The sequence below is a fragment of the Amblyomma mixtum genome, chromosome 3, assembly GCF_055824585.1.
Source record: "Amblyomma mixtum isolate Tamu chromosome 3, ASM5582458v1, whole genome shotgun sequence".
In the NCBI taxonomy this organism is placed as follows: domain Eukaryota; kingdom Metazoa; phylum Arthropoda; class Arachnida; order Ixodida; family Ixodidae; genus Amblyomma; species Amblyomma mixtum.
In genome coordinates, this window is record NC_143014.1 from 193,477,781 (window position 1) to 194,035,280 (window position 557,500).

A 557,500-nucleotide genomic window follows, 5' to 3' on the forward strand; every position below is an offset into this window, starting at 1 on the left:
TGCTCTCATATTTATAACGAGCCCCTCATTCCCCTTCCCTTGTTTGCTTAATTGCTTAGCGAGGGTCTCGGTTCTGGCAGCCTTGACGCCATAGGAAGCATAAGAGGGTTCTCACACAGCTTCCACCCTCGCCGTTCGATGGCGTTCTACGTCACACCAGCGGTAACTCAGGACGTTCCACGTCCGCCGCTTACGAACGTGGGTGGCGCTGATGAACACTCTCAAGGTTAGGTTATTTGTAAACATAAATACCCCCGAAAGCAGAAGGTTTGACAGCCGTCGCCGTAGCTCAGAGGTAGAGCACCGGACGCGTAATTCGGAGGTCGTGGGTTCGGATCCCACCGGCGGCTTGTGGTTGTTTTTTCTTCTGCTTTTCTAATCAATTAGCTTCAAGCGACAACATATTCAGCAATATTCTTACTTGATCAACACTACAAAAAAATTAATAAATTAAAAAAAAATCCCCTGTGCTCCATGGTTTCTGTGGCTGTTGACTTTTATATATATATATATATATATATATATATATATATATATATATATATATATATATATATATATATATATATATATATATATATATAATTCCCGTGTATAACAATTCATGCGCCGTCTGGCCGGACGGGCCACTCTGAGGGCGTGTGTGTTGGCCCCCAGGAGGCCGGGAGGTATTACGAGGTGGCGAAAGGCCGCCCGCGGCAGCGACGCCTTCGCTGTGTACACGCACGCGATGGCGGCCAGTAATGAGCCGATCGCGCGCGCACGCTTTCTGCGGAAGCGGGTCGCCGCGCGTGATCGGCCCCAATTACGGGTTACGGAAGGCGGGCGCCGACGACGGCTTTCCCTTCTGCGAACCCGATCAGAAGGCCGGGGAAGAACGGGCGCTCCTCTCGACGCGGGCGCAATGGATGGGACCTCTCGGCGCGTGGGAAAGCCGCGTCGTCGTCACGGAGTCTGCCGCGCGTACTAGTATCCCGAATCACTTTACTGCGTCTCCCCAGCGCTGCCCTGCAGCCCACTTCCACCCCGCCTTGAATGGCTTCTGCCGTAAGGTGCGTACTATACTTGAGGGCGCGTGAGAATAAAGCTGGGTGGCGGTGACCCCGTCCGCTCCTTTCCTCGAGGGTATTTTACCTGACCTCGCACGTCGTTTGCCCTGTTACAGAACAGAACGTGACCAAGGCCGAATCGTGCCGGCTATTCAGCCGTCCGCACGTTTTCTGAAGCGCAGAAAGGGCAAAGCGCCCGCTCCGCTCGAACACGGTCGACGCGTCGTGTAACACTGCCAGGTTCCGGCTTCGCGCGTAACGAGCTTTGCCTGGCTCTACAGCTCTGGCCTTTTTGCTTTAATGCAATACCGCAGTTTTTAATGCGAAAGCATTACTTGTCTCATGAGTGGAGTGTACAACACTTGTCATCAGTGCGACTCAACACGAAGATGACCATTCGAAAAAAGAATTTTGCTTTGGTGCGAACCCAAACCCTCTGTGTGCCAGGCGGGCACGCAACGCATACGCCGCGAAGGGTCGTTGATTCAAGCGTGTTAGAGCGGCACGAAGTTAACGCGTTGTGGTGTTTACGACGGTAAAGTGTGTGAGGGATGTGTACTGGTGTTAGACAACGATTACTTGCAAAAAAAAGTTCCTGACGTCACCCAAGGGTCACGTGAAAATTGTGGCATGACAACGATGACTTGCAAAAAATAAAGTTGAAAAATTGCTGACGTTAAAATTCAAATGCTTTCGAATTTCTCCAATGCAGCAGACTGCAGCGCTCTCCAGTTTTTGTTGGTGTGCTTATTTGCCTCGCAGTTCGTCGGCTATCCCCACGGGCAACGGCCGCGCGCAATTCCGAATGCGCGTTCTGCGCAAGCGCCTCCTTTCGCGTGTTTTCCGCGCAGGCAGCGAAGCGTGCCGCGGATGCATGGGGCACTGGTACGTCATCAATTAGGCGCAGCGTCAGGTCACCGCAATACAGACCAACAAAAGGCCGGCGGCGTTCGGATTTTCGACGCTCACTGCAGCTTGCGCAGCCGACCCATTGCGCCCACTCTTAACTAGAAAATGACACAGACTGATTTCGGATGGCCTTGAGGACAGCCCGCTGACGTCGTTCGCGTCAGAACGCTGTGGTTCGGAGTTCCCCTGAACCCGCACGGCAAGCATTTCCTTAATCGGTTCCATTGGAAGTGCTATTGTAAGCCCAGCACGCTGAGCTTGGTTCATTATCAGCAAGAATTTGTGTTTCTTTACTGCAATAAAAACGGAATTATGAGAAAGCATTGCGTTCTTTTGTAACCACCCTCTTGCTTTCCCTCCGCCAAATGTAATTACGTAGGAATAGTGAAATCGTTTTTCTCGACAGCCCTGAATCAATTCCAAGGAAATTCATTGTAAAAGAAAGAACTACCGAATTTTACGTGCCAAAGTGATATCAGGCTTGTGATAAAAGTCGCAGGGAAACGCTTCCAAGAAAATTTAGTCGATGCGGCCGGGAATCAAGCCCGACAAATTATGAAAGCTTTTTTAAGGCGGAAGCCTTTAATGTCTCATCGTTGTAAGCAGCAGTTGTCGACAGAAAATGTCACGCTTTTCAATTGGTGGAAACGGTCGTGACGTCACAGTGCGCGAATTTTAAACGGGGCCAATTGTACTTTGGCTAGTAACCATGCAACCAATTGAAGGGATCGTATAGTGATGCTCCAAGTAAGTGGGACTGAGCGTAGTTAATTGCTTAATTACCCAATTAGCCTAATTAGCTTTACTAGTCAGGCCATATACATAAATAAAATCGATTAAGAAATTGGTCGAGCTCAGAAATCGAACCCCGGTCTTCGGCGTGAGAGACGAGCATGCTATCCACTCCGCCATGCCGCTCGATGGTTTGGAATGAACAAAGGCGCGTCTAGTGAATACGGTGTCTTCACTCACTCTCAGCCTCCTTCATTCCCTTCCGGCGAGGTTTAGGTGTCCACCGACAAATGAGAGACAGATACATTTCCTTTTCTCAAAAACCAATTTACCGACGAGCGAGGCGTAGAACAGAAAGGGCGATGGCGTTCTATGGACTCCTTGGCAGCGTTGCAAGACGCTGTCGCGTTCCACTCTTAGGGGCGAAGCTTAACATCTTAACCACACATCAGTGACCACACTTTAGGTCAAAAAAGTGCCCCCTGAATTTTGTGAGACAGTTACTGCGTAATTTCCTTTCCTCAAATACAATTTTCGTATTCTTCATTACGGCTCCTCTTTATCTATCTTCTTTCACTCCCACTTCCTGCCTTCCTCTACGGTGCGATTCAGGTGTCTACCGAGATGACAGAGAATTACTGCGCCATTTCCTTTCCTCAAAAAGCGTTGCGTTCAAAGGGCAAGGCATCGCGCCGAACGGGTGGTGGCGTTCCGTGGACTCCCTGGCAGCGCTACAACGCGCTGTCGCGTTCCACTCCTAAAGGCGAAGCTTAAGCGTCATTAATTAGCAGTTAATTAGTATTCAGACATTACTCAGTAATTAACCATTAATTAGGGATTTGTCATCACTTAGTAATTAGTACTCAATTATATGTGACGCCACCAGTGCCACAGAAATAGCGAAGGTGGTGCGGAAAACGCTTCCGCCTCTACCCACTTTAGACAGTCAAAGTGCCCCCTGAATTTTTTTTACTTTTGCGTTTAAAAAGAACTAAAGTTTGGTGGTAAGAGGCGCAAAACAGTAATGTAGGTCATAGGCAGTGCGTGCGTGCGTGCGTGCGTGCGTGCGTGCGTGCGTGCGTGCGTGCGTGCGTGCGTGCGTGCGTGCGTGCGTGCAGTAAAAGGGTGAAAATCGTGATTTGAAAATTATTTCGCTCTCGATATTTAAACTCCAGCTTTGTGAAGAAAGTATATACGCACGAAAAATCTGCAAGTGCTTCCGTTGAGGTCTAAACGTGAGTAATTCAAAAAATTATATAGAATTTCACGGTTATAAAATTAACTATCAGTATCTTCAGATTCTGAGATTTTCCGTAAGTTTTAAAAAAATAACTGCTGCCATGAACAGGAATTCTGGATTGATCACCAACGATATTCACCCCCCCCCCCCCCCCCCCGCACCTTTTGTATGTAACAAATCTCACCCAAATCAGCTAGGCGATTGCCTATAATGACAGCATTTGTGCGTTAAGTGTATCGTGCAGGCGTTTGGAGGTGAACGTAGGCTCCTTCTGAGAAGCCCTTCCTATCCCTGCTTGTGAGCATGAGCGTGGTTTTCGTGACGTACACACTCTGTCATAAGTCCCCAGGCCACTGGGTGCGCTGATGGGGCGTGCAGTGGAGCACTTTCTGGGCTCCTGAAGCTCCAGATATGTGAACGCTGTCGCCCTCACCTATCCGGAGCATTGGTGCTTCACTGCGCAGCTGAACAGGAAACCCTTGGCCTACAATACCATCAATCAAGGGTGCGCATTTATATAAAGGACAATACAGAGAGATGAATGTACTTTCCTGCTTTGATCTAACAGCCTGTTCCCGCATTGTACTTCCACATATCAGCTCACCCACAGCTAGAAAAGACGTGATTAAACATGTACAAAGACCAGGAAGGAGTGGACACGGGCTTTAATCTGCACAAGTACAAGAATAAAATTGCACTGCTGTTGTTTTAGTTCAGAGGCGACTATCTTGAAACCTCAATTCATTGTTCCGTTAACTCAACTCGCTTTTTTTTAATCACTCGAAGATGCAACTCTTGGAGATGTAACAGTGTCTACAGAGTCACATGGAGTGAGCCGACATCATCTAACATTGCAGTTTAGAGGATGAATTCTCTAGCAAAAGCTCCTTCTTTTTTAACTTATTACCATTAGAACTCGGCTCTATCTACCATCGGGCTGGTACAAGTGCGCGCACAAATAATTTTAATTCAATGAAGTAACAAGAAGAGTAGAACACTGGCTCCTCAAGGCTTTAGCTTTTATCTAATCTTCTGTATCAGCAGGCATTATTCGACAGGCTACTCTCTGAGTGGAGAAACCTCATGTACGCTCCATTCAGATAAAAAAAGAAAGCAAAGGCTGAAGGCACTAGGTTTTCCAATTTTTCTGTCACCTGCTGGTTTCTCGGTGACTCCTCCAACCCCTTCTCTCCCCGTTGCTTCCCTCAACCCCAAGGAGCCAATTTGGAGCTCGCTTTGAATGATCTAACTGGTCACGACCATGTGACTAACTCAAGGCAACAGCCGTTACAATCCACCGATTGACTCGCATATGTTGAGCCATAAATGTTGTGAAATGCTAGTTAATTATTCCCTTCCTCGGGGAGACTTGTGGCTGGCATTCCGCCTCTGCCGCACGCAGACACATGTGTACCCAGAATTAGATTGCCAGTGCTGCCAGAACTGCTGCCAATCGCGCTTCTCTTTTTCACCGCACGAGCGCAGCGTGCACTCCCACTCACGGCTCATTGCGTTCAGGATGGGGGAACCACGTACCACCCTGAAGCATTGTCTAATGACGCGCGAGTCACAGACAGCTTGCAATTTGCATCGCAGAGGATGGCAGCCGGTGCCAGCGTGTCCTTGAGCGGCGCCCCACGGACTGTGTGACTATAGCGCGTCAGCATACGGGAGGTGGCCTGTTCCAAAGCAAGAGATGCGGCACTCCCCCCGCCGTCTCTCCCGTACACAGCCGAACGTGCCTCTGTTCACGGGCACTCGAAACAGACTCAAAGTCTGTCGAAACAAGGACAGGCTGCGGCCGCCCCTTGTGGTTACTCGCACTGACGAGGCCTAACAGCGCGTACGAGTGCGGCGGAAGTTGCTTCTCTACAGCGTTGCGCTCACCAGAGGATATTGATTTACCTTGAAGGACGCTAAAGTCAGGCATTAGAGAGTTTTATCATAATGTAGTCGTACTAACGTAGACTTATACCGGATTAACGAACACCTCCTGCACACGCGCAGTGGCAGGGATGGAACCAGATGGGGCAACTGCGTGTGCGCAACCGGCGTCCGATATAATCCGGTATACGTCTGTGCTAGCACTTTTCCGCTGTGCTAAAACTCTACATTATGTCTAGCGTCTAGCTTCTTTTACGGGATCTAACTTGCAACGGAATGGTTAGAAGCGCACTCTCAGACTGCGGCGTGAAACAGCGTAACTAATAATGTCAGATCTCCCTCCGTCAGCTCGTCCGCTATCCATGCGTCCGTGTGCTTGCGCACTTGTGTCTGTTGCTCGTCGCAGTGCAGCTCAGAGCAGGAGCTACGTTCCAAGATCAATGAACTTCAGTTTGCATCAGTGACGACCTTTGAATTACAATCTTCCGAACTAAATCTTCTAAGTTCGTGCCTTTGCTATATATGCTTTCTTTTTTTTTTCCTTTTTAGAAGAATGTTACAGCTCATCTCTAACTATCAAAATGAAGCGCGAAATTGTCGTTCCTAATTAAATGCACTGCCGCATACGGGGACAGCCTCAAGGCAGCATACCAGTGGCTACGATTTTCCTCATATTGACTACTTGCGTCCGTCCTTTCTCCGCGTAAGGAAGGTATTACTCTGAGGAAGCCCTCGTTTCTTTTACAGCACTGCGTCGTAATTGGCGCAAATTACCTCGACCTCATTCTTTTTTTCTTTTTTTACTTCTGCACATCACGTCTCCCGTAATGGTCCGCGACTCAGTTTCAGAAGACAACTACTTCGTTCCCTCGGCGTATCCGACGTGAACACTTTGGCTCTGTTGTTACTCCCTTTCTTTGTCCGAGAAACCATCTACGGTCTACCCGTAGCCTCTGCAAGACCAACAAACCACTGGCATCCTTCTTTGTTTATAATTGGAGCGTGTGTTCACCAGCACGTTACAGCTTCACTGTAGCATCTTGCAGAACAGGTGTCACGAAACTGGGCACACATGTCAGGTTCAGTATTATTCAAAAGTCTCCAGGCGACAACTTCGCGGAAGATGTGAATTGCCGCCAATCAACCTGTTCACTGGAGCCACTGTCGCGTTGCAGGTGCCTCAAATGTCTTCGTACGGCGAGGGCATACAGTTCGCGTACAATATGAAAAAAAAAAAAGTGTAGTCTATCTCGTCGTCGATAGCAGGTGTAAGCATGAAATGCACTGCAGGAGAGGCATGTAGCGCGTTCTGTAGGATGGCTCATAGATGGCGGTAGACGTGCACTGGTATATGTTTGGGGTCTTCGGTTGCTGAACGTACCCCTTTCTTCGCCCACTTCCGTTCTTCGAGCTAGGCAGCGCGTGAGTCTCGCTGGCTGCTTTCTCGGCTTGAGCTGCCTCCGTCTTCGGCCGCTTCTCTTCCAGCTGAAGAACGAAGGCGACATCCTTCGCTACTTTTGGCGCTTTACTTACCGCCAGTCGCGTTCAGCCCCTCTTTTTCGCCGTAGGCAGTGCGCTCAGCGTCCCTCGATGCTTTTGTTGCTTGATGCGCCATAGTTCTCTGCCGTTCTTCTTCGAGCCTGAACGACGCGTTCGACCTCCTATGACGCCTTCTCTTCTTTTCCCGCGACTACACAAAGCTGCCATTGGTGATTAAGGCGAGCCTTCCTATCTCTTGACTAATCCGGCCCCTATGCAGGGCCATGGCGTCAGTGCTATACTGACGCCGACGATTTGCAAGCGCAGAGCTAACGGATGAAAGGTGAGGAGGGCAACGATTTACAACAGCACCAACGGAGGACAACAACAACAACAACTAGAGTACACAGCGCGAGAGGCTGCGGCGATGCTCGAGTGGTCTAAGCCCTCTGGAAACGGAGCTGCCTTGTTTGCTATGGCGCATGTTCGAATCGTGCACGGGGTTCAAGTTTTATTCTGCTAGATACCATTTAGACAGAAAATTTCTTAACGGTTCGGAAATGTCCGGCGTTATGTTCGACCTCAGGTACTGTTTCATGTTCAGCCTCAGGTTCGCCGTAGTTACCGGACGATGGACGCCTAAATTTGCCGGTGCTCAAAAACACTGCGTCTTTCACTGTCCAAACTCACTAAGAGAGCCAGCAGCGCAACAGTTTATAGACCCATACGCAGTGTTCAATACCCACTCCAAACGCTGGCATTTATTTTGCAGTCCAGTTATTCTCATCTCCCAGAGACGTACTCACCTGCTTGAACTGTTAATCGCAAGCGTTCTTTGCGGGAATGATTTTTCCGTTCTGCACCTAATCTCGCACGTTATCGCGGAGTACTATTATTCTAGGAATTCGCTTAGCGATCAAATGAACGCCGAATTGCACGGGGACGTAAGCGATTCTTGCGTAGGCAGCAAGGACTTTGAGCTATCGCATGTACGTGGTCAAGCGAAAGTGCTTGCTACAATAGAGCCACTGTGAACTGAGGCCTCTTCAGGGTTTCGCAATATTCCTTTGTTGTCAGTAGTCAGTAGCAGCTCACATCATTGCCCATTGCTGCCACACACTTTTCTTGCAAGTGTCTGAATGTCAGCACATCCCAGGTCCGCGATAGGGTTGGTTGGTTGCAGTTGCGCGTTAGCCTGGAAAAGATTTACACCACTGTTATAAACCACTTTTATTGCCTTAATTTCTTTATTTTTTCGTTGGTATGGTGCAAGCCATGCATATTTTTCTTGGAGTTGTAGTACCGTCCAAGAACTTGCGGTTCATATCTAGCTGAAATCTTACTGGGTTGTCGTGTATTCGTAAATGGGCCGACCGATGCTGCCTAAATCAGTTTGTTTTTTAAGTGGTATTCTAGCATTCTGACAGGAAGTAGTGCCATTCATGGCGCATACTTCGGTCGTTTCAGAACGTCGACATTCTTCATCACTCCTCCGTTGTGGAGGCCATATAGCGTGGTGTCTAGGTCACAAGTCGCTGTATGAATTTATTGAACGCTTCGTGCAAAGTTATGTTGCGGCCGTAGTGTGGCACAATTAACTCTTACAAGAAAATTTCTTGAAAATTCATTGAAATAGTATTTCTCGAGGTTGATAAAGTGTATTAAAATTTTGTTGCAATGCTTTCTAGGAAACAGTGAGGCGCATTCAGATTTTTTGAAAACATGCCCATCATTGAAGCTCCATCATTAATTTCGAGTTGAGATTTTCTTCTTTTATCATTGATGTCTTCTGGAAAATCCATGAAAATTGAATGGTGAACCGGTGTTTGCCTGCTGAAAAACTGAAATCTCGTTGAATAGCCGTTGTGCTGAAACTAGTTTTATTACTCACAAGGCTATAATATCCAGCATCTGCGCTTTATTTCTGACATTCGAAGGACTTAAGCATCGAACCACGATTGCAACTCGATGTCTTTGAAAAAAATAACTTGGTGCAAATCATACTTGAGCTGAAAACCATTCTTGTGAAACTAAAATACATTACCACTTGTAGCTCTTCCTAATGTTTCCTTAGTTTCAGAATAAAAAACAACTACTACTAACGCTTTCAATGCGAAGAATACCTCCACCAAAAGAGCACATAGGAAGTAATGAAAAAAATTTCGTTCATTAATAGAAATGTATCTTCAATCAAAAAAGAGAGGAGGAAAGGGATGGTGGTCACTGTGCTTTCTGCTTACTAGTGTGCATTCAGGCAGATTACACAAACACGAACCAAGATGAATGTGCCTACAGCACCAGCGCTAAAAGGTCGTTCATTGTTCACGTTAGAAGAAAGATCATTGAGCTGTTTTTTATACCCGTTAAAAAGGAATGTCGCCCGGTTGCTCTCCTTGTGGTGAACACTGGAGCCTGAGAATTTCTTGGACGTGTAGCTTGTGAGAAGAAAACGTGAACGGAAACCAATATAATGCCGACACACGCTGAAAACTGAGTTGAAGCATCCCCCCCTAAGTAAAAAAAAGAAAGCGACACCGTATTTCTATCAATGCAACAAAAGAGGGTTGGAACGGATCATAGTAAAAAAACATGACTCATATCGCAGCTAACATCACAATGCCCATTCTGCGCATTTCTTTTGCTTTTATTTCGCAGTATGCACAATAAATTCTCTGGTTAAAGTAGCTAGCGCCTGGGCGGTTTTTTCTTTCGTACTGTTCGGTTTCAGCGATGTTTTTGTCACAGAATAATACTCTTTTCAGGGTATTCTTTTTTAAAACAATAAAACTTCAAAATACGGAGGTGCCTTACGCAAAAGAATGGAAGTTTTACATGCTCGTCTTCATACAGTTAAGAACTTAAAATAGCGTTTAAATTACTTTCCTCAAAAGCAGGTTCATATATACACTGGTGCTGCATAATTCAACCACTGCTAATATCTTTTCGCCTCAAACGATAAAAAGCTGTCTCAGGGGAGCAAGCTTTTTCGAGGTATTTACTCCTCGTTAATACGGAAACTCGCTGTTCGAACCACAAACTGGTCGCAAATGCGCTGAGCGCATTGGTTCCCATACGAGTGTGCCTTTTATTAAGCATGAAATGCTTTTAGCTCCCGTTGTCGGCAGTGTAGTGACGTCACGCCGAGACCGAGAGCCAACATCCGGGCACTGAATTCCACTCATCCGGGCACTCAAACGACAACATCCGGGCACCGTACGAGATTTCACGAGACTCTCTAAGCCCTCCTACAGGACCGGCATACAAGCGCCGGTAGCTTCGCGCCGAACGGGTGGTGGCGTTCCTCCCTTACTGTACGGTGCGGTTCGAGTGTCCACCGAGACGACAGAGAATTACTGCGCCATTTCCTTTCCTCAAAAAGCCTTGTGTTCAAAAGGGCAAGGCATCGCGCCGAACGGGTGGTGGCATTCCTCCCTTCCTGTACGGTGTGGTTCGGGTGTCCACCGAGATGACAGAGAATTACTGCGTAATTTCCTTTCCTCAAAAAGCGTCGCGTTCAAAGGGCAAGGCATCGCGCCGAACGGGTGGTGGCGTTCCGTGGACTGCCTGGCAGCGCTACAACACGCTGTCGCGTTCCACTCCTAAAGGCGAAGCTTAAGCGCCATTAATTAGCAGTTAATTAGTATTTAGTCATTCATCAGTAATTAGTCACTAATTAGTAATTTGTCATTACTTCGTCATCAATTATGTGTGACGTAATCCAGTGGTGACGTCACCAGTGTCAAATAGGCAAAGTGGTACAAATAACTGAGGAATGAAAACAACGATTACAAACATGAAAGGCAAACAGAAACCGGATACAGCTGACGAGGCAGGGCGGAAGAGATTCCCCAGACACTCACAGGAAACGATTGCGTCCACATGGACCAGTGCACAGTATGTGTGGTGTGGTGTGTCGTGTTGAACACTAGACCCATTTCAAGATTTTGACTCGTACCATCTACAACCAATGTGTTATGCCCGTAAACATTTCATGCTTACTCTACTCTCGGTTACGGGAGAGGCAGAAATTTTTAATACGGAAGCCATGCGAACAAAACTTCGGCAGTCGAAACGAGACACTGCACGTAGACAGCAAGGACTGCTGAGTCCGTTTGGAAATAAGCGTAGTTTTGTGCAGTCACGTAATGAAATGTCTTCGTTGTACACTAGAACGCCCACATCGCTCCACTAGTGGCAGTGGTGCGCACACTGACTGGCACGTCATACCACGAAGGTGAGAAGGAGGCCGAAGAAAAACGGGGAGTGGGTGAAAGTATTTTATCGAAACTATTTGGGAGGTTGTCGCGGCGGTTGGAGTTATCAGTCTGGAACCCCATTGGCGTAGGCTGCTGCTGTCGGGCTCTTTTGACGAGTTCTTTTTGACTCGTTTCGTCCGAGCTGCTGGTCAGAGCTGCCTCCCACTCCTCCTGCGTTGGCAGGTTATTAATATTGATAGTCTGATTTCGTCGGCAGGCCCATACCATATGGTATGCTCTGGACGCGGCGGCACGTAAAGCAACGCATGAGACTTGTCTGGAACAAAAGCTGTAGCGCACACCCACAAAATAATCTGAATGTACACAGTTGTATACCTAGCACCTGAAAGGGATAAAATGAAATAATCGATAGGCTCCCTGACGAGAAACTGTCTCATCGCTAAAGGGCAACATTGTACGGTAATGAGAAAGCCCCGAGGGTAAAATAAATGAACTGAAAGCAGAGTAGTTTCGCACATAATTACGCCTTGGTACATAGTTTCCGTTCTCTAGAGCAATTTTTGCTACAGTTTCGCTACGCTGAAGTTTGACTTCCTTGGACCTCGAAGCGGTGGCTCATTGGTTATGGCACCCTGCTGCTAACCCGAAAGACGCGGGTTCGATCCCGGCAGCGGCGGTCGCATTTCGATGCAGGCGAAATTCCAGAGGCCCGTGTACTATGGGATGTCAGAGCACATTAAAGGACCCCAGGTGGTCGAAATTTCCAAAACCCTTCACTACGGCATCTCTCACAGCCTGAGTCACCCTGGGACGTTAAACCTCCATAAACCAAACCAAACTAGAAACGCCGATGTGTTTTGCGATGTCAGCGCGTGCACGGTGAAGAACCTCAGGTGGTCTAAATTAGACCGGAGCACTCCACTACGGCGTCCCTCACAGCCCACGAGCTGTTTCGGGACGTTAAACTGCCACCAATTTACAGGTGTTACTTCCTTAGATATAAAATGCAATTACGTTTTTTTTCCCCCTGGGATCGCTGAGCGAAGAACTAGGCAGTAAAACTGCTCTTAGCTGGGCTATCCAAATCAGCGTGCAATTTTATAGCAGTCCCCGAGTGGGGGATGTAGAGTATTACAGTTATTTCCCGTAATTTCGTTCCGGTTATTCGAAATGTCTGCTCCAACAGAAAGTGCCGCGAAGGCTAACCCACGCAGTCGAGACAGCTGGGCTTTGCCCGGAGTATGGGCCGCATGGTACTCCAGGCTTCCATGACGCACGTCTCGCCTATCGCTGATAAGCAAGCCTCGAACGTCATTCTTTGGGGTTTTATCAGCCGTGACGTCACGGGTGAAATAAAAGCGATACGCAAAGCAATTACTTTGTTGTTGAATCTAATGCCATTTCGCCATGACGTAGAGGTTGAACTGTTTGTTGATTTGGGGCGAAGGCAGCTTCGTTCGCTGCTTTTGTGACAGGTCTAACATTGCAACATTAATATAGCGTAGAGAAAAAAAGGGGGTGATAGGCGTACGTTCGCCACTTTTCGTCTTTGGTTTGGCGAAGCACTTGCGTTCGTGCTTTCGGAAATTGAACATTAATATTTACAAAGGCTCCAGGGTTTTAAGGTGAAATCATAAACCTCCTTCTAACCTTTTGTAACCAAATCATAGCAAATTCCACTCTGCCCGGAACTCAGTGCGGGCGTGTCATGACCACTAGTGCTCTGGAAAAACTGCCGGCGTCTCTCCCGACTTTGAGTATGCTGCTCGTGCCTTATGCGCAGTCACGAGGTCCCTGCGTGCCCCAGAAAATTCACTTACATACACCGCTTGCGCAGGTGTACAGCATTATGAAAGTAACCAAAACACCTTAGATAAAAGGCAAGCAAAACAGACACGTACTAACGACTTTGTTTTCGGCATTTCACGCAAAAATGATGGACGTCGCCACCTGCCAAGCAAGGCGACGGCGTTGAATGCATCTGCTACAGAGCGTGTAATGAAAACTAAAAATGTCCAAGAAAGGATACGCAATGTAAAGCACCACAAGGAAAGTGGTCGAATATAGGTATCGCTTTAATAGGAAAGTGACGAGTCCTTGAACTTGGAGCATCACGAATTTCAATATTTCAACGAACCAAACTTGTTCAGGGTAAATGCAAAGTCGTATTTCAGCGTTGAGGTTATGGGGTTGGGGAGAATGGCGCTGAGCACATATGGGGTTTGCAGATGGAATTGTCGCGGTGAGACTGAATCGGGAATTGTGCTCGACTGCACTTTTTGTGCTGTCCTAATAGGCTGAGTTAAACACTGATTATTAATTCAACACGCTTACGATTTCAAATGTCGTAAATAAATGTTTGGTTGTATGTGCGCAAGGCAAGCCACACTCGAGGCGTATCCTTTTTTCAAATGCTGCTAATTTTCTGTACTCGTGTTTGTCGTTGTGACCTGACAGCAATATATTGCACTAAGAAGAAAATAATGTACGACGCAAGGTTGAATTGACTCTCTGACGCAATATTTTTCGTTGATGAAAAATAAGACAGACCGCTCCAGAAGATTTGGATATCGCATCCTGTTACATCTAATGATCGGAATTACTTGACTATTTCTTCACTTTCCGAATGATAGAATAAATATCGTATATATAACGCTACCCAATTCCATGGCCAAAAATCACTATTTTTGATTTCGCCACATTAATGATGCATTAAAGAGGAATCTGAGCTTGTCTTTTTTACCGCGGGAACTCAATCTACACGCTACGAGCATTCTTAGAAACTTCGAATTATTGCCCTGTGCGATCGATTTCCATGTTAAATCGATATAAACGTCCCGGTTTCCGCCCTTCTTTTTTGTTTGTTTGAACTCACCTCCGAAAGTAGGAGGAGTCAACAAACTCGTGGAGTGCCTTCCAACCAGTCGCTTTTAATTTTATTTTGTTTTTAGGTTTTCGCGAATAAATAGTTTCAGTCCCAGACAACATAGCCGCAGATTAGGCCCGCGGAAATAAAAATACGCGTGGACTCTCTGTTTTGCATATCACTCGGCCTATGGCAGAGCGGCAAGCCGACACGCGACTGACTGAATGGCATTCCACGCGTTGGTTGACACCTCCTCCTTTCGGAGGTGAGTTCAAACGTAAAGGCGGGAACCAGGACGGTTAATTCGATTGAACAGGGAAATCGGCTGCACAGGACAATAATTCGAAGTTTCTAAGAATGCTCGGAGCATGTAGGTCAAGTTCTCTCGGTAAAAAGACGAGCTCAGAATACTCTTTAGTGCACCTGTAACGGCAAGTAAAATCGCACTTCTCCAGACTTCTAACTTTTTAGCACATTTTGAACGCAAGTTGTCAAAGTGCAAGTACCAGAAATAAATGCTTGTACCGTGTGCGTAGATGATCAAACTCGCAGCATGTTCCAAGGTGACAATAGCGTTAATGTAAAGGTGAAGGAGATGTGGCCCTTGAGGAACGACGCACTGAGTGCCTTTTACTGTCGAGTTGAAGTAATTAATTTTAACATATTACTTTCGCATGCCAAATACGATTTAATTATTAAATTATCGAAGGTGACGACACCACAGATTCGGTAGTGCAAATCTGTGATAAATGGTAAACAGTTAAAATAATAATAATAATATTTTGAATGGATGCATTTACCTCTTTGTTTTCTCTCTCTTCAGCCCTGTCTCATGGAGCTGCGAGGACGACTTAAAAGAAAACTTACGCATACTCGATTTTATTTCCAGTCGTGACGACAGACCTGTTCGTACTGCAGCGTCAACCATGTCACACCGCGAACAGTCTAGGTAGAAGACAAGCTCTCGCGCAGATTTTGACGCCATCATTCGACAAGCTCTCCAGAAAGGAACCGCTTGGGGTATGTAACGGGGCACCATGCGAGGTTTTAGCGTCTCAAAGATGCCGTAGTGGAGGGCTCCGAATAAATTTCGACCACCAAGGGCCCTTCAACGTGCATTGGAATCGTACAGCACCAGAGCGTGTTTGCATTTTGCTTCCAGTGTAATACGACCTCCGCGTCTGGGATTCGATTCCACGAGCTTTGGCTCAGCAGCCGAACGCTCTAGCCACTGAGCCAGAGCGGCCGGTAGAGGACCCGTTTTCGAACGCTCTGCATCACACGCATAGAGCCCCGGCGCGCGCCGTAACCATATATACATGGAGTTCCGACGTTTGTGTGCTACTTTTGTCAGCTGCGATGGCAAAGCGGGCCGGCTGCTTGCTTCCATCGCGAAACCTAGGATGGGCCCGTGACCGATGTAAAGCCGTTGCGTGGCGGACACGTCCCGTACACCACCGCGTGACCTCGAAACCTCTCCCTCCTTTCCCGCAACATGGCTTCGTTCCAACGCCATCGGCTTCGCCCCCCCCCCCCCCCCCCCAATCAAGCCAAAACACACTGTCGCTGCCGCCGAGGGCGGCCCATGTCAACGGCCGGAAGCGTGCCAATTCGCAATTTACCCTTAGGAAGCGGCCGACCGCAATACATTCTGCCAGATACGACTTCCAGTTTATTGGCCCTTATCTCTTCCCTTTCCCCATTCGTCCTCTGCACCGCCCCTTCGTCGCTATATCGGAAATAGCCAGTGACAAAAACAACCGCCGCACTCCTCAACAAAAGTGCATTCGCGAGCGCCCGTGCCCAGGCGCTATCTCTGCGTTATCTCCAACAGACGACTGCGAGAGAGAGTCGGAATCGATCGGATGCGTCGCCGCCGAGGCCACGTGGCCGCATTTCATCTCCATTGTGTCGAGCCAGCCGTGTGTGTGTGAGTGCGTGAGTCTCGTGTCAGCTCTCGTGCAGCCTACGTGCCCGTCCTAACGTGGCCACCACTGCAGGCTGGAAGCGGCGTGCACCCCGGTCGGCTTCGCATAGGCGAAACTGCAGCCGAAGGTGCACGAAGAAGCGACTGCTGGCAGCAGCAGTGCTCCCGGAGGTCGCTTGCGTTGCCCCCCAGCGCGACGCCGCGCCTTGTTCCGTCAACATTGCGACAATGAGTGATAACGCCCAGCTCTCCAGGGCACCGCTAGCTGTAGAGAATTTCGGCACGACCTGCGCTCACCCTCATTCGTTTGTGTTAGAGATAGAAGGTTAAAAATAGCCCCCTTGCAGCAGCATTATACTAGAGGGAGCGGTACGAAACACATGGGCGAATCCCTTTTATTTCCTCGGCGGGTTGCATTAGTCTCACAGCCTCTTCGCTAATAGAGACTGCACAAGCATCTTTCGACTCTTCATTTAGCACCGCTGTCGCGAAAAGTTTGCAAACTCCATTGTTCTACGCTGACTGCGCATGGAAATGTTGAACAAAAAAAAAAAGAACAGCACCATAGCGTTCAGGATAAGTATATACATGGCGCAAGATTTCTGACGCAGCTAAATTGCTGTCTGAACAGGAGTGCGCCTTGGCGTTACCAAGAGGACAAAGGTAGCCGAAATAATAAATTTTCACTCTGAAGGTACAAACAGAGAAACAGCGATTACCTTGAGATCAAAAGGGAAAACTCTATCGTGTTGTTTCGGAGACACAGTGGCCGTGGTTCGTTTTAATCCACAGAGGATGTCTTCGGCTGGCAAATACGAAAGCTGTCTCAAGTGCTTCGCCTGGTGCTCCCAACAATATCCCTTCGCCGTACACGAAGCTATGCCTTCCACAGATAATAGTGTAGACATATATGCGGCTGTAGCATGCACCACAGAGCAGTAAGCCGAAGGCTTACCTGTAGCCGCAAGGCCGGAAATGCCATACCCTCTAGCGCAATCACCCCCGTGCGCCATCACTGCCGCGCAGCGAACAGGCTACACACCAGACGTATTTGCTGAGGGTGGCTCTAACGCTCCGCGAGCATCGTATACATCAAACGCAATCATACAGCTCCCGCGCTTCTGTTATTACAACCGCGGCTCGAGTTCATCGCCAGCGCGGGCTTCTCCCGACCGCGCATGCAGGCCGTCTTCGTTGTGACACGTCTTCAATTTTGAGGCGAACGGGCAGCGTTCGTCAGCGGCTTTTTATATACACAGCGTGGTACCTCGATTCTCGAAATACGGCGTCGAGCAGCCGGTGCGGCGCACCGCGAAAGTGTGGCACGTTGCGCTCGGCGACGAAAGACCGGATGACGAGCACGGATGTTGCCCGGCCGAGTCGCAGCTGGTGCACCCCGGTTGTCATCCGCCGCATGTTTTTCGCGCCCGTTCTCTTTCCAGCATCGCACCGCGATCCTTTGCCGAACAGAATACTGCGCCACGGTATACACTGTGCACACATATTGCCCTATATGGGAGTAAAATGGGTGTAAGACGTATATACTCTAGCCCTCTCCCTTTTAGGGGCATGGTACGCTGCCGAAGTACCGGGGTGGATTTAGGTCACTGAATACACGGAATGCTTACTGTTGGAAACGGAGGCAGGTTCGCACCTGAAAGCACGGTAAGTTGATGCAGTTAGCAATGGAAGTAGGCTTTTAAAGCGGCGCCGGAGGTCTTTAGGCTAGCAAATACAAGAGGTGGAAACTTCACTTGAAATCGTCTTGACTGCAAGAACGTCGCGTGTTTTGAGGCGGTAGTCTGGTGCTGTTGCGAACCGTAAGTAGTCCTTTTTTTGGGGGGGTCATGGAAATCTACCCCCGGGCTTGGACAGCATACTCCGTCCCTATTAGGGATTTCGCTAGAGGACCGTTTACTCTATTTATACTCCCTTGTAGAGTAATTCGTGTTTAAGAGTGTACGTGTCTCCGAAAGGTCCAAAAAGGCGCGGTATCTGGAGCCGCATATTGGCGATTTTCATGAAATCGACGCCACGCTGCGGTGACACCGCGAACTACAGAATGGGAAGGAACGGCAGTGCGCGGAAGCATTTGTTTGCTCGTTTGCAAGTGCTTCGTCGGCGTATTTGATGTTGTTGGCGTAGTTTTCTTATGAAAATATTGGCGGTTTTCACGACATAGACACCACACACTGCGGGCCGCGCTGCGATCCCTCTGCGGAGAATTCGCCCAACAGATTCGAGCTGCGTGCTGCCGGTGCTGCGTGGCAAGCACTTTCGGTTGTCGTCCCCGGTATGTCGTGGCGAAAAGCTCGGCAGCACTGTTGCGCGTATTTTTTTTGTCAACAAGATGGAAAGCCGGGAGGTACCATTCAGTTGCTTAACCCCAGCTGCTGTAGTAGCCCGAAGAGAAGGAAGCTTTTGGCGCAGAAAGCGCCTCCGAGGGCGCGACTCGATGGCACCAAGTTCACGTGCGCAGGCTTGTATTGGATGGCTGTATTGGAGAGCAAACGAAGCGAAATTTTACAGTAGCCACGGCGTTTCACGGCCAGTGCTCGCACTGATGTGAGGCTGCATAGAAATAAAATCAATTCAAGAACGAGTTTACTGCCCTCAACTTAGCACTTCAGAGCTATGATTTGTTCTGCAGTCCACCACTCCAGCGCTATGAACAAGTATCTTCACGAATATAGTGCACAAGAGGACGTTGCTTGCTCGACTGAAGGGGTGGCCACACGTAAATAGTACTGGTGTTAAGTTTGCTGAATTGAAATCCAAGCGCACGATGGTCGGAAACGAAACCATCGCGAATCTTTCATTGCTTTGCAATGATTTCGCAAAGCCGTGCTTACCTCAACAATGCAACAGTAGACCTGAGACATGCTTGCTTTTTTCTGACTTTCCCACCGTGTAGGAACACATGGGGCTGGCGATCTTGAGATCGCTAAAAACCTCCTGGAGTGGGGGCGACGATCGTGTGCGGTTGCGCTTGCACGGCGGACGTTTTCAGACTCAGGTCGACGGTTTCCAATTTGTGATCGGTTCTGTGTTTTACAACGACTGGTACAAAGTGCATCGCTGAAGGCAGGCGCTCCGCCGCAATGAAAAAAAAAAAACGTGAATCAATCGTGCAATCAACGAAGCCCGGGCTGATCGCAGACGGAGTCCTGTTTGCGGTTGCCATCTTAGTTTTACTGCGGCGTCGCCTTTAGTTCGTGAAAATCGTCGATACTATGCAGAGAGCCTTGTGCGCAACTTCGCCTGTATATATCTATACGGAAGACGAGATACTCATGAATCAAGCGCAAAAAATGCACCGCGACGGTGCACGCGTGTTCTGACGGCCACTGAACGACGTCAGCCTTTCGGCGCTGAGAGGTGCACTGCTCAACGTTATCCACTGTGCCCTTTCGGGCGTGTTTTCCGCAGGTGCCTCGGGTTATGAGAATGCAGCACGGATTTGCTGACTCAGATTCAGTAAGCCCACTTCTTTGTTGGCCGCTAGTTCCTTAACTTGCAACTTCCGTACCTTGGATAACCATCAAAGACAGCAGCATGCGGTCCATGTAGATATCGCAGTGGCAGCATGCAATATGCAACATAGTTTAATTCTGCAAAACAGATGCGTTTCGGTTTTTTAACTACATAGTAACTTTTAGTTCAGACTTGCCGCGGTAATAATATGCCCGGAACTCTCGGTCTTGTAGACACAGTTTCACTGCAGACCAGCGGCAGGTATATACGCAGTATTGTATACAGCCGACTGTCCTGCCCCGGCGTCGAAGTGGGAAAAGCTCTGTGGTTTCTGGTAGGGGGGGTTTAAGGTCCCTAAGCTACGCAAGGCTACGAGGGATGCCGCAGTGGAGAACTGTGGACTAATTGCGACCGCCTGGGGTGTTTTGACGTGTGTTGATATCGCACAGCACATCGCCGTTTTTGCATTTCGCGTCCATTGAAATGGGAGCAGAGCGTCAAAGCAACTGAGCCACCACGGCGGATCCGAGGGAACGTCTGTCTCAAAAGCCTCACACTCGCGCTGCCTCACATCGCCGCGTCAGACTAGCTTTAGTAACGGTAAATATATAAAGAAATAATATAATACGCACCTGAAGGACTTGGGGGACGGCTTTATACGTGACGTTGACCGAGAAAGGCTCCTGCGTGCTTTTTTTTTTTTAAGCTTAGCTGCTTTTAAGCAACACCTATTAATATAACATACTCTCAAATGAGTTAGCTGTGTCAGCAATCTAAACATGAATATAAGTCTTTTAGCTATAGATTCACATTGCTCGGAAGTTTCTGTCAGTTTGCTGCGCTATCCGCAATTTTTCTACTCATATTGCGTGAAACAGGCTGTCTAAATGGCCGTGGAACAGCAAAAAATGCGAACACTGTTTAATGTAAAGCTATCCAGCACGGCTTATGAGCAAGAAGTCATTGTATTCAGAGCTCTTCGAAAGTATCAATTTTGTTAATCCATATATTCAGTTGCATATATAAGTATGGAGCCACGGTGCCATGTTGCGGAACGTGGTGTACGACGAGAGTCGCAATATTCGAAGGCTGTAGCCGTGGCTGAAAATCGTAAGGGGTAGTCTGCACTCATGTGATGTAGCGCCGCAGTGCACTTCTGTATGCCAGGCTGCGCGCGCTGGCTTTGTGCAGTCTCTTCCATCGGCTTCCATCGTATACAGGCGCTTGCTTCTAAGAACGAACGGCCAAAACATTCGGCACAAAACGAAAGCAATCATTAAAATAGTATGTGGTGCTTTAGCTGAATAGACCGACTACGAAAAGTGTCAGCGCAATATTTAAACAAGAAAAAAAAAAGTCACCTAATAAGTTACGTCGCATGCCTTGGCATAGTTTTTGATCAGTGAGTCGAGGATTACTTTTTGCGTGTTTTCCTTGTTTTCTCTCCTCCTTCTGTTGTTATAGTGCGCGAAAGACCTGTTTGAGTTGTGAGCGGGCTCTAACAGCTTGTGTAACGCTTCAGAAGCTCGTCTGTGGTGCGGAGCTGTACTGTAGCTCTTTTTATTTAATGGATTTTATTGTTGCCCTATGGTGACACATTTTTACCCTATTATGATTATGGAGTCCTGTTAGCCTTGGCTTTCGAATGGGCGCTCCGTCTGGAAGCTAAAATAAAACAAACGCGAATCGAGCATCCATAGAAATACGAGGAATTTCATTTGCAGCGGCCTTTTTTGCACGTATTTTCTTTATTTTCTTTTTTGACTGCGCAGTACACCGTGCAGACGTGCTCATATCCTCAGAACGCCGTAATTGGTAAGCACGGCCGGAAGCTGGTCCCGCTGGTTGCGTTAGAGAAGAATAGGGTGCAAGAGTGCACGGAAAAGGAGGTGGCTTCTTGTGATCATGCAACCCTGTGCTTTCGACGCTGCAGAAGCTCCATTTGAAGAGCAGCCAAGATTCTGCGAAAGTGTAATAAGTCAGAGCTTCGTAAATATTGTTCTTCCCAGACAAGTGCCCGCTTACCCTCTCCTTTGTGTATGCGTGCGGCGACGTCACTGAGACGAGGGTCCCTATACCAGTCCGCGCGGAGGCCGCCGCTCCAGCGCACACATGGCGCAATGAAATGAACAGGAAGAAAACAGCGCCTGGGTACGTGCGAGAGAAAGAGGCAGATAAGGTAGGGAAAACAGTCGTTCGACGTAAGATGTGAAGTGTGCGGCTGCGATTGACTTTTCATGAAAGTTGCCCACCCCGCGTCCCTGCCAGGAGGCCCGCGCCAAGGCGACCGCGACAGCACTATATAGCGGCAGAGGACGTTTCCTCGTGGCGCCCACAGGCCCCGCAGCGCGACCCCGCGTTGGCGAGTGCTCCTTGACGCTAAGGTTAGTCGCTGAAAGCTTCCAGCCGCTGAAAGAAAGGAGTGTGCGAGGTTTGTCCGAATGCCACGCGGCAGCGCGGCCGCTGGCCGCACCTCGGAAACGCAGAGGTCGCCATTCGAATGCGAGGTCGGCAGAAAACCGGGTGACGGCTCGCTTACTTTGCGAAGGAGCTGCGAGGCGCTGGCAACCAATGACAGGCGAGAAAGCACTCCTGTCGAGCGGGCACCGCGCAGCGAACGATATGGCGCGAGCAGGGTCCCGCGGCGACCTCCGCAGTCTTCAAGGATCCACCACGTCCACGCGGTTGCGTATGGAAGTGAAATGTGCGCCTTTCACTTCCACTATCCTTGCACGTCTCCACTCTCGCGCTCAGCACACTGCGTACGCGCGTGGCACAGCGACATAAGGCAAACGAATAAATCCGCCGCCGCGGGTTCTGTTTGCCTTACGGAAGTAGCGCCGAGACGCGCGCGGGACTTGCAGGAGTATTGACCTCTTCTGCGCCGTGGTGTCAGCGCAGCAGGAATGCGCGCTAGAGCTGAGTCGACGCCCGACGAATGCGCTGTTGGCTAGCATGAGCAAAAAGAAGAACACATACCTATAGTTTCGCACGAACACTGTGTCAACGAGTTGCTGAAAGAACGCAGTCTGATAAGACGAGCGAAACTGAATGAATGAAAATTGTGCACGGTATGCGAAAATCGCGTCGCGCTAAGGTCGTAAACACAAGCTCGAGCGCCCACGGGGCGCTATACTGTATGTTCGTGCTTATTTCTGCGGAACAGTACTGCGGAGAGCAATGCGCCTTCGTTCCGCTCCATCTGTAAGCTCGAAGCAGTGGATTCTCTGCACCCTCTATGTTTCACACCGGCTCCTTCGCTTCCATTGCTCAAGCAAGGGGATTCCCGTTCCGAAAAAGAAATGTATAATTCAAGCACTCCATTATTTCAAGTCAGCAACTACCCAGAGAGACGACGAAGAGTGTAGACTTAGCCCTGAAATGAGACCATTTTCCTGGCGTGGCGTGACGTTGCTTCGCGCTAGCGGTTTCTGCCGTTGGTGAAACGCTTTTACACTCGCTGCACGGGCGATTCCCAGTACGGGCAACAGGAAAAAAACTACTGTCGCCTTTGCACCCTCCGCATTCCTTTGAATGAATCTCAGGCTGCAGTGTGGTCTTGAGCCGTTCCGTTTCCACAGAATCGTTGACCGCGGGTGCTGCGTCCCAAAACAGCAGTGGGCCGTGAGCGGATAGCCACATTGTATGAGCTCCGTCTAAACTATGCATCCACTTCGATCGCTCTCCTCTCCCTGGATTGAAAAGCCTCGCGCTCTGACCAGCGTCGGCTGTGGCCCGCAAGAGAACCACTTTTGGCAAGCTCCGTACGCACGTGAGATACACCGCCTGCTAGATCCGCAAGGAGCCGCTGAATAGCCAGTACAAAACAGCATACTCCAGAGAGAAAGCTTTTCAGGTCTGAAGATATGTAGAGTCAAATGCCCCCACAAGGAGAATACAGTAGGCAAAGATGTCTTGGTAACTAAACCGCAAGAAAAACGAAACTAAGAAACGCAGGAAGATGAAGACAGGACCGCAATTATAGTTAATCTCTTATAATTTAGTTTTTTCACAGTCAGCTTTCATAGTGAACCAATACTTTCTACGACAACTTCGATGTTGCACCACACGAGGCGATGCTTCCAAAAACAATGAACGGTAGCGTGGTTTCATCTATAGACGCCCTGCATACTCACGAGTCAGCGGTGAACAACTGTTTCTGGTCCCCTGCGCACAGCATTCCTCCATGTGAGAGGTTTCTCCTTATGTCTTTGTCCGCACTTTTCTACCTACACATCATAAAAATTATTTACTCGTCGTTGGTGTTCTTCCCATAGTTGGCTCGTTACTTGCATTTTGTTGAGTAAAGCTGCATTAGTCGGGTTAAGGCGGACAGGAGCCGCTCCCACAACAAAATGTATTAAGAAATGGCCAAGCGCTGAAAATACCGTAACGAGTCCTTTTCCAGAGTCATTCATTTGCCTCTTTCCCGTTGGTCAGCTACGCTTCTGACAGCAAGACATTGCTGGCTAGCTACCAGTCGTGACGTCACAGGTGGCAATCACAAATGGTAGAAGCAAACGAATTGAGAAAATGTTTATCACGCAGCACACGGCCCGTGTTCTTTCGATCTTTTAGTTTTCCTCAGTTCCACTCCTGCTCGTTCAGTTCTTTACTTGTCTCCGCAATCTAAAGCTTCGTCGGTTTTTCGGCAAATTGCAGCCTTGGCAAAAGGGCAAAGGCGGGCCAAGCTTTTCTCGAGCGGCGCGAAGGCTTTCCCGGCTTCCCCGTTCTCTATTTACGTTCACCACTAAGCGCGTGTGACTCCTGGGCACCATTTGTCTACCCGTTCTGTTTCCAGCGTTTTTGTTTTTCTCTGCGCACGTCTTCAGCAAACGACACTCACTCCCGTGTCTGTGCCAAAAAAGTATCGGTGTCAGTCTCTTCTTTTCTTTCCCTACGCCGAGGAAAAACGAATACGGAACATCCGGGGTGCTTAACACCTCAACGCGGGGCGCTCATCTCTGTAAACTGAGCTGCCCTCTCTCCTTCTCTTTGCAACGCAATTCTGTCTTCTCCCGCGGCATCTATGAAGAGCCGTGCTTAGTGAAAGTCTCCGTGTCGTGGGTGCGCTTCCGGGCCATACAGTGCGACGTCATTCCCATCACTTAAAGGAGGAAAGAAGTTTCCCCCTCACTCACGAAAACTTTAGAAAGGCCATGACGTTACTAGAGCCCTGCTGCAGGGCCCATCAGAGCACATCGGTCTTGTCTGCACGAGCGAATCGAGCCAGAAGTCGGGTTGGCTCAGCCCTACCCGTCCGTGCTAATACGCAGTCTGCCAAGCGGGTCGAGCGCGTCAACGATCATCCCTTGCAATCGGCCCGAGAACTGCTAGCGTTTCTATCAGCCCGTTAAGTCGGCTCGACCAGCACTCCCGTCAGGCTCATGCACACGCCGCTATCAAGCACGCAGCTTGCCCCATTGTGTTAATTTCATAACCTTATTGCTATCTCAAGTTCGCTCATCTGATTAGGGCCACTTATTTTCTCACGCACTTTCTGCACTCGACAACTATGCAAACATCCATGACATATGAAACTTATCCCGCATGTGGATTACCTATCACGCTTTCGCGATGGAGGCCATTCTCGGAACACCTGTTGCCATCTCACAGGTTGGTTATGGTTTATGGGGTTTAACGTCCCAAAGCGACTAAGGCTATGAGAGACGCCGTAGTGGAGGGCTCCGGAAATTTCGACCACCTGGGGCTCTTTAACGTGCACTGACATCGCACAGTACACGGGCCTCTAGAATTTCTCCTCCAAAGAAATTCCAGCCGCCGCGGCCGGGATCGAACCCGCGTCTTTTGGGTCAGCAGCCGAGCACCATAGCCACTGAGCCACCGCGGCGGCCATCTCACAGGTGTCGGCCGTCCCTTAACAGCTCTCGGCACAGTGGAATCAGCGTCAACCTTTCGAAAAAGAAAGGTAATTTAAAAACTAAGAGAAACATTCCATCAGCAGGGTGTGTTGCTGGGCAAGTTGGTTTGACATTCTGAACTTTCCAGCTATACCTAAGATTTTTTTTTCCGATAACAGCCACAGCAAAGAAGTAACAGCACCAAACTTGCAACGATTCAAGGCCAGCATTAGAAGTAGAGAAAATTAAGAAACCAAATCACGTGAGAAATGATCGAAAAAAGTAACATTTCAAGCAGTCCATCAGCTGCTTCGAAGCAAATGAAATACCGCTTATTTGCTGCTTGGTGTAACTTGCCCTGGCCGACGCGCAGGCCTCGCTGGTGAATGAAATGGAAAGGAGCGCGGCTGAACCGGTTCGTAACTACGACGCCGCTCGTGAGAGCCACGCCCTCGGCGTGTTTTCATGGATCTAATCAGCCGAGCGATTAGAGCCTTGAACTTGGAGCGGCACCTCTAGGGAACGGACGCCCTAGCTGGTTGCTCACCTTGTTTACGAATTTTCATTGACATCAACCGATCTGCATTCCTCGGTATGTGCTACGATCCCGTCCACGCTTCGCTCGACTGGCATGACAGAGCGCTCGTGGCCTGCAGTCTGTTGCACCTCAGTGTTTTGTCACGCTAACCTGTTTCTGGAAAGAGTAAGAGTCTCACAAAACACCTATTGTTTGTTTATGATCATTGCAGTCCAAACATAGCTTCGGTTACTTACGCAACAATGCTCCTTAACTCGTTCTTCGACGTGTGTCATTTGTTTCCTTAACATATACACACGCACGCACGCACAGCAGTATGCATGCAAATCTAAAGAGCAGAAAGATGAGGAACTTAGTCCTGCCATATAACATCCGCAGGGCTCGTCGAGGTGAACTAGATAATTTGTTTAATTCCCATTTAGCAAGTTCTAGCGCGAAAACAAAAAAAAAACTATTTGAGTCATACAGTCTTTCACTTCGTTTTTATAAACGTGTAATTTTTTAGTGAACAAGGAGGGATTTATTCGAGCCGGAATGTTTCAATAACACGCACGCTTCACCATGTCGTACTCAAAGGTCGTAATGGCGTCCCAATAAACCACTTGGGACAAACTAAGATCATCCAGCCACGCGAGATTATGAAGCAAGAATCTTGCATTTGTGCTCATTTACACCCTTCACATACGGGGTTACCTGAAGTCGCCATAGCCCGCTGTATAACATGATCAAGTTACCTTAATGATAAACAATATATATTTGACTGTCATGCGCCTTTTTTTCGCTCGCTTGATGCTGAGCACTTTATACGGCGCATGTATGTATATATATATATATATATATATATATATATATATATATATATATATATATATATATATATATATATATATATATATATATATATATATATAGGTTGCGAAAGCATGAAGTGCTTGACTGCTTACAAGAATATATAGCGAAGTATACGCTTCGTTAAAGGAAACATATTTATTCGACTCGACGTTTCGATCGGAAGACCGATCTTCTTCAGGAGTGATTTTACATTGTTAATGCATCCTCTTTTATAGACACAGAACACAGAACACACACACAGACACACACACAGGTACACACACACAGGTAACACAGACACAGAACAGGTAAGTGGGAAACACAAAACAGATAGCCCTTATAAAAGGGGATGCATTAACAATGTCAAATCACTCCTGAAGAAGATCGCGGTCTTCCGATCGAAACGTCGAGTCGAATAAATATGTTTCCTTTAAATATGTTTCCTTATATATATATATATATATATATATATATATATATATATATATATATATATATATATATATATATATATATATATATATATATATATATATATATATATATATATATATATATATATATCTTTTGCCACTACCAGAGCACCAATCAGGGCTCCTGCCGCGACTGTTCTAAAGGCAGGCACTTTTTTTTTTCCTTTGAGTCTAGTTTGTGCATTCAAGCATTGAGATTAGTGGAACATGACAATAGAAAAAGAAAACACAACAGAAGATACAGCATGAAGCTGAGTGATGTTCCATGTTGTCCCCGCCCAAGTTTTGTCCGTGATGATTGTCGGGACGATACAGCCAGAAAAAAAAAAAGCATTGACAAGACGATCATGAAACCTGGTGCGACGATTCCAAGATAGCATTTGGTTTTGCCCTTTGATGCTTCTACTCTGATGAATGCTTCTGCTGTAATTCGAGGCTTCACACACGCGACAGAACTCTTTTGGAGGGTGTATGGGTGGCGCTTCTGGTTTGGTTTGGTTTATTGGGGTTTAACGTCCCAAAGCAACTCAGGCTATGAGGGACGCCGTAGTGAAGGGCTCCGGAAATTTCGACCACCTGGGGATCTTTAACGTGCGCTGACATCGCACAGCACACGGGCCTCTAGAATTTCGCCTCCATCGAAATTCAGCCGCCGCGGCCGGGATCGAACCCGCGTCTTTCGGGCCAGCAGCCGAGCGCCGTAACCACTGAGCCACCGCGGCGGGTTGGGTGGCGCTTCTGGACAGTAGTGGTTGGGAGAGGTACTAACAATTAAGGCAAGGTGGCTGCGTCTTTGAATTAGGTTTCGCCGTCTCCTTTTCGTTCCGCTGTGGAGTGGACTTCTAATGGGTGGGGAAACCTTGTGGAGGGAGGACGTAGGTGTGTGGGTGGTGGATGGAGCTTCTGGAGTGCGGAGGCTTCGCGCACCGAGGCTTCACATTTCCGCCAAGTGCCGCTATTATTGCTATCGCAGAAAGAAAAGAAAAGTCTCGGGGCTCATTGCCGCACTCAACACATGAAGTTGCGTGCAGCAGCTTGGTGTCACTGATCCTGCGAAATGAGTGTCGTCGATGCGTGTGATTAAAATTCTGTGGACTCAAGTTTCAATGTGGTTCGATAACTTTTCGAAGTAGGCTATCGTGATAAATCGTCTCAGGGCCGCTGCAGAAAATAAACTTTCAGCTCGCTCTATTCTCCAAACATTTTGCTGCTTTAAATGGTCGTAAGCATGCACACCCTTCCGGGGGAAGGCACGCTGCTTAAAACTGGAGTCCACTGTCCTTGGACAGTGCTCGCGCAGGCCACGGCGAGTGACACACACGCACTGCACCCATGTCGAAGTTGGACCGCTCGTGAAGCGTACCGGTGATTCAAGGTTTGGTGGCGCAGTTCTAGCCATTTATCGACCGAGAACGCTGAGACCAACACGCAGCACACGATGAGGAGATCGGTCACGTAAGCGTTAATTCGGATCATGTAGGAAACAGGCAGTAATATGAGGCCTAAAAATATAGGGCTCCTAACCAACCTCCAGCCAGGCGCCTAACTGTAATAGTTAATACGTTATTTATCAGAAAATGGTTAACCATCTTATTAGTTAACCTTATTTGCCGGTTCTCGGATGTCGACAAGCACTGGTATCATTATGCCGCAGCAGACATCTTCATGTCTCAAAAAGCCTATTTTAAAAAACTAGCGGCGGGCTTCTCTGCAACACGTAGTATAGGTGCAGGCGTAAGTGCACCCTGGCTGTTGCATGCCCACCCGCTGATGAAGTGTGTGCCTCGATGCAAGTTTTTTTATCTCCCGCATGCTCCGCTTTACTTCTGGGTCGCCTGAATTCCAGAAATGGCATCAGCCGACTTGTGCGGCTGCCGTTTGTCAACGGTCGCGGCAGTTGCGAAGCTACCGTTAGGGAAATGTGTGCAGACAGCGCTGCGCTTGTCACATTCAAACAAAGAGAAAACTACATGGGGTAGACGAGAACAATACGAGGCGGATGACAGTGCTAAAATACTCTGACAGGCTACTGATATAGTATGTACTCGGAACATTACAAAAACAAAGTGATCGATGTTTGCCTTGCGATCACTCTTTGTCTTTCTTGGGTTTCCTCGTACCTTCTTAACCTTCAACTGATAATGTTGCAAGCGTATCAGCAGCGCGCAAGACCCTGTTAATTCATCGTTGTGTTTCTTCTAGTGTTCTTGTCAGTTTGTGATGCCACCCCGTGGAGTTACACGCTGTGATCAACCACCAACTAGCCCCCCCCGCCCCTCAAAAAAAAAAAAAAAACAGGCCAAGCCTTTGCAACGGGAAACTCATGCGTACGCAGAGAAAATAGGAACACGGCAGTCTTTACAAAGAGAGCAGCTTACTATAAAATTCTTTTATAGGCATGTCGATATATAGGGACGTAGCCATCTAATAACTTTGGCAGGTCGGCAGCCTCTACTGGGCCACTTGTGCTTTTCGTTCATGATATACCCGAACAAATAGGCCTCTTCCGAAACGCCCACTAGCGCCGGCCACCCGCTTTAGGAACTCGGCAGGCAGCGGAAGCTGTCGGCGTCTTATTAAGGTTTGGGTGGGGGCTACTTGGTAAACCATTTTCTGCATAAAGCACGCAGAAAGATAATGACACGGAGTGATGACGACAGACAAGTGCTCGGCGACGCAAAGGTCATAGCTGTCTTTCTTTTAGAAAGCCTATCAAGAGAATTTGGTCATGAAATGAGGAACCCCTGAAATGGTACGTAGAATTCTGTGCAGCGACCACTGGGCGAACGCCTTCGGGCCCACTGTGGTAACTGGAGAGAAGCCTGCCTAAAGAGAGAACGAAAGGCGCGGTGCATCCAGTTTGAGTGATGTGCGCATGCACTTTGCAAACGGTGGCCAAAAGGGCGTTCCATATGTCAGTACTCGAGAGCCGTTTCGTGCACCAGTAAACAATACTTAATGCTCTCCAAAACTGATGCTGCTCAGCACTGGCAGCAAAAACTTCCGTCCGACTTGCTTTTCATCCAGGGCAAACGGATGGCTTGGGGCAAGTGTAACAGGTCATGTTTTCTAAACTCACTGCGAAAAATTGTGTACCCCACGAAAAATGTTTCACGCTACGTTATGCGTTAGTTTGCACATAGAAGGGAGGTAAAGATGTGCTTCGTGTAGCACATTTACTTGGTAACGGCGGCGGCTTCTGTGGATGAATATGCACAGAAATTAATAGCTTGATAACGCCTCTGACCAGTTACAGCTCCAAAATGATCTCAACCGCATGCAGGCATGATGCGAATACTGGCTAATGTCGCTTTTGGATCTCTTGTTTAGCTTTATTTAGTTCTGTTTCTCTATAGTTTCTCCGCGGCATGGTAAAGTATTCTCTTTGTTGGTCCATTCCCTGTTATAATGTTCTGCCACAGCAGCATATGCTGTGACTAAGTGAATATAAATGAAATCTACTGGCGGCAACTATAGCCAACCAACCAACAACTAGGTGAAAGGACGAAATGATTACGACGAAGTAAAAACCGGGCGACACAAACGAAGAACGTACAACATAAGTGGTGCGAGTTCCGGAATATATTCGAGCTCAGAGCAATTAATGCTTCGTTATTTCTCCAGCTTTGTATGTTTTATGCTTTATGGGGTTTTAAAGTCCCAAAGCGACTCAGGCTATGAGGGACGCCGTAGTGAAGGGCTCCGGAAATTTCGACCACCTGGGGTTCTTCAACGTGCACTGGCATCGCACAGTACACAGGCCTTTAGAATTTCGCCTCCATCGCAATTCGGCCGTCGCGGCCGGGATCGAACCCGCGTCCTTCTGGTCAGCAGTCGAGCTCCGTGACCACTGAGCCACCGCAGAGGCCCTTTGTATGTTTTAGTCGCATGAGACAAACATGCGCTGGCGAGGACATGGTGCAGGTGATCATAGAGGGCTGTTTCGGCTGTTTCCTTACCCTCACCTCGCGCACGTGGCCGAGCTCCCTCGCCCCCTCTGTTCCCCAGACAGTTTCCTACGTCTATCCTGCCTCCGCCACACCTCACCGCGTGAGGCTGTTGTTAGGGTGACGGTGAGGAAGCCCTGAAGACAGGGAGGTCTCGCGCAGGTTCCCATGTCTGTTCTGGACAAACTATTGCATCGTATTTATTGCAGTAGGTGCCGCAAGTGAGTTCGAGGACTCAACAAAAATTTGGGTGCGAAAGCAAATGTTTTCAAGTGCAAGACGGGGCAAAAACCTGGATCAAGAGCTCAAAAAGAAAACTTCACCGTGTTTTACCTCAAAGCAGATCTAAGAACTACACTCTAAAAAAAAAAGGTGTGATCTTAGTCTTTTTGGGGGGTAAAACACTTGTCGCTGAGCTGACACCTTTTTGGGGGTAAGGTTACGCTGTTTCTTGGAGACTAAGTATTTATGCTCTCGCACATAGAGTAATGTTACGCTCTAATAGCCTAAACTTGCACTGACATAAGAAGAGTAACTTTAAACCAGTTAGGTATAACATTACACCTTTCTAAAAGGGGTAAATGTTAGCCTGAGGAAAGCATAAACATATCCTAGCATGCAAGGTGCAAGTTTGCACCTTTAGTAGGTAAATTTATGCTATGTATAGAAGTGCAAAGTTACTTTGTCAAAGACTAAACTTATACCGTCATAAACAGAGCAAAGTTTGCACCCCTGTGGTGCATGCTTATACCCTTACATGGTGGATAAAGTTACCCTTCTAGTGGTACAAAGTAATGCCCTACTGCAAAGGGTATCTATGCACTACTCGGTGGTGTATTTATACTGTCCACACGAGAGCATTATTACCCTTCTGTAGCGTAAACCTGCCCACTGAATGCAGAACTAAAGTTGACCCATATGGTAGAAGCCCGAGTCTTTCTGGAAGTGCAGGCAGTGTCAAAATGTTGCGACGAATCTTTCATGTGAGATGGTCTGTGTCATTGTGTGTTCAGGTGCAGGTACTACTGCAGAATGTACACAAAGGATTCATAAACGAATTGGAGAAAGAAACATACCGTCCTATTTATTTTGTCACATGCTACACCATATTACAGCAATGACCCTGGCAGTCTTCTTCATACAGGTGGAGGCAGTATGTACCATGTATTTGACCTGCACAGAGAAGAAAACATATAATGAATTTTGCAACCACAAAGCTCAGACGACGTGACCATGGGCTTAGTTAATTCAGGTCTAAAAGTGTAAACCACACAAAAGGCAGGGATAAAGGGCGATGCATGAAAACAATGCCACAAGTGCAGGCTTCTGTTTATTAATGAGAACCAAAATCAGAAAAGATATGCAGGAAAAACAAAACATGTCCTAAATGGCAGCTACTTAATCACTCACATATGCTGACATTATCACAAGCACACTGGCTTCTCAGGAAAAATCCAGAATATTGTGCCCAGCTGCACGGTCAGGCTGTAGGCATCCCGGATGCCAGACTAAGAAGAGGGTCATATCAAGAAACAGAAAAACATGTGCATGAAATGGAAGCTACTAAAAGGTGATAAAATGAAATGCCGTTTAACAAACCCTTCCCTCCATTCTCGTGTTTTTATTTCTCTGTATCTAGAGTGGTTAAGGTTTCATGCAGCCCTTGCTAACAATATGTCTCTGGTCTCTGATGCCATTATATGTTTTGTTGCCCATACAGTGAATTTTCTTCCTAAAAGGGAAGTGTAGGTGATTATCTGAGCATCAATGAGTGATACTTCCAATTGTAATTTTCCCTGCATATATTACCTGTGAATTCATTTCCGATTAGCAAACAGCAGGAAGCTTGTGCCTGTGATGGCATTTCTGGGTGCATTGCATTGTCACAGCCTTTCGATACAGTTTAAATACCTGGTGAAAGGCCTATGCACAAAGGCTATGCACTATAAATCTTAGTCTACCACTCCTGGAAAACAAGGAAAAGCTTTCGGCTAAATGTGAAATAATAGCAAGGGCAACTTACACATCTAAAGAGTTATCTCCATGCATGAGGTAACATCATACCAAAAAAATTATTTGGACCACATTATAATAAAGATACTTTTTGTTCACGCTCATAGCCTGTTTCATACTACACCTCTACATTATGCCTGTGCAAAAAGCTTTGGTTATGGACTGGCCTTCACTGACAGACTACATTAACTACACAAGCAGCATAGAACAGTCTCCTTCTAAAGCACTATTTTTGCTTGAGGAAATTACAAAGCTCGTCTTTTTATTTAGACAGTGCTGCTTCATCCAATGCTTGCAGCATATGCAGCAGCAGTAATTCTCATGAATTACATTTTGCTGGCACAACAGAATGTTGTGTTACCTTTACACATCTTTTCAGATGCTTAGCATAATGAAATTGTAAACACTGACTGACAGCATGCAAGAATGGCTATTAAACCAGTTGCCTTCCATATCTGCTTTCACATGCAGGGCACGTGAGCTTAGTTAAATTTTAAGTTCACTCCAATGTGAAATAGAACAAATATGGGTTCACGTGAGTTATTGGAAATTATTCACATCAGTGAACAGCACCTTCCTACTCAAAAAGAAAGTGTGAACAGTGCAAAGAAGATGAACAGCCTCACATAGCTTCATATCACATTAAGCTCTACATGCATAAACGATGGTGCTAGTCATATTAGCTTGGTAGCATGCCACCCTGCCAAGCATTACCATAACTCTGCCTCATTTTTTTCTGACTTCTCCAGCAACATGAATTGTAGGCAGCGCCTCTCAAACTAATTCAATATGAAATGTTTGCTGAAGTCCAGCCTACTTTTGCAGAAAAAAAACTGGATTTATACTTCATGCCATAAAAAGTGGTCACAATTATTCAAACCATTATTCAGAAATTCTTTCGGAACTAAGTCCTCGAAAACATTGAAAAGCTCTAAAATCTCTGTAATAGAATGGCTGCAGCTGCGCAACATAGCATACTATGTTCACGGATGGACATCAAGTGATGATGAACTTGCAACAATGTCCCAATTACATAAAAACATACATACCACACACGTCTAGTCCCGGCCACTCGTACGGTTTTGAAGAATCCAGGCTGAACTTCGGTGCTAGGAGTGACAATGGTTGTGCACCTTTGCATCCCTCCTTCTCCCAGGTGCACTGCAATAGAGATGTCATTTATAGCGTTAGTGTAATGGTTAGTGATAACTTATATGTTCATTAAACCACGTAATGGCAGCACACATGCTCAAAAAACAACAGGAATAGTTTGAAAACGAGAAACAACTTTTTGTTCCAAACTTTATCTATTACAGCACTTGCCACATATTTATCACAGGCATAATTGACGCAGTGCACTGGCATAATAAGCCTAGACAAACTTCTACAGCACAATGGCCTATTACCAGTGAATTGTCACTAAGTGCCTAACATAATTAACATATCTTCTAACAGCCACTGCAGAAAAAAGAAAGAACTATACTGTTACTGCTTACGAGATTGACAGTATTCATTACAGAATTTTTTTTTCGTTGACAGATTACCGCAGTGCAACCAAAATCCTTATTGTTCTAAACAGAAAAGCTTAGATACTAGCGTATTCTTCTATTCAACCTCTTAGAGCAACATCAAGCCTAAAGTTTCACTCTTTCATAAGAGAATACAAGAGCACAAAAAGAGGTGACATAGACTGTACGCTTTTGTGAGCTAATGTTTGGCCACCAACTAGCCCTGACCCTGACTTTTTCACTAATAAAAAGAACTAAACAAGTTCACTTTTCTCTATTAGTTCTCAGCCTGAGTGAAGAGCCAGTTACATATCAACTTAACACCATTAGCAAGCGCATCTTGCCATTCGAATGCAGTAAAACTGCTGGCATGATAAGTCACATTCTGGGTTAGCAAAAATATTGCAAGGTGTAAGCGAAAACGGCCGCATGCCTGGAAGCGCAGAGCACAAATGAGCTGCTAATTTCTTGCCTATGAATAAATAAATTTCACGTTTACTGTTTTATCGTTTGCTTGCTACTCCGTGGTAAAGAAAAAAAAATTGACGCCGTCCATTCGCAAAAAAAAAAAAAAGCGGCCTGGCAGAAGGAGTTGCCTTGCAGCGCTAAAATTATAAAGGGATTATTGTGCAATAAGAATCACATACAGTGCTGCAGTAGATGTGAGCACTGCGCGCAGTACGTGCCACAGAAGCGCGCACACTAATTTACTCGCCCCTTTCTGAACGGAGACTGCGGTTTGGACTTACCTTACTGAATGGTCGTGAGCAGGGACAAATACTTGGCGTTGAAGAGACGACCGGCAATGTTCTTTCGCACGGCAGACGAAGGATCAGAGCCTGCAGCGAAAGAAAGCATGAGAAAGACGCCTGCAGATTGCGCCGCTGCGATCGTGTGTTGCACACGATAGGCTCCCTCCGGCCGCACGCGACCGGCTCAAAACAAGAAATAGCAACAAGCAGCGGCTCGCGCACACAATCCATGATAAAAAATCTGTATTGAACATACCATAACTTGATGGCAGGAAACAACCCGTATGACCAAACGAAAATGTCACTTACTTGTACGGTTGAAATTGGGCGCAAAGAATCCGTACGATGAGGGCGCCGCGACGATCTGGCGTGCGCTGTTTCTTTCAGACGTTGACTCTTTCGCGAAGATGTCGCCCACTGCAGCATCACACATCGATGAAGCTTGCACGATGAAGTAATCGCTGAACAGAACCTAAACGCACAGAGGCCCGTACTAAAAGATGAAAAGAGGAATGCGCGTCGCGACTTGCACGCACGGCACCCAGGCGCGGTAAACAGCGGCTTCGTCTTCGACTCTACGCGAGCGGCCAATCCAAATAGACAGGCACGTGACCTGAAGAGGGAGAAGGGAGAAACTACAACCCATCGCCAGCCATCGCTTCCAAAGCTTGCTTAGAGCATGGAGGAAGAAAAACTAGGAGGGACCATGACGTCACAATCTTGAAGCCTAGTCATAAAAAATATAATGGAAAGCATCATGGGAAATAGGCCCTCACGTGATAAGGCAGTGGTAGCTCTTAGCTGGATTTCGGTTTCGGTTTCGCTCTCTCGCTGTACGAGCAACTACGCGACCATCTGCTTGCGTTCACTGACGGCTCCGTGGTGAGCGCAAACTGCTCGCTCGCCGCAGCGGCCACCATCCCCGAGCGACGCGTGCGCTGACTGCGGCGCAGTGGAGACACTTGGAGCACATGCTCCTTCGCTGTGCCGCTTCTGCAGTGCCGCGTTGCGAGATTCTCGCGGCCTGCAGGGCGCTGGGAATCATCCCGGACAGTCTCGAAGCGCTCCTGTGGCCGCGCGGCACTGCGCGCACCCGTGATATTCTAGCCTCTATACCCGTGACAGAACAGTGGTGAGCCTCTGTGCGTTCATCGAACAGGCGGGCTTGACTTCCCGCTCGCTCTTCGCCAGGTAGTGCACGCGTGACACAAACGCTCCGTGGGTGCTACCTCCGACGGTATACGCGGCCGGGCGCCCCACCCCGGCCGCTAGTGCAGTATGCCGCGCGCGCGATTAGTCCGAGACAGGACGCTACGAGCGCGCGGCTATGTATACATACAGTTTACTTCTTTTTGTAAGTGATTGTGCGCAGTGGCCGGGAGACCCCGCGCAGGGGCAGACGTAAAGCCGCCGGCACTCTCTCTCGACAGCGAGAGAGAGAGAAATACTTCACTGCTGAATTTCACGTCGGAACCGCCTATGTGCGCGCGCGTATTCGGCACGACTTGTGCCTTGAGAATAGCGGAGAACGGAGGGCCCATGGGCGGGCCGAAGTCCGCCTGCCCGAGAAATAGAATCTTGCGCAGCGCGCCGGAGCGCTCGTTCAACACGTCCGTCCGCCGTGAGCGCTCTGGAAGCCGCTGCGCCCTTTTTTAGAGGCTCGTTTCTTCGCCTACTCTCGAGTTCTCCGCTCATAGCATGCGCTGAAATAAACGCTCCGTATGTGTGTATAACGACGAAAGGAATTCCTCTCCATTCTCTTTATGAACCACAGTTGAACAGTGACGAGGTCGCGGCCGCACCCTTTGATGAAAAGTTTACCCGCAGTTTTCTACAGTGCACCCAAAAACTCAAGAGTGTAATCAACAGAGACGCGGAGCCTTCAGACAACCTCGAGCTCGGTACGCATTCCGCCAAAGCGCTGCGCTGCGCTACTTCGGAGCACGGACGTTCACTAAAAAGCACCGCTGGCTGGCAGTCTGGTAACTGTGGAGGAGGGCCTATTTCCCATGAGTCAGTGCGCAAAAGGGCCCTCGGCAGCGGCGTCAGAGGAGGATGGCTTGCAGAGGCTGAGCGCACTCCCTCCTAGTTTTTTTACCTCCATGGCTTAGAGGAATTACAGAGGAGGTTTTCCTTCCTCCATGCTTCGTGCCTTTCTTTCGTTCCGCCGGACCCCGCGCTTCCCCTCTTTTCCTTTTCTCCGCTGACTAAAAGAACGTTTGCGTTCCCAGTAGTGTCCCAAGGTCAAGCTGCCCGCGTGCGGGGCAACAACCTTTGGTCTTTGCAATGTGCTGGTAGTTTATTATTTTTGCATGCGCCTCTCTGCCCTTGTGGCACGTATTTTTCCGCGCTTTCGGCGTGCGCACAACTCTTCGTTTATCGGAGACAACGAGCGCGGCGAGACTCGTCTTGTCAGTGCTTGCTTTTTTGAAGCTTGAAGCTTTTTACGCAGCCAGCTATTACGCAGTATGAATTACGCAGATGCTGCCGTAAATGTGTGGCGTATGCAACAGAATAGTTTTCAGAGCAGCTGCAGCTTAAAGTTACGAGCATCATTCGGAAGTTCTCGTACTACCGCGTACAGGAGCTACTGCGAAATATATATCAATAAACTGCCCTTCCTGTACTTCTAAAACCGATGTAAATGCTGCAGCATTATTGATTCAATGTCATTCTGTCGTAGGCTACAACAACAACAACAATGTCAGGTACAGTAACAGTTTTAAATACTGATATTGCCGCGTGATATTGCTGCGAGAAATTTCAACTTTCTTTTGTGGGGCCGCACGTGTGAGGAGAATCCGAAGAAAGCAAAAAAAAGACCGCTCTGTTCAAAAATAGTTTAACTCAATCGAAATAGATACAGCTGTAGAGATATGGATTTAATAAAGCCGCATCGAGTGATCAGAAGCGTCAGGCAAACAAAGGGGATTCACAACATTTGAACATTTGAGGAAGATGGCGCAGAAGAGGGCTTCAAACGACAGTCGACCACTGCTGATGCAGCAGTTCTCACCTCTCATCGTTCCAGTGTTCGCGAAGTTCTCAAAATATTTTCAAAATGGGTCAACAGAGCAGAAATGGAACACTGCCAGCGCTATGCCAGCAAGCATCCGTTAAGACGCTTCAACCGACTGGTTATTCGGGCGATTCCGTCTATTTACGCGCTTTCATTTTATTCTATATAGGCAGTTGCCACCGCTGAATTTATGCTTTTGTTAAAGATTGGTTCGTCAGTGCGATACAATGTGTCCTTTAGCTCAGTTTTATTTGTGCATACAAGACAAAAGTCTCAGTCATCCGAAGCAACTTACGATGATGAAGGAAAACCTGCCGGTTTATACGCCCTAGTTTCATTTATTTTCGAGCTTGGGTCTTCGGGCTGCGTCTATCTAGTGCAATGTACTGTTTAGTGCTTATCATTAGCCTCTAAAAGAAAGAGTTATTTCCTGACGCATGAACCATTCCATAAGAATTCACAATGCACTGCCGCAGTATAAGCGCCTTGATTACTGTTTCCTCTGGCTCCCGGTTTGTTGCGGAATTCGATGCTTCCATAGCGCTACAGTTCGAAAAAAAAAAAATGGAGGCAGTCAACTTCATTTCTGACTATCAGTACTATTTGACTGCATTAAAGCTGCGCGGAACAACCTAAAAGCTAACAATTACGTACACGTACACTGAGTTTAAGCTAATTTCTGCTCTTGTAGGCGTGCAGCACAATTTCATACGCAAGAGAAGTTCGAATAGACTTAAATCGCTTTGGTCGCCTCGCTCCCTGTTTATCAATTTAAAATAAGCTGAAATTGAATTGCTTCTATGTGAAACACTTGTATGCGCCAAAACATGATCAGGAAATGCAGCTATCTCGAAAACTGATTACTATGGGCTTCGCTATCTTGTGCCGAGAGAAAGGATCCGCACACTTGTTGGAAAGGAAACGTAGAAATGTCTTTTACGCTGCGTTGAGGAGTTTCAGAGCAGATGTACAGGGTCCGTCAAAAGTTCCAAGGCCACAGGGTTTGCTTTTCAGCAGCATAGTCGGGCTGTTGAGATACCCTCGAAGCTCAACATATCTGTAGAGAATAGAAGAAGGATCGTTCTACCACCTTAGAACCTCGATAGCTCTATCGGAATCTTAAGTGCCAGGATATACCGATGAAAAGCGGACCATGTGGCCTGGGAACTTTTGACGGACCCTGTACAAATGCTGGTGATCTCATAGTAGACCAGCAAAAGTGCGACTCTGAGGCCTGGCTCGTGTCTTGGTAAAAGTGCTCTAAACAAAAAAGTACCTATATATATGGAATGGTCAGGCCACGTTCACAACTCAGTTCAGATGCAGAATTATTCCTTCCCTAGTTTTTTTCATTATGGTTTTTCAGCGTTGTCAGTATTAGTGGTGAAGATCACGCGGTTATCAGCGAGTAGGGCTCTTTTTTGTTGTTGAAATGGAGCAGAAATATGAGAGTGCAATTTATTCGGGATTTGCGTGACATTGCATCTTCAGCTAACATAAAATTACTGCGTCAACAATCTCGCTCGTTCGTCTGATTTTGATTTATTAACTTGTATGCATGTTAACCTGAACCCTTTCTGTTATTCGTCTGTTATTTGCTCAGGAACATGTGCCACAACGAGGGGTTATTCGAAAAGTGGTGCACGTTATTCGAAATTGTACGGAGGGAATTAACCGCCCTGGTATTTATCGTACGCTATTAGAAAATGAAGAACAGCGCTGACTAATAGAGCTTACGTTGGCTGTGAAGCAAAACTGTTCCTTTTAAAGCTTTTATTACCGCTTTAATAAAAGCGTAACCACAAGCCGAAATTATAAGCGCAATAATTTTTATGCCTCTGGTGTGTTGAAGCGCTAAACTGTTGATTTCGTTCAGAGCTGCGATTGGTCAGAGGAGTAACACAGCACCGATCATGCCGTCTGTCTTTGCTGACTTACTTCTTTTTAAAATGATATCCAATCATGAGTATGAAAGCACATGCACCGAATATTAGTGATTATTTTAGGTCGTTAGCAACCAAGAGCATGTTTGCATGCGTGATGGTTGTCGTGGCTGATCGCGGCCAATGCACCTTTTTTCAGTAACGTTCTGTGCATCCGCCAAGCCGCCTCCAGGCGGAGATGGGCAGAAGATCGCTGTACGTGTTCTTCCAAGAAATAGCTTCTGGTCCCTTGAAGAAGCGAGGAGGCGCGGTCAGTGTCGCCAGCGCGGGTGAAAGGATCAATGCAGTGGGGGAGCGTGAGCCAGCGTAGCTTTTAACTATTGTCCTCAAAATAACCCCGCCACCCCGCTTTCGGGAGAGGGCCATGTTCGAGAGGGAGGGGAGGCGGTGAGGGCTGCATACTTTGCTGTAAGCGTCTTCGCGCAGAGGGAACACAGCTGGTTTGAAGAGTAAAAAAGGGGGTAAGTTTTCTGAAAGAGACTAACGGCCTCGACCACCTCGACACGGGTGTAATGATGCACTCTGCAAAGTGCATCGTTAGTCCATGCGCCTTCAGATAGCATAAGTCGTGAAGATGCACCCTTCTTACACCCTTTTTTCTTAGAGTGTACTTCCTTCAACCCAGACGGAACCATTGAATGCGTATACCACAATTTGCACGGAGCAAGCTGCGGTCATCACTACACACTACGAATATCTCAACTGAAATTAATGCAGTATGTGTTAAGTAATTTATCACCGAGCACAGGTTTTCAAAGAATTACGCAGAAGCCCCCAATGAACTGTATAGTAAGGGTAAGGGGAAAGGTGTTCCGGATACCTGGGTGCGGATTCCTTTGATTTGCTGCCGCCTTCGTTTTATTTTTTTGGTTTGGTTTTTGTCAGTTTAAAGGTAACTTTCCTGCGCAGCAACAAGTTTAACTTACATGTGCGGTGTTAATGTAAGAAGGTGGCACGGACCTTCTGTGAATACAGCGATAGTGGCGTAATAGCGTGCATTTCACCGAATACCTCCATTCTTTTCTTCAGTCATTACAGCATTCTTCAATGAATGCATACACGCACCATACCACATAGTTGAAATCATCCTGTGTATAAATTCTCTAACAGTCAGGTTTTTTTTTTTGTTTTTTTCACTCCTTGCTATGAAAGTCCTTGAAGATCCAGTTAAGCAACGTGCATACTATGCAAAAGCGAGAGCGCTTGATGAAACTTGCTTTTGACTGCTGCCGGCGATCAAGACGTTTCGAGTAAACGTAATGAGGCGGGCAGTATAACTAAAGTTTAAGAAGACAAGGTGACGGAACATTATGATGAGTCAAGAAAAGGTTTGGTTTATGGGGGTTTAACGTCCCAAAGCGACTCAGGCTATGAGGGACGCCGTAGTGAAGGACTCCGGAAATTTCGACCACCTGGGGTTCTTTAACGTGCACTGCCATCGCACAGTACACGGGCCTCTAGAATTTCGCCTCCAAAGAAATTCGACCGCCGCGGCCGGGATCGAACCCGCGTCTTTCAGGTCAGCAGCCGAGCGCCATAACCAGTGCGCTACCGAGTCAAGAAAACAGCGTACCAAGCTAAAGAAAAAGGCAGAAAGCAGGAGCACAGCAAGCTAACCACACGTTTCGTTGCCGTCTAGGAAGGCTCGAGCAGGGGCTCGCAGCGCCCTCTCTTGAAGGCTATTTCGCTGTCAACGTTTCCAAGCGAAGCCCATCGAATGGCACTTGGTTCTCCTTGACTACTTGTAGCGTCTATTAGACGCAATAGAATACATCTGAAGAGCGGCTTTGTAGCTCATTTTCCACTGGCGCCCGGACGCCTTGCAGAGTGTAAACTATATAGCTTAAAGAAACTCCCTCGTTCGCAGCAACGAAATAGAAATGAGTATAATAGTCAGTTTCTAACCGCCGTAGCACGCAGGAATGCGCGTGGCGGGCGCCTGGCTTCCATCACGACCAGCAACGCTCACAACGGGCCCCTCGCGCTTGCATGTCGTGGAATAAGCAGCGCTCCGGCTGTGTCGATAGACACGTGAAATCAGCGTAATAGCCCCGAAAGCCACTGAATCGCAGCCACTTGAGCCAAGATAATGCGCGCACTGTTGCCGGGCAAGCCATGAAAGGCCACCGACAGGCGCCTTCCGCCTTTTGTAACGTGTGCGTCGTGGTGTTGCACGTCATTGGAACCGATAAGTTTAAAGAAGAGATACATTCTCTATAAGCAGAATTGGAGCAGAATTGTTGGCTACTAAGCACGAGTTCCTGCATCAGATTTTAATGGAGATGAAATGCAAACACACCGTTGCTGATATTTCGGAGCACCGTACAGAACCTGTGGCGCTCAAAATTACACCTAAGCGCCCTACTACTGCGTGCGTCAACGCGCACAGCTTTGCTCGATGCGTAAAAAGTAATCAATTGAAACGGTTTTTCACATTCCCCCCATTCTGAAATCCCCCCACTGCCTAATAGTCTCAGTTTTGAAATGGCTGCCTTATTACGAATATCACTTTTGTTTTTTGACGCTCTAAAAAAAAAAAACAGGAACCGCAATACAAAAAAAAACATACTTTATTTATTTTGTCTTCAGACCTGAGCAAAAGCTCGGTTTGTCGCTGTTAGTCGATATATAACTGTCAGTGGGCATACAAAAAACTTTGGCAAGGTCCGATGGCTCTTAATTACCTTCATCCATCTGTGCTACCGGTCCCTGTGCCTTCCGTAACATGCAATAACTCATTACGGCACCTTTGGATGAATATATGTAGGGGCCGAATACATATTTGAATCAAAATTACGAGTTATTTCAGTTATTGCATGTGTTTATTTGACCACTGGAAACATGAAGCTGATTTAGAAACAGCAACAGACTCGGAAGGCTCTTCACAGCGCCCCCTTTGCAACAGAATTCTAGAAAGGGTGACTGCGTGGAAGCGCAGTGAATGCTCTCTGACTATCTATGATGCGCTTTTTTTTTTTAATGTACAGGCGATCATACAATGTAACACATCAAATCTGCGTTAACTCTACTGGTTGCACATTTCTCTCACTATAATCGCCTTCGCGTTGTGGCTTTGAATTGTATTTCCCCGTCACTTTTTCCTTCCAATGCTGCGTGGGCTTCTCGTCGGTGGAGGCGTCTGGAGGGCGGTAGTGAGTGGGTGAATGGTGGGTAGGGCCATCTGGAGGGTGGGGTGGGTGTACCTTCTGTCGGGCTGTACCTTCTGTACCTTCTGCTGTACCTTCTGACTCACAGTGACGGAAAAGAACTAGAAAACTAACCAGTAAGTATGCCGGTCATGAGCACGGAGAAAGAAAGAGCATTAAACGACAGGTTATCGATACTGGAAAAGGCAGATCAGGAAAGAATTTTTCAATGATAACTCAAGAGGCAGTGCCCTACTCTTTGAAGCTAGGTCAGGGTGTCTTAAAACGTGCAGCTACAAAAAGAAATTTAACGAAGAAGATGACACTTGTGCAGTGTGTGGTAGATCTGTGGAAACAATTTAACACCTCATAATCAAATGTGATGGTATCCATCCGGATGCCGATGCAGGCACAGTCACTCTTTCTGAGGCCCTAGGGTTTAAAGATAGCAATGGTGATGTAAATAAATCTGCAGTGGAAGTTAGCAAAAAGCGATTGGAGGATTGGTGGCTGAAAAGCAGAGATGTGGCATAAGTTTGGTTTGGTTTGGTTTTGTGGGGTTTAACGTCCCAAAGCGACTAAGGCTATGAGAGACGCCGTAGTGAAGGGCTCCGGAAATTTCGACCACCTGGGGTTCTTTAACGTGCACTGACATCGCACAGCACACGGGCCTCTAGAATTTCTCCTCCAAAGAAATTCTAGCCGCCGCGGCCGGGATCGAACCCGCGTCTTTTGGGCCAGCAGCCGAGCACCATAGCCGCTGAGCCACCGCGGCGGCAGATGTGGCATAAGGTTAGAATTGTGGGAAACCGTAGGTAAATATGATGGCGAATCTTAATGAGAATTGCCAACACAGTAAACAAAAAAAATAATAAAGAAAGAAAAGCTGAGCATGGTGGCAATTGCCACCACCCCGTTTCAAAGGGGGCGCTCCTATCCGTCCATTCATCCATCCATCCGGGTGAAGGTGAGTTGGTTGGTGGCGGGTGGCGTCTTCTGGACGGAGAATGTGAGTGGAAGGCAAAGGCGAGAGGGCGGCATGTCGTGGGTGGAGGAATCTAGAGGGTGGAGATGGGTCGAGGGCAAAGGTAAGCAGGCAGTTGGTGGAGGTCTCCTGCAGGGTGGCGGCGGTATCGCACAACACCAGACAGACAGATTTCGGAAAAGCGAGGGTAGTAATACTAACGCATTATTACGGCTCAGAAGGTAGATGTGCGTTGAATGTACGCGCTGACTGACGAGGACTCCTGCGTGTGAGTGTGTGCTCCTCATGTGCTTATAGCATAGTCGTTCTCTATGTACAGTCGGCGTTACACTTGTGTACAGCGGGCGCCACGCTACATGAATCGTAATTAAACATTTGAATGCGGATTTCTAGTAACATATACTCGTGCCCACCAGGCTTATAAATGTCTCCTATTTCACGCTGGTGTTGCCCCTGTAGAACCTTCTTTGCCGCTTCTTTGCAGAGCGGTACGCCGTTCGGCCGCTCTGCACAGGCTTTACACCTAAGGGGGACATGTATATGAGTAGGTAGTTGTCCACGATTCACTGACGCTGGAGCAGACGACCCCGCGAACTCCATCCTGCTCGGGTGCAGCTCGAAGAAGCCCAAGGGTCATCTCGCAATGTGCTGACTATACGCTGCTGGAAACGCGCCTTTCGCAATCAGACGTCACGTCCTCTTCAAAGCGCACCGGCGGCTTTCATGGCAGTTCCGCCCTCCTCTTGCACCCCGGTCAGCGCAGCCGTGCGCCCATTGCGGGCAGAGTATCTAAGCGACGAAGCCGCTGCTTACACATGCGCTGCCCGTCGGGCTTGCTCTGTTTGTTTGACATGGCCCCACCTGTAAACACAGCCCCGACTCAGAGAAGAAAGAACCGCGGCAACCAGTTGCAATAAAGGGCGGCCGGACAAGGAATGCGTCAGCCGCTGCCGGCGGCTCACACGGCGGTTTCGAGTTTCACCCGGGAAGCGTATGGAACAGCTCAGCATATGCTGCCGGTGGGAGTGTGCCGGGGTGTTCTATTTTTCCGGGCGTTTCTTGCCGAAATCGGCGCGTTGCAGCCCGGCATGAGAACCTTGGTCTGTCTTGCTTCTCCATTGGGCTGACGACCGAACAGTCCCTCTTTGGAGCGGCCGGATGTTTTCTTGATCAAAATGTAAGCCCGCTGATTGAACTCAAATAATTGGTTTATATTGTCACGGCTAACCTGAACGGGCTTATTTATGAGCCCGGTAACCCGTGTCAGCGGGTTGTCCACGAGTTCAGTTGGAAAGCGCTATGCCTCCTAGTTTATATGACATGCTTTACAGAGGTGTCGCTGATTCAAAGAATCAAATGAAACAGAGAGCCTTTGAAAAGGGGGCAGCAACTGTAGAATTTTGCGAGGCGTGCAGAAGCGCTACTGGTAGCAGACTGTATTAGACTGCGTTTAAATCTGATATTCAGTCCGCACTGGAGGTAAACATAAGAAGATTGGAGGACTAGCAGTAGGAACGTATCAATCAAGCACGAAACAAGCAGCATAACTGGACATCAGCTAAAATGTTTGGCCTTAATCAAAGTTAAGGCAGTCCATAGCAAAATTCAACGAACGCCACAGAAATACGAATGCAAATAGATGGGCGGGCCGGATTTTTAGGTATTTGGAAGCAAAAAACTTTGAGTCGCCATGGAGGAAGAGAACTATGAAAACTAACCACTAATTTATAGGAAAATTAATTCTAGCGCATCACGCTTCGAATAACAATAGCTACAATAGAAAATGAAGTTTCGCCACCTAATTCTGATCCGTACACTGCATCGTAAATCATTCAGAGACAGAAAGCCATGGCTAAATATTAGGTATACGCTTTTCCCTGAAGCAAAATGTAGTTAAAAATCGAAGTATTATAAGCCCTCCAGCTTGCTTCTAATTGCGTTCGTCCCTGCCACTCGCATTCCACTGCAACTGCGGAAGGTCATTCTACACTAACGGCCACGAGAAGGTATCGCAATGCCTTCGGGGGGAGGGGGGGGGGGGGCTCATGACGCAAGATTGTAGTTGCGCTTATCTTAACTTGGATGGGCAGCGACGTCGGACACTCATTTCACGACACGCGATAAGCGAGTGACGAAAGGACGCAACAAAAGGAAGCAAGATGATGTTAAGCGTCACTTGAGAGGCCAACAGGAGAGATAGCACGGCTGTCGCGACACAGAATTCGATAGCGCGCCGAAGCGAGCAGATCCCCCGCTTCCCCATTGCCGTTCTGAGCACGCATGCAGTAATGGCTCCGCTGGCCAGAGGACAGTCATCGCCGAGGCCCGTGCGATGTGAATCACTATTCGGCTGCAGTGTGGAATCAGCGCGCGAGCGCTAACGGTGGACCCCGGCGGTTGAGCGTCGGCGCTGCAACCCGACCTGAGTCATACGACCCCTGGGAAAGTCACCCGCGGCCACTTATTCACCAACTCCCCGACATCGCCTCGGCGTGAGCTCAGGTTCGCGTAGAGAGCCTGGCGTGACCGAGGGCACGAGCGGTCCCACGGGCGGCCGCTTGTCGGGCTCTCGACGAGTCTATCTGGACGCCGGGCTTCCTCTGCGAGCTTGCCACCCAGCTGCCGCAATCTGGCTCGCCCGGCCTCGTGACTGCCGTCGCATCTGCAGGGTGACGCACGGCTCCTCCCACACTTCGTCGATATCACCCTACCCTGGGGGATGAAACCGCCATCCAAGGGGTACCACTATGTAGTCAGAGGGACGCTGAAGCCCCCCCCCCCCCCCCCCCCCCGGCGCCCTCTCTCAGAATCACAATGATCGTTGATATTCATCAGTAAAACGGCTCCTCAAGGAGGTGGGCTAGCGGTGGAACCGCTAAAGTGATTATGAGAAGTGGACCATGGACAATCACTTCCCCGGCAACCTCCGCGACTAAATCAGCGAAACTGGTCTTCACTCCTTTTAACATCCTGTCCCCTGCATCTCTTTCCCCGTTTCTCAACTTATGCGTCATGACACACTTCTGGAATAAAAAAAAAAAACAGAGCTTGACGTCCCACTTGATTTTATTTTTTTTTTTTTAGAAATTATATCAAAATGCCTTGTACTTCGACAGCATTTGAAAATTGATGCCGGGAACGGGAACAAGAAGGCAGATCAGGAGCTCGGGCGTCTTCAGTTAACTTCGCATCGGCATCCTCATCATCACCACCAACAACACAACAACATCATCATCATCATCATAATTTGTGTCTCTGTCGTGCGAACGCGTGTGCGCGTTGTTCTGTACCACTAACAGGAGTGTTTCCTAGCTCGCACGTAGACGCAGGGTCGACGTGCAGCTTGTTCCTGAATAAAAAACAAACGCAAGAGAAAATTACGTGAAATATTTTGCTGGCCAAAAAAAAGCATGCGTATTTTCAATGTGCTCTGAGGAATTTCTTCATTTCGGTTGGCGCTGTCCCGTGGTGACAACTTCTTTCCGCTTAAAAAGAAAGCTTAATAAGAAGAGCCACCTATTTTGCCCGACAGGCAGCAAAACATCGCCAGAGAATTTCAAGCTTTAGTCACACAATAATTAGTCATTCAAATAAAATGTGCCGTCAAGGAAACTTAACAGCATGTGTGGTATTTGAGGAATCTGGCTTTAGTAGCCACGTACTTATTTCTGAAGCCGCCAGTGTTCGTTCGTAATCGACGCTGAATCATTCCGCCAATGAATACCTTCAGGGATGGATCCCCCCTTCCCCCTTTGCGAGGTTGTCCGCCAATTGTTTTTTTTTTATATGCATAGTTGATAAACTCCACACTGACGCAGAAGGTGCAAGGAACAAACGCCTCTTGTGATTTCTACGCTTACTTTGTTACTGCATATAGCATTCTTTTTTTTTTTTTACTCTAAGATATACAAGCAAACTTCTGTATTTTTTTAACGACCTGCAATGTTCCAAAGCTTTTGTAACAGCACCCATGAAACGGTCAACTGCTACGGTCAGTACTCTGTTTCCCTTCGTAATAGAATATCATGGAACTGCATCTCAGCGGTGAGTTTTGAATTTCACATAACGGTTGCTGAGTGGCTAAAGGGCTTTGCTGTCGAGCAGAAAGTCATACCTTCAATTTCTTGCGACAGAAACGTTGTTAAAATAAGCGCAAAACACACTAACACAATTTCGAAATTCTTGCGTGTGTTGATTTATACGTCATCTGTCTATGAAATGCCTCAGAATGTGTCCTTATTATAGGCAAATCTCAACTTGGATAAACCACATAGCTCGTATGTAATTGATCATCTAGGGTAAGTATTTAACAAAGCCGTTCGTTTTATATCGTGCCGTAATGTTTGGCACGTATAGTGTTACAGAAATGAAGTTTTTCATTCCTCTCTCGCAGCAGCAAAGGTCTCGTGCGGCGTTAGAGAATACGCAGAGGTCACATCGCCATTTCCGTAAATCAAAACAAAAGAAGAACCGCTACACTATAAAATTGCACAGGAATATTGCCACCAGTATGCAGCCGCCGTGGTGGCTCAGTGGTTATGGCGTTCGTCTGCTGACCCGAAAGCGCGGGTTCGATCCCAGACGTGGCGGTCCAATTTCGATGAAGGTGAAATTCTAGAGGCCCGTGTACTGTGCGATGTCAGTGCACGTTAAAGAACCCCAGGTGGTTCTGGCGCCCCTCAAAGCCTGAGTCGCTTTGAGACGTTAAACCCACGAAAACCACAAACCAGCTACCAATGTGCAGCGGACGTAAGCTCTCCCTAGTCTGTCCTTGAGCTAATCTTGTTGAATTTAATGCGAAAGCCTTATACGTCCCATTAGCACAAAATCTGCCGTCCGCCGCCATCTATGGCACGAAATTCGGATGATGCAGTACGTCGGTGTGCGATGTCGCGATGTAAACGAACATATACAGTCGTGGATGATGAAATTTAGCGTAATATGACCTTTGAAGGTCAAGAGTCATAGTGATGACTGATAGTCATTATGCAACGTCTTCTACCTATCACAAATCCGTGCTTTCGCTCCGATTCGAATGTAGTAAACATTCTAGTTTTTTTAGAGTTGAGTATTCACGCTGTTTTCTGCAAACAATTTTCAACACTCCACCCATGTGCTGCCTCGCGGGCTGTACTCACCAGTTCATGTTGTACTCACATGGCACCAAATCGCCACCCGTTACAAACACAGCCGCCTCACCCTCACAGCACACTAGATTCAAAATACAGTACGGTCAGACAACAACTGCCGGCAAACTGCGACATCTCACCCTACCTCCTTCATCGCTACCACCCTACCTCGACCCCCCCACATGTGCTCAACATGTGAGGCGGTGGGAATGCCCTCAAGCCATGCAATACCCTCCATACCAAACTCATCCCCCCCCTCATGGGACGCTCTCCTGGTTGCTCAGCCAACTGGCTAAACATAGCTAGTGGGCAGAGCTCTCCGTGAAGCCCATTCCCGTGGACTTCTGGACAAGTAGTAGCCCACCGTTGAGGACCTTCTTTATTTTTCTTTCACATAAAAGTTGTTACCACCATGACCAAGTGCTGCGTTTAATAAATATGAGCTCGATAAGCGGGCGACCGCCTATTCCGCAGGCCCAGCGCAGCCGGCGATGACAACCGCTCATTGTTTAAACCTGCAGGGCCACGGCCACGCAAAATGTTCACGCTTTGTTCACGCAGCAAAGTAGTAAAGCTTTGAATTGAAAAGCGCACTTTCTCTTCCGGACAAATTGGCCTAAGTACGTGCTCTCTGTCAGAAGAGCGGATGGGCGTGGGGCGGAAATGGCAAGAGCTTCATAAAGAACTCGAAATTCTTCATGTGACAGCGATGGTCGGGAGATAAAGCTGGTCCAGGTAAAAAAATTTAAAAAAATGCCGGCTCCGGAAGAGCCGCAGAGCCTTGTTAATGTTGCGTTGACCACACGCAAAAGCGCATTCTGTACCTCCTGTTTGCAACGAATTATCGCTTGTTGTGTCAACGGGGAATGACTCTGAGTGGATGGTTACCGTCCAGTTGGGATGTGGGGTAAAGCGGATGTAGCCTTGCTGGAGGTTGCCAGCGTCTGACCCGCCTTTGTGCAGTAGCCTTAAATGAGCCTCAGTCCTAGATTTACACTCGTACGCACTGTATGCAGCTAGTATTTGCTCAAATATGAGGACTTACTTAATTTGCTATGCGTAACTTAAGCGGAAAGAGTTCGGATGGGAAAAAAATTCTTATTGCGGCCCGGTTATAACGTATATTGTACATATTGTTCGCCTGTAATAAACCTTAGGGTTTGAAAATAAAGAAAATAATAAAAAAACAATCGAGTGAATATTCCAGGTGCTAGCACACACCTTTAATTACGAAAGCCGTGACATGTGCTCGTTCACACTGAACTGCTTCTCAAACAAAACTCAAATGAGTTTTTATTTATTTATTTATTTATTTATTTATTTATTTATTTATTTATTTATTTATTTATTTATTTATTTATTTATTTATTTATTTATTTATTTATTTATCAATACTGCGAGCCTTGCATGCCCAAACAGGGAGTGGATTGTGCTTTTCGTGATTTCTACGCTGTCACGGTGTGGTGCCTGCAGGTTCCGATCTTAGTAGATACAGAGCCATGATAAAGCATGAAAAGGAACTTCATGGCGATAACGCAAAGACGACTGTCAAACGGGGGATCGCCTGCCCGTGTTCTAACTGCACTGCCGCTGTCATGCCCAGAGCACTTCGGGTAGATAAATCGAGAGCCTTATAAATGCGAACGCGTTAGATGGCTCACAAACACGAAAACCCGTCATCGCCCAAAATGTGACGGCGTTACAGAACTCGCGATTGGTCGAAACCGTGTGACGACATCAAAGCCAGGAAAGTACGAAATGTTAACCAGCAACAGTCAGCGCCAAAGTCGGGTGTAGTACAACTCAAGAGCGAAGCGGCAGATACCCCTCAAAGAAGGCTTCCCAGCCAATGGCGTAGACCGATTTTGATGACGCTGCTGTTAGTCCCCTTTCGTCTGCCACCCCCTGCGATTTCACGCTTGCAGGTCCAAGGGGATCGGTCAAAGCAGGAGAGCCGGTGGCCGCGACTGGCTGGAGGGGCTCCTTTGAGGGTTATTTGCCGCGGCGTTCTTGTGTGGTTTCCGACTGTAGTACTCAGAACTGCACCAACTAAGAAAGAATGCACAATTAGATTAGAAACGTAATTGAATTCGAAAATAATTAGAATAGATTATGAATGGAATTGGACTGTAATTGGAATAGAATTGCAACTGTGCGTTCGCATTGCTCGCATGTAATTTCCTTAAGTGCCCCCGGAAATTTTTTTTGCCCTTTCAAGCCTATCGATTAAAGTACTGCTGATGAGGATTGTGGACTGCTTCTATATTCCAAAATGGGATAAAGTAGGGTTTTGTAGGCTTTTAGCTTGACATCAGAAAGTCGCGTGGCTAATCTGCTTCGTAAAAATTTTAATCCTTAAAACACTTTTGCACACGTGCTGTTAATATGAAGGTCCCGTTTCCCGGCGCGTAAAACTGACTGGCGATTTTTACACAACACAACAGTGTTGTGTTACATAACAGTAACACAACAGTGTGATTACACAACAGTGTAAATCACGCAGTCGTTAGCGATAAGATAGATTGCCGCCCCATCCACAACACAGGAGCCGACATCATTAACGTATAGAAAAAGCAGTAACGGTGCCGGGACGAATCCTTGTGCTACTACGTAAACTTTTTGTAGGTGATCTGATTCACTTTTTTTCTTCAAGACATATTGGGTGTGGTTTGATAGGTAAGCTTCTACGTATGCTTTTACGCAGTCATAACTCTTGGAAAAATCAGTACTATAGCGTCAACTTGTCCTCGGGAATTTGTCACTTTCGTGAAGTCGCGTGTTATTTCAATTGATTGCGTTGCTGTTGCCACCTTTTCCGGAAGCCATCTCGCATCAGGTTACATCAGTTGTTGTCTTCCAAATAATTTGTGACTTCTTTGTTAATAATCCATCCCATATAAGCTTGCAACAAAGACTTCTAAGAAATATTGGTCTGTATTTGTGTACCAACATTTTACTTCTTTCGCTGCCGCGGTGGCTCAGTGGTTATGGCTCTCGGCTGCTCACCCGAAAGACGCGGGTTCGATCCCGGCCGCAGGGGTCGAATTTCGATGGAGGCGAAATGCTAGACGCCCGTATGCTGTGCGATGTCAGTGCTCGTTAAAGAACCCCACGAGGTTGAAATTTTCCAGAGCCCTCCACTACGGCGTCCTTCATAACCCCAGTCGCTTTGGGACGTTAAACCCCATAAACAAACAATTTTATTTCCTTCTTTATGAATAGCAATTTTCTTTGCGCAACGCCAGACAGCTAGGAGCGTGGTAGTTTTTAGTGACTCGACAAGAATAGTCTGCAGAAAAGGATAGGTTTGCTGCGCATATTGCTTTAAACACATATTAGAAATAACACTGAATTATTTTTTCGTGTCGGCCTGTAAAAACAGACAGCACACCTGCCCCAATTATTTCTAACTCGGACATCGATTAATTAAAAGCTATCTCGGGCATTCTTGCCGCAGTTATGCGTGTGGAAACAGATTGGAAATATTTGTAACAAAATTCGCAATTTTGTTCTCATCCTCGACGACTACTCGTTCCACTTTTCTTCGCCTCTCCATCTCTTCTTTTTTTCTGTAAAAGTCTGGATCTTTACGCTGAAGTTAACAGAAACAAGTCCAACTATTATGTCCAAATATTTAATTTTGGCTCGAGATGAAGAAGCGCTAAGCTATGGGTACGAACATTCAGTTATGCGCGAGAGCACCTCCTTCGTTAGCAAAAAGCGAAAAATATGGAACGATAAATTATCTCCGCTGACTGAGGCGCGTCTCGCGAGGTTTCGGGCTTTTAGCCTGCGCGTAGCACGGTGCGTAATTGACAATGGCGGCGGAAGCAGCGCTGATTTCAATGTTTACTCGGAGGGAGAGTAGACGGCGTTATGAGTACCATAAATGCAACCGCTCGCTTCGTCAAGGTTTCCGGTCGCGGGTCTCATCGTCGAGGTAGGCGCTCCGGTCTGGTGAAAGACTGATAACGTGGCGAGGAATTAAATAGATCGCCTCAAGAACTACGCCTTGTCGGTTTGTTATTCCTGCAGGTGATAAGATGGCGGCGATGTCTCACGCTCTGCTACACTCGAGAGCTTGTTTTCCCTGATTCAGTTCGCCCCGGGGAAAAGGCCAACTCAGGGCTGTCTCAAGTGCAACAGCGCCGATTCCCTCCCCCTCCTGTTTATTACGAGCGGAGATGTTGCTGTCGCAATGGCAAGTCGCACTATAGCTGCGTGTGAAGAGCGTTTCTCTCTTTTTCGATACCTTAGTCAGATTTCCGGCGTTTGTAGAGAGCATTGTATGTTAAGTTTTTAGCCCGAAGACGGGCGGGGAAAGAATGTCTGCTGTCAAATGGCAATATCGCTTCCTTTGATCGAGGTGACCCCTTTCTTTCTTATTCGACCACGGAAGCATGGTTTGGTCGCACATTGCCACAGTGGCGCCGTCCACGCTACTTCAGGTCTCCTTGTCCATTTCAAGTTCAAAAACGGTGTCTGTGGTTTCGAACAAAATACAGCGATCGACGAGAGAAGGAACGTTTTGGTCTGGCACTATATGTTTAATTGCGATGCATGGGACCCAGAAAAAGTTTTTTGTTTGTTTTTTTACATATCACGCCATAAGTAATCTTTATAAGGAGGTATACCTCAGACATAGCAGTAATTAAACGACTGCAATAAAATTACTGTAATTTAATTACTTTTTCTGGCAATATGTAACGTAATCAATTATTTTCTGGCCTGTTAATTTAGAAACGTGGGAAATTACTTTGGAAGAATAATCTAGCACAGAAAGTAATTGCTCTAGAAATTAATTTTATTAAAGTGGACAACAGAGCTCTTCGGCAAGTATTTGGTCGCTCGTGTGCCATGTAGGGCGCCTCGACATCGGGCACGATAGGCAGCAATCCCTGGACCAGTGTGGAAGTTCACCAAGGAGACCGCTGGTGACCCTCGCTGTCCGGTGACCGCCCGCGGGAATACGAGGGTTTGGCAGGAGTGCCCGTATCACGAGCATTCTCCATACAGCAAGACGTAAGGCTATGCTGGGCCTCCAGAAAGGGCGGATGGCACACTTCGGAGTTCCCAGACGAGTCAGGAGCTCGCAGGCTGCCATGGCTACGTCTGCTAAGGGCGCAGCGGTGCCCGCTGTGACAGGCAGAAGGCAGGCAGAAGGCAGGCAGAAGCGCGCATGGCGCGGGCATCCCCGATCGGCAGCTGCCGAAATGGACATCTTAGTACCGCTGAACCAATAAAGGACCTCCTTCAGAGGCTTCAGGAGGTGCAGACAGTTCCGGGCAGCTTCGAAGGCGTTGGGTCTACTACTCTTTTCCGTCTTGAGAGCAGTGAAAGGGACACGTGCTTGAACGTAATTCTGTCATCTTTGTTCTGTTTGCATGTTCCATGTTTTTAATGGCGAGATCTATGGGAATAAAAGAGGAGGTTGGGAATATTTAGCACGGCCAGAGTTCGTTGCGAAGGCCAAAGAATATGCGTGACGCGTTTTTCGAAGAAGCCTCATTGTATCCGTATCCGAAGGAATGTTGAAAACTGTAAAGAAAAAAGACAAGAACCAGAGCGAAGCAAATGAAAACAGAACGGTAGTCATTCCCTACTTGCACAACACCTCGCATCGCCTAAAGAAGATTGCAAAACGCAGTGACGTCAGAGTAGTGTTCTCGGCGCCTGAGAAGTTGGAAAAACTAGTCAAATTGACTAATCCTTTTTAGAAGCCTAAAGAACCATGCGGTATCAAGCAACGAGATCAATTTGTAGCATGTGTTTCTGGTGATGAAATTTCTCTAACGTGTCGCTCTAGCTACATCGGTCAAACTGGCCGATGTCTGAATGAAAGATTACTGGAACACAGGGGGTAGGTAGGCAATTATAGAGCCGGTCATCTTTCTGAACATTGTCATGACTGCTGAAAAGAATAAGAAACCATGTAAACCTGTCTCCAGCGCATGCAAGATTGTGGCCAAACATAGTTGTCAGGATGTTAGAGAAATAGTAAAGGCAGATTTGATTAGAAAAGCCCTGGTCCATCCTGCGTCAGCGCACGATCTGCCACACTGACTAAAAAGGAAATAATGTTTTTGGGAGCGGCCACGTGATGTCGGCAGGGCTATCAGTTTGACGTCATGCAGCAAGGTGTATATAATTGGGCTTGTGTGTCAATAAATCTTCAGTTGGAAGTAATCGCTCGTGTTGTCCAAGTCTCTTTCTCTGTCCTTGTTTCTTTCTCTTTTTTTTGCGCTTGTACGTGTTTGCTATGAACCAACTAGCCCAAAGGTCTGTGCTCTTAATCTTCTATATCAACAGGGAGCGACTTCACGGCGTATCAGTATGAATAACTTCGCCGCCAAATGACGCGAAATCGGCGATTTCACGACACTGCAATGCTACCCAAGCTGAAAAAACTTTTAGGTGCAACACAAGGTTGCCCTCATCTGCGTCATCTGAGAGGCCATTCGGCATGCCCAACGACATTTCTCCGAAGCGGAGCAAAATTTTTCGACGTCCGTTGTGAAGCTGAGTTGTTCCTGATGTGCAATAAATTAAGAAATCTGAAATGCTTGTAAGAATTGCGGCCAGTGAACTTTTTGTATGCACGAAAACCGAGAAGTAATTTTGAAGTAATTGCATTACTTTTCGAAGTAAAGAAGTGCTTGGGATTGGGCTCGTTGGAATGTCGTCATATCGTCATTTCATTTTGCCCAAGCAACCCAGCCTTTGAAATTTTCGAAGTAATTGTACTGCAATGTGATTACTTTTTGTGAGCAGCATTGGTGACGTAATTTATTTGCCTTTGGCGAACTATAACAAGGTAGTTAGTAATGTAGTTAAATTACTTTTCAAAAGTAATTTTGCCATGTGTAGTACAGGTGAAGCATAAAGAAAGCGTGTCCGAAGTGGGGAAGAAACAAACTTCACAGCTTCCTCTCCTTACTTTTTAATTGCGACATAAATAAGTAGTTTACCCCGGAGAAAGTCCCCTGCGCGTGTGTCGCAGCTAGAGAAATCTAATCAAATATTTAGGGAACACTTCGAAATATACAAGGTGAAAACGAGCAGTAACATCGGACGTGGACGATCTTCCGCCCAGAGACACAAAACCACATATCCAAAAACCTCATCAAAGACTTAGCTAAGAGCACTATGATAAACCACTAATAGCACAGACGTGCATGTGTGAACATGAGCCCATGAATGAGACAACGAACGAGTCAGTACGTGAATCAGGGCCGCCCTGACCTGTTGGTGAGAAGCACCAAGTCATTTAATACTGATGCGAGAAAAAAGCTAAGAAATAAACACTACTACTACTAGCACTACTGCTTGTACCTCCGTAGTGGTCCTGCTTTGAACCGCAGCGGTGGAATCCGTTTGAGCATCCGCCTCGCATGCGGGAGGTGCGGAGTTCGATCCCCGGTGCCCTCGGGTACCCACCGGTGATACAATGGGTTCAAGCTTCCCCCGGCCTGGTGCTCGGCTCCTTCAGGGAGAATTGCTTGGGAAGTGGGTCTTTGACCCCACCTTAAGTAGAAGAAACAACCTTGTGTAATGCTCTCGTGGGCCACAGATACCCTTGCGCCACAAAAATAAATCACTATCATCATCTGCTGAGGCATGCAAAATTTCTGCGTTGCTTTTGGTCGAAAGTATTTCAGTTCCCAGTTTATACAGCATCCACTAAAGACTTCTGCGGTTATGCTTCCTGATTTCTCGTGCAAAAGAAGAACTACAGCTGCGCATTATCAGAACTGACAGGATGAGTACTTGCGGTGAACGGATTGCCGAGTGAACTCAGAAGGCCACGATTACATTGAACAACAATTTGTCGACAGCCAGCCGCCTTGTGACGAAGAATATCGGAGAAAGAAAGATTGATAAGGGGTGTAAATGCAGCAGCGCAGCAGCGCGGTCGTTGCTACGAATCCCAAGCCACCGCGGCCAACGCCCAAAGACAAAATCTCCGGGATGTCCCCCGCGGCCCTTGTTCGGTCATCACCCGCGGCACGCCACCGCTCCTAACGACTCACTTGACCAACGCGCTGCCGCCGCCGCACTCACAGCGCGAACGCGAAGAAAAAAGCAGCGCGCGCAGTCCATACAGCGGAGGGGGCAACGAGTTGAGAGAAAACCGAAACAAAGAAAAGCGGAAAAGTTCAAGGCCGCTCTTATTGCCGAGGGGAGCTTTCGGTGCCCGCAGTGTTTCCAGGGCAACGCTTTGTAGAGGGTTCGTGGTCGCCGGACGAAGGAGGTGGCGGGAGGGGGGGTCGACCATCGATTCGGCCGACCAGAACAGCAGCAGCACGACTGCCAACTCGGCGCCGCCCAAATTATGCTGCTCTTCTTTCTCGTGTGCGCCCATCCCAGCGCCACTCGGGCCAAGAAGCCCGCCCGAAGCATGCACGGCAACGGCTTCCGCTGTGGCGCGCGCTCTGGGGCCGATCGATGGGACGCTGTCGCCGTGCCCTCGCGGTCCCGCGGTTTACTTGCGCCGTAACGTGAAACTGAAACGTAAGCAACTAAATTTGCGCAGAGAGGAAGAGGAAATTCGCGACAACACAAAAGAAAAAGAGAGGATCACACTTCAACCAAATTGGGCGAAAGTGCTCGCATTGACAAGTGGATTGGCCTCCCTCGCACCCCCCCCCCCTCCCCTTGTTTCTCGGAAGCCGATACCCGCGCGCGCCGCTTGCACGCTGCAGCCTGCACATGCGCGAGAAGCGACGGCAATAAATCGAGCGCGCGGCGTTGCGTCACCAGCGGGCACACGTCACATCTTTCTATCGCGAGGTTCGTTTGCGCACCCAAGGATGAGCATCGAGTTTTTCCTCGGAAAGTGAAATAAAATACGGCTCCAAGAAAGTTGTCACGCGTGAGTATATGTGACGCAGTTCTCAATAAGATGACGGCATGCACAACAGCGGCTATGTGTTCCACGCAAGCGTTGCGTTGGCTGAGAGATGGCTACGGACTATACGCTGGAACTTTTCCACCAATACAGTTGTTGATCGGTTGAACAGGGATCATTGCCAAGATGCTTTTCTTAAGAGTTGGACTTCTGAAGTAAATTACAAAAACGAAACAGGGAAGACGCCCCGGATTTCTCGCAACCATATTTCGGATGAAATGATATGAAGATTAAAATTTGGCATCAAAATGTCCTGCGAAAGTAAGCTGCAGTTCGGTATCCTTCTGCTCTCTTGCTTCTTGTTTTTTTATTATTATCATTTAAGCGCGTCATGGAGCACCACCGAAGTGAAGTAATTAGCGTGTCAGAAACAAAGAGGGCCCCCAGGCCTTAGTTTGATAGACTACATGGACGGACTTACGCGTTGAGCATTAGTACACATGGATCACTCCGTGGTATTCCCCTGCGACCACTAAATAATTTATAATTGAATTTCTTCTTGGTGTTGTTTCGGTTTCGATTTCATCAACCGAGTAATGGTCGTGACGTGTAAGGAGTGTTAGGTGACGTGAGGCGCAAAAAAAAAAAATAATTTAATCGCTGATACGTAGTTCTAGTTAACTGCAACGCTTAAGCCAGTCTGATTCAAGAGCTGGAATGAAAGCAAAGGAAGTATCAGCGGTTATGCTGCAGTTTTTGTTTTTTCATGCATCACGCGACCTAATACTTCTTACACATTACAGCCATCGTTCGCTTGATGCAGCCGAAACTGAAAGAGCATGAGAGAAGAAATTCAATTCTAAATTATTAACCGGTCGTAGGCGAATGCAACGCGGGAAAATGAAGTGTGTGCAACCCTCACACACACAAGAGCATACGCACAGCGCTGTGTGTGTCCACAGGTGTATTTGTCCTCATCCTTGGCGCTGTTTTACGATATGAACAACCAACTAGCCCGCACCTCTACCCTTGTCTTTAAGGAGCAGGGCTAATGTCATGCAGGAGAAAGGGGCAGTCCTTTCGGATATAAGCTTTCTACAGCCACGCGGACAATGTAGTTATACTGGTTATATCTTAATCTTCTGCAAACCATTTTTTTTTCTGCAAAGATTGCAGCCAAAAGATTCCAGAGAGAGAGAAGACTAGTGGTGCCCACACACAACGAGTGTGCTGGATCATTTGCCCGACTGCAGAACAGCATGATTTTTAGCAAAAAAATAAATCCTCTAATTGATTTCCTTCGATTTCCTTCGCCAAGCGGAGTTTTATTCTCGTCGCAAGCGTTGCGTTTCCTTTCTACACACTACCTCATCCGGAGGTTCGCTTAAACTTTCGTTATGACTCCATCGGAAAGTTGCCATTATTTGACCCCGTGCCGGCTGCCGCTGCTGCTGCTGACGGTGGCTAACAACGGAGATTGTCGTTCTTCAGCATATGCTCGCGTTCCTCCGTGTCGATTCTGTTCGGTCTCAGTGCGGCGTCCCTGCGATTATGGCACCTGCTCCTTCTGCGGACGACGCCCGCAGCGTCCCAGCTCAGCCGTCGCGTGCCCGTGCGAAGGCAGCCACTCCAGTGCCTCGTCGGCGCCGTACAGCTGCGCTTCCGTGACGCCGGGGTCCGCGTCCGGGGCCGGGGGCGCTGCACACATGCGCCGCGCGCCGGGCTCGGCCGCCGCCGCTCGGGCACAGCCGCCGCTGCGACGCCGCTCGGCCCACGCGCAGGGCTCGCCCCCCCCAGCACGACTGCGGCCCAGCGCTCCGTGGATCCGGCGCTGTCGAGCGGGCCTTCGCTGGCGTCTCGCACCACGTGAGCTGGTCCTCTCGCTTGCCGCGCTCATGACGCCCGCGGACGAGGGTGGCGCGCACTGCACCGAACTCTGCGAACGTCCAGTGCGCGGCAGCCTTGTACTGCCTCACTCGCTTCCGAAGCAGACTAGTAGTGTCATTGTTCGCCACCTTGTCAGACAGAGTAAGGTAGATGGAGCAGCTAAATTATGCTTATTAATTAGGTGTCTGATGCTCGATCGCTCCTCGTTCAGCACGTTCTCGACGTGCCAAACGTGGAGCGGCAAGACTGAGGCACAAACTCGCTCTTCGGAAAGTCTGCGAGAACGCATCGCGTTTTACAGTTCGTGTCATGCCTGCATGTACGGTTTTGACGTGCACCCGTCATAATTTGCGGTAGGACACAAAACGTCCGCACAAGCAAGAAAAAATCTCACTCGCGGACAAAGCCTTCCTGAGTCGGCTTTTCTCGCGTCTGTTGTTTTGCGTACCAGAAATGCGTACCCTTTAGCGTGCCACGCAACCGAGTATCCTGTGTACGTTGCCGCAGCTGATTGTTTCATTTCATCCCTCAGTATCTGTGGTCGCTGCGTGTGTTCCTGAACGCGCTGATGTGGCATTCTTAATTGCATGCCCGATAACTGTACAGTATCGTGCATCCGCGTCCTTGACTCAGACTGTCTCTCTTTATCGATAAAAAGGAAACGGCCTCGTTCTGCTCTTTGGTCCCCCCCTCCCTCCGCGGCGTCACTTTCATCTTGTCATGCAATATACTCCTCCCTCTGTCTCTGTCGTTACATATTCAGAACCGTACAATGCGACAAAAGCAATCCCGGCATGACAGCTGTTCGTTTGACCTGCCCTGAACCCGGGTGGCAACGGCGTGTGCTCTCTGCGTTCGATGACTAACCTGAATGCAACACTGCAGTATATTTCAGGGCGGCGGTGCCTCAGTATCAAACTGCTCATGTCGGAATGTCCGCCCCGCGTTCCGAATGCAATTTCCCGCGAGCATTTTGCACGGTGTTTCGCAATAACAAAGAAAAAATAAACAGCCCCCCACACACACCTGACATCTCGACAGAGAGAATCAGGACAGCTTGGCGCTTGGCCAGAAGTATTTCTGTCGTTAACAGGCCCGTGTGTGTTCTCGTGCCGCCCTTTTACTAAAGTGGTGCGGTGTCATACACTGTCGCTCTATTTTCTTTTTTCAAATTTATGTGAGTCGAAGGGCTGGCGTTTATTTTCAGCAGCCCGCTGATTTTCTCTGCGCGTTGCATTATAAACAGAACTAACGAAATTACTTACGGGGTGAGTAGAAATGGTTGGGCGGAGCCCGTGCTAACTATACGCACACGCCAGGTCGTCTGATCTCTTTTTTTTTCCTTCTTCATCTTTTTCGCGACGTTGTTCTCGAAAAACGAGCCACAGCTGCGAGTCGCTAACAGATACTTACGTATTTTTGTTGCGGATTCTCGGGTTCTAGGTTTTCTGTCCAGAAGATTGTGCATTATTAATAAACGTTTGCCGATAACTAGTTTTTATCTGTTCCGCAGATGTTTATATGGAACATCAGAAGCAGTGAAGCTATTAATTCCACCTGTAGCATACAACAACTCAACTCAACTCTTCGCCTTGATTTTCCATCATTAAAACCAACCTCGGTGTCATAGACATGTGGCGTGTAGGCGATATACTCTGGTAATCGAAAATAAAAATATTCGGCCCCTTCCATTTCGGGTTGCATTTGTGCCAGGGCTGACAAATGTGTTGGTGTCAGTCATTTCTGGCTTGTGAGGTAATTAATACCGCTGGCAACACCTGAGACACCAACAGCAACAAAAGCATCTGGCGTTTTCAATTGTACTTGATTCCATACGAAAAGGAGAGAATTACGTTGGTGTGCGACGTTTGTTGACATGGCAAGTTTACGAAACTCCCAAGTGTCCGCAACACTCGAGGAGGCCGCATCGCAGCCTTCCCGACCGACCAACTAGCGCACTCAGCTCTCGTGATGCCTCCCATCGGGGTAGACCTCCCTCGTCTCAGGCTGCTCAGGTTGAAGCCGAATTTTGGCTGTCACGAGGAGGGGATTATTATTTTGAGATACTGGCTGTCGCAACGCGTACGGCCGACTGCTGCAGCTGCCAGAAACGAGGAGGTGTCTGAAGGACTCGAGCCCAGCGCTGGCAGCTGTTCGGCGAGGGTCGCATCAGCCTCCCCCGTCTGATGACCGCGAAGCCGAGGGAAGAAACTGGTCAACGCGGTTTGCGGCCAAACATCGTCGCGCGCGCATTAAACACGCGAATCGCCGTCGCCGCAGCAGCGACGATTGCGTCCGCTTTCGAGCTCAGGAGAAACACAGCGTCGGGCGGCCTTTGCGTGTTGTGTACACAATCTGCAGTTCGTGCCGCGGGCCGCGCATCACGAGGCAGCAGCAGTCGCCCCGGGGCAGGGTGCGCGAGGAGCGCCTCTGCAAGGAGAGCAAGGGGATTCCCCGCTCCGGAGCGCGGCCCGCGAGATCCAGGGCCTCCAGCGAGGCGCGCCCATTGCAGCGCCCAGCCCAATCGGGACGGGGAAACCTCTGGATGGGCGCCACGCTCACGCCATACGAAGCGACTTTGCGCCGGATACGGCTCTCAGGAGCACGACGCGGTCACAAACATGTCCAGCTCTGGCGGCGACCATCTTCGTTTGTGCGTACGCCAGAAGTCCCCGCAGCTAAAGTATAATACTTCAATGAAGCCGTGACTGGCGCGCGTGGATAGTGGAAGCGGCAAGTCCTTGAAATGATAGCATGGGAAACGCCGCCAGCGTTCCCGGGCACCAGGGGCTGTTCAAGGTCCAGGATGAATGCATTTCATCAAGGCTTTGTCTCTTCATTTCTCGCCCATGTTTCGAAGTGTAAAGGCCACACGCAGAGCACTCTGCGATACTGAAGGACCGCTGGCCCCCATGCAACTTGTGTTTAAATGTTGTTATAGATCCTCGCTCTGCCCATATTACCCGTTACGGACATTTATTGACGCCTGCAGAGACAAATTTGAGCTATCTAGGTCACGTACGCGCACATCGTCACGGCGCGCATCGACATCTGCCAGCCACTTTGTTATCGCATTCTCCATAGTGCACAAAGGTGCGGCGTAATAAGTACGGCAATGCCCTGCTCTTCTAGTTTGTTCATTATTGCGCAGAAATAGCGTCACGGTAGGTGTCCCGTATGGAACACTTTCTTGATGTTCTTGTTCTTTACTGGACGTTTTACGACAGAACGACGCCTCCGCAGCACCAAGATGCCCCTTCTATTGATACTTTGAGGATAGGGAGACCCTATCGAATAGGGGCAAATAGGAGAACAACGGGGTGCCAGTGCGCATGCGCGGGACAATCGGAGGGGCGTCATTGTCCTGCGCATTCGCACATGCGCCCCGCTATTTACCTATGTCCCTAACCGATAGGATCACGCTATTCTCAAAGCCCCTATTGAATTGCTTTTAAAACCACGGGAGCCGCTAACACTACAGCAGGACATGCATCAGAATAGGTTCTCGGATGAGCAGCTTCCGTAGCTTAATGAACGAGGTCAGATGAGACCAAAGACGACTATAGCTTAGTGATTAAAATTGTGAATGAATGTGCCTTGGGTTCATCGCAGTACACCCTGCGAGGGTCGGTCATGACAAAACCTTGCGCCTTTCTATACACTCCCTTTAGCTTCGTTAAACCCTTCTTGCATCCTTTCAGGAGCTTTTCTGAAGTGTTTCCGATCGGTGAATTCCTGCTGTTTATATATTCTCCATGCGACGTTAGTAGAGTGAAAACGTCTGCCAAAATGGACTTCCTTTTTGTGCCTCGTGTCGCATGTCCCAAGCGATTTCGTTGATTATGGCGTGCAGCCCGCGCCCTGAGATACCATCATACTTTTATAGTGCACGTGCCTGAGAACTGCGTTTACCAGGCGTCTTTCGTCCCCCTTTCTATCTTCATTCCTGTTCTTTTGATCTCCCTATCACTTTTTTTTTCTTAACATACCCCCTGGACACGTTTAGTTTAAATTTCTTTTACTCATTGCAAAACATTTCCTTCCTTTTTGAAATGACGCTTTAGCTATGGACGTCCTACTGCCGACTAAATTCACATGCCCATTCTCCGGCAGTTTATAGGCCGGATCCAATTAGTGCAGAATATAAGTTGTTAGATAAATATTGTCGGACACTTGCGCTATCTGATAGCTGTTTGACAACGACAGCTGTGGACATTCGCTGTAGAAGGAAGGATGATGAAGTTGGTCGAGGACGGAAGGGTACAGCTCGAGCACTGCGCTTCTCGAAGCTTTTCGCGGCCAACAGAGACGACGCTCCAGTCCACGATATTTGTGCGTCACGGCCACCGTGGAAGCTGATGAGAAAACGCTGATGTGATTGTGTGTGTGCGAATGCAAGAGCCGGGGCTAGTTGGTGCTTCATACTAATCAATTCGCGCTACAAGGGACATACGAGGTCTGTTAGAAAAGTATCCGACCTTATTTTTTTTTTTTTTTTGCGAACACCTGATGGATATGAAACAAGCGCGCTTGCACCAGCAGACCTTGAACCGTCGTGCGCATGCACGAATTTTTTCCCGCCTGCCGATGGCGTCAGTCGCTGGGAGGCAGCGTTTGAGTGAGGTAGTGCGCAGTGCTCTCGTCGGTTTTTTAGTGCAAGCAAAATGGCGGTGCGACAGGAGCAGCGCTAATGCATCAAACTTTGCGAGAAACGGGGCGACAGCCAAGTGGAAACCATTCGGAATATTCAGACGGTTTTCGGTGATGATGCTTGGAGAAGCACACAAATTAAGCAATAGTACAACTGGTTTAAAGATGGCCGCACATCGGTGGAGAGCGAGCCACGCTCCAGTCGGCCATCAACATGCCGAAATGGCCAGGTCATTGCCGAAATGAACGCTCTGGTGATGCGGGACCGTCGTGTGACTATCCGAGAAATTGCGGAAGAGGTGAAAATCAGTAGTTTTTCTGCACATTCCATTATCAGCGAAGATTTGGCCATGAAGAGAGTTGCGGCGAAATTCGCGCCGAAGCTGCTCACGGTGGAGCAAAAGCAGCTTCGTGTTGAAGTCTCACAGGACACGCTGGATTCCACAAACAGTGACCCCGACTTCATCAACACAATAATCACTGGTGACGAGTCTTGGGTGTACGGGTACGACCCGGAAACCAAATCCCAGTCGTCACAGTAGAAGCTTTCCACGTCCCCAAGACCAAAGAAGGCCTGCCAAATGCTCAGCAACGTCAAAGTGATGCTGACTGCTTTCTAGGACTCTCGCTGTGTGGCACACCACGAGTACGCACGCCCCAGGGTCAAACAATGACCAAAGAGTACTGCAGGGGTGTCCTCCGTCGCCTACGCGATGCTGTGCGGCGCAAAAGACCGGAGTTGAGGTCAACAGCAAATTGGCGCATCCATCATGACAATGCTCCTGCACATTCCTCGCATTTGATTCAGATTTTTTGGCGAAAAACCAGACTCCTGTAGTTCGGCAGACTCCTTACTCTCTTGATATGGCCCCCTGCGACTTCTGGTTGTTTCCGAAAATCAAGCGGCCATTGAAAGGAGCGCGATTTCAGACAAGAGAGAACATTATGGCTGCAACGACAGCTGAGCTAAACTCCATTCCGAAAAAGGCCTTTTCGGAATACTTCCAACAGTGGCAGCACATCTGGGAGAAGTGTGTGGAGTCCCAAGGAGACTACTTTGAAGGTAATTAGGTTTCCAACGCTCCAGTTATGCCATTTGTTTTTTATTCGGCAAAAGGTCGGATACTTTTCTAACAGACCTCGTACACACGGAAACACAAACGGACGAAGCGCGGACATGCGCTTCGTCCGTTTGTGTTTCCGTGTGTATGTCCCTTGTAGCGCGAATTGATCAGTATGTGTGCGACATTTATCGCACATCGTCCGCTTTGTGACAGGGTCAAGTGATGGGCGAAAAGTAAAGGACACCGTGGTTAATTTGCGTAGCTCAAAAGCACAGCTTTGAACCCGCTTGCAATTCCTTCCCCTCCGCTTCTATTTTGTGCGGCGACGTACATTTGTCCAAAATTCCCACTTGGAGTTTCACCTTCTGCTCTGCTCTTTCAGCGAAGATAATACAAGAGTTGTTTTCATGCCTATATCTATGTGTTCTTCTACCTTGTTCAGTGACTCTTTTCAGTACCAGTGTGCAACGCAGCATGCTTAAATGCTGTAGCCTTGCCTCTTCATTTTAGCTTGACAATGACACTCGTGTGAGCTATCATCTTTTTCTGTCTTTAATCGACAACAGATTTTTTTTTTTTTCGGTGTCTCCATGTCTGCTGTCCCTTTTTTTCTTCACAGTTTGTCTGGCTGCTTTTTAAGCTCCTTATCACAGTTTATACTAAAGCGACCGTGCACTAAGACAGCGCATTTCTCTCCACAAATTCTGGCCGATTACGGCCGTCAAAATAATTAGTTCGCACACGACAGAAAAAAAAAAAAATCGCCAGAACACTGCAGGGAGCACAGCCGCACAAAGCAACAACTGGCAAATATTCTCCATCGACGTAAATGTCGAAAGATGATTCACAGTGTGGAATGTAGATATGCAAAGCGCTTTTATTCCTCAATAACATGAAGAGATAGTGCGGATAGAACACGCCACGTCCTAAAGAGCAAAGCCGGTGGCCACTTGACAGCTCAGTTGTAAAATCTCGCCGTCGTGTTCCCCGCGAAGCACGCAGACGATTACGGTCCTCGCGGTGCAGCTTTACTTGGGCAGACTCCACATCACTCGGCGCTCGCGCGGTGATGCTGGCGACCGGAATGGCAACGCAGTTTAGGCCGCAGCAGCGAAGTTCTGCATCACGACCGACAGCGCCGCGGGAAAATTGCCTTTGTCTACGCTAGCCTCAACTGGCGTCAAAAACGAGGGACCGAATTCTCGAAGTTGTCGGCGCGTGAGAGCTGCCCGTAATTGACCGGCGTCGTATGTATCCTTGACCATCATGCTGCCCGCGGGCACGGGCGTGAGCTGTGCAGTCACGAACCGCTCTTATTACCTGATTTGCTGACGCCAGCTGCGGCTTCATGTTGGGCATTTATGTTGGGCAGGCCGGGCTGCCCACCTTACACTGGCCATGCTGCGCGCGCCAAGGGTTCAACCCTTGTGCCGTGACCTTTTCACGACCCTCCGAGCAGCTGACCTTTGAGCTGTAGGAAGGGGGGGGGGGGGGGGGGGGGGGGGGCTCCGTACTTCATTCCTGTTGTCCGAGCAGGGGCTGGAAGCTGTCTCCTCCAATATGGAGGCGACCTGCGACCTCTTCGTGAAGGGGAACACACGGAAACGGCGGCGACTGACACGTTTCCGCGCTTGCCCCTCGGTTGCTTATTACTGTTCGAACGATTGCCCGAGTTCTTCGTTATTTTTCTTTTGCTTCCGGTTCCGGCTGAATACGCAGCCTCCTTGCAGCTGTCCGTCTCAATTCAGCTCGTGTGAAGTAGCAGCGTATGGTTTCGGGCTTATCGGCAACCTTTGTGGTTGTTCAGAGAGCGAACAAGAAATGCGGAGGAAGGAGTGGGAATACTCAACGCGAACTCGTGAGGTACGCAGGCTGGCCCTCGCAGTGACGTGCTGTTCGCATGACTCTATGAAATCAGTAGCACGCAAGCGAAAGCGCAGCCTGAATGCACTTTTTTGAGAGAAGAAATTTGCATTCATAGCCAAGTCGTATACCCGCAGGGCAGAAAATTGAGCAAGTTCGTAAACTTTCATTGTGAAATATCTCATTAAAAAATTAAGAAGTGACGACAGCTCGTTATTTATAGTTTTAAGTTAGCCTTACTGGAGTCGCGAATAGTCTAATTTATTGCTGGATCTTAGATAACTAATAAAATGTTGATTATCAAGTGATCGCTTATTCAGGGTAAGTAGGAGATAGTGGAAGCAAAATCTGGTCGATTAGCTAGAACTGAATCCAAAATGTTTGCTGTGGTTGCTGATAGTCGAGTAGCATGTGCAACCACTTGCGATAAAGATAGATGTGAGCACAGATTTAAGAATTCGTTAACGTCTGTTGAGGAAGGAGGCAGAAATGGGCTGAGATTTTCATGTTATATTAAGACGGTCAAACGCTTCGAATAAAATAGCCGTTATGGGGGAAAGCATGCTGAAATGACAACTATAGCAAATTGTTCAGCTCCTGAACAAAAGCGCATGAGGAAGAAGGAGGGCTACGACAGGCGACAAGAATAAGTCTCTGATGACCGAGTGCTATGGCGGCCCACACCATTTCTAAGTTGCTTTCAAGATAAGCATATGACGATCAGATACGTTTTGAAATGGCCGGAAGCACTCCGCCTCCTCGATGCTCAGCGCGATCATATTAACAAATGGAAAAGCCTAAAGCGTTTAAAAAAATCTCGCTCTCTAAGATATGCGCAGAGAAACTGGTTTCAGCTGGAGTAATAATCTGGACAAAACATACGTCGATCGTGGATGAGAACGATTGGTTTGGTTTGTTTATTGGTGTTTGACGTCCCAAAGCGACTCAGGCTATGAAGGACGCCGTAGTGAAGGTCTCCGGAAATTTCGACCACCTGGGGTTCTTTAACGTGCACTGACATCGCACAGTACACGGGCCTCTAGAATATTGCCTCCATCGAAGTGCAACCGCCGCGGCCGGGATCGAACCCGCGTCTTCCGGGCCAGCAGCCGAGCGCCGTAACCACTGAGCCACCGCGGCGGGTCGTGGATGGGAACGAGCTGCATTTGTTAACAATGCTTGTGATATTAGTTTAGGCATAGGTTATTTAATTGCCAGACTTTAAGGGACGCCGTAGTGGAGGGCTCCGGATAATTTCGACACTGGGGTTCTTTAACGTGCGCTGACATCGCACAGCACACGGGCCTCTAGCATTACGCCTCCATCGAAATGCGACCGCCGCGACCGGGGAACGCACACACAGGCTTTTGGATCAGCAGCCGAGCACCATAACCACTGAACCACCGCGCGGCCGCTTCGACGTTAGTAAAAAGTACGGGTACTCGAGGTGATGATAAAATCCCACATCACTCACATCTCACACCCCTAGGATGGGCTGAGCGTTTGGGGAGGAATTAATACGCTCGGCACGCTGTTCGGTGTCGTAGATTATGTCAGTGACATCATATTGTGCATGAAGCATCTGTCCTTTAGAAATAGTTTCCTGTAGCGTAGTTGGAACGGGGGCGAGTCAGGCGCTTGAAGTCAAAAACGCTATTTTCGTATACAAATGGCACCAGAGCAAACCAGCAATCGTCCTATGGTTTTAGCAGCACGGTAAAATTAAGTATATAACTGGGGAGCTCTCTCTGCGAACAAAGCGACGTTTACTTGACATTTCAAGAATATACGTAGTGAGGCAGCTACGGGAGTGTAGCACGTCTGCTACACTCCCGTAGAACCGTACTTCCCTTACTTTCTGCCATTGATGTATTTATATAGGTCACGCCGCGAGTATAACAGGCGTACTATCGCACTCAGATTGAGCTACACCGCGCGAGCGCGTGACCAAGCGCTCTGCAAAGTTGTACAGTGGCGCCGATCATGACGCGTTTCTGAGTTATCGGGAGAGGGTTTGGCTGTTCCAACAAGCGCGCTGGAACCCCTCGGCCCCGTTTATGTGTAGGACATTGCTGTGGTTTCTTCTTGTTCACCTCGTTTCCGCTGAAGAAGAAACTGCAAGGTGACACAGCGTTTTTGCCACCGACCAGACATGGCGTGCGAAACTTATCAAGGAATGAACGCTTCTTTCGCGCAAGAAGGGCTATGCGATTGCTTTACAAAGGATTTCAGCAATATTGGGCACCAGGGGCATGCTGCGAGCTGACGAACGCATTGCTCTTTATTCTGGTCACTACAAGCAGCCACTTTCATGCATACTAGTCTACGGCGTTTCAGTTCAGCATTCTCCGTTCACTACAATGATGAAGCGCCAAGTGGCATACTATAAATATCATCGACTGTGTGAATCGAGACGGCGAGCACGAAGTTTTTGCGTCAATCGACGGCTGTCATTATCATTTTCAAAACTGATATCACAACAAGACTAATTAGCGAGGGTGAAGGTGACAGCAAGCAAGTGGGGGTGATGCGCGCTTCCAAGAACAGCTGCACTCTCTCCAGATAACTCCGAAACACGGCACGATCGGCGCCACTACAGAACCTTGCAGAGCGCTCGGCCACGCGCTCGCACGGTGTAGCTCATTCTGAGCCCGATAGTACGTGTTGCTGAAACTGATGAACCGTGTTTGAAGTGGGAAGGGCCTGAGACGACGATGTAGATACTGGAAAAAAATATGAACAAGAAAATAAGTAATAAGCGCTGAAAGCGTTGGCGCACATTCTGACACATTTTCAATATCGATTGCAACTTCAATAAAACGGCAAAACGAGTCAGAGGCGGGGAAGTCCTGCTCGAACCGCCGACGAGAGCGTCGCATGTGTTAGCGTCCGCGGTCGCCTCTTTTAGACCACGCGGAAAGATACTCGCAGCTTCAGAGGAATCGACTCATCTCTGTTGCGCCGCCAGACACCGTTCAGGCACTGCGATGCTGCAAAACGTGAGTGAGCGCCAGTACTTGCGGAGGGCGTGCAATGGCTTCGATCAGGCGAACAGTTTGATGACTGCAAGAGTCGCAACTAAATCTGAGCGGCCTTACTTCGTGCTTTCTTTCCAGCTTCTGTGCAACGCTCGTGGCGAAGGTTGGTTCATAATTGTTACTGTTCGCCTCTCTGAAGTGGGCTTGCGTACTGAACTTCCAAGCGAAAATTAATCGATATGTCGCGCCATGTCCGTTTTTCTAGAGCGCGCTATGATGTGTAAATACGCCCGACAGCGTTGCTACGAGTAAGCCATGCAGCCGTCGGGAGCTGGCAGTCACGGCATCCGTGAACGGATGCCTTTACACGCGACGGCCTTTTGCAGTGGAAAGTTTTTAGCGTTCAAGCAAGCAAGCAGCAACTCCTGCCGGCCGTTTCTCGCATCATGTCTTCCGCCTCGCGCGGTTTCCTCGTAAACTTCTGACATCCCACAGTGAACGCGGGAGATGTATTATTCGGTGTACGTTGAACTGAATGTTCGGAGTTAAAAGGGAGTCTTTCGGCGTACCTGGGCAAGAAGACCCGTTCTCGGAGGTGAACTGGAGGCTGGCCTACGTCGATCGAACTGCGCGACCGCGGGCACACGAAGCCGGCCGGCGATTTCACGGCGCGCACAAAAAGAAAATTCGCAGAAAAGACGGTCGTGCGTGGCTCCAGGTGGTTGCCGAGTCGGGACAACACGCGCCGGTTTCCTTAAACCCACAACACCGGTCGTAACGACGACAATAGCGTGGCCTGAGCCCATAAAGCTTTGCGTGCGCGGTTACAAGCGTCGTGGGAACTTCGTGAGCACTGCGGAGGGAGACGGGGCTCGAGTGGTCGCGGCGCTTGCGTGGGGAAACATAGTGATTAGCGGCTCGGAAAAACTGTCATTTGGACCGGAGTTGCACTGGCGGGACAGGCGGTACGCCGGCGTTTCGGGGAGATATCCAGGAATCGCGTTCAATCGGCCTCCGCGTAGCGTCTTCGAGCTGCGTGGCGCCGACGCCACAGCGCGCGGGACTTCCCGACGAGTGCAATGCACCAGGATGCCTCGGCGCCCGCTGCCCTGCGCGCCGTCTTTCCCACACGGCTGAGGAGAAGCGGAGAAGCGCTTATCTGGCGCTGAAGCTCATCCGCCGCCGCTTGTATGTTTCTTCAATTTACGCGTCACGCGGCAAGAGGAGGCCGAGGCTGGCGGATAATTACACTTCCTTTATGTTTTCTTTTTGTTTGCTCGGAATACCGTCGTTTCTCTCGGCGCTTGTAGGCGGGACTCGAGTAACGTGTATGAGAGAACTAATTCCCGTTACTAGCGTTCATTTCTGGACCTTCTAATGAATAATTAGACAAGAGGATCCACTATGCCAGACAATGACAAAAGGGTTTCTGAAAGCGACGCAACGAAACCTCATGGGACAGCCTCGGCCGGTTCTCTTATCAAAACCGCGGCTCAAATTCTGCTTTCTCGACGCAAAACAGGCAGGCTGGTGGGAGATTCATCGTGGCCGGAGTGGTTGCGATGGGGGCTGAGCCCGAATGATTGATATATTTTAGTCGACTGCTGCATTGCGCCGATATTGCCGGCGTTGTCGCGGATGAACGTAAGTGATTGATATATGTGAGTGGAGCGCATTTTCTTTTTCTTTTTTTCGCCGACATTGCCGGAGTTGTCGCAGGCACAGTGTAACTTCGTTTTAGCGGCACGAAATGGTGCCGGCACTCCACGCTCCCGTCTGTCCTAATGACGTCACTCTGTAGAAACAAACGCATGCTGCCTAGAATAATACCGAGTAGCATTGTCACTCATTCACTTACCCCTTTGTCATCGTACAGCCTCGCCTTTGATACTGGTGCTGGCGGCACATTTTTTTTCTTGCTGGTTATCATCTGTCAATCACGGGCGGCAACTACTCGTGAAAAAGAACACATCGGCAAACGATCGTTGCAAAATACGGCGCCAAGATGTCCTGGATCGGGCAAATAACATACCCAGTGCTCGGATGCGCCCGGCTCTTGACCGCACAAAGATCTCTAAAGAGAGAGAGAGAGAGAAATCCCGAAGATAGTCTGTTCAGAAACCGCCTAAGAGAATTAGTCCCATCCAAAGGCAACCACATGGAAACCACTCGGCGCTAGCCACCGACTCTGAATTTATTCCATAATGGTTGCTTACTGGGCTAGTTGGTTCATGGTAACTTATGTAACAGCGCGAATAAAATTAAGAAAGAGACGACCACATAAACAGAGTGAAAAGAGCGCTGACTTCCAGCTGTTCATTCTGCTGAAGATGCCACGCGTATGTACAAATACGAAGCGCCAGCAGAAAAGGGGAGGAAAGAAAAAATAAAAAGAGAAAAACCATCAGCATGAATGGCACAGGGTGATCGCACCAAGGTAGGCAACAAAGGTAGATGCATAAACATCAGGCTAAAAGAGCCAAAAAGAATATAAATGCCGGTAACCAGGGTCAGCTTAGCTTGCACCGCCGTAAATGTGGAGAAGAGTCTATGCGTCGTCGCACTAAGCCATGCGTGCCTGCGTTCAAAGAAAGCGGGGTTGTTGCTGGACACAAAGGTCAGTGTGTTATAGAGATAATCCATGCGGTTAAGATTGCTCGTGCAGGAGAAGGGTGTGAAGCATGCCATCACTTACACTGACCAAGAAAGAGCTAAGGTTTTTATATGCACGGTGATTAGAACATTGGTGCTTGCTATCAGCCTGTGCCTTACACGCTGATGGTTTTTCTCTTTTGCTCTTCTCTTTCTTTTCTTTTGCTCTTTTCTGCTGGCACATCGTATTTGTACATATTCGTGGCATCTTCAGCAGAATAAACAGTTGGAAATCGGCGATCTTTTCACTCAGCCTCTGTCATCGTCCCTTCCTTAACGTTATTCGTGCTGCTACATAAGTTGAATTTATTCGACCGAATGGAAAAGTTACACCGCTGTTAATACAAACAGTTCAGAGCACTGTTTGCAACAAAAAAAAAAATAAAACATGCGTCTCAATTTTGAGAAGGAGCTTCGTGATGGGGCAAGAGGTGCATGGTGGCGGCATGCAGTCAACGGTTTTTCTGGCGCTGGCCTGACGCTAACATGCGCGTTAACGTCACGAGGCTTTTTTTTTTTATAAGGCTTACCGGTAAGGAAAGCACAGACTTAATTATTTTTCCCAACCTAAGTATCAGGAGCTCAAGCAGTTTTAAAAATCATTGTTCAAATGAGCTCCAGTTCATATGCTTTAACAAACTATATTATAATCCTGATAGTACCTTCGAGCAGATAAGCACGGAATGCTGCTGTTACATAATTCTTTACCGCTGCATTTATGTGCGTGGCCAAAGGACTGTTTTAGCGTAGTAAGGGTTGGTATCAGTGTTGTGGCAGAAGCATCAGCAGCGGAAATGAGGCGCGAACCCCATTCTGGCTTGTCTTTGGAGCAGAGAGCAATTGAATAGACGCGCCCACGTATGACCCAACTCTTCAAAAAAATTAGTAGATCGCTTAAGCTTCGCCTTAAGAGCAGACGCGATAACGTCTTCTCCTCCTTTTTTTTCTCTTTTTATTCATTTTCTTTCTCATTTCTCTGCAATCACATTACTGGTCACGGTCATCGATTACAATCATAATTACCGATCACATTACCGATTGCCAGTAACTAATCACAAATATCGATGATCAGTCACCAATCATTATCTTCGCGCTCCATCCGCTCAGTATCCTTCGTTCGATCTGTGTTCATCCTGTAAAGTGTAGCGCGTAATAACCATCATCTAGGTTACACTGCACGACATACTACCCTACTAGATACTCACACACATGCGCACCATTTGTTTCAGCGCAATGAAGCACCATAACACCGCCTTTTCATTCCGCGCAATTTCTGATGCCTAATTAGCATGTTTATATTCGTTTTTTTTTTTCATTACTATAACATCAGTACGCATCCCAAGCACACGTTACCATGTCATACACACCACAACGCGTTCACTATGTGCCCCTCTAACACGCTCGATCCAGCGGCCCTTCATGGCCGATCAATTATCAGAGCATCCCTGCAAAACTAACTTTGTGAACCTTCTTCCCAACTTAGTGGTCTCTTCTAATTTTATCTTGCGGCCCATATTATTTGGTTTTAAGAAGGAAGTTTATGACTCAGTGTGTTTTCTGGCAATTCGCTTTTCTTATGAGTACTTATTCTCTGTTTCACGTAAAAATTTCTACAAAGGATTGATATCTGTGCTCTTTCCGCATCCATTGTATAGCTCTCTCTACTCTAATTGTGTTGGTCATGTTGTGCTAAGGCCAGCACGTAAAATTCTGATCTGTCCTTGCACTAAAACGTTTTTCTTTAAACTTCACACCGTAGTTCTATCTGTTAAAATGTGGCTTCATAAAAAAATATATTCCTATTTCTTCTGATAACTGTCGCCTATGTGATGCACCTGAAACCATCGAACACTGCTTTATTGGCTGCAAAGACCCGATATTACTGCGAGACATTTTACAAAGAGAATCGAAGAAATACTTTGTGTTGAATTCTCACAGTGTGCGTTATGCCTAATGGCCACCCAACATGACCACGAACCCTTTGACACGATTTTACTGCTCAGATTGCACAACCTGTGGAAAACGCGCATGTTGTACAGGCATGCTGAGCTTGTCGTCTCCTCCAGCACACATTTCGACCAGATGGTGGGCCAGCTGAAAGACACTTGCGAAGGCAGTGACTATCAACCGGACTGGTTCCCGTTATTGATGTCCTGTCTTTTCTTGCTACCGTTTTAGTTAAATTGTGTTAAGGCGTGCGTTTTAGTTGTGTAGTGTTGTGTTTCGATTCAACTTGCTAAGCTACTACTGGCTGATTACTTTTTAAATAATGTATATAGCTCTTTCCTACATATAAAAGCGTGTAATAAATACCATGCTGACAAAAAAAGAACTTTTCCTGGCCTATGCATTGCGTACCCCCTTGGCACACAGAGGGCCTGGGTTCCAACCCCCATGACAGCTGTTTTCTTTTATTGGTTTACATCTATACTCAAATTTTTCTATATTCTGGAATTTTTCCCGACTGACGACGGCCGACGCTGGGTTTTCAGCAGAGCGAGCTCCTTACGCTAAAATGTAGTAATTGCCTCTGCTTCATTTTTTTCTTTTTTTTCTGACAGCACGTCGATCAAGTTTTTTAAGCTTCGTACCCCTGAGGGCGTTAGCGATTCGAGCCAACTTTGGCACGATCGATTCCTAGCGCCGTACGTTGCAAGGGAGTTGCATCCTGGCAAGGAGGCGCCCAATATAATCCTCTTCATCTGCTCCGTTTGTGCTGGCAGGGCGCTTCGACAGTCCTTGAAAACTTCGCCGCGCGGCGCCGCCAGAAGGTGCATCCGAACACACCGATGGCTAAGTGAAAACGAAACTTTGCATTTCCTCGGTGTGCGTCTCCGACGCAACAAGGGTGTTAAGTAAAATGGCGAAACAGGTTAAACATTTGCACTTGCAAGCGAAATGTTGTTTGTGGGTATGGAAACCGCAGCCCGTATCGTGCGGACGAAAGAGTCGTGATGCGGGAATACTTCGAGTGTGGTTAGCTTCGCTTTTTTTTTTTTTTTTCACGAGACTTATAATTTTCGAGGCTACGTCGCATGAAGCAGTACAGCTCTGGGACCTAATGCGCGAACTGACGTTTGCTTTTGCAGATGAAACTGTCATTTGCTGGAGTAACGAATAAAATCGACGCTGCGCACTATGAATGAAGTTGTGCGGTTTACGTGCGGATGTTGCCATGAACGATGTATCGTTTTAACAAGGTCCCTAAGCCAGTAGCACAGATCCTTCAAAATAACTTCGATTTCTGGATTCCGTCACTGTATTTCCGCGCTGGTGAAATGGTAAAACACACTGACACCGAAGCCTCGATTTGGAAATCTCTCGGTCGTGCCTTCCCACGCATACTTTCGGTCTCGTAGCATACGACCGGCTATTCCTCTCACGTTCGCGGCAGCGTTGAGAAATTGGTATTGAGAAGACCCTAGTGTTATTTTCCCGTTTCATAACACGTTGTGCAACAGCAAGTGCTCCCTAGCTGCAGCCGAAGGTGGGTAAATCCCTTTTGAATGCACCTGGTAATACTGCATGGTGGAGTGCGCAGCTATGGATTCTCAGCCAATACTGCCAAAACATCGACCTGTCCTGAGTGCATAACGCAAACCTAAACCAAGTTCGTTTTCTTTAACAAATACTGAATTAAAAATAAGAAAAACGCTTCTTGAATGACTCACCAATTTGTTGAAAGTCACGCTTAGTAGTATGCTGCTGAATTGCACTTTATAACCAAACTAAGGACGATAAGCTCTTTACAGTTTTTTTATGATTAATATCATCAACTAGGATATTAATCATAGAGGGGTATCTAGCTTTATCAAGTTTCGTGCTGTCATTCAAGAGCAGAAGAAGAAACTTAAGCCGCAGCAATCTGGCTCGTGTATGGAATCGTAGGGATCTTTTTGCAGAAGCAGTGTGGCTGATTCATTACCACTGTATTTATTGAAGACAAATCCGACAGCTCTTCGCTGGACACTCTCTAATCTATGGATGCATTGCTTGACGTACACCAGCCAGCTAATTTACTGTATTCTATGGCAGATCGGACGAGTGAAGTGTCTGCCAAAAGTTTTTTCTTTTTTTTTCTGGTGATACAAGTCGAAGCTAACGTCTAATCTTGTAAAGACCGGAATGTGCTTTTGTGTTAATGTGCGTCACGTGCTTGTTCCATCGTAAGTCTGAGGCACTACAATGCTTGAACTGTTCTACTTTGGTGAGCGTCTTTTCTTCGATTTGATAAGTGAAATTTACTGGATTTTTCATACTAATGACAGTCATGCAGGGAGTTTTTTTTTCCAAGTTCAAGGCCATCTGCCATTTCTCACAACATTTTGATGCGTACTGCAGCGAACTGTTTGAAGCTATTTGGTCATTTCTTTGTAGATAACGCAGACATCCGCTAACATGCGTACTGCTGCGTCGATGTTATGGCCAAGACAATAATAAAAAGAAGGAAAAGAATTGCAGCGAGCATCGTGTCCTGCGACAACCAGATAGCACTTCTGTCAAATTCGACTGGCTGTTTGCAAGAAAGACATACTGACGTCGGCCATTTAAGTACGTTTTCAATCAATTGGTGATTGTTCCGCTACTAAGAAGGTCAACTAACTTCCAGTGCAGTTTAGAATGAGACAGCCGGCCGAAGGCTTTTGATAAATCGAGGAATACCATATCTGTTTGCCTCGATTTATGTATATTCATAGCTAGGTCATGGGCCGTTTCTAGTAAATGTGTCGTGGTGGACAAACCTTTTCTGAAGCGATGTTGATTAGGAGCAGTAACTGATTTTTGGTCTTCAGAAAACTTTACAACATGCTTCAAAATTAAATGTACTGCGATTTTACAGGCTGTACAAGTAAGTGAAATACGGCGATGGTTAGAAGCATTGGCAGGGACTGCTGATTTATGCATCGATATTACCTTCGCTATTTTACATATTTCCGGTAGTTCTGCGGTCTCCAGCAATTTGTTGTAAATAACCAGCAAGTATTTTGAAATTCGTTCAGCCTATCGTTTAAGAAATGCATTTGGTATATTGTCAGGTCCCGTCGATTTCTTCGTATCAGTATTGAGTAGTTAGGCTTCAGTTACTGCTTCAGTTACTGTTATTTCTGCAAGTGTATTGCGGTCATCACTAATCGAAGATTCTAGAGTAGAGATGGTGCTATCATCAAGAGTAAACACAGATTTAAAGTGATCGTTAAAAGAAATGCCGGTGTTTAGTGCTACGTTCAGAGGAGGTTTACCATTCCTAGTTTTTGAGCTTAGATACCGCCAGAATTTATGAGCAGCCCTCTTGATAAATTTCCTGCTGGGCCGCTTTCACAGCTTGTTTGAATGTCTGGGAACGGCTGCGTGTATTAACAGGGTAACTGTAACGAAAGTCCATATTTCAGCTTTCTTAATCGAGCTATTTTGCTTCAACAGATTAAAGCGCTTCTGCTACTCATGCGAGAGAACCTCCAGCAGCATTGCATTTATTTTCCCCGCGACCATCATTTTTGTACGTTCTCTGGAACGCCCTTACTTAGCATGATTCCCTTTCTTCGATATGTCCCCTCTTTTCCATCACCCGCGCCGACAAGGTGATATCGGTGAAACAGCAAGCGTTTGGCATATATACAGGAAGCGAGAACAATCAGAGTGAAATATAATTACAGCGATATCATGATAATAGACAGGCTGCCCTTATTGCTCGTCGCCTCTAGAACGTCATTCGCGGCTTCTGGGCACACTGCTAAATCGCAGAGTTGCACGCCGATTTCCTGTGCATGCTCCACGCATGCGAACAGAACAACAAGCTAACCCTGTGACCCACTGCTTCTAACTTCACCTTTGAGAAAAGCAGTGGTGCCACAGCAGAATCTGCCACTTTTATATTTCCGTCGATTAAAGCAGGTTATACGACGGCGACTTGAAGATACCTTTTCAAACGCATAGCCAACTCACTCTTGGAACGGGCAGAGGCCTTGTTGCTTTTTGTTTTGTTTTGTCTTTCTTTTTTGACACAGGAGTTTTGCGAAATTACAGCACAGCGTGCGGAGCTTTCCAGCCTGCATATTACGCTGCCGTTTCCAAGAGTATTACGTTCGCAGTATTGCGCACTTAGCGTGGCGTCAAGTAATGGCGGCAACATCGTGATTGACGAGATGGCGGTATTTACTGAGAAAAAAAAAAGCAAAGAAGTTGTCGATGCTACCACGGGATGCCGAATATTACAAAATCCTCATTACGCTTAAGTATTTACTTTTCTACAGTTTTTTTTTTTTTCGGTGTGAAGGAAAATGGGGCGGAAGGATGGGGGCATGTTGTTTCGAGATGCTGACCCGTTGTGCTTTTATTTTCATGTTTAAGAACGATACCATTCCAGCCAACCGCAAGTTTCTCCAAACAAACTCGACCGCCTATAGTTTCATTATTTATATTATCTATAAACATTCGCGCTCTAATCTATGCTACGCTTAGCTTACCCCACTGCAGGAATGCATGCTTGCTGTTTATTGATCTCATCCATACGCAAGCGACGACACAAGGAAGGTTGTCTCTAAAGAAACCTTTATGCTCTCTTTCCGCTACGTCATTTGTAAGCGCTTACATGACAGCACCGATGACGTAGCGTATACTACATGTCTTAGAATACTCGACTGCTCTGGATCTGGGCGCAAGCGTTTGCTTTAAAGTTCATTCACTTTCCAATGGTGTCACGCGTTCCAGGTGTGGTCGGTCAGGCGGATTCATTGAACGAGGGCTCTAGCGTTGGTGCAAGCGTATTTACAGACATTTTAGGCGTGGGATGAGTCAACCACACACACGAAACTGCCACGCACTAAGAGGACGAACGCAGACACTAGGAGCACCTGCGATCGTGTACAAGAGCACGTGCGAAGGCGGCCGACGCGTGCTCGAACGCAACAGAGAGCGCATCATAAAGGAAGACAGTGCGTGCGTTCCAAAATAATAAAAAGCTGCGCCGTTTTCAAGAAGTCTGTCTTTTATCTCGTAATCTGGTCATCTCGCGAAAATATCGTGCATTCATAAGCGGGTAAAATTTCTCTCTCGTACGGTGTCTTGCACGATTTTTGGGTTTCCTCCTTGCGCTTCGCTGCGTACGAAATTCTCGCCAGTTTTTAGCAACGATGCTGTTGGTAGTCTCACTAGTTGCAAGCTAACCATTACAGGTTCTAAGATCTGCATGCCAGATGACAGGATAGCGGGGGGGGGGTTAATATCGACAGTATGTATTGCTGCAGCAATCGCTTCAGCGGGCATGTTTGCTGCAACGCGCCCGTTCTTTCAATCTTTTCTTTGGCATCTATTTCTCTCAACTGCCCCCTGCCTGCGCGCGGCGGTGATAGTTGCCCAGCTGGAGTCAGTCGATAAGCCCGTGGACTTTCCTCCTCTTTCTTCTTTCGATCTCAGCTGTAACCAGTTGTCAGGAGCGGCAGTGCCGTCGGCGCAGGAACAGCCTCGTTTCCACTACCCATACTGGCCAGAATTAAATCGCAAAAAGACGGCACAAAGTAGGAGAAAAAAAAAAACGACAGGACAGGCGCTATCCTGTCGTTTTTTTCTCCTACTTTGTGCCGTCTTTTTGCGATTTAATTCTGGCCAGCTGTGAACCAACATGCCCCAGAGAGTGTTATGCTGAAGTACCCATACTGGCACCTAAAAGGCGCGGGTTCGATTCCCACTCAAACCTATACTTTTCGCGTATGCGTTATTTGCTCGATTTTTCTCATGGTGTGAATGGACGAAAGGACGGACAAAAACCTGCGGAAAAACAGGGCTGAAAATGTAGCCATTAAATGCATTCTCGCATTAACACTGCGATGCCAGGGGCGATTGCAGTAGGTTGTAATTGCAGTAGAAACGCAGACATCGCTCAAACATCAACATCAACGCAAGGGCAACGCAAGGGCAACGCAAGGGCAACGCAAGCATCACGTCAAAAATCTAGCTGTGAGACTCAGCACTTCTATAAAAACTGTTGTGGACGAATTCTGTTCCAAAAAAAGAAAAAAAAAGACAGGTGTAAATGTGCCGTACAGATAGCAAAAACGATAGAACATATCGTATGTGTTCTTGGTTTTTTTTTTTTTTCTATCTATACGGTACATCTACACCAATTTTTTTTCCTTCAAGAATGTTTTTTTTCAAGAATGAGCCGAATCGTCTAAACCAAAGTGGTAACTGTACTATGGTCTTATCGCTCCATAAAATTTCAAGGCTGTTTGGTTGGCCCAAACAAGCCACACAAGAAGTGTGCGCGCAGGAGCAGCAATATATAGATACGGGGGGACTGATGCAGATCAAAAGGAAGGAGGGTGTTTGGGGCGCACAGCAATTGAACTGTGTATAGCCGGCCAAATCTTTAGCTGGCGTGCGTGACGGCCGCGTTTTACGTGCTCCTGCAGCTCATGACGGAGCAGACTTGCGAAAATATCAAGTCTAAGCACATGCTCACTAAGCCTATGCTTAATATTGAGTTTTCGGCAAGTTTGCTTCGTCGCAAAATGCAGGAGTGCAGAAAAAGCGGCCGTCACGCACGCCAGCTAAAGATTTGGCCGGCTGTACGTTTGCCTTTGCCGCGAGGTGGTGTTCGTTAGCACGCACCGAAATTTCATTCATACACAGACCTGTTCCTGCGTCTCTTCGAACCAGGGAGACTGAAGCCGGGCGCGTGCAGCGCACAACAGCTGCGCCCGTTATAATTCTCCTTTGCCTCTACCTATGTCTGTGAGTGATCTCGCCATTCCCGCGTTACACACGGCGCAGCCACTACTAAACCTGTCGTGAGTTGGCAGCTGGTCCTCCGGAAAGCCACAGCGCTTAGCATATAACACAAAAGATATCGGCAATCGCGTTTCCTCTTTTGCGCGCAACCTCTCTCTGCGCGCTTGCGCCCGCGAGTAAGATGCGGGAATAAGTTAGCGCATCACAACTCCCTCCCACCCCTTTCATGCGCTTTCGAATGCGAATTGCGGCGCTGCCACGATCGCGACGGTGAAGCTCGCAAGTGCATGTAATCACCACCAATCACACAAGCGGTTGTTGTTCGGCGCGACTGAAAATTACTTTTAAAAACCTGGCACTTTCGCAAGCGCGCTGCAGCTATTGCAGGAGAAACGGGAAGGGGGACTTTCGCAAACAATATTCCGCGCCACTTGTTGAGCGGTGCCAAAGGAGACTTCGCTCTTATATCGGAACGCCGTCCGTCGCCTCCAATCTCCAATTCAGTTGCCTGCCTTTCACGCGGTGCGGGAAGACGAATGGGACGCGTTGCGCAAGGCATCAGGCAACTCGGCGCCGTGGCGAACGCCACTCCATTATAGTGGGCCTTCTTCGAGACCGGCGCTCTTGTAGGGTGCGACAAAGCGCCCGCTGAGCGGGTCGAGAGAGAGAGAGAGTCTTGCGAATGAAGCGTGAGCCCGTCGTTCGCCGAAGAGCCATATGTCATTGTGCTTGCACGTACGCCACGCTTCTCCGATTGCCTGATTGCGGCCGCGTGCAGTGCCCTTGCGGATGCGGCCACGGCCGGTGCCCAAGGAAGCCAAACACCTCGTTCGGTGCCAAAAGCAACGCTCGCAGGTGAGCGCACGGCGGCGATAGATCGAGGGAGGTCTGTCGCTCCTCGAAGCGTGCGCAGGTCGCCTCTTCTTGTGCGTCGGGGCCAGCCCTGTTCACTGGATGGCTGCGTCTCTGCAGCGCGTCGGGGTGACCCCTGTTTGGCGGATGCTCAACAAGAGACATGAGAAAGATACAAAAAACTGACGGGTGGTCATACGATCCGATGTGACAAATATGCGTTTTTAGAAAGTTCACGGCTCGCGAGTGTGCTGGAGAAAAAAATTGTTTCGGCCCAGTCCCATTGTTGTTGTTGTTGTTTAAGACTTTATTTGTGCGCAAATTTAAAAGGTAAAGGTGATCCAGTCGCCTGAAATGTGTGCGCGCTCAACCCGCTGGTAGCATGCAATACCTCGTTACTGGGTCGCGTGGCCGAGTTAATATGTTTTGTTTTTTTTTTTCCATAACACACTTCCCGTAAACTCTTTCGACCAACAGTATACATTTTGCGTTTACGCTGATTGCCTTCCAACTGCATCTTTGAATTTGATTTCGCCGTAGATCCTTCATTGCGCTGCTCCGCGTGCTTATGGCGGGTGTATGATTCTGGAGGGTGGGAGAAGAGTGGAGGCTGGTGGGTAGGTGGCGCTTTTAAAGGCCGGAAGCTCCACACGCCGGCGCCGTATTAGGGGAATGTTACTGCTAACGAAGTAAGAAGTCCCCTGGGATCACATTGTCTACCCACTACACATTTATTCGCACCATGTGTTGATAAATGCGTTATTCGTGAAACCGCTGCCCTCGATTACGTAGAAAAGCAGCTTTCAGATACTCGACCTTATCGGTTACATCAGCGAAACTGATAGAACGCTGCTCGACCACGGCAGTGTCGCCACCAACCAATTAATGATGTCCCAGAACGTGCCTGTAAGCCAGCTTGCGCAAGCGAGCAAGTATTGTCCACTCCAGGGAACAATATGGCATTCCAGGCCGAGCTCGGCATGACTGCCGTGGGCTGTGTTGCGACACTGGTTACAGCACATCGCTGCAACGTAAGCATGCGTGGCGCAATCGTCGCACAGAATAAGGTGTGAAACTTATCCCAATCGCTTCCACGGTGCACTTGAGGATAACAAGATCCACGTCATTCCTCGTTCTCAAGCTGAAAGCACTCGACAATTTAGGGTTGGACTGTTCACGGTGGCGTAATAACAGCTGCACTATTCGCGATAGTGCCTACAAAAGGCAATCAGCAATCACTTTACGCCGAAGTTCACGGAGTACGTACTCTACACACGCTGCATCATCCGCTAGGTTTAGGTGAATAATATGGCGCCGAACAAGCCGTCCAGCCCTTGTAAAAGGGGTCTATATACAATCTATAGACTTCTTACTGACTCTATTGACTTCCTATAGATATTGCTTTTTGTCTATTCGTAGTCTATAGACTGTCTATAGACAAAAGTCTACTAAAAGTGTACGGCCATAAATCTATAGATTGTCTATGACTGTCTATGGCATTTGTATTGTCAATAGACTGTTCTCTAGGATTTGTCTATAGACAGTCTATAGACTTTATAGACAGAAGTCTATAGACACTCTATAGACTGTCTCAAACTTTTTTTGTGAGGGAGGTTACACTCACCGGCAAAAAAAAATAAAGTATGCCTCTGCTTCGATTGCGGCTCTTTCGACAGGTCTACTTTTTCCAAGGACACCATGTTTGTTCACGCTGTTCAACAAGCCGCTGGCGGCCCCTCATGCAAGGCTTTAAGGCTCTATGGGCGTAAGCGTGTAGCATCCACTTCCCGTCGTTACCAGAACCGTCAGCCCTGCAATCTTTCACCCGTTGCTTTTGTTTAGACTTCCTCTCTGAGACAAGCCGGAACTACGCGTCGCCAAAGTCTGCTTAGCAAGGTACTAGCAATGCCTGCACGGAGAAAAGAGCCCGGCACAAATAAGTGCCCGACGCCTTTTTCCTATCTTTGCGACAGCGCGATGAACTCTTCCGGCTGTGAGGTCGCACATTTATACCACACCCGCACTTTTGATGCAACATAGTCAAGTACATTGTTGAGCTAGTTCGCGCTAAAGGGGCTAACAGATGAAGGACGCCCCTGTTTTCCTCGAGCAACAACATGCACATGGTCTGCTTGAATTAGACAGGTATCGTTTACAGTGAGGCCGCTGGTGCCTTCCGGATGGACCATGAATGCGGTGGGCGCAATCGGGAGTCAAGAGGAAGTTGGTCTTGGCTCTCCTGACGGTAACCGCATCCTATGGGGTGGTGGAGTGCACCACAGATAGCGAAAATTGATATATTCCGTATCACTATCAGGCCGAAAGTGCGTACTGACTTTCATGAAGGTTTTGTTCTGCAAGATTTATCCATGCATTAGTGTTGCGTGTTGTAAAACAAGCATTCGCGGTGGTTAATGTCTTTCCTTAGTGTGGCCGCATCTTAGTCGGCACCGCGCAGGACGACAAAGCATGCTCTGGTGCCGTTGCGCATTACGCTATTTCTCGTATGTTAGCCGCGCAGTAAGTAACCTGACATCACACTTTGCCTTTACAGTCGAGGAAAACGTTCAGCGGCTTAGCTAAGACTTGAAGCTACGTAGAGTGCCATGCGCCTTCCAGACCTGTGTGGCTGGCTGTGGAGCGCGTGAGAAAAGCCCACTTGAGAGAGAGAGCCATCGCTTCGCGCTCGCAGCTATATGGTCCATGTAGGTTCGGTGTTTACCCGCCGCGGTGGCTAAGTGTCTGTGGCGTTGGGTTGCTGAGCTCAAAGTCGCGGGTTCGGTAGCAGCCACGATAACTGCTTTTCAAAGCGAGCGAAATGCGGAAACATTCGCGTGCTACGCGAGGAACCCCACGTAATCGAAATAGAGAACCCAAGGTGGTTGAATAAAAAGCGTTCCATCAATGATCAGTGTGAAGTGGTGGAACATATGCGTTGTCCGAAGTGTATAACTAGTTACGTGTGCAGCCTGTTGTGTAGGGTACCTAAAAACGATTCAGAGACAAGCAAGCAATGGTCACACTGGCTGGGCCTACAAGCTGGGCGTATGCAAGAGAAAGGAGTACGAAGGCTTACGCGTAGGACACTGTTGCCTGTGTCGTCTGAGACATCGCCAGTGGAAACTTTGCACGGGGTCGGCTTTATTGTCGAAAACACTTTACACAACTTCCAGGTGTTTCGCATTTCATTTTCAAAACGGTTCACCCGATACTCCCCTCCTTCGGCGCGTGAGCAGATTAGTCGTGATTCCATTCATGCTTAGCGAGAGGGATAAAATGGCTTTCCTGTAATGTGCCTTCGTTGACAGGGAAAAGCCCTCAGTGTCTGTGGTTTGTGTTTTCTTCGTCATGATCATTGTGGGTGCAGGTGGGGGCTAGCAATATAAAAAAAGGAAAGCGTGAAGCAAAAACGCGCAGGAACAGCGAGGTGCGGTGCTGGCTGGCGCCCGCGACGCGCCGTGTCAGTGATCCTTCCAACCCCGTCAGGGTCTCGTTTAGCGTATGCAGAGCGCTCGCGAGAAGAAGAGGTTGTTGAAAGGAAGCAATGTTGAGGACGCGGAATGGCGATGCACTCCTCTCCATCTTCTGGAGGCTGGGCGCTTGCCCTTTGTAGCGCGTTGTCTCGCTTTCTGACCTCATTCCCTCGCGGCAGCTTTTAATTTTAGATCAGCGGCTGAGCGCGAAATAAAGAAAGCAATGTCATCACTTGGCCCATTCTACAGAACGCTTCTCGCGTGACTACGTCTTCGGTCTTTGTGCGTGAAAGAAGGAGGGAAAGAGATAAACCACGACAGCAGACAATGCCGAGGTTGCAACAGCCACTCTGCTGGCGTTGACGGTGCAAGACCGCAGTGCACCGCCGTTCAAGGAGAGAGGGGAAAACGGAAAGGGACGGTTTAACGCGCGGATACGCATGCGCCCATCGTCGCTCTGTAATCAGTGGTTCAGTGTGCGGCAAGAGTTTGGCGGTGGAGACTATCTGCGGTTAAGTAGCGCTGGCAGTGAGCCGCTCTCCGAAGAGATGGCCAGGAGGAACTGTGCGGTATGTCGTCGTCAGCTTGAGGCCACGATTCTAGAAGTCTGTAGGTTCGGTGCACTTGTACTGAGGAGTGTTACGTTTGCAAACATGCGCAAACTAGCCCGCAGACCGCGCAGAGAGACCGACTTCTGGACGCTCGACCGACCCCGCGCGCCGTGAGTGGGCACACACAATTGAGCCCGTTCGCGTTACGACGTGCGGCTGTTTATGCAAAGTTTCGGCCCCATGTTACTCTGACGGACACTGTGTGCATTGGAATGCGTCGAGGGGTGAACGCAGCGGTATCATGAGTGTTAACTGAACGGGCTGCATTGAGCACCAGCGGAAAGGGATTTGGGCCAAGCTCATCGCCGCGAATATCTCGTTATTTAGGGTGAATTCATAAGACTGACCGGATTGAAGACCTCGAGGAGAAACCGTGCATCACGTGGCTGGACGTCACGAATTCAGGCCGACCCAGTCGTGTCTGCGGATGGAAAAAGTAGAACGCTTTTTCGCTTTGGGATGTGCTGTTTTCATCCGTCGTGTGAATGCTTCCAGCACGCGGACGGTCCCCTGGCTTGGCCTAACGTCACGGATTCGTCCGCCACCTCATCCGTCGTGTGAATCCACCTTTATGTGAGACGCTTGAGTCATATGGTTTTACAGGGACTTTCTCCACCGTTAGCAGCATCGTCATCGCCGTTGGCGTAGCATGTCATAACTGAAAACCATCGTGTCCCCCTGCTGGTCAAAGGGGACATGTCCCAGGCAGGCCTGACCCACATAGTGTGCGCCGGGGAATAGTGTGCGGTGTCCAGTACTTACCACCTGTGGTCACCTAGACTGGGTGGGCCTTTAAGTTAGTGCGCTCGTGAAAATGGAGAGGGGGCTTGGGCGAGGTGGTAGTCGTTTTGTGAAGAGCGCAAAGAGGACGGGACACAACGGCAGGCATTGAGAGAAACGGGGTGCTACGTTCAACTGAAATTGATAGACTTTTTCAACCATGGCGGTGCCACACTGCTCAGATGCTGTGTGCACCTGGCGCAAGAACGATGCAAGTGGTAGCGTCAGGTGCACCCACCAGTCCAGTGAGCAATATGGCGACACCAAAGTTTGGAAGGTCTATTGAAGCACGAGTACGATATCCATACGTGCACCGTTGGCGAAAAATCTTAAATTGAGGACTGGGCAAACTCCGCAATGAAATACCAAAAACGAAAGAGCGAGGACTTGATGTATCTACCGGTGAGCAGTTGCGCGCGTGTTCAAAAACGTCAGTATCCTCGGCGATAAGAACACAAGCGGCCTGCTGAAGCAAAGCTCTTTGTCGCACTGTCTCACATCTGCATCGATAATTGTGCGCACACGTCGGTCCTTTACAGTCAAGAAGCCCGACACAGAGCAGTGAGTCAGAGTGTCCCTTGCTTTCCGATCGCATTCTTTCGCCTGTTCGTTTATCACAGAAGAAATTTGCATTTTTGGACGTGTCTACAGTTTAGCCGGTTGATACGCTGAGCACACGTTCTTGCTTTCTTTGTACTATCGTCGCATTCGTTTACTTGCCCCATGTTTATAATGTTTCTCTAACAGTGCGTACATGCACATCGTACTTGTGCTATATCGATTAACTACAGCTGGAGCTAGCGCCCCTGTGAGCGTTGCCGTCTCCCTTCAACAGCGCCCCGTCGTTTCCACGTAATCTTCTTCGCGCTGTAACTTCTTCACTGGTATACGAACACGTGTGCCTCCCTCAGTTAATGGCGGCAATGCTTAGAGAGAATGTTTTATTTCAACTGCTAGGATTGCGATCATGGACGTGCACGCTATTACCAGACCGCAACCGTCACGGCTTTGACGTGGTGTCTAGGTATCGGTAAGAAGGTGACCGCGTGTTGGGAGACCTGCCTGGCCTACAGACTCAAGGCGGGTAGGAAAGGGTTCTGAAGACAGCGATGCGACGCAGTGCTCGATTGAAGTGTGTTCGTCGCAACTAAGGCATTCGGATCTGCAAACGACATTTTGTATGAAGAGGAAGTTTAGACAGGGTTCGGCGTTATAGGTTGCGTTTTATGAATTAGGCGTCCTTACTATTTCTGTTTCCATCTGCAAACGAAAGACATCTTTGTTTGCTTTGCGTATGTATTAATTTTTTTTTTCATGAAAGCTGTACCGGAATGATTCATTAAGAAGTGAAGCCAATGCGCTGCGCCGTGACCGTAACTGCACGGGTAATAGCGATGCGTCTTCATTTCTCGCCGCCATTCATTCTAGTTGCAGGGCCCTTCGTGCAAGTGGAGCGGAGACAGCGCTTTGGGTGTCCTGTCCCATACGAAATAATGGTGCCGGATTTATCAGGAAACAGCAAAGCCTCCACACTTTATCAGGACCTGAATGAGTGCTTTTTTCCTCCGCTGTACTCCGCCAAAGCAACGAAAGGCAAAAATAAAATCGGCCATTGCCCGCGCCTCCGGGTCTGCCGCGGTTGCCACGTAACGGCATCAGCGTGCTTTCGTCAGTGCAAGGAAAATCGCGTGGAGCATCTACGCTAGCGTTAGCGCTAAGCCTCACGATGACATTTATAGCTGGCGTAGTACTGTCGACCACTTCGTCTTCATTCCTCGAATAAGGGCCGCTCACGGCAAAGTGATCCCAGACCATTGTTTTTTGAGCTATTATTCTTTCTTGCCATCCGGTCAGCAATCGCGAAAGATGCGGCCAATACTATCGTGCACGAGGCAGAGTTCTGGCGCACATGGCTGCAGAACCTTGGTTGGCTGCAGCAAAATCCGGAGAAGCGTATTTGCAAAGCTTTTACGCCCACACATTGGCGCCGATAAAAGTCTGACGAGTACGCCCCTGCGGCAGCAACTCTGCGTGCTTCGGCGGGCATTACTCCCGGTGCCACCAGCCTCAACGAGCGCCTTGGCGCAAGCAACAGAGTAGGTCGGTCTTTATTCCAAGCAATAGGAAAACAACGTATGCCGATCGATCGCACCGACAATGATGATGATGTTACTGAGGCCCGGCCCCTTATAAGGGATGACTAAGGAGTTTGACTGCAATCAAGCAGTAACTGCCAAACCGGAGGTTAGGAACTCAGCAGGAAAGCGAGGGGAGGGGGTGGGGAGAGGGGAGGAAGGACGCACGAACAGTCAGTAGGAAAGGACGTACAGAGGGAGAGAACGTGTGAAAGAAACTTAAGAGTAGCCACAGGGAGGCTATTGGTACAAAACCACAGCAAACGCTCGTTAGCTCAGATTTGAAGGGAGTGGAAAAAACGTCCGAATTATTCAAATGTCGAATTATCGAATGGCCCCCCAAAACTGCAAAAAAAAAATGTTTGCGCGAGTAAAATATACTCGATGCAAACCTGGGTGATGGCAATCTCTTTACAAAACGAAAACTAAACGACGGCGGCTATTTTTCGCAGCTTCGTCAAATGCTTTGATTTGCGCACACTATCGGGAGCGTGAAAGCACGAGTGCCTCATAATGGTAAACATGGAGGAAGGTAAGAACTCAGGAGAGGCGGTTACGTCACGTTTTTTGAAGCCGGCATCCCCCTGCGCCCTCCACCCCCTACTTGGATACCGTCTCAGCGTGCCTGCGCATGCACAACAGACAACGCAGCAGACGACGCCGCTGCGCCCAGCGTTACTATTGACTGCGCCGGCGGCCAAATACTCCCAGTAGCCCTCGCGAAAGCACGTGAGTTCCGGCACACCTTGTGGCGTGCAGATCGGATAGCGACGGCTTCCCCTGAGTTTTCCTTCCTCCATGATGGTAAAGCTCTCCGCAGCTTCTTTCAGTCAGCGACGCGGTAGAGCTGGAGCTTCTTCGCATGTGGCGTCGCCCGTGAGGGGGCTTCCGAGCACAAGCAGCGAACAGCACGTGACGAGCACGGATTTTCGGCGAGCTGGAATACCACGCTGACAGAAGTGACGCAAGCGTGCATTGGCGCCGGAGCGGCAAAACGCGTAGATAGCGACAGGACAGTTACAGCTATGCTCGGTTGACTGGCTGATATGCGCGGCCGACAGCCGCCGTCGCCGCGGTATAGCGGCGAAGCTCCGAAAACGAAACTACGCAGCGGACTCGGATTGTCGACAGGGCCTGCCGATCGTCAACACACGTGCCGATGCGCGCACGTCAGAGGGTCAACGGCGACAATTAAATATGCAGATCAGGCCTGAGGACGAATATTTGGACGATCATTTCTCGAGCAGCTCATACCTCGACCCGGCGCCACGTCAGGATCCCATCCGAATTTACCGATTCCAGTCCCAGGGCGTCCGAATAAACGAGTTTCCGACGCCATAATCTTGAGCGTTCAGTGGTACTCCGACGATAGCCCGAATTATCCGGCTTTCCGCATAAACGAGGGCCTAATTAACGTGGTTTTTCTGCTTACGTATACAAGCAGGTAGCACGGCGTCAAAAAAAAAAAGTTCGCATTTCCAGAGTGCTCCGCGGCTCCCTGTTGGTGTTAGTCATAGGCTTCTAGGCTCACTATACAAGAACTAGTTCGGAATATTGAAATCCTTGAAGTAACCAGCACTTCCAGTTGTTTTGTTTTTGTTTTTAGAACAATCGGAATTTACCCTCTGATCACCCGGAAATCCGCGCAAAAAGAGCAACCCCCAAGTCGTATACACAGATGCAAATTAATTCCCCGATCTGAGGAATTATTTTGTGGTTTTCCTTCTGAGCCGTCATCTGGTTGAGACATGCCGACCGAATAGTCCTGAAACCTAACTCAGTGGTCAGATATTGAACTTCAGCAAAAATTGCCGCATGCGTAGGTAAAATTTTACCTTCGAAACTGCGTGTACCCATCCGGCATAGCTCAAGGTTGTTTTTGGCTGTCGCGCTTCGAAACGCCGCCCGTCATCTCTTCATACCGAAATAAATGGTAAACCCGGTTTTTAACGCCAAATCATTACTTGGCTCATTGTGCGAAAACCCCGCCGTCATCAGAAACTCGTGGCCGAAACGCGACACGCAGATGATGCCATCACCCCTCCTGGAGCAATAAGGCGTTCGCGTCCCCACCGCCACCTACCTCAAAGCATGATTGAGGTGTCCACTGACCCAGGAAGCCAATCATGCGCCTTTCATTTCCTCAAAATAACAGGAGTTTAAACCTTCTGCTGGTTTTGAGAAAAGGAAAGGCGCATAACTGCCTCCATTTGCAGATGGCCGCCTCCGCCTAATTATAGCGTGATTAAGGTGTCCACTCACCCAGTGAGCCAGCTGCACTTGCCCTCGCATTTACACATCATAAGAATTGCCTAGGTGCCTCCATCATTTTGTTGCGAAAGCGTTACTAGTCCCATTACGAGAAAAGCCGGCGGCGTGTGTTGGTGTGCATACTCACAGATAGGGCAGATAATCCAAGCGATGGCAAGGAAGTACGATGAAGTCATCAAGCGGCCCTATGACGCTCACAGCAAGCCGAGCACCACAATTTCATGCAATGATTTACTTGTCGTTCGTTTTTATATACTCTTCCGACGTCAATGAGGCGCCAGTTTTTCCGGCAACATTCGTACCGAAATTGTGAACTGTTCATCTTTGCCGTACAGCGTTCCGAGAGGTGTCATGCGATTTCTCGTTGCATATAGCTTACATCTGCTAATCAATTTGGAGGCTAGCTTTCCGCAGGGATTCGAACCGACGACATATGCATCTTCGATTATATGCTTCCCCAGCCTCTTTATCCATCGAGATGTGAGACAGTTACTTCGCCATTTCCTTTCCTCAAAAACCAATTTCCCTATCAAAATTGCGATGCAACTTTTCGCTGTACTGCGTTCCGGGTGATGTCATACGTGTGTGTGTGTGTGTGGGGGGGGGGGGGGGGTTATTGCACTCAGGCACAGTAATGCCCTCGCATTCCCACACGCAAGCAGTCTTAAGTGTCTCCGCCGAATTTTTTTGTTTCACTTTGTTTACAAGGGACTTTGTTACGTAAGCGTGCGCAGTCCAGGTCGCCAAGAAGCTAAAATCATTGCTGCATATGAACGACTGCATTTCGGGCTCGTACTACGCGGTAAAAGGATGAATACCGTTCTACCTGGGTGAATAACAAATAAAACAAGCGCTAGGCTTAACAGCAGCACTAAGCACTATTCGCTCTTTACTGTCGGTTATCGGCACCCTTAACATTGCAAACTATATGCCCAACCGAAAGTATACAGTTATCCCGCGCAATCCGTCCGGAAGTCGATGCGATATGTTTTAAATAATGCACTTCTCTGATATTACCCCATTATCCCCTGTTACACGCGATAATCCCAATTATCCCCATTACTTTTTTTTTTAGATCATTGGTAAAAGGTGGTAATGAAACTGCGACTCGGGCTATTGCCTCGACTTTTGATGTGCCTGACTTCGTAAAAAGCTTCATCATTCATAAGGACCATCAGGAATGACGGGTATCTAAATGTTTCACTCCAGAGCACCGCATGCTGAAATAAAATATATGAAATGTATATTAACTTCGCCCGCGCTTTCACTGCGCACTTTCAGTGAGAGATACACAATGTCTCAACCCGTAGCCTCGCCAGCTCTTTAGAGCCAGCCATATGCCGCGAGACTAAGTTGCCAGAAAGGAACTTCTTACTACTGCCATGTTCACAAAAGCCTCTGGCAGCTGGCAACCATGACCACTTTTTAAATGGCCGCGCTTTTGTATTGCTTATTTCTATGTGTGTCTGTTTAGTACAGAGCTCAACACTGTAGGGTCAGTAAATTGAGTGTATGCTGGGCACTATAAGTCCATACATTACAACAGACAGCGCTTAAGGGCAGCCAGTTTCAATAAATTTAAGAAATTGATCGCGGTTACCAGCAGTCAGAGCGCATGCTAAAGTCGGTGATAGCACGAAGTTTCAAACTGGCTACCTAGTCCGTTGCAATATGGTGGCTTGCGATGTAAACAGCTGTAAATAGATCCCGAAGTGCCACGTTCGGAACCCCACCGTAAGTAATATCCGTACCAGTTTTTGGTTTGGTTTATGGGGTTTAACGTCCCAAAGCGGCTCAGGCTATGAGGGACGGCGTAGTGAAGGGCTCCGGAAATTTCGACCACCTGCGGTTCTTTAACGTGCACTGACATCGCACAGCACATGGGCCTCTAGATTTTCGCCTCCATCGAAATTCGACCGCCGCGGCCGGGATCGAACCCGCGTCTTTCGGGTCAGCAGCCGAGTGTCACAATCACTGAGCCACCGCGGCGGCCCGTACCAGTTTTTAGAATTCCGAAAACGCGGTTAGCCTACAGGGTGTTTCACTGTGTTTCGCCTAAGATTCTACTCAGTTTCTAAAAACAAGCTTCTCGAGTTAGAAGGGCGTTTTTTTTTCGGCATAGCATTGGCAGTGGTGTAGTACATCAGAATACAGTTAAGAAGTGCTAGCTAGCAGGCTGGTTAACTAATATTGAATAGTTAACTTTTTAACTATTACTGTTAGACTCCTTAATTATTGAGAGGCATGTAGCCCACCGTAAGTATCGTCTATATCAGTTTTCAGAATCTCGAAAACACGGTTACCCTCGGCGCTGTGGCACAACTTTTTGCCACCAAAATACATAAGCTTTCGAGAAGCTTGCCGGCAAAGCAGCCTCTGTAGTGCCCGCAGTACGTTGAAATAGCCAAAGTTTGACGGGCCACAGCGCCGAGGGTAATCGCGTTTTCGAAATTCTGAAAACTGTTATGGGTATTACTTACGTTGGGCTACACGCCTCTCAATAACTAAGGAGGCTAACGGTAGTAGTTAAAAAGTTGACTATTTTATATTAGTCAATCGGCCTGCTAGTTAGAACGTCTTAGGTGTATTCTGACGTGCTACACCGCTGACAGTGCTATGCCGGAAAAAGCGCTTTTCCAGCTCAAAAACCTATTTTTAAAAATTTTGTAAAATCTTTTGCGAAACATCTTGTATACACACGCACACACACCTGGGCAGGTTGCCCATGAACCGTTGGCAGCCTACCACAAAGCATGCTTCTGATAAAAAAAAAACAAAGAACAAACAAAGGCTAAATTCAGGAAATGGCCACTATAAGTGCTAGCGCACTGAATAAGAAAGGTGACGTACAACGGTGAGTATATGATCTTCCAGGACAATATGGTACTGTGCTCTCTTCCGGCTTAACACAAGGTGGAGTCATGGCTACCCCTATCTTTCTCTCTTCCTCCATGTGCGGACCGTTTTCGTTGCCCCCCATTACCCCCTTGATGTGAGTCGCGGTGATTATAAACCATGAGCCCCGGCGGTACGGAAAATAACGCAAGAAAAATACTGTGGCGACTGTCTTTCTTCGCTGATGTTGCCAGCGCACACCGGAACGTTTCATAGACGTAGGAGATATTAAAAACTTCCCCATTAGGCGTAAACGAACCCTGAAAAGTAAGATATATTGCTGAGTGAGTTGAGTTGAGTTGTTGTACGCTACAGGTTGGATTAGTCTTGCTTATTCTGCCGGCAATTGCTCCACCGTAGCGTCACTTGTATGTTAATAATGTCCTAAAACCGGTCAGATCTGCCCCGCTATGCACGCAGTCACTTATAATAGTACATATATTCCACTCCCGCAGTCACCACCTATGCATACATTCACTCAAAGCAGATCATAATCCACTCCACAAGTCCCCCTCTACACACACATTCAGTCACAGTAGAGCAGCCGCTACCTCGACGTCATCCGTGCAAAGATCGGCAACTCCTGAGAAACATGTGGGCTTTTCCTTCTTATGTAAAGCGCGGCACTTCCTGCAGGAAATGACTTTATGCTGTGCTGATGTTTTTATGGGCTACATGGGAGGAAGACGAAGACGTTGTTCGACCTACTGTCGCCTCAGCTCTGGTTGTTTACCTAATTTTGCCTATTTTACCTAGTGTTATTTGAATATTCGAGAACGGCTGCATCTGCAAGGCGGTACTGTCCCTGTGGGAAGAGTACGGCTGCTCCGGCGCCGGCATCTCTAAAGGGACCACGCCAGAATAAGGAGGATATATTTGCTCTCTCGGAATTTGCTTCAGCTCTCAGCGGCTGAAGTCGCGAGGTCTCGATCGCAGCGGCGTCCGCATCTCGCACAGCTACGAGAGGAGGCGCGCACTCTGAACATCAATACGCCTATATAAAAGCGAAGGGTCCAGCTGGCGCGAGCCTGCTCGTGACACGCCGTGATAGGCGGGCGCGTGCACACTGTAAAAAGAAAGGAGTAAAGAGGGACTAAGCCGTCCTCTAGCGCACTCTCTTGTGTAAGGGAGTGCGATACGGAGGACGGCTTACTCCCAGATGCTATGGGAATGTCGGCGATAGCAGAACTTGCTTCTGGACACGGGACGACTCTGACGCCCCAAGCTGTCGTTAAACTTCCCGTTATGCTGCAGTCATGCATCTCTAGGTGTTACGTATTTGCCCATGAAACGAAAGGCGCGTGTGTAGATAGGTCTTGAAAATCGTTCTACCCTGCTACCCTTTTACTATAAGGGGAGCAGTTCGCAGAAGCGGGCTGCCAGTTCTTCAGCGCCGCGGATGCCTTATTTTTTCTACCTCTTTTTGCTGCTCTCGCCGGATTACGATAGCGGCAGTTTGTAATCTACCAATGTGCGAACTGTAAGCGAGCGAGGGGGCAACGCACGGGCATTTTCACACATGTTCATCTTTCCTCGTCCCGCTTTGTTTAAAACAAAGTTTCAAGCGAAGCCCCTTTATTGCTTGCATTCGCAGAATTTTCGAAATTAGATCATTTATATTTTATTCATTCCCGTGTGCAGATTGCAAGGAAGAGTCAACCTGAGAGCAAGGCATGAAATAATGGGTGATGACTGCAGCAGTCAAGAAAAGGGAAAAAAAAAAGAGAGCACGATAGGGGCGTTTTGCAGCATGCGTATGCTTCCTTTTTCTGCAGATGATAGGAAAGAAATCAGCGCTACAAAATGCAAAAAAGTTTACACATGAACAGACAAAGAAGCAAGATGGGGCAATCACTACCACGGTCATTTCTCATTTTTTTAAGCCCGCCGTGGTGGCTTAGTGGCTATGGCGTTCGGCTGCTGATGCCAAGTCGCGGGGTCGAATCCTGCCCACGGCGACCGCAGTTCGATGGAGTACACAACCGGGTGCTGTGCGATGTCAGTGCACGTCTCAAGGAACTCCAAGTGGTCGAAATTAATCCCACTACGCTCTCTCTGTGCAGCTTCGTGACGTTAAACCCCACATGCCAGACCGTCCTCCTTTATTATCTTTTCTCGCGGCTAGATCGCGACTCCTATGCAAGAGACGCCCGTAGAGTTTCGGTTCAGGTTTGGTACATATACCGTAAACATTTATCGCGGGGATTCTGTTCCATCCCCCTGGACAGAGGTAATGTTTGCCCAAATCCTATTCCAGCTCGATTCTCTTGGCCCATCGTCATTGGCTCAAACGGTGTCGCGCATCTACGGGTTCTGCCGGTAGGTGCGCGGAGCACGTGATCATCTCTATCGTTTACGTCATCAGCCCAGTGCAGAAACGAGGCCCCTCCCACTGGACTCCGATTATCCCTGCCACAGCCGCGGCCATCCTATTTATTCTTAGAATACCTGCAGCGGCACTCGGGCATTAAACCGGGGGGAATAGAACTTCATACAGCTCCGCAGTGTTGCGGCAAACCATATCTTCTGGTAACACGTTCCAGTGGCTAATGGTAGGCGAAAAAAAAAAGAAATCAGTACGTAAACAAATCTACTCGGCAGTAGTATGGTCGAACCTTCAATTTGTGATCATTTCATTCCAGCAAATTTCGTAATCCCAACTCTTCGCTTGACTCTTTATAGCCCCCTGCCATACGTTCTGCTTCTCTTGGAAGCCACTCCGCTGCCCTGGTACGAAAAAAGAATCGTTACGCTGTCTCCGCATTACATGGGCGGCCTGCCGCTGCGTGCTGCTCGTCGTGCATGTGTTGGTTCGGCGTTTGCCTTCGGTGGCCGACAGCCGTCTAATGTTGCATGCTCGGTGGTAACCCGCTGTGAGCTGCCGCTGCCAGCAAAGTCTCGTGATTGGTCCGGACTGCAACCAATTGCCCGAAGGCGTGTCGGTAGCCTTCCCTTCCACAGTGACGAAATCGCATTTTTCTTTGTTCGACGCTCTGGGGGAAAAGGAGGAGAGAGACGGGCGGAAGGGAGAGAAGCTGGAGTCAAAACCGCGCAATGGCGCCTCTCGGAGCAGAGCGGGACTCGAAGTCTCCACCGAACAGATTCCGCGGCGCGCCGGTCATGCTTGCATTCAAGTTGCTCCGCTTGCTGCGGGTAAGCTCCGTTTCTTACACTCTTATTTTTGCTAGTGTTTATTGTCCATCGAGGCCAAAGACTGCTGACCGTCCTGGCGCCTTTTTTTCGCTCTGCATGCGTCCAAAGAACCTCTAAACTAACAAAAATAAAAACGTAGTCAAGGCTTGCACCCCAAGAAATCTTTTTCAAGGTGCATTTCGAGGCCTACATAGCGAGGCTTGCTATAGCAGACCCTATAGCAGGCCTTATCTATGACTTTGCTCAATGGATGCGATAACACACTATGTTTCATTTTCTTTTTTTCTTTTGTGTTATCAATTCGAACACACGCCGGGAACTCCTTAGGATGTGTACTGCGTCTGACGTGAACTATTTCGCCGTTTAAACTTTAAATTAGTTGCGCAAGCCCTGTGGGCCATAAAGAACATATGGAAGCCTACCAATCGGGGAATACAGTTGTGACTGCAGCCTCAAAAAGAATACCCCACAGAGGGAGACGCATTCGACTGTACCTTTCGCCCGCAGCGTTTTGTCAACTGTACCTTTCGCCCGCAGCGTTTTGTCGCATAGAAGCCCTACGAAAGCGTTGTTTCCTGACCGTTCAAGGCCGTCGGCTGTACAGCGTCAAACAAGATACTCCACGCTTGACTGGGCGATTCCCAGCCAACCGAGAGTCTTTGCGGCCTGATGCTGTGGTGGCATACAGACACAATTCGCGTGGGTCCATTCTTAGGGTGGGCACTCCTACCGGGTATTATTGGCGTTCGGAAAATTAAAGGGCTCTGCAACTCTCTATTTAAAATATCCGTGCTATTGAGACGAAATAGAATTTAAAAAAAGAAACTCTTGAAAGCGACGCTTGTGAAAGCCGCCAGATTTCAGTGACCTCCCGCGCTCCTTCTGATGTCCCACGTAATGTGCACGCGTGGATCGACGGTCCAAAAACCTCAATACGCTGCTCAACGTTTGATTGATCGCTTCGCACAAAGAGGCTTGTGAATTAAGAAACCTCATTCGGAGTTACTGACGATGTTCTGCTCTTTATAAAGCTCTTCTACTTCGTTTCATTTACGAGGTGTTCAAAGCGAGCGCGTGCCGTGCGATGTTAGCGAAGGCTAAAGAAACCCAGGTGATCGAAATTAATCCCGAGCCCTCTACTACGGCGTCCTCTATAGCCCACGTTCTCTTTCGGACGTAGAACCACACACACCACACCATTCCATACCACACCACCATCGCGTCAGCCGTGTTATGGCTATGGTTACCACAGAGGAGCCAGAATGGGCGCTTTTTTGGACACATGCGTGACGCTTGCGTTGCAGTTTGCTTTGCACTCTCCCTGCGTGCGCACAGCAGTTCTCTGAGCAACGTGGCGACGCACAGGCAGCGTTTTTCGCAAAGGTCTCCAGCCGGCGTCACGCGGAAGCTCCGTCTAGAGTCGCTGTCCGGCTCGTCAAAGCTCCGCAGTTTCGTCGCTCGCGTCTTTCGAGATGACTCGCCGCCCTGGCTCGTGACGTGCGCATTCTTACGCCGGGGTGTCCGCGGAATGGCCGAGGACGAGTGGCTTGTATGCACACACACCGAACGCGGCACCAGTGACCGAGGAAACGCAGTTCGCGTGGCCGACCTCGGAGGTCGACCTTGCGAGGGGGCGTATATCCGGCGGCGGTGTCGCGCTCTCCCCGCGGCCGAGACAAGGAGAGGGGACCCGAAAATGAGCGCTTCGGAAAGCAAACAAGTTGCGTCCGATTGCGAAGCGTTCGTCCAGATATTGTGCGCGCTGCACAGAGCCTTGCGTGCATGTATCTGACGCACATATGCGGAGGCCACCTCGCGTGCTCTTACTACGCTCACGATTGGAGGCGCGATGAAAGTATCTATCCAGACCGAATTGCACTTCAACGCAATCTTGGGCTTCGTTATTATGTTCCTAATCGTGAGCTTCCAGCTTTCTGTGGCATCCTTTTTTCTACTCCAACGCTTCGTTTTCGCTACACACCAAGTGATCGATCATCACATAAGTTGCGAATTGATTTGACCGTTAAAACTCGCGTGTGTTGATGGAGGCACGCGACATGAAAGGCGTGTCGCTGAGGCGCTGGCTTCAGAAGCCAAAGGAGGCGATGTCGTATATCGGCGGTCCCATGGAGTGACGCTAGTCTCCCATCAAGTGGATTAAGTACGGACGCGCACGGACGTACTTCAGGGGTTCTTGGGATCCTATGATGCTATGCGTAGCAAAATTACTTTTGAAAAGTAATTGAATCATATTACTAATTACCTCAAAAAACTCGCAAAATGTAATTAAATAACATTACCAATTACTGTTCACAAAAAGCAGTTGCATTACATTACAATTACTTTCGAAAAGTAAAGCAATTACTTCTAAATTACTTTTCGGTTTTCTTGCATACGAAAACTGCAGTGACCGCAATTCTTACAAGCATTTCTTAATCTACTGCACTCCTCAGGAACTCGGCTTCGCAGTGAACGTCAAAAATCTTGCTTCGCTTCGGAGAAAGTGTCGTTGGGCATGCCGAATAGCCTCTCAGATGACGCAGGTGAGGACAACCTTGTGTTGCACCTAAAAGCTTTTTCAGCTTGGGTAGCACTGGGGTGTCGCGAAATCGTCGACTTCGCTTCATCTGGCGGTGAAGTTATTCGTACTGATGCGTCGTGAAGTCGCGCCCTGTTGATATCGAAGAATTCGTCGTTCGCGTCACTTGCGAGTGCTGCAGCGAACTGTTGTTCTCTGTGGCGTCTCTACAGTCAAGCGGCAAGCGGTGCGGTGGCCTGGCACGTAACTAGTCGATAACAGCAAAATCCGGAAATGGCTGTTCCACTGAACTGTGCGCCTCGCCGTTCAACTCAGTCAGTCACAGTAGCTCTCTCCCCCTCCAAAAAAAAAAAAAATGTGATCCGCCAAATTTCCTCGCAAAACGCGGCATGCATATTCTTTGGCCTTCGCACCAAACTCCATCCAAGCTAAATATTCCCAGCCTCCTCTCCCCATAGATCTCGCCATTAAAAACGTGGAACATGCAAACAAAACAAAAATGACAGAATTACGTTCAAACACGCGTCCCTTTCACTGCTCTCAAGAAGGAAGAGAGCAGCGGACCCAACGCCTTCGAAGCTGCCCGGAGCTGTCTGCGCCTCCTGAAGCCTCTGAAGGAGGTCCTTTATTGGTTCAGCGGTACTAAGATGTCCATTTCGGCAGCTTCCGATCGGAGATTTCGCCCCATGCGTGCTTCTGCCTGCATTCTGCTTGTCACAGCGAGCACCGCTGTGTCCTTAGCAGACGTAGCCATGGCAGCCTCTGTGCGCGAGCTCCTGACTCGTCTGGGAACTCCAAAGTGTGCCATCCGCCCTTTCTGGATGGCCTTGCGTCTTGCTGTATGGGGAATGCTCGTGATACGTCACCGGACACCAGCGGTCTCCTTGGCGACCTACTACTCTGGTCAAGGGATTGCCTCCTGTCATGCCCGATGTCGAGGTTCCCAACCTGGCATACGAGCGACGAAGTCTCTGCAGAAAAGAGCAGTTGTCCACTTTCATCAAATTAATTTCTGGAGTAATTACTTTCGCTGCTAAATTACTCTTGCAAAATAATTCATTACTCTACTAAATTACTAGACCAGAAAAGTAATTCACTGCGTTGCGAAAATACGACGCTTTTGAAAGTAACATTGAACAAAGAGTCAGTGCTCGCGACGAGTTGCCGTTCTACGAGCACCCCCCCCCCCCCCCCCCCCCCTCCCAGAAAAGGTTTCGGGCATTTCTGATGCGAGAAAGGTATCGCTCTCATTTACTTTATGTAGTATTTAGGACTGTACTAAAATTTTAGGAAGGAAGGACATCTCTGTGAAAAAGACAAAAGAAATGAATGAGCTTTGACCTTTTTTTGGCATAAGTCATACGAACTAACATGATGCGATTGCATTTATCTCCGCTTGATGGAATTGCACTCACGACGAAATTCTACGAAACCGAGTCCAAGGAGACGAAAAACGGCACCGCCTATCACCTTCCACTTCTGTTTCCTTGCGTTCTTGCTCTTTACGCCTCACTCGAGCTGCATTGGTGAAGAATCAAAGTATGAAATATTTTGTATCCGTGTGCGCCGTCTAGGTAAGAAATCAACGTACTAATGAAACACGTCCGTCAGCGGGCGGGTAGTGGAAACCGATGTCAATTGTTACCCTGAATCATTTTTAATCGCGACAGACATAACGTGAGGTTACTTTTATCATTCTCACTTTATCATTTCGGAACAACACAGTGATAATCCTTCGAGGAATGCAACAAGCACCCCCCCCCCCCCCCCCCCCCCCGTTACGCTATGCTCTCGTCGCAGCAGTTTTTCGGCCGCGCCGGCGAAGGTGACGCTCCAGCAATGAGATCAGCACGAGTCGTGTCCGCTGTCGGCTGTCGTCCGCTCATCCATTCTGCAGCATCGCAGCGGCGTACTCATGAAGCGCTGAGCGAATACACTCTGGTCCACTGCACCATCATCCCACGATGCGACGTTTCTTTATTCATCGTTGGACACCCACTGCTCTTGCTTCACCGGTAGCCATCTCCCATGGCCCATATGGATTTCTCTCACGGTCCTCAAGAACTGCGCAATGTCCAGTCAAGAGAAGTTGTCAGGACAACGTCCATTACCTGTAAAGGAAGAAAGAAAAAACATCGGGCAAGTGGGTATGTGACAACAATTAGATGACGGACTTGGCATCCAAAGCATTTGAAGGAAACGGGAATAGAGGAAAGGAGGAGGAAACGAGGTGGTCTCCCAGGCAGGCTCCTTTCCCTGAAGTCCCTAACACACTCGACCTTATACTGACCACCAATCCAGACAGCCTAGAATTCATTACGTGTCTCAGGGAAATCAGCGATCATAAAGTAATCCATGCCAGTTATAACTTCTCACCTGTAATAAGACAAACTACTCAGAAAACTATTAGCCTCTACAATAAGGGAAACTATGACGCAATTAACACCGAACTAGCTAACTTTATATCGACGTTTCAAACGGATCTTCATAGTAGAAGTGTAAACGACAACTGGGTGCTATTGAAACATAAGTTTTCTGAATTGATCAATAAATATATTCCGACACGAAGTTTTCGAAAAAATAATCAAAAACCCTGGTTTACAAAAGCTCTGAAAAAGCTTGAAAATAAGAAAAAACGCGCATTTCGTACAGCTAAGCGTCAAGCAAGCCAGCAGGCTTGGGATAAATACTACGAAACCGAACACACGTACTTGGCGGCGATTAGAAGTGCGAAGCGTTCATTTTACGAAGTTGATCTGCCAAAAATGATAACCGATAACCCCAAGAAGTTCTGGAAATTGATAAACCCGAAGGAAGCACGTCTTCCAACCCTCACTAACAATTCTGGTGAAAGGATGACTGATATCGAATGTGCAAACGCGTTTAACACTGCGTTTTCTTCCGTTTTTACTAACGAATCCGACGCACCGTGTTTTAGATTGCCTCTTATAATCACCACAGGCATGGACGCGATAACCTTCAACAGTAATGGAATTTTGTGCATAATCGACAAAATTAACAATTCCTCGGCCTCCGGCATAGATGAAATCAATTCAAAGGTCCTGAAAAACACTAAATCAGTCTGTTGCAGCATTTTTTGTTCATTGTTCTCGCAATCACTCTCCGAAGGTACCATTCCAGACGACTGGGAAGTGGGGAAGGTCGTTCCCGTCCACAAATCAGGTAGTACTGATTCACCTCTTAATTATCGCCCCATTTCATTAACAAGTGTACCGTGCAAAATCATGGAACATGTCATTTATTCTCAAATCATGCAATTTTTGATTCAAATAATCTCTTCCATCCATCACAGCATGGATTTCGCAAAGGGTTCTCCTGCGAAACACAACTAGCCATTTTTCTACATGATATTCACGCCAACCTTGATACTAACCAACAAACTGACTCCATTTTCCTAGATTTCGCTAAGGCTTTCGACGAAGTACCTCATCAACGCTTGCTTCTTAAACTCTCCCAGCTGAACCTACATCCGAACATAATTGCATGGATTAAAGCTTTCCTCACGCATTGCTCTCAGTCCGTCGTCATTAATAACCAACTTTCCAACCCGCTTCCTGTAACCTCTGGCGTCCCACAGGGTTCTGTTCTCGGTCCTTTGTTATTCCTCATATACATTAATGATTTACCCCAGCATGTCTCTTTTCACATCCGCTTGTTCGCCGATGATTGCGTCATTTATCGCTCAGTGACTAACCATTCTGACCAAGAATCCCTTCAGGCAGACCTGCGCCATGTGCAAGACTGGTGCTCCCAGTGGATGATGATGCTCAACTCTAACAAATGCAAGTGCATGTCCTTTCACCGCCGTCTAAATCCTCTTGTTTTCAAATACACAGTTTGCAATAACCCAGTTGACCTCGTCCAGTCATATAAATACTTAGGAGTCACCATTTCTAATGATTTATCTTGGCGTTTGCACGTGACTAACCTGATATCATCTGCTAATAAAACACTAGGTTTCTTAAAACGTCACCTACGGGAAGCCCTACAACACGTAAGACTACAAGCGTACATCTCATTCGTTAGAACTAAACTTGAATACGCATCACCCATCTGGAGCCCTCATCAAGAATATTTAACACACGCTATCGAAGCTGTTCAAAACAGGGCTATCAGATTCATTCACTCCTCATACTCGTACGACGTGAGCATATCATCCCTCAAATCTCAGTCAGGTCTAGCTAATCTTTCTAGTCGCCGTCGCATAGCCAGTCTTGTCCTGTTTCACAAGTTCTTTTATTCACCACTAAAACAAGAACCATACATTTGCGCACTTCCACAACGCAGGTCCCATCGCATCGGTCATTCTCTTCAAGTTTTGCGTCCACGTGGCCGTACCACTGTTTTTGCCAACTCATTTTTTTCTCGTGCAGCAGCTGACTGGAACGGCCTTCCCCATAATATTGCTGCCATGACATGTTCATCATCATTTTCAAGCACTGTTGATTCCTGCATTTTGTAAACCCCACCCCTTATGTAACACCCTGGAAAAGGGTCTTTAAGGAAAATAAAGTAAAGTAAAGTAAAGTAAAGTAAAGTCCCTCTCGAGGCAAAATACTGCTCAGAAAGCAACGATCAAGATGCCGTCGAATTTCAGAGCAGAAATTAGAGCAAGAAAGCATTACTTTTAAAGCAACTGCTCAGAAAAATCTGGCTGTCCTTTGAAACGGAACAAGAAAGCGATACATGTCACGTTAGCGATGCCAACTGACGGCAAGAACCAGGCCGAGGCATTGGGATGGCATCTCTGAGCGCCAGAGGACTGGTTAATGTAGTGAGAAAGCCGAACTGCTAGGTGCGCGTGAAGCCTCACTTAGCTAAATGATTTTGCATCCTGTTTCAGTTATGTTGGCTTGAGTATAAATATTAAACATAAACCCGAAAGCGCATAGGTGGATAGGAAATTACTCGTCCCAGCGCCAACGGTGTAGTAACAAACAGTGCAATTCCAGCCTGCGTGCAAACAGTGCAATTCCAGCGGTGCTCCACAGGGCTACGGTTTGGGGCCGCTTTTGTTTTTAAGTTTGCATTAAGGCCAAGTTTATATAAATTGTATTTCTACAAGGATTTCTTCTCGTTTAGGTTTATTCGCTGGCGACTTCGTTAGAAACATTTGGCGGACGAATTAGCGTGGTTAGGCCAAATGCAAATTAGGCGCGCTGGCACTTCGGTTCTCACTTCGGTTTCGGTTCGAGGCTCGGTTTTCAAGCTCAAGCAGGCTTCAGACAAACGTCGGCGAAATCGGACTTAAGCTCTGCATCAAGGGTATGATGCGGTAGCATTAATGGGTTAATTTCCCATATATCTGAAATTGGTCACTGCCGACTTTACATTTGGTGTATGAAATGAATACTTTAATTGAATTTTTTAATACGTGTATCTAATCCTTACGAAAAAAAAAAGGGCAGGCGGGGGAAAGGTAGCAGACAGACACTCATATCTTGGGTAATGACTTCGTAAACCAGAATCGACTTGAGTGCGCATGAAAGGCCCATGCGGGTTACGTCGTTTTAAACACCGCCAGGGCACGGGATTGTATTCAAGAGACTATCATATATTTACATGCAAACATAAGAACCGCTTTTCTGATCTGCGTTCAGCCTATTCTCGAATATGCCCGTTGTAGTTGGGGTTCTGCCCAACAACCCCTTGCTGGTAAAATTGAGATAGTTCAAAACAGCGCGATTCTTGTGAGAGTTGTTTCACTACGGTGCTTTCCTTTATTTAACGAAGTTCGCCGCGAGTCACCGCTCAGATTTCCGGTGCCCGTGCGGTGGCCAGCCGATCTCGAACCGATCTCGTCCGTACGAAATTGGCTTTAACTAAAAACTTCGATTAAACGCTGTACGGCATTATACGGCGTCATGTGTGTGTGCACATAGGGCACACGTTGCTGCCGACCTCCGCGTGATCCTTCCCAGCAGCGGCATTGCTCAAATTATGAGAAGAAAACCTGCCACTTAATCTGCATCCCTCTTCCTTCTCCTCCTCTCGGATATCCTAGAAACAGTAAGCATATTTCCAGTTAGACGGATGAGTGAAGTGAAGAAACTTTATTTTTAACGCGACATCCTGAGTTTAGGACGTCGCTTGGATATACGCCAAGGTTGTTCCATGCGGGCCGTCAGCCAAAGCTGCCTGGGGACTCCGCATGAGCAGAAGAAAATGACGGAATATCAAACCCTCCAAGACTGCGCCGACAAAGAGCTAGCAGCCTCCGATCCCTTCAAAGTAGTCATAAATATAATCCTCCAAAATGATCCCATGCCCATCGGCAGCTGGGCCAAGAGGCGTCAACGCAGTTGAAGTCAAGTTCTCCCGCAAAGCGACTATATGACGCAGACCAAAACGTGGACCATTTCCTGCGGGTCTTTCCGCGCCAGTGTTAGCCAATCAGGCGCGATAAATCTGATAGCGCAGGCACACTGTTACGCTAACGTGGTTAAGATAGCCGTGCCTATGGCTATATTACCTTAGTTCATTTGAATATTGCATTGACGCACACGTACGTGTCCCAACCAGAGAGGCAAGACGCGTTTCTGACTTTTTTTGCTTTTTTTTTTCTTCCTGTAATGAATACGAACACCCCCATCCGTCCACGAAGGTCGCGTAGACTAACGCGAGCTTTCCACAGGGCGGCTGTTAGCGGCCCCTAACGACATAACGGCGATTTCCCTGGTCTCGCTCAGCGGGAAAAGCTATATAGAAGAAGGCGACGAAAAGGCAAAAAACAGGCACTGCCGCTTTTGGAAATAAAGGGCGATAGTTTTCGGATTATCAGAAAACCCGCTGCGGTGGCTCAGCGGCTATATGACGCTCTGCTGCTGGGCGCGAGTTCGATTCCCGGTCGCGGAAGCCGCATTTCGACGAAACCGAAATTTCGAAAAACACTCACGCAGTGATGTTAACTCAAGCTTAGGCGTTCGAAATGAATCCGCAGCTCTTCACTGTACGGCTGCAGCATTAATTCCTAATTCGAACGCTGCAGAGAAAGCCAGGGACAGAGTACAACGTAAGGAAACAATGTTTCATGCCTAATTTAATTTTTTTTTAGGAAAGGACACCAATTCGACGTGTTCGGACCACGGACTTCGAACTGTACAGAAATGGGATAGCTCGAACTTCCCCGCAGAACACATCAGCGCGGCGGCCCGCGACCGCGCTCGCCAGTGCGGAAACTCGACGGGGGCATGATGTGCATTGAAAACACCGGCAAGCCAGCTCCTCGCCGTTGATACCGGTCAGGGCGTCTTTGTTGTTCATACTTTGTTGCGCCGCGCGCTCCGCCCCAGGAGTGTCTGCTGCAGGCGCGGGAGCCCATTAACGTAATAGCGCTCCACGTGACTTCGGAAAGCGGATCTTCTTGGCACGTTGTTTGTGCGCGAGCTTAAAAGATCGGTCGATATCGGCGCTGCTGCCTTTCCTGCTGCGGCGAGCCGCGAGCGGTGCGTATACACAGCGACTGCGCGGGCGACGCCAGCGCGAGTAGCGCGACGAAGCGTGTCCTCTATGCTGTGCACGCCGGCCTTTTGTTTCTTCCTTTTTTCTTCTTTTTCAGTGCGAATGCCTCGCGCTTGCACTTCCTTCGTGCCTTGCGCATATGACCCGTTACACCACGGCTATGTTGGGTGCAGTTTTCCTTTCACTCCCGACGTCTTTCTTTCTCGTCTAGGCGAGGGTGTTTCGGTCGGCCGCTTATTCGCTTTGCTAAGCCAGGATTCCTTCCTCTGAATAGCGAGGCCGCCTGGCTCTAGGAAAAAGAAAATATGCGACTTATTTCCAGGACAACGTCACGGGTCATCTCAGCTACGGAGCCGGATTTCGCCAAGCAGTGCGCCTATGCGTTTCAGAAGTGAGATTGATCCATATAGCTGCGGATATCGCGACGAAGCGCTTTGGCAAAGGGCACAGCTTTACATCGCCTAAACAAGGAACGCAGGTGAAAAGGAATTTTTCAGCGCAGGGCCTGGGCTTCAGTGAAGCGAACGGCTTTCATCCTACGTCCGTATTTCGGTAATGGCTGCATGCTTAAATTCCTCCACATTAAAGGGAAACTGCATAGGTTTTAGAAATCAACGAGCTTAAGAGGGTCGAATGTGTGAAACGTGCAGGTAAAGCATGCGAACTCTTTTTGGGCTAGCACTTGAAATAGTGAAGTAATCGCCGATTAAAAACAGGACGCCCTTCAAGCTTCTCCGCAGCGCACAACGCCAAGTGGGGGGGGGGGGGCGCATGATGACGTCATCGAAGGTATCGGTACATTTCCAACGCACAAACGTCTACTTTGAAGCAACAAAACCAACGCCACCGAAGGTGAACCCTTCTGAGAGTTCTTTGGCAGCGTCTAACGCATCAGGGCAGGGTGTGGCTGGGGACAGCGGTAAATTGAAATCATACCTTCCGTGACGTCACGCTGAGTTTTCCTGCACTCCTCCTGTGCACTGAGGACAAGCGCAAAATTCAATAATCGATTACGTCAATATTTTAAATGCTAGTGCAAAAACACTTGGCATGCTTTACCTACAGCCTACATAGATTTGAATCCTTCAATATCGCGAAATTCTCAAAAAAATACTGCAGTTGCCCTTTAACTACTATAGTAGTGCATAAGTAACTGGTTGGCGCTGAGCACACAGCACGTTTGCTGAAAGTGATTTGTGTGTTACCGAAGTACGCGACTATTTTATGGCATATAACAGTGGAGATTCCGTGCACCTTTAAACAGCCTGAAGATTCAGTTTCTAACGATTCGGCCGACTTCAGACGTTGATCTTCCCTGAAGCTTGATTATCGTTATTAAAGAGACCCTGAGGGCAACTCCATACAAATTTTATTCTTGGTAAAAGTCTGTTCTATGGTTCTTTCCGGGCATATTTATGTTTGCCCGGCAGCAAAAGGCCCATTCGTTGCTGCGTAAATTGCATTTTAAAATTTTCCCGCCGCTCATTACAACTACCGCAAAAAGAACTCCGCGATTGTATTTAGAGTGAATGGCGGCGCAGCCTAGCCTCCGGGATTCGCACCCAAAAAACTGAGTCGAGGCATGCAGTTTACTTGCGCAATCGGCCGGTGATGGCGGCAGTTCTTCATTCTTTGGCCTTTCCCAGCTTGTAAAAGCTCCCTTTTCAGAGAAAGTGCAGTCTTCGTCGTTATAATGCGGTAATCTATCGATAAGATACGAGCTTCAATTTGTCTTCAGGGTTCCTTTAAGCGAAACTTTAATGAACCAAGCGTACTCTATCATAGACGTTTGGGTCTGCGACAATTCATGTTAAGCTCATTTAACTGTCCCCGCATAGTTCTTGTCATGAACGTCTGTTGATAAATTTCGCGGTACTCTTACAGATTCGCGATTAAAATGGCTGCTAAAAATGCGTTATTTGCAATGTGACGCACGTTCATTTCAAGGAATTCGGGACAACGCCCATCCAGCGCCCCTAAGCCTGGCGTCCTATCGCGTTCTGTTCTGCAGCCACTCGGTCATTCTCTGTCTTTGTTTAGTCACGGATGATGTCAATGCGTTATTTGTTTACTGCTTCAAAGCCATGCGTCACGTGGTGGTAGCCAAGGGAACTGGAAGCGCTGGTCCCAAATCCTTGGTAATGAAACAACTAGGTAGTTCTGTTCCTCGCGGTCGATTTTATTCGTTATCTCAGCTAGAGCGTGGGGCCGAGCATGTGGCAGTACTGCACAAGAGGTCGAATTGTCTTGAGAATATGTGGGTCTCTAAACTTGGCGCTCTCAAAGTCGCTTTCAAGTTGCGCTTCATGCTTACGAGGTGCATGAAGGTCGCGACCATAAGTGGCGATCACAGAGAAGACACACAACTTCCGACGGAGGCGTGCCGCACACACTTCGCTTTCTTTCACTCAGTGTGCTGGCACCGCAAGGAGGGGGCGCAAGCCCCCTCCTTCGTACAGAACGAGAGTTGCTACACCGTCGTACAGAACGAGAGTTGCTTGTCAGTCACGTCTGAATCCGCTCTTGCGCCAGCAAACTACCAACCTATACCTAAGCTCGTTTCCGCGCTCTACCTGTCATCGCTTCGTCAGGTGAGCGATTGCGTTCGCAGCCAAATCCTCACACCAGTTTCACTTCGGGCCGCCGCGGTGGCTCAGTGGCTATGGTGCTCGGCTGCTGGCCCGAAAGACGCGGGTTCGATCCCGGCCGCGGCGGTTGAATTTCTTTGGAGGAGAAATTCTAGAGGCCCGTGTACTGTGCGATGTCAGTGCACGTTAAAGAACCCCAGGTGGTCGAAATTTCCGGAGCCCTCCACTACGGCGTCTCTCATAGCCTTAGTCGCTTTGGGACGTTAAACCCCATAAACCAACCAACCAACCAACCAGTTTCACTTCGCTTCCCGCTCTGCAGATGCCAAACGCCTTCGATTTCTGAGCATGTCGAAAAGCGCGCAAACATTTTTCAAAGAGACATCCAAGCAGCAGCGCAGTCGCCGCTTCAACCAGGCTCTCACAGCCACTTTCGTGTTGGTTCGTCCTGTTTGGCTCATTGTGGAACGGCAGCTGCCAGGTACTAAGAAGCGCCTTATAGTCGACGGCGGCTGCGTTTAAAGAAGTGGTGAAAGGAAGGAAATAGGCAGATACGTTCCGAAGAGTGGGCGCGTGCACAGCAGCATATGTATTCATTGGACTACCGTATACGGTGCGCTGTATCGCGGGGCCTCGCTTGCGGCCGCGAGCAGCCACGGCGTGCGCAGTACGGCACGCGCGGACCCCGTTTCGCCGAGGCAGAGGCGACGGAATGCCGCTCCGGCGCGTGGTTCCGGGGTATTAGCTCCGAGTGCGGAGACAATGGGGCGACCCATTGTGTGGTGATTGAGCGCGGAGGGCGCGATGGTGTCGCGTAGTGCACCGGAGCGCCACTGCCGGTGGAGAAGGCGAGGGGGGAGGGGGCGCCAGATTCCATAGCCAGATAACGTGCGAGGAATTCTGTTTCTCCGGCGGGTTTCGTCCGAGCGGCAGCCGCGCGGTGCGTTGCTCGCGTATTACACCGCCTGGCATTCCGCGGCAAAACAGCGCTCACGCGCACGTAGTGCACGAAGCCAGCGCGCGATGAATACCGAAAGAGACCAAATAATAATAATAAAAGGAAAACAGACGAAAGACGCTGCCTATACCCGACGCGATTGCGGTGGCCGTGCTTACCCCCGCGGTGTTGCGACCGGCAAACGTGTCATTATATCGCTACTCGGAGGCTCCGCTTCTGAGAAAAGTAAAAGCGGCTGTTCATTCACAAGGTTAACCGATCTAAGCCGCGCCGAAGGGCTTTCCCACTCTGCCCGGCGGAGGAGCCTCGGCGGCGGCCGCTGCGCTCGGAAAGAAGCGCTCTTCCACGCTGCCGGTGTATCGAATGTTGTGCCCGGCGGGCAGCTGCTGGAAAACATGAAAAAGGAGAAGGAGAACTATTAAGCAAGGGCTTCTCAAGATGCGGCGCGGAGTTCCGCTCGAAGCAGAGCGGGAGCGTCTACTTGTTCCCTGAACGAACGGCTCGATAGGTCCGTAGAAAGAGCTGTCAGGCTCCCCACCTCTCTCTCCCGGGCCGACGAAGTTACGGCGGCAGCTGCGCCGTTCCCCCGTAGCCAACTGTGTCCCATTACCACTGATGAAGGCCAGTATCCACACTGGACACATCGCAGACCTGGGACCGCATTTTGCATTCTTTTCAGGCCCAATTGTGTTGCTTCTTTACCACTGAGCATCCGCGCCTTTGATACCAGAGCCGATGATTGACATTGCTTGATCGCTGCCAGCCGTGACGTCACAGGCGGCAGCTGCCAGTGGTTAAGGGGCGGAAGAAGGAATCGGAAAAAGAATCGTCACAAAATACTGCCCCCGAGTCATTTGCTCGCGCGTCACGGGATCCTCGGAAGGTCCTTCATACAGCCATCGGCGTAAAACCGGGCTGCACTCTTTCAAAAACATTAAAGTAATGGCGCCCTCTCCAAGTTTCTGCGCGATCATGCATGTTCCAGCGCCTCGTAAAAACGGGGTGGAGGCACGACCGGCAAACGGACCCCGCCGCAGCGCCCGCATGTTCGGTGGGAAGGACCGATTTCGGTGAAAGCGAGCCGAACGGGTGAGCAAGGGACGCACGCGGTTTGCAGATCGCGGCCGAGGCTCAGCAAACGCAGCGCAACCGAGAGAAACGCGGAGACAACCCCGCGCTCGGGTCCAGTGAAGGGCCGCGGTCTTCCTCCGTTCCGCCTGCCCTACCGGAAGCCGTAGTACAGTATGCGAGCACAATGGCAAGTACACCTTCGAGGAGCGAGACGCGCCACGCATATTTCACCGAGTTTCATGCTCGTCGGCCGGATCAAGGTGGCCTTGGTCATTTCGTCTGCTGGCTGACATTGGGCGTTGTTTCTATACCGTGTCATAAAAGTCTGCGGCCCGAGGACTCGCGCTTCGCACAATACAACCGGACGGCATTCCTCTGAATGTCTCTACTCAGCGCAACCGCCGCTGCTGCAAAGACATCTGATTTGATTTTGATGCTCAAGGCGTCTTCCGTCAGCAAGTTCGACGCGAAGTGCCCTGATGCCTTCGCGTGCTATCACCGAGGCAAGACTTCCTTTCTTTGATGTCTCGAGCCTGTTATCGACTGACACCTGCCGCGCTCTGCGCACGTTTTGTCATGTGTAGCTATTTAGAGTGTAAGTGGTAAAAAGCGCGCCACAAACATGGCGGTTTCTCTAACGCGCGCCCGGTCAACATTTAGAAAGCAATGCAGTACAGCGCTAATAAAGCGGTGGAAAGAAGGCCTGTTGACCATAACTGTGCCCGCTAACTTGTAAGCGCTTCGCGTCCTGCACAGAGCAGGTTGTATATGCTGTTGCGCTCGGAGCTGCCTTGCCTCTACACATATAGTGTGCCACTGGTGTACTAAGAAAGCGTGAAAGGTCATATGACATGGTTCGCAAAGGGCACGTTCCCTTAAATGGCAGCTAATGGGACTGAGACGCTTGTGTCGGCCCTGTTCTCTGTCCTGACCGACGTGACAGTGAATCCGGGTTGTTTTGCCGCTGTCGCCTCAAAAATAATGTAAACCGAACGGACTTAAAATACATCGAACGAAGCCCGTTTTTTTTTTTTTCTTTTATCGTGCGCTCGGAATACATCCGCCTGACAGCTCGACGTTCCGCTTCCCCGCAGCTGTTTGTTTTTGTTTCAAAACGCGGGTTGCTGGAGCGCGTTTTACTCCGGCATGCGCAGGCAGCTAGGGCTGACGTCGATCCTAACAGAGAAATTTATGCAATCAGTCGCAATGTGTTTTCATGTCCTGAACTGTGTCAAGCCAACAATTTCGCCTGACGTGAAAACAGCTGAGAAGCTCGCCACCAACCGCGCCACGTGCGCGGGGGGCCGAACGGCTATCTGCGGCGGCATAGTCGCCACTCAAACGGTGCAGCACTATGAGTGCCTATGGCTATAGTGGGCTCTGTATTGCTCTATATAGCGACTATGTCACCACAAAACAAATCAGCGCCACTTAACGAACATCTACCCAATATTGAAAAAAAAAATGATTTGTAGAAGGCATCAAGGGGGAGGGGGGATGGTCTCCAAGCATTACGATATGGCTGTTCACTCACCCCTCGCTGCTGCGTTGATGAGGAGGTGAAAGGGAAAGTGCGGAAGGTTGGAAGATGGCGAGGAGGACAAACCAATCAGTGCAAGTCCGTCTGCGCAGTCTTCGTATCACTGTACATGTGCAGGCCATATTTCCTTAGTTCCATAAGACATCCGGTTGACAAGCAGCAATGCAGGCCACTTCCCGCGTGAAAATAGCCGACCACGCATGGCGTTCTGTGCGGCTCGTGAATAGCTTCAGACACTGGTGTGATCGAGAATCCTCCCTGTCAGCCGGACGTCCCATGTGGCCAAGGAAATGGTCTGCACATGTAGAGCGACACGAAGACGGCGCATACGGACTTGCACTGCATGTCCTGTCCTCCTCGCCATCCTCCAACATTCCACTTTCCCTTTCACCTCCTCATAAACGCAGCAGCGAAGAGTGAACGACCAGATCATAATGCTTGGAGGTCATCCCAACATGCTTCTTACAAAGGCTATGCGTGCGTACAAGGTAAGCGAAAATGGATGCAAACTATCCCGATCGGCGCTCTGTTGTGTAGAGAACTCGCGTTGACGAAAGGTCACGGAAACTGTGATGGATCATGTCAGCTACCCTCTGCAAGGCTTTTGAGAACGTGAGCGAGTCTTGTGTCAGAAATATCCAGTCGTCAAGGGAGGCCGGAAAGCCGCGCTTCTCCATTGTTCCTACTTACCTTTTTTTTTTTTTTTCCAAGGCTAAAGACAACGAGGTCTCGGGTAAATGTCACAGGCTGCATGAAAAATATGAAAGACCAGTCTACTCTTAACCTGCTGTCCCTCAATGCAATCGACCGCTCGGTGACCACCTAACGCGCCCCGGAAATTCGACTGAGTACTAAAAGCAACCCACTCGAACCCCAATTACGTATCCAGCCGGTGTCCGAGTCACGGCGTCGACGCGGACTACAAAAAAGCTACGAATTGCCGTCTCTTTTCGAGCCACGCGCACGACCATTGCGCCTGTTTCCCCCGAGCCTGCAATCAGCGCCACAAACGCGTGAGCGCGCACTTAACGAGCAGGTGCGCACGCCCAGTGCGTGTGGCCCACGCGACAACAAGCACTCGAGGGAGTAGGCGGCCAGGATAGGGCTCCACGAGTGCGCATCTTGTGAGCACGTGCGCTGCTCGCGGGGCCACAAAGTGCTGCTCGGCCTCCGCGCTCTTGATCGCGCGGCGTGCAACAACCGGGGTACCGTTACTGAACAGGAAACGAACTCATCGCGATCGCAGCCATCTGCATTCCGCGAGCGCACGGGCGAGCGCTGTTGCGTGGCGCTGCAACAGCGTCCGCTGAGCATGCCTGCATCCGTAATGCGCGGCCTGGTGGGTCAGGGCGACCCCGCAGCCGCCTTTGCCCGCCGCTCCAGAAAGTGCAACACTGCTGATCGTCAGTCGCCGACGCTTCCAAAGTCGCTCCGCGCTGAAGCGCCGGCGACCAAGGGGCCGTGATTCGCACCAACAGCGCGAGGTCCCGCCAACGGGGCCGACGTCCGTAGCGCGGTAAGAGGCGACTTCCCTTCTCTCTGTCGCTCGGGCGCGCGCTTCACACCTGCACGGCTAAGTTCAGCGGGCGTTAAAAGCAGGTACTGCTCGCGTAGTTATGATACAGTCGCTAATCTGTCCACCGGAAGCGCTTATTTTGGTGCGCACTGCTATACGCTGTGCAAAGGCGCAGAGGCCCCCTTACTCTATCAGCGAAAGCTACAAGTAGTACACGTGGGGCAGTACTCGTAGCCGTCTGCTGGCACTGGCTTGGGGGAGTGTATAACGCCTCTCCAGGAAAACTGGCTACGTGAAACGTCCCTACTGCTACTAATGCCGACTGTATGCTATGCCATGTAGTGTGGCGTTGGAGTGGGACTTCGCCCCTTATCTTTTTTTAGATAAATATATTTTAGCCTCGTTTGTTTTGTTGCATGCAAAACACACGCATATGCAAATGCCCGATACGCATTGATAAGCAGTTGCGTGTTCTTGTTTCTTTTCTCACCAATAATGACAATCGAGTTGCCGGAAGCGGCTCGGGTAGTCGTATCTTCAGTGTGCTCCTTACGTAACGCTTATCTATTGTCATCGCTGGCACACTAACTCCCTTTTGTAAGGCTTGTAGAAGTTACGTTATGGACCTGTATAATGGGCCATCAGCAGTAGGATAGAGTTGATGTATACGCTCACTTCAATGCGTCAGGGAGCTAAAACGGACAAGTCTTTAAATCTGACTCATTTAATGTCTAAAGCGCTAAAATCGCGCAACGTTTCATGTCAAAAGCTACTGATATACTTCTATTAAGATAACTTTATCGTATCAACTTGTTCTTGTTTCAAGAATCCATTCAATACTACCGCAACATTCTTATTTAAATCAGCACAAATATTTGTCTGATTTCGCTGGTGAAAAAAAAAATGCGGCGGCCCTAAGACCACTTAAGTGCTTTGAATTCGAAAGCATTGTTTTAATTCTGATTTCATTTTTATTTTTTTATTTTTTATTTTTCTCTTTCTAATGACACCCCCTACTCATTAGCATACAGTCGTAAGGCAACGCATACACTAAGCTCACCTTCGTTCGCCAAGAAGTAACGCGGTTTTGCGGCATATATGGGTTCGTGCTCACCTCGCAGTCTGGAAGTCCTGGGCTCAATTCCCCACACCTTCGAAAGAAACTATTTTTCTTTGATGCCACGATGACGTCATCTGGGGTTTTTCATGACCACTTTTGCGATGAGCCATGTAATACTTTCGCATTAAAAATTAGTACACTTAAGCTTACCGGCTTCGCGTATTGATCAGCGAAAGGTGACTAGGCGCTAGCGGCCAGGAGGTGCGGAGTGGCAGGTCAGTTTTGATGTTTCACAGGTGCCTGCCTGTTTTGGCGCCTCTGCGCTCACGTGAATGCTCGGCCTTATTCCGCTTGCGGTCTTCGGTTCGATCGCGTTCCCTGCACACTGCACGTACTCCAGGGCCCGCTTGCACGAACCAAATTAGTCTCGCCGCCGCGGTGGCTCAGTGTTTATGGCGCTCGGCTGCTGACCCCAAAGACGCGGGCTCGATCCCTGCCGCGGCGGCGGTCGAATTTCGATGGAGGCGAAATTATAGAGGCCCGTGTACTGTGCGATGTCAGTGCACGTTAAAGAACCACAGGTGGTCGAAATTTCCGGAGCCCGTCACTACGGCGTCTCTCATAGCCTGAGTCGCTTTGGGACGTTAAAACCCCGTAAACCAAACCAAATTAGTCTAGTTTCCTGTGTTCTCTTATTCGCAATCTAAACCCCCTTTGGTTTTTGGAAAAGGAAGGCGCGTAACTGGCTCACTGGATCAGTTGACACCTCAATCGCGCTATGAGGTGGCGGTAGTGTCTGCCTATAGCGCGTAACGCGTTACACAGCTGCCGTTGTACCCCCTGAATGGCTTGTCAGCTTGTACGAATCTCTTTCTTTTACCTGTGCATAATTAAACTATTACAACGCGAGCGTTCAGATATGCACAGCCTCGCTATTTTTCTTTTATTCAAGGTGAATGTTGGCTTGTTCGTCGGTGACTGAATCATAGTGTCATTCCTTTTTACTACGCATAGTCTTCATTCGGCGAGAACGCCGTGGCCTTTGCGTCCGAAGCCTTCACACACCTCCCCCTTTCAGAAGCCTCCGCTCACTATGGAGTCCATGCAGCTGTGGTAAGAAAAAGCGACGGCAAAATCAAATTTAAAGACACTATGGGGAGACGATCGTAGTAAACGTGAAAATGTAATCATCATCATCACAACCACCACCACCCTGACTACACCCACTACAGGACGAAGGCATCTCCCATGTCTCTCCAATTAACCCTGTCCTGCGCCAGCTGCGGCCATCTTATCCCCGCATACTTCTGTATATAATCCGCCAAGCTAACTTTCTGCCGCCCCCTGCTACGCTTGCCCTCTCTTGGAGTCCAGTCAGTTACCCTTAATGACCATCGGTTATCTTGCCTTAGCATTACATGCCCTGCCCAAGCACATTTCTTCCTATTGACTTCGACTAGCATGTAATTAACCCATGTTTGTTCCCTGACCCACTGTGTCCTCTTCCTGTCCCTTAATATTACACTATCATTTTCTTTTCCATAGCTCACTGCGTTGTACTCACTTTAGTTTGAGCTCTTTTCGTTAGCTTTCGTATTTATAGTACTAACAATGCTAATTCACCGCGTGATCGTCCATATTTTTTTTTTTACAGCGAAACTAACATTACTCACTCTTTTGAAACCTTTGATCATTGACGCGAGACTTTCGTACTAATCGTCGGTGACCCGCGAAGCCACCCTTTCATAACGGGGTGAGTACGTCAATGTATCACGCAGGCAGGATGCGCCATACCCAGTGTCGTGTTTTCTGCCGATAGCGAAACAGTTTCAGAACTGTTCTTGCAAAGTCATCCCGTTCATGTCGCTCTTGTTTGATTCGTCACCAAAGGCAACAAAAGGGGGCAGCACACTGACGCCCATTACAAGGTATGAGATCTTAAAGGCAGTAAACCCGCAAGCAGCATGCCTGCGATGTCGGACGCAGCAGTGCGGCGCCGCATCGAACTGCTTTGACCACAGCTGAGGTTATTCAGCAAGCGCTAGTGCCCTGGCGGATGCGGGCGTTTCCATACCCGCGCCTGGACACTGTCCATCCCGTCATCGAGCGGAACACCTCGTTTCACGCTGTAGCATACTTCTCGTAAAAGCATGTTTCTCTCAGTTCTCGTTTTAGCTCTCTTTCAAGTCTTTCCTCGTGGCGCGATTAGGTGTGAACCTAGGACGGGACAGTTTCCGCGCCTTTCCTTTTCAACCGCTGAAACTTTTCGCCTAGCCTTCCTCTTTCATGCGGGCGTCAAAAAATAAATGACCTGGCGCCTCTCGACAGCGAGGCTTTATTTCAGGGATGTAGCGTTAGCTGCTTTCATCCGAAAACGTGCTCGCAGATTAATACGAGTGCCGAGAAGAAAAATGAAGACTGTCTGCGCTACCCGAAGCCTTGCGTATTTATAACCTTCGTCTGACAACTGCTCGAGACTCTGCGCTGGTTCGTCCGGTGATCTGCCGCACCGCTGCTGTAATGTAAGCACGCAGCGCATTACGTCAGCGCGGACGAAGGGTCTGCAAATACCGGCGTAAGATCCTACGAAACTGCCGATGAGCCCCTTTGGCAGACATACTCGTATTCTGCCCGTCTCTTTCGACATTTTTTTTAACTCACAGAACCGCTCTCCTGTGCAATCTGTTTAAACCGTTTCCGGTTTGGTGCAAGGCTGTCCTGAGGAAAGACGCACGCCTGGAGACGGCCCGTTAGCCCCAACAAAAACAAACAGGCGGTAGGTTAATAGGGGCCATATATACAGTACATTTTGTAGGAGCGCTCAACGGGGTCACCACCGCTCGTCATGCACTATATAGTGAGAACAACGCCACAAAGCACAGCGCAACCCCTGTTCAATCGGCGTGCTTTTCTTGGCTCACGAACCCCGGGCACGAGAATAATGCGGCGAAACTGGAGCAGCGTGATAACCCTGCGGCTCATCTCGCCACCCGTTATCCTCCGTCTGCTAACAGACGTTTTTAGCATACCGGAGACTTGTTAGCGGAGACGTACCCCGGTATACTGGATGCCTCCTGCGCGCCCGCAGTGACCTTTATTAAACGCCTATTATCTAACCTGTACGGGCCACGTCGTCCGAGTCAAGGGCTCACAAAGCTGCCCGTACACCTTCGTATACGTAAAATACGTTTGAGATTTTCACGGAAAGTGGGGTGGCGAAAAGTGCCACGAGAATACCTGTTCCGGGGTCACTTCAACCACACCCCTGGAGAAAGGGAGATAGGGGAAGATTATACAGGGCGAGAAGGGCAGTGAAAGCAAGGGCACAATAGGTAGTACCGCCGTTAAAAATATATCCCTGCCCTCGCTGCCTACGGCACAATGTGGGAAAAGAAGATTAGCTTGCGTCTGATTCTGGCTAGTCACAACAGCCAATGAGAAGATAACGCCGTGATTGGTTTATACACAGGCCAGCGACGACAGTCAACGAGACGATGGCTAAAGCGCCGGCCAATCGCGTGCCGAAGTTAACGTACGAAGAGGCTCAAATCCGGGGGCCGTATACGTATAAATTTAATTATTCACTGCGTATCTAAAAACAAACGCAGAAAGTTCCTACGTATAGGAGTATGGCACGATGACTGATCAGCGCTCGAACGTCGGCCAGCCACGATCGCCGACGAGAAAAGGCGCCGGCGAACCATGAAGCCTCCGTTACGCGCAAGAAAAGTTCGGAGAGTGTCGCTTATTTCCTGGAGGATCCCCTCCCTCCTCGAGTTTGTCTCGCATCGACTAGCGCGAATGGCAACGCGCCGCTCATACTGCAGCAACCCGCGCGCATTTCGGGGCGCCGTTGCGTAACTCCGAAGGCAGTTTAAGAGGTTGTTTGTCTCAGGTTATGCGTAGCTGTCAGCCAGACCCGCGTTGCGAAACATGCACTCGTAAACGTTTTCAGGAAACGCTCTGTGCGCTCCAGAGGTTGCTGCTGCTGCCGTTGCTACTACTATACTACGAGCGTGTTTTCGCTCGGCGGCGTCGACCGCGCGCAAAGGAACGCCGCCGGTCGGACTGACGCGCGCGAACCTGTCGCGAACACGCGCCAGCGGACCCATTGACGGCCCACGCGCCCGGAACAGCCCTTACCTGCGCTCCACTTTCCTGACAAAAATAAGGATGGGGGGGAGAGGGAGGGAGCCAAGTTTGAGCGCCTCCCGATGGCTTCCTGTTTACTGTTACCGCGGCGGTCAACCTAACAGCCGCGCTTACCCGGGCGCGTTAAAAAGAAAGGAAAAAGTGCGGGGGAAGCCAAGTGACGCACATTTGACGATAGCGCGACGCACAGTGGCCCGTGACGGCAGCCCCCGCGCGCATGCTGTGACGGAAGAAGTGCGGAGCATTACATTGTGCTCGTGCACGCCACCGGATGTCTACCCCTGAAGCTTTTTTTTTTTTTTTTGTATGAGGAATGCGCCCTGCAATGGCTTCACTAATGCACTGTTTGCAGGCTTGATTCGCGTGAAGGGGGGGAAGAACTGGCTCTATCGTTATTGACGGGGACAGTATACCCTCGGGGTACTTACTAGGCATGCGATGAACCAAACGCCGCTGCCCCCATTACGTTTCCGATGCGGGCCTCACATTCGGCATTCAGGTATAGTAGATGCCACTGGACATGCGAAAGAACGGAGCACATCAGCTGCCTGCATGCCTTCGACGCGAGAGTAGGAAAAGCGCCAGCTCTGAGCTTTTTTTTTTTTTTTTTTGTGGCAAGTTTTCCTCCCATGAGCAGGAGCAAGTGTGCTCGAAACTAATCTTGCCATGTTTGGCAAGTATTATGTTGACGATGTCTGCTCTAATTAAGGGTTCAGTAACGACTTTTATAGCTGCACTTCGCGTCCTCCATAGGAATGAGGTAGACGGCCTCTCTACACTTTATTTCCGAAGCGTGCTCACCAGCGGCACGCACGTTAATTCATTATTTCGTGTCTTCACATCATGTTCTGGCATGCGTTGACACGCCTGTGTCATTCATCCTACGTTCTTGCTTTTTGTGGACACGTTTAGAATGCAGGGGTTTTCCTGCTGTTTATCTGTTTCTGAAAAACGGGGCAAACGAAAAATTTGGTTAGAACACGCAGAGAAAAGCAAGCTGAGAAATGTGGGCCCCGTAGTATGGTTTGCGCATCGTTCTGCTGCTGTCTTCCGGCTTCAGTATGTCAATACGATGGTACATACGTATACGCCGATGCCCTCTGCAGCAGGCGCTTAAGATTTCTGACTGCGCACTCTCGATATATTTTTGAGAAACCCAGCGGCATAATGAATATTCCGGGCGGCGCCGATAAAACGAATTCTTCGGGTGGACGAAATAATAAAATCGAGTCCGCGACGTCTCAACTGAGACACGCGGTATAGCTTTCCACCTCCAACGGAAGGCCCGGGGTGACCACCTCGGGATCGGCGCACCTTCACGGTGTGACCTTTTCTGTGGATTTCGTGCATAGCTATATCATTTCTCCTCGCTTCATTACAAGGTGCGCGGCTGCTGTTCCGTACTTCACCTTGCCCATTCGTAACGCCCGTACCGGTTGCCACGCAATTACAGGCCCACGCTGGCCAGTGTGGCTTCGGCGAGTGCGGCCTCTGGGCGCAGAGGCTCAGGCCGTGGCTCGCTCCGGGCCGTGTCAAAATAAGCACGAAGCGGCCACGAAACACGCGAGCGCAGTGTGTGGCCGGGAATAGCTGCCTTGGGTGGCCGCAGACCACTCCAGTTGCCGCGCTGGCAGAGAGCGCGGTTGCCGCGTCTGGCGCAACACTGCCAACGAGGGCCTTTGTTTACGCGACGCCGCCGAAGCGGCACGCGCCGTCCTTGGGCACCGCAGCGCGCGAGCCGCGGGCTGCGCCGGCTTCCGCGCACCGCGGCGCTTCTGACCGCCTGGAAGACGTCAGCAGGGTCAGGGCAACGACAGGGCGGCCAGGGGCTCATCGCGTCCTTGGGCGCATCCGCCGGTGTCCGCAACGGTGGCTCTTGTCTCGGGCGTGTGATCGGTTCTGCGCCCGGCGACTGGCCGGCGAGGACCGTGTCCTAGGGCCCTGATTCACAAATTTCTACAACAGCGCTAAGTGATTGGACGGTGCACGAGAGAGATGGCAGTCCTGATAGCGGAAGCGAAAGGTGACGGCCAGTAGAGCACGCGCACTTAAACGGGAAAGAAGTATTGTGAACTAAGAAGCGATCTGTGATGTTTCACGCTCCTCACACAGCACTTTTCCACGCCATACACAACAGCGCAACATCTTGTCTTTCCGTGCGGCCTTGGAATTTCAAGCGTTCCGTGTGGTTGACGTTGGCACGCATGTTTTGTTCAGCGAACTCCCAGGTGGCACCAAAACTACCCAAACCTTAGAGCAGTGTTCATTTCAATGCGCTAGCATTGGAACACCCATGTTTCAAAAATCTGTCATTCCGTTAAATAATAAACATTAGAAAATGAGGCAGCGGTGTAACAAAAACCCATATGCATCGCCGCCAGTAATGCGCAGTAAAACAAAGAAGAATCGCAGCCTATCACCGCGTAATCAGGGGCAGAATTAAGCATGAAATGGCTGGAAATAATGGAGGGCGGGGCCGGTGAGCGTTGTGGTCATTTATAGCTCACGCTCGTATCCGCGCGCTTTCTTTTTCCTCGTGCGCCTCTCCGTCGCCCAGTAACGTCATCTGATACAACCGCGCATGCTGGCGCTAGTATAGGTTCTGTCTCGTTCGGTACAACAACGATGTTGGAATCACTTAATCGACGGTCCAGCTCTCGATTCGACCAGCGGTGCACGATTTTAACGCTACAGCGTTGAGGCTCCAGTTCAGCGGAAAACCCGGCGGCGTTGTTGCAGAAAGCCCGCGTGCACGTCTGCAATAAAAATAATTGAAAAGGACAATTGTAATGTGAATTTACAAAGTAATTCGGTTTTACGTAAAGAAAAATTTCCATAAATTTTGGTCTAATTCGAACCCACGAACCCGGTCGCCAGCCAGGAACGCCACCGAGCCACGTAGGCACGATGACTTAGCTCAGGTACGCGGGGGCTGATGTGTGGTGGTGTTGGATTAATATGAAGCTCTGTAATGTGGCAATCAGTGGAGCAAACTGCAGACGTGGTAATTAGTGGGATACTATACTAACGGTAACATTATGTGCATGAACAGGAAGTGTCAAAGAGTTCAAAGACAAGAGCGTGGAAACTTTAGCGATAATTGTTATATACAGGGTGTTTCACCTAAGACTTTCTGCAATTTTTAAAAATAAGCTATTTGAATTAGATGCGCGCTTTTTCTGGCATAGCATTGTCAGTGGTGTAGTACATCATAATTCAACTAAGACGTGCTAACTAGCAGGCTTGTTAACCAATATTTAATAGTTAACTTTTAAACTATTACCGTTGGGCTCCTTAATTATTGAGAGGCATGCAGCCCATCGTAAGTAATGTCCATATCCGTTTTTAGAATTTCGAGAACGCGATTATCCTCGGCGCTGTGGCCCAACAAATTTCGCCTACATCGCGCCAAAATACATGCGGTTTGAGAAGCTTGCAGGCAAAGCAACCTCTCCAGTGAACCTAACTCGTCGAAATAGTCAAAATTTGTTGGGCCACAGCGCCGAGGATAATCGCGTTCTCGAAATTCTAAAAACGGATATGGACATTACTTACGGTGGGCTACATGCCTCTCAATAATTAATGAGCCCAACGGTAATAGTTTAAAAATGAACTATTAAATATTGGTTAACAAGCCTGCTAGTTAGCACGGCTTAGCTGCATTATGATGTCTACACCACTGACAATGCTATGCCAGAAAAAGCGCGCATCTAATTCAAATAGCTTATTTTTAAAAAATTGCAGAAAGTCTTAGGTGAAACACCCTGTATGTGTGAATGTGAACAAAGAACAGTGACTGTGGGTAAAGAGAAACCGCTGAAGGGAGCCATATTAAAGCTGTCGCGTCATACCCTTGAAGGCAAGTTTAAGTGTCCCCCTAATTTTTCTGCGCCTTATTGCACCGGATGACCAGTAACGGACCGTGTTACGGAGAGACTTTCGAAGAGCTTAGCCGAAGTTTGGTTGGCTTGGACTGTCAGATTTTCATGCTCGAAAGAGCTGAACTTCCCTAATAATAATCTCCAGCAGCAAGGGGAACGAGTGACACGTGCGGAAGCCATGTTTGAATTGGGATACTTGGTTTCCCACTTCCGTATCGTAGAAAAGCCGGCGTCGGCGTCGTTGGCCGTGAGCGAAAAACCCACGAAAAAATCCCCAGAGAAGAAACCTAGGAGGCAGGTGGGCCACCTGGATCACGTGAGCTTGTGGCGCCATCGTAACTTTCCTACCAGATTATGAGCAAACTGTGGTGGCAGCACCTGCCATCGCTTAACCGCTGCACCACTGCGCCAGGAGTGGGACGAGGACACCCAGGGATCTAGGCATGTAAAGCAGAGAATGTCCAATTCAGCATATATGGGCAGCGTTAAGGTTATCGCGTCACACCGTTAATGCGGAGCCCTATGGTCTTGTTGCGCGATTCCACCACCGTACTTGTCCCGTGTGGTCCTTCCACGACGCATGACCTGCGTTTATGTCAGCGCAACAAGGCTCAGCGGTGTCCTGCTGCGTTTGTCATCTTGGCTCGCAGTGCATGCTGTTGTTCTAAAGACCAAAGACGCAAGGCGCATCGAACCTGACACTAGGGTCACAAGGCACGTTTCGCATTCTCTTCGCACGGGCAAAATTGCGCGAACGCAGGACCGTTCGATCGAGCTTCGGCTGGCGCGTGGCCCCGAGGCCTGCAGGCAGCGCAGCAGCGCGCGAACATGACGCTGCCATCCGCTGTTTCCGCGCGGCCGAGCAAAATGCGGCGCCAGAGGAGAGCGAAGCACACGGTGTGGCAAACGCGCGTGTGACGACGGCCTTCCGCGCCCAGTGTGCTGCTGCACTGAAGTGCGCGCAGCACTACGAGCGCGCGCGACTCGCGCACTCGCGCCATCCGGCCTGAAGAACTTGACTGACGCCACGGCTTCCGAAAGGACCGCTGCGCTTTCTGCCTTCCAGCCACGCTCGGTGAGCCCGCTTCATGGCAGCCATGGGACAAGTGAGCACTGTTTCGTACGGCCGGGCTGCGCCGGTGTTTCCTCTTTGTCGTTGCTGTAGTCCTCGCTTTGTTTCTGCCTTGCCTTCACTCGCTTCTCCATCGAACGCAAGGTCCGGAAAAAGGCAGACAGCTTGTGCCTGACAACTGATGACAGCGTCACCATTGTGGCCCGCGCTCTGCGCGACCAAGTCCCTCATATGCGCAGCATCTGTCGGTTACGCACTGACGTGCGGACGTGGCTCTGGCCGTTCTTTTCCACAGCGATGAAATCGCCGTTGAAACTCGCGCGTATTGTGGCACTGTCCCATTGTTGTTCGAATGAGCTCCCTCCGTGTACCGATGTGGCGAGCTGCGTACGCAGCTACTGTGGCATCGTTCAGTTAGCGTGCACCGAAGCTCTGAAGCTTTCAGGCCGTAGTTAGTATCTAGCTCATTGAATAGGAAGTCGTTACCTATTATTAACAGCTTGTTTGGTTTCCTGTTGTGGTGAAGCGATGTAAGCATGCGGGATTTCACTGCAGTTTTCATGGTTGTGCACTAGGCTATGCAGCTTACTATAAACCAGCGCAGAATTGCTTGAAAATGAAGACACCACCGGAGGTTTGAACCAAGCACGGAAGTGTTTACTTTCATCTTCGTGTGTTCAAAGTTTGGTTTCTTGATACGATTAACAACGCAGCGTCAAAAAGGTGTATAAGAGCTCGACTCTAAAACTCAGTTTCATATCTATGCACCATGCTGCGGTTGACTGCAACACATCGAGTGAACCACACTGAAAAAAAGCTGTGAGAATGAGGCCTAAGCGGCAGCTCTTGCGGCACGGCGGCGCGTAAGGGAGATCAAGTATTGTGGGATCGACCGCACTGAAGGCTTCAAAGGAACAGGTCAGTGTTGCTTACTGATGCATAAAACGGTCACAATCAGACCTTCTGTATCGCGGCACGCGCCCGTGAAGCAGCAGAAACGAGCGGCAAGCGAGCGACCATAATAACGATGGTAAGCGCCATTGTCTCGTCTGCTTTTGTTCAGTGGCGTGATGTTAGGTGGCGGTGCGGACGGCGCAAAATGGCGTTTCTCATTACTCCATTTGAGATTTCGGAGTGTTGGAACCAAGAAACCCCATCGCCCCCACCCGGCGCCTGTCGTCCGGCAGCTCTAAAACAAATACTTCAAATGCTGCGCGGCAGGCACAAGGGTTGGCCGGCAGCAAGGAACCAAGCACTTGCAAGGTCACGTTGTTGCCGAAACGCGGAGCTGACGCGCGGACCCCTTCGGTTTGGAGAAGGGGCGTGAATTGTAGCAGTTCGATTGCGCGCCACGCGACGAAAGACAGACGCCCCAGAGACGGACATGAAAGGGGGGGACCGCAGCCACAGCTGGGTGCGCGGCCCTGGCTGCGTGTTCGTATAGCTTCGGTTATCGTTTTTTTTTTTTTTTTTGAATGCGCGGAGGGTCCACGTTTTTCACTTCCTTAAACGGTCGACTTCCCGCCTCGTCAGCATGACTGACGGGTCACTTACGCATGTGCGTTCATTTTCCGAACCCATGCAAAAGGCTTCAAACGACTCTATTTGCATCTTATCCCGTGATCGAAGGATGACAGTGGTATTATCGAGCAATGGTTTGCACTTGTCGCACCTATAGGAATGTGCCGCAAGGTTGCCTGGTGCGATTTACCAGCCGCATAACCTGCGATGCTGCCGGAGCCTTTCATGCGGGCATCGTCCCGTCTAGCCAACGTATGCGAGGTCCCATGAAAGCGGTATTTTTTACACCACTCCAGAAGAGCGAGGCACGAACTTTGTCGCGTGCTGTGTTCTGACGCCTCCTTGGTTTTGTGTTGTCTTTCTTCCAACACCGTTGAGTTTATTTGTTGCCGAAAACGCCACTGTGACAAAGTTGCTGCAGGCCGTTTATCTTTGTCTCGTTCCTATTCCTTTGTTTTTCTTTTACGACTGTCTTGAGGACACCGTCAGCCACTGAAACGAGCATTTGCTTGGGGTAGCCCACTGCTTTCAGGCGTTCAGCGTGCAGGTTGATGCTGGCACTGACTTTGTGATGGCAGGCCTGGGCGAAACAAGATATCGCAATGCCGCGCTTGACAAGCTTCGAGTGCACTGAATTGAATGGCAGAAGTCCCTTTTCGACTCCATATTTGAAGCACCAACATAACTGTGGCCCTTCTGAGATAGAAATGTCTAGGTACTGTAGACTTCCTTCCTTCGAAACTTCGTGCGTGAACACGAGTCCGGTACGCGTTCTTCCAAATTGGTCCATCACGTCGTGTATGAAGTCTTCCGCCGCGCATCTTTCACGAGCGCAAATTAAGAAATCATCGACATATCTGAAATATTTTACTACGCCAAGCGGCTTTAAGGTCTCTGCAAGCGGTTGGTCTCCTCTAGCTAAGCACAGGTCGCAGAGCACTGGCACTGTGCAACTGCCGATACATATTCCATCTTTCTGTGCAAACACTTCACCTGCGAACTCAATAAACAGGGAAGAGATGTATGTCGCGATGAGAGCCAAAAAATTCGAGCTACTCACCCCGCTTTCATTTACGAATTTCGCTGCTCCGGGCTCGGCCATAGATTCATCCACAACATCAAGCACTTCAACGCACACTGGCCGCTGTGTCTTGTCTCATCTTCCCTCGTCCTTGTGCAGGTTGCGCTGTTTTAGCCTTATTATTATCAAGCACTTGCTCCTCTTATCCCTTATCTCTTGAAGTTCTGTATATGTAGTCTTTGCGTCCGGTGTTTTTCGTACTCATGATTAGCGCACTAATGAAGGCTTTAAGAAGCTAATTTCTGATTGGTCGCTAAAATGGTGTTCATATTGTTGGGCAAACTGATTTAAGCAGGCGTTTTTGCACCGAAAGTGAGACTCGCAAGAGGGGTTCGGGGGAGGGACTCGGCTCTTGGTGGAGGTTCGGAGTAGAGAGCGGACAGAGTCAATCTTTCCGCTGGCCACGTTCCGAAGAACAAGAAGCCGCAGTGTGTTAGGTCAGTCAGGCTGACCGAGTTTCGTAGGGGCGAGCTCTGGCCTGATGCTCCCCACCATTCTGGATGATAGCGACCGCCCTGGTCGATGCGAAAAGTTGTAAATAATCTGTGAAAAAATCGAGCTGTACTTTATGCCAAGAAGAACGCCTACTTCTCCCTCCTGCAACGTGTCGAGCCCAAACGGACCCCCGTCTCCGTCAAGAACCGACATTGCGGAGCAACAACTACGCCAACGCAACCGCGTTGCAGATAAATTAACTACTGACTGCACGGAGACGCAACTCATCCTTTGCTACCTTCAACAGAGAGACGCTTGCAGTGCCTGGAACGGACCTGCTGCTAACCCTGTACGCTTTTTGGCCTCTTTTTTTTTCTTACATTCAGTATTGTGGCAGGTATGCTTCATCAAGTTCCTCATCTTAACGCTGGGGTGCGCCTTACAGCTCGAGCACGCTGCGGCGATTTTAACGCTCCGTCGCCCTCATCTGTTTCGTGACTTTCGCCCAACACGTGCGAGCGAGGCAGTGGAACACCCTTGCTGGGACCGAGAGTCGAAAACGTCCGGCAGTGTACAATATAACGTGTAGCCATGGCAGCTTGTAGTGCGTTCCGAATTGCTGGGAGTAATACCACAGTCCCTCAATAAAAAGTATTGAGGGACTCTGGTAATACATTATCGATTTTAAAGCGCGAAATTATTTCTGGCAATATTCGACCAAAACAAAAGAAATAAAAAATCTAAAAGAATTTGTATGAATCCGAAGGAAAAAAGCAAATACTAATCAAGAGAGCGTAAACATTCCATACCGGTACGAGAGAGTCGTAATGTACTCTGATAGGGCATATCATGTGCGCGTCTAGGAAAAGCGTCAAATAACTAGGTTTTAAGTTTCACAGTACGTTCAGAAGCATATGATCCAAGCACTTCCGCGTGTTTGGATCACGCATTCCCACACCATTACAGAGACATACAGATAGTTAAGCACGGGGAACAAGGAAAGGTGTGGTCAGTGCTCACTAGTCACGCTCCTACTCCCCTCTTCCGCTCTAAGCGGTGGCATCAGCGGTGACGCGCGCAAAGAACAAGTGGTTGTCACTCACGCTATCAGGATGACGGTGAATGATGAGCTCTAAACGCTTAATTTTCGACATGACCGTGCTTACCATGTGGACAATGTGCGCGTCCGGCACTAGTTCTCGTCAGTGCCCAGACGTAACCTTCGACATGGTCCGGCACACGTGCGTAAACTTGCTTATATTACACTAATTCGACCTAAAATTGAGTACGCTTCCGCCATATGGGACCCAGATCAAGCCTACATCAAAGATAACATAGAATCCCTGCAAAACCGTGCTGCTCGTTTCATTTATTCCGACTACTCACGTTTTACTAGCGTCACGGCGTTAAAAGCTCGTGCTGGTCTTGGCAGCTTTCCCATCGTCGTAAACTCTCCCGATTAACTCTTTTTCACAAAATTTACCACCATCCTTTGCTTCACGACGATTTCTTTCACTTAGCCACAGCAGTGTTTCCACGCCGTGACCATCCTTTCAAGATCAAACGCATCACATGTCACACTTAAAGTTTTGCCAAATCTTCATACCCAAAACCATTATTGATTGGAACCGGCTGCCTTCCACAATCGCAACTGAAACTAACGCGACATCATTTCATGAACTTTTAAAAAATCAAAGCGATGTGTAGTTTTCTTCAAGTTCTTTCTGTTCACCGTAATGTGTTTGAGTTTCACTTTTCGTTCTCTTTATTCCCATGTTTTTATTTTGTTTTTGTTTTTTGCGTCTTGTTGTTCTGCCACATTTCGATTGTTGCTGACTACCAGTTATTGCTATTTTCTTGCTTCTTTTTTGCGCTGTTACTCATGGTAAATGTTCCTTTTATGTATACAATTTGTAATTTTTACCACCCCCTATGTAATACCCTCGTGAAGAGGGCCTTTAGGGGTATCTTGAAATAAATAAATATGCTTTGACGGTCTCTGATCTGTCCGAGTAGACACCTGAAGGCATTCCGAGCCTCTCGAAAACTTTTCCTCGGTATCTTTTTTTTTTTTTTTTGTCTTCTGCCTTCGCCGATGGACCGCTCCTGTCCACCCGTAGGTATTCTAACCGCTAGAACCTACAGTAGCAGTAACATAATGAAGACTTGCTGAAAATTGCAAAACCGCTTTTCAGAATTTTGCGTCCAATGATGCCCCGCGCGGGAAGTCAAAACTTTTCCAGTACACTTCGCTCCTATCGTTCAAGGAGGTGTACGTTGCTACAGAAAACTGCATTGGTTCTCTCTTAACCGCCCCAACAACTTGACGAAACGCACGCCACCCTAAAGTGAATACAAGAAATTTTGCAGAATTAATCTTAGCTAATTAAACAATGAAGAAAATTTTAAAGATACCCTGAGGAGCTCCACATGGCGGGATACAGTATGTGTTTAGTTTTACCCAGGTCCAGTACGCCACTTTTTTTAAATCCTTGGTTCAAGTTACGTGAAACACACTGTGTGTGTACGTGCGCGCGTGTGTGTGGGACATTCTGACGGAGACCGACCCGCGGTCAAGAGATATATATATGACAGAAGCCAACAGCCACAGAAACCAAGGGGCACAGGGGATTTTTTTTAATTCATTTATTTATTTTGTGCTGTTGATCAATTTAGAATATTGCTGAATATATTATCGCTTAAAGCTAACTGATTAGAAAAGCAGAAGAAAGCATATATATATATATATATATATATATATATATATATATATATATATATATATATATATATATATATATATATTACTGCCCACCGTGACAGGTGGCAGGTTCAATTAATGGTCGGTCGCGAGAGCACCTGACATCACAGGGCAGAGGGGGATCGCTTAACCGCTGCACCACTGCGCCAGGAGGAGTACTGCGCCAGTAATCAGTGTCCATATATGTGGAAAGAGAATGACCATTTCCACATATATGGACACTGATGTGCTTGGTGGTCGGGACCAAGGGAGTTTACCGCATGAGGACGAAGTGGGCAGACTGCGGAGGGAAGGCTTCAGGAGTCGCAGCAAACTTGAAGGTTTATTTACAATATAGACAGAGAGAGATGCTCTCGACAAACAACAGTTTGAGGCTTAAATACCGTTCATATTCCCCAGGCCCCCAGCTAGGGAATCCGAACTCTGGTCGAGTGTCCAATGGGCCTTTAGCTTCTTCTTAGGCTCCGCCCTCACCACGTGACCGCGCACACCGCAAAGACACACACACTGGCAAGGAGGAACTTGGCGACCTGCCGTCGCGAACTGTTTGGTTTGCCGCGGGCCGACCAGGCCCAAAAGGTCGTTGGCTGCTGTGTGGCAATCCTGATCGTGGGAGACGCGAGTGCTGGCGGCTCACACCGGTGACCTCTTCAGGTGGGTGGAAGAGACAAATCAGCCGTGTCCACCCCCACTTTGTCGGGTCGCACAGGGGCAAGCGGGCGATGGGTTGGCGCCGCCGCCGCCGCTCGCTGTCTCCTCTGCTAGCCCACAGGAGAGCGCAGTTCGGCACCAGAGCCGCATTCAGCATCGCCGGCGAAGGGGATTAGACGCCTTTGTTGACGCCGACGCCATCGCCAGTAGCTGCCCCCACGCCAGCGTTTCTTCCGTCTTCCCCGAACAGCAGGGCTTTGATGGTGCCTGCCTGGCTCACCTGTTTCCGCTGGCTGGCACCCCGATCACAACACTAACCCGTTATCGCTATTCCAACAACTTCCATCCGTGAAGAATGGATCCGAACACCGGAACCGAAGTGAAAACCGAACTGCTGGCGCACCTAATTGGCATGGGGCCTAACTACGCAAATCGACCGTCAGTTTTTTTCTTCTTTTTTTCTGTAAGCGATTCGTCTCTTGGCGTATAGACTTCACGGGAACTTTAGTAACGATGCACTCGATTTCGCTGCAGAAGAAACGGAGCTAAGAAAGTCACATAAGAGGCACTCATTTCTGCGCAAGAGCATGCATACGCAATCTCATTTCACCAGAGCGCCGCGTATTATCTGCGCATGCGCTGGTTGTTTGAAATGAAGCACAACTGCACACGAAATGCCTCATCGGGGTCGTTCAGTGCGCTCCACGTTGTATAGCAAAGCTCTCCGGATGAGACGCATTTGTGCGTGGTGGCATGAGACGAACGAGTCCCGAAGCGCAGCCTGTAGCATAGCCTGTGGCGCAGCGGCATCAAGCATTCGAACGTCTCGGGCGGAACGCCTTCAAGTGGCGCGCTCAACCGGCGCGTGCTCACAACGACGTACCGCTCTGGTGGCACGCGGATGTGCAGGACGGCCGCCGACGGCACGCACGCCCGTCGCGGGCGGGCGGGACGCTGCTGCTGCGCGGTAGCTGCTGCCGCTGCACGCGATGATCCGCGGTGAAATATGCTTGTCTTACATCGCCTGTTGCGGGAAGCGCGATTCGCCTCGCGCTCTTGCAACCTGCGTCGTCCGACATGGAGGCCTTCTCGTCTCTCTCTCTCTCTGCGTGTGCGTGCGTGCGCGTGCGTGTGTGCGTGCGTGCGCGCGTGTGTGTGTGTGTGTTTTGTATGTCATTAGTTAAGGTTATTTACCTAAATAATTATGTATTGACTTAATAAAGAGGACTTGCGAAGTCGGAGAGCACATTCAGAAACCCCCATTCCATTATTGTTCCAAAGAAATCTCGCGAAATTCACAAAAACCACGCGACCAGCGCATTCGCGCGCCACGATCGCGCTGCCTTCAAACATGGTTTGAGCGAACGAAATCAGCTGCGGCCGTGGCTCGACGGCCCCGTTGCAGCGGTAGGCTGATGCGTTGACGATGATTTCTTCGCCTTCGTCAGCCAGGTGGCGCGCGTGACGGTGCAAGCTGCATCGAGCGCCTGACAAGATACTGACATGGCGAGGTTGCTTTGTCACTGAGAAGCAAAAGAGGAATAGAGCGCATAACATTTGTTGGAGGAGTGTGTTGGCGGCAGTGTTGTCGCTTCCTAAAGATGATTTTCAACACTGAAAGCAGTGGTCAGCCAACTTGCCGTGTGCTCTTTTGATGCCAGCCACATGAGAGATTGAAACTTTGGTGGAGTGGTTTCTGGCATAGCAGACATGCCGTTTACGAACGAGGACACACACACACATGGTTCTGGTTCTCGGAGCATCTCATGTTAATAGGAAGTACGCTGCTGACCGTGTACAACAATGGCACCCAGCCAGACGGCCAAGTTCAATTACATTTCTACGTGCCTACGAGACCCTGAGACAGACGGGCAGTTTTACACGGACACGACTCAGAGAACCTGTTTTTAGTGAGGATCTCGAGACGAACATTTTGTCGCTATTCTCTTCGGATCCCAAAGCAAATCATCCGCAAGTCATCAGTGTGTCGGATACTGCAGAAGAACCACTTGCATCCGTACCATATGCAGCTGAATTAAAATATGGCGCCACGGGACTTTAAAAGCAGGACCGACTTTGTCTATTGGATTCGCATAGAGATGCAAGACGATTTTCTAAAGTGATGTGGAGTGACAAAGCGAGTTTTCCGCGAAATTCACAGGCAAATATACGCAATGCTGACTACTAGAGCGAGTCAAATCCTCACTGGGTTTCGCAGACGCAGACCAATGGTCGCTCACTGCTTGATATGGTATTTTCGACAGTGGCTTGCTCGGGCATGTGCTTTTCAACCAGACGCTGACAGCAGGGAGCTATCTCAATGACCTCCTCAAAGAACCCGTTGACGACTTCCTTTCGTATCTACCGCTCGTTAGGGCCACTGATGTATGGTTTCATCAGGATGGCGGCCACGCACACAGCAGCGACAAGGCTCGGACCTAGCTCGACGCCGCGTTTCCGCATTAGTGGATAGAACGACTAGATCCCGTGAATTGGCCAGCCAGGTCACCTGACATGACACTGCAGAATTACTTTTTGTGGAGTTATCTAAAGGACAAAGTATACAGCGCACAAACTGCCTCACCGCAAGACTTGAAAGATAAAAAAGGGAAGTCTGCTTGACCGTGCCTGAGGTGGCCATAATAAACGCAACGGCACATGTGGAAACAAGATTCCAGCGCTGTATCGTTGCGCAAGGTGACCTATTCGAGCACTTGTTATAAATGGTAGCAACTCGAAGTGAAAGGGGCTCAGGGCAGTCACGGGCCGCAGCTTCTATTCCTGCGCAGCCAAGCCATATAAAACGGGACTATGTTTTCCTGTTTTGTTTACAACTGACAAATAAAGCTCGTAATTTGTCTCCTTCCAACTCGATGCTCTTTATCACCACTGCAAAGCGCGGCGCACGCTCGCCAACTGGTTGACGCGGTCGAAGAAACCATCACCAACATATCGGCCTACCGCTGCAACGGGGCCGTCTGGTTGCGGCCGGAGCTGATTTAACTCGCTCAAACCATGGTTGAGAGCCGCACGATCGTGGCGCGCGAATGCGCTAGTCAAGTTGTGTTTTTTTTTTTTTTGTATTTCGCGGACACTCTTTAGAGCTGGGAAAAGATGCACGTGATATCCCTGCATCGCGCAACGGGACCCGGTGTCTGCGAATGGCAACAAAAGGCCGCAGTGCCCAGCGTTGCCCCTCCCTCGCGCTGCGTGCACACTGGGAACTGCCGTGCACGGCGCATAAACGCAGGCATTGTTTGTCGCAAGTATAACGCGCTAGCAGCGGGAACAGAAAATTTCCACGGCTCCTCCGGAGCCGCGCGAGCGCCGTCTAACGCGGATTGCCCAGAAACGGCGAGTGTTGCATGATGCGGTGTCAAGTTTGGTGACGACCGAGAGAAGTATAAAGAGAAACGCGTCGGAGAATAAAAAAAAGGGGAGCGAAGCACCGCGGGGCCTTCGCGGCGCTATCTGCGCAGGCGGCGGAAGCGACGTGGCCGCAGCACGGTGCAGCTCAGTCCGCTGTGCAGTGGACCACCGCCTGCCGGAGGGTGGGCGTGGCCCAGCGCGCTGCTTCCGCGCTTTCCACCCCCAGGCACGAAACCCAGCCGATGCTTGTGCTAGCGGGACTCGCTCCTTGCAGGAGGGGGAGTTGTTCTCGGCCGCGCACAGGGCGTGCCTCCCACGCTAGCCGTTCGCGACGAGCCCAAGGCCAACATCCGCGGAGTTACGCACGCCTCTTGGCTGTCGTGGTTCTCAACACCTACGAGTGACGACACGGGTTCGAAAGCGGCAACGCGGCGAGCGATGAACACAGTGCCCGGCGTCAAGTCGCACTCAGTGAGGGCTACCCAAGAAGTTGAGAGCAAGGGCGGAACGAGATTGGTGAGAAGAGCAGGGAAGCAGCAATGGCCGAGGTTTCAGGGGCTGCTCAGTGCAGCGAGTTTACTCCGGGGCGGCAGTAGAGTTCAACGTCCTCCCCGCACTTGATGATGGTGATGGTGGTGGGTTTTAATGACGCTATAGGGCAGCACTGGCCAGAGAGCGCCATGGCACAAGTTATTTTCGTCTACTCATGGTGGGATCACAGACCCATTTTCCAAACATTTCACCCAACAGAAGCCGAGTATCGAAAGCTTGTACCCGTGCATTGTATCACCGGTGGGTAGCCAGCAGCGCTGGATATCGAACCCGAACCGCCCGCATGCCAGGCACATGCTCAAACCACTAGGCCACCGCTGCAGCCTGACCGCATTTCGACAGCATTATTTCGGTTGCACATTAGCACCTGCTTCCTATGTATTGTCCAGGAGAAAACTACGGACGCGAAGTACACCGCTGTACTGCGTCCACGGTCCGCGTCGAAGAATGCCGCTCGCCGAGACCATCACTGCTTCCCGCTCTCTTATAGACGGGTGTCCGTTGACCGAAGCTGTTGACAGAGGTAAAACGAAATCAGTGCACACTGATGTAAGCTGCTGTCCGCTTTTAGGCTTAGGCTGATGCTCGAGCCTTGCGCAGACGGCGCGCAGCGCTTCTTAGTGCATGTGTTCATGATAACAAGCGGTTTTTCACGCTGCCATAGCAAGCGTCGATAAGTGTCAAGGCTCTGGGTTCGCCTGTGCCATCTGTGGTCTCTCTCAAGTCGCACCAACATCTGGATACACGCGCTTTTCGCCCGCATACATGCAGTACTGTGACAGGGATCACACCTCGTGCTGCAGCCTAACGGAAGAACTACGCAAAAGTTATCAGAGGTAAATCTGTGCTGCCGTGGAGGCAGATACTCGCAGCCTGATAGCCACCGTTCAGCTTAAATGTGTAAAGAACACAAGTGGCAAGCGTTAGCACCCCATCTCTGTAATAGCCTTCTCAAGCGCCTGTATCTCTCGCATGCTTCGCATATCGTGTATTCTAGCCTTTGACGGCTATCAAATGCCAACATTTATCGCCATGATATCGCCCGAATCGGCGGATCGTGACAATCGCGCATGGAAAAAAAGTGCGACCTGTATGGGAGTCGCACGACTCACCGCCGTTGGAAAAGTACTGTCAACTCTGTCTTCAGTTAGACAAGCGAAAGGGGAGAAAAGAACCGCGTAAACAGAAAAGCTACGAGTACAAATGGGCCTAGTTCGTTTTTCACGTTTGACTTCCCGCCACTCTGGCTACGAAAAAAAACGCACACACACAGACCGATAGGTAGAGCGCGAAATATCGAACGAAGCTGTTAATGACATGAAGAGAAAGAAGTGGCGTCAGAATGCTTGAATCTGCTTCTTCTCGTCTCTCGTTGTTGGGCATGTGCGAAGGGACTTCCTTAACAAGTCCACCTCTCGCTTCGTCAAAGTATAACAGACGGGTGAGTCACTTACGCGCATGTCTTCATTTTCGGACGTCATGCAAAAGCCTTCTCTTTGCACCTTATCCTGCGACCAAAGGAGAACTGTGGTGTCATCAAACACTGGTTTCCACTCCTTGCACTTATACAGCAATGTGCCATATGACCTGTGATGGTCCCGGAGCCTTTCATTCAGGCAACGTCCCGTCTGGCCGACTTATGCCTGGCCACATGGAAGAGGTCTCTTGTACACCACAGGCTTTGTGGGTGTATTCGTCTCTTTACGTAACCAGAGTAGCGCACTAAGGAAGTCAAGCGCGTAAACAGCATCGCTGCCGTCGTAGCCATATCGTTCGTATCGTTCCAGACAGCGCTCGCGTGTTTGGATAGTTTGTAAGCATGAAAAATATAGCTCGTTTTGGGCTTTCGTTCGCACTTTCACCTCACTAAGCACACTTCGTCTTGAGCGACGTGCAACAGATTACTGCACTCAACAGACTCAAGCTGTAGTCACTCGCGCGGCAGGTTTGAATCGCGATCATGCGTTTAGTTTTGAAAGAATTTGCATACGATTATATTCGCAAGGGGAATAGTGCGTGATCTGCTCTATATATACAGGGCCCAATGCACTGCAAATAAGTCCCCGCTTTGGCATTTTTGTTGGAACGCAATCCTTTGACATGGACCGTGTCATTGACGGCAGTGAAAGCGTGTTCGTTGATATGCCATCTTTTTTTATTTTCTTCGTTACCTTTTTTGTTTTTCGGAGCGTAGACGAAAAGTCGGAGATCGAAATAAACAGCCTGAGCGGGGATGTTTGATCTCATCAGGTGCGCCATTGAATTTCAGGCTGTGCTGATGAGCTGGGAGAAAATTCGGTTTTCATTTATTTTAGGCGGCTCCCTTATTCCAGAAACTTCTCTACGTTGCTGACGTACCGCGTATGGCAGGCGCCGAGTTGTCATGCTTTGCTTAATTCAGTACCCCAGCGCAAGATTCGGTGTTTCAAAAGACACCGTCACTCCTCGACGATCAACAACGCAGAACTATGGCTTAATCTTTTCTTTTTCTGCCACGTACAACCGCGAGAATGTCACGGAACGCAATCGCAAGGGTACTCGACACACGCAAGCGTTGGACTAGGAATCAGTTGCGCCGTTAACTAAAACACCGCGCGACCGCACCACTCGAAGGGATCGCTTAGTTGTTCGTTGAACATGGCATCAGCTGCCCGGTCTCTGCGAACTCGCGTGCGCCGTCGCTGCAGCGAGCGTGCAACGTGCTGTGCCGCACCATTGCTCATCGTCTGCGACATAGAGATCGCGTGTTGCCTACTGCCAGCAGATACTTCGTTAATTAGGTTATTAGATGCCACAATTTAAAGTCCAGCCCACAAGCGGGCCGGGCATTCATTGGCCTTTAGGAGGCCAATGAATGGTCTGGTATTTTCACTCGTGCCCAAACTCGTGATCATGCTAAACAAATTAGAACAAGCTGCTTCCGTGAGCCTCATATTGCGCTCGCGAACCTAGTTGCGTTGGTTTATAAGGTTCGTTTCTGAAGATCGTGCAAACAACGGGTGCAGTTCCCAGTTGCATGAACAGGACACAAAGCACGAGTCGTGGGTTACGGCGTGAGGTGCACTGGAGTAGGCGACCCGCGAGTGTTCATGGCTGCTCTCGTCTGTCTTTATACTAAAACAACGTTCACAGCAGCGTCTAAAACTGTGGGGCATTATGGTGACTGCTGATCCGAGCTTTGCGTGCCGCGCTCCCCTACATGACGTCACTCGTCACGTTCGGGCTTTGACACAGTGCAGCAGCGGGAACCACACTTTCCCGGCAGCGAGTCCCCGCGCTTTACATTCCCTTTGTAAGGCTCACACCTCTCCCCCCCCCCCCCCCCCCCCCCCCTATCGGAGATGATTGATATACCCCCGGAGTATCATTTATGTGCCCGTCTTCTCGGTTTCTGCGCAGCTTTTGAATGGAATTAGCATTGCTCCGATGTCGCCGTGTACTAAGCTAAATTCTGAATGCAACTTATGAGCAACAGTGATGTGCAGGCAAAAAGATATGGGCCAGCCCTAAATTCGGTTGCGCTTAAGCCATTTTTGCGATGGGTAAATTATGAAGGCTGCGAATTCCATTACATCACGCACTCACTTCATACATGAGTTTCGCCGCCGCGGTGGCTCAGTGGCTATGGTGCTCGGCTGCTGTCCCAAAAGACGCGGGTTCGATCCCGGCCGCGGCGGCTGGAATTTCTTTGGAGGAGAAATTCTAGAGGCCCGTGTACTGTGCGATGTCAGTGCACGTTAAAGAACCCCAGGTGGTCGAAATTTCCGGAGCCCTTCACTACGGCGTCTCTCATAGCCTCAGTCGCTTTGGGACGTTAAACCCCATAAACAAAACAAACAAAACACACATACATGAGTTTCACAAGTGGATTTGTGTGGCGCGTCCATTATTTTCACGGCGAAAGCTGTAATTGCTTTGTGCAAGTCATTTAGTAGAAGCAGTAAAGGGGAGTACAACGGCAGCCATGTAACGCGTTACGCTAGGTGGACACCAACACTACATACTTCAAAGCGCGATTGAGGCGTCCATTGACCCAGGGAGCCAGTTATGCTCCTTTCTTTTCCTCAAAACCACGGAGGGTTTAGACTGCGAATATCAGACAACACCGGCAACTGGACTACTTGTTTCGTGCAAGCGGGCCCTGGAGTGCGTGAAGTGTGCCGGGAACGCGACCGAATCGAAGTCCGCAAGCGGAAGAAGGATGTATACACGTGAGCGTACAGACGACAAGACGGCCCTGTAAGATGCCCAACCGGGCAGTCGCTTGTGAAATGTCAAAATGGGCCTGCCACTGTAGACCAGTCATCTTTCGCTGATTAATGCGCTAAGCCGTCACGCTTAGATCTAATAATTTTTTATGTTTTTTTACTGCGATGTATATCGCCACCCTGCTCTACTATCCCGTATATGTAAGAAGTCTGTACAGTACGCACGTATGGTTTGCGAGGTCCTGAAGCTGCGCGTCTATCGTGCTGTCGTATTGTACGATAATGTGCTGGCTAAAAGCGCTCGAACGTCGAGTCCGAAGTTCTTCGCCCCACTGTAGAGCGGCACCCCCTACGGAGAACGCTACCAGTAAGAAAGAAAATGAGAGGACTGTCCAACGATGGCCCGCGGCCCGCGGCCGCGCCGCCCGAGCCGGCGTCGGTCATCGTCGGCTGCGGCTGCAGCGCCGTCTGCGCGCAGGAAGCGGTCCGACCGCCCCGACGAGTCGGCCGGCGGCGCAGCGGCGGCCAAAAGGGCCGCGCATCGGGCGCGCAGGCCGCAGTCGAGCGACTGGTGCGCACCGAGAGATACGCGCGGCCCCTCCTCAGCTTCCCCCTCCGTCGATCGCCCGAGCCAACGCACCCTCTGGATACGGCGTAGTCGCCGCCACACACGACAGTTCTGCGGCGCTACGAGCCACCGGCAACATGCGCTCTTCACGGGGAATCGGTGAGTGGCTGCCAGCGGCTGTCCGGCAGGCCGACGCGCTTCGTGGGCCTCTCTGACGACCGCGCACGGCCCACATGCTCCATGTGTGTGCCCCGAGTTTGGCTGCAGGTTGCAGCTCCGACCACCTAACTCCTCGCTTATCATGGAATTCGGATTGCCGCCGAGCTTCTGGCGGCGCACCGAAGCGGCTTCAGCGGCCGCAGCAACAAGCGCGGTGCGCTGGGGCCCTTCCGAGGCGCCGTCACTTATTAACAGTGTCGAGCCGCGTTTCGTCACCACGAGTAGAAGCGCTCGACGGCGCGCGCTTGTCCGCCTACGCGTCGTCGTCCCCATTCCGGCGCGTCTTAGCGCCGCGTCGGAGCGATTTTTTGAAAGGCGCGCGCGAGCCGCCAGACTGGTTCGCCGGTCGACGCTCGGTACCAACAGTCGGCGGCACGCGGTCTGCGCGACCGCGGCCGCAGCTCTGTTCGCGGATATCCTGCGTGCGGTCTGCGGGCGGAAGCCGGCCGACGCGGCTGCCGCGAGGTTCAGTGGGCGCGACACAGTGCAGCGTGCTGTCGACGGAGCCTCCGCAGCATTCACCCCCTTTTATCACATCTCCGGGAACCAACTCCGCTTTATCTCCAGAGTCGTTTCACAGGCGGCGCATCTATGACGACAGTTGTGACCGACGCTGTCGCTCGCGTTGGGCAACGGAGCTAGTTTCACTCAGCCAGCGCGCGCCATCTGTTCGAGGCGTATGGTGAAGCACCCAGCAGGTGTGCTCGGCAGCAGACACGGCGACGTCTTCGCATGGGAAGTGTGTCCTCCGCCCGCTGATAGTACGGAACGGATAAGGCAGTATTTGTCCTGCCTTCCCGCAACACCTCTGCGATACGAAAGCCATTTCGACTGCGCGCGAAATATATCGTAGGCAAATGCTGCTAACAGCTGGCATTCCGCATGTGACCGTCGGACTTCACAAGTATATCGTTTTTACAGCCGTACACAACGCGACCTTCGTCTGGAGCTTGCGATCTTCCAACACGGATATATGCGCAGCGTACAAAAGGTGCCGCTAATTCACAAGCTGGGGAAAATTCGACGATCCCTAGTGCCCGAATAGGAAACGTTGTAGCATCCCAACTGCGGAAGTGCGTTCGGTCTGAAGGGTGGACGGGCCTTTGCGTCAGTCACATGGCTTTACTTGCGGTCAGCGCGAGACGGGGCGGGTAGGCTGTGGCAACCCCTCTGGGTAGGGAACCCACCAGAAGTTGGCAGGCCTTGAGACCTCTCCTTTTGGCCTCCACTAACCAGCAGCAGCACCACGGCTTCTCCGCGATAACGGGCTCTGTCTCTTCCAGACTGCGCTCTAGAGATTACGAGCGCAAAGCGCGCGCCTGCCGGCCGCTGCGCTGACTTTGAGCGAGGCCACATCTCTGTCAGGCGGAAGCTGGTTGCCATTGGAAGTGGCCCTGATGCGTTTCCTGGCGGCCGCAAGCCGAGCGGCGGGCCGGAAAAGGCGTCCCCGCAGCCTTTCGCGCAGGCGTCTCTACGAGCCCACGCCTGACTCACGTGTGCTTGGGCGCCGGACAGCGACGGGCTCCGAGGCGTCTGTGGCGTCCGGGAGCCTCCGGAGACGCGGTGTCGCGCCGCTACTGGACAGAGGTGCGCGGGGACGCGAACGAACCGAATACTTACTTTTTTAGGTGATTTGTTAAGGCAATTCTGTGTGGCCAAAAGTCACTTAAAATCTATCTCGGACCTGCCACGATGGCGCAGTGGTTAAGGCGCTCGTCTACCGAGTCGGAGTACCTGGGTTCTAGCCCGACCGCGGCGGCCGCCTTTCGATGGAGGCGGAACGCAAAAGGCGCCCGTGTGCTGTGCGATGTCAGTGCACGTTAAAGACCTCCAGGTGATCGAAATTATTCCGGAGACCTCCACTACGGCACCTCTTTCTCTCTTTCACTCCCACCTTCCTCCCTTCCCTTACGGCGCGGTTCAGGTGTCCACCGAGATATGTGAGACAGATACTGCGCCACTTCCTTTCCTCACAATTTACCAACTTTAAATCTATCTCGGTGTTTCTGTCATCCTGAACAATTTATTTACCTGTCATCATCACCAGCCTGACTACGCCCGCTGCAGGGCAAAAGTCTCTCCCATGTCTCTCCAATTAACCCTGTCCTTTGCCAGTTGCGGCCACCGTATCCCCGCGAACTTCTTAATCTCATCCGCCCACCTAACTTTCTGCCGCCCCCTGCTACGCTTGCCTTCTCTTGGAATCCGCTCCGTTAAAACCACGGTTATCTTGCCTTCTCACTGCATGCCCTGCCCAAACCCATTTCTTCCTCTTGATTTCGACTAGAATGTCATTAACCCGCGTTTTTCCCTCACCCACTCCGCCCGTTTCCGATCTCTTAACGTTACACCTATAATTTTTCTTTCCATAGCTCGCTGCGTTGTCCTTAACTTAAGCTGAACCCTTTTCGTTAGCCTCCACGTTTTTGAACCTTGGGTTAGTACCGGTAAGATACTATTGTATACTTTTCTCTTGAGGGGTATTGGTAAACTGCCATTCATAATCTGAGAGAACCTGCCAAATGCGCTCCACCCTATTCTTATCCTTCTAGTTATTTCCCTCTCATGATCCGGATCAGCGGTCACTACCTGCTGAAGTAGACATATTCCTTTAATACTTCCAGCACCTCGCTACCAATTGCGAACTGCTGTTCCCTCTCTAGGCTGTTGAACATTACTTTGGTTTTCTGCATGTTAATTTTTAGCCCCACCATTCTGCTCTGCCTGTCTAACTCATTGATCAGGCCTTGTAGTTCATGTCCTGAGTGACTTACCAAGGCAATGTTATCAGCGAATCGCAGATTACTTAGGTATTCTCCATTAACTCTTATCCCCAACAGTTCCCAATTCAGGCCTCAGAATACCTCCTGTAAACAGCACAACAGTTCCCAATTCCGGCCTCAGAATAGTGCACTGCACGGGCTCGGGCCGGGCCGGGACATGATTGGTTTTACCGGGCCTGGGCCGGGCCCGGGCCTGAAGTTGCGGGCCTGGGCCGGGCTCGGGCTTAAAGCTGCGGACCCGAGCCGGGCCTGGGTCCATACAGAAACGGCTGGTGTCCGACTATTCATTCACTATTGCAGAGTGAAGTACACCACTGCGGCATTGGAGCAGCGACACGGATGAGCTATGGGTTGTAGTATGCGCTGAGAAAAAAAACTAAGCTTTATTCATTGGCTTATTTATATCCTTATTTCCACGCCGCGGTGGCTTAGTGGTCAAGGCGCTTGATTACTGAGCCAGGGAACCAGGGTTTGCTCCTAGCCTCGGCGGCCGCATTTCTATTCAGGAGGCAAGCATGACAGCCATATGCTTTGTAGTATCTTTTGCTCGTTGAAGAAACCCAGGTGGTCGAAATGATCTGGAGCCCTCTGCTTCGGTGTCTCTCACAGCCTGACTCCCCTCGGGCCCTTGAGCCCCAAAAACATGGCTTTTATTTTGTAGCTTTATTTTTCTCGTGTGAGAAAATTCACAAACTAAAGCGCGTTTGGTTTTCTTTTTCATCAGCACCGGGACGTCTCGTAAATGAAATAGGCACAAAAGCTCGCGAGAGTTTGTAAATCTCATCTCATAACCACCTCTATGCCTCCTCGCTTTTTCAGCCTGGTTGTCATGACAAGTGTTTTGCCTTGTAAGTTATCACGTGGTTCGCGCGTTATCTTCTGCTCCACCAGTAAGAGTAGAATTAAACCGATCCTAATTGGCCATTGATCAATCGTCATCCCAAAACATACCTATACACTATTAGAAACGCATTCGGGAAAAACATATTAGTTTAGGACGCTTATAGACTTCAACACACACGCCGTGAAATACTCAAACCTTTTAGCTTTTTGTTTCTGCTGACAGGCGACCAGTTCGGCTATGAGTTCAACCTGTGAGATCGCGTTCACTACAAAATTGTCATCCCACTGCTTGCTAGGCAGCTTTAATTTTTGTACTTCGCGGGCGGCAGAATATAGCTGATTAAAATCATGGAGGAATGCAAAGTGGTCTATTAAGCGCGTATGCAGCCCTTTTTATTTGGCTGTCGGAACTTCCGAGTTTATCCTTGTGCACCTACATGAGATCACTGTCCAAAAGACGGGCCTGGCGAGCACTACTCATAATCACTTCCTTCTGGGTTAAAAAGAACCAACTTTCTGCAAACTAAACTGTGGTTTCAGAACCTTTGTCGGCCAGTTTCATATCGGTCTAGTAGCAGTCGGCTTGTTCAGAGTGAGCAGTATACCTCAAGCGTTACTGTGAAACGGGCCGGGCCGGGCCCGGGCTGGGCTCCACTCCGGGATTCACGGGCCGGGCCGGGCTCGCTAGAGCAATAATTTAGCGGGCCTGGGCCGGGCCCGGGCTTGAGGCCGCGGGCCTGGGCCTGGCTTGGGCTTCAGGTCTCGGGCCCGGGCCGGGCTTGGGCCTCAGATTGAGGCCCGTGCAGTGCTCTACCTCAGAATACCTCCTGTAAACAGGCGGTGAATAGCATTGGCGAGATCGTGTCTGCCTGCCTGGCACCCTTCCTTATTGGAATTTTATTGCTGACTTTATGGAAAACTATGGTAGCTGTGCAGTCGTTATAGATATCTTCCAATATTTCCACATAACACTCTTCTATACCCTGATTCCGCAATGCCTGCATGACAGCTGAGGTCTCCACTGAGCCAAATGCTTTCTGGTAGTCAGTGAAGGCTATATATAGGGGTCGGTTATATTGTGCGCATTTGTCTATCACCTGGTTAATAGTGTGAATATTGTCTATTGTCGAGTACTGTTTACGAAAGCCTGCCTGATCATTTGGTTGATTGAAGTCTAAGGTTGTCCTGACTTCATTAGCGATTACCTTAGTAAATACCTTGTAGACAACGGGCAGTAAGCTGATCATCGGTCTGTAATTTTTCAAGTCCTTGACGTCTCCTTTCTTATGAATTACTGAAGATAATGTTCGCGTTCTTCCAAGCTTCTGGTACGTCGAGGTCACAAGGCATTGCGTATACAGGGGGGCTAGTTTTTCTAACACAATCTTCCCTCCGTCATTCAACAAATCTGCTGTTACCTGATCCTCACCATTGCTCCTGAGACTTTCTTTACTTCCTCTTTCTTTACTGGCGGGATGTCCCATTGCTGTGCGCTACTGTCTCTCTCATTAACGTTGTGATTACATTGGCTATTGTATAGATTTGTATAGAACTCTTCGGCTATTTGAATTATCTTATGCATACTGCTAATGACATTCCCCTCTGTCTCTTAACGCATACATCTGGTTTTTACCTATGTTTTTACCTATTTACCAGTAATTAACATTAAAATGGTAGTGTTTGGAACTGTGCTTGTAGGAGAAATTGCTGTCGTAATTAAAACAGTAACTCAAGTTAAATGATATGGCCGGCCGACAAAATCGGAAGTAGAAGTTTACTTCTAAGAACTAGGTTGTTGTGTTATCGTTGGGTTGTCGATCTGCGGTGAGCGCGAGGGAGGGGTATCACGTGGTCTGCGTGTTGATGTCGGCGATGGAACTGCCGCTCAGTCGTCGCGGTAACCAGAGCATACCTGTTCATGAACTCCATGAGTGGTTTCGTGTCAGTGTCCGACATTCAGTTGATTAGCCTAATTAACCGACTAAATGCTCTAAGCAGGGGATGACAGTGAACAAAGAGTGCTTAGCCAGAAGGCGGAGAGGAGGTAATGCTTCCCGGTCTGCTGAGGCGTTTAAGCTAGCGGAGCAATACCTCAAATCGCAATCCTGCGGTGCTTATCCAATAATATTATCGTCGCATCATGCCCTTGGGCTCCATACTTAGTTAATTTTCAACTTTGAGTGTAACTTGCATTCAACAGCTAGCATACCAGGAATACTGACCTTTTTCGGTTGAAACCCAATTTCGAAAACTCAAAATCGGCGTATTTTTATCCGTTATTTTCGGTTTTGACCGAAAAGTTCCACCCCTAGGTATATAGGACCGGAGCCGTTTTGGTTTGTTGGCCCGCGCGCCACGTGTGAACGCGGGCATGAATCGCGGAGACGCTGATGCTCGCTGGGTGTGACTGCCCGCCCTCGTTGGAGCGTCGTCTAGTTCAAGACGCTTGACGCCTGAAAACATATATACTACAGTCGCCTTACAATATTTTGGAATTATGCGAAGTTCGAGTTGAGCCTTTTTATACACGACGTTGACAGGACCAAGGCGTCAGTCCGCATAAAGGGTTGTTCGAATTAAGCGAGTTAGAAGTGACAAGCATTCCTTGCAAAAAAAAAAAAAAAAAAATACAGGCTTTTTCTTTTCTTCTTTTCGGGGTGGTAGGGAGACTGGTCCGCGGCAAGCGGATGTTTGTCGTTCGTTTAGGCGTGCGCAGTTCGTTTTATGGCTTACGTAGTTCATCTATAGTTCGCAGAATCTTACCTTATACATGAGATTGCAAGGTAGATTTCAACGGAAATTGCGTTTCCCCGGAATCTTTATCTAGCTGCATTAAGCTTATTAGCTCGACGGTACCTGTCGAGGCCGCGTAATGGCACAGTGTCCGGAAATTCGCGGGAGCAAAGACGGGGCCAAGAAACGGATCAGCACTGGACGCGTCTTCTCCGAGGGCAGGCATCTGCAGTCGGCGCGCGGCTGTGGGGCGCGACCTCCTGCAGTCGCTCTCTGCCCACGGGCGGTCGTCTTTAGCGGCACAAGCGCAGCGCTCCGCAGCGGGGGGGCGCCTTGCTCGCCGGGACCCGCGTCGTACAATGCCGGGGGCGCCCCGTCGGCCACGCACCGCTAGCCAAGCCCTGCCTTACAATCGCGCGAGGAGCGTGCGGCGGGGCACGCACCACCGGAGCGATAAATGCGCGCGCATTCGGCAATCGGACGCCGCCACTGCTCGTCGAGCGCGCACCGGGCGGTTGTAAACAAGGGCGCGCGTCAGCAGCGCGGGCAATTAGCTGCTGCGGCTTGGGCACCGCTAGCTCAGCTGTTGCGCGCTCATCGCCGACGACGTCAAAGCTTACGTTGCCGCGGCCGAGCATGAAGAGGTATGTTCGCGTTGTGGGAAGGAAGCCGCGCTTGGTTCGGGGGAACGCAGCTTAATTGGCAACGGCGTGATCAGGTTATGAAGCGATCGACCGTGAATGTGTTCTTCGTTGTACTCTGTGAACCAGACGCGACTGGCAATGCTGATTTGTCTCGGTACTGGCGTTGTGCGGCAGCTCGATGTTTTCTGCTCGCTGTATGCGTTCACATCGCCGTGTTGGCTTGCTGTGTAGAGGTGACCTTGTCCCATTCACAAATCAAAAAATAATGCATCTTGTTTATCCCTGGTTGCGTGCATTTTTGTATGAGGGGCGTCGCTTGCCATACGTACAGAGATGTAAAGACGTAGGCGCAGGATTAGGCTGGGTTCGTCAATAGGAGAGGGGCGGGGCAGGCCACAGGCGGTCAAACGTTTCGCCAGCACTACTCCGACCTGAGCAGATATGTGCCCCTTCCACACAGCTGCGGGAGGGAGCACGGACCCTTTCCACCTTTTCGCACAGGCCAGTGGATATGGGGTAAATGTATATTCTGTCATCATTTATTTACTCACGTTGTTGTTCTGCAGCGCCTAGAACGAATTTTAGCAAGAGATATATGAAAATACGCACATCAGAAATGGCCTTGAGAAAATAGACAAATGAGTAAAGGGATGATGGGACGCGGAAAAGCGAAGCGCGGGGCAACCCAGGTAGCACTGAAACATTACAACAATGTTGCTTTTTTGTTTCGGTCAAATCTTAATTCTTTGTTCTTATTGTCATTTTTTTATAACGCTTCGTAAATGTTACACATAAATGTTCGAATGGCCTTCCGTAACCTGAATTAGGCATTGAAGTAATATGAATGCAACATTCTCCAAAACTGCAAAGTAGACCTGCCAGGCCCGTTAGTTGTGAAGGTACACACAACTTAACGGTTTGAATGAGGGCGGCACTTGAGCTCCACAATACAGCACAGCATGCAACACACTCACCTTCGAATGGGGTGAGGGGTGTCCTATGAGTGATTGTGGCGAATGGGTAATGAGATTTATTGGCAACTAAGTCTAAGAGATTTAGTTGCAAAGTACTGCTAGTCAGAGATCATTACTGTAAAAACAGTGGGAAGCGTTCTGGGACACAATGCTTTAAATATATTTGTAATGTTGTTTGTGGTTGGGATTTAAACATTTTAATAACATTTAGGACTCAGTACTAGAACAATGTCTAGTTTGAACCTTAGACCAGTGCCTACTACATATAACATTATTTGCTAACTCTTAACATTATAACAACAATTAGAACCGAATGAGCACAATATGCTTACTTAGAATGTTAAACTAATGTTTAGCCGCCGCGGTGGCTCAGCGGTTATGGTGCTCGGCTGCTGACCCGAAAGACGCGGGTTCGATCCCGGCCGCGGCGGCTGGAATTTCTTTGGAGGAGAAATTCTAGAGGCCCGTGTACTGTGCGATGTCAGTGCACGTTAAAGAACCCCAGGTGGTCGAAATTTCCGGAGCCCTTCACTACGGCGTCTCTCATAGCCTCAGTCGCTTTGGGACGTTAAACCCCATAAACCAAACCAAACCTAAACTAATGTTTACGATATAACATATAACGTCATTTGTTAACTTTTAATATTAATGTAGCGTTTGAATGCAACATATAACGTTACTGTAACTTACACAACACTTTTATAACATTATTCTGATGTCAAGTGCTTCCTGGGAAAGGGAGTGAGCGAATGAAGCAGCTGAACTATGTTCACGGAATGATTTTGGAAAGGTGCTGCTGGCAGAGACTGGACAGTCTTACGGACTTCCAGGCTGTCGACCATTACCCGCACACCGTGAAGCGCACTTTGGCGCCACCGTTATAAGCCTGCTGTCGGCATAGTGGCCGGACCGACGGGCTCCTCGCGTCTAATTCGCCATGGCATGCACCGACATTTCCCGCCTGACTGCGTCGCTCGCAAAATAAAAAAGCACACCCTCGCGCACAACAGCCGGAGGCCTCTTCTTGGACTCCCATGATGATGGCGGACAGGGCTGCAAGTGCATGCTGTGTCGAAACGGCTCCATCGTCGATGACCTTTGCGACTCGGACAATATCTTTATTGCCGCAGGCAGGAGAGCGCAGTCGACGCAGAAAAACATCGCGGCGGCCAACTGTGGTTGTGTGCGTACTACGTCCCCTGCGTTTGATTCGCAGCTGCGGTGATTCGCACGACGCGCGAGGTACGCCGTGGGAACTTTTATCACGGCCCGGGTGCGGGGCAGCGCCAAGGGCCGTAGGGAAATGGCTGCAGAGTCGCAGAGTGGAAACGGCCGCCCGAGCTGTGTGCGTGGCCTCCGGATCGATGCGAAGCGGCCCTCCAGGTGCGGAGTAGGCGCGCATGTCGGTCGGCTGCCCAAGGACGACGCCCCTGTTGCACCCTGGCGAGAAATGTAACCCTTTTGCAGGCATTCCAGCCCGCGCGCCGAGCAGCCCGGCAAACCGGCCTCCGCGCGGCGTTCGGGACGCGACCGGCACCCCTCCACGCGGAGACGCCTCGCGTGGGAGCCGCCGCGGTTTGCTGCGACCCTTCTCGGCGAACATTGTAGTGCTGCCCCGAGACACCGTGCGCTTGAGAGTGCGTGCACGTGCGGGCTGAGCCTAGCTCAGCTCTGAAGGGCACAGCACCGCAGCTGGTGGCAAGTGCTTGCGCAGATCGGCTTCCCGGAGCGTTTGAGCCTGTTTCTAGGAAAACACAGCGCTTAGGTGTATGTCACGTGTACGGGATAATCGGGGCAGCGGCAGCGACCCTAGCGTGTGCCGCGATTTCTTCATGTGCGCTGTTCTCAAGAAGGCGCTCCTGGGCAAATACTTCCAGCCGTCTGAGTGTCTGTACTCGCTTTCCAACCTCCTAAAAGTGACCTTACTCTCCGCCGCAAACTTTTCCGGAAGATTACCAGTTAAGTTTCTTCTCCGGATCGTCGTCGGAATGGCCGGTTCGTCTATGATCGTACGTGGTTAGCAGTTCGAAGGGCACTTCGCGCCTTCGTCCACTCGTCCGGCGACACGTTTCCGGTTGGGGCAGCCACTCCAAACTTCTTGACAGACAAAACTTATTTATTGAAGACTAGACCAAAAATAAAGGCAATAGGAGAAAAAGTCGGTTAAAAGAAAGGCTATCTAAAAGCGGCCGATATTGGGACTCGGCGCGCTCCTTTCGCTCTTTGTTTGCAGCGGGTTTTAATACCTTCGATAACTGGCTGGAGCTTTATTAGATCTGCTCTCGCCCAATTTCAACCAATACTGCTGCAATGGCACTATACATACAAGTGGGCGGAGCCCAGTGCTAGCCAGAGCCCGACTCTAGGGGCGCCAGTAAAGTCCACTGCTTAGCTAGACAGTCGGGGGTTTAAGAAGTCGCCGACCTCACTGACCCCCACCCCTTGAGAGCTAATCTCTTTTCAATGGGAAACGGTCGTCAGCCCCTTGGTCCCCGTTTCCCGCGGCCTTGGACAGCGTCCGAAGCGCACGACGCGCTGTCATCATTGTCAACCCCTTCCGACTTCAGACGGACCGACGGACACGGTAGGGGGGAAATGAGCTACTGGCGCCGTAGGCTTCTAGCTTAACATTACCCCTCGTATCGGCACGTCTGTCGTTGGCGACGGTGACTTGCTTCCATGTGCTCACAGCGCTCTGTAATTCAGACGGTGTGTATACATCTTTCCAACCTGTGCGTCGCCATATTGCTCACTGTAATCGGATACAACTCAAGAACGAAGCGGAAGATGCCCCCAGCCCATGGCGTCGACCGATTTTCAAGACGCCAAGGTTAATCCCATTAAGCCGTAGTTAATCCCCTTCCATCTGCAACCCCCTGCGATGTCACGCCGTCAGGTCTGATAGGATCAAGCAGGACGTCATGAGAATCGGTCGCCGCCATTGCCTTTGAGGGGCATTTGCCGCGTCGTTCTTGACTTGTATTCGACTGCTGTGTGTGACTGCGCTGAGTGCACACAGCACCTTAGCGAGCAATATGGCAGCCATTTTTTAGACCTTCCTTGCACGTAACGTCACTGGCGCTGTGGCAGAGCACCCGGCATAGCTTCCACAGTGCAGACCAGAGCAGCTAGGTGCCGATAAGCAGATTAGAAACACGTGCAGCTTTTCGCTGTGCTCCTGGTCTATAATATGGCGGTCACTGCGACGGAGCGCTGAATTGCACTCGCTGTTTGCAACATGAGCGCCATTATTTGAACACCTGCTTGCCTTTCAGAGTGTTTTGCTATGACATCTCCTGGACGGGCGTCGCTTGGCGAGGCACTGAACGTAATCTGGCGTTGCTGAGCGCTCTGATGATGCAATATACTACCCCAGGTGGTCGAAATTTCCGGAGCCCTCCACTACGGCGTCTCTCATAGCCTTAGTCGCTTTGGGACGTTAAACCCCATAAACCAAACCAAACCATATATATATAGCTGGTTTAGCTGGGTTTTTTTTTGATTGAATACTTGCCCCGACAGCGTGTGTCCAGAGAGCCCGAAAGCGTCCCGTTCAGGTTAGCGTTCCCTTTGTACAGCCGGCCACATCTCTAGCTGGCGTGCGCGACGGCCGCTTTTTCTGCGCTTCTGCGCTTTGTGACGAAGCAAACTTGGGAAAAGCTAAGCAGGGGTTTAGTGAGCCTCTGCTTAAATTTGATATCTTAGCAAGTTTGCGCCGTCATAAGCTGCAGGAGCACGGAAAACGCGGCCGTCGCGCACGCCAGCTAAAGATTTGGCCGGCTGTACATTTACGAGCGATCCAATTCAGCCGGCGAAACTCAGCAGCTGAGTTCTCCATACGCACACACACACACACACACAGAGCGCAATGATTATTTACAGTGGCTTCCTTTTCAGACGATGAACCGAGTATACGTTAACTTGCGCGCAAAATCGTCGGGTATACAAGCGGTTTTGAGTTACGGCTTTGCAGTCTGGCGACAGAGAAGTTGGGACCAAAATCATTTCTAGAGCATAAAAAGTGGGCCTAACGCGTCCTCCAGGGGAGGCGCTTTCTGTACACAATGCATAAGGCTCTGGCGCATTGCTTTTATGCGCTGCTTTGCTTTGGGAAAGACGACTGCTAACGTTTCACTTGCTGGATTGGGAACGCGCGTGGTATTCGCGTCTCTGTTGAACATTGCGTCCAAGTGGCGGGTGTTGCAGTGAGAAAAATAGCTGCAAATGCAACGCTGTCGCTTTATAGCTTTTGTGTCCAACTAGTCGCTGCGAATTCAGGCAGTTACTGCGACTTTGGCGAATACAGCGCGGGTTGTGAACCCACTGGAACAAAAGAGTACAGACCGCCGCTTCCCTTGCGAAGCAGGCCTGCAAGGCAACTGCAGCGTCCTCCGCACCACAGGGAACCGTTTTGCGCAGTGGGAGAGGCGTACTTGTGGTCAGCTCTTGGAGGCACCTACAAGAGAGTGAGGAGAATGCCACGTTTCGTGATGCGCTTTTGCGTCCTCAAGCATGTTGTAATCGATCCTGATGTGCGCTGCCTGGAAAATGTTGCCTGTCTTGGGAGTGAACAGTCCGGATTATAAAGTTTTCGCTGCTCTTATGTTATAGCTCTAGAGAATATCGCGGGTTCGAGTTGTCGTTTATGGTATTCCCGGCCCTTCAAAAATCGGAAGGGCCCCTCTCCCGAGCACCGCAGTGGCAAAGAGCGTTGGCCTTCGCGAAAACCATCTTCCGGATGAGGCCGGCCCATCTCCGACGGGGAGCAAACTCCCGCACCCAGGGTTAATTCACCACAGCACTGCAAGCACGGACAGTGGAAGGAAAAGGCACGACAAGTTTTTCGAGTACTGCGGTCTGGGAGAAAAGCGTGGCTGAAGTCGGGTGGGTTTGGAGGCCATCTCGTCCCGGCGCACTCAGCGAAGAGTTACTCTTACTGATGATGATAGTGAATTTTTATGGCGCAAAGGCATCTGCGGCCAAAGAGCGCCATGGCACAAGGTGTTTTCATATTGCTCAAAGTAGGGTCAAGGACCCATTTCCCAAGCATTTCACCCCAAATGAGCCGAGCACCAGGCCAGGGGAAGCTTGCACCCCTTGTATCCCCGGTGGGTACACGGAGGCACTAGAGATCGAAGCCCGCACCTCTCGCATGCGAGGCGAATGCTCAACCACTAGGCCACCGCTGCAGTGCGGTGAGGGGGAAAAGGGGTGCTTATGGGGCTTTACCCCCCCCCCCCCCCCTCCCCCCCGAAATTTTTTCGAACTGTCACGCACGGCCGACCAAAACAACCACCGGCGCCGGAAGTCATTCTGGATTTTGTCGCCTACGGTGTCTTTTTCAGACTAGAAAAGACATTTTGGCGCGAACATTGCTAACTCGGGTTGGATTTCGTGGACACGCCCATGCACCTAGGGTCACGTAACGCAAGGAGCCCCATCCTAGTACAAACTTTCAAGGGCCTATCGATGGCAAGCGGGCTCGCCGGGGCACCTCGCGGTGGCCGCGGAGTCTACGGAGCCACGCATTTCAATTCCGAAACTTAATGGGTATAAAGTTCCCATAAACTTTTGACGCGAAAGCTGCACTGAAATTTCAAAAGTAGTGCTTTAGATTTTCAAATCGGGAACTTTAACTTATTTATTATTCTTATATTTTGCTTATTTTTGTATATTTTGCAGCACTCCTCGTTTATACATGTGCTCGCTGTTGCGACTAAAATTTCGGTGCAATTACTCGCAATACATGACCGGTGACAGCTGCTGCTGCGCAGTACTCTGAACAAAGGACAGCGTCATTGAGATTTTCCCCTGGCCGTCGCATATGTACAAAAATGTAAAGGTTCTTGAACGACAAAGATTCATTAAAATATTTGTCCTCTAGTTGCTCATTTTGATGACCTTTACGTTTTCATATTAGCGGCATGCACTGCTTTGCCAGTTTTTCACTGATATAGTTCTAGACTTCGTGTGTTATTTTCTTTACTTATTAAATACCAAAAACATGGAAGCATTGGTATCAATTATGTCTGCCACGATTTTTAAGGCATACGAATACATTCTTTTATTTAAAAAAATACATATTTCACTTGTCGAGACAGTGGGTTGCGTTATCTAATACACAATGGCATTGTAAATGGCAATGCACTTATTATTCTTGCGTTTAATCTCTCTACAAATTCTACGAGGAGGCCGCGCTGCAACAAGAGCTCGCGTGCGACAGTCATGAAGTGTTGCGACATCTGGGCAGTTTTTGGGGAGTTGAAACGACGTACGCGAAAATTTGGAGACACCCAAATGATGATGGAATAGCCGTTTACGGAACGTCTTCTGCCAAGGGAATTCGTGATACTCCTTGCTCAAATAAAAGATGGTCGCGTCGTACGCAGCCGAGATGAAGTCTCGAAAATGGCCACGGGAAAGGCAACGTGTTCGTATTCACGAGTAGTATAGTCTTAGCGCGGTCTCCTGACGTTTTGGGGACCACATGGAACGGAAGTTCCTCTAGGAAAAGGACATTGTCGAAGGCAAGATGGTGGCAATGATAAGCCAACTTGGCGTAACCAACGACCGTTCGAGCAGAGGGCCCCCGCAAAGCGAACCCGACGAGCCGTAGCCACGGGCCACGAACTGAAATAACATTGGGCCTCAGTCAAAAAATTGCTGAGAAAAAAAAAATGTTCCATGAGCGCCTATCGAGCAGCCCGGGAACTGACAAGCACTGGTCTGCAAGATTTGGTGCTTTATTGGCCGCTAATAACCTTTACTGCAAGATTCAAGGTGAATGTCAAACGACTACCGTCAACTTCGATTTCACACCTGAGTTACACTCTTATACAAAAATATTATTGACTGCATTGATGAGCACAGCAGGCCACTATCATTTCGACTGGTTCAGATACCGAGATTCACCATCCCCCAAATAAGCTTAAATTTTTGCAAAACACGCTCCACTCGGCGCGACATATCACTCGTGGCGCAGTATCGTGCAGCACACGTATACGTTGCTTTATGCAGCACAAGAATTTGTGATTTACTGGCTACAGTTTGCCTCTTATAACGATATGCAATGTTCGCTAGCCGTGCAAAAAAATGTTCTAAATAATCCGATGGGGCTTCTTAGTAAAAAAATTCAGGGGGCACTTTGACTGTCTAAAGTGCGTAGAGGCGAAAGCGTTTTCCGCACCACTTTGACTGCCTCTGTGGCACTGGTGACGTCACCACTGGATGACGTCACATATAATTAATGACTAATTACGAACTAATGACAATTACTGGTTAATGGTCAATTAGTGATTAATGACTAAATATTAATTAATTGCTCATTAATGCCGCTTAAGCCTCGCCTTTAGAAGTGGAACGCGACAGCGTGTTGTTGCGCTGCCAGGGAGTCCACGGAACGCCACCACCCGTTCGGCGCAATGCTTGCCCTTTGGACGAAACGCTTTTTGAGGAAAGGAAATGGCGCAGTAATTCTCTGTCATCTCGGTGGACACCTTAACCGCACCGTACAGGAAGGGAGGAAGTGGGAGTGAAAGAAGAAAGAGAAAGAGGGGCCTTAATGAAGAAAATTAAAATTGTATTTTAGGAAAGAAAATTACGCAGTAACTGTCTCGCATATCTCGCTGGACACCCGTCAAAAGCGTGACACCTCTGCTGACAACCTTCTGTCGACAACGATGAGGCGTTAAAGGCTTTCGCCTTAAAACCTGGTCTCGAGGTGTCATGAAGCTCGCGCTTAGTGGGCCCGCAACTGGCAGCAGCTATAGACACCTGTAGCATAGCCTCATTCTAGGCGCCTCAGCGGCTACCGGCACTGTGGGCAATCCCTCGACGCAGCGACGCCTACTCGAGCGTCACACGACGGCTGCGGGAGCAACTGCATGAATTGCGTCACAATATACGCTATCTACACAGCGGCGGCGGCGGCTTGGCACAGGGCTCTTTTCCACTGCCTGCGCCTTTGTATGGCCTCCACGTTTAACCGACGTCGCGTCATGGCGAAGCTTCTCGCAAATTCCACCGAAGCCGAGAACAAAATCGTCGCGCTCGCTAGCTGGCCGCCGCCACGACCGTGTGAACCGCGCGAGTGCTCTGGGAACAAGAAGGGGGGAGGTCCCTGTGTATCTTTTCTTTGCGCCTTATTTTTCTTGGCATGTTGCCACGCCGCGAGTACATGAGAAAAAGTGCTCTGCAGCATCGCGCTGCAGTGTAAGAGGGGCGAATAGGAAAAAGGCTCCGTGTATTTTGTTGAAGACTAGCCGGAGGTACTTCCCCTTACACGTGAACTCAGGCAGAAGGGAACAGTGCGAGGGTAAGGATCGATGGTAGTCGAGAAGACTGGCTAAGGCATTCGTTTCACGTACCGCACTCGCTCCCACACAAAGTTCAAGCGAATTGAATCGTCGGCTGTGAGCACTTTTCTCACGCTTCGTACCGCAGTTTTGCTTGCCTTATACGACAAGAGCGGCGGCGATGTTTACCTTGTATGTGCGCTCCGATTTCGTGTAAATAAGTTGAAACTTCTGATAGCCGCGCTTATTTGAAGGGTATCGTGTTAGCACGTAGTCCGCGCCTCCATTCGAGTTGTCTGCGATCAACGCACAGGCGTATTTTGGGCCGCCTCCTGATCACTCTGGACAGGAAATAGCTCCACGACCGCTAAACTCTTGTACGGTTACCGTATTCCTCGACACCTGGATAAAGGTTCGCGTTCCTACTCCCGAAAAAGGCGAGTGCACACAGGCACACAGACACGTAGAGACAGTGAGGAGGACCGTAAGAGCTCTGTGAGACCGCGTACAAACGTTGCGGTTTGTATTTCGGTACATGATAAGCTCTAAGGCTACCCGCAGCATGACCCTCACTGTAGACCTTAGCGCTGATAGTGTCCAGGACTAGATACGCAGATTACAGGGCACTCTTACCTCGGCAGCGCTCTCTGACATTGCACCTGTCAGCTTGGAAGGAACACCAGGGAAAGCTAAGCTTTTGGAACATGTGGTCGCCTTCACACGATCGCCGACTGTTCAGAGTAGCCTATCGTCAGCAGCTTCGTACCTGGCTGCTGACGATTCAGTGCGGAGAAGACGTCTGCACGTCTTTACTATTTGGAAAGACTTCTCACAAGCCTGGCTGTACGCTGTAATTTGAAGCGGTGCATTGCGAAGTGCAATTAATTCGGCCATTTGCACTTCAAAATGGCAGCAAGGCGACGTGACCGATGAGCGACTCAACTGCATAGCTACTTTGAGGAAGGCCCAGGACGTATGTTCTGTAGGTGTTGTTGCAAGGAGACAACTTCGTATTATTATCGTACCGTTTATGTCATAGCCTCGCAGTAAGCTGCCCCGAGAGGCCTGCCCAGTGGAATTAAGCAACCGCGGCGCTTTCAACGCAACTCCTGACGGCGCGCGCAGCGAGTGAAGTTTGGCTTCCCTTTTTTTCGGGAGCTCGGGCGTCAGTGGGAGCAGTATTTACTGGCACGAACGACGCGGACAGATGAGTGTCGAGCGATTAATAACACTGGGCTCCACCCTCGCGCGCCCTCCTCCATGATCGCGCGCGGCGCACGCACGCACTCACGTGGGAGGAGGTCCATTTATCGGCGAAGTTCCCGACCGCACACACAATGCGACCGCCATGCGAACAAAGAAAGAGAACGTATATATATACATACAACATGGGCGCTCCCTCTCTCCTCGTTACCCTTCCGATGTGACGTTTTCGTGACGTCGCTCGCCCATGATGTCACTCCGGGAGGCAGGGCAGATATAACCACAGGCGGAGCGCGCGGACGGCATTCGGAGTTTCCGCTTGGAGCTTTCCCCAGACTGAGTGCCGCCGCTCGCTTCTCCGGCCGGGCGCTGCTTCGCCTCCCCTGCGCGCACGTGTTTGACGCTACCCCGGCCCACACCGCCCCACGATGCTGCTGCTCCTGCGGCCGGCTCCTCTCGCCAGGTACGTGAGGACGCAACGATGGCTACTCTTCATCACCGAACGCGCGCCGTCGATCCTCGAGGCTTGTGTTGGGTGGCTGTGCCCGCGGTTCGGACCCGGTTCGGTGGCTGTGGACGTGTGTGCTACTAAGTTGCGCGCTAGTCCTGCCATCCTTCATTCGTGTTGTTGTTGTTTTTTGTCATATTTGTTCCACACTGAAGTGCTGCATTTCGTGTTGACAGATTGCGCATCCGTCATCGTACATGGATCGAGTTGCTCGTGCTCGTTGAATTCTGCCCTACGACAGCGCGAATTGTGTTCTTGTTTTGTTTATTCCCATTTCCAGTTGACTTCCAATGCCTCAAGCAGAACCGCTGCATTTCAGATGGGATTATAAGTCTAATTTCCTGCAGCCTGTTTTTATTTGCGCATATATTTGCTTTTCGTTTGCCCGACTCCACCGTTGCTGTAAATTTAAATACTGTAAATTTAAGTAGTAGATTTCACTAACCTGACCAGTCAGTCTTGTTTATGCAAGAAGGAACATACCGGCAGTGCTGTTGGTAACAACATTCGTACGCTCGGCGCATCAGTGACAGCCGGTTCGTGAGAGTCCGTATATCGGGTATTTCACCTTTATGATGCTCTGCACTTTTAAAAAAAGTTCTTTTTTTTTATTTCGAAGAGCGCTTTTTTCGCATTGTCAGTCGTTTAGCGCGTCAGAATACAGCTGAGACATGCTTACTAGTAGGCTGTTTAACTAATACTGCATAGTTAACTTTTTATCTATTACTGTCGAACTCCTTATTTATTGGGAGGTGTGTACCGCACCGTAAGTGACATCAGTTACGTACACTGGAGGGGTCGCTTTGCCTGCAAGCTTTTCGAAAGCTCATCTGTTTTTTAACGCAATGTTGGCAGAATTTGTTGGGCCACAGCGCCGAGGGTAACTGTGTTTTAGAAATAAAACTGATATGGAAATTACGGTGGGCTTACACGCCCCTCAATAAATAAAGGGACTAACAGTAATAGTTAAAAAGTAAACTATTTAGTATTATTAGTTAACCAACCTACTATAGTTGCACGCGACCTCTCTCAGCGACTGACTGCCCCGACTACTCCGCGCGGCTGCAAGTGACTCGAAGCGGCGCTGCAGCTGCGTGAGTGTAGTCGGGGCAGTTCACAAAGCTGATGCCGTTGTAACTCTGATTGGAAAAAGCGAGCACCGGCTCCGAGGAAGAGCCGGTGCCGGGACAGCCAGCTGGAATGTATACGCTGTCCCGGAGTTATCACCTCTCACCTGCAGTGCAGCGGCTCTGAATCCATTACAAGATTTCTGAGCAACCTCAAGTACACGGGCTGTACCTAAGGCCTCAGGTACAGCCACGTATACGATGTGGAATGGAATTTTGAGCATCCGCCTCATATGCGTGAGGGGCGGGGTTCCACCGGTAGCACCGAAACGTTAGGACGATGCCTCTTCTTTTTTTTTTTTTGGTCAAACGTTAATACATTGTTTATAATTTACTTTTTTTTTCGGAAGTTTATGAACCGTTACAATAAACGTTGCAATAACATTTAAATAACATATATGCACTTTCGCAGAAATGGCAAGTTAACACTGCAAGGGCCAGTGAGGACGACACTTAAGCAATGCAGTATAGCTAATGCATGGTACTCATACGCTCACCTTCAAGCTTTTACAGCCAGCCAGGAAGGGTGTCCTATTAGTGGTAGTGATGAATTGGTAATAAGCAAAGTTTTCTGATGAAGGTTTGGGGTTCTGTAGACAATCCATGGTAGGTACCATCTAAGAGATTTATGGTAAAATTCTTCTAGTTGAGTGACATAACAGTGCAAAAAGTTATAGAACACAGTGCTTGAAATATCATAAACCATAAAATATGCATGGGTAGGCAAATGAATAATTAACATAAATTTTAATTTGAACCTTAAACTAATGTTAATAACACAACAATATTGCGTTATTTGTTATTCTTTAACATTATAATAACATTTAGAGTACAGCATCAGCATAATGTTTAATTGAAACATTCAACTTATGTTTACAATACAACATATAACGTCGTTATTTGTTAATCTTTAACATTAGCGTAACGTCACTATGAGACATGTAACGATTCTGCAACTTAAAAAAAAAATTGTAATATTGTGATGTGTCCGCGCAGACTTCCTCTGTTGATTTAACCAGTGAATGAAACGCTCGCTATATCTTCAAAACACACTGAACTGCATTTTCATTTAATGCAATATTTGAAAAATAGTCACAACACGGCTCAGATATTCGAAGGACTATTTGTTGCCTTACATGGCCCTGATTGGACGACAGAGCTCTACTTTTCACAGTCCTGCAAACAACTTGTGAGATAAAGTATAAGCTCAGGTACTCGTTGTAGCGTTCTTGCGAAAATAAACTGTGTTAGAGCAGTTTAACCTAATAGGTTAAGCCTGAAGTGATCACCTTTGAGTCGCGTTAGACTGTACAAGCTTTCGCATGGCCCAATGCTTGGCTTCTATGGGGTGAAATGCTGGGAAAATTAGACTTTACCCCATGTTGGGCCATCATCATTTCTCCTTTCCCTCTCCCTGCATAAAGAGGATCGCGTGAAAAATTGTACGCAGACATAATGACATCAAGTTGCACCGAAACATTACAACAATGTTACATTTTTGTTTCGGTGAAACATTGTTTGAATGTTCTTAATGTCCTTTTTTCTAACGTTTTTGTAATGCTAGGAATAAACATTGGAATAATTTTTTTTAACATTAATCAAACACTTAAATAACATAAATGTAACATCCTTGAAAATGGTAAAGCAACCCTGCAGCATGTATGGCCCGCCAGTTGCGAAGGTACACGGATTAATCAACGCTCTGCAACACCGTGCTCTGCAAGGAACAGCAATGAGGACGACACTTCAGCTCCACAATGCAGCACAACATAAGCAGCTCATACACTCACCTCTGAACGGATGCCATGGAGTAAAGATTATATACCCATTTCTGAGCGGTGTCCCACGAGTGGTAGTGGCGAGCGGGTGATAAGCAGTTTTCTAACAAAATAATGGGGTTGTGAGCACATTTTATGGTGGGCACAATCTATGAGATTTAGTTGCAAAGTACTGCTAGTTGAAAAGCATGTTCACTGTAAGAACAGTGAGAAAAGTTATAGGGCCCATGTCGTGAAATATATCTGCAGTGTTGTCTTATAATTATGATTCGAACGTTATAATAATGCCTAGAAAACTGTATTAAAACAGTGTTTACTTGTAACGCTGAACAAACGTTTTGGACACAACATATAACGTTATATGTTAATTTTTAGCGTTAATGTAACGTTCGAATATAACATCAAATGTTACTGCAACTTCCATAACATTTCTATAACATTATTCTAAAGTTTGGTGCTATCTGCGACGTTTTGTCGAACACGGCGAGAATTTAATATTTCTTGTTTTTTTTTATTTTGTTTGTGCAAAACCATCCATGTCCAAAGAACACTGACCGCGTGATAAGAATACTTTCCACGTGAATTGTTTGACTTTCGAGGTTTATGCACAGTGCCATGTACTTCACGTACCCCTCTCTCTTCTTGTCCAATAATATTTTAGCGAGGATTATGCTCAGCAAGAGTACATTAGATTGAATATCGCTTTATTATCACTAAATGAAGCGAAACGGATATGGAAATATATGTCCGCTGATAATGCTCACTGAACCATATGAATGCACGGGTAACTACTTTGCTGTGCGGTGACTAAATAATTGCGACCGCGTAAAGTTGCTTTCCTTGTACTTCATTGCGTACGCTCTCAAACGCGCGTGGTACGGGTCCGATCCCCAAGTCCCCGTTTAACGTAACCATGCCAAGCGGGACGTCACGCTGAGGACGTAAAAAAAAAAAAAAAAAAGGTGAGGGAGGGGATCTAACCATTCGCTGCCCTATGCAGCCCCTTCCCCGTCTCCCTCATCCTTTTTCTTTCCTGCCCCGTAAACCACCATTCACATTGCAACGAAATTATTGCTCCAAACACACCTATATAGCGCCTAACTGAAAACGAGCCTGGAGGGTGAGGTATTATAAATACAGCGTATGCCATAGCTATCTGTTTTTAGACGGCGCCCTGTGTCGGACCTTAAATTTGCTGTTGTAATGATTATTTATCGTATTTTTTTCTTGTCTGATCGCAGTGTTTATGAGAGTTGGGGCAGATTTTGTGCTCGTGACATTAAGAAGCAGTCAGGGGGTGAGGCGAATTTCTTCAGCGGACGAAACGCACAGCCGCACTCGCCAGCTGCGCGCATTATTCTATTCCAAGTGAAAGCGAGTGCATGGTGCATGGCACACTAAGGTGTGTCGAAATCTTTCCGTAGTACTGACCCTCAAAATAAGAAATTTGAAAAAGAACAAAACGCGCATGGTTATGTAAATCTTAAACGTTATCTTGAGACATTCCGTATGCTTCTACGCGAGCTGCGCCAGTAAGAAAAGTGGCCTAGCAGACGACAGCTGCTGCAATATATCTGACTTTCAACATACCGCGTATTAAACACAGAAGCGCATAAATAATTGTATGCTGTTTTTTACGTTGACTTGTAGTGTGCACCGCACTGTCACGGAATAAAGTTAATGGTCAATGCGTGCCTGCGGTCACGTGAGTGCTAATGTCAATAGCGTTGTTGTCATGGCTATCATGGCGCGCTGGGAGTCTTTACATCTGTAGCATTGCCTGCTTGTTGTAATGGTTCAAGGCTACTTATTGGTGAAACTGGCCGCATTTCGCTGACACTAGTCAACCCCTGCAGTGTCTGTTGTTCCCGTGCTTCGTAATGTATTGTTTTCATGTTTCCTGAGGCGGCCTCGCGACAATTCGATGTCAAGCTCTGCGAGGGTGTCACTTCGACGCTTACAAAAATGCGGGCTTCAATATGTGAGTTACGCTGCGAGCGAGTGGCCTTCTTATTTTATTAATCCAACCGCATAAACGCCCATTCCTGTGTTCATTCAAGCTGCTTGTGTCTTCCCTTAGAAGCCTGACACCACTGAGATCAGCTTGTGTTGGGTTCCCTGGGCACGTTACGAGATTTCAGGGTCAATTAAAATGTTCATGTTTTGCTTCATTGCATCTGCGTGCGCCTATTGCCCACATTCACCTTAAACTTTCTATTTTGTTCTCTCTCTTTGCAGTTCTTGGACGTTCTCCTTGTGAGTGTTTTAAAAATGGCAAGGGAAAGTTTCTGCACCATGACAGCTATTCCGGTTGGATTATTCTCTAGGTGAGCTGCTGCTTTTGTTTTTAATAGTTGGTGACACATATTTTAGAGGGTGGGTTTTGCCTGTCAGCTTGATTGTTTGATTCTTTGTGTGCTTAAAGCGTGTTTTATAAGAGCCTTGACTCGATAAAGTAATTGACAAAGTAAGCTTATATTGGGGCCATGGTTGCTGTCTGGCAATTTTCAGCAAGGCTGTAGAGGCATGGAGCAAGTTTAGTGGGAAAGCTGGGAGCCTAACTCAACAAGATCTCTTCCCATTGTTTCACACTTTGGAGATCTACCCAACTGAATCACAAGGTAACTATTTGCTTCCTGAAGCCTGATCCCCTCCTTTTTCTGTTTTTTTTTTGCTGTTTTTCAGCGCTCTGTTTAGTACCCATGCAGCATCTCCTCCTTTTTATTTATGTGCTTTTTGTAAGTTAATTTGCCATGGAAGTGGACTGAAAGCGGAGTCCTGTAAATATCTATGCAAAGGTAAGCAACAGCACTCATGCTAGTGCCCGAGTCAAGGGCTCTGCTGTCTATCCCTTTGCCTGCTTCCCCCTTCTTTTGATCTTAGTTTTCTGTTAAATGTGCTTTTTGTCTTGTATTGTCTTGTTGCTGGTTTGTTTGCTCTTCCATTTCCTTGGGCATGGTTTTCTGCCAATTTTACATGAGCATCTTCAGTCACCACTCTTGATCCAGTGCAGAAGAGTGTTTGTGACTAACGGCATGCTTTTGATTGGTTTTGCATCACATAGCTGTCAGAGAAGTACCGTTGGTGCAGGGCAGCACAACAGTCAGCCACATTTTATTAGTTAGCATACATCTCTGTTCTTTTTGTGCCAAAAGTTCTTTTTAGTTCATTCTCTCTGTGCCAAGTTTTTCGCGAGCAACACTAGCAGCTTTTGTCTCTACTGAATCGTGGCAAGGCATCCTGCAGCATAGGCAGCTCGCACAGAAATCACAGTAGCCATCACGTTCACGTAGCAGTAAACAGTTGCGTACTTTTCTAATAAGCCACTTGATGTTACCATAGTGCTGTGGAAGCCAGGAGTGCTAGTCTATTGGGATGTCCACGATATCATGTGTTGTCTATTAGGCTTTTAAAGCACCTTATTGGCTTTCCTTTACCTATCTTGTGATCTCAGCTTTGACCCTTTCAGTGCTCTTGGTTGTAATAATTTTCCACTGCATTCACCTTAACATGAGGAAGTGTTGGGAACGGGAATCTGTCCATGCCATTCAAAGTGCTACTTGCATTTATGTAGTCCACTCTGCTGTGTGGGAAAAGCTGAAGTAGTTACCAAAGGCTCTGTTCATGTATTTAACTATCTTTCCTTCTCTCTCTAAATTCATAGTCTTTCACCTGTCATTATCAGTGATGTACCACCACCACTATGTATTTCATATGTATCTCTCTCTCTCTCTCCCTTTTTCTTTTTTGCAGTTCATGAAATGTGGCAATGTTCTCATACCCATAACAACAGTTTTACTGTGGGAAGTTTCTGTTTCTTCGCTTCAGAAATGAAATATGCGCACGAAAAACGGTAAGCATGATGCCGGTGACTTTGACATTGGAATGAGTCATTCACAGCATCATTTGTAATTCAGCTAATGAGTTCTTAGCGAAACAACAAGCTAGTGATTTTAAAAATCAGTAAATAAAAGCTGTACGGTTCCACTTTAAAATTTTAACTGTTCTTTTTGGTTTACTCCGCAGGCTGCCTAGGTCTCAACCTCTCTCAAAGCCTGCAAAGGATGTGCGCAAACTTCTCATGAAAAGGAGGTCAGAATCTGGTGAGTGTAACATTTCAGTTCTTTACGACGATTTTTTTTAAATGTATGACTGGTCTGAAGATGTGCACAGTTTATTATGTATCAAATTTTGTCCAATATATCTGATCTGGATCATTGCACTAGTAGAAAGGTCATTGTGAGCATATGTTTACAACAAAACCTCTGTGGCTGTGTTCCTTTGGCTGCTGTATTCCAAAAGGTCTATTTGTACATATTAAAACGTTTGTTTCTTCATGCTCACAATTCATTGTCTAATGACTGACCGAAAATGAAGCCTACTCTGTTGTCTGGCCTTTCTTCGTGATAAACAGTATCTTAACGTTCATAATTGAATAGATAGGTGGGCAGTTAGTTTGTTATTTAAGGTTTACATTCTTGTTTGGTGCACTCAACTACAGCCATGATGGGCTGTGCAGCTGCAGTTAGCTTTTTGCTTCCTTTTGGCATTTGTTTTGGAGAGCTAATTTCTTGTTTCTTTTTATCTCCCTTGCACCATGCTCCAGTGGAAAGTTCATATGATGGTGAGTGTTTCACCTCCACTTAAATATGAACGTCATTGTACATTTAACTTCAATATTATTCAGTTTCAGTATTAGTCATCTTGGTAACAATGTCTTTTTTTTTTGTTTCACTTAGTTTTTCTGGGTGGTTCCTGTAATCCGACCACGTGGAGAAAAGATGTTGCTATCCCAAAACTCAAATCATATGGCATCTCATACTACAACCCAGTGAGTACAAATCGTTGCTGGTAGCTGCGTTGGGATTGTGCGTATTTTTATCACCTCTTAGCATGCAAGCTCACTGTTCTATCTCCAGCAGGTGACTCAGTGGATACCTGAACTGATCGAACTTGAGAACCAAGCAAAAGAGGTGTGTAGTTTAGTTTTCTACATCTGGGTGTATTTTGATCTTACCTGTTACATATGTTGCTGGTTGCTGCATTGATTCTGTTATACAGACAGGACTGGTATTGGTTTAAATATTATATCAGTGCTTCATTTTTCTTGCCATTCCAGAATGCTAAAGTCATGATGTTTGTTATTGACAACCAGACAAGATCAGTTGCTTCTATGATAGAGTCTGCCCACATAGCTGGTACGTGTGCCTTCTTTGTGTGATTGCAGTTTTATCTTTAAAGCTGTCTCTTTCATTCTTCTTTTCATAGTGTTGTTTATTATGGAAACTGTGTTCTGTAAAGGGTTTGTGTTGGCAAAGAAACTATTCTCAAGGCCATATCTGCGATGCTTTAATGTGTATGATGTGTGCCAAATGAGCCCTACACTGAGTGAAGTTAAGCTATTTGCAACTTGAACTCTTTGCGACATGTGGCTTTCCTTGTTTCTACAGTCTTGAAGGAGTAATGAAATGAGCTAGTTGTCTGCAAGCTTTTGCATATCATGTTGTGTCCCATGCCAGTTGGGGCTTGTGCTTTTGGGTGTCTGGAACTTTCCACACCATGTGGAATTCCTGCATGCATACTTTAGATCTCTGTGAACACAAGTGATATGTTGTTGCTACTGCGATTTGCATTAGGGGACTGTGTAACTGATGCCAGAATTTAAATGTCTTTGCATTTGCCGGGCTCAACAAGATTGTAGGGAGAGCACACAAAAATTGTGCTACGAGAAGTGAGAATTTCTGTGATTGCCTGTTGGCTCGATTTGGAAGGATTTCTTTCCGCCTGTTGTTTGTTGAATTGGAAAAGACTCTGCACATTGTTGGTAGTTTGTATGCTGAGACTACCAGATGTTTGCAGTAGCCCACATTTTGGTGTGTAACTACATTCCTACAAAACTTGTATAACAGTGCTGTTGCTAATACTTTAACTTTTTTTACACATACACGTACGCCTGCACACATGTGAATGCATGTAACAATGTTTTCATGCTGAGCAGCAGCACAAATGTTTATTGTGAGCTTTTTCTGAAGTCTTTAATGCACCTGGTTTGCTCTTGGAGGGAAGAGTTAAAGGAAGTTTTTGGGTGAATGCCTAATCAGCTGAATCAATATTTTTTGGTCCCACTGAGTTGTTAGCCGTGACTGATATATTTTTGTTATAAGTATTTTGCATCTCTTTGTATAACTATTTGTGATGCATATGGGTTGCTCATTTTCAGAACAGCAGAGGTAGTTTCCCTAGTGGAGATATCGTACTTAACTAATACCTCCACTATGGAGCACCAGCTAGCTCCCATTCGTGCCTTTTTAGTAGTTTCCCTATACCCTAGTGTTGCTTGCTGCTTTGCATGCCATTAAAGGAGAGGCTGCTTTTTTATGCAGGAACCCGGCGCAAGCTGATTCTGATCCTCAATGAACAGTTGCCGGCAGGCAGTCTGGTTCTGGGTGAACCCATCTCAGAAAAGGAGTATGAAGACCTGCGACAAGGTCGTAACTACCTGCGCGATCTGGTGGAGATGCGTGGCATCCCTGTCTTTCAAGGCATATCCGATGCCCTGGAGGTGACCAACCGCTGCCTCAAAGAGGACCTCTGGCCTCAGGACATCAGCTGTCACACGAACCGTGTCCAAGTGCCACACCTTCCTCTGGGCGATAAGTACCTGTGAGCCTGCTACTCAGTTCACTTGTTCATTCATGCTGCTGAAAAGTTGGAAACTTTCCTTCTGAAAGCACACTAGATTAAAGCTTCTAAGCACTTTGAGCTTATTAACAGGGAGGCTGTCTTCAGCATTGTAGCGAATTAAAACAATGAAGCAGTGATTATATCGGTTCTTCCATGCCTTGCATTTTATATACGCAACTTTGATGTCACAGCCACCCTTTGGCTGTTGAAATCGAAACAGTATCAGAGAGAAATTCGATTATAAATTATTTAGCGGTCATAGGCGAATACCACGTGGTAATCCATGTAATACAAATACCTTGACAATCATTACAAAGAAAACACGTACCGAAAAATTAGGTGTCTATACTCCTTTAATGGAAATACCTTAGCAACCTTCATTTTGCTTATGACGTTTTGTAAAGTAACTCAGGTGATGATTTGCAGTAGAGGATTCAGAACCTTGTTAGGCAAAGTACAACAGTGATTCTAAAAATTCATATGAAGAAAGCAAAAGTAATGTTCTGCAGTCTGGGAAGGAAACAACACTTTATGATAGGTGAGGAGGTATTGAAAGTCAGAAGAGAGAATAGGTTTATCTAGGCCATGTAACTGCAGACCTGGGCTATGAGAAGGAAATAACCTGGAGAATGAAAATGGTTTTCTTTGCACTTTACTGGTAAAGTGCTGTTCATAATGTGTTATAATTGTACCCTGCCTGTCCTCATGTATGGGGGTTAAGACTTAAAGGCTTGAAAATAGATTTCAGACAGCATGCCACGCTATGGAAAAGAAAGTAACGGATGTTGCATTAAGGTACAGGAAGTGAGTAGTGTAGGTTTGACAAAAAACGCATGTAGCGTGCTGAAAAGATACTGTATTTTCGTGCATATACCTGCCCCTGTATATAACCGGCAGCCTTAATTTCGACCAAGGCAATAGAAAAAAAAAAAAAAAAAAAAACTCTCCTCATATGACTCGTGCACTTACCTAAAGGAAGTACACCTAGATAATTTTGGAACTGTGCAGACAGCGATTGTATTGCTGTCGAAAGGAGATAATTTCGAGCAGCTCGCTTCACATTATTCCATGACCGCTATCATTGCCATCCTCTGAGGCTTTGTCACCACTGTCAAAGATCTCATCATCATCATGCAGATGGTTTTTAGTTGTGCATTTCCTGAAGCTTTTATGTACCATGTTGGTCGAGACTGCCGTCCACGTATTGATGATCCACTGGCAAAACAGTGTGATATCTGGCCTTCGGACACATCCCACCGGTGTAAGGACATGAAGTCCGCCAAGCATCCATTTAGCTTATAGCTCTTTGTTGGCCCATTGTCGCCTTGAAATCGTCGGGTGAAGGTGTTGATTTTGGATGCTGTATGTGACACCACGCATTGCCATGCAGCCAAATTACCCCTAAATCTGCATATAACCTGCACCCCATGTTTTTGATCGCATTTTTTCAATTTTTGATGTGGCTTATATGCGAGAAACAGTAATCAGTTGTCTCCTGGATGGACATAATGGATACTAAGCAAGCGAAAACAGTTTTTGTCACACTAAACGGTATTGATACAAAAATGCATTGAAAGGTATTATTCCAGCAGAGCTTTTGTTTTACTTGCAGGAAGGTTCAAGAGGCATTTGAGAGCTTCTGTTCAGATGACGGCAAAATGCACTCAAGAGATGTAAGTACTGTAAACTAGATATCTGCTGAATTTTTACCTTTGCAATGGATTACTGGCTCCGCTCCTTCCTGGCTCAGGCTTTCATTTACATGGTGTCTCAGAGGTGCATGCTACTCAGCTTTGAAAGCTGGAGCAGTGGTATCAGTTTTGGTACCTGGCATTGCCAGGTGATCCTGAAGGTTAATATTCTGTTGGCATCACATGCAAGAAGTGCATTTTTGTATGGGCTGTCACTCATGGAAAATGCCTCTTGCAAGTGTGTGTTGTTGCCTGAACCAGCTCTTTATAGACATGAGACTTTATTTTCCTAGCTTGCATATATTTCGGCACATTAAGGCAGGCATGCATTGCCAGTGATCCTTCATAATACAGTCAAACCCACTTATAACAATACCGGTTATAACAATATATCGGATATAACAATGGTCAGTTGTGGCACCGTCAGCTTTTGCATGTGTTCTGTGGTATTTTCAGCACAACCCTGTTATAACAATTATTGGTTATAACAATGGTATTTCCATGGCACTTCAGTATTGTTATAAGTGGATTTGACTGTATATCCGTTATTCTTCTTGGACTCTTTTGTTGTTGATGTGAGTGAGATCTGTAGCTTTTGAAGTTTTAGGTATTTGCAGTGCGCATGTATACTGAAAATTCAAATTTGTGTAATGCTAATGGTACATTTTTTATGCTATGCTTGCTATCTCCTGATCACCTATAAGTGTTGAGCACAAGATTGTGTAGAAGAAAATTTCAACACATAAACTGTAAAATTACTTGTTATGCTTTGTTCTTGTATGGTCTCATAGGAAGTGTTGTTTTTGTTTTGTAGCTTAAAATGGCATTCAAGGTGCTGACAGGGAAAGATCTCCCTCAAGAATGCTTGGAGGTACTCAAGCACAATCGGCAACCTGCTGTGACTGAGTCAGTAGCTGACGAGGATATGGATGACATTCCCATCACATTTGATCAGTTCTGCCTCATCCTGTCAGAGTTCAAGCATCAGGTAAGAACTACATCTTGCTGTGTATTGACATTCACAGCACACATGTGGTGTGTAGCTTCTCATGAGAGCAATAAAAGTTCAGTTGAACAAATGCATTTTGTGCATCTTTTGCAGACCAAAAATGGCAGCTGGCTTTCAGAGTTCCTAGCTTCCTTCCAACGTCTCTACACTCAGCTATATGGTACGTTGTTCCGAAAATATGCAACATTTGCTACCACTTTCTCTTGGATGTTTGGGCATTTAAAAAAATAAATGTAAACAAAGTAAAATAGAGCACTTGTCTGGTGGATTGGCTGCTGTAGTTGCGACTGAAATATGTAACTAATTGTTAAATGGTTTTATACTTTTCCTTACGTCTTTCTAGTTCTCGAAGACAATAAAGTGTTTAGGGCAAGTTGGCAGAATTTTGGGCACAGTGTTACTGTGGAATCAGGGTCATGTGATGGAGAGCTGTTCCGGAAGTGTAATAATGCTCATTTAATGCAGTGGGTGCCTTTGTTCCATGTCAACTAGCTGAATTAAGCAAACTTAATTTATCTTGCATGTTTAGTGATTTGTACTTTTGCTGCGCAAGAACAAAACCATGGGATTGCCTGTCATTCCCATTCTTGATGTCTCATGTTGTAGTTCATGCCATACATGAAAGAGTCTGGAAGTACACCGAACAGTAACATTATTTTAAGCAGATTTGAGATTGAATGCTATTAGGTTCCTAATAAGGTACCAGTTACCATTCTTGGTGTATGATGTCAAATTTGAAATGAAGCCACTATGTCTCCAGAGATATCAGCATTCCTTTCATGTTTGTGAAAAATGTACTTTGTTGATGATGAAGTGAAAAAAAAACATCCTTTCTTGTTTTGCAGGAATTGAATCCATGTTAAGTGAACATATTATATTGTAGCATATGAAGATAGAGTAGGCAGTGTATGTTCAAAACATAGCAAGCATGTTTTTTTATCAGAAAATATAATTGGAGGCTGTTTTATTTTTCATGTGGCACTGCAAAATTTGCAGCGTTAGGACAATTATAACTGTGTAGGCCACTTCTTATGTGCATTGGTCAGAATATTAAAAGCCTGTAGTGTCGGTACAGTAAAAACTGGTTATAATAAATTCCAGCAAAAACTGTGTGTACTTCTTTGTTGTGTATGGACTTGATAAAAGTGCTGCCGAAGGGAGAATCTCACAGGCACGCATACATTGATTGTGCAGACATAGTACGACCTTACTATGGTCATGCGCATACTCAGTTTTTTTGTGGTTGCCATGGTGCTGGTAGTCTGCTTTGCAAAATTGTGGTTTCTATAGGCAAGTTTCAGTGGGCTGTGCTCTACTCGATGCATACGCTGCAGCACATTTTATTTATTACTCGTGAAATAATAAATGCAATAAGCTTTAGAAGTTCGTTTGTGGCAGTGATTATGAGATTAGGCAGAAATTTTTCAGCTTTATTGAAAATACATTTGTGAATGGATATTATAAGATCATCAGATTTTGAGTCCGAATGCTCCTTTGGTATCTGTGCTTTGAGCCATTGGTGCCATGTAGTGTTCACCGAAGATCACAACTACCAGGATCCTGCTTAGAGCAGTGGTGCCATGAAGCTTATTGTGAAATGTTCCTCCTTGTGCTTTTCAAGCACTCAGTGTTGCAAAGCTGGTGGAGTTGTACTTTCTGAACGGACTTTCTGTACGGAAGTTGTACTTTCTGTCAGTGGTTGTCACAGGACCAGCACCATCAGGTAACGACTGAGGTGCGCGTGCATTGTCGTAACTACTGCTTTGGCATCATTAGGTTCATTATGAACAGGTGCAGCAGTAGTTGACGCCCCATTGTGAATTGATACTGAACATTTAAAGACTACTGATTATTTTTACCATAAAAAAGAAAGGCCTGTTCTGAATTTCTGGAAGGTGAATATTGATTACATGCAGCGCAAGTTTGCTTTTCTAATTGTGCATTTAGTGTGACAGAGAAAATGTGTGTAGCCCAGCTGTGCTTGCTCATAGCAGTGCATTTCCTTGTGCAGATCGAATTGTTGTTCCAAGGTCGGCCCTTTCTGGTGGAGTGACAGAAGCATCAGTACCAGCCTACTGGAGCCATGTGTACCTTGGAGGCTCAACAAAAGACAGTAGTTGGAGAGATGACATCGCCATTCCAATCCTCAAGTAAGGAAGAAGCATTGCTCTGGCCCTTACTTAGTGAAGGGATGCTGAAAGAAGAAAGAGTACTCTATGTGGGCTGGACTTCTGCAGTATGCTGCATGAGCTTTGTTTTGACACCAGAGGCACCCCAGAAATAAGATGGGGTGCTTTTGTGGTGTTTCTGCAGATTTCTGTACAGAAGTCTGTCCAATACTTGTGTAATGCAAGTGCCCGCTTGTGAGGTGCTTAAAGGTTGTGAGTTTGTGTGCATTTGTTATTTCCTGAACTTAATAGTCACGGTTGCTATTTGACTTGGTTCTTCAGATTAGTCAGATTAGCAGCTTCTACTGCTCAGAGGGAATGTGAATCGTTGAATTCAGTTTTAGACAAATTGAATGGCTTTTGTAGCACATTAGTAATACCATGGTAATGACATGGCATTCGTAGCATGACAGCTTGTTTTCCACTAGTGCTAGACATGGGGAAATTCGGTATCACCAGGCACAAACTGCACAGGCTTATAAATGGTGATTTCTGGCGCTTCCTTCATTTTTAGGAACTAAACATGGCAAAGCAGTCGGTAGTAAATTAACTTGGAGCCTAGCAGTGAAAGGTGATTCTGAATAATAATTTCATATTAGGTCATTCCATCTCAAATATCCCAGGCGTGGCGCTATGCCATATTGATTTTCTCTGAAAAATATTCACGGCCTTTTGGTTTATGAGAAATAGTAGTGTAAATCTTAATTTGAGCCCACTTTATTAGGACATCAAGTATATTTAAGCTGGCACTTTGGTTCTGTCAGTATGTATTATGCATTTTATTTTTTAAAGGCTTACCCTTGATTCTAACTCTGCATAATTTGAACAAATTTTCAATCCCCTTCGAGTCCAAATTATCAAAAGTGGACTGTCCTGTGCAAAAATATTTTTTGCAAAAAAAATTTTATTATTATTTGACAACCTTTTAATGGGACACTGAGGGCAAAGTGAAGTTAGCCCATATTGATTGATTGCCATATTCTCATGACAAAGAGGTTCTTTAACTGTTAAAGAAGCTTTTATGACCTAGAAATAGCCAGAGAATGGAATACTAGAGGTATTGCTGTTGCAGGCTGTTGTCACAGGCAACATCAAGTACCCCTTTTTTTATTTGTGGATTGCTGAGGCTGTACCGCATCGCCATCCACTTCCAGCCAGCTATGATGGAGACCATATTTCTTTTGACATCATTAGTTTGAATCGGAGGGTGGGGGAAGACATTTCATTTTCTTATGTCTTTTCCTGCTGAATGGATGTCAGCAGAGCTGTAAATGGCCAAACAGTTGGATTTTTCTGATAACAAAATTTGTTTGAGTTGGTCTCAGTGTCCCTTGAAGATTTATTTGCATTGGGGCACAAAGCAAGGCAGTGGGAAGAAAATCTAAAAAAAAAAGTAAATTGTTTGCTGCACCATTGTGATTTGTTTTTTCCCTATATGTATCTCTCTAAAGTCTCTCTCTCTCAGCGATGAGGTGCAGTGAAATATGAAGCGTACTTTCTTTTTTGTTTATTTTTGCATTTACAGTTGAGCCCACTTGTAACAACCGCAGTTATAGCAAACATTGGCTTATTATGAATGAGGGTGGCGCTACCATCAAAATATGTATTAAGGCATTGACACTGCCTCTCAGATACAATGAACAGTTGTGGCTGCACAACTTGGCTACGGCATGCAAGGACCCTTTCGGCCCCCCAGTCAATAACCACTGCTTTCATGAGTGGAGAGCGACGAGTGTCTTCTAGCCACAGTATCACCCCCTTCCTACAGAAATAACACGGCGACCCAAAAAACCAAAAACAAAAATAATTTACAAATAAGAAATTCGGGATGCATAAAATGCCATCATAAACGCATGCCTTGAAAGATCTGGCAGTGGTGGAAATTGAGATAAGCTTCGCATTAGCGGCTCCCTGAGTGCGAGCGTGAACGGCAGAAATCGGTGGTCGCCGTTTGTCATCGGGAAGACTCAGAAGTTGCAATGCTTTTGAAGCTACATTCTTGTACGCTACTTGCACGATACAAAAGCCTGGATGATGCCAGACTTTTAGAGCACAGCTCTTGAGCGTCTGTTTGTGGGTTGAGCTGTGTCGCTGCTGTTGGTGTGAGCTGAACCATAAATAAATAAACAAAAATAAACAGTGCCGCGACTGGGATTCGAACCCGCGGCGCCGCGAACAGACGAGCTTCGCTGGCCACTGCACAACAGTACTAGGCTGTCGCCATAGTTGATTACAACACCTCGTGTTAAACTGCAACATTCTCACTTGCTGTGCATTGCACATCGTTGTCTTCAGCTAATACTACTATCAAATCGATCGCATTGCCAGGCGTGCTAACGACCCAGCAAAGCAAAATAATGAGCCAACAGAGCCGGAGACACCGACAGAGCCCATGGTACAAATGTGGCAGTGGAACAAATTTTGTTTTATTCCGCACTCAGTATACATGCACGCACCAATGAGATCTGGACATTTTTACGTGTCTGAAAAATCTTGAAGCACTCAGGCATGTGAAGTGCAGTCTTGTATTTTTCACACACCCAACGGCTGTCGCTTCTTTTTCCCTGGGCTTTGCTGACAATGCATGTGCGTGATGGGCTCTGTTTCATGACATTAGCAGGTATCTGTCAAGCAAAATGAGCCCATTCACAAGCCTCTAAACGCAAGTTACGGCTGGTTTACCTCTCCGCTTGTATCCAGGCAACACTGTCTCTTCGACGGTCTGTTCCACTAGATCAACCTTTCTGTCTGCATACATTTTTTTCCGGTTGCTTTTTTTTTTAGAGGACGTGGCTGTTATAAACAACCAAATCCATCACATAAAAAAAAAATTCTGATAGCCTTTGTCGTATCTTGCGACAGCCTTTGGCGGTGCTGAATTGGTGTCAGAAGAGGTAGACTCAGAGTCTAAGTCAGAGTCTTGATCGCAACCATCACTGTCACCATCGTTACTTTTCAAGCCCTCTATATCTTCTGGCTCATCGCAGTCCGAATCAGTCACCGGCAAGCAGAAGCGCGTGAATCTCTGCATCCATGAGACTCTTGCCTCTCCTTGACGCCATGTTCAACTCGAAAATTGGCGGGCTGAATAGTTTTTCTCCGTGTAAATATTTGTGAAACTGCTGGACAACTATTGCGATCTGGCATAGAAAGTACTAGCCGACGTGAAAATGCCTAGCATGTGGCGCCATCTGTTACCTTTAGCTGATAAATTTCTTTTTCGCGGACGGCGATCCGCTGTCTTTTTCCACTTGACCCTTTCATCGCTGAATGGCGAATCTCTATCCTTAGAAGCAAACGGGTTAATGAAATTCTGAACAAAGCAACAATTTTAGGTTACTGTAGTTTCATAGCTTCACGAAGTGTGTTATGTTCAAGTGTGCAAAGAGCGTCAGCTAAAATAACAGCAAGCATGCATGTATTTGTGAGGTTGCATGAGGTGTTGGCAGGCATTTGCAATGTAGAGGAATATATGGCTATCATTATGTGGTTCAAGGTGCCGGCTTTGAAATATAGATAAAGCAAGTTTTGGCATTGTCATGAATTATTTTCTTTTCATTTCGTGCACAAGCTGACACAAATGCAGAGAAATGTCTGAGTAGTTCACGGATAGTCATTATATGTGTACTGCATTACAGCGTATGAACCTCTATGTGTATTTATATTTCTGTTCCTTAATAGCTCAATTTTTTTCTATGCTTTTTTTTTTCTTCTCTTTTCATTGCTGACAGGAAGCATGGACTGACACATTCCGTCCCATTCCACTCCCCGTGGAATGCTCGCTTAAGCCCGCTTGAGATGCACATCATCAACAGTGCCCAAGTGCTGCTCTTCGTCATCACCAAGAGTGCACGCTGTGTAGCAGAAATGCTGGTGGTTAGTGAGCCTTTTCCTAGCATGAACCGTCAGCTGTGATCCTTGCATGGAATTAATGCAGACACATAGAAACATGCTTTACGTGGCATATTGCACCATGTCGAAAGCTTTGTGATTGAACAGAAAATAGGGGGCAATGGACAACACCGCTGGCTCAGCAAAATCGTTTATAGCTGCTGTGGACAGACTGCCATTGTCTGCACAGCTTGAATTGAGCCGAGAACGGGGAAAGATGTGCCTAGCAGCAAGCAAGCACCAAGTGCTTTTTTACCAGTCTGTCATTCCAGGGAGTGGTTACACATAGCTGTTTTGCTTCTTGCACTCTAGAGGCCCGTGTACTGTGCGATGTCAGCGCATGTTAAAGAACCCCAGGTGGTCGAAATTTCCGGAGCCCTCCACTACAGCGTCCGTCATAGCCTGAGCCGCTTTGGGACGTTAAACCCCTATAAACCAAACCAAACCAAGCTTTTTGCTCAAATTGGCACAAATTATGGTGATAGGCTTTGCAAGTGGTGCTGTCATTGCTACATTTTGTTGTACTCCTGGGTTATGACTAGTGCGCATGAAGCTGCATTGTCTCATGATTTTTTTTTTTAATCTCATTGGTAAATTAGTTCATGTGGAGAAAAGCTTGCCGTGAACAGAGTGCATGCTTTTTCACACGTTTGATGAGTTTTATTCCTTATCATACCAGTCTGCAAAGTAGGTTCCAATGACTTTGCCTTGTCTGCTTTCATTTATACTTGCTGTTGGAGCTGTTTGAATCATAAACGCTGAGTCATACATTAGTTACACCCATTTTTAGCAAATCGTCAAAAACATGTTGCATCCCCTCCTTGTGCAAGGCTCGGCACACCACATAGCTCTGATCAGGTTAAGACGTGTGAAATGTGTACACATTTTCTTTCTTGTTATGTATGGTACATGGGGCTTAATGTCCCTAAGCTGCGCATGGGCAATGGAGATACCCTAGTGGAGGACTCGGGAATAATCTCGACCACCAGTGCTTTTTTTCTGTGCACTGAGATTGCAGAGCACAGGGTCATTTTTGGCATTTCGCTTCCACCAATATGTGGCGGGTATTCGACTCCCACTGCTTTGGTTACACAAAGGGAAATTAAAAGTTATGGCACTTCACAGTTTCAACGGAGACTCATGTGTAGCCGCAACACTTCGGTTGATGTTGCCGATTACTTGTCCAGAAGGCATATAAATGTTGCCACTCGACTCTGCATTCCTTAAAGATATTTCACTGGAGAAGTACCAAAAGCACGGGCACCACAAGTAGTCCTTCTTGACTTTCACAGAGTTGTCAGATTTCAGAAGCTGCCTCAAAACGTTGATGCCTAGGTCAATCAATCTGCATAAACTTCGCTTCTTTGGAATGTGTTTTGTGCTTCAAAAGATAAACTCCACAAAACACTCGCTCAGAACTTAGCTAACTAAACATTGCGCACATTCTACACTAGTCGCAATCAAGGGGCCTTCTCACAACTGCACGTGTGCCGAGCCTTGTGCAAGGCTCTCATTGGGGAGGGGTGGGGGAGGGGCTGAAACTGCTTGAGTGTCAACATTATGCGACATGCTTTTGATGATTGTGAATGTTTTTATACAGAATACGGGGGACAAAGTTTAAAAGGTATTGAAAAGGGGATTTTTTATTGTCTTCAGAATTTTTTTGTTGTTCTGTGTTTTGTTTGTTTTTTAATTTGTGTTTTTTTAATCTCGTTATCAATATAAACATGACCTTGTTCATTTTGATCGGCATGCTTATGTAGAATACAATGTATAATTATGTCAGCTCTGGTACACACCTTTCCCGAGATACAGGCCACCAGAGTAGACAAAAAACTTTACTGGGGCCAAGTTAAATGACTGCGCTATTGAAATCCCAAAACTAAAAAATTTCAGGTGCCTGTTGTTATTATATTTCAATTTATTCATGACCAAAGTTGGCCAAATCGGCAGAGCATGTAAGTGAAGCACTCTACATATTCGGGATCAAAAATTTTCTGTGCTTTGAAAAAAATTTGCAAGGCAGAACCATTGTAAAACTCTTTATTCTGGTCATCAGACAAGGACATCTAAAAAATATCAAGTAAATTTAAGAGGTCGACCAGCCACCTTTCGGTTGATCTCATCTGGAATCACCCTGCTTTGCTTGTCATGGAAAGCTGGTGTTCCTATAGACGATCGTTAATACAGCGACCTGTTTGTGCGATGTCTACTGTTCCGCAGGTTAGGGGTAATTTTTAGGCAGCTCTGGAGTGAAGTGGCATTTTGCTTCACGCAGTCCAGAAAACTTTTCCCTGCATGCAGTTTTGGGCATAGTGAGGCCAACTTTCTTAACATAGTGAGGCCAGCTTTCTTTAACCTGCTGACTGGATTGTTAGAACTGTCCTACACCAGGTATATGCAAGGCTTTGCTAAGGCACCTTGCAAACAGAAGGAAGAAGTGGCCCTTTTTGGTAACAGTGATAAGTCATATGGTTACAGGTCCTTTTGTGATTGCTGCTCCGCCCATTCAGACTGAAGGAGCAATGCCTCACAGTGGCAGTAGTGCTGTGAGGAAAGCCATGTGGTCCCCTGTCTAATATTTCACTCCCGAAGTAACACCAGGATTTGAATATACTTTTCACCATTGTAAACTACTTTCTGCTGCAAGACTTGCATGCTTGCCTAAAAAAAAAATTGCTGTTGAAATGCCTTTGCAGTGCAATAAGTGACATTGACTTCATTCTGATGTGTGTATATAACATTGTTCTGTGCTGTGAACAGTCCTTTATTTCTAAGGTTGAAGTAGCTAATTGAGTTGAAAGTCTAATTTGGTTGCTTCTTTCAACAGGCCGTGCATTACGTTGGCTTGGGCTGCAACGTCGTCCTTTGTATTCAGTACCTGGAAAGTGACGTGGTCATTGATGGGGAAAAGGTAATTTTCTTTTTATTAGAGTGCACTGCTCAAACACATCCTGTGGTTGTGCCTTACTGGGCTTGACTTAAAAGGATTGTCAAGTGTGCAATTTGAAAGCAGCAGGACGTAATTGTGGGTGCATTTTGCAAGCAAGTGGTACTTACTATTTATCTTTTGGTTTTGCTGCAGCTCTCCGAACTGGCAGTGAAAGACTACAACCGTGGACGAATGTACCTCTCGGACTTGGCAACACGAGCTGGTGTTCCTGTGTTCAGTGACATCAGCGAGGCCGTATTGTGTGCTGCACAAAGGTGCCACTGAGGCTGCTGGCCATGACTATACTTGTTGATGTCCAAAAGAAGTCTCTTTCATGTTTCACTCTTTTAAGTTTTGACAGTGCTGTCAGAATTGCAGTTTGTTTGCCTTGAATGTCTTGTAAATGTGCTTGCGGAGAAGTGAAACTGAAAACCACCATGGTAGTGTAAATATGAACAGCATGTTGAAATCTGTATAGTCATTTGTACAGTGTCATTCATGCAATTCATACAAGAAGACATTACAATCATCCTCATAATAAAGTGCATTTAACAGTGTCATTTCATGTGTTATTCTGCAGTTAGCTGTGGCCTGCTGCTCCTATTCACTTTTAACTCTCAGTCAGGTTAAGGCTAGGGCTGCCATGTCACTGCTTGTAGAACTGGCTGGTCTGCTTACGGGTTCATTGTAGGACAATCTGCAAAGTTTTCATGTTCACCTTTCATTTAGGGCTAATGATATGTCTTAGCTGCACCACTTGAGAGCCAAATATGGGCATGAGTTTTTGTGAAAGCTTTATTTCTACTGCTAAGCACACCAGCTCTGACCAAAATGCAAGTCATGCAAAGATATGCTTGAGTGGTGGAGCACTACATACATGCTTGGTATACTGCCAGTCACTATACCTATCATTCTCGTGTAATGCGTCACCATGCATTACCATACATATTACTGTACATAATACCTGCTTGCTAGAATTCCATTATTTATCTGCTTGCTTGTGTACAGTGTGACATTTTGCTGCATACACTAAGCAGCTGAACTGAATGTGCACTACTAAACTGGCAGGGTGGGCGAATACTACTCTTTCAGATTGCGCTGCAATCATTGCAATGGCAGTGAATCCTTTTTAACTGAATATTTTTCAAGTACTAGGTGGACTTTGTTTGATGCTAACAGTAAGCTGCTCATGTGTATTAGAACTTGTAATGAAGGCTACATATGGTTGAAACAAATTTCTTGACCACATTCAATGTAGAAACAGGTGAACACTTTTGGAACAATTCTACTTGATATTGATATGTGGGGTTCTCAAAGATCGATTTTGTCCTTGAAAAATGCAACAATCTAGGGTACAAAGTGAAATTGAAACAGTTGACACACAAAAATAGCTGAAAGGAGAACTTGATACTTGCAAACAAAAGCAGAGACCCGAGGAAATCTCTTGCCAGATCAAAATGCACTACTGTCTGTACAGAAAATTAACCTTGCAGTGCCCGATGTATTACATGTGACCCACACAGCGTTATTTTTTTTTTCTGTCTGGGATGCAAAAGCACATTAAATCCAAAGAATATTGTGCGAACCACGTTTTCCAATAGATTAGCACATTCACAGTATCGGTTGCAGCACTTGAAAATTTTGCTGCAAGGTCACGTACTGCAGAGACTAACCCTCACTCTAAGGCAGCTTATAATTTCCAGCAGGAATACTGCTCAATCAAGTGGATATTAAATGCTCAGTGTTTGATATTGATTTGCTGAGTATACGGGCATTTTTTTACATTTCTGCAACTATAAACAGCCAAATTCTACAAGTTCACAATTCTCACAGAATGTGTAAAGCCTGGGTATTACAGGGTTACACAAGCATATACTAGTCTTAAATATGCTGAGCAAATAAAAAGGTATGCCATGATTTAATGAAACACCTTCTTTATGTGCCTACAAAGCATGGCTTGTGCTTGAATGTGTAATAAAGCATTGTAATGTTATACTCACCTCTCGCAACAAATGAGTGACCCAATCCTCTCATTCGAGAGACTGGCATGCATACTTGGCCGCACAGTACATCTGCACCTACTGAGATAAAGTGTGGACTTGGGCTGTTCGGCACAAGGCGTCGCTTCTCTTGTCCTGTTTTTGTTCTGCCTTTTTTCTATCATTCAATCTTTCCACTTACTGTCATGCTCACAGGCACCGCAGACCAGCAGTAAACACGTATTTTCTTTTGAAAGCCTTAACATGCAAACTCCAATTCAAACTTCAAGGCACCACAGATTTTCATTTGAATTACCAGATGTGTGCCTTAATATGATCAAAAACTAACTATGATTAGCTTCATGGATATCTATGCATACAAACAGCATTTTGGAACCTTTTCTATGTGTAAGCATTGCTATAAACATTGTGATTGAAAGGCACTGATTTCTTTATTCAAACAGCAGTCTCCAACTGGCTGTGTGGTTGGAAAAAAATGTTACCAATAATTTGCTGGTTTTCAGATAATGTAAAACCACATCAGTCGGGTTATCGGGGGTCTAGAAAATACGTCCGAATTATCCGAAAGTTAAATGGCCCCTTAAAATACCAAAAATTGTTCCAAAAAATGGGCAGTGGTCGTCTGCTTGTAAGTGAAAACTGGACGGTTTTTGGCAGTTCTACTTTATCGTGTGCACACTAGGCCTCTTCAATTTACCGCGCTCGGGCAGCTCACTGGCTTCCAGAAAGATTGTCGCTGACAGGTTCCTCCATGGCAAAGCGCATCGTGGTCACATGGGCTCGCGTCCACCGCAGGCAGATGCTCTTCGTAGCTTTGCGTTCTGCTGCGTCTCGTTACTACGTGCGCGTGCAGCAGAGATAGGCTGCTTGGGGTCGACCTGAAGTTATTGAGGGCTGCCGCAGACTGCAGAACAAACAGCTGATACGCTCACAGCCGTATACATCGGCAACGACAACGCGAGCGTGTGCCTTCGGTGCACTGTGTGCTGTATAAGCTTCGAGAAATCCAGAAAAGCATGCGATGAGTAACTCCAATCTGCCGTGTTTCAGTCGACATCGCACCGGAGGGAAAAGTTACCCGCGCGTTGCTCAGGAAACAACACGCTGTACTCTCATTATCGCATGTTTATTTACTACGCAGTATGACTGGCATGACCGCAGACGATCGACCGTGCATGATGACTGACTCTGCTGTGGTTGTTGCGATTTCTACGTTCGTGAACTGTTTCCTATGGGCTGTGAGCGGAAGAGAATCGGGATACGTTCCGCTCAAATGTACTCTGTCAGCCACCGGCTTTTTCTGCCGGCAAGGAATGTCAACGTAATCTCGATAAAAGCGCATATCAACTGGTTGAACGTTCATCCCCAGCCAACGCAAAGATGTCCTGAGCATGACCTCAGGATGTCCGCGTCAGGATGTTAACACGTCCCCAGGTTGTCTCTAACTGGTCCTCAAGCAGTCCAACTGGGATCCATTTGTCCATCCGTTGCGCATACTCAGGATGTCTTGAGGATCATATTTGGGGACGTTTTCAGTACTACTTCAGGATTTTTATCAAGACCTTCTTTTTCATCAGAGTGCCTTTTTCAAAGCTACTCTAAGCGAAGATAGCCAGAATAAGCAAAAAGAACGGGTTTACCATGGCCGCAGAGAGTAGCTCTATGGACCGGAATTCTGCTGCCTGAATGAAAAAGATGAGCGGCTCAAAAATCTAAACAGTCGAACCCATCAGAAACACGCGATACATAAGACCAGGTCTAAAAGCAAAAATATCAAGATATCTCCTCAAGGCATATAATTTTTGGGGTCGCAGTGGTTTCCTTCATTACATCCCTATTGTACACACACATCGTTTAACACACCTGCAGCTTTTAATTATTTAGAGCTGACTGCAAGAGATAAAGCTGGTTTGATCTTAGTTCAATTCCACAATATTGCCCTCCAATAAGACTATTGTAGGAAATATAAGAAATTTTAAGAATATAAGAACTTGCCGCTTCGCGTCGCCATTGAGCATATTAGTGAAGAATTAACACCCCAGCTATGGTCGTTTTCACTGATTCAAAAGCAGCCCTCCAAGCCTTACAATCTGCTCTTCGTCATGGGTCCCATGAGCAACCGGCCGCGGAAATCCGAGAGCTACACCACACCGCCATCGATAAAGGACACGATATTATCTACCAATGGCTGACAGGACACAGCGGCATCGCAGCCAACCATCGCGCGAACTGCTCAGCACGAGGGCGATTTTGCGTCGATCCCCACCTCGTCAGCCGACGCAGCGGTTAGGCTTCGAACACTGGCGCGAGAGATCACGCTTGCTTTGTGGACTTCCGGCCAGTTTTCGAGCACGGGTCTATATCCCTGGATCCTGACCTGAAGCTACGGCTTCCATCCGGCCTACCATGACGTGAGGCAACTTTGCTGTGCCGCCTGTGGCTTGGTGTCGCATTCACAAACCACTTCTCTAACTGCGATCGGCATGGCTGATAACCCTGAATGTGATATCCGTGGCCGCGATGAGGCCATATCTCATGTTCTTTGTGAATGCCCAGCGTACAGTTCTGCAAGACATTCTCTCTGCCTTGCGCTGGAACCCACCGCTTCACGCCCGCTATAACGGAGTTCCGGATCCCAGACACTGGCCACGGAGATCATCGGCGGTGAGGGCCTGCCAGGCCCTCCTGCGGTTCTTGCGACTGTCGGGTCTGCACGAGAGGCTGTGACTTTGCCGAAGCCTTTTCGCCTTCTGCTTTTTCTCATCTCTCCCTTCCTCCCTCACCTTATATCCCCTCATTCCTTTCCCCTAGTGCAGGGTAGCAAACTACCGATACCTCCCCGCCTTTCCTCCTCCTCTTCCTTCTCCTCTTCTGATGATATTTTCCACATCGTCATCCAGTTTCTGATGACATTTTCCACTTAGTCATCCATTCTGGGCCATCAATACAACTCTCTCAGCCGTTGCTTTGTCCTCACAATGCCCGGATGAGATTCATGAGCAACTGCAACAAACCTGAATGTGAGCCCCGCTGAGGGCACATTCATTCTGCGCGAAGTAACAGTCCTCCCGCAACAGAAAGCTCATCTCGAATGAGTACGAACAAGTTTTCCCGACAGCTCCCTCTTTTCTGGCCACCCTGATACGACATACTGCATTACCTCTTGCAGCACTGGGTCATCATCTGTTGCTTCCTGTAGCTGTCTCTTCATGACTATACACTTGACACCGGAGCAACTACTTCCTCCAAAGGCTCACCTTCCATCGATGGCGCGGGCAACCGGGATAGTGCATCAGCCACTACGTTGGTTTCTCCCTTTGTGTATTGTGCAGTAAAGTTGTACTGCATGGCACCATCTGTCTATTCGAAGGGGGCGCCGACCTGTGCCGTTACTGGATAGCAAAATCGCCAGTGCCTGGTGATCAGTCTGTAGAAGGAACTCTCGGCCCCACAAATGCACGTGCCAGTATTCGCAAGCTTATAGGCATGCTAATGCTTCCCGCTATCGTGTAGAGTACGTATTTACGTTTTTGCGGTGTCGAAGTCCTGGACGCAAATGCCTCTGTGCGAGGCTCGCCATCAACAAATCGTTGCTACACAGCCCCTATCTCATAGGCCGAAGCATCAGCCGTCACCTGTACAGGTAGCGCCCTGTCGAACATCGCCACCACCTATAGAAACTATCCTCTTCGCTCTTCTCCCATCAGAACTCCTGGCCCTTGCGAAGAAGCCGCTACAATGGCCCCACTTCATCTGCTGAGCGTGGAATAAGCCGATCATAATACCCCAGATGTCCCAAGAAAGGAGATGGACAGACACACTAAAGAATTCTTCCTCCACAGGTGTTGACGACATCAATGCTAATGTTCTCAAAACACCAAAGACCTTTGTAGTATCATGTTATCTTTAATTTTTCAGCAGTCACTTTCTTCGTGCTTATTACCACGTGACTGGCGGATCGCGAAGATCAATCCAGTCTTCAAGAAAGGCAACCGATCGTCACCACTTAACTATAGGCCAATCTCATTAACCAGTGCTTGTTGCAAAATCAAGAAACATACAATATATTCGCATATTGCCCAGTTTTATCATCGCATAACTTCTTACATCCTAACCAACACGGCTTGCGTAAAGGTCGTTCCTGGACACCCAACTTGTCCTCTTTCTTCATGACACACATGCATGCCTCCATCGCAACATTCCCACAGATTCCATGTTCCTATAGATTTCCAAAAAGCAATTGATAAAGTCCCCATAGGCGCCTAGCACATAAACTATCACACCTAAATCTGCGTCCCTCGGTTCTGGATTGGATTCGAGCTTTCCTGTACTGACCGCTATCAATTCGTCCACGCTTCACACTCGTCATCCCTCTCTCCTGTCTTGTCTAGCGTTCCCCAGGGTACCGTTTTAGGACTACAATTCTATTTCTCATCTACATAAATGGTTTTCCCTCTAACATCAGGTCTAATGTTGAACTATATGCTGATGACTGGGTTATTCACCGCTGAATCAATAATCAGACTGACATCATCACCCTTCAAGAAGATCTTGTCCGCACCGAAGAATGGTGAAGCACTTGGTTCATGTCACTAAATAGTACTAAAACGTCCCTTCTTTCTTTCCATCGCCGGCGTAACCACCAGGATAATACTAACACAATTAGCACTATTCTTATCATATCAGTTTACTCCTACAAGTACCTTGGCATCCACTTAAGTAAAGATTTAACCTGGTCCCATCACATTCATCATCGCACTAATTCAGCAAATCAATTCTAGGGTACCTACGGCGTAACCTTTCATTAGCTCCCCGTTCCATAAAATTTTTATACGTCCAAAAGTTGAGTTTGCATGTGCAGCGTGATCCCTTCTATGCTAACCTTATCATCACGCTCGAATCTGTACAGAACCGTGATGCCAGATTCATTTGTTCCGACTACTCTTATCACAGCGTTTCTGCACTAAAATCCCAGCTCCATCTTACCACGCTAGCCTGCCGTCGCAAAATCGCCACTCTTTCCTTGTATCATAGATTTTATCACACCACAATGATGCCCCCCGTATCACACGCGCTCATCGGATATCCCGTAACTCCCGCCCTAATGCCGTTCTACCCCGAGCAATCTCGCACTGTAACGTATCAGCAGTCTTTCTTCCTTAGAACAGCCAACGACTGGAATGGCCTTCCATCCGAAGTGGCGACCATCGTCAATCCCGTTCACTTCAAATCTGCCGTCGAAGATCATCCATATCCGAAATAATACCATTTTGTCAGCCCACCCATCATGCAATGCCCCTTGTCTTTGAGGAATAATAAATAGATAAATTAATAGACCAGCCACATATGTCGGCTGTGCACAGAGGATTGCACCAACTTTCGACTTAAAGGGCCCCTGCCCACCCCCCGGCAGCAGACACTCTCTACCTCTCTTTGAGCGAGCCTCCTCTCCTTCCATTCCCTCCTCGAAATTCTTCTCTCCCGCTCCTCGTCGAGTAGGCTCGGCAAGGCAAAATCACCCCTTCCTTCTCCGACGTAAGCCGGAGGCGTGGTGTCTGTGGAGTGCGTCACAGGGTACGCCATGGCCCCGCCTTCAATAGAATTCTTTTCTTGGTTTTTGCTGCTGGGTCTGTTCGTAACAGTAAAATAGTAGTTCGTAAAATAGTAACTCCCTCAGTGTTACTATTTTTTTACTTTTTATGGTTAGGGTTCAAGGCTGTCGCCGCACGCTCCCTCCGCAGTTTTTTTTTTTGTTCCTTCATGCGGGTTTGTAGGCATGAGCCAGAACAGAAGGCGCTGCGGAAAGCGTTGTGCAGACGACGCGACGCCAAGGCTACGCCCAACCTTCTCCCGTCAGTCAGAACGGTGCACCAATGGAGTGCCTTTAGCGAAAGTAACCCCCCATGACGTCAACGGGGTTCAGAGTAGTGGGGCGGGCCGTTTTTGTTGAAGGAAAGAGCGGGCTTTGATTTGAATTTTCGCAGCTTTTCGGGGCGCGCATGGCTCTAGTATTTTGCAGAGGTTATCTTCGATGCCTTATCTATGCAGTGGGCTTGTTTTTCAAAAATGTCCGGACCCTGGGCAGTGGCCCTTTAAGGAGCCTGAGCCCTTTAGCACTGACATGGTGGCCCAAGAAAGAATGACAGTTCTTGCACCTCAAACAGGCATTTCTTGTTTAGTTGCAGGCCGGCAGGGGCGTAGCCAGGGGGGGTTTCGGTGTCAGAACACTCCCCGAAATTTTCTGAGCGCTCTGGAGGAGTATTATTCCTTCCCTTCCTCGACCATTTCCGCGCGCAGCTTTCGGAGCGATTACAAAAGCAAAAGGGTGCCACTGAGCTTCTTTGTGTGCTCCCAAAACATCATCAGAGCGGAACAAGATCTAGACCAGAAAAAAAATGCCACACTCTACGGGAGGGTTTATTTCTTTTCATGAGCTATCTGGAGAAGTTCTTGCCTGGAAACAAAAACGGAAGAACAGCGATTTCAGCCTGTCTCTGTCTTCGCGGTACAAGCGACTTCCATTTGACCGAAAGCTTTGTATCCGATCATCCGATGTTTGGTGCAGATCCTGCTTGTAGAGATGTTTAGCTTGTAGAGGAACTCACAGAAGTTTCATGTATTCCAGCTACCATATTTCATAGCGCTCTATTTCCTCGTCCGACAGTTCCGCGTTGAATTTCATACAGTGGCCTTTATTTTTGTGTTTCAGTAATTATTAAGGAATTTACTGGTACGTTTGCGTTCTCTGTTGTTTGTTCTCTAAAAGGTTGTTGTACGTTGTTGCAGCTCTATAAGCGGAAGTTATTGCAGAAAAGATACTCTTCTTCGCCATCGCACGATGTTTGGCACTCCTTTTAATTGTAGATACAGTTCATCCAATTAAACGTACCTTTTCACGTCAGCTATACCTTTTCATCCTTTGCATTGTCCTCAAATGATCATAAACTATCGCGAAAATAAAAAGGGCTTTTTTTTTTTTAAGCGCGCGCCTCTGCGCCTCTTCACATGCATGAAGTAGAAATTTTGACAAATGCCATTCGTTCGCTTTGTTGGAGAGCAGAAGCTTTCGTTTTGTTGTATATTATGTGAAAATATTGTAAACAGCCGCGATTTTTCGTACGAGTGTTTTTTTTTTGTATGTGTGAGAAAATAAATGTTCTTTACGAATCAAGTCCTCGGATCCCTGTGTGCACTCGTATGATGTAGATCTTACAGTGAACGAAGCAGCTAATCCTTCGGCTTTATTAAAGCAGAAAAATGACTCAGATATATTCTCGTTAGCACAGGTCAATCTCACATGCACAGCGAGGGGACACGCGAAAGATGTGCTTTGTACGAGAGTTGGTGTCCGTCCGTCTACTGTGCATGATGGTGGTGGTAGTGGTTTATTTAAAGGGGTAGAGACATCAAATTCCAAGGTTGTACAATAGACTGCCATACGTTTCCTTTGTATGTGAGGACCATAAGAGCGAAGTTTTAAATTTAAGGGATGTCTAGAACATATTTTAATTTCATTTTAAAGTTCGTGAAAATGCTCACTCTTGAAGTCTGAGCCATCGCTAGTGCATCAATGTGACGTAGGAACAGAGAAGAAAACACAAGCAAGTATTTTCTACGTCATTGCACAGTTTTCTGACGTACGGGACCAAGTTTTGCAGTTTCGCGGCCTAGCAACCTTGGTTACGAGTGCTCACGAGTCTTTTTTTTTCTGCACGCTCGCGAGTGCGACGGTGCTTTACGCCCGGCGTTGTCGCAGGCGATGTCGTTGCCGAAAGATCCACTTTTGCAGAGGAATATTGCCGGTGCTCTAATCTAGGAAGCATTCTCTGGTATCATGGATGTTATGTATTTTCTTGTGCGAACGTGAAGTACGCCGAGCATGCCGGCCGGCCGGCCAGCCTGGATCCCGTCTGCCGGCGTGATAACAACGAACTAAAGTGTGTTCTTGACGTAAATAATAAACCCTGGGATAAGAAATGTTAAAAATGTGTCATTTTTGAGGATCGCTGACCAATACTGAGCTGCTGCTAAAGGTAACGACTGTGATACGAGCAAACTTCTTGCCACAACCGCCTCGCAGCTGCCGCTGGCCTGACGTTGGGGTCCGACTCGCCTGGCGCGCCCGCTCGCTTCGCTGCTGAAGGCGTCGCCGAGATTTACCATACTATTATTTTATTGTGAGATGATGCTGTTGACAGTAAAGCGATGTGTAGAGTAGGCCTTTTATTATAGCTAAGGCGACTTCCTAAGCGCCGGCCGCTGCGGCTCCAATGCGAAAGAGGCTATAGGCCTAGCGACGACCACGGCAGCCAGGCAGCAGCAGAGCTCGCCGCCCGGAGCGCCCGCGAGCGGTGCCGTTGCCGAAAGCTCGAAACATAAGCAGGCATGCTTTATCGCTGTTCGGGCAGTCTTTCTGATAACAAGGTAATCTTGTCTTTTCTTGTGACATTTGTACACCATCCCAAGCAGCGCTCAGGCACTGCTGCACGGCGGCGAAGTGCGACACCGATTGTGGGCGGAGCTTGGGTACAGCGGCGCAGCGATGCTCACCGCTCCGTGTGTCCCTGCTTGCAGTGGGACCATAGAGAAACATACTAACGTAAAGAGTGGACACTCCCATAGGGCCCTGCGGCCGAGATTCTACACTGCCGCCAGCGCCCCTAGCGGGTGGTCAGACCGCTGATTTCGTCCTCCGAGATTTTAGGCGGGCCGCGTCCAACGTTGCCGCGGCTCGGTTTCAGTCAACGTTGGTTTCAGTTTCGTCGGGGGGTCAGACTGCTATGTTCGTCCTCCGAGATGTTAAGCCCACGCGTCAACTTTGTTTCAGTTCCGGTTTCGATAGCAATGCTTTCGATTCTGATTTACGTTTCGCTATTGAAATATTCAACTACATGTTCTAGGTGCAGCCCCAGGGCTTTAATATTTCATTTCTAACCATGCCATACATATAAACGTGATGAACACTCGTATCGCAGACTTTCACATGAAATACACCAAGCTTCTCGACGAACCTACGCAAGCTGAATTAGTTTATGCAGGTTGAAATAATGCAATCAGAGCTGTTCTTAATTTTGTGCCGTCATTGAGTCGCCTCTTTCAGTTGCAGACATAGAAGGGAATGGTTTCACACAGCGTTTATTTTTTCGCGTTTACAATTTTGAACAGTACAGAAAAAAAATACTTGATAACACACACATTTTATAGAATACATCATGATGCAAAGAGCAACAAAAAAGAAGTTATCGTAAAGCCGATGGCACCACGTCACGAACAAAAAACTATTGCACATACGCTCTATGGCTTTGTCATCCAAAACATCACCTGTGCGAACAGGAGTTGTGTCATGTGCTTCTTTGCAGCAGAGTGAACCAAGCAAAGATAATTCGCGCACCAACTTAGCACAGCCGCACAGCTGCTGCCGGTGACAGAAAAACGAAAGCAGACGACGCGAAACGAAGTTGTAAACGTTTTATTGCGACAGACAAAAACCGAACTCGTTGAAATTTCGGAAACTTTGTGCAAAGAATGTTTTCTATGATTAACATTAATAACGTGGTCAAGAAAGTTCTTTTAAATAAACTGCGCTGCCCCCTACACTCCTCGGTAGAGGGCTCGTTTCTCCGGTTGGGGCGAGATGGCGCCACGAGTACCATTGCAGCGAACAGCGAAGTCTTTCCGTTTCGGTTCTCCGTCGCCGCAGACGATGGAGATTTTCAAATAATTCTGACCGAATCAGGTGAGTACCCCACCTAAATGTAATATAAAACAAAACTGATCACTCATTGCAACCTCTGTGCAAAATTTGAGCCCGAATAAACGTGCGGTTACGCCGAGAGATTTTTGTTTCGATTTTCTCTGATTTACGCAACACGCGATATATGGATATGGACCGCTTAGATACAACCCAATGGACGTGTGATAAGCTGTCGACCTTTGAAGCAGAGTGGAAGCAACGTAGGCCGCCTGGCGGGTGGTCAGACCCTTTTTTGCTCGGCCGCGAAACAGCTTGAGTGTCCGCTCTTTACGTAAGTATGTTTCTCTATGGTGGGACGGCAATTCGCAAGCGGCGATCGGTGCGGCGCGTCGGCCAAGTGGCCATATGGTTTGATGAATGTTGCTGCGCGTGCATTATTTGTCTACATAATGATTGCATTTTGCGCTCTGAACTCGGTACTCGCTTTTGGTGGGCGAATGTTTTCGCTCGGCCACCGATCTGCCCAAGACGCGTCGGCCGACGGGTCTCGTCGGCATCTTTGGTCGGCGACGTTGTCACACTAGGACGACGCTTGGTCGTTGGGGGCGTCGTCGTCGGTGCAGTGTGACTGGCTAGTCGGGGAACGACCAGGTTGGCCGACGCGACCGTCGGCATCGGGGTCCCGTCGGCCTAGTGTGATCGCGCCTGAACTGCGCGCTGGTCCCAGGCTGCCCTAGTCGTCGCTAGGCCTAGGTGATTTCGCTTCGAAGCCGCAGTTGACGGCGCTTTGGAAGTCGACTGTTCTATAATAAAAGGCCTACTCTTCACATCGCTTTAGTGCGAACTCGTCCCATAATAGAAGATAAGTTCGATTTCCACGACGCCTTCAGCAACGGAGCTAGCAGACGAGCAGCGCGCACGAAGCAGCAGCGTCGAGCTGTCGGGATAGGACAACGTCGGCGTGAGGTCGGCGCTGTTGTCGGCAGAGTGTGACACACGGGTCGGCCGACGGCTGCTATCTCGGCGACGCGACGTCGATGCGCTCGTCGGGCGGCGCTCGGTCGGCGTCTGCGCAGTGTGACAGACGCGTCGACGGCACGAAAATCGCTGCCGCCGACCATCGCCAGACTGAAATCGGCCGATCGTTGGCCTAGTGTGAACGCGCCTTTACCATTTGACGTTGCCTACACGCTCGGCGTTCGCTGGCACAATCTGAGCTACGTCGGGCCTGACGCCTGCCTCCTCTTCGGAATCGCTGGCCAGCGGATCAAAAATGAAGTGGTTGTCGGGGTTCGAACCGCGGCGTCTCCTTCCTCGTCTGCGTCATCCCGCGATTCCTCATAATCGGTGTCTTCGCCGAAATAAAACTCTTCTTTCCGACTCGGAGCTATTCGGCATTGCGACTTGCCCTCCGCCCGGCTCTCCGTGTTTACGCGCACCAAGTGCGTGTCAAGCAGACGACATGCTTACACGACGTCACGGCTTCCCGGACCCACGTGACAACGCATTGTCTGGTTTTTGACGTCATGCAAGAGCCTGGCAAAACCTGGCAACTACGAACCGAAACCGAAACTGCTGGGTACAAATAATACGATTATTAATTATATAATGCGAGTTCATGCTTCCAAGATGGTGTTCCATGCTCACTGCATCGCTACGCATTATTTACAACCCAGAGGTACAACACAAAAATTTGGTGTCTCTACCCCTTTAAAAAAAGATAAATAAATAAATAAATAAAAAGTGAAGCAAAAGAGTGTTGCCGGCCGCGGCAATTGCTATCTCAGTTTGCGAGGGACGGCGCCGAATAGATGGGCCTTAAAGATTGCCTTTCCTCGAAAGTGGGTTGACCAGAGGTTGAAACAACCCACACGCGTGGGAAAACGAGTGTTCGCGATGCTCGCGGGAGGAAAGGGGAATGCTCAGAAATCTTGGTAGTGGAGAGTGTACATACTTGTACAGTGTTTATCTAGATGACTTCTTTCCCCAATCATTGATTTGCTGTGTTTTCCTTTCCCCAATCACTGATCGGTTATGTTTTCCTAACCCCGATGATTTATTGGGTGGATGTTTGTGAACCGTCCTAACTCTGCTGACTTCTGCTCCTTCACGGGTGCCTGCCGCGGTACAAGATATCGGCTTGTCGCCGTTTTCCGCTACAATACGCTACATAATTTAATTGCTCCTGTGAAGCCTCCAGTGCTCTAACCATACCTGACTTTCCTTTGTTAGTGTCGCCAACCCGTTACAGCCCCTGTTTAGGCCTAATTCTCACAGGCTTTTTTTTAGTATGGTTATCGCAATGTGTTGCAGCAGATTATGTGTTGCATGAACATGGAACTATGACAGAACAGAGTGTCAACGCTGAGCTCTTGATTGAGCTCATGAGGCTACATTTTTCCTCAGTCATATTGAAAAGCCAAGCCCTAATGAAGTGAATATGAAGGAAAATACGGCCATTCCAAACTACCGTCAGGGGTGTTTTCAACTTTTCTGCTCTCGTTTTAAGTCAAATATAGCGTGGTGCATGACCGTGAAAACTACTCAGCGACTCCTTTTCAGTTTTCAACTATTGATTATAACGTTACGTCCCTTTATCTACGAACATGACCAACCAAACGGGCTCGTACAGCAGAAGGAGACGACAAGCAGACGACTCCCGCAGCCTACTGTTATGTTTTGGCGGGCTAGTAGCGTGTTCCACCGGGCATCGGGTCCAGGAGCACCGCCGCTGTGCCGACGGAGGAAGGCAGGTGGGCCGGAGACAGGGAGTAGGAGAAGCAAAGGAAAAACTGTATTCACATATTTACAAAAATTATTTACAAACAATGACAAACAGGGTAACTGCTGAGGGAAACGCTGAGGGAATCGCTTTAAATAGTCCCTCCCGTGGTATTCCCGCTGCTTCATCGTCTTCCTCGGCTGAGTCACTTGGATACCCGGAAGTGTCCTTTCCGGCCAGGTGGATCTCATATCTTGTTTCAAGGAAACGCCCAACGGCGAACACCTGCAGCGGCGTCACCCGCGCAGTTGACAAAAGAGCGAGGCGCGGTTGAATGGCAGACGCTCGTCTCCGCACGTGGCAGCAGGCGTTTAGTCATGTCACCCTGGCGGATGTACACACAAGGTCGCAGGGTCAATACTGCTGCGTTGGGTGCTGTTTAAGGGGAAGTCGGGAAAAACACGTGGTGGCAGCTATGCTGCAGTGGAGGTACGTGGAATCAAGGAGTCTTATCCGTCCCTCGTGTCCGGTTCCACCTTTCTATTCAGGAGGTCGCATGGGAGCGCGTGCTTGGAGAACCACCACTTTAGCAGAACCCCGCACTGCCTCTGGGAAAGGCGTACGTGGAGACGGATCGATGTGGCGGGAACACACAAAGAGTGGGGTTGGGGGGGGGGGGGGGGGGGTAGAGTCGCAACACTAAGCCGCTGGGCTTGCAGACGGCGAAAAGAATGCGTGACGCGGGGTCACATTAGGGCAGCGCAGTTTCCAGAGTGGGGTTGCCGGCGGCCCGCAGAGCTCCCGTTTCCGCCCCTGTCACTGCTGTAAGAATGAGCCTGAATGAGAATAAACAAACATGACGCCATTTTTGGGCTCCACTTCTGTGGGTAGTAAAAAATTTACTCCCTTATACTCCAAAACAACTCCCTTATATAAGGGAGTAAATAAAAAACACCATACATATGGAGTAAAAAAACCTCCTTTTGGGTGTGCGTTAGAGGACAAGCCATTTACTCCCTTTTGGGTGTTTTTTTGCTAACAGTGTAGTTATCTAGTGAAGCAGCGCAACGGCACAAGGCCAAGGGAAGAAGAGGAGAAACACAGCGCTGTGTTTGTCCTCTTCTTCCCTTGGCCTTGTGCCGTTGCGCTGCTTCACTAGGTATGTCAGACCAACTCGCCCACCAGTTCATGTAATGTAGGTACGCCGCCAGAATATTCCTAGTGAGCTGGCGCAAAGAAGTAGAGAGGGAATGGAGAGGGGGTTAGAATGCCTTTGCGACGTGAAGATAAATTGAACAAAATCCTTGACCAAAGCTCACATACTCGCTTACCAGCGAGAGCGCCCCTAAATAATATGGGTGCCAATTACTGGGAAACGTCGTTGTCGTCAGGTTCTGCAGGAAGCGCTCGGCATATTTGGATGTGGCCTGGCAAGTTTTAATTCTCGCCTCCCCTTACTGCAATCAACTGCAGGAAGATTGCAGCTTTCCCGGCCTACGTCATGGCGCACGTACTAGTGGTCTGGACAAAACACGTACGCGACTTCTGACAGCGTGGTGCGCAGAATGTTGAATGTGTACTGAGGCTGCTGCATAATGATGCGCCTCCAATCGGGAGAAGAAAAGCAGCGGGGAACGCTTGAACCATGCAAAACCGAGGCGAAAGTATAAGCAAGTTCGCCCATTGGGCCACGCTTCTTTGCTTGAAGTGAGCTCCTGTTGTGAGCATGATGCAGCAGTCATAAATCAATCTATGAGGGATTGTTATGCTCCCGGGTGTTCCGATCACTCTAGTAAAGGACAGCGGCTTTTCGCTTTGCTCGGGAGGTGGGCGGAGAAGAAAAAGTGGGAATCACAGGTCAGGTGAGACGGGCGTAATCCAAAAGAAATTCAAAGTATGCGAGGCAAGGAATGCGAAATGCTTGCATTCCAGAACAATGTCTGCTTGGGGCGGAGCCTATTTATTTATTTATTTATTCACAATACCTTACAGGGCCCAGAAGGGCATTGAGTAAGGGGGGCAAAGAACGACAAATGTGCAAAAGAAACTAATTAATACAACATGAGATACAAAACATTCCATCCTCGTAAACTTCTCGCACTTGACTTCGCGGCGAACGAGAAGCTGTTTGAATGGCAGTCTTTGGCGAATATGAAAATGTAGCTCGAAATAAGTAATCCTGCTTGTTTGAAAACTAATGAAATGCAAAGCATCCGGGTCAGCAGATTCCATTGGAGCGTGCAACGCCCGTTGTGAGAATGTACGACTGTTCACAAGGCGTCAAGTTTCTCGGCAGATTAGCTTCGAAAGAAGATTTATTTTTGGTCAAATGTTTAGGGGAATCCCCCAAGGTCCTGGACGTCCCGGAACCCCGGACCAGGACGAATTTTTCTTTAACTACGAAGTTTCTGAGAAAGCTGTATAGCTTTCCTTTGTAGCCGTACGGCTGCGCTTGGGTGGATGCCAATGAATTATTACTCCCTTATTATAAGATATATTTTTGCGCAACTAACTTTGATTCACTTTTTAAACAATCTAGGGTACCACCCTGTCTTCGGAGGACACCTGATTTGCAGAATTTCACGCGGTAGAGGCAGTTTTCTGTTCGGAACAGCTCGCCGACACATTGCTCCTAATGTAACCGAACGGAAGAGTGGGACCAAATATGGCTCCGTCGAGAGCGGTGTCCTCACCCTGAAAGCGGCGCTTAAGGTGGCGGTTCCACTGCCGCCATCTTGCGAGTAGTTCATATTCTGCCACCAGGCTACGACACATATCCATCACTGAGAAATGTTAGGAGAAGGTAAGTGACGCCAACCAAGTAAAATACAGGAAAAAACACGACGTTTCGGGACCGGCTCGGCCCCTTCTTCACGGTGTGACTACGGGCGAGCGCAGCTTGGCTTTTTAAGCCAAGCTGCGCTCGCCCGTAGTCACACCGTGAAGAAGGGGCCGAGCCGGTCCCGAAACGTCGTGTTTTTTCCTGTATTTTACTTGGTTGGCGTCACTTACCTTCTCCTAACATTAAATTTCCCAACCAGACAGACTTCTGTCGAATGTTTTCTTTTGAATCACTGAGAAAGTGTGTACCCGTCTTGCCCCCAGCGACCCGAGACTGGTTTTGGTTGAGATGTTGAGATACGTGTCCGGTCCTTTCTTGACCCGTGCACCCGTGCTGCGTGAAGGCTTTTCTTTTGTTGCTGCGCCTGCCTTCAGAGGATTACAAACGAACCATGGCAAGCCCGGCTGCTAGTCCCCGTCGTGCGTGGGGGGAGGTGTTGGCTGGGGTGGTTCCGCATGCTTCTTTCTCTGCCTTCCCTCGCCAAAGCCAAAGAGAGTGGGGCTTCCTTTATTCGGTCTATGGTTCCGGAAGGGTGAAGGGAAAAAGTTGGAGAGCCGGGGCAAAGAGGGTACCGTCTTTGTCCAAACGGCGTCAGAGGTGAGGTGATCCTTGTTCGGGATAAGGATGCCAGCACGGGAACAGAGGACCGTTTCCTTCTCTCTCTTGTTTATCCTTGGCTAAATAGCCGCAGAAAGCTGCACCGTCGATGTTACTATCTGGAGGGCCTCCTTTGAGGGAATGTGCCGTTTCGTTCTTCAGTTTTACGCGACTACAGACTTTCCTGTTTTCAATGTCGTGACATATATTAGTGGGAGCAAAGAAAAAGAAAAAAAATAATGCTGCCCAGCCCGCATCGCAAAGGCACAACGTCGACACAGTGGAAACTTGGGAGAGTTAGTGATAATTGTCGACATAATTGCACAGAGCAAATTAGTAAGTAAGCGAAAAGAGGAAGCGGACGCCAAAAATAAGGAAGGTGTGAAATAAAGAAAATTAATTATGTTTATGTCCCATGTATATATTTCTAGCGTTTTTTTTTTTTCAATGAACCTTATAGTTGAAATCGGTGCCTTTCTTGTGTCCTTCCTTCTGCCCTCGTCTTTTGCGCGTTCAATCACTTCATCACTGTTGATGCATAGTAATATTAGTAGTAGTCGGAACACTCCTGGTCTAGAGTGTAACCTGCTAACTATAGCGCTGAAAAAAAAAATATTTTTTTATCAAATGATATTGCATCTATGATAAGAAAACTATAACAAAGACAGCTATACAATTTAGTCAACGCTCAGCGTATGCCTGTCCAACCTTATAAACTATGGTTGGTAAAGAAAAAGGCAGAGAGAAGTGGGCAATTGTCAATTTCTGTTTACCCTTGAGATGAATCGACATTGCGCAAGAGACGTGAAATTGCTATTGAGAGGGTTAGCACCGCAGGGTGTCGGAATGTGTTTTCCTCAGAAGCAAATATTCGTCGTACATGCGGCGGCACCTTGCAACCAATTCCGATCAACTTCGACGGAATTTTGCCAAGGCTCACAAAAATGCAGTATACAGATGCATACCATTCACGAGGCGGACTCGAGACTTTTTTATAGACATTGTACGAAGAAGAACGGGGGGGGGGGGGGGGGAGGTGTGCAGGAATGCTGCCAAAAAAAAGGGGTCGGCTACAAAGCGATAGTTCTGTAGGCACTTAGGGCGACCCCCTCCCCTCTCTCGTTTGGACCCTCAACTGCGTGCTCTTATTCATTTTAGACGTACGTCTTTCTTGTATCCAGTTTGCATCATTAGGTTGCTTATTCCCTCCAGAATTTTCCATCGCGTGCTGAAATGTATATCTTTCTAACCTTGCGTCGATTTGCCTCGATTTGGTTGGATCAAAGATTGAAAAAGTGCGCCCGCGTATGTGTGTGTGTATGCGTGCGTGACCACGCGCGCGTACCTGGAAACTGTAGGAACAGCTGCTATTTTCACACCGTCTATTGTCAGGAAACTATAGCCTCGTTTACATGAACCCGACTTCGGCGGGTCGAGCCAGGAGATCGAGTTGAGCAAGGTCAGCCCAACTTGACTGCATGTTTACATGAACTCGATTTTAGCGAGTCGCGACCGGTTCAACAGCAGCGGCACCAAGCGTCGAACGGCGCAGCGGGAAAGGGCAGTGGCAGCCGGGAAGATTGCGGCATGCACGGCTGCCTCGCAGGCGCTACGGCGCAAGCGAATAACAGGTTCGCATTTATCACCCCTCCTTCCACTAACCCGACTCAGACCGGCTTACGTGCTATCTGCTGTTGGGGTCGAGTGAGTCAACCCACCCCCTGCAGCGGAGTTGACTGGACTCGCTCCCTCGACTCCCGGACCCGACTCGTTTACATGAACCCAGTAACCGGTTTTCAGCTCAAATCCTCCACTCAACCCGTCATGTAAACACCGCTTATAACGTGCTTGTAATCATTTTCCGAGAATTCCTTTTCCTGCGGCGCTAGTCTACCCCGCCTGCAGGAGGGGCACGCAGCAAGGGGAGGGGGCGGTCCTTTGTGCCAGTTCCCGAAAGGGGGACTTCTCAGCACTATAGTCGGTTACAACAAAAGAACGAAGCGGCACACGCAACTCAGACGGAACTCTCCAGCCAATCACGTCGACTTGTGTGGCTGTGCATGCAGCCAAGCCTGCGAAAGAGAACGAAGGAGTCGGCGCTTTGTCCCCGTGTCGCCGACGGTGGATGTCCTTTGTTCGGGATAAGGCTAAAAGAATAATAACGCAAAAAGAAAGGAAGAGATTTTGCTGCCCCGGCATCCGCCATCGTCTCTAGGAGCACCTGAGCAGGAGCAGGGGAAAAGACAGGGAGAAAGGCGAAGGTACTAGTAGGTGTGGTGCCCCCGTTTATTGTCTCAGCTGCACTGGCCACTAAAGGGGGAGGGGGGGGGGAGAGAGGGCTGGGCTGCTCACCTTTCCCATAGATCCGCGCGAGAGCGTCTTTTTCGCAAAAGCGCTGAATGTTACAGGTGGGGTCATATTCGGCAACAGACGGTCGTGGCAGCTTCAGTCTCCACTGCTGTCGCGGCGCACCTGTGGAGACCGAACAGAAAACTGTTCGGTCGACGCGCTTGGCTGGGCGGTCTCCTTTGATGGGCATGTGCTGCTTCGTTCTTGAGTTGTACCCGACTTATATACCACATAGATTCATTTCAGCGGTGGAACATGGCGCCCTCTGAACCACGGCATTCGTTTGAAAGAAGTGCGAGTCTAGTTCAGGAAAACTGCACCTGCTCCATGGTTAGTGCTGAAATAGTGCAGCTGCAGCCGCCATGGAAGCAGATGATGGTTTGCGGGTTGTGATAAACGGCGGAGAATCAAGTAACTTTCACTCGTCGACAAGCTAGAACGCTGCTCGAGTTCTCCAAAGAAACGGATCGAGGCTGGTTCATGGCAACATGATATTGTGATGTGCGGTTTGCACATTTCTTCATGAGATACGAGAGGTTGGCTGCCGCTGATGTAGGCTGTAAACAGCTGGCTGCAATTCATTGGCATCGCAAAGGCTAGCGACGACCAGGCCTGCACTCGACCATCCGTTTGGAAGCAGACAGTGCCAAACTGTTCTCAAAGTGCCGGAACTAGCGGTACACACCCGCCGCACCGCCGCTGCCGCAGAACTTTGCCGAACTGGTGCATTGAGTGCAGGCGAATCGAGCGCTCTCCAACTTCCCCTCCACAGCGCTAGCCGGAACAACGAACAACCGGCAGCACGAAGCCAAAGCCTGTCTCTTCCCTTTCCTGTCGCTTTAGCAATGCCAAAGCTGTCCTCGAAAAATAATACGACGCCCAGAATGCGTTTCGTAGCGTCAGGTGAAAAAAATTGGCAGTGGCTTAGCTCTGCTATGCCTGGATATACGTAGCGTAAAGTGATCCGGTGTTTCGGCCGCACGTTTCGCCTTGGCTGCTCGACGGCAAACTGTCAGGCGACAACCTCGGGATCGGAAGAATTTACATTTTCCAGTCTTCTGCGCCGTTTGGCAGCGGCTCGACTCTATTTAGCTTACCAGAGCTTACATGTTGAGCGCGACCGTCATTTCTCCGCGCACCCTCCTCGCGCATGCGCAGTAGCGCGCGGCGCAACTGTCGTAAACACGAGGTCACGCATCGGAGAGGAGCGCACGCGGCGCCGGCAGCGAGGAGCTCGCACCGGCTGTGGCGAGGAGGCGACGCACCGGCGGACCTGCGCCTCTCGTGACGTCACGCGGTTCTCGCGCATGCGCATAACAGGCGGCGCACACTCGCGCAAAACTCGGCTCTGACCCGCGTAGTGTGGCTTTACTAGCTTTACGCTACAAAACAATCCAGCAAAGCAATATGGCGGAAATCTGCTTGGAAGTTCGACACACTCTACATAGGGCAAAATCGAGGGAAACGTGCGAACATCGTAGAGGTATCGTTCCCTCTCGTGAACACCTCCTGATTGTAAATATTTAACAGCGCCACACTCGTTATTTTTTTGAACTGTGATTATTTAGTACACGTGCATGTGTGTAGATGGCGCTACTTACTAAATTTATCTACATTTATCGCATGTCGCTGCGTTATTGCTATTATTGTTTGTATTCTGTGGACTTTGTTCTTGGCAATTGTTACAAGTTGATTAAAGGAATGAGAGACCGACATTTTAAGAGTATATTTGCCAGAAAAAAAGAAGCCGCCGAACGTTTCAAGAGCTTGTGTCCTTCATGAGGAGAACAAAAAAGGTAGCTAAAATCAACTAGACATTGCGCATTCCCCAAAAGCCGTAGAGTAAAGGCGATGCTTAGCCGCGTAGAGCGAAGTATTAAGTTTCTTCACGCAAAATCTCAAAACTGCCACGCGCTGGTTACCTGAACAATTTTGCATTCCGTTTTTAACTATTTCGAAAAAACGCTAATTTTGATCAGGAATAACTTTTAAACTAAACAAGGCAGACGGATGAAATTTTCAGAATGGAAGGGCGATTAGACGATCTCAAACTGTACAAAAAGGCGCCGCAGTGCAATGCATATCCCAAAAGTTATTGCAGATTACATTGTTCTGTTTTCTATGCTTTTCAAACATGCGTGGCTAATAAACTAATCTATACACGTACTTCTAAATGCTTAAATATGTTGATTAGCATCCGATCTCAAAGTATCTCGAAAGATATTTCTCTAGGTGCAAGAGGTTTTTCACAATTTTGCATTTCCTGAGACAAGTTGAGCTCAACTGCCAGTTTTCATCTTTGCGTTTTCTTTTACAGTTGAAACAAATTTGCAGCTACCGTTAAACAAAATGCATCTTTTGAAAGCAGAGAAAAGTAGCTTTTCAGAGATATCTTAACCATATTTATGAAGCGAACGAGCGAGGTACAGTCGACGTACAAATATCACCAAAAATGGTTCCCGCTCACCGTCAGAGTGGGACCGCCACCTTAACATTGAGGCACCCTAACTTTGGGTAAAGTAACATTGGGCGCTCTTTCTACTCGCGACAGTACAGTTAGCAGATAGCCAGCAAGATTTTCTAACTCTGTTTAACTGTTATGGGAATATTCCCCCTCTAAATCTGCGCTCTTCCTAATTAGACCAAAATCTGGCGCTAACTCGCCCATCCAAATCGCTTTACAAGGATCCCCGATCCCCGTCACACCCGCCCTCCGCATCCTTGGCCTCCACCTGCAGGATTCTGGACGAAATGAGCATACCCTTAAAACACTCAAGGCCTCCACGTCCGCCGCGGTGGCTCAGTGGTTAGGGCGCTCGCCTACCGATCGTGACTCGCGGGTCATCATTATCGACTCGCGAGGGGCCTGCAGGAACATTGAAAGGGGCTTTATTCCCTATTTGGCATACCGAATACTTCAGAATAGCACTTATCTCACGGCTCCCGCGCCCCGCACAATAGTATGGACTCCCGCGCACACGGGTTTCGAGGGCAACGAAGCGGCCGACGCCGCTGCCCGCGCGCTCACTCTCCGGGCATTGCCCTCGCCTCCCCCCGATGCGGACTCCGACCCCAATCCGGCTTTTACCTTCAAGGAAATCATCCAATATTACCAATTCGTCCATGCAATCTTTCCTAAGCCCTGCAAGGACCTCACGAAGGCGGAGTAACGCTTACTCCTTTGCCTTTATACTAAAACACTGCTGTGCCCGGCAGTCATCAAACATTTCGACCCTGCGTGCACAGGGGAGTGCCCGCACTATAGGGAAAAGTTTTCGGACCTTTACCACATGGTGTGGGCATGCCAATCAAACCACTGGGAGGCGGCCCTGCTCGGCTGCTCTGACCTGGAGAGCCAAAAGGCCCTGGTCGGGCGCGCCCAAGCAGCAGCTACAGCCAATGGGCTCCTGTAATGAGCAGCCCACCTAGCGTTTGTAAGGGACGGCCCCTTAAAGGGCCCCTGCCCACCCCATGGTCTCAAACACTCTCTACCTCACTTTGAGCGAGCCTCCTCTCCTTCCATTCCCTCCTCGAAATTTTTCTCTCCCGCTCCTCGTCGAGTAGGCTCGGCAAGGCAAAATCACCCCTTCGTTCTCCGGTGTAAGCCGGAGGCGTGGTGTCTGGGGAGTGCGTCACAGGGCGACGTCATGGCCCCGCCTTCAATAGAATTCTTTTCTTGGTTTTTGCATTTTCTCCGCACACTGAACGATCGAGAGGCGCGATCGGCTAGACTTGTTAGCGAGCGCATCCTTTCATACATCTGTTTGTCATTCCCAGTTAACGAGCCACCTTTTCATTTTCTTTTCGGCCTCCCCACCGTTTCACGAGCGGAGGGGCGGAAGTCGGTTGTGTTCGAAACACACGGCGAAGCGCGGACCCGGCAACCGCCCGTTTGCTTTTCTCCATGCGTGTTTGTGTTCTGTGTGTTTGTGTCTTTTCTCCGCTCCAAAGCATATGTCATTCATTAGAGTCAAGGCGTACGCAAGATGCACGAAAGATAAGCGGTGTGTGTGCGGAGCGGTCAAGTGGGCGAGCGAGGGAAAGGCTCTGCTGCACTAGTAATTAAAACCTTGTTTTGGGGGGCTTGAAAAAAATCTGAGAAGGGAGCGCGTACGCAGAGCGTCTCGTGAGGTGATCACGGCGGGGGGAGGGGGGGGGGGGGGGCAACCAACTCCCTCAGTTTTACTATTTTTTACTTTTTATGGCAAGGGTTCAAGGCTGTCGCCGCACGCTCCCTCCGCAGTTTTTTTTTTTTGTTCCTTCATGCGGGTTTGTAGGCATGAGCCAGAACAGAAGGCGCTGCGGAAAGCGTTGTGCAGACGACGCGACGCCAAGGCTACGCCCAATCTTCTCCCGTCAGTCAGAACGATGCACCAATGGAGTGCCTTCAGCGAAAGTAACCCCCCATGACGTCAACGGGGTTCAGAGTAGTGGGCCGGGCCCGTTTTTGTTGAAGGAAAGAACGAGCGGGCTTTGATTTGAATTTTCGCAGCTTTTCGGGGCGCGCATGGCTCTAGTATTTTGCAGAGGTTATCTTCGATGCCTCATCTATGCAGTGGGCTTGTTTTTCAAAAATGTCCGGACCCTGGGCAGTGGCCCTTTAAGAACCGCTCCACACTAGCTCCCTGTACATATTTTAAATATAAAGTTTTTCAGTCAGTGAGTCAGTCAGTGGCGGCAGCTTTTCGATGGAGGAGAAACGTTAAAGGCGCCCGTGTGCTGTGCGATGTCAGTGCTGTCTGAAGAACCCCAAGTGGTCGAAACTATTCCGGAGCCCTCCACTACGGCACCTCTTTCTTCCTTCCTTCTTTCACTCTCACCTTCCTCCCTTCCCTTCCGGCGCGGTTCGGGTGTGCACCGAGATATGCGAGACAGTTACTGCGCCATTTCCTTTCCACAAAAAACAATTTTCCAATTTTTTCACGCAATCCGTGTTGCACCTTCTACGCCGCGTATCCTCCCTTACAAAGGGTTTAGACGAAACGGACAACATGAAAGTAGTGCATGCGAATTTACGCTTAGCCGCATTCTATACGCTACCCCATATCTCAAATTGGTTGGTTGGTTTGGATGGTTTATGGGGTTCAACGTCCCAAAGCGACTCAGGCTATGTGAGACGTCGTAGTGGAGGGCTCCGGAAATTTCGACCACCTGGGGTTCTTTAACGTGCACTGACATCGCACAGTACACGGGCTTCTAGAATTTCTCCAAAGAAATTCAACCCCCGCGGCAGGGATCGAACCCGCGTCTTTCGGGTCAGCAGCCGAGCACCATAACCACTGAGCCACCGCGGCGGTCATATCTCAAATTGAACCGCACGGAAACCGAACGCGTGAACACAATGACACGCCTCACGACTAAGGCAGCCCTAAACCTACCTCGTAGCACTAGCACAGCTAAACTCCTTGCACCAGGCATGCAACACCCTTCAGGAACTAGTTGACGTGCACCTTCAGACATTAGACTTGCCGCGAGCGCCACTGGCCGCCATATACGCTCCTCCCTTCGCATCAACATACCCTCTAACCAGTCAACCCTCGACACATCCTTACATCTTCAGTTGTGAAACCCTTTCCTCGAAACGTCCATCCCCAGTATCATACCTCTCGCCGCGTAGCTCGCGCTAATGCCCTTCATAAGTATTATGGACAAGACCATGATGCCATTTGGGCAGACGCCGCATGTACAGCGCATGAAGCGGTAGCAGTTGGCTACAGTCAAACCCTACCCCACCCCATAACTCACAGTCTTCCCTCGGGCTATACGCCCGAGGAGGCCGCCATCGCCCTTGTATATTCGGACGCTCAATACATCTTTAGCGACCCCCAAAACTGCTCTGTACAACTTTACCAGAGGCAGGATTCACACCCCTGCTTGACACTTGTTGAACAAACCTACACAAAATTTACCATTCAGGGTAGAGCTCCAGTGGGTGCCGGCCCACTCTGGGAAGCCTGGAAATGAGGCTGCCGATAAATTGGCCCGAGGTTGATTTTCCGTGTTCAGGACACCCTCGATCCGGGATTCTCGAGGGAGCGGGCGCACACATTAGCGGAGCTCACGCTAATACCCCGTTTGGACTGTCGGACTTCAACCCCTCTCTTACGCACTCCCAACAGATCCTCTTCAGACGCCTCCAGACCCGCTCTCTGCCACCCCGAGCTGTTATCCTACTACCTATTGTGGTACGTCCCCTGCATGCTCACTATGCGGTGACCCTCACACTACACTCTCTCATCCTTTTCGGCTGCCCTGCTGATCCTCCTCCGCAGGGACAGCATGCCATCTCGAGCTGGGAGGTCCTGCTCACGTCTGCAGACCAGACATCGCAGCTTGCTGCGGTGACTCGGTCTGCCGACGTCATGTCCCGACGTGGTCCGGGGACCTAACGGGGTCTAAAACTCACTTGCAGCAAATGTTTTTCTGTCTGTCTGTCAGCACAGTTAAGTCAGGAGTGATGGCTTTCAACGATACAACTGATAAGGTGCTTACAAGGCCATGAAATACCCAGAGTGGCCAAATACAAACACTTTGGAGTATGGGTAAACGAAGGACAGATATACATGGAAAAGCAAGAACAGTCTCTTAGGGCGAAAGGGCGGAGATGAGCCTTTAGCTCCTGCTCCTTTTTTCTCTGTTGTGAGAAAATGAAATGATATAAAGAAAGAAATAAAGAAAGATGCCGTGATAATGAAACAGGGCATTATGGGGGTACAACAAATATGAAGTATTGAAAAATATTTGGAAAGGAATAATGGCGCCGGGCCTTACTTTTGGGAATGTGGTTCTGTGCTTAAGGGCAGAAGTTCAGTCGAGATTAGAAGTAAATCAGAGAGCTGTTGGTTGCAAAACCACAAACAAGGCAGTACAGGGGAATACAGGCTGGGCATCTTTCGAAGCACGGGAAGCTCACAGTAAACTGATGTATGAAGAACACCTGAAGAAAGTGGGACGAAAACAGGTGGGCAGCTAACGTATTTAAATATTTATAAAGAGCGTTGACTCACAATGGCGTAAAAGAACTAGGAAACAAACCAGTAAGTATGCAGGACACACGGACGGAAAAAACGCGCAAGGTGAAAACTGGATTGAGTGAAAAAGAAGCACAGTGTATAACTATATCAATACTGGAAAAGGCAGATCAGGAAGGAATCGTTTTTTGACAACTAAGTAGGCCGTGCCCTGCTCTTTAAAGCTAGATTAGGGAGTCTTAGAACGCGCAGCTACAGAGAAATTTAACGAAGCTGATGAAACATAGGCTGCATGCGGTAAACCTATAGAAACAATTGAACATACTCAAATGTGATGGTATCCATCCGGATGCGAATGCAGGCATAGTCACTCTCCCTGAAGCCCTAGGGTTTAGAGACAACAATGGTCATGTAAATGAACCTATGGTGGAAGTCAGCAAAAAGCGATTGGTTTGGTTTGTTGGGGTGACATAAGGTTTGAAGTGTAGGTCTGAAAAAGTAATCCCCCCCCCCCCCCCCCCCCCCCGTCCGTTCGCTGGGCCCTATGGGAGTGTCCGCTTTTTACCAATCCCTTTCTCTATAGGTAGACTGACCAACTCTCGCTATATGTCGCCGAGCTTGCTACTGTTCACACCAATTGGCATGCGTAAAGTGAACTAGAATAGCATGGTCGCGCCTGTCTCCATAAGCCCGCTGCACAGCACCAATCCCCCCCACCAGCGGACATTTTCTTGCTCCTTCGTGCACACATGCATTGGTAGCCCAAAACAGCCCAACATTTATGGGTCACCAGTAACCAATGCTCAGTGGGCAGACTTAAGGCAATAGACCACATCCTTCAACAACACAGTGCACATCTCTCTATCAAGATAAAGGAGTTTGATGTGGCTGTGTGAAAGCTGGATGCTGAACAGTTGCCCTCTGTGCCGGCTGCGAATGTACTATCGCGATGGAAAAAAAACGCAGTGCCTACACGCTCCTCTGTTCGAATTTATTAGTGCTTTCACCTCGGTGTTAAGAAAAAAAATGTTACTTGTTCTAGAACGCATCGCAGACGGCTCGTCTTTTTGCTACCACCGAAGTAAAAGCGTGATGAAAAGAAATGCAAACAGCGGAGTGCCTAGGCTCCGCTCAGTTTCTTTCCATTGCCCCTGTACACTGCAGCCTCAAGCAGCATTACCAATCAATAAGCAAGATGCATAATCCTTAGTGCTTTATTGCAGAAAACTACATACAGCAACTCTCCTCATACAATGAAGTGCCCATCACATTTTCGTTAGAAAATAATCCGAGGCAGCAAAAATGCACAGGACATTTATGCCTGCATCCCAGAAAAAAATGGAGGAGAGAGGGAGGAGGGATTTACGACAGCCACACAGATCCTAGATGAATCACATGGCTTCCAGCGCCTACTCAGGGCTATAATACCTCCCACGAGGTAATAGAAGAGTCCACAAAAACTTAAATGCAGCGCAACACTAGCCGACAAATGACAAACCACCACACTTCAAAATAAGAATAACATACCTTCAAGCTCGGGACCTTAGTCCAGAATTCAAAGTACAATACGTTGCCACAGATACCAGCCTGCTGCATGGCAAATTTACTGCACAACACTTTCAAGATGGCAGCGCCAGATTTTTTCCTTGGTGGCAGTTCATTACTGTCATGCGACACTAACCGCACAATAAACTGAAGACTTAAAACATGGCGCTCTTAAATGTACATTGCGCACCACTCGCAGCTTTCATCACACACAATTTGCAACAAAATCCAGAGCAATTTTTCAACTTGCAACCTATTCCACTTCGCACTACCACAGTTTTCGGGGTGCTATCTTGCCAGTGATGGGCCAGACATGCCGCTCCCTCCTCTGCAGCCTGAATGATTAAAAGAAGTTCTTGGGAGAACAAAACAGGACACTCCAACCCGACGCCTGGTCAAAACATATCCTGCCTCTCCTCCCACAAGGGTGTATATAAATTAAGAGCAAAAGCACGCCACAAGATCTGCACAGTAAGCACTCGAGGCGTGAACGGAGACCACTCCAGTTCAGTTTCCTACATTGGTAGGGGACAAACAGATATCGATGTCAGTCCCCTCTGGCCACAATTGTCACCACTCCAGGTTTGGACAGAAACATCGACTTAAGACACATTCAACCACAGGTGGGTCCACAAAACAGGGGCACAAAATGAAAAGGCCCTATGAAGAGAAAGATTAGGGTATTTCCCCTTCATAAAAAATTTTTCTGATGTGGCAGGAGGCTGCCCACAAAACAAACACAGATTCAGCTACAGTACAGTCATGTGTACACACTTGTTATACATATGTATAATATTTATAATATCCAAAGCTCTCCAAACCAAGTTCTCAAAACCCTTTTCCAAAACAGACAAAGACTTGCAGACAGAGAAAGGGGCTATGTACCAGCAGCAGCATTGTACACATACACACGCATGCTCACACATTGAAAATTCCCTTGTTTGCCAACTGCCCCCATGTCAAGCACACACGTAAAAAAACGAACTCAGATCCTTGATGCCATTCATAAGGCAACAGGAGACCCAAAGTAAAAAAGGGGTTAGGGAGAGGCCACATTTATTAAACCATGGACCAGATTCAGTCCGTTATGGGAGGTGGGACAGTGTATGCAAAGAAAAGAATGCAAGGGGCAAGTCAGCACGCGGCTTCCCAGGGGCAGCCAAGCGGCGGTGAGGGCCTTACAGGCGCCGGTCCCAGCCCAGCAGATGGGCCTCACTCCTCAGCTGCCTCCTTGGGGGGCACAGCCTTGTCATCGGAGCTGTCGTTGACCCCCAGGCCATCTTCCATTGCTGGCTCAGGGGCCGTCGGCTTGGACTGGGCAAAGAATAACTGCGCCTGCTTGACTGCCTCAGCCTGCTGCTTGGCCTGCTGGTCGCTGGTGGGCAGCTGGCGTGCTGGTGGCTGCCATGGGTGAACAGATATACTACATGTAAATGCGAGGTCATTGGGACTGAACAGAGCACAACAAAAGAAATGAAGGCAAAAAATTCTGTTGTGGGAACGCACTATCTTCATTTTTACTAGTGTAATCCACTTATGATGTATAGCTTGTAACGATCAAATTCTTTAGATATGTGAATTCTCCCATAGTCCATATATAAAAGGAAAATGTACTTAACGAAAAAATTCCGAAATAGCAGATACAGTTAAACCTCGATTTAATGAGTTGGTAAAATCTGCACTTTATTTTGTAATACTAAAATTTCATTACAGTGAAATTAGTCTACCAGCATGTTAAGAATCAGTCAAAAATGGGGGGGGGGAAAAAAAATGAGAAAAACGTTTTACTGCGATTATACTGGTCCTTGTGCCCTTTCTTCGCCAGCAGCAACGGCGTCATGCACGTCTTGCTTTTGTTGCCAGCTCGCGAGCCGCCTTAGCACGTCTATCGTGCCAACCATCTCGTGGATGATGGGGAACACACATCCATCTTGAGTTTCGGTTTTGCTGTCATCGCCGTCCCCTTGCAGGTGCCCCAAGCATACCACAGACACGACACATTTCACTGGTTGTGGCGGGTCTCGCAGTCTGCACCCACCCACCCTACCAACCCCCCATCCCCTTATACTCTTTCTCCAGGTCAGCGAGAGTGAGAATAGTGTCCTTGAATAACCAACCAATGAAATGAAATCAGGCCTACTCAGCTCCTCGTGTCTTCCCACCAGCACGACTGCGTCTTTTTGCACACACACGCATCGTCCGAGTGAGAACAGAGGTTGTCAGGTGTCAAGCACGTGACGAGCTTCAAAGCTGATGGATGTGCCAATGGCACTGACCTTTCCAGTCCTTTTACCAAGCTTTGAGCACCGTAAATGCAATAAACACAATGTGCTGCTTTTAAGCAGAGGCTATCAAAGCTCCGCAGACGCTCGTGGCAGCATGGCCACTACAATCGCAGTCACATTAGCGTCTTCCTATATGCTCTGTATGTGAAAGCCGGGCGGCGCCTACACCACGTATGCGTTTTGATGCGAGTTTTGGCATGCGTTACGCTCAATCCTTCGCACCCACGATACAATTTTTCCTCAGGTTCGTTTCCAGCCAGCAATGAAATTTTGTTACACTGAATTTGTGGCAAGAACTACTCCGTTACATTGCTAAAAATACATGGTGTTCTATGGACGCAAACTTATGATAACTGGAATACTTCCGTTACACTGAAGTTCGTTACATCAAGGTTTAACTGTACAACGACAGAATTTTGGCCACCCGGAGGGTGCTTACCGCCAAAATTTGCCTGAAAGTTCAAAATTAAATACTTTGAAGTGAATGACGTGAAAACTCCGCAAACAAGACTGACGTGGCAAAATCCCTGCGGAGGCATTACATATGGCCTAGAGAACAAAAAGCTATTGCTATCGCTAGAGGGAAGAGTTTGCGTGACGGCTGCTGTGAAATGCCTTCTGACACGTAGGTACCGCCCACATGTGAGCTGGGTAAAAATGGCAACTAAGCATAAGGCGATATCTCTGAACCCTACCCCACTTTTGTCGTTGACAATTAAAGCGCAAGCTTTTCTTGGTGCACTGTCCACAGCGCAAACCTTGGCAGCGTGCCAAGATGCTGTGCACCAGTAACATCCCTGGGAGGCTGGCTGGGCGAGCTTGGCAGAGCCCTAAGATGTTGTGCACCCTTGACAGGAGCGCCGGTGGCAATGGCTACATGCACAGGGAACCCGTCGGTGTGATTTTTGCTTTTTTTCCTTTTTGCCGGTCCAGATATAATGATAATCGGTTTTACCAACGGATTTGCCAGTTTTCTCAACATCGCTGTAAGTTGACTGCACTATAGTTGAACTTTGCGAGTAGCACATATCGCCGTGCAAAAGTCAACCCCCCAACTCGTAGCCCTCGCTGGCCGAATAATAGCTGCCTACAAACAGAAGTAAACTCATCCCCCACAGCATGCTTTGTCCCACCACTGTACTTTGTTCTGCAGTTCCTCAAGGGATGGCATCGTGCCGTGCACGCAACTCACAGTAATAGGCGCGCAACTATGCGATCATAAAAAAAAAACCCTGAAGGCAATACAGAACAAAAGCGAAAAAAAAAAAAAAGCACCGCTACCCCTTTCGATTGCGGACGGACTGGCGAACACAGAACAGAATTATAAGCTGTCCTTAGTTTCAGATTTCAGCGTGGTGCACACCATGAAAGGTAAATGGCGCACAATTTTAATGTACTTTAGTGGAACCTATTCGCATACAAATTTTTTTTTTTTTTTTTAATGCACCGAGCCTTGAGCGTCCTGCCAGGAACGGGCACTGGCACAGGGCAAGCAAAAACGACCCCCGGCACTGCAAATAGGTAGATTCTGTGTTTAGACTGACCTCCTCAGGAATGCGCAGATTACGATTGGTCCCCGGCCCTACTGTGGTTGACATAGTTGCGTTCAAACTACTGCTAGGTTGCGTGGAAAAAAATACATGCTGCACCCTCCTTAACTTATTTTCTACTCTTGTGCACCAGTTGCAGCTTGTACACAACTGATGCACACTAAAACTTGGATATATCCAAGTAGTTTAATACAGTAGCCAACCGACTTCTCGGACACAAATAATTCGGACTCTCGTGATATTTCGGACTTCGCTAAGGAACCATCACACACTTCATAAGAACATGTACCCCCTTAGCCAAAAGTAACCGGGCAACAGGTTTTTGCTCCTAAACCGCATAACGGAGCTGTTACGACACCGCTAAAGAACGAAAGGTGTCAAAACTCGAGGACAAGGGCTCGCCTTTCTTTACACAGAATCAGAGCTTAAGGGCAGCCATAAGTGCATCGCTACGCGGATAAGATAGAGACCACCTGTGCCGGGTTACTTTTGGCAAAGACTGTACATTTTCACAACTGATATTTTGGACTTTGTGGAGTCTAAAAGTTAGAATTTTCGGACTAAATAGATGCCAACAATATTGTGGAGATCGTTTTTCAACCGAAAGTTCGTTATTTCGGCCTAATATAGACGCGAGCGAGCATCGCTGTCGCAACCAACCTGGGCACAATCGGACTGGCTTGGATAGGCTTGGCTATTTGTTCTCCATCGTTGCCATTCGAGATAACGAGCTGCTGTCCGTTGCCATCGGGATGGCCTACAAAGAGCGCGCAATCGCATTGAAAACGGGACAGTGGGACAGCTGCAGCCCCCGCCGCGCTTGGACACCCCCCCCCCACCCAACGGTGCGGGGCAGCAAACGCGGTAGAGGTGGGGAGGGGGGGGACTGCATTAGGAGGCGCTCGCTTCCGCTCGGGTCTTCCCGTGGGGGACCCATGGGTTACTTCTTGGTCTTTGCGAGCGTCACTACCGCATGCAAATTGACTATTCTTGCTTCGCGCAACGAGTGCATTCATTGGCGGCACGACTGCGGCCGCATCGCACTGTCTGGTATCATGATGTTATAGGGCGCGGACATGACGAAAGCATGGCTATGACTCATATAGAGGCTAGTATTAGCACTTGTAGGCGGAACATGGGGAGCGGCGATTTTCGCGATTTTGAAAGCAGGTTTTTCACAGAAAAGTTGTTAAGTTCCCGCATTTTTCGGACTGTTAGATTATTCGGACCATTTTTCGGGTCCTGCCGAGTCCGAAAAATCAGAGACTGTATATCAACGATGCAACATATAAAACACGGCAGTGCATAAGGTTACCTGTAACCTATAGTTGGATACAAATCACGCCTTCAGAGAAGCTCCACCCGCATTGTGGCCTGCCACACAGAATTCCTTCGCGACAATAAGTTGACCATTGTTAAATCTTTTTTTGTTACCTAAACAAGCAACTGATCGAGAGATAATACACAGAATAATTTTGATGCCTGCGGCTTGTTTGATACAGTCAAGCATTTTAAACTGATTTTGTTCACTGTTGAGATTGGTCAGCTGGGTAATATAGGACGCCGCAGACCATGGCCTACTGCTATCAACTGCTCTTTTTGTAAGTTGTATCCTAGTATAGAAGCGAGAATACATTGCACTCATACTAGTGATGCACTTCTTGCAGTGATGTGCTGCCCGCTGGCATAATGGCAGCACACTGTTCGCTACGCGTTGCCAAGTCTACCTTCCTTCTCATCGAAGTCGTTGCGCGTGGTGCTTTGGAACTAACCACTGCCTATCAGATGAGAGGCAGTGATTCTTTACCAGTACATTATAAACAAAATAACTTCATTAAAACAAAGTAACGGTTGGTTTTGGCAATGACTTCAGCAGGCGTTCTGGCAGTGAAGCATGCCACGCGAGGGTCACCGCAAGGACTTGGTTAGGAAGGTTTCACTGCATTAAGCTATGTGGCAAGGAAAACAAGCGCGAGAGACCACTGACTGTCCTCAGAAACTGACAATGTTCATCTCATCGCACGGTTTCACAGCACCAGCATTGCCAGCAGCTGGCCAAGGCTTCAGAGTCGACCCATATCCGCGTGTGAAGAGGGTTCGAAGAGTGCCGTTTGAAGAACTTAGATATCCATGGTAATTTTTTCACCCTTAAGTTACCTTGCTGTGAGCATCACGTTTCAGTAGGCTGCTAATATTAACTCACTTTGAAAAGCACTCCCAGTGTAGCACTCCTGACATATTTTAGTATCTATCCATATACAAAACAAATTTCTGGGGAGCAATTTTAGTCTATTGTTTCAACAAACAATAGAAACAGATTTCTAATTATCTCAAGAACATGGCTGCTACAAATTTGTAAAATTCACAGGTTAAAGTGCACTGTGTACAACGTGCAGAAATTCGGAAATTAAGAACATACTCCCACACCACTACTAATACAAATGCGCCAGCAATGAGTGGTGGTGCGCAGCTTACACACCCCCGACATTGCAGTGGTGGTTGCAACATCGCCGATGTTGCAATTACAAGTCATGCGGTACGCCCCGTGAGTAATGTAAATATGTAATATCATGAGTAACAACTTCACTTCACTTCACTTTATTCACCTTAAAGACCCCCTTCAGGGGGTATTACATAAGGGGTGGGTTAATATATTCAACAATAATAAATACATGTCATTGCAGTATGATACAACTGACACTGAAAAAGTGATTACATATTTGAAACCAGCTAATGAAGATGTCTGTACAGTTTCATAACATTTGGCCCTTAAGAAACAAGTTCCGAGACCCTCATTGGTCAGTAAATTTAGTTTCCCGTTTTCTTCTTTCAAGTGATCCATTAGCCATCAGAATACATAGTTCACCACGTGGTATTCGCCTGTGACCACTAATTTATAACTGAATTTCTCCACTCATGCCGTTTCGGTTTCATCAACCGAACGATGGTTGTGACATGTAGCTGGCGCTTAGGACATGTGATCACTAGATACAATAGCTGATACGTAGTTTTAATTCACTACAACCTTTAAGCCAGCCTGCTGCAAGATTTGGAATGACAAAAAGACAATCAATGAGGCCGCAGTGCGGCCACAACCATGAGATTCGTCACTTCAGATTCCTCACTAGTTCAACAGCGCAGTAGCGTTCCGCTGCGACACTAAACGGGCACGAACATATCAGCAATTATACAGCCTTTTTTTTTTTTCATCACTCACATGACAACACCAACTACACGCCACAGCCATCATTCAGCTGATGAAACCGATACAACAGCATACAACAGCGATACAACAAATTCAACTATAAATTATTTAACGGTTGCAGGCAAATACCACAGATGTATACTAACACCTAACGCATCACTACGCTCGTTTAAGAAATAGTGCCAAGACCTATGTCCCCCCTTAACTCACGGTACAATTTTTATCGCATTTGCTCTCATGCTGGTGATAAGTTGTTCCTCTCACTTTGGGCCCCCTGACCTGCACACACCTGCTGAGCTCGTAGTGTTGGAGCTGGAGGGCCCCGAGGCTGCTGCTGCGTCGAGGTCAGCGTCAAGCCCTGTTGCGGCCTCTGAATGGGCGCCGGATACTTGGTGGGTGCCGGAGGCGGAGGAGGGGCACTTCGAATCATGTTTGGGGGCAGGGGCAGCACGTGCATGGGTGGCCGCATGGCACCTCCTGCCGGGGGGGGATTCCCCGTGCCAGCTGCAGAGGGAGGTGCAGCCTGCCGGCCTTGGCCAAAGGCAAACGGCGATCCTGGTGGGAAGCCCTTGGCAGCCTGGGCCTTGGGTGGGGGTGTGGAGCCAAAATCTGGGGCCAACTCAAGCGACTTAAAGGGCGGTGGGTGGAAGGTGCGATGCATGGCTGGCTGTGAGCCAAATGCCAGTGCCTGGCTCTGCTGCTGGGAGGGGTAGTACCCCCCCTGGGAAGGGTAGTACGAGGTGCCCAGTGGCGCCCCTCCAGGGGCAGCCCGGCCAGAGCCGAGCAGCTGCTGTGCAGGGGGTGGCAGGCTCTGCTGGCCCAACACCTGGCTGGTGGGCACAGGCGGTCCAGCCTGGTATGTTGGCTGCAGCCGCAGAGCTGCTCCAGTGGCAGTAAACATATCTGGCCCCGAGTGAGTTGGCGGGGGTGGCACAAACATGCCCCCTTGGTTGAAACCCTGGTATGACCCCAAAGGTGGGGGTGCTGGGTAGCCATGGGCAGCCTGGGAGAATTGGTGGGCCACAGGGCGAGACACCGGGTCCTGAAGCAGCGTCTGGTACAGTGCTGCTGACTGGGTCATCTACAACGTGGAAGAGAAAAACCAAGTGGCTCATCTCCTTCAAGCTCTGCATGTGCCACCTGATGCAGAGCTGGCATAATGAAAATGTTCTTTTCGTTCGTTTTCTTTGGCTCAATTGCACCACGCCATCACTGGAGCCCATACCACACAATGAGTAATTTTTATGCAGAAAAATATGAAAACATCTGATGAGAAGTCAGTAAAAACCTGTCTGAAAGACTCAGGGCAACGAAGAAATCAAATCCTGCCAGATTTTGGCCACCTTTGGGCTGCTGTCTCACACAGCAACAATGCTGGTCGCCATTGTGCCAATTTACAAGTGACCAAAGCTTTCCTCTACCTTTGTCAGTTTCGTACCTTCGAAATATTAAAGAATGGTTGGTTTATGGGGTTTAACGTCCCAAAGCGACTCAGGCTATGAGAGACGCCATAGTGAAGGGCTCCAGAAATTTCAACCACCTGGGGTTCTTTAATATTTAACCTAAGATCATGCCACTTTCAACATTTAAGTTTTTTTAATGCTGATTACAAATATATTCTTATTTTTTTTTTTTTTTGTGCCTTAGTTTTTGCATAACAGAGTCCGCAAAGACAGAATATCAGGCTTAGGGAGGCCTGCATAGCCTATCTTACTACTTAGGTAAGAGAGAATGTCGAAAACTACTTGTAATTTATTTATAACACCCTACATTTCAAAACAAATTGAAAAACCCCACTATATAGGCACTGTAAGTCAACTTTTTGAATTTGTGCAAAAATGCACAAGAGAGATTCAAAATTCAGATAAATACAGGCATTCTACACACTTTGCAGAGGCTGTGTGCAAATTTTCATCTGAATCCGACAATTGAAAGTACAGTCGAACCCGGATATACCGAATTCGAAGGGGATCGGAAAATAGTTCGATATAGCGAAAATTCGATATACAGATATAAGCTAAAACTGCACTCGCGATCATAAATTGTGGCTTACCGTTTGGAACAGCCGCGAATCACACAGTAAGGGCACGCAATGTGGAAGCGCTTTATTTCGCGGAAAAAAAATCACTAGTAATTTTGGGCTGCTTTTTCCCCTGGGAAACGAAGTTCAAAACACTGGTCTCGATCATCTCGAGACTGTCCAGGTGCGAGAGCCTGCCTTCCATTTCGCCGCAGCAGCGGCGAATCAGGCTGAACGCTGAGTTCAGTGGCTGCGCACGGACACGTTTCTGCGACAACACAGTTGCCCTCGTCGTCGCTGGAATCGGCGTCTTGAACGCCAGCTATTCCGGCCACAATGTCCTCATCAGCGAGGTCGGCTACTGCTTGAACTTCGCTGCCAGTGTTAATAAAGTCCTCAACAGTCACTTCGGACAGAACGGCGCCGGGAAAATTGGACAAGTTGCGAAACGCGTCGTCCAAGCACTCGTCATCTAAATCTTCCGGACATTCATCTTCGGCCACTTCAAGGCTTGCCTTGCCAAAGCAGTTGGCTACTGTGGCCTGCTTCACGTCGCGCGTTGAAACACAGGCACACAAGAAAAACACGCGAGGCGCAGATGGAACGATCCGAGCGAAGCCTATGCGAGCGGTAGTCAACGCGGCTGCGAAGGAATGACAGAGGGAAAAGAAAGTGCACGGAGAAAGATCGGCGCTCTGGGCTTCGCTTTTTTTTTTGTCTTCTCCCCAGACCCGCGAGCGACAGTTTTCTCCCTCTTCCTTTCCCCAGGAGGCATGGCTTGGAAACGTCGCCGCGCGTCTCCATGCCGCGCACTCTCTCCGCTGAGCTCCAATGACCTTGCCCAAGCGCACGCCGGCGGTACGGGAAGAGCGGGAAAGCTCGCGCCAGTGGGGTGCAAAAACGGGGGAACAAAAAAAAAAAAAAAAGAAGGCCCTGCGCCCGCTGACTGACTGCAGAAATGTTCTCCGCTGAGGACCGGTCAGGAATGCCTTCGGGGAAAGCGCACCTTCCAGGGGCGCGGCACGGCGTTCGATATATCCAATGTATATCGAATTCCATTTTCGCCGGACAACGCAACTGTCCTATGCTTTTACATAGTATTTTCAAGGGGGTAATCTGTGTTCGATATAGCCAATAATTCGAAATATGCGGGTTCGATATATCCGGGTTCAACTGTACTTCGAAAAGTTTTTGCACAAAATGTAACAAATGCTGAAAACTATGAAGAAAAACGCATTTGAAAGTTTCAAACATCTGTAGGCTTCAAAACGTGACGCAAGCACATGAAATTTCTTGACAAAATAGAAAAATGTGTCCCAGGCAGAGCCAAGTTTATTAGAACACTCCTGCCCCCCACATTAGCCGCTCACTATCTTGACTAATGGAGTCTGTAAGAATCATGGCGAAGTGCTCAGGCTTTGGTGTGCAGACATTTTCTTCATCCCTTCTTTTGGGCCTTCCCCTGTAAGCAGCAGGTGAGCAGCTTTTCGTCAATAAGACCCCTGTACATGGGCAGCACAGCCAGCCCCAGCACCGTTATCAGATGCAGCGTGTGGTCTGGCACGGACTCTCCCAGTGCTTCAGCTCGCCTGTGCTTGCACCACAATTCCACCCCTCCAAGGCAGACCTCGTGGCTTTTAGGAGCAATTGAGGAACACCAGTGAAAATCCTTGGATCAATTCCCCGCACATTCGGAAAAAATTTTTTCTTCACAGACTATGTCATTGGGAGTTTTGTGGACCACTTTTGCTGGACACTGCCAATGACGCCAGGTTCCGTTGCTAATGGGACATGTAAGGCTTTTGTTTTAAAAGCTTGGCCAAATAAACAAATATTGGCCATTATACACAAGTGCCTCAGTTATATGGCAGAAGTGAACGAAAAGAACCATTACATTATACCACTGGCTTTGGTCAGATCATCATGTCCAATCACAGAGGATCAGGGGATTGGCTCTAAATGCTCATCACACCAGTGTAATCAAAACCAGTGCCCACAAGGCAGGGAACATTTACCTGCTGAGTACTAGTGAAAAGCAGAGCAGCAGGAGGGCTGGCCACTGCCTGGGGCATGCCCGCCACCTGAAGATTGGCCATGGCTCGCACATCCAAGCCAGCCAAAGAGGAGGCTGCTGCTGCTGGTGGAGGGCTTAACGCATGAAGTGCTCTAACCTAAAACGACAAGTGCCAATTTCTTAGAAAACTACAAGCAAGGAATCTGACTACTCACCTAACACAAGCTCAATGATGTTAACAAAAATGTCACATCGGGACCTTGCTAGCTCGTTTGCTACCATGCCACAGACTATCAGCTATTTTTAGTTCAACCTTTAGAGCATGCAGCCCAAAATTCAACGCCCCCTGCAAAAACTGTGCCATATATTAGTTTCCATAAAACCAACTTTTGGATTTCAGGTTCTGACTCAATGCTGCGTCAGTCAGTGACCTAGCATTCACTGTGGCACGCACTCTTCAAAAGCGAAAGGCTCAAAGCACTTCAATATAGTGCTGTGCTTTGCATTTTTACACTTTCAAACAACTTTTCATCAATGAAGCCTTAGGTTGAAATATTTGCCACAGAGATTGTGTTCTTGCGCAACGTGAGTTTGCAGCGTCCAGCATAACCCAGTCTTCACAAATGCCAATACTGAACCATGCATTTGAAACTTGGTGGTCTCCGAGTCGTCTTGCACTAGACTATCTCCACACAATGACTACGCAAATGCTCAGCAGCAGAAAGAAGCCTTTGAAATGAAAGCGAGAAATTTCATTGCCTGCTACCGTGGTGCAGAACCCCCCCCCCCCCCCCACATGAAAATGAAAACGCTCACCTTGGACAAGTTCTGTTGCTCCAGCATTGAGTGTGCCTGGTGCGGTTGTCGCATCATTGCTTGCTGCTGCTGATGGGCCTGCAAGCTACCATGGGCTTGCGCTGCCTGTGAATGATGATGGGCTGCCATGGCTAATTGCTGCTGTTGCTGCACTGGCTGTTGCTGCTGTTGCTGTTGTTGTTGCTGTTGCTGCTGGTGGTGGTGGTGATGCTGGTGATGCTGGTGGTGGTGCTGGTGGTGGCTGCTGGCTGAAGGGTGCTGGTGGCCTGTGCCTACCACTGACGCCACATGGTGAGAAAGGGATGATGGTGTTGCCTTCAGCGCAGAGACTGGCCTGCAAATGCCAATGCAAAAGGTTTTCTTCCAGAAATTCTAATTAGTACTGAAGTCACAATTATGAATACTGCCAAGCGCATATGTACCTTTTGAGTACCATTTCAAATGCACCACTTTTTTTAAACCAAACAAATCCCGATTTATTATTTTAAAAAATGTTCAAAATCTGTGAAATTTATCAGAGAGCCTGCTGCAGAAAATTTTACAAAATCCATGGCACTTGTTTCTTCTAATACAGTAGCCGACCAATTTTTTGGACTCGAATAATTCGGCCTTGTGCGATATTTTGGACTTTGAATAGACGCCGACAATATTGTGGAGGTTGTTTTTCAACTGAAAGTTCATTATTTCGGCCGAATATAGACGCGAGTGGGCATTGCTGTCGCAACCAACCTGTTCCCCGCCACCGTGAAAGGCGCCATCTTGGTTTTAAATGGAATCGGCGGGTGCAATCGGACTGCCTTGGATAGGCTTTGCTATTTGTTCTCCATCGTTGCCATTAGAGATAATGGGATGCTCTCCGTTGCCACCGAGATGGCCTACAGAGAGTGCGCGATCGCACTGAAAATGGTACAACGGGACAGTGGGAAAGCTGCAGCGTCTGCCACGGCTTGGCCAACCATGCCATTAAGAAGCAATTGTGGACATCCCCACCTCACCACTGACAGATTGTCAGCAGTGGCGATGCAGCATCACTGGCATGCTTTCTGCCTCTACCTTTTGTCATTTAAGGGCAACAATGACACATGAAACAATTTTTTGCACTCCGCGCGCGACAGAACAGGCAGGGTGACCTACTCAAAATGGTGGTAACCTGCAAGCAATTGGTGCCGCTATGCACCTAAAGTCCCCATTCTGGTCACAAACTTCAAAACACATATAGCAGCGTGTGGTGTGGACAATTTTGTTTCTTTGCTTTCCCCCCTAAGGGCTGAATTGCCATTTTTCAAATGAGACCAAAATGATGCTAGTTGAGCATATATTTTTTAACTGGTAGGCTGTCAAAGTTTGGTGCGATTTGACAATTTGAAAGGTCATGCACCAATTCATGTCAATTATGCATAAATTAGGCTTGCACAATAATGCTCAAATTAGGCAGCACTTTTTAACCAAATTTGAACAGCTACAAGAAGGTGTTAAGATCCCGAAAATGGTATTTTTAGGGCCAATTTTCGCCGCGAAGAGCAGTTGAAATTAAGGGAGGATGAGAGTCTTAAAACTAACTTTTTTATTTATGGCTAGAATCTCATGAAATTTTGCGCACATATGCATTTTTCTCTTCTGATTCCAAAAAATGTCATAATTGAGCTGGTGGTCTTAAATGTTACAAAGTCTAGAATGTAATTAGGTAATTTCTTACGCAGCTTTAATGAACTTTCTCAATGCATTTTGTTGCTTTTATTTACATGAACTGATAGCCAGAGAGTTCCCATACCCGATTACATTCTTCATTTTTCTCTAAAGGCATGTCTTCCTGATATAATATGTCAAGAGTAAAAGGTCACAGTATTTTACACTGTAACTCGTTAAGCTAATTGTAAATTGCTATTTATACGTGGCCTAAACAAAAAAGTAAGAATGTCATCGGGTATGGTAATTCGCTGGCTATCAATTCATGTAATTAAAAGCAGCAAAATTCAGTGAGAAAGTTCATTAAAGCTGCGTAAGAAATTACCTAATTACACTCTAGAATTTAGATAACTTTTTATCTGAAAAATTTCACGAGATTGTAGCCACAAATAAAAAGGTCAGTTTTAAGACCCTCACCCCCCTTAAAATCCCCCCCTCCGATATTTTGGCCTGAAAAGGGGCAGATGTCTCTCCCTTAAAGGTCCAAAAGCATATCTGCACACAGCAGCCACACTCACCCAAATGTGGCCTCATTGGTGGCCTGTGTTGGCTCGGCCTGACCCTGCTGAGCCATGGCTTCAGATGCTGCGTTGCTTGCTGCAAAGGAATTGTCGGATGGTCCAGAGCCCCCAAAGGAGCCAAAGCTTGGGGCCTGTACTGCAGCACTGCCAGTGTCGTCCCCCGAAACCGAGACTGCACCGTGCTCCAGCACTGTTGGCAGGGGCCCCACATTCTCCCAAACCTGCAGGATGTTACACTTGTATAGAAGACACACTGGCAGGAAGCATTTTCCAGCTCACACCTTCACTGCCATCAGGATCGATGGATGGATAACTGTAATCACCAGAAATCATAGTTGGTGAAGTCAGTTCATCACGTGGCAGGCAACTAAGACTCAAATCAAATATAAGAGGCGTACGTCAAGTTTTCCACATAAAGCACTAAGACCTACAGTTACACAGATGGTGCAATAACTACACACTCTCTAATTACCAATTTTATAAAATGCACTTCTTTTATGACCTTCAGTGCATAAGGTTATCAAATACCATGACACAGGCCTTATCAACGCATGGAACAGCCACAATGAAATAACTACAAGTTCCCACTGTCCACCTTTGCAATCCTATGGTGGAAACTAACTTTTGCAGACATCACTAAACAAAGCAGTGCAGATATATTTTGTTCTAGTAACAACCACAATTAGGGGTGTGTGAATAGTATAGCACTTCGGTCCGAAGCAAATAGTAATTTTCTTTGAATCAATTCGGAGCGAAGAATTCAAATACTTCTAGCACACAAAAAAGGTTGAACGACACAATAAGCATTTTCAAAACCGTATATTTGTCTATCACGCAAAGCCATTACATGAAGAAAAACAAACAGTGCACTGAAACTGCGTCCACTTTCGGCTAAAATCGCCATCGAAAATTGGGGGTGCTGGCCGACATGCAGTACAGTGAAAGCTCGTTAATTTGACTCCCGTTAATTTGGAAAATTGGATAATTCGACGCGCATGCGAGGTCCCTACAATTATACATAGGAGTCTATGGGGCGAAACCCTCGTTATTTCAAACAAATTTTGCTGTGCGTCTGTTAATTCGACCTCACTCCGCAGCCTGCCAAGCCGGTGCACCGAGAGCAAAAAGAAAAAACATGGCCACGAGCGGCGCTACTGTACGGCTGATCGGCCATCCATATGGTCATCGTCATCAGCAGCGTGAGAGAGGGCGAGGGAAGCAAGGTTAGCGGTGGCCGAAGCAGCCGGCGTCTTTCTTTGTGCTATGTTGTGTCACAGCAGTCGTGTTGGTGTCGTCCGCTTAACCCTATCAACAGCAAGTCTCGTTTTGGCATGTGTCGTCGTTTCTGCGTGTTCTTGCTGCTACGATCGCGGTTATTTAACCGTAACGCGGTGCCTTTTTTGGTAACTGCGCGCTTTGCCAGCGTGTTTACTGCACTGCTTTCGAGTGGGTAGCGCGCCTCGCCTTTGTGTCCTGTCAGCTGACCGAGGATGAAATAATTGAAGTGAAAGGCGCTGCCAACGATGATTCGTCAGAAGGTGACTATTGTGAGCAGTTGCCCCAAAAGCCGAAGCGCACGGTGAAAGAAGCCGCAGAAGCCTTGCCCGCGCAGGAGGACTTCTGTGAATAAATCCCCAACGGTGCGTGTGCCGCGAAGCACCTGGCAGCTGTTAGAGCTATCGTAGTCGCTCAAATTCGCTCGAAAAAGCAGACGACGATAACAGATTTCTTTGCCAAATAAAGGTATGTCCTGTTGCGGCAAACATTGTTTTGTTGTTCATTCGATATTTCGACATTCAGATAATTCAACCATTTTTCGCGGTCCCGCCAGTGTCGAATTAACGAGCTTTTACTGTGGTGTAAGACCTATTTGTGGGACCTCCAACTACTCTTATTGCAATTGTGTCGTTGCAAAGCTGTTGCTTTTTAGCGGTGACTACAGTGACACCTGCTAGGCGTATGCACCGCACGCATGAGCGCAGTCCCCCCCTGCGTCAGGCATCAGACAGGGGCACCCAGCTTCATGCGTCTCATGCTAGCTCCCCTTCATGCTCGCGCCATCACACTTCATCAGCTAATTACACGTGGAGAAGAGCGGTTCCAGCTGCTGCAGTCTGCTCAGACTCGTCCCACAGAAGTCAAGGGAGCCGTGCGTCCTCCAATAAATGCACACTGCTGTGCCGGTTTCAGTGCGCATGCAACGAGGGTGTAGACACCAGGGCGCCGCGCTTGCACCCGATTGCATCTGCTGCCGCGCACATGCGCAGACTGGCTGCAGCATACACACGAGCCCACAGGCACGCGGCGTGTATGGGTGGCAGATGTCAAGGCTTTGGCTGTACGTGCACCACGGTGCCATCCCGGACCAGGTATGCTTAACCAAAGCCACATGAAGCAAGCGTTCCAGCAGCATCATTCGCGCGCGGCAGATACTTTACTATTTCACCGAATATTTGAAATAATCGAATATTCGCACCCTCTAACCACAACCCTTCTTAACTTCAGCCTCCAAAAGAAAGCAATATGCACATGGGCACATTAAGTCATGTACTAAATCTAATATCCCTCGTGTAAAACGCCTGTGCAGTAAAAGCAGTAAGACTTACACCAGTATCATACTGCCAGTTCCAACGTGTTTTGAGTCAATGGTCATGAAAACTCAATGGGGATTGACCAGTGCCAAAAAGCGGTTGCCAATGACGGTTGGAAACTCCAGGGCTCTCGAGAGCACCCTTGCAGTTAGTAATAATTAAAATAAATTGACATAAAAACTCGAAAAAGCAAGAAAAAGTGCTTCAATTCTAACCCCGCCGCGGTGGCTCAGTGGTTACGGCGCTCGGCTGCTGACCCGAAAGACGCGGGTTCGATCCCGGCTGCGGCGGCTGAATTTCGATAAGGCGAAATTCTAGAGGTCCGTGTGCTGTGCGATGTCAGTGCACGTTAAAGAACCCCAGGTGGTCGAAATTTCCGGAGCCCTTCACTACGGCGTCCCTCATAGTCTGAGTTGCTTTGGGACGTTAAACCCCAATAAACCAAACCAAACCTAACCATTTTGGACTGCAATAACCTGCTTTTCTTTTTTAATTAGTCAAATGACAGCTTTTCAGACTGTCAAAGCATTATGGTCAGATGTAAACAAACCTTGGCAGATTTTGCTGTGCTCTGTGTCCTTGCATTTCACTCATCTTTGCCTCTAAACATGATTTGCGATGGCCGAGAATGAGAAGAGCCCCACAAGCACTGCAACGATAGCAGTGGTGAACCCAACACAGGCAGTCATTAATATGTGGCAGCTTCACCAGCAATAAATGAATGCTTCTGAAGTGTGCACACTTCCTATCATTTCCTTGCAAATGCAGACAGGATTGTGCCGAACTGCTGAAAAGCTTTCCCGCAGTTTCCATTTTTTTCTTCAAAACACTTATTTCATTATGCCTACCTGCCAACCTAGAGAGATCAAAAATCAGAATTTATTTGCACCAACCAGATGGGGGGGAAGGGGGGGGGGGGGGGGGGGGGGGGGCAAGCATGAAATGCAAGCAGCCACAGCTACTTTGGCTTGGCTTGATATGGCTTTGATGGTGATGTTGCCGATTCCACGGCGCCAGTTAAACAAAAACTGCTATTGTGCGGGTAGAAAACTTTTCGGGAGACATAGGGATGTGGTCGTACAATTGGAAGGTTCACTAAATCTGGAGTCTCCCAGATGAATCCGGAGGGTTGGCAGCTACGAGTTTGCGACTGTCACAGTGCCACTACATGTTTTTAATAAATGCATGTGCACCTACTGCAATCCCTCTGATTGCATACTTACCACTCAATGACCATTGAAATTCGCAATGCGGCAGTGGTGCATCTGATTAGCCCTTGAAAATTTCAATTGCCATCAACTCAATGGACACTGAACTTGCCCGTGCGGCAGAGGCATTGCTAAACTACTGATGTTTTAGAGCTATCCAGCAGCCTTTGTGAATATGCTTGAAGGAATCATTGTGCTCCAAGGAAGCTGTTACTGTGCATATGAAAATCATGTGCTGGGAGGCTACACCCAACGAAGACGGCTGAAAGAGCTTTGACGTTCAAAGTGCAAGGAGTGTCATTCAGACTAATATGCAAACATGCTCTGGATTCTGGGCAAGAGCTCTTTGGTCTCAAGTGCAGCTTGAGTGATAGCCCGCTACGTATTTTCAACATTCCTGGAATGGGCAGATGCCCACATTCACAACCCTGGAGGATAGAGTTGGAAATCAACTGCACAAAGTTTAGAATCAAGAACTAACATTTTGTAGCCATAGCTACATTACGCCAGGTTTTTGCCTCTTCGCCGTCGCCGCACTGCGACGTCAACACCATGGCCCTCGATTCTCCAGCAACTCAGCTCATCGCGGTCGCCACGCGGCCACCGCTCTTGCCGTTGGGCGCTCGCCGCGCCCTCAGTGTGACGTCACACAACAGGCCTCGATTCTCTGGCAACTCTGCTTGTCGTGATCGCCGCGCGGCAACTGCTCCTGCCGTTGGGCGCTCGATGCACCCTCTGTATGATGTCACACCCTGTGCTCCGCAGCTGTGATAACCGGGAGTACAGAAAGGGAGAGCTCGCATCGCCGCAGCCATAGCTGAGGCCGCAGTAAGGATGGTGAGAAGTCGGCCAGCCTGAAGGAGGCCAGGGATCGCCGTAGAAATGCAACAGCAACAAACACGACTTGAATGCACACAATATTCTGTGAGGTCCTTGGGCAATGTGGCACAGTTAAGCTTGCATATGAAGCCGCAATGTCCCACTAATGATTAATGGTATCAATCAGCGCAAGGGCATCTCAGACCACAGAACACCACAAACTAAAATTGTACCACCAAGGGATAAGAAATTTGACAAATAACGGTATTACCGCATTTACATGAATGTGACTATACCCTTTTTTTTAGATTTGAAATACCAAAGTGGGGAGGTCCACTCACAATTGAAACCAAAGCATGGCACCATAAAGGCAAGACAAACTGGATATCAGGGATGACTCAGCGTCGTTGCAATTTTATGTTTGCTCTACCACTCAACCACGCAGCGTTTGGCCACTGTGCGTGCTTTTTCATGATTTTTCATTTGCATTTTTGCTTTCAACTGACACTCAGCATTGATGGGAATGTACAGTTCATGCAAGGGCTGCCGTTCCAATCGCAATGGCACCGCCACTGTAGCAGCGCTTCCGAGCAGTGTTTGTAGCTGACACAAGAGCTGATGCCGCTTAAACACAGTTTCTCTCTGGTTCTGTTAGACGCATTTGACTTGACTGCCGACCATGTTTTACGAGTTTTTAAAGTAGGGCTTCATCTATCATTTGTGCTTCAGGGCTGGTAAGCAGTCAGTGTTCGTTCACACCTACATTCAAGACAGCTGTCATCCTTAACACCGAAGGAATGAACCGTGCGCCAGGATGAAAGTTCAGACATTTCGGAAAGGGTGACGCAGGTGCGGCGGCTGCAGAGAAGCAGCAAAATTTTCAGCTGTTCCATGCAGTGTCATGCTGTGGTTGTCTGCGAAGCGGGGGATTTTGCTAGAGGACGATGTTAGAATGACGTGCTGTGGAACTGCCGCAGCGATGATGGCAGAATTAGTGAGGACGATGGTACAAGTGTGGACGATTAGTCCAGCGACTAACACGGTTTCATTTTAGGATATGCCCACGAGCACCCCACTCCCCCTTTTTTCCCAAAGATGCAATATGCAGAGCTCGACTTACAATCCTGTAAATATGGTAAACAGCCACAAATGACCTTCATTAAATAATAACAGCAAGTGCACACTGCATGCAAAGACAAAAAACCTCAAAACTGTGACAAGAGCCCAGAATTTTATCCCATCTACACAGTGCAAATGTTCCCTTAAAATACGAATTCTTATGCACTTTTGCTTGAAAAAAAAAAGACTACCTCATTGCCAGGCACCAAGCTCTATTCCAAAATTGCTTGCCCAGCAAGAGAAAAAAAAAAAGCACCTCGCCCTGTCTATGTGTATTGACTATGAACTCGAATCCATCGCCATAAATCCATGATATGACATTATCTCAAACCGTCCACAATCCTAACCACCGATTCAGGCCATGGTGTGAATTTCCCTTCAGCAGCCAAGAGGTGCTGCACTTGCACAATGAAAACTGCACTGGCAAACTCCCATGGCGAATGCCCCCAAGTAGTTCCCCACACCCCGACACAGTCATGGAAGGAGACATACACAGATAAAAGTATAACACTAGTAGCTTGAACTATCCTGGGTTACAGCAAAAGGGATATATAGGTTGCAAGTGGATACCTTTTTCACAGACGCAATTTTCAGGTTCAGCTCATCCGTGGAAGGTGAAATTGGAGAGTTGCCAGATGTAATTTCACTGGACAGAGAGCGAGCAATGGCCATGTGCTTGGCTTGCTTCTCATCGCCAAACTGGGCCAATTCAGACTCAAATGTGAAGTCCAGCTTCATGTCCCCGCTGTCTTCTCCCTGCGAAAGGTTTTCACACAAAGCAAATTAAAATCCATATATTATTTAACTGATGCATGTACCAAAAGCTCTTTAAATAAAAGCAGACAAAGTTGCATTCAGCAGTACATACCGTAAAAACACGCGTATAATACGAACCCAAATATAATAAGAGGTGACGTTTTAGAGACGCGAATAGGGGAAAAAAAAAAAAGTTTTACCCGCGTATAATACAAGTGATGCAAGCTCATAGAAGACATTTATTCAAATCGCATCCCACACTTCAATCACTTTCTTCTTCAGCAGCGCTTTCTTCGGACATTTCTTTGTCCGAAAAATCATCCCAAATGTACTCATCTTCCGTGCCATCGAGGGCATTAGACACGCCTCACACACCAACGCACAAGGTCATTTGGGATAGCCGCCCAACGCGTCCACGATCCATTTACACAGCGTGGCTGGCGAAGCCCGCTTCAGCCGCATTACTACCCATTCCACAGTCAATATGCCATATAAAAGCATCCTGTTACCAGACAAACAATGTAAGTTCCAACTCCAGACCCAGCCAGGTCAGGTCATATGTTAACTGTGAGATTCCTTTTTGTTAAGAATTTTTTATTTTTTAAAGAGGTGTACCATGGACAATAAATAAAAGTTAATGATAAAACTGCTATACATCAAACCGCAACCTCAATGTGATTATTGGTTACACTGATTTTACAGTAGCCTGCATTACATTATATAGTACAAGAAACTGCAACCAATTGACACACTTCATGAACCAATTTCCTTCACTTTGTGCACATAAATGAAAAAACTGGCAGAGGCTTAGCTTGGTTAAGCTCGGTAAGCTGCGAAAGCTCGTTGTTTCTTCCTGGCTTCACACTGGCGAGCTGCCTTCTGTTTGGCAGTAGACGGCATGGCAAACTATCTTTGTACACAGTGAGAAAGATCCACCGTGACTACCCGCCGCGCTCCGCCAACTGATCGAGCTGAAGCCTTTTTTTTATGCAGCTGGTATGACGTCACCTCGGCTGTAGCGCCCCTGGTGAGAGGAGCGCGAGGCTCACCGCTGTGACTACCACCGCCCTCCGCCGACGGATCGAGCTGGGGGCCCTTTTTTTTCGCAGCTAGTATGACGTCACTCCGCGAAAGGTCAACCGTAACTACCGCCGCGCCACGCTCAAGGCTCAAAACCTAGCATAGTATTGCTTTCGCAATAAAAGTAAAACCAGCTCATTCGGTCCCGACAGCTGGAGGCCTCAGCTGAAGGGACCGAAGGCCGTAAAGAGTTGCACTCGAGTATACAGTAGAATCTCGATAAACGGAAATCGGTTAAACGGAACAAACTCATCGGAGTGGGTTGGTTTTCTATTAAGGCAATGTAAAAACATCTGGTTAATTGGAACTCAAATGTTTCAACCATTACATAAACGGAACTGAAAACACTCAAAACCAAAACTAGTTGGGCAAGCGCAGCGCCATCGCGGTACGCATCTGGCGAGTAAAACGGCTCCCCGAAATTCTAAAGGAATACAATCCTGAAACGTCTACAATGTAGACGAGACTGCATTATTTTTCAAGTTGCTCCCTTCAAAATCCCTCTCCTTCAAAAGAGCAGTGCACCGGGGGGAAGCTGAGTAAGGATAGATTGGCCGTCCTCATCGGTGCAAACATGGCTGGAAGCGACAAACTGAAGCCACTTGTGATTGGAAAATCCAAGCATCCTCGCTGCTTCAAAAATGTCGTGACCTTGCCCGTTTCCTACCAGGCCAACAGCAAGGCGTGGATGATGCAAACGATCTTCAGAGAATCGATTTGTGGCGAGGACGCACGCTTCTCGCAAAAGAACAGGAAAGTTATATTCCTTGTGGAGCTCTGCCCCAGACATGGAACCGTGCTGGGGCTGAAGTCCATCACAATGGAATTTCTGCCAGCAAACACCTCAGCACTGCTACAGCCTATGAACCAGGGTGTGATCCAGGCGCTCAAGTCGTGTTTCCGCAAAAACCTGCTTCGGAGGATGGTGTTATGTATAGACCAAGGCAAGGAATATAAAGTGTAAGTCCTGCGTGCCATTTACCTTCTTGATGGCGCTTGGTGGCAGGTTAGCGCAATGAACATTGCCAGCTGCTTCAGGCATGCTGGGTTTGTATCAACAACAGAAAAACCCTGCACACAGGATGAGCCTGATGCCTACGATGCAGCTGAAGAAAATCTGCTGTTGGAGAAGTGTGCTTCGATGGGCATCCAATTTGATCAGTACGTCCAGATTGACAGCGACGTGGCAACATGCCCACAAAATGCCGTGGAGAGCATTATAGCTGATGTCTGCCCCCCAAAAGAAAGCGAAGACGAGAACATAGACTCTGACTCTGTGGCGACACCTGTGCAGGCAGAATCGGCAGTGCAAATGCTGAAGAGTTTCTTCCAGCGAAAAGAAGGCTCCGAACTGTTTCTCCACAGCCTGTCTAGTATGGGTGACGCCATTCAAAAAAAGAGGCTGCGAGAGCTGAAACAAGCAAATATAAAGTTATTTTTCAGCAGCCATTAAATGGCAGTTCCCTATATCCTACCGGCAGAAGAGTAAGCGGTCTATTGGCTTTTTTACATTAAATATTCCTGTATACTATGAGGAAAAAAAAATTTACTTTGTGCAATAAAGTTTGTGCCCATTGTGTACTGTTCTACTCCTTATTACCGAAATTTCAGGATCCACTTCTGTGGAGACCGCCAACTGCGCGCCCGCCTGTCGTGTCGGGACCGCGGAAGTTGACTGCGCAATGCTGAACCCATCCTCTCTGTAAACAAAACTTCTGATAAACGGAACATATTTTTTCGATCCCTTGAGGTTCGTTTAACACGAGTACACTGTATCTTAGCCAAAGCCAAGGTGGAAACATCTTCCACTACAAGAGTAAATCACAGACATCTTCCCAATGTTAGTTCAATCTTTCGTGGCAGATGACATCATTTCATTGGCCAAGACACCTTGTACACAGCCAATACACGAGCCGCTGTCGTTTGGTTTATTGGTTTATTGGGGTTTAACGTCCCAAAGCAACTTAGGCTATGAGGGACGCCGTAGTGGAGGGCTCCAGAAATTTTTACCACCTGAGGTTCTTTAACATGCACTGACATCACACAATACAGGGGCCTCTAGAATTTCGTCTACATCGAAATTCGACCACCACAGTGTTTTTTGCGTTTTTCGAGTCAGCAGCCGACGAGCTTAGTTTGAACTAATTGATTACATCTTGGGACACAAGCATACAATGAGTGGGAAGCGTCACTGCTAGATGGTGTGACCTGGTCTGCCAACCAATGCGGCAGGTGCCTGGCAGCATATCCAGTCGGCGTCACTTGTGGACAAAAAATATTACAAGATTTTAATTACTGCAAATTGGCACCAAATGTACTTCTGGATAAAGCAATTTAAAGTATATCGATCACATTAAAAACAAGTAGCAACAATGAGCATTGTAGTAGTGCAAATTCAAAACGCAGACAGATGTGCTGCATACAAACAGGAGGCAGAAGAGGGGCTGAAGCTGGGACAGGTACCCTTTCAGCTAGCTGGTTCTTGGTCTTTATTTTCATTTCCTTCACGTATGCTTTTTCCTTTCTTTATCATTTTCAAATTGCTCTTATCCTCCCACTACTATCCAAGTGAGAATTCTACCCTCTGTCCACATTCGTGGAGATTTTCAGTGTCAACCCATTATACCCAACCTCCCAATCTTACCAGGATACAGGTTTCTTCCTCTTCATTACCCTACAACCTTTCGCTCTTTCTACTGCAAGAGCCAGTTGTTATGTTCAGTCTGCTTTGAAGTCTAGAAAACTAGAAAGTCTCAAAATGCTAGAAAGCTGAAAGGGACACTAAGATAACTTGGAGCTATATTTCAGTATATTAGCAAAGACTAATTTTCAGAATGGCACTGTTAAGACTTATGTGATTGTATAGTTGCAATCTCAGGCATCAAATTTTTGCCAGTCTTTGATACGGAAATTGCAAAAAACGGCACAGTTAATTAGTGATAAAATAATATCTTGAAATCCGTAAGGAATAGAGAAAAATTGCATATTTGTTTTTCCAGGTGCCAAAATAGTACACTAGACAAGAAACCTTCATACGTGCAAATTAGTATTTTCTTTTTTGGTAGGAGCAGGATGCAGGGTTTCCCATAAAAATCATTTTCTTGTGTGCTACACTCACCTGTCAGAAAAAGCTATCTGCAATTGATGGCAATTGAGCACTGCTGTATTTTGTTTTGTTCCATTATTTTGTTTTGTTCCTGCGATTGTTATTGCCTCTAAAACGCTATCTGTTCTTTTTTCGTGTAAATTACAATGTATACTACAGGTTTTTGTTTGTTTCTTGTTTTGTTTTCTACATGTGCTTTTTGTATTTATGTTTTGCACCTTGGTGTTTGCTCATTCTTATTTTGCGTTGTGTGTCATTGCTCCCCCCTGTGTAATACCCTCGATTGAGGGCCTTTAGGGGTTTATTGAATAAATAAAAAAATAAATAAGACCACGGCAGCAACTGAACACGGTACTCTCATTAACTCTTTCCTTACCATGAAAAAAATAATTTTGGGAGTTCTGAAGTAAGAATTATTTCCTTCAGTGCTAAATGCACTGCACATTATCATATATCAAACTCTACCTTACTGATTACACTTCCAAACAAACAAACAAAAAAAACTCCAGAGTTGCCTGTGCAAAAGCTTGTAAAATTTAGTGGTTTAATATGCAGGCAACACAAAAAATACATACAAAACAAAAATAAGCCCCTGCACTGAGCCAAAAACTTATTACAAAAATATCAAATGTACAATATGATGCACATGTTGTTAGCTACCCTTATTGCGATTTTCAGCTGCACATATAATACACTACTTTCTGTAAATTTAGGCAATATGACTGCTGTGCCACTAGAGAAAGCAGTCCTCAGAGGACATGAAGTGGAGGTAGATGTGGGATGTGCTGAGCATTACACTTGTTCCCAGTTACCGGGTTGTTCCCGGGCAGAAGTTTCAAACCGTGAAGGTTTAATATGACATTTTTCGCCATTCCGTCATGCTGCACTGCATGCTTACTATCGGGAATATCAAAGAACGGCTCCAAAGCAGTAAATAGCAAGGCCTTTAGCGGAAGGAACAAGTGCATGGCATTACTAGTAAATGTCCCTTGTTGGAAATGAAATGAAGTAACCAGGCACGGCACGCACAACACACCTTGGGCTTGCTAGCCTCCACAGTGTCGCTGGATGCCTTAGATGCAACAGGTGCCAACATAGGAGCATTTGTACTGCCTGGTTCCTGCACAAAGAACGGCAACACACTGCAGAATTCTGAGGCAGCACACAGATGCCATCAACGTAACGGAGGAAGGCTCTGTTGTTACCATCACTCTCCAAAATCATAAGCTAATCAGATCTAGTAATCCTATAATGAGAAACAAAAACAAAATGGCTCCACTACCTGTGACTTGGTTTGCGACTCGAACTTGTCCAGAGCTGCATTTTCTGCTTTGAAGTTTTTGTTTTCAAATATGACAGTGCCCATAGGCTTGCTGGAGTCCACGCCCACAGCCTAAAAGCAAAACAAAGACGCACTTGTCTACCACAGGACTAAAGAAAAAGCTGAAGCATATAGCATTCGTTTCAAGCAGCTCTGCAGAGTAACTGCATAATCTTTTACACTAAACTACGCAAAACAAATCCCTTCAATATATAACTGCATTTTTGCAACTGTAAAAGTCATTACTACATTGAATAGTGACTCAGCAATGGACTTTTCCCAACACTACAACAGTGGAAGGCTAACCAAAATAAGGCATAGCCACCTACCTAATCCATAGGGCGCAGCTCACTGTAGGAAAATGGAAAATTTCTGGTGGCAAGCGCGGATGGAATTCTAGAGAATGGTAATAAACATTTCAACTAAGTCACTTTCTCTACAAAGGTAGAGGCTCAGACCAGAAAGCACATATGCAGCATCCTCAGGCCATATGGGGCATGTGAAGTTCTCTTGTTGATTACAAACTAGGTCTTGACCTCTCACTAGCCCCTCGTGAAAACGAAGCCCCGGAGGGACTGACACCGTCGGTTGCGATAGTGCATACTTCTTAACCAAGTCACACACTTTCTTACAGTCTTTGTAGTCCTTCACGACACTGCACTTCGTCTCCAAATCAATAGCCGTGCGCTTTCTTTTCACCAGCAACGTCGTCCGATAATCAGCGGGCGGATCAGCCATCTTCCGTTTCAGCAGCGATTCAAACGAGACGGAGAAACCACATGGCCAGGAACAACTTCGACGCAATCAACTAACACAAAGAACCAAATCCGTTGGCAGAACTGCACAGAAAGAGCGGCGAGCGAGCAGATCAGTGCTATCGGCGCATTGGCAAGGTTCATTCGTGTTTCGGAGGGTGGCGCGGCGTAGAGCTATGGGCGCAGCCCATTTGTGTTCGGAGGGGTGGAAGGGCAGGGGGAGAGAGGTGCGTGAGGCTGGCGATGCGGAGAAGGTCAGAAAACAGGTTCTATGGTATGAGCACGCGGCGGGGAGGGTGCAGCGGCTGGAATTTTTTTTTTTAAAGATTTCGCATTTCACTACCTTTTGGCACGAGCACTCAGGAGCCAGACTTCATTGTTATAACCGATAATGCAGCATGGAGGCATTGTAGTAAGCGGGTAATTTTACCATAGAAAACATACAGAAGTGGATGGGGCAGCAGCTTTTCGTTGTTGTAACAGATATATTGTAAAAACCGGTATCATTATAAGTGGGTTCGCCTGTATCCTGATTGGTCGAGAGGGCTGGAACACAGAAAAGCAGAGTAGCTGAAAAGAAAAAAGCTAGCAGAACCGAGCTGCTGTCCTTTGGGTTGGGACACTACCTTTACACCATTCAGGAATATTTATTCAGTGGGATAAATGAAGGCCCTGTGTAAGCATGTCAAACTGCACAGTAGGCGAATTACATTAGAGGAACAGTTAGTTAATCAGTCACAAGCACCTCTAAAAGTGAACTTGACTATAGACACCAAATTTTTGTGTGCATGTTTCTTATTTCAAATGTTGCCCGAGACAATATACGTGAATCACACTGTAATATTCACCTACAACCAATAAATAATTTAATTGAATTTAATCTTGTTGCCGTTTTGGTTTAATCAATCAAACTGGTTGTGACATGCAGTTGGTCTTGAGGAAACTACAATATAACTGCTGACACACCGTTTGCTGTCATTTCAGCTATTGAAGCAGACCGGAATAAGTGTTGTGAATTGAAAGTACAGTTTTTTTTTATCGTGCATCACATGACCTAAGTGCAACCTACACATCAACCCCATCGTTCGGCTGATGCAACCAGAAAAGCATTAGAAAAGGAACTGAAGTATTATTCAATGGTCGCAGGTGAATACCATGTGGTGATCCATGTATACTAATGTCACATATCATTTGAAAGAAGAAAACAATTAAAATTAGGTTTCTATAGTCCTTCAAGTGTCCCCCAAGTTTTTTTTTTTTTGGCCAGTAAGGGGAGCAGTAGGGGAAGGGAGTAGACAGATAAGCGGCAATAAATGGCATATACTAATGAGTGTTGATATGTTTGCAAAATCTCCGTGTAATTTGCACAATACCTTTTTGATGCATCAAGTTAAAAAGAAAAGTGGGCAAATTGCGAGAGTAATAAGGTAAATATTGGCATGAATCAATATTTAAGGCAGTCAAATTTAACTAAATTGGAAGCAGAAACAACTAGCAGCAGGGACACGTGAACTTCGACAGCCGCGGCATGTGTGGGGGTTGAAGACAAACCCCAGAAGCACCTTTGAAGCAAGCATACCAGAAGCAAGCATCAACCAAAAGTGTTTCGTCCCATCAGCCTGCATCTCTGACGTGCTCTTTGTTGGTGGAGAATGAATGGTTACAAACCCATTTACTGATCCTTAAGCTGGGCTATGAATGGATGATAGTACTTAAGCATGCGTATAGCTAGGAGACTGTATTCGTACAATGCGCTGAAGCATAGCTTCAAAGTATCTAGGAGGCTATGGCCGAAACTGTGCACTAAGATGAATATCAAACTGTCACGGTAGAGATCCACCGCGCTGCATCGTGAAGGACGTCGGAGGCCCTTATGATTTTGGAGAGGTCCTGCTTCAATGCTCCCGACAATACGCACAGAATAAAGCACTGATGGAAACATGAAAAGCAGCTATTGCCACACACTTATCTCAAATCTTGTAAATTGCCCAGCCTTTCACGAATCAATTTACTGTGACGCAAGCACTTCTTGACAGTTCTTACAAGATCATTCGAAATTCGAACCTTCAGATAATTTGAAAATTTCCCTGGGCCATTAAAGTAGGAAATAACTTTGCTGTATAAGTGACAGTCACTTGAGTTTCAACTGATAAAGCTGCTCACATTTGCCTGTTTTTTTTTTTCTTGCTCTCCAATCTAATTTTATTAATCTCATGCTACTTTATATATGAACATAAACTGCTACTCATATGTGCAGGTGGAAACCAAGAATGATGAAACTGCCTTTCCAACGCACTGTTTCCACTGGTAAACAATAGATGAAAGGCATGCAATGAATGTACAACCACTACATTACGATTCTATTTCTCCGGTTCATTCGATTCTTATTACCCACTCATGTGACTGATTCCAGAGAGAGCTAGTAAGGGTATGGGGCAAAAACGCCACACCGATGCCAGATGGAGCGGGAAACAAGAGGGAAAGCCGCTGCAATTGCTGTCAGTAATTATCAGCAATTGATGTTTGGCAGCGCTCATGTTAGCAAAGATGTCAATCAAGAGGCATGGCAGCACTTTCAGGCAAATTTTCATGGTAAACGCCTTTCGGGCGACCAGAACTCTATCTTATCCGTTATTCTGCCGATGACTATCATTACATAGGGTGTTTTTACAAAGCAGCAATGAAGGAATTGACAAAACTTTAAAATTCTGTTGTTATAAGCAATACTGGCATAGTTGTAAGAGGATTACACTGTACATAACTTCATTGTAGGTCTCAATATCTGCATCCTTTACCTTAAGCGCCACCCCAAAAGCTCTCGCTGCACAAAACTGCTGTGATTGGTTTAAACAAAATGGAAAGCTACAAGCGGACATTTTTTAAGTTGCCTCTTGACAATTCTCGAAGAAGACCAAAAATGCCTCTTCTAACCAAGTTAAAATCAACTGAGAGTCCAAAGCAGACCAAGTTTTTTGTCCCTCCGGATTCAAAACAGATTTCTGGTAGCCTTGCTTGCTACTACTCAAATTATGTTTAAACTGTGGTTACCACAATCTGCATGTTGCACCCCAATTAGGCTGGCATTCATGTACCCACTGCATTCCTAGAGCCCATACAGAAGTCTGCATAATGCAAGAAAAATAAGTTGTGGCAATCCACTCCAAAGACACACTCACCCCTGCGGAGGGTGGCACACCAACAGGCATGGCAGGCAAGCCCTTGGGGCTGGCTCCAAGCAGCGGGGGTTTGCCATCATTACTTGGCGACGAACGCTGTGATGATGCAGCCGAGGCTGGCTGGTCGCTCACATCAATGCCACTGTCATGCTGATCACTGCTTCTGTCAAAGCTGCTCGACTTGGATGACACCAGCACATCTGCTGATGAGACTGCAGGGGTAGTCACAGGCTGTGGTGCAGATGATGCGGGGCTGCCCCCACGCAGAGCGTGAGTAATGGGCTTATCCCAGGCATTCACAATGGGCCGAATCACTCCAGTTGTACCCAGCTCTGCAATGCCGAACAGAACATGAGCACAACCTTAGCACTGCTGAATGCTGCCATCTGCCACACAAAAAATAGCCAGAACATGCTATACAGAAGTGCCATAAACCTGAGCTGCCAATGCCATCAGAATATCGGTGAATGGACATCCTGTAATCACTAGCATCATAGATGATAGTCAGTTCATCATGTGGCAGGCAACTCCAGAGAGCATGGCCAACTCCTTGTCAATAAAGTAACAGCAGAACTTCATTGTAAAGCCATTTCAAACGAATTGTCGCTCATGTGATACACTAAACATTCAACGGCTGCATAGCTGTAATGCGCCCTGCCTACTTTCCATTTCCTAATTATTAACCCTTTGCTGAAGTTCTTAGCAATACTCACCTGCATACCAAAAATTCTACTGTCAACAATTCCCTTTCGAAGAGTCGCACAAATAGCCTGCATGGTTTTTTTATAAGGACGCGTAGATACTGAAATTTTCGAATATGAATTGAATGTATCTGTTCAGTATCACAAAATTTTCTCAAAAATAAACGGTGAAACGCAGTTGTACTTTCTTCAAAACAGTGCACTGTCTTTGGAACTGAAACAAACAAAGCTAGACTGACTCAGCAGATACAAATAAAAAAAGTGATCTGAACTGTGGGATTAAATGTCCCAAAACAACACATGGGCTATTAGGGATGACATAGTGAAAGGCTCCAGATTAATCGGACCACATGGGGTTCTTTAAAGTGTGCTGACATCGTGCAGCACACAGGAACGTTTTGATCGCCTCCATAGAAACACATCCAGGATTGAACACTGGTCTTACGGCCCAGTAGCTGAGCACCCCACCACTGAGCCATGCATAAGAATGCATGCCGCTTGATTAGACAGAGTGATAGTATGCTACCGGTAATGTGTTCACACAAAATGAGAAACGAAATGAAATTAAGAATTTGCATCACAGAAAACTAAAAATAAAGTGATGAGCAGGAAAACATTACGTCGGACATTAAGAAACGAAGCAATCGTAACAGCTGAATGTCAAGCCATTTGCCGGATGTTAAAAATATAAACAAACATGAAGAAACTAGTTCTTTAATTCCAGATAAATAATTTCTGCCACCCTCCGATCCTTCCAGCATTACGAAGTTATTGGTAATATCAAGCAAGTATTCTTCTGTGTTACCACGCATCAAGACGTTATGAGGCTAGGAAAGGTGAACAAATTGTTTCAATTAAGTGCAACTTACACGTAAGTACAGCCCCGGCTGTAATATTACCGAGGAACGCTTCGACGATCAAACTGTTCTCGTGCCTTACTTAGCGAAAATTGAGAGGTACAGTATAATCTCATTACAACACATCCCAACAGTGGTCAAGATTTCAATCTGCTGTAAGAGAAGTCTGTTACAAGATGCTGTTACAACCTACTTTTATTACTATAAGTGAGTAATCAGAGAACTTCAAGCAGCGCACAGCTGCATAAAAGACCGTGTTTAACAGTTTTAAACACCTCTATATATATGTTTAATACTACTAGGTTTCGATATATTTGAGCATCCATTTTTAAAGTGACCTCAGCCAAGCCAGGGACTGAAAATGAGCATTATCTGGGAAGGGACGTGACCTGAAGCAGCAGACTTGTTTGCACTGCATTTGTGGAGCCAAAGGCAGTTTCAGCTTATCCACAGGTAGTAGCAGGTCACTTGGCAGAATTCTGTATACAGCGTGAGTAACATAACAGCTTATGCATTTGAAGGTGAGCCTAACGTTGCAAAATCAAATCTCGGCCACGGCGACCGCATTTCACTTGAGTGCGTGCAGTAGACGCTTATGACCACCGAGTCACTAATATTTCGAACTGTGCACAATCACTGCCTATGCGACGCACTGGTGCTGCTAGTCTTTTTTTTTTTTGAGAGATAGATGGTCCCAGCAAAAACTTTCTCAGCTCCGGAGCGTATGTAGTACCGGAATCCACAACTACAGCCACAGCAACCACAGGACCATCGCTGGCGGAAGGAGGTTCAGTTTGTTTTGCCACTCACCGGCATAATCGGTTGCAACATCAGAACATGCCTATGTTGGAGAGTGTGCTTTTTAATCCTCTTCAATTCCGTTAGTCGCTAACAGTTGCTGCCCTAGTGATTACATGGTCGTTTACATTAGCATTGCCTTGAGACGACCTAACCCTTGCATGTGCTGCGATATCTAACAGGAAGTAAAGCACCCAGAGAAAAGCTGTGATTTAAAGGTGAGCGAGCATGGGTTCATGAATAAACTATGTGCCAAGGAACACGCTACAGACATACCGTGCGTATTTCCTCAGCAAGCAAGGGCACCAGGATATGGAGGGGGCCTCTCCACCCCAGCAGCCCTAGCTTACCAACATTCAATGCAAGTTGATATGCGCACCCTTGATAGCTGAGCAGCGGTAGACTTTTACTGAGAATCATTCATGCGCGGAAATTACAAAATGGCCACTGCTACTGTAGTTGCTGCTGCTGACGTGTGCGTTGTCAAGGCACACCAAAGAGTACTTAAAGTTAAGCATTCGCTGCCGAAAACTCCACGGTAACGAAGCCCGACACACCTTCTTGGTCATCTAATTAAGTCTTTTCTATCCAAATGTAACTGAAATGTGCCCCGTAACCGAAAGGTTTCTGTAATTGAATAAGCAGTAAACAAAGTTCAATAAAAGGCAAAGATAGAAAGATCAATGAATATAGCAGACTGGCATAGGAAGATGAATGAAATATAGCAGATTGGCATGTTTTACCCAAATATCCATTGTAATGAGATTATACCATACTTCATACATGTTTGCACAAGCTAATGGTGTCTGCACATATGCACTCTATATCTCTATGGAATGCACAAAAATTTCCTCGCAGAAGAATGCTCCATTTATTTTGGCCACACCTATGCAGCCATAGATGAGCCAGTAAACATTAAAAACAAATTAAGTAGCCCCAGGTAACATACAAAAGAATTCAAACCTTTTGTATTAAAAGTAGAATGCTGCTGAGCCTTTGTGCTGGCAACTTCTATAGAGTCTGTGGCGCCTGCTTCACTTTTTGCAGGCAGCTGGGACTCCGCCTTTGAGGAGATCATGCGATCAGACTCCCGCTTCTTGATCAGGCGTGGAGGAAGTTTGTTCTGTCGACCATGTACATTGGCTTTGCTTCTTGTCTGCATAAATAGAACAAATTCAGCGTTTCTCAAAAAAAAAAATAAAGCAAGAGCCAGTGTCAAATAATACTTCAGCACACAGGTTTAATCAAATTCGATCATTGGATTGACAGATGTGCATGTCATCACAGCACGTGTACCACACGGTAACAGAACAACTGAATCGCAGCGCTCTGCCACAATCTTACTGGTGGAAAAATGTGCTAACCTCCTTCTTCTTCTTGGAGTCTCCATCAGCTACAATCCTGTTACGTTTCTTTGAGGTCACCTCTTGAAAACCTCCGTCATCACAATCACATAGAGAGGGATCAGCTGGATGATCATCAATAACGACGACACTAGCATAGTTACTTAGATCAATGCCTTGGAGCGCATTTGGTTTTTCCTTCTCAAGTCTGCCACTCTGCTGTCCTTGCTCAGATTTCTTGGTGTGTTTCCTGCACAAATAAAAAAATATATGTACATATATATACATATACATAAATGAGTGCAAGGCCATGGCCAAGCTATTAATTGGACCCACCTGCCACTAAGGTCAGTGAGAGCTGCTTGGACTCCCCCCGGGTCCTGCAGCTTTACTTCATCCACTCTGTAGACAAGAGCAGCCGGCGATGGGTCTCCCTTAGCAGTCACTTCACCTGGACGCTGCTGCCGTGCACGGCCCCCTGGCCGGGAGCCACTCCCTCGACCCATTCTGGCAGGTGGCCCGCCACCTCCAGAGTCTCTGCGTTGCACGGAGCCCCGACCATTGCGGTCTCCTGGAGGTCCGCCTCCACCCCTACGAGCCTCACCGCCAGGCCGGCGACGTTCCTGGCCTCCAGGGGCCTTGGGCCCAGATGATGGGTTTTTCTTGGAGCCCGGTGGCTGCTGGCGTGCACCCTCCTCAGGGCCCCGCCTATCCGCCACGTCACTGCTCTCTGAGGCAGTCTCCCAATCTTCATTGCCATGGTCAGACAGGGCATCCTTGTTTGGGCCTGTGCCACGACCACCCCGACCTTTGTTCCTCTCAGGGTTATCCTGTCTACGTGACTGGTTTTTCTGAAAACGTGGTGGAAGTGGCTCCATGCGGTTGGGACGGCGCACAACAGGGCGGCTGCTATTAGACCGTGGCTTGCTTCCCTGGGATACTTCCTTGTTTGCGTCCTCATCCTTGCTGCCTTCCTCCGGCTTTCCAAACGGTGCTTTCGAGGTGGGTGGCCCATAGCCGCCAGCTGGGTATCTGCCCCTTGCACTTCGGCCCAGTGAGACTGCACCCCCACGGCCTCTACGTGATGGCTCACCACGAGGAGAAAAGGCGCTTTTTTCTTCCTTGTTTTTTGCCTCGTCTCGACGTGGCTCCCGGGCACGTCCACATTCTTTCCCTGCCCTGCTTTTTCGGTCAGCATCCAAGCAAGCCTCTTCAGAGCCCTCACTCTCTTCCTCCTTGGGCCGCAGCCGACTGCTGGCCTTTTCCTCTTCCACACCCGAGCTCTCCTCACTACCCTCATCCTTTTTTCTATCGAAACGGGGCCCACGTTCAGTCCTGCTTCGACGATACTCCCGACTACGACCCCTGTAACCCACACCACCAAACCCATTGCCACCGCGGCCCCCACGGCCTCGGTTTGCCTCAAATCTTCCCCCACTTCCACCGCGCGAACGAGAGGTTGCAGCACGCTTCTCAGTATCGTCCTTTTTCGCAACCTCCTTGCTTTTTTCTTCATCAGTACGAGAGTGGTCCTCAACCTTCCCTTCTTTGACGTCTTCTTTTCCCTCATCCTTAGCAACACCACCACGTCGCAGCGCCACAAAGTTCTTCTTACTCGGACCTGCACTGTCCAGCTGTTGTTGAGTCACAGGAGGTGGATGGTGTGTATGCCAGTCGCGCCGTTTACTTTCACCAGCAGCTGAGTAAGGAGTGTCTGACCAATCTGGCACCTGGGGCTTCTCCTTCACGCGTTCAGGAGCCAGGCGGTGGGGTTCTATTTGTTGCATTGGTAAGTCTTGCCTTTGCTCAGCGGGAGGCCTGCAAACATGCAACACCAACACTAGTGGTCTCGAGCAGAAATGATTACGCAGGTACCAGCACTAAGTACAAGATAAACGCGCACACACAAGCCAGACGCTTCCAATATACAATAAAACCTCCTTGACTCTAAGCCCATCAGACTGCACAAAATGTTTTGGTTTTTGAATTACCCGAAAATGAAGAGAAATAATAGTAGCAAGTGCAAAACACTCTACTGTTCACAGCGCTTTAGACACACTAGATAACTGCAGTCAATGTTTATTCACTCCTTGCCATGGGAGCTTCTCTGGACTCTGCGTGGGCACCACGCCACTGCCAGCCGCCACTTTTCACATCCGCAAAACAAGGTCTGGCATCTTTCTTAATGTAATTTGAGTAAATGCAAAACACTGATGCTTATGTTATAGCATGCAGACAGTATGTCAGGTTTGTGGCACGGCATAGCTCCAAGGCGCATGCACAGAAGGGAACCCGTCTGTTAAAAAGGAGCAACAAGACTGCGGGTGCGGTTCCCATAACCACATCAGGCGCAGTGTGCTTCATTTTGTATCGCAAATTCAACGTGGCATGCGGTGTGCACGAATTAGCAATAATGCTCCGCACCAGCACTGTTAGAGTGCATGTAACTATTGAGTGGAGATCAGGATCTGCACTCGATTTTTTTTTTTTTACTCTTACGTCCCCCGTCTGTTTTGTGCACTTCTCCTTGCAATGAAGTGGTCAGGTGCTGGTGAACACCAAAAGGTCACTTTAGCCGATGTGACATCACCGTGCTTCACGCTAAGTGCCACTGCTGTATGCATCATGGTGTAGAAGCATCAAAGAGTACGATTAAGTGCTTGAAGAGGTCATGACCCAATTTTCCAGAGTGAAGCTGTTTACTGCATATTGTTCACTATGCATCTCGGAACAATTGGGCAAAATATGAGCTCATCTGGTGCAGCGGGTAGTATGTAACTGAATTTATAAAAGCACTCTTGAACCGTATGACAGTCAGGCGATACTGCCGCGCTCGCGATCCAAGATTAAATATGCCAACAGTCACTTGCCAGCTCGTGACTGAACAAATGAATTACGCATAGTGAGCATAGGGGAGTGGGTTCGTTGTTTGGGCCAGGGGTGCAAAGGGGTGAAAGGGGCGATTTGGAGAGACTATGCAGGATCGCTACGGTACTCAGGAGCCCACACCCCACGACAGGGGAACGAATACAACAAGAGGCACGAATGCCCCGAAACGGACGAAATTTGTTCGAACTTCCTGCGCGTGGCGCGGGTGAGGCATCCGGCCCATCGGCGCCATCTTGAGCTCATTTCGAAACTTGTTTTTTTGTGTGCATTTTGCGACATCTCCAAATGGCGCCGGTCAAGTAGAACAACCGCACTAGCCGGTTTTCTGAAGGCCTTTTCTGGGCCTCTAATTGGCTGGAGAGCGCACGCGCAAGGTGAGCCATTTGGCCATCATGGTTCCACGGTTCTGCTTCACGCGTGTGGCCGCTTTCGTTTTTGCACAGCGCTAGCTTAGCGAAGTTTTTCGAGATGTTTTTTGCAGTTTCTGCTTTCCTACGTAGCATAGTTTGACAGTAAAAAGTAACTGATGCCGGGAGACACACGTATGAAGACGACGACGCGTAGTGCGTACAGGACGGAGATTGTCCGAGCATTGTCTACCTCATCGCCTGTCCGGTGTTCGACCATGCTGGATGAGGATTGTTTGGAGCCTCGGCTAGCGTGGTCCCACCCCACGCCTGATCAACTTCTCCAGAATCCAGGCCCGGTCCCAGCACGTTTTGTCAACATGACGCGGAGTCTCACACGGCAGAGGAGATCGTCGCGCGTACAGAACACGCTGACATGATCAAGCGCGGCATGGATGCGAAGTCTGCTATGCAGCCAAAATTTCACCTTCTTGAAGACGATCTGGTGCACTCTGAGGCAGAATCGGGCACCAACTTTATCATGGTAGACATGACGGTGCTGAAGGAGCTTTTTGCGGAGGTAAAGTGTGGCAAGTGCGGGCTGGCTGCGCTCGATTTGAACAAGACCAACAAGCCGTAAGGACTAGCAGTGAAACTGGAGGAGATGGTGCTCGCTATGCGACCTCCTTCGTCGCAGCCTTGAAAAAGACCAGAGAAGGCTGAAAAAATCAACACCAGCCTTTTTGAACAATAATGCAGACAAAAAATGTGTCTAGTAGGCACAAGGGGAGGCATAAACTCCAGACTGCAGCCTCAGACAGGGGTAAATCACCAACATGAACCACTCAAGACTACACCCCGGGACAGGTGGAAATCACCACCAGCATGGACCACAACTGTTTAGTTACTTAGCTTTTGGAGACCTCATGAAAAAGACTATAGAGAAGGCTGAAGAAATCAACACCAGCCTTTTTGAACAATAATGCAGACAAAAAATGTCTCTAGGAGGCACAACGGGAGGCATAAACTCCAGACTACAGCCTCAGACAGGGGTAAATCACCATCAGCATGGACCACAACTGTTTAGTTACTGAGCTTTTGGAGACCTCGTGCAATAACTGGCAAGACACTAACGACATATTGATACTGTCTTGGCTAGATTTCAAGTTCACAATTTTGCTGAATTCCTAAAGGTATAGGCTATTTTGACCTCAGGTTGTCGTGCGATATCTTCAGTTTTATTCAGTTTGACATATTTAGAATCTAAAGACAGTTTAGGAAATGGGAAGAACATGTCATTTCTGGCGGGAAATATCACAGTGAAGCTACTGCCCGTTCATCTTATAACATATGGTCAGACTTCAAATGCAGCTTTTTCAGTTTCATACTTTTGTAGTTCAAAAGCACAGCCTTTTGGGCTTGTTGGTGCATGATCATGCATGATCTCTGCGCTATATTCTCTCACTATGATCATATTTTTGGTCGATCTCCTCAGCCTTATGCAGGGTTTTGATAACTTCATTTTGGTTCACAAAAATAACCTTGGTACCATTTTCTTCAGAGACGAATGAGGTACCCAATGACATTCTTACTTCTTTTGTTTAGGTCACATATAAATAGCAATTTACAATTAGCTTAACGAGTTGCAGTGTCAGATACTGCGACTTTTTACTCCCGACGTAGTGTATATAGCAGGATGACATGCCTTTAATGAAAAACAAAAAATGTCATCGGGTATGGGAATTCTCCGGCTATCAATTCAATTAAAAGCAACAAAATACAATGAGAAAGTTCATTAAAGCTGCAAACTACCTAATTATACCCTAGACTATGTAAGATAACTTTTGATCCAAGACCACCAGCTCAGTTATGATAACATTTTTGGAATCAGAATCTGTGTGCAAAATTTCACGAGATTCTAGTCATAAATAAAAAAGTACTAAGACCCTCGTCCCCCCTTAAGAAAGCACAACCCCACAAAGAAGGCTTCCACACACTTTCGCACTCTCTCGAAGGAGCCTGCTGTCATGCCAGTGCAGAAAATGCTCGGAACTTTTGCGCCTGCCGATCACATGCGCATTGCGTGTCGTGTGTTACCTCGAGCACACTAAAAGGCGCAAAGTGCACCCACTCCAATTGGAGGCTTGAATTTTAGGCACTGAATTTACAAATTATGCGAGGTTACAACATGTGTTTACTGCAGCTAAGAGATGGCCAGATATTGGCAGAAAAAACTGGGAGTGACATGTCTGCAGTGACTGCTTACACGTGAGAATGCGGAAGCATTAGAGTAGTGAGTCATGCTACCATGTAGAATGACCGACTACGAGGCATAACTATTCATACTTTGCACATACTACATACATCTTACATTAAGTTACTTTTAAAATGCTGAGTCATGCTACAATGCAGAATGACTAAGGCATGACTTTCATACCTTATGTTTTGTCATTCATGACTATACATGTTCGATTACATGTGTTGTGACCTCTGACATCAGAGTGCCGACATCATCCGAATTTCGTGCCATGGACAGCAACGAACACCAGCTTTTGTACTAATGAGGCATATAACGTTTTTCACATTTTGAAAAAGCGCGCGGTGCACCTGCTCATAGTGATTATAACACCTCTGCTGTACAGGGCGCAAGACCCAACTACCCAACTGGGGCACTTCCTTAGAGCAGAAGGGAAAGCGAAGAAAAAAAAAACAGCCGCTGCAAAAAGAAAGAGGAGATGAAAAAAAGTAAACTAGATTGGTCTAGTGTCGAGCAGGATTCCAGCCTACTACAAGAGCTGGAATGACAGCAAACGACATATCAGCAATTATATTGCCATTTTTTTTTTCTTGCCTCTGATGATCTAAAAACCAACTGAATGTAACGGCACCGTTCGGTTAACGAAACTGAAACAGCATGGGAGAAGAAATTCAATTATAGATTATTTAGTGGTCATAGGCGAAAACAAACAACAAAGCCTCAACGTCTCATATTCAGCCAACAAGCCGAAGCTGAGACACAGCTGTATCAGCTTACAGACTCCTCAATGAGCAAGATAACTCACATGGCCCTCTCATCCCTTAGGGAATCTCTGCTTGTACGACTGTCCCTGCTATCAGGCCTTGAGGGCTGAGTCTCTCGCTCCCATTTGTCCTACGAGAGAAAAAAATAACAGTGATCACAAGTTATTGCACATTTAGTAGAAGTTTACAAGAGCACTCTGCATTTGTCAACATATCAGAAGTGCACTACAACGAACTAATTTTGAACAACATACAGACAAACCTCCTTATATTGAATACTAATAGAGCGAATTATTGGATAAAATGAACAAAAAGCAGAGTTTGGTTCGTCCATGCTTTAATTTAATTGCAGTTCAATTCCAAAAGAAATGCCACATGCATATTTTCATGCAGTATCAGTCGCAACAACCAAACGATTTTTAGGACTCCAAATAATTCAGACTTAATTGAACAGTCATGCACCTCACGGGAATGCACATAATCATGGCCAATACCTCTGACAGAACATACATCAGTGAGACTTGGGAGTCTAAAGTTAGATTTTTCAGCCTAACAGATCCAAGCGAATGCAATTGCCATTATAGATAAAAGTGGATGAAGTTCGCAATGCAACAACTTTTCTCATTTTAGTTTCTAGCTTCTATTGAAATGCATGTATTTTTTCCCTTTATTAAACGAAGTAGTTTCACACCACAGTTTCGATACAACCAAGTTTTCACGAGCACAAAAAGGTAAATGTGGGCAAATTCCATTGTGAAGTTAAATTTCTACTTGTTGTAAGAACACACAGGTTTCTACTGCTAATGTTAGTAACAGTAGCAGCCTATCAGCATCGTATAATGCCGATTCTCTTCAGCAAACATCAGGTAAGACTTCATGACCACACCATGAAGTGGGTTGTCTTGTGTAAAGCTTGTACGATATAGGTTTCTCATTTGTGAATGACGCAAGATATAACTTGCGCCCATCTCAACATGCTGTGATGGCTCAGTGGTTTGCAAAAATGAGTTAGAAAATGCCCGTTTTGCGTCACAACCGCAAAACGGGCGTCACAACCGCAAAGCTTTCAACAACTGCAAAAAAAGTATATTAGATATTAAAGTCTGCGACTGTCCCTTTGAAGAATTGCCTTGTTAAATGCTAGTGGCACAAAGGATAACACCGCGGTCATCAATAGCCCCTTGCTGGGGTTGTTACAAAGAGTTTTAGCTCTTATTTTTCCCTTTCATAAATGTTCAGACTCCCACCGAGGCTTTATATTGAGAGTTGCATTACGTTAGTGCAGACGCAGTAACTCGCACTATTTATCCACAAACTAATGCTAGCAATGTAGCATTCTATTATTTGCTCAGATGATAACGACAATACCAGGTCTTACCCTTGCCAATCGCTGGTCATAATCTCTTGCATTGGACCAGGTCCCCATGACATCCCTGTTTTCACGTTTTTCACGTTGTTGTTTTTCTTCAAATTCTCTCTCCCTGGAAAAGAAAAAGCACGTCATGGTTACTTCTTCACCGTATGTGCTCCAATAGTGGAGTTGTTTTGTTTAGTTTAGTTTGTGGGGGTTTCACGTCCCAAAGAGACTCAGGCTATGAGGGACGCCGTAGTGAAAGGCTCCGGAAATTTTGACCACCTGGGGTTCTTTTACGTGCACTGACACTGCACGGTACATGGGCCTCTAGAATTTCACCTCCACAGAAATTCAACCACCGAGGCCAGGATCGAACCCATGTCTTTCGGGTAAGCAGCCGAGCGCCATAACCACTGAGCCACTGCGGCGGCTGAATAGTGCAGTTGTGGTTTCTCATAGTTGTGAGTGGGGGATTTTGGCTTCTGCAGAGGTATGTTCATATCTACACATAGCTCTCTTGCTTTTGTGCATGGCAGCCACACATCTACTAGTTTACTATCAGAAGTAAATTCAAAACATATTATAAGTACGTTCTATACAATGGGTTCTCAGATTGGGCTCCGAGAAACCTAGGGTTCATTAAGTGCTTTTTGGGGCTCTCTGAGCACCTACACCCATGCATGCCTCAAGACTTTCCTAACTGGGAGTAGTTGGAACACTGAGGTATGCTCTATATATCGTGGCTGTGAGAGTACAGCATGAAGTCACAATACAAGGAAACCAAAGCATTACTCACTTCCTGAATGAGTCTCCACGTGAGCGACTATCAAACGGCGCTTCTTCTTTGTCTGGCCTCTTTGAGGGAAACTCCAGTCGCTGGTCATAGCTTGCCGGAGTCCTGCCAAAGTCAGCAACCTGGCCGCCATAGTACACTGGCGCCACAGACGGCCGCCAGTTATCGTAAGGGCCACCTAGACAAGCAGCAGCAACAAATTAGGTCCATGCAATAGCAAAATAAATGTACCGTGCGCTTACCTGGCGGCACGTGTGGCGGTGCCATGGGAGGAGCCAGTGGCTGCTGGGGCCGGTCTGCCTGCGGAGGGGCAGGCCGCCCAGCCCCAGGAGGCCAGCACTCTAGCGGCCGTGCTTCCCTGGCCTCGTAGGGTCGGTCCTCTGCAGTGGGATAAGGGGTGCCACCCTCCGACTCGGGAGGACGCTGGCTACCAAGAGGCTTCACCATGCTTAGCTGGCCCAAGTAAGGGCCTCCTGCCCCCATGGCCACCCAGCGAGGGTCATAGCTCACACCTCCCATACCACCTAGGCTGGAGGGTGCTCCCTGTGGTGGAGCCAAGCCACCACTAGCCTGCTGCTGCTGCTGCTGCTGCGGTTGCTGCTGCTGTGGTTGCTGTGGCTGCTGCGGTTGCTGCTGCTGCGATTGCTGCTGCTGTGGCTGCTGCTGCTGCGGCGGTTGCTGCGGTTGCTGCTGCTGCTGTGGTTGCTGCGGTTGCTGCTGCTGCTGTTGCTGCTGGCGTAGCTGCTGCTGCCGTTGCATCTCTGCCTTCTTGAGGAACCGTGGCGGCATGTTCTTGAATGGCCGCTGGTAGTTCTGCTGCAAAAGCAACGCAAGAATAAGGCATGCAAAAATGACAACTGCCTGGCTATGCTCACCTATGATGCAATACTGAAATAATCTATAGAACTAAGCATGTGCTAATATCAAACAATATAAATCACAAATTCTGCAACTCATTTTACGCTTGCAAGCAATAATATTGCCTCTTATTTATGTAAGAGTCATGTTTTCGACGTCCGCACACCTCGCGTCACCAATGCCAAAATGTGCAACACGGCCGTCGGTCATGCCACAAACCATGGCATGAACTGGCATCGCGCTAGAGCACTGCAACACACGTCACCCAACGCGCAAGGCGAGAAGCAAAAGTGTTTCCCACCCTTCCCCCAATGCTTGTCGCAAAGACATAGACTGGGCACACAGGAAAAAGCAAGTAGAGTCACCCGAGAAGACAGCAGAACAGAGTAGCCCTACTCTAACCAACCTTTGCAAGTTTTAATAAGAAACAGAGCCTGTGGTCTGGCTACCTTTGGCAAAGACAGTGTATTCAGCCATGTGGTGGGCACTCTGTGCATGTGAAGGCTCCCACAACGCACAGCGCTTGCATACTCAATGCCAACATGCCATCCTCATGTACACAGTGGCAGGTAGGCCCGTTGGAATGTGGCAGTTGTAACCAAGGTCAAGTGACGCAATAACGAAGCAACAACTATAGCGAAGAAATAATAAACATAACTTTTGATCTAAGACCAGCAGCTCAAATAAGATTGCATATTTAGAATCTAAAGAGAAAAACACATTTGAGTGCAGTTTTATCAGATTCTAGCCATAAATAACAGAGTTAGTTTTAAGACCCTCGTCCCCCTCATTTCAGTCAAAAACGAACAAAGGCAGATTCACAATGTCAAGAAAAGAGAAGCAACAAAGTTACATACCAATTCTGCACTAAGAATTTAAGATTTCTAATCAGTTTGAATTTTATTAATGCTTAATTTAATTAACGCAGGACACAGGTCTTAAAATGGTAAAAAAATGTCAAGCACTCGAATTTGAGAAAATGCATTTTCGGAATATTTGCACTTTCAAGTACCTGGCCTGAAAATATTAACGCTGAATTTGATTCGAACTACAATAAAACTGACTAACACCACGCGAGCCACAAAATGTCCCTAAACAAGCAAAATTTCTTTGAAATTCCCGTTTTAAAGCCTGGCACATTTTAAAGCTTGTTTCTTTAAGCACATTTTGCGGCACCTCGGACTGGCATTGCTCAAGCAGAACGACCAGCTTAGTCAGTTTCCCGAAAGCAGTCTCCAGATCGCTAACTGCCTGGAGCAAGGAGAGACCTTCGTCCCGCACGTATATGATCTAGTTTTGCAATCGTACTGTCGCATCTCACCGGACCTTTTAGCTAATCCATAGCCTAGTATATCCGACTATTGTTTTACGTTCGCCATCGTGGCTACCGCTTTGTGCTTTTGTCCGCAGCTCCTTTAGCGATCGTGTTCTCGCGTCCCACACACAGTCTTCATTTTTGCGCTGAGACATCTGTCTTGGCACTCACCTTAAAAAACAAGGAATGACCCGTCAAGTGCATGGGGAAAAAAAAAACGAAAGTGTCCAGAGAATGTGCGGCTGACGAATGTGTATGACAGCATGCTCCCAGGATCGCCTGAAGTGTCTGAAGCTGAGTGTTTTACCACGGCCACTTGATTTTTCATACAGGGAGATACAGCAGCATGGGGTCTAATCAGCCAATGCAGCACATCGTCGGTTCAGTCCATTATTTAGTATGGCCATTCTTGTTGAGAACAGAGTGACGCAATGATGCCACACATACTGCCATAGCTGCATTCTAGCAAACATTATGGTTGTCTAAAACTTCAAATGCATTTTTCTCAGATGTTTTCGGATACTGTCCTCTGCCTTACAAAGCCTAATAAAAAATAAAAACAAATGCATTCAGACTTGCGTTAGGAAATGTTCGAACAGCAGCAAGCCAAGGTGCACCAAGCATCATACCCTCAAGCCCTTACCATGCAATTTTTTACATGCTGCCGATTTTCAATACCAGTTGCCAATAAATTTTTCGGACAAATTTCGGATGCATCGCATTGCATGCAGCAATTTCTTCGACCTCATTCTCACGGCATGCAGTCACGTGATCACAATACAAATGCGCAAATCAGCAATTCCCCGATATACATGCATGATGAGTTTCAGCAAGATATAATGACAAAATAGCTTTCTCCAAGGCCCTATTCACCCCATAAGTCACGATTGTGATATCTTAGAGCTCACTGGATTCCAAATATGCAATTTAATTTTATGTAACGCAAGCCCTTATGCAATATATTAGGAAACTTTTTGCCAAGAGTTTCCAAAAAAATTTCGTCTAGAGGAACCTATGGCATGCATTTTAGCAAGTTCCACGCAGCAAAACTTGAAAGCTCTCAGCAAGAAGTAAGTTAATACTGTATTGTGCGTTTTTATCGTAAAGACTCAAAATTTTTCTTACCTCAACCGCTGGCTTGTTTGCGGTGAAACTGCACACAGAGCTTGAGTATTATGGTAACTTTTGTGTCGTAGCAAGTTTTACAATGGTACTTACTTAGTTGAGCCGTGCATGATGCAAAAGCGTAATCGTCTGCGTCGAGATCGGCGTACCGAAACCCAAAGCACCGAGTTTTTGCTGAAGGGTGGCAGTAGCGCCATCTGTCTTCCACAACGAAATTAAACAAGAAAAACACAGCTCAAGACTTCGCGACGTCGTCCTCTGACGCTTTAGGAGAGCCACGAAAGCAGACGATATAAGCTGAATTGGATAAAGTCATTGGACAAAAAAAAGACGTCAAACAATATTCTTTTAACGGCACAGCCTCGTTAAAATAGTTGTTTCTGGCATTTTTTCTGCTCAGTTGGCCGAAAATATTCGAAGCGCTTCAGTTGAAGCAGACTAAAAGGCCGGAACGGCGTATTCAAAGGGCCCGTGCTCCTTGCAACGCTCGCCTTGGCGCCTTGTGACGCTTTCCACCGCAGAAGAAAGATGGCGCTACTGCCGCCCTTCAGCAAAAACTCGGTGCTTTGGGTTTCGGTACGCCGATCTCGACGCAGACGATTACGCTTTTGCATTATGCACGGCTCAACTAAGTAAGTACCGTTGTAAAACTTGCTACGATACAAAAGTTACCATAACACGCAAGCTCTGTGTGCAGTTTCACCGCAAACGAGCCAGCGGTTGAGGCAAGAAAAATTTTGAAAGTCTTTACAATAAAAGCGCACAATACGGTATATTACAACAATGCACAAAGACTTGTTTTACACAAAACTAATTACATATTTGAAATCAGCATGCAAAAATACATGTTCCCTGAAGATATAAAAATTTTTCCCCCTTGAGAAAAGGAAGAAATGGACATCCCCCCAACCCCCTGTAAAAAGCAAAGTTGTAGAACTTGCGCAACCCCATAAGCAAAACCACCCACATGTATTACGGCGACTATGCTCTCTCCTGGAGTTCCAAAATGCAAGCAAAGCCTGTAGCTGACAGATCATTAGTGGCACACACCTGATAGCCACCTGATGACTGCTGTCTGAAATCTGGCCTGTCCCTGTTAGGCAGCAGTCCACCTCCACGGGCCTCTTCCCGGCTTTCACTTGAGTGACACGAGCGCTGATCTATGTCTTCTTTTTCAGCGGGCACAGGCGCACTCTCTTCAGGCACGCTGGGCTGCTGCTGGTTAGCAGCGGTGGCGGCAGCGGCCGTGGCGGCGGAAGACTGCTTGATCTGCTCGTAGCGCTTCTCCTCCTCTTCTCTGCGCTGCCGCGTGCGCTCCACAGTCACCGCCATCTCATCATTTTGCTGCTGCCGTCGCTGCCGCCAAAGCTCTTCCTCATCACCAGTAAGTTGGTCAAGGCCAGGGCGGCTGGCACCACGAGATGGTGCCACAGGGCCCACACCGCCAAATCCAGTATGATGCGAGGGCTGCTGCAAATGACACCCATAAAGTGTTAACTAACTAGCATTGAAGAGGGCACCATAATTTATGCTGGCAATACTCTTATGCGCACACAAAGATGTTAAACCAAGTGTTACTGATGTACGCTGACGAGCGATTAAGCACCTAAACTACACAACTTTGCCAAAATTTCACAACAATAGCTGTTCTCAAGTACGCTTCTCTAAATGCAGAACTGCAGTCAAGCTTCGTTAATTCGGCCTCCCTTGATTCGGAAATCTGATAATTCGGCCTCCCTGCTCCCTCCCGTCAAAAATGTACATCAGTCACTGGCAGCACATACTCGTTAATTCTGAGCGAAATCTCAAGCGCACCAGTTAATTTGGACTCTAGACATGACAGGAACGGCCCTGAAGTCAGTTTTAGAGACACGCATCGCGACTCATCACCCGGAAACAGAAACCACCCTCCATTCAGAAATTGAAAGCGTACGAGGTGGAAATTCGAAGCACTGCCAGAGTCAGGCCAAATGCCCATGCAAGTCTATGGCATTGTAAGCTCGTTTATTCAGACACCATGGGGCTCGCATCGCAATTCAGACAGGACCCCAGGGGCGCCGTGTCGAGATACGACATGCTCGACAGGCAATCGTTCAAATATTCGTCCACGGGCCTGAACTGCATATCACATTTTCTCCAGCGCCCCTCTGATGTGAGCGCAAAAGGCAGGCGTGTTAATGGTCGGCAGGTTCCTGCTGATAGGCCTAAAGAGTCCAGCAGCACAGTTTTGTTTCCAGAGCTCCACCGTGAACGCACGACAGCTGCTGCTGCCGGCTGTGCATATCAGCGAGCCAGCCAAGCCGCACAACGCTTGGTATGACGATTGCTCTGTTGCTGACCTCTTTTTCAGTTTGTTTTTCGAAGGCGTCTTGCTGCTCTGGCGCAAATCCGCGCTTCCCTTTCTTCTGTTTGCGTGGCATTTCCGCTGTTCCAGTGCAGCAAAATTCTACGCTCATCACATGCTGTTCGCCGCTTGAAACCTTCCCACTGCGACACCTCACACAAAGAAGCTCCAGCGCTACCGTTTCAGACACAATGTAGCCCGCAGAAACCCTTGTCATTGTGGAGCATTTCTAATTCCACCACTGCCATGGCGGCCAAATTTCAATGGAGGCGAAATTCTAGAGGCCCGTGTACTATGTAAGTGAAGCACTCCAGGTGGTCGTAATTTCCGGAGCCCTTCACTACGGCGCCCCTCATAGCCTGAGTCGCTTTGGAACGTTAAACCCCAATAAACCAATAAACTCCCGACAGCGTGCAAAAATTAAAACATTTTATGGAACTGCGAGAAAACGCTGTTGCCACACAGTTTTTGTCTTAAAAGAGAAAAGGAGACAATTGCCCAGGCTCCTACAACATAAATTTCGCTTCCAAGCGAACGGCTTATGGCAGTTTTGGGGGGCCATTAGATAATTCGACATCAGGATAATTAAAAGTTTTTCACTCCCTTGAAGACCAAATTAACGAGGTTTTACTGTAAATCTAGCGACTAAGTTTTGTAAATAACCATTCTAACTAAACAACCTGAACAATTTAGCAGCTGAGCCTTCCACACGTATTAAGGAGACTATGCTCTCTCCAGGAGTTCCAAAATGCAAGCAGATCATTAGTGGCACACATCTGATACCCATCCGATGACTACTGCCTCAAAGGGGTCGTGAAATGTTTCCCGAAAATTTTGAAGGACAATTGTATTTATGATTCTGACCCTTCACTATAGTATACCTTGGTTCATTTCATTGTCCGGTTTGACTGAAAAGCGAAAAAAAACTACATTTTGGTTTCCCAGCGCGCGTGCCCCCTTGACTCTACGGCAGTTGTCATCTTAAGCAGCCAATCAGAGGCTTCTGTCATCAACACAACATGGCGGCTTAGCGAAGCTTATGGAGCAATATAGGCCGAGGTCATAGCACCATATAGACTCCAATGTGGCGTCAAAATGACAGTGCGCCAGGCAATTAAAAAATGGCAGTTTTCCCGAGCTCAGCGTCGCTTGTTAGAACTGAGTCGGCTGTTAGGCTGACCCGTGCGAAGACTTGGCCGGCACGCCCCACCGGTCACTGCTTGCCAACTACCGCCCCACTACAAGCAGGGACATGCGGAACAACAAGCATCCGCTCGACTTAATCTCCCCACAGCAGGTGTCACACTTTGCCACTGCACAGCAGTGCCAGAGCACTGCTTGGCTCGCATCAGAAAAGACAAAATAGTGATGTTATCACAAAGACTGCCTGCTGTACTCAAGCGACGACAACGCAGGCCTGCCGAAGTAGCGAGCTTTCGGCAACTGTGCTGGATGCAGGCGCGCCGGGCGACGAACTGCACTGCTGTCTGGTTGCCCTGGTAGTCGCTAGGCCTACAACCCGTTTCGCATCAAAGGAGCAACTGACGGCGCTTCAGAAGTCGCCTACTGTCACTACGATAAAAGGCCTTCTCTTGGCACCGCTTTATTGTCAACAGCATCAACTCACAGTAAAAATGCGGGCAATTTCCCTGACGCTTTCGGCAGTGGAGCTAGCATACGCCTGACGTGCGAGCCAGACCGCAATGGAGGGCCAGCGGCAGCTGCGAGGTAGTTGTGGCAACAAATTTGCTCGCATCACATAGCCTAGCTGGTTTTGCATTGATGCTCCAGCCAAGAGAGCTTCAGAACCCAGCACTGTAATAAAGGTACTACATGTACTCTCGTCACCCCTTTAACTGTGAACCTGTCCCATAATAAAACAGTGTGCTCGATTTCCGAGACGCCTTCTGCAGCGGAGCTAGCAGGCGCTGGGCGAGCCACACCAGGCAGCAGCCCCAAAGCGGCCATGAGATGAAATTTTCTTGTATCGTAGTCATCACTTCTACCAGCAGCAACTCGGTACTGGCCAACGATCCTCAAAAATGATTCATTTTTGATATCCATCTATACCAGGGCTTGTTATAAACATGAACAAACAATACTAGTGCATTTTTCTAATGCCGGCGGGCCCTAAGAAATGCGCCGCTACATTCCCATGACGCTGGCCGATGCTGGCGCTCTCTTGCTCACATTCTGCCGCTTGTCAGTACGACGCAGCGAGTGCGGCCCGTCGTTGCCATCTATCCGGCTGGATGCAGGCGGTGAGCTGCTATCTGTCGTTGAGATGCCGTTTGCAACGACTTGTCATGCGCCCGGCAAGTAGCAGTCGTGTCAAGGGCCTGCGGCACAATCTCTGCTTGCGGAAGCCCCGACAGTGGGCCTTTTTGACTTACCGCGCTCGGGCAGCCCACTGGCTGCCAGAAAGTTCACCTCCGACAGGAAAGTACATCATGGTCACATGGGCTGACGGCCACCGGAACCAGCCACCGGCAATCACAGCGGCAAGCAAGTCGCGGATCACAGAGGACAGATGTTCTTCGTAGCCTCGTGTTCTGCTGCGTCTCATTGATACGCACGCATACAGCAAAATAGGCTGCTTGAGGTCGAAAACAACGATCTGAAGTTATTGAGGGCTGCCACAGACTGCAAAACAAACAGCTGATTGTGTTGGCACCCGTATACATCAGCGCCGACAACACAAGTGTGTGCCTTCTTTGGTGCACGGTGTGCTGTGTAATCTTCGAAAAATCCTCAAAAGCATGCGATTAGCAATCGCAATTTAACGTGTTTCAGTCAACACCACATAGGACGGAAAAACTGCTCGTCTACTGCTAATCAAACGACACGCTGTACTCTCGGATTATTGCGCGCTTGATTCCTACGCAGCAAGTATACGACTGATATGACTGCTAACGATCGACCCTGCATGGTGACTGACTCTGCTGTGGTCGTTGAGATTGCTATGCTCGTGAACTGCTTCCTGTAAGCTGTAATCAGAAAAGAATCGGGATACATTCCGTTCAACTGTATGCTGGCCGCTGGCTTTTGCTGCGGGCAAGGAATGCACACAATCTCGACAAAAACGCATATCAGCTTGTTGAAAGTTCATCTAGAACATGCGGGTGTACTGTACAGATTAGCTGCGTATCGTATCTGTAATGCTACAGCTTTACCGCAGAGAACTGGCAGTGGAATGAAAGGTGCTACAATCAAGCCCTGCATGTCGGCGCCCCACGTACCACGCTTGCTTGCGTGAAGATCAGTGCCGGGAGATTCTTTTTTATCTATGCTCATTAAAGAGCTTATGAGCCAAAGGCGAGGAGGTGCATGCCTAAGGTACTTCTCAGATATTTTAAGGACATGTGGCAGAACGCCCGAGCATCAAGCTGTACAACACAACTGAGGACAGAATCAGCACTCGTTTTGATCAGCTGCCGCAAGTGACAACTGTGTGGCCACATATATGCCCGCAGAGATACCTAGGGGAGGCCCTGCGCTTGCTGACTGACTGTGGAAATGTTCACCGCTGAGGCGGCTGAGGACTGGACAGGAATGTCTTTGGGGAAAGCGCACCTTCCAGGGGCGCGGCGCGGCGCTCGATATATCCAATGTTCGGCGAAAATGGAATTCGATATACAACGCAACTGTCCTATACTTTTACAGAGTATTTTCAAGGGGGTAATCTGTGTGTTCGATATAGCCAATAATTCGAAATATGCGGGTTCGACATATCCGGGTTCGACTGTACACCATGGCCTAGTCGAAACAAGTGCCTGCATCGCGCAAAACATCGCATGATGAACCGCAGTCCTTTTAGGCCATTAAGGCCGATTCACACGACGGACCGTTCGCCCGCGGCCCGCGCACTACGTGTGCATACGTCAGCACTTTGAGGGGCGCGCTGTCGGCCGCCATCCATCCATGCATCCAGCGCGCCTCTCAAAGTGCTGACGTATGCACACGTAGTGCGCGGGCCGCGGGCAAACGGTCCGTCGTGTGAATCGGCCTTTACAAACAGCCACGCGAGCTACCATAGCACCTCTCCGTTGTCTGCTAGTTGCCCGAGCACTGCCATCACAAAATCGTCCTGCACCGCCCAGCCAGAGAAAAACGAATGTGTTTTGGGCAGCCACCAGAAGTGCACGGAGCAGCCAGAGAAAACTGAGCGCCTGGCACCGCGCTCTGGAGACCCGCAGAGAGAGCCCGCGGGCAGCCAGAGATGGATAATCGAAGAGGCCCAGTGAGCCTCCTGAACCCGGTCGTGGACTCCACCCCTCATCTCCGTCGCAAGGGGTGGATTGACTCGCAGCCCCCTCCGTAAATTATACCTAATCCTCTTTCACGCTAGGGGACAGAATTTTCTGCAGGGGAGAATAGAAGTGCAAAGCCATTTTACTACTCGTGTAGCCGCAATTCGCAGGGCGCATCACTGAGTTGTCTCATTCGTATAGAGTTCATGTAAACAGAGTTGTCGAGTTGGGCTGACCTTGCTCAGTTCGATCCAGACTCAACCCGCCGCTGTCGGGTTCATGTAAACGAGGCTAGAGCCACGGATACTGCAGTTAAGGAGGATGAAGAGCAGAACCGGAACAGATCACATGAGCATGACCTATCTATGACTACGTGTTGTACAATTGGGTGTGCATATCATTGACACTATTTTTACTTTCTAATGCAAGTGTAAATCCATTATTTTAGGGCAAATGGGTTGAAGATATATCGTTGACGAAATCGACTAATGCCTATGCCGGCCCACGACGTCGCATGGTCATTTTGCGAGTGCAAAAAGCCCAACGGTTTAAAATGGCCTTTATTAAATGCAGACTCAATTATAAATTTGTGAAGTGAGACTGAACAAATCTGCTTCGATTATTGCATACACTGTGCCTTCAGCTTCCCTTAGCAAACAATCTGACATCTCAACCTGTCCTCGATGTTGAGATATCGACATTCTAAGACAGCCAGGTGTCCAAAATTTTCATGCCATTAAATTTTCTTCTCCTGCACAAATTCAGCCCACACGATGATCTGACTTTAATATTATGGTCAAAATGTTGATTTCTTTAAGGAAAAAATTGGTACAGTTGGAAAATAAGAGTTGTAGATTCCACAAATGGCATTTTTTGGAAGTAGATTTTTGCTCATTTTTTGGTCTCAAAGACCAGTGTCACCCTTAAGAGGCAGCAGTTTAGAAACTCCCACAACAGACAAGCGCATAAAAATCACCCACGCAGTGCGGGCACACCTCCTCATCTCGGCACCGTTGCCTCATACAATGTGCTGCCCACGTTTGCCCTTTTCCCTTTCCTACTCCTCACTGAACTTATACTGTCTCCTTTCTCAGCGACCCGCACTGCCTTCTAAGCTCAATGCCAGCTTTACCTTTTGTTTTTTCCCCTGCAAGCAGCACCCGCTTGTCCTCACAACCCCCAAGGTCTTCGAAAAGTTGGCTTCTCCTTGCAGCTCATAAGCTTGGTGGTTTAGCCATTTTCAAGAGTTTTATTGTCTTCAGTATCTGCCACAAAGTTGTCACACCATGGCAAGTATGTCACCATGGCCAGGTGCTCTGTACCAAGATTGGGTCTTTATTAAAGCTGTCTTTACTACAAACAAAAAATGTACAGCAGTCTATAAAAGGAAAAATGGAACTGCAGATTCACTTCACTATACAGTTTTTTACATCATCAGATTAGAACAGTGGGATTCTACTCTGCTAGCATACCATATTTACTCTCATAATTTGTGCCCGCACGCAATTTGCACACACATCTATTTATTATGTGCAGCTGCGAGATGCGGTTGGTGCAACAATGTCAGTAATTCGTTTGTAAATTGGTTCCGGGAGCAAGTTTCGGGGTTGGCTTATAGACCAGAATCCAGAACCCTTCTCTGACAACCATTTCTGCCAACTGGTGCGCCGCAGTGCGGGCGCTTCTTTGGGGACTGCGGGGCTACGGTTTACCTCCCTTCGGCGCTAAAAAAAACATCGCCGAGCATATTTTCATAGTGCGGTTGTGTTGCAGTAAGTCTTTTAAGTTATCAAAGGGATAAAATTGATGCATTAATCATGACATTAAGTTTGACATTCGCTTTAATAGTGCTGGTGCTTAGCACGCACTCGTGCTACCGCTACAATCTTGGCGCTCATGCTACCGCTACAATCTTGGCGCTCCATCGCAGAGAAAACTTTTTTGGTCAATATCAAGCACTAGAGGTACTTAATTCCAATACATTCTTAATCTTTACTGCCGGTCGTAAAGAACCCCCCACAAATAGGACTTGGTTGTCGCCTGTGAGGTGGTGCACCAGTTACATGTGTGTCTCAACATATCTCAGTGGACACCAGTCATCCGTTTGTAGAGGAAGGGAGGAAGTGGGAGTGAAAGAAGAAAGGCCATAATGAAGAATATGAAAATTGTATTTGAGGAAAGGAAATTACGCAGTAACTAGTAACTGTCTCACACATCTCAGTGGACGCCCGTCAAAAGCTCGACACCTCTGCTGACAGCCTTCTGTCGACAACGATGAGGCATAAAGGGGACAGGGTAAGCAAAAAAATCTGAAAAATATCAATTTTCAGTTTTTTGCTAAATATGAAATTACATTCTTTTCTTCATCGTTTGATGTATCACACTTCATTCTGTGCAATTTATATCAACCTGAAAAAGCTATCTGAAAGCAAAGTGGTCAGTGACACACCCACATTACGAGCGATGTGTTTTCTCCGTTTTTACTAAAAACTAAAAAACTCAAACTGTTACTGAATTTAGCTGCAAGAAAAAGTTCTCTGGCAACCATCCAAGCTCTCTGGCGACCATCCAGAACCCAAACGAGTCCTTCAACAATGTCGTATGGGAGAGTGCTCAAAAAAATGTCTTTGCGGGCCTACAGACATTGAAGATTGCTACATCAGATGTTGTTCTGACCTTCAATGATGGCGCCATCGCAAGAACTAAAGTTCTTGAGGCATGCGGACGAAGTCCGGGCAGCAACACTGTCCGTTGGCTGAAGCAAGTCGATCGGCGTCGAATTTAATTTGCTGATCGAGCTACGCAGCAAGTGACAAAACAGGTGCCAAGCTGACCTAGATGATGACTATGCAGCTGGTGCCTACTGAATAAACTGGTCAAAATGAGTTGGCTAAGTCGAAATCTAGGGATGAAGGTTTTGTTTACTTTAAACTCCATTTTCTCAAAAGATTTTTTGTTACGTCAGTACCATTATTTTCGAAATGAAAATAGATATCAAGCTGATTTTTTCTGTGTATACAGTACATATATGTGGCAATTTACTGTACCAAAACTATCAGCGTGCAAATAACATTGCTTGCTTTAAAAAAGAAATTTTACAAAATTTGGTCAAAATGAAGGTATAGAAAGTAAAAAAATCACTAATAATTTCATTTCTTGTATATTAAAATAATTTTGGTACAGCGGCTAGAAGATGAAATTCTGAACAAAATGAAGTAAATATCTTGCTGCTATCTTTATTAGTTGCTGAGAAAAGTGCACCACAATATGCCCCAAAATACAAGGGAAAGATGGGGCTTACCCTGTCCCCTTAAAGGCTTTTGCCTTAATAGCTACACGGCTGGGAGTTTGCTCTTGGAACACAGCAAGCGAGCAACGGGCAGGAAATTCGACATGGACGAGAAGTGCGTCCGACGATGGTGCAACCAAAGAGGTGCATTGAGAAACACCAGGTGCAAAAAGCGCGCTTTCCGAGGCAAGCCATGCAAGTTGGCATCCATACACCTGCATGCCAAATTTCAGCAAGATATAATGAAAATAAAAACGTTTCCAAGACCCTTATCCCCCTTAGCCAATGGCAGCACTGGAATGTCCAAATAAACGATCTTCCAACACCACAGACATACATGAGCGTTAGGCAGGAATGTGGAAGCAGTCCGAATTTCCGAATTAAAAGGGGTAAAGCTACGTTCCAGTGTACATCGTCAGCCGCAAGAGAAAACCATACTAATGCAAATAGAGATCTGGGCTGGCCACCGCTCGATATATAGATAGGAATTTGCCTTCTCCACTTAGCCATTTTACAATGACAAACCACCTCACAAACGAGACCCCCCTTTTACACATGTGGCTAAACGTATCCTGCCAGGAATGGGCAAATGGCATGGGGCGCATACTGCCCAAGGCTTGAACAATACTATGTTAGACTCCGCATGCAGGTTGGTGCCATGTATATGTCAACGCCCAATATGGAATTGTATTTTTATAAAAAGAAAAAAAGTACGTACACATAGCAATAGATGGTATATTGCACGTTATGACCTTTAAATTCCTAAGGGAAGGACGCCGTGTGGCCGTTACTGCCACTATTTCTTTCCTTTATATCATCGTAACCTCCTTGACTGCTATTTAGCTGGTGCTGACTCATTTCCACTTGCTTATGGTTTTTTACTGTTTTAATGTCCCAAAGCGACTCAGGCATTTGGGTGCCTCTGGAAGGGAGGGTTGCTATCACGGAGATTGAGGCACGCTGGTTCCGGCACCCTAATCTTGCACTCTCGCCCAAAAACTGTCATGCTCGCCTCTGGCATACATCAGGCATGACTTCCCTTCAACTTGAAGGGCCATCTTCCTTACAGTGGAGTGGGTGGCGCTCCCTTGCCACACACACACACACACCTTTCGCAGCTGCACAAGGCAACACAGCCGTGCCGAGAAGCCTGCCTGAATGCTGGCGGTCTTGCTCAGCATGGAGCAAAAAATATGCAAGCAAACTTTTTTATAAACACAATTAATAAATTAGGGGAGCATAAATTACACGAGTAAATATGGTATATGGTCTGTTTCTTCTCTAGTGGGCTCGAGCACCCACCGTATTTACCCAATTCCAACGCGCACCTTTTTTTGGGGAAAATACGTCTCAAAATCGCATGTGCGTTGGATTCGAGTACAAACCGAAACTGCCCCATAGCTGCCCATCGTCATCGCCATTATACGATGTGGAGCTAACTGCTGGCAACCATGGAAGCACGTTTTCTCGTCGTTTCCTGCGTAGCAGGAGGCGTTTTCAACCGGTGTGGTGCTTGTCTTTTCTGTCAGCGAGCATGGCCCCAAAAAAATTCACGGGACGAACCGCCTCGCCTCGGTTTTGCTGCGTTTACAATGTGAGTAGCAAGCTATAGCGTCGTCCGTAGCACGACGGTGGTGTTCTCCGGCGGGCTATCCGTGCGATATCGTTTTTGAGAATGGATGCAGCGGCCACAAAGAGACGTGTCCGCCACGAGAATAGCTTGAAGCGCAAAGTTATTCTGCACGCAGAACAGAGTGGCAATAGGCATGCTGACCGTCATTTTGGTGTGCCACAGACTTGTGTTCGCGACTGGCGAAGACTGAAAAAGTCAATCTTTGAGTGCAAAATGTCAAGCAAAGGCAGCCATGTCCGCAAGCGGGGAGGTTTCCCCGACCTTGAAGATGAGCTGGCTGACTTGACGCGGCAGCTTTGAGTGGACCACATGCCCGTCACCACCGAGGTGCTTTCAAGAAATGTGGAATTCCTAATGCCATAGACGGCACTCAAGACGAGATGTTGTGGTCGGAGAGTGAGAAGGAGCTGTCCGAGAGTGACAGTGAATGAAGTTCGGGTGAATAAAAAGCCTGTTCTCACCTCAAAATATATAAAAACTGTTGCAAATTATTTTCATTCGTGGAAATCGCATGCACGTTAGAAGTGGGGCTTGTAGTTTTTTCTTTTTCGTTACCGATATCGGGCGCGCGTTAGAATCGGGACTTTAATTATTATTTTTTTTTTTTGGTGCCGTAAATTGGGTGCGCGTTGGAATTGGGTAAATACGGTATCTGATTTTCAAAGATGGTCCCATCTGATAAAAATGGGAGGTATGTTCTCACCTGGGGAATTGGAGGACCCACTCGTCCAGTGGGGAAGCCAGCACCTGCCATGGCAGGAGGCGCTGTGGCGGCAGGAGCAGTGCTCCTGGCCAAATACTCCAAGGGTGGGGCACCAGCTGCACGGGGAGCTGCAGCTGTGGGGGGTGGCCCCTGCTGGGCCTGAGGCCACTGGCGCACGGGGGCTGCCTGCACCGGTGGGGCCTGCTGGGCCTGCTGCGACAGCGGTGCAGGCTGAGGCTGCAGCTCAGCACTCCCCGGGGCACCCCATGCCTTGCGCCCACGCTCATCCTGCACCGCAGGGAGAGCTCACTTCCCTGCTCACCGGTACCACTGAAAGCCTCGGCTTACCCTGTCCAAGTAAGCTGGGGCTTGAGGAGGCTCCCGTGAAGATCGCTGCTGGGCTGGCTGCTGGCCAGATGGAGCATCCCAGCCAGGCTCCCGGTTGCGGCCGCTGGGAAGCTTGGGTCCTGCTGGTCCCGGAGGCCGGCATTCTCCCTTCTCGGACCCTTTGGTGGGCCCAGGCTTGCCACTCTCGGATGCAGGCAAAATGTCAGCCGCTTTAGAACCTGGCCCCCGGTTGCTGCTCCCAGAGTCCTCGTCATCACTGAACACCAACTTGGCACTGCAGTAAAAATTTTGAAAAATGCACACTGAGACCCACGGCAGAAACCAAGGCATTTGATTTTTTTATACAGAAGACGTCCATTATGACGAACTCGGCTAAGATGAATAATCACGCAAGACCATTTGGTCACTTTCTCATAGGACTGTGTGGGGAAGTAGGGATCGAAGGTGAAATTTGAAAAGGCCCAAAGCACATTCTAGAGCTAATAAAATGTCTGTAAAATCATTTTGTCTATCATAAATAACAAAGTTGGAAAGAAATTATGTGGCAGTAGTTAGCCCACAATTGGCCTAATTGCTAATATATTATGTTTAAAGGAAAAAAGAAAGCTTTAGGATATGCAGTGGACCTTTGGAAATGCCTGCATATTCTTAAAAAACCTTTTTAACTAATAAATTACTATAAAGGCCCGTATAAGAAATGACCTAATTAGGATATTTTATTTTGCCCTATATTTCCTTCTACTTGAGATACTTGAAATCTAAATGCATAGTCGAAATCAGCATTCAATGATATGGTTTATTATGGTTTATGGGGATTTTAACGTCCCGAAGCAACTCAGGCTATGAGGGACGCCGTAGTGGAGGGCTCCGGAAATTTCGACCACCTGGGGTTCTTTAACGTGCACTGACATCGCACAGCACACGGGCCTCAAGAATTTCGCCTACATCGAAATTCAGCTGCCGCGAGCATTCAATGATATACCTAGGGATGAGGTTCAGAAAGATATGATAACAAATAAAAAGTTTTTACCCTCATCCCCCTAAGGGAATGTCAGACCTATTTTCCACATTTTTTTAGCCAAACCCTAATAAAACTATGCCACCTTGCTTAGTTTTTATACTGATTTCAACTCAAATAAGTTTCTAAGCCAACGAATTTTGATTAGTCATTCATTAGAACCTCCGTGCAAAAAAAAACTCAATAAAAAAAAATTTTTAAACCATGGCTACATAGTATTGTGAGCAAAGATTAATCAAATCTGTTTTTCCATTTCACCCACATCAGTAACTTTACAGCACTTGGAATGTCAACACTCAAGGTAGGTGTGAACATAATGCATCGATAAACTTTGCAAAATTATGAATTTTTGAAGCATGACTGAATAATTGTGTTTCAATTATTGCGCACACTGTGTGTTCAGTTTTCCTCAGCAAATAATATGACGTCTCTATCTGTCCTATATGTTGAGCTATCGACAAACTAAGACAGCCAGATGTCCAAAATTTTCATGCCACTAAATTGTCTGCTCCTGTATAAATTCAGCCCACACAATGATCCAAGTTTAATACCGCATAAACGCGTGTAAGGGCCGCACTTTTTTTTCCAGATTCGAGGGCCAATTTTCGGGGTGCGGCCCCCACACGCGATGTGCAGAAGAACATTTTTTTAAGTAAAAATACACCAATCGGGGAATGAGCGGCATTTATTCTATGTTCAATCGTCACTCGCGGAGTATTTAGACTCTCAGCTGGTGCACGCTCATCCCAAAATAAGCCACGCACCATGTCCGTTGTCAACGCGCAGGAGTTGTTCCTCACTTCCATCACATAGCAAAGCAGCTCTTCTTCCAGTTCGGGCAACTCTTCGGAAGAGCACTTTTCACAGCTTGTGTTTCTCAATGCATCCTTTTGGTTGCGCCATCGTCGGACGCACTTCTCGGCCTCGTCAAATTTCCTGCCTGCTGCATACTTGCCGTGGCCGAGAGCAAACTCCCACCTGTGTAGCTGTCAAGGTGCTTGCCCATCGCGCTAAAACTGCTACGCTCGGCGGCAGCACGCGAAAGCCACAACCACCACAACTACGGTGAACACGCTAACACACCACAAAAGCAACAAAAGGCTTTAGCTGGCAATACTGATGCTGATGTGGATAGCGGGAGACCGCGGCGCAGAAAAAAGTTGACAATGATGACTGCGACCTCGGTCGCCATCTATGGACAGCACTTGGAAGCTCTTGTGCCCTCCGAGATTAAAAGCCGCACGAGTGCGCGCGGAAAATCTCAGAGGCCATGGCGCGTGCATGGCCTCCGCCGCGATCAAAAGCACCATTGCTCGCAGCCGGAGCTGATCGAGGCCACAGCGCGTGCATTTAGAAGGCTATTCCTACCTGGGTCGTGGAAAGTTTGGGTGCGGCCCTTACAGACTTTTTTTTTTTTAACACTTCCTTTGGGAAAACGGGGTGCGGCCCATACACGGGTGCGGCCCTTATACGCTTCTATATGGTATTATGGTCAAAATACAGATTTCCTGAAGGAAAAAACTGGTAGAGTTTGAGAATAATAGCTGTAGATTCCACAAACATTTTTAGGAAATAGATTTTTTGGTCTCAAAAACCAGTGTCCCCCATTCAAGTGAGTAACTTTCATTAGCACTTTTCTTGCTACCGAATGCAGTACTGTTGAATGTGCACAACATAAATGAACCCACAATCCACATACAACTAGAATACAGAATGAAATATACGATTCAGACTACTCACTTGTAGTCAATATCTCCCTTGGCAGCTGCCCAGCCATCTTGGGAGTCATTCTGAAGAATTTCATCGAACCCTTTTAGGTCCTTTTCACTGATGATAGCCGGCCTCTGGTAGCCGTCCTCATCAGGTGCATTTCTCATGCCTCGAACCCTGAAATTTGGAGGTCAAAGTTGCGATTACAAGCGCAACTAGGAACCACAGTCACTTGCAACTATCCAGCTGACAACCGTACCTATTCTCAGGGTAGGCGTATGGTGGGCGGGCACCTCCAGGCACACCAGAGTAGCTCGGGGCATAGTTTCCAGGAAATCCACGTCCATAGACCTGCTATATTATGCAAAACACAAAACAGATTCACAAAATAATCCTTGACATGTTTTGCAAAGGCTACAATAGCTCAGAAAGACAAGTCCCCACACTTCCTACCAAGGTTGCAGCAAGCATGCGACCAGGTGAGACTAACCTGTACAAAAGGTGGCACTGCCTGCTGCCTATAGGAGGGCTGTGCTGGCGCTGAAGGTGGTCCACCACCGGGCGGCACACCTGAGGGGAGTGCTCCCCTTGGCGGAGGTGCGAACGAGGCTTGTCCGTTCACGCCACTGCCACTGCTCGGAGGCAGGCCGCCGGGTGGGCCGCAACCCTGCCCACCACCCCCGCCAGGGCCACCACTGCCACCCGGAGCCTGCTGCGGTGGCTGCTGCTGCTGCTGTTGCAGAGTGCCCCGGCTCCAGGTGCCTTCCACTGCACATATCATCCACTGGCTGAAGCCTGTTCTGCATCATTGGCACCTGGAGCACTTGGCAGCAATGGAAGGTCACTTTAGAAGCACTTTGAACCATGTAGCTTCTAGCTTCCGGGAGAAATACCATAGAAACTTGCGTATAATAACGAGGTGCAATTTGAGGGTGACAAATGAAAAAAAAGCTTTCATCCGCGTATAATGCAAGTGAGAAAAGCTCAACGAAAACATCTACTTGCAATGCATTTCACGCCCGACTGCCGGACTCAAGGCAGACTGCCAGACTCGGACTGCAGCAGCGTAGAGCAAATTTTCCATTTGGCACAAATGATGCAGCAGATCCACCACTGTTACTTAGAAGTGCCCTAACTGTCAACAGTGCTTGTGAAGAAACTTCAGAATTTTCAAATCTACTCAAACATTTTTTTTACTGCACCCAGACTAAGCACACAGTTATCATGACTCTACATAGCAACACTTATTAATAACACATGTTGCAGTGCTGCTGCACTTACTCTGTGGTCTCAGGCTGGGGCCAGGCCCATACTGAGAGTCTGTTGCCGACCTCTGGGTCCCGTCGATGGGTACATCGCCACCAGCTAGCTTGGGGAATTCCTGAGGAAAAAATGGCGACTGATGGCCCAAGAAGTTGCGTTCTGGACCACCACCCTCTTGGCTGGATGTCACGCTGCTCCAGGTCTTGACGCCAGCGTTGCTGCCAACGCCTACCCCTACTGTTCCCCCGCTGCTCGGTCCCCCCGGAGCAGTGGCACTTGTGGCCACTGGCGGCGGCGGTGGCGGCGGTGGCTGCGGCTGCGGCTGTGGCTGCGGCGGCTGCTGCGGCTGCTGCTGTGGCGGCGGCGGCGGCTGCTGCTGCTGCTGCGGTTGCTGAAGACACCACCACATATTCAGCCTCAACATTAAAGCAGTCAAAACAACACTTGAAAAAAAGACATGCAGAAAGCAAAATATTATTCTACTAAAGTTACCATTTTCTCAATATTAGTTACCATCGCACACACTGATATTTGAGGGCTTTGAAAATAATTCACCAAGCCTGGACCCACTAACAAGAAGCAAATTAGTCTAGTTCCCAGTCTAATCTCACTTGTAATGCAAACTCTCAGTTGGTTTTGTGGAAAGGAAAAGCATAGTAACTGTCGAACTTTTTTTGAGGACCCCTCAATCACACCGTGAGTGAAAAAGGCACAACTTCCTTTGATTGCCGGTGAAAGAAATAAAAGTACAAAAGCATAAAATAAAATAGCACTGACAAATGCTGAAATAAGCCAGTATGAGGTTCTAATTCCTTATAAAGTTCTAATGTACAAATAAAAAAATGTTCAGAAGGATGTCCAGTGGTGATCCAGCCATTTCAAGTTGTGGAGAAATTTTTGGGGCAGAAAAATATCTATCTTGGAGCACTTTTGTATCAGAATGATAATCCTGGAGCAACCCGGGAGCAGCACCAATGGAATAAAGGAGTCACAAAAAAGTGTTCCCAACGAGATAAGGTTCAGCCATGTGTAGCTAGGAAAAAAAAACAGAGGAAGGTGTTCACAAAAAACAGTGACAAAACATTTTAATAATGCTGACACTGTCTTGCATGCAAGTTCAGCCAAGCCACAAAACAAAATCTAAGTTTCGAACCTAGCCACACTCAGTGCTCACAGGCTTAACTGCTAAAGCACACTCCACCCACATCAGCTTTCCTCGACAGCTTACTCTGGATTGATACAACAAGCAAGCAAAGGCAACATACACCGTTTTCACGGCTGGGAGCAAAATAGCCTCGAACTATGCGTGCAGTGCCATTCCTCCCCGGTATGAGTGCACAGCGGGGACGCCAAGTGGGCAGATCGACCGACTGACGCACTGTCAGCTACAGGCCACCGACACAAGACGTCTGCTGAGTGTCGCCGTTAGCGTGGCAAAGACAAATACAATACCGGCACCGCATATCAGCCAAAGCAAGCCGCTTGGTTTCAAGATTCGGTGTCATCCCTTGATCACTTGGTTTTTCTCAGTATATCACAGTACCGACCAAGTTAGCTGGCAAGTGATTTTGAAAGGCGTCGCTATGCAATGGCCCATCATGTGTGAGAGCAGATGACGCAGTGATCCATGCATCACAGCTTTTCGAGCCCACGTGACCAGGGTTCCCCGATATTAACATCGTAGCACACCCTCGCACTAAGAAACTGAAACCAAAAATCACTCGACATAAATAATGCAATAAATTATTTACCGCGAATATATGAATTGCACAGCGTGTATCACGAGTCCTGGTGCAATACATACCGTTTGAAACAAAGAACATGCCAACCAAAAGACCTGTGGCCCAAATGTGATGTTCCGTGTGAGTGGTGCCGAACCACAGGAGTGACATAAGCATAACAGCACCAATACTTCGTACCTCAGTTGTGCTTCGGCGGGACCACTTGTGTCATCGCGAAGATTGCACCTTGCGCAACTCGCCCGTCGCACGTGCAAGCAAAGCTATACTCCGTTTCATACATAGCAGTCAACGCAGCCAAGGCTGCGGCGCCTGTTCGCGCTCCTCATCCGCATCGTAATGTAGTGCGTCAAAAGTAAAAATCGTAATGAACGCAAAATTAACGTAAACGTTGGTTGATATTGCAGTATAATGATAACGGTGTTTTATTTTGCAAAAAGATTGCTTTTTCTTTTATGTTCTACAAATGAGAGTGCCTTAGTTTTTTAGGTTTTTTTCCGGTCCCTCCTGTATCAGGTTTTCGCAGCTAGGCCGGCCGCGCAGGCCGGCCGGTCATGTCGTCTGCTTGAGTGGTTCACCTGAAGCATTTCCTTCCTCCGAGACCTGGTGCGCTGTTCTCTTTTGTGTAAAAATCACCGACCGTACAACAGTTGTAAGCCACTTACATGATACGCGTAGCAAATGTTATATATACCATTCCATAACCTACAGCACCAGTTTCTACACTCTTGTGAGTTGTGGCAGCAGTGAAAAACAACGATAGTAGATTACGATCGAGCAAATGGACAACTTTAGTTACAAAGATGGTATTTACAAAGATTAAAAACATGAGAGCGGATGTCAGCAATTAAACGCCAGCCACAACGTTCACTCACGCTGCGCCTACATCTCATTGGTATGTAAGAAGCCTGAATTTTTACTCGTTTATATTGTTACCGCGAGAGGACGATGACGATCTACGGTGTGGAGAACGAACAGCGAGCTTCGTCAACCTCTTTGTGCGCCCTATTCAGGAACCACGGAACCTCGTCGTCGGCTTCTCACAATAACAATGTCAACAGCAGCGGCACGTGCGCTAATATACGACACCACTTGTTGCGTTCGATGACCTGCGCAGCGGAATCTCTGCTCACGGCCCAAATACACAGCTTTCAACAATCCCCATCTCACCGCACTAGCTCACACCCATAACACACCGAATCCGACATCTAATTCAAAGCATTACTACGAACGGAAGCACTTCAAAGAATTTTCCTTGTGACAACAGCTCAAAAGTGGAGACTTCCCGAATCAGACACCGCTCACTTCAAAGCCGCTGATTACGCCGATCAATGCCGGGCTGCCGCTAGCCGAGGCTGCTCGGAATAATCGACGCCGCACTGAATTCTATCACCACACAATTAATGATTCACTGTGTGCCGCATGCAAAAGAGTCCCTGAACGCCCGAGAACAGCACTTCGCAATCACGTCCGTCGCCAATACACTACAGTGCTTTTTCCCTTCGAAACAAGTAAGCAGCGCAAGTAAATAGCGCAGTGTTTTTCAAAGTAGGCATTAGAGTTTGACAGTTTCGACTTTCTACCTAATGATAATTATAACAAAAATAAAAAAGAAATGAGAAAAAAAACAGCCAAGCCGGGAGTCGAACCTAGGCCCTTTGTAAAATGAACACACAGGCGCGCGCTTCATACCACTTAGCCACGACGCGAGGCGGACGGATACATTTTTCTTGTTTTTTGCAGCGGACTGCTTTCGTACCTTTGGCAGCGTTGACAGCTATGTATGAAACGGAGTATAGCCACGATTGGACACGAGTGGATGCGGTGGCGCACACGCACTACTACCTCGCCAGTCTCGTCGGTCTGGCCGCAAGCTAGCACGGGCCAGGCAGAGCAGCTGCTCCGGCGGCACCCTGTTGCGCCACCAAATATGAGCTTGCGCTATTTACTAGCATATTTTGTACTCCCTGCTGCACCAGACCACCAGCATGTACACAGGTGCGAGCAAACCAGGCCTGGAAAGATTGGCGCGGTGACCTAATAAACACTGCGCAAGACCGTGCTTGCACTGTGATGTCACAAGGTGGAGGCGGGAGCGTACGGTTCAGATTCGCGGATAAAGTGAAAGCGCGCATGCACATACACCCGGATTTACGCAACATCACCCCGTGGCCCGGGCACTAATGAATGTACTGTGAACGCAGCCTTCCCAGCAGCAGCACACAGAGGAAAAAAAATTAGCTGTGGTTCAACTACTCTTGAACCTGGTTAGAGAGTGCAAGCTATCACGACTTGGCGGCTGTAATGTTGAGTGCCTCGAACTTAGCTGAATCGAACATCACAGGCTCTGAACACAGCAGCTAAGCGCTTCTTGCGCTCTGCAGTTGGCGTATCCACTTGGCTAGCTGTTCTTCACGCGTCTCGGCAGCTCACTCGGCTTTCCTCAGCTCGTTCTCCCTCTGCTTGCCCGCCCAGTACCGTGCGACGACTTCGAGAACTGCCGAGTTGATCTTCTGCTGCCTATACCGCCGTTCAGCGCGGCTGAAGACTACTCTTCATCCATACCGAGTGTCTGACAACGGAGCGCATTGTCTCCCGTATACATCAGCGCCGCGCGCATGCGCACCGCGCACCTGTGGCGTGACTGAGGAGCCGGCGGCGCGCCTGTGACGTCACGCGCGGCGACGGCGAAGCTGCGACGTCACGCGCAGCGAACCTGTGCCATGTGACGTCACGCGCGGCGGCGGCGAAGATGCGACGTCACGCGCGGCGAACCTGTGTGATGTGACGTCACGCGCGCCTGTGACGTCACGCGCGGCGAACCTGTGTGATGTGACGTCACGCGCGCCTGTGACGTCACGCGCGGCGAACCTGTGCCATGTGACGTCACGCGCGGCGAACCTGTGCCATGTGACGTCACGCGCGGCGAACCTGTGCCATGTGACGTCACGCGCGGCGAACCTGTGCCATGTGACGTCACGCGCGGCGAACCTGTGCCATGTGACGTCACGCGCGGCGAACCTGTGCCATGTGACGTCACGCGCGGCGAACCTGTGCCATGTGACGTCACGCGCGGCGAACCTGTGCCATGTGACGTCACGCGCGGCGAACCTGTGCCATGTGACGTCACGCGCGGCGAACCTGTGCCGCCGCGGTGGCTCAGTGGCTATGGTGCTCGGCTGCTGGCCCTGAAGACGCGGGTTCGATCCCGGCCGCGGCGGCTGAATTTCTTTGGAGGAGAAATTCGAGGCCCGTGTACTGTGCGATGTCAGTGCACGTTAAAGAACCCCGGGTGGTCGAAATTTCCGGAGCCCTCCACTACGGCGTCTCTCATAGCCTCAGTCGCTTTGGGACGTTAAACCCCATAAACAACGAACCTGTGCCATGTGACGTCACGCGCGGCGAACCTGTGCCATGTGACGTCACGCGCGGCGAACCTGTGCCATGTGACGTCACGCGCGGCGAACCTGTGCCATGTGACTTCACGCGCGGCGAACCTGTGCCATGTGACTTCACGCGCGGCGGCGGCGACGTCACGCGCGGCGCACCTGAGGCGAAACCGGTTGCCATGGCGACGGCGCGCTTGCCACACACATTCAAGCACCGGCGAAATCGCCGAGGGTACGCCAGTGTAGCTTTCGCTACAAAAACTGGCAGCACGCTTCGCCGCGGAGTTGTCTGCCTCCGCCAGTCAACTCCTGCCCCCATGTGATGACGCGCATCACGTGGCCAGCGGGAGCGCTACAGCCTGCTTCAGCCTAGAGTTATTGTACTACCTTTGGTAGCATATAGACTCACTACTTCAGCCTTTGCTTTCCCAGCTGCCGCTCTTCATCGGTTTTCTAGCTAAAAGCGCGACTAAGGCTAAATAAAAGCGCGAATAATACCTGTGCTACACGGGTACTTTCGAATGGCAGTCGGGACTTGGAATGGCATTCGAACTCGACGGACTCCCGCGGTGCTACACGGCACTTTCCAAACGCATTCGGAATTCTCAGCTCGTTTTCAGTGTACAACGACGACGACGGTCACACTAGTCCGACAACGGCACTATCACGGTGAACAGCATCATGTGATTATAGTGAACTATCCAGTTCAGTTTAATATTGTAATGGGACAAGTTTTTTGGCTAAACGACACCGACGAATCCGATCGGCGGACGGTCAGCCTTCATGCCCTCGGGAGTTCGGCGGCTGAGCGAAAACACGCTGATGAGGGGACAGTGCGAATACATGCGCGCTTATACATTATCCGTATTGGAAATAAGCGAAACGAACGGCTATATTTCACAAGTGCACACTTGGACACTCAATAGCGATAACCACTCGCCAAATTCATTTCAGTCGACGACTCCGTTCCCTTCAGCGACGACTAGGCCTAGCGAGTCCGCACGGTTGGATCGGTGATTGCGGTGGTTGTGAAGAACGAATTCAAGAGTTTTAGCGAATGCAAATAGTCAACGAGTGTAGTTTTGACAACAGTGACATGAAATCAACTATTGCTTACATCGCAGGACGCGCATACGATGAACGGGAAGCGGCGGTGTGACTCGAGCTGCCGAGCAGTGCTTTACGGCCAGCAGCAGTCGTCGCCGTCGCTAGCTTGTGACTAACAAGTTAGGCCATTTAAGTTAACGCGAACGGTCACCAAACATACTTCTGGATAAAGTAGTTTAAAATAAAGTACTGGGCATGTCGGAGGAAGCCGGGAAAATTAGCGAGAAGCGCCGATCATCCGATGTCAACAACCCGGCTGTCAAGTGTTTCTCAGGCGAGCGATCGCGTCAGCGCTTCCCACAGATTGTCGCGCTGCGTAAACAAGCACGCGTACAACCGGGACAGAAGAGAAGAGACTAATAGAACTAAAGGGCATATTTCGTTTAGTATCTTGCAAACGAGCACAAGCTGTTCATACGAAGCGATGTAAACCAGCGTAAACAGCAGTATGACTGCAGTCGTCCTCATCGGCGCACTCCTGGGGATATTTCATGCACACGCGGTAAATGTTCATTGGTGTACTATTATCTGCAAGCACTCACTTAGACGGAACACGAACTATTTGCTAAACAGCAGAAAAAAGCGAGTAGCGGGTATCGAAATGAACAGCCACAGAGCCGAAAGCAGTCGCGCGGCGGTGGGCGGGGCGAAGCGACGGCGGCGGAGACGGCTATTGGTTGGTTCGGGCTGTGCTCGCGTTTCGAAGGCATTCCAAAATCTGGAATGTCTCCGCGGAGCTCCGTCGACTCGAATGTCATCTGAACCGAATGCCGTTGAAAAACTTCGTGTAGCAGCGTTACTTCAGCAGTCGAGTCGAATGACATTCGGTTGGAAGACATTCGAAACGCCCGTGTAGCAGGGGTATAAGGTGTCCACTGTCCCAGGGAGCCAGTTATGCGCCTTTCCTTTGGCTCATGCTCGCGGTGTCCATCCGTGGGCTGGAATCGTGCCAACTGTGGTCTGTCCGCGCAAAGGCGCAACCTCCTCCGTAATTTCCTTTCCTCAAATTCATTTACTGCACTACGGACCCTCTTTGCTTCTTCTTTCACTCCCACTTACTCTACAAACGGATGCCGGGTGTCCATCGATATATGCCAGTTACTGCTTAATTTTCTTTCCTCAAATACAATTTCCATTTTAAGGCGGAAGCCTTTAACGGCTCACGCTCGCGGTGTCTATCCGTGCGCTGGAATCGCGCCAACTATGGCCTCTCCCCCGCGCAGCGGCGGAACCTCCTCTGTAATACCCTTTCCTCAAATTAATTTTCTTCATTACAGCCCCTCTTTCAGTTCCTTCTTTGACACCCACTTCCTTCCTCTACAAACGGATGACAGGTGTCCACCGAGATATGCGAGACAGTTACTGCGTAATTTCCTTTCCTTAAAGGGACACTGAGGAGAAATTGAAGTTGGCTTGTATCGACAGAATACCTGCTCCTGATTACAAAAACGCCACTCATACTGACAACAAAGCTCTTGTAACGTAGAAAAGAGCAAGAACCAAAATACAGGTACCGCCGCCACAGGCCAAACTCGCAAGTACAAGCGTGATGAGGTCATAGGACAAAACAGTGTTGCTCTAGGACCCGAGAATCCACAAATCACTGAGGCGCAGCCAATGCATCCGCAAATCTCCTTGACGTCGCCAGATGGCGCCACGTGCCCGGCAGCTACGCGCGCGCCTGAAGCATCGGAACCAATCAGCGCCTGATCGCCGGCGGCAGGCGGGCTCCCGGTATTCCGCTAGCAGTAACAAGTTACACGGTATGCTAACGGTGTCTACAGACAGTTGCGCAAATCAGAGAAAATCGAAGAAAAATTCTCTCGGCTTAACCGCGCGTTTGTTTGGGCTCAAATTTTGCACAGAGGTTGCATTTGGTGGTCAGTTTTGTTTTATACTACATTTAGGTGGGGTACTTGCCTGATTCAGTCAGAATTTTTTGGAAATCCCCATCGTATGTGGCGACGACGATCCAAAACTGAAAGACATCGCAGCAATGGTACCCGTAGCGCCATCTCGCACCCACCGGAGAAACCCAGCTGTGCTAAGTGGAGAGCTCGTTTCTCCGATGGCTGCGAGATGGCGCCACGCGTACCATTGCTGCGAAGTCTTTCGATTTTTGGTTCTCCGTCGCCACAGACGATGGGGATTTCCAAATAATTCTGCTCGAATCAGACAAGTACCCCACCTAAATGTAGTATAAAACAAAACTGACCACTAAATGCAACCTCTGTGCGAAATTTGAGCCCGAACAAACGCGCGGTTAAGCCGAGAGAATTTTTCTTCGATTTTCTCTGATTTGCGCAACTGTCTGTATTTGCGAGAACTTCGCTGACGACTTCGAGAACAAGATCCATCGTAACGCTGGCAAAACGCCAGTGCAAACGTAAGCGAAGCGACTGTAGCGACGGCCGCAATAGGCGATAGATGCCTTCAACGTGCGGCCGGCGGTAGCTTTCTTTTCGGCTGCTGCTGGGCCGCTATGTTGGCCGCCAGAAATCACGGAGTCTGTTACGTCATGTCACGTCATGAGTCTCGTCACTTAGTCCTGTGTCGTCATAGGAGAATCCCAAGTTTGAATCAGAGCGGCGGGAAAAACTTTTTAAACTTCGAATCCAAATTTCATGGAAATAAATGCATCTTTCGCAGCCGGCCAAGTGGCAACAAAGCCATGAAATGCCCAACTATCGGATTTTGCTATGAAAAAAATATTAATAGTGCTCTCCTCAGTGTCCCTTTAAATACAATTTTCATTTTACGGCGAAAGCCTTTAAAGGGACACTGAGGAGAGCTCTACTAATATTTTTTTTTTATCGCAAAATCCGATAGTTCGGCATTTCATGGCTTTGTTGCCACTTGGCCGGCAGCGAAAGATGCCTTTATTTCTAAGAAAATTTGGATTCGAAGTTGAAAAAGTTTTTCCCGCCGCTCTGATTCAAACTTGGGATTCTCCTATGACGACACAGGACTAATGACGTGAAACATGACGTGCACATGACTTAACGCAGACTCCGTGATTCTCGCAGCCAGCAGTGCGGCCCAGCAGCAGCCGAAAAGAAAGCTACCGCCGGCCGCACGTTGAAGGCATCTATCGGCTATTGCGGCCGTCGCTTCGTTTACGTTTGCACCGGCGTTTTGCCAGCGTTACAATGGATCCCGTTCTCGAAGTCGTCAACGAAGTTCTCGCAAACAGACACCTTTAGCATACCGTGTACCTTGTTACCTTTAGCGGAATACCGGGAACCAGCATACCGCTGTAAGCAGGCGCTGATTGGTCCCGGCGCTGCAGGAGCGCGCGTAGCTGTCGGGTACGTGGCGCCATCTGGCGACATCAAGAAGATTTGCGCATGTATTTGCTGCGCCTCAGTGATTCACGGCTCCTCGTGTCCTAGTGTTGCTAGAACTATTGGTTCTAGCAACACTGCTTTGTCCTATGACGTCATGAAGCTTGTACTTGCGAGTTTGGTCTGTGGCGGCGATACCTGTATTTGGTTCTTGTTCTTTTCTACGTTACAAGAGCTTTGTTCTCAGTATGAGTGGCGTTTTTGTAATCAGGAGCTGGTATTCTGTCGATGCAAGTCAACTTCAATTTCTCCTCAGTGTCCCTTTAATGGATCATGCTCGCGGTGTCCATCCGTGCGCTGGACGCCAATTGTGGTCTCTCCCCCGCGCAGCGGCGGAACCTCCTCCGTAATTTCCTTTCCTCAAATTCATTTTCTTCATTGGGGCCCCTCTTTCAGTTCCTTTTTTGACTCCAACTTCCTTCCTCTGCAGACGGATGACAGGTGTCCACCGAGATATGCGAGACAGTTAATGCGTAATTTCCTTTCCTCAAATACAATTTTCATTTCACGGCCAAAGCCTTTGATGGCTCAAGCTCGCGGTGTCCATCCGTGCGCTGGAATCGCGCCAACTGTGGCCTCTCCCCCGCGCAGCGGCGGAACCTCCTCCGTACTTCATTTTCCTCAAATTCATTTTCTTCATTACGGCCTCCTCTTTCAGTTCCTTCTTGGCTCCAACTTCCTTCCTCTGCAGACGGATGACAGGTGTCCACTGAGATATGCGAGACAGTTACTGCGTTATTTCCTTTCCTCAAATACAATTTTCATTTCACGGCCAAAGCCTTTGATGGCTCAAGCTCGCGGTGTCCATCCGTGCGCTGGAATCGCGCCAACTGTGGCCTCTTCCCCGCGCAGCGGCGGAACCTCCTCCGTAATTCCCTTTCCTCAAATTCATTTTCTTCATTACGGCCCCCCTTTCAGTTCCTTCTTTGACACCCACTTCCTTCCTCTGCAGACGGATGACAGGTGTCCACCGAGATATGCGAGACAGTTTAGTACTGCGTAATTTCCTTTCCTCAAATACAATTTTCATTTTACGGCGAAAGCCTTTAATGGCTCATGCTCGCGGTGTCCACCCGTGCGCTGGAATCGCGCCAACTGTGGCCTCTCCCCCGCGCAGCGGCGGAACCTCCTCCGTACTTCATTTTCCTCAAATTCATTTTCTTCATTACGGCCTCCTCTTTCAGTTCCTTCTTGGCTCCAACTTCCTTCCTCTGCAGACGGATGACAGGTGTCCACTGAGATATGCGAGACAGTTACTGCGTTATTTCCTTTCCTCAAACACAATTTTCATTTCACGGCCAAAGCCTTTGATGGCTCAAGCTCGCGGTGTCCATCCGTGCGCTGGAATTGCGCCAACTGTGGCCTCTCCCCCGCGCAGCGGCGGAACCTCCTCCGTACTTCATTTTCCTCAAATTCATTTTCTTCATTACGGCCTCCTCTTTCAGTTCCTTCGACTCCAACTTCCTTCCTCTGCAGACGGATGACAGGTGTCCACCGAGATATGCGAGACAGTTACTGCGTAATTTCCTTTCCTCAAATACAATTTTCATTTCACGGCCAAAGCCTTTGATGGCTCATGCTCGCCGTGTCCATCCGTGCGCTGGAATCGCGCCAACTGTGGCCTCTCCCCCGCGCAGCGGCGGAACCTCCTCCGTAATTCCCTTTCCTCAAATTCATTTTCTTCATTACGGCCTCCTCTTTCAGTTCCTTCTTGGCTCCAACTCCCTTCCTCTGCAGACGGATGACAGGTGTCCACCGAGATATGCGACAGTTACTGCGTAATTTCCTTTCCTGAAATACAATTTTCATTTCACGGCCAAAGCCTTTGATGGCTCAAGCTCGCGGTGTCCACCCGTGCGCTGGAATCGCGCCAACTGTGGCCTCTCCCCCGCGCAGCGGCGGAACCTCCTCCGTAATTCCCTTTCCTCAAATTCATTTTCTTCATTACGGCCCCCCTTTCAGTTCCTTCTTTGACACCCACTTCCTTCCTCTACAAACGGATGACAGGTGTCCACCGAGATATGCGAAACAGTTACAGCGTAATTTCCTTTCCTTAAATACAATTTTCACTTAACGGCGAAAGCCTTTGATGGCTCAAGCTCGCCGTGTCCATCCGTGCGCTGGAATCGCGCCAACTGTGGCCTCTCCCCCGCGCAGCGGCGGAACCTCCTCCGTAATTCCCTTTCCTCAAATTCATTTTCTTCATTACGGCCTCCTCTTTCAGTTCCTTCTTTGACTCCCACTTCCTCTACAAACGGATGACAGGTGTCCACCGAGATATGCGAGACAGTTACTGCGTTATTTCCTTTCCTCAAATACAATTTTCACTTAACGGCGAAAGCCTTTGATGGCTCAAGCTCGCCGTGTCCATCCGTGCGCTGGAATCGCGCCAACTGTGGCCTCTCCCCCGCGCAGCGGCGGAACCTCCTCCGTAATTCCCTTTCCTCAAATTTTCTTCATTACGGCCTCCTCTTTCAGTTCCTTCTTTGACTCCCACTTCCTCTACAAACGGATGACAGGTGTCCACCGAGATATGCGAGACAGTTACTGCGCAACTTCCTTTCCTTAAATACAATTTTCATTTCACGGCCAAAGCCTTTGATGGCTCATGCTCGCCGTGTCCATCCGTGCGCTGGAATCGCGCCAACTGTGGCCTCTCCCCCGCGCAGCGGCGGAACCTCCTCCGTAATTCCCTTTCCTCAAATTCATTTTCTTCATTACGGCCTCCTCTTTCAGTTCCTTCTTGGCTCCAACTCCCTTCCTCTGCAGACGGATGACAGGTGTCCACCGAGATATGCGACAGTTACTGCGTAATTTCCTTTCCTGAAATACAATTTTCATTTCACGGCCAAAGCCTTTGATGGCTCAAGCTCGCGGTGTCCACCCGTGCGCTGGAATCGCGCCAACTGTGGCCTCTCCTCCGCGCAGCGGCGGAACCTCCTCCGTAATTCCCTTTCCTCAAATTTTCTTCATTACGGCCTCCTCTTTCAGTTCCTTCTTTGACTCCCACTTCCTCTACAAACGGATGACAGGTGTCTACCGAGATATGCGAGACAGTTACTGCGCAACTTCCTTTCCTTAAATACAATTTTAATTTCACGGCGAAAGCCTTTGATGGCTCAAGCTCGCCGTGTCCATCCGTGCGCTGGAATCGCGCCAACTGTGGCCTCTCCCCCGCGCAGCGGCGGAACCTCCTCCGTAATTCCCTTTCCTCAAATTCATTTTCTTCATTACGGCCTCCTCTTTCAGTTCCTTCTTGACTCCAACTTCCTTCCTCTGCAGACGGATGACAGGTGTCCACCGAGATATGCGAGACAGTTACTGCGTTATTTCCTTTCCTCAAATACAATTTTCACTTAACGGCGAAAGCCTTTGATGGCTCAAGCTCGCCGTGTCCATCCGTGCGCTGGAATCGCGCCAACTGTGGCCTCTCCCCCGCGCAGCGGCGGAACCTCCTCCGTAATTCCCTTTCCTCAAATTTTCTTCATTACGGCCCCTCTTTCAGTTCCTTCTTTGACTCCCACTTCCTCTACAAACGGATGACAGGTGTCCACCGAGATATGCGAGACAGTTACTGCGCAACTTCCTTTCCTTAAATACAATTTTCATTTCACGGCCAAAGCCTTTGATGGCTCATGCTCGCCGTGTCCATCCGTGCGCTGGAATCGCGCCAACTGTGGCCTCTCCCCCGCGCAGCGGCGGAACCTCCTCCGTAATTCCCTTTCCTCAAATTCATTTTCTTCATTACGGCCTCCTCTTTCAGTTCCTTCTTGGCTCCAACTCCCTTCCTCTGCAGACGGATGACAGGTGTCCACCGAGATATGCGACAGTTACTGCGTAATTTCCTTTCCTGAAATACAATTTTCATTTCACGGCCAAAGCCTTTGATGGCTCAAGCTCGCGGTGTCCACCCGTGCGCTGGAATCGCGCCAACTGTGGCCTCTCCCCCGCGCAGCGGCGGAACCTGCTCCGTAATTCCCTTTCCTCAAATTCATTTTCTTCATTACGGCCCCCCTTTCAGTTCCTTCTTTGACACCCACTTCCTTCCTCTACAAACGGATGACAGGTGTCCACCGAGATATGCGAAACAGTTACTGCGTAATTTCCTTTCCTTAAATACAATTTTCACTTAACGGCGAAAGCCTTTGATGGCTCAAGCTCGCCGTGTCCATCCGTGCGCTGGAATCGCGCCAACTGTGGCCTCTCCCCCGCGCAGCGGCGGAACCTCCTCCGTAATTCCCTTTCCTCAAATTTTCTTCATTACGGCCTCCTCTTTCAGTTCCTTCTTTGACTCCCACTTCCTCTACAAACGGATGACAGGTGTCCACCGAGATATGCGAGACAGTTACTGCGCAACTTCCTTTCCTTAAATACAATTTTAATTTCACGGCGAAAGCCTTTGATGGCTCAAGCTCGCCGTGTCCATCCGTGCGCTGGAATCGCGCCAACTGTGGCCTCTCCCCCGCGCAGCGGCGGAACCTCCTCCGTAATTCCCTTTCCTCAAATTCATTTTCTTCATTACGGCCTCCTCTTTCAGTTCCTTCTTAGCTCCAACTCCCTTCCTCTGCAGACGGATGACAGGTGTCCACCGAGATATGCGACAGTTACTGCGTAATTTCCTTTCCTGAAATACAATTTTCATTTCACGGCCAAAGCCTTTGATGGCTCAAGCTCGCCGTGTCCATCCGTGCGCTGGAATCGCGCCAACTGTGGCCTCTCCCCCGCGCAGCGGCGGAACCTCCTCCGTAATTCCCTTTCCTCAAATTCATTTTCTTCATTACGGCCCCCCTTTCAGTTCCTTCTTTGACACCCACTTCCTTCCTCTACAAACGGATGACAGGTGTCCACCGAGATATGCGAAACAGTTACTGCGTAATTTCCTTTCCTTAAATACAATTTTCACTTAACGGCGAAAGCCTTTGATGGCTCAAGCTCGCCGTGTCCATCCGTGCGCTGGAATCGCGCCAACTGTGGCCTCTCCCCCGCGCAGCGGCGGAACCTCCTCCGTAATTCCCTTTCCTCAAATTTTCTTCATTACGGCCCCTCTTTCAGTTCCTTCTTTGACTCCCACTTCCTCTACAAACGGATGACAGGTGTCCACCGAGATATGCGAGACAGTTACTGCGCAACTTCCTTTCCTTAAATACAATTTTCATTTCACGGCGAAAGCCTTTGATGGCTCAAGCTCGCGGTGTTCATCCGTGCGCTGGAATCGCGCCAACTGTGGCCTCTCCCCCGCGCAGCGGCGGAACCTCCTCCGTAATTCCCTTTCCTCAAATTAATTTTCTTCATTACGGCCCCTCTTTCAGTTCCTTCTTGACTCCCACTTCCTCTACAAACGGATGACAGGTGTCCACCGAGATATGCGAGACAGTTACTGCGCAATTTCCTTTCCTTAAATACAATTTTAAGGCGGAAGCCTTTAATGCCTCATCATTGTAAGCAGAAGTTCTCGACAGAAAATGTCACGCTTTTCAATTGGTCGTGACGTCACAGTGCGCGAATTTCAAACGGGGCCAATTGTACTTTGGCTACTAGCCATGCAACCAATTAAAGGGATTGTATAGTGATTCTCGAAGTTAGTGGGACTTACTTAACCAATTAGCCTAATTAACCTTCCTAGTCAGACCAGATAAATAAATAAAACCGAGTAGGAAATTGGCCGAGCTCGGGAATCGAACCCCGGTCTCCGGAGTGCGAGACGTGCACGCTACCACTCCGCCATGCTAGCTCGATGGCTTGGAATGAACAAAGGCGCGTCTAGTGAATACGATGTCTTCGTACACTCCCATCTTCCTCCCTTCCCGTTACGGCGAGGTTTAGCTAACCACCGAGATATGAGACGCTGATACATTTGCTTTCCTCAAAACCAATTTACCGACGAGCAAGGCGTAGAACCTTTCCTCAAAAAAGCGTTGCATTCAAAGGGCAACGCATTGCGCCTAACGGGTGGTGGCGTTCCGTGCACCGCCTGGCAGCGCTACAACAGGCTGTCGCGTTCCACTTCTAAAGGCGAAGCTAAAGCGTCATTAATTTGCAGTTAATGCACCAACAGAATGTGAAGTGAACAATCGCGTAGCAGAATGCTGCACTCAGGCTTTCGCCTTTCACCACTTTAGCCGCTAAAGTTCCTCGTAATTTTCATCTCACGGCGAAAGCCTTTAACGCCTCATGCTCGCGGTGTCCATCCGTGCGCTGGAATCGTGCCAACTGTGGCCTCTCCTCCGCGCAGCGGCGGAACCTCCTCCGTAATTCCCTTTCCTCAAATTCATTTTCTGCATTACGGCCCCTGTTTCTTCTTTCACTCCCACTTCCTCCCTTCCCCTACAAATGGATGACGGGTGTCCACCGAGATATGCGAGACAGTTACTGCGTAATTTCCTTTCCTCAAGTACAATTTTCATGTTAAGGCGAAAGCCTTTAATGCTCATGCTCGCGGTGTCCGTCCGTGCGCTGAAATCGTGCCAACTGTGGCCTCTCTTCCGCGCAGCGGCACAACCTCGTCCGTAAATTCCTTTCCTCAAATTCATTTTCTTCACTACGAGCCCTCTTTCTGTTCCTTCTTTCACTCCCACTCCCTCCCTTCCTCTGCAAACACATGACGGATGTCCATCGAGAGATGCGATAGTTACCGATTTCTCCCCCTCCCTTCCTCTGGAAACGCATAGATTAAGGCGCGACTAAGGTGTCCACTATCTCGGGGCGCCAGTTACGAGCCTTTCTCTTGCTTGCAAAGTTAACGCTCTTATTGGTTTCGTAGCAAGAAGCGCGACTAAAGGTGTCCACTGTCCCAGGGGGCCAGTTATGCGGCTTTCCTTTGCTTTCGAAGCTCCCGCTCTTATTGGTTTCTTAGCTTAAAGCGTGACTAAGGTGTCCACTGTCCTAGGGGGCCAGTACGCACCTTTCCTTTATCTGAAAGTCAAACGAAGGTGAAACCTCCAGACACGGTGAGCTTAGTTTTTACCTAGCGTAGTGAAGCTTCTGCCTCGAAAACATGCTTTTGCATTCCTGCACATAAGGTGACTTAAAGGGGCTCTAATAAAGTTGCGGTATGCGTAGAAACCACTCGGCTTCACGAATATTGTCCTGCAAGAATTTTAACGTGTTTTGTAGAAGCTGGATTACCTGTAGTAAAATTTTAATTTCAGTGTCTTCGCGCCTGTCCCTCTCCAATCGACACTTTTTGCACGCTGGAAGGTTGGCGCTCCTCCGCCGGCCCCACATCCGGGGTCGGAGCTTCCTCACCCGCCAGAGCTACGCATATTGGCCGCGGCCATGGTAGCTGCCTGACGTCTGAAAGAATAACCATTAGGCACCTCTCAACTTGCATACGCAGGTGAGAGCAACGGAGGAGGGTGCAAGCATGAAAAAGTCACCGGGAAGGGTTCGCAAACTTAGCGCATTTGTGGATCCTCTGCTGTGTATTATTTGGCTCAGGTTTTAATGATAGCACAGTGCAGTGATTGAGTGAGTTGATGTGCTCTCCTCGGGTGTTTCAGTGCCCCTTGAAGTGCCCTCAGAATTTTTCGCACTTTTTTATATCAAGGTATAACTATTGTGTGCCAACTGTGACAGGTTCCGCTACCGCCATGCGCCGACACTGCGCTGCGCCTGATGACGACGAAGTTATGCGCCGACACTACGCTGCGCCTGACGACGACGAAGTTGCCCCGCTCTCTTGGTGCTGGCTACGCCCGTCTACGCTGCCAGATCCTGCACGGCGGTTCGGTCTCTTGAGGACGCCTAATAAACGCACCCCTACAATACGTCAGGGGTGCTGTCACAGGCGCGGGCACAGGGCTGGACGGTAGCAGATCAGCGACTTGGTCTTGCACGACACGGCGAATGGTAGGAGCCAAAGACGGGGTCGAGTCAGGAACTTGGCGGGCGGGGTCTTGAAAATGGGATATGAGGGACAGCTGGCGAGCGACCTCTTCACGAACGAAGGCTTTGATTTGGTTGAGAAGAGGGGAGTCCTCAGGAGTAGTACCGCCCAGGGCCAGTGTGGAGAGGGCTTCGTCGCAGACACCGGCAGGCCGTGTAGAAGCGCGCTGCTTGCGGAGCTCGTCGTAGCTCTGGCAAAGCTTAATAACCTCACTGACGGTGGTGGGATTTTTCGCGAGGAGCATCTGAAATGCGTCGTCAGCGATGCCTTTGAGGATATGGTGGATCTTGTCCGCTTCTGGCATGGCGGCGTTGACACGTTTGCACAGGCCAACGATGTCCTCAATGTAACTTGTGAAGGTCTCGTCGGTGTGTTGAGCGCGGTCCCGTAAGCGCTGTTCAGCACGGAGCTTGCGCACCGCAGGGCAGCCGAACACTTCCGCAAAGCTCTCCTTAAATACGGGCCAAGTGGGTAAGTCCACCTCATGGTTTCGAAACCAGAGGTTCGCCACGTCCGTGAGATAAAAGATGACGTTACTCAGCTTGATAGTGTCATCCCACTTGTTATAGCTGCTCACTCGCTCATACGATGACAGCCAGTCGTCAACATTTTGGTCGGCAGTCCCACTGAAGAGGGCAAGGTCACGCTGCCGGATGGCGCCAGAACAAATGACGGTGGTTGAACTGGCCGCCGGTGTTGGGGCAGTCTCATCTGGCATGGTTGACACAGGCGGCAGCGTACGGCTCCGGAGTTCCAGGTTGATAGGGGACATACCCCACACCTCCACCAATTGTAGGGGTGCGTTTATTAGGCGTCCTCAAGAGACCGAACCGCCGTGCAGGATCTGGCAGCGTAGACGGGCGTAGCCAGCACCAAGAGAGCGGGGCAACTTCGTCGTCGTCAGGCGCAGCGCAGTGTCGGCGCATGGCAGTAGCGGAACCTGTCACAGTTGGCACACTACACTATATATATATTGCACGTTATGACCTTTGTAGAAAAGGTTTTTAGGGCGTTTTTCAAAAATCACTGCGTAATTTGTGCACCCCCCTGCTGTACGACAAACAGCTGCTCAAAATTTTGATGCGAATGCAGTCTGCAATACTGCCACCACATTGAGGCCAGCCGGTGATGCCATCGCTGGGATTTCATCTACACCTTCATGGATTAGGAGATGGGGGGGGGGGGGGGGGGGGAACCTGTTACGACGTCGCATTACACTGCTGTCACGTGGCCTGGTATAACTTCGCATTACACTGTTGTCACGTGACCTGGTATGACATCACGTCATTGTCACATGACCTGGTGTGTCGCTATATGATGTCTTCACTAATTATACTAATTAGCCTTCATGTTACCTTATTACACTAATTAGCATTATGTATGTCAGTGTTAATGATGTGACATCTTCACGACTCATCGGCTCGTGACATCACATGGTGCCGTTTCTTGCGGATACTTTTTGCAGACATGATCTTGAGATAAAGCCATCTTATGCTTTCACATTAATAATGGTGCGGTATGCATGAGATGTTAAAGGATGCTGCTTCATGAATACCCTCCAGCAAGAATTCTTTTAATGTGCTTTGCAGAAGCAGAGTTATATGTAGTCAAAATTTTGATGTCAGCATCTTCGCGCCTTTCCCTCGTCACTTTCTGCACGTGCGTACCTCAGGCTGCCTCACCGCCAGGGGAGGAGCTTCCCGACCTGCAGGAGCTAAGCGTCTTACTGGCTGCGACCATGGTAGCTGCCAGACGTCTTAAATAATCTAGCCAATAGCCATCTCTAACCTAGTATACACAGGTGCATGTGACAGAAAAGTGGAAGCACATGAAAGTCTCCGGAAATGGCTCGCCAACTGTCATACGAGACTCCTAGTTCTCTGCTGCATGTAGTATTATTCGGCTCAGGTGTCCATAACAATGCAGTGATTGTGCGAGTTGATGTGCTCCTCGGAAGGTGTTTCAGAGCCCCATTAAAGGGACACGAAAGACAAATAGTCTAGCCCGGTTATAACGAAGTCGGCGGGAATCTGAAATCACTTCGCTATATCCGCTATTTCGTAATATGTGGACTACGGAAAAAAAAATGCAAACATCGGCATACCGATTTATTGCCACTGAAAGAAGTCGTCCAGCGTCCCCTGAACACGTTTCGCGAGTGCGGACTTGGATTGCGGCTTCCATACCATCCAACTGCGAACCAAAGATCTGGTCGAACTCCGGACTCCCGAGGTACATCCGTAGCGTGTCAACAGCTGTGATGGCCGCTGCGGAGGTGACCGGCTTAGGGGCACAACTAGCATCGTCGCATTCGCTGTCGGAGGCGCTCTCCGCAAAGGTCTCTTCCATGACACTCCCGGCAACTTCTTCAGTCGTCAAGTCCTCGGTGGCAACAAGGTCTTCATCGGCGGAAACGAAGTCCATGTGGCTTAGACCCGCAGGCACAAGGTTCAAGTCGCTAGCGGAATCCCAAAGCTGCTCCAAGCAGGCCGTCGCGGCGGCAGCATCAGCGGTTGCAGCGACGTCAATCGCGGTAGCTTCGTCCCCAGCAGGCGCCGCCTCCGTGCTGCTGCTTCGGGAGAAGCCGGCTTTCTCGAAGCAATGGGCGATGGTCAGGTGCTTCACATCCCTCCAGGCTCCGCTTGCGAAGAACATCGCCTTTACCAAAGGCACCTTCATGCCAAACACGTTGTCGGCAGTGTGAACATCAATCAGGAGGCGCTCGATCACGCGGCGCCGGTAGTGGACCTTAAAGTTGGCAATAACCCCCTGGTCCATAGGCTGCAGCTTGGCGGTAGTGTTTGGGGGCAGCATGCGCGGCGTGCTCTACCGCTCTACGCCGTGACGTCGTTCAAGGACGGCGCAACACGAGACCGGCGTGCCATGCGATGCAGTGAAGCAACCTTTCGCTCCGCAGGAGAGTAGACGACGCCACGAAAGGACGCCGTCAGCCGAACTTTGCTCTTATTTTCGCTGAAAAAATCGCCTCAAGGACGCAAAAATGTGTTGATTGGCAGATTATTTTTCGGTTGGTATTAAATCTCTTCGTTATATCCGCTGACGCGCTCTTATTTACTTCGTTAAAACCGGACCCAAAATGTATTGAAAATGCAAAAATGGGAATGGGAAATTGAAATCCCTTCGTTATAACCGCTATTTCGCTATAAGTGGCTTCGTTATAAACGGGCTAGACTGTACTGAAAGTTGGCGCGTAACTTTCTGGAAATAGTGTAGACTGCAGTTTATGGAGGCAACATGGTGGCACCCTGCTCACTTGCTTCGATTCTAAAATGCCTCGTCATTGAGTCATTTGGCACTCACACTGGCAGTGAATGGTGGCATTCACTTCCGTTTTGTCATCTCGCTTTGCCACTGTCAGTGCTTTTGAGATAGCAATCTGTTTTCAAGCCTGTAAGCCTTGTCACGGAAACAGCACCATTAACAGACGATGTGGACGTTTGTGTCAACTTTATATGGCTTTTCCATTTCCCTGAATTTCATTTGCCACAGCTACAGTGTATAGCCATGGCGCTAGCGTGTGGTTTGTGATATGGACTGGATCAAATTGATCTCATTTGTTTTTTTTTTTTCAACGTATGGTGGTGCCAGGTATTTACCCAAATGTGGTCGAACCTGGGTGTTGTATACCCACCGAGCACTTGTTGCGGAACGGTCCGCAAACAGTCAACTAAATGTCATTCGAACTTTGGATTGAATATGCATAGCCGTCTTGCATGTTGCATATGCCAGAAAACGCAAATAAATCATGAAGGGAACACTAAACGAAAACGAAGCAGCTAAAAGGTAAAAAAAAAATTTGAAATTCAGGTCTCACCACCACCGGCCGATTTCAAAAGTAAAATGTACGCATCAGCATAAAATTGAGAACACGAACCCCAGAGACCACCATTCACTACAAAATAGTGGCAACCGGTCCTTTTCGATAAGGATGTCACGAGTTCAAATCAAATGGCGGAAAGGTATTAAATAGGGGTGAGCGAATATTCGAAATTTTCAAATATAATTCGAATATTATATTTTTATTTAGTATTCGTATTCGATTCGAAATCCAACTATTCATGTTGTCTCGAATATTCGACCCGACGCGAATATTCGTATCTAGCCAAATATTCCATGTGAGCACCGGCGTTCATTTCGGTCCGCAAGCCCTATCGACTGAGACATAACAACATGGCGGCGCCCAGAACAATGCGCATTCCTTCCTCCAAGGGCCATGCCGTAGCTGACTGCGCTGGCAAGCTTCTTTGTGGCTATACCTGCGAAGCTGGTATAGTCAGAGCTGAGTACGAAGTACCTCGCAATACGTGCCAGGTCAGTGCCAAGTGACAGGGCATTTCCTGTGGCTGGAGGGGTCATTTCAGTTAGAAGGGAGCTACTTCTGCCTGACCATGTGGAGCAGCGAGTTTTCCTTCACGACAACCTTTTATGTGCATCCCAGAACGCGCGTTCGTGCTGATGGCAAGCTAGCCTTAATCACTGCTGTGTACCAGCCATCTTCTCTGATATTTCCACTCTTCTAAGAATAATGTTCGAGACTGATACTTTTTGTATCAGTATCAGTTCATTTAATCATCGATAGTTGAACTGTGATGTTCTTGGGTGCTCAAATAAATGTTTTGTAGTGGTTAAATGCGTCTGTCCTTGATTATTCGATATTCGAAGCCAAGTATTCGTATTCGAAGAATTTGATATTCGCACACCCCTAGTATTATATCAAATTTTTTTGGCGATAAACGAGTTTTCTTGCCAGACAAACACCAATGCACCCAAAAAGAGCCAGAAAAGCATTTTCACCAACAGCAATAACTGCATTGAGTTTTTCTCAGTGTTCCTTCAAGTCTGCAGCGAAGCACCGCCCACATTTAGGACCCCCATACAGAATTCCTTCACGATAAATTAGTTGCCTGTTATCTTGTTACCTGATCAAGAAGCTAATCAAGAGAAAAAATTATAAGCTGAAGAGTTCTTATTCCTCTGGCTTGTATGATAGTGAAATATTAAATAGCCGATTTCATTTACTGCTACCATGAGTCAGCGAAGGAACACAGAACCACCCGGACCTTGGCCCATTGTCACCAACTGCTGCTTTTTTCAAGTTCTATCCTACTATACAGACACTATAGACCAACTTCTAGCAATGCTGATGCAGAGAAGATTAATGCACACCCCTAAAATTACATCCGACATGAATACTTTGCTAATCATTAACCCATTAATGCACTTCCAAGGCCAACAACCCACTTGTTGGCGTTTATTGATCCGCCAACCGGCAATCAACCATTCCCAGAGGGCACCGAGAATGATTTCTGACGATACACAAAATATATTATCACAATATAAGGTGTTTACTTTCGCCTTGTGTGTTTTCCACCAGATGGACAATGTTGTCCACTATATGAGATAATCATTTTTTTTGTCAACAAAAACATCGCATTCTTGTATCACGCAAAACACGACATTGTGGCAAGGACGTGGTTTGACAGTGGACCAAATTCTTGATCATGTGTTCAACAGTGATGCTCAAAGAGACGTCCAAGATGATGTGTTATACAATGGTGATTACCAAAAGTGATAGTGACGAAAATTTGAGTTCAGCGCCAGATCCATTGGGCTGTTCGCCACTATTTCTGAAGGCATCAAAACTGGAAGACGTCAAGCATCCCTTAAAGGGGTGGAGACACCAAATTTTGAAGCTATAAAAAGCCTGCTATGGGATTCCTATGTATGCAAGGGCACTCACAGCCAGGTGTTGGACGCAACAAACGTTTAAAAAATATTTTAATTCGGTTCCAAAGATTACCTAAATGCTCACTCTCACGATCTAGACCCATCGCTAGCGCCATCAACGCTGACGTCACAAGGGGATAAACAAATAAAAGTTTTAGTGACGTCATACCAAAATACAGTGACGTATGATGGGCGGGGCACAGCCGCGTGAGCGCAGTCGACGCACCAGCGAGCCGCACTTGCTGCTAACCGCCACTCGCTCGGTTTGCGGCGCGCCGTTGCGAACAGCGTCGCAGCGTCCAACTGCAGCTCGTCGCCTGCGTCCGGCCTGCTAGATGTCAACGGCGAGCCGCTCGCGACAAAAGCAAACGACGGGAAGCGGCAGCCAATGCGAGCCCGGAGAGCGGCAGCGTCATGATGAAATAGGGCGTACTCCTTGGAGCCGGGCGGCCTGCGCCAGTCTTCGTGCCGACCACCGGCATCCGAAGAACGCGACAGTATTGTTTGTTCACGTTCATAGCAAACCCTGGGATATATGAATATCAAAAATGCATCGTTTCTGACGATCGTTGGCAAATACCGAGTTCCTGATAGAAGTGATGACTGCGATGCAAGCAAATTTCATCCCATAGCCGGTTTTGTGCTGCTGCTACCTGGTGCGGTTCGCCTGCCGTCTGCTAGCTCTATTGCTGAAGACGTCGTGGAAATCGAACATATCTTTTATTGTGGGACGAGTTCACAGTAAAGGGGTGCCGAGCGGAGCACGTTTCTGAGCGCTGGCCAGTCCCGAAGCGCCCTCAGCTGCGGAGTCGGATGTGAAACCAGCTTAGGCCTAGCGACGACTAGGGCAGTCTGGGACCAGCGCGCAGGTCGTCGCCCGGCGTTGCCGCAGGCAGTGTCGTTGCCGAAAGATCCACTTTTAGTACAGTCATGCTGTCGTATCTCGAATCTAGGAAGCATCCTTACTGGTAGCATGGCTGTTTTGTGCGGAAGTGAAGTACGCCGTGCCTTCCAGCCGGTCGGCCAGCCTAGATACCGTCTGCCGACGTCATAAAAGCGAGCTAAGGAGTGTTCTTGACCTAAATAATAAACCATGGTACAAGAAATGTGAAAAAAGTGTCATTTTTGAGGATCGCTGACCAATACTGAGCTGCTGGTAGAGGTAACAACGGTGATATGAGCAATTTTCTTGCCAGAACCGCCTCGCAGCTGCCGCTGGCCCGACGTTGGGGTCCGGCTCGCCTGGCGCCCGCTAGCTCCGCTGCCGAAGGCGTCGAGGAGATTGACCTTACTATTAATTTATTCTGAGATGATGCTGTTGACACTAAAGCTATTTGTGAAAAGTATTCCTTTTATTATAGCGCAGGCGACTTCCGAAGCGCCGGCCGCTTGCGAAACAGGCTATAGGCCTAGCGACGACCACGGCAGCCAGGCAGCAGCAGAGCTCGTCGCCCGGAGCGCCCGCGAGCGGTGCCGTTGCCGAAAGCTCCCAACATAAGCAGGCATGCTTTGTCGCTGCTCGAGTATAGCTGGCAGTTCTGATAACAAGGCTATTTTGTCTTTTCTTGTGATATTTGTACACCATCCCAAGCAGCGCTCAGGTACTGCTGCACGGCGGCGAAGTGTGACACCGGTTGTGGGCGCAGCTTGGGTAGAGCGGCGCAGCGATGCTTACTGGCATTTTGCAAAGTGCTTCGCATCCTCACGCGAACCCGCGAAGGCGATATTAGCGTGCGATAAAAAAAGTCGATGTCCTCACTTATTGGATTCAGATCCGTCAGAATCCGAGCTGCTGGTACTAGATATGCTGCTGTTTTTTTCATGCGCTGGTCAGCACGTGTGTGAGAAAGCAGACGATGCAGAAGTAGGTGCGTCACAACTTTTGAGGACCCACGTGACCAAGCGAAGTAGTTGATCTTCCCCCTCTGTGACGTCACTGGCGTTCCGAAACCGAACTCGGCGTTCCGAAACCGAAACCGAAAATCGTTCACCTAAAAATGCGATAATAAATTATTCACTGTGAATATATGAATCTCTGCGTGTGTATCATGCTTCCTGGAGCCATAAGAAACGTTTGAAACTAAGAACGCGCGAACCACAAATTTGGTGTCTCCACCCCTTTAAGTGGTCAACCAGGTATCGCGAGCCATCAAACTGCAATTAAGGGAGGAGGAGGGGATCAGAACCAACTTTTTTTGTTTCTTGGCAGCAAAGGCTTAAATTTGGCACACACACTGCAACTGGAACTGCAACTGCAACTGCAAGTGGAAAGACGAATATAAAATTTCATAGATATCTTCATTAGTTTTTGTTTTATAAGAATTTATAAGTTCCTTGCTTGTGGAAAGCCTGGCACAGTAACAAAACATGATAGTGAGTCGGGAATACTTTGCATGTTTGCCCAAATGTCTAATCTACACCTAGACAGTGTTCCGATTTTTTTTTAGTGTGCTAATAATTTTTTTGCTGAACATGTCATGCACGTGACTGTGCTTCACTGCATGAAGCCATGTAGTTATTGTGAAATGATAAAATAATGGAAAGGTAAAGAAACATTTCAAGACTGTCTTTAAATACAGCACAGTTATGGATCACAGCAAAACAAATAGAATCAAAATCGGTTCAGCCATTGTGTTATGCTTTCCACGAGCGAGGTGATCGACAAAAAAAAAAAACAATTCAGAAAACGGTCTGCAAAGTTTTGCAAGCCCTTCAGATATATTAAAAAGCACCAGAGCTGTAATATTTTGCGTCACTGCTGTCAGGCACTTTCTTGCTCCTTTGCCTCTTTGTTTAGTGGGCTTTTTTTTTTTATGCCTTCCTGAGGCGTTCTTAGCCCTTTTCTTGAGCCCTCTGGACAGCAAGGGCACCAGGATGTACGCCCAAGGTGGCACACATTTCCGAGAAGGCTCCGAGTCCCTGAATTGTATTTCACTACTGCCTCATTTACTGCAGTCTCTACAGCAAAAAGTGAGGCATGCTCGTGCTTTGAGAGTGCTGCCCAAATAACTGAGTGCAAGCTCTCAGCAGCATTCTGGGTCCTTCCACCCTTGCAGCGCTCCAGCAAGTGCACATCTGAAAGGCGTTGATACAGGGGCAGCACAGCTTGGGCAACTCTGCTCGTAGGCTTATATTTATGAGGAGGCTGCGCTTTTTTTGCTTCTGCTGCTCTCTGCTCACACCAGCTCAGAAGCCAGGGGGGCACAGCTCATGATGGGAGTCACTGTCCGTAGAAGTCACAGGCCAATAAGTGGCCATGACAGCTTTGTGCATTGCTGCAACATCGTTGATGGTCTTGCTGATGGCCAGGCCATAGTAAGTGGTGAGCTTTTTACTCAGCTGTTGCGTGAGCCCACCTTTGCCACCCAGTGGTTCCCCTTTCTTGGCCTTGCTCACAATGGAGCGAAGACCAGTGCCCATTCTTTTTTTTTCTACATGGTTTATGCAGTCTTCTTTTGTCACTGCTATAAACCCATAAGGCTGCTCATCCTGCAGCGCCTGGAAAACACGGCTGGCTCCACCAGAGACAACTGCCATATATTGCAGGTCATTCTTGGCCAATGAACAACCAAAAAGCTGCAATGCAGCCTCCACTTCCATTCGGCCTTAGCCAACCTCAGTTTTTTTTACTGATGCTGCTGCCTCCACAGAAGGTATGTGGGGTCACACTCTACTGGCCCCAGGCTGCATCTAAGGCAGAAGTTTGACAGAACAATACTGTCCAACACAAGCCCTGTGTGGAATTCCATTACGCATCCTACCCCAATGTGGGAGCTATGACCGCGTGCGAGCCAGGTGCCATCATAAACAACAGTCATATTTTTGGTGAAGCCGACCCCCATCTCGCTGCCCACTTTCTTCACAGCAGCTGCAGCATCCCTAAAGATGTTGTCGGCAGCCTCCTCTGCAGCAGGCTTGAAGAGGCCCTTCAAGTGGCCCTGGAAAGTTTTGTAATGTAAACCACGATGGGACACATTCATGGTGGTCCAGAAGTCATTCAGAGCTGTTTGCCCTTTCCCTATTGCTGTAATAGCTTCCATTGAACGAATGTTCACATCAACTCTTGCACCCTCCTTCCTTTGAGAGGACCACTCGGTTTCAATTGGGCCACAAGCAGTGCATGAAAGCACCACTTTCACTGCCAGACCGAGCCTGGTATCACAGTGCACACCCATGGAAGTGGGTTCATCTCGGGCAAAACGTTCTCGCTATCAATGAGTTCACCACGGAAACCTGCACCAGAATAAACTCAGTGTCAAAAGAGGCCGAAATTTGTTGGCCTTGCTGCTCCATCAAACTTGTCGTGTTCGTCGACCTTTGCGACTCAAGGCCGCTCCAGCAGCCCTTGCATACCCGCCGCCCGCTTCCAAGAAACAAGCGCGGGCCGGCCATTCCCCACAAAAGCAGGCAGGCGTCTGTCTCCCCCGACGTCTGATTCCCACGGCCCCGTCGACTGGCGCATTCCCGATTTCCTTGCCGTGACCGTCTGCATTCCCACAGCGGCGAAAGTGCTTTCTTGTACACTCGCCCTCCCTCTCTCTCTCTCCCTCTACGGTAATAAACCCCCAGTCTCCACCCAGCAACTGCCTTGAGAGGTTCCTCGCATGCGGGGCTCCCACGCCCCGAACTAACACAACCATTAACAAAACTGAACTTCCGTTCGGCTGCGGACACTGTGCGAAGGGCGTCGCGAACATCGCATGCCTGCACTTCTGCCATCACTGCTGACACGAAACGCGGCTCGAGGCGTGTCTGAGTGGTGCGACATTCGGGAGACGATTCGTCTGGTGAATGTTCTGTCATCACGTTCCAGCTCGTCGACGGTTGGGGCTGACTCGCAGGCTGCGTGTCCGTGTCGCACGATGCGCCAGAAACAGAGTACACTGACTCTGCCGGCGATGGTGACCTTCGACCCGCGTCGCCTCCAACGATGCGATCTCGGCTACTGATTTGGGCGGCAGTAGGCTGAGGTGTGAGAGTCTCTGTTGGTGCGTCTTCCGTCGACTGGGCAATCTGTGTCGATGGCACATGGCAGTTGTCGGCTTGGCTGCTGGAGTCGCACGGTGCAAGATTGCACGGCACGTTATCCACATGTTGAGTCGGGTGCTCCACTTCTCGCTCTGGTCGCTGTCTTTTTCTTGCCGTACGAGGCTTGTGCTTCTGTTCTCCGAAGGCATGCTTCGTCGAAAATTTCTTTTCAAGCGAGCGACGATCCATTGCTAACCTGGGAGCATTTAGAAATCCGAACTCTGCGCATCAAATAAAGACACCGGCGTGGTTTCCGAAGCAGACAGCAGCAGTCCGCTGTGGTTGCCAGCTTGCCGCTGCCGCAGCAGCAACCAATGGGGAGACGCCTTTCAGCATGGCAGCCAATCGGAGGCCCGCTTTCATCGGAGAGCCCATGTGACCACCTCTCGCAGACCCGCGCTTCTTGTTTGTGCGACAGCTGCAAGATGGAGACGACTGAAGAATTCAGAAACGGAACGGCGGAACTTCGAGTTTTCAAACGATACCAAGATGGCGGCGCTCAGTGGTGGGAATGATATGGCTCCGCGAGCTGCGGTGATTTTGCGTAATTTAAAGCAATTTTCTCGCCCTGCACACTGACCAATTAATTTTTTTTCTGGCCCTTTTAGCACGGTTTGAGCCAAACCATTTTGATACAACATAGATTAGGCGTTGCAGATACTGAAACGCGCGGTTTCCAAAAATCGTCCCGCAATTATCGCGATCTGATCCCCGCGTCCCCCCTTAAGTGCAAATCCCAGTGCTCTGGGAATGTTCCACGCTACCCTAGGAGACAAGATATGGAGCATAGTCGCATTGCACACAAACGCCTTTGCTGTGAGAAAAAGCATTCGCATCAAGATCCCACTGGGAATGAAACAAAAAAAATGAAATGAAAGCTTACTTTGCCACCTGTGCTGATGAACATGGGAAAGAAAAGCAGCATTCAGTGACATACAGGCAGCACCTTCAGGCACTATTGTGATATGTTCATTTCTGCGACAACTCCCTTCCTGAAAGTGAAGATAGGCTATGGAAGATGCAGCCTGTGCTCAACCACACGCCGAAGTGCATCGGTACAGCCTATCATCCCGAAGAGAGTCCTGCAATTGATAAAAGCCTTATGTTTTGTGGTCAGCTGTCCTACATCCAGTCCAACCCCTGGAAATGAGCATGATTTGGCCTTACATTTTACAAACTGCTGAATAAGTTCTCTTTTTACAGTGAAAAAGTGATAAGAAAGGCTCCCACTACAATAGGGCAATCGTGATGCGAGGCTGCTATTTTACCTTGCCGAACCTAGTCTTCCAGCGGCGTCATACACCACTGGGCTTGTGCAAGCCGGCAGGCCTATGCTTTTTCTCCCCAAAGGCCAGCTCCGCAGCCTCACACCCCCAGGAAGTAGTAATGAAAAAATTTTCACCGCCAAAACCGATTTCGGGCACGCCATCGGCTACCAGCGCGCATAGTAGCCATAACTCGCCTGCTGTTACTGCGACAAGCAGCTCTTACTACGCGCTCTGCAAGCTTTCGCACATCTTTCTACTTCACAATTCATTGAATGCTGAAAAGAAATAAAAAATTATACTTTCGATGCCGTAAGTTATGGCGATGTCCGAACTCACCGCTTAAGTAAAGCAGCGTTCAACGGAGTCTACCATGGCAGCTAAGCCTAACTTTGGCAGAGGCAACGCTCCCGACACTTCCAAGTGTATCGGACTCACTGAAACAGTTTACAAATTTGTCAGTGCATCAGAAAAGGAGATAAGCCCCTTCAAACATGAAGGCAGGAATGGTGACGAGTCACTGAGCACTTGAATTGTCAGCGAGTCTCAATGCAGCATGCCCAGTGTGGGGACGATGTGAAATTTCTATCCACGAGTTGACCGCGAAACGAAGGAGATTCCTTGTTTCTAGGGTTTCGCAGCCACAGCGACGTATGTCGCACATCCACTGTCTCATCAACATATGTGTCGTGGCGTGCAACTCCCGCGGGTGACTGTAGTGTTGCAGCACGTCTTTGTGCCATCGGAAGTCAGTTCCGTCATTAATGTTGAACTGGTTGCGGTGCACGCTACTGGAGCTAGACACAACCAACACCCCAGATTTTTTCTGCACTATTTTTTGAAATTGTGCAAAGACTGCGACAAGCAATGAATCTGCAGCACGCCAACAATGACAGCTAAGGCAAGGTCTCCTCGTCACCGTTTCACCAAGAAAGCTCGTCTTGAGGATCCTGCTTGTAAGTAAGGACTATCACTGAAACATAACGTGCAAGCAAATTCTAAAGCTGCGAGCTTGTATAGGGCACGTTAGCCTGCATTTTGTCCAATTTTTCATGCAGGTTGTGCAGCTACAACAGTAGTAAATAACTTTTACAACTTTCAATTGCGTTTTTTGCTACTTCTTATTTTGAGCCACACATTGCTTTTGAGCCCAAAGTTTTATTGTAGTTTGGCCGAGACCTAATTTGGCGTGCATAACCTTTAAGGTGCGTAGAATTCAAGTATCTGGGTTCTGATGCAATCTAATATTTTTAAAGATGAAACTTGTGGGTTTCTGAGTGGACACAGGCCACCAACCACCGCAGGTTCGGGCTTCGCGCGATCCAAGGGCCCCGATCAGCTGTCACCACACACACCCTGGGGCACCGCTGCGGCGCACTCAACCTCCGCAGGGAGGAGAGCGATTCGCCACAAAAAATTAGGCCTCCAAGTTCACACAGGAGACGTTTATTCGCGTCGTCCTCCAGCACGTACACACACACTCAATAGTCACCCCGTCCCGGGGCGCACGGGGAGCAAGGCTAAGCTGCGCGCACGAAGCAACCAGAGCAATGCGCGCTGCTAGCACACCACTGCAGGAGAGCGCACGAAGCAACCAGAGCAATGCGCGCTGCTAGCACACCACTGCAGGAGAATGTCCCCACGGCAGTGCTGTGATCTCTCTCTCGTGTCGACCGTTGGGCCATTTGCGAGAGAGAGTGGGCAATCAACGCAAGGTACGCCTGTCGGAGGTCGCTGGACCCCGCTGGACAGGCTCGAGCCGCTGCACGTCAGAGGACCCGTGCGGGCGAGCTCGAGTATGCACTGGTCCGAACGGCAAAGGCCGGCACGGACGAACAGTAGCGTAAGCACCTTACGCTGTCTCGGAGGGATCTCTCTGGGCTCCGCTCGGACGGTCGCGCACGCGCGGCCGCCCGAGTGGGTCCTGAAATCCCGCCAAAAGGCACCAATGGCAAAGGCCACTGGGGAGCCAGGGCAGAGCTGTGGCCAAATGACAGTGATTAGTCACTTAGCCGCCTCTCCATTGCCTGAGGCGGGAGCAAGGGAAAGAGGAGAACGCAGGAGGCCAGGATTCCCACAAACTGAAATCATTTAGGGACCAGCCACTAAATAAGCGCGAGATATAAACTCAAAATTCTGCATGCCAAAGGAATGGCATTATACTGCTTAGCTGTACTCAATGGAGTGTTGGGAACATTTTTCACTGCTCTATCATGCTTTCTGCTATGCCCAGTAGCTGCACAAGCATGCAGTTTTTCACTTATGCATGGCACTCTGAACACGAAGGCATCAAGCCATTTTGGAACTAAAAACGGATTTGAAAAGAATGTCAAGCTGTACAAGTGGTGCAATTTTCACTCACCTAGCAATAATAAAAAAAGTTTTACAAGTAGCATCTTCCCTCAGGGCAATAGCGCAAAAGCGTTTGTCCCATGCTTCCACTCTTACTGTTGCCCCTAAAGAAGTCTGAACACCTAACTTTTAGGTGCATGTTTTCTTGTTTGTAATAATGCCTAAGGCATTATTACGCATGGATTACCACGTGGTATTCTCCTACAACTGCTAAATAATTTATAATCGAATTTCTTTCTCGCGCTGTTTCAGTTTCAACAGGCGAACAATGACTGATGTCAAAGTGTGGTAATAGGTCCCATGAGGCATGAAAAAATTGCTATATAATCGCTGCTCCTGCATTCATTGCCATTCCGGCCCTTGAGGAAGGCTGGCACTGTAGTGAATTGAAACAAAGTAGCAATTAAGCCAACGTTTTTCCATGCCTCACATGACATATAACCCCAATGATGTCACAGCCATCGTTCGGCTGTTAAAAACGGAACCAAAACAGCATAACACGAAAACTCGATTATAAATTATTCAACGGCCGTAGGTGAATATCACATGGGAATTCATACATAGAATCCATAGGCCTCCGAGTGGGCTCATTTCCCCCCCGACAGATCCCGGCAAACAAAGTACAGAAGAATCCTTCCGGGCTGCGCTTAATTTTTAAGGCACACAGAAATAAGTCAGGGCTAATGGGAGTGCAAAAAATGCAGATTTGCACTTCACATGCCTGCATGCTTCAAGGCTTTTCACACACGCAAATCGCACTGAGAAGCGCGATGCAGTGAGCCATTTCAAACAATAAAAGAAGACATTTTCCTCAGACATGTTCAGCGGAATTTATCAAGATTTCTTTTACCATGCCACATGCAGTCCACCAGAGAAAAAATTTCAGTGCAGAACACCAAAACAAAACTCGGAGGCGGGCTCATTTCCCCCCCGACAGATCCCGGCAAACAAAGTACAGAAGAATCCTTCTGGGCTGCGCTTAATTTTTAAGGCACACAGAAATAAGTCAGGGCTAATGGGAGTGCAAAAAATGCAGATTTGCACTTCACATGCCTGTATGCTTCAAGGCTTTTTCACACACGCAAATCGCATTGAGAAGCGCGATGCAGTAAGCCATTTCAAACAATAAAAGAAGACATTTTCCTCAGACGTGTTCAGCGGAATTTATCAAGATTTCTTTTACCATGCCACATGCAGTCGACCAGAGAAAAAATTTTTATCAAGATTTCTTTTACCATGCCACATGCAGGCCACCAGAGAAAAAATTTTTATCAAGATTTCTTTTACCATGCCACATGCAGGCCACCAGAGAAAAAATTTCAGTGCAGAACACCAAAACAAAACAACCATGGAGGGAACGGAAACCAAGGGGTTAATCACAAAAGCCAGCTAAAACTGCACACAAAGCTGTTCAAAATGAACACGTCCCTCAGCTCTGCCCATTTAAGTCTGTTGAGCACTTGTTTCAAGCATGGAAGTGCCAAAGCATTAGCATTAGGTGTTATCCCACCATTGTGTTAACTCACTATGCAGCACGCTAATTTAGCACCTAAATGAGACAAATAAAGGAAAACAGTTAAAATGCACTGCACAAAAAATGCCCCCTCAAAATATAACAAGGTATGCAGTGCACTAAAAAATAAAGGTTTGGTCACAGCAAATACCTTCGTGAAAATTTCTTATATAACTGAAGTCAGTCAACACTATCACAGCTAGCTGCACATAAAATATGCAATATAAATCAATGAAACAAAAAAAAAATTTATAAGCAAGTAGTTTGGCCACTTTTTATCCATTAAGACATGCACAGACATTACCTTAATGGTTACATAAGCCCTGCAGTCTGGAATGGTAAGACTGGATACCAGAATTGTGGAAATAAAGCAAATAGCTACACTGCTGCATATTCTAGTCAAGCACTATTACAAGATGCAAATTTTGTACCCAACCAAGCTAAGAGACTGCCCCCACAAATATATATCGGAAACCGCAGATGTCACCACAACAGACCATTTTTAGCCCCAAAACCACAAGCAACAGTACTCAGAAGAACCTCCCTCAACTGTTAATATCAAAATTAGCAACTGCACCCAGTCCATGGTGGAAGAACACCGGCGTATTCTTGCACCGAGCACTGTCTGCAGAATATAGGAATGAAAGCTGGTTGCTAGACCTACCTTTGATGCAGGCTGTCCTTGTGAATGCGAAGTAGGTGATTGTGAGTGTTGCGACTGCTGCTGTGGGCCACTGCTACACAGCGAAACAACAAGAAGCCAGAATATCGCACTGTTCAGAGTGTGCACTCCATTTAAAGCCAACAAATCCAAACCAGAGAGAACCTAACCTGTTTTCTTCGGGTGACTTCCCTTTCTCTTTTCCTGCACTCCCCCATCCTTGGCCTCCACTTGGAACTAAACTGATATTAGGATTGTTTCCACTATTCTCACTCTTCAAACTTGGAAGGTTGACAGGAGGTGGCATGCGCCTCCCCGCACCAACTTTCCCCAATGACTGTAAGCCATGTTTGGGGGCCGCTGTAAAGAAATAAAAATGCACCCGGTAACTTGCAACGAGATACAAACGTTGCACGCATCCACACCTCTTCACTCATCAGTAGTGTCCTCAATCAAGCTTTTTAGATTACAGATTATATCAGGTGCATTCATAACAATGGCTGCATACAAACAGTACAACTTCTACCACGTTACAGCTCAACCTACAGAGCGTACACAAAAAAAAACAAATCAAGTGCTCAGTACAGAAAATGAGCAGACACCCATCAACTAACTAGCAAGGGTAGACCACTATGCAATAATGTTTTGAGCATTAAACATCCCAAGGAGACTCAGGCTGAGGAACACCGTAGTGGAGGGCTCCAGATAAATTCGACCCCCTTGGTTCTTTAACATGCACTGACATCGCACATTACGTACATGGGCCTATAGAATTTTGCCTCTATCGAAATTTGTCCGCCGCAGCCGGGATCAAACCGACGTCTTTCGGGTCAGCAGCCGAGTTCCATAACCACTGAGCCACCGCAGCGGCTCCTACGCAATACTAGAGGTGTGAATGCTATACATACTGGCCTTAAAATACATTGCTAACACAGCTCCTGATGAAAATATAACAAGCACTTGAAACAACTTGCAGTGTTGCAATGCTTAACGCTCAAACAACACCTCAGCTGACTCACCCGAGGTTTTTGGGTTTTCTAAGCTTTTTCCTTTGTAGATATTATTTATGTCCAATGCCAGATACTTTGGCTTTCCTTTCTCCCCCTTTGAAGGTAGCCCCGGAACCGTGGACATGCTGACGAGGAGAAGTCATTGAGCACTTTGCTGCACTGCACCCAGGGAACGGTCCGCTCCCTGAAAATTAAAGAAATCAACCTTGTTACACATTAATTAAGCAACCAGACCACGTGTGAAAAAAGTATGCTGCTGTTTTTATAACCTGGGCACTCATGTTAACACAAGTTATGGGGAGGACAAGCAAAGCAGATGAAAAAGCAGCTGTCAGCTCCAAAAGTGCAAAGCATTTATTTGTAGTTAACACATCCTAAAATTAGGCAGCTCCTCAAAAGCAAGTTTAAGAAACATCTTCGCAGTTCACCATAGTGAAAAATCCATGTCCAGCCAATTACTAATATCTGCATCATGGCTTCACTGCAAAGGATGATGGTGCCAAGCATAAGTGCATAAGTCTCACTATCACTGGTTTTGCACACATATTCCAGACCCATAATGCCTGAATCACAATGATTACTAGAGCTTGGTTGTAAGGCAGTTACAACTAAAGAAAACTAAGAGCCCACAAATAATCTTAACCAGTTACTCTACTCCATCTAAACTCGGTATCACACTTTACAATTCAACAGAAGTATTACTACTTCACGTTCGGGCATTGCAGAAAGTGCTAGGCATTTTACAGCAGCACTTTTCACCACTCCACGTCTACCATTCGCGAGCCTTCAGACTTTCAACTCATTTTTCAACCCTACCAGCAGCTAAACCAGCGATTCACCACGGTACTGATTAAAATTGTGTTCATACTTTGCCCACGCATATTTGATGCTAATAGGGCTCTATCAATAACAAGCGGTCCGCTAGAAGTTAAGCCTCTCCTGGGTTTCACGTGCAGCCACATTACTCTGCCCTCCACAAATGTTTTCGATCGTCGGACCATTCAATCTTGGCAATGAATTCTTCACACGCCTAAATTTCGTTTCCGTCATGCGCGATCTCTGAACATGTCCAGGGCATTTCCGCAGCGCCCACAGCTTACCGCTACTAGATGTTACTCAATTGACCTAACGTGCAAGTTAGCAATTCTTCAAAAGGAATAAACATTTCATTCCCAATCGCAAGCATGTCAAAGAAGCAGGGTTGGCTGCAGTACACTCGGGCATGTGTATTTATACAGCAGACCCCAATGTAACGCTACCGGACAAGTCAATGCACCCAGCAACAGTGAGGCGAGGCCGATCGCCCTGTCCGCTTAATACGCACACGCAGATCCGCCAGTCTCACGAAACCTCTTCGAGTGTTCCAGAAAATCCTGCTGCTCAGGGCTACAAAACTTAACGCACAAGAAGGCACCACAACACCAATGTCTTTCAAAACGTCATGCGTGCGCAGTGTCCCGAGTGACAAAAGGCCGAACTGCGTGTTACAAGCTACACTACTATGAATCGGAATAACTTCACTTCATACTCACAGGTCCAATGAAACAGCGCATAACAGAAACCTAATGCCACCCGCAGCGCAAATGACGCACAGGGCATCTGAATAGAAAGCTACCTACCTGGTGCAAGGAAAGGACGACGACCGTTACGGTCCTTACAATGAATCGAGGCCCCGGTGCGATTAGGCCTAGATTTGCAGGCTCAAAAATAAAAAAACTTCACAGAGTTTTCCCCCACACACCTAACTCTACCAGACTTCTCTTCAATACATAGACGCCCTGTGCTAGGAAGAGTGGTGCACGGGGGATGCAAACTGCAACTTCAGAAAGACATTACTCCGCATTTGAACTACCCATACAAAAAGCCAACTTTCAATCGCGCTCCTTCCGTGCTAGAGCGACGCTACAACACAAAAATATTTACGTACCTCGGCCCGTCCTTATGGGTTCTGTATTTTAGTAAGATGTGTCTGTTCTTGTGAATTTTGCAGGGACGGATGGAGGCAGATTTCTGACAATTAGTTCAAAGGTCGACTCCCCCAACTCCAATCCAAAATGGCGAACAGGGACGATGCAGCGTTTAATAGCTGAAAACCATGACGTCACGTATGGTGCCTCCCATAATGCATTGCTGCATGGCAAAAGAATGCAGTGGGTGTCAGGCTCGTGAGGCAGGCACCAAAAAATTTATTTTTAATGTTTTGTGCATAGCAAGACGAATTATCTCAAACTCAGGTTCCCTGCGTATATGTCAATAAGTGCACATATACCGCTCATAGTGTGCAACTTGCTTTCATGATATAACGTTTTCCTTTTGCTTACCCTTTAGAGCAGCCGTATATTCAACTTCTGGTTTCGTTTTTGTAATAATTGGTCCAAGAAAAACTATCCAAATGGAACCATTTGTGACACTCTTTTATTCACCAAACTACCTGCATAATTGCGCATGCACTAGTCACTCTATGGCACCTCTTCTCACAAGAACAATAAGCTGAAATAAAGCGGCAGGTAGCGTTAGTGTGAGCTTTTGGTTTTGGCGCACGGTGAAAAGCATTGCGTGTTCAGTCATTCGGTAATACATTTTGCTTAATACAACCCGGTCGCGGTTCCAACCACGACACCAGTGTAACGCTTCCAAAATAGCCGCCACGTACTCGAACGCGCGCCAATACCTGCATGCATGCACATTCTATCCACTGAGCAAGGTTCCCAGTCAGACATGTATGCAGAGAAAATAAATGGGTTGCTGCGAGGCATGGGTACCGTCGTGTTCTTCGATGTGGGCAGTCGGCACTGCATCGGTGACAGCTAGGGGACAGTCGGTGTCCATTTCTCGTGCTGCACAAACTTTCGGTCATGTAGTACTTACGCATAATCCTTTCAAACAGCACGCGCCCTGAGGACGCCCTCGAGCTACTGTAGCAAAAAGCTCTCATGTTCAAAAATACCCGCGCAGGGTGCTTCCCGAACAACGCTATAACAAATCGTCTGCGTGAGGACATCACATGTTGCATCTTCAACCAGCACATTTTCCACATAAACGTATTGCACGAAGAATTGCACGAACTCTAATCGCGACATTTCTCACTCACGCAAGATATTTGTGCTCGTCTTCCACGCTGTGACCTATATAGTTCTCAATGTCAGGCGCAATCATGCATGCACTGGAAACGTGGAATTAAAGCGTTAGTATTTTTTTTTCCCTGTTGCTGGCCGTTTTGCGTTCTATATCGAGAACGAGCTGGACGACCAGTGGCAAAGCATCGTATATACACACACACCTGACATCGAGTTATCAAATATGTGTTCTTTCTCTACTTCATGGGCGCACAGGTCTGCGAAAACAGCGATTCTTGGCGTCTGTCCAGGTTAACCAGGTGAATCTGCAAGGCACTTTTGCTGTTCGCAGATTGGCCGCAACACCATGTGCTACGCGAAGTGAGAACTTCCATTGTAATAGTCAAGATGTCCATTCACTTTCACTAGTGTATATGTATAGTTTATTTCCTGGGGCACTGAAAGCACGCGGCACCTTGATCAGTTGCTTTAAGATGACTGGAATTCCAAGATCAGGTAAACCTGGTCCTAGTAACCCTGCAAAGGATTAAAATATCACGATCAACGGCTGGATTATGAACATCGTGACAATTTCGCAACTGAAGTATGCATGCTACCGATTCGCTGAGCATTCCCTTAAGTATCCAATCTTCGTTAGTGCTTTACAGATCACGAATATACGGTTATAAGACGGCAGCACCGGTTGCTGATTGCAAAAGTCGACGAGTACGCTCGCGACTTAACCGGCACTGCACTTACATACAGTGCATATTGAGCTCCCTCATTAAATTAGCACACGAACTTACATATTGAGCTCCCTCATTCAATTAGCACACGAACATTCAACCAATGGCACGATTAATTAAACGCCTAAAGATGTATACGAGAGCTGGTAAAACCATCTATATACGCCAGACTATACGGACATCGTACAGACCAGGACATATTCCGCAGCTGGAAACGTCTGCGCATGAACTCAACTACTACATTAGGATAAATAAAAGCGTGAGGACTTAACTTTGAAAGCACAGTGCTTTAAGTCTGTTGCTCTGCTTTTCATAAATATGCACGTGGTATTTAAATGCAATGAAACATATATGCAACCAAACAATCCAGCGCGTCCTTACTGGACGGAAAGCGATTGATTTACCATGAAGCGTTTCGCATCACAGCGGCGCCTGGGAACCATTTGGTGCACGATTTGAGGAGCTAACGAAGTTTCGATAAAGCTATGATACAAATTAGTGTAGCCAGTGTAGATAAAAAAAATGGTCCTACTCTGTGATCTATCCATAGAGTCGACCATAAAGTTTCTTACTAATTACTAATAGACCCTACTAATAGCCTAATTCTATGGAATCGACGTAATAAAGACGGTGGACTCCTTCCTCCTTGCGGTCGACCTAGTGGGACGAAATTGAGGGGTGTACGTACTGCCGCGATTTTCGCGGTCGATAACGTAAACTGTGTTCAAGTTGCAAACGGTGCCTTCCTCCTCGGAGCGAAGGCCCTATTCATGGCCCTATTTAATCCCTGCCAATGATGAACGCTTTGCCCAGACGAAGACAAGTCCCCTTGTCAAGCAACCTGAGGTTTTCCCCTCCCTTGTTCATTTTGTGATCTTATTAAACGCACGACCACCTTGCAGCGAAATCAGTGAAACAGATGCATTAAAAAAACTATTTTGACATAACAATCCAATCGATAAATTAAACAGAAAATAAACAAAAAAAGGAACGTTTTTTTTATTTATTTAAAGAGAATGACGACGTAAACGGCAGCTTTTATTGGCTGCTTCTAGGTGGCGCCGCCATCCGAAGTAGCCTGAAATTGGGCCCCGGAACTGCTGAAACTATAAAAAGCGGAGTGCAGAGTTTCCCAACTAGTACCATTTGACTATGACCTCTGCTGTTATCACCATCACCAATTTCTTTCTCTATGGCATCAACTTCAGCCGTTTCAGCGGCAGCCGGGGCATCGCCGTCAGATATTGCTCTATGGGGTAGAAAACACGTGCTTTGGGCTCTCTGGATGCTCTTTGGACTTTGGCGCTTTGACTTTATGTTGGTGTTTGTGGAAGCTGGGACGGGTGATGTGTTATCTTTCGCGTCTACTGTGCCATAAGCAGGTCGGTGTGGTGCTCAGGTAGCCAACTGTACTACGTTATAATTATCAAATCGTATGCTATTCACACATGTGAATGATGACCCCTCTTAGGTTATTGCAGAGGGCTAATGCAGCTTTCAATCGCATGTGCCATTGTAGACCTACAATGCGAGGATGTTCAAGCGATGATGGCAGGAAAAAAGTCGATTCTTCTGTCGAGAACGTTTCACCGGAACGCAGGACATTCAATATTTTTCGGGATGAGTTCAAAGGCTACCTCAAGCCTAAGGGCTCTGAGGCACCAGAGCCGATATTTCCAAAAGAAGTGGACATTCTCGTGGTTGGTGGAGGTATCATGGGCTCGTCCGTTGCCTACTGGCTCAAGCAGCGAGCTCCCGAGAGTTTCAGTTTGGCCGTGTTGGAGCGTGATCTGACGGTGAGTACTTTGCCGAAGAACGGTAACTCTATACATTGATTTTCATTGGCGCTTCGAAGACGTCTCAATTTCATGGCGGTGTGCTTTGCACGAGAAGGACACTAGTTTCGTGTTGTTGTACATACATCCCCCCTCTTTATTTGGAGTAGCTTCCAAAAACACATTTGGAATAAGTTAAAATCCAACTTATTCCATTTGGCCTTCAGTTGGTTCCGATTGCTTTTGAAAGTTCGTTTGTCATTTTCGACCGGGCCTGATCGGCACTTTTTAGTGCGCGTTTCTGTGCCTTGGGTTGGCGCAGCCCAGAGTGAATAACTGGTACAACTGATCTTACTTTTCGCAGTACACCCGATCATCCACTGTGTTGTCAGTGGGAGGAATTAGGCAGCAGTTTTCATTACCGGAGAACATCCAGCTTTCTATGTTCAGTGCCGAGTTTCTGAGAAACGTCAAGCAGAACCTTAGCGTGTTAGGTGAGTTCTTCACCTATATTTGATGGCATGTAAAGGCTGGTTCACATGCAAGCGACAGAGCGAATTGAGCGATTGAGCGGTGCGTCGCAGCGAAAAATTTTCAGCTTGGAACCTCGCCACTCAAGTTTCTCCATCCTCCGGGAGGACTCAAAACAGGTTTTTGCGCCGCGGCGGTAGGATTCGCTAGCGTTTTCGCTTGCATGTGAAACAGGCTTAAGTAACAATTGCAGCGCGTTTTAAATGAGCCTTCATGATCTGCAGATTTCGACCCACCTGATATACGGTTTCAGCCACATGGTTACCTGTTTCTTGCCTCTGAGGAAGGAGTGGACCAAATGCTGAAAAATGCTGAGCTGCAAGAGTAAGTCTTGTAGTGTTGATCACAGGTTGGCTGTGAAAACTTCAGTACACATGCAGAAAAACATCTTTTTTCAGGGCACCTCATGCAAAATTCGGCTCTTTCCTCGTTGGCGTTGCATAACCTTCCTCGCAGTGCCGCCCCTCCTCCTCCGCTCTAAGAGTGTGTTCGTCATATTTTCCCGTTTTCGATTGTTTACTGGATGTTTCTATTGCACTGATCTGTGCACCTTGTTTGAATTATTCGTAGTGGCGATTTGGGTTTTCTTATAATGTTTGCACTCCTTACTTTGCACCAGAGGGAAATAAATTTGTACGCAGTTGACCTAGTGCTTGCCACAGTCCTAGAAGAAATGCATCCAGCTCTGAAAAAGTCTACAGAGAGAATAGTGATGCTGCATTAATTTCTTGCCTTTTCCCTCGAATGCCAAATACAACACTTATCCGGACGTGGTAACATTTTCGTGGTATCAGTATAAGTTCAACGCGGGAAAACCCATGTCGCTACTACGAATAATTCAAACAAGGTGCACAGATCAGTGCAATAGAAACATCCAGTAAACAAACGAAAATTGGAAAATATGATGAACACACTCTTAGAGCGGAGGGGGAAGGGCGGCGCTGCGAGGAGGGTTATGCAACGCCAACGAGGAAAGGGCCCAAAATTCGCCTATTAACCCTGTAATGCCCCTCGTATTACCTGTACATTGAATAAAAATTTGAATAATTTTCTTTTGTGCTCACAGAACTACATGAATTTTTAACATACTTGAGGAAATGGTCTTTTCCAACATATTTATCAAAGCAAGGTGAATACGTCAGCTGCCAGAGATGCTGGAGGCCTGCTGAAAGATCAGTCTAACCTTAATCCCAAAACAGCCTAAAAGTACTGTGCTCATAATGCTGTATTGGCAGATGATGAAGCAGGTTTGAATTTTGATCTTGACTTACTCTATGCACCTGCATATTTTGAGCAGTTTTATAGTCCTTAGACATTCGGAATTCTTTGAAATTAGATATATTTAAATAAGCTGTTAACATCATTCTGGCAATAAATTTCAGAGATTTTTTACGTTTCTGCAAAAAAAAAAGATTTGTGATGATTAATTTCTGGAAGGCCATAACTTCGACCCGTTTTCGATGCCTGGGCATTACAGAGCTAATGTTTAGCCTTTGTCCATAGTGGTGTTTGCTGTTGAGCCACGTTATGGAATACTGCACCTCTTAAAACTGCAGATCTGTGCGGAAGTGAGGCCAGAGGTGTGCTCACCCCACATATTCTAAGCTGCATAGTTCCCGTAAGTGCCTTATGACGCAAGTCTACAACAAATCCTATGGTTTGGATGCTTCATTGTAGCTCAGGACAGGGATTCTCATGGTGAGTTCCTGTTTTACTGGAAATGCCATGTATCAGCTTCAGAAGAACTTGTATTGGCTGTAATTGTTTTGAGCTAGCATTTAGTTGGTTTGAAATCGGTTGTCATAGCACTGTGACCCCACCCTTACGCCAAACTGCGCCAGACCATATAAGCTGTGCCATTGTGATAAAAATAAGGGAAAATTGCGCCAAACTGCACCAAACTCGTTGCTTTCGAATTGGGCTGCACCATGCACCAGCAATTGAAGGGAGGTGCAACCTTAGTTGTCGCCGCCTTTTGAAAATGTGAAGGTCTGTTGAAGCCCACTTATAACTGTCACATGGAATTCCTTCCTTACGTCTCGAAGTTTTCAGTTATTGGACGCATAAAAATGGGATCATTGCAACACGGACCTCCATGGCCTACTTTTTAAGCTATATATGTGCGAGCCACCATTGGTCCAGCGATGTTTTGGCGCGCGTTTTCGAGCTGCTGACCATTTCTCTCTTGCTTTGAAAACACTACCATCACATGCATCAAGATGGAGGCCGATTGCCGTCCTCGGGATTGTGCGTCTTTAGAGTGCACCTTTCTTTGGCGTGATTACGACTGGCCAGCTGATTAGGCCTAGTGTGAGTGAAAAGACCGAAGGTTGCATGCAGTTATGATGAAAATATCACTTGGAAGTGGTGTTCACGCGCAGATATGGTGGTTTCTGCGTATACGGCCATATATTGCACATCGCATCTGCAGAATATTGTCTGCTGAGCGGTGGCGAGGAGCAAGCTTTCAATGGACCATTTGCGGAAATCTGTAAGTCAGCCTCTCCTCAAACGTTTTCCAACAGAAAGGTTTCGTTCCCAGACGACACTCTCGCATTCTTTGTGGAAGCTAAAAGAGTCATATTCCCCCTTCTGAGTACAATGGTACAATGGTACTATATAGAATAGGGAATCGCAGTCAACCTTCTGTAGCACTGCAGCAGAGGCTATTGGTAATAGAAGGAAATGGGCCTTTGTTCCCGTGCTGGCAAAAGTGGGCGGCCTCATACTGGACTTTCTTAAAATTTTCTGCTGAACAAGTTAGACCCTGCAGTACCGTCACTCCAACTTCCTCCCGTCACCCCTCCGCACCCCTAGCCTCCTTTTCCTGCCTAGCCATCCAGAGTTTTCATTCCCACGATGAATGTGAGAGTGTCATCTGGGTTCAAGACCTTTTGGTTAGAAAGCTATCCTTGCAAAGAAGCTGACTGGCAGATTTCCGCACAAGGTCACTTAAGAGCCCGCGGCGACGCTACGCGCGGTGGCCCTATTTCAACCCACGGGTGGCAGTCCCATTTGAGCTATCTGTTTTTTGTCTTTTTTCATCATTATGGGGTTCAGTGTGGTTTTCCTATGTAAAATTTTCGCTTGGCGAGGAAGGGAGGGGCTTTATAAAAAAAAAGAAATTCAGAGCCACAAATCAGCACACATGAACTGTGCCCACGAGTGCATGCAAAGTACATACCCTTGAAGCGAACATTGTATGACATATTTCCCAAAGGTATTTCCTCTTCAGTTTTATGTACAGCATGAAGCTTAGAATTGGAGACCTGTCTGGTGCTGCTCTATGCCAGTAGTGGAAAATTTAATGGTGTAACACATCACACTTTGCATCACTTTTCCAGCATTGTTTGCATGCCTAAGAGATTTAGAAACTAAAAGTTGAAAAGTGCTTCTAAATAAATGTTTTACTGCTCCAAAGTGCTCCATATTGGAAATTTTAGTGGCCCAATCTGCTTCTGAATCGACATTCTTTTGCTCCAAAGGTCTCCATATTGGAAACTTTGGTGCTGCAAAAATTGCTCCAAATTGCATTTTATCAGTAGCATCATGGATAACAGCATGTTTGCAGTGCACGACTAGTTTGACATGGTTGTGTTTGGGTCTGTTGTAGATGGCCGGCAGGTGATGTCTGAGGATCATGATTCTGCATAATATATGGCTCCCGCTAAACTGTCACAGTGCAGGTGGTGAGAAGAGGTTAAGGCAAATCAGCAGATTTTCACTGGCCTCCTGGTTTGCAAACACAGCAGCCATTGCAACATCAGTGGCGTCAGTGAAACCTATTGCTAGATGCTCTAGTTGTGCCGATGTTCAGTTGCCATTCACTTTTGTGGATCAACATGCTTCAATGGCTCAGTGGATTTGGCATTCGGTTGCTGATCCTAAAGTTGTAGGCTCGATCTCTGCCTTGGTGGCCACATTTCGATCAAGGGGAACTACAAAAAAATGCCTGTGTGCTGTGCGATGTTAGTGCACATTAAAGAATCCCATGTAGTGGGTGCATGTCACATCCAGAAGCTCCTCCTTGTGAGTGAGGCACCATCCATGTGAGCAAGCCACACAGCATTGCTGGCTACCAGCCGCCGCGCGTCGCTGGTTACCCGCTGCTGTATAGTATCGCTCTGAGGCTTGCGCTTTGAGGTGCGCGTTCTTCGCAGACCTTATTTGGAAATGAAGGCACTTGTGTTACGCTTCCTGTTCTGGCTGGTCATCACTTCCTTGTGGTCCATGTGGGACATGGTGTTAGAAGCGCGATCCTTCGAAGCCACGCGGTATTCACGCTAGCGACAAGTCAGCTACGCCAGTGATAAGTTGAGGAAGGTTGTCTGCCAAAACTGCTATGTTGGAGGAAGACGTCAAGTCAACTCTACAGTTCAGTGGTGCAGGAATTCAACCGCCACCGAAGTTTTGACTTAGCAAAGTCCAGCACTTAGAATGGGAGTTCCAGTTTGAAGACTGTCGGTATGCTTCAGCACCTCACGAAGCACTGGTTGAAGTTTAAGTCTAGACATTGCTATTTGCAGTGGGTTCCCAAAAAAGGTAGCTGCGTCCTTGACACTCTAACGCCGAGTGCTGTAGATTGGAGCTCGCTAGAAGAGATGAAAACAAAACTCGCCGAAGTTCTCAGTGGTTCGCCATGGTGCACACGCATGCCTATTGACGCCTTAAAACTAACTTACAAGCGAACTCTCGCGCTCAACACAGAGCCACTGCACCGCGGCTATCGAAACCATAAAACCTGTTTCACGTGCAAGCGAAAACGCGAGAGATTCCTGCCGCTGCGGCGGCTTGAGTGGTGAGGTTCCAGTAAAGGTACGGGCATACTGACGGAAAACCGCACGCTGCGCGCTGCCAGCAACAAGGCGCTTGCCGCGAAACCTGCCGCAGCGGCGAGTTGCTCTGCCATGCAGCGAATGGGTCAAGGAGCCGTTTACGGCGGCTTGTCATGTGCCTCGAAGCGGGGAGACCAATCAGGGGCTTCCGGCTTAGTCACGTGGGGAGCATCTGTGGCGCCGCCTTTTGGCTCCTACTAAAGTTACATGCCAGCGGCGGCGTGTGCTGAATCACGGACCTCGACTGGTTTGGCATGAAGAGATCTTTGCACACCAGTTTGTTACAAACGAGGTAGCAGCACCCCACCGCTGCCACCAGTTTGTTACGGACGAGGTAGCATGGACGTGCCCCGGAGAGCAAAATGAGGGACGCCTGTGACGAGGCTGCTGGGAAAAGACAAAGAAGAGGAATTTATACAATATTTACAAGTGAGCTGCAGGAACGCTGCATCGTGACAGCTCAACACAAGACCATCATGACAAAAGAGCTCTTCGGCCGTGCCGCTGCCGGCTTTTTTAAGAGTTCTCTTCCCTAGGGTCCCTAGATGGGGGCCGGGTTTCACTGGCACCAATCACCGACACGCACGCACTCACTCACTCCCGAGAGATCACGCTGTCGTCACGCGCTGGGAGAGGGGAACGATGCCAACCACGTAGCGCAGACGCCGAAATGTCCATGAGCGGCGTTCGCGCGCATTTCGAACGCGCGTTCCCACTCGGTGTACGGGAAACGCTCGCTCAACCGGGCAGACGGACGCGGCTTCCGTGGCCATCCAGGCGTTCACCCAACGCGCGTCTCGGGGTTTGTCGGCGTTTCGCTGCTGCCATGTCGTCGTCTTCCCCAGGACGAAGGCGAGTCGTAACAGACTGCCCCGCCGGGGGAAGGAGATCCCGATGGACAGGGGACAGCATCCGCTTTCGTTGTATATATAGTCATTTTTTGTTTTCAACGTACGCATTCAGCCGTTTTTTCAATCAATGTGTATATATTTTTAACACTACCAACCCCGAAGAACTCCATAGCCAGCTTTGTCTCGCGCGGTTCCGAATGATGGACATTCGGCGCTTCTTCAAGCGTCAGCGGTTGTCTGACGAAGCGTTATCCAAATGCGCCCCTGCAGATTCTGGTGTGATATGTGACAACGGTGTAGCATTTGAACAGAGTGATGCAAGCTTTTATCACCGGACAGTAGCTGATGTCGTCGACTCCATGGAAGGGACTCTGTCAACAGTGAGTTCAGGTAATGCAGCAGGCCGAGATGATTCCATTTCTCCTTTCTTGGGATTTAAGTCCGGATTTGACCAGAGCGATGCAACCTTTCATCACCGGACAGTAGCCGACGTCGTCGTCTCCATGGAAGGAACTTCACCAGCGAGCTCCGGTCACGCAGTAAGCCGAGACGATTCCCTTTCTCCTTGCTTGGGATCGAAGTCCGGAGACAACATCAAGAAAACAAATAACTTGCCTCAAGAATATGACTTAGGAGAGTTTCTAGGCAAAGCTAAACTCACTGGCATACCGGACTTTTTGAAGTTACGTCTTCTTACTAAGCCATGGTCACCAAATGTTACATACGATTTTAAGAAGGATGTAACACCTGGAAAGAGGCCTTTTCGACATCAATGGCTGGGAGATTACGCCCCCTGGCTTGCGTACTCAGCGACAGCGAAAGGCGCTATTTGTCGTTTTTGCGTCATTTTTCCTCCACGTGTTCACCGGGGTACTCAAGGAAGTTTTATCGTGCGCGCTTTCAGTAACTACAGAAAAATGCACGAGGCGTGCAGGGATCACGTAAAATCCCAATGGCACCAGGAGGCAATGACGGCCTCACAGAACTTTATGGATGTGATGAAAGGCAAGCAGCTACCCGTTGTAGAGCAGCTGAACAGAGCACTCCACGCGCAAGTTGAAAGGAACCGTGAGAAACTATTTCCAATAGTTTCCACCATTGTCTTTTGCGCGACGCATGACTTGCCAATTCGCGGCAAGCAGTCCGATAGTGGAGTCTTCAATGATCTGCTTGACTTTCGTGTAGAAGCTGGAGATACTCTACTTCAGGAGCACTTCGCTTCTTCTGCTGGCAATGCCAAGTACACTTCTGTCCGCGTCCAGAACGAGATCATCACAATCTGTGGCGACATCCTGAAAGAGCAGATAGTTACCGAAGCTAACAAAGCGTTTGCTTTTTCCGTTCTTGCTGACGAAACTGCAGATATTTCAGGAAAAGAGCAGATGTCTATAGGCGTTCGCTAGATGTCTAAGGCGGGAGCCGAAGTGTGCGTTCGAGAGCAGTTTTTGGGATTTGTAGAGCTGGAGCAATTAAACTCCGCTTGCATCGCCGCGGCAATCTTGAAGTTTTTGACGAATGTCGGGCTGATTCTTTCGAACCTCGTTGGACAGGGGTACGATGGATGCTCTACAATGGCTGGAAAAGAAGCTGGAGTGAACAAAATTATACAAAAACAGTTCCCGAAGGCACTATTTTTCCACTGTGCAAGTCACAAACTAAATCTCGTCATCAACGATCTGAACGACGTCTCTGAAATTCGAAACACAATTGGCATAATCAAACAAACCATAAACTTCTTCCGCGAGAGCGTACTCCGGAGAAAATTGGTGCCGAACATTCCGATGCTGTGTGAGACAAGATGGTCTGCAAAATATAAGTCTATTAGGATCTTCTCTCAGCATTACGTGGCCATAGTCGAAGCACTCGAGGAGCTCGCGTCCACGGAATCATGCTCGAACGCTGCAACTAGACAACGAGCTCACATCCTCTACTGCGCAACAACAAGCTCATCTTTCATCGTCTGCTTGCATATTGTAGCGAAGTACAGCGCTCGGCTCGAACCAGTTACGAACATTCTGCAAGGTGTATCCATGGACTTCCATTCTGTGCATGACCACATCACTGAGCTGCAACGTATTTTTCGCGGCCACCGGACGAACGCTGTAGAGGAGTTCTCTAACATCATGAATGCAGCAAGGGAGGCAGCCAATCACTTAAATGTGGTGATATCTGTGCCAAGACAAGTCTCTCGTCAGGCCCACCGAGACAACTACGGGATTCAGTCGCCGGAGGAATACTACCGTGTGGCAATATATGTGCCGTACTTGGACTCCCTCACTGCTTCTTTAGCTCGGCGCTTTTCTGAAAGCAATGAGAGGAGCTTCAAACTTCTCCAGCTGCATCCATCAAAAATGAAGCACTTGAGCCGTGTTGAGTTCGCTGTTCTCGCCGAAGAACTCCAGTGCTTTTACGGCATCGACAACTTCAAGGAAGAGGCCATCTCTTGGTACGAGATGTGGTGCAACAAAACTGGGGACCCATCAGAAATAACTTACTGCGAGCTTCTACATCAGGCCAAGACATTCTTCCCTGGTGTTGCAAAAGCCATTGAGGTGGCTCTGGCTTTGCCAGTTACTACCTGTACGGTCGAACGCTCCTTCAGTACAATGAGGAGAGTGAAAACGTGGCTACGCTCAACGATGACAAACGACAGACTGGACGGCCTTTGTATGATGAGTGTGCACCGAGAGCGTGTAATGAAGCACAGGAATGAATTTATCACCCGTGTCATCACGCAATTCGCCCAGAAAAATCCGAGGCGTCTACAGTTGCTGTTTACTGACTGACTGTCGTTGCGTGTTTGTGAACATATTGTGCTGTGTGCTGGTCATCAATCCGGGTGTGTCGAGAACCCGTATGCAGCAAGACTGAGCACTCTTCTCCACGAAGTGATAGTATCTTTTTGCATTTTTATTAATTTTAATTGTTTCTTCGTTGATAAACTCCAATGTATCTCTCCTAGCCACGCTTTAATTTGCTGTTTGTAATTTTTCTTTCATGTGTGTATTTTACTTATTTATTTTATTTATTTATAAATAAATAAATTTACTCCGCAAATAGTGCCTTTTTGCTACGAACATAACCCCCCCCCCCCCCCCTCCGGCGCCAACAGCCAATGGGGCCCCCCCCTGCAAAAAATTCTGCGGACGCCCTTGCACAGCGGTGCTTTCCTGCATACTTCTCACCGCCGGTATGGCCGTCCCTCTTGCGGTGGAAGTTGCACCGCCAGCGGCGTGCTCGCATTTTTCTGCTAGTGTGTTTGTACCTTAAGCTGAAAATTTTTCGCTGCGACGCGCCGCTCAAACGCACAATTCGCTCAGTCGCTTGAACCACCTCTGACATGTCAAATGCGTCGGTGTAGTGGCGCGTCGCTGGCGGCTGTCCATCCGTGCACATGACGAGTGGGTCCATGCTGCCAGACGTTGCACACGGTCATGATGCAGGACGCTCTAATAGATAAAGGCTGGTTCACATGCAAGAAAAGTGATTCGACAAATTGAGCGAAGAGCGGCGCTGCGTGCGCTGTGAAGTGTTTCGCGAGCTTTTGTTTCACATGCTTCACCACTGTGCATTTTTTATTGCTGCGAAAACCACTGTTGCTGGCAAAGATAAGTGCTTGCAACCGGTTTTGGTGGTCTGCAAACACCGAAAAGCCTGCATTTCTTCTGAAGAACTTTATATTTCTGTGTTCTTATGTTCATGTTTTTCATCCTCTTCACGTTTTATTTGATGTTGATGGTACATAAATATGACTGGAGCAGTGTGCATACTGTGTGGTTGATAATTGCATATTGACAGGCATTGAAAAATATTACTAGGGATGAGGGAAGACCACTGCCAGGTTTAGACTTTGGTCACGCAGTTAGATTTTCTGGTTGTAGGGCTGTTTTTTTTTTTATCATGACTTCAGCTCAGCTATCCTCTCATTTAACCCAAGTGTCTGAAGACCCACAGATGAGTACAGGGTTGTTGCTGACTGCATTATTTGATGAGCTAAAGGAATAGGTCTTTCTTGATTGAACCTGTGCAACCTTGTCATGGCGTTTGATGCTTGAGGGAGGTTGACATTGTCACTTGCAGAATTGCATTTTTCTACCAGTACAGGGAGTGACAGTTGCTCTAAGCAAAGATAAAGTGGTGTCTGACAGTTCTAATTTATTCCTTGAGTTGGCCTCCTGTCTGGCTGCAAAGTACTGTGTATCTTATATATGTTGGGGAACCTTCAAAACATAGATATTAAATATTGATTTAATTTACGGTAGCTGCTGCTTTTTTATTTTTTTTTAGGCCTTCACTTTCTCTTATTGGCATTAAAGGGGCTCTGAAACACCTTCCGAGGAGAGCACATCAACTCACTCAATCAGTGCATTGTGTTGTCGTGGGCACCTGAGCCAAATAATACACTTCTAAATGCAACAGAGAACCCACAATAATGCGTAAAAGTTGGTGATCCCTTGTTGCACTGCTCCTGTGTATAGCAATTCAGGGATGGCTATGGTTAGATTCTGTCAGATGTGAGGCATCTACCATGGCTGAGGCCAATAAGTGGCGTAGCTCCGGCGGGTAAGGAAGCACCACCCCTGGCAGTGGGGCTGGTGGAGAAGTGCTGACCTTGCAGCATGCATGAAGTGATGTGAGGAGAGGGAAAGGCACGAAGACACTGAAATTCAAATTTTGACTACAGGTAACTCAGCTTCTACAAAGCGCATCAAAAAAATTCTTGCTGGGGGATGTTCGTGAAGCAGCGTCCTTTAACATCACAGGCATACGGCAACTTTATAAGAGCCCCTTTCAGAGCTCCTTTAAAACAGAGTGCTGTGAATGCGGCCATGGCTGCTAGCCTTACTTTAACACGTTCGCTGCGTCGTGGGTCACCAGTGGGTCACATCGTATATTTGTACTGTGCGGCACGAATGCTGAGTGTCGCTGTGAAGCCGTGGGGCAGCTCAGATTTTTAAGAGAGCTTACGAAAAACACCCGCACTGCAACTGTCACCTTGCTTTTCTCTGTCTCGTCATTGTCGTCCACATCCTTAAGATGAGTGTAAACAACTAGCCCAATGCAGCGTACGAACACATCCCAGGTTGCCATTGCCATCTATTGTCAGTGCCAATAAGTTGACTTCTGTGGAGGCTCACTGGTGGGTCATACCGCTGCCAAGAAAATTTAAGGGTGGCCCAGCAGTGGGCCACAAAGCACAGGGATTAGGGCCCCAAAAATCACTGCCGCAGTGATTGTCTTAATGTATCAGAAAGCTTGTCTTTTGCCTTTTCTTGCAATTTCTCCATGTGGCAAGTTAAAGTGCATGCAGAGTGCTGTTGATTTACTAAAAACATGGTCACTGACGATACTGTAATATTGTTTTTTTTTTTTTTTTCATTTTAGTATATTTCCCCAAGTGCCTGAGCTTTATACAGCCATAATTTGGTGAATATGAGAGCTGGAAATCTATTGTAAAGGAACTTCCAGCAATGCATAATTGAAGGTTGAAAATGATTGTTTGATGTGCTGCAACAGTGCGTTTACTTCAGCGCAGAAAGGAGAGGTGCAGTGTGTCAGTGCTCTTTTGTGCAGGCTTGGGCTGTATTACAGCTGCTTTGGACTCTTTGTCATCTAGCTAAAGCTGTTAAATTGTCGCAGATTTTATCATTTGTTATGTTGAGTGCACAGTTTGAGGCCTTTCATGCTTTGTATGAGTACATTTGTCGCATTTGGTCATTTCTGTTGCATATCAAGGGACCTGGGGGCAAAGATTGAACTCCTCAAGCCTGACAACCTTCGTCAGCATTTTCCTTGGCTGAATACTGAAGGCATCGCACTTGCATCACATGGTACGTAATCAGTGTGTAAAAGATATCAGGAAGAATGAGTATTTTGCATAACGTACTTAATCTTATTTAATAGTTTTCTTTTTTGATGCTTTTTGTGCATTTAAATTTAAGAACATATTTGCTAATTTTATTTGCCTGTAGAATTTTGGAGGGCATAAATATCGATGAAAGCCATCGCTATTGTCAGTAAAGCATGTTCACTTGCGAGTAGGTACCTTTTAACAAAATTGACTGCAGGGTTTCCCTGCTCACTGTTTTAACAAAAGCATGGTCTGGAGTATTTGGCTCATCATTAACTTAAAAAAAACCTCTCCTGGCTTAGACTGGCAATAGCTCACGGAGCTGCGTTGACTATACGCTACTGCTTGCTTTCATATTTAACGGAAAAAGGAGTGAAGAGCTGTTAAGAAGTTAGGCTGCGCATTTTTAACAGTACTTCTGAGTAGCCGCTTCAGCATTCACTAATGCCACTGCATTGCATTCTCTGCATCGAATTGTTTGCTTAGTCAGTCCATTGGTCGGTCATATGTTGTTCTGCAAATAGTGTACTGAGGCTGTTTGTGTGGAAGAATGCTCAGTGAAAACATTTTAACCAGATTAGAGTTTTGGTGGTAAGACTATTTTTTTTTTAGTTTTACCTGTATATTACTTTCATGCATATTCATTTGCGCTAGGCTGATGGTAATGTGAAAGGAGAAGACAGAGTAACATGTGCATATTTCTTTACTGGTAGTCTGTGGCCAGCTACTATGCATCCGCAGGCTTCCATTCATTTTCCCAGTCATGTGTTGCTTGCCAGCCTGAACTAGCATTGTTCTGCATTTAGTGCTGTCTGGCCTCTCTACTTCTGCTCTTTCTCTCTTTCTTCCCTGCTGCTTTGTGTAGTACTCTCTCCTCTGTATTGCCTTGAATGGCACCATAAAAGCTTGATAAGCATAGGCATTTACAGGGCCCTCCACTTAAGAGGGGAGGGAGTGCAAGTACCGTAAAAACCCGCATATAATGCGAGGGTTAATTTGTGGGTAGCAAGAAAGAAAAAAAAAAGTTTTCAAAGGCATCTAATGCGAGTAAGGAAGGGCAGTCAGCTCGAAGGTGCAAGGGAAGTCGTGGAAGCCGAACACCCTCCGATTATTTGTGTACGCAGGCACGCCGGATATGACGCGTGTAGTGCAAGCGGCAGGTACAGAGGCGCCGTGCTCATGCCCACTCGCGTCCTGCGCCGCGAGCATGCGCAGACCGGTTCCGGCATACGCGCTGGCACGCACGCATCGGAAGTGCCCATCGGAGCTTTGGTGATCATCATCGCCTGATGTACCGGTAACGTTGAGCGTGTTAGATATCCCGCATTTCCTGAAATAACAACCGGCAAGCTCCTCGGAAATGCTGGCTCAAGCGTCTGCGATCCGAATGCACAACGTGGTTGGAGAGGCTCATGTCTGGCGGCAGTAGCTCCAGGTTCTCCCTACTTTATACAGACAATGTAGCAGCGCTTAACGCGGTGCCGATGCTTTCGCGATCTGGATGTCATGCAAGCTGCGATCGTCCTTGGCGTCGCTATGTCAGGTCAGCGTAGTGAAGTGGCGTCGAAATCAAAACTAACGACCAACGCCACCACTAGATAGCGCCTCCTCTCGCTGAAAGGTGGTGGCGCTCGCAGAGCGCATTTGTGCACCCACTCCGCTCAGCGAGCAAGTGGGAGTGCTTCTGTGCATGCGTGAAACGCTCAGACGGGAGCGCGCGAGTGGAACGGCCTCTCGGTGCCACTCCCAGGTGATCCAAGTGGAACGGCGTGACGAGCAGGCCTCGCATAAACTGCTAGTCTCGGGCGGATTTTGACCGAAAATTGTTTGGATCCTCATAAAAACCTTGTATTATAAGTGGGTTTTTACGGTACTGTGGCACTAGAGTGCAAGGAGTTTGCTTGTGGGCCATTATATGTCGTTTTGCATAGTCAGCTTTCCACACCTGGGCGAGAGGAACTCTTGTTCTACCCCCTCTCCCCGTAAATTAAGGGGGCAGCAGGGTCTTGCACCGAAAATTTTTATTAATAAAATCACAATTCTGAAATCTTCAGGGATTATGATTATTTGTGTGTTGAATCGAAGTACGTCATTAAATTCCACATATAACAAGCCCTTGTGCACTTAAGTAATATGTTATGCAAGTTGTTTGTTGAGAGCATTTAAAAATTGATGCTTCCGGAAACTTGTTAAAATGCATGTCACTGGTTTTTTTGGCATCAAGGAATGCACGATTGGTAGGAATATTGAGTGTATCAGGGATCCATTTGAATAATTCTGTGATGCCATTATTCTTGCGCCTAAAAGTGTGCTATAAAAGAAGCGAAGAACGGTGTAAATGGGAACGCATGCAACGGCATGAAAGGGTAGACGTGGGTAAACGGCCGTATTGCCCAGCGCTGCCAGCAGTCTGGTCAGCTAACTCGTTATCAAAGATTCTGGAGTGACTCTAGATATCAAATAGAAGAAATGGGGCAAGAGAAGATAAACGATAGAGATCTTTCTTAATGGAAATAATTGTCAGATTAAAGGATGTAATTGAAGACAGGGCAGAAAGCGGAGATAGGGAATCAGTGTAGAAATGAATGGGCTTAGAGGAAGTTGCTGTTAATAGCATGAGCAACAGGAGAATGAAAGGCAACAAACTCAGCGGCATAAGCAGTAGAGGGTGGTTCTAAAGAGAGACGATGCGACGTATAAAATATTTTGTATTGAGCTAAGAACAACAAATGCGTCACGAGCAGAATGATGGCTGAGAGACCCATCGGTGTAAATAAGCAGTGCGCGTCGACAAGAAAAGTACAAGGCTTCTTGAGAACTAAGTTGAAAATCAAATTTAAATTTCAGTGATTGATGGTCGGACCAGGGATTAAGTGGGTTATAAAATGTATTACCTATACTACGGATTGCCGTAATGTGAAAAGCATGAACTCTGCACATAACTGGTCTAGATAAATATGCAATGGAAGAACGTTTGCAAGAACATGAAGAGCAGCGGTTTTTGTAGGCACCAGTAAGAGCGAGAAGTGGAATTCGTTGGAGCGCATGTTCGAAAGATCAGAAACAACCTGCTGTTTGAAGTATATAGATTTCCATGGTGATAAGGACTCTAGGAGCCATGCAGCCATGAAGGACATGTATGGGCTCAACAGCGTACGAAAACTGGAGCCCATTGGTCACATTCAAAAGCGTGTTTGCTGTAGATTGCGAAAACTGAAAAAGACCACATGGGGTATTGGAGGCGAAGGAAAGCAAATGAATGCTTTCACTGATCACCTGCAGAAGTACTGCGGCATTGTTGCTAGGTATAATGTAGGAAACCTCACAGCTAGCAGGCAACCCTAGCTGCCTTGTTCCACTGCAGCTCCACTGACAGCCAACCAAGGCATAGACTGTGCTTCGTGGGGCCAAACAGCTGATGCGGATTCAACAGTGTCAGCTCTGGGTCAAGGGACCTATAAATACAAGGGTGGCCTCCAAAACAACCTTTTGAACAAGGTGAAAGATGTATACAGTGACCTGTGTTCAGATGAGCTGCTAAGAAAGTGCCTCCATGGGAAGATTCAGAATGCAAATGAATGCTTCATTGGCCTGATATGGCAAAGGGTTCCAAAGAGTATCTATATATGCCTGCCAACCACTTCAACAAAGGAAAAACAGGCAACTTTGGATGTCTTGCGGCAATTAGGAATTGAACCTGGCCTATTCACAGTGAAAGCTTGCTGCATAAAAGAACACTGTCGTCTCAAGAAAGCATTTCATCATTCTTCTTATGGCACAAAACAAGTTAGAAAAACACATGCAGAAAAAGATGGAGAAAGCACTCAAGGAGAGCATTAGTATACAAAGGCTACAAAAGATCAGTATAGGTCACATGAGTCTGGAAAAAACTGCAGCATAACTGCTGCAGGCTGGCTTCATCAGGCTGGCTTTAGCGTTGCAAGAAATTACAACAATAAAGTAGTGATTATATCACTGCTTTTTTTATGCCTCCTGATCTTTGGCATCACATCCTGTTTTGCCTGTTGGCAGCCGAAACAACACGAGAAACGAAGTTCAGTTATAAATAACTGAAAGGTCGTTAGTATACTAACGACCTTTCAGTTTTTTTCAGTAACGAGTTTAGTATACTAAAGTATACTAAACTTATGCATACTAAAATAAAGCATCTTTATAAAGAAGAAAGCATGCAACTAAAAATTTGGTGTCCCTATTCCTTTTAAAGGTAAGGTTGGAGGAGTACAAGGAACCTTAAGAAAGCATTTACATCACATTGCAAAAAATGGTAGCTACATCCCTAGTAGTGTAGATTAGTGCTAGCTTGTAGACCTTGTGCTAATTTGTGGCATTTGCTTTGAATGCTGCTGCCGTGCATGAAAGTGTGGTGATTGTGTTTTTGTTTTTGGTAGGTTACAACCTTGCTTGATGGTGTGAGAAATGTGCTTGCACAGACATGAGCACCTTGTTGTGCAGTACGTTTGTAGGCACTGTTTCTAGAGTGTTCGCCTGCCGCACATTTGTGGCTCTGGCTTCTCTCATATGTGCAGTGCTCAGAGCATGATGCTTCACCTTGGCTGCATTCATGGCCCTCCCGTAACGCGACTCGTGCCACAGCGCTGCTGGCGGCTTGATCATAACTGCTGCACTTGCTGCTGTGCAGGCGCACAGGATGCCGTGCCATGCAGTCATTTTAGGATGTTATCTTAAGTGGCATTTCAAGGCATTTGGCACCATCTTGTTGCATTTGTGTGACCCACCTGATAACGATTTAGTTAGCACGAGGCAGAAGGCACTGGCACACTGGATGGTCACAGTGATGACTGCTACCTCTGCAGCTATGTGGAAGCCAGGAACCCCTGTTTAGAAGTTAGCGTTCTCAAAGTGCTATTTATCCATAAATGCGCTAGGTGAGCAACGATGTGGGAGTTCTTAAGTCGTTTGTTGAAATTAAACACAGTGTGTTGAAGTGGTATCTTAAAATTAAAAGTGAAACTGAGGGCAGATTAAAGCTGACCCGTATCAATAGATGACCATGTTCTAATGACAGAAATGCTACTTTCGCTGAAAATGGTGCTGTTATAAGCCAGAAAAGAAAAAAAATGAATTACAGGTGTTGCCATCACTGGCTCTTTTCGCAAGCAAGCTGTGGTACACCGAGATAGTTTTTTAGGTGGCGGCTGCTGACTAGCAAACAGTGATCATGAAGACTTTCTTAGTCTTCATGCCACGAGTTTGAATCAAATGACAGAATCTCGGCAATAAATGTCTCTTGCTGCCAGACAACCATCAACATAGCAACAAAGAGCCACTGAGCCAATTTTTTTCTGCGAACAAAATTTGGATGGAGTTGTCCTCAGTGCACTGTGCACTTAAGCAGAAAGAGCTGCTGTCACTATATATGGTTTCATTTTTTGGCTAATGTGCTTTCAGTTGTGAAAAGTTGAGTTTCATTTCTCATCTTAGGCTTTTCTATCCCTGTCACCCTCTGTTCTTGCTCTTTTTGCCTTTGTGCCAACCTTAAAGCATTGCTAACATCCAAGTGTACTGTGAAATCTTTCTGGCTTGCCGCATTGTTGTCAACAGAGCATTTCACTGTACAGGCGTCGGCGGGAAGAAATGGAGTGTGCTCCTCTGTTTTAACAGTCCTTACTCCTGCCCTAGCAGCAAGAATTAGGCACTGGGAGTATGTGTGATTCAGCCAGTGGCATTTGTCCTCCAGCTTACAATTCCTGCTAAGCAGTGCGTGAATGGAGTAGGAATGGTGCTGTGTTCTTTGCTTCTCTTTGCACTTGTATATGTGGTTATGAACTCTTGAGTTGAGCACCTTATGCACTTGTTGCCTCTACAAGAATTTCTTGAACCCTTGTATTTGCAGTTGACGTTAATGGCTTTCCAAAGAACCTCGTATGTGAGTCGCTTCCTTATTGCAGGTCTAGAAAATGAAGGCTGGTTTGACCCTTACGCTCTTCTCACTGCCTTGCGGCGGAAGGCGGTCTCACTTGGAGCACGATATCTCAATGCAGAACTTGTGGGATTTCAGTTCCGAAAAACACATGATACTACCCAGAGTGGACTTCCTGACCCTGTTAACCATGCATTAGTAAGTATAATACTTGTGCAGTTTCAACAGTTGTGATTACACAGTGATGTGTAAAGCTGTCAGATGTTATCTGTAGGCAGTGAGAACTGAAGAATGCACTGGCAAGTGCCCCTTAAGGCAAGTGATATTTCTTAATGTTGCAAAGTGTTCAATTTTGATGTTAACGGTAATGTTGTAAACTGGCAAATGGCTGTCATAGGTGACATTTCAAGAATGTACTGGCAATATCAATTGAGGGGGCATGCGGGTTTCAGAGGTGACTTTTTTTTTTTTTTTGCATAGAGCAATGAAATTTGGCATGCTTATTGGAAAGTCCACTGAATGCTTAAATACAAAGTTTCACTGAAAAATCTGAAGTGGTGTTGACATTATACATTTTTATATGCTTCATTGCTATACCAAACTTTCAGAAAGCCTGGCATGACAACAAAAGGCAGTAGGAGTCTACAGTCACTTTTAAGGTTTAACCAAAGAAATGGGTAATGCAGTTACATTCTCCAGTTATTTTTAGCAGCTTGATTTTTTTCTACACAGAATGTTATATCCATGCTTGCATAATGCACTCATTATTGTCATCTCAAATTAGTGACGGAATAAAAAAAAATGAGCTAGTAATTCAAAAATATAAGAACGTCACTCTGCATAAAACGATTATCAAGGAACACAGTGCAATAAACCGCATAAAAATCCATGAAGCCATTGTCGCGCTACGCTTTCTGCAAGCAGGGCAGCTGGGTCAAAAGCAGTTGAGAAAAATGGCATTTTCACAGGGATTTCTGCTAGTTTTGTGCTGCGTAGTGTCACAAAAACATTTTTTAATTTTTAAAGTCACATATGAGCTGTTTCCTGGGAAAATTTTTAGGGATATAATTCAAAACACCTTATAGATACGAAATCTGGCGTTTTCTAAATTTCAGTGTTTTTCATGATTTTGAAGTCACTTCCCCTCTTAAAAGGGAGTGGTATTTGTTTTTTAGCTAGTGGGAAAGTACTCATTGCCATGAAATTTCTCCAAGGGGAAAGTGCTGGTCTGTAAATCTTGTGCCGTATACCTGTTAGTAACTTTCAAATTTTCTGCTGTAGTTTTCAGACAGCATGCAAAATGTCTGCCAGGGTGTTCTGCCATGGGTTCTGTCTTTATGGTGTTACAGTGAAGTTCTTTCAAAACAGTATTTTTGATTATTGTAACCGATCATCGCTATACCCGGACTGCCTAGAAAAGTAAATACATCTCTAGGCTGGCTTCACGTCTACAGTGGTAGCTATTAATAAAACGTCACTATTGGTGTACATGTCCCCAAAGCGAGGAAGGTAGTGGTCACGTGGCCTGGCCGATGGGTCACATGACCTTTTCTTACGTTCCCTGTAGGGTGAGGGGGGTAGGAGAGTGCAAAGCATGGCGAAACCTATGGCATGGGGAAGGAAATGGCAGGTGCGACACAACAGTGGGTAGAGTGTGGCAGCGTAGCGCAGTGAGACCGAGAGGGAAGCATTGCACTGTTGAGGGACAGCATGGAAGGTGAAGGATCTGACTGGTGGATGGTGGTGGAAAATATATATTTCAGGTTGTGGGGGACTTCGGTCTGGACTCTGGGAGTGGAGCTCTTAGTCCAGGGCCTCAATGGCTCTCGTGGCCACCGCAGCCCAGGCGGCCGGCTGGCCCTGATCAGCCAGGTCAGGCGACCGGAGGGCATGCTCCCAGCCGGCTCCATTCGGAATGGGCAGCTGAGGGGTTGCCTGAATGGCCTGGCAGGCCCAGATGGTGTGAAATAGAGTTACATGTTCCCCCGCAGAGTGGGCATTTGGCGCATTAGCGCATAGGGTAAAGGTGGTGGTAGTACTTGAGGTTAGGGTAGGTGCCAGTTTGAAGTTGATGAAAGGAAATGGACTCTTCGCGGTGGAAGCAAGGGTGAGCAAGGGGGTATTGGCTACATTGGGAGTGAAAATGCTCTAGAATCTCTGAGAAGACCGGGGGGGGGGGAATGGGGTCGAAACGGAGTTCCGGGTCATTGAAGGCTGCCGAAAGGAAGTCAGCCCGGTAAGAAAGAGCGCAGGCCCAGGCACGCGCCTGTTGATTTCTTTCAAGAGCCATGTGACCCGGTGTCCAGACCAGAGTGAAAGGCGAATCTCGAGGAGGTAGGCGACCGAGGTCTTGCACAACAGTGAGGTCTACTGTAAGATTGCGGAAGCTGCAGCAAGCAGAAGCGGAGTTGGACAATATGTAGTCACAAGGAGCGGAGCAAGGGGGGGTCATGGCGAGGGCCACTGTGAGTTCATCAGCCACATGAGGGTTCGAGGAGTGAATGGAAGCATCTGTAAGTAGGCGACCATGATGATCGGCTGCGACCGAGGTGAAGGCAGGAAGTGTGGGGTAGGCGGCAGCATCTACATATACAACCATGTCAAGGGAGCTGTAACAACGTTGCAGATAGGAAGCGTGGGCCGTGCGGTAGCCAGCATTAAAGACGGGGGGTGCATATGGACTGGGATGGGAGCGACGAGCGCAAGGAGCGATTGAAAGGGCTTAGGGAAGCGAGAGAACTGGGTGGAAGACCGAAGACCGAGGCGAGTGATAAGTTGTCGTCCAGAGGTAAAGAGAGAGGCGGTAGTGTTGAGCGGCTGTATGAACTTCAACGATCTAATGAGCAGTGTTGTGAAGTCCGAGTGCGAGGAAAGACTGGGTTTATGTAAACTGCGGGAGGCCAAGAGCCACCCTGTAGACTCGACGAAGAAGCACGTCGATATGATCGAAGTCAGAGGTTGTGAGTGCCAGGTGCAAGGTATCATATTCAAAACGGCTAAGAAAAAGGACTTGAACCAGGTAAATTGAGTCTTGTTCTGGCAGTGCGGTGCGACGGTGAATACGGCGGAAAAGGCCGAGAAGCTGTGTGACCATGGTGGAAAGTGGTTCAGGGAGGCCCCCGAGCGGCCGTCCACTTGGAGATGCAGGCCGAGAACACGAAGGTGGAGAACCAGTGGAATGGGTTGAGCTTGCAGTGCAAGGTGGATTGGAGGAGGTGGAGGGAGTGAGGACGGGAGCAACCACGCACAAGAAGCAACTCTGACTTATGCAGAGAGCCAGACAGACCGCGAGGCTCAACATAAGCGGAAACGACCTCGAGTCCTGCCTGCAGGGTGTCTTGAATATGTCTGTCAGAACCTGACGAGACCCAGAGCTGAAATCGTCAGCGTAGATAGCGTGCTGAGAACCGGGAGTAGCGGATGAGGTGGTCGGGAGCCTGGACAGAGCGGTATTAAATAAGAGTGGGGAGAGGACTGAGCCCTGCTGAGTGCCGTTAGACCAAAGGGTGAAAGAGGGGGAACGGAGGGAGCCGATGCCCTCCGTGGCTGCTCTAATTGCACAAAGATAGCAGCAGCAGCTTGTTTCAATTCCCACAGTGGGGGTAAATGTGGACACGACAACAGTTTTGGAGAGGCAGGTAGAAAAACTGCGGTGGACTATTCTCCCTCTCTACACTCCCTGACATCGCATTGTTCGGTCTGAATTTGGTCTGTGGTTGGAACAACCTGAATTCAGCTATAGATTCCCCTCAAAAGGGGCCTTCCAACCAGTGGCATCGACCAACTATCATGACATTGCAGATTGTTGGCAGTGGTGGCTTAGTGGCTAGAGCAGTACCCACCAGTTTTCAAATGAGTACAAGCTTTCCCCTACACAGATTCTTGGCTTTCTTTGGGGTGAAATGTTTGGGAAGGGGGCCACAATTGGGTATTACCACACCAGCCAGATTTGGGGTGATCAATGGTGAGGGGAAAAAAAAAAAGGTCACAAATGGGTCACATGGTAGATTTAGGACTTTGATACATCAGATGGTTGGCCAGGAACCCTTTCGTCTTACATTTCATCCGAGAGAAGCCAAACACCAGGCTGGGAGAAGCTTGTATGCACTGGAAACTGGGGGCATTGGGGTCCAAGCCCAGCATCCTCTGCATGGGAGGCAGATGCTCTGACCACCACTAGGCAACCACTGCAGTGAAAGGTGGCTGCTCCTCCCAGTAAAAAGATGGGAATTGCAATTGAAACCAATTGATTTTTGGACACCATTGGATCCAGTTGTTTTAAAACCAATTGGTTTCATATCCGATTGGTTCCAGTAGGCTCCAGTGGTCTCCAAAAATAATTAGTCGCATTTGAACCAGTTATAACCAATTTTTAATTGCTTCCAATTGGTTCCAATTGGCTTTTCTCCCAAGACTGCTGGGAGCTCGTGTTCTTCCTTGTTCCGACATTTTCATGAGGGAATTGAAACAGATTACATACAAAACGCACAAAGAACTGTTATGTTTTTATGGATATCAAGCCAAACAAATATGATCACACACTGCACTCGGACACTGCTAGCACCAGCTCAATATTTATCCACAAAACATACTATTGCACTCGCTTATAACCCATTCAAGGGTGCCTGAAACAGTCTGCACTGAGAGTAAGAAAATCGAAAGACTGCTTGATATAGAATCACCCATCATCCTCCAGCAGAAATATTCGGTCTAGCTGTTGTAACACCGGAGGTATCTATCACAAGTTATAAATGCCTTCCACGTGTGCTGTGCTCCGAAGCAGTGTAATGAACCTTATGTGTTTTTAGTGGACTTCAGATGACAGCAGCATTTTTGTGACCTCAAAGGCAGTGCTCTCAAAGTGCATGCTCTGTAATCGAGGCGTGTGAAGGCAATATATGATCTCATAAAGAAAACGCTGCTCATTACACAAGATTTTGAGCCAGGCAAAGGATAAAGTAACGAGAAAAATAGTTGTTTGGTCCACAAATCCAATAAGGTACAAAAGCACAGAGGATGGTCTAAGCATGCAGCACGCTTTTTTTTTGTGTGTTTGTGCATTGGTGGTTGTCTGATGTCTATCACTGTTAGCTTTTAGTGCGAAAGCACTCTAGCTGCACTCCCCAGGGTTTCAGTGGTGTGAGTGTGTGTGAAGCCTCTGAGGAGCACTGGATCAGTGGAGACCTCAGTCGCGCTGTGAGTAGGTGGTGGCATCCACTTACAAATTGAGGCAGTTATGTGTCTTTCCTTTTCTCAAAACCAGTGGAAGGTTTAGACTCCATTGATTTTGAAGAAAGGAAAGTTGCATAACTGCCTCCCTTAGTCAGTGAACACCTCAATCACGCTTTGAGATACGTGGCGGTGTTGTCCACCTGCAAAAAACCAAAAACCATGCTTTGTATGTAATGATGTACAGGTCAAGACACCTGATGGAGTGACACACGAGATTACCTTTGCCATACTGGTGGTGGCTGCTGGACCACATTCTGGGGAAGTGGCCAAACTGTTGCGTATTGGTACTGGATCAGGAGTTCTGGAAACGGCCCTGCCTCTGGAACCTAGGTTTGTATTTTGAGCTCCATAGATTCACTGCCACTCACTTGTATGGTTTTGCAGTAACCTGAAATAGTTAAGATCTTGCAATTGTATGCTATCGGGTGCCACATGAGCAAAGTGTTGGGCTTCCATTGGAAGTCCTGAAACGGATGCATATACTGTGAATGAAAGTGCCTAGTTCTCAAAATTTTAAGCCTTCTGGTTTTGTGCCACTTTAGTTGAGGAAAACCCTCAGGAGCTAGCAGCACTTTTGGTACTGAAATGGACATATCTAGAGGCCCTATCAAGTAATGATATTGACAAGCTCCTTGTCATGTCATTTCCTTGAAGGAGCAGAGACATCAAACTTTAGTTGTGTGCTCTGTCTTTGAAATGATGCGCAGCACATTAGAAAACATGGACAGCCACGTGGATCGTGCCAAGACGCGATAAATAAATAACCTTGCTCGCGTTGGGTGTGCAGAGCATGGGGCCACTTTTCTCAAATTTTCTCTCAATTTTCTCAAATTAACATGCAGAGCCCTGCTCTCGTTAGTGCTATGTTCCGTGCGGAGGTACTAAGCGAGCGTGGAATTTCGTGACTGGTCCAGAAACAGAATGGAACATTGCGAGCGCGGAATTTCGTGACTGGTCCAGAGACAGAATGGAACATTGTCCTTTTTTACAGCGAAACCTCTAATTCAGACGTTAAAAATTGCCTCTTGCACGTGTGTGTGTAGCGCGAGCACTCCGTCCCGCGGTGCTGCCTGCTCATCGTCATCCAATCCAGTGGTTCTGACCCGAGCAAAATCGTTTTTTTTTTTTTTCACATGTTAATTTTGTCACTTTGTTTAGCTCGTGAAAAAATGGTTTGCTATGTGCCTCATGCTTCACGCACCTTGCTGACAATTTCACGTTTCTCAGTAAGTTTTCTGCATCGGATTTTTTCATGGATACTTGTCTCAAACATGTGAAGTGAAGCTGGGCACACCAGCCATGGGCTTTTTATGGGTCCTAAAACGCCAGTGCTTTGCAAAAAGACTAATCCGTGCGGTAACCAAGAGAAAAAAAGATGTGTAATTGACCACCAGAAACAATTCGTCACTTGTGAACAGGGTGTTGTCTACCATGTACCGTTGTCTTGTGGCCATAAGTATATTGGACAGACAGGGAGATGTGTAAATAGCAGGTTATAAGAGCATGACATGCAATGTTAATGAAAGCAAATTGGGCCACCTAATAAGCATGTTAGAGAGATTATTGAGGCTCTGAATAAGTGTGGGAGCATGGCATCACTGGCACTATCAGCAAAAGAGCTCGCTTTTCTAAATTGATGGCAACCAGCGACAGGCTGAGTTGTATTGCTTGTATCAGATTACTTGATCGCTCTTTCCCATTTCATGCTGTGGTTCATGTATTTATTCCTTTGTTATAACTGCTATTTTGCTATAAGTGGCTTCATTATAACCAAGCTAGACCTTATATTGCGTATTGCCACGTATCATTGTAGTGTCCGTTCGTTCGCGCAAGGCCGCAGAAAAGGGGTGTTATCATTTGTGTTCGTGATGTGAGAAGCGACCGGACTAATCTCGATTGATCACAGCCATGCCGAGCTGCATCTACGTGTTTCCAGATTACTCTAGATGATCTCGACCTGTTATCTCGAAGTTTCCTTGCGGGCTTTAAATTGAACGATGCCGCGAGCAGCTGGCATTCATAGATCGACGACCGACGAGCACGTTTGTTGCTTACGCCACCGCCGAGTGATTCAGTTCTTTTGAGGGCGCAAGTCAGCCCAAATAAAGAACTTCGTTTCCAAGACTGGTTGGTGTCTTCCTGACCGCTGGACTGCCGTCACTACAACGTGACATCTGGTGGAGGTGCTGGGTAGCCTTTCATGTTCCGGACACCCCCTACAAGTCGTGACGCCAGCCCTCTGAGTCATCTATCGCAGGACCTGAGTCCAGTCCACCGCGCAAGCCGACATCTGCAAGGGGACGCACCTGAGTTTGGGATTCTGCCGGACCCTACCCGGAAGCGAAAGCCAGCAGCAACGTCTACCATGAGCTTGCCCCAGACGATGACTCCAATCATTCTTCAGCAGCCCCGGGTGCCACCAACCTTCGACGCTTCGCCTGGCGCCGACCCCGAAGAATGGCTGGAGCAGTTCGACCGTGTGGCTATCTTGTGTGGCTATCTTCAACAACTGGGACGATGCCACGAAACTTAGGTACGTCTTCTTCGCCTTGGAGGGACCAGCAAGAATCTGGTTTGAGAATGAGCAAGCTAGCCTCACGAACTGGGAAACCTTCAAGGAGCAGCTTCTAAAGACCTTCACGAACGTCGTGCGAAAGGAGAGAGCCCAGCAGCTGCTACAGTCTCGCATACAACATCCAAACGAGACCGTTGCAATGTACACTAAGGAGATGAAGCGTCTCTTCCGGCGTGCCGACGCAAACATGAAGGAAGAAGAAAAAGTAAAGCTGCTTATGCGAGGAGTTAAAGAGCAACTCTTTGCCGGCCTCGTACGGAATCCACCGAAAACCGTAGCGGAATTCGTCGAAGAGGCAGCCACCATGGAAAAAACTCTTGATGCCCGAGCCCGCCAGTACGACCGCCAGCAGCGCGTTTTCTCAGCAAGCTGCCTGGACACCGCTAACAACAATGACCTGCGGGAGGTTATACGTCAAGTTGTGCGAGAGGATCTCCGACGATTGCTGCCAACGGGAACGCATCCGCAACTTTCATCGCTCCCTGACGTCACCCGGGACGAGGTTCAACAGGCCTTGGGTGTGACGCTGACACCCGCGCAGCCTCTGCAGCCCCCAGCCATGGCTTGCGCCGCAGCTGTGCGCCGTCCTGCCCCTCGACGACGGGACCCAAGCCCCTATCGCGCTCAGCCAGCTGCGTTGGACCGCCGCCCACTCGCCTCAACCTGCCCGTCCTACGAGCGACGTGCGCAGCCGAGGAAATGCGATGAGTGGAGAACACCCGACCAGCTCCGACCACTATGCTTCCACTGCGGCGAAGCCGGTCGCATTCTCCGGTACTGCCCATATAGGAGAATGGGCATCCGAGGGTTCTCTTACGACGCCCCATGACCCCGACCCGGCCAGCGACCAGCCGAAATCGAAGAGTTCTTGCGTCGGGAAGAATACTCGTCACCGCGCTTCGTATCTCCTAGCCGAGGCTACGCTGTGCGTGGATGCTCCCCCAGCCCCCGAAGGTTAAACTGAATAAAGCAGCCTCTGGAGGTGAGGTTGCTTCTAAGCACAAGGACAAAGATCCTCCACCGACGACAACTACGATGACGACAACTACGACGACACGGCCAGACTTGAAGCTTTTACCGCTGCCCTTAAACCTTATTACGAACGCTAAAGGACTCGAAGTTTGCATCCTCCGTGTTTATTTTCATTTTAAAGCATCGAGACGATGCTTCTTTGGGAGGGGGGTAATGCCACGTATCATTGTAGTGTCCGTTCGTTCGCGCAAGGCCGCAGAAAAGGGGTGTTATCATTTGTGTTCGTGACGCGAGAAGCGACCAGACTAATCTCGATTGATCACAGCCATGCCGAGCTGCATCTACGTGTTTCCAGATTAGTCTAGATGATCTCGACCTGTTATCTCGAAGTTTCCTTGCCGGCTTTAAATTGAATGATGCCGCGAGCAGCTGGCATTCGTCCGCCGTCCGACGACCGGCGAGCACGTTTGTTGCTTACGCCACCGCCGAGTGATTCAGTTCTTTTGAGGGCGCAAGTCAGCCCAAATAAAGAGCTTCGTTTCCAAGACTGGTTGGTGTCTTCCTGACCGCTGGACTGCCATCACTACAACGTGACAATATTTTGCTAACACTGTGCTTGTCCTTTATTTTGTTCCTGGCCATCAGATTTTAGAGCACAGCTCTTAGGCACCGTTCATGGGTTGACCGTCAGCGTCGGTCTCGGGGTCTTAACTGGCAGAGTGAATGAGGAGCATGGCGGAGGATGAAAGTATGTTGATAGTGCAAGGAAGGAGGCAGATGAAGAAGGTACAGCAGGAGCATGAGAAGAAAAGTGGAGGAGGAGCGTATGGTGAAAGCGTGAAGAGGAAAACAGAGGAGGAGGGCATGGCAGAAGTAGACGACAGCCATTCAGCGCTGCGTCCCGTGTGCTATCAATTATGGTTCAAATACCTCAGCAGCTTTGTTCAAATTTCGCATTACTGAGTATCATAATCATCAGCCAATTTTTTAAAAACCTAGTGCTATAGATGGTTGCATTCTAAGTTTTTCTGTGTTTTTAATGCAGGAAACGCTACGTTTATGTTGTGCACTGCCCAGACGGCCCTGGCCTCAACTTTCCCCTGGTAGTAGCACCTGACGGAGTGTACTGTCGAAGAGAAGGCCTTGGGGGCCACTTTGTGTGTGGCAAGTCCCCTGCTCCGGTGAGATTTCTTTTTTTGGCAATGCGTTTTACTTTGACTTCAGTGCTTCTTCTTGTGGAGCCTCATTTTGCTGTTTAATTACCCTCCTCCCCACTCCCATTATAGGGAAGGAAACTGGAATTTCACTCGCAGAGGCTAGTCACCTTAGTTTGCAAAATAAACTGCCGTGGAGAGTGCATGAATGTGTGAAACATGGCAAAATACTTTGATACTTTGATTGCAATGACTGTATTTGGTGTGAAGTATTTACTGAAGATTCTTGCAGGAGCATGTTGCTTGGGTAGTGCCTCAAACCACTAGAGTAAAACAAAACATTTTATGGGAGGGTGGTTAGGAGTCCTTTCAAGAATGCATGTTATATGCTGTCATTTCGCTTGGTCACATTTCTTGGAACACATCTATGCTATACACTCTGCTGTTCAGGTTTAGATTGACACCAAAAAATCAAATTTGTGTAAGAACTGTTTGCCTAGCTGTTTAATTATTACATTAATATTTTAAAAGTTTTATTAGTTTTATTTTGCTAGAGTATACCGTACTTGCTTGATTCTAATGCACATCTTTTCTCCGGAAAATTTTTCCTAAAAATGACGTCCATGTTAGAATTGAGTTCTAAAATGAAACTACGCCAGCAACACTCTATTCTCACTGGCATCACAACATAGCGGCTCGGTATTTCTTGCGCATCAATATTATCGATATCGCCTACCTGTACTCCATCTCATGAGTTCCTTGCAGCACTGTGGATGGTAGAACACCTCCTCAGTCAGTCAGGAGAATGCACTAAACGTGTTCCTCCGCGCCAAGTCTTCTGCTCACAGTGTACACAGATATGGTTAGAAAAGAGTATAAATCAAAGCTGTCTGCGAACCATAAGAGTGTGCGTGCTTAATACGCTAAGTGCAAACACTTTGCGGAACGTTGCTCTATTTCTCACATCCACACATTTAGTTCATCATATGGAAATGGAGACATGATGATAAGCTCTGCCTAGTGGTCCCATCCGGTTGTTTGAAAGGGAACTGCTTTTGTCAACAAATCAATGCTCCTCTTCAAGCCTAGAAGTGGCAGAATCGTCACTGTAAATAAAAAACAAAGCAAATACTATACCGTATAAACGCGTGTAAGGCCGCACTTTTTTTTCCCAGATTCGAGGGCCAATTTTCGGGGTGCGGCCCATACCAAAAAAAAAATTTTTTAAGTAAAAACACGCCAATCAGGGAATGAACGGCATTTATTCTGCGTCCAATCGTCACTCGCCGAGTATTTCGGCTCTGAGCTGGTGCTGTGCTCTGGTGCACGCTCATCCCAAAAGAAGCCGCGGTGCATGTCCGCTGTCAACGCGTAGCCGTTGTTCCGCACTTCCATTGCATAAGAGAGCAGCTCTTCTTCCATTTCGGGAAACTCGCACGGCTTGCCTCGGAAAGCAGGCTTTTTGCAGCTTGTGTTTTTCAATGCATCCTGCTTGCACCATCATCGGACGCACTCCTCGGCCGCGTCGAATTTCCTGCTCGCCGCACGCTTGCGTGTTCGAGAGCTTGCCCATCGTGCTAAAACTGCAAAGCTCGGCGGCACCGCGCGAAAGCTACAACCACCACAACTGCGGCGAGCACGCGAACACGCCACAAAAACAACAAAAGGCTGGAGCTGGCGATGCTGATGTCGATGTGGATGGCGGGAGGACGCGGCGGAACAAAAAGTTTACGATGATGGTGATGATGACCGCGGCCTCGGGTGCCATCCATGGACGGCACTTGGAAGCTTCTGTGCGCGTGCGTGACCTCCGCGATCAACGGCTCCACGATCAAGTGCGCTTTTGCTCGCAGCCGGAGCTGATTGCGGAGGCCATGGCGCGTGCATTTAGAAGGCTATACCCATCTGGGTCGTGGAAAGTTTGGGTGCGGCCCTTTCACGGATTTATTTTTTTTTAAACATTTCCTTCAAGAAAACGGGGTGCGGCCCTTACACGCGTTTATACGGTATTGCTCTTACTCGTTGTTAAAGGCCTTGTGCCTCATTTATTTTCAGTGAACATACTAAAAACGGCAGTAACAATAATGAATCTAGTCCAGAGCGAGGGGTCCTGCTTCAAAGGATGTCGCCGTTTTGGAAACAATATTTTAGCCAGGCACTGTTTTCGCGTACACAAGAGCCACACATGCTAAAATTGGAGAGAACAGCATACTTAATGCGAGTGTATGGTAAGGCACGATTTGAAATAGCATTTGGCACATGTGAAGCTCGCTATATTTTTTTTAGCGTATGCTATTCAGTATGCCCATTTTATGCTGGCACTACATGCTGCAGCTTCATAACGGCGCTTTTGCACTCACTGCAACTTTGATAGTGCTACAAGAAACTACTGAGATGGAGTATAGCCTACCACATTAGTGCTTACCGAGGCCTTGTGAGCATGTCAAGTGTCCCATCAGCAAGGTGTCGACCTGGATTTGAGCCAGCGTGGAAACGTACGTCGGTTGGTAGATGGTTCACTAAGATTGAAAAAAGAAGGCGATTTTGTGTGCCGAAGCTTTCTAAGCACACACTGGTGTAGCCGGGCAGCCAGCCTGTGACTTGCACACCACCACCACCAACACACTTGTCAATGGCAATCAGCGTCTTGGCGGTCTGCCAAGTTTGACAAGTGTGCCACCACCTCAGGAGCTCTGGTCTAAATGCACCATGAGGTTGTTAGAGAGCAGCATCTTGGCACGCTGCCAAGGCTCGCACTGCAGACAGTGACAAGGGCACGAAGGAACGAGCTAAGAAAAGCTAATGCTTTTAAAATAAGGTGGTCTTGTGTACAGAGACAAGTGAACATTAATCGGGAAGCCTCATATGCGTTTGGTGTTCTTGAAACTTGTGTGCGTGATTGGCGAAATGCAGTTGGCGAGGCAGAAAATCCTAACGCAGATGTTAACTCTTTCCTGTCCGCGGGGAAAATGGTGGTTTTCAGGTCATATCATTAATATTTTTTTTTCTTTAACAAAACTTGCTTGGTACAGGAGTGTATGGTACCGAATTGTAGAGGAGGAAATTCTCTTCACATTGTTATTAGTCACAGTCAACATGTTTATTGAGTAAGAGATGAAAAAAAAATTATCAGAAAGAAAATTGTAGTTACAAAGAAAAAACACACAAAAACATCAAAGTTTCGTCACAAAAATAAAACGTAGAAAAATTTCAAAATATGCATTTTTTACTACAGGGATCGATGCAACATTGCAGCAAATTTTAGTTTGCTGCGAACAGTATTAGCTGGGCTAGGAAAGGAAACAGTAGTCTTAGTGACTATCGTGCCACCGCGCGAAACAGTTCCTTGTTGCCGTGAAGCAGAGGTTGGCCGCACATGTCTCACAGAAAACATTTGTTTTTTGTTCCACCTTTTTTTCTTCGTAGCACAATTTGCAGTTCCGGTACTTTGCATTTTCTGCGGCTTGTGCTGCAGCCCCTGAGGTGAATCACAGGGCGGAAACAGAGGGCGAACATTGGGGTCCTCAGGATCTGGCTCATCAAATCCGAGGAGTTGCTCGATCAATTCAAGTCTGAACGCGAACTGATCAAATCTTGATGTCCTCGACAATTCTGGCACTTCGGGATGCTCCTGGCGATGTGCGTCAAAAAGTATGAAGCTGTTGACGACCGCGCCGCCGAGCGCCGTGCGACACTCCGGCGCGCAACGCCGAGGCCGACCCCTGGCTGTCTTCGAGCCGAAAACACGACTCTCTGCGCCGCCGGCGGCAAGTAATCCTGCCCGAAAGACTTTGACACCCTGCAGATAAGAGTTATGACCTTCAGAACACTCTGATCTCTTCCGGCAAACGCGCAGCAAAAGCGGAACATTTCGGGGGAGAAAGTGAAACTTACCGAGGCATGGCTGTTGATGTTCCGGGTCGGTCTGATGCAGTTTCGCCGTCGGTGCTGAAGTCTGAAGAGCCGAAGTCGTCTTCTGAATCCTCACTGCTGTTGTTCTTGTCCAAAAACGAACTCTCAGGAGCATCAATTTCTGTTGAAACGCGCGGTTTTGGCGCAGCAGCAGCGCGCGATGTCGACGCCATGGTGGAAACAAGGAGCGCCATTCAGCTGACTCCGGAGGGGCTTCAAAAATCACCGCTTGGCGGAAAAAGTCAAACCAAAAGCGAAACTGAAAGAAGAGTTTCTTTATTTCACACTGGATGGCGATAGATGTCCAGGAACGCTTCAAAAAGCGGGAAAACACAAACTTGAAACTATCGATAGCGGGCTATCGATGGGAATAGGCGCGGACAGGAAAGAGTTAAGTGCCAGCAGGTGCTTGATTACGAATTTTTTGAAAAGGATAGATTTTCTGTATTCAAATGCACATGGACATTAAAAAGAAGATAAGTGCAGCACAAGCGCCCTTCATAGTGGCTTAGTTGCTTTGGTTTTCGGCTGTATAGCACAAGGACACAGGATCAAGTCCCAACTTTGTCAGCTGCAATCCATTTGAGGCTAAATGCAAAAAATGACTGTGTGCTGTATGACATCAGTGCATGTTAAAGACCTCTGGGTGGTGCATTCATCAGTTACTCCCTTCTTAGCTGGTATAATTTCATGTGAAACATTGTAGGCATTGTGTTGACCATTTCTTCATATTAAAAGAAACGTGTGGGTTTACTCCAACACCAGGGGCTGGCAAATTTTTTTTTTTAGCCTAGTGAGAGTTTGTTCTAGCCATCCCCTGTCCATTCCTTTCATGGCGTGGAACATAATGGCACTCGTTGTAGCGAGAGTCCTTCGCTTTGTGAGGTATTTGTCTTTGTTTGTTTGCTGCACGTCATACTAACAAAAAATGAATGGTGTGTTAGGCTTTCTCTGTATCTCCTTTCATACACCCCATGAATATTTCTTTATGGGAATGGTTTTCTTTTGAAGATCGAGATTACCTTTCGGTACTAAATCTGACCGGATGCCATGTAATGTACTGTCGCCATGGTAATTCGACGTCAAAAAAGTGGGACTTTCAAATATGTGCTCTCTTTAAATTGTCCTTCTGGACTGCCTGGAAGCATCTGTCTCGTCTGTCTGATATTCGGTTTGCCTTGATAGCTCTTCTTGCCAGATTGAAGTGCATCATCCCTAAAGTTACATGTGTGACTAATGATTGTGGAAGTGTGGGGATGTTGCATGATGGATACTTTAAGATCAAGGCTTCTAAAGGTTCTGATGGTGTTATTTGCATTCCAGTAGTGTAGTGGATACCATTTCAACCAATTGGTCAGTTGGCTTTCTTTAACTTATGTTCGGTTTCTGGGGTCTCCTTCAGATTGTGGGATTTTGTTTTCTGTCAGTGCACTCTGTGGCTAAGACAGAACAATGTTCAAGATGGAGCAACTTCAGGATTTCTCAAAATGGAGAGATTTTTTTTATCACTGTCAAAAAGAAATTTCCGCAGTGAAACTGTGTGAGCCACTTGTCCATGAAATGGAGTATATCTTGCGCATCTTTGACTAGTGGTCACTGTCTTGCATGAGCAACAGAATCAAAAGAGGACAAGTAGTAATCCATAACTACAGCGCAAACGACAGGACAGAGATGAAGAAGGGACACCACACAGCGCTGACTCGCAACTAAAGTTTATTGGATGCCAGAAGGTATAAATACCTCCCTGGCGGCCAGAAAGAATGCAGTCGACACTTACATGCGTGACTGACATAATAGTGTACCAGCCATATGCCGCCAAGCAAATCACATGCGCGAGAATACAATATAAGCAGTGACAGAATACAATATAATCAGTGAGCAAGCACTTGTCAATATTCGCAATCAAGGTATCTTCTTTCTTTTTCTGACAACGCGACAGATGAAGCACTGATGCATTCTTCCGAGAGCCTACCTATTAAGTGAGCTTCAATGATCTCCCTTGCTAACGAGTCACGGTTCTTTTCTAACACTACACTTTCCTGATAGTTTGGCGCACAGACGTAGGTGTCATCGTCATCTTCATTGCCTTTGCAGTGCCTGCAATGTTTCGCCACGTGGCCAGAGATAGCGACACGGGAGACATTGTACTCATGCTCTCTGAGTCTTTCGTTTAAACATCGGCCGGTTTGGCCGATGTATCGCTTACCACAAGACAGTGGCAGCGAATATATCACCCCTTCCTGGCAAGGCACGAACTGTTTTGCGTGCTTTATCGGGCACTTGCGCGATTCTTTAATCTCTGAATTGACATTCTTAATCAGGCTGGACAGTCGTTTGGGCGCCGAAAAGACGACATCAACGCCTGCATGTTTTCCGATTCTTTTCAGATTGTGCGACACTTTGTGAAGATATGGCACCACAACAATCTTCCTTTTCTTCGTCTCTTTCGTACATTTACTATTTCCTTTTGATTTTAACTTTTCCAGTAGTTTTCCTGCCACGGAAACTAATAATTCAGACGGGTAGCCTGCCTTTGCCAGGCGGTCTACTTGGTTGCTGAAGCTATGCTTCAACCTGTGTTCACAGGATTTGTTGACTGTGTTGCTAAAAACAGTATGTACAATTGCTCTCTTCACCAGCTTGGAGTGAGCTGATGAAAACGGCAAGATGGGCTTAACAGCACGGGGCTCATAAGCCCAACAAACATGAGATGGACTGAAATGAAGCGAAATATCTAAAAACCTAATAAAATCATTCAATGGTACTTCGTGTGTTAAAACCAATGGTGTGAGGCATTCTGAGAACACCGAAAGGACGTCAGGGAATTGCTGCTCGAAACCGAGGTTGTCACAATCTAAAAACACAAGGTAGTCATCAACAAATCTAAAAATGCTACAAACTCTGGAACCTTCAAATCGCTCTTTCATGCTTCTGTCTCGTGCTGCTAGGAACACGTCACTAAGGAAAGGCGCTAGACATGAACCAATACAGATCCCCTCTTTCTGAATAAAAACTTCGCCATTCCATTCCGCAAAAGTTGAGCCAAGATACAGTGACAACAATTCAAGGAACCCAGTAGTGGAAATTCCGCTCTCATTCTGAAATGCAACAGCACCATATTCATCAATCAGATCGTTAAGAAGACAAAATTTCTGCTTGAGGAATGGTGTAATAAAGATCCTTTACATCGACGGAAAACCCACAAAGCTTCTTACTGTAGTTACTTTCTAGGACCGCGATAACATCTTTCGAACTTTTTACTCTAAAAGGGTCGTCAATTGATAAAAGATTCAGTTTTTTCTGCAGGAACTTAGCTACATGCTGCTGCCATGTTCCAATTTCCGAGACAATTACACGAAACGGCCACTCTAGTTTATGTGTTTTCGCAGTGAAAAACATTTGCAACCACTTTCCTGAGCTGCTGTCGATCTTACTTGATAGCCTAGTTAATTCCAGCCTATTAGCAAGTTTCTTCGCCTTGCTCTTAACTTTTGAGGCGGACACATCACTACGTTTTTCAAACATCGCAAGAACAGCTTCCGATGCTTTCGACAAATATACGTTCCTGTCCAAGACAACAAAACCTCCGTCCTTATCAGAAAGTAGCAGAGAGAACGAGTTCTCTTTCAGCCAACTAACCGTCTTATGCAGAGGTAGCTTCGTCCCCGATGCCCTGTACCTCGTTAACATGTCCACACCTTCCGAAATGCAACGGTCCACCTCAGCTCTGTCGGCCTGCTTGGAAACTTGCTTTACCATGGCTAAAAGTTCCGGTCTGGATTTCTTGGGCTCCACAGCAAACTTCGGTGGGGCTGGGACCGAAGTTTGCTGTGGAGCCCAAGAAATCCAGACCGGAACTTTTAGCCATGGTAAAGCAAGTTTCCAAGCAGGCCGACAGAGCTGAGGTGGACCGTTGCATTTCGGAAGGTGTGGACATGTTAACGAGGTACAGGGCATCGGGGACGAAGCTACCTCTGCATAAGACGGTTAGTTGGCTGAAAGAGAACTCGTTCTCTCTGCTACTTTCTGATAAGGACGGAGGTTTTGTTGTCTTGGACAGGAACGTATATATTTGTCGAAAGCATCGGAAGCTGTTCTTGCGATGTTTGAAAAACTTAGTGATGTGTCCGCCTCAAAAGTTAAGAGCAAGGCGAAGAAACTTGCTAATAGGCTGGAATTAACTAGGCTATCAAGTAAGATCGACAGCAGCTCAGGAAAGTGGTTGCAAATGTTTTTCACTGCGAAAACACATAAACTAGAGTGGCCGTTTCGTGTAATTGTCTCGGAAATTGGAACATGGCAGCAGCATGTAGCTAAGTTCCTGCAGAAAAAACTGAATCTTTTATCAATTGACGACCCTTTTAGAGTAAAAAGTTCGAAAGATGTTATCGCGGTCCTAGAAAGTAACTACAGTAAGAAGCTTTGTGGGTTTTCCGTCGATGTAAAGGATCTTTATTACACCATTCCTCAAGCAGAAATTTTGTCTTCTGTTAACGATCTGATTGATGAATATGGTGCTGTTGCATTTCAGAATGAGAGCGGAATTTCCACTACTGGGTTCCTTGAATTGTTGTCACTGTATCTTGGCTCAACTTTTGCGGAATGGAATGGCGAAGTTTTTATTCAGAAAGAGGGGATCTGTATTGGTTCATGTCTAGCGCCTGTCCTTAGTGACGTGTTCCTAGCAGCACGAGACAGAAGCATGAAAGAGCGATTTGAAGGTTCCAGAGTTTGTAGCATTTTTAGATTTGTTGATGACTACCTTGTGTTTTTAGATTGTGACAACCTCGGTTTCGAGCAGCAATTCCCTGACGTCCTTTCGGTGTTCTCAGAATGCCTCACACCATTGGTTTTAACACACGAAGTACCATTGAATGATTTTATTAGGTTTTTAGATCTTTCGCTTCATTTCAGTCCATCTCATGTTTGTTGGGCTTATGAGCCCCGTGCTGTTAAGCCCATCTTGCCGTTTTCATCAGCTCACTCCAAGCTGGTGAAGAGAGCAATTGTACATACTGTTTTTAGCAACACAGTCAACAAATCCTGTGAACACAGGTTGAAGCATAGCTTCAGCAACCAAGTAGACCGCCTGGCAAAGGCAGGCTACCCGTCTGAATTATTAGTTTCCGTGGCAGGAAAACTACTGGAAAAGTTAAAATCAAAAGGAAATAGTAAATGTACGAAAGAGACGAAGAAAAGGAAGATTGTTGTGGTGCCATATCTTCACAAAGTGTCGCACAATCTGAAAAGAATCGGAAAACATGCAGGCGTTGATGTCGTCTTTTCGGCGCCCAAACGACTGTCCAGCCTGATTAAGAATGTCAATTCAGAGATTAAAGAATCGCGCAAGTGCCCGATAAAGCACGCAAAACAGTTCGTGCCTTGCCAGGAAGGGGTGATATATTCGCTGCCACTGTCTTGTGGTAAGCGATACATCGGCCAAACCGGCCGATGTTTAAACGAAAGACTCAGAGAGCATGAGTACAATGTCTCCCGTGTCGCTATCTCTGGCCACGTGGCGAAACATTGCAGGCACTGCAAAGGCAATGAAGATGACGATGACACCTACGTCTGTGCGCCAAACTATCAGGAAAGTGCAGTGTTAGAAAAGAACCGTGACTCGTTAGCAAGGGAGATCATTGAAGCTCACTTAATAGGTAGGCTCTCGGAAGAATGCATCAGTGCTTCATCTGTCGCGTTGTCAGAAAAAGAAAGAAGATACCTTGATTGCGAATATTGACAAGTGCTTGCTCACTGATTATATTGTATTCTGTCACTGCTTATATTGTATTCTCGCGCATGTGATTTGCTTGGCGGCATATGACTGGTACACTATTATGTCAGTCACGCATGTAAGTGTCGACTGCATTCTTTCTGGCCGCCAGGGAGGTATTTATACCTTCTGGCATCCAATAAACTTTAGTTGTGAGTCAGCGCTGTGTGGTGTCCCTTCTTCATCTCTGTCCTGTCGTTTGCGCTGTAGTTATGGGTCATCAAAAACACCAACTCGCCCAACAAATGCTTTTGACAAGTAGTAAGTTCAGTACAGCACACTTAATCAATAGAAAGGAATGCAAAACATGAAATTCTAAACCATCATGATTCATTATCACACCAAGAATGTGTGCACACAGTAAAAAAATAAAATAAAATAAAATAAAAGGTGGGAGCATGGGTCTTGTACTAGCATGTTCAGTGGTCCTTAGGACAGGTCGGCTGAATGCTTGACTGCGGAGTTCTTTTATGTCAGCATGCGGCACATAGCGCGAGGTGCCAGCATATCTGGCATACTGTTGGGTGTTCCCCTGTCCAGTGTGATACCAGCAAAAATGTCAGCAGGGCCAAAGTACAAACTTTTCTGGAAACTGTCTTGTTCCGTGTCAGCACTCCTTTTTTTTTTTTTTCAGTCATATTTGCAGCATAGATGGCTGCATCATCATCTTTCTTTTCACTCAAAGCTTGTGGCTTCTCTCTGTCATTTCATATTTTATTTGGCCAGTTTTTTGTAACTTCGATATATTCTTGATATATTCTGCCCGAAGCATTTTTCACTGTCCTTCCTGTGAGCACTGATCTGCATTCATACAAACTGTGTAACTTTTTATTGCGCCGACTGGCAAATCAAGATTTTCCCCAGAAAATTGGGAAATTGTTGCGTTTTAAGTTCTTGTGCCACAGTAAAAGAAGAGGCTTACTTTCTGCAAATTTTATGCAGTGCGCAGCAGTGTTGTTGCACACATAGTTCGTGAAAGTATTTCAAGAAAGCACAGATGATGTGATGACAGATTATTTCAACAGCGTTATTTCTTCTGAAGAAAAAAAAATGTGTAGCTGTGACCTTCATTTCTGATGTTCAAGGTGATATGATTTGTGAAGTTCAAATACATGGATGTTGAAGTTTTTATTAAACCATAATGAAGTCAGAATTTTCTTCAGCAGTTAGTTTTTTAATGACATTTTATACTTCCTATTGATGTTGGGCTTTGCAGTTGCTTTGAGAATGTTTAGTGTGAAAAGTAAGCTGTAATTATGAGTGACTCATTTAATTTTTGGTTAAAGTAGCTTTGCCAAGAGTAGTGCATGAGAGGGGCAGAGTGTCATTATTCCCGTTTTTTTTTTTTACCCCAGGAAGAAGAGCCAGATATCGGGGATTTGGATGTGGATTATTCATTTTTTGATAAAGCTATCTGGCCAACGCTTGCTAAAAGGATTCCAGCTTTCAACTCAATAAAGGTGAAGCCAATGTTTATAAGTCTCATTGTTCATAGCTACTGCTTTATAATCTGCTTAATCTTTGTGGAATGGACAAGCTTAATCTTCATGGAATGAGCATATAAATCCGTATTGAAGCGAAAGCTTCACTATGCTACCTAGAGCAGCCTTCCGCGACCATGTGGATTTCACCTTCAAGCCAGTTAGAGGTCAAACCGCAGTAGAGCCATGGTGTGTTGCTGTGGTGGCATGCCCAGGATGGTGTAAGGTCAGAGGTCAGGTCAAGTCAAGGTTAAACGAAATGTGTTTGTCGTGTGATGGTGTGATGTCGTTGTGACGTCACACGATGCCGTGATGATGTCATATGAGTCTTGTCATTGCTTCAACCACAAGCTGCACTCTTAGCGTAGCCATGCAGTGAAGCTTTCGCTTACACACCAGGCTTAACCAAAGCTAAACCATGCCGGAACTTTTACCTTGTTATCAGAATGTTCAGTTCTATCAACGTGAGGCAAGATTTCATTTCCACCATAATCTCATTGCAGATTTGGTCAATTGTCAGACTTTTTTAGGGAGGAAGTTGGTCTAAAAAAAATTATTTTAATATCATAGTCACAACAATGACATTTTCAGGGAACATGCTTATGCGTGCCGATTCCAAGTGTGTCATTTAATTTAATGTAAAACTAGCTGCACCACTCCCGGTGCAGTGGTGTGATAGTTAAACCCCGCCGCGGTGGCTCAGTGGCTATGGTGCTCGGCTGCTGACCCAAAAGACGCGGGTTCGATCCCGGCCGCGGCGGTTGAATTTCTTTGGAGGAGAAATTCTAGAGGCCTGTGTACTGTGCGATGTCAGTGCATGTTAAAGAACCCCAGGTGGTCGAAATTTCCGGAGCCCTTCACTACGGCGTCTCTCATAGCCTGCGTTGCTATGGGGCGTTAAACCCCAATAAAACCAAGCCAAAAGTTAAGAGATGGGCCACTACCCTGCGATGGCAGATGCTGCCATCAGCGGGGCTTGTGAGACACAGGTTGCTCTTCCTGAAGAACCTCTCACGACTAATCATTAATTGAACTGCCGCCTGTCGCAGTGGTCAGGTTGTGATGACGTCACAAGGTCACGTGACCTAGGTGGCCCACCTGCCATCCAGGTGGTAGTCTCCTAGCTCTTCAGAGGAGCCAGACAGACAATATCTTTCCGGCAGAGTGGAAGCCCTAGTGCCACTAGTGCACTAAAAAGGAAATGTTTCATGCTGTGTCCTAGTCCACAACCTCTGCATTCAACATGTACTGGCCTGCCATGTCTCTGTTCTATATTTTAGATGTTTACTATATTGTACTGCCAAGTGGTGATAGTGGTTGCTTGTGGAGCGCTGGGCATTTTTTGTTGATGACTGACCACATAAGGTTTCGTCGGCATATACATAATCTGCGGGTTGCCTTTGTATCGGACACACTCGTTTAACACACAGCTTCATTCTCGAAAAACTAGGTAAACCTACATGTGAACCCTGCAGAGGGTTGGTCACCACAAACCACATCTTATTTTCATGCACGAAACTGTACAAACTACGAAAAAATTTCTCACAATTTTATGATGAACACATCCCATTCCACCCTAGCTTACTCTTGGGACAGAATTCACTCGTCAAAATTTCCTGCATTGTTTCATTCTTAAAAGAAGCAAACCTTCTAAACCAGATAACGTATTTAAAAAAAATTTTTTAGCTCCTTTCTACCAAGCAGACATATCAAACCTTGTGTTTGGCACATGGTGGCCTTAGTTACTTATGTGCCATTAAACACAGCACAACATAATCAGCTGTGGAAGTGCACTCATTGTATAAAATATTCAAAGCGTACAAATTTGTATTTTATTTGGTAGACGCCATGTTTTTTGCTTCCTCTCCAAGGGAGTTAATTTCATAGCTCATAAACTTTCACGCTTAGTTTAGGTTTGTAGGCGCAAAAAAGAAAAGGCGCATGTGACACTAAGAAGGACTCATTGGCATGTTTACGTGCTGATGATCTCAAATAAATTTCACTTTTATTTGAGACTTCTTTCACCAATACCTGTCGGCTTCTGTATGAACAGATGGATACCAGCATCTGTGGTTCAGCACTTTTGAATACTATTAGCTTTCTGACGTCCAAAAGCTGCTGACTAATACAGTACTCTTGTATTGCAGGTGAAGACTGCCTGGGCTGGATTTTACGACTACAACACATTAGACCAAAATGGCTGTGTTGGAAGGCACCCAGGCTATAATAATGTGTACTTTGCAACTGGGTTCAGCGGGCATGGCATACAGATGGCACCTGGAGTTGGTAGGGCCATTATGGAGCTTATACTTGATGGCAAATATATCAGCATAGACTTAGAACGTTTTGGCTTGGAGAGGTTCATATGGCATCAACCAATTCAAGAGGCTGTCATTTTGTAATAAGAGCTGTGGTATCAGGATAGAACTGCCAATCACCCGTGTCACAAGGAGTTTACCTGTAATGTGACGACCATATTTTATTGATTGCTCGTCCCTCTTTACATCCCGTGTTCTTGGCAGGCCTGTCATTCACAAAGCTTGGTAGAAATGCGTACGAAGTGTAAATTTGAAAAATAAAAGAGAATTTATGTTGTCATTGGTCTACATGTGATTTTGGTAGCCATCCTCATGTTATGTGCTTGCGCATGCAAGCAGCTCGAACAAAAAGCTTTTTGTTGAAATGCAGGGTAAGCACAGAATTTGTGCAGTCTAGCAGTTTGACTTGGTAGGGCCTACATATCAAAACTGCATTTCGCAAGCCATGACTGTACTCAAATGCAGACCTCCTGATGCGAAATCTGCCCGATTTGTCGTACTCTGCTGTGTGCAGCAGCTGTGTGTTTTTTTTTTAATTCACTGCGTGAATGGTACGAAGGAAAAAAGACCAAGGATGAACAAATGCAGCAGTGATCAGTGAACTGATGTCTTCTGAAACAGGCAACATTTCGGAAATGTGCGCGACATCATAGACCGCAGCAAAGCCTCAGACACTTTAACGCGCACTGTCTCCCACGCAACGTTCCATGTACACCATCATTGTGCCATCGCCGCTGCTATGTGTTTCGTGCTGCCCGGCCTTGTGCCCGTTCCTCCTTTCCAGACTCCACTAAACTCTTCCTCAACGACCCACGCTGCCTTCTTTCCACGTTCACAGTTGCCACCTCCTTTTACCCGTGCGCATTGCTAGTGCACCGTGCGGCCCCAAGGTCATTGAAAAGTTTATTTCTAGCAGCTCACGAGTCTGGTGGTGAAGGTCTCAGTAGGTATCTCGAGGAGCAGCGAGAAAAACATTCGTGTTGTATTTGCACCTTGGATTTGAATACAACTAAAGGTTGGATTTTTCGGTTGAAATCGTAAAGACCAATAAAAGTGCGCCGATTTCAGTTTCTTAAATTTGATTTTAACCGAAAAAGTTCAGCATTTTTGGCATGTGCGCCACAGCTATTTTGCCTTGGAATTACCTTGGCTGATTTAAAGACGCGATACACCAAACAAGGCATAATTTGGGGATGGCTCTGCATGGTAAGGATGGCAACATATGGTATATGACACATGAGGCATGTCCCAGTTATGGTTACGACACCTGAAATTTGCCCTTGGAATGACCTGGCCCACTTTGACTGCCGGTGAATCTAGGTGTGCTCAGGTGAAGACAGGCTTGACCTAGTCTCAAAATGGATCTAGCCCACCTCCAAAAATGGGGTTGGCACACCTTCAAAAATTTGAAAATCGGGTTTACCGATGTTCGGAACTGACCTGGGGCAACCCCAAAATTTGGGTGGCCCACCTGTGAAAATTTGAAAATTGAGTTCATCCACGTTCGAAACCAACCTGGGACACCCCCAGAACGGGTTTGGCGCATCCCCGAAATTTGGGTCACCCACCGTACCTTTGCACAATATTTGCTTAGCAATGCTAAATTGCCAGCCATTTTTTTCAACACACTTAAAAATGTATTTTGCTGTATGCAGTAAAACCTGCAAAAGTATGCAATGGCTCCGTGCGGATGGAGGGTGCCTGTGAGCAGACGGCGCTAAGAAACACTCCCGGGCTGCACCGGCATGTGCAATGTATGCTCACAAAGAAATGCCTCAACACGTACAGCTGCACTGCACAATTCACTGATCCCAATGTCTTGCCTGGTGCTGGCTGCAGAATTTTTTCTGACCGATTGCACACCTCTCCATGGCGAAAATCTTTCCCAGTCCAACTGCTTTATGGAACAATTCCCTGTTGGTTCCATTTGGAACCAATTGGACATTGGCCCCGGTTAGAACTAACTGGGCATTGTTCCACAAACCAGTTGGACTGGGAAAGATTTGCATTTTTTTTTTGCAATCCGAAACTGTTATGAAGTTCGCTGCATTTCACAGCTACTTTCTTTAGTGGATGGGCGAGCAGCGTGTCACAAGCAACGTGCAGTTTTTACAATCTCGTAACATGCACAAGCAAGAAAAGTATTAGCAGAAGGTTAACCCACCTCTCGCCGACCAAAAAACGGCCGGCCCGACCTTGGCAGCTGACGTCGGGTATTGGACAATGGCCTAAAGGCGCGTTCACACTTGGACCTTCGGCGGCGAGAGCGAACGGAATCTGCCGCCGCGGCAGAGAATCTGCCGAAATATCCAGCGGAAAGCCCGATCGGTCAGGGACCGATTTCTGCCGCCGGAAAAAGTTCCGCTGATTGTCATCGGCCAATAGGATGGCGAGTACGAAGTTGCATTCCCGCGGCGACAAACATGGCGGCGCCCTTCGATGCATGACGCATCGCTTCGGACTGGGTTCGTCGTTGTTACTGCCTTCTTCAGCGCGTTCACTGCCCATAAATGGGCCACTGGTCTGTCGCTTCGCAAAAAACCGTCGACCTTTTAAAGCCCAAAGGGGGCACAGTCGTCTCTAAATAAAAAAATAAAGCAAATTTATTGCTCGTACGTTTTCTTATGGGCAGGATGAGGGAGTCTTCAGTACAACAGCTAGAGGAATTTCAGGAGCTTGCTGTATGTGATGCTACACTGTTACCAAAAAACACCCAAATGGGAGTAAATGGCTGGTCCTCTAACGCACACCCAAAAGGAGGTTTTATTTACTCCATATAAATAGAGTATTTTATTTACTCCCTTATTTAAGGGAGGTATTTGGAGTACAAGGAAGTAAATTTTCAACTACCCACAGAAATGGAGCCCAAAATGGCGTAATGTTTATTTATCCTCATTCAGGCTCATTTTAAGAGCAGTCAGCGATGGAAACGGGTAGTAGCTGCGCGGGCCGCCGGCAACCCAACTTTGGAAACTGCGCTGCCGTAATGTGATCCCGCGTCACGCATTCTTTGCGCCGTCTGCAAGCCCAGCGACGGCGTAGGTGGCAGGAATCGTCTCCTTGTCTGCCTTTGCTGTACGAGCTCATTTGGTTGGCCGTGTTCGTAGATAAAGGGATGTGACATTAATTGTAATCAGTAGTTCAAAACTGAAAAGGAGTCGCTGGGTAGTTTTCACGGACATGATCACGCTATATTTGACAAAAAAAAATGGTAGAAAAGTTGAAAACACACCTGACGGTAGTTTGGGATGGCAGTGTTTGCTTTCATATTCACTTTATTATAAAGGCTTGGCTTTTCAATATGACAAAAAAAAATGTAGCTTCATCAGCTCAATCAAGAGCTCAGCGTTGAAACTATGTTCTATCAGTTCCATGTTCATGCAGCTGCAACACATGAACATGGAATCTGCTGCAACACACCGCGAGAACCACACTGAAGAAAGCAGTGAGAATTCGGCCTAAGCGGGGCTGTAATGGGGTGGCGACACTAACAAAGGAAAGTCTGATATGGTTGGAGCACTGGAGGCTTCACAGGAGCAGTTCAATTATGTAGCTTACTGTAGCAGAAAATGTCGACAAGCCGATAACTTGCACCGTGGCAGGCGCCCGTGAAGGAGCAGAGGTTAGGAGAAATTAAGCGACGATGGTAACCATGCGGTCGTCACTCACCGTCATTATCAGACGACTGACCAGAAGCAGACGAGACGCTAGGTGGCGGGGCGGATTGCACAAAATGGTGTTTTTATTACTCCATTGAGGACTTGGGGTGCATTAGGACCAAGAAACTCCATTTAAAAATGGGAGTTATAAGGAGGAGAATCCTCCTTTTTACCTCAGTACTGAGTGCAGGGAGTAAAATAGGTTGTTTAGCACATTTTTACTTCATATTGATGGAGTAAATGCTTCCACATATGGAGTTTAAAGGTGGACGGCAACCATTTAAACTACCATTTGGGTTTATTTTTGTTTACAGTGTAGTTGTCTGTCACAATTGATGCAGTCAACTATTTCATATTTTTTTACCCAACAGACATGAAATATCTAAAGATGAATATCTACCAAACATATCGAAGCATCAATTGTGATGCCTGAAAAAAAATGTACAGCAAACATATAAATGCTGAAGTCTTGGTAAACAGGAATCCTGAAGAATTAACGAAAATAGTTTTCTTTTATTTGGGCTCACACACCTGGTACAAACATATTCTTTATACATAGCAATAAAACTTGAAATAACTGTGTAAGAAGCCTTTTGGCTAAAAAGTATAGCTAAGTATGGCAGAAAGGAGTCTAGGAAATGCACAGAAGCATGCATGCAGTGTATGTGAGAGCAAAGCGAGTCAGGTGCGCTTTTTAATCTCTCGCGCGCTCTGAAAAACATGGGGAATACGGAAAAATATCTAAAGAAAACATGCCTGTCTCCCAACCAAACATAACATCACTAAATACACGTGACCTTTGACGTCACACGTATGACGTCACGTTTTTTGACCAATCAGCGTTTCCAGCCTACCTACCCGCAAACGCTTGTCCCACAAACGCTTGCTGCCTTGAATTTTTTGTGGAAGGTTCAAAACGTCGGTTGCACATGACCGCGGTAATTGGAAAGAGCTAACTGTGCTAAAAAAAAAGACTCGAGATAAAGTTACGTGGCGACTATCAGACTCGGAGAGGGAAATAGTTCGGTATGCACTCACGCACGCAGCGCTTCTTGCAGCCACCGCCGGTCATAAGAGGTCTTATTCTGTTACCGGTACACGGTAAACGCAATATTAATTAAAATCACGGCACAGTTTTCTGCATCGTCTTCAGCAGCGAAGCAGGCCGCGCGAGAGCTGCCGCAAGCCTTCGGTCAGCTAGGCTGGCTTCACCGCACGAAAACCGGTGTACCGAACCCCGGCTTCCCTGCATAACAGCAGTGTTGCGTTGAAAATAAGCGCGCCAGACCGAAGGCCACGCTCAAGCACACCCCGCATTCACCTCATCACGCGGTTTTATGGTGCTAGCGCCGCCAGCAGGAGTCGAAAACCGCGCAGACTACCCGGCTCCGTGCGCGAAAAGTGGTCGCGGGAGCGCCGTGAAGAGAAGCGCCACTTGAAGGGGCGCGGCGCGCAGTTCTATATGTATGGAATGTTCCACTGAACGGGAGTTCGATAAACACGAACACTGCTGTACTTTTGCATTTCATTTTAAAGGGAATATTCTGACAGTTCGATATAAGCAGTAATTCAATATACTAGATCGAATGAATATTCTAAAAATTTTTTTTCCACCGAGGAGGAAAAAATGAACTAAAGCTGCGCGTTCTGTAATAAATACCAAACAATAAGACGCGCCAAATTTTCCAAAAACAAAAGCCTTAAAGGAACAGTGAGGAGAGCTCTATTAATATTTTTTTCAAAGCAAAATCCGATAGTTCGGCCTTTCATGGCTTTGTTGCCACTTGGCCGGCAGCGAAAGATGCATTTATTTCCAAGAAATTTGGATTCGAAGTTGAAAAAGTTTTTCCCGCCGCTCTGATTCAAACTTGGGATTCTCTTATGACGACACAGGAATAAGTGACGTGAAACATGACGTGCACATGACGTAACACAGACTCCGTGATTTCTGGTGGGCAGCAGTGCGGCCTAGCAGCAGCCGAAAAGAAAGCTACCGCCGGCCGCACGTCGAAGGCATCTATCGCCTATTGCGGCCGTCGCTACCGTCGGTTCGTTTACGTTTGCACCGGCGTTTTGCCAGCGTTACGATGGATCCCGTTTTCGAAGTCGTCAACGAAGTTCTCGCAAATAGACACCTTTAGCATACCTTGTACCTTGTTACCGTTGGCGGAATACCTGGAGCCCGCCTACTGTCGGTGAGCAGGCGCCGATTGGTCCCGATGCTGCAGGCGCGCGCGTAGCTATCGGGTATGTGGCGTCATCTGGCGAAGCCAAGGAGATTTGCGCAAGCATTAGCTGCGCCTCAGTGATTTGTGGATTCTCGTGTCCTAGTGTTGCTAGAACCATTGGTTCTAGCAACACTGTTTTGTCCTATGACCTCATCACGCTTGTACTTGCGAGTTTGGCCTGTGGCGGCGATACCTGTATTTTGGTTCTTGCTCTTTTCTACGTTACAAGAGCTTTGTTGTTAGTATGAGTGGCGTTTTTGTAATCAGGAGCTGGTATTCTGCCGATACAAGCCAACTTCAATTACTCCTCAGTGTCCCTTTAAAATCCAATTCCTAAATATAATGAAAGATAGGTTCTGAAACGAAATGAGGAAAGCCCGTGTTATAATCGTGTGATTATGGTGTATACCGCAATAAATGACATCATGCAAGTTGACATGATGTTATGCATACATATCTAATCTTAAAAAGTTAATTATGGAGGCACATGAGGCTCATTGTTTGTCGGAGAAGTGACTTCACTTCTTGCAGACGTAGTTAAGATTTCTAAGCTTAACGACTTGTCAATTTGCTAATGTCATTGTTACACGATGTATATGCATGAAAAATGTTTTAACATCCCTTGTAATTTCAGTGCTGTGCTTGTCAATCTTTCCCCTTTCCATGTTGTTCGTGCTGTGACTCTTCCAAGATGGGACATCTACTAGTCCAATGTTCCACTTTACTTATTTTACACTACAGGTCAGTTCTGCTGCTTCATAGCTTAACAAGTTGGGCAACCACCCCAATAACTCATCCATACACAAGGTAGTTATCACACTTCACAGCTTTACTAGCACACAAGTTTGAACACAGCAAGTTTGTTATCTAGTCAACTGCTGTGGCCCTGGTGAGAAGAGGGTGCCACTCTGCTTGTTTGCTGTTCGGGATGGAGCAAAACCAAGCAGCTTCTGCGTATTCTGAAAAAAAAAAAAAAAGATCAACAAAAAAGTGAACAACTGCAAATTGCTTATAGCACACAATCCCAAAGTTCAGCTCTTCCAATTTCATCAAGCATGCAAATACAAGGGAAGATGAACTTCTATTCTGTGTACCTATTTAGCAAATGGAGTCTGTCTGCTTTTTTTGTTTGTTTTGCAGTGTATGGAACATAGTAATGCCTTGGCACCTGTGACAGTCAAGAGATCCTGTGACATCTGTAAAAATGCATGTTTCATGCCAATAGTCACATTATATGCGCAGTCGTGCCTCATTCATATGGACACTTTGGTCCCCAAGCAAAACTGCCCATAGAGCGAGTGGTCCGTAGCGATGAATCATGCAGAAAGATATTCAGAAAAAAAAAATACTTTGGCAAGGGTTTACTTTTGTTCACTCAGGTAACAGTGTGGGCTACTTGGCTATACATGACAAAGAACTTCACTATGGTCCTTAGTTTACATTTGTTCATAGCGGTGGGCAGTGAGACGCAAAATAAACAACCTTCTTTAGTCAACTAGGGACTTTGGTCTTCTAGGGATCGAGGACGAAGAATTTGAGGATAAGTTTGAAAAGTGTTGTGTTGGGTTTAGTGGTGCATAAGTATCTAAGGCTATCATGCGCCAAACACTAGGCATTGAGAATCCTTTTGTTCAGGATTTTACAAAGTGTGTAAAACAATGATGGTGTAAAGGACCTAAAAGGTTATTTTGTTCCACCTAGCAAAGATAAAGGGAAAAAAAGTTTTCTTGAAATGCAAATGGTAAAAGTTTTAAAAGAAGGTCAGGTAACCTCGGTGGCCATCCTTGGCAGCAATGAAATAGACACCTCAGCCTTTTTCTCAGGAATGAGAAAGTGGCTGAAGTGCATCAGACAAGTGAGGCGCTGGGCTAAAATTTACAGTTTATCAAGAAGGCCAGCTTCCCTTAAAAATGCAAAAACATGAGGTATATCAACAATTGCATTATCTCCTAAGAGCAGTAATGGATGCAAAGGGATGTGTTCATTATAAAACTTAGTAAAGTACTTTTTCTTAGTTCTTCGAGTTCTAAGCAAGACAGTAAAATATGGTTTAGTGTAAGCTCGTTACCACATCTTTCACAAAGTGGTTTCTCTTGATTAGTGAGTAAGAGATTATGTGTCCTATGCGGAGAGGACATAAAATTATTTCTATAAAACGCTCCTGGTGTGTACAGGTCTTCCATTCCCCCAGGACAGGCTTTACAAAATGCTGCTTGTTTATTTCATTATCCCAAGTTATTTGCAATTTAGCCTTCAAATTACTATGTTCTAATTTTATGCAGTCTCTACAGAGCCTGCTAACTTTCTTGATTTCATGACTGCAAGCTTGTGCAGCACGTAAGTCGGCTCTTTCATTTCCAGCTATTCCAATATGGCTCGGTATCCAGCAGAATTTTATCATATGCCCCTGCGTTGTGACTTTTTCTATGTTGTGTATTATATTCCCTACTAGAGGTTCGACTGCATTTCTGGAGTTCAGTGTCGTGAGCAGGCTAAGTGAATCTGTGTAGATTGTGCTGTTTTCAATACTGTTATTTATTATCTTGCTTACAGCTACTGAGGCAGCATAACATTCGGCAGTAAAAATGGTTGCACAGTTTGGCAGCCTTATTTTTTGCCAGTTTCCTTGAATTACCGCGCTTCCGACATAATCTGCTGTTTTTGAGCCGTCAGTGTAAAATTCTGTGTAGTTCACAAATTTTTCTTGTAGTATGAAGCATTCCTGTAATGTGTGTTCATGTGGTGTTTTTTTTTTTTTCAAAAGTGTGTTAATGTAAAGCCACATACAGCGGGAAGGCTGTACCATGGGGCAGTGGGTCGTGCCTTGAGGCGACTTCAGGAAGGGAATACAGTACTTCAAAGTTCTGGCAAATATCTTCGAAGCGGAGAAGCAGAGGTCTGGTGGACTGCAGTCTATTGTTAAACAGTGTCCTGGAGGTGCACATTGTAACTATGGAATCACACAGGTGTTTCGGCAGGGAACGGATTTTCAGGACATATGTGCATGTGAGCATAGTTCTTCTGTCTGTAAGGGAGGGTTCATTGATTTCGACACAGAGACTGTTTATGGGAGATGGTCTGTATGCGCCAGTTGAGAGACGTAAACCGAGGTTATGTATGGGGTCCAGTCGTTTTAGGTATGATGGTGTCGCAGACCCATACACAATGCACATGTTATCTAGGCAGGATCATACTAGAGCACGATAAATGTGCAAAAGGCTTGTCCTATCGGACCCCCACTGTTTCCATTAAATACCTTTAGGACATTCAAGGATTGGGAAGCTTTCTTCCTCAGATTGTTTATGTGTGGAAGGAATGTGAGCTTTTTATCAAAAATTATACCTAGAAATCTGTGTTGTTCTTTTACTGGTAATTCGGTTTCCCTTAGATGGAGGGTTGGACTGTTCTGTAGGCCTCATTTGAGAGAGAACATGACTACCTCTGTTTTCTGAGGAGAGAACTGGAATCCGTTTCTGTCTGCCCATGACTCTAGTTTATTTACTGCCAACTGTACTTGTCTCTCGCATGTTGATACGTTTGCTGACATGCAGGCTACCTGAAGATAGTCAACATAAACCGAGTACATGATTGATTTTGTGATTATTTTTGCTAAGGAATTCATTTTCATGACAAAGAGAGTTGTACTTAAAACACACCCCCGAGATGCCCCATTCTCCGCTCTTTGACAGTGTTGAACCTAGGCGCACATGAAAGGAACGGTCAGACAGAAAATCGTTTAGGCAGTTCAGCATCCTTCTGCGGATGCGAAGTTCTGCTAGGTTGCAGAGTATCCCAAACCTCCAAGTTGCGTCATATGCCTTTTCGAGATCAAAGAAGACAGCAAGACAGTGCTGTTTATGTATGAAAGCCTCTCGAACAGTATTTTCGAGGTGAACTAAATGGTCTGTTGTTGAGCATACCTTTTTATAACCACACTGATGAATGTCAAGGAGTTCACAAGATTCAAACACAAAGGTTAGCCGGATATTCAAAATACTTTCAAAAGACTTGGCAAGGCAGCCAGTAATAACTATTGGTCTATAACTACCGGGGGATGTTGGCTGCTTTCCAGGTTTCAGGAATGGCACTATTGAGGCTTTCTTCTAGTGTCCAAATTTTGCTAAAAAATTGCAAAAGAGCTTCAACAGACTGTTGCGAATGATGTGCCAGCATTTGGTAAGTATTTCATCAGGGCCGGGAGCAGTCTGCTTGCCAGCAGATAAAGTTGTTTATTTTTATTGAATAGTTCATTTGCACAACTACTTCTTGGAAGTTGTTTTTCTCAGCTCTGTTTTTGTACTTAAAAAATGATTCAGTGTAGTGTGCAGAACTGGAAACTCTTGAGAAATATTCGCCTAGGATGTCTGCTTGTTCTTGTATACTTGTTTGTGTATCAGGGGCTGTAAGGAAAGGAATCGTGAAAGGGGAGAAGTTTCCATTTAATTTACTAACTTGCTCCCACATTTTTTTGGATGTAATTGAACTGTTTATGGATGACATGTAGTTTTTCTCAGCATTCTGATGGATACGCCGTGCATTAGCTCTTGCCTTTATGAAATTAGTAAGATTCTCGTGTGTTGAGTACCTGCGAAACATTCCCCGAGCTTTATTCTGCTTCTTTTTCACCTCTCTACATTCTCGGTTATACGACACTTTGTGGTGCTGTCGAACCACTCCCGAGGATTGAGGAATAGTAAGACGTGCCGCAGCAATGATACAAGATGTAAACGCTTCATTCAGTTCATCCATACTGAGATTATCTGTAAATAGTTTATCAAGAGAGGCCTTTTCCCGAAATAGCTCCCAGTCAGCTGCGTGGAGCTTCCAACGACGCGGTTTACTTGGGATGACTGATGTTGGTGACGACTAGTTAATTACCACGGGAAGGCGATCACTTCCGAATGGATTACTCAGAATATCCCATTTAAAACTGATAAAAACAGATGGTGATCTAAAAGACAGGTCTATGCAGCTCATTTTTCCAGAGCTTGGAGAGCAGTACGTGGGTTTTCCTGTATTGAACAGGCAGATATTGTTGAACAGAATAAAATCCTCTAAAATATGACCTCTAGCATCTGTTTGTTCACTTCCCCAAAAACCAGAATGGGCATTAAAATCTCCAACAACTAGGTATGGCTCTGGTAGCTGATTAAAGTGCTTCGAGATCATGTAGTGTGACTGTTAAGTGTGGCTCGAGGTATATAGAACATATTTTAATTGTTTTGTAATGTAGAACAGTGACTGCAACAGCTTCATATCTAGTTTTAAGTTTGACTTCGCGAGTTGCAACACCACTCTGTACAACAATAGCGACACCTCCAGAGAGCCGACTTGAGTGCTCTCTATCACAGCGGAAGACTTTATATTTCTTTAAAATATCTTATGCTGAGGTCCTAAGTTGGTTTCCTGTAAGCATAAAGCTACAGGAGAGAATGAGTTTAAGAGGTCCTTTACATTGCTGTAGTTGTTCGACAGTCCTCGGCAGTTCCAATGAATTAGGAATGCCATTTTTACTGCTTTTGGAAGATAGGGTTAAAAACCTAGGCTCCCGGTTTATTGGGGCCTGTAATTTGAGTTTTTGGTTTCCTGGCATGTTCCAAGTGAGCTGTGCTACCCCTGTATTGTGGGTGTGCTGGGGGATGTGTCCACTGCCTCACCGGAGGCGCTGGAGTGCCGCAAACAAGCCGCGGCTGTGTGAGATGCAGACCTACCCCGATGGGGGAAGTGTTTTGGACTGCCGACTCGCGGGCTGGCACGCCCTTTTCTAGAGATGGCAGGGCAGCTTTCGCCGTGTCTGCCGGGGGCGCAGATGGCCCTGCCGCAGGCTCACTGTGTGTGGTGCCCCGCCCCATCGCACCACGTCGGCGAATTTTGTTTTTTCGCTGAAGGAGAATGTGCCAATGTTATCTGAACGCCGTTGACGTGCTTGTCTGAGTGAAATGCTTTCCTTTGTTTTGAGAGTGATTATTTCTTTTTCGGTTTTCCATGTTGGGCAAGACCTTGAATAAGCGGCGTGATCTCCTTCACAGTTGGTGCACTACGGTGCTGCTTCACAGTTCTCTGAGATGTGCTCATGTGAGTGCATTTCGCGCATATTTTGTGGCCACGACAGCTCTGTGAGTCATGACCGTATCGCTGGCAGTTGTAACACTGTCGCGGGTTCGGGATGTAGTGGTGGACATTTATTCTCAAATAGCCAACCTTTACTGCTTCTGGGAGTGTAATTGAGTTAAAGTGAGGACTAGATGCTTGGTTGGTATTTCTTTGTTGTCTTTCCTGATTTTGATACGGTAGACATGGATGACATTTTGGTCCTTGAGACCCTCCAGCATTTCTTGTTCTGTTAGTTCGAGGAAGTCAGCTTCGGAGATTACACCCCGGACTGTGTTTAGGGATCTATGTGCAGTTACTGACAATTGGGTTCCCCAATTGACGTTATAATGGATAGTTTTGAATTTTGGGTACTGTCTTTAAGCTCCAGCAGAAGGTCGCCACTAGGCATTTTTTTTAGCTTGTAACCCGTGCCCAAGGCATCGGTCAGGCTTTTTGTAACCAAGAATGCAAGAATGAGGATATTGTTCTGGCAGTTATTTCTGTCTCTTCACAGTGCACAACATGGAATTTCGGAAAAATTGATTTCTGGAGGTACTGGGTTGTCACATCAGTTTGCACTTTTTTCTGAGGGTGATCATTTTGTTGGGAAAGGGGAGCCATGAAATATCTGTATTGTGCAGCCACGGTGCCAGCCGCCCACCACGGAGCCCAACAAGGGGATGGGACAGGAACTTGCCAGCAAGCCCTGCCCACGCCAGCTGTACACCCTAACTATAACCAAATACGACACAACTCAGGGTAGTTGACCACACAAGGTTAACCCTAGCCGCCAGGAAAAATGAAAAAAAAAAAAAGCGAGAAGAGAGGAGGAGACAGGAGAGTTGTAAGAAAGAGATAGGAAAGTGAAAGATAGAGGGGAGGATAGGAAAAGGCGACTGCCGATTTCCCCCGGTCGGGTCAGGCCGGAAGTGCCGTCTACGGGAAGCTGGGGCCAAAGTGGTGTGTTGCCTCCGCCGAGGGGCCTTAAAAGTCCAAGCACTCGGCATCGGCTCAACCACCAGAATCCCCTTTTTCCCCGGACACGGCGATGCTATGCACGACTAAGCGCGGGTGCTCGGGTCCGTGGTGACGCACTGCTCACCATCATCCCCTGTGGGGATGTCCCTGCGGATGCTCAGGAACCCGTGGTGTCGCAACTCACCAACATCTGCATGAAGCAGATGCCCCTGCGGGGTAAGTTTGAAAAGGGCGATTTAAAAGTGAGAGGCCAAAAGATGGCTGCTAACCAAACGACTTATTGGAGTCTGTGTATTAAATGCTACCCACGCTAATGAAACCCTGATCCAAGCACTCTGCGCCCTTAAAATCGTTGCTGTGATGGTGAATGTTTTCGTACTGTGCAAATACAGGAAGGCCGGTCTCACTCAGACACGGCAGTGCGCTGCAGGAGATGGGCAATATAAACGACGAAATATTTGTAACAGATTAGAAAAATAAATGTTAATTGGCAACAAATTTTGGTCCAAGCTGCAACTTCCATGCTGTTTATGAAATAATGAGCAAAAATGCCTAGCAGAAAAATGAACTAATATAATAAATGTGTCTCGGGATGCAAAATATGATCCGAAAAAACCCGAACTTCGAAAATTTTTTTTGTGAATCACCCATTTTCACCTGTATTTTAGATCGAAAAATAATGCCCATTTTACCCCCCCCCCCCCCCCTCCTGCCGAATTTACTACAAAATAAAACCCAAAAATGAAGGGACCTAATTATATACCGATGACACCACAGTATTTAACTCTCACATAAGCACAGCAGCACTTGCGTCAAATTGTTTGTTTTATAGTATTGGCCTGCGTTTACCTCAATTTGCTGCTTGTACCCACTCCTATCTTGTCTGGATTGGACCGATAGTATGTACAAATAAATAAATAAAGACCATACACTACCTTTAATTGCATATTTACTTTTTCAAATGGTGGGTTAGCCATTAAAATACATGGTTCACCGCATGGTATTTGACTACAACCACTAAATTATATATAATTAAATTTCTTCATGCTTTTTTCAGTTTTAGTTTCATCAGCCAAACGATGGCTGTGATGTTTAATTGGTGTTTAGGTCACTTGAGCAATGAAAAAAACCTACAATATAGTTCCCGATTCGTGTTTTAATTCACTACCAACACTTAAGCAAGCCTGCATCAAGAGCTGGAAAAGACTCATCAGCAGTTATATTGCCATTTTTTAAACAAGTACTGCAGTAATAGAAAATGTAGTTCAGGGTGGTGTTTTGAAAGCACAGCAACAGTTTCACTCACAGGTTAAAGTAACAGAGAAAGTACGCATGTGCACAGCACTGCGGAGACCAGCCGCGAGGTGGTACGCCGCTATTCGTGAATATGATGTCCGCTCAGACTCCTGCATGCAGCAGCTGGACACTGGTGCTCTTTCCTTCACAAGGATGGAGCCACCAGTCGCAGGGTGAGAGGCACAGAGGAACACGTTTTGCAGCACACGCTGTTCAGATTGGCTCAGATCGCAGCAGCCTTCACAGCACTGCAAACGACTTGCAAGATGGAGTATAAGGGCCTTATCAATAAGTATAGCTCCCAATCCCTTGAAAAGCTAGGGACAGGTAAAAAAAAAAGCTAAATGCAACTGACAAATATTTGGAGTTGCCTAGCCCTCGCATACATTTTTTAAGCAGCAGGAAGTGATTCTGAAATTTTAGGAACTCGCACAGAAGAGCTATCATGGTGCTATCTGACTGATGCTTACCTGTCTAATGGACATAGTGCAGAGAATGTAAAGGAAGATAAAAGAACAGTCGGTGTAGTCTTCCCCTGGGAGATTTCTGTGCGACAAGCTCTGAATCCAGGAAATTGGAACAAATGGCAACTTGGCAACCACTCGGCCATCAAATCTGAAACAGAAATAAGCACAACAATCTCTCCTGTCGAAATATAAAGAACTTCATATATGGCAAACATAATAGCTCTGCATAGTCGCAGAAAACTGTGCTGGAAACTTCTCATATGATTATTATCCTGAGCATTTACAGTTCCGGCTATCTAGCCAAAGTTTCAAACAAAATACACTGTGCACTATCCAGCCTCCGCCCAGTTTCATTTCCAGGTATTTTTGTAATGCAGCCACAGCCCAATGCCTGTTCATCACAGTCAACATTAGTGCTCTCGTAACACAAATATTGACAATGAGTATGCCTACAGATGGCTTGCACTAGTGTGATCGCAGCACATAGCAATAAGTGCAATTTTCTAACCTGCTTGTCTTCAACAAAACAGCTGATGCCATGGACTAGGAAACAGTGAGACACTCATTCTGTTATGTAGCCATCTATAAATGCCAAGGCATATAAAACTAAAACACACATAGAAATGGCAGGCTGCTACAACACAAAGCACTGACCAAATTAACACTTCTTACAGCTTCATTACACCAAATGAAATACTGATAAAATAAACGAAATGAAAAAGTCATTTTAAGTGCTATGCAGTCATTCTGCAGTGTTCAGAGCCAGCCCTGCTTTGTATACATTTCCCATCATTAGGACACTAGCATATTTACTAGATATACAGCATTCAACATTTCACATTTACCGACTCTATGCTAAAATCAATTCATTAAAAAGTGCAGTAGTAGCAAACACAGATTTGCTTAAATAAAAAGCAACATAAAAAAAGAACAATGGCAGCAGCACCGTCACATTTCAATACCAAAAAGACATCACATTCAGATGTGAAGAAAAAGCATTACTTGTGTTCATACATACAGAATGTTAATTTTACTAGCAGAATTTTTTTGTTATTTGCAAAACAACACAGAACACTGCCATCATTCATGTGACAAATGCAATTCTACATGAAACAAAGTGAGAGTGCATGCCTCATGCAACCATGAGGAAGTGACAATATCAAAAGTGGTAAGCGATAACTGTGTCAGCGCCTCCTCTATTTTTACAATGCCTGCCGAATAAGGCCGATCCGACCGTCCAAGCCCATCTCCTAACCTCCTTTCCTACTCTCACCCATCGGCTAGCCCTCGCACCTGCCTTCCTGCCTTCGCCACCTAAGTGGCGCCTGATGATGGAAAGCGGACGAAGACAATTTTTGAAATGTTCTCCTTTTCTTCGTGAGGTGGCGCTCTGCATCTTCAATGATCATCAGGCTGCCTGTCAGGTATGGACACGTCACAGAGCGCGCCGTTTGTGGCGCTGCTCACTGTGGCACTGCTCATTGTGGAGCCGCTGCAGGCGCTGGTTTTAAAAGGAGCCACAGAGATAGTGGCGCAGCGGTGTTGGCATTGCAACGAAAGGCTGTGGCGGCTTGTTTGAATCATGTCTGCTTTTTAGCTACAACACTGAAACATTCCTGGAGAGGCACTAAAACTGCTTGGTGGAAATATGAAATCAGAGGGTAAAGGTAGTTAGTAATAAGTATTGCTATATTGGTTTGCGATTCAATCATGTTCAATAACGAAAATGGGTGAATGAAATGGAAGCATGGTAAATGTTCCTGAGAAGGCATTTTTCGAAACAACCAGGTAGCAATAGCTTTCCACTCGTAGCTCTACTTTCTGCAGGATAAGCTGTCATCATTATGACAACTAGATCAAGACTTTTCTCTGTCCGTAGCAGCCGGCAGCTACGATCGTTTTAAGAAGCGAAATGTGAACTCCATTCGCAAATGCGCAGCAGCTGATGCGAAAAATTCTGGACGTTCTGCCTGGTCCTGACTAGAACCAGGCATGCAAACGATGCAAAACTAAAAAAAAAAAGCGTTTGAAGAAAAGGAGGCAGAAAAAGCTGAAATCAAGTCAGCTTCAGCACATGTTCAAGTGCAGCATCTTTTCTTCAAGGCAGCGTCTCTTCTACTGCCGTTGTCGCTCGGCACCGCAGGAGAGGACGATCAAACACATGAGGGTGCACGAACTGGCATCTCAAGACGGGCGTTAGGTGTGTTTTGTTTCGTTCACTGTTGCGTTCCGCTCGCACGTGAGATGCTTTGTCCTCCTCGCGCGTACAAAGGTACAATACAAATTTCTTATGAGAGAAAATACGTCTAAATACAAGCAAATAGACACAAATTCTATAAATGTAAATGGCAATAAATACAACGAGTGGTAATGTTTATAGCAGCTGATACATGCAAAGTATTGCATATGGTATTACTGTAAATAGTTGTAAATATATGTAAATGAATGCACATAAACATCCCCTTGTTTTCTGCAGTCTATGCAGCGAAGTTCCTCAGGTCCACATAAACGAGCTTAAAATCTCCCGCAATTCACACAAAAATGAAAGCAGCAGCCATACTGAACATAATTAACCAGTGCCATATTACTGCTGCTGCGAGGACACCTCTTCAGCGTCGCGGACCCCACCATTTACCAATGCAAAACAATTTTCGTTAACAAAGGTGCCATGAAACGAACGAGTGTAACAACTATTCGTCTGGCAAGGAATAGAAATAAGCAGTGCAAACACCTGAAGCGCAGGGCCTCAAGTATGCCAGCAACCTCAAGTGACAGGCAGAGCGAACGGCCTCAGCCCATCTCTGCAAATGGCAAGCAAGGCTGCCGTTTTAGCTGATTGGCGTTGGAAAAAGTACCGTGCCACAGATGAAGCGAGAGCTACAGAAGGGGTAGGAAGCAAGAATCTGACAGATGCGTGGTGTAGGAGTAGAACAGAACTATCACCAGAACGCCAGCACCGTGCGACCATGTGCAAGCATACACAAGCAGTCCTACCATCTGGGTAGCGCCGCAGCACGGCAACTAACTGAAATGAGGCGTGCCGACGACTCCCATTGTGAAGCGGGTGATGCAGCTGGCATTGTAAAAATAGAGGAGGTGCCGACTATGCGTACGTTTTCATGCTTGTTTGCACATACTGCTTGCTTGCACAATGTTGCATAGGCGGTGACGGCAGGATACAGACACCCCTGAGCCATTAGAACAGCATGGGTATTGGCAAAAACTCTTTCATGTGGCGTGGGCTCAGCAGGAGGATGAGGTGTAGATGGCTCTTTAGGAAGGGACAGAGTGAAGCAAAAAATTTTCTTTACAAAAAGGGTCGGGATATTTAGATGTGCATTCAGGTGTGATTTAGGTAGCACTACCCATATCATGAAGGCTTTCCCACCCTGACCTAGAGCCCAGGATGTACTACGTATGCAGTATGATGTGAAAATATACTCACATTGAATTGAACATGCTGAGAAGCGCTGTGAAGGCAAAGCCTATAGCGAACATTGATTTCATTTTTACCTGTGAATAAAGAAAAATTAGACCAAGTTTAACGCGTAGCACAACATATGTATTTGCACTGATCTCTATTAGGTGGCTGGATGCCTCATTCCCGTTTTCTGAGGCGAGTGCGAGTAAAGCCACTGGAAGTTGGATGGCTTGTCCCGGAAGTCGGGTGTCTGCTGTGTACTTCAATGCAAAAGTCTGAGTTTTTCGTCCTTCTGTTCGCAGTTTTTGTGTTGTTTTCACATATCTGCTGTTACATCAAAGGAAGCAACGTTTGTAGAACCCTGTAATTGCAGAGAAACCAAGGAAAACAGACATGCAGGTTTCACCCAGCCACGGTAAAGGAGTATGTACATAATAAACTATGTCCTTGTCTGGTTCTTGTCCTCAGAGTGTGAAGGAGCACTAGTGGAATGACAATGGGGTTATCTTAAAACCGAATTTTCGCACAGCAAAGAAAAGGCGAACAATGGCAAAAATTCTGACACTCGTCCCTCGAACAGCCACTTGTCATTGATATGCAGCTGCTGTAGTCTCAGTTTCAAGTTGAGGGCAGCCAATGTCTCGTCTCATCGATGTCTGGCAATATTTATCGCTTTAGGACATAATTTACCTACCAGACATGTTTTTCACATAACTTCATAGCACAGCCAAATTTGTACAGTTGCACCTACAAGAAGCACACAAAACAATTTTCGGCCGGGCAAGTCATTAGCATATTTGGAGATGCACAGCACGAGAGATATGACTTACGAGAAGAACTAATGCTCCAGAGTGTGCCTTTTTCGATGTGCACAGCGCGATAGAAATTGTGGACGAGAAAGAGGAACGGAGGAGGACAAGCGCTGTTAGATGTCAACTGCACCAAGTATCACGAATAAAAGACCATTCAGGCAAAATTCAGTACCATACGAAAATGTACTTTACACACTCCATAGGGGTAGCAGTACCATACCTTTTGAAGGTGCTGATGTGAACCAAAACATCAGCACCTCACCAAACAGCAGCCACACCCTCACTCCAGTTCGACAGAAACATAATTCCATAAAATGGTCACTGCAAAGATGGCTGCATGGTGAAGTTTTCCATCTATTCTTTCTCAAATTCATCCCATATTGATGGTATAACTTGGGCTTAGAGCACAGGAAAGTGCATCATAATAAAGCGCAGTGGTATGACACAGAGCCGAGCAGATGAGGCTCCATACGTGCTCTGTGAAGTGACGTCCTGTCATCAGCTGGGATCATCCCATTGCAATGCAAATTACCCTTCGACTTTAAACGTCTGTTCTGAAGAGTTTTGCTGGTCTCCTCATACAGTTGACAGTGCAACAGGCAGGCATTGTAGTGGAAAAAAGACGAGAATGATAAAAAGACAAAATGGCAAGGGGAAAATGGAAACAAACCGAAAAACCGTGCTGATGTCTCAGTTCATTCACTGCCAAAGGCTGACTTCCGGGACGATATTGCTTACTTCCGGTGACTTCACTTTCGGGTGCCTGATACGCCACCCAGCCCCCCCCCCCCCCCTAGTAATCCCAGCCTAGTGAGTAACCACAACTTTTAGGGGCAAGAAGGGCGCCACTAGAAATCCAATATGGCTGCTCGAGATGATCCGGCACGCGTGCGCCTGCCTTGTGTTGCGCTGGGCTATGCTCCCTAAAGCTGCGTTAAAATATCTGTGTCGGTGTGCTGCCTTAGGCGAAGACGCTCTCAATATAGGCTCTCCTGTGGGCTGTGGCTCAAAGATATGCACAGTATCGTCAGTCAGAGTACAAGCCCTCCGTAAGCGGGCATCACAGGTACGATGGAAATCACACGCAATGTGTGGCTGATCTGGTACGCAAAACATTCAGCTGCTGACAGGGTGGAGCGGCAGGAGCGACACATACCGAAGCAGCCAAATCATGCCATGAAGGGCAGTGGGGGATTGATCGACACATATGTAGAGAGCAAAGCAAACACAGACGCCGAGAAAATTTTCAACTCCTACTGAAATAAATACATTGAATCATGCAGGGAACAACTGTCTTTAATTTCTCAAAAGGTACTTGGACCGACAAGTAGTCGCTGCTCAAAAATGTTGGCCTCAAGTGTGCTTCACAGTTTACGTCAGTCATGATTCCTTCTCAAGATAGAAATGCACACTGCAAACAGTCACAGTATTTCCAGTGTGAACCGTGATTATGCTGGCTATTTAAAGCAGCGCGGAAAAGAAGATGAAGAAACACACAGCACTAGTGCAGTCATTTCCATGTTTCTTCGTCTTTTTTTATCGTGCTGCTTATCTTTTTATGGTGAGCGACGAAGTTGCTCACACTGGAATTTTAATTAACTTAATTATACACTCCTTCCTGTGCTTAGAATCTAGAGGGAACATGCGCAGAGTTATCTCGCCTTTGACCACACAGTTCAAACAGTGTGGTAAATAGAACATGCGAATGCTTTCATATTTTTGTGTGCTTACCACGGCTGTGCGAAAAATGCAGCCCAAAACGTAATTACGTAATAAGAGCGCTGCTCAACCGAGAGAGAGAGAAGCCCTTTAATGAAAGATGAGAATTTAGCCGCCCTTTAAAAATCGCTGGCGTGCTACTCTGCGTGGGGAAGGGAATTTGGGAGATAAGGGCGGAAGAAGAGGGAAGCGGAAAAGGTAAAATAAAACAAGAAGGGGAGAAGATCAAATGCGCCATTAAATGCGTACTAAGGTGCATCGGCGAGTAATGATGTTACATATGAAATGAAAGTGCACAGTCCGACATATAAGCTACCAAAGTTCACTGTGTGAAGAATGTATGAGGATAATATGCAAGGTGAAATTAGAGCTCGTCAAGATGTCCAATATCCTTTAAATATGTAAACAAAAAGTTCATTGTCTCTGTTGCCTTGGGCAGGCAGGGATCTAAAACATTGTCCATTGTTAGAGACACTGGAGACAGCTTCTCGACTGAACTAAATGTACAGAAATGGGCCTGGAGACGCCGCACCGCACCGAACCGAGCGCCATTCGCCGGTACCGCAAGGGCGGTACACGAGGAGGCTGCGTGGCGGCAGCACCGTACGTGAAAGTTGCGAATAGGAAATGAATGTACTACTCACAAGTGACAAGTCCCTGTTGTTGTTTTTCAGTTTTTCTTCCTCTCGTTCTGCAAGTACGGGAGCAGGGAAATTAATTTCTTGCAAGGAAGTGTCGCGCAATCGAAAGAAAATAAAAGCTGGTTACCTATTTTCTTTTTCTGCTGTCGGGCAGCTGCCTCACCGTGCGCCTCTTTCTTCTTTTCCACTGTTAAGATAATTGCCAAGCTGTAACTACCACTGAGAAATGAGCACACAATCAGCGCACTTACGTCTTTTGCTTTGCTTCTCAACTTCTGCCTTAAGTTTCTGGTATTTTTCGGTTCTGTAGACCATCAGCCAAGTCAAACCTGCCATACGAGAAACCGGCTTGGAACATAAACTCAAGGGCAAACTTAGCACAGTCATACGGAGTCGACCAAGATCGCCTTCATGCAGCGCTATCAGCTAGATGTCAGAAATCAACAACAGTAAAATGTGCGTACCTTCACTCAGCAGGGCAGTGAAGATAGAAATTACGAGTATAAGTAAAGTGTCCGACCACATTTCTCGGATATGTACCGTGCGCTACCACGACAAAAACGCGTACTACTGCTAACACCCCCCCCCCCCCTTCTATTTTAATTTCATTGTTGCTTGCAAATTGTTATTTCTCAGCTGAATTGTGCGCATTCTGGTGGTAAGGTTCGGGAAGACCGGTGAGGAACTTAAACATGCGACTGAAATCCTACCCAGACCTGCATGCATGCTCTAGGCAATATTTCTTTTGCGATATCGAGTTTATGTGTGAAGCATGTATTTCAAATTGTATCTGAGACTACCAATACCAAGGCATAAATAGTCTCTTGTTTGGTTTGCGATTTAGCGGGGTCATCCGTCTTTACGTACGTTCAGTAACGGTGTAGTAACGGCTTGGAAGCCGTCCGTAGCTTATTACGGCCCTACGGCTGCTACCTTGCTGGACCTGTTACTGGTACTGGTGCCCTCCTGGCCCTCCTTGCGCTTCTACCATCTACGGATCTAGGTTGTTACGTGAAGGCGTTTGCGCACAACGTTGCGGAGCCGCATACCTGTTATACCTAGGGGTTTTGTTCGAAGTTGCGAAGCCCGCATGAGGAATGATCTTTACCTGCTTCATGTAACTAGGTGAGGTTCTCCGTACTGTACACGTTTCACATACCTTGTTTGTTTTACGTTTTTTAAAGACTAAACCTGACACTTCACACGAATGTCCCCTGCGAAGGCTTTTGGATAGGAAAGGGAAGTTGAGCTGCTGTGACATGGTGGTTGTGGTTTTTTAATTGCTTTACGAAGGGGCAAAACGTACTGTATGCTTTTGGCTTTGCGGGCGTAGGTGTCACGTTGAGCTACGGCTTGAGAACGTGCTGCGATTTACCATCTAACCACGCTGAGATCGTAATCCGGGAAGAATGGCCATCGAGTGTCAAGCATCGGGCATACGAAGTATTGTGTGTCATCGAGATTGCTAAGTTCGAGGGAACTTGCTTTAGTTTGTTGTTCTCACTTCACTGTTGACATTTTCTTTGCGAGCTGGAATTGCGTAAATGACGGTTTTTGGGCTAAAGGACGAGCTCTGATGTTTCCGTGACAGTCGGCACGTAAATGCAACGGTTAGTTCGCGCTGTGAGCGTAGGGCAATAAACCGCTGAGATTCCGCGCCATGAGGTTACCTTATTTTATCTCAGCTGGATCCGTCAGACGTTTAGCTGGCAGCTAATAGCACGTGCCAGTTCGACCAGTATGAGGTCACGAGAAAAATTCCTGTTGAGAAAGGGTGACGCACCAGCGTCCCACGGAAAGTAACATTACGATCTGCTGTGCCCAATTGCTTCCTGGAAACGGGCTTTAACCACTGCTGCTGCTTATACTCCAATCGAGATAAACTCTCTTTTTACTTGAGGCAGTGCATTCGATTTTGAGAGTTAGCTCTGGACCGTTGCATTTTTGGATTTTGTGAGCATCATTTGTGTGTCGTTAAGTTAGGATGGAAAGTTGTCGAACTTTTTTTCTAACTTGCATAGGACATGAAATATTCAGAAATGTCGATATCCCTGCTGTATTCGTTATTGTTTTGCAGATATTTACATGTATGTTTGCTTTACAGGGCTAAATGAATCATCCTACTCTCATTTTGTTTGGTGAAATTCTAGAGGCCCATCAGTGCGCATTAAAGAACCCCAGGTGGTCGAAATTTCCAGAGCCCTTCACTACGGCGTCCCTCATAGCCTGGTTGCTTTGGGACATTAAACCGCCATAAACAAAACTAAACTAAACTAAACTCTAATTTTGCTCATGACAACTTAATAGGGATGTACCAATGCTTGTTACACCTGCCTTTGCCTCTTTAGTGTGTCCTGTTAATAAACCAGTAAGAGTGACTTGACCCACAGAAGACAAGGATAGTGAAATAGGGTGCTTATTATGACATATATATAAAGAAAGCCAACAGTTTCTGAAAATGACTTTCAGCGACTGTTGGCTTCCTTCATATGTTTCACCCGCACAAAATATTTTTGCACATCATATCTGTGCTGCAGTTTCAGTAAAAAAATAAACCTGCATGTCCACTTGCATATATCATGGTTGGTAGTTTGAATATCATATTTGATAGATTTCATATTTTTTATATTAGTAGCATTACAGTTACTGGGCTATGTTGTGAAAAGTTGGAAAACAAGGTCTGGTGTTGCTAACATGCTGGGTCCATTTATTAACAACTTTTATTTTTTTGTGAAAAGGAGGCCGCTTCAGTCTAAACACACTTTTGTTCTGAATTTGTTTTTGCATGAAAAAGTGTCCCTGCACGCATTCACTTTAAAAGTGCACTAAGAACTCGTCTTTTTGCTGCGGGAACTCGATCTACACTTTCTGAGCATCCTTAAAAACTTTGATTTATTGTCTTATGTAGCCAATTTCCCTAATTTAAATCGGATTAAATGTCCTGGATTCTGCCTTTTTTTTAACTCACCGTCAACTAACGCGGGGAGTGCCTTTCAGGCAGTCGCGTGGCGGCTTCGCTTTCGCTTTTATAGATCCAGCCAGAGACTGCATAACTGCAAATTAGGCTCACGGAAAGAAAACTACGCGTGGACTCTTTGGTTTTGCCGATTGCTGCATATCACTCTGCCGATGGCAGAGCGGCTAGCTGCCACAGGACTGGCTGGAAGGCTGGTTGACCCCTCCCACCGTCAGCGATGAGTTTATGAAATAAAGGCGGGAGCCAGGATGTTTAATCCGATTTAAATTAGGGAAATCGGCTGTGCAGGAAAATAATTTGAAGTTTCTAAGAATGCTCGGAACGTGTAGATCAAGTTTCCGCGGTAAAAAGATGAGTTCAAATTCCTCTTTAGTGCACCATTAAGTGGACGCCACAAGCTAAGTGGCTGTACGTTGACCAGTAATAAGTGGGCTTTCCATGCTTGTTTGCGACAGATGCTTTCGTGGTTGCTGCATACCTTTTTTAAAATTTGAAACACCTCCCTCTTTACCAATATTGACTGCATTTGCAGAGAAACCAACCCAAGTAATTCAGATAAGCTCCCAAGATACTTGACAAAGCAGTGGCATTGTCTTATGTGCTGAAATCCCAGTACATAGGTGCCATTGCGTTTTACTACTCTTTCCTTACCACGGGAAAACAGGTAATTTCAGGGTGGTGCACAAAAATTTTTTTACTCATGCATTTAAAAATTGTTCATTATTACGACACATCATAGTGCAGCCAAGAGAATTTTCTTTTCAGTTATATTAAGAACAAAATAGAAGATACATTGCTAATGAAGGGAAACCTTTGATTGGCACAATTTGAGAGACACTCACAAAAGTACACAAAAATATTATATACATCATCAGAAAATAGGAGAATACAAAATCTAGAATATACGTTTTGTGCGCTATTGTGTAAGAAACAAGTATTAAGAGTTACTGAACTCTTCATGCTAAACTTTCTGTTCAAGGAAAAAGTGTCTGCTATACTGCTGGTGCCATGGAATCATTCAGAACATGGCCGTTACCTTCAGAGAGGCCCAGAAAGCAGTGAATCTCCTCTGCAATGGTGGAAAGGAAGCTACGGATGGGCACCTATCGATAGTCCAGGCTGGGTCGAGCAGTTCTCTCTGTCTGAACTAAAATAAGACTAATGGACGTCATATTTTCACACAAAGCCGTCTCTTGCGCCTACAAAGTCGTGTCGATGCTGCGAAATCGCGAGAACGCTGTTGTTGCCAAGCAAGACAAGGATGCCAGCTTAGGTGCCATGCTTGCTACGATAGTTCTGTGTTGACAGATTTTGTGCAAAGTTTAAAAATACTCCCTGATATGGCTCACCAAAAAAAAGCGATTCTGAAACTGAAGTACAGTACTCCTGAAACATCCTGAATGGCACTACTTTACCATACATAGTGGTAAAATAAAACATACACTCGCCAAAGATTGTTTTTAAAACATGACGTTTCGGGACTCCTACGGGTCCCTTGTTCACAATGAAAGATGGACGGAATGGGCCGCTTCTTACATGCGCACTTTACAGCGCAGTGAGTGGGCTTAGTTATCCGGGAGATTACCCTTCGTCCTGTTAGTAACATTCTCCATAGTCTGTATATAAAAAGATTCTAAAAGCAGTCGTGACGATGAAGATTTCATGGTATCTAAGATTGTGGCGTTCTCCCAGTCAATGGTGTGCTTCATTTCTTGAGCATGCTCTGCCAGGGGGTTGAATGACGTGCGACACTTGTTGACGTCGTTGTTGTGTTCTCTTAATCTTCTTTTAAAATCGCCTGACTCGCCTATGTATGAGGCATCGCAGTTTTTGCAGGGGATTTTGTACACGACTCCGGGGTAATGTGGGCGCTCCAGACAGTCTTTAACGTGACAGAGCTGTTGTTTCAGCTTGCTGGATGACGTATCCTACAAATATTCGTGGCAGAGCCTCACTTTTTTCCCGGGCATAAGGAACGCTCGCATGCTTCTGTTGTCCGATGAGTCTCGGCTCAGCAGGTTGCAGAGAGCGACGTTCGTTTTGCAGCAGTTGTCGAGGAGGATAACCATTCTTCTCGAGGTCGATGCGGACTTTTTTCTGCTTGGAGTAGCGCAGACCGGGACTGGAGCAATGACTAGCTGCACAGTTATATAGAGCGGACGTGAAGGAACGTTTGTGGCCAATGGGGTGGGCGGATTGAAAATCCAAGTACTTCCCAGTGTGTGTAGGGTGTAGGTTTCCGGTAAACTGTAGTGGCAAAACCATCGGGAGTGCGGAGAACAAGGACATCAAGAAAAGCAATCCATTCGGAGACTTCTTCTTCCATTGCGAATTGAACTCTTGGTTGAAAAGAATTTAGATGGTCCAGAAACAGTTTGGCGTCCTTGCGGGGAATTGCACAGAAACGATCGTCCATATACCCCAAGAATAGCTTTGGACGAGTATGAAACGATTGCAGGGCCGAGTTGTCAATAGATTCGAACGCGAGGTTGGCACAGGTTACGGATACCGACGCACTCATAGCCGTGCCAAAGATTTGCCTGTAGGACTCGTTGAAAATGAAATATGTGTTCTGCAGACAGAATTTCACGAGATGGCACAGATCAGCTATTTCAAAAGATACTATGCTTCCAATTGTTTCCGACCAGCCAGCTACTTACCGTCGAATGCTTTTCACGGTTTTTCAGACACCGGAAGTATGTGTGATGTGATCCAGCCAGTAGAGGCTTAGGTCGTCAGGCAGGACTCTGTCTAACCCTTGACTACTTTACCAGACGTGGCTTGGATTGCTCAGCATGGGGCATTTCGTGCCATCATTTAAACTGAACGATTTGAATAGGCTTGGTGAGCTAAGAGAGTGCAGCTTCCATAGCCAGATGTCATGCTTGCCACATTGTATCCAACAACAGGTGCCTTAATCGTTGAGCTGCCATGGTCTTTTAAATAGTCTGGTTTCTGACATAACTGGCCTTGGTGCATCACATTGCTGAAAAATGCTGTGTGGGTACTTTCTTTAACTGGTTTGTCTTTTGACTTTGTTTCTTGCTGAAGATGTTCTTTAGTTCCCACTTGAATCTCATTTGCACGGAATGTTGTCGCAGGACTGTTTAAAACATGCGGAGAATTTCATAGACCTGGTCAAATGTTTAGGGGAATCCCCCAAGGTGGAGTAGATTTCTAATAAGGGAGTAATTACTCATTGGACAGTAAGCTGACCGGTCTGTAATTTTTAAAGTCCTTGGCGTATCCTTTCTTATAGATTAAGGTGATGTTAGTGTTCTTCCAAGATTTCAGTATGCTCAAAGTCATAAGGCATTGTGTATACAGGATGGCTGGTTTTTCTAACATAATCTTCCTGCTCTCCTTCAAGAGATCTTCTACCTGATCCTCACCAGCTGCTTTCATCCCTTGCATTGCTCCTAAGGCTTTCTTTACTTCCTGTTTTGTTATTGGTGGGATGTCCAATTGGTGTGCACTACTCTCTCTCTCATTAACATCCTGATTACATTGGCTGCAGTATAGATTTGTGTAGAACTCTTTGGCTACTTTAACTATCTTACCCATATTCTCATAGCATATACATCTGATATTCGCCTGTGCCTGATTTCAACTTGACTGCATTTAGACTGCCTCCTTTCTTTAGAGCATGCTCGATTCTCTCCGTATCGTACTTCCTTATGTCAGTTACCTTGCACTTATTAATTAGGTTTGATGGCTCTGCTAGTTCTGTTCTGTCTGTGAGGTTAGATGCTTTCATGCTTTGACGTTTTTTAATCAGATCCTTCGTCTCCAAATGAGGTATTTCTGTAAAATTTCCAAATTTCTGTAAATTCAGTATTGCAACATTAGAGGGAACAGAAAAATTTCAGGCAAGGATTTTTGAATTACCAACATTCAGTGCATTTTTTTGTTGTTGTTGTTTCATTGGTTATACATCTTGAAACTTGTCTGAATACAAATTGCTTTACAGTGCTACTACAGTACTACTTTGCAGTGTGAGAATCATTGCTGTAGTCTGAACTTGGATCGATTATCTTTAGCAGCATACATGCAACATATTGCCTTTACACAGCTACCTGATCTTATATCTGAGTGAAACACCAGTGGAGAATCCCTCTGCATAAAGTATTGTGGGTGTTTTTGGGAAAGCCATGCCAGCACTCAGTTTCATGTCTGCTAGGATGCAAGCCATCAGTGTGGGAAGGCTCATAGTGCTCGGGCACTCCCTGGCGAGTCTTAGTAGTGTCCATTGTGACTGGTAGGGAGGCATTTTTTCTTCATTTGCTTGTGTTGAGGCAGCTGACTGGTTTGACCATTATGGTTTGAGCTGTTTACCTATTCCAAGGCTATGTCTGTGCGACATGTTGGCGCACCTTTGATTTTGCGCAGCTGGATATGCTTGCTGTGTGCTGGGTAACAGGGGCTGTGGATTGATCAGTGTTTTTTTTTTTTTCTGATCCGTTACCAATGCCACTTCGTCACCCCAACTGATTCCGGCACCATTTAAAGGGACACTAAGGAGAAATTGAAGTTGGCTTGTATCGACAGAATACCAGCTCCTGATTACAAAAACACCACTCATACTGACAACAAAGCTCTTGTAACGTAGAAAAGAGCAAGAACCAAAATACAGGTATTGCCGCCACAGGCCAAACTCGCAAGTACAAGCGTCATGACGTCATAGGACAAAACAGTGTTGCTAGAACCAATGGTTCTAGCAACACTAGGACACGAGAAGCACAAATCATTGAGGCGCAGCCAATGCATGCGCAAATCTCCTTGACGTCGCCAGATGGCGCCACATGCCCGGCAGCTACGCGCGCCTGAAGCATCGGGACCAATCAGCGCCTGCTCACCGGTGTTAGGCAGGCTCCCGGTATTCCGCTAGCGGTAACAAGGTACACGGTATGCTAAAGGTGTCTATTTGTGAGAACTTCGTTGACGACTTCGAGAACGAGATCCATCGTATCGCTGGCAAAACGCCAGTGCAAACGTAAGTGAAGCGACTGTAGCGACGGCCACAATAGCCGATAGAGGCCTTCAACATGCGGCCGGCGGTAGCTTTCTTTTCGGCTGCTGCTAGGCCGCACTGCTGGCCGCCAGAAATCACGGAGTCTGCGTCACGTCATGTTCACGTCATATTTCACGCCACTTAGTCCTCTGTCGTCATAGGAGAATCCCAAGTTTGAATCAGAGCGGCGGGAAAAACTTTTTCAACTTCGAATCCGAATTTCTTAGAAATAAATGCATTTTTCGCTGCCGGACAAGTGGAAACAAAGCCATGACATGCCGAACTATCGGATTTTGCTATAAAAAAATATTAATAGTGCTCTCCTCACTGTCCCTTTAATGCATCCATTGAACTTGGTGTTCCTGAGGGTGTTCGGGAACAAATCACAGCGGTGTGCTCAATGTTTCCTAGTCTGATGCCCGCCCACTTGTGTCCATATTGGTAGAGCGCTTTGATCATTTCCAGATGTGCATTGATGCACTGTTGCATGAACTTTTACATGGCGCCATTCCTGAGTGCTTGGGCCCATGCAAACAGCAGTAGCCTTTGCATGTGCTACCTTAGTACTGATACCCTTGCTGAAATTGAAGGCAACATTTTAAAGTATGGCCTGCTGAAATTTGAGCCTAAGCCACTTGAGCTGTTTGCATGTATGCATCACTCCTGTTTGCTTTTCTATTTGCTTTTCTATTTGACTGTTATCAGTGATAGACACTTATGAAGAAAGGATTGGTTATCAGAGAATAGATTTGTGTCGGGTACATTTGTAATTTATTTTGCATTTTCCCCACAACGCTTTGAAGATTGCTAAGCAGCATGTAGTGTGTGTTTTCTTAGTGGTTAATAAAAGCCAATTTATTCCCACTAGAGAGTGCATTAGCATGGCAGTGTTTGGGTTTGAACCTAGCAAATGTGCACATGCTATTTGAGGAGGTACTTGAAGGCGCTGAGGATGTGAATTGTTTTCTTTCAGAATGAAAATAACAAAATTGCGTGTGAGACTCAATCACTAAATGAAGAGTTGATGTTGCAGGTTGATTATGGTACCAGTGCACAGCAGGCACAACATAGTGATGTTCAAAACAACTGAATAACTTTGACAAAAGTAGAGGTACTATTGATACTTCAATATTAATTAATCCTGGCCTGCAAAATGGTCTCGGTGTGAGATTTATGCGAATGATGTGGTTTCGTTATGGCTCAGGTTTATTTTTCAATGTCTTGTTTCTCATGTCCTTTCAAGGCAGATTCAGCTAAATCTGTAGTGGTACCTGCTGCGGCTATAGGCCAACAAAGTTAACTTGTGATGAGGTATCATATACAGGGTGTAGTTTGTAAAAAAAAAAAGTATAATATGAAAAAAGAAAAACTAAATTATGTTGCACAAGTGAACATTGCTTCTCACTATCAGGCAGTTTTAACAATCTGCACTATGTTTATTCTCTGTTCTCATATTTGTCTCGAAAAAAAATAAAAGTGAATTTTGGCTTTCAGGAAATGAAATGTACAGTAACTATTTTACTTCTCGATGACACCTAAACCGCGTAGTGTGGTGCAATGAAAGAAAAGGAAAATGGTGCAGTAACCACAGTTACTGTCTCACTTCTCGGTGGATGCCTCAACTGCTCCATAAGGAAGAGGGAGGAAGGTGGGAGTGAACGGAAGAAAGGGGTGCCGTAGTGAAGGGCTCCGGAATTATTTCAACTACCTGGGGATCTTTGAAGTGTACCAACATGCACAGCATGGTGGTGCCTTTTGAGCTTAGCCTCCATCGAAGCACGGCCACCACGGCCGGCCTAGAATAGCTGAGTAGCCTAGTGCCCTAACCACTGAGCCACCATGATAGCTTAGGTGAAAGGGAAGAAGCAGTGGCGAGGTGAAGCACGCACGGAGCAGACGAAGTTGAGCATGCGTGCGATTCTGCTCTATTTTCATGGTGGCCGCTTTGGTCCCTCACAGTTCTCATCTTTTGAGATCTAGTAAATGCATATAGCTGCAGGAGACAAGTCAAAAGCGGATGACAAACAAAAGGCTCTGTGCCATCTCTTCTGGCATAGTTTCGTTTCTGGATCTTCAGTAATTCGCGCTCACCTCAAGGCAGCAACGGAACTGTAAGAGCTGCAACAAATTTTTGCCGCCCGTAAGCATGCAGGATGTCGGCATATTCGCAGATTGCTGGAAGCCACCGAACGCGGTGACAGTCAGGCACCATTGAAGTGCAGAGAGTCCCGCTTCGGCTGGTGTAGAGTCGTCATGATGCGTGTACTAAATACACACCGTAAGATGCCTGCTGGCACTTCTTGCAATAACTGACACGAGTCAAAGCACTACAGCATGAGGTGACACTTGCATCATACCGTGTGGGAACACAGCCGAGTTTGTATTGCATGGATTTTCTTTGGAAGCTGTACAGCAAGTCTAACCCACAGCATCGTAGCAGCAGGGGAAACGCAACACATGGGATGAGGTAGTGGTGTTTTTCTGGAGCAGCTTTCCTTGGATGATTTCTGGAGCCCATGCCATAGCTACCAGTAGGTTCCAGAAGGTTTTCACCTGTCATCGTCTTCCCTACGGCCGCTGCGGTGGCTCGGGTTATGGCGCTTGGCTGCTGACCCGAAAGACGCCGGTTTGATCCCAGCCGCAGCGGTCAAATTTCGATGGAGGCGAAATTCGGAGGCCTGTGTACTGTGCGATGTCAGTGCGCATTAAAGAACCCTAGGTGGTCGAAATTTTCAGTACCCTTCTCTACGGCATCCCTCATAGCCTGAGTCGCTTTGGGACGTTGAACCCCCATAAACCATGAACTAACCGTTTTTCCTACTTCAAAATTGAAGTCACCCATTGATGTGGTGAACTGCATTTTTACTTTGAATTTATGCTTCAGGTAGATTACAACTGTTTTGCTCAGAAGCTTCATATACATGTAGCTGCACCAAAAGTTGTTTAGTTGGTCCGAAGTTACATGATGCACATGAGTAAAAGGCATTCCCGTTCGTTCGAACAAAATTTTTTCTATTGAGCAGTCAAGGGTAGGGGTGAGGGTCTCGTTATGACATACGTATTCAGGAAGCGCACAGTTATCGAAAACCAAGCATGGAGGAATGTTTTTTTTTAAAATATATGTTGTTGATCAATAGGAAATTAGTAACGTAAGCATTTTATGGCTGAAAATGAATTAATAAGAAAGTAGGTTTTGAGTATGCTGAGTCCTAGAATAGCAAGGCAGGAGGATATTCCATGATTAATCCTTTCAGATGCTATGTACACAATTCTGTACATAGCAGACTTGAAGCTTTTAACGCGATAGTGTTAAGGCTGCCGTTCTGCAGAAAAATCCAGCGGCGGGAGCGGTGTTGCGAGCGAAAAATCCCTGGATAAGCAGCCTGGGTGGTTGCTTTTCCACAACCTGCTGACCAGATTGTGAGAAAACTAACCACCGTGGCAGGTGACAGTTAAAGTAATGATTGGTCATGAGAGGTTGCTCGGGAAGAGCAACCTGGGTTGCACAAGCCCCACCGATGGCAGCACCTGCCGTCGCAGGGCAGTGGTGTATCGATTAACTGCGCCAGGAGTGGTATGAGGACTCTTTGTGATCTATGAACGTAAAGCAGATAATTAACATTTTTGTATATATGGCCATTAATTAACCAATTAATGCTATTGCATCATACCCTTAAGGCGGAGCTTAAGTATCCCCTCCAATTTTTTCTGTGGGTGAAAGAACTCCAGATAGTCTAAATTAATCTGGAGCCCTCCGTTACGATATTCCTCATGGCCCGTGTTTCACTTTGGGACGTCAAACCCCACAGTTTACAGTTTGTAGTTCGCAATTTTTAATTTTTTAGTGTGTGCAGCATCTAACAGTGATTTCGTTGGTTCAGGCAAATTTTTGTGGTCTTTCGCATCACAAATAGGGTGCTTTTTCGTGCCAGCTAGCAGGCATGGTAAATATTATTTAAAAAAAATGAGCTTGATAGCATGTCATCTGCTATTGTCATGCAAACAGGTTTTGCCACCAATAATAATGAATTTTTTTTCTGACTTTCTAACGTCATGTTCATTTTTGAAACAGAAAATGATTCATGATCCCTCAGGTGTTTATTTGACAAATTCTGGCATTTTGATATTACAGTTTTCAATCATTGTGACACCTTGCATGAATTTTTGTACCTGTAATACTACTTCGACAGAAAGATGTTTGTTTTCAAAAGAAATAATGAGCGACACATGAATGGGTCAGGTTACAGGGGGCTGCCTGTACAAAATAAAACATGAAATGCAAGGCAAGGGCAGCAACAAGCATTTGACAACATAAAGAGCAGTACTGATACAGTGCTACACCTAATTGGTATAAGAATTGTAATCATTGCTTTGAAGTTGAGAATTGAATATAATGTAAAAGAAGTTGATAAAATATGTAAAATATGTTGTACATAATTCTTATTGTCTTGTTATAGTCTTATGGTATGATGTTTACATGTAATTTAGTTGTTGCCCTCTTACAGAATAACCAGCAGAAGGTAAAGAAAATGTATTTGATCCACTGCCAGGTCTGGTGTTAAAAAGCCAGGGTAGCTCTGACGGCCTTAATCAGAGGCTTCCTGGTGAGTGTAAAAAAAAGCCAAGGTTGTGAAGTGAACTATTAGAAGTCTGATGGTTTCTGCTGACTGACTTTATTTCTAGATAAGTTACACTGTGATTCTCGGTGATGTATACCATGGGGCACAATTTTTTTTCTTATGGGTTAATGTATTTGAGGTAATTGGTTTTGTTCAGTGTACTAGTTTTGGTCTTGTTACATTTCAGAAGGCCCAGTGATGTCTGAAAACGCAGAATCAAAGCCAGAGCTAACACCTGAGGGTGATGCTCAGGCAGCACCACATGCCCCCTCCAGAGAGCGATCACAGCAAAGTGATGCCCCAAAGAGCTCCTGGGTGAAGTTTGATGACGATGCTTCTGCAGCAGCAACAATCGAGCCTTCACAAACACAGACAGTTGAGCCACCATTGCCTATTAAGATGGATGCTCTGCTCAAGAAAGGTTAGTGGTTCTTGCATCGGGCTTATTAGTTGTAGCACCCAAAATGATACCAGCCTGTAATATCTCAGGTACAGTGTCTGACTTCAAAGTGGTGGTTGTAAATTTTTGTCGAACATCTGTTTAGGTTTACTAAACAGATGTTTAGTTGAACTCTGTTCATCACTGTGCAAAAATTTATTTCATTTATATCTGTTCTGCAAAATCTATAATTTCAGAACCAGCCTGTTGCTTATCACGAGTTGACCACATACATAAGTTTGATAGTTGATTGTGTTCACTGTGACATGAGAACATTTTTGTGCGAAGCATATTGCTAGAGCTACCACTCACGCCGTCGGCGTGGGACCCCTTGACGTCACACCACGTGACACCGTGACGTCACAGCATGTGACACCGTGACGTCACACCAAGTGACGCCGTGACGTCACACCACGTGACGCCGTGACGTCACACCACGTGACATCGGATGAGAGGCGGCCTCCACCTCGCGCCGTCGCCGTGGGACCCCTAGCCGTCACGCCACGTGACACCGTGACGTCGTCGTGACGATGCCATCGCACAGACGCCGGAATGTCTTCGAGCGGCATTCCCGCGCATTTCGAACGCGCGTTCACACTCGGTGTAGGTGAAACGCTCGCTCCACCGGGCAGGCAGACGCGGCTTCCGTGGCAATCCAGGCGCTCACCCAACGCGCGTCTCGGGCTTAGTCGGCGTTCCGCTGTAGCCATGCCGTTGTCTTCCCCCACGACGAAGGCTTCTAGTGGTTGTATTAAAATGACCAAGTATGCAACCAAGGAAAGCCATGTATTACCAAGCCTAGCCACCAATATGCTTCGCATCTGACTAGGCTTAACCTTAGCTAAGCCTCAGCCATAATTTTTTTAATTCATTCTACCATGGATGTTGAAAGACTGGAAGCACCTCCTAGGTGTTATTGCAATATATCAGTATATCACATTTTTATCCATTTCTTTTTTTTTATGACATCACTGAAGTGTTTTTATAAAAGTACCTTTGTTTGCTTTTTCTGCATCTTTTTTTGCATGTTTGATACAACTGAGGCCACCATCATTTAGTGCATGTTGTACTTTGTTTTTTTTCCCAATGTGTAGTGACAAATATTTGTTTTGTTATGTGGTCCAACACTTCTTTCTTTTTTAACACATTTTTCAACCCCTTTTTTCTTTCAGTACTGACATATTTTGTTCTTTCCACTGGTGTGCTTTATCATGTTCTTGTTCAATTTGAACCTGCTGTTCTCTTAGTGGCATTTTTTCCCTTCTTTTTGCGCACGCACACACACACACGCACGCACGCACACACACACACTGTTGTTACCATTGCTTCACTTAAGTATTTAAGTTTGGTTTCCGAAATTACTCTTGGGGAACATTTTATTTTTGCCTGTAATTCCCTGCCATGCATACATTTTTCTTGTTTGTAAGTACTTTGTTTCAACTGCACTCCCTTCTGCAGTGCTTCAGTGAGTGAGGGCACTGTAAATAATTAAACTGAAGTACACAACTTGTTAAGTCATTGTATTGCAAATTTCTCAGCTTAGAGCTTAGAAACACAAGTGTTCCATGAAGCTGTTTAACGTAATGCTGCTTATTCAGCCATGCATTTGTGTGACTAACTCTGTGCACTACCACTGCAATGGTAGCGACCAGCAGCTTTGTTTGCTTCTATCCTGGTGGTACAAGAAATGGCTTGCATGCGCAGTGCCTTCTGCTGAGCCACGATCGGACATTTGTGTGACTAACTCTGTGCACTACCACTGCAATGGTAGCGACCAGCAGCTTTGTTTGCTTCTATCCTGGTGGTACAAGAAATGGCTTGCATGCGCAGTGCCTTCTGCTGAGCCACGATCGGACTTGGGACCCCTGGCACCACCTCGGCCCCCGGCTGCTTCCAGCTGCTCTGTGCCTCCTGTGGCTGTATGCCCTCCTGCACCAGCTAGGCTCAAGCCCCGAGCATCAGCTGAACCACAGGTCAGCAACCACGTGGCTCCTGCAGCTACCCACAGGCTGGAGTCTGTCGCCGTGCCCCTCAGTGAACGCCTGGCAACCAGATCTTCATCTGCAACTGGCTTCAGTAAGTGTTGCCAAAATATGCCATGTTGATGTTGGAACCTAACGACAAGTATTCTCTCCTTACTGCAGACAATGGTGACATCATTGTGAATGCCCTGCCAACCAACCGTCGTTGTGCTTGGATCACTAAAGCAGAGTTTAAGCCTGAGCTGGTGCCAGAGGAGCTGATGGCCACAGGTCTCACGGTTAGTCTAATTTTACAGCTAAACGAAAGCTCCTTCCAAAGTGAATGTGTTGGACATGTAAAGGGTCGTCCACTCCTAGCTTGAACAAGCAAGTAGCGTGGCTGCGCTCTTCAGATGGCCAGCGCATCCGATACAGCCAAGCATCAAAGCCAAGGGGCATAGCCGTAGAGGACTAGAGTTGGTGTTCCTTCTCTTCGGCCACTGGCGCTCTGAAGAATGCAGCCATGCAGCTCACATGTTCAAGCTAAGAATGAATGACCCTGTGCTTCTAGATTGTGATCATTTTTTCTTTCTAGGCACAAAAGAAGAAGTATGAAATCCCTCTTCATTTCAATTGTTACAAAGGTCAGCCCTTTATAGCATAAGCAGGTTTAGCAACTTTTTTTAATGCCATATTTTACTATGCTTACAAAATGTGGGATTTTATGGTTGGTTTAAGCCTGCTGAACGCATGTTTCAATTATATTGAGCTGTATAAGATATACCCCTGCTACATGGTAATTTCGAATGCCTTCGAACCGGATGTCATTCGACTCAACTGCCAGACTTGCACTGCTACACGAAGGTTTTCGATGGCATTCGGTTCAGACCACATTTGAGGTTCTGAAGTGCCTTTGAAATGCAAACCCAGCCAGCACTGTCCAATAGCCATCGGCATCGTTTTGCCCCGTCCACAGCCACTCTGCGCGACTGCTTTGGCTTTGTGGCTGTTGAGTTCGGTATCTGGTGCTCGCATTTTTTCTGCTGATTGTTTAGCACATTGCTCACTAGGCCTACTCGTCATGGAAAGGGGGCTGTCATTAATTAAAATTTGAGAACTTGGCAAGCGTTTTTCACTGGTGAGTGTTGAAGTATGCACATGTTAAATGTAGCCACTTGTTTCGCTCATTTCTAATGTGGATAAGATCAAAACAAGGGCAGCAATATTCACACTGTCACCTTATCAGTGTGAAGATTTCACTCAGCTGCCAGTCTGCCAAGTACATGAGGGGTGTCCGTCCGCCGACCAGATTTGTTGATGTCATACTACAACACTACAATAATATGCGGCTGTTGGTAGAATGAATACCAGCTGGCTGATTGCAAGGCAAAGGAGAAATATTAGTTTTTCTGGGATGCCCGATTTTCCGCAAACTTTTGTCCATGACTGTGCCTCTTATCCCTGAGCTCTTGATTTCAGTTTAGGTAAGATTTTTTCAGGACAAGTTCCTGTTGGAGGGCATTTCCCTTGATCAACAAAAGGGTGCTTATAGGTTATTACTTCAGTTTGTGGTCTTGCATTACTGCATAGCCAGCTGTTTAACATTCCGGAGCTTCAAAAAAGGTAACAGGCTATCAGTGCGTTTCATGCAGCGGGGTATGAGTTAGCATTAGTGTCTCCCCGTGACGGTGGCAGGTGGCATGATTTAGTCCATCGTTTACCATGTGACACGCCGTACCCTTTCTCCACTCGCCCGAGACTTCACATGTCACCACCGCCACCGGACACTTTTTGGGCTTATGGGATTCTAATGTGAATGCATTAAAACTTGCTTTCTGATTCTGAGCTGTGCCACTGTTGCATGTTGATGGCTATTGAAACATATAGGCTTGAATTTGTCTGCCTGTTCAAGTTTCAGTTTATCTGAAATGCACGTGAAGGATGGGATCAATGTATTTCCTGAAAATATTGAGTGTTTCAGTGAATTTTTTAAAAAAATTCCTAAGAATGGGGAGTTTGAAATTAAAAGGCAATCTTTTCATGAACAAACTACAGTAAAAGTGCGTTAATTCGACCCCCATTGATTTGGAAATCCGGATAATACGAACCCATGACTCATCTTTCCAGCGCACATAAAACACACGGACAGAGGGGGAGTAGACACCACGGACGCTGGTTTGCTTTGGCTATCAACACAGTTATAGGAACAAAGTTTTTTCTTACAGTACTTTTGGCATCATGACAAAGCTGCCCTCTTTGTCTACAACCAATAGAGCAAGATCATTGCTCTTCAGGTAATTTACATTGGAACTGACTGGTACAATGGGTGCAAGTGGTGCTCCCATGTACTTCTAACATTCTACACCTTCAGCAATACAGCGGTCCTGGTCATCTGAGCTGGCTGCTGCCGCCATCTTTCTGACCTATGACAAGAGGCATACCGGTTCTTCTTTAGGCTCAGTACAAAACTTTGCACCATGACTGAGGACAGCTTCAACCCTTTAAGGCACATTGCACTCGCCAGTACTGGTTACTTGGTTTAGGGCTGCTTGCTTTTATGCTTGCACTTTCTTTAGCGCACACAATTTAGCAAGACATGTACACCACAAAAATTCAATCGTTTTTGCAGTCTCACAGGTAAGTGTTCGACACCACCAGCGTCCGTGTTGTCTGCTCTCCCTCTGTACATGTGTTTTATGTGCACTGGAAAGATGAGTCATAGTGTTACAGACCACCAACTAGCCCAGCTGTCTAGGCTTTATAATTCAAATCGCGAGCTTGGTCGCGGCCAACGCCCATGTAAGCCTGTGTTGTCAAACGCTCGCTAATTCAGATGCTACGGGTCTTGCACCGGTTAATTCGAACGGGCTCATGAAGGGAGGCTGCATTCAGGCAATGATGGGTGTGACAGATCATCAAAATAGCCTTACTGAAAACTTGGATTCCATGCTGCAGAGTCGCTCGTGCACTTCTGACGCACATGACGGCAGGTGTAAGGACGAGCGGAAAGCCCCATTTCCGAGAACAGTCCGACTGCTTAGTTTCGGTTTCACTTATCTGAGCCATGCACAAGCCCACAGCGACAGCAGCTCGGCCAGCCAGCGTCAGCCAGCCAACCTAACTCAGTCAAGCACTGTTTCAGACACTAATTGGCGCGTTGCTGGTGTTTTCTCCCTCTCCTTTTTTTTCTCGCCACTTTGTTGCCGTTTCTTTCGCTTTTGTTTGTGTGATTCTGTTCTACCAGTGCGCCGAAAATGCGCACTCGTCACCATTTGCTTGTCACGTGCCATTCGCTGTTTGTGCAGCGAAGCCTCATCACACGCAACGTCACCACTTATGATGTGTGTGACGTGGAAGCAGTAGAGCTCTATTGCGACACACCGTGAAGGATACGCCAGGCCCTTATGATTTTTGGAGCAGTCCTACTTCGATGCTTCCAACAGTATGCATGCATTAAAGCATTGATGGAAGCGCAAAAAACAGTCATTGCTGTGCTGTTCTTATTGCAAAATCAGGCAGCCATTGCCCAGTCTTTCACCAGATGAGTTTACCATGGTGCAAAAAGTTCTTGGCAGTTTTTCAGGGTCATTCGGTAATTTGAACTTTCAGGTAATTCGAACATTTTTTCCGGTGCCTTGAAGTTCAAATTAATGAGCTTCTACTGTATCAACTGTGGCAGACGTCAGTTACTGGTTTGGTTTGGTTTATTGGGGTTTAACGTCCCAAAGCAACTGAGGCTATATACTACTATATACTATATACTAGTTACTTTATAAAACCTTATGATTAGGTTGCTATAGTTCCAAGCATATTTTTCTGGCTCTGCAGCCAAGGTTAGGAAGGAAAGGGAAGGCGGCGGCCCTTTGTTCCCATGCTGGGGGGAGTGGGCTACCCCAGCCCTAGTGACCTTGCACCATCTCTCCATCTTCCATCCTTCACCTCTCCGCACCTCTTGCCCAAGCAAAGAGCAACCCACTCCCCACGGAACGGGGACAAAGGCCCGTCTCCTTCCCTTTCCTGCCTGCCTGAAAAAACCAGGAAGAAGTTGTCCTGGAATATAAGAACTGAAATTAACAACTTTTAAATTAAATAGTCTGGTGGTTAGTGAAATGGGTAGCTAAAAGCCATGTACAGCTGGCCAAATTTTTAGCTTGCGTGTGCGACAGCCGCATTTTCCATGCTCCTGCAGCTTATGACAGAGCAAGCTTACGAAAATATCAAATCCAAGCACAGGCTCACTAAGCTCATGCTTAATATTGAGCGTTCCGCAAGTTTGCTTCGTCATAAACTGCAGGAGTGCAGAAGCAGCAGCCATCGCACACGCTAGCTAAAGATTTGGCCGGCTGTCCAGGGTGATCCACTCTGAGGGCGAACACACGAGGATGTTGCCGCGCTCTTTGGAGCGCCCTTGGATTGGACAGGGCCTTGCATTGAATCAAAGTGTAGTATATGCGGAGAAGGACCAGAAGGTGGTGCTTCGTCCTCTTCCGCTTTGCTTTGATGTATGGCTAGGATGGACACTCTGGCGCTCCGAAGAGCGCAGCCACACACTCGCATGATCACCCTATGAATGGATCACCCTGTATACAATATGATGTCATAGCAGATGAACAAAATTAATTCTCTGAAGCTCTGCAGCACGAGGAAATCAGGTTCTTTTTTCTGCAGAAAACCGAAACTGAGCGTGAAAGGTGTGCAGGAAGCTCGGTGCAAATGTAACATCAGCCAATGACGTTTTGCAGTGCCTGTGATGCCAATTTGGGCTGCACTATCGTACCATGTCATTCGCATTCTTTTGCTTCGCCGCTTGGTGCAATGGAAAGGATAGTTGTCGCCAAAGGCGTGGTCATTTTCTTTTAGTGTGACGAAACAATAGAAAGTGCATGCCATGGTACGTTGGAACAGGCAGTTCGAATTTGGCACCATAATCATTCCCACGCACCATCAGCGGACGTTCAGTTAGCACCGAGTTTTCTGTGCAGCTCATGTGCTTAGTTTTGGCTTTTGCACCGGATAAAGCGCTGGATTTTCTCACATTGCAGAGCCTTTCAGGACGGATTTTTTTTTGTTTCAAAAACAGATATGTATCACTTTGTTCGTAGCTTCAAGCTCCCCATTGGCATTTTCCACCAAACTGTGATAATTAACAACTTGGTTAGTGAGTTCTGGTTCACCAGTTGCCTAATTTGGATTATTTTTATAATAATTGATGTCTTCCAGGGCTGACTGTGTGGTCCTGAAAAGATTTTCTTTCTGTTTTAACTCCGTATTTTTAGGAATTTTTGAAAGTGTTCACGGACACACCCAGTATATTTGTTTTCTGTCTGTTCAAGAGGGCTTGTTAGGGTTGTTTAAATGTTTTGTATATTTTGGAAAATATTTATTATTAAAGTTTGTTTCCTTAAGGTATTCTCAGGCTGGTTTCTTGTACAGTTATGTTGCATACTGTAAACTTATTTTTTGTAAATGGCCCTACAGTTTGCAAAGAATTGATCTTTGAAGCATTTGTGCTAAAATGAAATGAAATTCTGTCAAGATTTGCAAATCTGTCTAGATTTGCTTAGTAACAATTTTTGGAGGTTGTCATGTTAAGGCAATGTACTTTCTCTCATTAAGAAGTCTAAAATAAATGAAAGAGCTATAATTCGTGGCTATCTGAAGTGCTTTGTTAACTTCGTTATACAATTCTTGCCTATGTGTAATGAGCCTCCGGCCCTGCCGTGGTGGCTCAGTGGTTATGGCGCTCGCTCGGCTGTTGACCCGAAAGACGCGGGTTCGATCCCGGCTGCGGTGCCCGAATTTCGATGGAGGCGAAATTCTAGAGGCCCGTGTACTGTGCGATATCAGTGCGTGTTAAAGAACCTCAGGTGGTAGAAATTTCCGGAGCCCTCCACTACGGCGTCCCTCATAGCCTTGGGACGTTAAACCCCAATAAACCAATAATGAGCCTCCATATCTGCATTTAGCCTAATCATGTGGTCTGCAGGGGATTCATCGCACTGACTGAAAAGTTTTACATAACATTAGCCGCATTCTGTTCCTTCTCCAAGCCATCTTCACTTGTGCAACATAGCAGTAAATAAAAAGATTGGTCATGGCTGTCTTGAGAAAGCTGAAAGGAAGCGTTAAGTTCACTTGGTTGCAAACCTGGCTGTGCCGGTTTACCAGGTGTTTCAACTAGGGTGTTCTGCAGTTTTTTAAAAATACACTTTTTGAGTTAGAAGGGCGCTCTTTTCAGCATAGCATTGTCAGCAGTGCAGCGCATCAGAATACAGCTAAGACGTGGCAACAAATTTTGGCTATTTCGACGAGCTATGTTACGTGCACTGGAGGGGTTGCTTTGCCTCTAAGCTTCTCGAAAGTGCATATATTTTGGCATGATGTAGCCAAAATTTGTTGGGCGACCGGTCCAAGGGTAACTGCATTTTTGCAATTCTAAAAACTGTTATGGATATTACTTACGGTAGGCTACATGCCTCAGTAAATAAGGAGACTAATAGTGATAGTTAAAAAGTTAACTACTGTGTTAGTTACCAGCCTTCTAATAGCATGTCTTAGCTGTATTCTGATATGCTACACCGCTGGCAGTGCTATGTCAAAAAAAGTGCTCTTCTGACTAAAAAAACCCATTTTTAAAAAATAGCAGAACATCTTAAGTGAAGCGCCCTGTATTACGAGGAGGTAGTTTGATGATGGTATTCTGCAGCGTCTGTGGCTGTGTTATGAAATTTAATGTTTCACATTATTCTGAATCTTGGCATGGAATGAGCCAAAAACAAACGAAAGGCCTTCAAGCGGATGCTTGGGCGAGTTGGTATGACATTTTCCTGAAGAACAGCGCGAACTTGGACGAGGACTGAAGGAAGCCACATGGATGGGCGCTGTAGAAAGGCTGTCCATGTGTGTTCCTTCAGTCCTCGTCCAAGTTCACGCTGTTATTCATCAAAAACAAAGCTTGCAAAAAAATAAATGTTGTTACATTCTCTAGTGGCATAAGTATCAAAATGTTGGCTGGAGTCATTACTGAAGTGAATTTTCACTGTGTGTACTGACAAGTCTGCAAGCCTTAAACACAACCTAGAAGCTGCTTTTTTTTTCTTTCGTTCAGGCTCTAGGTTTGTAGAAGTATTTTTGTTGATGTATAAGCTTTTCTTGCAGTGGTCCCAAACAAAGTCCTTGTGCATATCTGGCTAATGTCCCAGGTCTCTCATAACTTTGTGTGCAGTTGACAGTGGAGGAGTATGTGGCAGCCATGCAAGTGCTTGTGCACGACGTGCGCTTCACGCTGTACAACGTGTGCTACAAACGACTTTTGCTGGTCTGGGTGCTGCTGGGCTTCTTCATCCTTCTCTGCCTGCTGTTTTCGGGTGTGCGGGGCCTCGCCCTCTTTGGCGGCGGTGTGGTCTGGCTCGTGGTCAATGCCTTGGGCATCTTTGTCTGCATGTGGCTCAAATTTAAGGCAAGTTCATTTTGTCTGTCTCTATCGTTATTCCACGAAAAAGAAAGCTAGTTTAATCAGTCAGCTGTTTTGCATAGATATAGAAGTCTGTTCCTCTGACCAGGTGGTGCTGGTCATCTGGAGTGAAGTTATGTGAAAATATGCCCGATTGACGTGGTTAGTAAATTTAGGGAGTTGAGGGTGCCCTGTTAAAGAGTAGTAGTTATAGGAAACTGAATTTCACGAGGTTCAAAAAAGGGTCGGGTCAAAGGCTCCTAATGTGCTAATGTACTAAAGGTAAAATCAAATGGATATACTGTCACACCTCATTATAGCGAACAGGTAAAAACTCATAAAATAGTCCTATTCGTAATATGTATAACATTTCGCCAAAAACGTGCGCAGGAGAAATGCAGTTTAGTAATGAAAGGACATGAACTAGGAGTGACCTTTTCCGAAGTTTTAGTGCCATTTAGATAAACCGAGCAGCACAGGCTAGTTATAGTTAGGCTTGCATCCCTGCACAGCACCACGGCATCGCATGAATAATAGGATGTCGGAAAGAAAGTCATTGCTATTTTCACCACTTCCACGGCAGAGTACATGAGTGTGGGATGGCTGCTGTAAGGCTGCAACCGATCATGCTGCTGGTTCTCGGGCACTATCGACGGTTGCGAGAGGTGCAAATGGGTGCCAGCTGACAGGTCACCAATTGTTCACACCGATTCATCTTCTATGGTGCTGTTGGCAAGTACAAGATAAAACGTAAACTGTGGCAGAAGCGCTTGCCGCACCACCACCGGTCTTTTGTGTGGTAAGGCAAAGCCTGTCATCAGAAGCCAAGCTATGCCTGTCATCAGAACGGGCATAGCTTTGTGCTCGATGGTTCGATATATCCGTTTTATGGCTAACTGTGTTCAATATATAAAGTAAGGATTGCATGTGTTTATCAAAAAATATTTGGGTGCAGTTTGATGTAACCAGTAATTTGTAATATCCGTGTGCGTTATATCGAGGTTTGACTATTAATATCACAGCAAGCATTTCTGTGCATGTCAAAGATGCGTAGACTGATCTGAACATGAAACATTGTGCATATTTGTAACATGCTACCACTGCAGACATGGTAGTAATTGAATTACTGTAATGGGATTGTTGTAATTTAATTACTTCTTCCAGTAATTTGTAATTTAATAATTTCTTTTCTGGTCCAGCACTTTAGTAATGTAATAAATTACATTGTGGTAGTAATTTAGCAGCAAAAGCAACTAATTGCTTGCGAAATTACTTTCATTAAAATGCATTGCTACTCTTTGTGTTGGTGGAGCTTTGGTCTCCGTAAGGCAAGAACTCCGTAGGACTGTACCTCCGAGACCGCCGGCCTCCTCTGTTGTTGGGTCACTGCCCGCGGGTATTGGTCGAGGAGGCGTGAAAGTTGTTGGGAATTGCACAGGTAGCATGGTTGGGGTTGGAGCAAGAAAGAGGAGGCCAGAGACGGGGTTACATTGAGGAAAACAGGAAAGGGTATTTACATCTTGTTAGAATTGAGACGTGGTGGTTGGCACTATTGCAACATTGCCGTTGAGGAAAAAGAAGCAGAGAACGCAGCATCCTTCCCCCCATAATGGCGGTGTCATGCAGTTTTACCAGAGCCCGGCACAAGTAGTAGCAGTAAGAGACTTAATCGGTGAAAAGCACAACAGAGTGGTGCACATTTCAAGAGTAGCCCCCAAACAGCAAGATGCAAGGTTGTGCTTGGCCGAAAGGCCAGATGGCGCACATTGCAGTTCAAAACTACACAGGAATGCACCGGGGCACTCCCAAGGTTATGTCTGCTAAGGACAGTGTTGGTGCCTGGTTCCGCTCATCGTAACAGGGCGCGAGGGGGGGACCGGCGGAAAGGCGTATTGCGCAAACATTACCGAGCTCAGGCGGCCGAGGTTGATTCTTGGAAACACCGAGGCAATAAATGGCCCGCATCAGACACTTTTAATAGTGGAGACAGCTCCGGTTAGCAAGGTGGTGAGTTCGCCGTGGTGAGTGGGAGAACATTGTTATGTCCCTGGAAGTGCCAAGCCAGAAGGCCCTTGTAGGATATTTTCCAAGTGAATGTAATTCCTTATGTTGGATGATGTCCTGCAGTGGTGGCAAGGCAGCAGCGCTTTCAAGTGCAGGTACTTTGGTGTGCTTAGGGAGCCCAGTGATTGTTCGTTGTGTACACCTATGAAGACATTTGAGATTCTTGATGTTGGTCAGAGAGAGATGTAGAGGGAGAATGTGGGAGGACCATATAAGATCTTTCCCATGGCAACAGCCATAGCTAGGGTGCAACAAGCATGTTGTCTTGCTTCTACAAACTTGCTAAACAGGCGACGTACTGTGTGTATTGTGTTTTCATGTGTACAGCCATCATCGAGTTTAATGAAAGTGCTCAAATCTGTAGCATGGCCGGCCATGCCTGTTGTAATTTGCGCACCCACTTTTGGGAGCTGTTACAGCTGGCGATAGGCAAACCGAATACTCTAATCTGTTTGTTCTGGGATTGTAAAGTGTGTGGCCCAATATGAAGCGAGGTGCTTGGTCCAATGCTTGCCATCTATGCTGATAAGTTCTGTTTTCTGAGGGGAAAGTCACAGGCCTGTTTTGGTAAGTGTGGTCTCCAGACTAAGGAGAGCTGTCTGTAATTCAACCTGCATGCTTTCTTTATCAGTGTAATCTGCCGCTTTGGTCCAGATGCTGACATCATCAGCATAGACCGGGAATCGAGCCGCTGTGTTAGTTGGAATTTTCCTGCTACTCTGCACATGGCTAGATTAAACAGCATGGGCCCCAAGATGGAACCCTGGGGAACTTCCCTATCCAAGTAATATGTGCTTGAGGTCCATCCAGGCGCCATGCCATGTAAACAAACTGGTCGGGCTTCAAGGAAATTTCTAATTTAATACTGGGCACAATGGCTGGGATAGCGATTAGCAAGCTCTTCAAGGATAACATCGTGGCGAAAGCTATCGAAAGCTTTGAGCAGATCAATAGCCAGCAAGTAGTTTGAAGTTTTTCTTTTTGTTTTCAGTTGCTGCACATGCTTGAACGGTGCATTGCGAGCATCAACAGCCTCTTCTTCCGTCACAAGATCTTGCTTGGACTTGATGACCGTGGCAAGATTTCATGTCACAAAGTTCATGTATCCTTTTCTGCATTTCTTGCATTTCTGCTGTGCATTTCTTAAAGGGGCTGCGAAACACTGCCTGGGGGAATACCGGCTATACTTGAGGTGGGTTCTTTATGTCACACAGATGCTGACTTAAAAAGAATTACAGGAATCGATGCACAGGAACGGGAGTTATTCAGTGAAGAAATTTCAAAATACAAGCAAACAAAACGCTGCCCTCAACTCGATTTTGGCGGGGCTTCCCACTCCTATTTCGCTCTCCCAATGACGGCACCTGGCGCAACCAATCAAAACAGCCAGCCAGAGCACGTCGCGGAAGTTTGTACTCCATGGTTGCCTGCTCTCTGTGAGACTGGCAGCGTTGTTTCGATGCCAGAGCGCCCCTGGTGGTGTATTTTTATTTTACTTGCTTTGCAGGGCTTTTATCTAAGACTAGCAAGTTGTTTTTGTTGATCTAATATAAAACGCAGACAGGTGACAAAATGTGTCTCTATTTATTCACACAATTTGCAGTATATTTACTGCTTGTCTGGTCATCATGTTCGCGCCAGGTGATGCCATATCCGCTGCTAAAAACCCGCCACTGTGTGGCGACACCATCAGAGCCATGAAGTTGTTTTTGGGAGGACATTAAAATATTAAAAAACGGAATGTATGCGGTATTACTGACGCTAATAGCACCATTATAACTCACTGTATGCAATCAACAGGCAAAACAGTTAACTAAGATTGTGTTTTTGGGCCCCTTTAAGATTTCTTTCTTTGTCGACTAAATGGGGACAGTACAAATTTCCCCCAAAAAATATCTTGTGTACGTGCCCCCCCCCCCCCTCTCTCTCCCTGTGTGAGACTTGTCTTGCTAAGATGTATACTTTTATGGTACATGTTATTCCTGCGGCTCTCTAAGGCAATTTTTAGCTGAATAATTAGGAAAACCCTGGAGAAATCATGGAGTTTTCAGAATTCCAGTGTGGAAAGCTGATTTTTCATGTAGCATGTAGCATTTATGCTGTAACATGCAATTTGGAAGCAGCAGTGCATTGTTTTCATCAACATTATATTCAAGAAGAAAGAGGGAAAAAGAGAGTGTGTGCGTACAAGCACTCATTTTTTTTTTTAATTAGTTTTATGGTGAGTTTTGTTTGGTTTGGGACTCATTCTGTTTTTAGCATCAAGGAAATTCTGAAATGCCAACTTTTTATGTTTGAACCTTTTTCCTTTTTTTCCTTGACTCAGTGCCAGCTCATTTTTGTCTATTTTGATGTCAGCGCATGCATTGTAAGTTCTTCTGTCAATATTTGTTCACACATAGAACACTTTTGGCATGCACAAAAGCAGGGATTGTTTGCATTTGTGCTGTCATTTGCAGAGATACCTGTATGAAATGCTGGAAAACCAAGACCGCCAAGACGCTCTTGATGCAAGAGCCACGGGGGATACGACAAACTCGGTACAGCTTCTCTTCTTTTCTGGAATAATGGGCTTAAGGTGCAAGATCAGAAAAGTTTCCCATTCTTATTTTCTCCAACTGTTTTCGTAGGCGAGGAATGGCGCAGCATTATATCCGGTTGATCGGACAAGAATGGACATTGACATGTCGGACATCATCATCACTGGGAGCAGCTCTACCACTCGAATCTCACAGAGAGAGGCAAGTACTTCCAACACCTTTTTGAAGCATTATCAGCATGGCTGTTGATGGAATAAGTGTAAAAATAGGTCTGCTAACACATCTATTTAAACTAACCGCACCACATGTGTGTATTAAGAGCGGTGTAACTGCCCTTAAGGCTAGGATGTGCACACACTGATGCTCAGGAGAAACCATCTTTATTTTACGCCTTATTTAGTGTTTATACCAATTAGAATAAGGGAGATGTGGCCTTTATGACAAGCACAAATGAGAGAGTGCTGCAGATTGCACATGACATCCAAAGGCTTTCAGTTCAGCTGCCACCAGCAGCGTGCTCTTTTCTTTTCTTCCTTCTTCTTACCTGCATATCTTTTCAAACTTTGATTCCCTACAATATTCACTGAAAGTGCAGTGCTCTTCTTAGCACTAGTGGCTCTTGGCTTCTACTTGATCAGAAGCCTGATATTAAAGTAAATTTGTATCTCAAGCCTTCTGTAGGTTTTGCCTGATGTTGCTTGATTAGAATTCTGTTGTCCAAAAGAATTGTCCTGCACTTATCCAATTTTACATTCCTGTTCATTGTCATGCATCGCCTAACCTGTTAACACTAAAACTGGAGGGGACACATAAGCTCTGCCTTAAGGGCATGATGCAATTGCTTTAATGGATTAATGCGAAATTGGTAATTCTCGACTTTGCATTCATAGATCGCTGGGAATCCTAATATCACTCCTGGTGCAGTGGTGCAGCGGTTAAGCGATGCGCCACTGCACTGCAGTGTCATGTGCTGCCACCAGTGGGGCTTGTCCGACCCGGATTGCTCTTCCCGAGCAATCTTTCGCGGCCAATCATTAATTTAACTGCCACCTGTCATGGTAGTCAGTTTGCTCACAATCCAGTGGGCACGTTGTGATGGCGTTGCAAGGTCACGTGACCTAGCTGACCCACCTACCTCCTAGGTTGTTTCTCTGGAGATTTTGTTTGGATTTTTTGCTCATGGTCAACAATGCCGACTGCGCCGGATTTTCTGCGAGACGAGCTCCTTAAATGCTGTCGCGTTATAACTGCATTATTTATGGAAAAGCATTGTTGCTTGTTTAGCTTCTATTTTACACCAATCAGATGTCGGGCTTCAAAGTGTGACAGCATAAATGGTGTGTTGCACATGCCACCACTACAGTAGTGAAATAATGCAGCTCTGCAGGCAACCACTGGAGCTTCCATGGGGTAGCTAAGCCTCTGTGAAATTTAGGTTTATCCTGTATCTAGGAACAAAAGCTATGAGCATGCGAATATTGGCTTCATCTTATAATGCTCTAATGCGCACTCTTGAGATAATGAGAATAAAGTTTTGATATATGGTTATCACCTGCGAAGCTGTAAATTGTAAAAATATTTGTTCTTTACTGCTGTTAGTCATAACTACCACTGCAGTCTGTGATCGCTCGTACATTGGAGCACAAGCCAACGACTGCAAGTCGTGCGCTTGGGAACTAAAGATTGAGACACTGTGACGCAAATGGCTTTTATTGCAGTTTAAACAGTAGCATTTGGTTGTGGCTGACAAGAAGTTCCTTGAAAGGGCTTTGCTTAGGATGTGCGCCTTGCCAACAAGGTTATGAGTGAGGCTCGCCCACTCCAGGACGGAGAAAACGTTCCGAGGCTGGATGAGATAAGGTTGTTGGAGGCATTTTTGTCAGGCTTATCCCACAGGCAAAAAGCAGAGCTATGCTGGGCCGACCTTGTGCACCAAGTTCTCTTAAACTAGGAAGACAAGAACCACTTTTCCCAGTGCCAGTTGCTGTGCAGTGGCACAGGCGCCTTCCCGTCGCAGTTAATGTGGCTAATGTAAGGGTCATGTGGGCAGGCTGAACTTCAGGGGTAGGTCCCCACATCCCACTCAGCTTAAACCTTCGTTTGAAGAGCGTCTGTTGGTCTTCTCCATGAACTTGAGCAAGGCTTGTTGTGTAATTTATGGCAGTGATGTTTCTAGTGCTTACATTCAATACACATGCATTGGTGGTGCTTGCTGCAGGATGTTGCCAACTTTCAAAGTTTGCAGAAGGTAGTGTGCATGCCTCTCCTCAAGCTTCAGTGGCATGGTCTGCAGATACCATGTCCACTGGTCCTGTCAAGCAAGGCTTGGTTGAAAACTTAGCTGGGGCTCTGCAGGGGCAGCGTAGGGAAATAACACCAATACTCTTTTCAAAACGGCTGCCGAGTCCAGCAAAAACGGGCTCAAATAAGAAACTAACCGAGATGCTGCCACCGACTTTTTTCAGCTAGTTGGTGAAGCTAGTACAGATTGAAGGTGGAGTGAAGCTGCAAGAGCTCATATCAGCATTGTAAGACGTGGAGTTATTATCGAATACAAGTTCATGAGGGGCGTTGAAAAGCTGAATTTTTTATTGTGCCTGTACCCGTTGTGCACAAGGACAAGGAAATGGCCACATCTGGTCATCTAGCATTTTCTTTCATTTGCTCTGCACAACATTTGGTTGGCACCACGGAGGTACCAAGAGCAATTGCCAACAAGCATTAGATTTGCTCGCCTTTGAAACTGATATTACTAATGAATTAGTTGTCTGCAAGAAACCACCTCCAAAGAAGCGCAGCTAACAGAGCAATGAAAGCTCAAAGATGGTCGCAAAGATGCCTCACAGTATTGTGCCTCTGCCAACAAGCCAGTGCTCTATGTTGGGTGCAATTAGTGGCCCCAGCATGTCAGTCTGCCACAACCTCAATGGTGCAGACGCAAATGCTGTACATCAAAGAGCTACAGAAGCATCCAACTGCCAGCTGCCATGGTTGGCATGTGGCAAAATGTGGAGAGAAATCCTTCTGTCCGCTTTTAAAGGAGAGGTAAATGCAAGTGGGAGGGGGAAAGCAAAGAGAGCGTTACAGGTGACGTGTTGCGGGTGACAAATCACCATGGAGGAAGGAAAGAACTCAGGAGAGGTGGTTACATCACATTTTTTGAAGCCGCTCCCCTCTGCCCCCACTTCGCCACCGCCTTGGCACGCTTGCACATTCGCAGCAAACAGTGTAGCAGGCGACGCCACTCTGACAAGCATTACCATTGGTTGCGCCGTCGGCCAAAGATTCCCAGCAGTCCTTGCAAAAGCGCGCGACTTCCGGCACACTTTTTGGCGTGCAGCTCGGATAGCGAGGGCCTCTTCTGAGCTGTCGTTCCTCCTTGCAAATCCCCCTTTCCTTTTTGTGTGCTAGCTTGAGTAGGGTCACTAGCGAAAAAGCCATTATGTGTCCTAGTGAAGCCTGGTGGTGTCCTGGTGAAGGAGGACGACCGGTTTTGCAGCAGCTGCGGCCGCGTGGAAAGGATGAAAATCATGAACGCTGGCTGCAGCCAAGTGGAACAGAGGGTAGCGCACCTGCTGCAGCTGAGTGGAAAGGAAACAAACTGGTTTCACGGCAGCTGCAGCCAAGTGGAAAGGCAGAAACCGCGTCATGCCAGCCGCTGCTTACATTGTCTGTAAAACAGTCATAAGTAACCTACCCGCAAAGTGTTCATACATATTGTGCTAGGGCACCTACATTGCATTTAGTTTAACGATGTAAATAGGGGCTGTCTCTTTACACAAGTAGTAAATAATTCTGTGAAGTGCGTTCTGTCATAAACATGTTGCAGTAGCTTTGTACATGCGGCAGCTTTGATATGCCATGGCCACATATGTGAACGCTACAAAAACTCACAGGGACACCTGATTGCATTGTGTTGGCAGTACGATAGCATTGGAAGCTGTTGATGCCTTTTCCGCAAGCAACGTTGGTTCCCTCTAACCAGTGGGCACATTTTATGACCGACGACGCATTTTGGCCCCATGAGGATTCTCGCATTTATAATGTTCTGAAATGTGAAAAATATTGCAGAATTTTTTTACACTCGGCTTCAGCTGATTTAATGGCACCTGAAGAGGTTAAGGCGGAAACTATGAGATTTTTATTTGGTAGGAGAGCACCTGTCAGAATATATTAACGCAGTTGAATCAAAGAAAAGGGAAATGAACTGAAACCAGCAATATTTAGCCCAAGTTGGGCATGCTGTAAAGGGCACTGTCTGCAGTGAATTATTATGAAGAATTGTAAAACATTATGAATGGATTCTTGGAATGTTTGTCAGTCATCTTGCCCTGAGCAATGTCTGTTCAAGTGCAAAGTGCTGATGAGTCACGGTGTTGATGAAAGGGTGCCTTATGCCTTTGTGTTTGTGCATGAATGTTTTGTGCAGAAGTATGCTGAGAAGCTTCTGTTGCGCTACAGCCAGCGTTGGGTGAAAGAATTTGTTCGGAAGCGGCTAGACCTCAACATGCCTGTGCATCCTGATGGATTTGAGGATGGCCCCTGTCCGCCTGCTCCTCCTCGCCATTGTGCCCTGGCACGCTGCCCCTGCCAGTTCATCGAGGAGCACCTACGTTTCAAGCCTCTCACTAAGTGCAGCCTTTCAGAACTTTGTTTTTAACCTCTTTCTGTCTCTGGGCTCGTCTTGTATGTTGACAGCATCATCAAGCTCTTCCCTGCACCCCATCACTCAAGCATGGCAGAATCATCGAACAAAGAGAATTGCAATGCATTGGAGAAAGATACTTTGGCAGTTTGCTAGTACAAAATAGTGGGTGAAAGAACTGAGACCGTTTGGGTTAGGTGGGTGAACAACCTGTTGGCAGCTGCATCCAATTTGCTATGGTTGTGACTTTTGTCGCTTGTTAGTCTCAAAAGTGATGCTAAGGCTAATAAGAAGTGGGCAGTTTTCTCAAATTCCTGCCAGCGGTGTAAACCTAGATATATAAATGTTCCCCATTGTACTTAATGACAAGTGTTCAGACCATCGTTGTTCATTGTCTTGATTTTGTGCTAGCATCCAGGCCACCAGAGATGGACAGGAAGTTGCATTGCCTGAGGTGTAAAACAAAAATTGCTAAAAAGGGACTACAGGCTTGAGGATAGTTATTGTTCTTGAAGAGCTGGGGCCATACTGTCATGCAATCACTCAAGTGATGCTACTTTCAATGCATTGCATCAATACAATAATGGCGTTAATGGATTTTACAACATTTCTGCCAGCATGACTCCTTAATGCAGTGTACCCAATGTTTTCTTCTGCATGCACTAAAGGTCATGAAACAGAAACAAGAAAAAGGGGTAGTAGCACTTTGCATTTTGCTCCCAGAGGGGGGTTCAGGTTGGTTCAGTAAGTTGAACAAGTTGGGTGCTGTAATATTGAGGCCATCATTCACATTGACGGGGTCGGCGTAATAGCATTCATGGTCCATAGCAAGGCAGCAGTTTGGTACGATAGCTATACGCAGGGAACTGATCACCTTTTCAGTTGATGTTTGTGCACTCCGGAGCTATGCAACATCAATGCAACATCAAATTGATGTTGACAAGAAATGTGCTTGTCTGCAGGATTTTTTTTCACTATGCTCAGTTCTGCTGCTTTATACAGTAGCCATTTGCTGGAAGTGATGTCCCGTAGTATTCTTGTTCTGCAATACGTCCCCTCTGTACCTACAGTCTTCCTGATCTCAGTGAACTGTCAGTGCTTTATTGTGTTTGAGCAGTCTCAGAGATGGCACAGGGAGGATTTTGTGCTACATTTCCCCGCATTCCGATCTTTTCTGAATTCAGGGATGCTCTAGCGCAATTCTTATTAACCCTTTAATCCCCCCCCCTTTTTTTTCGCGAAAAATTTGTCTTTTTACTGCAGATGTGAGAGCTTTCTGCCATCTTCTGGTGGAACGGGAATGAATTGAGGCTCACATTGTCTAAAACTTTGTAAGATAAAGTGAAAGTGCAGCGTACAAGCTCAGTTCGTCCAAAAAGACAGTTTACCATGCTTTTGCAGATGAGCTGGGCTCGTCCAAAGCAGCTAAGGGATTAGCCATGAAATCTCAAGTTTGTTAGCTCTAGCAGGCAGCTTTGTTGGAAAGTGCAGCTTCTTATTCTGTTAGTCATTTTGCATTGGTGTGGATTTTTTTTTGTGCACTATTTTGTTTGGTGTTTCCTACAGGTGCAGAGATGTGTCTTGTATAAGAGTGGCCTAGTACTGACAGCAGTTTGTCATTTTCTTTTTCTGATGAGTGGTTGTGATGGAGTAATCTGCTGTTGAGGTGAAGTCTCATCTGTTTTAATATCTTTAACTTTTTACTTTGTCAGCTCTTTTTTTGTTTTAAAAACATTGGTACCCATTGTGCAACTTTTTTCTACCCATTGCGTTGCTCTCCATTGCACATTCTTTTATACTACTTGCATGGCACATGGAGAAGTCACCTTATTAGGTATGAAAGGAATGCACAGGACAGCTCCATGCAAACATTATTCTCAGTAAAAATTGTTATTTGACTCTTTCTGGGCATTGTACGTTTGTCCAGCAGCAAGAGGCACGTGTATTGCCAAGGAAATAAGAAAATTCGATTTAAATGTCTTCTCACCAGTCGATTAAAATTCACGACGTCCTTACTGAAATGGATGGGTTGCCGCTGTTTTGAAGTGAATGGCGGCATGATGTAGCCTCTGGGATCTGCGCCCCCAAATCAGCGTCAACGCATGCATTTTACTTGCGAAATCAGCTGGTGTTTTGGGGTCTTTTCTAGATTATAAAAGCTCTGTTTTTAATGACAGTGACCTTTTTGTGATTAGAACATTGTAACCTATCGATACAGGCCAACTAATTTTTCCTCATGTGGTGTGATTTGGAACTATTTGAAAATGTTGATTATATTGGTGCCATTTTTGGCTAAGAAATTAGTGAAGGAGATGGGTTGTGCTAGCACATATTTAAATCTGTATAAGTGTCCTAATCAGCATTTATTTTTTGAGGCTGTCTGTGGTGCACATATTATGTCTGCAGCCTGAACCTGGTCACTGCATTTTTATTGTGAAAAACGTTATGTGCTTTGTTTTTTGGCTGTACTTTGTTTAGGAGCCTGTCTTCATACCTCATTACTGAAAGACTTCTTTTTGAATGTTGTGCATCCGGTGCTTTTTTTAGATACTGTTGGATGGCAAAACTTAAAGGGGCTGTGAAAGGGGGTCTCAACAAAGATGCAATATGCCTAGGATGCTAAAGGACGCAACGTCACAAATATCCTCCAGCAAAAATTTTTTCTGATGTGTTTTGTGGAAGCTGAGTTATCTGTAGCCATAATTTGAATTTCTGCGTCTTCGCGCCCTTCCCTCTCCTCTCGTCACTTTTTGCACGCTGGAATGTCGGTCCGCCCGCCCCACGCACTCGGGCCCTCCTCCGGCCGCCGACGTGCGGGGGAATTCCCCAGAGGGTGGAGCCAACTCCTCCTAAACTGGTTTGGCGTTGGCGGAGCTGGCACGGAGAACCAGTGATAGCTGCTGACGTAATGAGCACTGCATGACGTGTTGCGCACGGATTTGGGCGAAAGCCTGGCACCGCGAAAGCCTGGCAGCGGGAGTTCTTAAAATTGTAGTGTAAACTATCGGCTGGCTTTTGAGGTCTTGTACACGGTATGAATGCTCGGTGGCCTGTACTCTGCATAATGGGAGCATTTTATAGCCAATCTTAAACACCCTTTTCAGAAACCCTTTAAAGAGTGCTACGTTTGCATATGATTCCTTCTGCAAGCTTCACTGCTGCTATGGAGCATTGTATACTGCTGGTGTGCAGATGGGAAAATTTTTAACTCAGATAGAATATTGTATATTTCCTGTTTCTTAATTGGTGGAGGTGGAAAGAATGTCAAGGAATGTGATTAGTTTTTTTCCTCAGCTTGCAGTGCTGTTTACAAGTTGACATAAGTGAAATGCAGGCTCACTTGGACAAGTGAGAAAGTTAATGAGGCAATGGGCACCACACCTTTTGTTGTAGCTTGTTTATGGGGGTTTAATGTCCCAAAGTGACTCAGGTCCTGAGGGACGCCGTAGTTAAGGGCTCCAGAAATTTGGACTACCTGGGGTTCTTTAATGTGTACTGACATTGCACAGTGCACGGGCCTCTAGAATTTTGCCTCCATCAAAATTCGACCAATGTGGCCAGGATTGAACCCACGTCTTTCGGGTCAGCAGCCGAGCGCCATAACCACTGAGCCACCATGGTGCCTGCTTTGTTGTATTGACAGTGGCAGTGTAACAGACTTCATGCATATGGAGCTCACTAGCTAATGTAAAAATGAAAATCTCTCTTTGTAGCACTTCGAAAAGGAACGAGACGTAATCTCTTAATTTCTTAACACTACACATTATGCAAATGGTGCAAACATGGTGAACTCCACCAATAAAAAGTCAGTTTAGGGTGGAAATCAATGCCCAAACAGCAGATGTACTGTTAGTAACAGATGAACACGAATGAGGCAGTTTAAACACGAACAGCAAAATTAGAAGATCTTAGCCTGGGGAAGTTCTCTTCGAAGGTGCGGAGACACTCCTTTAGAAGTGTTAATCAGTGCGGCTTACATTTCCTCTCCACGAGCTAACATGTTTGTGTTGGCGTTCCATTTGTCACTGATAGTACAGGAATGAAATTTCCACATGAATGAATTGTGCCAAGGTGAACCTCTGTCTCATCTTGCATCAAAATGGCATATTATTGTTAAATTGCACTGAACCTTTGCCATATAGAACATTAAGGCATGGCCACACACTCGAGCAGGAAGAAAGGGAAGAAAAAAATGGCGCACGAAACCTAGGAGGAAGCAAGATTTTTCTTCTGTGCACTGAATCAGTTTCGGAACTATTTTCAAAGCTTGGTGCCCATCACTGCAGAAAAAGACAAGTAAGGAAAAGCCAGTTCAGTTCCATGTAATGATAGTGGCAAGTGCCGAGCTGGAGAGAGCTGTCATGTGACTGCTGTAGCAGTGAAAGCTCCAGTGAGGTCTTTCTGATGCTTTTGTGTTTTACTCTTGTGCACACTTTTTCCCACTCATGTTGCTTTGCCTTGACAAGTTAAAATTTAGTGGGGTTGCACTGCCTACTCTGAAAAGTAGTTACCTGGCTGCTTACAAGGCACGAAATGCACTGAAGTAGTTAATAGTAAGTAAGCACATTTTGTTTGCCGATTACACTTGCTCATAGCTCTGTAGCCAAGGGCATTGCAGCAGGAATGGTTGCAAGTAAACGGTGGCCTTAAACATAGCGCTCGCTGTATGAATGCACAGCATAAAGCACGGGTACAGTGGAACACCTCTTCACGAACGAACTTCAGAGGACCTCAAGGAAATGTTCGCTTGGGTGAAAGTTTACTAAATTGAACTGAGCATGCAGTAATTAAATCTGATGAACCAAAGTAACTTTCAAGCATTCAGATGTTTTCTGAAGGCATTTATTTCATACAACTAAAAACTGCACCTGTGTAACGTTACAATTTTGTGCTGAACTTTTGCATTTACCATTGCTAACTTTGTAAGCTAAGTGAGTTTGTCTTTGTTTTATGCATATTTTTCGGCACAGATGCCCGCTGGGTGGCAAAAGCCTTCAACTTCTACAGACACATTAGTTACACATTGGTGACACATTAGTTGTCCGTCTTGCTGAAGGTCTAGTTGCATTTACTTGGAAACTGGTCTTTCTTCAATATCTTTCTGAGGCTGGGAGTCAGACAAGTGCACTAGTCGATATGTTTGGCTACAGCTTTAGCTATAGCTAGCTGTGTAGCCACAGCAAACTGAATCATGAAGCTTATCATGTGAAAGTAGTATAGCGCTGCGAAGTTTTGCTAGCTGTGCACCTTCTGATTTGCAGTGTCCGAAATTGTTGCATGTTTGCCGAAATTACCCATTCTGGTCTGAAATTGAAATTCATTCAATTTAAACACATTTTCATTGGATACAATAGGAATTTGGTGGGGGGTTTTGCAGAAAGATTGCTTAATTGCTAAATTTATTCACATGAGGTTCGTTTAAGCGGTAGTTCACTGTGGTGGAGCACGGGGGAGTGGAACTGACGAGCGCATGTGCATGTACATGAGCAGAATCGCGAAACTACATAATGGAAGGAGCTGGATGTGAAAGTGTGAGAGTCCTTAGATGTTGGCACACTGCACAAGCAGACACACCAACAACTTGTAAACAAAGCTGTGTGAGCATGGTCATTGTGACAAAGGCACAGCTGCATGTGTACAAGAAGAAAAAAAGAAATTGGGTGTCTTAATTCAAAGTGCAGTTAAGTCATGTTGTAGTTGGTGACATGATCCAGCTGTTACATGCTACCCAGTTTCATGGTTGCCTTGTTATGGATACAAGCTTGCTTTATTAGAACATACCTAATCTGCTAGGCAAGTTGGAAGACTGAATAGCTGGAGTGACTGTGTATGCTAAAGGCATTCTGCTGAAGGCAGTTGCGTTGCATGGAAGATTTGTGAAAATTGTGTGTTAGGATTTTGCTACAGGTGCCTCTCATAAAACACTCCAGCTAGCTCTGCTAACCCATTGAACACTGCAGTTAGTGTTTAAAGCATATGTGATATGTAAATATATGTTAAATCTTGCACCAAAAGCACTTGCAACTGCACCAAGCTTGCTTTTTGCTTGCGCCAAAACGTCGAATACAGTCCCATCACTGAAAATACCAAATATCAAATTTTTAAATTGAGCAACAAGAAATATTCATTTCATATTTCAAGCCTAAAGCGTTTGCACATCACTAGTTTGAATCATTGCATGAAGCCGTGCAGTGCTAACTTGTGCAGTAGTTTGCTACGCTATATCTGAGTGTAACATATGCAGTGCCCCACTGTAGAATGTTGGATAGTGACCAGCCTTTTTTGCAGAAGTGAGCGTTGTGCTGAAATGTGTGTTAGCAGTCTGCTTTTGTGTTTGTAATGCCTCTTCTCAGCCTTTCTCTTATTTTAGTTATAATTATGGGATTTTACACATCATGGGTCAGGGACGGTGTAACATTGCCTTTCTGTGTGCAAGAGCAGCATGGAAAACATTGCTAATGCATGCAATCTTTGTCAAATTTGTTACTGTTGCATTGTGTTATTAGCGACTGTAAGAAATTTGTAACACACAGTGATGAGGTTGAATGCTTGCCCTGCAAGCAGATTAACATTTTTTTCTCGTGGAATTTCGAGCTGCATTAATTACTTTTCTTGTTTACATATTAAGTTTGTTGCATTTACGCAGATTAATATAGTTCAATCTCATATTTTTGTTCATGTCTTAGCTACTCATGTTCTCTATGAAGTCTTTCCTTTGCAACCATGGTTGTTGTTCTTTATTATTAATGTCACTGCAAAGAGCACGTGTGCCAGCAGGCGTGGGCAGCAGCCAATTCAACTGTAGAAATGCTTATTCAAATGGCTAAAGCAAGGGTTTTCGAATGAGCATAGCTCAGGTCTGTGGTCATTTTGCACTGTCGTTGCAATATAGGGAAATGGCTGCTAAATGCCTGCTTTTTCTTTTGTCGTTCAATCTCTCTAGCATAAGCATTTTCATATTGCTCCAAGATGTCATCTCACAATTAGTGTCTTGCCTGGCCAGACTGGTGTATTTGACTGCTTTGAAAATTACTTAGTGTTGTCTGTAGCAAGGAGTGTCAAGACAATGTAAAGTGATTTGGCTCTTTCACCATACTTCTTGTTGTGGCCTTCACACTATTGAGTTATACTGGCAAAGTCAGGTAGCTACTTTAATAAGGCATCGAATGTTGAAAAACTGTTAACTTCTGCTTAAAAGACGGGTGTCTGTGGTTACAACCTGAAGTACAGAAGTTCATTCAAGGAAAGCACAAAAGTTAAGGTCATTTGTATAAGCAGGGACAATAAGGTCTTGTATTATGTTGAAGTGTTGGTACAATATCTTGAGCTTTCAAAAAGTAACAAAAACAGAGAAGTCAGCATGATGTGCAAATGAAATGAGCAGATATTTTTTTGTGTGAAAGTATGCAGTGCATACAGTTAACACCAGAACAAGATACTAACACAGTAGAGAACAAATTTTAGTAGCAATAAATGTGCGTTAGTGTCACAAAATGGTAGGTTTGCTGCTGCATGTTCACAATTCAGTTTTTTTTTTATTAGGATGTCGAGGAAGTTAGTTTCTTTAATTGCTTGGAAGAAGAAATCAATAGAACACAAGCGTAGGAAACATGCTTAACACATATTTTGCCTTTATTTCAGTATTGTTGTGACACAGAAATTGCATTATCATTAACCTAGAAATTTTCAATAGGGGAATGCTGATTAGCATTTGAAAAAAGAAAAAAAAAACATTGGGATATTATATTTGAGGTAGAAAGTAACTTCTGTGGGAGAGAAAACAATGTTTTTTGATGGTAATAATACATTAGACCAGTTGGCTGTCACAAAAGCATTATGCGAAGTGCTAAAGTTTCACTTTTGAAATTCACTATTGAAACTCTACTGTATGGGAAAGTTGTCACATGCTATGATTATGTGAAGTTGGTTAGACATATCAGGAGCATAGTCAAGAAAATTGGGGAGATACTGAGGTTTTGGGTAATAAGAGCCCTCAAGTAGGCTTTCCCTCAAGTGGGCTGTTAGAGGCTCAATGTATGAAGGGTAAAATTTGTTTCAAGAAGAAAAAAAAAACTTCGTACACTTGGTTCTGTTAAATTAAAATTCGATATTGGATATGAGTATCGCATTCTTTTTTATGTGTGAGGAAAACAGTTCATTGTAAAGTGAGACGAATTAGTTATAAATAAAGGTGGTCGCTTTACATTTTGAGTAAGTGAAAACAGCTCATGGATGACAGGTGCCATTGCTCATTTTGTGTGGTTTGTCATTTTTATGCTTTCATTGAGCAGCTGTCATTTTCTTTTCATTGTATGTTAAATTTATATTTTAATGGCTGTGCCTATCTTTTTAATCAAAACCACTAGCATATTCAAATATTTGATGTGGCATTCTTTGAGGTGCCTAACTGAAACCTGTAGCACACGTGTATACTGTAAACGACTTAATTTTTGCGAGGACCCAAGTTTTGCATTTTTTGCGAACCACATGCTACTTACAAAAAATTTCTCCTGTGAATTTGGGAAAAATGTCGACTAATTGCTTACAAAAAGAAAATGTTTCTTCATTCGTGCTCTTGCCCCCTCAGTGAAATCTCTGGAAACTAGCGACAACAGGTGTCTTGAGCTCTTGACGCCTTTTTGCAAATCATGTTCCGCATTCGCTGCATGTATGAGCCAGGTTTACAAAGAAAAGGATGTTTAGGTGCTGGCTGAGGTTGCGGAATTCTGTAGCAGTCGGCATTCAAATTACTTCTCAAAAAGTTCTCCTTCAGGAGCAGCAGTCATTGGTGTTTTCTGTCACGGTTGGTGCATAATATCTGTTAGCAGTCCGAAGCTTGCACATATACGGGGAAGAGGGAGCACTATGTGGGCTGCAATTTCTATTCACGAAATTGGTGCCCACGAAATGTTCCCAAAACCATGACTTTAGCCCAATTCGCGAAATTAAGCTTGCAAAAAAATTAAGTCGTTTACGGTATTAAATTGCGATAATTGTTCAATGCCTAAAGTTTCAGTGGCATTCACTCAGTACCACATGCAAAAATTTGATGACATTACCAGTAATACCATTCACATCGTACTTAGTTTGGTCCAATCCATTTGTCTATGAAATATGCACTCTTACCCTCAGCTTTTGTGCAGTAGTGCATATATTTTAGATGAAACAACTTTCTACCATTTAACAAGGAGTAGAGCCATACCATGTGGTTGAAATGAGCATAATGTTCAAGGTGACAACTATCTGAGTTGCTAGAGAACGCTTCCTAAACCAGGGCCATCCTCCTGAGTGTTAGCAACTTTGAGTTCTTTACTCATGTGTTGTATTCATACTGAACGTGTTTACAATTATTAGGTAACATTTTTGTGATAACTTATTTGTAGAGCCTTTTGTTTTTGGGTAAAACCTGATTTTACCAGATTCTTGAACCCTGAACGGAAACCCAATTTCAACCTGAAAATGTGGCTTCTTGAGGACTGAGTTTTCCCGTGCACAAAGCTGAAAGTTAGTGAATGTCTTGTGCTTAATACAGAGGGTTGTTTCCAGTGAATTGATAATTTTAAACCATTTTCAACACTTGTTGTTTATGACACAACTTAATCTGAGGAGATAAGCTCAAAAGGTATATGTTTTAGAAGCAAGAGCCCAAACCCCAGCACTGTCCAGACATCTTATTGGTATGCTGTATCAAGCGCAACCCATGCTAACTACAGCTTGCTCCGAGGTGTTGTGCATTCAAGGTTGTCACTATGATGCTGGAATGTTTTCGCAGTGTACAAAGCAGGTCTTGCACAGGCGCAGAATTGCTGCACAGGCGGTGGTAAAACATGCAACAAAATGATTGTAATGGATGGGAAAAAAAGAAATATCTGATTTGGTGAAGTTTTTTAGTGCAACCTGCCTTTTCATATTGTTTCTGGAAATAGCAACAAAATACAGGATTTAATGTTCTGTACAGAAATGAGCACTTATAGTGAACTGTCTTTTGCTGCAAAAAACGGCCTTAAAAAACCCGAGATATGGAATGTTTTGCTGAATAGCCCAGTTTATACGCTAATTTGAGCTAAAAAATAATCACTTGATTTTTATCCTTGAATTCCAGAAAGAAATAAAACCTGGAAGCAAGGGGCCCTACTTATATGTTACATACTTGGATAAAATTGTTCAGTTGGTTTTTCAGCGTAGTGGCCATCGTATTTTATGGTATAAAATCTGAACATTTGGCACCACTTCCAGAAATATTGGTGTTAAGATATTAGAGGCATTGTACAGTTGGCACCAACAAGTGTGCCTCTATGGCAGAGGAGCTGCCGCGGTGACTCAGTGGTTATGGCGCTAGGCTGCTGACCCAAAAGACGCGGGTTTGATCCCGGCCGTGGCGGTCAAATTTTGATGGAGACAAAAATTTTAGAGGCCTGTGTACTGTGCGATGTCAGTGCACATTAAAGAACCCAGGTGGTCAAATTTCCGGAGACCTTCACTACGGCATCCCTCATAGCCTTTGGGACGTTAAACCCCAATAAACCAATCTATGGCAGAGGTATAACAGCTATGATACTGTTATTAGAAAGGGAACAAGTGTAACTATACTGTAGTTGAGTTATTTGTTAGTGTATTTGTTATTGTTTTATCAGGAAAGATGAATTTTTTAAAGTTTGCATGCCACCAGTGCTTATCACTCTTATTTTATAAGCTTACAATCACTGAGACATATTTAAAAACACCAAAATGATAGGTGTAAATGCCACATTCTTATTTGTTGACTTCTTTGGCTGAACATTGGCAATGACATCGGTGTCATTATCAAGCTCTTGGCCTGTCATGTGGGCCAGTCAGCACAAACAGTTCATGCAACTGTCTTGTCATGTGTGCAGCTTTTGGGCTTGCTTTAAAACCTGTTTCATGGGTGAAACATAAGCACACTTCTTACACTTTATTGTGCATGCATATAATTGCATGAACAAACTAAATCTTTCTTTTATTATATCAATATCGTAATGAAACTATGGAGTAGTATTGTTTTGCTTAGCTTAGCTTTTTAACTTTCTTTAACGATAGCGTATTGGTTGCATGACGTTTCCTTGAAGACCTGCAGGTGCAGATTGTGTAATGAGGTGAAGGCTGGAGCAATATGTTTTTATCATTTGTGGTTTGGTAATGCTAAATGTTCATTACACATATTTAGAGGAGCTAAAAATTAAGCTTATTATGCACAGGTTGTAGTTTGGAGTGGTACACATAGCAATGAGATCATGTCATTTTGTATATATGGAGCACGGAAAGCATTTCAGCTAATGTCAATATTTTTGACGCATCCACATGTCTTTAAAAAGGGAAAGCTTGTTTAGGCCAGAAGCCCCTGTGAAAAATGTGCCTGACGGTATAGTACATACCACTGCAGTGAAGTCCTCATTGATCATTACTGTGTGCCATATCAAGCTACACACAAGCCGATTCATTTTTTTTTTTTTAATGCTTACAAGGAATAGTATCTGATGTAAGAAGTCACATGTAGTTTTTACACTGTACTCTTGAGTAACCTGAAAAGATCTGCTTTCAGTAATTGGTGAAATTGGACTGCCAATTAGTAATTGATGGGACTTGCAAAATAGTATCATCATATGGTTTTTTTTTTCTAGCTATGAATATTGACAAAGAAAACAGGGAAGTAATTTATTACAGTTCTTATTGCCCTGTCTGTTAAATAGGGCATGTTATACTTGAAAGAAAAAAAAAGGGGGCGGGGGGGGGGGGGAGGGCTGTACTTTGGATGTCTTCTCAGCAAACCTCCCCGTTTGTTGTTGCATGCAGCCTGAAAGAAAGGCCATCTTTACCTTAGTAATACAGCTATATTTTCAAGGAAACAGGTACCATGTTATGACAGTATAAACCTCTGTTCTGACATTTCTAATAATCATTAGCATGATGAATGTTAGCAATGTGAGCTGAGGCGAATAGTTGGCAAGTTCCATAATTCTTGAGCTGGCTTCCTCTCATTGCCTGTTTTCTGACATGATGGGAGAGCTGGGTGTTTTCCAAGCAAGGATTTAATAGAGCACTGTTCTGCTGTAGCAAATGGAAAGCATATACTTCACATGCATCCAGAAACTGCACACTGAGACCATTCTCTATAATGTGGTAACTCTGCACCATATCAGTTCTTGGGTATGGGAACTGGGAATGCAAGAAATCAACCTGGGAGTAGTGCAACTTCTCTGTAATGTATCTTAAGTTACTTTGGTACAGTGTAATTCTGCGTGTAACAATAATATCTCTAGATTGCATAATTCTGCGTGTAAAATTAATATCTTTAGATTGGTTTAAGGAAAGGTTAATGTTGTTGCCCAGATACTAATTTGAGGAAGCTGGCAGTGTTTTAGGAATAACTTCACGTTTCTGATCCATGAAGTTGTTCTGGATGTCACATACATAAAGCCTGGTAAGGCTAATTGCATTTATATATATATATATAATCAACCGTTGTTGTGCACAAGTTCTGTGGCACCAAAAATGACTGCAGATGCACTCCAAGCTGCTATTTCAAGCAGCATTTGTGCCTTTAGTGATCTGAACAAAGATCTGTACCCGAAAATGAGCTGCACGCTGTATCTTGCATTTTAATTTTGTCTTACAGTGAAATTGTAAATTTACAATATCTTGTAGTGTTTGTTCAGCTGGTATATAGGATTGCAATATTAAAGTGGAATTCCTGGCCCTTCAAGGGCTGGAAGATATGTAAACTTTTCTCAGCAGGCTCCTAAGACATGCTATGGCAGAGTTTAGCTGGGTTAAAAATATTTTTTTGTTGTCAGTAAAACTTGTTTCCTTTGCAGTACCCACACAGTGTAAAGAAAAAGCTTAAACCATTTATACCATAGTGGTGGTGGTGAGTGCATCATGTGTTCTTGTGCCAAGGAAAGTACTGTATAATAATTTCTATGGCTCCTGAAGGATATGGTTAGGTACTGTTAGTCCACCTTGCATGAAGAGACTAACTGTGCAGGTACACCCTCCCATGATGTTTTAATTCCATTTGTCACCCAAAATCTTGCCAGTTTTGTTAGGGAACTTCTGAAAGCATAGTTTTTATGCTTTCTGGTAAATGAAGGCATTGTGAATGTGAACTGCAGGGTGATCTAGCATTTGGCAGGTCATGAAAATGTGCCAAAATTTGCAGCAGATTGCTTGGGTTTTTGCTTAATTAGTAGGCATTCTGGAGGAAAATGCACGTAAAAGAAGAACACATACTCTTTGTTCTCTGCTATGTGCCTTGTTTTGTTATTTCACTGTGACTGTGCAGCTAATGACAGTTGTGATTATATGAAGTGACGCTTTGATTAAGAGTCTAAGGTAGTCATTTCTGCAGTTTTCTGCTCTCTCATGCTTGAGCAGATCAGTATTTGGATGGACATCAGTACGTTCCCTTGAGTACCCTTCCCTTGAGTACCCTTGAGTACCCTTGAGTACCCTTGAGTACCTTTCTTTACCCTTCTCAAAGTCCTGTGTAGTTGCTTTCCCAAAGCAAGGCTAATCATCCTCCATGGAAATCATTGGCCTGTGTAGGTTTTTGCTCTGATATAGTAAAGCTGAGATCTGGGTGAGTTGGTATGCGGTCATACTGGTGAACAGCGCAAAAAAGGCGGGACAACGACAAGACAAGCGCTGACTATCAACTCAGAGTTGATAGTCAGCGCTTGTCTTGTCGTTGTCCCGCCTTTTTTGCGCTGTTCACCAGTATATTTGCTCTGATGCCTGATTCATTTTTTTCTTTCTGAGAAGTATACATATTTTCACCACACAGCGTTATCAGCAGTAATTTTATTTATATGGGAAAGATCTGTTTGTGTTGTTAGCTTTACTTCTTTCATTGTTTCCTGGTTGTATGCATCCTCCACACTCTTTTTGTTGGAAGCGGTGCTGCTATGTTTGTATGCATATCATGGACCGTAATCAAATAATGCATCAGGACTATTGCATCTTAGAGGACCAGTGCAGTGGAGGTTTTTACAAAGGTTTCTTGAAGCTATGCGGTCGCGAAAAAAAAACAACATTTATTTAACAGTTATGGCCTAGGGCTTAGCGTATAGTTGGTGACATTAATGTGCAGTGCGTTTTTGTTAAAACGTTTTTTTTTTTAGTGTAAACGTCACCTTTCGTGCAGCTCAGAAAGGATAAAAAAGTGCATTTGAAAACTGCAGTTTCAAAATTTTGTGGTATAGTGTATTTCCAGCAGAAAAAGCTGCAGGTGTGGCCAAATGTTTTATGCAAGGTACAGCATAATGCTTGGAAATGGTGCATATATTAGAAACGGTTACAGAATCGACGTCTGTTTGAGAGCTTTTATTGCAGTTGTACTTAAAAACATGCCATCTCTCATACTACTGGAAATCTTGAAAGCGTGATTGATTCTGCTATCATAAATAGTTCCCAAAAGCTGCACAAATTTTAATTTCAAGCTTTTTGACCTGCACCACTGCAAATTTTAGGCGTACAGTATTGAGTAGTATTATCAGTTTAATGAAATGCGAGCACTGCTGTGTTTATGTCTTGCTCGTCTCTACTGGTGGTTAGTCCTTATCCGTGAAAAGTTTCACTTAGTGCATTTTGGTTTTCATATGCAGTTGTATGTACAGCTCAATGTTTCCTGTTCCAGTGGCAGTAGGGTGCTATATTACTAATTGTTGATATCGTGATTTAATTGCTTCGGATACAACCTTTGACTCATCCGTTACGCTGGTACTAAAAGGATTGCTGCATGCTGTTGCTCTAAATACTACATGGTAGATAAGAGCAAGCTCATAAAATTAAACCCCAGAGCCTTGGTACCAGAGGAGGCTTTATGCGACTGAAAAGCAAGAAAAATGCAGCACTAGTTCATGATCCTTATGAAGAACCATGCTGTTTCTTTCTTGTGAGACCCAAAGTTGCACATTGCCAACCTCTTAACAGTTATATAACAATATAATGGACTAAATATTTGGTGGCTATTAAAGATTGATGGCAGCCTGTCCAGTGTAGGTTATTGCTTGATAATAACTTTAAAAGCATTTAACACTTGAATCATTTTTATATTTTTAGCACAAAATACACAGAATTGATCACTAGGAGGTAAAGTATGGAGGGGTCACGGAATTATGCTGGATCGGTGAAAATTTTGAGTTGTACATCCTGAGCAAGGAAGCTGCAGTTGGATGCTTCGGTCTGCGCTTGCTTGTGCATGCACCAGGTCAAAGGACGTTTCCTTAGGATGTGTTGCAGTTTGGAGTTTTCATAGATCCAGCAATCCATGTTCTCTTGGCGCTGATTTTGCATCACATGTAAGGCTGTCGAAAAACGACAGTCCTTCATGCACGACACAATTTATTTTACTGCTTGTAGTTGTATCTCTTTTGTATTACATCTTTGTAAGTGAAAGAATTTGAGTTGCATGTGAGCAAGGAATAGTGCAGGAATTATCTCTCAATGTTTCAAGATTTGCATGCGTCTTAGTTAAAAGAAAAACCTGTGACACTTTGCTTTGTTAATACTGCAACAATAGCTGCATTTCAATGAGTGATGCATTAGGATGTATAAACAATGGAATGTTAGCATGTGATTTTGACATAACAAAGAATTTTGTTACATTTTGTCTATTGGTGTGGCAAACTTTGCAAGGCATATTTGTGAGGCCATTGAAATGGATCTCACCATGCTGAAACCGCATAATTAGAGAAGCACATACTTCCTGCATTTAGGCGTCATGGTTTTCACAGCGGAATGTTACTTTTTCCTTTACCTTTTTTTTATAACAGTTTGCTTGCAGTAACGGTATTAGGTGGCTTCTTGCTACCATGGTAATAACAGTGTGTATGTATAAAAGCCTGTACATAAAATCATATTTTAGTATGATAGCTGGTTAAAAAATGGTGGATGGGATACATCTTACTGTGATCTTATATTTATGGCATGCATTAATGTGAAGAACTGGCTCATTTTGCATTATGTAGCTAATATTACATAATGCAAGGACACGCTACATGTTACTTTTTTTAACATGGTGGATGTGAATGGAGAACAAGCATAAGATGCAAACGCATAGCTCGACGTAAATTTGTGGCAATGGCCTATTGCTCTTCATGTGTTGTTGCTTTAACACAAACAAACCAGCACACTGTGTAACCAACTGCAGAACTAATTTTGTTTGGTGCAATGCACTGTTATCGAGACAGGTTAAAGCTTGTTCAGAGATGCTCAGGGAAGCTTGTTGTCAGCTCTTTATATTTTAATTACCGGTGAAAATGAGGAGACATGCACTGTGGAGTAGAAAATCTCAATCAGTCTGGGAGCACAGTTCCCGTGAAGCTAAAATTTAGATGTGTTCATCTCTTCAGTCATGGACAGTTTATTTCTAATAGTATTGAGTATAAGGCTGTGCGTATAGTACATTAATGGTTTGGAAACTTGTATTCTTAGCTGGCTGATGTGATGAGTCTGATGTTTGATCTGTCAGTAGCAAGAACGGTTGTGCATTTACACTTCTCAGTATATTATGCCCCCCCCCCCCCCCCCCCTTTTTTTCTAATTGTGATGCGTCCAGTCTTCCCACCTGTGCCCATACAGCATAGTTATGATTGAAAGTTGTTGTTATGTATATTAACAGTTTCCTGTTTCTTTGTTTTGCTTTTTTGACAATGAAAGTAGCTGATGCTTTATTCCATGTGACAAGAACACCTTGCATAAGAAAAAGAAGAAAGGCTGACCTGCTGTAGTGCAACTTGTATGTGTTTATTGAATGCTGAATTCAGCCAATGTGAAGAAAGTCGTGCACATCATAGTTTTATGTGGTGATCAAAATGTTTTACAGTACTGCAATATGATACCACCGCACAAGACAAGCTGCATTATGTATCGTGCAATAGGGCCAGTTCAAGATCTGCTAATATGCAGTAGTTTTAATAAAGTGTAATTCTTATGTGCTTGTTGGTTCTTCTGTGCAGATACATGGCTAGTACAGCCTTGATATTGTTTCCAAGTTGTGACAGATGTGCCTGATACAGTTCCCCGAAGCTCTGTGAAGGTCACAGTATAACAAACATTCCAGACATGACCCATATATGTCTAGTATCACAGCCAAGGATTTGTTTCCTCTGGTATAGCGTTGTACAAATGAGGCTGTAGATATGTGAATATAGCCTGTGAAAATTGTGATGCCTGATAAAAGTATGTGAAAATTTATGCTCCCAGGCTGCCCTTGCTAGTTGCTTATACATGTTCTTTTACATTTCACATGCCCCATGTAAGTAAGAACAAATAAAACACCAGTGATGGTGGGTGGATGAAATAAGCCCACTGTTGTTGAAGGTTGTCTTCTACCAATGTAAGTATTTTATTTGTAATTTATTAACGGGAGATGCAGCCGTTGTGTTTGGAGGTACGCGAAACTTTCAATAGGAAAGAGAGCATGTTGCTGGGCGAGTTGGTCAAGTTGATAAAGTCGATAAAGTCGAGTTGATAAAGTAATTGTGCGCACAAAAACGAGTGTGAAAGGTATACAACAAACACACACAACTACACAACTATGCTTGCGTATACTTCACATCATTGTTTGTGTGTGCGCAGTGATGTTCCAATAGGAAAGTTGCAAAGCATAAAATGGAACACTTAGTGATGCTTTTACTGACAAGATTCAAGTTTTTCTGCAGTTCTGGTGCTTAACAAGTTGTGCAGTATATTAGAAGAGTACGCAACTGCAGTCTGCGGACACATTATTCCAGTTTTGGCCATTCACTTAATTGGGGTATTGAAAAAGAAAACATGTTTGGAAATTGTGTGATTACACTTCATCTTGCGAGGGGTTTGCAGTGAAGTGAAAACTATGAGTTGAAGTATAGGTGCTGTTTTTGGCACCTGCACACATAGGCCCCAGATAAGGCTTTGGCAAGAGTACAGCATATTCTGCAATTGCACGCGCACCATATAATGCTTCTCTCATCTTAACTGGTGAATTGTTAAAGCTAGAATTTCGCACAGAAGTGACATTTGGCCGACAGTATTTTTTTATACCACATCTGTTCAGGGTACGTGCCTTATTCATTCAGAAGTTGGATATTTGCATCGTCTGCAGTTGTGCTTCGCCATTGCCGTAGGCGATACAAATATCCGACTGCTTCTGATCAAATCGGGCAACTATCCCTCACAGCGAAAGGATCCCTTGTCATCTTCCCTTCCTTCATGGCACAGCCAATTGAGGTGTCCACCAAGAAGTGAGACAGTTACTGTCCCTTTCATTTCCTCAAAACCAATGTTTCAAGGCATCGTTTCAAGGCGTCAATTTTAAAGGTGAGCCTAGTTTTTAAAATTACTGAATCTGCATTGGGGTTCGAAATATTGGATGTGAAAATTTAGCCTTTGCAAGCTTGTTTATGTTGGCTTTCACACGTTGCACATTGTTAAAATGGTGTCTCTCTCTTTCTAATGCAGCAAATAAAAATGCACATTGCATTTACGATGTTCAAGAAGTGAACATGATTTCGGCAGGCACCATTTTATAAATGTGCAATGTGAGAAAGCCAACTCAACAAGGTTTAAAAACCGTATTTTTGACGTTTGATATTTCAAACCATAATGCCGGTTAAAATTTAAACACTGGGCTCGCCTTCGATGTTGACAGCCTTCAGTTTCCCAATATTGCGTCTTTAAGCCAAAAATTGGAAAGTTGCTTTGTCCGTGTACTGTGCGATGTCAGTGCACGTTAAAGAACCCCAGGTGGTCGAAATTTCCGGAGCCCTTCACTACGGCATCTCTCATAGCCTGAGTCGCTTTGGGACGAACTAAAGTTGCTTTGGTAATTTCAGTTAATTATCTTTTACTTTCTTTTGCAAAACTTTACAGTCCACCGCACCATACAGATGAAGGGATGAATGATGTGGTGGACTGTAGCTACAGGTCGTGCATAATGTCTGCCTTGCTGCAAAGTCCACATGAACAGACCACATGATGTATTTCGCAGTTATTTTATGATGATGATGACGAATTTTTATGGCGCAAGGACATATGTGGCCAAAGAGCGCCATGCCGCAAGGTGGTTTTTCTGCTACTCAAGGTGGGAGGTCAAAGAGCCATTTCTCAAGCATTTCACCCTAAAGAAGCCAAGCACCAGGCAGGGGCTTTACCCATTGTATCACTGGTGGGTACCCGGTGGCACTGGGGATCGAACCACGCATCTCCCACATGTGAGGCAGATGCTCAAATGACTAGGCCACCGCTGCGGCCGCAGTTAATTTAATGCGATAGCATTGGGAGGGTCATGAAGGTGAAGCCTGTCTGGTGGCGCCGGCATCTGTGTGAAGCCTTCACCTGCTGGGTGGTGGTAGGTTACGGGTGGTGTTTTAATGGATAGCATTAGGAGGGTCGTGAAGGCGAAAATTGACCGGTGGAGTTGGCCTCTGTGTGAAGCCTCCACATGTTAACCATCCGTTCTCCACTTGTAAAGGGAAGGAGGGAGATGCCGGATGCAGAATGACTCAGCAAAAATGAAAATGACGAAGAAAATGACTCTGACGACAGTAGAGCTACATGCAGAATAGAGCCTCCTAAAGAACTGTGTGCAAAAATGAGGCTTGCGAAAGGCGTAGATATTTCTTCTTGCATTGCTCAAGAAGAGAAACCTGAGGGAACCAAGAACTTCGTGCTTTCTTTCTCAATAAAGTAATTTGTACAGCCATAGGCCACACAGTGAGCTTGCATTTCATACAAGCGGCAAAAGCGAGGCATGGAGCTCAAATCAGTTGCCGCACTACAGCGCAGAAACACACGGCCGGCTCATGTTTCCCAACCAAAACCAAATTGCCTTCACCGCGCACATGCAGAGAGAGAGAAACAGCATTTATTAGCACCCGTCAAAAGGTTGACAGGAATCCGAGACTCTGCTCAGTCCCAGCCATGTCCGCCCCTTCAGCCGTCGACCGGGATCTCCCTGGACCTCGGCAGCGGCTAGAGCAAGACGGAATTTACGTTGTCCCTTTTCTTCCTGTTTGAGAAGCAGTGCCTCCCAGGATTAGTTTCTTCTGTCAGGTTCTCCAAAGCTTGGACGCATACACAAACTTTTCCGCAAATGATCAGTTAAGCCCCACTGGCAGCGGTGTTTTGTGACATATTTCGCATAGTTTAGAATGAATTGCTGGTGGTAAAAGCATTATTTGGTGCACTGGGATGGGTTTGGGGGGAGAGTGGAGGGTTTCACCCCTCCCTTGCTTAGGTGGTAGTCCTTATTCCGGGACTCCATTGGTTGTAGCTGCCGCCCGCGCTCTTTGGACCAGAGCCCTCTGGGACCCCATGTCCAAGCAGTCGCGTACAGGGTCGCCTCTCAGCCCTCTCTCATTGGCTGGTTTATTCTGTCTATCCCTGGATTTTTCTGGCAGGCCCACACCATATGGTATATGTCTGCCCACGTGTCACAGAATTTGCAGTATCCCGAAAAAGTCTGGTTTATATGTTTCAAAAAGATCGCAGTGACCCTGTTTGCAGCCTTCTGCGGTGTCGGTACTCAGTTCTAACCAGGCCCTTGGCAAGCTCTGGGAATGTCTGCCTACTGAGGCGCAGATATATTGTGATGTCCGCGTAAGTCACAAGTGATTGCGGCAGGAGCCCCGACTCTGGGGGAGATACGCCCAGGCATTTGTGTGCGCAGCCTCATCCCCTTCTATTCCATATGGTGTCCGGGCACCCATATCAATAGATTTTTTGCTCTGGATTGAGCTATGCTGCTCGTTTGCTGCAATTTTGGTGGCAAATGGCACTATACTTCCCCTTATATATATATATATATATATATATATATATATATATATATATATATATATATATATATGTATATATATATATATATATATATATATATATGAAAGAAGCCAACAGCCACAGAAACCAAGGGGCACAGGGGATTTTTAATTCATTTATTTATTTTGTGGATTTTAGAATATTACTGACGATGTTATCGCTTAAAGCTAATTGATTAGAAAAGCAGAAGAAAAAACAACCACTGCCGCCGGTGGGATCCGAACCCACGACCTCCGAATTACGCGTCCGGTGCTCTACCTCTGAGCTACGGCGACGGCTGTCAAATCTTCTGCTTTCGGGGGTATTTATGTTTACAAGTAACCTAACCTTGAGAGTGTTCATCAGCGCCACCCATATATATATATATATATATATATATATTCATACATACATATACATACATATTCATACATACATATACATACATATATATTATATATATATATAATGTGTATACGCAGACAAGGGAAGAGGAATGAAGGACTTGTTATAATAGAGAAGCCAACAGCCACATGCCGCCGGTGGGAACCAAACCCATGACCTCCGGTAATTCGGAGGTCGTGGGTCCGTCGTTGAGCGACAACGGTTCCACAAGCGTGCTCAGCTGCCACGTTGTCACAGCTCTTCTAGAGCTTTTTGTTACATATGTGCCTTTGGTACACAAGTGGAAGAATTCATTCAGGACCAGCTTGTAGAAAAGACGGGCCGCCAGCAGCTACGTACGGGAGCGACTGCTGCTGGAAGGTTCTGCTCTGACGTTGCGACGTGCGCTCGACATTGCCAGAACAATGGAAACAACAGAACAATAGTCGCTGCAACTCACTCCACGTACAGATATTCACGTAATAGGGCGCCTTGCATCACCAGCCGCGCGACCAGAGCATTCTCAAGTCTCAGAGCAGCGCTAGGCCAGCTAAGAACCGATTCAAGAGTTTGTTTCCGCTGCTGCTCCCCACGGCACATAGCATTATTTTGCTTACTCCTCAGGTTATAACACGAGACAAAGGCATGCACTAACAATAACCCCTTTGAACGCGCGAAATAACTGCTTTAAATATTCTTTTTTTCCGAGGACAATTACTGAATGGAACAAACTTAATAGCGAGACTGTTAATCACAATTCTTTACTGATGTTTGAAAAGTGCCTGCAAATGTTAAGAATTTGTGCTTATATGCTCGTATTTTATTTGTTTTTTTCCCACCCTGCTATGATCTGTACTAGATCGCAGTATCTATAAATAAACAAACAAGTAAATAAATAAAATAAAGTTCTTTAACGTGCAGAGCCAGAACAAGGACGTGCAATAAATGTGGTAAGTTGGGTCATTTCAAACGTATGTGCAGAAGTCTGGTAGAGCCCAGGCAATCCCTGGCCATTCGAGAGGCCACTGCCGAAAATTACATTGGAGTTATGACAATTTTTCACCTTGGGCGAAGGCATACAACAGGAATACAGGTGGACGGGCAAGTGCTCGGTGTCACTATTTCACTGTTAGTGGACACCAGCTCTGCGGTCTCAATTTTGTCTGCAACTACATATGAGAGGCTGAAGCTTTCGACTTCGTCTCAACCATCTACAGCCACCCTCTTCGATTTTTCACGCAATCGCATTGTTGTGCGGGGATGTTTCGTCGCTCCCGTTGTATTCCACGACCGCCACGCAAACGTGCTCTTCCATGTCGTGCCTAGGAACGGATGTTGGACGCCATCGTCACCCTGCGTCTGCAAATCGATGGCAGGTGCGTAAACTGCATGACACCTTCATATGCACCTGAGGGCATTCCCAGCGAACTGCACGCCGACTTTGCACACTTGTTCGATGGGAAGCCAGGTCTGGCAAAGAACTTCATTCAGAAGGTGCGAGTTCGTGAAGGCGAAATTGCGAAATTGCGGTGACTGCCGTTAGCAGTAAGAGACCATGCAGGTGTCCGAGGAACTAAAGCGTCTTGAATGTGAGGGTATCATTGAAAAAACTGACAACTCTGCATGGGTATCGCGACTAGTCATTGTGCGGAAAAAGGACGGGTCAGTACGCTTACGCGTTGATTTACGTGAATCCAACAAGGCAATTGTCGTCGACAAGTTCCCGCAGCCACACACAGTAGAGCTCCTGAATAAGCTGCATGGTGCAAAATACTTTTCGAGATTGGATTTGGCTGCAGCGTACCACCAAGACCCATTGGACCCAGACAGCTGAGATTTAACAGCGTTTATTACGTACCAAAGATTGTACCGATTCCGACGTGTATGTTTCGGTCTTGCTTCAGCACCGGCAGCTTTTCAAAAAATGACGACTATGATTTTGCAAGCGTGCAGAAATACCTTCCGCTACATATAGATGACATCATTGTTTTTGGCAGCCCATTTGACGAAGCGAACTTTAGGCAAGTTTTGCATCGCATCAATGACAACGGGCTGAAGTTAAATCAAAAGTGCATTTTCAGTGTGAGCGAACTTCTATTCCTTGGTCATATCTGGTGAGTGATAAGGGCGTGCAACCACTGCAGAGCAACATTGATGTCATTCAGAACGCACCTGCGGCGACGGGCAAGGCAACGTTACGTTCCTTTCTTGAAATGATGGGCTGTTACGCTAAATTCATTCCGCAATACACCGAGATGGTCGAACCCCTCTGTGAGTTGCTGCGAAAAGATTCCGAGTTCCAGTGGGATTCGAAGTGCCAAACTTGCTGTGATGAAGTGGGTTGTTTTTTGTCTGGCAGATGCTTGCAGCTGTTTGATCCTGCTCTTGAGACCATCGTTATAACTGATGCATCCGGAATTGGCCTCGGAGCAGTACTGCAGCAGCGGTGTGGTCACGAAGTGGTTTTTGTTGCCTTCGCTTCCAGGGGATTGGCAGACGCGAAAAGAAGTATTTGACTGGCGAGCTTGAAGCTTTGGCATGTTTGGTTTGGTTTATTGGGGTTTAACGTCCCAAAGCGACTGAGGCTATGAGAGACGCCGTAGTGAAGGGCTCCGGAAATTTCTACCACCTGGGTTTCTTTAACGTGCACTGACATCGCACAGCACACGGGCCTCTAGAATTTCGCCTTCAAGAAATTCAGCCGCCGCGGCCGGGATCGAACCCGCGTCTTTCGGGTCAGCAGCCGAGCGCCGTAACCACTGAGCCACCGCGGCGGGGCTTTGGCATGTGTATGGGCGTCTGCCTAGACTTCATTTCAGCATACATAATCACGCACAATAACGAAGCAAAATCCACAGAAACCAACGACAGCACGCGCACTCCAATGCGCTGTCTGGCGCCGGCCCATTCCGTCGACGAGGAAGGCGCCGAGAGGCGGCGCCACCCGACCTAGGGTGTCCCGATGCGCGCGCCCCCTCCGGCGGAGGGGGCGCGCGCATCGAGACAACTACGTATACAGTAACTCTACGTACCAGTTGCACACAGCGCCCTCTCTCGGGAGCCCGTGGCGGCTATCGCAAAAGCGGCCCGCTATCCGCTCTCCGGCCCGCCGGTCGTCACACTGTGCAGTGTTCTAGAACTCTGCACACTGCCCTGTATATGAGCGGAGAGCAGGGTTGCCGTTGGTGGCTACTTTGCGCCAAACTGGCCACTTTTACGACCCCGTCTAGCGATGAAAATTTCACTTTGGCTCCCTACTTTTATTTTGGCGCGGTTACTAACCATTTTTTTAATTGCATCGGCTGTGGTGCGCATCAAGGCACCCCTACGAGTGGCTAAAGTAGCTAGGGAGCCTACATGCGCGAGCGGCGCGACTCTAAAGTCACGCCGCTCGTGAAGCGCGCGTGGAGATGTCTCCGAAGGTGACAGCTTCAGAGAGATTCCACTTGACCAAGGGGCAGTGAGAGAGTGCAGCTTCCAATTCTTGAGGAAAATGACGATACAATTCCTACAGCGGCTTCCAAATGCCTTGTCTGCACTTCGCAGGCTATGGCATCAATGTTGATGACACAGAAAGCGCGAACAGACGTGAAGGCATACGAAGCTGCCATTTCGTTTCTTTGTATATGTTCCTCCATCGATCGAGCCGGAGTCATAAACGCGGCAACAGCAGAATATTAGCGCGCATTTGATCACACATGTTTCAGTTTATGGCCCACAAGGCATGCAATGGCGGCGAATGGCCTTTTTCCATGCCTTTTTCCCCACCTGGTGCAAGGCACACCGAAAATTTGTCAGTTCCAGTTCGTAATGCTGATGCTGAGCGCGTGTTTTTCTGCGTGAACTTGACAAGAAACAGATGCGCAACAAAAGGAAGCTAGACTGGCTTATGGAGATTCCACGAATCAAGTTCGGTCTAGGGCTCGAAGTCCAGGCAGCTTCAAAGTCCTACTGAATTGGATAAATTTCAAAGAATCACTTTCGCAGGATCACTGTCTACGTGGACTGTAATTTAATGTTTCATTTATTTAATTTGCAACGTACCTGTGGCTTGAAGACCAAGAAGAAGGGCCAAATTGTCTGTTCTCTATTCTGCTTCTCGCGCCGGTTGGAAATGCTATTATTTATCGGTCTTTAATGAGAACTGTACTCAAAATATCACTGTTGTTACAAATACTATACAAATACGGCGCCAAGATTAAATGGCATGGCTACTTTTGGCTACTTTTGAGTTCTGGTTTTAACTTGAGTTCTGGAGATCGCTCGCATCGAGTGCCATCGTTGATGGGAAGAGTGAACGTGCACAACGAGGCAAGAGACCGAGCAGACCGGCGAACGAGAATCAAAGCAGAACCGAATCATCAAATGCAAAAAATAAAAAAAAGATTGTACCGGGTTTTTATTGACAGGTGGTAGGCCACAATGGTAGCGGGAAAGTGATGTCACTTCGGCGCGCAAGACCTGTTGGGAAGTGTTGCAGTGTTGTGTTTCACGATTTTGTGATGTTATGGTGTCGCTTTTATTTGCCTAAGTTCTCGAAGTCGTGCTGTCACGCCTTTGACGCAAAGAAAAGTGACGAAAAGGAGCGAGTTACCATATAGCTAGGCATCGAATGAGGTATGAGGGCTTCTCTTGACACTGCATCTTTGCAACTCTTGTCTCCTGTCTAGTTTGTTTTGCAACTTCGTTTTTTCTCTTGTCTAGTTTGTTTTCTACTGCATTCAGGCTAATCTCATGGCTGTCTTAGGCAAATGCATCTTGTGAAATCGAAGTTATTGACTCATGCTGGTGTAACAAATAAGCTAATTTGGTGCCAAACAATTACTCGTAGGTCCTGTGGTTATGGATCAACAACCCGACGAGTGTTCGACTCCATACGTCTCCCACAGAGTGGCACCGCAGTGCAAGCTCCTTGAAACGATATATGAATATCCCAAGCAGAACACCGACGGTAAAAGACAGTTCACATCGGTACGAAAGTACAAAAGGTTTATTGACTTCACGACGGGGCCGACAGCTTCTAAGAAATGGAAACGAAGCCAGAAAGCACGAAAGCTGGCAAGCAGCCGTTTAGTTCATGCAGTGGCTGCGCATTTGCACAGTTCGTCCGAGCACTGTGACGACATGCTCGTTTCACGGCGCCCTGCGCGAAACACTAGAGTGCGTGTGTCGTCAGCGTGCCCCGAAACGCCTTCATCGCAACATGGCTCTCAAGCCCAAACGAAATCGCAGTGTTGTAACGAAGCTGCCAATGTTTGTGCCATGTATGACGTAGGTGATAACGTGTACACAATCCGCAAGTGGGACGTTGTATCACGTGCGGTACCTGTGTGTAATGAATTACCTGAAGCTTTTGTTATTTCAAGCACGGACTTGATTGTTGAGGAAGCTGCCACTGTAGAACTGCCCCTTGATTGGACGGGCAGCAACCAGGAAGAGGGTGAAGATCAAGTGCCTGCAAGCTTGGATAATCTTGCTTCTGTGACCAGCACAAGTACCCCCCCTTGGAGTCACTCACTGCCATGTCCACAAGAAAATCAGGCTACATTTTGTGATAGCAGTAGCAGCAGCAGTGCACAAATGGTTAACTGAAAAGATGTTGCTTTTTCTGAGATGTGCCTGGGATAGCCCGTGTTTGACAAGACAAGCAGTGGTTTCTGAAAGCTTCATGGCAGTTAGTATTCATAATGAGACTGATGCTTACATGGGCAGGACTTAAAAGTTGTCTCCAGTATTCCATTAAGACAGGTGGCCATGACAGGGAATGTAGTCTCTGTGACAGTTGTGGAAATTTGCACTGTATGCTCTCATGGATTTAGCTGGGGCCTTCTTTTTATGAGTTGTTGCTTTAGCCCTCCATTTCTGATAAGGCCCATTGTCAGCATCCGTGTCTGATTCGTGACCCATTGGTGGCTGTTGCATTTTGTAGCCCATAGAGGTAGGTGAAGTTAAAGGGACACTGAGGACAACTCTATACAATTTTGGTTCTTGCTAAAAATGGCTGTATGGCTCTTTCTGGCTATGCTGATGTTTGTCTCGCAGCACAAGCAAGACACATTTCATGCTGAGAAAACTGGAGCTAAAAATTTTCCCATCTCTTGATAACCTGTGATATCAAGACTGAGAAGGGCCCTGTGATCACCATTTGGAAGTGAATTAAAGCCGAGACTCCATGTGTAAAAGTTGACGTGACAACATTGCATTTGTGTGCGTAAAGGCCAGTTGTGGCGATACCTGTATTTCATGTTTTGACCTTCTAGCTCCTAAGATCTCGGTTTTCAGTGAAAGTAGCCTTTTTGTAATTAGCATGTTGTAATCATTCAACAGAGGTCAACTTCAGTTTATCCTCAGTGTCCCTTTAAATAATCATGATGGGTAGCCATAGCATACCTGCACTTGAGAGTGCATTATACATAGGGCCCTTCATTCCTGTTTTTTTTTTGTTTTTTTTCTAATTTGGGGAAGGAAGGAAGGGGAAGGAAAAACTTTTAACTCTAGTATTCTTGACTTTTGCGGACTTGGTGGTATCTGCAGAGGTCTTTATCCTTTGTGTTATCCCTGGAGTCGTCTCTGTTGAGCGGGGCAGTGCTACTATGGGGCACCACCTGTTCCGTATTTATCTGTCCGTGTTAGAAGAAATTCTCCTGCGCAATCTACTGAACTATATAGGCTCGAAAGATGAAGACCATCATAAGCTACCCTGTAGTCGGCGCTTTGAGCCTATATAGTTCAGTAGATTGCGCAAGAGAATTTTTCGTAACAGGGACAGATAAATACGGAACACGCGGTACAACCGCCAATAATATGTCAGCAGTGCCTGTGTTTCATCAGCTTCTAACTTCTAACGGGTACTGTGTTAACTGATTCTCATCACACAACACACAGTCACTTTCTTGCATTTCACCTCCATTGAAACAGCCTTGTTTTGATGGAGGTGGAACGCAAAAGAGACATCCATGTGCTGTGTGTTATTGCACATGTTAAAGATTTTAGCCCTAGGTGGTCTAAAATAATAGGAGCCCTCAACTATGGCACCCCTCAAAGCCCATGTGCTGCTTTGGACGTTAAATCCCATAATTTTCAGTATTTTCATTCTGAAGTGAAGCTGCACCGTGCATGACAAGGGTTAAAATAGGTTTATAATCGTAATGGGGAATTCAAGATCCTGCTCTTTAAATTGGTAACACATAATAGGACTTAAGAACTGCAAGGAACCGCAGGATGGTGGAAGGAGACAACACAAAGTGGTAAGTGCCGTGGGGCACTTCCATCCAGAAGGAGCATTCTCAGGAAGGCAGTTTTTCATGTAAAAATTGGTTAAATTCGGTTTTGATAACATTCGTTTGGGGTGAAAGATCTGAGCCAAATTAATTTTTACAGAAAAGCAAAAGACTCCAGTTATGCATTAACACCGTAAACATGCCACCTTTCTATGGTCTCCCGTGGTCTCCCCCCTGCCACTGATAACAAAGTTACAGCATGCAGTATGCCAAAGAACTTAAGGTAGCTTTCAGGTGTACTCTTGAGACTTCCTGAATAACAAGCAGTGTGGCCATACTTTGATGGGGGCGGAATGCAGAAAACGCCCTTGTGATGTCAGCACCCGTTCAAGGACCTCAGTTGGTTAAAATTACTCCAGAGCTCTCTGCTACAGCACTCCCTTCTTTCATCCCCCCTCGTCCCTTCTTCAGAGCGCAGTTAAGCTGTTCACTTAGAGCGAGACGGTAACTGCACCTTTTCTTTTCTCATAACCTGTGTTAAATTTTTTCTTTTCAGTTAATATCAGTTAAGACCGCCTAGATGCATATTTTCTCTTTATTATAAAGGCTGAATGTGCGGACACTTTTCGAAATTTCTACTCGAAAACTGCAGACCTTGGGGAGCAAGCAGCACTTAAATGTATTCTCATATTGCAACTCCTTGCCTTGAAAACATGCCTAATAGCAGACGGAATTGTGACAATGCCTTGATGCTGTTGAAGAATGTTGTCAAATTTATATTTGATGTGTCACTCATCTACTTTTCTTTTGAATAGTTTATTGTCTATTTTGTGTATTGTATGGAATTGAGCGATCTTTTTCTATTGCTCTCATTGCTCAATCACTGCAAAAGTGATGGTATGGCAGTGCTGAAGCCCTTAATGAAAGCTGCAAAGAATTTCATTCAAATAGAATTGGTATAGAACTATAGAAAAAACTTGCTTGTTGGTCATGTTTTTGACTATAAATCTACAACAGAATGCTTTTATACTGAATTTTTTGCGACAGTTTATTTTTCATTACAGTGGAATAGCACTTCAGTGAACTTCAAGGTGAAAGTTTGCTGAATTGAAATTAGAACTCAGGTACCCATTGAACCGAAGTAAATTTCAAGCATGCAAATGGTTCCTAAGGCATTTATTTCACAATACTAAAAACATGCATGCATTATGTACTTGTCGCTTTTGATAAAATGCAGTAATTTTCTGCTGAACTTTCGCATTCATCATTGCCAACTCTGTGAACTGGGCAAGTTTGTAAATGCTTTTATGTATCTGTTTAAGGACAAATGCTTGCTGCATAGCAAACGCTTTCAACTTCTACAGATGCATTATTGGATCTTTTGTGGAAATCCTTATGTCATTTTTCTTGAAACTGCTCAAGCTACAAGCCAGCTTAAGGCTTTGTAGCCATGCTGAATTAAGGCAGATACGGAATACCGAAGGTTTGCAGCGAAGGTATGGCGCTGCAAAGTTTTGCATGCTGCACAGCTTCAGTATTGCAGTGTCCAAAGTTTTACTGACAAATATTGCTCGATCTGTTGAAATTATGCATTCTGACCTGGAAGCGGTACATTAATGCTTCCCAAAATGTCAGCTAAACTGTGAGTTGCAGTGTGGTGAAACTTGTGCTTCGTGTCAGTGGAGGATTTCACAAAGGTTTTTATTGAAAAGTTTATCCAAGTGATATGGTATAGTTAAAAAAATTTCATCTATATTCAGATACAACTTAAGAAGGCAGCGGCTTTTCCCCGTCAAAGAATCCCCTTCCATCCAATGGCGTCGGCCGATTCTCATGACCCTGCTAGGGTGACAATGCAGGGAGCGGTGCCACAATGGAGAGAGGGGTCTATCCCTGACTATGGAGGGAGTGGACTATCACCTTTCATCTACCACTCCCTGCTTTGTGACACTAGCATGGTCATGAGAATCGGCCGATGCCATTGGCTGGAAGGGGCTCCTTTGACGGGGAAAAGCCGCTGCCTTCTTAAGTTGTATCCGACTATAGTGCACACAGGGATGCTGCGATTTCCTCTTGCTGTATTTGAGATTTTTAAGACTTTTAAAGCATCAGCTGTAGACTAGTGCGTTCCCAGCTCTCCTTCCCACAGCCTTCTCGAGTGCCCACACTGCAGTGACCATTCCACCTTTCTCCATGTGGTCTGGCAGCGCCTGAGAATTTTTACCATCTCACCCGTTCCTAACTGTACCCAGACCTCGTGGGAGGACTTGTAGGTTTATAGCACTGCCTCTAGCCAGCAGTGGCTGCTGGCAGTAGTGAACATGTATGGTGGAAGTATACGTATAGAATGTTCCTGGTTGCATTATGTGCAGCTAAAGCTTTCTCCTTTCTTAACCACTGCCATATTCTTTCTTGTACTGTCGTTTATTTGTATGAAGTTGTGTGCAGTTGCTACAATTTCTACATTGTTTCCTTGCACAAGCCTTTGATGCCCAGTACTCATGCTGACAAAGTTCATTGCCTGTTCAAACTTTTCACAGAGCTCGGTGACTGTGCATCTAGCGTCACGAGTCGGCATTGATCTTATGTTCATATGTTAAATGTTCTTATCTGGCCTTTTCAAATGGCCTGCATTGTGCTTGTATTCTGTATGTGAAACATGTTTGCATTTGAAATCACTGCTAAAAAAAGTGTTTAGTTGGTATAGTGCATGTTCTCACGGTTTTTAACTGGTATTTTGTCAGCCCAAAACACATGAAGCCTGTTCACATGAACTCGATAGAGTCGAGTCGAGTTTGCTTGTCGGATAAAAAACAAGTTGTCGGGTTGAGTAAAATAAGCGGCAGAGCGAGTCGAGTTCACTCGCCTGACCTGCCTTTCTAAAACCTCGACGCTAGGCACCGCTGCAATACTTACGTGCTTGAACCGAGTTCACGTAGGCACCAAGCGGGGCAAATCGGGCGAGTCACCTAACCCGACGCTGACTCTATCCGGTCCTGTCGGGTTCATGTAAACAGGGCTACTGATGTGCTGTTCCACACTTGGCGAGCAATGCTGCCAAAACTGCATAGCGTGCCGATTATCTTTGGCTATGTTTGTGCTTAAGATAGTTTGCCTGCTTAAAGCAAAGAACAGTGTGGAGTCAGGTTAAGCAACAATTGAACACATTATATAATTAGCATTTAAGTCATAATTTCATTTTACTTTTTATCAGGCATATGCCATTTGCCTCACCGAGGTCTGTGTTGCAAGTGATACAATTGAAGTGACCAGTTTTCATGAAAGCACCACTTGTGTAGCTTCTAAGACTTGGCATTTAAAGCATGAGACTGTGTATAGACATGTTTGATTTGTGCATGCAAACTGTTCTGCCACGTTGAATCGCTGCTTGAACAGAAGTGCGTTGAACTGTCATAATGCCTGCTGAAAAGTTCTTCTGCATAAAGCATGGTTGGCTGTAGAGTGCATTGCAGTAGCAGAACAGTGTGCCCAACTTAGCGATCTTGTGTTGATGCACCCAGTCAGACACTGGGTACCAGATGTGATGAGAAGCTTTCTCTGTGATGTTTTTCTTGTGGTCATGTTTTGACTAAGTCATTTCTAGTCTGAGGCTAATCCTTAGAGAAGTTTGAAGAGTAATTCAGTCCCAGGGGCAGAAAATGCATCTGCCACATTAAAGGAACACCGAGGACAAATAGAATTTGGCCTGTGTCGATACTGTACTGTGCTCTGATCACAGAGATACCACTCTCACTGAATACAGAGCTTTTATATGGTAGAGAAGTCCAAAAGCCGAAATACAGATGTTGCCAACACTGGCCAATTTCACAACTAAAATAAGTGCGTCGACACCCAATTTTTGGGTGCAGATTCATGGCTACACTTCAAAACAGTGGCACCCCAACCTTTTTGGTAAGGACAAGTTTGAATCGACAAGCGAGAAGATTTTTAAACAGAGTTTTCTCACCGATAGATGCATATTTTGCTGCCGGACAAAAGAAGTCAGCATAGCCAGAAAGAGCCAGAGAATAAACTTTTACTGGGAACAAAAGTTGGGTGCAGTTGTCCTCAGTGTCCTTTTTAATTCACAAGTTCTGCATCGTTCTGAGCATCCTTGCCTAATAGAAAGCAAGCAGTCAACATGTATTGGTGTTTGGGATGTTAATTTTTGTTCTGTGTAACAGAAAGAGTTCACAGGATGGAGTTTGTGCTTTTGCTTTGGTGAGCGCTTTGTTCACTACCCATGGAAGTTATTAAAGCGCACTGCATTTTGTGGAGTGCACTGGCTTCATATAAAAATGATTCTCTGAAAGGGTCTAGAAATACTTTTATTATACAACAATGCACCAGGTGAATTAGTAACTATAATTCATCACATCAGTCAACACCACTATAAACCCACCACTGTGTAGCACCCATAAATGATGCATGGAAAAACACTTCATAGAACAACCAAAGTATACACTAACAGACCACTTAGAACGACTAGTTTATAAAATACTGGTGGCAATAGTGCTAATGTTACAAATGAAAGATTTCTACCACATTATCTTTGACTGCGGGATGAAGATTGAACTAATGTATCCAAAGCAAGTGGCCTTGTACACAAGTACAGAACTAAGTTGACAAAACAAAAACATAACTGCTTCAATAAGACAAAGATGCTGTTTCTGTTCCAACTGCTGTACTTAAATTTATCCCATTTCAAATCGCATAGGGCTTTATATTGCACTGCTCTCTGTAGTCGGGGCTAGGCTTGATCGCAGCTGGATATGTAGCAGATTGAATGGTTTGCAGATCGTGCTTTCAAGATATATTTAACACTTCAATTTACTTTCACTCCTTGAAAATACGAAAAATTGAGAGCAACACAACAAATCCTGCTGCTGGCTCAACCAACGAGCTTGGACATGAAAGCAGGATGCTGAAAAAGCAGTACTGTCGCCCATTCATAGCATTGAGTAGCAAATGCAAGAAAGTTGAACAATCTGTCCCAGGTGCAGGTGGAAAAACTAAATGGAACACAGTGCTATAATCTTGCTGCACTATTATGCACAGTGAAAATTTACTTTGCTGGGCTCATCACTAGTGCAGTTCTGCATAGGTACACTATGCTCCCAGATTCTCACGTCTAATATGGTGTCCAGATTTCCAATTTCACATGAAAGACTACAGCAAAGTGTTCTGTTCATTTCATTCTACTTTGCACAAGACATTGTCCGCACCAAATCCTACACTGGCCACAGTACACAACTCGTGGCTGCCTTGATAAGATTCCTCTATCACCTGGTGGTTGAAAATGTGTTGTAATACGCACAGGCCCTGCATGAAGAACACCTACAAACATCTATGGGGGAATTGAAAATATAGTCATAATGCAGAACACTTAGGCTGAACTTAACAATTTTGTCGCTGTTAAGTTTTGCAGCGAAGGTCACTACAACGAATTTCAGTTATGGCCGTATGGCCGCAAACACAAAACTGAAGAACATCTGTGATGACTTAACACTTGCATGAGCTATTGCAAGTGATGCCTTGAATGTTATTTTGGACACGTAAGCTTAAGTATCGCCTGGCTTATGGCAGCCCATGCTGGTAACAAAACGAAGCCCAGCCAAGCAGACAGCTTCTATCACAATGAATACGACACAAACTAATCCTTCGAGGTTTTTATAATCTCGAAACAGGTGACATGCCATGGTAGTTCATGGGAAATACGACAGTCACACTGAAGGTGTTTACGTCGTGAAGGAAACATTTTTATAGGCACGCAAAAAGCAGTGAGCACGTCCCAACAACTAGCCACCAGTTTTCAGAAGCAAATAGAAGATGCAACAAATCATCTTTAGAGTTCCTCTCAGTGCTGCTTTCAATATCACGTCATACGTTACACAGCTGCTCTAATTTAGGATGCAGAAACAGGCTCTGTGATGAAAGCTTCACTGATACTCTTCATACTATTAGACTACAAACAATGGTAAAAGAAAGGTTCTCATACAATGAAAACATTCTGCGTGTAACTCAGCCACATTCCAGAAAAAGAAAGCAAGAGTACAGACAGCTCACTACAGTGCTTGTAAGTCACATTTTCATAGCAAGGATACATACACAAATACAGAGATGCTCTTAAACACAAAAGGCATAAGGTCAAACAAGTGATTTCTCACAATGCTCGAGATTTTTACACATAAGAAGGTCAAAAGCAAGTCTCCTTCACACTGGTTACTGGGAAGTTGAATCAAACAAAACTTTGGCCACTCAAAGTTGAATCAAACAAAACTTTGGCCACTCAAGCCTGGCAATGTTAGGAAAGGCTTTAATGCACCAACCACTAAATAGACAGTATCCACAACTAAATTGATAGCAGTCATCCTTAATGCAAGTTCAATGTGGCAAAGCTTGTCGTGTCACTGGGTTTTAAAACTGTAACCTGATTATTTGATTGCTTAATCAATCAAGTAATCAGTTAACTAGTCAGATACAAGTCAAGAAAAAATCCACTTTTCCTTGTCAAAGCACCCTCTCCCAGTCAGTGGCATCGGCCGATTCTCATGAACCTGCTAGTGTGACAATGCAGGGAGTGGAAGATAAAAGGGGATAGTCCCCTTCCTGTATTGTCATGGATAGTCACTTCCCTGCTTTGTCACACCACTCCCTGAATTGTCATACTCAGGTTCAGGAGAACTGGCCCACACCATGGGCTGGAAGGGGGTCCTTTGATGGGGCAAAGCCGCCTTCATGTGCATATAATATAAAAAGCAAAGATACACATTCTATGCATGACAGTTACCAGGAAATCAAGGCTTAACAAATGCATACACAGCTGTAACAGAGAGCAGGTGGGTTACTGGCTAAACTGTCCTTGGACAACTGCTCACAAAATCATGAGGGCACACTTGGTTTATTTGGTTCATTAAATTGAACTGATTAAATGAGTAATACATAATTACTCATAAAGCATTAATTTATTCACCAGGAGGTTACCTGTTAAATAACCCAGCTCAAATGCTGCTGCTGTGTTAATTTAAGCTTCTAACTGAAAGACTTCGCTGTGTGCTTTTTTTCTTGGGCACAACTCAAGAGCAAACAATGCTCGACTGATTCCACTGTGGTTCTTACTTATAGTGCAGGTGTCAACAACATCTAAAGACTAATGCAAATTATGACACTAGGCACTGGAAAAAAAAAAAATCTAAACTGCAGCCATCACCAAGTATTGCAGTGCAGCTGACTGTTGAATTCCTCTACTGTAACTGCTATGCAGATCACTTGAACGTGCAAAACATTTGAATAAGCAAGAAGATAATGAATGAAATATAAAGAAAGCCACAGTGGTAGTATTTCAAGTTTTGTACAGCCAGCTAAACTAAACACAAAGGGTCTATACACAGGGCGATTTTTAAAAAATCTTTACAGCTTTATAAAACTGTGATGCTTATGGTCACGTGGATGCTGCCTTCACTGAGTGTGTCTTGGGCTCAGTGGACACAAGGTAACAGGCAACAGTCACAATAATGCGACTAATTAACCAATTTTCACAACAAAACACAAAACTGATTGATCTCAAGACCCATTGCACCCTGGCAAGTCCTGTAAATTGGCAATCTCCAATCAATACAGTTATCAATACTACGATTGCAACATGTAACATAAAGTAAATAAACAGATAATTAAAAAATTTCGGCTAAGTCACAAAACCATGATTGTTGCCTTATCTTTTGCTCACTAAGCCCAACACACACTCGGTAAAGGCAGCATCCATGTAACCATTAGTCTTGAATAACCTGTAAAAATTAAAAACAAATCACCCTGCATAATATTTCCGAAGTGTCACTGCACAGGCAAGTCACACTAATTTCTAGGTCTATTATTTAAATTAATTCAACTATGAACACAAAATCATTTTCACCCAGTTTCTGAACCAGAATACTTGTTCACGAATCTGCGTGAAGTAAATCTGGAGAAACATTTACAAAATGGACAATGCTTCCCCGCTAGAAAAGAGCAGCAAAATTATTCATTTATTACTTTGAAAGTATGCAGTAAATCAGTAAGCTGGCCACTATTTTAGTTTCTACAAATTGAGTTGCACATGACCAAGTGAAACTAGTAGTGCAAACACCAGAGCAAGGTATTTCTTCCAAACGCTGAAGTGTCCTTTCTCAAAAAGTTGGACCACAATTACACTGCTACCAGCTAGTTTCTGTCAGCATAATAATCATAACCAAGTTACTTTTTTTTTTTTTTTCAAAACATAGGCCAAGATTCTTGTGTGGGGATGCAGGTGCACAACCAAACTTCACTGCGAGCTTTTTGTCTGTGCCCCCGTCATTTCCCTAATATAAAAATATTTAGATTTCATATGATCTGACTTTTGGAGTATTTTTCCCTCTTATGCACATCAACTGCACTTCATGCACCATGCGCTTTTGGTTCTCGTAACGACGCCATGACATTTTTTGCCTCTACAGCGGTTAGTAGTGCTTTGGATTCCCGTGCTATGTCATCATGTCCCAGCTCATAAGCAAGCTGCCAGCAAATTATTGTTCTGGCCAAAAAGACTCTCACACTAAGCATCTCTTTTTCTCCCACTGTCGACACTGTGGATTGCTCAAACAACGTTACTTGCACAATACTGTCATTAGAGCAGCAGGCTCTGTTCTTCAGCACAAAGTAGGATATAACATAAAGAAGCGATTAAAGTAAATGTTAGCAAGAAAACAGAGATGCTCAAGTAAAATGGCTTGAGACAAAAATTCTGTTCTGCAGATTTTCATGTACACTACTTCCATGAGACCAGTACAAATCAAAGTTCATGCTGTTGCAAAAAAAGAAAGCCAATGATAAAACTCCGTAACTAGTAAGCATAAGCAACACTACATGGCATCATTACCGTTCGGGAATAATTTTACAGCCAAATGTTCCTCGATTTCAATTCTGGCTTTTTCTTTATATGCACCCGTTTTGAAATCCAATTTATACACCCTAAGTAAGACTTTCATACAAAGTTTATTACGCTTCATGGTCTACAGCTAAAGCTCTCAAGAGTAACAAGCGTTAATTAATATTTGGTGGCATGTTGTATTTAAAATCCGAAAGTTACGCATGTGCTACGAAGGATGTGGTAGTGGAGGGCTCTGGATTAATTGGACTACCTATCCTTTTTTTCTTACGTATGCTGATATTACACAGTGAATATGCATTTGAATCAATATTTGTTAATGTTAAACACTCTAATGTGATCTGCTAAATGCCCATTTCTGATGAAAGCCTCAAGAAGCTACCTTTTTAACATTAATTAATGCAGCAAAAGGTTTGGTTTGGTTTATGGGGTTTAACGTCCCAAAGCGACTGAGGCTATGAGAGACGCCGTAGTGAAGGGCTCCGGAAATTTCGACCACCTGGGGTTCTTTAACGTGCACTGACATCGCACAGTACACGGGCCTCTAGAATTTCTCCTCCAAAGAAATTCCAGCCGCCGCAGCCGGGATCGAACCCGCGTCTTTCGGGTCAGCAGCCGAGCACCATAGCCATTGAGCCACCGCGGCGGCTAATGCAGCAAAAGGCTCAATCCAGACACGCTTCCACTTCTATGCACACTGAATTTCAACCAAGATTACTTTGCTGAACAGGAATGATAATGATGAATATGAATATTTCTAAATGAATTTCTTTCCGAACTCTGCTGTGAGTCAACACGTAAGTTGAACCTTGATTAAGAACTAGCAGCCAGTAGAGAGCACACACTACATAATGACCGTTTTTTTTTTTTTTTTTGCTGCAAGCCCATTTCGCTGCAAAGGGTTTAAATTGCAATTTATTTGCATGGCACCACTTCAGAATGAACCACAAAATTTGTTTGGGCCAACTTTTTTCATAAGCATAACACTTTAAGAAAGAAAATTCGCCGCAGAGTAGACAGTGCTGCAGTGCTGGAAGAATCATGGCTTCTGGTCAAGAAAGACCACAAACCTTAAACACTACACAAAGCACAGAGCAGTTCTACTGAACCTAGACCATTAACCACTCAAGAAAAAAAAAAAATTATAATGCGGCCGCGAAATTCTAGAGGCCCATGTACTGTGTGATGTCAGTGCACGTTGAACCCCAGGTGGTCGAAATTTCCGGAGCCCTTCACTACGGCTTCCCTCATAGCCTGAGTTGCTTTGGGACGTTAAACCCCCATTTAAAACCCATTAAAAAAGCCACTCCTAACCAACACACAACTTGCGATGCTCTTTGAGCTAAACCACAATTTATATACTTGGCTGTACCCGTTCTACCTTCAGGTCCATTTGAACCTCTGGACATACATCATCATGTTTCCTCTATTCTGATTATTGACGCAACACAATATGTTATTTCCAGAAGATCCACTCAGCAAGTAATTTACTTTACTGGGGTGAAAACTAGCTGGCATTTCAGCAGTCGAAATGGGAACAAGCTCCAGCAGTGTAACCTGCAACACTACCATAAATACAAGCTGGGAAGACCTCAGTACTGTAACAACTTTGGAAAAAGAAACTGAAAAACAATACCTAAGCACAGCTGCCAAACACTTTTATGCCACTCCTGTGCCTGATTATACAAAACCTCACAATGCATTCAAGTATTGTGCATGAAGTCAACCAGTGCCCATTCCTGCGGCTCTATCCCCCTAGATGTGTGGCTGACAGGGCCCTGTTCAACATGACTACTTTTGCATTATCGATCTTGCAGTTACAAAGCAAAGGGTTGTAAAAATGACCAGAATTGCTCTCTAACCTTTATTCCTCGCTGCCACTGGCTGTACCGTCTACTGCTAAAAAGTACAGGCCCTACTGACAGACACTACTGACGTTCACTGTTTTTGTGATACACAGTACATAATTGCAATGTTACAAAAACACAGGGGGAATATCACTTTTTACACTCCGTGCCTTCCCTACATGGTCACTTATTCAGCAACCTCTGAAGATATTGCACACTCTGCACTACAAAAGAAAAATTACTGTATCCCAGCCTTTGTCAACAAGCCTAGAAAAAAAAATTTACTTTTTTGTCATTCTTCTCAAGCTGCGACTTGCCCTTGCACCACTTCATCCTTTCTGGGCTTCTTGCCTCAGGGCAAGGGCTTTTTGTCACTGAACTGGTGTGCACAAAATGGACACTATAACCTTGAGGTTCTTCATCATCTGCAATTTTAATATCTGCTAGCTTAGAAAATAAACTTCTACGATATAATCTCATGTGAAGATGGAGGGATTAATGCAAGAAGCCATGAACATTGTGAAGAATTCGACAAACAAACATATTTACACACAACACTGATGCACCTTTCAACACTAAGAAAGCATATTTTAATTTGTGGCTGAGCAGCACACTGTCATTACGTTAACATGCTCAAAGCTTTGTAACACTGCATCACAATGATAGTACCATAAAGCCGGTAAACTATTATAAAACAAAGAAAACTCGCTAAATAAAATACCTTGTTAGGTTGCACTACATATGTTAACAAGCTGTTCAAAACCAGCTCATAACTGTCATGCTAAGCTGTGCTTATTAAATACTAACAGCAAAGGCAAATAAATGCTGCTATCCTTGGTAGAGTATAATTTACAAAAAAAAAAATCCCAGAGAAATAACCTCCTTAATAAACAACTAAACACGAAAAGCTCAAATGAACACACCACCCAAGTAGTCTTTGGAAATGCAAGTCTTGTTGATAAAAGTAACCAAAAATAAATGCCAAAACCAGATCATTGCTTTGGGGTACCATTTCAGACATGGCATATGGTTACGCCTTGGTTCTGCAAAGTTTTCCAAATCACTGCAGTTTTGCATTCATGCATGGACACAAACATACAAGCTGCCCAAGGTAACAGGCTCTAACACCCCATGACAGTAGCCAGCACTATTGCAACATCCAAGTTCCCAAATAAGACTTGTCGGCCAATGTTGCAACTTCATTTTCCTACCTTAGATTTGCTTCAAATATATTCTTTACAACCAGGTCACCCCTGCTAAATGTGGCAATTTAGAAAGAATATAAGGCTGTATACAAACAGAGCTAACTGTAGGTAGTCAGTACTCATGTCTCATATGTTTTTTTTAATCGTACCTGATTAACTGAATCTAACTAGCTAAGTCTCTAATTAAACTTTCCACTGCCACTATGTCAATTAGAAGGTTGCAAGCAATACTGAAAAACACCTGATAAATTAATTCTGAAGTGAAAGTTTGCAGTTTTTTCCTTTGGTAAAAAAAATATATATATCTAAAGCCTTTAAAAGGTGAAGATTCTATGGATTGCATTTTGTCTCTTTCTGATGACAAAGTGTGAAGCCCTCTTTGGCAGAGGGCACCATACATGAGACTACGCTCTTTTGGTGCATGCTAAACAATACATCAATCGTGGCATGCAGATGCACTGTCACAAAATATTTTTGAAATTCAGGGGGACTTCTTTTTCAGTCAAGAAAAAGAACCATGCAAGGTGAAGTTCAACGGAATATCTTCTGTCAGGCATTTTTAAGCACTCAGATATCCCTGCAACAAAATTATTCAGCCAACTAATCAGCTAAGCTCAATACAACAAACTCTGGAAACTATGACACACTGCTGCTAGCAACATACACTTTATCTGATTTGCATAAAGCCTTCTGTTATTTTAAAGATATTTTGTGCGCATAATAAGCTGGAACAACCTTGGCATAAACCTCAGCAGCATGCCTGAAGAGAAAAAATGCAACAGCAGCAAATTTATGATGTGTATTTTATATACATATTCAATGAAAGCCTTCTAGGATCCAGTAACATTTATGCTTGAAGAATATGCACAAACAAACAATTTATTCCAATGCCTGGGCAACGTTTAGGCAGACACCTGGCCTTCGTCAAGCTGGGCTCTAGCCCAAATGTTGAAATAAAATGCTTTTTTGCATGCATCCTGTTCTTCAACTTTCGCTTGACTGCACTAGCAGTAATAAAAATAATCTGAAGTGCTTTAGCACTTATTGCAAACTACTTTCAGGAGAGATGGCCTCCGCTTCACCACATTTGCACATACGCTTTCTAGTGACATCACAATGGTAGCATTGTTTCAAATATGAAAATAATGAAGCCTCCAAATATGTCCAAAGCTCAGATGTTGAGAAGGAAGAAAGAAAACAAAAAAAGGTGTCACTGGACAGAATAACCTTCAAAACTGAACAACTGTGCACAATTTTTGAGTCAAAGAAGTGTATGGTGTGGAACAGGCTCATTATGACAGCGATGCAAAAATATAGTGCGTACAAAGTTGCCAGCTACGTCATTTTCTTTCCCTGGAAGCAATTTTTCCCTCCTTCGGTGCCCTACACTATGAATGCCACAATGCACTGGAGCTAAAGAATTTGTGCAGAGTTCTCTCACATACCTGCTGCTAAGTAAGCGCAGTCAGTGTGGCACTAAGCAGCAAAGCTAGGGAAAGCTTTGTCACCTGAGTGCGAAAAAACGTGCTGCTGCAAAAACAAATTTCTCTGCCATACTTGATGTGATTGGCATGGCACAACAAGACACAAATTCTACTAACAAGGAAGGAAATGGGGTATACACATCAAAAATTTCTTAGCAGTCAATCTTTTAAAAAGTATTTAAAAAGTATTTGCAGTATGAAAAAACAGCCCTTTAAAACACAAAGACCAATGCTAGTGCTATGTTCGGGTGGGAGACAACCTCAGCAGTGAATTAGCTAGACATTAGTTAAAAGGGGAGAGACAAAGGTCACTTGCATTACTTCTCTGCCGAATGCACAGAATTCACCATTCTCCCACCACCTCACCAGATCTGCCACAGGCCTTCATAGTAACAACAATGCTCTATGGAACTGTAGCCAGCCTTTACTGTCCACCTACAGCCAACAGGCTGCAACAGCTTAGTCTATGCAGACGGAAGCACAAGATTGGTTGGTTAATGAGGGTTTGGTGCCATATCACTTTTGTATGCTGATTAGGTACTTAAGGCAGACTATGGTGCACTCACTCAGTGGAACATTCCCTGCTTATGTCTAACCTTCTGCTACTAAGCAAAAAAGACAGCAGGCAGGGTTCACCGTACTACTGCCATTACTGAAAAAATTAAAACAAAACACAAAATTTTTCGTGAGAGAAGAGTTTTTTTTGGAGAAAAGGTAATATTAACAAGTATAAATGCAGAGTTCCAGCTCTGCTCCAATAGGATGTCCTGACCTTTCACTAGTTTCTGAACAAATTATATGTGAAGATGCATTACTTCAAGCTCTCGAGTTTCTCAACTTCCCAACATATTGGAAAACAAGTGGCTCGGCCAAAGCCCAAGCACAAGATGAGCTAAGGTAAGAAAACCTGTGAATAAATCCATCTGCACTGAAGCGGACATTCAGTCTACTCAGCTTGTAGCGACTCTAAACAGATAACTTAAAATGAGGAAGCATGGACAGTTGACACTGATACTGCGCTCTTTTGATTTTTACGCAGCTGATCTGATGGTTGCACTCTGCTCTCTAATGCGAACTGTCAAATATGTAATATATACTGAGAATGGGAGCTGTACGTAGAATCTCATGCTTGCCACCAATGGTCTTCCTGGTTACAGCTGGTAAGTTGCTAGAAGTTGTGCCTTTTCTGCCTAATCTTATTAAAAGCAGAAAAGAGAGCTTTTGGCATCATGTAAGTATTCTGAGACTATGGACTACTAAAGAAGTCTAAACACCCAACTCGCAGCTAATGGGGTACAAACACCCAAATTTTGACTGCATTTTGTTTAGAATACAGAAATGTAATCACTCACAGTGAATTGCCACAAACCATTAATGCACCAATCTGTAATAACAAAGTTATGACAGGAATTTTATTTTGGTTCTAGTTTAGATATTAAACCTCCCAATTAACAGCTGAATGATGCCATGAAACAAACGCAAAATACAATATGAGGTACCGAAAGCAAGCTGTTATGAGCATTAGATGAGCAAAACAGCCAACAGTAGCTTAGAGGTGAAAAGAGCATGGATAAGCTTTTGTTTTTTAAAAATCGCATAATTAGTGCCACAGAAGTACATCACAAATGGCTTGTGGCATCACAACAAGCACCTGCCTCGTAGTAAGCTACTTTAATGCACAAGGCTTCAAGAGACGCTGAGAATAAATAGAAGTTGGCCTGTATCAATACAGCACTGCATTGTAATCACAGAGAGACCACTTTAACCGAAAGTAGAGTTTTCATAAGCTACAAAAGGTCACGTGTCACCACCAACAGCCGATTTCGCAAGTAAAATGTGGACGTCGACACTGAATTGAGGGCACAAATCTCAGAAGCTACGCAACACCACCATTCACTTCAAAATGGTGGCCACGCGTTCTTTTCAGGAAGGAAGTCACGAGTTTGAATTGACTAGTGGGAAAATTTTTAAATCCGCTTTGCTCAATGATAAATGTGTCTTTTGCTGCTAGACAAACATCTACGTAGCCAGAAGGGGCCAGAAAAGCAGCTTTTACTAAAAACAATATTTCGATGGAGTTGCCCTCAGTGTACCTTTAAAGATGAAAATCTACAGCAAGTGTGGCTATCCAGCACAGAGTTCCTTTACCCGCAACATCACTTCCATCATTGAAACCACAAAAATGAAAGCTGTCAGAACAGCTTAAAACTTCAATTGAAAATCTGACTCCCTGGGAAAGCTCTGAGCTTATGAGACTTGGAAAGTACCTAAGCCTATTTCAGCAGATATTCAAACTTTTTTTTTTTTTTACACTACAAAAAGACACCTTTAGCATGTTCATTCCCACCCTGCTGTTCAATAACCATTCAGCAAGTAGAAAGTGCTTCACCAATGGAGCCTCTAAACACCTGGCAAGTGGTGAGAAAGAAGATAGAGAAGATAGCAAGAAATTCCAACAAATGCTTCACAGGACAGTGCAATAATTGCACCTGTCTGATGAGGCAAATTTATGCTGGTCTCATGAAGCACACTTTGTGATGGGTGCAGGTAGCTAAAGTTACAGAGCCAATCATAGTTCCAAACTTACTCTCAATATTTTTCAACACTGACATTATTTCTTTGTGATTAGCACTGTGCTCTAACATTAAAGGCCTACTTGACCGAAATTTTTCAAACCGTAAAAAGGTTGTTTTTTCATAGTACACCCCCGTATTATGCTACCCACAAAACATTACGCTGCAGTTTCAAGCAGTTACGGTGCCAAAGGCACACAAAAATCGGAGTTTTCAATACCGGAACTGGAAAAACGGGCGCCATTGCCGCCCGCCGGAAGTAACGCATGTTTGAGACTGGAGGCCTGACAGGTTCGGAGCGTCTGCTTGTTGCGGCTGGAGCAAAGCGCTAGTACCGGTAGCGCGTGCAGCACTTTGTGCGATAAATACTGGGTATATGTGCAAACACGCATCTTAAAACAGATGAAAGACCCTAGAAAAAGTTTTAAACTTGTTTTATTTGCTGTAGTAGGCTAGAAAACTCCTGGCTCAACCTCAGCGAAGATGATCACGGCTCAATGCTAGTGAGCGTTGTTTGCCTGGCAGTATTCGATTACAGCTTGTGCAAAGTTCGGACATAGCGGAGGAAGGAAGCATATTCAAATGAAGGCCAAGTAGAAGTGCTTGTATTATCAAGTCGGCTTTTTTGAGCGGGCACGCGCGTGCCAACAGCACATGTGCGCTCTGCTGTGCGTGCAATATGGTTGTCTCGATACAAAAAAATGACCTGCCTTCTCCTTTTCCTTCTCATTTTTCTCCGCTGTCGAAAGGTATTCCTGCCTGTGCATAGAAATTTGGGACAGGTGCTGTGAACGCGGGGTAAATCAATAAAAACACCTGGATGTCTAAAAAGGGAGCTCAAGAGAATCAAGCGCTGCGTTAAGCGAAAGAATATGCCAGAAACAAAATTTGTGTTACAAAATAAATATATATTTTTCTCTTCGAGGACCGCGGCATGAATGCGGTGCCGATGGTGGGCTGGTTCATCCTTGCGCGCCTCGGTCGGGCCAGCCACTGCGCGTTGCGAAATACATGCCGATTAAAATGAACAAAAACCTATGCGCTGCGTTCATTACTGTATTTACCTAGAATCACTTACAGCCCGTGTACTGCTGGGACGGAAAAGTTTTTCTAATCTTTTCAAACCCCACAGCTGGGCAGAACGACGCGTTTGCCGGACCCCAGTCGACCATGGACGCCCACCGCGCAAATTACCGTAGGCAGTGTGTCTGTATCGACTGAGTAATGCAAAACATATAATCAAAATTACATGTTGCCTTCCTTTGAAAATATTATCATTCAAATAACATGCGTTCAGTTCTCTTGCGGTTTTGGAGACGCGCCTCAAATGGTAACGCTGGAGCTTTCTGTAATCGACCTCAAGTATGAACGGCGTGAGGCAGTAAGAAATTTGGCGTTTTCAATAACGCTCATGTGGCCTTCCAGGATTTTCAGCCCGGCCTGCGAATCTTCGAGGCAGCAGGTATACACTGGGCACACAACGGCATTATTGCGCATTGGGCAGAGCTGTACGTGCACTAAACGCGTGCATATGTTGATTCCTTTTCAGACGAAGCAGACCTCCCCTTAGACTTCTGCCTGGTGTAAACAACGTGCCGTCAGAAGGGCACTTTAATGAGCAAAACCGTCCACTTTAGCTTCTGAACCAGCTAAGCTAGCTTGTGACAAGCGGTTCCCCGTCCTCTTTATTCTCCCGATTAGACACGCCTCTAAAGCCTTCCTTCTCCGAATTATTACCCTCTCGGTTCGTGGCATGCTTTGCCGATCTGGCCAGAAACACTTGCGTGCTCTGGTGCATGATGGAGACCGGGAGAGGTCTATTGACAAAGCCCAACCCAGAAAAGGGGTTAGCGCGAGGCAGAAGCGTCAGTCATCCACTATTATCTTTTCTGAAGAAGAGAGGGGAATTCACACTAAAACCTGAGCTCCAGACAGCTGACAGCACCTTTCGAGATCGGGGGTGAAGGGCAGCGGCCGAGAGGTACACATTGTGCTTTCCGCATTCCTCGTATTCCTTTCCGTGGCCGCGCACTTCGTCGACATGATGCCAGCAGTTTATTTTTCTCGGGGACCATCAAGCTTCGCGGTGAAAATAGCCAGAAACGCATCAGAAGAAGAGCTTACAAGGAGCGCGCACTCACTTCTGAACGCCTGAAAATGGCGAGCCGGCGATGCCGGTGTCTCAATTGTGCGTCATTTCCGGTCAGGTTTGTTAGTTGTCCAGCACACCGCTAGGGGACTGCGTCGTCTGCTACAGAGGTTTTTGAACGCTTCTAACTAAAATTCTAGACGCTTCACAGCCCTAATATTAAATATAATAATTGTTTATGACATGCACACTATATCGAGCGCAAAATTAGCCGAAGTAAACTTTCGGTCAAGTAGGCCTTTAAGGGCTCCATATGACAACGCTAGTCTAGGAGATCCACTAGACATGACGATGTAATTCATAACTTGCAAAGCTTGCCAGCCAAACAAAATGCGCTGACCCTTTGCCCTCAGAGAGCCATAAATATTGATCAGAAATGTATCATGGTAGTCAGAAAAGCACCACCAAACACAAGCATTAAGAAAAGTGGAGGCCCAAACTCAGAACTACAGGTAGGCTTTCAACTTCTCATTTCTCAGAACATCCTTGAAGAACCGAAACAACCAACACTGTCAACATGTAAAGAGAGTACTGCGGTCTATCAGTGCATCAGGTTATTCATGCCACTATTTAAATAAAATTGCATAGTACTTTTAAGTTTGAAAAATTGCACTATTTTCTTCCAATTTTGAAAGAGATTCTATAAAGAACGGCATCACCACAAGGAGACTAGGTGATGTATTTTAAGGCTGTACACAAAATAAAGATGATAACAGCTATAAACAGCACCTTCAAAAGCAACTGAGAACATTGTTTAGCATGCTTAGTGAGCCAAGAACCTACTTCCTACATTAATTTTTGATGGGCCACACTCAAGAGTGTTGTTGTTCTAGATATGGAAGAATGGCACTGAAGGCAATGGGAAATGAAAAGTCAAACACACAGTTGCTTTGCTTCATCTGGGAGCAAAGAAACCTTTGGGAGACAAGCATAAGTGTGGAGAAATAAATGGAGCATGCTATCGCATTTTAACTCTGCTTACTTCCAACAGTGCCTGTACACAGCACATCTAGCACTGTTATGCATACAACGCAGCAGCGTAAGTCAAAAGTTGGATCAATCTAGCAGCAGTTGTCCTAGATGCAGTGGAAAGTTGCTTTTTGACTGTTGCAAAAAACAACAGGTCTGCTAGCTGCCATGAATGGGAACTTGTGCATGTCTTATCATGATGCACATCTTATCATGATAATCAAGACTGTAAAATGAAGGCACAGAAATGTGCATCACACTATGAATACCTGAGCATGAGATCAGTGTCTTGATCTGACTGCTTATGAAGGGCTGTAAAAGTGCTAAGCTGCTCAAGCAATTCAGCATTAACTGCAGTCATGCACATATCTGCAGCATTAAAAAATTTCGTTCTGATGTTGGAATGCTTTGATCTCAGCATGCAAGATAAAAATTATTGGTCTTCAACCTCAAGATATTTAAAGCTACCACACACAGAACCACTTGTGAGCTTAATCCACGAAACTAAATGAACTGAGGACTGAACCTTCTACAATAACAAGCAAATTGAAAAAAAAAAAAAAATACAAACTAGCTATAAGTGTGTCCCAAAAAGTGCAAACCAAATCAGACCCGTGAAGACTAAGAAAACAGAACCTTGTACGCTGAGATACGAATAGCCAAAGAAATGTTTTTTTCTCTCTCTCTGTTTAAACTACGAAATTTGCAGTTCAATGGAAACAATGAGGCACAATGCTCATACCACACTTTCAGTACTTATTTAGCTACCAACAGTTTCGTTTTTGATCACAGGCACATTTTAGTATACCAACAACAGTCACCATTAATACTAGAAACTAAGGTTAAAAAAAAAAAATGCTTTTACATCATTAACTACGAGTGGCTGGCAGGAAACATAATTCATTCCTAAAAGAACAAATAGCTTTAACATGAAAAAAAAAAAGCAATGCTAATCCCATGTTATCATGTATAACACCAATTTTTTCTGTGCAAACTAAACACAACTCTTACAGCTAAAAGTTGGCACGACAGTTTTTTTTTTTCATTTTATTATTAATTTTTTCACTACTACTGGCAATTAGCAACTGCTTCAAGGGACAAACAAGTGCAGGCATCAAGTTGGCAGAGTCAATGTCATGGCATGGGCATTGCACATAAAAGCCAGAAATACACCACCTCAAGAGCCACAAACAAAATAGCATATCATAAACATTGGGCTGCCACTGACAACAGTTCTAAAAAACTGCGAAAAAGCAACCTGACCAGCAAAACAGCAAAACCCAAATATCCTTCCCAGCATCACTATGAGCATAAAAGTTTAAAACAGTATGAACTCCAATGGCACTAAGAAATCAGTACATGTGCAAAAAGTTGTAAAGTCCACACACGATGAGAAGAAGGCAATAATGTAATAGTGTAAAAAAAAATACTGTAACATATTGAGAACAAAGAAAATGGATGGAGACTTTCAGGACGAACCAATGGAAACAGGTCAACATGCTCTTTGTTTCCATTTTTCGGACGAAACAAGTAATTGCAATGAAATCAAACATGTTAAGTACAGTAAACAGTCACGACATCATTAGCCTGCCACACCAGACCAACCCAGAGCAAGCACTGGCTAACAGAAAGATTAGATTCACAAGAAATATCCGTTTGCCAGTGCAGCAACTGAATGGTTCTGGGACCTTCTAGTGTTTCAAAATAAAACAGCACAGGACTACAACAAAAGAACTCTGCATTATATAACATCAGATCAACAGTTCATCAAATATGGCAAGATGCCTCCTTTCAACAGGGTAGTACCTACAAAACTCACTGGTTCCAGTAGACGATACCTCCCAGAGCACTTTTCACCACTCGACTCTGGCACAGGCTGCCAACTGTCATGGATGTGAATATCCAAGAGACAGCTAGGCAAGCTGTCACACTTCCAAGATGCGGTCTTGATCACCAACAGTGTCAACATCAGGCTCGGGGAGCGTCTCATCAACCTCTTCTTCAAGAGCGTCAAACCTAGGCAAAAAGAAGCAGCTACTGTCATTCCTGTGTCACATATTCAGACATACAGGTGCAGAGATTCAAAAAATGAAGTGCCCTGTGACTTTCTAAGCCTTGTTACATATTGCCTACTGGAAGGGAATGCACGATACATGCCTGCAGGCAGGCATCGCTACTACGGCTGAGTACGGACACACAACATTCCTTTCCTTCTGCTAGGATATGCCTGGGTACACTCAGAATTGGGCAGCATTGTCTGTTTACTCCTGGCAGCTCCTGTACATATGAATATACAGCATCTTTCCTTGCAAGCCAACTGTGCATTGACAACCTCTACAAAAACATCACCTTTAGTGGTGTGAAAACGTTTGAAACTTCCTTTCATTTGCAAATAGTACTTCCTATTCCACTTGTGCCACACTTCTATCATTCAAAACATTTTATTTTCTCGGCCATTCAAAAATTACACGACAAATTAAGAATTTTCCTATTCATCTGAACTCAGTATAACCTCTCTGGCCACACCATGCATCGAGAGACACACATAAAAATCACTTAGCATCCTTTGGCACGCTCAATGTTCTACACCTCACAGTTTGCGCTAGGAACTGCAGATTGGGCTAGTTGGTGTAGATTCATAGTGATGGTTCAACAGCACAAACACACACAGACCAAGAAGGAGACAAGACACACACAGCGCTGAAACCGCTGGGTTAATGTAAAGCTACTATGCAACATGTAACATTACTCCAACTTACATAACATTTTTATAACACTATTCTAATGTTCGGTGCTACCTGGGACAGTAGTACTGGGCACTGTATCTGACGCTGTTTGCCTGATTGGACCTGATTGGACCCACCATGACATATCAGCTGACAGCCACAATGAGCTGCCACTGATTCAGCAGCAGCTGCTCTGAGCATGTGGGTTAAGGAATGAAGTGTGCCATGGCACTGCGTGCATCATTTAGTAGAGTGTGATGATACAGTCGACTGGGTGAGAACAATGCTTTGCCTAGGTGGTCACATATGGAAAGAAAGCGAATGGGTACAAGTGCTGCAGTCAAAGTGATAGCATATCACTTTCAGGGGTGAAACTGAGGACATGTGCTGAGAGCAGACCCAAGAGCAGACAAAAATGTTTAGGGGCAAATTGGAAACAACCAAAACTTGCTTCCAGAACAGGCTTACAGCAGCATGAACAAGAATTATGAGCCATTTGGCAACAGTTTATGCACTTTGCCAGATCTATAAACCACTACTGCAACTTCATTCGAATGCTTACTACAAAACTAATGGTGAATCTAGCAAGTGAACTGATGAACACTTGAAAAACGCAATAGCAGTTGCAAAAGGCCTATCAGTAATGCTCCAAGTGAAGATCAGAAATGATCCCCCCGTTTGGCAAATGGCTCTTATACAGTGACAGCTGCTAGTAATTCTACCAAGTGATGCACTCAGTCACCATGAGCACAAATGCTGAATGGCCCATTACCAGAACCCACTTACTGCCTCATGACGCATAGCGTTACATGTCAACAAGGCATGAACTCAGTATAACCTCTCTGGCCACACCATGCATCGAGAGACACACATAAAAATCACTTAGCATCCTTTGGCACGCTCAATGTTCTACACCTCACAGTTTGCGCTAGGACTTAATGGGATGTACGATGGTGAATTAAAAAGTTATTAGAGGCAGCTCTAGTAATTGCACTCTGACAAATTGTTTGTGCCCGTGTGCGCATCACTGCCTGTCGCTGCCGAAGTGCATACAGTAGACTCGTTTAAGATGGACTTTAAGGGACCAGAAAATCTGTCTTACCAGTAGTTCACCTTCACAGAAGTGCCTCCAAAAAAGATATAAGAGCATGCTATGCATGTCCAAATATGTGTTACATGAAAACAATGAATAAAATGGCCTTGCAATGAGAGGGTATTGCAAATGGAACATATATATGGCACTATGCATGAAGTAAGCTTAACAGTAAGGGCATGAAACAAAGTAACGTTTTCCTACTTGAAAACAGCATTGGTCTAGTTTTCTTCTTTCTCTTCCACATCGGATGCTATTTGTTTCTTTTCTTCTTTTGTTCCCAACTTGATTTTTGAGGCTTGGAGTGCTCTGAAGGTGCCCTACTAGGTAGCTGTGCATCTCTCTCTTATCTTGCTCTTTTTACAGTGTAGCTGCTATCAACTGCACAAGCAGGTGCACCATGTGCCTTTCTGTTCGCCACAGGCAGTGCCCAGGCGACACCGATACCTGGCCATCTCTACACCGCATTAACGTGTATTGTGTTGCCGTGTCAGTTAAAAATTCGGCTCCCAGCTGTTTAAGCCTTAAGTCAACGGGCAGGTGCACTCCGCGCCTGCTCGTCTTTTAGTTCACCAGTGCCAATGCGTGGCATGCGATACGCGCATGATGCCAAGATCTGGCATCTCTGTGCTGTGCACAGGCAGGAGCAAAGATGCCTTGCCTTTTCCGCATTGGCAAGAAAGCTTCCCGCAAGACAGCTTCTACGCACTACGCTGTGAAGTTGCGCGGAAGCTATCTTGTCGGGGAGCGCTTTCTTGCGTGGAAACGTTCTATAAACAAGCCGTGCGGATGCCCCACGGGCACCATTGCATGGGGTCGCTGTGGTTTGCAGCTGCTGAGAAAGTTCTTAACTGAAGGACACACAAAACAGTTTGTCTTAAGCGGATTTTTTTTTTTTACATTGAGTCCTATGGAAAACCAAACAAAGGTCTCGCACTGTTCATCTTATCTGAGAATTCGTCTTAACTGAGTTTATCTTAACGAGAGTCTACTGTAGTTATATGGGCGGCACTTGGGCAAGTTTAGTGTCATTTCCAGTGAGTGCAATTCACCTCACTGAAGTGTCACTTTGGCAACAGTGCTAAACAGGCGAGAAATGACAGTGCGGAATGTACTTTTTCCAGCAAAGTACAATGCATGCACTCTGCCTCCTTTCCTCCTTTTTCACAAGGTGAGCAGTTGCACCTGTTCACCCATGACAGGCATTTCCTTGGGCAAGAACACAACTGTGGTAACGTGATAACATGCCGATATGGCCATTCTGTGTAGCGTGTTGCTGCCACATGCCCAAAGATCACCGGGTGTGTTATCGTGTGTGATCATGTGACGTTCGACGCCCTTTCCCACTTGACTATATATGTAACCTGTTCTTGTCCACTGTTTTTCAATAAATGTTTGCCTCCGGCTGTGATGCGTGCTATGCGAACATTACAACAACAACGAACTGCGGAGCAATACGTTAGGTGCTGTGCTAGCATCTTCAAAGCCAAAGCAGATGCGCACAAACTTTTTGTGCTGACCTGACTCAAGAAAGACATGGCCTAGTTCACTAGCATCCTTGAGTTGGGGATTACGCAGATTAAGTGCAGTGCTGACAGTGTGCTTCTGGACAGGTGCATTCACAGACGGTGAGCACACATCTGCTCTGGCTATAGATGCCAGCACTGCTCTGTACTTATTCCCCAAAGTAAGGTCATGCTGGCATTTTCGTCGCACAGTTCTCATCACGCAGGAGTTTTTGTCGCACAGGAAAGCTGACTAGTCACGTGTACAGTGTGAAAAGTGTTTCAGCCGAGTGGAGTGAGTTCGCCGAACTCACTAGGAGATGAGAGCATTCTGCAGCCAATGTAAAGGCGGTCATTCACAGAACATGACACTAAATTTGCCCATGCGATTGGTATCACATGCTAATCAAAATTTTGCAGCTTCTGCAATTAACTTTTCAGTACGTTGAAGAGCAGGCTGCGTATTCACTGTGAAGGCACTGCAAATGACTGCACATGAATGTGGTTAGGCTTGCGGAAGGAGTTTTGGAAGGAGTTTTGAGGGAATACGATTTCTTTAACATTGTAATTATCGGACAGCGAGTTCAGCCTTATGCAAGAACAATTTTGGGGATATTTGCAAGACAGATACCATAAATAAAACCTTCCATATTAATTCACTGACCCAAAAGAAATGAATTGTCTCTGCATTGATGCCATGATTCAGTGCATATGATATTCAGTGTGCCACGATATTCTACTTCACAGACTGATGAGCAACATACATGACACATACCGTGTATATAGGGCTCATCGTTTTCGGGCAAAACAAGTTTTTACCCCATTCTTGCACCCCGAACATATTTCTTAAAAACTGGGTTAAGCCTGATTTCTACCCGAAAATAAGCATTCTAAGGAACATAGTTTTTTGTGTATAAAGCTGAAGACCCCACACGAAAACCAGCACCTGTCTTGTGGCTAATACAGAGGGTTCAAACTAGTACGTCTTGGAATCGAGCAGCCAAAACACAGGTACTGACGAAATGACTTATTGGCATCACTATATCAAGTGATACCTACGCTATGACGGCCTGCTCCAAGGCTCTTCTGCATTTAAAAAGACTGCCGTGATGTTTAATGAGTACTTTCGTAGTGTATAAACAAATGACGAAGTGCTGCGCAGCAGATGATAATGTTCGCGGCAAAATAATTGTAATAAATTAGAAAATGAAATAAGAAGATAAGCTGGTAAAAGTGTAGCAGTACTACAACCTGTTGTTTCCCTATTGTTTGCAAAACTATGTGCAAAGACAGAGCATTTTATGCCCTGCACAAAAACGAGCATTACACTAAATTGCCTTCTGCTACAAAATAAGCCCTGATAAAGCTTGAATTATGGTACATTTTGCTGCATAATCCGATTTGTACATGAATTTGAGCCAAAAAAATATCGCCCAATTTTTCCCCCCCAAATTCCCGAAAATAAAACCCGAAAACGAAGGGCTCTACGTATATACTCGTTTAAGGGCCCACATTTTTTTTTTTTTTCGGTTCTGGCGGGGGGTGTGGTCCTTACACTGGACCAGCATTTTCCATAAAATTTTTTCAACTACAGTGGAGCCCTGAACACGCATCCTACTTTTATGCTACAACATGCATTTTTATGATGAACTAGTGTAGCCCTAGCAAATGAAACAAATATATATACTGCATTGAAAGTATGAATGATAGGACGCGGCCCCATGACTGATACGAATTAGCCACCCGGAGTTAAACAGGTTATTAGTGATGAATGCTAAATCGTCAGTCATTTTTTTATTTGTAGCAACCATTGCGGCTTTAACCCTACATGACAAAAGCAAAATATAGATGGAAAACCAAAGTACACACAGGCTATCTGGTTAATTCGCAGAAAATAAAAGGCATGACACAGAGGACATGACAGGAAGCCTTTCCGTGTCATCTTTTGTTTTGTCCCTCGTGTTGCATCATCTATATTGCAAGTACATCAAGCCACATGGTCCTATATTAACACAGTGCACACCGGCTTCAAAATTTTTCAGCTAACTCTAATTCCTTAATGAAGTCAATGTACTTGTTTTATGTCATCACACCAAACATAACACACTTGTTCATCTTTAAAACACCATTATGCAAGCTTCCGACATACATTGAGGAACCACATTCTCATGCACTTTTCCATCTTGCGTTCACAAATAAGGTCAGCAATTATGGCTTTACAGGGCCCAAATATGCTGACATGTTTGCACATTAGTGTATCATGCAGCAACTACCATGATATGAAATGCAACATCAATACCTGTCATATGATGCCTCCTTATCAGCCAGAAGAGCCTCTTTGACTTCAAGGTGATTCTTGTAGGTAAGGATGAGGTAAAGGATAGATAGCACTAACGTTGTAGCACCTAGAATTTGACAAGAGGAAAGAAAGAATATGAAACTAAAAAAATCTGGCTACAAGCTTCATGAGAAAAAAGAAATCTTTAACTCACCAGCATAACCTCCCAGCCAGGAACTGCTGTGGTAGGCAAAGCACAGGACAGACAAGGCCAAGTACAGGACACTTTTCCGCCACAGGTCCACCCATCGAATTCCCCTCCATAGGCGGAGGCAATAACCTCTCTCTTCCCTTGAAATCAAAGTATACGACACTATGGTCAGTTTTCGAAAACCTCACTCAACCTTCATTTGTCTCTTTTTCTGACCAACAAAACCTGATGGCACAGCACACAAACTGTCTGCGAACCTCTGAAAGTAGTGCATCACATACATAAGACAACAAAAATGATAATATCTGCACCCAATCTTGTTGCAGAGGCTATCAAGAATGTTTTTGCTCAATTCGAGAAAAGATGTGCTTTCATAACACCACCACTCCCCTATTATAAATATGACTGGTGGCCCAAAACCAGCAAGACCCAAGAACTGTTGAGACACCCTTGCCTCACCTCCTTTCCCCCTTGGTTCTTCCCCATTTCTCCTCAGCGTGGTTATCATCTTGTTATACAGAACACTGGAAGCTGGCATCCAGCACCTTACTTATTTCATTCCTTGTGCCTGCGTCGTGGCAACTTGATGTGTGGGCACAATTTAACTTGAGGTGCCGCACAGTTTCTAAGATCTCTAAAAATGTCTTACTCTAATGTCAGTACACATTTGCCTATATTTTTCCATCAGTGCTTAAAAAAACTTTTTGTGATACATTTTTGTGTTTTAATAGTTTTGCTTCTATTATATTTGTAACCTGGCAACGATGACAGTTCCTTGCATTGACACAATTACGTACTGGGTTATATTTTTTTATTGCCTTGGCTGGACACCCAAAAGAAACTTCCACTGTGTGCGCATTTATGGAGCAATTGTACAAGGTGCAGTTTCTTCCGACACCTATTGTCACATTTTGAAGAAAGTCCACATAATAATAGTAGCCATGCTATAACATGAAGGCTGCCATTAAAAGCTTTCCACGCAATAAAACAGCCATAGTCAGGACGGGTTAAGGCTACACTGGCTGAGGACATAAGGAGACCTCCCATACATATGCATCGCCATATTTCTCATAAAAAGCATTAAAAGAACCAAAAGCACACATGGAACCCTCAGTACACTGACAACTGAAGAGCAGAGTAAAATTTTGCTAACGCCCATAAATGCTGAGCATTTACTTTCTGTGTGCCACCTTGTTGTTTGCAAGGGGTGTAATTTTACACCTGCAAGCATGGATAATGGTTCTTGTATTAGATTTTTTTAGTCATTTTTACAACTCTTTCTAAATGAAATGTTTGCTGTAGGCTTTCAGCTTGCAGACACTGATTTTCATATACACAATAAATGCTTCAGTGCCACTTTGAGATTACAGAGACAAACTGTCACAACAAGCATATCACCATCAAAAACCAGTTTAGCAACAAACATACATTAAATGGTGCTTTTAACATGCGTGATAGTGCATTCTAGAGCACTAAAGCATCTAGCTTGTGAAAAAGAGGTATATGGTTGGTTATTTATTTTTAGACATCATGAACAGCCAGACACCACCTAAAACTAAAGAGGCACAAAACATGGAAGGAATCAAAAGTTGAATAAAATTGCAAAAATATATGATGTAGGATACTAGTATATGGCATTTAATGTCTCAAGAATGGACACAGGCTGTGAGAGAAGATTTAGCTGAGGGCTCCAGATTAATTTTAAGTACCATCAGTTCTTAACATGCAATAACGTCGCATAGCACAGATGATTTTGCATTCCACTTCCAATGAAATGCACCCACCATGGCTAGGAGTTGTTCCTGCAGTCCTACAACAAAATACCTTTTGTCATGTGTTTTTTTTTTTCAGTGCTGAAGCACTCAGCCTCAAGAAAATGTAGAGATGTGCATAAAGATATTTTGTAAACATGTTGACCCACTCGCCTAGCCACTGCGGTGGCTCAGTGGTTATGGTGCTCAACTGCTGACCCGAAAGACGCGGGTTCGATCGCGGCCGAGGCGGTTGAATTTCTTTGGAGGAGAAATTCTAGAGGCCCGTGTACTGTGCGATGTCAGTGCACGTTAAAGAGCCCCAGGTGGTCGAAATTTCTGGAGCCCTTCACTAAGATGTCCCTCATAGCTCGAGTCGCTAAACTAAACCTTCAATGCTACTGCCTGTCAGCCCCAAAGAACCATGATACTGCTTCAAGCTACTAAAAGTAAAACACTTTTACCCAGTTCTTAACCATTTCATTACTAAATGTGCTTGTGCAGTCAACTTGGTTAGAACAGTACGCTAACATTTGGCCAAGATTCTCTCATACTGAGTAGCACTAATTTTACACCAAACTGCAAAATACTGTAATGGAGTTATTATTTAGATGCTGCCAATGCTCCTTTCTATTTGCATCCACATTTGAATTAAAGTAGTGCAGATGTAAAGGTCCAGTTCTCCTTTTTCTGATTGAGGTTAAAACAGCCTCAAATTCTCATTATCTATTGTAGACCACAATTGAAATTTACAAATGTACCGAGCGCTTTTTATTTACATGCTTTTCATGTAGATAAATTTTGATTTAAATTTTTCAAAGCCCAGCCCCCAAACGCTGTTCATGGCAAGCTGGCGGCGATTATCACAAATACAATGTGAGTGCTAAAACAGTGCAAATGACACAACTATGTAAGTATAAATATTTAGTTGTCAGTTCAGCACTGCTTTGCATCCACGCATTCTGTCCTCTGCACTGCTTTCACAGTTATATGCATGAACCGGCCAGTCGAATTACAAGGTTCTGGATTAGTTGGTTCAATTCCATTCAGGGGTGCCAACCTGAACGAGGACATGGACAACATAGAAAGCGTGTTTCTTGTCCTGTCTTGCTGCCTGTCGACCTCCTTTCTATGTCTAATCGTTCAAGCTGGCCCCTCAGTGGAACCAACCAGCCTGAGCTCTTCTTTGAATACAATGTGGTTACCTCTTTTACAGTTGCAATGTGGTCATCTCATGACTCCTAAATAAGTGATAGATCCCTGTCCTTGTCCCCTCCTCTAGATGCTGTTGCAAGCCCATTTTCACCTGCTTTTAAAAGATGGTTGAAGCGTGAGAAACTTCAGGCACCAGTAAGAATGGAGCCTTCAAGGTCACAGAAATTAGTCAAACTTGCAAATAACTTTGCTTTTGACATGCAGTTTATGTCAGGGTTTTTTGATACACACCAACAATTTTGCATATTTTCTCCAAAGCAGGGCCAGGACATCAGCATGATTTTACTACAATTCTATTCCATTACGATTATTTTCATTCAAAGTCATTGGTTCAGACATTAACAAGGCAATAACAGTGATACTGGAGGTATTTTGGTGAAAGCAAGATTTTTAAAACCACATCTATGTCATGAATGTGGTGCTTACTAGATGCTTATCATCATCAGTAATCTATTAATTTGACAGATTATTTCTGCCTGTCCTCTAACTTTTTAAAAGGGTTCTTTTCTTGTTATTCATCCTTTTCTCATTGACAGTGGCGATTTTTCCTGGTGGTGCGCATGTTCACTTACTTTGCCGTGTACGGAGCTCTGCGATTCTTTTTCTACACAACATACAGCAATTAAACTCATGGGGTTGCGGCTGAGGGCGTGTAACCTTGCGTCAATAGCTAATACACCAGCCCACTTCTGACTGTTGCAAATCAACTATAAAGAACTCTCCAATTCAGCCTTTTTCAGTATTAGCTGAATTTCGAGTTGGGAAGTTGGCAACTTGCTATCACTATGGGTTCATTAATTTTTAGCCTTTCTAGATTGCTCTGTCAATTTACAAGTACAAGCTTGTCTTTCATACCTTACAATGTTTCCTTCTAATTTCTTTGAATAACACCTTATCTTACGCTTTCCACGGGACACAAGATTTGTCTCACCCAAACAAGCACTACTCAATTTTTCAAGCATGCAATTTGTATTTTTGTACTAGTTGCATTACACACAATGCTTAAAGCTGGTAGGTGTGGCTACTAAACATAGATTCGCTAGCTTAAACAGACAGCCTACTGTCATAGGTGAGTAAAAAATATTGGCGTATTCTGGTAGGTCTGCTATATGGAGAGTGGTAGAAACCAGCGCAATGCTGACTGTTTAACTAGCAATTTATATTTTAAAGGGCAACCAGGCGCATGATGCGACAATGGTATTGTAGGATAAGCAGCGTAGTTTTGTGATTTGAGCTACTGCTCCGCTAACTTACATGCCTCTGCAGACCGGAAGGCATCATCTCCTTGCTGTCTTCTAGCTAAGCACTGTTTCTTCACCATCATGACCTGCTTAGAGCAGTCAGTAGGTTTATTAGGTTACTCAAATGAATGTAGGACATTGACACAAAACTGCGAATGGGTGTCACGAAAAAGTGTACTGTGGCTATCGCTATGATTGAGCGGCAGTTCCATCACTGCCATCAGCACCCAGACTAAGTGATGCCCATATACTCAACGCAGCGTGACAACTCAACGATAACATGACAACCTAGTTCTTAGAAGTAAACTTCCACTTCCGTTTTTGTCAGCCGGCAATCTCACTTAACTTGAGTTACTCATTTATTGAGGGCAGCAATTTTTTCTACAACTGCAGCTTCAAGTATTACCATTTACACGCTAATTGCTGGCAAATAAATTCTTCAGGATGACAAAAATACAGAGATCGACTTTAAATGACTTTTGACTACACAGAATTGCTACATTAAGTCACCGAAAAAAGTCAGTAATTCATTCATCAAAAATAATATTCGCCGAAAAAAACCGAAAGTGGCATCCTGAAATAAAACCGAAAAATTGTCGAATTTTCAAAAAATAAAGACCAAAAAGTACAACCCCCGGTTACAACACATTTTACATACAGGATTCTGCACAATACTTTTCTTTGTTTCAAGAAACTGCAGGCGGCCAATTTTTTTCCCTCTCGCAACTTACATTGTTTAACTCTGCTTTTTCATTGTTTTCTTAAATGTTTAAAAAAGACTGCCACATCGGTAACATTGCTACTGGCAAGAATACGGCTGTAGATATCTGCGACAGACATCGCCAGTCTTATTGTATTGATAATTTTTGCGAAAACCATCTTAACCACCTCAGCACAAAACGTGGGTGCCTGTCCACCTGTAGGCTTCATTTTCCACTTCTTGTCTGTTTTTTTGCTATGGAGCAGGTTTACGTGCCAAACTGATGTCATGAATGACATGTCTGGCTTCTGAAGTGTCTCAACATCATATGAGCAAGATTTATTTCTATCTGCTCAAAAAAGAATAGACTACGGGCCCGCTAGAAATCAGGGCACCGACCTTGGATTGACGTTTCGTAATAGCTAGCTCAAAGCTGTTCGCGAAAGCTGTGGATGTTTTCATACTGGTCCTAAATCGTCCGTAACATCTTCTGAAATAGTTTCTTGTAAAATCAAAGCATTGTAGAGCATTTTCAAGACATTTACAGTCAAACCTTCTTATAACGAACACGGATATTATGAATTATTGGCTATATCAAACTGTTCCTAAATATTTTCAACAAACACGTGCATTTCTTACTTTATATATCGAATGCGGCTTGCCATAAAACAGATAAATCGAACTGCTGAGTGCCAAGCTGTGCCTGTTCTAATGGCAGGCAGCAGGCTTTGCCTCAGTACACGGGTGACTAGTGATGGTTCGGCAAGCGCCAGCACCATGGTTCACACTTTATCTCGTTTTTGCCAACAGTGCCACAAAAAATATGGTGGTGAGAACAGCTGGTAGTCAGGTGGTCAGCACCCGTTCGCGCCTCTCAGACCCGCGTGCCTCGGAACCAGTGACATGGTCGGTTGTTGTAGCTTTCAAAAAGCCATCCTCTGCTCATGTCAACTGTCACAGAGCGGAGGTGGTGACAACAGCAATAGCTTTCGTCCTGTAGTCCGATTTTTTACATGACATCGCTGTAATGCGCGGAAGCCACCCTAGGTGATGTTTGACCTGCTGCCACCAGTGCTGCAGTGCTTTGTGGGGAAGCCAACATAGCTGACATTGTCGCTTGGTTTTTTGCAGCCTTTCCAAACGCCATGGGAGGCTTCGAAACGGTGCTAAAACCACAGAAGAGGTCTCTCCCAGTTGCTGTTCTCTTGCTGATTAAATTTTGCTTCTCCAGCGAGAGTTCTTGGAGAATTTTTATAATACAAATTTTGGGCATATTGAACCACTTTAGTTTATTACCTATTCACTACAAGCAAGTCCCACTTTGTTACCTTTTGTAATTTTCATGTGAGTAGATGTTCACAAATGGTATGGCGGATATGAAGAACACATCATGAGCTAGTTGGTTGTCCATCACAATGAAAACAGCGCAAACTTCACGAAGGACGCAAAAAGGGAAGACGAGACACAGGCACTGACTAACAACTGAAGGTTAATTGCTCCGACACCTCAGAAAACATACTGAGAGCATCAAAACAACAAGAAGGACAAGACATAAATGATAAACATCCGAAGCAGGAAACGGGCAGGAAATCATGATAACTGAGCTATCGATTGGAAACGAAATTTTTTTATCCAGAAGGGCTATGGACGGAGTGCTGATACAGCGGTCTTTTAGGCTCACAATGTTTTTGGCCCCACCTGCTCAGCACGCTCATGTCACCCAACTGAGGTCTGCATTTACAATCGTGGCAGTGGATGCCCAGGGGGCATGAAATCCGCGTAGTCACATTGTAGTTGCGCTCTGATAGTATTTTGTTAAGGCATCTGCCGGTTTGGACTATGTAAGCATGGCCACAAGACAAGGGAATTGAATAAACTACACCTTGAGCACAGGAAACAAGCCTATTGCGATGATTTGTCGTGCAACCAACGTATCTGCGACCGATCTGGTTTACGTGCTTGTACAGGCTTGACAAGAGATCCGGAGCTGGAAAAACGACATATATTCCTACTCTTTTTCCTATCTTACTCAGGGGGTTTGAAATCCCGTGTGCGTAAGGAATCACAGCGGTCTTCTTATCCTTGTCCCTTTGGCGCGCTTCTTTTTTAGTCAACATGGCCTCGGCCACTCAGACCATGCTGACTTCCCTTTCTGCATCCTTTGTGAAGTATGTGCTGTTTTCATTGTGATGGCGGATATACTTTTTATGTTTCTGTATTTTTTTTTCTGCTTCTGTTAAAAAAAAACATTTTTAGTTCAAACTGATAATGTAAAAAAGCACATTATCAAGCTATATTTTGGTACATTACATTTTGCTTTGAAAATTTTTTACTAGGTGTGAAAAAAATGGCTTTTTCATGTAATGTCAGAAAACAAACTTTTAGCAAGAAAAGTATTTCTGAGTTATAAATTCAAATATAAATTTGAAATATCTTGTACATTTCAGAATGTTTTTAATCTTTTTTTTCTACAAGAGATATTGTCTAGTCAATACATTTTTCTAAATTTTCTACTTTTTGTGTGTGTGCCTATTTTTTTCACAATACTCACACAGAGCATTTGTGTTGAAATAAACTTCTTCAGGAAGCACATTCTACTGCCATCTTTTCATGTAAATTTTTCTTTTTTACACCTCACATATTTTGCAGGAAAAAAATTATGCCTCAGGACTACTAAAACACTCATTTTTTTTTTGTAACAAAAGAGCTAAACTACAGTTTCAAGAAAACATATGCATCTCAGTTCATGTTATGCTCCTCATCACCTATGCATTAGCCAGTCTTTGTGCCTCTACGGTAGGGTTTGCAGGTGCTGCCTACCAAAGAGAAAGTGACATTCCAATAGTGAAAAATTATGCAAATAAAATTTGTAAATTATGGGCTTTTACGTCGCGCAGCAACATGGGCTACGAGGAATGCCATAGTGCAGGGCACCAGATTAATTTAGACCACCTGGGATTCTGTAAGATGAGCTGACATCACATAACACAGTTCTAAAGAAAAAAACCAGCAGAAGGACGCAGACACACGAGAGGGACACAGGACGACTCTGTGTCTGCGTCCTTCCGCTGGTTTTTTTTCTTTAGAACTATGTACCAACTGGCCCAGCTCTCTATCCTAGTGAATCACACAACACACGAGTGCCTTTTGCATTTCGCCTCCATCAAATGCGGCCTTGCAGCAAGGAGAAAAATGATGTTTTAAATAATACTTTCAAGTTTCTCAGCTCGATGGCCACGCTTATGCTTATTCCGGCAAGGAGCTTTCGATTACCTAAAGAAGATATGGTTAATAAAATCCAGTAGATGTCCCTTGATGCTCCATTCAATGTGCCATAATGTAAACAATGGTTTGATGAGATAGTCCAGCTAACACAGTTACATATGTGTGTGTGCCCAGCCATGATGTGGTTGGAAAGATTGTAAATGGCTTCCTTTGCCACTAATATATTTCCATCATCACGGATAAAGCCTTCCTCGTTTTGCAGCCCTTGGTGCAGCTTGTGCACATTTTTTAAAGAATTGCTGTTTTACACTAAAGCTGTACTGTCCATGCTCTGGCGGCAAGAATGAAGCTCTAAGAGCTTGGTTTTGGCAAATATCTTGTTGCAAAAGGTTTGCGCTGTATAAACAAGAGCCAGATGATTACAACCAGAAAATAACCAATCTGTATTTATAGTCAAACAGAAGGTTAAACAAGCCAGGAGCCAGCAGTCAACTTTTCTTAGTTCTGCTTTGTTTTCTGTATGCAATTTCGGTACTTGTGTACCAAATTTCAGTATTCAATCTTTTGTACATTTAAACTAGAAAATCAAAACGAAATACCTTATGCAAACCTCCAGGAAAAGGTCCACAGCAAAAGCTGTTTCAAATAGGGTAATGAACACAGCTGAAACCCTGCAATGAAAGTTGGCAAATATCAACGCAGGTCTGCAAACTAATCTACACATATATGACCGGCTCTTAAAAGGGCACCATTCGATACGTACAGTATGTACGGTCCCAAGGAATCGCCGTGAAACGTGATATCTGCTCCTATACCCCAGTAAACTAGAAGGAGCGAGAAAGAAAAAAAAAAAGGCATGAAATGTTAGGGAAGGCGCGTTCGAGTGAGACCTACGCGGAACACTGTAGAAAAATTATTTTGCAATTAAGGATTGTTCATAGCAATATATATACATGCCACCGGTTAGGTGAACAGAAGCACGAAGCAGAATCAGCTTATACCCTTGTTAAGCAGGGTAGTTATGCGCTACGGATCTGTATACCACAGTTCGTAACATTTTATGACATAATATAGGAACCGTGCACGCACGCGTCTTGTCCGCGCATACATACGTTGCTGCTACGCACACGTGCCAACTGCTTGCAAAGACACAGCAGCTCAAAAGAATGAGCGAGGATAAAGCGGCGCAAAATTTCTCGTATTTCAGAGTGTGCTTCTTGCATCACGCCTCATTATGTTAAACGATACGAGCAGTAAACAGCCCGTACTACGTCCTACAGTGCAATACAAGCAGCAGCAGCCCTTTTTATTTTTTTCGTTATACTGATACGCGGCTTGCACGAACACAATTTATAGTGTCTTAGGGACATTAGCAATTGACCAAGTGCTCACCTATGGCAGAAAAAATACCCCACACTCGGGTCACAGGTGTAACGAAGTCTAGGGTGCGATATAAACCTTGATTCGGGCGATAGCTCATCCTCGCGACATTTAACCCGAGCACCGGAAACGAAACACGAGCGAAACTAAGAGCGACTTCCGTTGATCCGCACGGCGCACGGGCGCACAGGTTCGCAAGGTAAGAGCGACTTCCGTTGATACGCACGGCGCACGGGTACAGTGCTCTAGAATCATGGAGGAAAAAAAAACTTTTTCTTCCTCCATGTCTAGAATATTGGGCACGGGCGCACAGGTTCGCAAGGTTCGCACACTTTTCGCACCCAAACGAGATTCATAGCCTGAAGATAGTTGTAACACTCCCTGCCAGCAACGTAAACTACAAGTGTCTCTGTTTTAAAAACTGCTGGCAGATGGCAGATACGTTATGCCGGGAAATTCGAAAGCGAATTCCATCGAGCGGAATCTGGCAATGCCCGGAATCTCCGGGAGCTAAACAGACTGATCCCCTTGATCAAGTTGCCCCTTGATCAAGATACATCCGCAGCCCAAATGCGGATGTACAAAAGATCGTCCTACGTCTGGCGGAGGAGGCTTACTGCAAGACCTTCTCTGCTGTCACGCGCAGGAGGGCCGGTAAGCCGTCTCTCTCTCTCTCTCTCTCTCTCTCTCTCTCCGAGGCTACGAGATGTTGGTGTTGATCAAAAATTGGCTAAACTAGGTAATGACCCATTTAAACAATCTGTGTGAGCCAGCGGCTGGGCGGCGGACGCTTTCTCGCTGCAGCGCGGCCCTCCTGGCACGAACCTCGTCCGAACCGGGGTACAGAGAAAGGCTCTCGCATTTCTGCTCTCAAGCAGACTGAAGTGCAATCCTGTAATTTTTTTAGAGCTGTGCCTGTTTTTTTGACAGCCTTTAAAGCTTGCGATGTACTGTCAGCGTCAGATGAAACGCGAACAAGACAAATAACGTAGAAATGGCAAAATAAGACGAAGGACATGTACGAAGGAGATTGCCAGGCCATTGTGTGCATGGAGGAAGGAAAGTTTTTGACCCCAGCTTGTATTTCTTCGGTAGGTTCTTCTGTTACCATTTTAGTTATTTTTTTTTTGCGTTTTGGCTGACGCACATTAGAAGCCATTTTCCTTCCTTCATGTCAGAAGCTTCCGCCACTAAGGGGCTGGATGGCCCATCGAGCGCCCGAAAGTAGGGTTCCTCGATGCGCGCGCCTCGGAGGGCGCGCGTGCATCGAGGCAACTAGAGTTACTGTACTATCGCGCTCAATATGAGTTGCAACGCGCGGTCATCGACCGGGGCTCGTTCCGTGGTGTGCCTCCTCCAAACAGTCGCTCGGAATTCTGGGAGAAACTGCTGTTCCAGGAAACAACAGCACCCCCGCTCAGGAAAAAGTTTCTCCCAGATTTCCGAGTGACTGTTTGGAGGAGGCACACCACGGAACGAGCCCCGGTCGATGACCGCGCGTTGCAACTCATATTGAGCGCGATAGTACATATACAGTAACTCTAGAGCCACCCTACCCGAAAGTTACCGAAAGTACCCGGAAGTGAAGCCACCGGAAGTAAGCGGCCTTGTCCAGGAAGTCAGCCTTCGGCAGTGCACGAAATCGGACCTCAGCACGGTTTTTCAGTTTCAGTTTCGGTTTTTCACTTAGAAATTCGTTTTTTTGCCGTTCTCGTCTTTTCCCACGACAGTGCCTACTTGTTGCGCCGTCAACTGCACGAGAAGACCAGCAAAATTTTCGGGAAAAACGTTTCAAAAGTAATAAGGGCCCATTGCATCACAATGGACGACTCTAGCAGACGACAGGACGTCGCTGCACACAGCAAGTATGGAGCGTCGTCTGCTCAGCTCTGTGTAGTCCGGCCCATTGCGTTAGCGTCATTATTAGCGTCGCCAACTCAGCCCTTTACTGCATAGAGTTTCTTACAATTACCTAGAGGGAAAGCTGGCGGCGCTGCACTTCAGCCACCATGGACGCTCAAAGCATCATGGGGCGGTGAGCTACTTGTTGCGGCACAGTCGTAATTTTTCGGGAATACGGAGTGGTACTACTAAGATGTTTCATTCCGAAAACGCTGTTCGTGTGTGCGCAGACGGCTTTCGCGCGAAAGCAGTGGGCAAAACCCATAGTAGTGAAAACGCGACGACACACGACGCCAATAAAAGGTTTCACTTTTCTGAAATGCCATTAAAAACCTCTTATAGTGTTTAAACAACAACATTTTTTTTAAAACATATTTACTTTTAAAAGTGCGCCTGTTAATTACGAAATATTAGTTTTTATAGTGTTCTTTACTTGGCCAATAGGAGAGCGAGTCGTCTCTTATTTTGGGCAAACTTTGCACTTAAATGCTTTTCTGCTCGTTTGTTGCAATCATTAGACCAGATATTGAATGTTAGGACGTTTGTACTTATCAAAAAGCTTTATTTTTTTATTATTTTTTGGCCAAAAGTTGCAGTTCCGCAACAAGTAGCTCACCGCCCCATGATGCTTGGAGCGCCCATGGTGGCTGAAGTGGTCTCGAGGGGTCGCCATGCAAACTCCCGTAGACGGGCCAATAGACCTTGGACGGGCTGCCAGAAATAGGTGGAAGCCTTTTAAGAAATTTAAGAAATAGGTGGAAGCCTTCACCAGGCAGCTGACTTTGCAGTGGGCATTTTACCGAATTATGTTTAGACCGAACCGGAGTGAGGGCTATAGTGTCGACGGTGTTCGGTTTCAAGGTTTCAAGGTTTGTTGAATTGCGTGTTCATGGTACAAGAATATAAAAAACACTGGAATACAGAAGGAGGTCTCAAAGTCAGAGACTGGGACGGGACCTCCTGTGAGAACAACTGTAAGAATAAGTATTGGGCAGCAGATGCAAAAATTATAAAGATGTTGGCGTCAGTAAAGAGCAGAAAGTGAGATATAGGAAATAATGCAAAACAGTTCACATTAGCGCCTCCAAAAGGCATGGTACTGCTTTTTCGACGGAGTGTGTCATGTACTGTTTCGTACTGTAGAAAGTTAAGCCTGAATGGGCTTTTATTCGTGGTGCTTAGTGCAGTTGACTTCTAACAGCGCTTCTCACGCGCGCTGCAGCATTCGTCTTCCTTGTCAGTCGTTTCTCTCGCGCTGTGCAGCTGAAACGTGGCTGTGCTTTGGAGTTAGGTTAAAAGCACGTCTGGAAGGTAAATGACACCCTGAAGAGATGAACATCGCCTGCCATCGATGAGAAGTGTCATCGTTCGCCACCAACTCGAAACTGAAACTGCGGCAGCTGTAGAACGAGTGACTTCTACGAGGGATTTCCGCGCCACCATTCGCCTTTTCTTTGAATTCGGTAAGACGTTCATTCCACTACTTCTCCTTTACGCTCGGAAGACAAGAACGAGACAATAACAAAGTGTTTAATGTACGTACTCTTTTGTCGCGGCAGGGTGTGACCTGCACGCCTGTTTTCTTCGGTTTCTCTGAAATTTCAGGGTTCTGCACACAATGTGCACATTTCTCGGGTTTCCCTCTAGGTAATAGAAACTGTATGTGGCTCGCCTGGCGTGATGATGATGGTATCGAAGGCCGTGGTCGTCATGACGTTGTGGGTGTCGTCACAAAACGACAGGAGAGGGCTTGTAGGAAGGAGAGAGGGCCACCCGGACTGCTTTGCCACAGCCTCGTCGTCGCCATGTTCTCGTGCCAGGCTGGTAATGGACGTCTTTGACTAGCTACGCAGAAGCTGTGGTTAGGCAAGGACCTGTGGCTATACACTATCCTTATATAGTTGGTGCGGTTCGGCATGGCTACAGGCGCGAACACTACCCCTTTGGGACGCTTGAATTCGTTCCCGGGAGTCCGACCATCTGTTGGTGACGGGGTGTCTTTGTTGAAGCCTAGCTACATGGCCGGCGCGTTGCCACCAGCCGCATTAGCAACGCAGGCTAATGGTACCGCCGCCGTTGTACCCGCACCCACACCATCCATAGCCTTACCAGTCTTCCCAGCCCTCCCTACATCGATGAAGGCTGAGAAGGACCACGACGAACGTGACAAGGACCGTGACCGGGACCGCGAGCGTGACCGCGACCGAGACAGCAGGAGAGACCGTGATAAGGAACGCACCAGAGATCGTGGTAGAGACCGTGGTCGCGCTCGAAGTCGCGATCGCAGCAGAGATCGACACCGTGGCAGGAGCCGGGACAAAAGCCGCGATCGGAGAGATCGAGACCGCGACCGAGACAAGGACCGTGACCGGGACAAAGATCGTGACCGAGATAAGGACCGAGAACGTGACAGGGACAAGGACCGAGACAGGGACAAGGATCGAGACAGGGACAAAGAACGGGAGCCTGCGCTCCGTAAGTAATACTCGGCGGGTATGACTGTTTCATGCTGCCACTCGTGCTCCTGTGCGCACCGACATCCGTTTGCAGTTAATGACTTGTGCGTCCATTAAAACTTATGGAACGCTGATGCTGGCACCATTGTTTGACTCTCGTCGGCACTTGAGAATGCCCTCTGCACCTAACGTGTGCATGGGTTGTAAGCCAGGATGATCTGTAATTGAGGTCGTCCGCGGTGTGTCGGCGTAATGCCGGTCCTTCGGCCGAAATATAGGTCGAAGATGCTGCTACTTGCGTCCCACGTGGTAGCAGCAGTTTCTGCGTAGCAGGAGCAGAGTCTGTCATATTGCTTTGCCCTTGCGATGTGCAGAATTTTGTCATCAACGCAGAAATCAGGTTATACTGTTGGTGTTACGCGCTGTGTGATAGAGCGGTGATGGCTTTTTTTTTTTTTTGTTGCGTGCGAGAGCGTGGGACCCATCCATGCCATGGTTGTTTCATTACGGTGGAGGTAAAATGCAAAGAAAGTCACGAAAATTATTGCTGCACCCTGCATTTATGATGAACTACGGGCCGGTCTCTTCCTTTTTAAGTGTGAATTTTCCTGGAAGAAGAGAAAAGTATTGTCAGCTTGTCTAGCCAGCGTCACTGGCTGGTCACAAATTTGGGTGAACTTACTTTCAGGTGAGCTTTCCTTTCGGGCGAATGCTTCTTTGGAATTCCTTGAAGCTTAAATGAGCCCACGGACCCAGCACTGCAGACGCATCACAAGCCTGCATTTCACGGAAATGAGGCGTGCACACTAAGCCAGATTGTATTGCCCTTGTGGTTGCACGATCAGGCTTGCCAGATCAGGCTTGCCAAAAATCGTGTAGCAGTTGTTCATTCACGAGCTGTGAGTGTAGTTGCAGTTGTAATGCAGGCATCAGAAATTCTAACATTGCAGTGTTATGCTGAAGCAAGTGCTTCTGAATCTTGATCCAGCAGCCATGAGTTCGATTCCTGGCTGGTGCGTCATTTATTCACCAATAGCTGTACTAGGTACTTCATGCACGTTTTATGACATCTGTGGTATCTTTCTTTGATGCCTTGGTATGTTGCTGAAAACTGCTTTCAGGTGCTGGTGATTACAAAAGTTATCTAGGTAGGCCTGGGCTCTCTGGGTTAGGAGTGAAGGGCTGAGAGTGGTAATCTGGTCCAGGTGGACCTTGTAGAGAAAAGTGCAGTTGGGAGTGAGGGATGGTGTACTGATACAACTATGTCACTTTTCCTTGACAAGGAGGAAAAATCTGAGTTTTCTTTTTCAGTGGCACTGCTTGCTGTGTTACGCCTTGCTGTTAACAACATTGTAAACCTGCAGTATGTCCCTCACAGCTATGCCTGTGAAGTGACCATGCAACGTTTCAGTGCATGTAACAATAGGTGGTAAATAATTATCCAGGGAGCTTCAAAGGGTGCCTTATGCATTTTGACACATGCATTAGTGGGAATGCTGGACTGATTGCACCATGCGCCATTTTATTAGACCTGCTACATGATGCTACAAATGGCGGTTTTTGATGAAGTTGCACCAGTGCTATGCCCAAATACTATGGCAGCAACCGAGAGCCGTGGCAAGTGTGAGGTGGCAGAGGTGCTGCTTTATGTGCATGGTATCACTTTGGTTCCTTCTCTTGATGTGTGATGAAAAAGCATACTGCACAAGAATGGTGAGCTGTGCTTGTTGTTAGGGGTATATTACTGGAGAAACTACAGTGCACAAGACAGGTTGATGTAGGACTTTGACAGGACTACGTCTGTGTGTGTCGCTTCTTCTATACGTCATCCTGTCTTGTGTGCTGTAGTTTCTTTGATAGTGATAAAACTGATGACCGACGGAATCCAACTCCGTCCCCTTTCGCTTTTAGCCCTTTACCACCTACTAATAGCTACACTTGGATACAACTCAAGAATGAAACATCAGATGCCCCTGAAAGGGGGCCCTCCAGCCAATGGCATCCACTCGTCATGGCATCACGGTTAATCCATTAAGTTATGGTTAATCCCCTAACACTTGCCAGCCCTCTGTGATGTCATGGCACCAGGTGCAAGATTAACCATGAGGTCATCAGAACCAGCAGTCACCATTGGCTGAAGGTGCTGGTTTCAGAGGCCTTCAGGCTTCATTCTAGAGTTGTATCCAGCTGTAGTCTATCGGGGATATGCACCGTCGTCACAGTGGCCACCATTTCGAGGTGCATGTAGCATGGTGAAAGGCTTCAGGCAAATATAATTGGCTTGTCACCATCTGCTCCATCTTGCATTGCCAAACCTGTGCACTGTACTACAAAATGGCACCAGTGACATCACTTGACTACTTCCTGTAGCCATAGGTCAGCACACACACTCATGAGTGCACTCATATTGCCTCACTCACACTCACGTCTGTGAGTGAGTGGTCGTGAGTGTGAGTGGATGTTTTGGCTATAGAGGCCTAGGTGAGAGGAGGTTGGGGGGGGGGGGGGGGGGCACTGTGCTGAAGCTTGACTCATTCTCATGGAGAACGCTGCGCACGCCTATGGACACCGTTCAAAAACTTGTCTAAGTATCTTAGCTGACGCTGAACAGGCACTCATCGTCTCAGCAGCAAGTGCGGAATCACACGTGCGTAGCATTCAGTGCATGGAATATGCGTGATGAGCGACCAGTTTCTTCGAGCATTGAAACTGAAAATTGGCCAAATAGCCCGACAAAGCCTGGACGTCTCACCACCACATCTTTGCGACTCAGGCTATGCTAGGGGAGCCACGAGGGCAGTCGGCCGCGGCAGTGAATCTCTCCCCCTTCGTTGTCAGCAAACAAGGAAAGAGTGAGTGAAAGTGATTGGACATGAGGGTGGGTGAATGGTCATGAGTGATTGTGAGTGTTAGTGGACATGAGTGTGAGCAGACATGAGCGTGAGCGGCCGTGAGTGTGAGTGAGTGGTTGTGAGTGTGAGTGAGTGGTTGTGAGTGTGAGTGAATGGTTGTGAGTGGGAGTGGATATGAGTGTGAATGAGTGGATGTGAGTGTGAGTGAGTTCGAGTGGTCATGAGTGTGAGTGTGAATGAGTGGATGTGAGTGTGAGTGGCCATGAGTGTGAGTGAGTGGTTGTGAGTGTGAGTGGTCATGAGTGTGAGTGAGTGGTTGTGAGTAGGAGTGGACATGAGTGTGTGAATGAATGGATGTGAGTGTGAGCGGCCGTGAGTGTGATTGAGCCACCTGTGATTGAGGTCTGTGCCTAGAAGGTGCTGCCAGTATTGTCCGAAACGAATGCGGCAAAAGCACATGCAAAATAAAATGCTTTTAAAGGGCAACTCCGGCGATTTTTCAGCCATTTTAAGTTAACGGCTGTTTTGTGTTCCTAAGAACCTCCTGTAATGTGTACGATACAAGATTTTCAAAAGCAACCGTAAAATAATTTTTAAACAGCAAAAAACGCAAAACTCGAAACCGAAACCGCAAAACCGAAACCGGGGAGGTGCCTTCGTGCGGTATTGACTGTGACGTCACGAGCGGGTTGTTCGCCGCGCTGTGAAGTCCCCGAAGATATCACAACTACCCTGAGCCACGCTGTCGACATGACTGAAAGCGCGGAGGACAGCTTTTCCGAGACCAACTCATTCCGACTCATTCGACGATTTTGGACTGGACGAGTCGCCTTTTAGGTATCATCCACCGCCGCGCGAGCCAGCCTTGTCACACCACAGGCCGCGTCACATGCAGCACGGAGACGGCCAGTGCCGGCCGACCCAGCCTGATAAAAGAATCTGCTGCCGGAACGTTGCCGCGGTGCACAACGTCCTTAAAGGGGCATGCATCACCAACAGTCCTCTCTGCGAAGCTTTATCTCGACGGTGAGCTTTTGGAAGTGAGTTCACGCCAGCTACAGTTCTACAATCCAACATACCGCTTCTTCTTGACGGCCGCGCTTCGTTCAGCTGGCCGCTGCGATAGACGGTTGTACTAGAATAACGTTGGCACAGAATATGCCTTCAAGCGACAGTTGAACGAAGCCTTAGCGAGCCCAAAGCTCTCTTTGAAGTACACGCTGTCGTCGTAGCAATCTGGCGCGAAACGTTCCGAGCACAAGCGGGAATGCTTCCTCGGAGACCAGTTTACACGGCGGACAGCTCTCACCAACTTGTCGCGAAGGTTCTTATCGCTAGGAAACCTACGCTAGGTCATGCCCGTTGTCACAGATCAAGAATTTGTGCACCCCACAGCACAACAGAAGTTGCCGTGACCCATCACTCTGGCGTACACATCACATCAGGCACATTGAGATGGCGCGAAATTGCACAGGTGGTCGAAATAAATCCGGAGTGCTCCACTACGGACCTCTTTCTTCCTTTCTTCTTTCACTCCTCCCTTACGTCGCGGTTCGGGTGTCCATTACTGCGTCATTTACTTTCCTCAAAACCAATTTTCAGTTTTCCCCTGCACTGCCAGCGCCAGCGCGCGCCCAACCAGCTTGACACGCCGCCCCGCCAGTGACGTCACAGAACAGGGTGGCCTGTAGAAGTTGCTCGATCAGAGGGTGCCGCTCGCGTCGAGGAGCGCTTGTCTTCAAAATTCGCTTGCGGAAAAACTACGCCGGTTTCAGGTGCGAAATTTTACATGAGGCATCAGACTATCATAAAGAATACAGGCTTAAAATTTCATTTCAATCGATGCGCATCGAAATATCTCCGGAGTTGCCCTTTAAGAGGTTGAAATGGTGCTAAATTTTGGTTTTGCTGTATTTATCTGTCTTTAAGGTTTAGGACACATTAGAACTGATAGCCTTATTTCACGGACCTGAGTTGCTTTCGCAGCGCCATCAATATATGAGCTTCCAGTTTGTTTATACAGTAGAACCACATTAATTTGAACTTTCAGGGTAGAAAGTTGTTTTGTTTAACTCTGAATGACTAAACTGAACCACTTCGAATGATAGGTGGCATTCTCCATTTGTTGGCATGCACACAAGCTCAAGATTACATCTGTGATCTCTTGGCTTGTGTTGTTGCTAGACATTCTTGGTCATACGAGTTTGAATTATAGTCCCTGTGCAAACCAAGTCCCCTTGCTGCAGACACTTGGAAGAGGAGGCAGTGAAGCACCTGGGGCGCACACGGCAATGCCGAGACTATGTGGAGAAAAAAGGTGGTGCTCCTTGAGGCGAGGACAGCACACGTGGAACAGAATGTTTCCTCGTGAGAGGTGCACCTGTGTTGGTCTGCAAGAAATTACCTGTGCTATGCCGTGAATTGGTGAAGCCCACACTCATCTTGGTTGTTTGTTTATTCATTGTCTTTCCATAACCAAGCTCCTTCAGGTGGAGTGCTTTTGAGGGTGCTAATATTGGGACATAGTAGCACATTGTTTCATGACAATTTTTAGATCTCGAGGTCTTTATTTTAAGCTTAAAAAAAAAAACAAAGCCCACACTCATCTTGTTTGTTTATTCATTGTGTCTTTCCATAACCAAGCTCCTTCAGGTGGAGTGCTTTTGAGGGTGCTAATATTGGGACATAGTAGCACATTGTTTCGTGACAATTTTTAGATCTCGAGGTCTTTATTTTACGCTTAAAAAAAAAAAAAAACTGCTGTAGTTTTAAGGAAAACAACTAGAGTTGACATTTCTCAACAGGCGCTACAAGTTTTGTACAGAAAATTTTCCCCTTCAGGTCCTCTTGGTACATCCCCTGCAAGGGCATCTGCAACATGCAGATTATGGCGAGTTGTGACTCCACTGTTTCTGGAGCATCCGCACGGGCATTCCCACATACTTCTTTGTGTTGGTGCATGATAGCGTCAGTTGCTTATGTGCCATAAAACTCAACACAACACAACTTTTTTGTATATCACTTTGCTTAGGTTCTGCCTACACACGCCCATATATGCAGAACTGGTGAATCTCTACTTTCCATTCATTGATCGCGGGGAGTCCTCATACCACTCGTGGTGCAATGGTGCGGCGGTTAAGCGATGGTGGCTGTTTCAGACACAGCCACCGGTGGGGTTTGTGAGACCCAGGTTGTTCTCTGCGAGCAACCTTTTGCTACCAATCATTCATTCAATTGCCACTTGCCATGGTAGGCAGTAGTGCACTGCACGGGCTCGGGCCGGCCCGAAAGCCCGGGCCCGGCCCGCGGGCCGGGCCGGGCTGGGACATGATCTGTTTTGCCGGGCCTGGGCCGGGCCCGGGCCTGAAGTTGCGGGCCCGGGCCGGGCTCGGGCTTGAAGCTGCGGACCCGAGTCGGGCTTGGGTCCGTACTGAAACGGCTGGTGTCCGACTATTCATTCACTATTGCAGAGTGAAGTACACAACTGCGGCATTGGAGCAGCGACACGGATGAGCTATGGGTTATAGTACGCTGTAAAAAAAAAGGCTAAGCTTTATTCATTTACTTATTTATTTCCTTAATTCCACGCCGCGGTGGTTCAGTGGTCAAGGCGCTTGATTACTGAGCCGTGGAACCAGGGTTTGCACCAAGCCTCGGCGGCCACATTTTTATTTAGGCGGCAAGCATGACAGCCATGTACTTTGCAGTATCATTGCTCGTTGAAGAAACCCAGGTGGTCGAAATGATCCGGAGCCCTCTGCTTCGGTGTCTCTCACAGCCTGACTCCCCTTGGGCCCTTAAGCTCCAAAAACATAGCTTTCATTTTATAGCTACATTTTTCTGATGTGCGAAAATTCACAAACTGAAGCGCGTTTCGTTTTCTTTTTGATCAGCTGATCGGAACGTCTCGTAAATGAAATAGCCACAAAAGCTTGCGAGAGTTGTACCTGATAACCACATCTATCCCTCCTCGCTTCTTCAGCCTGGTTGTCATGACAAGTGTTTTCCCCTGTAAGTTACCACGTGGTTAGCGCGTTATCTTCTGCTCCACCAGTAAGAGTAAAATTCAACCGGTCTTAATTGGCCAGTGATCGTTCGTCATTCCAAAACATACCTATGCACTATTAGAAATGCATTCGGGAAGAACATATTATAGTTTAGGACGCTTATAGTCTTCAAAACACATACCGTGAAATACTCAACCCTTTTAGCTTTTCGTTTCTGATGAAAGGCGACCAGTTCGCCTATAAGTTCAACCTGTGAGATCGCGTTCACTAAAAAAATTTCATCCGACTGCTTGCTAGGCATCTTTAATGTTTATACTTCCGGGCGGCAAAGTATAACTCATTAAAATCATGGGGGAATGCAAAGTAGTCCATTACGCGCGTATGCAGCCCTTTTTATTTGGCTCTCGGAACTTCCGAGTTTATCTTTGGGAACCTACACGAGATCACTGTCCAAAAGACGGGCCTGGCGAGCACTACTCTTAATCACTTCCTTCTGGGTTAAAAAGAACCAACTTTCTGCAAGCCAAGCTGTGGTTTCAGAACCTTTGTCGGCGAGTTTCTTATCGGTCTAGTAGCAGTCTGCTTGCTCAGAGTGCAACCATTACTGTGAAACGGGCCGGGCCCGGGCTGGGCTCCACTTCGGGATTCACGGGCCGGGCCGGGCTCGCTAGAACGATAATTTAGCGGGCCTGGGCCGGGCCCGGGCTTGAAGCCGCGGGCCTGAGCCGGGCTCGGGCTTCAGGTCTCGGGCCCGGGCCGGGCTTGGGCCTCATATTTAGGCCCGTGCAGTGCTCTAGTAGGCAGGTTGTGATATCACAAGGTCATATGACATAGGTGGCAGGAGGGCCACCTGGTTTTCACTTACAACACGGATGCTGTATTTTCTGAAGAATCAGAGCCTTAAAGCGATTGTGTTAATAAGGTGCATTTTAAAAAAATTAGCAAAGATATGCAAGACGATGGTGTACAAGCATTCACCATTCAAATCTTCATCCAGCGTATTGTCGTTTTTTAAACCTTGGCAGAATTTAGCTGGACCTGCATATTCACATTTTGACCTTAATAATGCGAAAGCATTATATGGCTCTGTCACATCAGCAAAAGTGTCCGCAAATTTGTCCGCACGATTACGTCATTCTCTTAAGGTAAATGTGTGAAAGTGTGATTGTGACAGATAGTGTGTGATAAAATGTTGCCATGGGAAAAATTTGGTTGATGAGGTGTAATTAGTTCATCAATTAAACACAAAACAACGCAAAAAAACACTTAGACATTAAAATAGCAGAGGACGTTAATGTAGTATGTGGATGTTTTACTTTTGCAATGCTCCAATTTGGGGTGCCGCAGTGATCTCGAAGCTTTTTTTCTCAATATCGGGCTGCTGCTGCAAAACATGAAGAAGCTGCTCTAAATTGAATTCTGTTGCTACAAAGCCTGCTCCAAAATGTGCTTGGCCATTCCTACCACTGCTTATAGATGGCCATGTTTAGCGGGGCATTTACCTGTGCTCAGCTTCCCTGGATTTTTCAATGCTAGTGCTCTGGCACGTTTATATAAATGGCATAATTGTAATAATGAGTACATAACCTGCTGTTTGTCCTATATCGTTTTTACTGCAGCATTGTGCTGCATGTACACAATTTTTTTTGTGTGATATTCTGGCAGACACTGCAGTGGATTAATGATTGGGCATGACAAACCTGAATTCTCATGTTCTTGGCCTTCCTTTTCAAGATATTCCTAGTGTTTCGAGGCTGGTTTGGTCTCATCTTCAAGGGTGACTGATACCCCTGCTACACGGGCGTTTCGAATGCCTTCCAACCGAACGTCATTCGACTCGAATGCCAAACGTGCGCTGCTACACGACGTTTTTGAACGGCATTCGGTTGGAATGACTTTCCAGTCGAAGGAGCTCCGCGGAGACATTCCAGATTTTGGAATGCCTTCGAAACGCGAACACAGCCCGAACCAACCAATAGCCGTCGCCGCCGCCGTCTCTTCGCCCCGCCCACCGCCGCGCGACTGCTTTCGGCTCTGTGGCTGTTCATTTCGATACCCGCTACTCGCTTTTTTCTGCTGTTTGTTTAGCAAATAGTTCGTGTTCCGTCTAGGTAAGTGCTTGCAGATAATAGTACACCAATGAACATTTACCGCGTGAGCATGAAATTTCCCCAGGAGTGCGCCGATGAGGACGACTGCAGTCATACTGCTGTTTACATTGGTTTACATCGCTTCGTATGAACAGCTTGTGCTCGTTTGCAAGACACAAAACGAAATATGCACCTTAGTTCTATTAAATAATCTCTTCTCTTCTGTACCGGTTGTACGCGTGCTTGTTTACGCAGTGCGACAATCTGTGGGAAGCGCCGACACGATCGCTCGCCTGAGAAACACTTGACAGCCGGGTTGTTGACATCGGATGATTGGCGCTTCTCGCTAATTTTGCCGGCTTCCTCCAACATGCCCAGTACTTTATTTTAAGCTACTTTATCCAGAAGTATGTTTGGTGACCGTTCGCGTTAACTGAAATGGCCTAACTTGTTAGTTACAAGCTAGCGACGGCGACGACTGCTGCTGGCCGTAAAGCACTGCTCGGCAGCTCGTGTCACACCGCCGCTTCCCGTTCATCGTATGCGCGTCCTGCGATGTAAGCAATAGTTGATTTCATGTCCCTGTTGTCAAAACTACACTCGTTGACCATTTGCATTCGCTAAAACTTGTGAATTCATTCTTCACAACCACCGCAATCACCGATCCAACCCTGCGGATTCGCTAGGCCTAGTCGTCGCTGAAGGGAACGGAGTCGTCGTCGACTGAAATTAATTTGGCAAGTGGTTATCGCTATCGAGTGTCCAAGTGTGCACATGTGAAATATAGCCGTTCGTTTCGCTTATTTCCAATACGGATAATGTATAAGCGCGCATGTATTCGCACTGTCCCCTCATCAGCGTGTTTTCGCTCAGCCGCCGAACTCCCGAGGGCATATGAAGGCTGACCGTCCGCCGATCGGATTCGTCGGTGTCGTTTAGCCAAAAAACTTGTCCCACTACAATATTAAAGTGAACTGGATAGTTCACTATAGTCACATGATGCTGTTCACCGTGATAGTGCCGTTGTCGGACTAGTGTGACCGTCGTCGTCGTTGTACACTGAAAACGAGCCGAGAATTTCGAATGCGTTTGGAAAGTGCCGTGTAGCACCGCGGGAGTCCGTCGAGTTCGAATGCCATTCCAAGTCTCGAATGCCATTCGACTCAGATGTCATTCGAAAGTACCCGTGTAGCACAGGAACTTTGTTAACTGTGGTCTGCTGTTGAAGTCTCTCACAGGGCATAGGCAGCACATGCATGCCATAAATAATATTCGTGAAAGCAGATCATTTTGTGCAGGGAAGCTGTAGTGTGCCATCATTTATTGGCGCTTCTGGTGCATAGGACTTACGGTGTACATGTGAAATTTTCAGCAATTATTTTTAGGTGTGTGCAATGTCCCCGGAAGCATGAGGTGTGTTTACTAACATCCTATCATAGCCATCACCACACATGCTCTTTGCGGCCGAAAATTGGTAAAAAAATCGTATCTTCAGTCTTTTCATTTTCGCGACCCTGAGGTCATTGCGCAGCTATCTACAAATTTTCGTTGAAAAATACCGCCTAATTCATGCGTTATAGCGTTCCAAAGACGTAAAACCGCGCACGCGGCCCTTTAAATTGAGGTCTAATCGCACCGAACTTTGACTGCCCGCCGGTGCCATTTTGGTTTCGTTTGAAAGGTATCTATTCAGGCTATTCCCATATTCCGTTTGACAACCATGAGCAAGCCCTAGAAGTGGTAACAGAAACAAAATGGGGCAAAACGCGCTCCGCTATTGGTGCCCCAAATCACGTGACCAAAATGGTGACTTTTGGTTGGTTGACGGCGTAGACCATAGAGTTTCTTACTATTACCTAGAGGGAAAGCTGAGGGCGCTGCACTTCAGCCACCATGGGCGCCCAAAGCATCATGGGGCGGTGAGCTACTTGTTGCGGCACAGTCGTAATTTTTCGGGAACATGGAGTGGCACTACTAAAATTTTTCATTCCGAAAACGCTGTTCGTGTGTGCGCAGACGGCTTTCGCGCGAAAGCAGTGGGCAAAACCCATAGTAGTGAAAACGCGACGACACACGACGCCAATAAAAGGTTTCACTTTTCTGAAATGCCATTAAAAACCTCTTATACTGTTTAGCGAACATTTTTTTTTAAAACATATTTACTTTTAAAAGTGCGCCTGTTAAGTACGAAATATTAGTTTTTATAGTGTTCATTACTAGGCCAATAGGAGAGCGAGTCGTCTCTAATTTTGGGCAAACTTTGCACTTAAATGCTTTTATGCTCGTTTGTTGCAATCATTAGACAAGATTTTCAATGTTAGGACGTTTGTAGTTATCAAGCAGCTTTATTTTTTTATTATTTTTTGGCCAAAAGTTGCAGTTCCGCAACAAGTAGCTCACCACCCCATGATGCTTTGAGCGCCCATGGTGGCTGAAGTGGTCTCGAGGGGTCGCCATGCAAACTCCCATAGACGGGCTGCCAGCTTTCCCTCCAGGTAATAGTAAGAAACTCTATGGCGTAGACCGCTTGCAGCCCGGCGCCATTTTGAGTAGGTCTGGCAATCCCACTGTCACGGCGAAGTGAGGCTGGTCGGGCGCTAAGTACGAAATATTTCAATTTACGCAAGACTTACGTTAAAAGCACTAAAAGGGAATGAAAGGTAGAGATCCAAAGCGCGCTGGGAACGCTGCATCATCGCATCCTGGTGTCTACATTCAGCGACGACGCTCCGCGACGGCGCGACAACGAGGATTGAACACACATCCTGAGGGAGTGAAAGGTAGCGCGTTGGGTAAGCTGCATCGTCGCGTCTCGTTATCTAACAATCAGCGATGAAGCGCCGACGCTTCGCGATGACCCGATAACGCCGTCGCCGGCGGCGCTTAGCGCGACAGCGAGGAGTGATCGGGGCTATTGCTGCCGCGTTCAGACAACGTAATCGTGACTGTGCAGATGAAGAAGCGATACCGAAGCAGCTTCCGTTGACAGCCAGCAACGGCGCGATAGATCGAGCTTTCAGGTAAAGCTGATGGCGCGGCGCCAGCGGCGGCCGCGAAACGACGTCCCGCAAAGCGCGGAATCTGAAACCTTGACGAAATAAATTTGCTTCTCAGTGTTTTGAGGGGCAAGATGAGCAAAGAGCACGTATCGTTTGTTAGGGGCTGACTGCGATCACAGCGCCGTTTTGAGGTAGAATCGCGCGCCGCAACTTGGGGGAGGTCGCAGTGCGAAGGCACTCATCTCGGGTTCCAGCCTCCAGACTATGCCATCTGTTCGCCGGCAATTTCCTTGTTGCAAGCGCAGTTATGTCGACGAGTAATGGTTCTTCCACATCAGAAACGAGCCAGTACTCACTTCAGTGATTTCTAGTTACCCTTGGTGCCACAAAAATATGCCAAAAACGTTTTTCTCTGATTTCTCAAAACTGCAATTTTGGCACATTCAGAATTTTGGAGGAGTGATATTTCAGTTCTATATCAGCTATTAGTATAACTCTTTTTGTGCTAGAAAGATAAATGCACAGGCTGTGCAGTAATGCTAACTTTAAAGCACTGCTTCCTTGGGAAAATTTTCAAAATAACTCTTTTGTCTCAGTCATCAAAACGAGCTTTTTCTCTTTCATGTTTGACCAGCTGTAACTTTCCTTCAAGTCGTCCTCGAATGCTCATTTATGTCTTACTTCACTCCTTGGTGACTCTAGATCATTTATAAATAGTAATCTTCTCCACAAGGTCTTATGTTAATTAACCAAGCTTCCTCCAAACAAAAGACATACTTTCTAGGATAAATATAAAACTTACTGCTGCAGGACGAAACTGTTTGCAGTTTTAGAATCAGCACATGAAAATGTACAAACAGTGAAAATTTGGTATAAATCGGTCCATAAATGAAGAAAATAGTTCTAAGAGGGGTCCCCCCCTTAAGGTTGACAGGACTGCTCAGAGTTGGGAATTGATTGGGAAACTATATTACTGTAATTTGGTAGTGGTTTTAGAGGTGTTTGATGAGTTTTGCTTGCTAGGCTGCAACTTTTTATTGATAGAATTGAAAAAGGTAATATTCAAATATAAAGTTTTGATATCCTTCTTCCCAGCAGTGCACAACTTTTTGATACGGTGCCCATCAGCAGTTTTGCTCTTCCACGTCTGGTACACTATTCTCTACATGCTGTCGTAGAAGAGTGAGGCAGCTGTTGACATGAACAGTGCACTACTGTAGTGATCTTGGGAAACATCCATAAGTCCAAAGTTCGAGCTTTTAATGGATGGGTGCATCAAATTGTTTTGTTTTTTAAGAATTGTGCATGAGGCATTAGTAAACATAGGTCACCAACTTATGAACCAACTTATGAAATTTGTCTATGCATGGTAAATAATTCATAAGTGAATGCCATCTTCAATGTACTGTCAGCAGCAAAAGTTTGCGGGATCTCCAGCGCGTGGCGGAGCGACGCAAAACTGCATTCCAGCGCCATCTGCCGCGATTACGCCCGATGTCGAGGCTCACGGAAATGGCGTTTGAAGCACGCTTTGCGCATGCCTATCCTTTCTTCGCTATCAAGCATGCCTTGACGTTTGCTTCCCCGTGACGTGCTTATCAGACTCAGGGAAACCGCTGAGGCGCTGTGTGATGTTCGCAGCCAGTCCTACTTTGGCTCGCGCGAGGGATCGGAGCACTTTTCACCATCGCAGCAGCCGAAACAGACGCGCAACGACGGTGACACGGCGATTCGTTGCCAGTGGCAATAGCGGATCCCGGCGAAGAACGCGATGAGACATGCCCTATAACAAAGAAAGGACAGGCATGCACAAATAATGGCTAACACGGAAATGCTGTGAGCCTCGACATCGGGCGTAATCGCGGCAGATGGCGCTGGAATGCTGTTTTGCGTCGCTCCGCCACGCGCTGGAGATCCCGCAAACTTTTGCTGCTGACAGTACTTAAAATTTCGTTTTTGGCAGCTGAATGATGGCTGTGGCATCGCATGTATTGAGGTCACTTGGGGCATGCAGAAACAGATTAAAGCAGTTTACTTACTGTCATTTCAACTCCGAGTCCAGGCTGGCAAATGATAACGACAAAGAAGTGATTATATTGCAGTTTTTATTTGCGTCAAGGCTAGTTGTGTTGTCATAGGTACTGAGTGCTCGGTTGCAGAAATCTATACCGAAACAGCTTGTTAGTTATAAATTATATACTGGGCACAGGCAAAAACCATGGGGTGATTCATGTTTACTAGTGTTATGTGCATCATTCCAAACAATGAACACACAACAAAAATTTGGTGTCCATCCCCCATTTTGGTGCATTGTGCAGTTGATATCAGTAGCTGCCTTCATTATTCTACGGTAGCATGTAGAGACTGTTTGACTGATGGTGGAAGTGTAGTGACGCTGGTGTGGACTGCTTTGAAAAGTGATGTGCTCCTGGGAAAGAGGACCCTTTGGAAGTAGCACCTTTCAATTCCCTCACCTAATTGCAGTCACAGCCCAAGAAGCAAAAATTACATAACACCCCCCCACTTCAGTGGGCTTGGCCATTTGGATTGGCACAGTGTTGCTGGCTGATAGTAGCAGCAATGGGAAAGGCTGAGAGGTTATCTGTGTTGAGTCGGTTGATCCTGCCTGGTATCTGTGCCTGTATTCTGGAAGTGTCCACTAAGAGGAGATGTTCACTTTGCTCTACACCGATTGATTGTAGCCCCAGATGTGGAGGTGACACCAGCGTGAGGTCAGCAGGCCTGCCTTTCCTGTCATCATCTTGGCTGAAGCTGCACTTGCCATTGCATAAGTAATTGAAGTGCAAAAGTGAACGTTACAAAACTTGTGTTATAAATATGATTTACGTTAAAGCATTTGAAAGCAGGAACATGCAGCTGTGTCTGATTTAAAAGTGATGGAAGCTGTAGTAACGAAGTGATCCGTTCGGCGTTTTAATCACTCGCCACCACACACATTCTTTTTCTACAACACAACAACCACCATTTATTTACATGGATGAGAAAAGGCGGCACACTCCATCATCGACCACGGCAAGTCCCACAACCACTCACACACACTCCTAACACCCACTGACGCACACTCCCAACCCCGTCTCCGTCCCCACCGCGGCCGTCCCGACCCTCTCCCAGAAAGGGCATATAATCCCCTCCGAGGTCGTCGTGCGGGGAGGTTCGGTGCGGGGAGGTTCGGCGCGTTCGGCGCCCACTGGTCTCAAGGCAAGGGGGTAATGCCCTGTGCAGCTACCACCGTCCGTTCTAACACTCCTCCCCAGAATGCGTGGAGTGCATTCTACAATTCTTTCAACTCCAGCGGGTAAAGGAGCCTTCGGCCTTCGGAGAACTGAGCTGCGTGACACTCTTATCTCGCAGGAACGTACCTTACTGTCCCTGCCGCTGAATACCTTCTCCACTCTCCCGAGCTTCCATAGCAGGCGGGGAAGGGGTTCTCTAACTAGCACCAGCTGGCCGACTTTAGGCGAGGGAGACTGCTCTTGGTGCGTCATGTAAGCTGATCTCAACTTACGGAGGTATTCCGCTCTCCAGGCCTCCCAGAATTGGTTCTGGAACCTTTTGCGCTGCCGCCAAAACGAACGAAGCATCTCAGGGGTCGAAGCAGGCGGCTCCCCATCCGCCGTCGGCAGAGTCGTTAGCTGTCTTCCAAGGAGAACGCTTGATGGGGTTAGGGGGTCGCCCTCTCCGACTTCGTTGTACACATAAGTCAATGGCCGAGAATTCACAACGGCTTCAACTTCGCAAAGGATGGTTGGTAAGTGTGCAGCGTCTAGGCATTTCTTTCCGATCACTTTTCTTAATGCCATCTTCACTGAGCGCACCATCCTTTCATAGAAACCACCCCACCATGGCGCCCGCTCAACAATAAAGCGCCACTCAACTTCTGCACATGCAAAATGGTCCACAACATCTGGGTGGCGCAGCGTCTTCCACAGTTCGGTCAGTTCCTTTGCTGCTCGCTTGAAGGTCTGCGCGTTGTCCGAATAAATGATACGGCACAGTCCCCTTCGTGACACAAACCTTCGGAACGCGAACAGAAAGCTGCTTGTCGACATGTCACTGACAAGCTCCAGGTGCACAGCTTGCGTGACAGCACAAGTAAACAGCACTATGTAAGCTTTGCCCATGCGATTGTCCTCCTTTACATATAGCGGTCCCGCAAAGTCTATACCGACCACTTCGAAAGGCACTGCTCGTGTTGTGCGATCTTCTGGTAGTGGTCCCGTCGGAGCACTTAGCGGCGGAGCACTGAACCGTTGACAAGTTACACAAGCACGCACCACCTTTTTCACGAGCTCTCTGCCGCGCAGGACCCAGTACCTCTCGCGCAGTTGCACGAGTGTGTCCCTTGCTCCGGCGTGCAGCATTTGTCGGTGTGCATCAATCGACAGTAGGGTGGAATACCAATGGTCCTTCGGTTGGACGATGGGGTTCTTTTCGTTAGGTGTCATGTTCGAAGAGCGAAGGCGCCCCTTGATTCTCAACACTCCGTCTGGGTCGATGAAAATTGCAAACTCCCGCAGAGGAGAGCTAGGTGGGACCTTAGTTCCGTCGGTTGCGCAACGAAGTTCGGCAAGAAACGCGGAGCGCTGCACTTCTTTCAACCAATGCGTTCTTGCCTTCTTTATCTCGTCTGCTGTCAAGGGACCCGATCGCTTTTCCATAGAACGGACGTTATGGACGAATCGGAGAATCTAGGCTGTTGTTCGGTTCAACCTTGACGCTGAGCTGAACCTTGACACGCCGAGTAGCTGTGGAGCCGGCATTGTGGTGATGTCGAACACCTCCGCTCTCGGCTCTCTCTCCTCAAGATTGTCGTGAGGAAACTCGCTACGCGTTTCCTGGGGCCACTCTCTCGGTCCTAGCGCCAACCATGTCGGTCCCGTCCACCAAGTCCGCGCGGAGACCAGGCGAGGGGCGGCAATGCCTCGCGTCATCAGGTCGGCGGGATTTTCTCTCCCAGGGCAGTGATGCCATGTCGCGCCTTGGCAGTTACCTTGGATTTCTGTCACTCGATTCTTGACGAATGTCTTCCATCGGCATGATTCGCCTCTGATCCAGTACAAAGCTATCATGGAATCGGTCCAAAAATGAACTTCGTGAAGCTCGATCTCGAGGGAAGTTCGGACGTACTTGCACAGTCGCGAGGCGATCAGGCATGCCATGAGTTCTAATCTTGCCAGAGTGACCGTCTTCAGAGGGGCAACGCGATTTTTGGCGAGCAACAATGTTGTGGTCGTCACTCCATGGTCATCGGTCATGCATAAGTAGACCATGGCTCCGTAGGCTGCAGTGCTGGCATCGGCGAATATATGCAGTTCTCGGTGGGTAGCACCTCCGCGCAATCCGTTGCCGTAGAACCTTGGGACTTCAATTTTTTCCAGCTCCGCCAGCTCTTGACACCATTCGGTCCATTTCGACAGCAGTTCAGCCGGCAGGACCTCTTCCCAATGAAGGTTGAGTTTCCAGATCTCCTGAAGTAATATCTTGGCTCTCACGACGAATGGCGATAAGAAGCCGAGGGGGTCATATAGGCAGGCTGTCGTTTGGAGAACGAAGCGCTTCGTGTCTTTCCTATGTTCAGCGAACCGAACAACATGGTCTGGCGAGAAAGACAGGTTATCGTCTTCGGGTTTCCACGTTATGCCAAGCACCTTGAGCACCCCGGCTACCTTTCCGAGCGATCTTTTGCCGTTTCCATTTTCTTCGAACATTTGTCTCGGTGCCTGACTATTGGAGGCCCATTTGTGAAGCTTCATGCTAGCCTTATCGAATATCAGGTTAGCTTCTTTGTACAACCTTTTGGCTTCATCTTAGCTGGCTGCTCCTGTCAACAAGTCATCAACGTACATCGAATTCTTCAGCGTCTTGGCTGCTACTGGGTGTGCGCTTTCCATCAATCTGTAATGGTGCTGTAAGGTAGCCGCCAACAGAAATGGGCTTGATGTCGTTCCGAACGTCGCCCTTGTCATGCACCACGTTTCCGCCTCTGGTACGGGTTGATTCGGCTGTGGAAGCCTGTTATACCAGAAAAACGGCAGCGCGTCGCGATCCTCTTCCCTGACTCCGATCTGAAGAAAGGCCTTCTCTACATCCGCCACCAACGCTATTTGGTGTGCTCTGAAGTTCAGGAGGACGGTGACGAGATCTGGATTCAGGTTAGGGCCACTTTCTAGGTTATCATTCAGTGACTTTGAGTTAACTCCATGAGAGGAAGCGTCGAACACGACTCGGAGTTTGGTGGTTGCGCTGTCGTCTCTGATAACAACTTGATGGGGCATATAATACACCCTCAGTGGTTCTTCCATTCCTATTTCATGGTCCACCTTCTCAGCCATTCCACTGTCCTGATACAGCCGAATTGCTTGATCGTATTTTCGCATGAGTTCTGGGTTTTTGACTAGTTTCTTTCGCAGGTTATCTAACCTTCGTCGTGCGACATCTTCGTTTGTAGCTGGCTTCACGCTTGGCTTCCATGGTAGGTCAACTTCATACCTGCCATTGCGTGTAGTAATGCTGGTCTCAAACCTTCGTACTACTTCGTTCTCGCCTGGGTTTTCTGCCGGTGTGTCTATAATTCCCAAGCTCTCCAGCTCCCAGAACTGTCTGAGAACAACCGTTGTGTCCTTTTTGTCTACTGTGGCTCACATAACGATCGCCTGGGCGCAACTGAGTACCGGGGAACACAAACTGCTCTTTCCCTGCACCGCCCATCCGAACATCGTCTCTAACGCGGTCGGCTGCCTTTCAGACAACGAATTTGGCCTGTCACCGCTCCCCAGTAATGGTCCGATCCGATTAGAATATCAATTGAGCGATGTTCTAGCTCGTTCAGGTCATCGCCTAAACTGCAGCCAAGGTTGTCTAATTCTTCCAGGATACCTTCGTCTGGGCTAGGGAGATCCTGTTCACAGATGGTGGGTGTTTCGAGAGCGTCGATCTCGTACCTTCTGTTATTTCGCCTGCTTCGTAAAGTCAGCTGAACCCTTCGAAAGGTGCGTTCTTTTTTACCGCCTCCAAACACGCCGACTGTTAGTATTTCGGTACCGAGCAGCTTGCAGTTGAGCTCCTTTGATAGCTGTTCGGTAATAAAGGAGCGCTGGCTACCAGTGTCAAACATAATTCTAGCCAGTTTTCTTTTCTTCTGACTCTCGGCCCATACTGTCACAGTTTGGAGCAGGACCGCCGGTGTCGCGCCACACTGCGTTGCTTGCAGGCTGACTGGACTAGAGCTTTCGTTTACGTCCTTCTATGTCTCATGCGATCAGCGTCTCGCCGGTTGGGAATGAAGCTCGGGTCGCACATCGTTGAGGCATGCCTGCCGCGACACTTGCTGCAAGATAGCATGCTCTTGCACATCCTTGCTGTATGTTTTGGCCTCGTACATCGGAAACATCGGCCGTTCTCCCGTAACATGCGCTTCTTCTCCGACATCTCCCTTGCGGTGGTGCAATTCTCCATTGCATGCTGTTTTGACTTGCACAGGAAGCATTCCACGTCCTTCATTTTGCCATGCAAGGCTGCCGCCGACGAGTGTCGAGGCTTGCCAGGATATGCTGCACTCTTCACCAGTTCATGCGCATGATTGCGGGACATGGACTTACCAGTTGTGTCGTTGTGTAGCTCCCTGCCCGCCCTTTCTCGGCACTCAACTTCGATCCAAAGGAATTCCAGAAGTGCGCGCAGCTCGTTCTTATGCACCGACTCTGTTCCTGTCTCGGAGCTGGTGTCGGTGGTTGAGGCGTTGCCGTTGTTGGAGCCCTCTGCGTCCTTCGAGGCCATCATCCTGTTGTACAGCAGGCTCAGGTCGGTCGGAAGCGCCCGGAGCACAAGAAGGTAGAGCATTGCGCAGTAAGATTCTTCGCCCACACCCAACGCCTTAAGGCCGCGCATGTGAGCCTGAAGGCTGTCATACCAGCGCCGCAGAGTGTGGGCACTGCCTGTCGATGACACCTGTGCGACAGCCATGAGGCCCTCCATCTGGTCCTGGATGAGGATGGCTTGATTAGCGAATCGCTGCTTTAGGATGTCAATGGCATGGTTGTAGCATTCTGCCGTCAGCTGCAACCCCTCGATGGCAGATGATCCGTCTCCTGTCAGTGCAGATCGCAAATACTGAAATTTCTCTGCTGGTGATAGGTCCGAATTCTTGTGGATCGATGTTCCCAATAGCTCCCAAAATGGCTGCCAATTCCTTCTTTCGCCGTTAAATTTCAGGAGTTCCAATTTGGGGAGTCTAGTCTTGGCAGTTGTTCCTGTCGTTGGGCTTCGATCTTCGTTTTATTTAGTGCTGCCCACGTTCGTTCCTTCTGTGCTGCGTTTTGCTGCAGACTTCAGCTTGGCTAGAGGAGTCACGATCTTGTCGCCGTATTTGATGATTGTTGCAAACTCAGCGTCGGCTTCCTGTTCGGTGATCAAAGGCTTGATCGCGGTGTCTACATCGTTCAGTCGACGTTGAGTCAGTTGCAGATGTTCGATAATAACCTCCAGATCCTGGGCGTTCGGTGCGGTAGACTTCAGCAATGCTTCTGCCTCACCAACCAGACGCGTTGCTTGAGTTCGCAGGGCCTTCCTCTTTCTCTTCGAGATCTCCATGTCTTTCGATGAGTCGATCTTGGTGGTCCGTTGATGCTGCAGAATCGTCTCCCGGGTTTCGGCACCAGAAATTAGTGTAGTAACGAAGTTATCCGTTCGCCGTTTTAATCACTCGCCACCACACACATTCTTTTTCTGCAACACAACAACCACCATTTATTTACATGGATGAGAAAAGGTGGCACACTCCATCATTGACCTCCCAGAAAGGGCATATAATCCCCTCCGAGGTCGTCGTGCGGGGAGGTTCGGCGCGTTCGGCGCCCACTGGTCTCAAGGCAAGGGGGTAATGCCCTGTGCGGCTACCACCGTCCTTCTAACAGAAGCTTCTATACAACTAATGTGATTCGTGATGACGGTGGCAGTATTTGTCGTTTCTTTGGAGCAAGAGGGCATGGCCAGTGTAAGCCATTGGTATTTGGACATGCCCACTCAATGAATACTTCTTGAATGTGGGCCTTGGTCACCACAGATTTGTGCATATTTTGGCTCTGCCTGCCAGTGTGAACCTGTAGAACCATGTGGCTGACCTGCTCCAAAAAGAACGGTGGCGCCGTAGATAAGCAGCCGGCTAGCTCTTTGTGGAGGTAAAGCTTGTGTCCCAGAAATGGGTTGGAGAAATTAATTCCTTATCCGTTATAGATTGCATGTGTTCCTTCTTAAAGGGCCGCTGTCCAGGGGTCTGGACATTTTAGACAAACAAGTCCACTGCATATATGAGGCATCGAAGATAACCTTTGAAAAATTAGTACTAGAGCCATGCACGTCCCAAAAAGCTGTAAAAATTCAGATCAAAGCCCGTTCGCTCTTTCCTTCGAGAAGCAAACATCCTCATCCTCTGCTTTGACCCGAGGAGCAAAATAGAGAGGGTGTTGGGAGACGCCCCCCCCCCCCCCCCCCCCCCCCATAAAATATCCCGGGTAGCAAAAAGCAAGAAAAGAATCCGTTTCGAGGCGGGGTCACGGCATAGACATGGTATGTGCTCCACCAGGCACCATGCCTCCCGCTAACTCGGTGGTGTTCTTCGGGATGTGGTGGCCTCACTGTTCTAAAAAGCATGCATAAGCTTGTGCTTCTGAAATTGCTGCACACACACCAGCTTTACGCAGGCTGACTAGGTTGCATGTGATGTGATGGACACTTTGTATCTCGTATATTGGTAGCAACTTGCTGTGCTGCTTTCCATTGAAATACTAGTGTTGCTTGTGAAAGCGGTAAACTTGTTGTGGCTGGCGGAGAATTCATTTCACTCGGCGTACTTTCCAAAATTCAAAGGGGCTTTGCTGATGTTTTCTGTCTTCTGTAATTTTCTAGCTTATTCAAATGCTGTTCTTTGTAAAAGTGGCATATTTTATTCTTGGGACACTAGTCTTTCGGTTAGCGAGACCTAGTATTCGTGACTAGAGTTCCTTTGAAAATTATCAAAAAAGCAGCCAACTTGTCAGAATTTGAGACATTTGAAGCGGCTACGTGTTCCTGTGGCTGTTTTTAGCATGGCTGAGTAGCTGTGAGATGTCTGCTCACATGATTCTGGTTTGCTGTAGTGATTGGTGTATTGATGCATTTCTCCATTGATAGAACTAAACACATATCGTGATTCTAACACGTCTTCAGTTGTAATGCTCACCCATTTTTCGAGGTCAGAAAAAGAAAAAGTGCAATCATTTTGGTTGTAACGCGCACCAGATTTTCATGCATCGATGAAGAAATTTGCACGTGAGGCTGCCCGATTGTCACTTGCCTTTGTACACTGGATCACCTGCAGACCTTGGAAGTGCGCCAAGATGCTGTGCTCTGATAACACCATGGCGTGTTTACCTTTGAGGGAAGGGCCAGTGTTCAGTGGTGTGCTCAGCTAACTTGGCAGAGCGTCAAGATGCTTGTGCGCCCTGTACGGGAGCAGCGGTGGCAGTCAGTGTGTCAGTGTATGTGTCAGTGTGTGCTTGAAAGTCCCCGCTCGCAAGGTCGGCATTTTCTTTTTTTTTTTTTTAAACCCGGCGTTAGTGAATTCGGCGCATTTTCACAACTGACATTTGCATGTTGGCTCAAGTGCTGGTCGGAGTCTTGTTAACGGGGCACTTGAGATGCTCGCGAAGGCCCTCAGCACCAAAGAGTGTGGTAGGCAATATCAATAATATCGATGTGCAAGAAGTACCAAGCCGCCATTTTTGTGATGTCGATGGCAATAGCATGTTGCTGGCATAGTTTCATTTTTGTACTGGATTTAATTCGAATTTCGTTTTCAGGCGATTTTTTCCAGGAAAAAGATGTGTGTTGGAATTAAATAAATATGGTACTATTTGGATGAAAGTTTGTGCTATTTCTTTATGATAAGCCACAGCCATTTATGGTTACAGTTTATTGTTGGAAGCTCAGTATGAGTGGCATATACTGTAGAAGTGCCCAGTAGAACACAAGATAGAAAATGTTTTCAGCTTGCTCATATATCTTTATAGTGGCATTCAAGGCATGCTCGTGTTGTAAAGGTCTGAGTTTGACCAAAGCTTGTCAATGCTCTTGTTTTTTTTTTTCGTTGTAGCTGCAATGACTGGAGCACCACCTGTTGTCTCAATGCTGCCCTCCTGGGCTAGTCAGGATGAGAACAGCAACACGAGCATGGGTTCCATGGGCTCAATGGGGTCACTAGAAGCTATCAACACGGGAGAGCGTCGCCGAAAGCGAAGAAGCCGCTGGTGCTGTGATGAGAAGGAGAAGGTGTTCATCCCTGGAATGCCCACTGTGCTCCCTACAAATTTGGATCCAAACCAGGAGCGGGCCTATCTGTGTAAGTTGGTTTTCTCTCTATTGCTTATGTTCTTCAGGAACGTTGGTGCTTAAGGGTGTTGAATTGGGTTTTGTAAAGATCCACAGGAAAGTGTAGTGCCTGCACATTATTTTAGATGTTTGATTTAAACGTGTTATTAGGTGAAAAAATAATGTCATGGAAAGCATTGTTCATCACGTGTGGTTGAGATTCTCCATTTCCTAAGGACATGCCTGAGATGAGGTTCATCTCTGCTTTTGTTCTGTGCTTCCGTTAACAGGTTGTGTGTTCTTTGTGGTTTTATCAATTATGTGTGCTCTAATAGGTTTGCTTGGTTTTACGGATGTGTAATTCAGAAGTGCAGCTGACAGAGGGGCCAGTCCTGGTGTGGCTACGAGGCAAGAGCAGTGGGTTGCACATTCTCCAGCATGCACAGTAGTTTCAGCTGAAATGAGCTTGCTGATAATACAGCATAATGGGAAATCTCATTTTGTTAGCACTGGAGCCCTTGTAAATGAGCCAAGTTTTATTACTAAACTGTCAGCATCTCCTGTATGTTTCAAGACCATGTTTAGAATTCTTTTCTAGCTTCTTCTTTTTTCTGGTAGCAACTAGCAGCATGGCATTTTATCTCTATAAACAGCTATTTTTTGTACTACAACTGTGGCTTGCTTTGTATAGGCAGCTTTGTAGCAGGTAGTTTTGTAAAAGTATGCTATCAATGCGTGATGTGTTGCATATATATCTATTTACTTTTTGTCTTTTTGCATTGATTGTAGAGTGCCAGTCTGTTAATACAGTAAGGGTTAGTTCTTGGTCTGCTGTATTGCTAAGGAAGTGGTGGAAGTGTATGTTACGAAAATTCAGCATTATGTTACTAGGTTTTTGTGCACACATGAGCCACTTGCTCCTGAAGGTGCAAAGCATTATGGTAGGGTAGAGCAACTTAATGCATAGTTCATTCATTGTGAGGCATCTGTTCCTTGCCCAGACTAAGCAGTTAACTACTGACGGTGCACAGCACAGTTTCTGAGCCTTGCCAGCCGAGCAGGTTTTGAGGCCTGGAGGCTAAGGGTGTGGAGAGCAGCATTCTCTGCACCTTGTGCACTGGGCTACATGGCCCTGCTGCTGGCCAATCTTCCCGGTGGCCTCTGGCATGCCCCAGCAAGGTGTGTGCAGGGGCCAGTCGCTACCTGACTCCAGGGATGTGGGGGTGTGGCCGGGCTGGCCCTTTTGATTGGGCTGGACCCTGGTTTAATTGCTGGGGGGCCCCGCCCCTTCTTTCTCTAACCCCATCTCTTTCAGTGCAACTCCAGATTGAAGAGCTCAGCAGGAGGCTGCGCACTGAGGACCTTGGCATCCCCTTCAACCCTGAGGAAAGGTTTGGACCTGAGCTGCCCTGGCTGCATCATCTAATGCACTCTTTTCTTCCCCCCCCTCTGCGTGTGTGCTCGTCTCCAAGGATCACAAAGGCTAAAACATGTTTTTTCTTCCTCTCCTCTTTGTGCTGCTCTCCCACACGTCGCACACTGTGGTGCGGATGAGATGGGTGGCCCAGTGGCAACCTCCACTCATCCTAATCACAAGGCAGCCTGTGCTGAGTGCAGTGCAGCTGCAGTTGTGTATTTCTTATGGAAGTGCCGCCACATGCCTGACACGTGCCAAGGGCATTTTAGGTTGGCACGATTTTACGAATTTAGCTGTAACACTCCTAATATTGGTGTTAGGTACTTCCTTAACTTGGGAGGCTCATTTAGTGGTGTCGGAACTTGATTAGGCAAATATTGTAGCCCCGTCCTATTGTTAAAGGGAAGCGATTTGAGAGCGAGCATTTTAGCCACAAGTTGTAGGTATACATGATTAATAAATGTCCTTGCTGCATAGGCATTTTCAATGGCAGTTAGGTGGTCTTATATGGCAGCTAATGTCGCCATTGGGCTCTCAGTGAAAATTGAATTCAACAGAAATCAACAATTCCAGTAGAACAACAGGTCAACAAACATCCTGAGGGTCAACAGTCCTGCCATATCGACTGACTTGGCGACATTTTCACCTACTGTTTGTTCTATCATTGCATAAAGCACTGCTGTACAGACACTATTCTGCAACATTCACGAAACAAATCTGTGTAAATGTGGAAACTCTTGGATCCTGTTGGCTTAGTATGGTGTCCATTTGTAGTGTAAACAAAGTGCCAAACTTATTCAGTAATTGCAGTTCAGTAAATTAAATGTGTCAGAATACTGACAAATTTTTATTAGTGGGTTGCATGCTCTAAGAGTTAGAACTGGATTTTGTGGGGGAGTGCTATGTAAATGTGAAAAACTGCCAGTCAGAAAAAACTAGTGAGACACGCCAGTCAGCGCCCGAACGGCGCGACTGGGTTCAGTTGGCTGGTTGATGCAGGCTGGCGCGAAGCTCCGAAAAGTGAAACCGGAACTCTGCAGTGCAACTGTTCTTAGAGGCGAGGCTGTCCATTCGTCGTCACGCCTGCCGTTGCACGCACGTTAGAGGTGTGTGAGCGACTCTGAAGCATGGAATTCAGTTTTGAGTAAGGTTATTTGGATGATTGCTTGCCGCACTGGGCATACCCGGACACAGCCTTCTTATTGGAGCCCGTTCGAAATAACCGGTGTGAGACCCGCAGCGTACAAGTTAGCAAACATGCGATGTCATACGCTACATGGGTGTTGGCCTGGACCGCGCTGGCAGTTCGAATGATCCGTATATTCAAATTAATGGTTTTTAAATTAACAAGCTTTTACTGTATTTAATAGTGGCCTGATGTGCCCTGACTAAGTGTATCTTAGTTAAGTGTTGCTTTTAATGCCCACTGTCATAGCTTCTGTCAGCAGCAGCATGGGTTGGGCTGAATCCTGTTGAGTAACGGTAATTGTACAATTATAATTGCTCACCAAAGTATATGTTCTGCTTACTTATTTACTTATTTATAGGGATTGAGAAGATTGGATATAACAACAAAGTGGTGCATTCAGATTGTGTGACATTGTTAACTTCATCTAAACTGTGCTGGTTGTTGGAAAGTTGCTTCTGAAACCTTAAAATTGCAGCGTGTGCAATGAGGACATAGGAAGGAAATGACACTAGCACATCACTGTTCTCATTGTGTTCTATAGTTCATTGTGAAGTGACGGATGAGCATAAGACTTCTATCTCTAATTTTTAGTACTAGACAGCAACTTGGTATGTTTAAATTGTGCTTACTCTATAATGACAAATATAAAGAGGGTTTTTTTAAATTTAGGTTCTGCTCTTGTGTTCCTTTAATGTTCACACAATAGGCCAATTTTGCTGCAGCGTTGCTCCAGCTGCTCAAGCGTCTTATCCTCTCAGAAGGAAAAGGTGCGAAAACTAGAATGAAAAGCTGCTGTAGGGTGATGCTCTTTTTTTTTTTTTTTCAGGTTCCTTTTTGCCTAACCAGCTTTTGTTTTTGTATTCTTTCAGGCTGCTTATCTAAGTTTTGGTTTCAGCGGTGGTAACATGAATTTGTCCCATCAAGATTTTTTTTTTCCCACTTATGTGTTTGCCTCATATTTTTTTGTGTGAAGTACATTATCAGGAAGGCAGTTTAGCGCACTTCCGTTGTTCAAATGCAGTTTGCAACAAATGTCACATCCTTCTTCAAGGTGTTTGAATGGTGAAAGGATTAGTATTCTGGGTGCATGCTGTCATTGATGCAGATGTCTGTTTTTCATCTGACATCACTTATGTACTAACTTTAACTTATCAGCATGTTTTTCAAACATGTTCAACAACAGTTGAACACTATTTGAACACTATTTGTGGTTGTTTAAAGAGCAAGAAACAGCTCTAGCAAAGCCATGTGTTGGTATCTGTGAGCACAGGTCTTGACATTGAACACTGCAGCTTTACTAGATGCCTGTTGAAAATGTGGGAAGCCGAGCAGTGTGGTGCTTTATAATTGCTTGCTTGTTGTTTTAATGCTTCACAAAATGCGTGCACCTCTTGTTCTGTTCTTTCGTAGGTCTCCATCTCCGGAGCCCATTTACAACAGTGCGGGAAAGAGGCTGAACACACGCGAATATCGAGTGCGCAAACGATTGGAGGATGAGCGGCATGTGCTCATAACAGAAATGTTCACCATCAATCCAGATTACAAGCCACCATCAGATTACAAGTAAGCAAGTGTTATCAGTGTTTGTAATGTTGCATGATAATAGTTGTAAATGCTAGTGATAATTGAGTTAAATTACCAGCAGTGTGCACCATACTAATATAGCTTTTGTCTGCCATAGTTGTTGATTGGTATACTATGTAAAACTCTTGTGTCGCTTTGTCCACAGGAAAACCCTGCCATTTTAATGTTGGAGTTAGAGATTGTCACCTGTTGGACGGGGTGGTCTTGTGGTTTGGTGTGACACATTTCTTTGCTTAAACTTTTTCACAGAACAAATTCTCACTCAAGTAGGTCGAGAAGGGCGGAAGGAGGAAGAACAAACTTCCATTTGTCATATGACAGAGAGGGTAGGTGTTAGGGATGAGGTTTAGACAAGCGCGTGGGCCGTCTTGACTGCACTACGTGGCCTGAAGTTCATGCTTCTTGACGACCTCCACGACCCAGTCACCCAACTTCCCCTCTACCCCCTAAATAAGCTTATATATAGAATGCCGGTTGAATGTGCTAGGTATGTATAATTAGTGCATCTCTGTTCCATAGTTAAGCAGTTGTCCGCAAATTGTGTTGTAGCGTAGAGGTGTGATGTTAGCATCCAAGCATTTTTTTTTTATATGCACTACAAAGTTGGCAGGGTCCGGAGCCCTTCCTTTAATGCCCTTCATAGTGCAGCCACTATAAGTGGGTGTTGAATTTGCATCACTGTGCTGAGCAGTACACTGAGATGTTTAGTAAATGTTTAGTAACATGGTAGCATTGTAGCAGATGGCATTAAATCCACCTGAGAATGAGTTCTGTCAAACGCATAACATCATCTGGTTTTGTGTTATGTGCTGACGTGAGCTCACTTCAGTCTACCGTTGTATTTCAATATTTGTCTACATATTGCTGGTAAATATAGTGATATGTGCAAGTGGAGGCACTTAACCTTAGGTATCTTAGGTGTTTAGCAGCTGTTTAACCTTATCGCATGGCTCTGGGCTTGTTTGAGCATGCTAAAGACCACAAGCAGCCGAAGCACAATTAAAACCACCACCGCCATGGTAGCTCAGTGGTTATGGTGCTCGGCTGCTGACCCTTGAGACGTGGATTCGATCCCGGCTGCGGCGGTTGCATTTTTGATGGAGGTGAGACGCTAGAGGCCCGTATGCTGCGCAATGTCAGTGCTTGTTAAAGAACCCCAAGGTGGTCAAGATTATCTGGAGCCCTCCACTGTAACATCTCTCATAGCCTGAGTCGCTTTGGGGCATTGAACCCCATAAAACCATATCAAACCAATACCCAAACCATCCCGGCTATGGCGGTCGAATTTCAATGCAGGCGAAATTCTAGAGGCCCATGTAGTGTGCGATGTCAGTGCACGTTAAAGAGCCTGAAGTGGTCGAAATTTCCAGAGCCCTTCACTACGGCGTCCCTCTAGCCCAAGTTGCTTTGGGATGTTAAGCCCTGTAAACTAAACTAAACATTTGGTCTGAATTGTCCAGCCTGTGAGTGGTGTTATACTTAGGTATCACTGTTTCTCTTTACCGTCGATGTTAAATCAAGAACCAGGAAATTTTTTTTGCTTCTGTCATCAATCATCATGTGTAGCATCATGCTGTCTGCAAGGAGTATCTTTCTCAACTGTACATCCTGAGCTTGGAAGTGAGCAAATCTTTTGTTATCTCGTGGTTCTTGTTGCATTGGTGTGTTTGAACATGCTCATACATATTTGCAGACCACCGCTGGTTCGTGTGTCTGAGAAAGTGATGATTCCACAAGAAGAGCACCCAGACATCAACTTCGTGGGTTTGTTGATTGGCCCACGGGGCAACACACTCAAGTCACTTGAAAAGGAAACTGGTGCCAAGATCATCATTCGGGGCAAAGGCTCTGTGAAGGAAGGCAAAGTGGGACGCAAGGATGGCCAGCCATTGCCCGGTGAAGATGAACCTCTTCATGCCTTTGTTACAGCTTCAAGCCAGGAAAATGTTCGCAAAGCTGTGGACAGGGTAAGAATATCTTGCTGTTCACCTTGATGTTGCTTTGCTACTTTGTACTGTGTGTGCCCAGTGTTGATTCTTCGAATGAGAATAATTTTAGTGTATCATGGAGTGCCATTGGTCATGCTACGTGAACATTGAGCTGTGGTTTGGTGTGATTTTTGCAGTTTTCTTTAATGCAGAAATGCTGTCTCTGTAAGATGCAGATGTCTCTGTAAGATTGCGTCTGTAAGATGCAGTGGCAGAGGTGAAAATTCTGGACTCCTTGGTACTGTGATATCACATTGTGATGTGGCTTTGTAGAGTCACTGTCAACCCTGACATACAGTTAAACCTGGATATAACGAAGTTGAAGAAAGCTCCCGATTTTTCGTTACATGCAGGTTTTCGTTACATGCAGGTTTCGCGTGAAGGCTCGTACGAATGATGCAGAAACGAAATCAAATAGCCCACAACACTATGCCTACAACACTGTTTATACCTCATTATCACAATTGTTTTTATGACGTGACACGACTGTTCTTACGTCGCCGCGCACGTGAAAGTGCGTGGCGCGAAACGACTGCACCATGTGTCTGCGCACAGGCGACTTGGTGTAGAGAGAGGAACTCGAGTCAGACGCAGCGGGAACGCCCGCATGCTCTGCCGAAGCGCGATTGGTGGCCCCGAGAGGGACCGTTGAAAAAAAAAAAGCTGCCAAAGCAGCTTTGAGCGAACGGGAGGAGGAGAGGCGGCGTTGGGCGAGGAGTTTTTTTTTCACGGATCGGCCGGTGAAGGCAGACTTCAAATATTTTTTACACTGAAAAATTGCGTAATTGCTGCCTGCTTCTTCGGCACAAGTGCAGGCAGAACACGCCGCTCCAAAGAAGCTAAATCGTGTAGAGCTCCTTCATCGTCGCGCGAGCCGACGAAACGGCGCATAACGTCCATTGCGTTCATCACCTCCTTTGCAGTAGGCACGTCACACGGATCTGCATCGCAAGCACCATCACCACCATCATCTTGCACGCTTTCAGCTAGTGCTGCATCAGTCATTTCCTCTGTAGCCACGGCGGCGTTGTCGGCAAACAAAAAGTCATCCAGTTCAACGTCGTCGGGTACACCACCGTTAGTGCGTAGCTCGTTCCACGCTTCGGCCACATCGGACGGAGTAGAAACGTCTTCCTCGTCATCGGCACCAGCCTGTGCGTTTTTTGCTATTCCGGCCTTTAAAAAGCAATTCCTAATAACCTCTGCCCTGACCTCTTGCCAGGAGGCAGCAAGCATCTCGACTGCTTGATAAATATCAATTTTCATCTCTCGTTCCAGCCGGATGTCGAGAAGAATCTTCTGGATTAGTCGGCGTCGGTAACAGCATTTAAAACTGTTAATGACCCCTTTGTCAAGGGGTTGTATTAGGGACGTGCAGTTGGCCGGGAAGTAGTGCAGTTCGATGTTCGAGAGCTGCAGACCTTCGACGTGGTGCGCCGAGCAATTATCCAGCAGTAGGCAAACTTGACGGCCTTGCCGCTTGACGTCCTGGTTAAATTCCTTTAACCACTCTGAAAATATTGCCCGAGTCATCCACGCCTTGGAGTTCGCCACATACTTGACGGGCATACGCTTCGTTCCCTTAAAGCACCTGGGACGGGCACTTTTGCCGACAACCAGCGGGACTCGCTTGTCTGTGCCGTCGAGGTTGGCGCACAGCAGAATCGTTATGCGGAGCTTGCTCTGCTTTCCGCCGCGGCAGTCATCGCCTTTTAGTGCTAGCGTGCGGCCCGGAAGCATTTGATAAAACAGGGCTGTCTCGTCGGCATTGTAGACCTCGGCCGCCTCGAAGCGACTAAGTATTCCAGGCAGCTTGTCAGCCACCCATGAAGCAGCAGCATCGCTGTCTGCGGAGGCAGATTCGCCGCTGATTACTCTCCCGACGACACCGTGTCGGCTCTTGAAACCCTGCAGCCACCCGTTGCTTGCCTTGAAATCGTCATGGCCCAAGATACACGCAAAGTCCTTTGCCTTCTGTTGCAAAATCGCGCCACTAATGGGCACATTTTTGGCTCGCGTGTCCAAAAACCACGTGAACACTGCCTTGTCCACATCAGCATATGTCGACGTCTTCAGCCTTTTTTTCTTCGAGCTTGTTCCCGACTCCACTGCGTTTCTGATGCTGTGTTCCGCACTCAAAATCGTTGATAGGGTGCTCGCTGGAATGCTGAAACGGGCGGCAATGTCCTTCTTCTTCTCGCCCGCGGCGACTGCATTTAAAATTGCAAGTTTGTCTTCGAAAGACAAAACTTTTCGTTTTCTGGCAGCAGAACTCATCACGACCAACCGACGACGCAGTTACAAGCGGAGACGCACGACTACACGCCGACGGTAGGCCTAGCACCTCCAAAACAAGTCAACGAACCAGCACGAGAGCACAGCTGACAAGCGCAGACGCAGGACAAACACAAAATGGCGAATGCAACGCGTCGTCTCGTCGGTCTCGTCCTCCTTGCCCCTCTCGTTCTCCTTTCCCCCTCTCCTTCCTTTGCCCTGGCACGGCCGGTCTCGAGGGGGGCGCGCTCGCTCTTTAAAGAGCGCGCGCCCCCCTCGAGACCGGCCGTGGCCCTGGTAATGAAAGAACCGTCCATCAGCGTTGCTTTTAAAGTTAATTCTTACACATAACTGTGTCTGAGCCATTGAAACAAATGGAAATCACAAAATAAAAGTGCTTGTCCTCAAATCCATACATAAAAAATGCAACAAAAAATCAACCGCCGCTACAAATGCCACCTGGTGCCACGCTACACAAGCAAAGCCTGAACAGGCTGCTACGTTAGCCACGGGGCGGCGCTAGCCGCGCGCTAGCCGTCGCTATCATCATCATTGCTAAGTTCGCTTGGTCGCGGCCAGTCGCGGTGATCCCAGGCGTTCGCGTAGCTGTTGGCTCCGTACAATATTAATATTCACTAATAAAGTGCATTTATTTGGTCGAATTTTCCTTAAAAGTGCGAAAAGTAATGACTGATCAGCTTTGCGAGTTCGTTACATCAAGGTTAACTGCCGCAACGTCTTCGTTACATCGAGGTCGAAAATACATGGGCTTCAATGGGGGCAGCGTTGGGGAATTCAAAAATTTCGTTAAATCCAGGAATTCGTTACATAGAGGTTCGTTACATCCAGGTTTAACTGTACAGCCATGCAAGGTGTAGTACAGTTAATGATTGCATCATCTGGTGCAAAAGCTTATGGTCCAGTGCACTGTTCGGATGAATTGTGTGGTGAACTGTAAACCTCTTCAACATATGGTATGTACCGTATATGTTCGTGTAATAGCCACAGTTTTTTTTTTTTTTGCGGTTTGGCGGGGTGTGGCCTTTACATCGGTCATGTATTTTTCCGTAAAATTTTTCAGACTGTAGCAAACCCTTGATTATGCATCCCCATTTTGTGCTGCAACATGCATTTTTATGGTGAAATACAGTTAAACCTGGATATAACAAAGTTTTAAAAAGTCCGGGATTTTTCGTTACATCCAGGTTTTCGTCACATGTAGTTTTCGCGAGAAGACCCGAAATGGCAATGCAGACTGGAAACCAGAATAAGAAATGAATGTAGGTGAAATCACCTTGAAAATGTTTACTGAAAACCTCATTATTTGATGTCTGATAGCACGACTGCCGCAGCAGCTGCAGCCACCTTTGTTGTGGCTCGCGCAGCACTGCTACGAGTGGGAGGGGGAGAGGGGCAGGGGCACCGCGAGCTAGAGGGGAGCGCGCGCAGTCGCGTCGCCGCCATAGACCACCCTGCCATGGCCATGGAGGTACGGAGGCACATTTTTCTTCCCGCATGTTCCCTTTTTCGTTTTGGCCGCCGCTGTTGTCTCAAGAAATGGACTCTTCACCTTGCTTCGCTTAGGCCGTCCATAAGGTCATCGCCATCAGCAGTGCGAGGGAGGGCGAGGGTAGAGGAGGCTATGGTGAGGAAAGCAGGGTTGGTGGCAGTCAAATGCTTTGCTGTCTGTGCTAGTCTTAGTTTGTTGTCGTCCCCGTGTGCTTTTTGCTGCTACGGTCGTGGTTACTTAACGCAAGTCACCTTTCTTGGTTGTTGCGTGTTTCACCAGCATGTATACTGTGCTGCTTTTGAGTGTGTAGCGTGCTGTGCCTGCGTGTCTTGCCACCGCATCGTGTGCTACTGCGATGATGACACCGGGAAAGCGGCCGAAGTACCAGGCGAAAGACCTAGCTACGAAAGTGGAGATATTGAATGCACTCAAGAATGGCATTTTATGCCGTGACTTAGACAACCTTGGCCACATACGTCAAAAAAGGGACGCCGTAGTGAAGGGCTCCGGAAATTTCACATGGGCCTCTATCGAAATTCAACCGCAGTGGCCGGGTCAAACCTGCGTTGTGTGAGTCAGTAGCCGAGCATGAAAAATGAAGTATCTTGGAGGTGTTCTGCAGTGAAACCTTCAGTACCAAATGAAAACTACTACGGATGGCGGCCTACCTGGAACTCGGAAGAAGCTGTACTGCGATGGATTGCAAACGCATGGGAGGCCTATCTCCCTGTGGGTAGGTCACTAATTTGTACCCAGACTGAAAGGTTCACCGCGAAAATGAACATTGAAGATTTTAAGCTTCCGAAGGTTGGCTCACTCCACTCGTTTCCGAAGGTTGGCTCACCCTTGCACAGCAGAAAAATGCAGCACGGAAAGAGTTACCATGCTACTTGCCATCAACATGACGGGAGCAGAGAGTTTGCCACTCTTAGTGATTGAGAAAGCGCAGAAGCAGAGGGGCTTCAAGAATGTGAGGCACCTTCCTGTCGATTACCCAAGGCTTGAGTGACAGTGAACATTTTTAGTCCTGGCTGCATCAATTTGACTGGTGTTTTGGAGTCGAGAAAATGGTTGTGGACAACTGCAGTGCTCACTGCAAGGTGTCGGGTCTTGAGTGGATCAAGCTGGTGTTTCTCCCTCCATATGCAACTGCAGCCCTACAGCAAGTGCGTGCTACAGCGCATGCTTTTGTGTATGGAAGCTGGGAAGAAGTACCTTCTTACGCTCCTCAGTGCTTTGAACATTCTGGTGCATGAATTGGCCAACATACCTCCAGCAATCATAGCAAACTGCTTCCGGCAGAGCGGTTTTGTGCCATCGGACTGCTCTGCAGATGAAATACCATCTGAAACAGCTGATGCAACTGCAGCCACAGAAGATGACAGCTGTTTCGACAACGTCTTACCTTCTTCCGTGTAGTCCAAAAGTTCAGTTTTTTGGACTAAAATAGATGCCAGCAGTGCTGTGTAACGGTTTTCGACCAAAAGTTCATTTTTCGGGCAACTGTAGACCCGAGAGGGCATTGCTGTTGTAACTGACCTGTTCTTTGCGGCATTAAGAAGCGCCACATTGGATTTAAATGGAGTCAGTTGGACGGACTGGCTTGGATAGGCTTGGGTGGGTATTTGTTATGCATCATTGCCACTAGGCACACTTCGTTGCTGTCATTGCCATTAAGGGGGCCTATAAAGAAAAGCGCGCGATTGCATTGAAAATGGAGCAGCTGTGTCATCTACTGTGGCATAGACGATTCTGCTCATGGTATGAGGCAGATGGTAGGGGGAATTGCATACAGAGGCGCTCATTTCTGTTCACTTCTTACTTGCTTTTTCTTTCTTTGTGTGGGTTCCCTCGTCGGTCTTTGCGACCATTGTTACCCCCTTGAAACAAAACTAGTATTGCCTCGCGCTGTGCATGCTTTCGTTCGTGGCATTTCAGCGGCTGTGTTGCACTGTCTGGTATCATGACGTGAAGTGGTGTAGATATGACAAAAGTGTGACTGTGGGGAATGGTGAAGCTAAAAATTTTTAAAACCGGTTTTTCACAGAAAGGTCTTTTTTTTTTTTTTAAGTTTATGGATTTTTCGGACTGTTCAATTATTCAGACCATTATCTGATTCCTGCTAAGTCCAAAAAATTGGGTGGAGAGTGCAAAATCACTCTGTTCTGCGGGATATGAATCCCTGATGTAGACAGGAAAAAATAACGTGTCTTTTCAGATTTTGTCTTTTATTTGACATTTAGGTCTTATGAATTGCTTGCGCAGTTGTCAGTGGGCTTTAAGGCAAGGCTGCGTCTCTTCCTGGCCTATTTGCTTGTAGCTGTGCTGAAAATGTTTACTTCTTGAAGTGGTACTTCATTAGGTACCACTTTGTGGGCTTTTTTTTTGTGATATTTACGATGTTCATTCCAATTGATGTGTGATCTTGCGTTGCAGATCAAAGAGATAATCCGGCAAGGTGTGGAGGTGCCAGAGGGCCAGAATGATCTCCGTCGTATGCAGCTGCGAGAGCTAGCTCTTCTGAATGGCACCTTGCGTGAGAATGATCTCTTGGGAGGACCTCGATGCTCCAACTGCGGTGCACCAGGGCACAAGGCGTGGCAGTGCCCAGACCGGCCCAACATCACCAATAATGTCATTTGTGCCTGCTGCGGTGGCACTGGACACATTGCACGCGATTGCAGAGAGCGGGGCAAAGGTGGTGGAGGCTATGGAGGTCGGGGTGGCTTTGGAGGCGAAGGCGGGCCTGGTGGGGCCCAATCCAAGATAGATGAAGAGGTGCGTAGGTTTTCTTTTCATGGTATCATAGTCCAGCAGCTTCTACTAGTCAGCCTCATGTAGGCATGTCTTGGGATGCTTTCTTGGAAGCTGTGAAAAATTTTCGAGGGTTCCATTCCTAAGAAGTCACTTGTGTGCTCATGCTGTGAGCTTATGGTGTGAGCTTAATAATAATTTTGTATGCATGTTCTGTAGTGGTCGATGCAGTATATGAGCAGATGCAAGTCAGCATGTCACTACGACAAGAGTTTAACATTTTTGGAGTTGGTTTTTTTTGAAAAAAAAAAAAAGGAAGGCTTTTGTTTAGCTTTTTTTTTCTCATAAAATTGATTCTTTGGACTCCTTACTTAACATGCATAAGAATTATCAGTTTATTGATATTCATTGACACTGGCTTCTAGGAGTTCTAAATAATGCTGGAATACCCTCAGGAGTCAGTTAGCAGTCGAGTCTTCATGATACAATTATGGCTGATGCGAATTTTGATATGGTGTGAACTCATAAAATTCTCTGTGTGCAATAAGCAGAATTTCTCATGTTTGGGATACTTTCCTGTGTCACTACGAGTTATACGAATTTGAGAGCCGCAAGGGCAGCCATCACGACACCAGTGGTGCGATCATTAGTCATGCAAGATGCACTGCCAGCACTGAGTGATTTACTGCCCACACACTCGACACCCATGCCATGATCGGCAGTCGCCCCATTCGTTGGCAGCCAATGTTCCTCTATTCATTAGCAAATGGAACTGCAGTAGCCAAATAGAATAGATTTATATATTTCTGCAAACATGATGCACATTTCAGTGTGAGCAAACAATTGTTTGTACAATCTTCGTCAAGACTGCAGCCACCAAATTTGCACTTGTGCAAAATGGGCTGGGTGCCCGGTGTTTGTGAATTTTCAGTGGGCCAGTTTCCTGAACTATAGTGCTGTCAGTGAATTTATGATCTTAAGTTTTTCAGTCTGGCAGCATCGGCTTACGTAATGCAGTAGATTAGGATTTTGGTGTCAGTGCACATTAAAAAACCCCAGGTGGTCGAAATTATTGCATAGCCCTCCACTACAGTGTCCCTCATAACCCATGTCACTTTGGGACGTTAAGCCTCATATGCCATATCATACTTTCGGTTTGGTTTATTGGGGTTTAACGTCCCGAAGCAACTCAGGCTATGAGGGACGCCGTAGTGAAGGGCTCCGGAAATTTCGACCACCTGGGGTTCTTTAACGTGCACTGACATCGCACAGCACACGGGCCTCTAGAATTTCGCCTTCATCGAAATTCAGCTGCCGCGTCTTTCGGGTCAGCAGCCGAGCGCCGTAACCACTGAGCCACCGCGGCGGGGCCATATCATACTTTCCTTAATTCTTTCTTAATCAGGGTGTTGCAGGGTTAACATGTGACTCAGTGAAGTGGATGACACAGGCAGTTACAAAACAGTGTTTAAATTGTGCACAGTACATTGTAGGACCTCGTGCACTGTTTTTTGTCATGGATAGCAACTGATTTGGCAATGTTTGCACCTTATTTTTATATGTGCATAGTAGCTGCATTGCACGATTTCTTTTCGTTTACATACAGTACAGTGCCATCCACTTATAACGATATTGAGAAAACTGGAAAATTCAATCGTTAAAACTGATTATCATTATATCTGGACCGGCAGAAAAAAAAAAAAACACTCGCATATTCCCCCACGCAATGTCGCCACCGCCACTGGCACTTCTGCTAAGGGCACAGTCTTGGTGCTCTGCCAAGTCCACCGAGTGAGCCACCTCCGCCAGAGCTCCCATCAAAAGATAAATACGCCGCGATATCAACGCGCTGCCAAGCTCTACGCTATGGACAGCGTAAAACAGAAGAATGCACTAAGAAAAGCGAACGCTTTAAAAAAAAGTAGGTGGCTCGGTGGTCATGGCACTCGGCTGCTGACCCAAAAGACGAGAGTTCGATCTCAGCCCCGGCGGTCGAATTTTGATGGAGGCGAAATTCTAGAGGCCCGTGTACTGTGCAATGTCAGTGTGTGTTAAAGAATCCCAGGTGGTCGAAATTTCCGGAGTACTTCACTACAGTGTCCCTCATAGCCTGGGTTTTTTTGGGATGTTAAACCCCCCTAAACCATAAACCATAAATTCTTTAAGAGGAAAGGGAGGCGGGTGGGCTCAGAGATATTGCCTTGTGCATAGTCACATTGCCAGTTCACGAACACACAAATGGGCTTCCGGAAATGGCGGAAACTACATTTATGTGAGGAAGAGTTGCATGACAGCAGCAGCTAAGCAGGCTCTTCCTTCCTCCCTCCAGCAATTGTAGTGATGATAGCGCTTGCTTCCCAAGGTGGTACACAATGCCTCACCGATTTTGGCACACCGGTTAGTTTGCAGAGTTTTCACGTGATTCGCTATGAAGTATTTTATTTTTTATCAAACTTGCAGCCTAATTTTGGCCTGAATCCTATTGTGTCCGTTATTTCGCTGATAATTTTGTCGTGCACGGTTTATTTTTACATTGGAGGTCTAAAGAATTTGTTCATTATAAGCGATATATTGTGATATCTGGTATCTAGTATTGTTATAAGTGGATTACATTGTAGCTGTGACAGGTGTCTTAAGTTTGTGGTGCTAGGGAGCAATAATTTGTTTTTTTTTTTTTTTTTTTGTAATGATAAATTGCTAGCTTCAGTTTTTAAATGGTGGCTTGTTCTGTTTTCGGTGCAGTATATGTCCCTGATGGCTGAGCTTGGTGAAGGTCCGCCGCCACCGACCAAAACTGGAGGGGATGACACGAGCAGCCGTAGTGGTGGTGGTGGTGGTGGTGGTGGTGGTGGTGGTCCCCAGCTGGGTGGTGCACAGGGACCAATGCGTGCAATCATGGCACCGCCACCACTGACTGGAGGGAATGCCCCCCTGAGCATGGTAAGAGGAATTTTCTAGGCTGTGGCTATGTCCCTGTAGGTGGCCCGGTCTGGGAAAGCTAATTGCATTTGGTGCCTTTGGCCTCAGTGTTCAAATGTGAGCTGAACGTAACAGCTGCAGTGGATATTTCATTTCACTGCACCGTGGCATCATTCTCGACTAAAACAGTTTACGCAGTAAACTGCGTTAAGTAAACGGGAAAAATATATCTATAGTAAATATATAGTTCAGTATGTATATTTCATGGTCAACTGCACTTGGTATATGAAGTAGAAATTGCATGTGTTTATTAAAAAGATTTACGAAGAGTTTGATATAGCCAATAATTCGTAATATTCATGTTCGTTATTCGAGGATTGAGTGTATCACTAGAGTACTGCATTTGTACAAATATAATGCAGGTTTCATGAAATTATCTGCTTCACAATTCAGCTTACACTTTATTTGAAACCAAGGTTTGAATATAAAGTGAATACTTTTACTTGTTCTTTGAGGTACTATCGGAAACAAAAGTGGTATACTCCACGCAGTGGGAGCCCGAACAAGAGAAAACTGCGGCATTTTGGCTAGCTAAAGCACGAAACATTGAAACGAGCCAAGCGACATGCCTGCTGACAATAAAGGTCACGCATTGGCTGTCTTGATCCCAGATGCCGCCTGTAGATGGTGCTGCAATGCAGTTTTCCGTTGCTCTGGCTCCCGCCGCGTGGAGTACACCACTTTTGTCCCCAATAGTACCTGCATTTGTTAGGGTGGGCAAGTAAGGTAAAAAAAAGTGCTCTGCCCGCATCAACAATGGCATAGCGGGCTCAAAATACCTATAACGACATCAACCACCATGCTTGTGAGCTGTGAGAAGTGAACTTTTTGCTGTTTGACGCAGACAGTAATGTGGCAAATAAAATTTGTTCTGTGTATTACAACGGTCACCCAAAGGAGTGAGGTTGCGCATACTTCCAGGTCCACATCGCAGCTTGGCGCATTCGGCTTTGTCTGTGGTATGCACTTACCGAATATGTGAGTGACCACACCTTGACACTCGCGCATGCCGTACACATGGTTTACCTCGTAAAGGCTCTTCCCTTTTTCGAGATTGCCTGATCGAAAAAAACTGCGTGCGATTACTTAAGCTTTGAAAGCTGCACCGCAGAACGATGGGTAGAGCCGTTCTCACCGAGCGCAACAGGCTGCGCCGCTCCCTCCTCATTCCTCTGACGAGCGTTTTGCCATGGGTGGCGCTTTTCCACTGAGGCGACGGTGGTGTCATACAACAGCTGCCCAGTCCCTATGGTCTTCAAAAAGTTGGCTTCCCCTTGCAGCCTTCTAGCTTGGTGATGAAGCCATCTCAGAGAGCGTGTTTTATGATATTTGGTATCCATTTGCCTTGAAGTGGTGGACTCGAGATCCTTCATTTCGCGCATGCCGCGATGCAATCTTTCCGTGGGATGTATGTCGCCACAGCCAAGACACTCTTTACTATAGCCGTTTCTTCGGAAAAAAACTGCTAACTAAAAAAAAAAAAAAATGTATAACCATCTGTGTAAGGCGAAGTGGGACCGCAGCTTTGCTTTACTATATCCAAGTTTTTACTATGACCGAGTTTACTATATCAGGTTCTATTGTATCTGTGAGTTTACTATAGTGGGCTTCTACTAAGTAGAAATAACCACAGGACCTTGACAATCACTTAGTATCTCTGATGGGCTCCAGTAACAGTCTTTGTTGTATGGTGCATCGCAACCAATTTGTAACCGGCATTGTTGTGAACCACTTTTCCTCTGCTTTACCTCTGGCATTGATTAGCATTTTGTCTCAACTACGCAAATATTAGGTACAAGATGTTAACATAGCTGAAGCCCTGAACATGTTGGATCTATTGTGCAGGATCGACCACCACCACAGCAGTGGGGCTCTGGGCCGAAGGGAATGATGCCCCCCGGAGGCCCGCGGCCCCCAACCATGATGGGCGGACCACCTCCACCTCCTCACATGACTGGCACCGGCATGCCATGGCAGCCTTCCCAGGTGTGTTCATGCAGTCCCCACGTTTGGAGCTGTGGTACTGGTGAATGCTGACTGGATGTTGTCCTCGTGGCTTGAGTCATCATCATCATTAGCCTGACTGCACCCATTGCAGGGCAGAGGCCTCTCCCATACCTCTCCAATTAACCCTGCCCTATGTCAGCTGCTTGCTGTGCCAGTTGTCTGCTGCTTTAATCTTTTTCTTGTTACCAAGTTCCAGCAAATTGCAAAGGGCCACGAGACAAGTAGTGGAAATGATCAATGTAATTGATGTGGCAGAGTATGCGTTAGCTAATACATTAGTGTTCCGTTTAGATGGAGCAACCACTGCCGCTGACTGATTCAGACCGTGCAAGCGGGTGGCATGATCCAGTCTGTCAGTCATTGTGTGACACGCCGTACCCCCTCTCCATCTCGTCCTTTTACCTCCCCCTTCTCTGGAAATGGAGAGGAGCATTTTTCTCTCTCCACTTTGCCACCTGCCGACCGAAGCTTTAGATGTATGGACGGACGGACAGATTTTTCTACGATGGGGGACCTATGCTCACACTTTAAAAACTCAGCTGCATGGTGGCTACCAATAATGATGGGGTTAACAAGATGCTAAAAAGTGTTAAATGTTAGTGTGAGCTGTTTCAATGATGCAAACACTAGCAATTGTCTCGCACATATTTTCCAGGGAGGAATGCCCCCTATGACTGGAGTGCCTCCGCCTCCACCCATGATGGGACCTCCACCAGCAGGACTGCCTCCATGGATGGCAGGACCCCCACAAGGACCTGGAGGTTGGTTTTTTTTGTGAAAAATTTTAATTCTTTTGTTAATTGCAGATGTACTTGACATGAATTGGTGGTGTGATTTCTGCACCATTTTGATCAATTTGCGCCGATGGGCTAACCCTGCCACATCTTGCTACAGTTCAGCCATTGTGCTCCCTTTGCACTGAAAGGCCATTTCGTTAAGTCTTCTTGATTTGGCTGCAATTTCTGCACTAGTTCACAAAAGTACCGTCCCGCCAGTTCTTGCGGCGCAAGCGTAGCCTGATGCTAGTGCTGTCAGTGCAGCGGCCAAATCGAGTGCAAAATTTGTTAATTCCAAAAGCGGTGAAGAATTTGGTCCTTTCCGTTGCGTTGTGCAAAATGGCGCAGGCCGGTTGACTGTCACCGATTCAATGGGTACTTTGAAGAGGCAACAAACTATGAATTCGAGAGGTTACTCAGACTTCTGCTCTAAACGACCTTTAAAAGTTCATATGCGCGATTCAGGCTGTTGCCATTTTATCAAAAAGTGATTGCGGTTGTCCGCCAGTTACAGAAGGAAAGAGTTGCCAGATAACTTGGACTATACAGTTGAACCTCGATATAACGAAGTCCTACTTGCAGCCGAAAATTTCGTTACATCGCGAATTTCGTTTCGTCGAGGTTCCCATGTTTCAGCTGTCAAAATAAAGTATAACTGGTTCAGGAACACTGCTTGTTGATGGGAACTTGTAAATCACTTATTGAGGAAATACGCAAGAAAATCGAGTAATAGTATCACTAACAAGGGCACCGGATGTTTTTTTCTACATCAGGAGCATAATGAGTGATAGCAAACACCGCGACGGCATCATTTTTCTCCGTGTGCGCATAGCAAAAGAACGAGCGCAGCGCCTAGTACTGAAAGCCGCCACAAGATGTCGCTACTGGTATCGTCATCATCAGCATTGAACATTTGCAGCCGGGGACGCATCAGAGAAAAATAAAGAAAAATGTTCGCATCGCTCACGCCGGCGCGGTGGGATTGTGCTCGCGGCGCAGTTATACTCCGACATAGCGCGCGTGCGTGCGCGGCACGGCGACGTCACGTCCGCGAAACAGCGGCGCCCGATCGCCAGCGTGTTCGGCGGCTACCGGCGCGCTCTGACGGCGCCCGGCGCGGAATGCAGCCGGCTGCATTTCGCGCGGGCCGCGCCGAGAGCGCGCCGAAGCCGCCCACCCAGAATGCACCGCGCGCGCCTCCCACGCCACGCCTCCCCTCTACCCCCTTCGCCACTCGCCTCCTCTGCCAGGGCACGTTTTTTTTTTTTTTTTCGCCGCTCAATCGTTTTAAAGGTACGACCACACTAGCTCCACGAGTTTGTCAACACTGAAGACTTTTTTTTGTTGTTGTCTACGAGGACATCGCACGCAAAAAAAAAAAAAAAACGAACGGACGGACGCTGCAAGAAAATTCTGGTTTGCGCTTTCACGTTCAGAGTCTACAGCTCGCCAGTGGCGTCATGGCGCGGCGCGTCTTGAAACTTCCATGCCGCGGGCTTTGTATGCGCACGACAGATGGCGCGGCGGTACGTTCTCGCAGATTCTCACACTGCCGGCAAAATTGGCGCGTAAAAGGGCAAATACAAACTGCGTTTCGTCTCGGCTAAACTTTTAGCTCTCATTCGATTGTCAAGGTAGCTCCTGGCACATGCATGCGATGCGCAAGGACTTCGTTACATCGAAAATGCGGAGCAAAATTACTTCGTTAAATCGCGAAAAAAAATACATGGTTTTCAATGGGGAAGTGATTGGGAAATGAAAAAAATGCGTTACATCGCGAATTTCGTTACATTGATGTTCGTTACATCGAGGTTCGACTGTATTTGAACTCAACAACTCGCTTTCACTGTCAGCGGAGTGACTATCAGAGGCTAACTGGCAGGCCAAGGTGTGGGCTGATGGCAACCTCAAGGTTAGTCTCTGCTCTAAGCGGAGGTGCTGATATGTCGCAGGGAGTCATCACAAACGCTGCGATCGCCCACGTATTAAGAAACATCTCACCATCTGCCTCTTATGAAAACGCTCCATCATGCTGCGTGTAACAATAATATTTGCACACAAAAGAGAAAAGAGAAATGGTGTAAGCAATGTGCGAGGCTGGACAGAAAGATGAGAACCCATACACAGTGCACCATGCCGGCCAGTGCCGCGCACGAACGTGTGCATGTGATCTTGGAGGCCATGCCCTGAGCGTGTCCAGGCGCGGCCACCGCGAGCACCGCCCCGCAGAACCGATCACAGAGGGCACGCGCTGCGCCGGTATGGTGGTTAGTGCTGGCTAAAGGTGGCTAAAGTCGCGCCGGCTGCAAGGTTGGCAGGCGCCAACACCATCGCTGCAGCCACGCAAGCGCGCTGTGGCAGTTTGCTGTTACCGTATTTACTCGCATAATAGGCGCACTCGCATAATAGGCGCACCCCTAGTTTGGGTGCGAAAAATCAGATTTTTTTATTTCCGCGCATAATAGGCGCACCCCAAACTTGGCACTGTGATCAATACTGTATTTACACGATTGCAAGCAGACGCCTTGCCGCCACCCGCCCCCCAATCTTTATTTGAACAAAGTTTTTGCTGAACTGACTACTAGTCCTCACTAGTGCTGCTGCCGTCGCAGCTGCTGCGGACCCACAGCACGTTCAACGACATCGCTAGAACAGCCGCACACAGTTTTCAGGGGTGCTCACTTTAAACGTCTTTTTGGAAAGCTTCATCTCCAGCCGGAAACGTCCCTGACTTAGGCCCAAGAAAACCTCGGCGCTTGGAGTCGCGTATGAAAATTTAGGGACGCCGCAGTCGCAACTGCCGCACGCTTGCCGTGTTCGAGTGCGAACTCCCAGCCGTGTAGCTGTTAAGGTGCTTGCCCGTCGAGCTAAAACAGCAACTCTCCGCGGAAAAGCCACAAACCACGATGAACTATCGCACTACCACAGATCCCGGCACTTGACAGCAAAAAAAAGAAAAGAAAAACGAGCTGGAGATGCTGATGGCGATATGGTTAGCGAAAGCTCACGGTGGAGGAAAACGTTGATGATGATGATGATGATGAGCTTGGCCTCGGGCGCCCTCCGTGGGCAGCGTCTGGAAGCTCCTGTGCGCGTGTGTGGCCTCCGCGATCAAGCTCCCGTTGCGCGCAGCCGGAGCCGATAGCGGAGGCCTCGGCGCGTGCATTCCGAAGGCTATTCCCGCGTGTGTTGTGGAAAGTTTTGGTGCGGCCCTTACGCAGATCTTTTTTTTTCAATATTTTCTACGCGAAAACGGAGTGCGGCCCGTACACGAGTGCGTTTACACGGTGTGTTCAATTTTGCGAGTCAAAAAATTTCCGCAAATTTTACCCCGCGTAATAGGCGCACCCTGAACTTTGAGTCGGATTTTCTGGAAAAAAAGTGCGCCTATTATGCGAGTAAATACAGTATTCACAATATGGGAGACAGTATGTGGACTGGCGTTGCAGCAAATTTCGTTATTATGAAATACATTGGCCCCTACATACAAATACATTGGCCCTGGCATTTGCTGGAGATCCGGAAATTTTTCGTTGCGCCGAGAATTTCGTATTCTTGAGATTTCATTATCGCAGGTTTTGACTGTATGTTGTAGCTTTGCAGCTGTGAGAAATTGTTCTATATAGAGGATACTGAGCTCTCTAATATTGACTCTACTTGCTCTTCGGTGCACTTCATTTCCCTTTTTACGAATAAGTTGGATGTAATGGCCACATTTTCATTGGATGAAGAATGGGCTTGTAGTTTCTGCAGTGCTCGCTCTCAGGCAGTTGCAGCTTGAAGATGAAGGTCAATTAGCAGGTGATGACAACAATGTTTGAATTCAGCTCTTGAGGAGGGAAGAAAGAGATGGGGGGGATATAACAGTGTTAGCATTTTGGTGAGCACGGTCTTGCATGTGACGTGTGGAAGGCGTCACAGCTTCTGTTTTGTTCTCTATGTGGCCACGTTGTACCACTGATGGGTTGGCAAGACGCAAAGATGGAAAAAAATGCCCTGTTCTGCAGGTCCCTGGCAGCCGCCGATAGCGGGGGTGCCTCCTCCACCACCGCAGCTGTTCCCCTGGGGCCCTGGAGGACCGTTCATGAGCATGGGTTTGCCCCCACCGCCACCACCACCAGCAGTCACTGCAGGCAGCACAGAGAGCGCAGCCCCTGGCACGAGTTCCAGTGCTGCTGCCACATCGACAACCACTACCACCATGGTGGATCTTAACACTTTGGCGGCACTGCCTGGGCTGCTGGCAGCCCCGCCGCCACCCGCCTCCCCCGAGCTAAGTGGCCGTTAAGCAACGCTGTCTAGGCCATGGACCGTCGCTTTCACTCACGTTGTCATCATAGGGTCACTTTGGGAGCCTGGTAGTTAAATGGCTTGACAGGATACGCTGCGGTACTTTTGCACTCGCAGGGCACATCAACCTTGGTCATGCAGCACCTTAGGCTGAGACTAGGAGCTTTTCACCATGACTTTGTTGGTCTTTGCGGTTCTGTTTTTTTTGGAATCTGCATTGTAGCATGCTCCTAACCAAGCTGCTTGACTGCAGGTTGTAGTTCTGAAGTACCGTATTTACTCGCATAATAGGCGCACTCGCATAATAGGTGCACCCCTAGTTAGGGCGCGAAAAATCAGATTTTTTTATTTCCGCGCATAATAGGCGTACCCCGAACTTGGCACTGTGATCAATACTGTATTTACACGATTGCAAGCCGACGCCTCGCCACCCCCCGCTTCCCAATCTTTATTTTAACAAAGTTTTTGCTGAACTGACTACTAGTCCCTACTAGTGCTGCTGCCGTCGCAGCTGCTGCGGACCCACAGCACGTACAACGACATCGCGTAGAACAGCCGCACACAGTTTTCAGGGATGCTCACTTTAAACGTCTGTTTGGAAAGCTTCATCTCCAGCTGGAAACGTTCCCGACTTAGGCCCGCGAAAACCTCGGCGCTTGGAGTCGCGTACGAAAATTTAGGGACGCCGCAGTCGCAACTGCGGCACTTCTCGGCCACGTCGTATTTTCCGACCTGCCGCACGCTTGCCGCGTTCGAGAGCAAACTCCCAGCCGTGTAGCTGTTAAGGTGCTTGCCCGTCGAGCTAAAACAGCAACGCTCCGCTGCAAAGCCATAAACCACGATAACTATCGCGCTACCGCAAATCCCGGCACTTGACAGCAACAACAACAACAACTAAAAAAAAGAGCTGGAGATGCTGATGGCGATATAGATAGCGAAAGCTCGCGGCGGAGGAAAACGATGATGATGAGCTTGGCCTTGGGCGCCCTCCGTGGGCGGCGTCTGGAAGCTCCTGTGCGCGTGTGTGGCCTCCGCGATCAAGCGCCCGTTGCGCGCAGCCGGAGCCGATCGCGGAGGCGAAAGTTTCGGTGCGGCCCTTACACGGACCTTTATTTTTTAACATTTTCTTCGCGAAAACGGGGTGCGGCCCGTACACGAGTGCGTTTACGCGGTGTGTTCAATTTTGCGAGTCGAAAAATTTCCGGAAATTTTACCCCGCGTAATAGGCGCACCCCGAACTTTGAGCCGGATTTTCTGGAAAAAAAGTGCGCCTATTATGCGAGTAAATACGGTACATGCGTACTAATGTTGCAAGGGAGCCAGCTGACAATTACTGTCATGTTTCCTCGTCAATGCTGCAAATGAAAGGTGCTATATGACCAGGCTCAGGCTAGCATGCACCAATGCATTGTTTTGCCTGGTGCCGATTTGAGAAGACAAAACTGAGAACAGCAATTTCTTTAATGTGTTTTTGATGGGCTCTGTGGCTGTTAGAATGAATTTGAAATCCATTCAGAGTACTTCTTATTTTGTAATGCATTGTGCTGGCTGGTTGTGTGCCTTGAGCTATTTGACCGGGCTCAGGCTGGCATGCACCAATGCGTTGTTTTTCCTGGTGCCGATTTGAAAAGGAAAAACTGAGAACAGCAATTTCTTTAATGTGTTTTTGATGGGCTCTGTGGCTGTTAGAATGAATTTGAAATCCATTCAGAGTACCGTATTTACTCGCATAATAGGCGCACCCCTAGTTTGGGCGCGGAAAATCAGATTTTTTTTATTTCCGCGCACAAAAGGCGCACCCCGAACTTGGCACTGTGATCAATACTGTATTTACACGATTGCAAGCCGACACCTCGCCACCCCCCACTCCCCAATCTTTATTTTAACAAAGTTTTTGCTGAACTGACTACTAGTCCTGCTGCGGACCCACAGCACGTACAACGACATCGCGTAGAACAGCCGCACACAGTTTTCAGGGATGCTCACTTTAAACGTCTGTTTGGAAAGCTTCATCTCCAGCCGGAAACGTTCCCGACTTAGGCCCGCAAAAACCTCGGCGCTTGGAGTCGCGAACGAAAATTTAGGGACACCCAGTCGCAACTGCCGCACTTCTCGGCCACATGGTATTTTCCGACCTGCCGCACGCTAGCCGTGTTCGAGAGCAAACTCCCAGCCGTGTAGCTGTTAAGGTGCTTGGCCGTCGAGCTAAAACAGCAACCAGCAACGCTCCGCGGCAAAGCCATAAACCACAATGAACTATCGCGCTACCGCAGATCCCAGCACTTGACAGCAACAAAAAACAAAACAAAAAAAACGAGCTGGAGATGCTGATGGCGATATGGATAGCGAAAGCTCGCGGCGGAGGAAAACGTTGATGATGATGATAAGCTCTACCTCGGGCGCCCTCGGTGGGGGGCGTCTGGAAGCTCCTGTGCGTGTGTGTGGCCTCCACGATCAAGCGCCCGTTGCGCGCAGCCGGAGCCGATCGCAGAGGCCTCGGTGCGTGCATTCCGAAGGCTATTCCCGCGTGGGTCGTGGAATATTTTCTTCGGGAAAACGGGGTGCGGCCCGGCCCGTACACGAGTGCGTTTACGCGGTGTGTTCAATTTTGAGAGCCGAAAAATTTCCGGAAATTTTACGCCGCGTAATAGGCGCACCCCGAACTTTGAGCCGGATTTTCTAGAAAAAAAGTGCGCCTATTATGCGAGTAAATACGGTACTTCTTATTTTGTAATGCATTGTGCTGGCTGGTTGTGCGCCTTGAGCTATATGACCGGGCTCAGGCTGGCATGCACCAATGCGTTGTTTTGCCTGGTGCCGATTTGAAAAGGCAAAACTGAGAACAGCAATTTCTTTAATGTGTTTTTGATGGGCTCTGTGGCTGTTAGAATGAATTTGAAATCCATTCAGAGTACTTCTTATTTTGTAATGCATTGTGCTGGCTGGTTGTGCGCGTTGAAAGGGGTAGATATACTGCAGTTGTTACTCCTGGTATAGGTTTCTGGTACACTTGGTCTTTGTGTTCTATCATCACTCATACCTTTATGGTCAATCACTGTATGGCATAGTTAAGTTCAGAAAATAAGCTATCATTTTTTCTGGCGTTTGACATATGCACCTGATTGCATGACATGCACGTGCGGCTCATAGTAATCGTTACAGTTGCGGATGTCTTCTGTGTTCGTAGATTGGTAGTAGTTCTCTCTATTTTTTTTATGATGCATTAATACTGGGTAAATAGAAAGGTTTATGCGTTCCTAGCGATTAGGTGAACATCCAAGTTTCACCTGTATGATTTGTGTGCAGAAGAGATTTACCAGTTGTCACTTGGAGTTTACTTTCTTAAGGCTATTTTCTTTAGGCTTAAAGTCCATGTCTGTAAGCGTTATATTGTGCAGCAAGTTCCGGATGATAATAGTGTTGCCCGTTTTGGATACTTTACACCTTTCAGTGTTTGAGATTTTTCTTTTTTTCATCTACCACATTGACTTCGTCACTAGCTGTCTCTGTCATGAGAGCTTGATGTGCTTGCCAATTATTGCAATGAAATTCTGGCTATGGTTGACATCTGTTCTGAATGCTATGTCATGATTACTATGTACATGTCATAAGTGGAATTAAAAATCAACCGCTTTATCTGGCTTGTGTGTAGTTAAAGGACCTGTGATGAGCCCTGCTCTTATTTGTCCTGTTTTGAGACTTTTTTTTTCTTTTACTGTCAGCACCCCCAGAGTGCTAGAAGCTAGTGACAAATTCACTAAAAAGGTTGTGCACTAATGCCTGTGCAGCACATGTGGCACACCCGTGATGCTAGGCCATTTGGATGATGCAGCATTGTGTCGTTGACCGAGTATACAGTAGCCGACCTATATTTCGGACTGCAATAATTCGGACTAGCGCGATATTTTGTACTTCGCTGAGGAACCATCGCGCACCTCATAGGAACGTGTACATTTTCACGATCAATATTTCGGACTTTGCGGAGTTCGAATTTTTGGACTAAAATAGACACCAACAATATTTTGGTGATCGTTTTTGAACCGAAAGTTTGTTATTTCGGCCTAATATAGACGCGAGCGGGCATCGCTGTCACTACCAACCTGTTTGCCGCCGCCATGAAAGGCGCCATCTTGGATTTAAATGGAATCGGCTCGGCGGGTGCATTCGGACTGGCTTGGATAGGCTTGGCTATTTGTTCTCCATCGTTGCCATTCGAGATAATGAGATGCTTTCCATTGGCATCGAGATGGCCTACAAAGGGCGCACAATCGCATCGAAAACGGTACAGCGGGACAGCTGCAGCATCCGCCGCGGCTTGGACGACGCACCCCGCTGTGCGGGGCAGCAAACGCGGTAGACGGGGGGGAGAAATGGCGGACTGCATTCGGAGGGGCTCACTTCCGCTCGCGTCTTCCCGTGGGTTACCTCTTGGTCTTCGCGAACGTCATTGTCCCATGCAAACTGACTGTTCTTGCTTCGTGCAGCGAGTGCATTCATTCGCGGCATGACCACGGCTGCATCACACTATCTGGTATCATGATGTGATAGGGTGTGGGCATGAGGAAAGCACGGCTATGACTCAGATAGAGTCTAATATTATTGCTTGCAGGTGGAACATGGGGAACGGCGATTTTGGTGATTTCGAAAGTCAGTTTTTCGCAGAAAAGTTTATTTTTTTAAGTTCACGGATTTTTCGGACTGTTCGATTATTCGGACCATTTTTCGGGTCCCGCCAAGTCTGAAAAATCGGTCGACGACTGTACTTGAGAACATGTTTACAACTTGCTAGTTAACATGTTCTCCTTGGGAAAGGGTATCAGCCAGTGATGGCAAATAATTTCTGGGGTGTCTGGGATGCAAGGAGTCGGTATGCTAATGACATTGTGGCATTGTGTTCTCATTTCCGAACTGAGGCACCGGATAAGAAATTTTATTTGTGGCCCTGCCTTTTTATAGCAAAAGCTGTTATAGGGAGCTCAACTGCAATGGCTTTTCAGTAAGCTGTAAACACAGTTGCGTTGCTCCTCCTTCATGCACCTCATGCTTCTTTTGTTGTCCTTGTGTGTGGTGCACGCTCACTAGTGGTCACGCTACTAGTCCCTTGACTGCCTTGGTAGTTGATGATGGAGCATCACAGCTACTGCCTCCTGTTCAGCGCAGACCAATTCTCTTCCAACAGGTATGTGTATCGGCTAAAACCGCCCCACTTCCCACCGCTGAACAGCCTGAATGAACACTTGATTGTCCCTGGACTGCCGTTCGTGCAGTTGGATATACTAGCTCGTGGTGGTGGCATTCAGTATGGCATCTGTGGACTGGTGGTGAATACTACACATCTGCAAGAAGCAATGAATGCTAAGTGCGAACGCAGTGGCTGTGAAGCGAACGTGTTAGTGTTAATGGAAATTAGGTCAAAGCAGTGCACTGTTTGTTCCTTACTGGTAACAGAAATGATGTCAGCAAAGACTTTAGAACTGAGCACCAGCATTAGCGCAGCACTCACTTTTACTGGCAATAAAGGGGGTTGCGGGTGTGGTGTTTCCAAAATTGTAGGATTGCTACTAAAACCGCTCTAAGAGTGTTTTTGTATGTAGAGTCCAAATATGCAATTAAGAGTTTGAATGGCACGATTAGAATTTGAGTTACAGTAAAACCTCGTCAATTCAAAGTCACTGGGACTGCAAAAACTATTCGAATTAACGGAGCACGGCAAAAAAAATGGGACACCCAGGCAGAAAAATTCATTGTGGGAATGTGTTACCAGTATTGGCCCCCCCCCCCCCCCCCCCCCCCCCCCCAAAAAAAGTGAGACTCCAGTTACATGTCAACCCACCCCTACTTCCCGGCGCCTCCCTCCTGCATCATCCCACTGCCGCATTTAGTTTTGTAGTTTTCTGGGAAATGGAATCGCGGTGTGTACGCAACTCAAAGCAATAAATGCTTAATGGAGCAATCACAAGGACAGCAGCATGAAGCCTATGGAGATCGTAACGCAAGCCACCAATGCGCAAGCGGATCTTAGATTTGCGGTATGCAGTATAGAGTGAAAAAAACGGTGCTCCATCTTGTCTTCACTCGTGTGCGGCCCGGCTGACTGTTGCGACAAACTGAACTGCAAACAGTCCTGTTGTTTCGGATTCCAGCGCAAGGCATGCCTCCAAGATCACCGAAAGTTCGCTCTCACGCTACCGATCGCTCGTTTGAGGAAGCGACTGCCAGCGTCAACGTACCGGGTAAAAGGCACGCAATTCGGCTTTTTTCTATGCCTGGAGCCCCGTGCGTCATTCTGTAAATGGATGCCGGCATGGGATGCATACTGCTTGCCACTGGTCCAAAACTACCTCAGGATGACCCCTCCAATATCGCACGGTTATTTTTTTGAAGTTGACTTGCATGTGACGGTAGTAAAGTAATTGTGCAAGCCGTTATTGAGTGTAGTCAACTGTGGCAAGCACAGAGCAAGAAGGGTCATGCTGTGGGACAAACGCAGGCGCATCATAGACTGGTTCTTGTGCTGAGAGTATTTGGCCTGGAGTGTTTCGCATATCAAGCATCGACATCACTGTATGGTGCCACTTAGGGGCTCCGAGGGGCTATCGCTTCACTACTTGTTTCGTCAAAATCAGAATTTGGGGTTCCCGCTTAGCACCCCAGATCTTCGAATTTTGGTGCAGGCTGCCGCTTTGAATTATCCAGTCAAATTTGCATTGGATATTATGGGACAGCAGAAATTCTTCAAATTATCCGGGATTTTGAATTAACCATTAAAAGGTCATTTGGCAAAAAATGTTTATAAATTGCAGCCGAACCCTATTATATTGTACAAGCTTAGATTTAGTTATCCTTTATATTGAATAATTTCTGAGCGCCCTAAAGTGACGACATGAATGTATAGGAAAGTGCACTGCTATATCATACAAAAATTAGCAGTCGTGTCCAATAGATCGTACTCCAGGCGACACCGGGCGACTCAAGAAGCTGGCTTTTTCTCCAAACACCTCTGGGAGTTAGCTTTCCTGCAGGTCCTATCAAAATTAAAACAACTTCGGTCGACTCAAGAAGCTGGCTTTCCCTCAGCATCTCTTATGAGGTTAGTGTTTCTGCATGGACCTACGGGTGCTGTTGGTACTGTGGTGCTATGTAGCGCACGCAGACCAACGATGACGCTAATTTTCCATGACATAGGCGGCGGGCACATACCCAGCCAACCGGAATAAGCTTTATTAGCGCATTGCGCAATTTGAGCTTGCTTTGTCATGTAGTTCGCACATCTGGCACGCCGTGCTGCCATCGGCAATTTTGCATGTTTTTTCGTTGTTTCTGTGTGCGAGCAACTGCAGCAGCGAAACGGCAGAACCTCCCCTTTTCCATCAAACTGGAAATCGTCAAGCGAGTTGAACGAGATCAGAAGAAATCCGAAGTTGTTGCAGTGGACAAGATTCCGAGAAGCATAGAGTACCATTGTGAAGAACAAGGCTGATGTTCGGACTAAAGCGGAGAAGAGACCTGGCGGGAAAAGCAAGTCTCTATAACGCTTGCAGAACGTGGTTTCGGTTCCGGTGACCTACAGGTCCAATCGAAGAGCGTGGGTGACCTTCAAACTTTTGCCAAGTGCCTGAAATCTTTGAGTGACGACCTAGTGGGGTGGGCCAGGTCGCTGGGCCAGGTCGCAACGTCTGCCTCATCGCAGACAACTGTGCTCACCGCTGCAGTGCTAGTTTCAGCAACATTGCACTTCACTTCCTGCCACCAAACGCTACATCGGTGCTTCAACCACTGGACCAGATGATAATCCGTGTGTTGAATGCTGGTTATAGGAAGCATCTGATTGAACAGCTCCTGCAGAACCTGAGGACTGCAAGAGACCTAAAAATCGACCTCTTAGGCATGCTGTATGCTGAATGGGTCATAAAATGATGCCAAAAATGAAACTATAGAGAACTGCTTCTAGCATTCTGGTCTCTGCTTTCCTGGAGAAGACTGATCAACGTTTTTTGTTGTGCGAGCTTGACAAAGCTTCGACGTGCTCCATGTGCTCAGCATGGTTCGTCGCTGTTGTGTGTCGACAGAAGGCTGCGGTCTCAGTTGTAGAGTCCATCGGTGTCCCTCATAGCCTCAGTCGCTTTGGGACGTTAAACTTTCATAAACCAAACAGAAATAATGCACATGCTGCTCTTGATAAGCCACCCAACAGCACTGACCGCATATGGAAAGTGCGTCCGCTGCTAGAAACTATTCGGACTCGCTGTTTAGAGCTTGCCGTGGAAGTAGAAGCATATGTCGACAAGCAAATGATACCCTTCAAAGGCAAGTCATCCATCAAACAGTACATGCGATGGAAGCCGACTCCATGGGGAGTGAAAGTGTTTGCTTTGTGCAGAAGAAGTGGCCTCTTGTATGATTTTGTGTTATACCAGGGCCAGAATACCATACCCGAAGGAAGGTCTGAAAAAAAAAAATACATGGTCTTTGCTCTGGTGTGGTGCTCTGCCTCATGAAAAGGCTCTCCCTTTTGCGGCAGTTGAGGAATGATGGAGTTCTGGCTACTGGAACAATTTGAAAGAACCAGCTGTCGAACTGGCGAGTTGCGTCGGCCCAGGGGATGAAAAAAAGACAGGTTACACCAAGGAGTGGGTCACTGACGATGGCATTGTCGTCATGTTTTGGAAGTACAGCAACAATGTCACAGTTGCGTCAGATTTGTTGGCATGGAGAAGAAAAGCGATGTTTGAAGATGGGATAAAGGAAATAAAAGAACACATCTCAGAGTACCAGCCGGAAGTAATATAAAAGTGCAACCATTCTGTGGGGCGATGTTGATAAGGTGGTCTTTTTGCTGAGCCTATACTGCACTAAGATATGATCTAAGAAGGAGACGTTGAGAGATCTTTCATTTTGTGGATGCAGCTGTCTGCAACGCGTGGCTCGAGTGCGTGCGAGAAAACAAGTACCAGCCAAAGTCTAAGCTCTTGGATCTCATGACCTTTCATATGCACATCACGGAGGCACTGATGAAGGCTGTTGTGCCAAAAAAAACGAGGAAGGCCCTTCCTAGAAGACGCAAGCACCAGCGAACGCCCAGAAAACAAGCCAAGAATCACAAGGCCATGTAGTGACACACGCTTTGACGGCGCTGATCACTGGCCAGAAGCACGCGACCAGGCCGAACCATCGCGGTGCTAACTTGAAAAATGCACAGGAAAGTCAAGGATATTCTGCATGAAATGTGCTGTGTCTCTCTCTCACAAAGGATCGAAACTGCTTCTGTGCATTTCACAACTGTGAAACGCAGCTACATCTATGCCATGAACACAGTTGTGTGCAAATTTGTGATTGATAAACTGGGACGTTCTTCATTCAAAGTTTTGCATACATGAGTTCTTTAGGAGTCACTATGTTAATTTATGCTGAATTTTTTTGTGGCTTTAAAAACAAAAAAATGCCGCCTGAAAGGGTTAACGTACGTTACACCGATCATTTTCCTTTCCATAGCTCACTGCGTTGTCCTTAATTAGCCTCCGTGTTTCAGGCCCATAGGTGAGTATTGGTATGATACAGCTATTATACTTTTCTCGAGGGATATTGGTAAACTGCCATTCATGATCTGAGAGATCCGGCCTAATGTGCTCCACCCCATTCTGATTATTTCCCTCGTGATCCGGATCTGCGGTCACTCCGTAAGTAGACTTATTCACTATAGCCACTTCCAGAGCCTAGCTACCAAACTTAAACCGCTGTTATGTTGCGAGACTGTTGAACATTAATTTTCTGCATATTAATTTTTAAACCCACTGTTCTGCTTTGCCTGTTTAAGTCATTGTTCATGCTTTGCAATTCATCCCCTGAGTGACTTAGCAAAGTAGTATCATCAGTGAAGCACAGATTGCTAACGTATTCTTCGTTAAATCTTATCCCCAACTGTTTCCAATCCAAGCCTGTGGATACCTCCTGTAAACAGGCGGTGAATATCAATGACGAGATTGTGCCTTCCTTCCTGGCACCCTTCTGTAAAGTGTCGGTAGTGCACGCGGGGTCATTGCGACCGGTAATCCTCCCTCATAACCCCGCCGCTGCCATGCCGCTCGCGAAGGCGCCGGGAAGTACGGGTGTCCCTCGCCCCGCGGTGCCGATTCGCGCCGGCTAGGCAAAAGAGCGGTGACAGCTATGGGGCTGAAGAGCCGCCACACGACGACCCCCCCTGTCTTAATCCCCTCGTCTTGGCGGACACCAGTTATGCGACACAAACACGCGACGATCGTCTGGTTCGAAAAGTCTGCAGAATTTCTGAAGATTAAGCACTGCCGGACGGAACGGTGTCAGGGCGCCGTCGACGAGGGGGGGGGGGGGGGGGGGGGGGGGCAATGAAAATCGGGAATAGCTGGCGACAGCGCGGCTAGCCGTGGGCAGCGAATGCCTGAGTTGAATGGCGCGGCAGACCGGGTGTCAGTGAGGCGCCAGCTAGTAAGCCTGGGGAAGGCTAAGTCGCTAAGGATCGCGGGTCCAAGCTCGCAGTGGCAGTTACAGCGGTAACTACCCGTTTAAGCCCGAAAATCCCTAATTCCGGGACGACGCCAAAGTCGAGGGTTATCAGTGGAAACAGACTTTGCATTTGGTTTTTCTTTTATTTTTGCGAGGGAAAGGATGTTTCACCTGGCACGTGCTGACACAACTTTGTTTTTATTTTTATTTTGTGGTGGAGAGGGTGATTTACCCTACGTAAGCTGGAGGGCTGGCCATGCTCTCGATAAACCAATCATATGAAGAGTGTAAAATGATTGGGTGCTACCAAATGTGGTCCGGGCCTTTGGGTCTTTAAAACCGGGCCCCGGAGCCGGAAAAAGGGTTCTGGGCTAAGGTCAGGTGCTATGCATCTTCGGCTACGCCGAGTAGGGGCCTCCCCTAGTGTTAGCCAGTTCCACCTTTTTGTTTGTCTTTTTGCTGCTTAATATAGTGCCTAAACTTGTATATGATGTAAATATCTGTATATAAAACTTGAAGCATTCCCTTTATCCCTGCATCGTAACTCATCGCAAGACCGTCTCTGACGGAGCACCCCTGGTGCGAGGAAGGAAGATAGAGAACCTGAACATTACTCCTTCCTTATTGGAATTTTATTGCTGACTTTATGAAGGATCATGGTAGCTTTGCAGCCGTTATTGATGTCTTCCAGTATTTTTACATCTACACCCTGATTTTGCAGCGCCTGCATGACCGCTAAGGTTTAGGCTGAGTCAAATGCTTTCTCGTAATTTATGAGGGCTGTATAGAGGGGTTGGCTATGTTCTGCACATTCCTCTATCACTTGGTCTATTGTCAAGTATCCTTTACGGAAGCCTGCCTGATCATTTGGTTGATTGAAGCCTAAGGTTGTCCTGACTATTAAAGATTACCTTAGTAAATACCTTATAGGCAACAAACAGCAACCTGATTGGTCTGTAATTGTTCAAATAGTTGATGTCGCCTTTCTTATGGGCTAAGACGACGTTAGCATTCTTCCAGTCTTCTGATACGCTCGAGGTCATAAGGCATTATGTATACAGTATGACTAGTTTTTCTAGCACAATTTAGAAACATTTTATGCATGCGACGAGCCAGCCAGACAGGCATATAGCTACTGGCTTTGCTCTTCTGTTTTGCGCACGTTTAGGTACTTGGCTTCGCCTATCTTTTCGAGCATGCATTGCTACTTGGCTTTGGCCTGTTTGTTTAGAGTATGTTTAGGTACTTGGCTTAGCCTCTCTGTTTCGAACTCGTTTGGCCACTGGGGTTCGCCGCTTTATGAGCCAGCACTACCGCAAGTGGAGCGGTCTTGCATGCTCAGCTCGGATATCAACACGCTTTCGACTCTTCGTCGAAATGGGGAATATCCACTTCCGCCGGCATGGCTAATCGACGAGCATCCCACGGCGCACACTTCGAGAACGTCCGTCGTGGTCTCTTCCTCTTCGCACCTCGTCAGCGGTGCATTGAACTCGACAGCTCACTCCTTGCGACGTTCACAAGCCGCGTGCGGCTGCTATTACGTTATACGCTGCATCGCTGTGTCTAGCGATCTTCCTCTCCACCTTCTTCAACCGCCGCTATGAGCAGAGCGTGATGAGCGAGCCGCCGGAGCCTAGGCAAGCCTTGGCACCGCTTTCTCTCTTTCACTCCGATCTTCCTGCCTACCCTCACGGCGCGGTTCTCAGTCTTTTCTGTCTTCCCTGTGTATCCCTGTCCTCGCTCCGCCACCTCAGTAAGGCAATGAAGGTGGCAGGGCGCGACCCCCTTCTGATTGTGGGTGATTTCAACGCCCTCAGTCGGATGTGGGGTTATCGCAAGGAGGAAACGCGTGGCAGAAAGCTGACGGAGCTTATCTCCACGCTGGGCATCACCCTCCAAACCGACCCTGCAGTCCCAACCAGAGTGGGTAACTCCGTCAATCGGGACACGTGCCCCAATCTTACCCTCACTGGGAACATTCAACACGCAGAATGGATCAACACCGAGGGACACCCTCGGCAGCGACCACTGCCTCATCATCATTCTCTACACCCGTCCCCTCAAGCGACCCCTAAACCAGGCACGACTCCCAGACGGCTTTCCGGCAGTCCTTGCCCCGTACAGTCTGGTACAAAACGGCTATTCCTCTTGGGCCCACACCCTTATATAAAATATTCGCAAACACGTCAAGCAAATTCAGCTTACAGATAGGGTGACGGATGTGGATAACCATCTCCTTCATCTCTGGGAGGCGCGTCGCAGTCTCGCAAAGAGATGACGTCGCCAGAAACACAATCGGAAGCTCGAACTTCGAATTCTCGATATCACCCAGCAGGCGGCGGACTACGCTGCCCAGCTTGCCGACTCCAACTGGGTGGATCGCTGCAATCTGACCGCTAGGCAAATGTCTAGTCGCAACACATGGAGACTTTTCCGTAGTCTGATCTATCCCACCCAAACAAGCACCGAAACCTAAAAACACCTTCAAAGAGCTATTCACAACTTTAAGGGCAATACGGAGCAGCTGGCACAGACATTGCGGGATCGATATCTGTGCCAGACACAAGACCCCCGGGGGTCGGAGCATCTCTATGCAGGCAGAAAAAATCCTGATCTCGATCGGCGATTTCAACTCCATGACCTGGGCGGTTCTTGCCAAAATGAAACGAGGCACGGCTCCAGGTCGGGACAAGGTAACGGTCAAACTTTTGACCAACCTACCGGATCCGGCGTACGAAGCACTCTTAGAATACATAAATCCCGTCTGGGAAGGGTACCATCCTCTACCCATAGAGTGGAAAACTGCGCTAGTCACCTTCATCAAGAAGGCCGGAAAACCAATCAATATAGACAACCTCCGACCCATTTCCTTAACATCTTGTGTGGGCAAACTCATGGAAACTATGGTTCGAGATCGACTCTCAGAATACTCAGAAAATCGCAACACCTTCGCGGATACCATGTTCGGTTTTAGGCCCCATAGGTCATCTCAAGACACACTCATCTCAAGACATGTCGAGTGCCCCCATAACGACAAGATAGTCCTGACCTTGGACCTTAAAGGAGCATTTGACAATGTTAAGCACAGCGTCATTCTCGCCCACCTGAGCGAGACTGACTGCGGCACTAACACCTTCAATTATATTAAACACTTTCTCACGGATCGGCAGGCCTTCGTCCGCATCCAGGACGAAGAGCACGGCCCGTACAGTATGGGCAGCAGGGGTACACCACAAGGCGCTGTACTGTCCCCTCTGCTCGTTAACTTAGCAATGCTTCACCTACCCTCTAAATTGGCCGATGTCGAAGGCATCCAGCATGCGCTGTATGCCGACGACATCACTATTTGGGCCACCGAAGGTAATGTGGGTCACATGGAGGAATGCCTGCAAGCAGCCGCTGACATAGTAGACAACTATGCCGCGTACTGCGGCCTCCAGTGCTCCCCACAGAAATCAGAACTCGTGCATATTCGGCCATCGCCGAAGTGTGCAATCCCCATTTCCCTCTTCCTCGCCAGCGGCCCCATCCGTGAGGCATCGGAGATCAGAGTTCTCGGACTCTTTATTAGTAGAACACGTCGCGCAGACACAACACTGGCCAAACTGCGTAAGGTTGGAGACCAGGTGGGCCGCATGGTCCGTTGGGTCTCCAACAAACGCGGAGGTCTACGAAGCACACATGCGTTGCGACTCGCACATGCTTTCATTACGAGTCGAATACTCTATTCGGCCCACTACCTTCACTTACACAAGCAGGACGAAGATGTCTTGGAGGTTACCCTCCGTAAGATCACCAAAAGGGCGCTCGACCTTCCGATCTTCACCTCCAACGCGAGGCTCCTCGCGCTGGGAGTGGTGAACACCTATTGGGAGCTGCAAGAAGCGCACCTCACCAACCAATACACGCGTCTTGCCCAGACCGTGTCCGGTCGTCGCCTTTTGGACCGACTACACATTCAACACAACCGTCACACCGAGGAAAGGGTACGAGTGCCCGAAATGTGGAGATGCGCCATCCACGTTCGACCCCTTCCTACGAAAATGTCCAAAGAAGACCAAAATGGCAGGCGGCAGGCGCGGGCGGATGCCCTCCACCGCCATTATGGCAACAAACACGGTGTATTCTACACGGACGTGGCCGGCCTGCATCGCTCAAGGGGGGGATGGTACACGGCCACGGTCGTACACCAGCAAATACAGGTGGACGGGCTCACTTTCAAAGCTCCCAGCGCAACTCACGCTGAGGAGGTAGCCATCGCCCTGGCGGCCTCTCACCCTCAGGCGCAATATATCCTATCAGACTCGCAAGGAGCTTGTCGAAATTACGAGCTGGGTTGGGTCTCCCTGACAGCTTATTGAATACTTCGCAACGCGGCACGGGACCGAGATCCTACGCTCCACTACTTAGTCTGAACTCCGGGCCACCAAGGCCTACCAGGTAACGAGGCTGCAGACGCAGCCGCCCGCGCACTCACTTCCCGGGCCCCTGGCGATGACCTTACCGATTCGGATCTGGACAACGAACCCCTTTTAAAATTTAAAGATATTGTTACGTAAATGTAGGCACACAAGAAGTAGTCACTGAGGGATGCTGACAGCAGCTCACAGCAGCTCAATCGAACCACTGCCGGCCAACGGCGCACAGATCACACTTCGTCCTCTTCGCGCTCCGTGCACGAGACCAGCACTGTCTACTTCGTTGTCCACTGACACAACTCCCGGCGGCGAAAGCATCGTCCCGATGCTAAGTGGAAGACGGAGCAGGTGCACGGTATGGCTTGAGGCGAACCACGTGAACAACGTCAGTGGTAGGGGGGGTAGATGACGACGGAGGGTCGAGGGGGGCAATCTCATAAGTCACGTCGGTCACCTGACGGAGCACGCGATAAGGGCCCTTATACTGATGTAGGAGTTTTTCTGAAAGGCCGACACGGCGAGAGGGATACCAAACGAGGAGTGATCCTGGCGTGTAGTGGACTGGGCGATGTCGGCGGTCGTAAACTGACTTCTGGTAGGCCTGGGAGGCGGTGAGACGGTCGCGGGCGATTTCGCGGGCCGAGGTTGCTTGAGCGATGGCGTCACGTGCGTACTCCGTGGTCGAGGCCGAAGAAAGCGGCAGGAGTGTATCCAGTGGCAACGCAGGATGCCGGCCATATAAAAGATAGAAAGGCGAATAGCCCGTGGTGTCATGCCGCGATGAATTATAAGCAAATGTTACATAGGGCAAGGCAATGTCCCAATCACGATGGTCGGGTGCGACGTACATGGATAGCATGTCAGTGAGGGTCCTATTCAGGCGCTCGGTAAGCCCGTTCGTTTGAGGATGGTACGCTGTAGTGAGTTTATGCTGCGTGGAACAGGACCGGAGTATGTCGTCAACTACCCGGGACAAAAAGTAGCGGCCGCGGTCCGTCAGCAATTGGCGTGGGGCACCGTGATGAAGGATGACATTTTGCAACAGGAAATCGGCGACATCGGTGGCGCAACTGGTTGGTAAGGCACGTGTGATAGCGTACCGAGTGGCGTAGTCAGTCGCGACGGCGATCCAACGGTTGCCGGAACTGGACGTAGGAAAAGGTCCGAGGAGGTCTAGTCCGACACGATGAAAGGGTTCCAGAGGTACGTCGATAGGCTGCAGAAGGCCGGCAGGCAAAGTGGAGGGCCGCTTCCTTCGTTGACAGAGGTCACAGCTGGCAACGTAACGGCGAACACTACGGTAAAGGCCGGGCCAAAAGAAGCGGCGTCGGACCCGATCGTACGTGCGGGAGACACCGAGGTGTCCCGCGGTGGGCAGGTCGTGTAGTTCCGCGAGGACAGACGAGCGGAGACGCTGAGGAACGACGAGCAGGAGCGGAGGGCCGTCAGGGCGAAGGTTGCGGCGGTAGAGGATGTCATCCTGAAGGACAAAGAGTTGGAGCGAAGGATCGGGGTTGGCACAGGTGAGGCGGTCAATAAGGGGACGCAAGGATGCCGTTGCTCGGCCGCGATGTTAAGCAGATCAGAGATAGCGAATAAGCACGGGCCGAGGTCATTGTCTCCAGGATCTGGCGGCTCCACAGGGTGACGAGACAGGCAGTCAGCGTCTTGATGTAGGCGCCCGGACTTGTAAACAACGGTGTAAGAGTACTCTTGCAGGCGCAATGCCCAACGACCAAGCCGGCCTGTGGGGTCCTTCAGCGAAGAAAGCCAGCAAAGAGCGTGGTGGTCCGTCACAACTGAGAAAAGGCGGCCAAACAGGTAGGGTCGAAATTTAGCGACCGCCCAAACAAGGGCGAGGCACTCGCGCTCCGTTATGGAGTAATTGCGCTCGGCGGTGGAAAGAAGACGGCTGGCGTACGCAATGACACGGTCTTGACCTTGGTGACGTTGGGCGAGCACAGCGCCGATACCATATCCGCTGGCGTCTGTGCGAACTTCAGTGGGTGCCGACGGGTCGAAATGGGCCAATATAGGAGGGGAAGTGAGCAATTGGATTAAGGAAGAAAAGGCCTCTCCTTGGGCAGGGCCCCAGGTAAAAGGGCTGTCTTTCTTAAGGAGGTCGGTGAGGGGACGTGCGATGCCAGCAAAATTTTTGATGAAACGTCGGAAATAAGAGCACAGGCTTACAAAGCTGCGTACGTCCCTGGACGATTGCGGAAGAGGGAAGTCTTTGACAGCTTGAACTTTAGCAAGGTCCGGGCGGACACCCGAGGCATCGACCAGATGTCCAAGGATGGTCAGTTGGCGACGATCGAATTGGCATTTCGACGAGTTGAGCTGCAGCCCGGCTTTACGGAAGACAGAAAGAATGCTCGTCAGTCGTTCGAGGTGCGTGGAAAATGAGGGCGAAAAAACCACGACGTCGTCTAAGTAACACAGGCATGTAACCCATTTAAATCCTCGAAGCAAGGAGTCCATCATTCTCTCGAAGGTAGCTGGCGCATTGCAGAGACCGAACGGCATAACTTTGAACTGATATAAGCCGTCTGGTGTGACGAATGCAGTCTTTTCACGGTCTTGGTCATCCACAGCAATTTGCCAATAGCCGGATCGAAGGTCGATGGAAGAGAAAAATTTGGCTCCGTGAAGGCAATCTAAAGCGTCGTCAATTCTGGGGAGAGGATACACGTCCTTTTTCGTGATGCGGTTAAGGTGCCGGTAATCAACGCAAAAGCGCCAGCTCCCGTCTTTCTTTTTAACTAGAACAACTGGTGAGGCCCAAGGACTCGACGATGGCTCTATAATGTCTTTGGTAAGCATTTTGTCCACCTCCTGCTGAATGATGTTCCGTTCTGTACTGGAGACCCTATACGGACGTCTGTGGATAGGAGCGGCGTCACCGGTGTTAATGCGATGCGTAACCACAGAGGTCCGAGCCAAAGGGCGGTTGTCGAAGTCAAAGATGTCGTGAAATGAGGAAAGAAGACACCTGAGGTCGTGAGTTTGTGCTGGTAAGAGGTCAGGGGCAATCATTTTTGCGTATTGGTCAGATGGTGGTACGTCGGACGCGGAGCATTTCGGCGAGGGAGGTTCACAGCCGGTGACAGCTGACACAACGCAGTCGGAAGCAGGGCACAGCGTGGCGAGCGACATGCCTTGGGGAAGCGGCTGAACGTGCGATGAAAAGTTGAGGATCGGAAGGGACACTCTATTGGCAAACATAGTGACCACTGTATGTGCGAGGGCAACACTCCGTGTGAGAGTTACATCAAGGGCTGGAGTAACGATGTATTGGCCATCGGGAACTGGTGGGACGGAAGAGAATGATACGTAAGTGACGGCTTCGGGGTTCAGGCGGACAAAATCCACGGTACATAGGCGATGGACAACTGGAGCCGGTGGATCCTCGTTAAAAGGTAGGGCGAGCTGAACGACACTTGTGGCGCAATCAATGAGGGCAGAATGTTCGGAAAGAAAGTCAAGGCCAAGGATGAGGTCATGAGGGCAGTGTTCGAGGACAGTGAAGAGAACCGAAGTATGGCGGCCGGCGATTGACACACGGGCTGTGCACATTCCAACGACAGCGGAAGTACCGCCATCGGCGAGACGAACAACAGCGGAGTGGGCAGGAGTGAGCACTTTCCTTAGGCGACGGCGTAGAGAGGCATTCATAACGGAGACGTGCGCTCCCGTGTCGATGAGAGCGGTAACAGGGATCCCGTCCACGTCTACGCTAAGTATATTCCGTCGGGCTTGTAGAGTCAAAGGAGGATTTCCAAGGTCGGTCGTCGGAGCAGCATCACCTCCAGACGCTGCAGCCATCAGTTTTCCGAACGGGATCGAGCATACGGGCCAGGAGATGATGGGCGTCGAGTTTGGGGCGACGGAGATCGACGACGGTAAGGAGACGACGAGCGGTTAGTTGGAGGGGCCTGAGCGTCGGAGCTTGCGAGCTGTGGTTCATGGGGCGACGACGAGCGGCGGGGATAGAAAGAATCAGGATAGCGGCGGTAGGTCGATGACGGACGGCTTCGGCAGTGTCGGGAGATGTGACCAACTCGGGAGCAGTTAAAACAGATGGGCCTGTCGTCAGGTGTTCTCCACTCATCCGGGTTGCGGCTGCGGCGAGTGTGGTACGGATGTCGGGCACCGAGCACGGGAGACACATTGCGAGCATCTGGGCAACTAATGGAGCATACAGGTCGGATCCCGAGATTGGCGAATTCTTGTCGGACAACAGCCTGTATAAGGGATACTGCAGGGGCACTGTCCGGTACCGATAATTGGGAAATTGTGGGAGACACTGCCTCTAGTTCTCGGCGTACAAGTCGTGTCAGGCTGTCGGATGTTGGCAGGGAGCACGGTTGGGATGAGTCTACGCAGGACGACGTTGCCGCCGTGTTCGGCAACCGCGTGAACTGAGGGGAAATATGGCGGCTTTTCGCTTGTTCAAAGCGGCGGCATTCTTTTAAGATGGCGTCAACCGTTCCACAGTCCTTGTACACCAGCAAGTTAAAGGCGTCGTCTGCAATTCCTTTGAGAACGTGACCTACTTTGTCACTCTCTGACATGGCGGAATCAACTTTCATGCAGAGGGCTAAAATGTCCTGAATATAAGACACATATGACTCTGTTGAGGATTGTGCGCGGCATGCAAGCTCCTTCTTCGCAGCCAGCTGACGTCCGAATGGCTTACCGAACAATTCGGTGAGCTTCTGCTTGCACAGGTCCCAACTGGTCAGTTCTTCCTCGTGTGTCTCGAACCAGACCCTTGCAGTGCCCGTCAAGTAGAAAATGACGTTGGCCAACTTCATCGTGGGATCCCACCGGTTGTGTGTGCTCACACGCTCGTACAGCGAGAGCCAGTCTTCAACGTCCACGCCATCGGTACCGCAGAATGTGCCCGGGTCTCGAGGGTGGGCTAGGACGACAGTTGGCGTGGCAGGCGCGTCGGTAGCTATCTCGACGGATCGGCTCGTCGGCTCGTCGGCTCGTCGGGTCAGCGGCATGGCGGCTCGTACCCCGCACCTCCACCAAGAGATGTTACGTAAATGTAGGCACACAAGAAGTAGTCACTGAGGGATGCTGACAGCAGCTCACAGCAGCTCAATCGAACCACTGCCGGCCAACGGCGCACAGATCACACTTCGTCCTCTTCGCGCTCCGTGCACGAGCCCAGCACTGTCTTCTTCGTTGTCCACTGACAATATAGTCAATCACTGCCAAGACTCTCACCGCAAGTACCTGGCCCCCCTCAAGGGGCTGGGAAAAGCAGGTGAGCGTCTTCTGACAACACTTTTTACAAATACATTGCTGTGCCCGGCAGTCATGAAACACTTCGACCCCTCCTTTTCTGGCCTCTGCTCATACTGTACGGAGGTGGCTGACACCTACCATATGGTGTGGGCATGCTAGAAAAATCCTTCCCTCACCCCCCACCCCAACCCAACCCGAGAGGACTGGGAGACGGCCCTGCTCGGCTGCCACGACCTTCCGGCCCAACAGGCCATGGTCCGGCGTGCCCGAGCGGCGGTAGAGTGAAATGGGGTCTCGGAATAGGGACCCCACCTAGTATTGTGAGGGGGGTGGCGCACTAGGGGCCACCTCCCAAACTACCTATGTGCAACTTGTAATAAATGCTTTTCACCGCCACCACCACCACCTGCGGGTGAACCGGCTGTCCCTCTCCTCGACGGCGCGCTCCGCTCGGCCGGTGCCATAGCAACCGGCGCCGCTCGTTTCTTACTTTCACTTGTTATTACAGCTTGCGCTGTAAAAATTGAAGGAGGAGACACGAGCTGCGCCTTATGGCCATGACGCGATAGCGTAATTGGTTAATTCCCATATATGCAGAAGGTCATTCCCTACATTCATAGATGCCTGGGAGTCCTCATACCCCTCTTGGCGCAGTGGTGCAGCGGTTAAGCGATGCGCCACTGCCCTGCGATCGCAGGTGCTCTAAGCGGTGGACCTTGTACGGCCCAGGTTGCTTTTCCCGATCGACCAATCTTTAACTGCCACGGTGGGCAGTTTGCTCACTATCTGGTGGTCAGGTTATGATGACGTCGCAAGGTCACGTGACCTGGTAGCCCACCTGCCTCCTAGGTTGCTCGCAACGCCGCCGCTAAATTTTCTGCTTAACGGGGTCTTTAACGCTATCGCGTGAATATAGTAAAGTTATACAGGCGCGCATACACAGCTGGCGGTGTTGACGGCGCACTGAGGCGACCCTGCAGCTTGGCCGATAGCGGTGTGGTGGAGTGAGAAGCGCTAGGCTTGCAGCGCCTGCTAAGCCCTTGCTGGTGCATCGATGGGCCAGCGCGCGTAGTAGTGGGCCCTATTTAGCGCCTGCGGTAGAGTTGGGTCAGCTATCGGTGGTTGCTTCTCCTTCCACACCTGCACGGAGCCCTCCTCACGCTTGAGACGAAACGCCGGCGATAAGTGAGCGTTGTAAGGTAGCGGTATCGTCCCTGACTACACTGTTGTTAAAAGCTTCACAAGAATCTTTTGTCTAGGATTTCCCTTATAACGTTAGCGTGGACTCTCCCGCTTACACGCCCCAGCCTCCGTCTGGCGGACCTGCAGCTTCGACTGCTTTGACCCAGTTTCGCTTGTTCTACAGCGACACTCCAAAGGAATGAGTGGAAGCCTGTCTGCATTGCTCAACAATGCTTGTACTGCATGCTGATGAGGAGGAGCAGGGGAGATTTTATGAAAAATAAATTACAGTCGAGCCCACTTATAACGGCCGCAATTATAACGAACGCTTGCTTATACGAACTAAGACAGGGCTACTGTCAAATATGCATTGGGGCTGTGGCAGCGCATCTCAGATACAACGAACAACTGTGGTCTCGCTACTCTGTTACACATCCGCCGCGATGGCTCAGTGGTCATGGCGCTCGGCTGCTGACCCGAAAGACGCGGGTTTGATCGTGGGTGCGGCTGTTGAATTTCGATGGAGGCGAAATTCTAGAGGCTCGTGTACTGTGCGATGTCAGTGCACGTTAAAGAACCGGAGCCCTTCACTACGGCGTCTCTCATAGCCTGAGTCGCTTTGGGACGTTAAACGCCCGTAATCCGCAAAATTATATGGTTACAGCTAAAGAGGAGTGTCTGTCGACTCGCCCCCGCACTCGATCAACTCGCGCTTCTCGCAAGCGCTGACATCGGGAAGATCGTCTCCCAGGAGCATTGACACCGCCCAGAAAAGAGCCTAGTGACTCTGAAACGCAATGAAAAGGGCGGCACTGAAACTTGATAACCACCGGCCAAGGAAGTGCCAAATGGCCAGAAGGCTTACGAGGAAGATAAGTGCATGCACGTGTGCCGGCTCGACTAACTATCTGAAATAGAACGAGAAGCGTGGTGGGGCAGCATTGGAGTTGGAAACCACTGCGCTCGGTCAGTGATCACCCAATTGCAGTAATGTTAAAACTTCGGATACAAAACACGTGGAATGCCATGCTGGCCCAGCTGGTCACGTGTCACGAACGTGGACATTGTTGCAGGCGATAACGCCGACAACGCTGAGCCATGAGCTGACGAAGCCACTTCATGCGAAGTAAGAGCGCTTCCTAACGCTGGAATCTGTAGAATGCGATGACAAGCGGGCCGACCTAGCACTAGCGGCCGTGTACACTCAGCGGCAGTTAGTTATATCGTATCTCCAAGATCAGATCGTTGGCATCAAGGATCTGGGTGAGGAACACGTGACTGTCTGGAAGAGCTTAGAAAGCACTGTTAACGGTCTTCAGTAAAGAAGCAGGAATTATGACAGCGCTGCAGACGCCCATTACGCGAAGTTTAAAGAATGCACGTCAGCTTTGATTTAATAGTTTTGATCGTAATACGGAAAGCCCACTTAGTATGCAAACCTCGGATTCAACAAACGCAATCAGCGCGATTTTTGGGTTCGTTATATGTGGGCTCGATATTGAAACCCAATACAGTCGAGTCCACGTATAACGGCGTCTCTCATTAGAGAATTTTAGTATAGAGTACGTAGGCATACGCAAAGGCATAGCGAACGCTATAAAATAGCGTCATTCGTACTGCGCATGCGCCAAACGCTATTTCAAACCGAGGTTTTACTTACGTTCGCGTTACGTACGCTATTTTTCGAATTTAGCGTGCCTGTTCTTGCGTACGCCAGGAAAAACAGCGTTGGCAACATGGCGGCGCCCACGTCGCCAGCTTCAGAGAGATACTGTCATGTTCTGTGCGGACGCCCTCGTCCCCTGTGGTTCGCTTTCCCCCTCAACTCGTTCCTTGGGGTTAGCTCCCCCGCAACGCACTCTCCTTAGTTGTGTTACTTTAACTAACAGGGGAGGGCGCTCGCATCGCAGCGACACAAGCGCCACGGATGGCGCGTTTGCTGCTCGCGCGCGGGGGAGAGACGGGTCTCTTCTGCTCGGCACCGGAAAAGCACGCGGACATGTCGCGCGCAGCTCCGCTCTTTGTCGGCTGGCGAGAACCCTCGTGGGGAGAAACGTTCACCCCTGCCCGGCCTCGGAGTTTTCCTCTGCCCTACCATGGGCGAACATTCGTTCGTAACCATGCTGGTGAGTCGGACGCCCTCGATTCCTCAGTGTATTTTGTTGCTAGCTGACATTATTGTTGTTATAGCAATAAATGCCTTGTTTGTGTCAGCCAGTGTGTCGTTCCTTTGTTCCCGCAGAGCAAGGCCCGCCGTGGCCGGCGTACGCGACCACGGGGTGGGGTCCGCGCGGTTTTGAACTGTGTCAGCCGCGGTTAAGCAGGGAGAACGTATTTATCTCCCCAATTGAAAACCCCACATCTGGCGCCCAACGTGGGGCCTGCTCTTGGAACATTGGACGACTGTCTGTTCAGTTCGAGGAACGCTCTTTGTCCGGACTTGACAAGTGCTAGGCCTAGTGTGAATTTTGATCGCTAGGACCTGAGGCATGCTTTCTTGAGTGCGAGGTGTATTGCGCTGCAGCATGTTTGAACTTTTCAACATGCTCAGCATGTTTTTTCGTAAAGTTTTTATTGCCTGGAGTTTCTACAGAAGAGCACGAGAACCACGTGGTCCGCATCGAGGGAGCGCGAGGCCTAGCGCCCGCGGAGTTGCCGAGCCCGAAGCGAGTGAGTACGGAAGCCGCGAGGGTGGTCCGAGTTTTCTGTATATATTTTCTCGCTGTCTCTTTTTCGACTCTGGGAGTCGCAGCTCCGGGAGCCGGGTGGCCTGAGGCCACGGGTGCTGCTACGAATTCGCTGGTATTGCAGCTCGGCACCGGGCGCTCCGACACCGTCCGATACGGTGGACGCCGGCCGCTCAGAAGCTGCTTCGTGCAGTGAGCGGGGCAGGACCACCCAACAGAGCTGATGTCTCCTCGCGGCTGCGCGCACGAAACCCGTTTCGGGTCTTTCTTTTGTTGAGGGTCGGTGTCACAATGGTAGTGAGGCCTAAGGCTTTTCAGAGCTGCCTGCACCATGTTGGAAGAGACACGACCACCAGACCGTGGTGTTGAGAGTGGGCGCACTTTGCTGCCCACCCGTTTTGTAACCTCGCATGAACAAAGCAGTCTCGTTCAACTCAAGCAACGGCTTTGTTCACTCGAACTTTGCGTTGCACAGCCACCCGACACGTTTTGCTAGCGAGTTGAGCATTGAACCACGAGGCCCTTGTGGACGCCGTTTCCCCTCCCGTGACCTACGTTAATGCATGCAGAGTGTTTCGGAAATCTTGCAGATCCAGTGGAGCCACTCCGGCTTGCTGTCTTGTGCACATCATCTCGCTGCCGCCTGCTGCGACGGAGCGGCCTGTATCCTGTTCGCCGCATCCATCCGGGGCAGCCGTGGCGAGACCAGACAGCAGCCACCTCCGGCTGCTGTTGCCCTGGCGACTACTGCAGAATCCTGGCCTGCAGTGGCCAACCGGCCTTCTCTTCGCGGGCCTGCGGACACGTAGTCCGCGGGCCATGCGAGACGTCTCAGCGGAGACCTTCACGCCGCCTTCAGAATACCGCGGAAGACTGCGTGCACGCTGTCGGCGTGACCTCCTCTGCAAGACCTGCCTCAAGTGCATGAAGATCAGGAGACTCCTCCATGGCATGTACTTGCAGGTGTGTAGGTAGATTTAAGGTTGGGGGATGTTGGGACGCCCTCGTCCCCTGTGGTTCGCTTTCTCCCTCAACTCGTTCCTTATGGTTAGCTCCCCCGCAACGCACTCTCCTTAGTTGTGTTACTTTAACTAACAGGGGAGGGCGCTCGCGTCGCAGCTACACCAGCGGCACGGATGGCGCGTTTGCTGCTCGCGCGCAGGGGGGAGGGAGACGGGTCTCTTCTGCTCGGCACCGGGAAAGCACGCGGACGTGTCGCGCGCAGCTCCGCTCTTCGTCGGCTGGGTAGAACCCTCGTGGGGAGGAACGTTCACCCCGCATCTCGTCCTGCCCGGCCTCGGAGTTTTCCTCTGCCCTACCGTGGGCGAACATTCGCTCGTAACCGTGCTGGTGAGTCGGACGCCCTCGATTCCTCAGTGCACTTTGTTGCTAGCTGGCGTTATTGTTGTTATAGCAATAAATGCCTTGTTTGTGTCAGCCAGTGTGTCGTTCCTTTGTTCCCGCAGAGCAAGGCCCGGCGTGCGCTCGCTAGCGTACGCGACCACGGGGTGGGGTCCGCGCGGTTTTGAACTGTGTCAGCCGCGGTTAAGCAGGAGAACGTAAGCGGTTAAGCGGGAGAACAGGAGAACGTAGCGGGAGGTCCCTGGATCCCCGTACGACCCCACTGAGCTAAATGTTCGTTAGTTCATGGAGTTTCATGACGTGGGCGGCCCGGTCAGTGGCGATCTTCTGTCTGGCCGGGTCCGTCGAGCGCAGCAGGATCTCCCATTCCTCCCAAGTGGTCAGGGGCTCCGGGATCCGTGGGGGAGGGTCCACGGTGCATTCACGGAGAATGTGATTAAGAGTAACTTAGGGGTGGGTGCACTGGGCACAAGTGGGTGTGTATGCTCCCTGGTGGATGCGGGAGAGCAGATACAGGGAGGGAAGGGTGCGAAGGCAGCGTCATAATATTTGGTGGTAATTGTCAAGGGATTGGTGGGGTGGGGGGTATATCTGGCGTTCGGCGCGATATACCTGGGTCAGCTCACTAAAGGAGTGCATGCGCTCCCGGGAAAAGCCCGATTCCGACTCCGCCGCCGCGCGGTTGAGACCTCGGGCGTGGTCACTGGCGGCTTCGTTGCTGGGGTTCCCAGAGTGGGCAGGCACCCAGATCAGCTCCACATGGCGGGGCGAGTTTACGCGGGTAGAGCTCAGGATGCGGAAAGCGATCTCATGGACTCGCCCTCGTACAAAATTTAGGAGTGCAGTTTTTGAGCCGCTAAGGATGTACCGGGCGTTAGTGCGTGCAAATGCGTGGGTATGGGGCGGGGATCTGGCATTTGTGTGGGGTCGGCTGCTGGTATGCGAATTTGGAGGGCGTCAAGTATGTGACGCCCTGTGAAAGACTGAGCTAGGCGAGTCTATTGTGCTTGTATGTAGGCCTCTATGAGCTCATGTAGTGTTGTGGATGCAGAGCTGGAGAAGTTTAGTGGTTTGGGCGCTATGGGGAAGGTGTAAGGCCACCTTGTAAGCTTACGGAGCATAGCATCAAGGGTGGCGATTTCTTCTTGTCGGAGTCGGAATTATGGGACTGTGCAGAGGAAACGACTGAGTATGAACGCATGAATGAGGCGGCACAGATCGTGCTCCTTCATGCCGTTTGCCGAAACTCTGTGGATGAGATGCGAGAGCACTTCGGTCACCCGCTTGAGTTTCCTGAGAGTGAAAGTGTTCTGGCCGTTGTTCTGGATGTGAAAGCACAGAATCCGGAGTGCGTCAACTTCCAGGGCAGGGCGTCCGTCCAGAGTAACGATGATGGGGGCTGTGGGAAGGATACATGGTGAGGGGCGTATGAGAAGGAGCTCAGACTTTTCTGGGGAACAGGAAAGACCTATGCTTTTTGAATGTTGTGTGATGTTTACGGCCGTTCGTAAGATTTCCTCTATGGCGCCATCACTCGAAGTAACAGCGCGAAGAACATAGACAGGACACATAGAATAAGAAGACACCACGAGCGCTGACTTACAACAAGTTTATTTCGAGGTAAACATTGCTAATATACTGCCTATACACACAGCACGTGACACAGATACGCGGCTTCTACCGCCCGTGTCATCACTTCCCCCCCCAGAGTCATCGCGCGTCCAACAGCTCCAGTTCTTTTGTTGTCAAAAGTACAGATGGCTTGCTGATACAGTCGTCTCCAAGCTTCATTATCTCGGCTGCCTCAATTATCTCGCGAACGAGCTGGTCGGTGTGCTTTTCTATCACATTGCACTGTGTATACTCAGCCGAGCAAGTGTTTGATGGGCAATCCCTTACATGAATTCCAATATGCCTGCATGCTTGTTCGACGTTAATTTTGTGTTCTTTCAGCCTTTCGTTGGTGCATCTACCTGTCTGGCCTATGTACTTCTTCCCACATTTCACCGGAAGGGAATAAACAACGCCTTCCGCGCATTCCACGAAGCGGGTCTGGTGGTTTGTTGTGCACCCGCGCCGTTTTTCCGCCTCTTCGGCGTTCACGCGCCGGCAAAGGCTTTTTAGTTTTCTCGGGGCTGTGAGCACGACATTAACACCAACTCTTCGGCCAATCTTTTTGAGACGGTGGGAGATGTTGTGGATGTAAGGGAGGGCCACAATTTTTCGTTTGTCTTTAGGCCTCCTACAGCTATCACGCAGTTTAAGTTTCTTGCTCAATGCATTGCTCCTATCCTCAGTGATTTATACCTGGCACAAAAAGACAGGTATCTTTTCAACACCCTCACGGAAAGCAGTGTGCGGAAGGTGCTCAGATATGTGGACGACTACTTAGTGCTTTGCGATGGCAGCAGCACGAACACCCTTGACGTGACCTCAGAGGCTGTAGCCTGCTTTAGTCGTGCTCTTCAGCCATTAACAGTTACACACGAGTTTCTTGTACAAGGTCGTTGAGATTCCTTGATCTGAGACTGCATTTCACTAAGGGGAACGTGTGCTGGGCCTATGAACTAAGAGGTGATAAGGCACCACTGCCTTTCCAATCGGCGCACTCCAAGCTGGTAAAAAGGGCCATTGCAAACCTATGCTTGTCAAACGCGCTCAAGAAGTCGTGTATCCACACGATGGAAGCGTGCTTTCGTCGTCAGATAGAACACCTTTTGGTAGCAGGGTATCCCTCACACCTACTTGTGTCCGTCGCGGAACGTTTGAGCAAGAAACTTAAACTGCGTGATAGCTGTAGGAGGCCTAAAGACAAACGAAAAGTTGTGGCCCTCCCTTACATCCACAACATCTCCCACCGTCTCAAAAAGATTGACCGAAGAGCTGGTGTTAATGTCGTGCTCATAGCCCCGAGAAAACTAAAAAGCCTTTGCCGGCGCGTGAACGCCGAAGAGGCGGAAAAACGGCGCGGGTGCACAACAAACCACCAGACCCGCTTCGTGGAATGCGCGGAAGGCGTTGTTTATTCCCTTCCGGTGAAATGTGGGAAGAAGTACATAGGCCAGGCAGGTAGATGCACCAACGAAAGGCTGAAAGAACACAAAATTAACGTCGAACAAGCATGCAGGCATATTGGAATTCATGTAAGGGATTGCCCATCAAACACTTGCTCGGCTGAGTATACACAGTGCAATGTGATAGAAAAGCACACCGACCAGCTCGTTCGCGAGATAATTGAGGCAGCCGAGATAATGAAGCTTGGAGACGACTGTATCAGCAAGCCATCTGTGCTTTTGACAACAAAAGAACTGGAGCTGTTGGACGTGCGATGACTCTGGGGGGGAAGTGATGACACGGGCGGTAGAAGTCGCGTATCTGTGTCACGTGCTGTGTGTAGGCAGTATATCAGGCAATGTTTACCTCGAAATAAACTTGTTGTAAGTCAGCGCTCGTGGTGTCTTCTTATTCTATGTGTCCTGTCTATGTTCTTTGCGCTGTTACTTCGAGATGGATCACCAACAAGCCCAAGCTGCAGTTCTGGCGCCATCACTGCCGTGGTGCATGGCCCATAGAGCGATGTCGTCCGCATAAAGGGTGTGTCGAAGGTGAGGTATATTGTGGAGAGCGCGGGCTAGGGGAATGATTGTGGCATTGAAGAGGAAAGGGGAGAGTACAGAACCTTGCGGGGTGTCTACTCCGCTAAGGATGTAGGGAGGGGATGCATGGGGGGGGGGGGGGGCATGCGAACCTCGGCCGTGCGTCCCGAGAGGAAGGCTTGCATGTAGGCGTACATGCGGACGCCTACATTGAGGGGGGAGAGAGCCGCTATGATTTCTGGTGTTCTACGCGATCAAAGGCCCTGGATAAATCCAGAAGACGGCATCAATATGAGCGGGAGTCAGAGGGTCAAATATGTCATGCGTCAATTGAAGCATGACATCTTGGGCGGAGAGACGCGGGCGGAAGCCTACCATGCTGTATGGGCATAAGCTATGGTCGTGCATATATTGAGTGAGTCTGTTTAAGGCAACATGCTCGAGAAGTTTCCCGAGGCACGATGTGAGTGATATGGGGCGGAGGTTTGGTATGGTGACGGGCCTGTTTGGTTTGGGGATGAAGATAATTTTGGCGTGGCGCCAGGACTGTGGGAGGTGCCCTCTCTCCTGCGGTGGTTAAATTATTCTGTAATCTGTGTGACCGATTCACCATCGAGGTTACGGAGCATAGGGTTGGTGAATCTGTCCTCTCCTGGTGCAGAATTTGTGCGGATGTTTAGAGAGCCATGCGGACCTCTTGCTCCGTGATGTCGGCGTCCAGAACCTCATTCGGGGCTCCTGTGTAAGGCGGGAGAGCGGAGGATGTGCCGGATGCAGTGTGTGTAGTTCGGAGTTTGTCCAGAAGGGTGTCCGGTGAGAGCGTGGAGTTATGGATGAGACGTGTAATATGATGTTGTGATGCTGTGCGTGAGTGTGTGGGGTCTATGAGGTACCGGAGGAGTTGCCATGCGTTCTTCGTAGAGAGGTTGCAGGCTATGCTGTTGCACACCTGACCCTAGTTAGAGCGGCATAGTTCCTCGGCCTGTGCAGTGATTTGTGTCTTATTAGGACTGGGCCTCCGAGCCAAGAAATGATCGAGGCAACGGTGAGTCAAAGGACGTTTATGTACTATCAGCAAGAAATGAAACGCGAACAAGTCAACTCAGCCTCGCACAGAAAAGTAACAAATTCACAGGAATGGGAAGCTCTGTACTATCAGAGAGTGATGTAACTTCGAAAGCGCAAAGACTCTTCTACAGAAGTGTTAATCGACCTCGCTTGTATTTGCTCCCTAGAAACTAATATGTGAATGTAGTTGTGTTGCTTCCTCAGTTTTCTTGTTCGCGTTTCATTCGTTGCTGATAGTACAATATGTACAGGGGCCTTTACATGATAGATACAAGGGCCGAGAGCACCACGGGCTAGCACAAAGAAGAAGGGCGGCCCCGGGCAAGCGTAGCTCCGGCGTGATGGCTCTTCTGCTGCCCGTCTGCTGCTTGGACTGTTGTTGTTGTTGCGACTGAGAGAAGGATGAAAAGAAAATTGCACGGGCCTGCCAACTGGCTTAAGCCGAGCCACCGCCGCTGCCACGTGCAGATAGAGGAGAGTTAAAAGATAAGAGGAAAGAGTGAAAGAAAAGAAAAGACGCGCGTCGCAACAACCGCGTCCGCCGAAGCGGACGCTGGCTGAGAAAAGCGGATAAGCGGCCGTAGCCGCGCCTCCTCGTCATAACCCCCCCCCGACAAGCCACTGCTCGGACTCAGCGCGGCTCCGTTTTTATAGCCGCCGGCGACCGTTGCGGCAGCCAGCCGTTCAAACCCTCCAATAAGGTCACATGACTGGCCACCGTTCAAATTAGACGAATTGTCGAGAGGGTTCGGCCGTTGAAGGCTTGCAGACTGGAAAGGGCAGCCGGCGAATCGTTGTGGGAGTCTCGAGCCGACAGTGAGGAGGAGGAGGAGGGCCCGCGCCGGCGAGCCAGGATGATTCATGCTGCAAGCCGCGACATGTCCGATGAGAGTCTGGGCTTGCTTTGCGCGACGGCGGGCGCACGGCGCTGGTTTCCAGAGAGGTCAGCGGAATGTGGGCAAGAGCACAACAGTCTGTAGCGCGGCCAGCCGACGCTTTAACGTTGTTTTTGACATTTCCATCTCTTTCTGACATTTCCATCACGTCAGGGCAGCGAAATGTGCTCCAGCGAGAGCTCACTACGCACGCCGTGCTTTCCGAGTGCTGAAATGAACTTGGCGTTGTGTAGCTAGTCGCATTCGTTGCCATGGTTGCAGTGATCGCGACCGAAGCGTTCACATGACGGTGTTTCTACAACGCATTCATTACCATTTTGATCGTGATTCGCGCGGGCGCTGTGCTTGAGAAATGCCATGTGTGCGACTTGATGCGAGCTTGGCTGCACGGCCGTCGGACTGTTTTCTGTGGAGACAACAGCAATGTCGCCATCCTTCTGCGCCTTGGTGCTCCATTCAATGCATTTTGTTTGTGATTATGGGTGCTCAGTTTACGGTTTGGTTTAAGTTTGGTTTAAGGGGTTTAAGGTCCCAAAGCGACTCAGGCTATGAGAGACGCCGTAGTGAAGGGCTCCGGAAATTTCGACCACCTGGGGTTCTTTAACGTGCACTGACATCGCACAGTACACGGGCCTCTAGAATTTCGCCTCCATCGAAATTCAACCGCCGCGGCCGGGATCAAACCCGCGTCTTTCGGGTCAGCATCCGAGCACCATAACCACTGAGCGACCGCGGCGGCTCATGGGTGCTCAGTTTACGACTCGCCGGATGAACTGTGTAACCTGTGTGAAAAAATCGATGCATTGCAAATGTATCTTCGGGAGCGTCATTTCTTTTTATTTCCTGCCGGCTGTGCGCACATTTTCCTGCAATAAATATCTGCGTGATGAATGTGTGACTGACCACTTCATCCAGCCATTTCGGTTTAGGTTGTGACAACATTACAAACAAGAATCATTGCCGCATTTAAATCACGGCTGGTTGACAGTGTACAAATCTCTAACATGTGCCAACCCATGAGTCTGTTTTTCATGAGCATTTCAGCTGATGCAGCGCAGAAAAAAAAAGAGTGGCAGCAGCTTATGGATCAAAACTCTCCACAGAGCAAGTTGGGCATAACGAGTCTTGATGAAAAAAAAAAAAACATTGAGAAAACCTTTGCCATTGTTTTTTTTTCTCTTTTTGCTTAACAGTGTTAAGTTAATATTGAGAAATGCTTGGCAATATGAAGCTGAAGTGGGATCTTGGTTTCCATTGCAATGAGAAAAATGCAGTGGCCTTGAAGCGCCTCATGGGCAATGACAGTGTTTGTTGTTGATATTGCTCACGGTCCCTTTCGATCGGGAGATCAGCGGTATTAAACTGGATGATTTGTTCAGAACTGTATTGTTACAGAGCTGCTCGCGAAATCGGCTTTATTGGCGTTAAGCGGTTGTTCAGCAGCGCTTCCTGGGTCAGCCGCAGAAGTCTGTTTAACAAGACATTCTCAAAGCCTTGAGAAGATGTCGTCGATGCGCTTGCATACAACTGCTACCTTCATTTGCCTCTGACTGCTTGCTAGAGACATGATTACTTGTCGACTGCAAAATGAGCCCTGTGAAGCTGGCAAAGCTACGCTACGAACAAAGACGACGGGAACAACACCACTGCACAGGGTAGCAGTTCTTGCTCTGTCGTCGTCCCTTAGCACAGTGTCGACAATCCAACTTGCCAGCGGTTCACCCCACAGTACACTATGATCAAGTTCTGTGAAATTTACAGAAAGCAACAACGGGGCAGGAAGCAGATATCTAGTACATGCTGTGCAGATAGCTTCCTGCCTCATCATAACTTGGCTCCTCTGTGTTTCTCACCCTTCATCACCCAGCATCTATAAGGCCCTGTTTGTGGCATTGGCATGTGCTGCAAATCACCAAACAAATTTTGTACTCTTGCCCCTGCTAGATTGTTTTCGCCCATTAAGTTGTTTCATCCAAATCGGAAAGCTTTTAGAAAACATTTCTGCAAGAGTCTACTTTCTCTTGTTTTTCACGACATGCACCTTGACTGCTACATGCCCCTATGATGCTTTGTTTCTTTGCTTTGAAAGAGCTTGCGATTCCCTTATTTATGTAAGGCTGGTTTTCTCGTGCTTTAACTTGCATCCAATAGCTCTAAACTGGATCCAAGCTTAAACATCCAGCCGTCGGCAGATTTCCCTTGCCAGTTCTTAAGTATCCTGCCTTTTCCTGCAATCTTGGACGCCCCCCAAGACACTCCCTTAGGCCTCAGCTTTTTATTACCCACATTATGACCTTCCATTCATTGTTTTGTCACATGCCTTCACTGATAGCTAATGGGGTCTGTCATCTTGAAATCAATACCAGCATTTCAGTTCTCCAAAACAACATTTTGCATGCTCTGAAATGGCCTGTTTGGTAATGTTACTAAGAATACACTAACATTTTTTTATTGTCAGCATTACATTTTGCCAACTTATAAGGCCTTCCAACAAAGGTCCATTCACTGTATACTGGTTGAAATGCTCACCTAATAATCCTCATACATCCACCCACAACCCAGGATATTTATACCATGACGTGTCCTTAGTATCACTGTCTTCCAAGTTACTTGCAATCAAATCCCCTGTGTGGCATCAGCTTGGGTACTCTAATGGCACATGACACAAATCTTACTTAACTATACTCCGTCTCACAAGATGTTTGCAGCACTACAAAAGGTAGAGCTCTCTCGTCCAATCTGGATGGCGCGCACTAGTGTGTTTCTACGCGCCTGTCGCCTCGCAAACTACAGACAGGTGGCTCTACCCATTTCAAAGAAGGCGTACTAATAGTTAGCTACTTTCTACCTCTAGCAGGTGGCGCTTGATATCTTTTTATTCTTTCATCTGTTTGTTTTTGGACAGGCGGACGTCCGCTCCAAAGGGGCTGGCCCCACTTTTTTCTTTTTGTCGCCACTTGTTAGTACCATTCCTTTATCGTCACGTCACAGTTATTTTCAATGTTCCTGTCATGTGTATATAAATTTATTTATTCCAGCGTGGTCACTACACTATTAAGCTGGATCGAACGCAGGCTGGGGCAGCCGAATGTCAATGGTGGCGAAATGCAAAACAAGCCCTTGCGCTGCGCGAAAGTCAACGCACAAGCGTTCAAAATTAACCCGAAGCCCTCCACTACGGCGTCTGCCATATCTCATGAGAGACGATGTCATTCTCATTTTCGTTACTCTCCCTGCGCCAGTACTGGATGGTCCCGACTTTTGCGAGCACATTAGCACATTAAAGGGGCTAATCTCATTGTCCTCATCACAACTCCATTTAGCTTTGCTGGTTATGTCGTCCTCCAGGTTGACAACAATAGCCGGTCCTTGGTCAGCAACATCGTCGATGATGTGGTCCAGTTTCCTCATCACATCTTCCTCACTGATAACATGCTGCACGCAGTTCTTCCATTTCTCAGCAGTCATTTGCATGATGTCTTGCCAAACCAGAGGCTCCACGTCTTGGAGCTTAAACGTCTTGTTTTGACCGGCCACGAAACCCTTGACATCGCTCCAAACAAGCTCTATCGGGTTCAGTTGGAAGTGGTAGGGTGGCAGGCGCACAATCAGATGGCCAGCAGCTTCGGCGATCGGTATCGGTCCCCACGGTATCGGTCCCCATCTGTGTTCACGTTGTTGACAAGCTTCATGAGCTCGGCCTTCACCATGTCGCGACTTCACGCGATACCTTTTCCGGACAGCCAAGTCTGTATGTCCTTTTTTGAGGCTACTCATCCACCGCTCTTTATCCTGCTTCACAGAATGATATGGTGCGTTGCCCATCACTGTAACGCTGCCGGCTTCATCGGAGACAACATTCGGCTCGACTTCAACGTCTGCGTTGTCCGCTGGTAAAGGGTTCGCTCGCTCACCTAGGTGAGTTTTGCCGTCCAGACATTCATATTTGAACTGCCCCCCTCTCGACGCGAAGCACTTCAAGAAGCCAACTGCGATCGCCTGCTTGGTCAAACAGTGCACTGTCGGTGTAGGGCACACAGGCGACACAACCGACTCCGCCGTCGCCATGTTGGAAAATGGCGACGCATCACTACCTCGCAGCAGGCCTCCGCAGAACTGTGTCCGCACGGGCTTTGTCTGTTAGTTTCAACAGTGATTGAATCACTCTCTACCTTGTAAATATACCAGTGCAAACTGCGTTTTTAATTGCTGTGCTCATTGTTTGATTAATAGTCCTGCACTGCTCAAATATTCGAGGGACTATTTTTTGTGTTCC

The 557,500-nt window shown here is 47.0% G+C and overlaps 11 protein-coding genes and 2 long non-coding RNA genes across 37 annotated transcripts in view; 6 read left to right on the top strand and 7 right to left on the bottom strand.

Annotated features, from left to right (window-relative positions):
- Positions 1–183,240, top strand: part of raw (NDT-like domain-containing protein raw) — a 255,811-nt gene extending 72,571 nt beyond the window's left edge. Inside the window, exons 1-17 of one of the 15 annotated variants that reach the window (XM_089582324.1) lie at positions 98,639–98,761; positions 165,111–165,199; positions 165,384–165,493; positions 166,626–166,725; positions 166,899–166,975; positions 167,479–167,496; positions 167,612–167,703; positions 167,792–167,845; positions 167,992–168,070; positions 169,256–169,535; positions 171,169–171,229; positions 172,062–172,235; positions 172,350–172,416; positions 174,268–174,406; positions 178,156–178,300; positions 181,146–181,229; positions 181,401–183,240. In XM_089582324.1, coding sequence (XP_089438450.1) covers positions 98,663–98,761; positions 165,111–165,199; positions 165,384–165,493; positions 166,626–166,725; positions 166,899–166,975; positions 167,479–167,496; positions 167,612–167,703; positions 167,792–167,845; positions 167,992–168,070; positions 169,256–169,535; positions 171,169–171,229; positions 172,062–172,235; positions 172,350–172,416; positions 174,268–174,406; positions 178,156–178,300; positions 181,146–181,229; positions 181,401–181,532 — 1,800 coding nt within the window. In that variant the 5' untranslated portion in view covers positions 98,639–98,662 and the 3' untranslated portion in view covers positions 181,533–183,240. Of the gene's footprint in view, positions 1–98,638; positions 98,762–141,688; positions 141,926–159,752; positions 159,923–164,583; positions 164,854–165,110; positions 165,200–165,383; positions 165,494–165,557; positions 165,671–166,625; positions 166,726–166,898; positions 166,976–167,478; positions 167,497–167,611; positions 167,704–167,791; positions 167,846–167,991; positions 168,071–169,255; positions 169,536–171,168; positions 171,230–172,061; positions 172,236–172,349; positions 172,417–174,267; positions 174,407–178,155; positions 178,301–181,145; positions 181,230–181,400 lie in introns of those variants that run through there. The other 14 variants (XM_089582323.1, XM_089582325.1, XM_089582331.1 and 11 more) reach the window with 14 other exon arrangements.
- On the bottom strand, positions 32,486–36,385 carry LOC149353153 (uncharacterized). Its single transcript, XM_089582322.1, has 4 exons — positions 36,010–36,385; positions 35,698–35,787; positions 34,490–34,601; positions 32,486–32,600 (listed from the first exon to the last, which is right to left on the bottom strand). Exons 1-4 carry the CDS (start codon positions 36,124–36,126, stop codon positions 32,527–32,529), a joined length of 393 nt encoding a protein of 130 aa, XP_089438448.1. The 5' UTR covers positions 36,127–36,385; the 3' UTR covers positions 32,486–32,526.
- Positions 183,241–209,618: 26,378 nt separating the features above from the next.
- LOC149353154 (uncharacterized) lies at positions 209,619–309,089 on the bottom strand. 8 transcript variants are annotated; one of them, XM_089582343.1, is made up of 28 exons: positions 308,923–309,089; positions 307,005–307,179; positions 306,156–306,345; positions 305,989–306,061; positions 271,973–272,345; positions 271,182–271,459; positions 270,951–271,045; positions 270,722–270,868; positions 267,964–268,237; positions 267,616–267,903; positions 256,447–256,866; positions 252,341–252,914; positions 252,102–252,276; positions 251,330–251,432; positions 249,993–250,081; positions 244,031–245,512; positions 243,716–243,944; positions 243,315–243,507; positions 239,996–240,327; positions 236,026–236,136; positions 235,780–235,863; positions 230,372–230,557; positions 224,062–224,285; positions 221,858–222,191; positions 221,043–221,198; positions 217,297–218,088; positions 214,463–214,559; positions 211,231–211,368 (listed from the first exon to the last, which is right to left on the bottom strand). In XM_089582343.1, the coding sequence occupies exons 2-27, from the start codon at positions 307,117–307,119 to the stop codon at positions 214,497–214,499; spliced, it is 7,380 nt and encodes a 2,459-aa protein (XP_089438469.1). In that variant the 5' UTR covers positions 307,120–307,179; positions 308,923–309,089; the 3' UTR covers positions 211,231–211,368; positions 214,463–214,496. The 8 variants fall into 8 exon arrangements, with proteins under 8 accessions (XP_089438467.1, XP_089438465.1, XP_089438466.1 ...); XM_089582341.1 differs by lacking the exon at positions 214,463–214,559 and having other exon boundaries at positions 209,619–211,368; positions 267,616–267,825; XM_089582339.1 differs by lacking the exon at positions 214,463–214,559 and having other exon boundaries at positions 209,619–211,368; positions 256,447–256,863.
- On the bottom strand, positions 297,327–305,982 carry LOC149353155 (uncharacterized). The gene has a single exon (XM_089582346.1). The coding sequence runs from the start codon at positions 298,764–298,766 to the stop codon at positions 298,353–298,355; it is 414 nt and encodes a 137-aa protein (XP_089438472.1). The 5' UTR covers positions 298,767–305,982; the 3' UTR covers positions 297,327–298,352.
- A 299-nt stretch (positions 309,090–309,388) lies between the features above and the next one.
- LOC149353156 (uncharacterized) lies at positions 309,389–311,319 on the bottom strand. Its single transcript, XR_016289572.1, has 2 exons — positions 311,202–311,319; positions 309,389–310,588 (listed from the first exon to the last, which is right to left on the bottom strand). It is a non-coding gene; the product is annotated as an uncharacterized LOC149353156 (long non-coding RNA).
- Positions 311,320–311,931: 612 nt separating this feature from the next.
- Positions 311,932–354,239, top strand: LOC149353157 (FAD-dependent oxidoreductase domain-containing protein 1-like). The gene is made up of 9 exons (XM_089582347.1): positions 311,932–312,593; positions 312,937–313,066; positions 313,328–313,427; positions 324,526–324,620; positions 330,571–330,740; positions 335,959–336,104; positions 340,367–340,502; positions 351,516–351,620; positions 353,789–354,239. Exons 1-9 carry the CDS (start codon positions 312,252–312,254, stop codon positions 354,041–354,043), a joined length of 1,479 nt encoding a protein of 492 aa, XP_089438473.1. The 5' UTR covers positions 311,932–312,251; the 3' UTR covers positions 354,044–354,239.
- Positions 342,212–350,811, top strand: LOC149353158 (uncharacterized). Its single transcript, XM_089585127.1, has 4 exons — positions 342,212–342,310; positions 348,185–348,373; positions 348,448–349,810; positions 350,795–350,811. The coding sequence occupies exons 1-4, from the start codon at positions 342,212–342,214 to the stop codon at positions 350,809–350,811; spliced, it is 1,668 nt and encodes a 555-aa protein (XP_089441253.1).
- A 6,415-nt stretch (positions 354,240–360,654) lies between the features above and the next one.
- Positions 360,655–375,862, bottom strand: LOC149353159 (calcium load-activated calcium channel). The gene is made up of 7 exons (XM_089582348.1): positions 375,738–375,862; positions 375,525–375,602; positions 375,401–375,460; positions 375,277–375,323; positions 372,126–372,193; positions 368,684–368,828; positions 360,655–360,805 (listed from the first exon to the last, which is right to left on the bottom strand). Exons 1-7 carry the CDS (start codon positions 375,796–375,798, stop codon positions 360,710–360,712), a joined length of 555 nt encoding a protein of 184 aa, XP_089438474.1. The 5' UTR covers positions 375,799–375,862; the 3' UTR covers positions 360,655–360,709.
- Positions 375,863–376,126: 264 nt separating this feature from the next.
- On the top strand, positions 376,127–420,619 carry LOC149353160 (uncharacterized). 2 transcript variants are annotated; one of them, XM_089582350.1, is made up of 10 exons: positions 376,127–376,398; positions 388,068–388,301; positions 390,150–390,395; positions 390,464–390,579; positions 397,506–397,739; positions 400,789–400,899; positions 402,130–402,165; positions 402,257–402,337; positions 402,428–402,538; positions 406,767–420,619. In XM_089582350.1, the coding sequence occupies exons 2-10, from the start codon at positions 388,079–388,081 to the stop codon at positions 406,995–406,997; spliced, it is 1,389 nt and encodes a 462-aa protein (XP_089438476.1). In that variant the 5' UTR covers positions 376,127–376,398; positions 388,068–388,078; the 3' UTR covers positions 406,998–420,619. The 2 variants fall into 2 exon arrangements, with proteins under 2 accessions (XP_089438476.1, XP_089438477.1); XM_089582351.1 differs by having other exon boundaries at positions 388,071–388,301.
- Positions 420,620–431,912: 11,293 nt separating this feature from the next.
- On the top strand, positions 431,913–439,694 carry LOC149353161 (uncharacterized). Its single transcript, XR_016290914.1, has 2 exons — positions 431,913–432,779; positions 432,994–439,694. It is a non-coding gene; the product is annotated as an uncharacterized LOC149353161 (long non-coding RNA).
- Positions 439,695–444,720: 5,026 nt separating this feature from the next.
- LOC149353162 (uncharacterized) lies at positions 444,721–472,081 on the bottom strand. The gene is made up of 6 exons (XM_089582352.1): positions 471,849–472,081; positions 471,220–471,280; positions 471,056–471,127; positions 462,328–462,464; positions 462,135–462,240; positions 444,721–456,527 (listed from the first exon to the last, which is right to left on the bottom strand). Exons 1-6 carry the CDS (start codon positions 471,934–471,936, stop codon positions 456,437–456,439), a joined length of 555 nt encoding a protein of 184 aa, XP_089438478.1. The 5' UTR covers positions 471,937–472,081; the 3' UTR covers positions 444,721–456,436.
- A 2,952-nt stretch (positions 472,082–475,033) lies between these two features.
- LOC149353163 (uncharacterized) lies at positions 475,034–525,910 on the top strand. 3 transcript variants are annotated; one of them, XM_089582355.1, is made up of 10 exons: positions 475,034–475,201; positions 499,292–499,537; positions 500,822–500,897; positions 503,523–503,675; positions 505,390–505,663; positions 511,905–512,246; positions 514,965–515,162; positions 517,047–517,187; positions 517,864–517,969; positions 521,992–525,910. In XM_089582355.1, exons 1-10 carry the CDS (start codon positions 475,090–475,092, stop codon positions 522,270–522,272), a joined length of 1,929 nt encoding a protein of 642 aa, XP_089438481.1. In that variant the 5' UTR covers positions 475,034–475,089; the 3' UTR covers positions 522,273–525,910. The 3 variants fall into 3 exon arrangements, with proteins under 3 accessions (XP_089438481.1, XP_089438479.1, XP_089438480.1); XM_089582353.1 differs by lacking the exon at positions 475,034–475,201 and adding an exon at positions 475,511–476,213; XM_089582354.1 differs by lacking the exon at positions 475,034–475,201 and adding an exon at positions 487,726–487,935.
- Positions 525,911–539,847: 13,937 nt separating this feature from the next.
- Positions 539,848–542,388, bottom strand: LOC149353164 (uncharacterized). Its single transcript, XM_089582356.1, has one exon. The coding sequence runs from the start codon at positions 542,184–542,186 to the stop codon at positions 540,999–541,001; it is 1,188 nt and encodes a 395-aa protein (XP_089438482.1). The 5' UTR covers positions 542,187–542,388; the 3' UTR covers positions 539,848–540,998.
- Positions 542,389–557,500: the final 15,112 nt, after the last annotated feature.

Excerpts from the sequence above, each read along its gene's own strand:
- LOC149353153 (XM_089582322.1), bottom strand. The coding sequence starts at position 36,126 with ATGCTGCAGTGGGCGACATCTTCGCGAAAGAGTCAACGTCTGAAAGAA. Across the intron at positions 34,602-35,697 it reads GCTCACGACCATTCAGTAAG|TGCACCTGGGAGAAGGAGGG; the intron begins GTAAGTCCAAAC and ends TCTCTATTGCAG. Across the intron at positions 32,601-34,489 it reads GCCGGGACTAGACGTGTGTG|GTCAAATACATGGTACATAC; the intron begins GTATGTATGTTT and ends TTCTCTGTGCAG.
- LOC149353155 (XM_089582346.1), bottom strand. The coding sequence starts at position 298,766 with ATGGAAGTGGAGGCTGCATTGCAGCTTTTTGGTTGTTCATTGGCCAAG.
- LOC149353154 (XM_089582338.1), bottom strand. The coding sequence starts at position 307,119 with ATGTCCACGGTTCCGGGGCTACCTTCAAAGGGGGAGAAAGGAAAGCCA. Across the intron at positions 268,238-270,721 it reads AAGGGAGATATTGACTACAA|TGCCAAGTTGGTGTTCAGTG; the intron begins GTGAGTAGTCTG and ends TTTTTACTGCAG. Across the intron at positions 235,864-236,025 it reads AGTCGCAAACCAAGTCACAG|GAACCAGGCAGTACAAATGC; the intron begins GTAGTGGAGCCA and ends TTCTTTGTGCAG.
- LOC149353157 (XM_089582347.1), top strand. The coding sequence starts at position 312,252 with ATGATGACCCCTCTTAGGTTATTGCAGAGGGCTAATGCAGCTTTCAAT. Across the intron at positions 312,594-312,936 it reads TGTTGGAGCGTGATCTGACG|TACACCCGATCATCCACTGT; the intron begins GTGAGTACTTTG and ends TACTTTTCGCAG. Across the intron at positions 313,428-324,525 it reads AAAAATGCTGAGCTGCAAGA|GGACCTGGGGGCAAAGATTG; the intron begins GTAAGTCTTGTA and ends TTGCATATCAAG.
- LOC149353158 (XM_089585127.1), top strand. The coding sequence starts at position 342,212 with ATGGTGATGATGACCGCGGCCTCGGGTGCCATCCATGGACGGCACTTG. Across the intron at positions 342,311-348,184 it reads ATCAACGGCTCCACGATCAA|CAAACTTCGGTGGGGCTGGG; the intron begins GTGCGCTTTTGC and ends TGGGCTCCACAG. Across the intron at positions 348,374-348,447 it reads AGCTACCTCTGCATAAGACG|GAACGTATATATTTGTCGAA; the intron begins GTTAGTTGGCTG and ends TGTCTTGGACAG.
- LOC149353159 (XM_089582348.1), bottom strand. The coding sequence starts at position 375,798 with ATGTGGTCGGACACTTTACTTATACTCGTAATTTCTATCTTCACTGCC. Across the intron at positions 375,603-375,737 it reads CACTGCCCTGCTGAGTGAAG|GTTTGACTTGGCTGATGGTC; the intron begins GTACGCACATTT and ends CTCGTATGGCAG. Across the intron at positions 375,461-375,524 it reads TGAGAAGCAAAGCAAAAGAC|TGGAAAAGAAGAAAGAGGCG; the intron begins GTAAGTGCGCTG and ends TTATCTTAACAG.
- LOC149353160 (XM_089582350.1), top strand. The coding sequence starts at position 388,079 with ATGTCTGAAAACGCAGAATCAAAGCCAGAGCTAACACCTGAGGGTGAT. Across the intron at positions 388,302-390,149 it reads GGATGCTCTGCTCAAGAAAG|TGCCTTCTGCTGAGCCACGA; the intron begins GTTAGTGGTTCT and ends TTGCATGCGCAG. Across the intron at positions 402,338-402,427 it reads CGGGGGATACGACAAACTCG|GCGAGGAATGGCGCAGCATT; the intron begins GTACAGCTTCTC and ends CTGTTTTCGTAG.
- LOC149353162 (XM_089582352.1), bottom strand. The coding sequence starts at position 471,936 with ATGAGCTATCGCCCGAATCAAGGTTTATATCGCACCCTAGACTTCGTT. Across the intron at positions 471,128-471,219 it reads TCCTTGGGACCGTACATACT|GGTTTCAGCTGTGTTCATTA; the intron begins GTACGTATCGAA and ends CTTTCATTGCAG. Across the intron at positions 456,528-462,134 it reads AAGGAGGCATCATATGACAG|GTTTGACGCTCTTGAAGAAG; the intron begins GTATTGATGTTG and ends CTTTTTGCCTAG.
- LOC149353163 (XM_089582353.1), top strand. The coding sequence starts at position 475,655 with ATGGCTACAGGCGCGAACACTACCCCTTTGGGACGCTTGAATTCGTTC. Across the intron at positions 499,538-500,821 it reads CCAGGAGCGGGCCTATCTGT|TGCAACTCCAGATTGAAGAG; the intron begins GTAAGTTGGTTT and ends CATCTCTTTCAG. Across the intron at positions 515,163-517,046 it reads GGAATGCCCCCCTGAGCATG|GATCGACCACCACCACAGCA; the intron begins GTAAGAGGAATT and ends TCTATTGTGCAG.
- LOC149353164 (XM_089582356.1), bottom strand. The coding sequence starts at position 542,186 with ATGCCGCTGACCCGACGAGCCGACGAGCCGACGAGCCGATCCGTCGAG.